This window comes from Typopeltis vanoorti, chromosome 13 (genome assembly GCF_054136105.1).
Source record: "Typopeltis vanoorti isolate ZY-2024b chromosome 13, IOZ_Tvanoo_1.0, whole genome shotgun sequence".
NCBI lineage: Eukaryota > Metazoa > Arthropoda > Arachnida > Uropygi > Thelyphonidae > Typopeltis > Typopeltis vanoorti.
Genome location: NC_143561.1, coordinates 106302067 through 106863972, shown reverse-complemented (window position 1 = coordinate 106863972; position 561906 = coordinate 106302067). Strand labels below are relative to the sequence as shown.

At 35.7% G+C, this 561906-nt stretch overlaps 2 protein-coding genes across 3 annotated transcripts; both read right to left on the bottom strand.

The window, feature by feature from the left end:
* Positions 1 to 5132: 5132 nt before the first annotated feature.
* LOC150100443 (insulin-induced gene 2 protein-like) lies at positions 5133 to 55917 on the bottom strand. Its single transcript, XM_090402582.1, has 6 exons — positions 55874 to 55917; positions 34486 to 34677; positions 28072 to 28196; positions 21019 to 21185; positions 9856 to 9955; positions 5133 to 6239 (listed from the first exon to the last, which is right to left on the bottom strand). Exons 2-6 carry the CDS (start codon positions 34667 to 34669, stop codon positions 6198 to 6200), a joined length of 618 nt encoding a protein of 205 aa, XP_090258708.1. The 5' UTR covers positions 34670 to 34677; positions 55874 to 55917; the 3' UTR covers positions 5133 to 6197.
* A 50828-nt stretch (positions 55918 to 106745) lies between these two features.
* Positions 106746 to 534107, bottom strand: Cul2 (cullin 2). 2 transcript variants are annotated; one of them, XM_090403159.1, is made up of 23 exons: positions 533957 to 534107; positions 494588 to 494684; positions 464965 to 465045; positions 453916 to 454043; positions 451125 to 451230; positions 408574 to 408668; positions 383598 to 383697; positions 358855 to 358937; positions 338532 to 338628; positions 320004 to 320114; positions 296010 to 296172; positions 273037 to 273161; positions 254709 to 254816; positions 237027 to 237089; positions 226030 to 226158; positions 218644 to 218730; positions 207362 to 207508; positions 194231 to 194308; positions 176408 to 176474; positions 161553 to 161749; positions 146222 to 146326; positions 117475 to 117594; positions 106746 to 107242 (listed from the first exon to the last, which is right to left on the bottom strand). In XM_090403159.1, exons 4-23 carry the CDS (start codon positions 454029 to 454031, stop codon positions 107111 to 107113), a joined length of 2229 nt encoding a protein of 742 aa, XP_090259285.1. In that variant the 5' UTR covers positions 454032 to 454043; positions 464965 to 465045; positions 494588 to 494684; positions 533957 to 534107; the 3' UTR covers positions 106746 to 107110. The 2 variants fall into 2 exon arrangements, with proteins under 2 accessions (XP_090259285.1, XP_090259286.1); XM_090403160.1 differs by lacking the exons at positions 408574 to 408668; positions 464965 to 465045; positions 494588 to 494684; positions 533957 to 534107.
* Positions 534108 to 561906: the final 27799 nt, after the last annotated feature.

Sequence of the window (561906 nt, the reverse complement as noted above, 5' to 3'; positions counted from 1 at the left end):
CAGAGGCATGTTGCTTTTGCAGGACAGTATGCAACGATATTTAGTTAAGTATTTCGTTGTGAGTCGACACGTTTCTCCATATTTATTGCAGCATCCAGGACTATTGTCCTCAGAAAGTTTAAAAGAAGAAGTTAATGCATTTAGTTTTATTTTCATGTGACAAACTTGATAATATTAAATTTAAATTTGCATGCTTCATAATTTGATTATTGTAGTTTTCCTATAAGGTTTCTCACAGTTAAGTTTGCTTATTTCCTGTATATCCTCAAGAAATATACATTACTCGTTGCATTGTTATTTTTTTTTGAAAATGTTTACCTAGCTAATTTTCTTCGGAAATATCTTTAATTGTCCCTACACAAGTTAAATTGTTAATGCTTGTTTAGAATCACACTGCCAAATTAAAGAATGCGTTTAAAATCAGTTATCAGTGACTGTCTAATACACAACACAGTTTTATTAAGAATTTCGAAATGTTTCCTACCTTGTAAAAACATTCAGCAATGGCTTATCTGCTCAGTATAAGAATAGGAACTTTGCCACAAAGATGATCCTCTTTCATTTGCAGAATGATGCTTTTCTGCCATCACATGGCAATAGTCAATGCAATTGGGGGGGAAACCATCCAAGATTAAGGAATTTAAAAATAAAAACATATGAAAGAGAAAAATGTTGACCACCATTCTGCTTCAGAGAGCTTCAGGTTGTAGTCACTTGAGCAAAGTGCTGACCTTTCAATTATCGATTACCTGGCTAAGTCAAATTAGTTAAAATGCAAGATGGTTGGATAAAATTCGTTAATCATTTTGTTTTGGAAATGAAATGATTTGAGGTCCCTACACATAAAACAGAAAATAAGACTTGAATTCAACCTGGGGAGGGGGGGGGGGGTATACAGCATAGAGTACAAATGCAGAAAGAGCATGTGAAGATGGCTGTCCTCTTGAAAAATTAGTCTGGAAATGCAAACAAGAAAGCAAGTAGACCCTGAGCATAGGGAGAGGGGTAATAAAATCAGAAATTGGATAATCTCAAAATAAGCTGTGACTGAATTCAAAACTGAAAATTCTATAGATCTGCCAAATAAAAATGACTACCATAATTAATAGAATGTCAAGAAAATCTTAATTTTCTTCCATCTAAAGGATAGGATGACAAAGTAGATCACATTCATTAGTATTTCTCTATTAGGAATAGATGGGCCTACTGAGGCTATGCAGAAATATGTCATTACTACTATTAAAATATATGAAGTAATACTTTAATACTGCTACAAGTCATTATTCGTTAAACTTCAAAGTACAATGAAATATATGCTAAAACACTAGAGATACAGGACAATTTTTTAAAACTAAATGACATCTTGAAAATAGGGAAATGAAAAAAAAAAATTGGAAAAGACCTGCATGCAGTAATAGAATGATCCAGGTTGAAACCAATAACGTTTTGCATCAAATTAAGTTTTCTAGCATATCGTGCATGAAAACATAACATTAAATGCCAACTAAAATGTTGTTTTAGTTGGCATTTTAACACCTTAATTTTTTCTTCTCATGGGACAAAGTTTTATTTTTTTTTTTGTCTATGGACATGACAAAATCCCAGCACAATCAGTTATGCATTGTTTTGAATGTTAATTCCCCCCCCCCCCCCCCCAATGTGCGTGTGTGTATAGACACACACAATGCTCTAAGTAGATGCATCTTTCCTTCGTAGCATTATTATAAAGATTTTTAAAGTACTTATTATAAAGATTTTTTTTTAAATTGGTTTTTCTCTGCATATGAAGTCAATTGAGCATGCATATGTGAGTTACACTACAGGTTTAAAAGCATGTACAAAATTCATTCAAACTGCCAGTAAAACTTGTGTACAGAAATTGTCAAAATTACTTGGTTTAAGCACATCTTAACTTCACCATATACCACCTAAACACAGAAATTCTCTTACTCACTGGTTACTTATAAATACAAGATGTTTTCACTAGGTGCTCATGTTAATAGAATGGCTATCAGTATATATTTTCAGTTCCCATCATGTATTATGAATACATACAAGATGTTTTCACTAGGTGCTCATGTTAATAGAATGGCTATCAGTATATATTTTCAGTTCCCATCATGTATTATGAATACAAGTACTACCTAATTCAATAATATGCATTATAATACTACAAACTACATATTCCTTTGGTCTTTTATTACTGAAGGAAGTCCAGATCACAAACATAAACGAACTACATAAGGATTCTGAAATAATCTTCCACTGCATCCCATATGGGATTAAAGGAAAACGAAACTGCAGATGAAGTAGCAAAAATGGCCACATCAAGTGATACCACAGATTTTGATCTTTTTTTAAACCCACCCACAAAGAAAACATAAAAAGAACAATTCCTCAAGACGACTCACCACTGGTACTCAGCAGAAAATCCAGGAGCTACCATCAACTCCAAGTTTAATCGCAGTGCCACTACCATGATCTCTCTCGCCTCAAGACCGGCCACACAAGACCAATCTAGTTTAGCAATGGCATAAAAGTCTTCCCCATCTGTAACATCACCAATGCATTTGCTAACTAAACTGTATGAATATTTCCAAATGTGAACTCTATAACAACCCAGAAAAGGTGCTGTATAAAATACATGTACTTGACCTCTATGATCTGGTGTAATAATACCATGGGATGGGATAATAAAAAAAATAATAAAAATTCAGTTCCAAAACTTACTAGAAGATACAAAAGAAGATGCAGTCAGGCTGAAATTTTTTTTTTTATTTATTTAAACAAAGGAGTTTCTGCATTCTTAGAACAAAGCTAAACTCTCTCCCAGTTTTATTTTTCATAAAAAATAAAAATACATCTCAGTAATAATCTGCATTAATTTCATATTTTGGTGACTGGTCTCAATTTTTGTATTATGCATGGAATCTTGTGAACTTCTGCAAGCTTACTTTTGTTCATGTCAATAGCTGTAAAGCAATTTTGAATGCTTTGATAGAGAAGTATGCTTATTATAAACCAATTAGTTCACTGACAAAATAATGCCATCTTTTATTACATGTATATTAGCAACCCTTCAACCTTCTGGTTCTGTCCACTGCTGGACGAAGTTCTCCCCCATGATTTTCCAGATCACTTGGTTTTCTGCTTCTCCCATCCATCTCACTCCTGCAATTTGTTCCAGTTCATTTCTCCACCTCCTTCTCGGTTTTTTCCTATGTCTTTCTCCATCCATTGGTCTCCACTCTGTTTTGTTTTTCTAGTCCATCTCCCATCTGGCAATATGGCCAGATGGGAGATTCAATATTCTGTTGAAGTCCATGTTTCTCCTCCATATGTCAAGACAGGAAGTATGCACTGGTCGAAAGCTTTCCATTTTAGACTCATAGGGAGTCTAAAATGGAACTAACATGTCACTTCTGAATATGTCTCTCATTTTCCCATAAGCCATCCATCCATCCAAGGTGAATTCTTTGTTCAATCTCTTTTATTTGGAACTCCTCAAAGGGTAACAATTGGCCCAAATATACATATGAAGTAACTTGTTCTATTTCATGGGTTTCAACTTTGATAGTTCTATGGTTTATGTATTTATTCTTCATTATTTTTGTTTTTTCTCTATTTATTTTTAATCCAATTTCTCTGGAGGCTTCGTTTAGCTGATTTAGCCTTTCTTCCAGATCATCTGCAAATTAATTTCAGATGATGCAGCCTTTCTCCATTTATGTTTCCCAATCAAGGCTTTTAAAGACTTCCTCTAGTGCAGCTGTAAATAATTTGGGAGATAAGCCTTGCCGGATGCTTTTTTTTTTTTGTATTGGGAACTTTTCACTGTTTTTATATTATTTAATTACAGAAGTTGCATTATTGTAAATATGTTTTATGGTTTCTCAGTTCCCTGGGTTTCAAGTGCTTTTAGTGTTGCAGATGTTTTAACTGAATCAAATGCTTTTTCATAGTCTAAATATATAGGCCAGACATAAGGGTTTATTATATTCAAATTGATTTTTTGATGAACTGTCTTAATGTGTGAATATGGTCCAAAGTATTGTAATTCTTCCTAAATCCAGCTTGTTCACAGGATTGCATTCCCTCTAGTTTAGATTTTATTCTATTATTTATAATTTTTGTGAAAACTTTATATATGGTGGGAGTAGGCTTATAGGTCTGTAGTTTTTAATTTCTTCCTTATTGCCCTTTTTAAAAATTAATATTAGAAGCGAATTGTTCCAATTTTTCTCTGTTTTTAGGCATTTATTGAAGAGTTTACTCAACTGTTTGATGACAGGGCTTCCTCACAGTTTTAAGAAGTCTACCATAATTCCATCTTCTCCTGGGCCCTTTCCATTCTTCATTATCCGCAGTGCCATTTCCACTTCACCTTGTAAAATCTCAGGGGGCATCATGTTCTTCCTCACTTGAGTAATCCATAGATGATTCTTGGATGTCCCAGTCTTTGTCTTCATAAAGTTCAGTATAAAATTCCTGAATTCTTTTGATTATTGCATCTCTATTTTTTATCAGTTCACTATTTTTTTCCTCTTACAGCAGCTATTTCCTTTGTTCCAACTGATACTTCATATTGTAATATGAAGGACCTTCATATTACTATTGTTCTTTAATTTTCCTAGTATACGATCTAAGTTCATGTTTCATCCTTTTAAGTATAGTTTTATAAATTTCCGTATATTCTATTTTATTGGTGTCATTCAAATCTCTTTTCATATCTCTTCTTTTCTTCATCAGATCTAAGGTTTCCTGATCAGATCTTAGTTTTTCCTCTCCTTGGTGCCTTTTTACACCTATTTCTAGTGCACAATTCAAGATAGATTTTGTTAATATTCACTGACAAAGCAATGCCATCTTTTATTACATGTATTACTAGCAACCCAGCTGCTGATTAATCATGTATTATGAATGCAAGTACTACCTAATTCAATAATATGGTAGCATTATAATAATACTACAAACTACATATTCCTTTGGTCTTTTATTACTGGGGTAAGGAAGTCCAGATCATAACAGTAACTTGAATGCATGACTACTTCTATGTACTGTTGACTAAAAATTAGTTACAAGTTGGAATTACTTTGTAGCGAGTCAGTTATTTGAGAAATAGCACTACTTAAACAAGTTACTTTATTTAATTTATATATATACAGATGATCCTTAGATTGATTTTGATGTTCAAATTTTAAAACTTAGGCAAAACCAGCATTAAATTTATTTTAAACATTCTGAATCAGCATTAACATATTGGTATTAGTAACAGTTGAAATCACTGCTGTTACATACTTCAGTATGGTGGCATGCACAGGAATTTTGTAAGGAGGAGTGACTTCTTTATTAACATGTCAATAACTAAATACAAAGAAATTCAACACCATGATGATACTCAACAAAAATCACATCTTTAGTAATGCAGTCATTCTCACTATAGTCAATTCCTTTACAATATTGCTGATGCTAGGGGACTTTGGTTGGGAGTTGACAATAGTTTGCTATATATATATATCAGATGACTATTTTTCAACAAGAAGGTTTGCACTTTGAATATGGGAGCCACACTCCCACCAAACCAAAAGAGAGCGGCATCAACATATATAATATTGATACAATATCTATATCCCAACCAATGTAAAATGCTAAGTATGAAATTAATACAGACTGGCAGTTTTCCCATAAGGTATTTAATAGCTGAAAGAATGTATCCAGCTAGCACCTGAGAAACATTTAGCATCTCATCAGAAGTTTATAATGAAATTCTCAAATTATATAAATTCACACCACTTGCAAAAATTCTTCACTCATATCAATAAATAAAACAAGTGTTACTCTACTTAGAAAACGAAATAAATTAAAACACACATAACACAACAGTCTATTTACAAAACAGATTTTCTGCAGTAGCCTAACAGCTTAACTTATAACGCACTCCTACACAGAATACCCTGTCTTTGCATTTAATACAATTTCAAATTTGATGGCAATATCTGAAGTACTTCATTTCTTAAGTGTTCATGAGGAGGTCATCTTAATCCTATTCCAAATCTTGCTTTCTGCTAGACTACCACATAAGGAAATGTAAATCCTTGTTTAGAAATCTTCAAAAACAATGTCAGATATCTTACACGAAGTGCCAATTCACTGATCTTATGTTGAAAAAACACCATTTCTTAGTCTTCATTGATAATTCACTCCTGGTGCCTCTTATTATCAAGATCCACATAATCATTCTGGGGAAGGAAAGAAAAAAATTAGAAACAGCCTCTGCAACAGATCATTAAATTATAGATCTGCAATATATTAGGCAGTAAACTGGAACAAGATAATTGCTTTAATCAAAACACATTTTATAATTTTTTATATGTAGCTCCTATCCCCAAAATGTAAACCATAGGTGAACTAAGAATTAATAATAAAATCCATGTTGGAGGTTTAATGGAATATTAACAGCACTGAGAAAGGATTAACTAATTTTAAAACTTCCAATATTTCGTCTCCGTCACAGAGACATCTTCGGGATTACAAAAACTTTTTGTAACAACACACACACACACACACACATACAATACAGAGTGAAACTAAAGTCCTATCTTGGTGGTGTACCCTCTATGGGCATTTGCAGGTGGCCTGGGATGTAAAGAGGGATCTCTGATAATTAAAGTTTCCCAAATTTTGGGAATTTTAATGCAACCGTATTTGTTTAAATTAGGTTGATTCCTGAGTGCAGATGCAAAGAATAGTCTTTCTTTTTTGAATTTACTATGGTGGAACATGTTTTTTTCCAGTAGATCCTGTGGGATGTATCCAAAACATCTGCAAGGCCAGATTGACCATAATTGTGTTTGCAGATGTAAGAACTGTGTTCTTCTAACTGGATGGATGCTGACCTGCCTGTTTGTCCAAAGTAGGCAAGTTTACAGGAACAAGGTACTCTATATACACCAGGCACTGAAAGAGGTGGGAGCTGGTCTTTAGTGGAGCGGATAAGGGTAGCAAGTTTACGGTGGGGCTTAAAAGCTGTATGGAGGTTGTACTTTCTTAATGATCTGGCTATTTTTTCTGAAGTACCATGAATGTAAGGAATAGTGATGGCATTTTTGAAGTCCTTCTGAAGAGATGGTCGGGGAATGGGGAAGGACTTGATTATTTTTTTAATTCTGTAGTCATTATAGCCATTGGAAAGGAAGGTGTTGTGTATGTGTTTGAGTTCGGTTGAAAGGGCAGTTTTACTGGAACAAAAATTGTGGGCCCTATTGGTCAGAGTTCTAATAATGCCATATTGCTGGGAGGGGTGGTGGTGGTCGGAGAGTTTGTGAATGTATCTGCCTGTATGAGTAGGTTTTCTATATACAGAGAAAGAAAGGTTACCATTAGGAAGGAGTGTTACTAAGGTGTCTAGGAAGGGTAAACTATTGTTATTTTCCTTTTCCATCGTAAACTGGATTCTTGAATGTAGACTATTGAAGTGACTGAGGAAGGAATCTAATGTGTCTGGGCCATGAGGCCAAATAGAGAACACATCTACATATCTTAGCCAGATAGGTTTTAGAGGGGAAGAGTCAATGGCTCGTTTTTCAAAATTTTCCATGTAATAATTGGCTCTGTTTATAGATTTTGTTCTTCCAAGAGAAATAACCAGAGTTGATGGCAAAGGAAAAGAGCTCTAAGATATCAGAAGGAAAAATGTTTTTTTAAGAGTGTTAAGGTGTCAATTAGGGGAACATCATCTATTTGTAAACAAAGAGATGACGTCAAAGCTGACCAATATATGTATTATTTAATGTAAGATATTCAATTAAGTTTTTAAAATGGGTGGAGTTTTTTTTTTTTTTTTTTTTTTTTACATAAGATGAGGTAAGACCAGTGAGGGGGATCAAAGAGTTAGCTAGCTGCTTTGATAATTTCTAGCAAGGTGCATGGTACTATAGGTCTTAGGGGAAAATTAGGTTTGTGGATTTTGGGTAAACCGTATATCCGGGGGGACGAGAACAGAATGGTTTGAGTTTTTTTTGTAAAACTTCTTACAAACCTACATACCACTGTGTTCCAGTGGTATGTACATAGCGCGATCACAGAGAATAATATCCATTTTCCGATTATATTCCGAGGCGTTGAGAACAACAGTGGGATTATCATTATCAGCTCTGGTGATGACAATACTTTTTTCTTTCCGTAATTTTTTAAGGGCAGAGAGTTGACTGGAAGATAAATTGACTTTAGGAGGTGAAGAATAGGAGAGAATGTTAGCTACATCAAGTCTGATGTTATTGGCTGTTTCTGGAGCAAAGTGACAGATTCTACGTTCGATGTTGTACATAATATCCAATACGGGAACTTCAATAGGTGTGACGGCAAAATTGATCCCTGGCTTAGGGCACTAACGGCATCTTCGCTAAGTCTTTTAGAAGATAGGTTGATTACTATATGGAGCGGTTGAACTTCAGTTAGCGATTTAGATTTGCAAAGATTATTGAACTTTTTGATGTGCTTATTTTTTATTTTCTGGAACTCTTTTTGAGAAGAAGCTTCTCAGATGCTAAGGAGAATAGACCAAAGTTCAGGACTGAGTACAGCAGAGAGCTCTGTCTGTAATGAGCCAATGGCAGCGTTTGTCGTAGCGAGGCTAGTGCAAGTTTCAGTAATCTGCTCTCGTAATAGTGCCAGACTAGCACGTTTATATATCCGGAGGGCTTTATTAGTCAATATAATCAAGTCCTTCCCCATTCCCCGACCATCTCTTCAGAAATTACATCACCATTGCTTACATCCATGGTACTTCAGAAAAAACAGCCAGATCATTAAAAAAGTACACCCTCCTTATACAGCTTTTAAGCCCCACTGTAAATTTGCTACCCTTATCTGCTCCACTCAAGACCAGCTCCCTCCTCTTTCAGTGCCTGGTGTATATATAGAGTACCTTGTTCCTGTAAACTTGCCTACTTCAGAGAAACAGGCAGGTCAGCATCCATCCGGTTAGAAGAACACAGTTCTTACATCTGCAAACACAATTATGGTCAATCTGGCCTTGCAGACCATGTTTTGGATACATCCCACAGGATTTCCTGAAAAAATCTAGTATGTTCCACCATAGTAAATTCAAAAAAGAAAGACTATTCTTTGAATCTGCATCTGCACTCAGGAATCAACCTAATTTAAACAAATATGGTTGCATTAAACTTCCCAAAATTTGGGAAACTTTAATTATCAGAGATCTCTCTTTACATCCCAGGCCACCTGCAAATGCCCATAGAGGGCGCACCACCTAGACAGGACTTTAGTTTCACTCTGTATTGTATTTGTGTGTGTGTTGTTACAAAAAGTTGTTGTAATCCCTGAAGATGTCTCTGTGAGAGAGACGAAATATTGGAAGTATTAAAATTAATTTTAATCCTTTCTCAGTGCTGTTAATATTCCATTACACCTCTAACATGAATTCTTCACAGCACTTAAGCCTCAAGACACATAATAATAAAATTAATAAAGAGCTTTAGGCTTTTAACATTCATCTTAAAATGTAAAAATATCGCCTGTGTCTGACACAAATAGTGGAACCTTGTTTAACTAAGAGGAATAGTCATTTGTATTGTCAATACAGAATAAAATTTGGTTGGCTAAATTGCAATTGCTGCTCATCCTCGTTTTTTCAGTATTCAGGCAGATACGTAATAACGAAACTGGTAATTGAATAATAATGAATTTCATAACTAGTAATAAAAAAAAATGAACATACAAGTAAAATGTTTTAAACAATTATAATCAAAGAATTTACTATTGGACTTGCACATAGCACATAAATCACACAAATATGCAAAATGAAAAAAAAAAAAAGTAGACAAACATTCTCACCACTGCTAATTGTCTTCCAATGTTGCCAATTGTAATACCGCCTGAAAAAACAACACAGGGAAGCCAGGATCTAACATAAAGAAACTCTCTTTCAGTATACCTAAAGAAAGGGAGAAAATTGCTGTTTACTATATGTTGTGAAAGAAAAAGTTTATTCCATTATTTCCACAAACCAATATTAAATATTCTTTTTAACTATAATATTGGAATATCAAAAAAAAAAATTCTCATTTTATTTTTTTTTATGTGAATAAGTTGAAATTAAGCTCCTTAAAACTTTCATAATTTACACTAACACATCATACATAAAAAATATATATTCAGATTTATTTTTGTTCCATGCAGTTTTCATTACTAATGAGTTCAGATAGACTTAGACCAGGGCCGGCTGGTGGCGTGTGTGAAGTGTGCAATAGACACAGGTGCCACAGAAGAAAAGGCGCCTAAAAGATGTCAAAAAATAAGAGATAAGAGTTTAAACGAACAACGAATGGTACATATAATTATGAATGTACGTTGTCTTCCGTTCAGGCCCCTTCACATCTTTCCGGAAACGAACAAATAAATTCTGAAATTGTATCCTGGACCTGATTATATCACTGTAATTTTTGATTAAAATTTACGAAAATATACCTAAAATAGTTCTTTATTTTTTGATGTATCATAAATTAACTTATGATTAATTGTTGAGTTCTGTGTAAAAAAAATTTCTATAAGCAGGACTAATCCGTAGGTAACATTATACTGTAAAGCGGTTTTCATTTCCTGTTAGTTTTATTCACATTTTATTCAAATAAAAAAAAAACTTTTTTGGAAAGGCACCAAATATTAATCGCACACACAAGAAAAAGACTAGGCGCCAGAGCTGTCATAATATATATACTTAAGACTATATATATATATATATATATATATATATATATATATATAACACTATACATATAAAAAAAAAAAAATGTTACTATAGAAAAAAAATAAGAATATCAAAGAACTATAGGCAAATTTTATTGAGTATATTTAAACTAAGAATTTTATTGCCAAACTCTTCTCCAATGGATCAGCATTTCTTAATGCTTCTTACCATGACAGAAATTGAGCAAGTATTATGATTACTTCTGCACTTTTTTCACCAATTCTATAATATCATTATAGAAGATTTCTAAATTGAGAATGTAGATACCTGAGGAAGACCTAATGTTCATCATCCTGACATCAGCTACTCTTGATGTCAGGATGAACTCAATGACTCACAAAATCTACTCTCCTTACCAATTTCTTTGTGTATTGTTACAGATACGATTACCATCTTTTCCCACACTTGAAACTGCCTGTATTCTGAAACTCGTGGGCAGAATGCTTTCTTTGACACATACAGGGTGTTCGGGATAAATTTGACATATTTATAATTAATTATATTTTTCCGTAAGTTACATGTATTAACACACACTTCTCTTCATTTAAAAGTTTGGACCCTTCTTCATTCATATACAAGATGTCAGAAAGGATGGATAGCTGGAATCCACCTGAATCATGGAAGAGAATAACTTGTATCATGATGATTCGTGCCCGCCATCAAAATAAGGATATTACGACTGCTGCCCAATGCTCCCTGAATACAGTAAAAACAATCAGGCATGAACTAGAGACTTGCAATGGTGACTACGAGGATGTAGCAAGAAGAAAGATCCCTAGCAGACGATCTGATTGCGTTCGTACAGCAGAATTCCTCGCAAATCTGCAGGAACAGGTGTTGAAGAACCCTGGCATTGGAATTCGGGCTTTGTTCGTGGAGTTGCTAACTGTAGTCAAGCCCTGGATAACAAGGGTAGCCAATGGTAGGCCGTATGTATGGCAGCAGGATTCGGCCCCTTGCCACACCTCTGGGAAAAGTCAAAAATGGTTGTCTGAAAATTTCTACGACTTCACCAGTCCAAATGTTTGGCCTCCAAACTCCCCAGACCTTAACCCCATGGATTATTTTGTATGGGGCGCAGTTGAAAAAGACACCAATCGCACTTCCAGTAATACAAAAGCCCAGTTAATGGATAAAATTAAAACAGTTTTTGCGGCCCTTCCCAGGGAGACTGTAGCATCAGCTTGTTCGAGGTTCCGAAGCAGAATTGAAGCTGTGATCGATGCTAATGGTGGTTATTTTGAGTAAATCTTGTTGATAGTATTGTAATTAACTCTGCCTGTAATGTTTTTTTGTCAATTCATTAAATTTAATAGATACAAAGAAGATTTTCTTTTTCCTTACGAAACTGTCAAATTTATCCCGAACACCCTGTATATAAATATGTAAGTACATAAAGTCTACTATGTGTAGACTTTATGTACGTCAGACCCACTAATAATTAGAATAAATATTCCAATATTTGCTCTAATCAGAGCAAAATTTAAGTTTCCAAAAATCTGCACAGGAATTAGAAAAATCAACAGAAATTAGAAAAAAATATTACAGATTGCAACTCCATTGGGAACAATTGAAAAAGAAAAGTTCGAAATATGATGTTACCATACAGCATCAAATCAATATACTTTAATTGCAGAGCACTATTGTGCCTCTATATTTGTTTACCCTGATGAATGCACCTTGAAGCATGCAAAAATTATAGGGCAGAAAGTCAGAAATGCTGTTTGTGTACATCAACGTAATGGCAGAAACAGTAGGGAACAAACTAAAGCAAACCTGAAAGTATTTTGTCTACACATGTGTACTCTATAGTCATGAAGATATTACACATACAAATTTTAGTTTACTTACACTCTGTCCGGAACTATTTGATGCATAAAATCTAATCATCATAATCAAATTCCTGCCATGTATCCTCAACAAGTGTACAGGATATGATAGTACTAGATGAAAAATTTAAATCATTACTAACTTCCTATCTACAATATTTCTCCAGATTAGTCTGTTACTTGTCAAGTAATTACTCCAACATTATCTGATCTTATATTTCTATCATCTAAGGAACTTTATACATTATCAATCCACCTATATCTTGGTCTTCCTCTGGGTCGTTTTCCTGCCAACCTGGCATATAGAACACTTGTTTTGCTAATCTTTCCTCACCCATTCTGTTTAAGTGACCATACCACTTGAGATTAGCTCTGCTAACGCATTCCTGCATGCTGACAATGTCAAGTTCTTTCCTATATCCTTGTTTTTAATATGATATTGCCATTGATGCCATCTGTTCACGCCTATAATCTTTCTCAGGACTCTCATATCTGCGGTCTCTAGTCTTTGGTCAAGTGTTTTACTTCTGACCCAGCTCTCAGATCCATAAGTTAAAACTGGTTTGAACACTGTCTTGTATACAGCTAATTTAGTGTTCTGACTAATTTCTCTCTTATTACATATGAATTTATTCAACTGACTTCCTAACATACCAGCTTTGTTGATTCTGTTGTCTATTTCCATATTTAATTTACCATCTTCACTAAAAATCATGCTTAAGTAGCTGAAATGTTTTACTTGTTCCACAGGTTCTCCGTTCACAATGCAGTTGACATTTTCAACGATTCTGCCTATGTTCATTGTCTTTGTCATGTTGACCTTCATACTACATCTATTACAATAGTTATTCATTTTAGTTAAGGAATCTTGCAGACTTGTAGCAGATTTATTTAGAAGTATAACATCGTCTGCATAAAGCAAACAGCTCTTTGCTTTATGCAGATTAACATTCTGATATCATGTTTAATACCACTTTCTTTCATAATGTGATCCATATAGATAATGAATAACAGAGGGGATAATGTACATCCTTGTCTGCCACCAGATTTAACATTAAACCATCTTCCTGTACTTCCTTCAATTCTAACTGCTGACTTACAACTGAAATAAAGACTAAGTATTGCTTGATATAATGTCAAATTGACACCATATAATTGTAGCATATTGAGTAGCATCTCTCTCTCTCTCTTGGCACCTTGTTATATGCCTCTTCCAGATCGACAAAACTTAAACATAGATCTTTGTTATATTCCCATGCTTTCTCAACTATTTGTCATAAAGTGAAGATCTGATCCTGACAGCCTCTATTTGGCCTGAATCCAGCTTGTTCTTCACCAAGCTTTTCTTCCACAATTCTTCTCAAGTATACTTGCATAAATCTTGCCAGGAACACTTAGTAGGGAAATACCTCTGTAATTCTCACATTCAGTTTTATTTCCCTTTTTATATATGGGTACTATGAAAGCCATACTCCAATCATTGGGAATTTGTCCTTCTGTCCAGGCTTTCTGAACTATGCAGTGCAGCCTCTGTAAGACTCTTATACCTCCATACTTCAGCATTTCTCGTCGAAAATCATCTACTCCTGCTGCCTTTCCACATTTCAAGCCTTTGATGGCTTTGTCTACTTCAAGTATGGATATGTATTCCTGACTGTATGCCTGTTGAGTGTTTTTTTACCACTGTGCTATCACTTTTTGTTTCATTTAGCAATTTTTCAAAGTAATTACTCCATACTTCAAGGATAACTTTTTCTCCTGTTTTCATGTCACCTTTATTATCTCTAACTCCTTTTACAGCACTCTATCCTCCATTTCTAAGCTTCTTCAACAACCTCCAGAATATCTTGCCACCTTCTTTATTATTACGGGCGACTCCAAGGAGGCCTTAGACTCATCGAGGGAGGCCCTAAACATCGTGTCCACACAACTATACGACATTCTCACAGTATCTATCATGCCTTGAATTGAACTCACTCACCATCATAGCACCCACAACAGACTCTAGCAGCTTATTCCACTCATTTACCACTCTAAAAGTAAAGAACCCAGCTCTAACATCTTTGCTAACCACACTCTTTCATAGCTTCCATAGGTGTCCCCTAGTTCTTCCACCACCAGTCCTGATCTCAAAAATATCCTCTGAATTAATCCTATACAAACCCTTTAGCAATTTGTATGTCTCAATCATATCTCCCCTTTTCCGCCTATGAACTAATTTCTGCAACCCACAAATCTTTAGCCTGTTCTCATAAGTTTCATTCCATAGACCTGCTATCATCTTGGTCACTCGCCTCTGGATCCTCTCCACCTCCTCCCCATCAAGAAGAAACCTAGGTGACCAAATCCAGGCACAGTAGTCGAGATGAGGTCTTATCAAGGCTCGGTACAGAAGTACAATAACTTGTTTGTCTCTGCTCGTCAAAGTTCTTAATATTTATTTTCTGTGTTCTTGCCAAAGTCCTCCCATGACTTTTGTTTAGCTAGTTTTACACACTGTTTAGCTTTCTTACATTTGTCTCTGTATTCTCTCAGAGAACAAGCGAACTTATTTGCCAGGAACTTCTGATATGCTTTCTTCTTTTCCTTCACTGACTCTTTAACTTCCTGTGTCTGCCATGGAGGTCTGATTTTTCTATCCTTGCAGACAAGCTCACCACATGCCTCTCTAGATGAATCAATCGGTGTTTTCTTCAGAGTTTGCCACTGAATCTCCAAGGTTTGATTCCTGTTCTCAAACTCTTTCATTTTTTCTTCAATAATCTATGTGTATTTTAGTGTACAGTTCACATCTGAGAGCTGCTCAACTTTTATTCCCTTTAAAACTTTCTTACATGTTATTCTTTTCAATATGAAATTCAATTTTATCCTGCTCAAGACTAAATAGTGATCACTTCCAATTTCAAATCCTCTGTACACTCTGATGTCCTGCACCACTGGGAAAACATCACTATCAACAATAACATAGTCAATGAGACTTTTCTTATTCCTTGCCTCTTCTCTCCATGTGAATTTGTGCACATTTTTATGTTGGAACATGGTGTTAGTAATAACCAGTCCATGCCCTGAGCAGAAATCCAACAGGTATTTGCTATTATTATTAGCTTTGCTCTTTTCTTCAAATTTTCCCAAAATATTTTTGTATGTCTGACAATCATTTCCTACTCTGCTATTTAGATCCCCAACAAGGACCAACTTTTCATTTTTCATTGTGTCAGTTGCTTTTTCTAAAGCATCAAAAAATTCCTCTACTTCTACCTTAGTAGAACCTTCTGTGGGACCATAGGCACAAATAAGTCTCATTGTCCAGTTCCCCATATTTGCCCACATCACTCTGCTTGAGACTGCCTGCCATTCAAGAATATTAGCCTTGTATTTAGTGTTGAATACTATAGCTACTCCTTTTCCTTGAATGTCATTGCCTGAATATAACATTTTGTATTTATTGCTCAAAAAGATCTCACCAGTTTTTGTCTTTTTTGTTTCAGTCACTCCTATTATGTCGATCTGGTACTTATCTAATTCCTCAGCTAGCTCCATTTCTTTGCCATTCCAGCTTCTTATGTTGATAGCACCAATCTTTAACTCTGGTGATGTTGAGTTGTGGTGTGTTTTCAGATTTTTTCCAGTAGCTGACTTTTCGCCCTGGTTCCCTGGCGAAAACAACGGAGGTCTTGTTTAACCGGGCGATGCCCCAGCCAGCATGAAATTTTGTCATGTTGTACCATCATTTTGTATTTTGGTTTAAGCCAATAAGAATACAATTTGGTCGGCTAAATCCTTCTGGTCCTTCACATAGGGAAAGTAATGAAGATGTGATTGTGGAGAAGATTTGGGTGATTATTCTCCTGTTTTATAGTGACAGTAAAGCAGTGTACAGTTTTATTATAAGGTTTAAAAATTAAAATGACAGTATGCTTTTTACTGTTAAGTCCCTAATTCCTACAACTCTGTTGATTTAATGTATCGACTTACATCCTGCCGGATGGAACGGAACCCTGGCATAAGTCGAGGGATGACTAATTCATTTTACTGCCTCTTGCACAAGTCCTGTCGACTTCGCACCATCGCTACATACATGGACACATTTCTCCAAACTTATTTCACGAGTCTTCATAAAATCGTCGATACATTTAGATATCATTTCTCCTGTTGTATTGGTTTATAAATTTTTACACAGAGTAACATGTCTTCTTCAATAGACCTATTGTATTAATAAAGAACGAAAACTAATAAAATTGATAGGCTTGCAACGTCCATTGTCTCATCTAATTGTAAAGTGTACGCATCACATTACTGAAGTTTTAAAATAAGTTCCTGCTCAATATCCTAAGCCATTTCATGAATTCTGTATGAAACTATTATTTGAGAAAGAAATTTTATCAATTTGTTGACAGGATTTCTCATCAAACATATACTGAACAATATCTTTGATGCATGGTTTTATGAGTTTTAGAAATTATGTGCTTCATGGTAGATTACTTTGTAGAAAGCCACTGTTGTCCTTTCATTATCTGACAACATTTTCAGATAAAATGTTTAGTTTTGTCAAGAAACTCATGTTTTCTTTCAAAAATTTTTTATCTTTATTCTTTATTTTTATATTCTGAGTGGTTCGTTTCAAAATATCTGTGCAATTCAGCTCATGTTAACAAATTATTTGATAAAATCTTATTGCGCAATATAAATAGCGCATCAGGGGCCTCAGGATTTCCTGTGGTCGTGAATCTGAGTAATAAATAACTAGACCTATTTAAGTTTGTTTTTATGACTTTACAATGTTTTAATATTGAGAAACAACACTTCCTTTCCTTCATGCTTACATGGTGATCAGAACACATCATGAAAACAACTACTGTGTTAGAGTAAAACTTTAATTTAATATAAACCAAAATAAACACTTGAAGTTTCAACAGAACTAGCAGCAATCAAGTCATTAAGAACTAATCAAGATATAATTATAACAAGATCAGAGAAAGGTAATGCAATAGTCATCCTTGACAGATCAACTTACATCCATCAGATGAATCAACTAGTCTCAGATCTATCAGCTTGTGAACTATATTCCGATGAACAGGATAAAGAAAACAAAAGTGAAATTACTTTAGTCTGTCACTTCTTGGTCGTCAGACACTGTTAAAAACTTATACCCTATTACGCCCATTCTCCCAGAATATATGGTATCCCAAAAGTACACAAACATAACATTCTGCTTCAGCCGATAGTTGAGGGAATAGACAGTCCTAATTATCACTTCTAAAAACTACAGTTTGGTTTAGATACGTTGACGATGTTTTCATTATCTGGCCACACAATCGCCAAACTTTAAACACATTCCTTAGCTACCTGAACAAGAAACATGAGTGCACACATTTACTATTGAAATTGAAAATCAGAACTCTCCCCCTTTCCTGAATACACTAGTCACATGTCTTCCCTTAGGCTGCATATCCTTCACATACCTGCCAATATATACATGCAAACCCATATCACCACCCTTCGCAAAAATCTGGGGTCATTAACACCCTCAAAAACAAGAATTAAAAATTATTAGCAATACATTTATAAATAATGGCAAAAATACTATTAATAAACTTCTTCATAAAACTTTAACGAAGTTTTTTAAAGGGTTATCAGAAAAAAATTAATAGAATCCTACACCATTATAATCTTAATGCCACTTTTTAAACCACCTTTAAAATTAAAAAACATATTCAACTCCTCTAAGGATCCTCTTACCCCAATGTCATATCCTGTGGAGTTTATTGCATCTATTGCACCTGTAACTTGGAGAAACTGGACGTACAATCCCTATCCGTAAAAAAGACACAAACGACACATTAAATTTAACAATTTTGGTGAAGCAGGCCTCTCAAGATCATGCTCTTAAAACCCTACATCAAATTGATTGGAAAAGTACTTACTCATTACATCATAGAAAAACCTGGTATGAACGGAAATTTAAAGAAGCCTGTGAAATTTTGATTAACCACCCTAATCTTAATAATAATGGTGGCATAAAAATCCTAAAAATTTGGATGGCACACATTCAGTCCACTTAGTTTCCAGCAAACCCTGATGTTAAGATGCAATTTTTCAGCTTTTACTGGCCACTATCCCTTCCACAGTTGGTTGTAATTTATATATATAAATATATCAGTAATCTTTTATTTTTATTTATTTTTTTTTTCCTTTTTGTAAAAATGTTGCTCTCCAGCTTAATTTAATTTTGTAACCTAATAGAAAACAATAATAATAGGACTCTAGCTTTGATGTAGTAAGGTTTTTTTTCCCACCAGAGGTCAAGCCAATAGCTGTAACTGTTGGTCAGTAACTTTAGCACGGCATGTAGATTGTAGTGCAGCTTGTTTCTATGCATATATCTGTGTGTGTATATACCCCAGATGATGACCTTAATGTGAGGGTCGAAATATCGAGTGTTTATTTTGGTTTGTATAAAACTAAAGTTTTACTCTAACACACGGTAGTTGTTTCCATAATTTTCATGATATAAACAACACTTCCCTTTACCTCGATTCATCTGCTATACAAGTAATGCTAGTGTCTTGATCTGTATTTTCATCAGTATCTGCTTTATCAGTCTCCTTAGTACTAGAAACACGTAATAACTGCTTGCTTATTTTTACAGTTTACGTGTTTCTAGTACCAAGAAACACGTAAACTTTTTTTTAAAAGCTCCTCTCAACCAACGATCCATGATATTTTAATTTTGGGTATACACAATTGTAATAATATGCCCACTTTATTTTAATATGAAAAGTATATAAGACATTACAAAATGATCGCAGTGCAAAACACCACTGATCTATGACTGAGATGCCTGCTCGTATGCTGCCCCACCTTACTACTGATTTCGTCAGGGGATATGACTCAACTAGAATCGAATGCAAGTATTTGATTCATTCATCCATCACTTGACTCAATGGATTTTATTGAAATAGAATCTTTATTTAAATAAAATTTTTCATACATATTTTAAACTATCAATCAGAACTCAAAAACTAATTATATTGCGGAACCCCAGGGTTCAGCAGAACAGAAGTTGGGAACCCCTGATGTAGAAGAATAAGATGAATGAGTAAGATGCTAGTTACAAGCTAAACAAGAGCATTTTAACCAAGTTTCAATGGATATAAAAATTCTGATGGTTAAAGTCAAGAAGGAAAAAGCATGCATATCCTGATGTGCATGCTTGTGTGCTTCAACTGTGTGTTTTGAAAGCATAATATCCATTAGAGAACATTTTATTCATTAGTTTAATCAAAAAATAACTAGTAACATTGGTGAGGAGGAGTATGTATCTAAGTTAATTTCTCAAAACTAGGAAAGTTTCATGCTGTCATTCTTATTTAGGTTATTCTGATGAATCAGAACTTCATATATCTTTTCTCATAACTAAAAAAAAAATTACATGGCTTTTAAATACAGGAGTATTTTTCCAATGCAACCTCCATGTGAAAAACAGCATTATACACAAAAACTTTACTCATCCAACATGTGGAATTTTATGTAATTCAGATGTTCTAAGAATACAATTACAAATCTTCCCTAGCGTGACATCCATTGCAGGAACAAGTATAGGACAAAAGGGAAAAAAATATCCTTTGAAGAGCACAGGAAAAAAAGTCAGTAACTTGTGAAAACCAGATGGAAGGAGACTTGTAAATTTACAGTATGTAGAAGACTGAATATTCCCATAAATCCAGAGATTTATTGGAAACTAGAATGGAAAGTAAAAATGCCCTCTTGCAAAAATGGTGAACTCAATAACTGATAAAACAATATCTAGTGGTAAAAAAATGTGGAATTCGTAATGTGCAGCTACTGTTATAAGAAAAATTCAGTGGATCACAAAATGTAAACAATTAATCAAAGATTTATGCTTCCCATTCATAAAATTTCAGTGGATACTTTACATGTAATTCAAAACATGGATGCAAACATATCGGTGCCAGTATGGTGATTAACAATGCCTGACAGAAAAGGATGATATTGAGATGGCTACCAAGGGTCATGACAGTCATCTTTCAATGCTAGATAACTGGAAAGAGACTTAGATATGGCCTGTAAGAAATTTACAAATATAACCTGCAAATACAAATAACATAGCAAATATCACCTGCTCAGCAATAAAGAATTTAAGTTTTTCTTTTGCTCAAGGCATGATTTTACTTCTGAACACAAATCATTCAATACTGCCCTCAGGATGGTGCTCCAAAATGCTTTATAAAAATACTTGACTAAATAAGCTCTAAACAGAATTCATTGTTCCATAATTACTGTTCATTAGAATTGGCAATGATTTATTTTTTTTAAAGGCTTTAGAATTGACAACGTATTCACTAGTCATACTTAATAGACAGTAAACTTTCATTAAGCAAAAATCAACAAGTAACTTACATGCAAACTCCATGGTAAACTAGCAACTGAGTAACAAATGTTGCTAATACAGCAATTATGACACTCATGCCAAGGCCACTGCGAGTGCGATCAAAATACCACCATAATGCAATAGACAGAATTGCAAGAGAGAATGAAAGTTGCAGATTACTAGTGAAGTCAATTTTCTAATATATTAATTAAGGAGATAATGCATAAGAGAATTACATGATTCAATTTACTTCTGGTATATATTATTATTTGCATAAACAAAAAGGCAAGTGCAAAAGCTAATGATAACAAAATATTTTTATACTTCCAGTTAATTACTTTATACTTTCATCCATGCAAACAATACAAGAACAAAATAAATAAATAAATGAAGTCAACACTGTTATCATGCATGAAACATAATTACAGACTTACTTCCATCAAATATGAAAAACTTTTCCATTTTCTAGATTTAGACTTCTCTTTATTCATATTTAAAACAATGTAGCAATATTATTCAAAATCTTTCTATTTGTATTGTTGCAAATGCATCATCATACTATCTGCCAGCCTAGCTAGCAGAATAAACAGTGCTTCTAGTCTGCAATAGACTATGGTAAAGTCCCATTGCAAATGTGGATGTTTGTGAATGTCCTCAGGTGGTAACAAATTTCAGTGTCAGGTGTGAGACCAACAGGAATGACTTGAAATTCCTAAAGTTCCATAATTCTTCTCTAAAGTGTTTTGGGATTACTTAACCCTTATCCTATCCACAGTTAATACAGTAAGGATAAATGTGCTAATATACTACGGCTTTACAGCATTTTTTTGAGGGTGGGATTCACACAAAATATACACTGACATATACCCACAGTTAACTATTTCTTTAAAATTGATATGGTGCAATAGTTATTTCTATTCTGCTCTATAGTAATATAATGCAGTCATTTTTATATGGGGGGGGGGGTGCTTAAGGGTCAAAGCTGTATAAATGAGAGGAGACCTCCATATAGTCTTTAAAAGGAATGCGGAGAACTGACCAGGTCTTCTGACCTAATATCCAATCCTCACCTTCTCGTGGTGGACCCTGTTAGGTATCCACCTGGATACTGAAGGAATGAGGACGGGGCTGACAATTTGGGATTTAGCCAACCAAATTGTATTCTTATTGGCTTAAACCATCATTTATTGATTGATATACAACATTACAGAATTTTATGCTGGTTGGGTCGTCGCCCAGTTTCACAAGGCCCCCCGTTATTTTTGCCAAGGAACTAGGGCGAACAGTGAAAAGTCAGCTACTGGATAAATCCTAAAACACACTCCAACTCAACATCACAAGAGTTAAAAATCGATACTATTGATATAAGAAGCCTGAATGGCAAAGAAATGGAGCGAGTTGAGGAATTGGATAAGTATACCAGATTGACATAATAGGGGTGACTGAAACAAAAAAGACAAACTGGTGAGATCTATCTGAGCAATAAATACAAAATGTTATATTCAGGCAATGACAATCAAGGAAAAGGAGTAGCCATAGTATTCAACACTAAATACAAGGCTAATCTTCTTGAATGGCAATCAATTTCAAGTAGAGTGATGCAAGCAATTATCAGAATGGGGAAATGGACAATGAGACTTATTTGTGCCTATATTCCCACAAAGGGTTCTACTAAAGTAGAAAGTGGAGGAATTTTTTGAAGCTTTAGAGAAAGCAAATGACACAATGAAAAATTTGTCCTTGTTGGAGATCTAAATAGCAGAGAAGGAAATGATTTTAGACATACAAAAATATTTTGGGAAAATTTGGAGAAAAGTGCAAAGCTAATAATAATGGCAAATACCTGTTGGATTTTTGCTTAGGACAATAGACTGGTTATTACTAACACAATGTTTCAACATAAAAATGTGCACAAATTCACATTGAGAGAAGAGGCAAAGAATAAGAAAAGTCTCACTGACCATGTTATTGTTGATAGTGATGTCTTCTCCCTGGTGCAGGACACTAGAGTGTACAGAGGATTTGAAATAGGAAGTGATCACCATTTAGTCTTGAGTAGGATAAAATTGAATTTCATAATGAAAAGAATAACATATAAAGTTTTAAAGTGAATAAAAGTTGAGCAGCTCTCAGATGTGAACTGTAGACTAAAATACACAAACATGACAGAAGAAAAAATGAAAGAGTTTGAGAACAGGAACCAAACCTTGGAGATTCAATGGCAAGCCCTGAAGAAAACATTGATTGATTCGGCCAGAGAGGCATGTAGTGAGGTTGTCTGCAAGGATAGAAAAATCAGAATTCCATGGTGGACACAGGAAGTTAATGAGGCAGTGAAATAAAAGGAGAAAACATATCAAAAGTTCCTGGCAAATAAGTCAGCTTGTGCTTTTAGACAATACAGAGACAAATGTAAGAAAGCTAAACACCAAGGAAAACTTGCTAAACAAAAGTCATGAGAAGACTTTGGTAAGAATATAGAAAATAAATATCAAGAAGGTGGCAAGATATTCTGGAGATTATTGAAGCTGCTCAGAAATGGAGGAAAGAGTGCTGTAAAAGGAATTAGAGATGATAAAGGTGACATTAAAACTGGAGAAAAAGATATATGGAGTAATTACTTCGACAAATTGCTAAATGAAACAATTAGTGACAGCACAGTATTCCTGACTGCATGCCTGGTCAGTGATAATAAACACTGACCAGGCATGCAGTCAGGAATACATATCCATACTTGAAGTAGAAAAAGCCATCAAAGGCCTGAAATGTGGAAAGGCAGCAGGAGTAGATGAATTCGACCAGAAATGCTCAAGTATGGAGGTATAAAAGTCTTACAGTGGCTGCACTGCGTAGTTCACAAGGCCTGGACAGAGGGACAAATTCCAAATGATTCGAGTAGAGAGCTCTCATAGTACCCATACATAAAAAGGGAAATAAAACTGAATGTGAGAATTACAGAGGTGCTTCTCTATTGAGTGTTCCTGGTAAGATTTATGCAAGTATACTTGAGAAGGATTGTGGAAGAGAAGCTTGGTGAAGAATAAGCTGGATTCAGGCCAAACAGAGGCTGTCAGGATCAGATTTTCACTTTACGACAAATTGTTGAGAAATCATGGGAATATAACAACGATCTGTATTTAAGTTTTGTCGATCTGGAAAAGGCATATGACAAGGTGCCAAGAGAGAAGCTATTCAAAACACTACAGTTGTATGGTGTCAGTGGGGCATTATATCAAGCAATACTTAGTCTTTATTTAAGTTAAAAGTCAGCAGTTAGAATTGAAGAAAGCACAGTATATGACTCAAAATGTTACTTGAAGAATGTTATGCACTTCTAAGTAAAGCTAATGAAAAGAACTATATGCAGCTATTAAACTTTCCAAGATCATCTTACCCAACATCCACAAAAATGGACGTTGGGTAAGATGGTCATGGAAATGGTTTGAATGTTGTATTTTGCATATCAGCTAAAAAAAAATCAGCTAACGCCTTTTTATTCCCGTTTACGGGAGTAGGCGAGGCCATTTAGCCCTATCTAACTTTTGGAGACTGAGTGGGCAGTTCAATCTCCACCGGTACCCAATCAGAGACAGATGGCCCAAGGCTATCACTAATTAAGCGGTACGCAGTGAAGAGAAACGGCTCAAATGTGCCGCCATCTCGTGGTCCCTAACACAATATATTTAATGTCTGAAATAATGTGGGTTCTACGGTCGATTTTCTTGAGTTTACAGGACGAAAAACCCGAGTTTCCGGGAGGAAAAACCTGCTTGCCCGTGCCAGAGATCAACTAACTCGGGAACCGGTCGAAAAAAGGCTTAGAAAAATTTCCTCTAGTCGCCGACTAGACTCGAAACCAAGTCTTCCTTCGTGCGGCCAAGCGCAGCGGTGTGCAAACGCCACATCCGCTGAGCTACACAGGTATTTTGCATATTTATATCATATTTACAATGGATAAAAGACCCTTGTAGTGGTCTTTCAGTTTAATGAGTAATTATTTTTATATCAGTATGATATTATGAGTAATTATCATTAATATCAGTCTTCACATCTAAATCAACCACTGCTTTTGGCTAATTATCCTACCTACTTATTAATTAGTTTTGTCTTCCTTAAACATGCTAGTGCTACCACATTAAAATAATAAAATGCCCATGACCTAGAGGCAGGAAGTCAACAACAATGAACTGGATATATGTGCCTTCATTAGTTTAAATTAAAATATTTTTTGTTTAATTGGATAAAAAAAGAGCCTGAAGAAATATTTTGTTTCTAGAGCAGGTCCACAGATCATCTAATGCTTTGCTTAAACCAAGTACTAATATACTAGACTCCTACCTTTCAGGGGGCAGATGCAAAATATAAACAACTTTTATTCAAAATGTGTTATGCCATAATATCTACATATGATAATTCTTATTCCCATAAGAAATACAGTATTAATTTAAATATGCGCATACACAGATAAAAACTTCATTTATTAAAATACATAAAAAATTGAATACTTAGTAAAACTATAAACCTTTGCTAATTAATAGTGTAATAATACTAATAAAATTTCTCTAATGTAACGTAATGTCTGTAAATACTAATGTAAGGTCTCCAAGTTACAGATTAGAGATCGCACCAGATATGGTGAGGTGGTCCAAATATAATGAATAAGGACCCATGGATCCCAACAGAGGACTATCAACTGGATAGCAAGAAAATTGACTTTCCATAGTCCTCTAGCTTGGTCTGCTCAGTTCTTTTGCTTTCTTTGAGTCAGACTTTCTTTTATCTATTTTATTTGGTCTCTCTCTCTCTCTCTCTAACTGGCTTGTTTTCTTCCAACTCTGATGCTATTAGAGTATTCGAGGGCTAGAGGTCTCTTTTTCGACTCAATTCCTGGATAGAGTAGGTATGACTCGCTACAGCCTTGGTCAGCAACATACCTAAAAGAAGGTAACTGAAATCAAACCCTGGTCTACCAGGTTGGGGGATTTGATAATAGGCCAGCTCCTTGTATGGATAAAAATAATATTACTCTGAATCTCAGAAAGGAAGGAAATATACCGGCAGATCTTTTCGGCAACTACTTTGCAAGAAATAGACAATGATTTTTGGGACATGGAATGTACAAAATTTAAATACTAAATATCATGAAATAATTCAGGAACTTGAAAAACAAAATGCAGATGCTATGGTCCTAACAGAAATAAGGAAAAAAAGTAAAGGTTTTGAAATAATGGGTAAATATCTACATATATGGAGTGAAGTGGATAAAAGCAGAAGGGATAAAGTGGGAATATCTATCCTCATAAAAAGCAAATGGAAGAACCAAGTAAAAAGTTGGGAAGCAGTAAATGAAAGGTTTATAAAAGTAAATCTTGAAGAACATGGACTGGAATTTTTCATTATTAGACATTGTGCTCCCATGTGATGATGTCTCACTTGATGAAAAGGAGGAATATTTTGAAGATCTCGGAGAAATGGTTGATGGTAGTATGGGGTAGTAGAGTATTACAGGACCTGACAATTGAACAAAGTGACTGCAGGTGAGGATATCTATTATGAATGGATCTTGTCATATTTATCATCCTTCCATAAGGGCAATAAGACCGACCCCAAAAATATAGACATGTCATGTGTTTGGTTAGCAGGATATTTATTTGAATCATGAGGGACAAATTAAATTTAAGACATCCCCAATAATATTAGAGGAACAATTTGGTTTCAAACTTGAACAGATGGCAACAATGTCAGGATCATGAAAATAAGGATATTAGGAATAAATTTGACATTGTTAACATTCAGAAATGTGTGAGCAGAACTAATTAATCTCAGGTGTTATGGTCATTAATGGGAGAGGAACAGTTAGCAAAACTTTTTTTTTTTGCAAGGATGACAGAAAACAGATCCATTAAAAGATGAATTCATCAGATTGAAATAAATTGATACCACAATACAAAGTGCCTTAAAAGACCAAAATATAAGCTCTGTATATAGGAGTACACAAAATATAGGAGTCCTGGCAGAGAACAGACTACCTTTTGTTATAGTACCATCCTAATATCCTGTATATCCCCCCCCCCAAGGGTACATATCAGGTATTTGATTATGACAATGCCTCTTGTGATTGTGCAAGGATTGCTCAGATACAGATTATAAATAGAGCTCTTAAAACAGTGGATCATCACCAAAATTGTATAAAAAAAAGTTGAGAATATGACATCTATGTTCCCAGAACCATTCAATGCTACCAAAGAAATCAGTACATTCAAATGGCTAATAGATATGTTGGAACCATGAAAGGAAACAGCTGGTCTATATAATTTTAAAATAAGAAACAAATGCCATTTATTTATGTGGTAATTGTATGAAATTAAATATTTTAAAATGAGCCTCTAGTATGTCAACAGTGCACTAAAATACTACCTCTTTCCTGCTTGCCCAATCAAAAAAAATATTTACAACATAAATTGGACTAAGGTGAAATGCCTGTTAGTAGCAGTGTGCATTTTACTATTAAACTACTTTTTTAAAAGAACTTACTGTCGTGGAAACGTTTATTTTCACAAATGTAAAAAATGTCAGAGAGATAGAAAAATGCAAATCAGCATATCTACACAAAAAAAATAATATATATATATAAACATTGAAAAAACATCTAGAAGTGCTCGAGTTAGATGGATTAAAAACTAGGCAGCTGCAAAAGGCGGCTTTGTTCGGCACAGCATTCATATTCAGAAGGTATTTCCACAACTCATAGGCCTTTGGGTAGGGCTCGAATTAGTGGAATAGGCTGAGGAAGCAAATCAAGCTTGGATGAATATTATGTATATAGTAATTTATATGTAGTAGGCAAACTTTCAGAACAGGAGTTACCTAAAACACTGAAAATTAAAATCCAAAGTAGATTGAAGACTTTTTCCTGATATTCTAGATCACTATATTTCATAACATTAAATTAGGGCCTGTTGTGAGAATATTATTTGATCACTAGAAAATCAAATTAATTCAATTCTGAAATGCATTCTGTTTTTATATATATATATATATATATATATATATATATATATAAATTGAGAAGGAAAGGATACAGTACTAGCTTGATTAATGCCTACAAATACTGCAACACATCTCATAACACTTGCCCATTCTTGGCTATAAGCTTGTTGTTCTCCTAGTTTATGATCCAAACATGGATATAACAATCCTATCACAGCTAAAAGAAAAACAAACTATTAGCATATATGTTTGAATTTTAAAAATATCAAAAGAGTATTCTATAGAACATTTTTATAAAAGTATTCACAAAAGCAATTTCACAGTCCTTTGCTTAGTGTATAAATACAACATACCTATAATTGCAAGGTATAGTAAAATTTGATATATAAAATTCAGATTGCTTTCAAGCCCACAAGAATAGTTTTAGTAAAAGTTTGCCATCTCATGATAGCACCATAAATGTGTGTACATAAGCAAGGATTTCTTGAATTGGAGATGAATGCTGTGTAAAGAAGGCTGTTCTAGAAAGTAGGAAAATATTATAATTATGAAAACAATGACAGATAATAAAAGAAGAGATATTATTAAAGACAAACAAGGAAATAAAATAATAAAAAGAAAACAGAAAGATGGATAGAATACTTCAAAGAAATAATGAACAGGGAAAAACATGAAAAAGAAATTCAAATACCAGGCAGAACAGAATATTATTAAAAATAGAAACAAAAAAAAAAGTGAAATACAAAAAACATTAACAGAAATAAAAATGAAAAAATAGCTAGTACAAATGATATACAAAATGAACTATTAAGAGCGTATATAGATTTAACGGTGAATATACTCTACACCTGGATGCAGGAAGAATGGCCAGACAAATGAAATATTGAATTATTGATTAAAAAAAATAATTAACTGATTGCAGTAATTAAAGGGAATATCATTATTAAACACAAATAATATACTATTAAGAATAATATTAGAAAGAATAAAAAAAGAAACAGACCAAAAGCTAAGAGAAACAAGCAGGATTTAGAGCCAACTATTTGATCGATATACAGGTTATGTTATGTATCGATCAAATAGCAACACTCAGAATAATAATAGAACAGTAATAGAGTGGCAGTCAAATCTTTATATTAGCTATGTTGATTTCGAAAAAGCTTTTGACAGAGAAGCAATATGAAAATTAAATGTCATATGTAAAATAATGAACACACAAAAAAAAAATTAAAAATATAAATCATAGAATCATACAAATGAGTTATGAGAAATGTTAAGAAAAATGCAAAAAGGAATACAATGGAACTTAATAGAAGTACATGATCTGGATTTTGCAGATATGTTTACTGGCACATACACAACATATGAAGAGGGGAAAAAAACTCAATGAAAACACCTTGATTGTTGGATTAAAAAAATTAAAACAAAAAGGAAAATAATGAAAGAAAGAAACAAAAAGAAGACAGTATTGGATAGTCAAATTCTAGAAGCATTGGAGAGCTTCAATTACCTGGTATCAATAATAAACAGAGGAGGAGAGAAGCCTACTACAGACAAACAGGAAGAACTGTGGACATCCGCCTCAGTGAACACAAAAAATATATCCGGCACTTTCGTTATGGCAAGTCGGGTCTGGCAGACCATGCTTTGGATACCCCAGCACACAGAATCAATTGGAAAAAAAACAAAAGTACTGCACGGAAGCTTCTACAAGTCAGAGAGGTTGTTCCTGGAATCAACAGAAGCCTTAACAAGTATGGCTGTATAAATCTACCAAAGATTTGGTAGACAGTCATCCTAAGACCAAATTAATATTTATTTATTTTAATTTTTTCAAACTTTGGACTACTATATTTTTTTCAAATCTTTGGACTACTGTTTTTTTTTTTTTTTTTTTTTTTTAATAACTTAGATGGTGCCGTATTAGGACTTGAGTCTTGTGTTGCACGCTGCAATTACTTATACTAGCCCCACTGTTACACCGAATTGTGGTTGTCTCGCATTTGTAACAAACTTTGTTTGTGTGCTCTGAAGATGCTGGATATAATACCAGCGAAATATTAGCTTTTAAGTTAATAAATAGTTATTTTCTTATCAGTCTGTGTTCACATCAAAGATGAAATACCGTTTAAATCCAATTCAAAATCTGATAGAGCAATTAACATGTTAGAGAAAACAGAAATCAAAGGAAATATTTAAAAAACAAAATGAGATTATTTAATACAAATATTAAATCAGTTCTACTCTATGCATCAGAAACATGGACAACAATAACAAAAGCAATTAGGAAAAAAAGACAGACTTTGTAAATAAATATTTAAGAATTTTACAATGGCCAGAAAAGATATCCAAAAAAGAATTATGGCAAAAAACCAAACAAATGGATAGGACATGTATTAAGAAAACCTGAAAAAGAAAGTCAAGCAAGCATTAGAGCAAAATCTACAAAGGAAGAAGGCAGGTAGACCAAACATGAACTGGTGGTGAAGTGTAAAAGAAGAGCTCTGAAAGAGTGAAAAGAACTGGACAAAGAGACAGGCACAAGATAGTCAGATGGAGATCCATCATCAAGGCCCTATGCCCCCAAGAAAGTGAAGAGGAATAAGAAACTGTGATGATCACTTACGTTCACTTTATTAAATGCTTTTGATTAAGTGAACTGCCATTAACTATAAAGCAATGTTTTAACACGTTCATTGCCAATCATGCGATATCGCGTGATGCGAGTTCTCGCCAAGCGGCCGATCATGTGTTATCGCGTGGACGTCGCTATCAAGTAAAAAAAATTTGGCCACCACACGAAATTCCAATTTTCAGCTTGGCAATGAACGTGTTAAACTTATGTCCTCATCAGAGACCATGTAGAAACCCAGAATACATCAGCAGCTCATTTCTGAATGCTATATTTACAGGAAGTGAACAGTTTGAAGCTCTGATGTATGGCAATGTTTCAAACTGCTGGAACTGTTTTAATAATAATCATGTGACACCTTCAAGGACTCACTGTCTCCTCTACTACTTAATTTTTCCAACTACACACAATGACACTACAAACACCATCTACTGCTCTCATAGTACTGGGTAATATGAGGGCTCTACTCATCTGAAATCTGACCTTCTGAATTATGCAATGCAGCTATTGTAAAACTTTTAGACCTCCATATTTGAGTATTTCCATTTCTGATCAAATTTCATATACTCCAGCTGCCTTTTTTCTACTTATGTATTCCTGACTGCATCCCTGTTTGGAGTTTTCTACCACCACCATGCTGACACTGCATGTTTCATTTAATCCAAACATCTAGAAAATAATCCAAACATCTAGTAATTAATCAATCCAAACCTCTTCAGTTTTCATGTCACTTTTATCATCTCTAATTCCTTTTACAAAACATTTTCCTCCATTTCTAAGCTTTTTTAATAGCCTCCAGAATAATTTACCACCTTCCTGATACTTATTTTATACATTCTTAAGTCTTCACATGACTTTTGTTTAGCAAATTTTATAGTGCTTCAACTTCCTTACATTTTTCTCTGTATTCTTTAAGAGCAAAAGGCCAACTTAGTTGCAGGAACTTTCAATATGCTTTCTTCCTTTCTTTTAACTGCCTCAACTTTCTGAGTCCACTATGGAGTTCTGATCTCTCTATCCTTACAGACAACCTCACCATGCCTCTCTGGCTGAATCAATTAATATTTTCTTTAGGGTTTGCCACTGGATCTCCAAAGTTTGGTTTTCTTGCTTTCAAACTCATTTTCTCTTCAATGATAAATATATATATATATATATATATATATATATATGAGTCTACAATTCACTTTTGAAAGCTGCTCAACAACTTTCTTACACACTCTTTTCAATATGAAATTCAAGCGTGTCTGCTCTCCAACCAATAGGCCGTGGGTTCGAATCCTGCCATGGGGATGGATGTTTGTGATTGTCCTACAAACTTTGTGTAGAAAGGGAATCTGCGACCCTACCACTTATTCTAGGAGAAGACATCATTGCCAAAATCATGTGATGTATGGCAGTGACCATACGGAGTCTACGGACGCCAAATGTGAAATTTTATCATTCAACACTAAATGGTGATCACTTCCAGTGGGAAAATATCAAAATCAACTATAACACAATCAATGAGACTTTTCTTATTTCTTGCATCTTGTCTCCATGTGAATTTGTGCACATTTTTATGTTGGAATATGGTGTTAGTAATAACTAATCCATGTCCTGAACAGAAATCCAGCAGCCAAATTGACCATTATTATTATTAGCTTTGCACTTTTCTTCAAATTTTCCCAAAACATTTCTATATGTCTGGTAATCATTTCCTTACCAATTTCTGCACTGAAATCTCCTATTACGATAATTATATCCTTTGTGGTATTTTTTCTAGGATTTATTAATCATTTTCTCTTCTGCACTTTCTATGGGCATATGTACATTAATAAGTAATTTCGAAATATTTTGCTTATATTCTCAACATACTTATTCTTTCTTCAATGCTTCAAATTGAAATCACAGATGATTATAACATGTTTCTGATCTGAAACCTGCCAAGTTCATGTTTATCTGAGTTGATTCTGCCACAATAACAAATTTATTGTATTTTCTTTAAATTACCTTCTCCTAGTCATCTCATCTCTTCTTCTGCTACTATATCCATTTCATACCTATTTAATTCATGACCGAGTACCTGAAATGTTCCAGCTCTATAAAAACTAAGTTTCATAATTTTATTTGAAATCTATTATTCCAAGGTGCAGATCAATATCCATTTAAGTCTGTCTGGTTCATAGTTTTGTGACTCATCATGCATGATGTGTCAGGAAGGCATCATACACAATGTAAATAAGAAAGACAATGTCTACAGTTGTAGAGAATGTCAGATGGGGTTCAGTGAGAAATAAAATAAAATTTAGACGCTGTAAGTGATGATGCACATCAATTGGCTTAGTATCCCATAACATAATGCACATATCCTTACAGACATGTATAATGCCATTATCGGAAAGGCCACTACCCAGACCGGTTTCAACCGTTATTGAGGTCTCATCAGCCAGACCCAGAAGTGATACCAAGGTTGAAGTAATATAGGTCATCTTCCTATATACAAGTAGCCAAAAGATGCCACACTTTATTACTAAAGATGATTTCTGCATTACTTCAATCTTGGGATCACTTCTGGGTCTGGCTCCCACTGACGAAACTTTTACCCACAAAACTTTGTTTGCTTTACACTTGGGATATAACTTCTTGGCATCTTTAATTTATAGTATAACCAAGTAAACTTTCAACAGCTATCTATAATTCATAGTATTTTAGTAATAAGCTGTGACACCTTTTGGCTACTTGTATATAGAAATATGACTTCTGCATTACTTCAACCTTGGTATCACTTCTGGGTCTGGCTCCCAACTAATGAGACTTCCATAAAGGTCAAAACCTGTCGGGTATTGGCCCTTCCCATAATGCATAGCATTATTATATGTGTCAGTAAGGATATGTGTTGCATTATGGGATACTAAGGCAACTGATGTGTAGTCAGCCTCTATATACAAGTCGCCCAGGCGTGAAGTGACATCATGTTCAAACTGTTTGCTGACAGTACTTGGATAAAGGGTGAAACCAAGAATATAATTTCTTGGCATCTTTAATTTATATCACTGATACTTTTACAGAGTACCCAGATGTTGGAAAAGTATGTCAAAGTTTTTTTGCAAAGAACTTTGTTTTACATAATTTTTTTTTTTTTGCAATTTTTATTACATTTCTGATTTGTGGAAATTTACAGAGCAGAGTCATGCAATAGGGGTGAAGGACCAGTGAATATGACTTGCACAAATGGAGTGCCCAAACTCCACTCCAGGCATGGAGGCAACATTACTTCCTGCAAGCTGTGATAAAATAACTTCCTCCAGGCACAATATAGAGAAGTAGTAGGGGGCAATAGGATTGTTTCCATGCTTGTCAGAATGACCCCTGAAGTATTACCAACAAGTTTGGTCCATGTAACATTTAGCAACCAACCTGGAGGAGATGCTGGCTCCCTAATTAATTATAGTGTGCTGAGCAAGCTATCACCCTTGCTAGACCTGCTCAGCACACTATTCTACTCCTGAGATGAAAAACATGATAACCATCTACAGGCAAGTGTAACAAGGCAGCAATGTTTTACCAAGTAATGAAAGTCATCTACCACTTAGGGGCCTAAATAATTCCCTCCACTTGCCTTTACAAAATCTAAATATGCATCTTCCTTGTCAAGTGCATTATCACCTTGTTGTAGTTTCCCCAAAGGGAATTGACAAGGCCATTTAAGCCCCAACTGGTTTTCTAAAGGCTGATGGGTAGTCAATTTCCACCCTTGGTAGTTAGAGATAGATGGATTAAAGCTGTCTATGGTTTTTATAGACATTCAGGGAGCAGGGAGTATGGCAGACTATTGTCCCCATCTTATGGTCCCTGAATACTATACAGAATGAAATATTAATGAAATACTTACCAGAGGCAGTTCCACAAATTGCAGGGACCCACCAAGGAGAATAAATCAGTCTTGATGCCAATTTGTTATGAAGTGATGGGAGGTGTCTTTCAATTTGCAACACATTTAACACCAATGCAAACATTACACCAACAGTGAACAGGAGAACTGCTCGGCATAAAAGTTGACAAGTTGTGGTCTTCATTTTCTTTTCTGGGAGAATGGGAAAGAAAAACGATAACAATATCTGAGAAATATTTAAGTAAATCTGATCTGTTAGCTAATATATATATATATATATATATATATATATATATATGTGTGTGTGTGTGTGTGTGTGTGATCATTAGTTACACTGACTCGGTGATTAGATATGTTCATCTTTTTTTTTGACTGACTGAAACCGAGAAAACAGATAACACTTAAAGAAAATTCAAAAAAAAACATAAAAACACTGTGTCATTATAATAACAGACTTGTAAACTGAAGTTAAGTTTGAATTGTCGTTATAGTCCATTCTGTAGTTCTGTTGTTGTGCAAATGCGAGCGTATGAGTTCACGCGTACACCAGTATCTAGTAGTCAGGTAGACTATAACTGAGGTTGCTGTTGATGTGAGAAGGGTCTATGACCGTTGCATTGCCCTTGTCTGCTTGGAGGATATTAATAGCTCTATTCCTTTTAAGTTTTACTCCAAGCAGACAAGGGCAATGCAACAGTCGTACTAAATAAAACAGTTTCTTGCGAAAAAATCCTGACGTTACTAGAATCAGATATCTATTCTGAACTAGACTGAGACCCAACGAGAGAGAGAAATACATAATCGAACAAACAAACAATCTCTTTAAGACGACAACAGAACTTCCAAGAAATGCACGTCTTTCTCTTCAGTCCTTATATCCACTTATTCCAAGATTATACGGCCTTCCAAAGGTGCATAAAGCAAATTGTCTGCTCAGGCAATAGTTGATAGTATTGATTCACCGACATATAAATTATAAAAATATGTAGCATCCTCCTTAAAAAGGTCTAGTAGGAAAATCTTCCTCTTACATTAAAAATTCAACGGACTTTGCTTCTAAAATCAAAGATATAAAGCTGAAGAATTCCGACATTATGGCGAACTTTGATGTTGTGGGACTTTATAAATGTTCCAATGCAAGATGTTCTCAGCATTTTAAAAAACAAGATCTCTAAAAAGATTTTTGCCCTCCTCTCACACTGTATTAGTTCAGGGTATTTTAAGTTTGAAAAGAAAATTTATAAACAGAACAAAGGACTAGCTATGGGTATTAATCAAAATGCTAAAAAGGAGCTGTATATGAGTGTTCAAACCAATTTTAATTTGTGGACCTGAGAGCTGCGCTAGAAATAAAAAAAGTTCAAAGACTGAAGAGAAGACATGAGAGTTCCAAAAAAAAGGGAAGTGAGCTGACAGCATCAATGGGCAGAATCATATTAAAAATGACAATATTAAGAAAGGAACTTGACATTATTAAATGCTGGGGAGATATGGAAAACAAACAGAATGGGAGAGGTTACAAAACTGGTGTCTGATGGCAGGGAAAGACCCAAAGGAAGATCAAGATCTTGGTTCATTGATGCAGTCAAAAGTATTTTAGAAGACCAATATATAAAATCGAACAATACTGGAGCCATGGCAGGTAAATTTTCTTCCAAGTCTGTCTGCTGTCAATAGGATGTAAACTTTTCATGTAGTATCTTCAGGATACTACAAGGGATACTATGATAGTATCCCTTGAGGATACATATCCAGAATTTCTGATAAAAAAGAAATAACAGAAAAATAAGAAAAACCCTTAAAAATCCCTAGATAAAGGGAGAGAAAGTGGACTGTATCTTTGAGATCATGAACAAGATCTCAAAGATTAAGATGGGTTAACAAGGTTTAGGTGGAACTTGCTATATAAGGCAAACAAACCAGAAGAGATATGCATATCAAAGCACATCAAGAACATGGTGAAAAAAAAAGAAAGAAAGCATAAGTGAGAAAAAGTTGCACAACATACAATAAGGAAAAATCATGAAGTTCTACAATGCATACTGAAATGACTACAGGTTGCTTTGTCAAAAAATCATTTAAAAACCCTTATGAACAAAAGGTTCTTTCCAATACATTAGGTTTGGTTGTCTTACATCAAAAACATAGTGCAAGATTTTTGACATTCTATATATCATGTCATTAGTCAACATAATATAACATGAGTTGTGTATACACAACATTGTTAGTCTATTTCAAACATTCAACATTACTGATACTGTTAGCATGCCTGTTGCAAAACCCAGTCAGTGTAATACTATTTTAATTTATTTTATTTCACTCTTCTGAAGATGGCATTATGTTACACATGAAACTAATAGATTAAAACATCCAGAATATCTTTATCTTCAGTTTTCACCCCTATTTTTTTTTCCTTCATTTCTTACACTTCAAGTCTTCAAAACATTTGCCACCTTTATGATATCTTCTCTATTCTTACCAATGTTCTTCCATGACTTATACTTCACTACTTTTTACACACACAGCTTAGATATCTAAGTTGTGTGTGTGTAAGAACTTCGACACAACTTCTTTTCCATTACCGCCCCTATCTTCAAGTCCACCAAGAAGTTTCAGGTTTTTCTTTATCCATCCTCCAAAATAGTTTCATCAAATCTTTCACAGTGAATAAAAGCACATTTCCTTCAGATTTCACCAAGTCTCCATGGATTGGTTCTTGTTTTGAGAAAGTTATATTGAGCAGTTTCACCTCCAAAGCTGCTCAAACTTTTTTTTTTTAATGTTCACATTTTCTTTTCAACATAACATTCATTTCTATCTTGCTTAAAACTAAATGTTAATCACTTCCTATTTCAAACTCCTGGTGTTTGCTTCAATCTTAACCATTGTGAAGATATGACATAGAACAGCAATACATAGACAACAAGAATTTTCTTATTTTTTGTGTGATCTCTCCACTTGATTTTATGCACATCTTTATATTGAAAGATGGTGTTAATAATGACTAACAGATGTCCCGAACAGAAATCCAGCAAATACTTATTTTAACTTTGCTATTTTCTCCAGTCCCAAAATATTTCTATGCCTAGAATTCATTTCCAACTCTTGTTTAGATTAAAAAATAAATAAAAAGCTTTTCCTTTGTCTTTTCTAATGAACTGAAAAATTCCTTTACTACTTCTTCATTAGAAGCATATGTACAAATAACTTGAATTGCTGAATTCCCCATTTCGAACTTGCCTGCCATTTGAGAATTTTATCTTCATGTTTAGTGTCACCATTTTAACTACTCTTTCCTTTCATCACTTCTGAATATAAATCTTATATTTTGCAGTATCAAACCTGTTTTAGTTTTCATTTTGGTAACATCAGTTATGTCAACATAGTACTTTTTTAATTCATCTGATAGGTATCATTAACATTGGCATCAACAGGAAGAAATGAAACTATCTTCAATTCTGCTGAAGTTCTGTTTGAGTTTGTTCCAATAGCTGGCTTTTCAATGTTTGCCCTGATTCCCAGAATCAAATAGTGAGGGACCTTTTATAACCAAGCAATGCCTCAGACAGCATGACATTACATCACATTGTACTTTTCCTGCATTTAAAATAATACAGAACACAATTTGTTCAACTAAATTTTAATTTAGTCATGTATGAGCATGTCAGCCCATGCTCATACATTCAGTATTCTTGAGGAAATAATGGGACAATATTATGAGAAAGTGAGGATTGGGCACTGGATCAGAAGCCCTGCTACGTTATACATAAACAGTAATTCTGTATACACACTGTAAGTAGCCTAAACTCTTATGTCTACACTACAGAATTAGGATTACTCTGTTAACAAGATGTAATATATATTCTGAATGTAGTATAATACCCTGACTTAACATTTAGTAGATGGCATTTTATAAATTCTCAAATTTCAGTGATAACCGGAATGCTTTAAGACTGTTTTTATACATCAATGATCTTGATTCCTTTCAAATGGTCTTTATTCCTTTCAGAAATCTGAAAGGAATAAAGATCATTGATGTACAAAAACTGAGTTCAAAAGGAAAAACTGCAAGAGCTGTGCAGACCATACAAAATATTGCTGTAATAAAGATAGAGAGATGCTTGTTGCAACATGACCAGGATTTGACCACACTTGAAATATGCACAAATTTAGTTTCCATCATTGAGAAAACTCTGAAAAGAATTAGAAATAACTAAGCAAATTCAGGACTCAGAAATGTTTGTTATGGGAAAAGATCATTGATGTACAAAAACTGAGTTCAAAATGAAAAACTGCAAGAGCTGTGCAGACCACACAAAATATTGCTGTAATAACGATAGAGATAGTCTGAGGGTCTCACTTTAGTGAGTACGGGCGTGGCAAACCCGAGGTACCTGATGCTGGACCATGTCCTACTTCATGTAATATACATCTGTTATATACATCTGTAGACTGGTCCCTCCTCTTCCTCCCTTGCTTCTTTCTTTCTTCTCGCTCCTTCCCCCGAATGCTATTAGAGTATTCGAGGGGAATCTTTCCTATTTTGCCGTGTCATTTCGTCTTGTGCTAACAGGACATTATCAAACACTGTAACATGATCAGGCCATCAAAAAATGTTCATACCACATCGTCCGTTGCGTGGGTTACCAAGGGACGCGTTCGGGCTTTAAGCAGAGGGACCCATTTGAAAAATGTGTTACAGTCTCCCTTAGACACCACTCCTCAGCACTCTGCTAGAGGAAACTCCATCAATGGGCCCGCTACCCATTTGGGGAGGTGTTTAGGAGCAGAGCAAAGAAATGGTTCTGCAAAAGAACGGAAATGGCAATGACAACGGCACCAGACTATGGCATTAGGCAACTGGAACATCTTCTCTCTGACAGGGAAGGAGTTGGAACTGGTCGAGGAAGCCAAGCACTACCGGCTAGACTTAGTCGGGCTTTCTTCGACCAAGAGGAGAGACTCTGGAACTGTCGACCTGGATAAGGGGTGGAAGCTCTACTACTCTGGTGTGAGCCCGACAATGTCTGCTCAGGTGGGTGTGGGGATACTCACAAACCCCCAGCTGTTGTCAGACTGTGTTGCTGAGTGGATCCCATTGGGGGGGGGGGGACGGATATGTGTGTTAAGGCTTCAGATGAAAAACCATGATTTGGCTGTGGTGCAAGCCTATGCACCTAATCTAGAGTCAGAATACTCTCCATTCCTAGAGGAAGTGGATGCTGCTTTTGACAGGGTGGCAGACATGGAATCAGTCCCGCTAATGGGTGACTTCAATGCACATGTTGGAACAGATGACCAGACATGGAGGGGGTGTGGTTGGGAGGAACGGCACCCCTGACCTTAATGCAAATGGGTTGAAATTATTGGACTTCTGCTGTACTAACAGCTTGTCCATAATGAATACCTTCTTCCAGCACTGAGAAGTTCATAAGTATACCTGGTACAGGGATACACTAGAACAAAGGTCTCTGACTGACTTCTTTATGGTCTCAGCAGACCTATTTTCCTCAGTGTTGGACGTTCGTGTGAGAAGAAGGGCAGAACTGTCAACTGACCACCTTGCTGTGTGCACTCTACGGATTCAGAAACCAGATGCTACCATCAATGCTGGTAGGCCTAAGCAGCTATACCACGTGAAATGGGAGGCATTGGAAAATGAGGCTGTGAGGAAGAATTTTGCAGATGACATTTCCTCCAGGTTCAAAGAGATTCCCAAGCATACTGCAGATGTTGAGGAGAAGTGGAAGCTGTTCAGAACAGCTGTCACTGTCTCTGCACTCTCATGCTGTGGCAGAAAGCAGCTCGGTGTGGCAACAGGCAGTGAGAAAAGGACACCCTGGTGGAACCAAGAAGTCCAAAAAAAACTGTCCGGGCAAAAAAGGAGTGCTACTTAACATGGCTTAGGGTTAGGTCACCTGAGATGCGTTTGCGGTATGCTGAGGCATGAAAAGTTGCTGCTGAGGCAGTAAAGACAGCAAAGCAGAAGGCTTGGGAATCCTGTGGAGAAAGATTAGACTCATCCTATGCAAATGCAAACAAAGTATTCTGGCAGACCATTTGCCGCCTTCGAGGGAGGAAATCGTGCACAGCAAGGGCAATTAAGGCCTCTGATGGTGCACTTTCAACAACCGAGAAGGATATCCTCCACAGATTGAGGGAATACTTTGAGAGCCTTCTTAACCCGGGTGGCCCAGCAGCTGTGGACATCCAAGAGGTGCAGATCGGGGCAATGACTAGTCTCACAGCAGAAGAGGTCCATTTAGCAATAAAATCGCTAAAATCGGGCAAGGCTGCTGGCGATGATGAAATTCGGCCCGAAATTCTAAAAGCCTTAAATCGAGACTGTGTTCTCTGGCTAACTCGAGTGCGTCAGGCTGCTTGGATATCTGGGCAAGCACCAAAGCAATGGCAGACAGGCATAATAATACTAGTCTTCAAGAAGGGAGACCAGAAGGATTGCAGTAACTATCGTGGCATCTCTCTGCTCAGCCTGCCTGGGAAAGTATATGCTAGGTGCTTGGAAAGACGGTGCAGGAACATAACTGAGTCAAAGTTCCAGGAAGAACAATGCAGCTTTCGTCCTGGTAGAAGCACAACTGACCAAATCTTCACTTTGTGGCAAGTCTTTGAGAAATCTTGGGAATATGCCAAGAATGTCTACACATGTTTTGTGGACTTGGAGAAGGCATATGACCGGGTTCCTTGGGATAAGCTTTGGTAAGTAGTACAGGAGTATGGAGTGGATGGCCAACTATTAGCTGCCATCAAATCCTTGTATGAATGCCCAGAGTTTTGTGTCAGGGTAAACAGCACAAAGTCTGAACCTTTCACAGTCTCCATTGGCCTCTGCCAAGGGTGTGTTCTGTCACTCCTCCTTTTCATAAGTGTGTCAGAATTGGAAGATGTAGCATTGGACGTCTGCTTTTTGCAGATGACCTAGTTCTGCTTAGCTCTTCCACAGATGACCTCCAACGGACCTTGAATAGGTTTGTATCTGTTTGTGCAGATGCTGGAATGAAGATCAGTGTGACCAAAACTGAAACATTTGTGGTCTCGAAACAACCATCCCAGTGCACTCTACATGTAAGTGGAGTCCCAATGAGGCAGGAGAAGTTTAAATACCTTGGGTCCATATTCACGAATGATGGAAAATGGGATGTAGAGCTAGATATTTGAATTGGCTTAGCAAGCTCAATATTGCGGGAGCTTAGCCGTTCGGTAGTAGTGAAGCGGGAGTTAGGCCAGAAGGCAAAGCTGGCTGTCTTCAATAAAGTCTATGTCCCCATCCTCACCTATGGTCATGAGAGTTGGGTAATGAACGAAAGAATGCAAACACTAATCCAAGCGGCTGAAATGAGGTTCCTTTGAGGGGTTGCAGGGCTGACAAGACTCGATAGTCAGAAGCTCTGCAATTCGGGAAACCCTCATTACTCAACCGCTGCTTCTCCGTGTTGAGAGATCACAGTTACGTTGGTACGGGCACCTGGTCAGAATGCCACAAGAGAGGCTCCCTCGGGCAGGCCCTCTTTGCCAAGCCAGAGGGTGGGAGGCCAAGGACTCACTGGATAGATTATATCCAAAACCTTGAGTGGACACATTTGGGAATCCCACCAAAGAACACCTGAACTTGGTGGCAGAGGATCGTGACCATTGGAAGTTCCTCTTGCAACTGTTCCCCCCCACACACACACAACCCAATTAGGAAAGGTGAGCCTTGAAGATGTATATATGTATGTAAAGATAGAGATGTGCTTGTTGCAACATGACCATGATTTGACCACACTTGAAATATGTACAAATTTAGTTTCCATCAATGAGAAAACCCTAAAAAGAATTAGAAATAACTGAGCAAAATCAGGACTTAGAAATATTTGTTATGGGAAAAGGAAATTTAAATTGCATAGCTCAGTAGACAGACAATGAATTGGTAATGAAGTTGTTGATGTTTACCAGAGTAATAAGAAGGAAATTATATATAACAGAGCAGAAGGAAAGAAAATGAACACACAACCATCCCTGGGAGTTGTATAACAGTATGTTATGAGTGGTGAAGAAAAAATAAACAGCAGAAGCTAATTCTGCCACTGCATGCTTTATGAACATTGTTTGCTTGCATGCACATAATTCAGCCACTTTTTTCACAACTTAAAATACAAGCAGCAACTTGTATTTTATTTATGATCATATTTCAAACTCCTCCAATCTTCCTCTTCATTCATCCTTCTTTACCTATGTTTTGAAACAACTTCCATTATTTTCAAAAAACTCAAACTCACAATTCTTATGACATAACAGTTCACATTATATAATGTAATTATACAGTAGTAAAATGGATTATACTACTAATGCAATATCACCTAAGATTGAAATATCACCTAAGTAAATAAACAAAGACTAACTGTGTAACATGGCATTTCTGCATGAGTAGAAATGAAGAAAAATCTTTTACAGGTCTTTAAGCCAGGCTAAGCTGCTTTAGTACAAGTACAGAGTCCTGTCTCCCATTAAGATATTTCCTTCCATAAAGCAGGTCCAAGAATGTTTGTATTTACAGATGGCATCAATGTCAACATGACCAAATGAATAATACTGCAAGATTGTCCACAAGCAAGTGTGGATATGATAAGTTAAATACTTAAAAGGAAAGCAGAATTAGGTGAATTATTACAAAACCAAAATTCCCATTTATATATGTATATAAAATAAATAACTAAAGGTTATATATATCACACATGAATGCACATATACAGTAAGGTATTTTTAAACTAACAGACAGTGTAATGTTATAGAAAATAGTTAGAAAGGAATCTATTAATGTGTTCCTTGAAGAGCTGGGGTTATTCACCATGAGAAAACATGGAGAAAGCAATTCTGAACTAAAGAGGTAGATTGAATGAAGAAACAGGATAAGATGTTTGTAATTAAACTGTATGGATGCTGACAAGTGGCTGTCTGCATTGGTACATGATCAGAGGGCAGAACAGTAATGATAGTCGTCAATTCAGCAGAGCAGCAGCTAAGGAAATACCTATAAAAAAAAAAAAGCAGAAACAGAGCCTTCATGATAAAGTGATTGAATAACGTTAGTGAGAGAATCATCTATTTAGCAAATAGCCCTCTTCTGGATGCAATCTAGCATTTTCTCATGGAAGATTTGGATGCACAAATTCCAAATGCGAGAACACTATTCTAAGAATGGACAGGTTTGGGATTTATAAAGTGTGTTTAAAGTTCAATATATAAAATAATACCAAGTTTTTTTGGAGGCTGAAGAGGCTACAGATATGTGGTTGTGCCATAAGCCAGATGTGAAAGTCAATACAACAAGAGATGCTAATCTTGATTGAAATATCACTGAACGTGAGGGATTGAATCAAGATCTTTATTCTGACAAATAAAACAGATTGTTACATAGGCAAAGTGGATACTAGATTCAACATTTTTTCAAAGCCTAACAATTAAAGTTTCGTAAGCTGACCTGAAACCTTATGAGAATACAATCCTCAGCATTCCAGAGTTGCCTTAGCTTGCACTACTTAAAAGATGTGTCCCTATATTCACCTTTTATTAGTGCATTTGATAAAGGTTTCACTGGCCTGACAGCCATTTTGAACTTGTTTTCTCGTAAGCTCTCAGGTCAACTTATGAAACTTTCATAGTTTCTACAAACATTCAGCATTAAAATAATGTTGAATCTAGTATTCACTTTGCCTATGTAATTTTACATCACCGAAATGAAGCCTTATGGTTCTTCCTTTAGTAAAAACAGATTGTTTTGGTAATGTTTAAGGCATTTAAGCTCTTCAAGTTTGAATCATTTAAGCACTACAAGGTTTTGTGAATGAAGAGGAGAGTACTGTGATCAGCAAAATTATGGAAAGGATGCAAGGTCAATGAGAGATCATTAACATACAAAATGATTGTGGCTAAAAGCACAGAGCCCTAGGGAGAGAGTACTCCTCTGACACTGAAACCAGAGAGAAAACTAGCAAATCCAATCATAAATATAGTGGAGGGAAGAGCCACAACATGATAGTTTGGTAAAGCCACAATGATGCTCACATGCCTTGAAAATATCAAGAGTGACCACATGAATTTCTCCAAACTTGTCCATGGCTTTGGGGGGGGTCGATAGGCAAGTAAAGCTTGTGAGGATATTTGCTACAAGAGTAACAGAATCCATACTGGTAACCACCAAATAATTGGTGGTTCCCCAAGTAGTAAAGAATTTGGCTATTAATAATCTTTTCCATTATTTTTGAGAAGATTGAGATGAAAGCAATGAGATGATAACTTGATGGCCAATTTATTTCCATTAGGGATGGGCTGGACAAAAACTTGCTTCCACGCTGATGGATAAATACAGGACAAGTATGACAGCTCATGATACAGCATGATTTTAATTCTGGAGTAAAAGTTTTATACAAGCACTCTGGTCCATTTGGACCAGAGTACTTGTTAATATCAAAACTATTGGGGGTATTTTTCTGATATATTTTTTGGCAAGAGATTTATACAGTGAGCAATTTGTCATAATAGATTTGCATTGGTAGTCTAAACAAGAATTGGATGAAAAGGCTGATAGCAAGAGGTCTGTCTTAGGTGTTATCACTGTACAATCAGGATGTGAGAGGTGGAAACATGTATAATGATAGAAGTTATACCCAACAGCTTTGGCAAGAGACCAGAAAGCTCCAATGCCATTTGAACAGGAAGCATTTGACCCTACAAAGCCTGCTTTGGAACATAGCTGAGATTCAGATAAAACTGCAAATTACAGATACTTAAACATTTGGCATCTTCAGGGTAACATAGGACTTGTTGCAGAAGTTGACTCCATTCAGTGTGTTATTTTTAAATATGTGCATTTGTCTACTTTGTGGGAGAAAGACAAGAACTTCCAAGAGGAAAACCTCTGCCCTCTCTGTATGAGACCAGATGACTTATCTTCAGCTGAAAACAATTATAAAAATATTTCCCACATCAGGATGAGACTCAAATACAAGTCATTTCCATCCAAGCAGTGCAATCTGCATTTCTGACTATACAACACATACATTATTATTAAGTTTACAACTTTTCTTCTGACTTTCAACTTATTCACAATACTAGTGCACTATCTACAACCTCTTATTATACTCTTAATAAGTAGGAGTCATATGTTATAATTTTGCTGCAGCACATGAGATATAAAATTGTTGATCCACAAATATGTACTCTAAACTGACCTCAGCATTAATAATGTCAAATACTGGATAGCAGCAAGCAAGTACATATATTTTTAGTAAACTGCTAACTCCAAATATCAGATTAGGTTTTAATATGAAAAGAGGGTTGCATCTTAATTCAAAAAACTCCTATACAACAGAAAATTACAAATTAATCCACTGTTGAACAATGCATACTTAAACTTGAAAAATTTTATTAAATATAGTTGGTTGGTGTGTAGTTTATACGGTGCAAGAACAGCAAAAGTCATAATACTGTACCACAGCAAAGGTTACAGCATACACAAGGTTATTTTAAATATAGTAATAGAATGTAACAAATAGGTAATTGCAATGTACCTTGAACAAACTATTACAAAAAACATTTCTTTCTGAAAAATAATAAAAATACCAAAACTAGTCATATTGCAAACTTGATAAGATTAATGCATTCCATGCCATCTTTTCTTTTTGGAATCCATATCGTGTTTTATGATCCATGCAGAACAATGTACTTTGAAATCATCATAATCATTAAATTCACTTAACTTTTCAGTTTCTTAAAGCCATGTGGTTACCATTTCCTTAAAATAATGAATGCCAAACTGCCATTTCTAAGAAATCTGTACACTAGTCATTTACTCTATACAGCTAACACAAATTAAAATCCACTATGACATAATACAGGCATTATGCAATATCTATCTAAATTAATAAACAGAATTGTAAGCAAAGTAAAAATAACTACAATTTATTTTTCTTGGATTATCAAGACCCTTGAAAAGCCTTTTATGATCAAACTCAATTAAGCTAAAGAGCCACACACAAGCAGCTTTACTTTGAATGAATACTAAAATATATAGCTGTTTGCAAATAAAAACTTACATATACTGTGCAATTAAACAGCATAGTATATATGAAATATAAAACAGTTACTTTAAGATGGAAAAAAACAGGACATCTGAATAAACAAAATTATGCCTTCTTTTCTTAAGTATCTTTCCTCCCTCATGGGAGGACAAGTGTCCTCAAACAGCTGACAAAAAATAAAATTGTTTAGTTAATTACAGTAAAAGAAATTCACAGCAAAATTAAATTCAAGTGCTGACCAGGCTGAATATTTTAAGTAATCAGCAGGAATCTAAGTTATTAATACAAAGTAGTCTGTATATCTAGAGTTGTGGGTAAACTGTTAGAGGTTGGCAAAAATCCAGCATTGAACTGATAATAAAATTTTCTATAAGGATCAGTAAGGGCTTGTTAAGGGAAGGTCATGTTTTAGCAATTTTGTAGATGTATTACAGCAAGGTAACAAAAGTATTTGATGCATGTCATGAGTGCTTTCTTTTTGGTAAAGAATTTGCTAGCAGGAATAAAACAATGCCACATCTGTATGTCACATATGCCGACCTTCCCCCCTTCCCAAAAAAAAGAACTGCATACCATGATATTTAGATGTTACTAAAACCACTGATAGATTGCCACATGGCAAATTGGTACTTAAACTGAAACAGAATTGGATGACAGATTAGCAAGTTAGTACATTGGCTTTTTGACAGCCTCTAAATAATATATGAATTAGAGTATCTCAGAATAAAGAAGTCATTAGCAGTGCCGCAGGAATCTGCTTATTACTTCAACTTATGTTAGAAGTTTAAATAGAGATATGCAGCTGGATGAACTATGAGGGGTGAAATGGACACCGCAGCTTTCAGGGAAGAGTTGAATTAGACTAGATGGATGGGCAATGTCTAGATGCAATACTGAATTGATTGTCAACTAGTGTGGAGTAGTCAGTTTTGAAATGTGGAAGGCAAGGACAGGATGTTGTGCATACAACTGATAGGAACATATCAAGGAAAGTACAGAAAATAAGGCAGTATTGGTGGACAAACATTACAAGAAGAACAGATTATAGCAATGATAATGAGAACACTGACTATAAAAGTAAAGAGGTTACAGTTCCTCTATACAAGACCTTGATCAGGTCTCGGGCATCTTTGATACATCCTCCAACCAATGGACATTAAAAACAAATCAGACTAGAGAAAACTATCTAGAAATTAACTGACAGTGAAGGGTCAATGTAGCATCAACATTCCTTGGGGCAGGCTACGTCTTTGTAGAACAAAGTACCACTAACTGCTGAGTTTCACTGCACCACATATGCTGAATGGATGTCTTACAAATTATATCACACATCATGGAGGCCCAACATTTTTTCAAGAGTACATCTTTAAAAACAGCAAATTCATAGACCAGTAATAGGAAAACGCATAATGGACTAGAACCTGATTGTAATGCTTTAGATTTCCAGGTCAGCTACAAAATAAACTTACTACTCCTGTTCTAGGTATGCCTGCAAAGAATATGGATAGTGGCATGTAGGAAGTACTGCTAAATGCATGATCTGAAAGGAGTTGGATGAAATCTTCAACATGCATGACTTAGTATTTTAAAAAAATTCATCTCTGTATATTCTATATCCTTCAAAATTTCAGCTCACCTTAAATAACAATTATAAGAAGTTTAATGAAAAAATAAAATAATAAATAACACACACACACACACACACACACACACACACAGTGGAGACATGACAAATTCACTTTACAAATAAGTAGGTTCCGACCTCAGTGTTCATTGCCATCTCAAATCTGCAAAACTGAACTTACTTTCCTATCAAACTCAAATTTCAGCTTCTTCAAATCACTGCTTTTCCAATTGCACACCCTATCCCATACTGTCTTCAAGAAGTATATACTGCATGTATATACTGTACCCTCCCTCAATGAGTCTTTAAACTCCCTGGAGGTGTCACATAATAATAATATGTTTGCATATCATATGTTACAGTTTCCAACTCAGAATCTTCACTTTTCATTGCTCATTCAACTTCACCATGTGGAGGCCAAGTGGATAACATATAATATAACAGGCTATGGGTTCAAATTTCACTGTAGGTACAGATGTTTGTAAATGTCTAGGTAATCAGTGCGGTAATTTCTGCATGCGGTGTGGAACTACCACCCTGCTAGCAGTACTGAAGGCCTGAAAGACTTCATGTTTGGTCCATGTTTACAGCAAAGCTTGCAGGTTATCTTATGCCTTTGACCCACAGTACTGATGTGCAATATAGCTCCTTGTGAATGGGAGTCATTAACCACACTACCGGCCAAGACGTCTATAGACGTCAAGTTTATCATGGATGCGAAGTGCTTATTAAAATTTTAATACCATTGATATTACATTGAAATATGTGATGGATACGAAGCGTATGCGTATACGTATTTGATCCATAATGGCTGGTGAGGTGGTTAAAAATCTCATGCATTCTGTAACTGTAATCATGGTATCTACCTATTCCTTCCACAACCTGTTTTTTAATGTTTATTTCTCACTGTTCATTCTTTCAAACAAGTCACTCCAAATGTCCACCACCCAACCAATTTAAATTCAGTCACTACTTTTAAAACCATTTCAACTTCCTTTGAAGTTTGCTTCATTAATTTACAAACTGCACACTTTTTGCTTCACGTACCAATTAATCTCACCAACTCTTACTTAAGTTCTGCTTACTTTCACTGTTATCACTTTCATCATCGTTATTTCTCTATACACTAACCATTTTCACAACTACACTATTATCTTTCACCACCCTTCTCATTTTCTTTCACATTTTTTCTCATTGCCAAGTCATTTGTGTCTAAAACCATTACTACCTCTAAATGTCCATTTATTTTTTCTTGAAAAGTTTCAGTTTTGCCTCACTGAGCAACCTGTAAAAACATTTATTCACCCTGTAATTTGCCACACTTAAATCTCCATACAATATCACACAATCCTCTGGCCCTTTATTACTAACTTCTTTCTTCTAATGTGTAGTCAGTCACTTCTTCAAACATTCAATTTCATTCTCTAACTGCTTCATTTCAATTTTTAATCTCACCAACTCTAACTTAAGTTCTGCTTACTTTCACTGTTATCACTTTCATCATCGTTATTTCTCTTTCTTCGCACTGTTCTTTCTTCAAACAAACCTGTCTATAAATGCACTTCTCACATACCCTAATATTCTCATCCTGAGTCCATAGTTCTTTCATTTATCAACACTGTTGAAGAATTTCCATGCCATATCCATTAAAAATAATGTAACACAAAACTCCATCTTTGAGATGACTTCATCATCAAATTCCTGATATAACAACACACACACACCCTCAGGTGTGATAGTACTACATGAAATGTTACATCATTACTAACTTCATATCAACAATTTTCCACATTATCCTGATATCGCCATTGCCTGTTATCTGTCAATATTATCAGATCTTATATTTCTGTCTTCTAAGGCACTTTTTTGCTATCAATTCACCTACAATTTGGTCTTCCTCTGAATCGTTTTTCCTGTCATCCTGGCAAAGAACACTTGTTTAGCATAAGACTTATTTTCAAGAACTCTCAATGCCAATAATCACATTTTATATAACTTTAAATTAACAATATCATAAAACAACTCAACTGATGTATTCCTACAACCAATTACAAACAACTGAAGAATGCAACAGTTACACAATATTCTCAAAACACAATCTGTAGAGCTTCACTATTTATGTCGTAAAGATATGACATATACATTATATATATATATATATATATATATATATATATATATATATATAAACACACACACACACACACACACACCATCATGCTCTCAAATTTGTATAAACAACACATAACCTACTCAGCATTCAACAGGCAAAAGTTTCAGTTCTTCTACATCTTTTGTTCAGTTCCTTAAAACTGTATTTCCTTGTTCAGCTGGAGTAAGCCCTTAAACCAAGTACTTATTACATACACTGTAAGTTTACATAAAAAAGGGCAAAAAAGGTCTTAAAGCAGCTACATATTCTTCAATTGTTGTATATATTGTGTATGTATTTGTAACTACATTATTCACCATCCTGTCATTTGTTATCAAGATGCATCATATTAGAAATATCCACACTGCCTTAAATAAAAACTGGATTTTTTTTTTAACTTCTAGAAAAATAAACTTATATGCTCCATAAAAAGACTCATTCAATCATTAACAATTTATATCAAGACCAGTCAAAAGTGTGATACCTATTTATAGAGTAATCATCTTTTATGTTCAAAGTTCTATTTAACTTGAACTTTGACGTATAATGAAACTAAGATTAAGAAGTGAAATATGAACAGACTGTTTACAAACATCAGTCAAATTTCTAAGCTTGTGTTATGAAAGAACAGCACAAACCAAATCACCTTACCCTATGTAAAGAGAGGGAAACAGTACAACTGCTACACTTTCCTATTACAGTAATCATTTAAAAAAAAAAAGTTAACATTGGTTCTGTGATTCCAGAAGTGTATAAAAAATATTGATCTACAGGTGTTCAAAAAATACACATCTTGGTCATTCTTTGGAACAGCATTAGTCTTCCTACAGTATTTAAGAGTTACAACCTGTTCAAGTCAGTATGTGTTTATATATATATATATATATATATATATATATATATATATATATCTTATTAGCTTCACAATTTCTTACCCTGCCATGGAACTATATTATTATTATTATTCAGGCCTCCAAGGAGTCAAAAGACTCATCGAGGGAGGTCCTTCCTAAGACATAAAGTCTGTCAAGACTCACTGAGGGGAGGTCCCCCCCCCCTGAGAAACACAAAGTCTATCATACCACTCTTTAAACTCACTGACCGTTCTCGCTCCCACCACTCCATCAGGCAATGCAACATACAACATACAATATACAACAAAATGCAATATACAACAGTTTTTGCAATGTTCTGTTTAAGAACAGCATGCTGAGAAACAGACAAGATACAGTTAACTGTAAATGCATGTTACAAGCAAATTTAATTTAATGAAAAAGCAAGATATTGAAGTTATTAAACCATATTATCAAAAAGATTCAAATGAAGATGTAGAAAAAAAATTCAAAAGTGACACTTCATGAGAATATATACCAGTTTTCCAGCTACACTTATCTTTTTCTCTTCTCAAGAAACTTTCTGATATCCATCTTCACATTTTCTTTTCTATTCGGATCTTATTACCACTTAACTTTTGCTTGTGTACTCCCAATCTATTAAGAATCTCATGGACTGCAAGAATGACCAATAAGAAGGTTTTAAAGAATATAAAGAAGTTTATGTACTTTGGTCATATTGTGCGAGCTGATGATCACTGAAAAAGGAAGTTATGTTGAGGAAGATTGAGGGAATGAGAAGAGGAAGACCACAAAATAGTTGGATGAGCAACATAAAAGAACTTGTCAACTTCAACTTACCATTACTGAAAGAAAGGAGACAAGAAGCCAGGTGGGATGGAGAGTCTTTGTTTACCGGATCATCAAGAGTCGAAAACAACTGGATGGCACACAACAATAAACTCCCAATCTAAGGCTCCAATCAGATGTGATGAATAAGAAAATGCACCAGAATTATGTTACAGGTAGGAAGATGAGCAGTATGATTGTGGCTGTAGACATGAGACGTACACAAGCAGCAGAGTTAATGGTTGGTAACAGGTACAAATAATTGGCATGTAGAGAAGAATATAATGGTTGTTGAGTAAAAGATAGTAGGGAACTGTGTGCTAACCAGATATGACAGTGAAGTTAAGAGTGAACAAAGACCATGAATGGTATACGTGAAAAAGAAAGTTAGGGAATGTGTGGAATGAATTTGAGGGGAGCAGATACTGCTCTGGGAATATTGTTAGGAAAGAGCATATGGGAGATTTAAAGTGAATTACGAGAGCGAGAGAGAAAAGTGAAAGACCTATGAGAGCAAGCAAAAAATAGCAAAGTGGACAAGGAAATGGAGAGAAGGAATTAGTGGGCAGGTACATGCAACACAAAGATCAGGAGACTGCAAACATTGAATAGGGTCAACAAAATGGTCAGGGATGCAAGGGGGTTTAAATCTCAGAAAAACAGAATAGGTCATAATAAGAGAGGTCAAAATCTGGCAAAGGGTCAACTGAGATGAAGCATAGGTTAGGTGGGTTAATAAACCTGAATTGAAACTGTTGATGAATTTAAGATATATCAGAAAAGGGAGAACAATTTGTAGCACTGATTGATTTAATTTTCCAGAAATTGTTGATATGAATGAAATAATTGGAAGAAATTTTTTATGGTATTTTCCATAAGAGGAGGAGAGACTGCCATTGACAACAGCAATGAACTATGCCTGCTCAACATGAAGAATCACTGATATTATTTGGAATTATAGCCTAAGCAACTGTTTTGTGGCATGAAATATCCAAGTTTTAGGTGGAAAAAGTAGAGTATGGAAAGGGGGGGGGTGCTAATAACAGCAATTTTAAGGCAATATGGTAAAAGGTGTATCATTACGGGCAGCTCCAAGGAGTCCTTAGACTCATCGAGGGAGGCCCAACATCATGTCAACAACTATTCAACAATCACACAGTATCTATCATACTTCACCTTGAACTCATTTACAGTCATGGCACCCACAACAGACTCTGGCAGCTTATTCCACTCATTTACCACTCTCCAAGTAAAAAACTTAGCTCTAACACCCTTGCTAACCACACTCTTACCAAGCTTCCATGGATGGAAGTATAAATGAGATATTCAGTGGAATAGTTATGAGTCTAGAAATTAGGAAGGCAATACAAAAAATCATTTAGGGAAATTTGTCAAGCAAAGAAGAAGAAGAGTGGATTTTAGTTATAGAAATATCTGGGAGTAAGGAAAGAAGTTTTCAGAGAGACTACTACTTTAAAAATTAAATAATAGAGGATATAAAAAGATCAAGGATTTGATTATACGTAGTGGCCCATAAGTAACAAAGAGGTTTAAACATTTAATAACTATATTTATTAATTTTTTTGTTATAATAAAATACAGAACCTGGAGATATTTTTTAATGAAAAACCACATAACGTAATTGCCTTCCATTCTTGGCTTCACAGAGACAGGACCTTTCCATGGCATGTTCCTTGGCAACTGTTAATGTTTCTGGCTACAGTGCCCTATTTTCTGCACGAATATATTCCTTCAACTGTTTAACTGTCTGGGGCTTGTATCACAAGATCAAGGATTTGATTATACGTAGTGGCCCATAAGTAACAAAGAGGTTTAAACATTTAATAACTATATTTATTAATTTTTTTGTTATAATAAAATACAGAACCTGGAGATATTTTTTAATGAAAAACCACATAACGTAATTGCCTTCCATTCTTGGCTTCACAGAGACAGGACCTTTCCATGGCATGTTCCTTGGCAACTGTTAATGTTTCTGGCTACAGTGCCCTATTTTCTGCACGAATATATTCCTTCAACTGTTTAACTGTCTGGGGCTTGTATCACAAGGTAATCCATAGGAGAACATTCGTGCAGAAATTAGGGCGCTACCAGAAACATAACATTAACAGCTGTCATAGAAATGGCCTGTTTGTGAAGCTGAAAATGGAAGGTATTTACATAGTTGTAGTTATGTGCTTTTTTCATAACTAATACATAAAAAAAAATCTCCAGGTTCAGTATTTCATTATAACAAGAAAGAATAAAAATAATTAATAAATAAAAAAGTTATTAAATGTTTAAAGACCTTCATAACTTATGGGCCACTCTATAGTACCGAAAGATGTTCTTGTGGGAAAAGTAGCAATCAAACCTATCTTCAATCAGTGAAATGGGTTCACAAGTTACACACCTGGGTGATGACTAGCTTGTGTGAGGAAAAAATACATTGAACAACAGGGCAGTTAATTATAAAAACAAGTGACATCATAAAACAAAATGGAATGAGAAATTGGTATTTCAGGGGGGAGGGGGGGAGAATAACATATTGTATATAAATCAGATAACTTGTAAGTTAAAGAAAGCACTGTAGAAGATTGCTTTCTTTATCTTACTTTACGGAATCTGGGATTTCGTGGGAAATCCTAAATTATGCAGTATTTGGCAAGCCACCTTCCCAATCTCCTACATATTTATTTTTCCAACAGTATGTGCAAATAAAAGTACAATAACAAAAATGAATATTTATGTTAGTCATTTCCTATGACTAATTTTTTTAATATTAGAAATATAAATTATAACTATCAAATATTGCTTCTAGAGCTTTGGGAGTGAGGACATTACACTGATGGATCAGCACTGCAAGAAACTGATAATGCTGGGGAGTGATAATGGATGAGACATTTGAAGTTCAGTAGACATTTTATGAAACTGAACAAAACAGCATAAAGGATCACTTCACTTTGGGATGTTAAAAATATACAATCAGGAATAAGAAGTAATTATCCCCCTCTATAAGTCATTGATGAATATACATACACAGACTGCTATGCTTGATTGGCTTGGTTTAGTGGAGATGACAAAATGGTGGGCAATCACAAGGTGGTTGTGGTGATGGAGTGCTTGTTATGGAGAATCATAAATTACTAAGGATATCTTAGAGGACAGGCATAGAAGATCAAGGATAGAAAGCTTGGAGAGTGATAAATTTAATGAGTGTCATATGTAAGTGTCAAAAAAGGAGTTTTGCGTGCATTCAGTTAATTAGTTAAATTAAAGATGCAATAGGTAATGTGTGAATGATTAATAATTCGATTGTCTTATGAGATTTGGGGCTCTACCGATATCTCCAAATAATAAATCTTTCACATTATTTCAATTGCAACTCTTCAAGAGTTGTACAAAGTCCTAGCGCTACTCTAACTACATGTACTTCAATTGTAAAATATGTAGGGGGGGGATGAATATCCACAGATGATTATTTTCCGTTCCATCGTCCTAGATGTGCTATCATGCACAAATCAGTTTGAGAAAAAATAAATAAAGAAAGTAGTATCATATAAGAATGAAAAGTCGTAAATACCAACTAATCCGGCGTCTGGAATTGATAATACACCTAATACTGATTATTACCAGCAAAACCTTCTCCGAATCGAGTCAAGCCAGTCATCCATATAAAATGAATGAAATATGGTTTAATTTCCAAACACTGAATGGAGCGTTTTTAAGAAAAATCACAAAACATCTCTCAAAGAGTTATAATGCATTAAATTTATTGTTAACCATTAGTTACACGTGCACCAAAAACCTAAATATTTAAACGGAAATCTTACTAATTTACGACTCATACCTCTAATGGAAACAACTTTCAGTTTATCAAATAAAATGCGCACAGATGCAAACAATCACCAAGCATTCCTTACAGTCTGATAAGTATCCTAAAATTGCAATATGTAATAACTTGAATGACATGCTCATTCATTCTACACCAGCTGGTGAAGTCAAAAATTTACAACCCGTTTGACATGACACTGCACCAAAAATGTAAGGTTATCTTCCATATTTACTCACCACTGCCCAAACTATATCTTGATTTTTCGATGGTCAGCTCAATAACATATGCACTGCTAAATTGTGTATAATATAATTCTTTTATGTGCACAACTTTTGTGCGAAAATGACTCCATGGGTCACACCACTAAACCACACGAATCTACCACGCTCTCAGAAACGTGAACTGGTGACTATAATCATCCAATAAAATGGTAATATAATTCAGTGACGAAACTTCAGCTCACAAATATTCGCCAATTGGACTAAGAGAATCTATGTGACGCAAACACACCAGCCAGAATCAGGACGCTGCAGACAAACCAATGAACTGTTATTTCCATTGCCCGACAGAGAAGAAAGGCTGCGCAGAGTAATAGTGCTTGTTCTAATTCTGGTATTTCTGGGTAACAAAATTGCTTCTTATATGTAGAAAAATGCAAATAAATGAAATGAAATGAAGGAACGTGTAATGAACAATTAAACATATTATACTATACATATGTTTTACATAACGAAATGATGGATTGTTCGGCTATGAGCAATTCAGCATGACATACCACTGTAAGTATGCATAGCTAATGTAAGCAACTGCCTACGACACCCAAGATGAATATCTGTTTTCTTTTAAACATTCTACATTTTGTATCACATTTAAATGTAATACAATTAAATATTAAAGACAGCAGACGCAAAGAAATAAGTGCAATTAAAAATATATTCTGCCATTTAAGTTGCATGTTTGATACAATTAAATATTATAAAAATTTTAAAAATACATAATAAATTTAAATAGTCACATGAAAAGATCATTGGAGAGAATAACACAGCGAAATATGAAAAGAGTTATGTGAATCACTCGGTTAGGTGAACACAACAAAAAGTGGAAGGATACAAACAAAAGATATTGCAAGAATAATAAAAGGCAGTAAATAGTGCCAAGACAGGCTCCAAGCACCAATCAAGAAACTGTCTGGTTGCAGCGGCAAATTTATAAGAACATGTCGTTAGTATACAAATTGCAATATTCTTTTTATTGTAAATTAAAAATAATTACTATTATTATATTATTATTATTATTATTCCTGATACCTCCAAGGAGTCCGAAGACTCATCGTGGGAGGACATCTACAACTGTCTCTGCACCTAACCTCTACTACGAATCATCTCTATCAACGCCATCTGCCGCCCACCTCCAACACCACCACAACTAGTAATTTTTGTCTGTAAATTGCGTGTGTTCTGAAGGGCCGATTTGTATGTATGCGGGATGAAAAACCCGAGTTTCCGGGAGAAAAAACCCTGCTACCTCCGTATGAGATCGGCTAACTCACCTTCGATTGAAATCGACCAGATAAAGATTCCTCCCGTCGCGACGAGAATCGAACTTAGGCCTATTCCAATCGAAGGGCGCAATGTATAGTAGGAAAAGTTTTAATTTCATGAAATATAAATTTTCTATTCATATATATATATATATATATATGGAAGTGTCACGTAATAATATTTTTTAATTTTGAAGTAAAAAAAAAATGCAAAAGTCAATGAAAAAGGATATAGCGGCTAATTTGAGAGGTGGAAGAGGTGAAAATCCTAGAGTGGTAAACAGGATATGTGATGAGAATGTCTGATAAAAGATACAAAGAGAACAGCGGAATAGGAACGGAACTAAATAACATTGGATGATCAGATTAAAAATATATCCATTTATGGCAGAGACATGATGATGCACTAACCCAGCAGTGAACCAAAGAAAGCTGTTGAAGACAATGTTTACTATTTTAAAGTTCAAATAATCTATAATAATGCAAAAATAATAAAATTTTGCAGAATATTATATCTGCAAACTATTATATCAAGATCAAGAAGCCGTCTGGTTATTAAATTTTTAAAAATTTACCAGCCTGGGTGGCAAAATGAATAGCGTACTCACTCTTAAACCAACAGACAGAAGATTCGAACCTACTGTAGGTGTGGATTTTTGTAACGGGGGGATGTTTTTCGGTACGAGGCCACATCTCCCGCTTAGTGGAGGTTAAAGTACTAAAAAAAGTTCCATGTTTGGTTTCTAGAACAGTTTTCTGTAAAAAATAAAAACTATATAAAGTTTTTTTTAGGAAAAACCTAAGACCACCTATGGTACTGATGTACTATAGGTTTGCAGCTACAAAAGAGTAGAAAATTTTATATAAAAATTGGGAGGGGGAGAGAAAAAAATTGTGATTATATTTAAATCTTCACTGAGTGGCTTGCATTTGGGAATAGGGGAATTTATTTACATCTGACCTCATTTGCGTGTCTCATAAAAAAGTGGAAAGAAAAAATACATGCAGGTTTCTCTTTTTCCTTGAAACTTGGAAAAAAGGGAAACGTGTATGTATTAAAAAAATTGTCCAACCCAAACTTACCTCTCATTTTCAAAACTGTAGTTTTGAAAGGGCATAGCAACAAAAAACGTTAGTATTGAATAACTGGTCTATACATTTATTCATGTCTGTGCAGTATTTGCTACCAGAGCGCTAGATCGTCGAAGAAGGTTCTTTATAGGCTTGTTTCTAGAGGAAATTTTTCCAGCCCTTTCTTTCTTTCCAAGTTAGTCGATCTTCGGGCGAGGCAATAGGGTTTTCTCGCAGCTTGTTTCAACCCCACAACACATTAAATGATATGTAGAATTCACAGTTTCAAACATGATATATAATTAGGATTTAGAACCACGAGAAAGTCTTGATTCATTGATAACATTGAATTCCATGGGCGAATTCTCCATTCTTGCTGCGCAAGTTCATTAATTGAGAAAGAAGTAATATTTATTTGTTAATAAATGCATGCATTTACAGTATAAGCATTCCATTTAGGCTTTTATTTTTGTAGACAGAAGACGTCTTAAGCTTGCGCGGCAATAATTGAGCTTTGCGTTGTGTATCGAAGGCCGAAGCTTGCTCGGTTGTAGGAGCTTCCAGGTCCTCGCTGCAGCACTGTTATTTCTTGCACGCCACGCGCATTAGCCATTTCCGCTCCCTTCACGTCGTCTTAAACACAGGGCCATACGCAGTCAAAGTAGCTCTAGCCAGTGAGCTTCAGCCAGTTTTTACAATTGTGCGTGTTGCTTGGGAAAATTAAGTTACAACCAACTTTTTATGACGATGTTATTGACCAGTTCATAAAGAAGAACCATAGGGTAGAATTTGTATTCAAGTAGCTAAATTGAAAAAGACAGAATATCATTTGTAAAATAAATGTTGTATTTGTGGGGTGGAAGGGGTGGTGAAGCGCAATACATAGCCTCTCCCACTCAAATGTCAACCTCACCTTCCCGTGGTCCATCCTGTTCTAAAAGTACAAACGAGGCACTGGCGACCGAGCATGGGCGGTATAACCTTAACACCCTAACAGAGTAAATGCTGTTAGATCTGCCTGTCCAGAGGCGTTAGGTAGCAGCCCTACCACTGGACTTACCCAGCGACAGGTTAGTAACCTGTCCTGGGGAAATCCAAAATACTTTCAAGTTTCATGCAAAGAAAAGCCGGACGGACTGTCAGGGAAAAGACCACAACTCAGGAAACGGTAAACGAAATTGGAAAAAGGAACACATAATGAAGATTGCAACATGGAATGTGAGAAGCATTGCACACAAAGAAGAAGAACTTGATAAACAACTAAACCAAGCTAACATAAAGATATGTATAGTAACAGAAACAAAGAAAAAACAAAAAGGTACAAAAGAAACAAACAACTATATACAAATCTACAGTGGGGTAAAAAAAGAAGAAAGAGCAAAAGCAGGTATAATGATTATGGTACATAAATCCCTAAAGAACAATATTTTATATTACAACTATTTGAATGAAAGACTAATAGAAATTAGATTCAAGACATTAAGAGGCCACATAACAATAATTGGTGCATATGCACCAGAAGAGGGAAAAGAAGACAGTAATATATTTTATAAAGAATTACAAAAAGCCATAGATAAAACAAACAAAACTGACTATTTACTGCTAGCAGGAGATTTAAATGCCAGAATAGGAAACAAAAAATACAAAACAAACATAGGTAAATTTGGCGAAGATACATGTAATCAAAATGGTCGCAGATTACGCGATTTTGTCATTTACAATAATATGAGAATAATGAATTCAATGTTTAAACACAAGGAAATACATAAATATACTTGGTCAGCCAGAGGATACAAATCAGTAATTGACTACATTATCACAAATTTTAAATTAGCGGAGTTAATTTTAGACGTAAGAGCATATCGAGGCTTTGAATTAAACTCTGATCATTATATGGTATCAGCAAAAATTCGTTTTAAACCAAAGTGGCTAAAAACACATAGAATTGAAAATTCTTACCAGCCGAGCTACAAAATTTCTTCATTACAGGATCCTCAAGTTAGACTACAATATCAAAAATGCACAAACTTAAAAACAGAAACCACACATGAATCAAGTGACATAGAAGATGAATGGGAAAATTTGAAACAAATTCTCACAAAAGCAGCAACAGAAACCTTAGGAATAAAGCACAAATGGATTAGAAAAAGAGGGCTACGAGACTGGAACAAAGAAATAGAAAATATAATAAAAACCAAGAAGGACAGTTACCAGAAATGGCTAAATTCCAAAACAATAGAAGCAGAAATAGAGTATAAAAGAAATAGTGCAATTGCAAAACGAGAAGTAAGGAAAAAACATAGAGAAAGATGGAACAATTTCGTAACAGAACTAGAAAAGGATTTATTTAAGCCACAACCCCAAACCTATAAAGTAATAAAATACATGAATAAAGAAATAAAAGAAAAGATAAAAATACAAACAATAGATTTAGAAACATGGGTGACCTATTTCCAAAATCTCTGGACAGATGAGAACAATGAATTAAAATTCTATAAGACAAAGAATGACCAAATAGAAAATATCACAATGTTAGAACTGAAAAATATAATAAAGAAGATGAAAAATAGGAAAACGCCAGGAGAAGACAATATAAATATAGAACTATACAAAAATGCAGGTGAAAAATTTAATGAAAGACTTTTGAAATTTTTTAATATGGTTTGGATGTCCGGAAAAACCCCTAACTCTTGGAAAAAAGCACTGGTCATCCCAATCTATAAAAAAGGAAATAAAGACAATTGCAATAATTATAGGGGAATTAGCCTGCTGAATACAGGATATAAAATATATGCAGGAATATTAAAAGAGAAACTAAGCAGCATTGTAGAAAACAAATTACTAGAAGAACAAAATGGCTTCCGAAAAGGCCGATCCTGCATAGATCCAATTTTTACTTTAAAATTATTAATAGAAAAGAGAAGAGAATTTCAAAAAGAAACACATGTGGCGTTTATTGATTATGAAAAAGCGTTTGACAAAATTAGTCGACAAAAATTGTTTAAAATATTAACCAATTTAAACATACCAAACCAACTTTTGCAATCTATTCAAGAAATATATACAGGAAATAAAATAGCAGTTAAATTAGAACACACCTCGGAATGGAAAGATATATCAAGAGGAGTACGACAAGGATGTACCCTCTCACCTCTGCTTTTCAATATATATACATATAAATGAAATATTAACAATCTGGAAACAGCATAACCCATTTGGTATACAATTGACCCCGCAAATGAAAATAGATACACTACTATTTGCAGATGATCAAATAGTATTAGCTACATCAGAAGATGACTTACAAAGATCATTAAAATCATTAAATGATATCTCAAAGCAATATAATATGACAATATCCAAAGAAAAAACAAAAATAATGGCATTCAAAGGAGAAAACCCAATAAGAAGTAAAATAGAAATAGATAATAAAATACTAGAACAAGTAAACACTTTCAGATACTTGGGATGTGATCTATCATACGAAGAAGAAAAAGACATAGACACTAAAATATCAAACTTTGTCAAAGTAAATGGCATAATAAATAGTGTATTTAAGCCATCCCTGGTACAAAAACACACTAGAATCAGACTATATAATGTCTTGTCAAAACCAACTCTGCTATACGGAAGCGAAACATGGACCATGAAAAGGAAAGATGAAAAACGAATTCAAACAGCAGAAATGAAGTTCCTCAGAAAAACAGCTGGATATACCAAGTGGGACCACAAAACAAATGAAGAAATCTTACAATCCCTAAAAATCAAACCAATTAATTACTACATAAGACAGTATAAACAAAACTGGCTAGAACATTTAAATCGAATGGACAACAGCAGAGACTACCAAAAATATTATACAATACCAAATAAATGGAAAAAGAAGAATCGGAAGACCAAGAAAGAGATGGCATGAGACCGGAACAGGCCACATGGCCTATATTCCATGATAGGCAGAAGAAGAAGAAGAAGATGTTGTATTTGTATGATTAATTGTACATAAATTTCTAAATATATAGTTTTAAATGGTCAGTAATTCATTATTCCGCTAATCAGATTTCAATCACACTTCTCAATCCCTAAATGATAACAAGAGCAAGAGTGAATTTCAAGACCAGCATTCGCCCCTGTTGAATTCAGTTATCAATTGTGGCTAAAAGGCGGAGAATTGCTGCTAACCCAACTTTAATAAGTTAGTTGGGGTTAATGGAGCTTCACCTGCTCTAATGCCTGTTTCCCTTAGGGATTAAAGGCGTTAGATAATTTTTTTTATATTTTTGCATCCATTTCTCAGTATTACTTAGGGCTCCTCACATGCCAACACTCCTGGGAATGTAAGGGATCTCTTCATTCTGCTTTTATTTTATTTCTTCCACCCTTTCATTTTCAACCTGTAAGCAATATTACTTTTTCATAGTATCGGATTTTTGGAACTATAAATACTAGATAGCAAGTCACATATTTACCACACATTCGGATATTATTGGCAATAAAAAGAAACAAAGGCCTGGTTAGGCCGTCTGCTCTCCAACCAACAGGTCGTGGATTCGACTCCAGCCATAGGCATTGATGTTTGTGGTTGTCTCTCAGTGGAAGACGAATTTCATCGCCCAGGTGAAATCGCCACCCTGATTTTTGTTTATCCAATTCCAAATGCGCTACGGAGCGGGAGTTACCATATTACAACTGAATTTCGATTTGTTTTGAGATTATGCTTGAAATTATTATTCCGAATTACAAGTTATACTGAAATACAGTCATACCGACTTACGCGGTTTCTTATATACGTATTCCCGTCCCGCTTCATGCCTCACTACTAGTCGTATCTTTCCGGCGCCGGCCGCATTCGCCAGTGTCGCACATGCTGTGAACAAGCACTGACGTGTTTCGCGTGATCTCCATTCATACACGATTTTTATAATCTACAACCTTGCGATTGTTTAATGTTATGTTCTTGATAAAAATTTTATCACATAAAAAATAATAATGTCGTCCAAAAGAAGCAAGTCCGATTCTTCTACAGATAGCAAGAAAAAAAAAAAAAAACATTGACTTTGGAAACAAAACTCAACATTATTAATGATTTTGAAGGCGGAATGAAAATTTGTGAGCTGGCAAAGCAGTTCGATCGACAGGAATCCACAGTAAGAACAATCATAAAAGAAAGGTTTACAGATTTTGGAGGATAGATTCTAACGAGGAACGAATTGTAGCCACAAGGCAAGGAATAAAAAAATCATTAGCTTGCTATGAAGAAATTTTGCGTGACAAGGCAAAGACATTATGCCGTCAGACGAATCTATTAGATTTTATGAAACCATCGACATCGAAATAACTTTCTCTTTTTTTTATGTACGAAAAACTACAATTATGATTATATTTCTTAAAAAATATAGGTGTCTTTGTAAACCTTTGGTCCCAATTAACTAATATTGTGAATGTTTGTATATATACGCTGAGTTACGCGAATTCGTCTTACGCGCTTTTTGTTGGTCCTGCCTACCGCGTAACTTCGGGATATGACTATATTTGTTTCCTAGATTATTTGATTTCCCTTAGATTAAAACATTACTTGTCGAGGTCAAATAGTAATATCACCTGGTGGATTAATCAGTACAAAAGTGAATCCTTTGATTAGCATGTCTTTTAAAGGATTTTTTTTTCTAACTCAGATCAAACTCTTATGCAGTACAGCGATATTTTCATTGTACACGGCTTAGATTATAATCGGCAAATATTTATGCACACTATGCTTGAAACTAAGCGAAAATAGTCGAGCAACTGTATAATTAGGGCTCCTCAGATATGTTTATATAATAATAATTCACTGTGAACAAGGCTTTGCTTTGCCTGGTTACTGCTAAGTTAACTGTGTATAATATAAATGAATGTAAATAAATAATAAAAGAAAAGTTCATAAATTATGTGACTTTAGGCTTGCTCCCATTTCGATATGTCCTGATGGTGTTACTTTTAAAATGACTCGCTCTTATTATTATTATTATTAAAAAAAAAAAAGAGGAGATCCTTTATATTTTATATACATTTTATACTTACATTATACATATTTGTTACCAGAAGAGTGATACTTGTTTCTTATATTAAAATATAAACCCTGGTCTGAAATTGTAAACTATTATAAATTGTAACTAGTAACTAGTAACATTTCTGGCTTAAAGGGTGAAGCAAAAGCTTTTCGTATTCCCGGCTATCTTAATAGAGACTGTGAGTAGAAAGAGTTTATGAGCTATATTGCTCTCCCTGTGTGGGCTAGGAGATTAATCCTCAGTGAGGGGGTTGAGGATGGCTTTAGGTCTTTTGTGCTTAGAATAGTCCATTGCATCATAGTCAGCGGCCAGTTGGATCAGTCTGTTAGGATGCACAGTTGCTTTTGAAAAGAATTTGGTTGCTATAGTTTGCATGAAGGTGTAGATATAGGGGACCTCCGTGTCGCGGTGCAGTTGGACAGTTCGGATGAACCATGGAGCTCCCAGGATCATTCTAAGACACTTGTTCTGAATGCGTTGTAATTTAATGATATTTGAGTTTGAAGTATGGCTCCAGGCCGGTGAGGCATAGGTGAGTATTGGACGAACCATCAGTTTGTATATGAGAAGTTTGATTCTGGTGCTCAGTTTACTGTTTCTGTTTATTAGCGGATAGAGCTGGGCTATGGTTTTTGATGTGCTTGCACAGAGAGTCTTGATATGGGAGTTGAAAGTCAGTTTACTGTCCATTACTACACCGAGATACTTGATCTCTGTTTTCCACTGAATTTTTGTGTTAAGGAGGAGAATATCTTCTTTGGGAAGCACTGATCTTCTAGAGAATAAGACGGCTACGCTCTTCTGAGGATTCACCTGGAGTCGCCATTTGGCAAAATATTGTTCTATTTGCAGTAGGTTTTCTTGCAGTTTCTTGATGGCTAAGTGAGGCTTTAATGATCTGGCCAATATCGCTGTGTCATCAGCGTAAAGAGCTTTAATTGAAGATAATGGGTTGTGTGGTATATCATGCAGGTATAAGGAGAATAGGATTGGTGCTAGTAAGGACCCTTGTGGAACTCCAGCCAAGATGTGTTTCTGTGAGGACACTACTCCACTTAATCTCACTTGCATGCGTCTATCGCAGAGGTACGTCTTGATGAGTTGAATGATTCCGATTGGAACACCGGATGATATAAGCTTGTATAGCAAGCCATAATGCCAAACCTTGTCAAATGCACTGGCTAAGTCTAGGAAAACAGCCCCAGTGCATTGACGCCAGTTAAAACCTGTAATGATATGTTCCACCAATCTGTGTATTTGTTGTGTGGTACTATGCAACTGTCTGAAGCCAAACTGCTCCTCAGGCAGGATGTTTAACCGGAGTACAGAATCTTGAAGCCTAGTAAGAATTACCTTCTCAGCAATTTTTCCGAGATTAGAGATGAGACTGATTGGTCTGTAATTCTGTGGCAAAGTGGGATCCTTTCCAGGTTTATGAATTGGAACAATGTACGCCAATTTCCAGTAGGAAGGGAAATACTTGTAGTGAAGTATGGAGTTCATTATGTTTGCCAAATGAACAATAGCTTTGCGAGGTAGAAGTTTTATAACTTTGTTGGAGATACCGTCGGGTCCAGGAGCCTTTTTATTTTTGAATTTCTGAATAAAGCATATATTTCAGCAGGTGAGGTGGGTGTAATTTGAGTAGAATATGTGGGAGCAGACTTGAGCGAATATCTGACATTACGGTGTATCTTGTAGATATGATTAATGTCAAGGTGATCGTATGCGGGTTTGCATTGATTTTCAAGGTGATTAGCTATTGCCTCAGCTTTATCAGCATCATTGTGGATGAGACCTGAATCTGTTTGCAAAGGGGGAAGAGGTTTATTTTTGTTCTTGATCTTTCGGATAAGATTCCATACAGAGTGGCTGTCAGTGGAGATGGAGGGCAGTTTTTCTTCCCAGAGTTGAGTTCTATGAGCTGCGAGTGCATCTCTCACTGCAGAGTTTAACCTATTTAAGATCCGTTTATCTTGTGGCGCCCTAGTGTTATGGTATCTTTTTCTAGCCCTATTTTTTTCCCTAATCAGATTCATAGTATCTTCAGGCAGGTGGTTGCAGGGGTAGTAACTGCTGCACAGGCTGCTGTAATCTGTTCTGTTAGATTTTTGACAGCTATATCAATTTCCTCTTTTGACTTAATGATGGGAACAGGACCAATATATTTTGGAAGCACCTTGGAGAGCCTTTCTCAAGGAATAAATGAGTGAGGGGGTGGGGATAATTTTTCAAGATTTCCTAATTTTAACCATATTGGATTATGATCTGATGATAAATCATTGATTGTCATTAAATTGTATTGGAGTCTGATGTGCTGCAGTATGGCTATGCCCAATACATCAGCCCTGCCATAGGTGTTGTGATGGATGGGATCAGCAGGGCCTATTATAAACTGGACAGAGTGGTACAGGTTATATAGTGTACAGTGCCCTCCAGCGATAAGCCCTTGGACTCCTTGGAGATATTAAATATTACAACTAATAATAATTTTATTATAATTTAAATTTTCCAGTGCCGAAGTCGATTTCTTATATGCTTTAAATCGAACTTATTTCCATACAAAAAAGAATAAACATAATCGATTTCGGTTTTGTAAAAAAAGTATTTGTGAGACAGTAGCGATTGCCAGGACGTTGCAATGCCTCCAGTATAGATATTGTTATTATTATGTGACACCCACAAGGTGTTAGGAATTCATTGACAGAAGGCAACTCCATACCACACAATTATTTCCACTGAAGCTTTTATTCTAGCTGCTCAAGAACAGGCGATACAAACTAATGCAATTGAAACAAAACAAAACAAAAAAAAATGAAAACATAAGTAATAACAGAAAATGAAGATTCTATGATCAGAAAGATGAAATTGTTGAACACACCTGGTTAGTACCTGTAGCAGTGGCGGCCCGTACATAAGCACTGCGACACTGCAGCACCCCAAGGAAAAAATGAAAAATTTAAATTTTGTTTGTGTTTATAAATAATAACAATGCTTACAACATTATATAAATGCAATACAACATGTTAAAGGTTACAGCGTATGTTTTGACATTGACTGAATAGTTAATAATTGGAATTGTTCGATTAACGCTTTAGATTACGAAACAAATGCACTGCGATCTAACGCCGATATTCGTTTGCGCTTGTCATTGCACGTTACGTCATTCCCAACTGTAACTACTCAAACGGCAGTGTATTTTTTAGTATGCTTACGTGCCTTATTTCTGTGAGATATGAAACGTTTATTATTTGTGCGTGTGCGTGGTGAACTATTATTTGTAAATCTTATTTTATTTTGTTAAAATATCATATAATTATTTATTTATTTATTATAGATACAAGCAGTAGGGCATTCAGGATTTAATCTTGGAGGGGGCCCGAGTTGAGTAGACGATTTGGGAATACACACTATGCACCGCATATGACCTATGACTGAACATCTGCAATGATCGCTAATTCATAAGTAGTATAGAAATAGAAGACATGACACAACATAAATTTAAAAAAAAAAAAAAAAATTTAATTAGGGAAGGATTTTTGGAAAATTTTCTAGTTTTTTTATTTTTTCTTTGGAGGGGCCAGGGACCTCCCTCTGGGTGCGCTACTGGATACAAGGCTGAATTATGACGAGTGTCACTGTTGAAAATATGAAAATAATTATATTTTTTCAATTATCGTTACACGAAACAAATGCACTGCAATCTAAGGACGATATTCGTTTGCACTTGTCATTGCTATTGATACGAAACTTTTATTATTGGTGTTTGTTCGTGGTGAGAATGAAATATTTTTAATAAAGCAATTTTTAATGTAAATTTATTTATTAATAAATTCGTTACTGATTAGGGGAGGAAAAAAGTTTTTTTTTTTTTTTTTTTTTTTTTTTTTTTTTTTTTTTTTTTGTATATGCAGCATCCCCACTCAAAATTTTCACCGGTTGCCACTGGCCTGTAGTAAAACTGTTCAAACAGATTAAATATCTGACACACAAACTTAAAATTAAACAAAATTAAAAATCTGACAGCAGCATAAAATAGAGAAAGTATTGAAAAACGAAACTGTAAAAAATTCTCTGGTGTTTCTCGCATCTGTCTATTCCTAATCCAACTTCTTCAAAACCTTAGGGGGGAAAATTACAGAGTGATCTACATTTCTGACTCCAGAAATGTAGACCACTCTGTAATTTGATGCCTGTTTTGCTTCCACCATTATGCATGAAGAATTCTACTTCTTTGGGATTATTCCAAACATAAAACTTTCGTTAATCAATAAAAAATAAAAAGTTCTTTATTCTTTACAAATTCTCACAATGCGTAACGAAATTCCATACAGTCAAACAGCCTAATAAGCATCTAGATTACTTACTGTTCTAAATATCATCAGTTTTGTCACTTCTGATCCCGAGAACTATTTGCTCTCGGGACAAAATCATATTCATCAGTATGAAATATATCATCAAAATAAACATTAAATAGTTCCTTTATTTTTCCTATCTGATAAAGGGGCACATTATCATTCTTTCCATCCAACTTTTGATTCTCGTAGGGTTGTTCTCTCACCTGCTCGCATATAGTGGAATAGATTTTCTGTAGTGTTTTCATACTATAACCCCTTCAATCTTATTCTGCTTATCACGCTTTTATGATTTTTTTAGTGCCACATGTATGTCTTCTTCACTCAACATTCCCTGAGCAACTTCAAGGTCAGCACCACATGATTTCCCTAACCCCTATCTAATTAATAATCAATATTAATAAATGTAGTAATTAGTATTAATTCGTAGAGTAATGGAACTGTATGACAGTAAGTATAGCTGAATTACGAGAGAGTACTATTATAATTATAAATAACAATAATAATAACTCTAATATCTAATGCCTTGAATATTGTGTTACCAGATGACATGAGCTGTATGAAGTGCAAATGAACATGCTGGAATTTTTTCGTCATTGACTATGGCATGTCAAAATTGGTCATCATATTGTAGCTGAAATTTGGTTTCAACAAGTATTATGTAAAATTTGGTTAGCATAACACATATTGTAATGAACATTGTTACTGAAGGAACTGTATATAAAAAGCAATTATAAATATAATTGCTTTTTACATATAAAAAAAGCAATTCTAAATATGAGTTGGAATGTTTTTCTTTATTTCAACTTCAGAAATTAAATAGATAAATCATCGTCTAGCAGTCCACTGTAGAATGAACTGCAATTTCATTAGATTGAGGCGCCACTCGATGAGATAGCAAAACAGAAACTTGCTTGAATGATCTTGCTTCAGTCGGTTCAAAAAAAGTGCAATTTTTATAACTAAATTTAAACCTGGGTTAGTATGCACTATAAACAAGTTCGAAAAATTCATTTTAGTTCATTTCTCTGAGTCGGAAGAATGAATCGGGTCCTTTCGTTGGAAGGACTTAGGTTCAATTTCAGTATAAGAGCTGAACATGTATAAGGACTTTTAATTTAAAGAAGTGGTTGCAAGCCCTGCATGAGACGATTGACTTCTGAGAATCTTACCGGTATTATGGAAAATTTAAATTTATGAATCATTTGTCTGTAATGAGCTAGTCCACATAATAAACGACGGAAGAATAAATGAGATAACGAGTAATACAAATGTGGAAAAAGAATTTCATCTTTCATCATTATTACTAGCGAATTTTTAAATTCACTTGTAATACTATAAATTTTATGTCAAACAGGGGTGGCTATGTGTATTATATAAAACACATGAATACAAAAATAAATATAAATAAATAAATAAATCATTTAACGCCATTTATTTCCCAAACGGAGTAGGCGGAGCTCCATTATCTATCCAATTTTATCCATCCAAGACGGGTTGAGTCTCCTGATTAAAAGTTTTTTGGAAATATAATGCAGCCGGAATGGAAGGCCAGGTCTTTCAAACCAAACGGCTACCTCTATACTGACTAAAGGAGCCATTATCAGAAAAATTTTTAAAAATAACGTAAAGTTATCATATATAAGTACACATATTTATTAAATTTAATTTAAGTTTCATCACCCTTATAATAGGAAATAATCATTATTCTCGAAGCGGTTGCAAGCCCTGCAAGATAACTGAAAAAAAAAAAAAAAGCCTGCAAAAAGTTGCTCTGGTGTACGACTAAAATCAAAACCTATAACTATCTTTCTTTCTCCGATCTTTCTAAGGAAGTCTCCATTAGACCCTACAGGCGAAAAAACAAAAACAAAATAAACTTACATTACATATATTAAAATCATTAAAAAAGCATTGCGTTAGTAGAATTTCTTAGGTTGAATGCCCAGAGATTGGAAATAGGAAATAATCACTATTCTCGAGTTTCATTTTTGCTTAAAGTTTGAAAATATAGAAAAACAAAATCTCTAACTCGTTTTCATCCCACAAAGGTAATAGTTGAAACTTTTTTTAGGCCTAACTTTTGAAAATTGATAGGTAATTTTCAATCTGCATCATTGCAGATAGGTCTCTAAGGACGACTTGTTGACCTGCAGTTGACGAGAGTATGGCAAACTGCAGTCATCTCCTGTTACTAGGCAGAACTATGGTTATTGTATGAAACAGTGTGAATTCAAAAGCTGATTTTCCTAAGTTGGTCAAAAACTCTAGTTTCCGTGGGAGGGAGGGAATGAAGAAGAAAGATAAAGAGAGAGATGCTACTTTCCAGTGCCAGAGATAACTGGAAAAAAAAAAGCCTACAAAAAGTTGCTCTGGTGTACGACTAAAATCAAAGCCTATAACTATCTTTCTTCCTCCGATCTTTCTAAGGAAGTCTCCATTAGACTCTACAGGCGAAAAAAAAAAACAAAATAAACTTACATTACATATATTAAAATCATTAAAAAAGCATTGCGTTAGTAGAATTTCTTAGGTTGAATGCCCAGAGTTGGTTGGTTGGCTGACTAATCTGTGAATATTAGAACCTCCAAATATCCAGCCAGGTACATCCAAATCGGAAGAAGAAATATATAACATTGAATTGTTTTCGAAAGGTCATTATTGAGAACGCTTTTCTATGGATAATCTCCTCAAAAATGCTGAGATCTTGTTTCTCTCTCTCTCTTATTATCCTCTTTCAAAGATTTTGTTAGCGGTCGTGATAAAGATTTCAGCAAATGCTTTCCTAGAGTGAAAACCCATCATTTTCATCCAGCAAACTGGTTTTTGAGGAAAATTCACTTTGGGGCTGTTGAACAGTTCCTAAGGATTTATCAGCAACACATCAAATATTCCTAAGTCATTTGGCAAAATGGAAATTGGTCCAGAGTTCTTTCGTCTATACGTTTATGTGGTAATTTTAATTTCACTTCTAACATCAGAATATTAAACAATGGATTTCTTTGAAGTTTTAAATTAATATTCCGTAGCATCTTAAGTTGATTATGGTACAATTTTATCCTTTTGTCCATTTCACAACGTAAATAAATAAATAAATAAATTATAATACTTCGCATCTCATCCACCATGCCACTGCAGAATAGCAGGGAGCATCACCATATCTTATTTATTTTTCAAAAACTTCTTAAATCGACGCCGAGCTTTAGCACAGTTCTTACTGATAACTGATTAAACGATGCATCTCTGGGGTTTCAAAGATAACTCGCAATAACACTCATGGATATTAGACCCATTCCATTGGTACTGGTTTTAGAACAATACATGTTTGTGCCTGTAATTACACTTTTTCTTTTTCCTGTACTTCCCAAGAGTTTATTATGCTGATTTTATGTTTCCCAAGTTCACTAGCCAAGAAATATTTATTTATTTTTCAGTTAGTTGATCTCATAGTCAATCACTGAAGCATTTAAGTGGCGGATTTTATTCGGTAAGAATTTTTTTTCACCAGCAGTTCAAAAAAAATCGACCATGACATACACCAATTCTATGAAAAGTGATCGAAAACAGTTAACTAAATGGTAATTAATTCGAAAGTAATTGATCGTGATGAATATAGCGATGGACAGACGGAAGACAAACCTTTGTTATTATAGTCAGCACAAGCGATGTGTGTGTGTGTGTTATGTTTGAAAGGATGGTTCGACAGATCGAGATTCCCGCAGATTATTTGGTTGAATATCGATTGGGTAAGTTTTCAGAAATGGATCCATTTGAATCATCAGAGCTACCGTTCTTTGTTGTATCACTTACCTTAGGAGTGAGCTGCTGCTTGCAGTACAACAACAATAACAATAAACACCGAGGTCTGCGTAATGTCATGGCAGCTTCCATGATGTTAAGTGTGCAGAAAAAAGACCATTATAAGTTCGATTCTAGTCACTAACTAGTGTAACTTTTCCTAGGCTTTTTTTTTTCCCTTCCTTCAAAGATCGACCAGAGCAGGTGGATCTTTGGCGCAGGCAAAAGGTTTTTTCTTATAGGAAGAATCTCACGTTTGTAATTCCGCTTGCTCAGCAAAATCCACAGGAGAACATACACGTGCGCAGCATACACATACACAAATAAATACTAAGGATTACGAAACATTACCTTTTACCTAGAGGGCAATGAAATGCAATTTTTACTAGGTGAGAAGATGAGGCCACGTACCTACAGATTTCCAAACGTTTAGAATTTATTTATAAAATACAGCTCTTCTTCCGTTAATGTTTGTACAGCTTGCCTACAAGGTGAACTCACGACATCCTTGACGAGTCTTAAACATTACTTTCTTGATTATTTCCTATTACTTTTATTATTTTGGTTTATGAAATACTATTGGAATATATATTTATTTTCACGCATCAGCGACATTCGAATTTTGCCAGTTTTGTTTCTTATGCCATTAAAATGAAACATCCAACAATTTACAAGTTCTTCCGGACCCGAGATTAATCCAGTCTAACTACATTTTGGATTTCATATCTTGCGTGAGTCAACATTAGAAGTGTACAGGTGCTGTATTATGTAACTTTTTTTTTTTTTGCGCTGGTCTTCCAACTATTAATTATATATATATATATATATATATATATATATATATATATATATATATATATTTATATATATTTATTATATATATTAAATTATATATATATTAAATATATTTATTTATATATATATTAATATATATATATATACGGTATATATAATTATATATATATATAATAAAGGTGTCTTTTTTTATTTGTATTTACTTATATATGTATTTTTTTAATATGGTTGCTCGGCTTTGAATCCCATTCCGAAGCATAATGATGTGGTTTTCTTCCCCCCCCCCATCCAGGAGTAAAACCCCTCCACCTCCGTATGAGAACTGTTAGCACACCTTCCGTTGAAAAAAATGTGGTTCTCGTTCTTTGGATTTTGCTATTATTGCAAGACCGGGGGCGCTTAAAAGTGTCTTTCTATGCCCCCCCCCCTCGCGTATTAGAGTAGGATAACGTTCTAGTGGGTGGTGAGGAAGGACTAAGGGAACCTTAAAATTTGAACAGCATGCGTATGACAAAAACATTACAAATTACTGAATATATGTGTTTTTAATGTAATTTTCTATGTTTAATTCATCGTTAGATTCTAACACGGAAATACATGTAGGTTACAAATGAAGGAATACCAGGAAGTGTAGTCTTCTTGGTATTAGACTTCCTAGTACTAAGTACATTAAAAAGTTATTTTGTTTCTTCAGTATTTTCTCATATTTGCAATTTTTCATACTAAGGAGTACGGCAGTGCCCTTCCTGAGCTCCAAATTAAAGATATTACTAAAGGAAGTCATTTTAGATAAGATTTTTGATTATTAATGTCTTCATAAATAAAATGCGTTCGTATTTTCTGTCTGTTGAATTATTTAATACCAAACTCTAAATACCAACACCTTCAACCATGTGTGTATCAGTATATAATGATTTGTCTATTATGCTATGGCTTTCTTCGATAGGGCGAAGTCAGCTTCTGCGATCATATAATTTCAAGTATATGACTACCAGGTTGCAATGTCAATATCATCATGACACAAATTTTCGCATCGGCTTGCAAGAACTTTCAGTGAGCTCCTCAAATACTTTAGACTTTATATTGGATTTATGGACTCAACTACCATTGAGAAATAGTTACAACAACCTTTACATCAAGGTCATCTTCAGGAATGTATATATATATATATATATATATATATATATATATATATATATATATATGTTATGTACTAAATGATTAGTACCCACATTATTTCAGACAATAACATATCCTGTTAGGGTTAGGCATCAAGAGATTGCAGCACTTGTTTGCTGGTCTCTTCATCAGCAGCCGCCTATAATTAGTAATAGACATAGGCCAGCTATCTCTGATTGGCTACTGGTGGAAATTGAACTGCCCACTCAGTCTCCAAAAGCTAGATAGGGTATAAAGGCCTCGCATACTCCTTATTAGGGAATACAAGGCGTTAGTTGATTTATTTTTTCATTTATTTATGATTAATACGGGCATTATTTATAATGCCCGGCCATTATGAATAATGACAAACAAAATCGGGCAGAGTAATAAATTTTACGTTTAATAATCGTTTATCATAATTTATCACACTGATGGGTCAGTATGAATACTGCTATCAACTGGTCGGGCAAAGTGATAATAATGATGCATTTTTTGGCAGTATTAGAAGCGGTAGGGACTGGGGGAGGAGAGATTATTCGGATTTCTTTTTGTCGGGAAACATGAAGGGACTTTACCCAGGTCCAGTGGCGGCTCATGGCTTGAAATCACGGGGGGTGCTGCAACTTACGAAATATAACATACACACATACACACTGTAAGTACAGTGTATACGTGTTTGGATAAAATATCAAACTTATGGTAAAAATTAAAAAAAAAATTAAACATGAAAAAATATTGTTTATTATCGATAAAATTATACAGTTTAGTATAATTCAAAATTACTTTAAAATAAAATATATTCTTCTTGAAAATATATTTGTTTCATGGAAAAATATTGTTTATTATCGATAAAATAATGCAGTTTAGTATAATACAAAATTACTTAAAAATAAAAGCCATTATCATAACCCTAATAATGTTCTAAAATAAAAACTATAACAAATGTTTTGTCTTTAATTGTAATGTCCAAATATTTAAAGAGACGGAGTAAACAAGATAAGCACTACGAACACTCCTACTGGCGCAAACTGCACATAAACAACAGTGGAACTCGGCGACGGACAGTGCCTCATTACGCTAATAGCTCGCATCTCACTATGACGTGCATATGCTTGCGCGCATAGCAAATACTAGCAATATGACACTGTGGTAAACACAGTCTGCTAGCGTCCTTCACCCTCCTAAGTGCTACAAGATGGATTATTATTATTTTTTATGCAAAATAAGAGAATTATATAGGATTGTTGATGATAAAATTAAATATTACAAGCAAATATAAATAAATTAATAAATATATTTATGCATCAAGAAAAATTGGGGGTGCTGCAGTTCCGTAGTGCATATGCACGAGTCGACCCTGCCAGGTCACTCAAATTTTTACAAAATCAGCGTATTTGACAATGATAGAAAAAGTGAAAGAGTCAAAAACCAAAGTGACTTGGTCCATAACATATAAACATATACGGGTATATGCATATGGCAATTTGATTATATATTACATTCACACCGAAGAAATATTTCAGATATTGCACGATGCCCATATCGCTATTGTCCATGGCGACAGAAACCGCATGGAAAAAGAATTAAATACGAAATATAAAAAATATTACAAGGGAGATGATCGTAATTTAGATTAGGAGTTTTTTTTTTTTTTTTTTAAATCAAATTGCCCAAAGGGAATGTAGCTTTATTTAATTAATATTTATCAGGCTACGCGGCCGTTTTAATCATTTATAATTGCCAGGCATTATGAATAATGACCTATTAATCACTTGATCCATAACTAGGGTTCGTATACGTCTCGTATTTTACGAGATTGTCCCTTATTACGAGTTTGTGTCCTGGCCTCCCAATAAAACTCTTCGGGACGCAGAATTGTCCCGTAATTTGTGGATTTGTGTTTTAATATTCCCATTCTTAAACATAAAACATGTAATTGTTTTATATTGGAGGTATCAGGAACATGTAATTGGAGGTATCAGGAATAATAATAATAATAATAATAATAATAATAGCCAAGAAATCGATATTAGTTATTGATCATAAAATTGTCTTATCAATTGACAATATTGACATGTTGCGAGAATAGTGCAACTAGCGGACGTTGTAATAACTAAGCACAGCTTATTTGGACACAGATCTGTTATGAAACGTAATTAGTTTTATTATTTTAAATGCCTTTAAAATGCCGAAGAGAAAATGTGTTCTCACAGAAAAGTTAAGGACTGAATACCCTTTTATTATACCATGTAATTGTGATGGCAAAGTCGACGAGAAAGTGAAATATACACAATATAATGTAATATTCAGCATACAACACGGCGGTCGGTCAGACATCACGCAGCACATCGCTACGAAGAGACACAAATTAGCAGAAAAAGCAAGTGTAAGTTGTAAAGTGTCAGATTATTTTTTAAAAAAAACAATGGGTGAAATGGAAAGAAATCTTGCAGCTGATGAAGCTATATTTGCATATCATGTATGCTTGCACAACCAGAGTTTCAGTTCGATGGACTGCATGTCGAAAATAATCCGGAAACTATATGACAAAAAGTTCACTTGCGGTCAAAAGAAGACTCAAGCCTATAATTGTGAGTGTATTAGCACCTTGTGCAATGGCTGTTTTTAGAAACGAACTTGAAAAAGCTAATTATGTGTCCATAATGATAAACAGTTCCAACCACGGTGCTTTGAAAATAGTTCCAGTTCTAGTTCGATACTTCATACCAGAAGAGGCCATCAAAACTATGGTTCCAGAGTTTTTAGATTTACCGCGTGAAACTGCAGAGTAACTTACAGAATATGTATGGCAACTAGTGACAAAGTGGAATATTGAAAAGAAAGTTGTTGCCTTGTCAGCAGATAATACTAATACAAATTTTGGTGGAAGTTCCAGAAGAGGAAAGAACAATATTTTTCATAAATTGAAATCAAAATTGAATCGTACATTGATAGGAGTTGGTTCTTCATCTTAGGGCAGGATTAAGACCCATAGAGGCCCTAAGCACTTAAAAGATTTTGGTGCCCCATATATATGTAATTCAAAATATAAACGATAATAAACCATAAAATAAATTTTTATTTTTCAAAATGAAACAAAACTTATAGTAAGATGGAAAATAATGTTTATTTTGTATACTACAACTTTATTTAGATTTGAAAAGTTTTCTCCTACTTTTTTTAATTGCAAAGTCTTTGATCAGATCCTCAAAATTAATCTTACGTAACACATCTACTTCTATACTTAGTAGAGATAAGGCATTCAACCTGCCTTGTTGCATAGTTGTTCTGATGGGATTTTTAATATACTTCAACTGAGAAAATGAACACTCAGCTGAGCAATTTGTGACCATTAATGTTAAAAATATACGAAAGGCAATGTCTATATTTGGAAAGGCACACTCAATATTGTCTTCTACAATTATTTTATAAAGTTCAGCATGACTGAATCTTGTTTTTACATTTTTTGTTGCACTGAACTTATGGCGCACATATGAGTCAAATTGCTGAAGCTCAGCTGAGAAATTAGTGTTCAAGTCCTCTGGGTAAGCATCAATCAGCAATTGACAACACTGAGAATACCTTTCAATTTCAGTAGATGATGAAGTCATTGAAGTAGCATTATGTGGCACATCAGTTATAAAAGAAAATCTCTCTGATATTTCTTTGTATATCTCTCCTCTTCTTCTCATCTCAGTTTGAAGTTTGTCAACAATTGTGTAAAAGGTGGTGATACGAAATTTATCTCTGGCATTCAGATATACTTCTGGAGCATCTCAGTCATTGGGTACGTTCTTTTTGATACGTTTGCGAGTTTGAGCTGCCTTGTAATCAACATCTGGAAGCACTTCCTTTGTAGTTGCTTCATATCTTTCAAATTCATTTCGTGAAGTGAATTGGTCAGCTAATGATACATACAGATCTACACATGTTTTTAAGTTGACATCTTCATTCTGTAGAACTTGGCTTACTCTATGAAAATTTTGCAAAATCTCATCCCAAAAATTCAACATAAAAACGAATTCTAGCTCTTGCATCTTGTTTGCAATATTATCTGCTTCTCTTCTAGTGTCTCCCTTTTGTGATAGTCTTCAGCTATACAGTCTAACGCTTCTAAAATTTGAAGGAAAGATTTCAAAATTGCTGTTATCGCTATAGCATGTGCCTCCCATCTGGTATCAAAGAGGGATTTTAAGACATTTTCATTTCCAATACAGCCTTTAAGTTTTGTCCACCGGCTGGTTGAGGCTGAAAAAAAAAGGTATAGAGCAACCGCACTGTAGAGAAGAAATGAACCGCCTCTTGACAGCAGTCAACAGCACTTCGGCCTGCCGAATTTAGTGAATGAGCTGCACAGGGCACATATATAGCAAACTTGTTTGTTTCTAAAATTTTTTGCTGCATTCCCTTATAACAGCAAGACATGTTAGCAGCGTTGTCATAAGACCAACTCCTACATTTTGAAAAGTTTAGCTGACAAACTTTACATAAGTACTGCAACACCTGATTTGCCATTTTCTCACCAGTATGGCTGTTCATTTCCAGAAAGGTTAAAAAGTGTTCAATAGGCTGTCCATCTTTTAAGTACCTAAGTACAACACTTAACTGGTCGATATGTGACAGATCTGATGTTGAGTCAACTGACAAACTAAAATAACCAAAAGATTTTACTTCATCAACAATAAACACGTGGACCTTTTGAGCCATCAGTTGAATGAGTTCCTCACAGGTGGCTTTGGACAGATAAGAAGGATTTCCTTTGCCACAATTTCCATATTTCGCAATGTGACCTGCTAAAACATGGATCAAACTGACTTATGAGCTCAAGCAGCGCTAAAATGTTCCCATTTTGCAATGATCCAAATCTTTCTTCTGTTCCTCGAAAAGCCAAGCCACGTTCAGCTAACGTAGAATTAACAGCTATGACACGCCTCAGAACATGTTCCTAGTAATCACACTCATCCTGAATTTGTTTTTCCAACTGTTGTTCCAACCCTGCACCTTGTCTGCGAGTTACGTATGTTAGCATAGAGTCTCGGTGAGTAGTGCTTTTTTCATGTTGATCAATTACAATAGTATTTTGCCAGTCACTTAACCCTTCTCTTGTAACAAAATGTGAGAAATATTTAGGAGCAAACAGTTTACAAACAAAACAATAAACTGATCCCGTTGATAGTGAATACAATAACCACTTTCTCTTGTATTCCTCACCATTGGCTTTTGTCCCAACAAAAAGTTTCTGCGAACAGTATCTTACTGGTTTGCCACTACTGAAATGTCCGTAAGACTTGTCAAATGGCCCATTGGTGTTAACAGTCACTGGGTCCACAAGCAGTCCAATAAGCCACGTCATCAGCAGAGAAATCAAGCCACAACCCTGGATCTTTTGCTATATTTACTTCATATTTTTCAGACTGAATCATTTCACCACCATCACCATGGCCAACTAAACTTTCATTTTCGGCAATTATTTCAACCTCAGAATGTTTTATAAAGCAACTTGCATCAACATTTGCAGTAGAGATATCAAGAGAATTTACAGACAAAGTGAGGTCAGTACTGAGACATGTGCTAGATGAACCTGCTTGTGACACCTTGATCATTCCAACACCATCATATTTTGATGTTGAAGTGATCAAAGTGGTATTTGTGTCCACTTCTGATGACGGAGATTGGCTCTGATCAGGAATTGATATATAATGTTGTGGAACTTGTGTGAAGAAATCAGTCAGTTTGCAGTCTTGGAATCTAATTCCAAAGTCTCCTCTTGTTTCTTTTTTGATAGTTTTCGCGTTTGTGCACTTAACTGAACACGCTTCATCTTGGTTCTTGGGATCTGTTAAATACAGAAATAAAAAGATTATTTTATTGAATATTAGGTAGCAATCAACACAGTTACACATATCACAGGAAAAATCATACGAACAATTTAATTTTCGGCTTACAGCTGAATCTTGTGCTTTCGTGCTTTAACTCACTCTTATTTTACCGGAGTCGCACTTCTGAGACAACCAAGTGATTTGTTTTATATTTGCTTCTGGAGCCTTTTATAAGACATAATTTATTAAAACAAAACCTAAAACAGACAGGAAAATAAAATGGTTACGTTAATTATAAACAATTACCTCATTTGACGCAATGGTAGTGCCAGAAAGCGTCGTGAGCGAATACGGTGTAAACGAACCGTCATGCACGTGGTTTTATTAGGCCTTCTACACGTCATTATTTATTGAAACAAAGTAGGTAACAGTAAGAAAAGATAAAAAACAATCAAAAACTAATTAAAAGTAAATTTAAATTAAATTCGTCATCTAACCAAAGCAGAAATTCTGTGGTGCTCCCCTTTCCATGATGCCCTAAGCACGTGCTTATTTTGCTTAATGGTTAATCCAGCCCTGGTTCATTCCATATCATAAATAATGTTATAAAATGTGCAGCTGATACATTGCCCATGGACGTTCAAGCTGTCATTGAAAAATTACATCAGCATTTTTATATCTATACTGTTAGAGTGTATACACTCAAAGGTTTTTGTGACTTTATAAATACTGAGAACAAGACAGTGTTAGGCCACTCAAAAACGCGATGGGTGTCTCTGTACCCTGCTCTCAAAAGGATGAATGAGATGTACGAAGTTCTCAAATCATATGTTCTTTCACTTGATAAACCACGATTGCTTCTAAAAAATTTCTTTAATGATCCAGTTTCAGAGCTAATAGCCACATTTCTAGAATGTCGATCTGAAATGTTTCATGCAACAATTTGTGCAATTCAAGGTGAGAAAGTCATCTTGCTGAAGCAAAATCCATTATTGAAAGCCTCTTAGAGAAACTTCAGCAGAGACGAGATAATGATTTTCCAACAAGGAAAGAATAGTCCTTACTAAAGGCATTAATTGAAGATGGACTCATCACTGAAAAGAATTATGATAATTATAAAAATTAATTTTATAACACCTGTATAGAATACATACAAGAATGGTTTTCTGACACTCTTACTTTTGAAAGTTTGTCTTGGATTTTATTGAAGAATCCAGAAGCCAGTCTCAGTTGGAAAAGTGTAACAACTATTGAAGAGGTCTCCCCAAACACAAAAATCAATGAAACTGAACTTTTTGATGAGGTGATGATCTTGAAAAAGGCAATTACAGAGAAGAAAGAAGAAATTAAAGCAAAATCTACAGGAGAAATTTGGTATGAAGAGTGTTGGAGTAAATGAATTAATAAATTTGAAGAAGATTGTTGAGTTCTTCTGCTGCATTCCTGGCACAAATGCTAGTATTGAAAGACTGTTTTCCCGGATGAACTCCTTATGGACAAACGAAAAGAATAGGTTATCTGTAGAAACTGTGAAAGTTATGCTCATTGTTAAAGTGTTTTTCAATAAGGACTGTGTGGAATTTCATAACTTGGTAAAACATAATCATTCTTTACTTGATAAAATACAGTCTTCTGAGAAGTATATCACAGGCAAAGATCAATGATTTAGTATTGTTTAAAGTTCAATTTTAAGATTGCTATATAATTAATTAAATTCTTTTCCCTTTGCTGATGTTCGTAAGTAAGAAAAGCAAAAAAATTTTGTTGGTTTATTCAAAAACCGAAAGTGTCCCGTATTTTTTTTCAAAAATATATGAACCGTACCCATAACATATATATATATGTAAAAAGCACATTAGCCACTAGCTAATATGATCTTTATTATTTTCGTTTGTAGAGAATAATATTACTGTATTTTGGTACTCTAGGCCATCTGAGGATAAGCATTGTGGGTCGTATCTCTGTTGATCAAAACTTAGAACTTTTGTGCCCACCATCATATTTAAAGATCTCACATGCCGCCTTAAATTTTCTTTAGTTACATGTTTATGTTTGAAAAAAGTGAGAGAGATGAAAGGCCCTCTCACTTTTTTCAAACATAAACAGGTTTTTGTTGGGACTTTCTTCCAAGCGCTTCAATTAATCTACCAAACTTTCCAGTTCTCACTAAAGGATTTCACAGCATGGCAGTTACACAAACGCGATGGGGAGGGGGAGAGAGCTTAGAGGACCGTATGCCTCTATGTCAGCCTGCTCTCCAACCAGCAGGCTGGTATATATAAACACCAAATGCAAAAAAAAAAAAAAAAAAAAAAAAAATTCTACGACTATCTCTGATCCAGAGTATTTTAAATATAAGATAATAGACCTTTTCGCTACTTGTATATGAGAAATATATGATTTCTGTATTAATGCAAACTTGCAATCCTCCTGGGGGGTCTACTCTCATTGTTGACATTTGATAATGTTCGTCTTTGGGTTTGCTTGCTTCCTGGGGAATAGAGAGGTTCTGCTCGGTGGTGGGCCTTTGTCTGGCATTCAGTGGAGCCACCGCTGAGTTTCCTGTCCTGAAGTATTTAGGTCAGGAGTGATGAGTTTATCAGTGATCCCATAAAGTCACTCAGTGAGATTTAGAGTGATCTTATAGATCACTCAGCTTTTGGAGAAGAATCCCCGCACTTTAACATATCTCAATAAAGGTCGTAGCCGGTTTGGGGTGGGGACCCTCCCTTAATATATAGTGTTATGCATTTCCGAAAGAAAGTGTGCTTTGCATTACGGAATACTAAGGCAATTGATGTGAAGTCAACAGCATCTATATACGAGTAGCCTAGTCATGAAATACTTCACACGCAAACTTTGTGCACATGATTGGATAAAGGATTAAACAATAATATACTTTCTTAGCAAGAGTAATTTATCTTTTAACCAAGTGTAAAAAACTTTCTACAACACACATAATTTGGAATATCTATAAAAATGAATTTTGTGCTAAAAATACTAACAACACTTTAGTGTTTTACAAGAAGTGTTTTTTAGTGTTTTAGTGTCACACAAGAAGGTTAAATTTCACAAAGAGAAATTTAATCTTTTTGTGAAAAATTAAATAATGATATAATTTGATTTTTATTGCGCCATTTACTACCTTTGATATTCATCCATGTTAAAACTACACCTCTTTTTTTTTTCAAAATAAATAAATAAATAATACTTTAATAGTTTAACACGTGGCGAATGTGTTACAAATGTTGAGCACTATTCTAGAACTAAGTTCATTCCTTCTCATTACGTCCCCCCCCCCAATCGTTGAGGTGAGTGACATGTTTACAGTGACACACCATTGATCATGTTTCCGTAAATCTTGTTCCTTAACACTCTTCTCTCCCTCTTCGATGCCCAATTTTGAGTTTTATTATTTAGTTCAATGTACGAAAACTAGATTTGCAAAAGTCGAGACCAGTGTTTATTGAAAAATATACAAATAAGAACAAGTGGCACACTCAGGATTTAATCTTGGGGAGGGGGGGGGGATAAAGTTGAGTAGACGATTTCAGAATACACACTACGCATCGCTTACGACCACTTTCGTTGTAATTTCATCAGGAATATTTTGAACATTTTTTTCCTTTGTTAATTTCAATGTATTCGATGACGTCATGAGTATGAAGGATGTTACTTCCTGTAACTCGTTGTTCAGTGTTTGCTCTCAAATCTCTCCATCAAGGGATGTGGGAAGGAATGAGAAAGAGGGGGTTTCCAGTTAATTTGAAAACCTAAACTTGTATTTCATACTTGATGGTTTCGTTTAGAACCTGTACAACTGATATTTTCTGCCTGCTTGTTTACAATGATTAAGGGTTCCGCTGACCTGAGATCACTGTTTTTAACTCAATGATTCTCTTTAAAGAAGAGCCGCCGTAGCTTAATCGGTATATATGACCCCTCTAGATAAAAAGGAAAATCTAGGTTTGACTTTCATCTAGAATACGAAGAACTTTTATAAAGGATTTGCTAGTGAATATGATTTAGGTAAGTGTTTCATAAACTGTGTTCTGCGGAATCCTAGGGTTCGATTTTTATAATTTAATAAAAAGTTCTATTTTTTTTTTTTTATTAAACTTACAGATTTCTAAAACAGTTACGTTACTTTTTGTAATATTCTTGATTAAAATTAAATAAGCCGGAAACTCAGCTTTTTCATCCCGTAAAAAAAAAAAAAAAAAAAAAAGGCAAACAAGCCAGATAACACATCCTTGTCCCTCCAAATACAATAAACAGACGCTATACGCTGGTCTTGTAGCCTTAGTTTTTGCTTTGGTCGTAATTCCAATCAAACCAAACGACACACTCTAGAGACTAGATACAAACCATGTCGCTGACAACACAACCCAGCCAACCTGCACTAGTTCAAGTCTAACAGTGCAGTGGCTGATAATATCGCTTATTTACAATTTATACTAATAAATAACATCGTTTATTTATAAATTGCGACTATTAATTTTTGTTTATTTTCATGATGTTCAATATAAGCTATACATCACTTAAACAATTTGAAAAATTAAACACGTTTTTTTTTTTAAATAACGATGCTTAAATTTAACAGTGATAATTAATTGTAACATGTTTATTTTCTTTTCAACTCTGATAATAAGTGAATACTAAATACTGAATCCAAAATTAATTTACAAATATTTGAAGTAAGCTTCCAAATAAAATGTGATATCATCACAATGATTCAAGTGGGATTGATGTATATATCCCATATTAGGTTTAGTGCAGTGTTGGTAGGAAACGTTTTTAATATTATTTTTTAACAGCCGTGGACCTGTGATTCTTGGGAAGTACTTCACGAGGACAATTGTTCCAGAGAATAAGAGGTAAATGGAATGAAAAAAGAGTAGAAGCGGTTTGGTGCGTTAGCAATTAAAACTGTAAACTGAATTCATGTTCATTGGAACAGTGCCCACTGAAATATTTGTAGAAAAGGATAAAGGAGAAACAGACCTTTATGAGATACTGGCTAATCACTGTATGCAATGCCGTAACGTGGGCGTGGAGAAAGAGGCGCAACTAGATTTGGGGAGCAAAACGTAAAAAATAAAAATAAATAAACAGATATAAAAGTCCGCTATTTTATATTGTATTTTTAAGGATGGGTCATGAATTGTGATGATTGTGTGGAGTGACTGGCAAGTGATATTTGTTGTAAATGTGTCCTGAACATCACGCCATTATATATCAGTGTTCCTACCCAAAAAATTCAGAGTCCTGCATAAGTGCCGGTAAGGCTTCAACTGCGCAGTAAGTTTTTTTTTTTTTTTTTTCTTTTCTCTCTCTCTCTCTCCCCCAACATTAGATAATACTTCACATTGATAGTCATGGAAAAACAGCTAAATGAGACAATATTCGAGGAGGTATATAAAGAATTTATAAGACTAGGTGAACAACTTAACATCAATTGGCCAGGAAAAATGAAACTTTACGACACGTTTCCCCCGGAAAGTGTCACAGACGTTGTCGTAGAAGATCAGTTAGAATCTGTGCCTTATACTCCTTTAAACTTTGTAGAAGTGCGCGCACGCAAAAAGCGAAGAACAACAGAAAAACCGCACAAAGACAACGAAATGGAACAGGATGCTCAGGGTTCGGACGCCGCTATTTCTCCAAAAGAAAAGGTACCTCTGATCATCCTTAGAGAAAAGCAGAAATGGGCAGCTTTAAGATCCACAATGTCCAATCTGCACATCGGCTTCATTAAGGCCAAAAACATGGATGAAGGTATAAAGATACAGCCAGCAACAGTGACAAACTATAGAAGGTTGACCAAAGAACTGGACGATAGATGCATCCAGTATCATACCTTTGCGCTCAGCTCGGAAAAAAAACTTAAAAGTGGTCCTTCGTGGTGTCTGTGAAGACACTGACACTGCAGAAATAGCTGCTGACCTTAATTTTCAGGATTGCCTGCAGTCAAGGTCAGCAGAATGTGCAAAGCAGACAAGACTCCCATGCCATTAGTCCTAGTAGAGATTAATAAAATTTACAAAAATATCTACAACTTAAAAACAGTCTGTGGTCTCATCGTCAGACCAGAACCACTCTGGAAAAGATCATCTTCTGGGCAGTGCCACAGGTGCTAGAAGTTTGGCCATGCCCAGAATCTATGTAGAGCGGAATATAGATGTTTGAAATGTGGGGACAGCCACCCAATCAATATCTGCACAAAACCGAGGACCACCTCGGCCAAATGTGCCAACTGTGTTGGCCCTCATCCTGCGAACTACAAAGGATGTACTCAGCATCCAAAGAACAGATGGATGGAGGCAGTCAATCAGCCTACGGTATAAGAACACCAGAGGCCCAGGCATCAAAACCGGAGACCTCGAATAATAGAGACACTCAAAAGAAAACAAGAAGTTATGCCGAGGTTACCCGTACAAATAGACCAATACCGGAACAAAATCAACCAACAGCATCTAAAAATCTAACAGCTGTTATTACGGCCTCACTAGCAAACATGCTACAAAATTTCAGCCTATCAAACCCTACTGCAACCTCCACTAAAAGATTTTTTCGTGAAACGCAGGGCATCCTCACAGCTCTCATAAATGAATAGTAACAAACTCATTCCAGCATCTCTTCAGATAGTTGCTTAGAACGCAAATGGCCTCAAAAACAAAATTCTGGAACGCCGAAATTTCACATATAGGTATCAACAAGATGTTATATTAATCAGTGAAACTCATTTAAGACCCTCAGACAATCCTAAAATAAGGGGTTAGCCTATATAGAAATGACAGATTACACTACAGAGGCGGCGGCACTGCCATCTTCATTAAAAATTACATTAAGCACCACTCTGTGAGCAACCCTTCAACCACTAACCTTGAGATCACAGGCGTGGAAGCAGTCACCAGCTCCGCTGGCAGATTGAAAATCTACTCAGCTTACAACCCTCCCCAAAAATCTCTAGTACACTCTGACCTAAATGCCATCTTATGCCTCAGAGAGCCCACCATTATAGCCAGGGATCTGAACTCCAAGCAATTCCCTGTGTGGAATTGCACAACCACCAACAAGAATGGTTGCATCCTTTCCAATTACTTAGGATCAAGCAATGCTGTTGTCGCAGGCCCCACCGAACCAACTCATCTCAGTACATCCTGGATATAGTTATCCTGCAGGACATTAAACTTCAATACAGCATTATATCTATGGATGAACTATCATCAGATCACAACAACAAGAATACCTATCTCCTCCTCCTCCTCCTCACTCCTACATAGCATGGGAAAGACTGTCAACGGCACTCAAAGATTATATTGGACCTGTTCCTCACATATGCACAAAAGAAGAAGGTAGAAAGTGCAGTTACAAATCTCACACAACAAATTAATTCTGCTATAACGGTAGCTACCGCCTACAAATCTGCAAGCAAGCCAGATCGTTTGTCTGAAGACATCATGAATTTGATCAGAGACAAAAACAGAGCTAAGAAAAGATTCCATAACACGTGTGCACTACAAGATAAAACAGCTCTAAACAGAATTAAATGGGGCAGTAAGAGATGCACTCAAAGCTCATAGAGACCAAGTATGGGAAGAAAAGTTAGCCTCCATTTCACCTACTGATCACTCCATCTGGGGACTACTGAAAAATATCAGAAACAAAGACAGATCCCTTCCCCCAATATTCCCTGACCAGGGCCTTGCTCACACAGATGTAGACAAAGTAGAAATTATAGCAAACAATTTGGAGGAGCAATGCAGGCCTTCGTATGAAAACCTTGACATTGACCACATATATAAAATTCACAGTAAGGTCAGACACTCACTCAAACTTCCTATCACCAGCACTGACCATACTGCACCAACATTACCTGCTGAGATATATGACAATATTATTAAAAAATTAAAGAACAAAAACGCTCCTGAGCCAGATGGCATTACTAATGGGGTGATCAAATTTCTGCTCCGAAAAGCAGTAGTGCACCCGACCATAATTATAAATGCAATCCTAAGTCTTCACTATTTTCCTTCCACCTAGAAACTGGCCAATGTAATTCCTATGCATAAGCCAGGCAAGGATCCTCACCTGCCTCAAAATTATCGTCCAATCAGTCTCATTTCCAACCTAGGCAAGATTGCGGAGAAGGTCATCCTCGCACGCCTTCAAGCCTCAATAAATGAACTAGACATCCTTCCTAAAGGGCAGTTCGGCTTTCGGCAATACCACAGTATTACTCACCAAATCCACAGAATTGTGGAATACATTACTACCAGCTAAACTGGCATCAATACATGGGAGCTGTTTTCCTTGACCTATCCAAAGCATTTGACAAAATATGGCACTCTGGATTGCTACATAAATTTATCTCAGCTGGTATCTCAATTTCATTGAGATACCAGCTGAGATAAGTTAGTTCATATCTGCAAAACTGGACCATGCAAGTCAAGATTAACGGCACTACCTCATCTCAGCGACCCATCTTGGCCGGAGTGCCACAGGGATCACTACTCGCTCCATTGCTGTTCTCTGTATACATGTCTGATATCTCGCACAGCTCAATGACATCCATCATGGCCCTGTATGCAGATGACACAGCATTATTAGTCAGATCTCTCCGACCACATTTCGTTACCAGAAAACTTCAAGAAAACCTTCTAAAATTAGAAAGATGGCTCTCCAAATGGAGACTGCAAGTAAATCCCCCTAAAAAAGTTCATCTATCCTCTTCACAAAAAGGTCGATATCTCCTGTAGGAGATATCTTATTATTGAACACCAAAATTCCCTGGCAGACGGAAACAAATTACTTAGGTGTCGTCCTCGACAAAAAATTAACTTTTAACCAACACATCAAGGCTACACGTACAAAGGCATCTAAAGCCATCGCTCAGATCTATCCTCTAATAAACAGAAGCAGCAAGCTAAACATCAGAATCAAACTGCTTTTATACCAGCTGACGATTCGTCCTATAGTTACTTATGCTTCTCCAGCCTGGAGCCACGCCTCCAGTACAAATATTATCAAATTGCAACGGGTTCAGAACAAATGCTTGAGAATGATCCTAAACGCTCCATGGTCGTCAGAAATCAACTTCACCGAGATACAAATATTCCTTATATCTTCTCCTTCCTACAAACTTTAGCTGCAAAGTTCTTCCTAAAGACGTCCACTCATCCCAATGATCTAGTTCAGCAAGCTGTAGCCTATGAGCCTACGGATACATTCAAACACAAAAGACCAAAAGCCATTTTAACTTCCTTCAGTGATGTATAAACTCCATGCCCATTCTGGGCGAGCAAACTGCTCATAATATTTTCCCTCACTGTGACCGTAATAGACAACGGGGAATATGAAAAGCTTTTCGCTTCGCCCCTTAAGTCATAAATGTCAATTGTATTTTTAAATTTCGGCAATACGCCGCTTTAGACACACAAATTCTGCAACACACTGCAACTCAGTTTGATGGGGTTAATAGTAAGTATTTAACATATTGCATTTAGTAAAATTTAACTTGTTATATTTAAATTTTTCAAAATTTTTGCCGTTTTTGGGTTGGGGGGGGCGCAAGTTAGACACTTGTCACAGGCGCTTCATACCCTCGTTACTGTACTGACTGTATGAGTGAAATGTCCTCTTTTTGAATCAATTAAAAGCTTTTAAGAATGCACTTTCAGAGACTTCAGATAAGTGATGGTATTTAAGTGTCATAAAAATATCTGAAAGAAATTTCAAGTCCTTGCAGTACTGTTCACATACATGATACTAGAACGGAGCCAATACTTTTTAGCACTTGGAAAGACGTAAAATGACATCCCTTGGATAACCACATTCACTCTGTCCCAAAACTGTTAATTGGAAATATAGAGAAGTAATATTATAAATATCAATTATTTATAATATTAATAAAGTTTGAAATTATTTGGTAAATAAAATCAAATCTAATTATTGTTTAAAAATAATAATACAGTGAAGACCCACAATGACTACTTTGTGTTTTTCTACATTATCTTTTTCATGTGCGCGATTGCATTTTAAGATGGCGGTTAGAACCGCCGTCAAAACCTCATCCCGCTCTAGGGGAACGATATAACGAAAATTGTAGCACATAGTTTAGATCGGAGCTTATAAAACCACTGAACATTGCTAAGGAATTGTTTGATAATCAGAAGAGGCACGCCAAGATGTTTAAGCATTACCTGAATTTATACATTCAAATAAATAAATAAATAAATAATAAACGATACTGATTTCAACAATAATTAATCAGAAATATCTATCTCTCATCCCTTTCTTGACTGCATTCATTCACAACTTTCATGAATGAGCTCTCATCCTCTCATCACCCTCCATAAAACAAAAAATTCGATCTACTAATATCCTGTATAATCCTTTCATAAGGTTATGTTTCAGTCATATCATTCTTGTTTGCTAGTGTCTACACTCCACAACGTCTCAATCTCTGTTCATAATTTAAATCCCACAATCGATATCCTTTTTAACAGTCTACTTTGCATTATCTCCACTATCTCTAACCCACCTCGGAAAGGGGAAGATTAGATTTGCGCACAATAGTCCAGGTAAGGTAGTATCAAGGCTTTGTAAATAGGCAAAATGACTTCCTTATCTTTTTATGTCAAGGTTCGTTTCAGCATTGAAATTATCCTTTGAGTTGTATTTGCAATCTTTGCTATATGGTTTCCTATCTACTAAAACTCCAAGATCCCTAAGTCTGATCCGTTTCTTCTAGCATAATCCCACCAACATAATACAACATTAGATATCTGATTACACCCATAACTTTCAATTTACTAATATTGAACTGACAACCATTTTCACATGCTTACAATTCCAGCCTGTTGAAATTATTCTGCAAGTACTACATGTTGGTCGCATTCCTGCTTACCCTACCTATCTTCTCCCCGTCAGCAAACGGTTGTATGTCTTCTGTCAAATGTTTCCAAATATCATTAGTGTAAAAATTGAATAACAATAGACTGGTCACACTAAATCTTGCAGACCCATATCCCAATCACTTTGATATCTGTCAGTTGGCCATCCTCTTATCCAAGCTAACAGTTTATAAATCATTTATAATCATGAATTATGTGAATTTGTTTTGCAATTATAAACTCAGTCTTGCTAATACACACAGACATCTTCACTAGGCGTTTAAAATATCACCAGTGATCCTGAATATACAATATTTGCAGAATGAAATTATTGGTTGAGATGGAATAAAGAAGTTTTGGTTTTTGTTGTTCAAATACATTCATTTTCTGCCAAAATTTTACAAAATTATTTAAACTAGCAAAAAATATTAGCGTTTGAAACTTGATCGGGAAGTTATAAAAATATAGCCCACCGGCATGGATTTTCTTGGTATCGCATTACTTTAAGAGACCTTAACTCTTCAGAAGCCGCTTTTCCTTTTTTTAAAAATCAGGGCGTTGAATAAGGGCTTTACAGGTCTGGCAGCCGCTTCGAACTGTTGGTTCTCATCACTGACCAGACAGAAACCCAAAGGCTTAACAGAACTAGTAAACTTTTTTTTTAGTTAATTAAATTCGACAAGTTAAAGAATGCCATGTAAGTCCCACATTGCAAATTATCGTACATTGTAATCGATACAATTATGTATGAGAATAATTTTCTCAAAGCTGTATTTTCAAATGAAGCAATATTCATCTCCTCTCATCTTCCTTTTTCCTCTTTTACCTTCCGGTGTCGAGGGTTTATTAATCATCGGACCTCAAACCGTTCGTAGGATAAGGTGGTCAGCCTTACACCCTGGTGTATCCTATGTCCGTAGTGTTGAGTTCTCAAGGCCGGTTTGTCTTCTTTGTGGGATGAAAAAGCCCAGAATAAACTGGGAAAAAAAACCCTACTATATACGCCCAAGACCAGCTATGGCTGAGGAAGATCCTTCAGCTTCTCATGTCACCGACGGGAATCGAACCTAGAACACTCCTTCCCCAGCTAGGCTAACCGCGCGGACGAAGCAATATTCCTATTTCAAAATATGAACAGATAGACAACTGTCGGCTTTTGAAATTTTGTTTACCAACTGCATATCTATCTAGATCCTGAAAGAAATTTCCTCCAAACTGGAGTGCGTACTTTTGCACTTACAAATAGGTGAGTCAGGGTCGTTTTAATTTTGCAGCGAAAACAGTACATGGCGATTAATTATTTTAGAATATACACTTCTACAACTGAATGAGAGAGGGTGAATTTTGGAAACTGTATAAAAATTTGAAAATTTAAAGTTTCAAATTTATGAATTTAACTCACCTTCATTGAAAAGCCCTGATAAAGGTTCTTCGCGTTCTAGACGGGATTTGAACCCATTTTTCCAATCAAAGAGTATCTCAATACTGACTGAGCTATGGATGTTCTAAATTATAACTTATTTTAATATAAACATTATAAATAATAACTAATTTATAAAGAGAAATATTATATTGTTGTATAATAAATATCAAATTTTGTTAAAGTAAATAGCATAATAAATAATAGATTTAAGCCATCCCTATTACAAAACGTACTAAAATCGGACTATACAATGCCGGCTTGGTTGGCCGAGTGATTAGCTTCTCCAGCCAAGAGGCGGGTTCGAATCCCGCCAGGAGCATGTATGTGATTCTCCTACTAATTCTTTGTGGAAAGGGCACCTGCAATCCTACCACTTCTTCCAGCAGAAGGCTTCATTTCCAAAACCCAAATGAGGTACGGGAGTGATCATACGGCGGAACACAGCGCCCTGACGCTGTGTTCCACCCCAGTTATTCATGTGACGCCAAAATGACGTCACATATGAATAACTAGCTAACTAAACCAACTTTATTACATGGAAGCGAAACATAGACCATAAAAAAGAAGAGAAAAAACGGATTCAAACAGCAGAAATGATATTTCCCCTAAAAACAGCTGGATGTATCAAGTGGGACCATAAAACAAATAAAGAAATTTCTGAAAATAAAACCAATGAATTGTTGCCCAATTAAATATGAACTAAAATGGATCCGAATAGAATGGACAATAGCAGACTACCCAAATTACTGTACATATATAAAATAAATGGACAAAGAAGCATTGGAAGATCAAGATCGGAGCAGATCTTTTGGCCTAATATCCAGGATAGGAAGAAAAGAATATCGTAAGAAGATGAGGGAACAAAAAAAAGTGAAACTCACTCAAATATCTGCAATTGTAACTACGTAGACGATAAATTCCAATTAACCATGTGAAATGTTGTTTAATAACTGAAGATTTTTTATCTGAGGTAAGAAATATATTTTTCTGAAAATTACATTTTTTAAAAAAATTTCTTGCTGCTTTTATATTTTCATTCACTTAAAGAGGTATTGTATATTTTTTTCTCGATATAATATCTTTCAAAGAAAAATAGAAATACAATTTTATTAATACAGACCAGTTTACAATAAAACATTTATTAAAACCTACCAGTTCCGCCAGCAAAGTGTCTGGCTTTTTCAAGGCGTTACGGAGATATGAAAGTTAGTAAATGCAAATTAAAAGGAACATAAAAAACGTTGTAAACCAAACTAGTAGCTATGGTTACACGATATATCTCCGTAACGCCTTGAAAAAGCCAGACAGTTTGCTGGCGAAACTGGTAGGTTTTAATAAATGTTTTATTGTAAACTGGTCTGTATTAATAAAATTGTATTTCTATTATAAAACGACCAAAAATGTATAATTTAAATAATATCTTTCACTAAATTCATTATTCCAAACGTACTTTAGAAACTTATTTAATTTGAAAACTAACAAGTTTCCTTAATAATATATATTTTATTCATGTATTTTCTTTAGGAATGAAGTTACACTCTTCTCTTTAACTCGGTAATTTGGGTTATCTATTTCAATAAAATTAGTAGGTCACATTTAAATATAAAGTCTGACTCGCCTTATACAACTAAAGGATTATCACTAACCTTGAGCATAAAGCATAGCAAATGACATTGTGTCGACATACAAATAAGTGGTTTGTTCGCGCAATCTTAAATACGACTATGAATTGTCATGTCCATGTACCCATGCATGCTTTTGATTCGAAAGTTGTTAAATATTTCTTAAACCCCTCCTCATTAGAAGGATTTGCGTTATGTAATCGAGTAGGCTGACATTGGGAGAAGGGGAAACATTGATAGGGGAGAGTAAGCCACGAATTGCAACACGATCACATCACATTATATCACGATGCATATGTTACAAAACATCCGTTCCGACTGATGACGTCCTAGCCGTCTGTTGTTTCTACCCCACTAATCGACCAATGAACGTCGATTTTACCGTCGCGTGACGGTTCACTCTATTATAGGAGACACTGTGGTATCATTGAGACTGTTGACATTACTCACACAAAGTGGTGTGAGATAATTGAAAGGATATCATGCGATGTCAAATCTTAACAGTTGAGTGGGCAGATTAATTTCCGAGACAAAGCCAGAGCTTTGTCTCCGAAACCAAAGCAGCCTATATCTGCAGAAAGCATAGTTTAAATATGAATTTATATAACGGTCTGCTATGGTCAACACTGCTTATAAATACTCGGCAGCATAAATGACATCTAGGACGCGAAGAACAGTTATATGGTTAAATAACTATTCGCAAAAAAAAAAAAAAAAAAAAGCTCTATATGTTATTTATTTACTTTTTTCATCTGAAAGTGAGTTAGCCTGTCTTACACTGGTGGCAAGATTTTTCTTTCTGGACACCTTTTTTTCGTCCATTTTATTTATTTTTTTAAACCACTACAGTGCTCCAATTAAATGAGATGTGGTATCACCCAGTGGCATACATAAGCACTGCGACACCCCCAAGGAAAAAATGAGAAAAAAAAAATTTGTGTTTATAAATAATAACAATACTTACAACATTATATAATTTAATACATGTTAAAGGTTGCAGCGTAAAGGTACAGGTTAAAGGTTTCGTTTCTGCCTCGCGCTGACATCAGGTCCAGCGCGAGGCAGTCCAAAGTGTTTATGTTACAATTATGCTGGAGGCGGAAAAAATTAAAAAAAAAAAATAATTAAATTGGATATATATTTTAAAAAAATTTAAATTTATATATAGATATTTATAAAGATATGAGCTCCAAATAATTATTTTTATTTTGATAATCCCTGGGACAGAAACATTTAGATCCAATTTCATTGAGAAAATTTGATTCTCTTATAAATACAATATTTTTATTTAAGAAACAAAATTAATCGGAAATTTTTATTTATTATTTAATATTTTAATATAAAATTGATATATTAATAAATAATATAAATATGAAACTTTTTGAAAAAATTAAAAGTATATATTTTTTAAAACTATATTATAGTCGTATAAGATGTTATTATCTATAATTATAAATCGTTCACATATCCGCAAAATTGTCTTACATGCAAGTTCGCTATCTCATTAGTGTGTATTATATTGTTAGCTTGCTGAATGAATTTTGTTACCTCGTATTTATGAAGGTAAGTTTGTACTTAAATATTTAATATTTTAATATAAAATTGATATATTAATAAATAATATAAATATGAAACTTTTTGAAAAAATTAAAAGTATATATTTTTTAAAACTATATTATAGTCGTATAAGATATTATCTATAATTATAAATCGTTCACATATCCGCAAAATTGTCTTACATGCAAGTTCGCTATCTCATTAGTGTGTATTATATTGTTAGCTTGCTGAATGAATTTTGTTACCTCGTATTTATGAAGGTAAGTTTGTACTTAAATATGTGATTTATCTTAGTAATGATTTTTTAAATAAATTATTAATTTCATTTTCTATGTAACTATAGTCGTTGTTGTTTTTAACTAGAAGTCAATGCATCCAGCAAACACTTACAAAATAGCCTTGAAATCATTAGATGTCACGAAAAAATTCTTGATGTCATACTGTAGTGAAAATAATTTTTTGAATGTTAAGCACCAAGCCCATACCTTTGCTCTAAATATTGGGTTAAATGCTGATTTACCAACTACCGACAGCACACGAACTCGACGTGTAAAAACTCAATTTGATTATGTTCGTCCTGACGAATCAATTACTAATTTTGAGCGACATTTTTAAATTAATTTTTTTAATGTAATTCTTGATTCAGCAATAACATCAATTACTGAGAGATTTGAACAGCTAAATAAATATGAATCAATTTTGGGATTTCTCTTTAACATTGGTAACTTAAAATTAGAACGTAAAAAATGCTTGTTTCAACTTAGAAATTGTTCCGTCTGATGGTGATTAAAAAGATATTTCAGCAATAGATTTATTAGATGAGTTAAAAATATTGTCTCGGAGGATATCAAATATCCTCCGAGACAATATATAAAAGTGTGCAAGATATAAAATCTTGCCCACACTCAAAAATTTGCTCGAGCCGGCGCTGATTGACATTGATTGAATAGTTAATAATTGGAATACGACACAAATGCATCATCACATTCGGTCAATTGCAGCTAGACTTGCCGATATTCGGCGAGTCTAGTTGCACGTTACAAGTGATTCCGACACTGCTCGTTTGGGCAGTGTATCGTATGCTTGCGCGCGTTATTTCTGTGAGATACGAAACTTTTATTATTGGTGCGTGTTCGTGGTGAGGGTGAACTATTTTTTGTAAATCTTATTTTATTTTGTTAAAATAACATAATTATTTATTATAGATACAAGGCTGAATTATGACGAGTGTCACTGTTGAAAATATGAAAAGAATTATATTTTTTCAATTATCGTTACACGAAACTGTAAATGTTTCATGTAACAAGTGTCAGAATCCTGGCACCCATATCTGAGCGCCAGGATTTCTTCTTGATGGGGAGGAGGTGGAGAGGATCCAGAGACGAGTGACCAAGATATAATAGCAGGACTATGGAATGAACCTTATAACAGGTTGAAGATTTGTGGACTGCAGAAATTGGTTGATAGGCAGAAAATGGGTGATATGATAGAGACATTCATATTACTGAAGGGTTTCTATAAGATTAATTCAGAAGATATTTTTGAGAATAGGACTGGTAGTGGGAGGACTAGCAGCCATCCATGGAAGCTTGGTAAGAGTGTGGTTAGCAAGGGTGTTAGAGCTAGGTTTTTTACTTGGAGAGTGGTAAATGAGTGGAATAAGCTGCCAGAGTCTGTTGTGGGTGCCATGAACTATAAATGAGTTTAAGGTGAAGTATGATAGATACTGTGTGAATGTTGAATAGTTGTTCTTGACATGACGTTGGGCCTCCCTCGATGAGCCTAAGGACGCCTTGGAGCTGCCCGTAATAATAATAATTATCGGGCCAATTGCAGCTAGACTTGCCGATATTCATTTACGCTTGTCATTGCACATTACAAATGATTCTGACACTGCTCATTTGGGCAGTGTCGCTTACAGATAAATTGTATGCATGCGTGCGTTATTTCTGAAACACGAAACTTTTATTATTGGTGTTTGTTTGTGGTGAGGGGGAAATATTTTTAATAAAGCAATTTTTTAATATGTAAATTTATTTATTAATAAATTGGTTACTGATTAGGAAAAAAATAATTTTTATTTTATTTTGTATATGCAGTACCCTCACTTAAAATTTTCGCCGGTCGCCACTGGTATCATCCGTAAATGATTTGCACACACCCCTTCAGTTATCTGCAAGTGGCATATGAAGCTAAAGAGTGGGGAAGTCCAATGGACTTCCCCACTCTTTTTTTTAAATAGTAAGTTTGTGATTTACGTATAAGTTTATATGTTCCATATAGAATATTAAAGAAGTTATACACCGAGCATTTGGCTACTATTCTCGCGAGATTGCAAAAGAGTAAAATAATATTTTATTCTTGCGTTTTACGGATTAACAGAATTATAAGTTATAAGTTTTAGAAATTAACCTGAGGGTAAACACATTCCCAAGATTTAGTGGGTATATCGCGCTTGTCAGGATAACTTTGGAATTATTCTTAACAGGGCCGCCCCTACACCCTAAAAATTTAGCCATGATGTTGAACTAGGCTTCATGTCTGATCATATATTCTAAATAGTAGCATTAGCTAATGAAAATTCATAAGTTAGTGAAAAATTATCATAAACTATATTTTGTTCTGAAGCTGCGTAATTAAAATCAAGCGAAGACGAGTGTACTCGTCAAATGCAGAGTAAATGCACCTGCTGTAAATTTTAATTAAATTACAATAACAACGTGTCAATTATTTTTATTTTTGCATTCTTTTAAGAAAGTGGACGAGTATTGACAGCCAGTTCAGTTCAGAAGGAACCGTGAAAAAAAAAAAAAAAATCAGCTAACGCCTATGTTGTTCCCGTATAGGGAGTAGGCGGGGCCGTTTACCCTATCTAACTTATGGAGACTGAGTGGGCAGTTCAATCTCCACTGGTAGCCAATCAGAGAGATAGCTGGCCCAAGGGTATCACTGATTCATCGGTACGCAGTGAAGGCAAGCTAGTGCCGCCATCTCGTGGTCCCTAACACTCGTATTTAATGTCTGAAAATAGTGTGGGTTCTACGGTCGATTTTCTTGAGTTTACAGGACGAAAAACCCGAGTTTCCGGAAGAAAAAACCCGCTAGCCCGTGCCAGAGATCGACTAACTCGGGAACCAGCCGAAAAAAGGCTTAGAAAAATTTCCTCTGGTCGGCGACTAGATTTGAACCACCAAATCCTTTCTTCATGCAGTCAAGTGCTGTAGAGTGCAAACGCCACTTCTACTGAGCTACACAGGCTCCGTGAAACTAATGAAAATACATTAAGATAGAACAACACAGGGTTGGTATGGTTGGAAAGACCAATGGTAGTGGCAGATGAGTATGAGGGCAAGGATGGTGAGTAACCAGCATTGTGTGAAGGAGAATGAGGGTTGATAGGTGGGAAACGCCTATTTCGCTGGTGGTGGTGGAGCAGTTCATTGGTAAGTTTGGTGTGAGCATCAATATATGAAGTATGAAGAAGTTGACAGGCACCAAACTATCAGTAATTTTGATGGCATTCACAGAAATAAGGATAGTAATAGAAGAAAATCTAAAACCCAAGAAAGGATTCAAGAGAAGCAGAGCGCGTCTAATATTAATGGATAGATGAATAGAAACCTGTCTGTAGAAATATGATTTTGCTGCTTGCTATGTTGACCTTCAGAAACCATTTGATATGAATGATGAAAGAGTGGCATGGAGTACATGCAAACCTTACAGCATGGTGAGGAACCTGATATATTATTTGAGGAACATGAATGATAATGCAAATATGGAAAAGAGGAAGATAGTTATGGGGAAGGTGATGAACATGTTTATCATACCTGATAGAATAGTGAAGGTTATGCACTAAATATAAAGGGAATTTTATTTTATTTAAAGGTAGGAGAATTGGTCATATGTGGTTTAAGGGAGGATTCAGTACACGAAGTCGCAGATGATAAAGGTATATTACCATAAAAAAAAAAAAAAAGGTGAGACAAAGATTAACTGGTGCAGGAATGCAAGGGTTTCAATGGTGGATAACACCATTACTGTTATCCACCATTGAATAACACCATTACTGTTATATTATACGGGGAACTCCATGGAGTCTGCAGAAGAAAGTACAGTGCTGAAGTTAAGTACATAATTTTCTCGATAATGAATACTGAAAAACATTAAACGATGATATTCGGATAAAAGAGAACGCAAAAGAAAATAAAAGGTAGTGGACTTAAATTGGAAAAATTCTCTAAGAAACATGATTCATGATTTACAGACTGCAGAAAGGGGATACGATCTCTGAGAACAAAAACGAAAGTAAGCTTACAGCCAATAGATAAGATGCTAAAGAGTAAAATAATGAGATTTCTTACACTGCTGATGATACTGAAACATACTCGCCAGCTCTCTTAGAATGCGAGCGAGACATGGTAGTGGTCACTGACCCTGTGAGAGGAATATTAGCATTCAGAACGAAGTGGTATGCAGTGCCGTCAACAGGGTGTAGCATAGAGGCAGCCTACCTCACGGTGCAGCTTAATAAGGGCAGTAGTTCAGCCATATTGCAGTAGGTACAGTCACTATGCTGACAATTCCCATTAGTGTTGCAAGTGCAAAAAAAAGTTTTTCCAAGCTTAAACTGATTAAAAATTATTTGCGAACAACAATGACCCAAGAAAGACTGGTTGGTTCAGCAACTATATCGATAGAGGCGGTCATAACTTATAATTTAAATTTAGAAGAGCTTATGAACAATTTTATTGTGCGATATCCCCGTACAGCAAACATTTATTTAATATTGTTATGTAATCGTTTTGCATTAATGTTTCTCTTGTAATAAAAACAAAATAGCAATTGGAGATTATCTTATATTTTTGTCTTATCTATCAGGAGCAATATTTAATTGCTTGCCTCAGGGTGCGATCTAATCTGTCGACGGCCCTGGTGGTACGGAAGGGTTCTACGAATGGAATGGATACAAAAGGTAATGAACGAATAAAAAAAATCCGTTGACGTCTTTTTTCCCCCACAAACGGCATAAGCAAGGTTACTTTGTGAAGACTACAGGGAAGCTAATTAAATTGGTAATACATTTAGTACAAAAATAATTAAGAAAGATCTCAACATTTTTGGACACAAATGCAGGATGGATAACAGCAGAGTGGTCAATATCCTGATGTTTAAAATGAACAACTGCAGAAGAGGATGGCACAGACAGACAAGTGAAAAAAAAAAGTTTTCAAGAGTTGAGGAATCTAGCCATTGAGAGGGATGGCAGAAAATTGCAAACATTCCTCCTCCTACTACTCCACCAGTTTGACATGGTGGAGGAACATAAGTTGGTAGGAGGGAAAGAGCACTCTTAGTGCGGAAAAGAGCATGCGAGTTGATAGGTGGGAAGACACCAGTTTGACTGGTGGAGAATAATGAGGGTTTGGAAGGTGGGTAAGGGCGCTTATTAAAGAAAGTGGCTATGGAGTAATGAAGATTTTGAGTAAAGTATGAAGACTATTCTAGTGCGATTTCCACACTAGAATATAAAAAATTAAGAATTAACACTGCAGATTTTACAGCAGATATTCCGTTCAGAGAAAAATGAGGAGGGAGGACGAATATGTGGGAAGAAGGGTCATACAGATGGATGTGCAAGGAAGGCGGAAGCGTGGGCGGCCAAAGAAGAGATGGAGGGAGCTGGTAGAAGAGGACTTGAAGATGAAGAACTTGGATGTGGTGACAGCCCAAGACAGGAAGGTGTGGAGGAGACTCATAACAAACAGTGACCCCACTTAAGTGGGAGAAGCTGCAGAAGAAGAAGATTCCGTTCAGAGAAAAATGCAAATTTACTTTGCAGTTATCTGCATAAAAAACAGTTTAAACAGGATTCTTTAACTAAATTGAATAACAATTGTAACAAATTTGTCATGAAAATCACTAGAATATAAAAAGACCAAAAACTATGAAAATAGGTAGAAACACAGAAAACTCCAGCCATTCTGAATGGAGAACATACAGAAGTAATAAAATATTTTAGCTGCTTAGGCAGTTTATAGTGATGGCAAATTAAATTTGGAAATAGACAATAGAATAAGCAAAGCTAGTATGTCTCTCCACCTAGAGATCACAGATCTGAGTTCTAAGAAAATTAGGGGAATGAACTGATGGCATCAATGGCAGAATTACATTAAAATGAAGACATTAGGAACTTGACATTGTTTGCATTTAAGAATGGATGGGCAGAGCTAATCTAAGGTGGTATGACCACTTAAACAGAATGGAAGAGAAAAGGTTAGGTTATCAAAACAGGCATTGGTAGGAAAAAGATAGAGGGAGACCAAAGTCTAGGTGGAGTGATTCAGTGTCAGAAGTGCTCTAGAACAAAATGTTAGATATGACAATATTGAAGTGCTGACAAATATAATAGACTAATTTGGAGGTAAATTGTTGAAAGGAGATTATTAACAATATAAACTTATCCATGTAGTACTGTCATAATAGCCTGAACATCCCTTGAGGAAAGTTGATGGAAATTGATGACAATAACAGCTTCCCTCTTGTTATTAAATGCTTTTTTCAGTTCTACTAAACCTAAATATACAGATCCTTTTTGTTTGCACTATGGCTATATCAAATAACCAAATCCTCGATTAAAATGATCCAATTATAATATGTTCAAGTACCAAATGATTTTTGGAACAGAACAAAGTAACTACACTTCAGTTAACTGATTTACCATGTAATTGGACAATTGGGATTACTTATCTTAAAAAATCTCATCATGACAACCCTTATTTCCTGAATTCAGCTTGTTTTTATCCAAGTAAATGTTACCATAATTTTTCTTCGCTTCTTTTCAAGTAACACTCGTATAAATCCTTCCCAAACCAAACATACACACACAGTAGGGAAATTCCACTGTTCTCAGAATGCTATATTTCCCTTCTTTTTATTGATATGAGAATACTACTCCAATAATCTGGAATTTCATCCCCCAATTACGCAGCATACCTACTGTAAGTTTTATACTTCATATTTCAGCATTTCTCACTATCATCTATTCTTGGTCTATGGAATGAACCTTATGAGGACAGGTTGAAGATTTATGGGTTACAGAAACTGGTTGATAGACAGAAAAGGGGTGATATGATTGAGATGTTCAAATTACTGAGGAGTTTTTACAAGATTAATTCAGAGGAAATTTTCCAGAAGAGGTGTGTGGTGGGAGAACTAATGTAAGTTTTATACTTCATATTTCAGCATTTCTCACTATCATCTATTCTTGGTCTATGGAATGAACCTTATGAGGACAGGTTGAAGATTTATGGGTTACAGAAACTGGTTGATAGACAGAAAAGGGGTGATATGATTGAGATGTTCAAATTACTGAGGAGTTTTTACAAGATTAATTCAGAGGAAATTTTCCAGAAGAGGTGTGTGGTGGGAGAACTAGGTGCCATCCATGGAAACTGAGAAAGAGTAGTTAGCAAGGGTGTTAAAACAAGGTTTTTTACTTGGTGAATGAGTGGAATAAGTTGCCCGAGTCTGTTGTGGGTGCCATGACTGTGAATAAGTTCAAAGCAAAGTATGATAGATACTGTGCGAATGCTGAATAGTTCTTGACATGATGTTTAGGGACTCCCTCGATGAGCCTAAGCACTCCTTGGAGCTGCCTGTAATTATAATAATAATAATTATATATATATATATATATATATATATATATATTCCAGCAACCTTTCCACATTTCATTTCAGATATAACACCTTTATACTTGCAAAACTGAAATGTATGTACAGGCCTTCCAAATGTTCCAAATGTTTTCAATAGTGAATGATATTCCATATTCATTCACTATTGAAAACTCCTATTAAGAGAACCATAAATTTATGCTATCCATGATGCTAAAGGCTATCCTGTATTGTTTAATTGTGATATTCCATTTGTCTGCTTTACTAAATAATTCAAAACAGACCAAAGACCCAGCATGGCTAGGGTCTGATGTCATGATCTGGTGTCTAGCGTTGAGATGTTGGTTACATTTAAAAAAAAAAAAAAGAAAAAAAGAAAAAAAAAACTCATGAGAAAATTGCAACCCTTTCGTGTGCTTGTCAGACAATTCGCCAAAAGCAATGCTCATGATTATGCCATTACTCATACAAAAAGCATTCGCGGGGTCTCCACGGAGTCAGAAGACATCGCAGGAGATTCCACAGTAACACACGAACCATAATTCACACAATACCTATCATAATTCTCTTTAAATTCATTTAGAGACGAAGCATTCACAACCACTCTGGCAACCACACATTCACCACCCTGCAAACAAAAAAAACTAGTCCTAACACACTTACAGGATAACCTCTTATTCTCTCCCTTCCAGCACTGTACTGTATAGTGTTATCGATAATGTTACTAAATGTTTTTCTTTCACGAAATGAATGTCAGCAGCACATGGAAGTGGTCAGCGAAAGTTTGAAAGGCACTATCAGACTGCAAAACAGGATAAACTTAGTAGGAATTAAGTGGATGAGTAGCAATATAAAGTAGGATCTGCAAATAAAATAAAAATTGTGGAAGGAATATACACAAAAAGGTGACGAGCATGCTCATGAGCAATAAAAAGTGCAGGTAAGAAAAGTAACTAGTATGATAAGGTAGTTAAATCAGATTATGAAAAAAAATTAGTTAAGCAGGCCAAAATAAATCCAACAGTATTTTTTTTTTTTTGATATGCAGAAAGTAAGAGAAGCAGAAGAAATAGTTGAGTTACTAAGTCATCACTTTGAAAGGGGATATTCAATTATTTGCTGATGATACAAAACTGAGGAGGGCAATAGTTGATAGAGATGATGTAGTTATCCTGCAGGATGATTTAAAAAAATAGGCAATTTGGCAAAGGATAATGGTTGTCAATTTAATGCTGAAAAATATAAGGTAATACACTTTGGGATGAAAAGATTACATACTTTGTTTCATACTGATGGTATTATATTACAGGAAATTGACAAGGAATCTGGATGTGACAGTGGATAGAGATTTTAAGTCCAGATTACATATTGCAAAAGTTGAAAAAATAACTCAAAGGATTACTTGGATGTTGAAGAATACACTGACAAGTAAATATAGGGAGGTTATTATTCTCTTTATAATGCTATAATTTGGTCGCATCAACTCCTGTGCACACAAATTTGGTCACCTGTGTTTCTTGGAGATCAAGCAAGGATTCAGAGACAAGTGACGAAGCTTGTGATAGATCTGTGGTATGCTCCCTAAGAGGACAGACTGAATGCATGTGGGTTGCAAAGTTTAGTTGACGAAGGGGAGGGATTCTATAAGATTGATAGAAAAGAAAATTTTCAATATATGAGGAGTAGGGGGAGAACAAGGGAATGTGCACTAGGTTCTTTGACTGAGAAGTGGTGAATGATAGGAATAGATTGTCAGATGTAGTTGCAAGTGCCTCAACAGTGAATAAGTTTAAGGAGAGGCATGATAGGTACTGTGTGAATAATAGTAAGTGTGGGTTTCCTGTAATGATTCTTGACTAAGATACCTGTATAATAATAAAAAATAAAGCATTCATACAACTTTTTACTCTAAATTTAACCACTCAGTTTTCAGTCTACTGAGAGAACTTTTATAGGTTGGGAATACCAGAATATACCCTTGCATCATCATCATCCACTACAGATACATACATTATCAAGATATTTGTTCATAATCTTCACCTTATCTGTTCTAAAGTCTTAGTCTTTAAGAAGAACAAAACTGGCATGATTGTGATGGAATACAACCAAGCTAACATTCAATGGATTTAATAAACACTGACCCTCAATCCGATGTTAAGAGTTTCCATACCCTGCCTTAAATGGACATTGAAAGGGATTGTACAGGTTCCTTGCAAATAGATCTTCAAAATCTGTTTGGAATACTGTCATTCTTTCTCCCTACTACCAAAGATAAAATTACTTCCCTTAATCTTACCAGTAGTTGCTTTGCTCCTGTTATCTGTTCTGCTTTGGGCAAATTAGCAGATGCTGAGGTTAAAATTAATGAAAATAAAGATTACACGAGATATTTAAAATGTGACAAATTCAACTTTCCCATTTACACTGATGGGAAAGATGAGATGATCTGATGAGAGACCTCACAAACTGATTCCCACTCCAATATAAGATTATCTCCCCCACTTCAAAAACCTAAATATGAACAGATCTGGATGTCAACTCACTATGCAAAGTTCTGAATATTTCAAACTAATTTCAGTTATTGATAACACATGAAGAAACACATTTAAGATATCTAACATCTTAAATATAATATAAAATATAAAGACGTGCATACAATAAAAATATTTGCAGAATATAATTGAAACAGATGAGTGCAAATATTTGCACCATTAAAAAAAATTATATAAAAAATTGGCTATTAAAATATTCTTGGTTGTATGGTGACATATAAAGTAATTCCATAAAAGATGTTCGATTTTTTTTTGGATTGGGGAGATGAAGGGAATGATGACTAACTTTTCTACTATTATTTATTGGTACACTACCAATCAGTAACGAAATGACTGATAAAAAAATTGCAATTCTGTGTGTTATTATGGAAGAGAGGTATACTCCCTCTTAAGAGAAAGAGGTTCAGGATCTGCCTGACTGGGTATACATCATGGTTTTATATATGAGTGGCTGTTCTTTAACAATAAAAATTCGCATAATTAGAAAAAATTAATTTATTTGAGAGAATATGAAACATATGAGAAAATGTTGGATTTTAATGCTATTTATGGTTATGTTGAAAAGAAAGACTGAGCACAAGATATCTTCAAATTTATTGACATATTTTTCCAAGCAATAAAGTTTTGCATACTTTACATTATTTTCTTACAGTTAAAAAACGTTTTCTTGTTTGTTTTTTTTTGTCTGAGCTGAGCATATACATAGGGTCCAGGGAGAAGACAAAACTAGTGAACTTCCAGCTTGTAAAGAAGCAATCAGAAGGACTGGGGTGAAAGGAGTAAAAGAGTGAGTGAGAAGAGCACCTTGAATTCTCCACTTTAATTAGTTTTTAGTCCGTTCTCAATCACTTCAAATGTTTCATTTATACAACGCATATATCGCCCAGAGCTTTTATGCTCAATAAAAAATTCAAACACTGATTAAAACTGAAGTCTCTTCCTTAAGCAACATAACTATATTCATCTGTAGAATTCGGTGTTCTTTCTATATATTGTTTATCTATCAGTGCTTCGATACACTTTTTTATCATCGCAATACTGGGAACAAAGCGGTTCTTCGCCTGATTGATTACCTAAAATAAAAGACAACACAATATGAAAATTAAGGTGAAATTTAAGTAAGTTTTAACACTTAATATAATTAAATTAATATTATTTAAATTATGATAGTACTTGGTACCTTTCCAATCAATTCTGTGGTATGTCTGGAGTGCGTGGTCTGAAAGGCCAGTTTTTCCAAAATGAAGGTATTTAATGTCGTTTGTGTTCGTTCTTCTGAATTGGGATGGTTCGCCCTGTTTCCCCTATGTATGGTAAGTTACATTGCATTGTATTTTGTAAACCCCTGGGTGGGCTAGGTGTGGAAGAGGATCTTTGGAAGAACTGAGTAGGTGTCTTAATTTTGTCGGGGGTTTAAAGGTGGTTTTGATGTATTTATGTAGTATTTACTTTGCCATAAGGAATGGCAAAGACATTCTTGAAATCTTTTTTGTTTTTAGTGGTGTCTCTGTAGAGGATCTTGTGAATGGTTTTTTTACTGTATCCATTTTTTACACATGTATGGTTGATATTTCTGGTTTAGAGCTTGCTCATTTGAACAAATACTTTTGGCTCTGTGTTTAAGGGTACTTATGACACCTAGTTTTTGTGTTGGTAAGAATTTTTGTTATGTACTGGCCTGTGTGTGTGTGTGTAGGTTTGCAGTAGACATAGAAACAGTCTCAGGGAAGATGTGTGATGAGTGTGTCTAGGAAAAGAAGAGTTGTTTTTTCTATTTCAATGGTGAATTAGATATGTTTGTGTTGTTTGTTCAGGTGGCTAAGAAATGTATTTAGTGCTTCACGGCCATAGGGCCAAATGACGAAAAACTTTAGGCATGGTGACTCTAGAGCTCATTGCTCAAAGTCTTCCATATAAAAGTCAGCTATTGGAAAGGAAAAGTGGTGAGCCCATGGCTGTACCTTCTTTTTGAAGGTAAAAATTGTTTTGCCACAAGAAATATCCCGAGCGAAGTACATGGGCAAAGACGGCTGTGATGTCCTGTGGAAATATATTCTGTAGGAGCATAATAGTATCAGTGATCGAGACATTTGTGAAAAGGGCAGTTATGTCAAAGCAGACTAATAAATCTTGGTCTTTAAGTAATGTTTTTAATTTTGCTTATGAAACGTATTTTGTATGTAGGAAGGGGAATGACCTACCAATTCCTTGAGTGTGGCCAGTAATTTTTTGGGTAAGTGGTAATTCGGGTTATTGATTCCTTCAACAATAGGACGTAGTGGTGTGTTTGGTTTGTGTATTTTTGGCAGACCGTAAATTCTTGGTGCTGGCATAATGAGGTATTAGTTTTTTGGTAGTTTCTTCAGGCCATGTGTTAAACGGATTTAATTCAGTTGTTTTCTTTTTGATGCGTTTTGTGGTGTTGTAGTTTACCCTTTGGTAGGTGTTGTGGTCCAATCTAAAACAACAGTAGCATTTATCTGCTTTTGTGATTATAATGTCCTTGTTTTTTTTATATTTTTTATTATTATTTTTTTTAAGGAATTTGACGGCCAGTTTTTCCATTTTGTTTAGGTTGCTGCTGCTCTTAGTTTTTTGTTTGACTTTATTATGCAAGATGTTTCCATAAGTATTTTGCCAGCTAGACTGGTGGGGAAGGATCTTAGACCTCTTTCGATATGATAAATGATATCCAGTTTGTTTACTGACCTCAGTGCAATGGCGTAGTTTAGGCCTTTTTCCAGCAGTGAGAGTTCACCTTAGGTGAGGTTGTAGTTTGATTTATTAATAACCAGGCCGTGATCTGATAGTGGTTGGTTGGTTGCTCCTAACTTAACTTCTTTTGTGGGCAATTGGCTGCTCCTTTGGTTATGGCATCTTGATTGTTTTGTGCTTTCTTGCTGTTTTAGTGCTTGGAACTTCTTTATTAATTTTTTCTTGTTTCTGACTAATAGGTGCTTGGCCGTGTTGTCTTGTCTAAGATCTGTGATCTTGTCTAAAATATCCCAAATTTCAGGATTAACGTAACTGGATAGCTCTAATTTTATTTGTAAAACTTTGGCTTGGGCAGATGCTAAGTTTTTTCGAACCTCATGGATTTGTTCCCTTAACACTTTTTCCAACCAGGCATAAATACAGAGCACTTTAGCTGATGTAAACTTTTTTTGTAGTTTAATGCATTGGGTATTAAGTTGCTGTCTCTACATTGTTTCAGAAAGGCTAGTTGATTAATTAACAAGGAAACATGCATCTTTAGCTTATCATAGAGGCTGCACTGCTTGTGGGTCAAGTCTCCATGGATTATGATAAACTTTTTCTTTTAAGGTTACACGGTGATCAGCATTCATATTCATGAATTTAGGGAGGACACAAAACACATGTATTGAAATGATTATTTTACTTATTAATAAAATAACAATTGACGTTTTGACCCTTAAAGTCATCATCAGAAAAATACATGTGTATATGAAAACAAGCTACGTGCTCTTGCACTGTACAAAGATAAATTGAATCTACACTGTTAATTGATCTTTTACTTACCCTGACATCTAGTGGTAAAAAAAAACAACTGCTAAAGTCCTCCCATACTAAGCTTTTCTTCGGGACTTGTACAGTTCAGGTTGCTATTGAATGTTAAAAAAAAAAAAAACTCCATCTTTTTGTATTGAGATTTTTCTTTGCTTGTTTGTTGCTATAATGGTTGCAAATGGATCCTCCACATTATTGGAATAGTTACTGTCATTTTTGTTCAGATTAGGATGTCTTCAGATCACACATCTCTCAGGTTGTCTCTCCTTCTCAGTCTACCACAAACTCTCTCTCATACACACACACAGGCCAGTACATACACAAAAATTCTTGCCACCACCCAACACAAAAACTAGGCATCATAAGCACCCTTAAGCACAGAAACCAAACTATTTGTTCAAATGAGCAAGCTCTAAAGCAGGAATATCATCAACCATACATTTGTAAAAAATGGATACAGTAAAAAAATTATTTACAAGATCCTCCACAGAGATACCACTAAAAACAAAAAAGATTTCAAGAATGTCATTGCCATTCCTTATGTTAGAGGCATTTTGTAAAAAACGGAACACTACACAAATACAACATCCAAACCATCTTTAAACCCCTGACAAAATTAAGACACCTACTCAGTTCTTCCAAAGATCCTCTTCCACACCTAGCCCACTCATGGGTTTGCAAAATGCACATGTAACTTACCATACATAGAGGAAACAGGGTGAACCATCCCAATTAGGAAGAATGAACACAAACGACACATTAAATACCTCCATTTTGGAAAAACCGGCCTTTCAGATAACACACTCCAGACATACCACAGAAGTGATTGGAAAGGTACCAAGTCCCTACACAGCACCAAAACCTGGTTCGAGAGGAAATTTAAAGAAGCATGTGAAATGCTCAAACACAATCCTAACCTGAACAAAAATGACAGTCTAACCATTCCAAGAATGTAGAGACCCATTTGCAACCAGAATAAGCCAAAGAAAAATCTCAATACTTTTTTTTTTTTTACCACTAGAGGTCAGGCTAAGTAAAAGATCAATTAACAGCGTAGATTCAATTTACCTTTGTAGAGTGCAAGAGCTGTAGCTAGTTTTCATATACACATGAATTTTTCTGTTGATGAACTCAATACAGGGGAAACGTCAATTGTTATTTTATTAATAATAAGTAAAATAATCATTTCAACATGTGTGTTTTGTCCCTAAATTTGTAAATATGAATGCTGATCATTGTGTAACCTTAAAAGAAAGAATTTACATTATTATTAATTTCTATAAACAATTTTCCCTCCAAATTAGTCTACTATTTGTCAGCACGCCAATATTGTTGCATCTAACATTTCGTTCTTCTAAGGCACCTCACCTAGACCTTGCTCTTCTTCTTCCTGGTCTTTTTATTGCCATCTTGGTATCAAATATCAAACACCTGTTTTTCTAACTTTTACCTCTCTCATTCTGTTTAAGTGATCATACAATAAGGAAAAAGATAAGAGAATATATGCAATTTCAATACAAAAATGATAAAAACAGCAACAGAAAATAACAGTATAACGAAAACTTCTTAATAATCCAAATAATCTTTATATGACAGGTGTAAAATATGAAAATGGAATACTGATTACAAACAGAACAAACATGTTGGAGAGTATAGCTAAATTTTCTTGAGAATTATATACAAATAAAGGGAGAGTAATAGAGAAAAGGATATTGAAAACTATATTGAATATACACAGTTAAAGTTCATGAAGTAAAGCATGCACTTAAAAAATGGAAAGGCACCTGGACTTGCATCTAACATTTTTGGAATTGACGGAATACTAATAGAAATTTAAAGAAATGGAGATCTCTTGTGCATAAAACTAGCTGAATTGTATACCGAATATTTAAGAACAGGAAGAACTCCTAAAAGTTGGAATACTGGAAAAATCATTCTTCTATATAAGAAAGGTGACAAAATTGACATAGGAAATCATAGACCTATAACTTTTTCTACTAGTTCTTCATAAGCTGTTTACAAAAATTATAGATGGCAGAATAAACAATACATTAAATTTTCATCAGCCAAAAGGGCCAGTTTCAGAACATTCTTCTCAACTTTAGCTCATTTATAAGTCTTAAATGAAGTAATTGAAAAAACAAAATTATTAATAACATCAATAATAATATATAATTAATAATAATATTAACTCGTGTGTATGTATGTGTATATAATATATATCATCATGCATGCGTCCACACACACACACACACACACACACACACACACACACACACACACACACACACACACACACACACACACACACACACACACACACACAAATATGAGGATGGCTCATCAATAATCAATTTAAATAGAAATGAAAAGAGGAATCAGACAAGGAGACTATCTGACCAAAATTATTTGCTACCATCCTTAAATATGCTATGAGAAAAATGACCTGGGAGAAAAAGGACTGAATATTGATGGAGAATACTTAAGCAATCTATGGTTTGCTGATGATATTGTAATAGCAACAAAGAACTAGAACATATTATTATTGAGTTAAATGAAGTCAGTCTGGATATAGGCCAATAAAGTCACATGGATAAATCAAAAATAATGTATAGTAGAAATACTTCAGATTGCAAACAAATTGAAATAAATCAATGACAGATTGAAATAGCAAATTCATACAAATATCTAGGACAAACCATTAGCAACAACTGTAAACAACCATTTCATGATAATGAATTTTCAGCCAGAATAACAGCAAGATGGATACACCATTATAGAGAGATATTTAAAAGCAATTTACCACACTTCATAAAAAGAAAAATCTACAACCAGCGTGTGCTCCCAACAATGACCTATGGTAGTGAAACCTGGAGTCTGACTAAAAAACACCTAGAGTAACTGAAAACAACATAAACATAAAAGAGCCATTTTGGGAATAACCCAGTTAGATAAAAAGAATACTACTTGGATAAGGATGCAAGCAAAAGGTAATGAACATTGCCTTAGTAATAAAAGGCAACAAATGGCACTAAGCAAGACATGTAATGAGAATGTCTGACACCAGATGAACAAAAAGGACAGAATGGACACCAAGAACTGGTTATTGAAAATCCAGGTTGACCAGTGGTAAGATGGGACGATGAGATAACTAAATGTTATGGAGAGGCAATGGACTAAAGAAAGCTGTTGATGATGATGACCACCACCTTAGATTAGTCCTGTTCACATGTTTTTGAATGCAGACAATGTCAAGTTGATTCCTAATGTTATCATTTTTAATACGATTCGGTCATTGATGCCACTGGTTCAAAGTGTTTTTCTCAGAACTCTCATATCTGTGGTCTCTAGTCTTTGATCAAGTGCTTTATTTCTAACACAACTCTCAGATCAAAAAGTTAAAACTGCTTTGAACATGATCATGTATACTGTTAGTTTGGTGTTTAAGCCAATTTTTCTTAGTTCATCTAAATTTATTCTCCACCATACAAGCTTTGCTTATTCTGTTGTTTATTTCCAAATTTAATTTGCCATCTTCACTAATAAATTGTACCTAAATAGCTTAAATTTTCTATGTTCCTGCCTATTTTCATAGTTTTGGTCTTTTTATTGCTGATTTGTTAAATTTGTTACAGTGTGTTATTCAATTTAGTTAGATAATCCTGAAGACTTGAATTAGATGTGTTTAGGAGTACATCATCTACATAAAACAAAGATTGACATCTCCAGTTCTAATATCAGGCCTAATCCCTTTTTTCATAATGTGATCCATATACACCCTCTGTCCAAAAAGAAACTGAACTTTCCAAAAACATAAGAAACTAGTGGCATCACCTGTTGTATCTTTTTTATTGTCGAAAGCAGCAACCTTCATTAGTGTTGTGTCAACTTTTCATTAGAAACCGAGTTATAATGCCAAGAGTGACTGTGTTTTGATGAATGGTCGGAAAATGAGTTTCAAACAGAGCTGCGATTGACTTTTGTGTTGAACTTGGTAAAAGTTTTACCAGAATGCATCAAATGCTTCAAAAAGCATATGGCAATGAATGCTTATCCTATACTTAAGTTTATGAGTGGTTTAAGCAATTTCAAAGTGGTCGTGAGATACTTGAGGATGACGAAAAGCCGGGCCATCCAAAAACTTGACTGACCAAAGTTAACATCCAAAAAGTGCATGATTTCATCAAAGAAAACCCGAAATCGTTCATCTCCAATCAATCGTGAGATTGATTGGAGATGAATTGGGGATTTCAAAATCAATTGTGCACAGCATTTTGACTGAGAGTTTGGGTCTTCATAAATTGAATTTGTTCTCCACAAGTTGACCGACGACCAAAAACTGTATCGAATTGAACACTGTAAGGAGCTCATTAAAACCACTCGTAAGGACTCAAACTTCCTTGAAACGATCGTTACTGGTGACGAAATGTGGTGTTTTGAGTATGAGCCCGAAACAAAGTGCCAGAGTGCTGAGTGGAGACCACCAGAAGAGGGGCATCCGAAAAAAAATCGCTTGGAGAAGTCAAAAGTAAAGACAATGCTTATTTGTTTCTACGATTCCAAGGGAATAAGCATTGTCTTTACTTTTGACAAATAAACAAACATCCAAAAGAATTCCTTTCGCCTGGCCAAATGGTCAATGGTGAGTTTTATCTCGAAGTTTTGAAGCGATTGATAGCGAGAATTCGTCACGTACGGCATGAATATCGTGACGACCGACTGTTTGTCAAAACACACTGTCACTCTTGGCACTATAACTCGGCTTCTAATGAAACAAAAGTCAAACAGTTGACACAACACTAATGAAGGCTGCTGCTTTCAACAACAAAAAGATACAACAGGTGGCGTCACTAGTTTCTTATATTTTCTAAAAGTTCAGTTTCTTTTTGGACAGAGGGTGTAGATGATAATAAGAGTGGAGACAATGTATATCCTTGTCTTACCCCTGATTTTACATCAAACCATCTTCCTGTATTTTCTTGAATTCTAACTGCTGACTGACAACTTAAATAGTAGATTAAAAGGCAATATGATTTGCCCACGATTTGTCGTAAAGTGAAAATCTGATCTTGACAACCTGTTCTTCTTCAAGATTCGTTTGCACAATCTTACCTGGAACACTTAGTAGAGAAATTAGTCTATACTTCTCACATTCAGCTTTATTTCTTTTTTTTTTTTTTTTTAATTAAATTTTTTAAAAAATATAAATTGGAACTGAGAGCTGTACTGTAATCATATGGAATTCAACCATCTAACTAGGACTTCTGAATTATTCAGTATACTTCCAAAGAAAAAGTTAAATATGGTGGTATAGAAAACTTTTATGCCTCCATATTTAAGCATTTCTGGTTGAATTCAGCTGCCTTTCCACATTTCATCCATAAAAGTTTTTTTGATTAATGATTTTTTTTTTTCATCTTTATTACAGCCATTATTCAATTTAGTTAAACAGTAATTAAGACTTGTAGTCAGTAAAGCAAACAGCTGAGCTGAATATCTCCATTTTGACATCAAGTTTAATGCCACTTTCCATCATCATTGTGATCTATATAGATGAAATAAAAGTGGAAACTAATATATGCTCTTATCTTAAATCTGTTTTAGATTAATCCATCTTATATCATATCTTTCAATTTTAACTGCTGGCTATAAAACTTAAATATAGGCTATCTATACAACTGTAGTGTCTTGAACAGCTTTAATTTTACTTTTTATTTTATTTTTATTAAATTTTCTGGTACAAACCCTATTTATATTTCCATGATTTATTGACTATTTGTCTAAGTAAAAATCTGTCCTAATTCCTATTTGTACTAGACTCAGCTCGTTTCTCATCCACAAGTTTTATTTTAGCTTCTTTTCAAGTATGTTTGCATAAATCTTAACCAAAACACTCAGCTGCTGTTCCACATTTCAAGTTTCTGATAATTTTTTCTATTATAAAGTAACGATATGTTACTCATGATCACATATTTGTTGAATATTTTTTTTTTTTTACCAATATTGTGTCACTGCTCATTTTGTTTAACAATCTTTCAAAGTAATTACTTCAGATATCCAGAATATCTTTATTTTCAGTTTTATGTTATTTTATTAACAAATGCTTTTATACAGTGTATGCTTTTCTCCATTTTTGTAAGCATAACATTTAGCCTCCAAAACATTTTTCTGGCTTCATGATGAAGTTTATCTACCACATTTTTCATTAATAAAAGTTAGTTAAACTCTTTACTTCTGTTTAACTATTAAAATTATTTAAAACACTAAATTAGCTGTATTCAAGACATTGTTCAAAACAATTTTAACTTACAGATCTAAGAGTGTAACTTTTTCATACAGTACTATCATCCCCTCTTCCGAGGGTACATATAAGGAATTTGATGATGAATTAACTAATTAGAAAACAGTAAGAACAGAGGAGATATCTTAATTTTGTAAAATAATTCAGATAATATCTGGACACTACCCAAGAATGGGAATACAACAGACTATAAAAATTACTGACACCAAGTTTAATCAATCATGCTTCAAAGATTACACTAAATATAGTGAACAGAGAATAAAATCAAAAACTGAATGTTATTTAGATAAAGATTAATTTGGATTCTAGAATGGAAAGAGAACTAGAAAAGGAATATTAACCTTAAGAACAATAACAGACCAAAGAACTGAAGTAAATAAATCTACATGTATATATAGATTTGGAAAAGACATTCGATAATGCACAATGGAGTAAGCTTCTTCAGATAATGAAAGCATTTATGTATGTTGCAAAAACTAAAATAATGATGGCAGGTTCAAAAGAACAAAATAAGATAAACAAAATAGTGATTGGAAGTAAGAACAGTGAACAAGAATAATGATGAATATCACCCATTCATATATCTTGGAGGAACTATTCAAGAAGATGTATGCTGGAAATATAAGGAATTGCATTGAAAAAACAGTTTATTACAAGTAAGATAAATAAACACACATGAAAAAAAAAACTTATACATTTGTTTGGTTTATATTTTTGTATGATTATGAGACTTGTAATTACATCTGAACCATCCCAGTGCTCTCCATGGGGATGATTCAAATAATGTAATCATAAAGGACCATGGTTTATAAGAAAGATGAGTAAAAATATCTAGTACATTTAAAAACAGACTAAGCTTGTAATATTAGTCCAGATATCAATGATACAGAACAGAGTATGTGAAGTTTACGTGAGCATCAATCCTCTTGTTCTATTAAACAAATCAGCTTTTAAGAGTGTCCTTTTAAATTGAAAGATCTGAACATGTACTGAAAAAATTCTATCAAGCTACTATAATGATGAAAGAAACTGTTGCTGTTTTACAAGAGCAACACTAAATTGTTCATAACGTATCTCTGTCATAATGGAGATAATAGGAAAGAAATCTACAACTGAATGAGGCAGTTAAGAAATGAGCAACACATGAAATGCCAAGTTTTTGTACTTATTAAATTTGAATAATTTAAAACTAATGTTCAGGTATCAAAGACAATGAAGCAAGCATACTGTCTCGACTGGCTGGTTTGTTCATTTCAGTGAAAGGAAAAAAAAGTTTGAGAAAAAATCATGCCACCAGTGTGAAAGTGCTCTTTGTGTTCTTGAGATTAAAACAATCTTTCTAACCAAATGAGATTATCAAATAAATTAGTGATATATTAATAAGTGCTAATTTTACTTAAATTCCCAAGCAGAACACCATTTTAAAATTGTACCACACAATTATTCTAAATAAAAAACGTCATAAAAAAAAACTACCTCTTGTATTAACGTGTTGTGCCGGAGAACCCTACGGGCTTTCATTATACGCACGATGGCAGCTTGTAAATACATTTTCCGATCCTCATCCACCGAACTATGTGTCTGTTCCATTTCTTGCTGATATGAGAAAATAAATGCAGTAATCAAATTAATATGGATTTACAAAATCATGACACAGTGAGTTATGTTTATATCAAATATAATTGATATTTATCAATTGATAAATATCAATTTAAATAAAACAAGTTGATAATAGATAACTTAATTACCATGCTGATATTTTGATATTAATTTTTACTAACACTGAAGAGCAAAACTTGACTTATAGAAACCATTAGAAAAATACAAAATTAATGAACAAATTAATGCAACATTATGATGACTACAGCTGGACGAAATTCTAAAAATGAGCTATCTCCATGAAAATACAGATTGCTGTTTTAATTATATGTTCCTACTGTAGATGACCACATTCTTGAGATGGGCATCGGTCACTCTCCTTTAGATTTGGTTGATAAAGGAAGGCTTCACAATATCCCTAAATCTCATACTTTTATGGTCAGCCATCAAGAATTTAGAGGCTACAAAACATAGAAAGAAGAAAGTCTGATCTCTGATAACTATCAGTGTCCTAATTTAACAGCTTGATATTTCTTTCTAAATTGTTGTTGTCAATTGCATCTGATTATTCATCTCACATAAAGAACACGGCAAACTTTATTTCTGAAGTATGAGCCAGCCTGGTAGGCTGAGGAGATAGCATCTCTGCTATCTCTAATCAGTAGGTCATGAGCAAATCCCACTATGGGCATAATGTTTGTGAATGTCTTTAAAGTGAGAGATGAATCTCATTGTCCAGTATAAGACCACCACCTTGTTTATTAGAGATTTAAAGTGGCTTGATAGAGTTCCATGTTTGGTCTCTAGTGCAGGGCTTCCATAATACTTACCCATGGAACTAAAGTTTACAGCCTTTCAAGGGTGAAAGTGACATTAAGAAAAAAAACTTCATTTAGCACATAAACAAACCACAGTAAGCTTTGCTGTTACCTAATTATTACTAATATTTCTTTACAAGATACGTTTAAAATTTAAAACGGCAACTTTTATCTAATATTATCCAGCTCTCTGATACCAATTCATACAGGATTTTATATATAAAGGGAAAATATACCAAAAAATAGAAAGGATGCAATGATATAATCACATTTCACTAAAATTAGTAAATTTCTACATACCATTTAAGAAGAAATCATTTTCCAGTATCTCCAGAAGAGGAAATGGTGAGTTGTTGTGGAATGCAGTAGTGTGCCCTCCCACGATGGGTCCTTCGACTCCTTGGAGGTGTCATGTAGTAATAGTAATAATAGTAACGAATGGAATTTCCGAGAAGCAGCCCATATTCAAAAAAGTTTATTTTAATTTTATTCATTGTTTCAACAGCTGGCTTCTTCCCTTTTCTGAGAAAAGATTCACCCATGGTTTCTTCTGCAGGAAGTGGAGGATTTATATTTGGTATTCATGTAATTTGAAGTATTACACACAGTTTTGCTATTTTGTGAAAATAAGAAGGGAAGAACACATGGAATATATACAATTTCATCAACATGGAAAACTGGGATTTGCAAACCATGTCTTAACTACAGATCACACAGATCACAAGTGGAAATATGACGAATTAGTTCACAGTTCCTTATAATCTAAAGCAATTTGTTGTGTCTACTTAAACCAAATCTAAACAAATGGTCTAATATCTATTTCAAGAATGTGAGAAATTATATGCGACAGTATATATATATATATATATATTTTTTTTTTTAAATAGCAACACTATATATCCTCATGTTTTTCAGCTGTTGCAATTACATTGTTGTACTTTATACCTTAATCATTTTTATATTGTTTTTACAATATTAAAAAAGTCTATCAGTCTTGCTCTGAAGTGCTGGTTTCTAGTGAAATATTAGCATAGTAATTTAAAGATACTAATGTCAAATGGTCTCAAAGTTGTCAAACAATAAATTTATCGTGTCTTGTAGATAAGTTAAATCATAAATACTTTTTTTTTTTTCACATGAATAAATTTAAACAGTTTTACAAGTTATATCAAGTGTGGTCTCATGTCAACCTGGTTTGCCATATCTGCTCTCCAACCAACAGGTTGAGAATGAGGGTTTAAATCTCACTGTGTGCATGGATGCATTTACATGTATTTTATCTCTTGGTGTAAGATCACCATCTAGCTCGATGAAGACTTGAAGCGAGCTAGATGTGAAGACTTGAAGTGGCTCAAAAAATTACCATGTTTGGTCTCTAGAGCAAGGTTTCCACCAGATTACATAAAAAATAACCAATTCCTTAGCCCACCCAGAGTACAGATATACTATATACGGTTGACCGTTGAACAACATGGTGGTGGTGGTGGTGGTGGGGGGGGGGTTAGGGGGAGCCAACCCTGCGTTGTTTGAAAATGTGTATAATTTTTGACTTCCCAAAAACCTAACTATTAATAACCTAATGTTGACCGGAAGCCTTACCGATAACATAAACAGTTGATTAACACATTTTATATGGTATGTATGTGATATATACTATATTCTTATCATAAAGTAAGTTAAAAAAAAAAAAAATTTTATTAAAGAAAATCAGAAAGAAGTAAAAATACATTTATGTACTGTATTTATCAATACCATAAATTTACATCATCTGTTTACAAGATGAATCTTATGTCTGTCAGTACCCACATCCATATATTGTCTTATGTGATATAAAACACTGTAGATGTTATACGTATTACTAATACTCATCATCATCAAATTCCTGCCATGTACCCTCAAGGGGTGTACAGGATATGATAGTACTACATGAAAAAAATTACATCATTACTAACTTCCTATCTACAATTTTCCTCCAAATCAGTCTGTTACTTGTCAAGACTCCAACATTATCAGATCTTATATTTCTATCGTCTAAGGCACTTTGTACCGTATCAATCCACCTATATTTTGGTCTTTCTCTGGGTCGTTTTGCTGCCAACCTGGCAGAGAACACTTGTTTTGCTAATCTTTCTTCGTCCATTCTGTTTAAGTGAACATACCACCTGAGCTTAGCTCTGTTAACGCATTCCTGGATGCTGACAATGTCAAGTTCTTTTCTATATCCTTGTTTTTAATATGATATTGCCATTGATGCCATCTGTTCATGCCTATAATCTTTCTCAGGACTCTCATATCTGTGGTCTCTAGTCTTTGGTCAAGTGTTTTACTTCTGACCCAGCTCTCAGATCCATAAGTTAAAACTGGTTTGAACACTGTTTTGTATACAGCTAATTTAGTGTTCCGACTAATTTCTCTCTTATTCCATATGAATTTATTCAATTGACTTCCTACCATACCAGCTTTGTTGATTCTGTTGTCTATTTCTATATTTAATTTACCATCTTCAGTAAAAATCGTGCCTAAGTAGCTGAAATGTTTTACATGTTCCACAGGTTCTCAATTCACAACACAGTTGACATTTTCAATGATTCTGCATATTTTCATTGTCTTTGTCTTTTTATTGCTGACCTTCATACCATATCTATTACAACAGTTATTCAATTTAGTCAGAGAATCTTGCAGACTTGTAGATTTATGTAGAAGTATAACATTATCCGCATAAAGCAAAGCGCTGACATTAACATCTCCAATTTTGATATCATGTTTAATACCACTTTTCTTCATAATGTGATCCATATAGATAATGAATAACAGAGGGGATAATGTACATCCTTGTCTCACACCAGATTGAACATTAAACCATCTTCCTGTACTTCCTTCAATTCTAACTGCTGACTTACAACTCAAATAAAGACTAAGTATTGCTTGATATAATGTCTCATTGACACCACATAACTGTAGCATATTGAATAGCTTCTCTCTTGGCAACTTGTCATATGCCTTTTCCAAATCGACAAAACTTAAATACAGATCTTTGTTATATTCCCATCTTTTTTTTACGACCATTTGTTGTAAAGTGAAGATCTGATCCTGACAGCCTCTATTTGGCCTGAATCCAGCTTGTTCTTCACCAAGCTTTTCTTCCACAATTCTTCTCAACCGTTTCTCAAGTATACTTGCATAGATCTTGCCAGGAACACTCAGGAGGGAAATACCTCTGTAATTCTCATATTCAGTTTTATTTCCATTTTTATATATGGGTACTATTGAGAGCTCTACTCCAATCATCAGGAATTCGTCCCTCTGTCCAGGCTTTCTGAACTATGCAGTGCAGCCACTGTAATGAAGTATGGTGATGTAAGACCTTTATACCACCATACTTCAGCATATCTGGTCGAATATCATCTACTCCTGCTGCCTTGCCATATTTCAAGCCTTTGATGGCTTTTTCTACTTCAAGTATGGATATGTATTCTTGACTGCATGCCTGGTCAGTGTTTTTTTACCACTGTGCTGTCATCACTGCTTGTTTCATTTAGCAGTTTTTCAAAGTAATTACTCCATGCTTCAAGGATATCTTTTTCTCCCGTTTTCATGTCACCTTTATCATTTCTAACTCCTTTTACAGCACTCTTTCCTCCATTCCTAAGCTTCAACAACCTCCAGAATATTTTGCCACCTTCTTGATATTTATTTTCTAGATTCTTGCCAAAGTCCTCCCATGAATTTTGTTTAGCTAGTTTTACACACTGTTTAGCATTCTTGCATTTGTCTCTGTATTCTCTAAGAGCACAAGCTGACTTATTTGCCAGGAACCTTTGATATGCTTTCTTCTTTTCCTTCACTGCCTCTTTAACTTCCTGTGTCCACCATGGAATTCTGATTTTTCTATCTTTGCAGACAACTTCACCACATGCCTCTCTAGCTGAATCAATCAGGGCTTTCTTCAAGGCTTGTCACTAAATCTCCAAGGTTTAATTCCTGTTCTCAAACTCTTACAATTTTTCTTCAATAATCTTTGTGTATTTTAGTCTATAGTTCACATCTATGAGTTGCTCAACTTTCATTCGCTTTAAAACTTTCTTACATGTTCTTCTTTTTAATATGAAATTCAATTTTATCCTGCTCAAGACTAAATAGTGATCACTTCCAATTTCAAATCCTCTGTACACTCCTGGTGTCCTGCACCAGGGAGAAAACATCAATATCAACAATAACATAGTCAATGAGTCTTTTCTTATTCCTAGCCTCTTCTCTCCATGTGAATTTGTGCACATTTTTATGTTGGAACATGGTGTTAGTAATAACCAGTCCACGTCCTGAGCAGAAATCCAACAGCTATTTACCATTATTATTAGTTTGCTCTTTTCTCCAAATTTTTCCAAAATATTTTTGTATGTCTCACAATCATTTCCTACTCTGCTATTTAGATCCCCAACAATGACCAACTTTTCATTTTTCATTGTGTCAGTTGCTTTTTCTAAAGCCTCAAAAAATTCCTCCACTTCTACCTTAGTAGAACATTCTGTGGGACCATAGGCATAAATAAGCATTGTCCAGTTCCCCATTCTCATATTTGCCCTCATTACTTTACTTGAGACTGACTGCCATTCAAGAAGATTAGCCTCATATTTTGTGTTGAATACTATGGCTACTCCTTCTTTTCCTTGATTGTCATTGCCTGAATATAACATTTTGTATTTATTGCTCAGAGAGATTTCACCAGTTTTTGTCTTTAAACATCAAAAATGAAAAGATAATGTGAAAAAGAAATTCATATTTATTTACAGGTGTAACAATTCATGCACTGATAACGAAGCAGCAGCAATATGATTGATTTACGGTAGCCTAGCCTATACACTAATGAATGAATTGTTATAAAATTTTTGTTCTGTAATAACTAATAAACTGTACAACTAATAAATTAATTGAACTAATTAATAAGCTAATTTTATGCAGTTATGATTTAGTACTGCATCTTTACATTTTTCTTGACTGCAAATGGCCACGCACGGTCCGTGAGTGTTTGTTTGCATAAGTTTTAATTTTAACTTTTTATTATAGAGCTGTGTAAATTCTATGGTAGTAAATGATAAAATAGTGTATTATCTATATATATTTTATGCATTCATGACATGTCTAAATTTTTTCAATATTTCTAGGTTACGTGCTTCATCTGTGAGTTTTTTAAATTTTCGGAAATCTCCAAAAAAATTTCCCATATATTTATTCAAAAAAACCACGTATAAGTGGACCTGCACAGTTCCACCCGCGTTCAAGGGTCAACTGTATATATAAATGATACTATATTTTGTTGAAGTACAAAAGAAAAAGATCCTTTATTTTGTAATATAATAAAGGCATAGATATATACATACATTGTTCAAATCAATTTTAACTTCACTATAAAGTTATTAACTTAAACTTGGAAGTTGAGATATGTAGTCGACATATTCTTATTTTTTTTTTTTACTCCTAAACATGAAAGGTCATTTGCAAATATATAGTACATTTTGTACAATGGGTAGGATAAGGATTTTTTTTCTTCTATTTTTATCAAATTTACACACACACACATGCACAGTCGGGTCTCTTTTTATGCGGTAGATATGTTCCACAGAAAATCGCATATAAAAAATTGCACAAAAAAGACCTAACTTAGGTAGAAAAATTAGGGATACATTCCATAATTTTCTAACAGCATAAAACCAAAGCAATGAATTAAAATAAACCTAAAATTGCATAAGAAAGTTTAGAAAAAATCCAGGAAAATAAGAATGCTCAAGTTTGTTTTAAACGTTTATTCATTTAATTTTATTGAAAAGTAACAATTTTTTTTTTTTACATTTTTTCATCAGAATTATTGTCGCTATTAAACAATATTCAACGTTTGCGAACTGGTGCGAAATCACTTTCATCACCAAAAGAGATAGCCAACACATCAGATCTATGGTAAAGGCAACGATTCTTTGCAAACAGAATTAGCTTCACTCTCGTTCTGTGCTGATTTTTTCCTTCTGACAATGTAATCAGTGTAAAAAAACAAATTTTTTATACAGCTTGCGATATCCAGACATATAGTTCTTCAGTTCATGTCAGAATTTAAAGGCACGTTCAGAATTTGTGTCATTAACGAGAAAATGAATTTCCAATTTATTGTATGGCTCAAGACCTTCTCAAATTATATTCGCAGTGAGGGGGACAGGTTCTTTATTTCGATTTTATGAACAGATGAAGCAACTGGAGCCATCTACTTCCGCTTCCCAGGTTGATAAAGAATCAGGTTTTTCTTCCGCTTCATTCAATCTCCTTTGAACATTCGATCCCCTGATGCATTGCTACAAATCAACAACTTTACTTGATCTTTGCTTGCTTTAAACCTACTTGCTTTTTTCTCAGACTTTGCAATGTAAGTTCGACTAGGAATTTTCTTCCAAAGCAATCCTGTTTTGTCAGCGTTAAACACTTGATTGGGACAATATCCAACATCTTCAAAAATTTCGGCTAACTTCTCTTGAAAATTTTTCACTGCTTCTTCATCTGCTGCTGCAACCTCGTCTGTAATCTTCACATTATGAAGTGCATTCCATTTTTAAAAACCCAGTTAGCCATCCTTCGCTAGCTGAAAATTCTTTATCGGCATGGGAAGTGGAAGTAGATGGCTCCAATTACTTCATCTGTTCATAAAACCAAAGAGCTTTTTGTTTAATTATATAACCACTTATAGGAATTCTTCTTTGAGTTAATTCTTCAATCCAAATTATGAGCACTCATTTCATTTTTTCTAAAAAAGCATCTCTTGAGTATGAATGATAATTTGGCACTTAGTTTGTGCCAGAAATGACAGATTTTCTTATTGCGACTTCATTCTTTTAAATTGCTTTTATAGTAGATTTGCCTAAGTTAAAATGTTTACCAATCACCGTAGATCCCTCTCCTTTGGCTAAGCAATCTAAAATTGTAATTTTCATTTCCAAGAAAGTGCTTTTCTTTGGTGCTTTTTTTTTTTTGTCCATTGGGCCAAATTAAATCTTTAAAATAAAAATTAGCAAAATTTAGACTTACAATAATGAAAGGGCAACACTTACTGACATGCAAAATTAACGTTCACGAATGCTCACTGCTTACACGTTATCACGTTACACCAGAATGTGCTGCAACACACTGTTCATTATGTACTATGTGGAAACCCTGAATTCACATGAAATATGCACAGCATAACTTCAAAACTGCACAAAAAGAGATCCGAGTGTGTGTGTGTATTGTATTTTCAATTTATTTCTTACATAGTCCAGAAACTCTACTCTAGAGACCAAACATGGAGCTTTTTCAAGCAACTTCAGGCCTCCAATAAGCAAGGTAGTGAGGACAGGTGATGAAATTCATTTCCCACCTAAAGACAATCGCAAACACCCATGGCGAAATTTTGAACCCACCGTCAGTTCGTTGGAAAGTGGATATAGTAACCGTTAAGGCTGGCTGGCATTACTGTTAGTGTAGTTTTGGAAAAAAAGGCTGTCTAAACATTAGAATTTTTTATAAAAATGATCACAACATCTATGAGATTTGTGGCAGGCTGTTCTCTGTTTACACAGAAAAGTCTGACACAAGAGAGAATGTGCATGTATTGCCTGTGTGTAGAAGCATCGATGTTCATAGAAACTTTCTCCGAGAATACCTAGAAATGGTAATTATCATCAGCAGAAAATTCTGAAGCATGCTGATTTAGAGAACCTGGATACTATTTCTTTATCCATCAAGAGCTGTGAATATGTACACCCTAAACATCACTTTCCATTGTTTGAGCAGCAGAACATTCATTTTCTAAGAATTTATCTGACCAATTCTTAGACAAGTGTTGAAGAGAACTAGTGCACATGGTTTCAGTTTAGCCTCAAATAAAGAATTGATCAAATCTGTACTCTTCTCAGACACAACATGACAAAATCTTCTGATATACTGTGATATATGAATAAGATCACACAAGGTATAAATTATGAGCAAACTAATAGTTTTTTGGGGTACTTAAGGGTCAAAGCTGTATAACTGAAAGGAGACCTCCACATAGCCTTTAAAGGAATGCGGAGAAATGACCAGGGCTTCTGACCTAATGTCCAATCCTCACCTTCTTGTGGTACACACTGTTGGGTATCTACCTGGATACTGAACGAACGAGGACAGGCTGGCAATTTGGCATTTAGCCGACCAAATTGTATTCTTATTGGTTAAACCAAAATAAAAAATGATGGTACAAGATGACAAAATTTCATGCTGGCTGGGGCGTCGCCAGTTAAACAAGGCCCCCGTTGTTTTCGAAAGAGAACCAGGGCAAACAGCGAAAAGTCAGCTACTGGAACAAATCTGAAAATACACTCCATCTCAACATCACCAGGGTTAAAGATCGGTACTATCAACATAAGAAGACTGAATGGCAAAAAAATGGAGCTAGCTGAGGAATTAGATATATGTACCAGATCGACATAATAGGGGTGACTGAAACAAAAAAGACAAAAACTGGTGAGATCTTTCTGAGCAATAAATACAAAATGTTATATTCAGGCAATAACAATCAAGGAAAAGAAGGAGTAGCCATAGTATTCAACACAAAATGTGAGACTAATCTTCTTGAATGGCAGACTGTCTCAAGTAGAGTGATGTGGAATTGGACAATGGGACTTATTTATGCCTATGGTGCCACAGAAGGTTCAACTAAGGTAGAAGTGGAGGAATTTTTTGATGCTTTAGAAAATGCAACTGACACAATGAAAAAGGAAAAGTTGGACCTTGTTGGGGGATCTGAATAGCACAGTAGGAAATGATTGTCAGACATACAAAAATATTTTGGAAAAATTTGGAGAAAAGTGCAAAACTAATAATAATGGCAAATACCTGTTGGATTTCTGCTCAGGATGTGGACCGGTTATTACTAACACCATGTTCCAACATAAAAATCTGCACAAATTCACATGGAGAGAAGAGGCAAGGAATAAGAAAAGTCTCATTGACTATGTTATTGTTGATAATGATGTTTTCTCCATGATGCAGAACACCAGAGTGTACAGAGGATTTGAAATTGGAAGTGATCACTATTTAGTCTTGAGCAGGATAAAATTGAATTTCATATTGAAAAGAAGAACATGTAAGAAAGTTTTAAAGGGAATAAAAGTTGAGCAGCTCTCAGATGTGAACTGTAGACTAAAATACACAAAGATTATTGAAGAAAAAATGAAAGAGTTTGAGAACAGGAACCAAACCTTGGAATTTCAGTGGCAAGCCTTGAACAAAATCCTGATTGATTCAGCCAGAGAGGCATGTGGCGAGGATGTCTGCAAGGATAGAAAAATCATGACTCCATGGTGGACACAGGAAGTTAAAGAGGCAGTGAAGGAAAAGAAATCATATCAAAAGTTCCTGGCAAATAAGTCAGCTTTTTATCTTAGAGAATACAGACACAAATGTAAAAAAGCAAAACACTGTGTAAAACTAGCTAAACAAAAGTCATGGGAGAACTTTGACAAGAACATAGAAAATAAATATCAAGAAGGTGGTAAGATATTCTGGAGGTTATTGAAGAAGCTTAGAAATGGAGGAAAGAGTGCTATAAAAGGAGTTAGAGATGATAAAGGCGAGATGAAAACAGGAGAAAAAGATATCCTTGAAGTATGGAGTAATTACTTCGAAAAATTGCTACATGAAACAAGCAGTGATAGCACAGTGGTAAAAAACACTCAACAGGCATACAGTTAGGAATACATATCCATACTTGAAGTAGAAAAAGCCATCAAAGGCTTGAAATGTGTAAAGGAAGCAGGAGTAGATGATATTCGACCAGATATGCTGAAGTATGGGGGTATAAAAGTCTTGCAGTGGTTGCACTGCATAGTTCAGAAAGCCTGGACAGAGGGATGAATTCCCGATGATTGGAGTAGAGCTCTAATAGTGCCCATATATAAAAAAGGGAAATAAAACTGAATGTGAGAATTACAGAGGTATTTCCCTACTGAGTGTTACTTGCAAGATCTATGCAAGTATACTTGAGAAACGGTTGAGAAGAATTGTGGAAGAAAAGCTTTGTGAAGAACAAGCTGGATTCAGGCCAAATAGAGGCTGTCAGGATCAGATCTTCACTTTACAACAAATGGTCGAAAAGCATGGGAATATAACAAAGATCTGCATTTAAGTTTTGTCGATCTGGAAAAAGGCATATGACAAGGTGCCAGGAGAGAAGCTATTCAATATGCTACAGTTATATGGTCAATGGGGCATTATATCAAGCAATACTTGGTATGTATTTGAGTTTTAAGTCAGCAGTAGTTAGAATTGAAGGAAGTATCAAATTTTAAAATGTTAAATCTCAAATGTCAAATCTCACACCAGATTTAACTTAATGTTAAATCTGGTGTGAGACAAGGATGTACATTATCCCCATCTATTATTCATTATCTATATGGATCACGTTATGAAAGAAAGTGGTATTAAATATGATATCAGAATTGGAGATGTTAATGTCACCTGTTTGCTTTATGCGGTCGATGTTATACTTCTAAATAAATCCACTACAAGTTTGCAAGATTCCCTGACTAAATTGAATAACTGTTGTAATAGATATGGTATGAAGGTCAGCATTACAAAGACAAAGATAATAGGTAGAGGTGTTGAAAATGTCAACTGTGTTGTGAAAGGGAAACCTGTGGAACAAGTAAAACATTTCAGCTACTTAGGCACGATTTTTACTTAAGATGGTAAATTAAATATGGAAATATACAATAGAATCAACAAAGCTGGTATAGTAGGAATTCAACTGAATAAATTCATATGGAATAAGAGAGAAATTAGTCAGAACACTAAATTAGCTGTATACAAGACAGTGTTCAAACCAGTTTTATCTTATGGATCTGAGAGCTGGGTCAGAAGTAAAACACTTGACCAAAGACCAGAGACTGCAGATATTAGAGTCCTGAGAAAGATTATAGGTGTGAACAGATGGCATCAATGGCAATATCATATTAAAAACGAGGATATTAGGAAAGAACTTTACATTGTCGGCATCCAGGAATGCGTTAGGAGAGCTAATCTCAGGTGGTATGGTCACTTAAACGGAATGGGCGAGGAAAGATTAGCAAAACAAGTGTTCTCTGCCAGGTTGGCAGCAAAACGACCCAGAGGAAGACCAAGAAATAGGTGGATTGATATGGTACAATGTGCCTTAAACGATAGAAATATAAGATCTCACAATGATAATATTGGAGTCTTGTCAAGTAATAGACTGATTTATAGGAAAATTGTAGATAGGAAGTTAGTAATGGTGTAAATTTTTCATGTAGTACTATCATATCCTGTACACCCCTTGAGGGTATACATCAGGAATTTGACGATGATGAATATGATGATAATAGTTTTTTTACTCTGTGTATTGACGAACACAGAACTAATGTCCAGGAGAACAACACGCTGATGATAGTTTTAAGAACATTTGATTGTCTACTGGTTTTACCATATGATTGGCTACAAAAAGGATGAAGGGTAAAGATAGAGCATGCTATCTTTATTTATTTTCAAACTTATGTTATAGAGGAGTTATAGAGGGGCGCAATTTGTTATTGAGGAGTTTAAACAATAATTCCAAATAATATATTTCAAAAAATTATTTTTCATCGTCATCAAATTCCTGCCATGTACCCTCAAGGGGTGTACAGGATATGATAGTACTACATGAAAAAAATTACATCATTACTAACTTCCTATCTACAATTTTCCTCCAAATCAGTCTGTTACTTGTCAAGACTCCAACATTATCAGATCTTATATTTCTATCGTCTAAGGCACTTTGTACCGTATCAATCCACCTATATTTTGGTCTTTCTCTGGGTCATTTTGCTGCCAACCTGGCAGAGAATACTTGTTTTGCTAATCTTTTTTTGCCCATTCTGTTCAAGTGACCATACCACCAGAAATTAGCTCTGCTAACGCATTCCTGGATGCTGACAATGTCAAGTTCTTTCCTAATATCCTCGTTTCTAATATGATATTGCCATTGATGCCATCTGTTCACACCTCTAATCTTTCTCAGGACTCTCATATCTGCGGTCTCTAGTCTTTGGTCAAGTGAACAGATGGCATCAATGGCAGCAAAACAACCCAGAGGAAGACCAAGATATAGGTGGATTGATACGGTACAAAGTGCCTTAGACGACAGCTCTCAGATCCATACGTTAAAACTGGTTTGAACACTGTCTTGTATACAGCTAATTTAGTGTTCTGACTAATTTCTCCCGTATTCCATATGAATTTATTCAATTGACTTCTCACCATACCAACTTTGCTGATTCTTTTGTCCATTTCTATATTTAATTTACCATCTTCACTAAAAATCGTGCCTAAGCAGCTGAAATGTTTCACTTGTTCCACAGGTTCTCCATTCACAAGACAGCTGACATTTTCAATGATTCTGGCTATTTTCATTGTCTTTGTCTTTTTATTGCTGACCTGCATACAATATCTATAACTACAGTTATTCAATTTAGTCAGAGAATCTTGCAGACTTGTAGCGGATTTATTTACAAGAATAACATCATTCGCATAAAGCAAAGAGCTGACATTAACATCTCCAATTTTGATATCATGTTTAATAACAGTTTCCTTCATAATGTGATCCATATAGATAATGAATAACATAGGGGATAATGTACATCCTTGTCTTACACCAGATTTAACATTAAACCATCTTTCTGTACTACCTTCAATTCTAACCGCTGACTTACAACTCAAATAAAGACTAAGTATTGCTTGATGGGTGTGCTTAAAGGTCAAAGCTGTATAACTGAGAGGAGACCTCCACATAGCCTTTAAAGGAATGCAGAGAACCGACCAGGGCTTCTGACTTTATGTCCAATCTGCACCTTCTCGTGGTGCACCCTGTTGGGTATCTACTTGGATACTGAACGAACGAGGATGGGCTGGCAATTTGGGATTTAGCCATACAAATTGTTCTTATTGGTTAAACCTTAATAAAAATAAAAAAAAATAAAATGTATTTTTTTAAAATAAAAAGTAAACCAGAAGAACAAGGGGCTCGCAAATTTGAGAAAAATTTAACAAAGGGTTCGCACGAGTCCCTTATAGCTCACCACTCTGTGTGTGTGTGTATACACATAAGGGAAATAAAACTGAATGTGAGAACTGCAGAGGAATTTCCCAACTGAACGTTCCAGGTAAGATTTATGCAAGAATGCACGAGAAGAGGTTGAAAAAAACTGGAAAAAAACGAGAAAAGAACAAGCTAGTTTCAGGTAAAATGGGTTTTCAGGATCAGATTTTTACTTTAAGACAAACAGTTGAGAATTATAACAAAGCAAAACATAGAATATTTTTGAGTTGGAAGTCAGCAGTTAGGATTGAAGGAGGTACAAGAATATCATCTAAAATCAAGTATGAAACTAAGATGCACTGTTTGTAGTGTTTTGACATTCCATTAGGACACAAATACTCTCTCTCGGATCTCCTCATGTCTAAAGACTCGTGACCCTCCTTATGATCGCCAAATCTTTCTCCCCTGTGCTTCTCTTATTGTTTGTTCTAGTTTAAGTCTGGTGATTCTTGATATTTGGTCAAACCATTTGTTGGGAAGGGGGGCATATATTTGTGCAATATGTCCCAAATATTGCACAATTCTCTTGTCAATTAGGTTTGTCAGTCTTGCATGGATATTCAGTTCTTCTTGGATACTTTTCTTTGTTTGTTTTTCTGTCCAAGACATTCTTAACATTCTTCTTCTCCAGTACCAAAGCTCAAACTCCTCAATTCTTCTATCATCTTTTGTCATTGTCCAAGACTCGGAAGCATAAAGAAAGACCGAAAAAACTAAGTTTTCTACAAGCTTTATTTTGGTCTCTTTGGAGATGCGTTGTCTTTCCTGATCTTAGTTAAATCAGTCATTGCTTTCTTAGCTAGTACTATTCTTATTATCTCTTTTTTCCTGTATGAGAGTGTTTTGACACTCTCATACAAGAAAACTAGTACAACTAAGAAAGGAGATGAAAATCTAATTGACTGAATTAGCAAAGTATTATTATTAGATCAGCAAAGTAAGATGGAACGTTACTGGTAGAATAAATTGTATCATGGGAATGTTTCTTTATTTAGCGACAAATATAACAGATACACATCAGTATGGAGTTGGAATCTCATGAGCAAAACATGTAGTTGAGTAATGATTAGATGTGAACCAAGTTCAGAATGAATAATAACAGTAAATCTTAAAACTAAATTTTTAATGCTAAGAGTTGTCCAGTTCTATGCTCCAACTAAGAATCCATCTTTAGAAGAAAAAGAGACATTTCATATTTTAATAAATAATTTAAAATATTTTATGAACTGAAATTATTTTACATAAAAAAAGTTAAAGGAAAATAGATAACACATCAAGGGCACAACAAACTGCAGACAAGTATAATAGTAGACAGTTATACAGTATTATAAGAAGATTGCAGCTAGAGAAGCTGTTCAAAAGAATGTCCCAGTGAGTGATCCAAATGGAAAGTTTAGCATCTTAAATAACAGCAGTGATAAAATACAAACAGAAATAAAAAAAGAAAAGAAAAAGAAATAATGAATTAGAAACTGATACTAGCCCACTGTCTAAACTGAAGATAATAATAATAAAAGTCTATTAAAGAAATGAAAAAATGGGACAGCTGTTCAGGACATGATGGCACCACTGCAAAAGTTTCAAAAACTGACATCAAAACTATTACAGATATGCCTATCACTATTCCAAGCAATACCTGGGAAAAAACATGCCCTAGTGACTGAAATACAGGGACAATAGTAAAAATGCAAAGAAATAAGATTTAGGAAATTATAGTAATCAGAAGTTCACAAACCTGCTATGCGTTATTAGCAAATTTTATTTTTTACAAGAGTATTCTTTCGAGAGTCTTTAATATTTTAGATCAACAGCAGTCTGGTGGATTTTTCTTTTACAGTTACTATTTACTACACACATTATTAAAATTTACTTCTTTAAAGGAGTTCCTGATGCAAGATATTTCATCTTGCATCAACACTGTTGCATTCAGGCATCCACTTAGTTGCAGTTGTGGTATGATGAAACGACCCAGCATGTCCCAATAACAGACAGCTGTGATCATGTAAGGTCACAGGTCTAGTTCAGTAGATTTTGTGAAAGAAAAATGCCTAATAACAAACTTGGAAATCCTATCTATACTGTGACTATTAGCAAATGCAAGGGAACTTGTTGAAATGCATGGGAATTCCCTAGCCCAGATGTGGCAGTGTTGAGCGTTTACTGTTTCACAGTTGGAAGTTATTTTGCACTTTGTTAGACTATAATAAATTTAGTTTAATCCTTTATCAAAGTGTAAGCAAACAAAGTTTGTGCCTGAAAATATCTTCAGAACTGAGGTAAGGTGGTGCAACACCAGGAAACTCCGAGCAAAGGTGGACCAAGCTCTCATCACTCCTTGTCTCAGTATCTCCCATAATGCAAAGCACACCTCCTTGCGGCCATGTATACTGCTATACATTAAGGGAAGGGCTACTACCCAGACCGGTTTCAACCTTTATTGAGGTCTCGTCAGTGGGAGGCAGACCCAAACGTGGAGGAACTAAGGCAAGAAGCAAGACGTTGCTGACTATAAGGGTGAAGCAAAATGCTTTTATAATCCCTGCTATCTGATAAGGATTGCTGTGTGAGGAAACATTTATGAGCTAAGTGCTCTGCCCGAGTGGGTGCGATTTAAAGATCTTCATTTGGAAGTAGGATGGCCTTGGGTCTCCTGTATTTTGAGAAGTCTGTTTCATCATAATTTGCTGCTTGTTGCACTAATTCATTTGGATGTGAAGAGGATGCTGAGAAGAACTTTACTGCTGAAGATTGCAGGAAAGAGTAGATGTAGGGGATATTTGTATCCCGGTGGAGTTGGACATTTCTGACATACCATGGTGCTATTAAGATCATGCAGAGACATTTGTTTTGCACTCTCTGTAGTTTGAGGATATTTGTACTTGAGGTGTGGCTCCAGGCTGGGGACACATAAGTGATAATGGGTCGAATCATCAACTGATAAAGGAGCAGTTTTATTTTGGTATTCCGCTTGCTATTCCTATTGATAAGAGGGTAAAGCTGTGCAATGACTCTTGATGCTTTTGTACATGAGGCTTTTATATGTGAACTGAAGGTTAGTTTTCTGTCCAAGTAGTACACCCAGATATTTGGCTTTTGCTTTCCAGGGAATCTTGGTATTAAATAGGAAGATGTCATCTTTGGGAGATATTGAGTTTTTAATGAAGAGCATGGCAATACTCTTCTGAGGGTTTACTTGCAATCTCCATTCCGAGAACCAGTGCTCTAATCTCTGCAGGTTTTCTTGCAGTTTCTTGACGACAAGGTGCGGTTTAATAGATTCTGGCTAGTATAGCTGTGTCGTCTGCGTATAGGGCAATGATAAAAGACACTGGATTGTGCAGAATGTCCGCCATGTAAATCGTGAAAGTATCTGTGCCAGTAGGGACCCTTGAGGAACTCCTGCCAAGATGCGGTGCTGGGTAGATAATATATCATTTAGTTTGACTTGCATTTCTGTCACTAAGAAATGACTTTATAATTTGGACTAGATCTAATGGAATGCCAGCTAAAATCAACTTGTATAGTAGTCCAAAGTGCCATAATTTGTTGAACGCCTTTTCTAAGTCAAGAAAAACTGCTCCGGTGTATTGGTGCCAATTGTAACTTGTGATAATGAATTCGATTAGTCTATGAATTTGTTGGGTGGTACTGTGAAATTGGCGAAAACCAAACTGTCCTGAAGGAAGGATGTTTAATTTTTTTACTGAAAGTTGAATTCTGGAAAGGACAGCTTTTTCTGCTATTTTGCCCAAATTAGAAATCAGACTTATGGGATGATAACTTTGAGGCTGCTGAGGATCCTTTCCAGGCTTGTATATAGGAACTACGTCTGCCAACTTCCATGCAGAGGGGAAGTACTTAAACCTGAACATAGCATTTATTATTGTTGTAAGATATAAGGCATACTGTAGGTTGACAATCTGAAGGACAGCTATATCCAAGACGTCAGATGAGCCAACAGGACTGTGGTGAGTTGGCACTGAGGGGCCAGCCACAGTTGCGCAATTTGAGCTTGTGTAGTTAGAGAGGATGCGGCCATTCCTATTTATAGACCTACTGCTCCAGGCATGATGTTTTGCGTTAAAATCTCCGGCAATAATAACTGGCAGTTTAATGCCAAGGATAGCATCCAGATCTGTGGTCAGCAATGTTTTAGATGGTGGGTTATAAGCAGCATAATTTTTATGTTTCCGACAGAATTTGTGATGACATTGATACCTGTGACCTCGAGATTAGTGGTTGTAGGAATGGCTATGTGATGGCTGATGTGATTTTTGATGAGGATGGCTGTGCCACCACCTCTGTAATCCAGCCTGTCATTCCTGTAGAGTTGATATCCTTTGAATTTAGGATTGTCAGCAGGTCTCAGGTGAGTCTCATTAATTAATAATATATCCAGATTATATCTGTCGTTGAATTCCTGCACTTCTAGTATTTTATTTTTAAGGCCGTTGGCATTCCATGCCATAATCATTAAAGAATCTGGGGTAAATTTTTTCCTATGCATTGGAGAGTGCAGATAAAATGGACTGTGTTTGCTGCAAGAAACTTTTTGTAGTGCTTAGTGATGGATTTGCATTACTGAAATCCTGTAACATATTTACAAGAGAAGAGGTGATGATGGCTGTTATATATGAATGTGGATTTGGCATATTCTGGTCATGGATTGCTTTTTTGGGGCGGGCCACATCAGCATATGTTCTTGTTTGGTGTTGAAGATTTATTTTCTTGGGGGGGGGGCTCAGTTGATGGTGGGTGAACACCTGTCATCTTGTTCAAACTAATAGGAGCCTGATGAACTTGAGCTTCTGGGACTCTCGTTTCTGATAGTGATGTAGATTGACTGATTAACTCGGTTTGCCTGTTTTTTGGGTGGCAAATGCACCCTCTGTAATTTGCAGGGTGGGAGCCACCACAATTAGCGCATTTAGCCGGGGTGGTTTTTGGCTTGGAGCAGGTATGTGTGGGGTGGGTGTCACCACATTTTAAATATCTGTATTGAGCTTTGTACAACTTCTGGGCATGACCAAATTTTTGGCATCTATGGCACTGCCCAGATGAGGCCCTCTTCCTAAGTGGCTCCAGTGTGACCTTAAGCCAACAGATTGTCTTCAAGTTATAAATATCTTTATAGATATTGTGCATTTCCACCAATACCAGAGGCATAGGGGTCGTGTTTGATCTGTACATTCTGCTGACCTTTATGGGAGACAGATCTTGCATGTTGAGGTCAGCAGTTATTTCAGCTGTTTCAATGTCTTCAGATACTCCTCGGAGTACCAATTTAAAATTTTTTTCCGATGTAAGTGTGAAGGTATGGTGTTGTATACCTCTTACATCCAACTCCTTGGTTAAATTTCTATAGTCAGTCACTGTAGTGGGCTGAATTTTGATGCCCTCCTCTGTGTTCTTGGCAGTGGAGTAATTTATCTGCAGGTTGGTCATGGTGGTTCTTAAGGCTGTCCATCTCTGCTTTTCCTTGAGAATGACTGTAGGCACAGGAATCTGTGTTGGGGGCATCTTCATCCATGCCATTTTCGTTTGCTGACTTCGAGGCGAGAGTTTTGTATTTTTTGCGCGCGTGCCTCTCTCCTTGATCTGAATGAGTAGAGTCAGATTACTAGATTTAATTTTTCCTCCATTTGAGGAGAGTCTTCATTTTGTCGAGTAAAGAGTAAAAATTTAGGAAGCCGGGCCATTCAAGCTCTAACTTCTTAAGGAGTTTCTTTATGAAGCTGAAAGCCAGTCCTTTATCTAGAGAGTCTATAATGATGTCAGGATCTATCATGTTTGATGGCCATTTGAGCTTAAACTTCCTTTGAAGTTTATTTACAAAAATAAGCGCTGGCTCTTCATCCAGAGAATCTGTGAGGGCATCCAAATCTAACACATTCATCATTAACGATTTGTGTATAAACGCAAGTAAATCCTGCAAGTATATGGATCTGAAATAGATATGCTAACAATGGTGATTCTAACGACTGTTAGGCCTAACGAATCGCCCTCATTGCAATTACAGTCCACTTACCTTTGCTGCTATTCTTAAATACAGTATGATCCGTAATTTAATAACTTTAATCACGTCTCTGCTAGTTAATCTAGCTGCTACACTACAAAACCAAAGTTTCTCATATCAGATTTACACTTTCTGCCGAGAAGAAAATCCACAACCGCATAAACATGAATTGTTATGCAATCGAGAAACTAAGGCAGAAGCAATAGGAGAGGTCATATTTACCTATACAAGTTGCCAACAGGTGTACCACCTTATTATTGAAATATTCTGGATTTAGAGAAAGATGTTGGAAGTTTATTTTGCACTTGGTTAGACTATAATAAATTTAGTTTAATCCTTTATTCAAGTGTAAGCAAACAAAGTTTGTGCCTGAAAATATCTTCAGGACTGAGGTAAGGTGGTGGTAAAACTTCCAACATCTTTCTCTAAATCCAGAGTATTTCAATAATAAGGTGGTACACCTGTTGGCAACTTGTATAGGGAAATATGACCTCTCCTATTGCTTCTGACTTAGTACCTCCACGTTTGGGTTTGCCTCCCATTGATGAGACCTCAATAAAGGTCGAAACCGGTCTGGGTAGTGGCTCTTCCCTTAATGCATAGCAGTATACATGTCCGCAAGGAGATGTGCTTTGCATTATGGGAGATACTGAGACAAGGAGTGATGAGAGCTTGGTCCACCTTCGCTCGGAGTTGCACCACCTTACTTCAGTCCTGAAGATATTTTCAGGCGCAAACTTTGTTTGCTTACACTTGGATAAAGGATTAAACTAAATTTATTATACTGTTTCATAAAATATTCCAAGCGTAATCCTTTTCCACCTCCATGCATGCCACAAATGTTTGGATGTTGGCATCTCCTGTTTACAACTGTGGTTGAGTTTATACTGGTAACGTTGCAATACTTTACGCAAAGTTCTTCATAGCATCGTGTATAGCAAATCTGTCTTGCTACAGCATGTGCACTGCATGAACCTACAGCATTCTCATTTGACTACTCAACAACTGCAATTGTTAAGCATCTTCAGTCATTTGCAGAAATTCAAATTTATGCCCCTCTTCTTGACTGGACTATCAAACTACCTGTCTCTTCAAATCGACAAACTAGGCATTGCACTGCATTTGGTGTCATTAGGCCTTTTTGTAGTCTTTATGAGCCTTCACTAGTGAAGTGCTGCACCCCCCCATTTCTATAGAAATGGGGGGGGGGGGCTGCAGCAAGGCACATTCAGGCAAAGTGAGATCCCTTGCACAAGTTAAAGGACTGTAGAGTCATTTTTGCTCCTTTGTTTATACTGCCTTACAGCTCATGTAATATGCAAAATTCACTATCTTTTCTCACACAGAGCACCATATTTCCCCCATCGATAATTTTTGAACTAATTTTTTTATTGTCAAAATCTCTTCCCCATAATTTGGTTAGGGTAACCACTAAGTTTGAGGGTATTTCATCTACTGGTTCTCTCTCTATAGATTGCTGTGAATATGGGCACTTTAATTTTAAACAATTAAAATTAAATTGCCCAAATATAATTACAAATTCAATGAAATGATTAGAAGTGTAGAAAAACATCTCAAAGCAACATTTCATTAAATTTCAAAAACCATCTTCAGTTGTAGAATATGTAAGTAGTCAGTGGTTCTTACAGTAGTATTATATAGACAACTTGGATATTCCTAGGGGGTGGGGAGAAACTACTGACTGTGATGATGATGATTGCCTTTGTTTTCTTTTGTTTTTGTGGATAATGCAAGATGATAACTAACTAAATGAAGGATATTATATATCTATCAATTATTTTTTTTTTAGCCAGATTAAATCTTCCTGAGGGCTTATGAGAATGTAATCTTTGGTATGGTATTGCCTATATTTGCACTACTTAAAAGACAGGAACTCAGCCCAGAAGCCCATAAAATCATATTGTATTATGCATTTAGATTTTCCTAACCTGCTGGCTGTTTGGCATGAAACAGTGTTGGGAAGACAAATGCCCTCTGTCTAAGCAGAAAAATCATCTCACGTCAGAAAGTTATATTTCTAACACGAGATGCATGTTATCATCTAGCCAAGAAACTAGCATCAGTAAGTGAATCCCGTTACTATATAAGAGTCACACAATGCTCTGTAAACAAAATTAAGGACATTATACTCGATAAAGGTAATTTATTAGTCAGTTTTGACATATGACCTTTTCACAAATATCCGAAATCAATGACAATTCTTTTACAGGGCAAATTTCTGTCCGATATCACAGTGCTTTATGTTCTGGTTATTTTGCATGTGGCAAAAAAAAAAAGGCAGCACAGTCATGAGCTTGCTATTATCCCTCTATTAAGTTTATTTGATATTTAATTATTTAATCAAGGATATATATTAATAGTGAAAAGACTCTGTATTAAAATATTATTAAGTTTCATTTTATTTATTGCTATGTTAATATTAAAAGAATTGGTATGCAACATGTCCATTGCCAACCACGCGATATCGCGTGATGCGAGTTCTCACCAGGTGGCCGATCACGCGTTATCGCGTGGGTGTTGCTAACTGAATAAAAAAATATAAAAATTTTGGCCACCACATGAAATTCCAATTTTCAGCTTGGCAATGAATGATATCACGCGATGCGAGTTCTCACCAAACGGCAGATCACGCGTTATCGCGTGGACGTCGCTAACTAAATAAAAAAATAAAAATTTGGCCTCCGCACAAAATTCCAATTTTCAGCTTGGCAATGAAAGTGTTAACTGCGTATTAATTGAAGTGTAAATATTCCTTATTTGTTCCTGTATGTAGAGGTATAACGTCGTGCAATACCTCAGTTTTATTATAGTTTGTTTTGGTTGTCATGGAGACGTATGTAAGATAGCTAGCACAAGTTTAGAACAGTGCGCGAGAAATTAGTATTGAAGGGCTGGAAAGGATTTTAGTTGAAGAGAGCACAAGAATAATTTCGGCAAGAAGAAGGGATATATAAGCGAAGAATGGAGAAAATGATTCATTCAGATGGAATCGGAGGAGATTGATTCGGGGAATCAGAGTGCGATAACAGCGAGTCACTCAAGTAGCTAATTAAAGTTTACTAGTTAGCTAGTAAGTTGTAGAACAACAAATAAAGCAATGGAAGGTAGCAAGGTGACAACTGGATGACTAGCTATACTTTAGTTGGCATTTAAATTCAGGACCGACTTTTCAGGGACACACAGAAACTTGAAACTTAGCATGGAGTAACTAAGAGAATAAGTAGAGGCAGCAAGGTTGAATTTAAACGATAGCCGTGTTAAGAGATATAGTGCCTAAAAGATTAATTAAATGCCGGAAGTATAGGCAATTGTGCGTAAAAACTTCAAGAGTTATTAGTAGAATACTAAATTGGTCAAGTGATGTCAAATATAGTACAAGCCTTTGATCTGAGCAAGAACGTTTAACTATGTGAATTGCATCCATTAATTTATTCAGTTATTACTAAGAAGATTTGTTTTAATGAGTGCTGTTAATTGCTTTAAGTGAATATAGTTATAAAAGGTGTCAGTATATAAGTAGATGAACAAGGAAAATTACCAGTAAGGATTAACCAACTGTTGTTACTCCTTGATAAAGAATAAATTGTACCACGTTTAAGAGTTCAATAAACTTTTGTTCATTGAAAATACAATTGTCTGAGATTGCCGCTCAATGAACCACTTGTAACAACGTACAAACCTAATCACGCGGAGGGGGGGGGGGGAATTTTGTTGAGATACGAGATAAAGGTCACCACTGCATATTAGTTTCACACACATATTTTGGTAATTGCTCCTTGTTTTTGAATTTTATATCTTAAACTAAATGTCCTGAAGGGCGCAGTATAAAATAAATATTTAGGGACATTAAGGGGAGAAGAAGCTTGAATATTTGTATTTGGGTGATATCTCGTATATAAATAGGATTTGGACAAAGACAAGTAGAGTTTCACATGTAAGGATAGTTAAAAGCCGAATATTCGTAAATTGGGACACAACAACAGGAAGTTAAAGAGAAAAGAAGAAAGCATATCAAAGGTTCCTGGCAAATATATCAGCTTGTGCTCTTAGAAAATACAGAGACAAAAGTAAGAAAGCTAAACACTTTGTAATTGCTAAATGAAACATGAGGTGATAGTACAGTGGTAAATAACACTCAACAGGCATACAATCAGGAATACATATCCATACTTGAAGTAGAAAAAGTCATCAAAGGCTTGAAATGTGGAAAGGCAGCAGGAGTAGATGATATTCGACCAGAAATGCTGAAGTATGGTGGTATAAAAGTCTTACAGTGGCTGCACTTCATAGTTCACAAGGCCGGGACGGAGGGATGAATTCCAGATGATTGGAGTGGAGCTCTCATAGTACCAATATATAAATAGGGAAATAAAACTGAATGTGAGAATTACAGAGGTATTTTGAGTGTTCCTGGTAAGATTTACGCAAGTATACTTGAGAAACGGTTGAGAAGAACTGTGGAAGAAAAGATTGGTGAAGAATAAGCTGGATTCAAGTTTTGTATTTATTCAAGATCTGTATTTAAGTTTTGTTGATCTGGAAAAGGCATATGACAAGGTGTCAAGAGAGAAGCTATTCAATACGCTACAGTTATATGGTGTCAATGGGGCATTATATGGAGCAATACTTAGTCTTTATTTGAGTCGTAAGTCAGCAGTTAGAATTGAAGTACAGGATGGTTTAATGTTAAATCTTGTGTGAGACAGGGATGTACATTATCCCCTCTGTTATTCATTATCTATATGGATCACATTATGAAGGAATGTGGTATTAAACCTGATATCAAAATTGGAGATGTTAATGTCAGCTCTTTGCTTTATGCAGATGATGTTATACTTCTGAATAAATCTGCTGCCAGTCTGCAAGATTCCCTGACTAAATTGAATAACTGTTGTAATAGATATGGTATGAAGGTCAGCAATAAAAAGACAAAGACAATGAAAATAGGTAGAATCGTTGAAATTGTCAACTGTGTTGTGAACGGAAAACCTGTGGAACAAGTAAAAAATTTCAGCTACTTAGGCACGATTTTTACTGAAGATGGTAAATTAAATATGGAAACAGACAACAGAATCAACAAAGCTGGTATGGTAGGAAGTCAACTGAATAAATTTATACGGAATAAGAGAGAAATTAATCAGAACACTAAATTAGCTGTATACAAGACAGTGTTCAAACCAATTTTAACTAATGGATCTGAGAGCTGGGTCAGAAGTAAAACACTGGATCAATAACTGGAGACCGCAGACATGAGAGTCCTGAGAAAGATTAGAGGCATGAACTGATGGCATCAATGGCAATATCATATTAAAAACAAGGATATTAGGAAAGACTTGACATTGTCAGCATCCAGGGATGCGTTAGCAGATAATCTCAGGTCACTTAAACAGAATGGGCGAGGAAAGATTAGCAAAACAAGTGTTCTCTGCCAGAGAACACTTGTTTTGCTATCGGTGTATTGATACGGTACAAGGTGCCTTAGACAATAGAAATATAAGATGTGATAATGTTGGAGTCTTGAGAAGTAACAGACTGATTTGGAGGAAAATTGTAGATAGGAAGTTAGTAATGATGTAAATTTTTCATGTAGTACTATTATATCCTGTACACCCCCCCCCCCCCTTGAGGGTACATGGCAGGAATTTGATGATGAATAACCAACATCGAGATTATCGATTAGTGATAGACTTAAAATAGATAATACACATTCGGTCCAAATTGTTATTTTATTTTTTTGCTTGTGAAAATCAAAATCCACCAGCAGGCAGCACAAAATTGCATGGGCCCGTGGTTTGGACAGCTCTACATAGAAATGACTGGAAATGCACCTGTTCATTATATCACAAAAAATTGTGGAATGAGAACCAATTTAAAGAGGCCCATGAAATTCTAATCAACAACCCTAATCTTGACAATAATGATGGTCGAAAAATCCCAACATGGATAGTACATATTCTAATCACAACCTTTTGCTTTAAAAATTCATTAAAAGTTATAAATTAGGACTGTAGTAATCCAAGATCTTAGTCTTAATATAACAAATATTTATGTTAAATTATTAATTGGACCACCACTACTGCTGTAATAAAAGTATGAGAGCGGTCTGAAAAGTTCTTGGCCTCGACCACAGATGGCAACACTATCAGCAAGATTTTTTTTAAATGGTACATCTGTCATAAGCATCCATGTGAAATTGCAAGTCAATCTATCAAGTAATTTGTTTTATACAGCTGTCTGAAGCAAAAGTTTTGTCAGTATTCCTTGAAATGGATAAAAGTGAATATCGTGCAGTTATAAAGTTCTTTATAAAAGAAGGTTTAACGCCAAAAGAAATTCATTCGGAGTTCATAAAAGTTTATGGGCACTCTTTTCCTTCATTTTCGACAATTAAGAAATGGACTGCCGAGTTTAAACGTGGCCATACCAGCCTTGAAGATGATCCACGTGAAGGACATCCAAAAAATGTAACACCTGAACTCATTGATCCAGTGCACGATATGGTATTGGACGATGTGGTATACTGGCGAGTCAAATTGCATGAAATTGCTGAGACTATAGGCATTTCAAAAGAACATGTATGATATATTTTGCATAAAGAATTGCAAATGAAAAAGCATTGTGCAAGATAGGTGCTGCGTTTTTTGAACTCTGAACAAATCTCTGAACAGTGCTTGGGGCATTTTAACAAGAATAAAACTGATTTTGTGCATCAATTTATTACTACGGATGAGACTTGTATTCACCATTACACAGCAAAATCCAAACAGCAGTCAAAAACAGTGGACAGAAGCCGGTTGCTCAGCGCCAAAGTCATGGCATTGGTGTTTTGGGATGCTAGATGCATTTTGTTTATTAATTATCTTGAAAAGGATAAAACAATAACCGGGGAATATTATTCTGATCTTTTAACAAGGCTAAACAAAAAATTTGTGAGAAAAGACCTGGTTTGCAGAAGGAAAAAATTATCTTTCATCAGGACAATGCACCTGCCCACAAAGGTGTTTTGGCAATGGGAAAATTAAGGGATCTGCACTGTGAATTGTTGGAACATCCACCCTATTCCCCCAGATTTGGCTTCCTCTGACTTCTATCTCTTCCCAAAACTAAAACTATTCCTTGCTGGTCAGTTTTTCTTCGAATCAAGAGGTGATTGCAGCTGTAGAAGGGTATTTTGCAGATCTTACTGAGAACAACTACAGGGAAGGGATAATGGTGCTGGAGCATCACTGGAATAAATGTATTAGTCTTAAGGGAGATTATGTTGAAAAATAAAAATAATTTTGAAATTATAAATTCGTTTTTTTCATTAATATGCATTTGTTCTCTGACCATGTTTAAATAAATGGGATATAGCTTTGGAGTAACATTTTGTAACAACCAAAAACATAATAATAGAAAACAATTTCTTGGAAAGAGTCTCTTCATATACATACTTAGGTAATCTCATTGATCTAAATTGTGGATTCCAAAAGGAAATAAATAGGAGAGTTAGACTTGCCTGGGGATGCATTCAGAAAATTGAAAAGCATTTTTCAAAACAATGATGTCCCACTCTGTTTAAAAAGGAAGACATTTTACCAGTGTATACTTCCAGTCATCACATATGGTTGTGAAACTTGGTCGCTAAGAAAAGCACTGGCAAATAAACTAACAACTCAAAGAAAAATGGAGAGGTTGATGGTAGGCATCACATTAAAAGATAATAAGCGAAACACCTGGATAAGAAGCCAAACTCACAATCCTGACATCATTCTTCACTATAAGCGACTAAAATGTAAATGGACCAGACATCTATCCAGGAGAGAAGATGAACAATGGACCGCTATACTAACAAACTGGATTCCAAAAGAACTGAAACGAGGCTGAGGACATCATAAAAGAAGGCGGAGTGATGAACTGTCAAAATTTGTTGGGAAAAAATTGGTCAACCACTGCAAAGAACAGAGAAAGGTGGAAAGAACTGGAGGAGGCCTTCGTCCAGCAGTGGACAGAAAATTGCTGAAAAGAAGCAGTAGCAGCAGCTTTGGAGTAGGTTTAAAAAAAAAAAAAAATTTCCACTAGAGGTCAGGCTAGTAGAAAAGTTGATCAAATCACTTTCACTTTGGCATACTGTTTGAAATGTAACGTGTGTGCATGCGTGCACTCCAGATGATAACCTTAATATGAAGGTAAAAACATTGAGAAACGAAAGTAATTATTCTTAACACGGCTGTAGTCTACATAATTTATCAAAATGAATACTGATTTAAGAGAAAAGACAGATGATTATTTGTTTCTCTCTTTTATTATTATCACTAATTTTTAGAAATCTCATTAAAAAAAGGAATATCGATTTCAGCCATTTTAAAAATGAGAAATCAACTATAAAAATCAATATATAGTAAAGACATAAGATATTTAAAAAATAAATAAATAAAGGACTGAACTACAGTATCAAAGCTGTTATACTGTCATCTGACAAAGATGACTACTTGGCTCCCAAAAAATAGTTGCTCCTCACATTCTTTTTCTGCCCCCTTATTTCCCCACTATGTTATTGAAGACAGTGTTAAGAACCATGTTCTGAACCATATTACATTCTTGTTATAAAATTGCATAATATTATATATAAAATAGTATTACCTGGGCAGTTTCCTTTTGAACAATGGTAGTAATTTTGAATTTTGTTCGCTTATTTGAATAATTCTTGTTTAACGTTAAAACACTGTTCAAACTTAGAGGACCATCCTGTAAGAAATCAATTTTTGTTAAAAAAAAACATTTTATGAGGTATTGAAGCATAACACACATGTTACATAAAAAAAGCAAAAATTAAAAAAAAAAGAGTATTTAAAACAAATAAGAAAACTGAGCAAACAGGATATAAAAGTTTAAATCTTCTTTCTTTTAAATCAGTTCAAGATCTCAACAAAGAAAGTTTTGTGTGTGACTAATGCTTTTTTTTGTTCAGCATTTCTAATTTTGGTCACGAGGTGATACTTTCTGATATTAGAATAAAAAAAAATCTTATTAAAATATAATTTTAACATTCTATAGAACAAATTTAAATAAATAAATAAAGTAGGTGATTATAAGCTTAGGAGGAAGCTTGAAGCTGTACCATGGTATACACACCAGCAAAGGAAGGATGTTAATAGTGCATAGGAGATGGTTAAGTGGCATCTGGAGGAAGCAATATCAGATTGTATATCTAAAGTCAGAAGGATTAATCAGGCAGGAGTTAAATGGATTAGTACCATTGCATGAGCTGGAAAAAAAAAAAAAAAATGTGGAGGGTATATAAGGAGAAAGGTGATCAGTATGGTAAGGAAGACAAATGAGCCAAGCAGGTCAAAGGTAATCCCAAACAGTTCTTTTGTTATGTGGCAAGTAAGAGGAAGAATGACTGAGTGACCACAACCACTTTGGAAGCATATATCATCCAAACGAAATAACTGCTATGACACACATGACAAGAGACTGATGTGGGAAGCGAGGTGAATGAATTGGAAGCTCTTAGGATATTGCGGAATCTCAATATAAATACAGCTGTGGTATTAGATAGCATATCACCTCGTGTTTTATGAGAATATGCAAGGGAACTGGCAATGCCTCTGACTAGACTCTTTAAATTAAGTCTGATCTCTGGCAGAGTTCCAAGGAAGTGGAAAAGGAGTTTTAGAACTATAGTAGAAAATTAGAGACCGAACAGTTCCCAGTATCTCAGGGAGTGGTGGTGGTGGTAAAAGTACTGGAAAAGTTAGTCGAAAAGAGAATTCAGGAATAAGTGGCACAAAGCTTTGTGAAGGGTTGGTCATGCTTTTTAGTAATTTACTATCTTTTTTTATAGAGTAACAGCTAATTTGGATAAAGGGAATGGCTACACAATGATTCTGCTAGATTTTGCAAAGGCATTTAACAGAATAACACATGGAATCCTATTATACAAATTAGAATAAATGGGGATGGATATGACACTGGTCGTGTGGATAAGAGTGGCTGCAGGAAAGATATCAAAAAGTTGTATATGGAGGAGCAGAGTCCAGGTGAAAGCAGGTAACTATTGGTGTGCTGCAAGTTTCAGTTCCAGGACCACTGTTGTTTAATTTGATAAATGATATAAGAAATAACCTGAATGGAAATATTTAGTTATTTGCTGGTGATGCAAAATAGCAGAGAGCTTGCTGGATATTTAAATAGACTGTCAATATGGGCAAAGGATTAATGGCTATCAGTTTAATGTGGAGAAATATCAAGTTACACATTTTGGGATAAACAGATTACAAGCTGTGTACCACATTGATGGAATTGTACTCCAGGAAATAGATGAAGCTAGAAATGGGGGGGGGGGAATGGTAGTAGACAGAGAGAAAGATGATGTTTAGAGGACATATTGCTAAGGTTGCCAAGGTAGCTCATAGGATTAGTTGGCTATTGAAGAACACACTAACATGTAGAGATAAGTTATTCCTCTTTATAAGGCCCTGATACATCCACATCTGAATTACTGTGCTCAGTTCTAGTCACCTGGGTTTCTCAGGGATAAAGTGGTAGAGAGGGTCCAGAGGTTAGCGACCAAGATGGTAAGTAGTATGAGGGTTTGTTGGCTAGTAGGGATGTGAGGACCAGATTTTTTGCTTGGAGAATGAATGAATGGAATGGGTTGCCATTCCATTCATTCATTCCACTTAAGTTTCCCACTATTATTATTGTACAGGAACCTCCATGGAGACTCATCATGGGAAACCCAAACTATCCATACAATATCTATTAATGGGTTGAAGGAATGGTATGATAGATATTGTATGGCTAGTTTGGGTCTCCCATGATGAGGTGCCTGTACAATAATAATAATGGAAAACTTAAGTGAAATTATTTATTTTACATCAAATAGTTGTCAAAGTATTGAGAGTATCTGGAGTAAAGGCAGAAATAAACAAAAATGAATGCAACCAAGGTAGTACAACAGCATATTCAGTCCTGAAGATATTTTCAGGCACAAACTTTGTTTGCTCACACTTGGATAAAGGATTAAACTAAATTTATTATAGTCTAACCAAGTGAAAAACAAACTTTCAACATCTTTCTCTGAATCCAGTTAATAAAAAAGGTGGCACACCTTTTGGCAACTCCTATAGGTAATGATGACCTTGCTATTACTTCTGCCTGGTATCTCCACCTCTGGGCCTGGCTCCCACTGAAGAGACCTCAATAAAGGTCGAAACTAGTCTGAGTAGTGGCCAATCCCTTAATGTATAACATTTTACATAACCGCAAGGAGATGTGTTTTGCATTATGGGAGATACTGGGATAGGAGTGTTGTTTAGCTTGGCTCACCTTTGCTACAAGTTGCCCGGTGTTGTACTACCTTACCCCAGTAAGGTAGTACAACGCCATACTCAGTCCTGAAGATATTTTCAGGTGCAAACTTTGTTTGCTCACACTTGGATAAAGGATTAAACTAAATTTATTATAAACAAAAATGAAGATTTGACAATGTGAAATGGTGCTAAGTGAATTTTATTGCCATTAATATTGTACAGCTGCACATTCCAATCTGTGCCAGTTTGTGTCGTTTAAAATAAAAAATAACTGGGTGAACCATGCTAAAGAAAACAATTTCTGATAAACAGGAATACAATCCCAACATATTTATTTAGACTGGGATAATGTCTCTCAGTTTTACAGCTCTCTTTGTATAAACATTCCACTTTTATGTAAAACTTCAATATTCTTCCTAAGAATACCATGTTTGGATGATGTCATGAAGGTGATGTGGACTAGTCCGCATTTGCAAAAACTAAGACTCTACTTTTACTCTATCTAATTTTGTGTCATTAGCAGACAAATGAATATTTCCCTTAAAATTATTTTCTATATCATTTAATCTACAAATTATACAGTAATGGTCTAAGCACAGTGCCTTGCAACACACCACTAGTCACCTGCTTTCTCCTGGATTCTTCTCTTCCATACGCTACTTTTTAGTGATATATAGTATCTGGAATTTAATATAGCCATAATGCATGCCTCTATAGCTCATTTAGTATAGACTGAATGAGCTATAGAAGTTGGAAAGACGTGGGTTCGATTCCTGTCTGTGACGTGAGGAACCTTTATCTGGTCTCTTTTGACGAAAGGTGAGTTAGTTGGTCTTCATACAGAGGTAGGGAGCTTTTTTTTCACCCGAAATTTGGATTTTTCGTCCCCAAGAACAGGCAAACCGTTCCCGCGAACTCATGCAACTACACTCCGGGAATAAGGATTGACCAACCTATTCCATGGGATTTCCGGTTTTGAATTGTAATAAGGATGTATTAGACCTAGTGGCCTAATATGTAAAGGAAGAAGAAAAAGATAATGCAAGCCATGATACAGAGCTGTAATTGGAAACTATTAGACAGGAAGATGGAATTGATATGACATGTGTTAACACTGTTTCAGTGGAACAAAGAGAGAGAGAGAGCTCAGCTTCAGTCATTCATCAACAAAGATATCAACAATTATTGAGTTCCTCCATCTTCAACATCTCAGTTCAGGGAGAATAACAACCATATTGTCATCTCATATGTCAAAGGTGTATCCAAATCAATCTCCAAAATAATTAGGTCCACTAGAATTCCATGGATAGGTCTTCCGAGGGCCAGGAGGATGGGGAGAGGGCTCCCCCATTCCCCTGAAGTCCTTTGGTTGGAAAGATATTGGTCCAAATCCAGTTCAGGATGCACAGAATCTTTATAAAGGCTTCTCAATTGAAGGTGGCATGGTTTTTTCCTCCAAGAAACTTTCGATTTCACTCTTGTTCAACAAACAGTATCCATGTGGTAAATAAACCAGACAAACTTTCAATATGTCCTCCATCCACAGTATTCTCCAAAGCAATACTACTGCTACATAATCATTCTTTTTTTTTTGCCCTGTAATATAACCAAATACTTTGGGATTTCGTTATGGCCTGCTCAGCCAATTTTCTCTAATATTCTGATTTTGCTTTTCTAACTATTAATCGTTTAAAATATTCTAGTACCTTTTATTATTAAAAGGAGTAGGTAAATGTTGGTAAAGGATAAACAGGGTTGAAGTTGTTTTGCAATTACAGCTGAGGTAACTGAGGCCATTAGGCCTGAGAATGTCTGTCAATTGTATGTTCTTGCTGAAAAAAAAAAAACATTTGAGAGGAAAAACCCTGCCACCTCCATATGAGACCAGCTAATTCACCTTCAAATGAAAAACCTTCAGAGGTTTTTGCATTCCAGAAAGTACATGTAGGTAAATATAAAATGTTTCCACTGGTGATTTGATTGTAACATGTTCTGTGACAAGTGCAAGTGTATTTGCACTTCGGGCATCTGTGCTATTCACACATGGCAATGTCATCACCTTGCAAACAGAAAGGCATGTGAGATAACTACAGCCTATGCAGAGTAAAGCAAGAAGAACCTCTCTATGGTTCCAGCATAGATTGGAGTGTCACAGTCTCCTTTCCATGATGTTCATCCTGTAATCAGTGTAGGAACAGGTAGATGATCTTGTAGGGGAGAAACTGACTTAGATACAGTATCTAATTTCATTTCCCTTGACATCAGTGTGACTTCAGATACAATATAGATGAACATCCAAGTGGAGCTTCCAGATCTGATTTAACAGATGATGGATTAAAGACACCCGTGAATGATGGTATACCAGACCATGTAGCAAGGTTAATAAACCTATGTAAATGATACATCTCTAGTAGCATTTGTCTTATGCAATTAATGCAAACTCTATTCATAGTTGCTGCATTTCAATGTGATTCATGTAGATATCATGCTGTCTGGGAAAGACAGCAGCAGCAACTCCACTAACACCTCTAATTTTGAACCATCTATGTATACAGATAGAAAATCAGAGTACTCCATGTGCATTTTAAAGAGGTGGAATGTAGGCAATACCAAGGTGGAAATTTGTTTTGTGATGTGTGTGTATATGGCTGCTATGATGTCTATAATTGTAATAATTATTGGATATGAAGAACAGAGGCTGTAGGACAGCAATGAGTGTTATGCCGGTTTCCCCCAACATGGATAAATAGTTGTCCATGTACTCGTAGAATGGAATAGCAGAGATTTTATTTTCAGTGTATATTGCAGACGGGTGCATCAGAACAGCAGTGATTGTGCATACACTTTGAAATAAAGACTAGGGATAGGTGATGTTCTAAATGTAGCTATTGCATTTCCAATTGTAAGATGATGGATAGAGTCCAACCAGTGGAGAGTACAGTATATTATCGCGTATAATGCGAAAAATTTATGGTAAAAAAATACTACTTAAAGTTAGGGGTTCGCATTATATGCAGATCCTAAAAAATATAACGTCTTATTAGACTTGCACACACAATATATACTACCTACTGCCTATGCAACCAAATCTACTCGACCCACTTGCATTTGGCAACCGAGCGCACATTGTATCTGCACATAAATGCGCTCGGTCGCCGAATGATAAGAGCACAGTGAGATAGATAGAGCACTGTTAGGTATATCGGTTTAACCAGAGTTCATTTTAAATATTATTCGTTAAACAAACCTAGCCTGAAAATGAGCCAACAGAAACATAAACATTCATCTTTTGAAGCAGGATTTAAATTGCATGTTGTGCAGTTTGCAGAAGAACATAATAACAGTGTTGCTATGAGAGAATTTGGTGTAATAGTAGAGAGTAATATTAGACTTTGGCGTAAGCAAAAAGACAGTCTTGAAAAAATTCCCAAAATGAAACGTGCCCGTCATGGAGATGTAGTATCCTTTCCAGAACTCAAAGAGCTAAATGAATGGATTTTGATGCAACGACAAGATGGCATTATAGTAACAAGAAATACGATTCATTTTCGAGCTCTACAACTCAAGAATGGTAAATTCAAGGACACACCAGGTATTTCATCTTTTCTTGCCTGGGTGGTGCAGATTTATGGAATGTAAACATTAACATTACGACACCGAACAAAAATTGTGCAGAAGTTACCAAAGCAGCTTGAAGAAAAAGTTCAGTCCTTCCTTAAATTTATCATAAAATTACGGAAGTGTCACGGATATAAACTTTCCCAAATTGGCAATATGGATGAAACGGCCATTGGGAAAGTGCTTTCCCAATATGTTCCGATGATGACCACGAATAGTCGAAACGGTCCACACCCCGTCAACCACCTTTCCCCTTCCCCCTCCTTATTTTAAAAAATTAACCCTTTCACTTTTTTCCCCACCCTATATAAAAGTATATGTTTCTATATATTACGAAAAAAACCCGGGTTTTTCTAACTTATTCTACCAAACTGCCTACCCCCCCCCCCCCACCACACACACACTCTGCAGTTCTCGACATCGCAGACAGAGGAAAAGCCACAACACCCAGAAAAAGGTATGTGCAATTTCTATTCCTTAAGCTACATATACTTTTTAGTACATCTACACTCATAATGCCCTAAGAACCCATGAGTAAATAGCCAATGACATTTAAACAGGGGCACTCCTAAACTGAAGCAGGCAATATAGCTGTATTATAATAGATCACATTATACGTGGACATGGCATTTTAGGGCAAGTTTTCAAACAAAATTTCTAGTTCGCATTATACGCGATAATATACGGTAGTTAGAACTGTTTCTGATAGTCTTAGACCTGTGATCTATAATCAGGTTTTGAACACAAGTGCTCAGAACAGATGGAATAAACAGTTGTTATCCCCAAAAGCAAGAAGATAGGGCATGAAGGATGTTCGATGCTCCCCAGCTCTTAACTCTTAGTTATCACATGTAAGGCAGAAATTTTTTTTTAATCAACTGAGTTCTAGAACTTTGTGCTTGGATTACACATGGAATTATAGCTTGCAGGAAAAATGTACACAAATGATTTCTGTTGTGAAAACCTAAACCCATTTGCAAACACCAAGGAAGAAAGATGGTCAATGGCTTGTTACAATTTCTATGACTATCATATTGCATGGATGACTAAAGATGGTAATAAAGTCATTAATTCAGATGGTTTGTTTATAGATAGAAAAAACTGTTCTGTACCGAGATGACTAATTGCAGAGTGTGACATTTGAAATAAATTAGCAGAATTTCCTCTTGGTAAAAAAGTTGGGAGAAGGTAGATCCCACTTCAAAGATTAAATTAAAAAAAAAAAAAAAAGACAATTCGCTCAGATCAAACTTGTATAAGTCTTTTAGTATAATAAATCTTCAAGTTGTATCATATTAATTTCCTTGTCCAATAAAACTGATACTAATGCTAATTTTTAAGGAAATGAATCTCTGATAGATGTTCCTCTGATTAAATGATCTAATCTGGACTGATTTTTATAAAAAGCAAATTGCATCTTGGGAGAAGAAAAAACTATTGCTCTCTAGAAATTGTACAATGAGAGGCAACTATTTTTAAAGCAGTTAGAGCTAACAAAGACAATTTGTTGGAATTTCTGGATCTTTATCTGTCTTTGGAAAGGCAACAATAATTGCCTTTTACAAATGAATCCAGAAATTCATCCTCACAGAAGATGTTGGGCAGAAGCAGAGCAGCTGATCCAAGGAATATAGTGACAGATGTTTAACCATTTCATAATAAATGTCACCAGATCCCACAGCATGTGCAGAGCTTGAAGAATAATTTTTAGTTTTCTTAAACAGTTTTTGTAGGGTTACAGATTCAAAGAAAACAGGATTTTATATTTTGATACTTTGCATTTTTAAAACTAAGAACTCAAGGGAGTATGATTTCGTCAATGTTTTGAGAAATCTGTCTCTTAGAGAGGAACACCTTTTCAATCAGGAACTACCTATCCATTGTGTTCCAGGATTGTAAGTGACTGACTTTGATTTACTGCATCTTGTCCCACTCTGCTTTGGTGTTGGTTGACATGGTTATAATAACAGGATCAAAGAGTTCTTTTTGGCGCTCTGATCTGTGATGACATATGTATCACATTTGACAGCAATTAAATTCATTGAGGGTATCTGCAAAAGTTGCCTCAAGATTTATTTTTAAGGCGACTTTTGTTTTTGCACAACCTGGTTGTTGTATAAAAACATCAAGCTGATTTTCACTCCCACTCCCCCTGCAAACTATAGGAAATTAAATTAATATTTTTGGTATTGTGGTCATAGTAGCCTATATTATATTCACTCTAAAGTGATTCATTGCTTCTATGAATAAAGCATAGCTGACTATTGTAGTCGGCATGATCGATTTTCCACCACGTCATAATGGAGTACATGGTGGTGTAAAACTGGATATTATAAGAAAACGAGCCTTCCTACAAATGTTTTCTATTTCCCATTTAAACAGCAGGAAGATGGTTGAAGAACATATTTAGATTGATTACATCCCTCTTTCCTAATATTACTGTTTGGCCTACCCACTGATGAAATTAAATCATCCATAATGAGAATGATAGGTGGCAAATGTACAATGAGATCATCAAAGTCAACCTGGGAATTATCTTCCATGGTAGATAAATGCAGACTATTGTAATACCGTCCTACTTAGGTGGATGGCAACTGCTGCTGTCTTGGTAAAGAGGACTTGTCAAAATGGGATCGGGTTGCTTACAAGGAGGGAAATGTTTTTGTGGATAGTCCAGTCCCATTCTCTCCTTAATGTTTCATGCAAAGAAGAAGTATATTTCTTAAAAGAAAATACATTGGGTTTATTTGGTCATAAACAATATAATGAAAGCCTACTAGGTGCCAGTAATACTTGTGGCTTCTTCTGGGTTAGAATGACATAAAATACAATAAAAGGCTAAGTAACATTTACTATTACATTACTAAAATGGTACTCTTTCTTTTTCACACCTCTAGAAAAATCACTTTTTTGCCTGATGGTCTTCACAAAAAAGTAACCACTAAAAGCATCACAAATAAAAAGATGTTATCATACAACAGATGGAGTGGTCAACATCAGACTTCATGACCATCATCATCAAATTCCTACCATGTACCATCAAGGGGTGTACAGGATATGACAGTACTACATGAAAAAATTACATCATTACTAACTTCCAATCTACAATTTTCCTCCAAATCAGTCTGTTACTTGTCAAGACTCCAACATTATCAGATCTTATATTTCTATCGTCTAAGGCACTTTGTACCGTATCAATCCACCTATATCTTGGTCTTCCTTTGGGTCGTTTTCCTGCCAACCTGGCAGAGAACACTTGTTTTGCTAATCTTTCCTCTCCCATTCTATTTAAGTGACCATACCACCTGAGATTAGCTCTGCTAACGCATTCCTGGATGCTAACAATGTCAAGTTCTTTCCTAATATCCTCATTTTTAATGATATTGCCATTGATGCCATCTGTTCACACCTCTAATCTTTCTCAGGACTCTCATATCTGCGGTCTCTAGTCTTTGGTCAAGTGTTTTACTTCTGATCCAGCTCTCAGATCCATAAGTTAAAACTGGTTTGAACACTGTCTTGTATACAGCTAATTTAGTGTTCCAACTAATTTCTTTCTTATTCCATATGAATTTATTCAACTGACTTCCAACCATACCAGCTTTGCTGATTCTGTTGTCTATTTCTATATTTAATTTACCATCTTCAGTAAAAATCGTGCCTAAGTAGCTGAAATGTTTTACTTGTTCCACAGGTTCTCCATTCACAACACAGTTGACAGTTCCAATGATTCTGCCTATTTTCATTGTCTTTGTCTTTTTATTGCTGACCTTCATACCATATCTATTACAACAGCTATTCAATTTAGTCAGAGAATCTTGCAGACTTGAAGCGGATTTATTTAGAAGTATAACATCATTGGCATAAAGCAAAGAGCTGACATTAACATCTCCAATTTTGATATCAGGTTTAACACCACATTCCTTTATAATGTGATCCATATAGATAATGAATAACAGAGGGGATAATGTACATCCTTGTCTCACACCAGATTTAACATTAAACCATCTTCCTGTACTTCCTTCAATTCTAACTGCTGACTTACAACTCAAATAAAGACAAAGTATTGCTCCATATAATGCCCAATCGACACCATATAACTGCAGCGTATTGAATAGCTTCTCTCTTGACAGCTTCTATTTGGCCTGAATCCAGCTTGTTCTTCACCAAGCTTTTATTCCACAATACTTCTCAACCGTTTCTCAAGTATAGTTGCATAGATCTTGCCAGGAACACTCAGTAGGGAAATACCTCTGTAATTCTCACATTCAATTTTATTTCCCTTTTTATATATGGGTACTATGAGAGCTCTACTCCAATCATCGGGAATTCGTCCCTCTGTCCAGGCTTTCTGAACTATGCAGTGCAGCCACTGTAAGACTCTTATACCACCATATTAAAGCATTTCTGGTCGAATATCATCTACTCCTGCTGCCTTTCCACATTTCAAGCCTTTGATGGCTTTTTCTACTTCAAGTATGGATATGGATTCCTGAGTGCATACCTGGTCAGTGTTTTTTATCACTGTGCTGTCATCACTGCTTGTTTCATTTAGCAGTTTTTCAAACTAATTACTCCATACTTCAAGGATATCTTTTTCTCCTGTTTTCATGTCACCTTTATCATCTCTAACTCCTTTTACACCACTCTTTCCTCCATTCCTAAGCTTCTTCAACAACCTCAGAATATTTTGCCACCTTCTTGATATTTATTTTCTAGATTCTTACCGAAGTCCTCCCATGACTTTTGTTTAGCTTTCTTACATTTGTTTCTGTATTCTGTAAGAGTAAAAGCTGACTTATTTGCCAGGAACTTTTGATATACTTTCTTCTTTTCCTTCACTGCCTCTTTAACTTCCTGTGTCCACCAGGGAGTTCTGATTTTTTTATCCTTGCACACAACCTCACCACATGCCTCTCTGGCAGAATCAATCAATGTTTTCTTCAGAGTTTGCCAATGAATCTCCAAGGTTTGATTCCTGTTTTCAAACTCTTTCAATTATTCTTCAATAATCTTTGTGTATTTTAGTCTACAGTTCACATCTGAGAGCTGCTCAACTTTTATTCGCTTTAAAACTTTCTTAAATGTTATTCTTTTCAATATAAAATTCAATTTTATCCTGCTCAAGACTAAATAGTGATCACTTCCAATTTCAAATCCTCTGTACACTCTGGTGTCCTGCACCAGGGAGAAAACATCACTATCAACAATAACATAGTCAATGAGACTTTTCTTATTCCTAGCTTCTTCTCTCCATGTGAATTTGTGCACATTTTTATGTTGGAACATGGTGTTAGTAATAACCAGTCCATGTCCTGAGCAGAAATCCAACAGATATTTGCCATTATTATTAGCTTTGCTCTTTTCTCCAAAGTTTCCCAAAATATTTTTGTATGTCTCACAATCATTTCCTACTCTGCTATTTAGATCCCCAACAAGGACCAACTTTTCCTTTTTCATTGTATCAGTTGCTTTTTCTAAAGCCTCAAAAAATTCCTCTACTTCTACCTTAGTAGAACCTTCTGTGGGACCATAGGCACAAATAAGTCTTATTGTCCAATTCCCCATTCTCATATTTGCCCACATTAGTCTACTTGAGACTGACTGCCATTCAAGAAGATTGGCAGTCAGTCTCAAGTAGACTAATGTGGGCAAATATGAGAATGGGGAACTGGACAATGGGGTTTAAGGGTCAAAGCTGTATAACTGAGAGGAGACCTCCACATAGCCTTTAAAGGAATGTGTGAGAACCGACCAGGGCTTCTGACCTAATGTCCAATCCTCACCTTCTCGTGGTGCACCCTGTTGGGTATCTACTTGGATACTGAACGAACGAGGATGGGCTGGCAATTTGGGATTTAGTATTATATATATATATATACAGGGTGTTCGGGATAAATTTGACATATTTATAATTAATTATATTTTTCCGTAAGTTACATGTATTAACACACACTTCTCTTCATTTAAAAGTTTGGACCCTTCTTCATTCATATACAAGATGTCAGAAAGGATGGATAGCTGGAACCCACCTGAATCATGGAAGAGAATAACTTGTATCATGATGATTCGTGCCCGCCATCAAAATAAGGATATTACGACTGCTGCCCAATGCTCCCTGAATACAGTAAAAACAATCAGGCATGAACTAGAGACTTGCAATGGTGACTACGAGGATGTAGCAAGAAGAAAGATCCCTAGCAGACGATCTGATTGCGTTCGTACAGCAGAATTCCTCGCAAATCTGCAGGAACAGGTGTTGAAGAACCCTGGCATTGGAATTCGGGCTTTGTTCGTGGAGTTGCTAACTGTAGTCAAGCCCTGGATAACAAGGGTAGCCAATGGTAGGCCGTATGTATGGCAGCAGGATTCGGCCCCTTGCCACACCTCTGGGAAAAGTCAAAAATGGTTGTCTGAAAATTTCTACGACTTCACCAGTCCAAATGTTTGGCCTCCAAACTCCCCAGACCTTAACCCCATGGATTATTTTGTATGGGGCGCAGTTGAAAAAGACACCAATCGCACTTCCAGTAATACAAAAGCCCAGTTAATGGATAAAATTAAAACAGTTTTTGCGGCCCTTCCCAGGGAGACTAGCATCAGCTTGTTCGAGGTTCCGAAGCAGAATTGAAGCTGTGATCGATGCTAATGGTGGTTATTTTGAGTAAATCTTGTTGATAGTATTGTAATTAACTCTGCCTGTAATGTTTTTTTGTCAATTCATTAAATTTAATAGATACAAAGAAGATTTTCTTTTTCCTTACGAAACTGTCAAATTTATCCCGAACACCCTGTATATATATATATATATATATATATATATATATATATATATATATATATATATATATATGTTATAAATATGATGTATTTTTCAACGTTTCAAAGGATAATTAAGCTAAATAGATTCTTCTTATGAAAAAGAAAATTATGAGAAAATGAAACTTGAGTACATATTCAATTATATGAATCACATGAATACATACATGCTAATCATTTAAATGTTGAACTGCATGCAGATGTTCATGACATCTTGAAGTACTCGTTCAGTAATTGTCTACATTACTGTAGCTCCCCCCCCCCACAACCCATAAATCAGCTTATAGCATGTAACTGCTCCAAACCCTTTCCATCAACTGTTTAGTGTCTGGATACTAGGCCTTTAATCTAATCTAATCAGTCCTTCACTGATTGGTCTGAAGTATTCTCTTATGGCATTTAGGTAGAACACCTTGGTCCAGGTTGAAGGAGAAGTTGTATTTTCAGGAATGAACATTACCTTTATGTTTTCATCACAGTGACATATAGCTGCCGGCAGGGCCGTTCCGTGGGTGCAAAATTTTTGTGCCCAAAAAGTCCAGTGTATTATTTATTCCCTATTTTTTATGAACGTGTTCAATTATACTGTCCCTAAATTGTGGCGGTATAATCGAACCCGGTGGTGTAATTAACCCGTTCCATACCAGGTTAATTGCACCCCGGTACGGAATGGGACTGGCTGTTGGGTGACCAGCTGCATTATTCTTTGGCAGGAATATTTTAAAGGATAGATTGTTTTTCCTTGTAATATTTTTCCATGAAACAGGTAACGACACCTAATATTTTTGAAGATCTTTGAGTTCTGCTATGACAAATTAATAATGGTTTTATTTTTCAGCCTTCAGTAGTATTTTTCATCAAAAAAGAAACATAAAACTGTCCTTTCATTACCTCAAATTCTGTTTTTTTTTTTTTTTTTTTTTTCCTTCCTATAATATCCAAGATCAATCTGGCATTTTCCCAAAAAAATAATTCAGTCTCATCCAGCTGTAAATGTAGTGTATGCACAATCATCCTCACCAGTCACTGATGTTATGTAGTTTAACACGCCCCTAAAATCTCTGAAAACATCCATGGGCTTGTAATAAATATATCACCAACAACATTCTCACTACATTTACACCTTAGTTCTTCAAAAAGATCCAAGGCTTTTTCTTGTATAAGCATAAGACTTAACAGCATTCATTGCTATAGCATGTCTTCAATCCAATCGCCAATATTTTTTCTCACTTCTCCTATTAATATGCCTTTTTTCTTGGAAACGATTGTGGATTGTATTGCCAGTGAACTTCTTATGTACTACATAATCCAAATTTTATCATTATGTTAACCAACAGTCGATAATAGTCAGATCATACAGGATTTCAGTAGGTGGAATTTTTCATGTTATGGTGAGTGAGGAAAGAATGCAAGGGCATTCTTGGAAGTTGAGAATGAGTGCTGTCAAGAAGAGGGTGAGGGCTAGACTTTTCTCTCATAGAGTGATGTATGATTGGAATGGATTGCCATTGGATGTTGTGTGCGTGCAAGTAGTATGAATGAATTCTAGAACAAGTATGATAGCCAATGCAAGTAGTATGTGGCCTCCCTGATAAGTCCCTCTTAATAATAATAATAACCTGTCTCTTCTTACCACTGTGAGCTCATATCGCTTTTACATTTCTCGACAACATATTTATGGTTTATATATTATTTCCAATATAAATACTAGGTAAGTTCGCTAACTTACACTCAAGGTAAAAAAAAAAAATCGCGAACACACTATTAGCTGTGCATCAGTTTACTAGGAAGCCACGCATTATTTTCACAGTGGCACATGATAGATGCTGCTGCTGCTGGTCATAAGTCCAAGTACTGCAAAAGTGGATCTATGAATCCACATAACTCAAATCTGTGCAAGTCGAGGACTTACTATAGTATTCAAAAATATGGTGTATTTATTTTTTACCACCTCATTTTCTGTTATAAATAGATATGAAACTAAGAAGACCTGAAACTTTGCAAGGTCTCCAAGTCCACATTAGGGAGCCAGCATAGAATGGAAGTGTATATTTTTATCTAGTCTTTTGTACTTGAGAGACAATCTTATACATTCTGTATTTAGATGAGCACACATAAAATGTTCAAGATCAAAACTACTTTTAAGATTATTTTCATTATTATATAATCAAATGACAATAGTAAAAGAAAATAAATTGCAATAATAATAATCTTGCCTCTTCTACTAAAAGCAGCTTAGCTTCTATAAGACTCTGCAACTGCTTACTCAGCTGATCTTCATTTAGCCTTGTATTTTCTTGTAGGTCATGATAACTTAGTTTATCTGTATTTTCATAGAGCAATAGTAAGGCCATCTGGTATGTCCCCATTGTTACTATATAAGGCTTTTTTAGATAGCATAATTTCAATTCAGCTAAAAAAAAAAAAAAAAGAAAAGCAAGAAGCAAAATAAGGGCGGTATATGATATTAACATTTTAAAGCAGTTTTGTTTTGCTTTTTTTTAGTCAAGAAAAACTTTCAATATTACAGTACATAAAATAAATCAGGTAAAGAAACTTTGGATTGGAGAGTGTATATACTAACCACTTGGCCACCCAGGCCAGCAGAAATGCTTGGCAAGTTTGTAAAGTCGGGCGGGACTGTTTATCAACTATTGGACATAAGTAATAAACTTGACAAGAAATTATATTACTGTTTTTATCCTCCAAGAATTGCTTGCACTTAGGGATAAAGAATAAAAACAAAGATATGTGACCAAGCAAGAAACTTGCTGTAACTGTCTTTCACCCAGAGTGTTTTAATAATATTGCGATACATTATTACTAAAGTATGGAGCCGAAAGGCTTTGATTCAGCATAAGAAAGATATTAAAAAAATGGAGGATATTATGGATTCATTCATATTTTATAGCCAAACACAGAAACTAAGAAATTTACCAGAGAGCTTATTAGCTGTGCTTTAAAGAATTTTAAAACTTTTTTTTTAAGTTTCCATATTTAGTTATAAAAGATGGATGGATCCATAACACCCTCCCCATTTTAATATATTACTTCTTTCTGCCACGGGACTGAAGACTTTTTTTTTTGCTCTCTTTAAGTTTCAGCCTAGTCTCAAATGAGAACCAACAGTTCAAAACAGCTGTTAGGCCTATGAAACCTAATTTAAGCCCTAATAAAAGGTGGGCATATGGGCTCCTGGGCAGAGTTCATGTCTTTTAAATTGTGCAAACCGATGCTGAAGGTTATATTCTCAAAAGCTTTGTGGTAAATTGCAAAACTTTTTTTTTTTTTTAGTTTCTATATTTAGCTATAAAATATGGATGGATCCATAATACCCTCTAGTTTAATATGTGATACACCATTTTGCAATTTCCTCCTCCTCATCAAATTCCCGATATGCACTACTCTTAAGAAGATACATATAGGGTACTATGATAGTGCCCCCATGAAAAGTTTATATCATTGCTAACTTCCTATTAGCAATTTTCTTCAAATTCGTCTTATTTTTTGGACTCCAATATTGTCAGACCTTATATTTCCATCTTCTAAGGCACCTCAAGCTGCATCGATCTACCTAGATCTTGATATTCTTCTGTATGTTTTTCCCCTAACACTGAACACCTATTTTCCTTACATTTCCTTTCCTGCTGCGTAAATTTAGATGACTATATCAGCTAAGAAACGGCTTTGCTCACACAGTGCTGAATGATAACAAAATAGGTTCCTTCCTAAAATAATCATTTTAAATATGATTCTGCCATTCATGCCATCTCTTGGCTCCTCTAATTTTCTCAAAACTCTCATTCCAGTAAGCTAAAACTTACTTTGATAGTATCTTGTATAAAGATAGTTTATAGCGTGACTAATTTCATATAAATTTAATTGACCCCTCCTCACCATCTTTTCTTATTCTATTGATCATATTTAATTTGCAATTTTCATTAAAATTTGTACCTAAATACCCGAAATGTTTTACTTGTTCTATAGGCCCATTCAGGATGAAGCTGATGTTTTCAACATTTTAGCCTATTTTCAGTCTGTCTTTTTATAATGCTGATTTTCTTACCAAACTTTTAACCAGTATTCAATTTAGCTAAGGAATATTGCAGAAATGTTCTGGATTTATTTAAGAGTACAATATCATTTGCATAAAGTAAAGATCTGTGATTTTGCACATTTTATTTGAAAACAGAATTCATTTTTATTTCCTATTTCAAATCTCCTCTGAACTAGCATGAAGAGAGAACTATTCAGAATAACATAGAGAATGAGACTTTGCTTATTTCATGTACCTTCTCTTCATGTGTACATCTTTAGGTTAGAACATGGTATCTGTAATAAACTAATCCACATCCTGAACAGAAATCCAGGAATTACTTACCATTATTATTATTAGCTTAGCTCTTTTCTCTGCATTTGCATTTTCCCAAAACATTTCTATATGTCTGGTATTTACTTTCTGCTCTGATCTCCAACAAGGACCAACTTTTTCTTCATTGCAGTTACATCCTCTCATGACTAAAAAAATTCTCCATTTCTTCCTTAGCAGAACCATAAGCACAAATAAGTTTCACTGTTAAGTCTCCATTTTGATGATCATCTGTATCACTCACTTGAAAGTGACTGCCAAAATGACCATCTTTGTGTTTAGTGTTGAATATTATTACCTAAATATAACATTTCGTAGTTTTCATTTAAAATAATCTTGCCTGTTTGTCTTAACTATTTCGTAACACCAATTATGCTGATATGGTACTTCTCTAATCTAATCCTGCCAGTTCCACCAATCTGTCATTGATAGCTCTTACAATGATGGTGCCTATCTTGAATTTTGCTCCTGCTGAGTTTCAGTCTGTTCCAGTAGCTGACTTTTCAATGTTCATCCTGGTCCCCTTACAAAAACAGCAGGGACCTTGTATAACCAGATGATTCTCAATCAGCATGGCAATTCATCTTGTTGTATCATTCTTTTGGTCAGCTAAATCAAAAATTTCCAGTCCATTTTTGTTTATTTAGTATCCAATTAGATATCTACTAACCTTATAACATGAAAAAATAAAAAAAAATAAATAATTCACTGCATACTCATGCTGGCCTGGTTGGTCAGGCAGTTAAAGTATCTGCTCTTCAACAAGAAGTTGTAAGTCTGACTCCTGCTGTGGGCATATGTAAGAATTTAAAGTTAGGGTCTTTGATTATCTATGCTTGAATTCTTACAAGAAGATTCCTATGTGGGCAAATACATTAAAAAAAGAAATGGAAATATTTAACTTTTAAATTCCCTTTAATCTCTCCCACAGTATGTAAATCAGCAGTAGTGACCTAATTATGATGCAGTCATGTCAAGACCAAATGGAACATGTAGGAAAGTCACAACCTATCTATTTTTCTCTCAGATTAAACTTCACACAGCCTCAAACTATATAGTCTAAAAGACTGAATTGTCTAAGTTGCTCTCATGCTATCAGATGAAAATCCTAGCAATTATGGTTTGGAGTGCTAATGCAGATACAACAAATTAGAAAAGATATTCTAAGAAGACTGTTCTGGCAGTATTGAAATCTCTTTCAGTTTAATTCTTGTAATAACTTCTAAGTGAGGTAACTATGGAGAAGATACTCAGAGAAAACAAACTCTCGTCAGTTATTAAGTGAACTCCATTTCATATTAAACAAGGTATGAAGCTAACAGTTATGTGATAGTACTTAGTTTTTTTTACAAGGAAAGAGATTCTTTCCTTGTAAAAAATTGTTGAAATATGGAAATTAATCTCTCATGACTGAAAATATCATATGAAAGATGATTACAGTTCTGTGGAGTAAAGAAAATTTTGTTCATAAAATTTGTTAGGTGTATGCATGAATATTAATTTCAGTATCATAAAAAATTAAACAAGCATTTAGTTAGCAGGAAGATATGCTGATTATAGTATTGATGAAAATGCACTGTCATTCAAGACTCAGATCATTAAGAATCTTAAGGGAATTGGCAGCAGCATTAGTATGCATTAGATTTTGCAAAAGCTTTTGACAGACTGCCACATGATAAGCTTTTAAATAAATTCAAATGGATGGGATTGGATAACTCACTTCTGAGTTGGATCAGTGACTTGCTGTCAGATAGGTATCAGAAAGTTGTATATGGGGTGCAGTATCCCAAAAGAGGAAGGTCACTTGTAGTGTACTGCAGGGGTTAATTCTGGGCCCATTGTTGTTCAGTTTGTATATTAATGATAATGGGATGGGTTAAACTGATATGCAGCTGTTTGCAGATAATGCAAAGTCAAGCAGATGTTATGGGCTTACACAAGGACTTGAATAGATTGCATGATGGGTAGGTAAGCGGAACTATCAGTTCAATGTTGCAAAGTGTAAGGTTTTGAAATTTGGTAAGCAATGATGGGATGCAAAGTATACACTTGGTGGGGAAACTTTAAAATGATAGAGGAGATGGGAGATCTGGTGGTCGACAAGGACCTGAAATTCAGGGGGACACATTGCACAAGTTGTAAAGACATCATATCAGATAATGGCAATGATGCAGAGGACTAAGAGATGCAGAAATAAAGAGGCTATGATGTCACTGTATAGTGCTTGATGAGGCCTGCCATGGATTATTTCGCAGATTTGATCATGGGGGTTTTCATCATGGTGACGAGGATATGTTAGAAAGAGTCCAGAGAAGATTCACAAAAGTGGTCAGTGGTCTTTGGAATGTGGAGTAAGAGGACAGATTGAGAGCATATAAATTGCAAAGTCTCGTGAATAGGAGGAGGAGGGAGGCGATGACTGAGACATATAAGCTAGTCAGGGGTTGTTATCAGGTTGACATGGAAGAGATTTTTCATAGAATGGGAGGGGAGTAGAACAAGAGGCCATTGCTGGAAATGGTATAAGGAGGGTGTGAGTGGAATGCATTGCCTGAGTATGTTGCAACACATTGAATCTGTTTAAGGCATGGTTGGATGAGCATTGTGTGTGATAGTGTGTACCTCCCACAATGAGTTTGACTCCATGGAGGTCAGATACTACTACTAATAATAATAACAATAATAATGGATAGTTGTAATGGTTAGACATAAGGAAATGACTAAAACAAGAAATAACAATAATAGACAAAATCCAAGAAAGAAGACTGCAATGGTTTGGCCATGGGAACAGAAAGACTACCATCTAATGCCCTGAATACAACGATGGAAGGCAAAAGATCCAAAGGACGGCCCAGAATTAGATGGATAGACAAAATAAAAGAGGACCTGAAAACCAAATCACAACAAGCAACACCAAACTAAAACAGAATTGTTCGGATTCTCCCGGGACAGACAGAAGTGGAAAGAGTTCATTCGGCATCATCATCATCCACATAGATGATGGAAGAGAGAAGGAGAATGGTTAGTTTAAAACTTCAAAGATTAATAGATAAATAATTCTCTGCCACCTCAAAACCATTCCACACACATCCAAAGCGCAATAGGAATCAAGTCCACTCACAACCTTTAGATTGGAGAAAAGAGGTGTCATTCATTTGGACATCTAGACAGGTAACAAGTATTAGTAATCACTTGAAATCAATTTTACTGAATGAAATTTATCATCAGTTTCCTGATATGTACCCCCAAAGGATATTCAGCCTACTATGAGCAATACATGATTAAGTTTACATTATTATTAATCTCCTATTCACAATTTTCCTCCAGATTAGTTTATTACTTGTCAGTGCTCCAATATTGTCATATCTAACATTTTGTACTTCTAAGGCACCTTGGCCTGAATCAACCTACCTAGATCTTAGTCTTTCCCTACCATCTTTCCATCAAGTACCTGTTTTGCTAACTTTTCTTCACCTCAGATTAGTTCTGCTCACTTCTTGAATGCTAACTATGAAAGTTCTTTTCTAAGATCTTCATTTTTAATATGATTCTGGCATTGATGCCATCTGTTCACTCCCCAATTTTTTTTTATTCAACCCATAAAACTGTAGTGTTTTGAAAAGCTTTTTTCTGGACACCTTGTCATATACCTTTTCAATATCTAAGTACATTATCCTTGTTATAATCCTATGATTTCTCAACTATCTGTCATAAAGTGACAATCTGATCCTGACAACCTCTATTTGACCTGAACAAAGCTTGTCCTTCTCTAAGTTTCTCTTCCACAGATTTTTTCAACCTCTTTTCAAGTACGCTTGCATAAATCCTACTTGGAACACGTAGTAGAGAAATTCCTCTGTAATTCTCATATTCAGCTTCATTCCCTTTTTTCTAGATGGGAATTATTAGAGATCTACTCCAATCATCTGGAATTTGGCCTTCTGACCAGGTCCTCTGAATTATGCAGTGTAGCCACTACAAAACTTTTATACCTCCACACTTAAGCATTTCTGGTAGAATATTATCTACTCCAGCTGCTTTTCCACATTTCAAGTTTTTGATGGTTTTTTTTTCTTCAGGTACTGATATGTACTCCTCTTTGCATTCCTCTTGGAAATTTTCTAGTATGGTTCTGTCACAATGTCTGCACGATTATCCTAGTGGCTATGCACTTTGCAACCATATGCCTGAGGAAGTAGTGTCCTAGGTTCGATTCCCGTCGACAACGTGAGGAGCTCAAGGATCTTCCTCAGCCATAGCCAAGTTAGCCGGTCTTGGGCATGAACAGCAGCAGGGTCCCCCCCCCCAGTTTATCTGGGATTTTTCATCCCCGCAAGCAGACAAACCGGCACGTGAACATGGATACAGTCAGGAATATCGCCCTTAGGGGATGCAGCAGAGGAGTGGTGAACTGGCTGCATTAATATGCCAGTAACCCCTCATTAGGAGGGCCGAGAAGGATGGGATAGATAGGTTCTGTCACTGCTTGTTTTGCTTAAGTCTTTCCAAGTAATTACTCCAGGCACCTAGGATATGCTTATCTTTAATTTTCATGTCACCTTTATCATCTTTGATAAAGTACTTTTGCAGTACTCTTTCCTCCATTTCTTAGCTTTTTTTCAATAGCATCCAGAACATTTTGCCACCTTCCTGATATTTATTTTCTATATTCTTACCAAAGTCTTCCCATGACTTTTGTTTAGCTATTTTTACACATAACTTAGTTCTCTTACATTTTTCTCTGTATTCTTTTAGCCATTTGCTGACTTATTTGCTAGGAACCTTTTGGTATGCTTTTTTCTTTTCCAGAACTGCTTGTTTAACTTCTTGTGTCCACCATTGGTTCTTATTTTTCTATCCTTACTGACAACTTCATCTCATACCTCCCTAAGTGAATCAATGTCTTCTTCAGAGTTTGCCACTGAGACTGCAAGGTTTGGTTCGTGTTTTGAAACTCTTTCAAATTTTCTTCAATAATGCTTATATAGTTGAGTTTACAGTTTGCCTGTAAAAGCTGCTCAACTTTAATTCTTTTTAAAATTTTCTTATATACTATTCTTTTCAATGTAATATCCATTTTTATCCTAAAGAGTACTAAGTAATGGTCACTTCCAATTCCAAATCATCTGTACACTCTTGTATCTTGAACTAGCATGAAGATACCACTATCAACAATGACGTATTCAATGAGGCTTTTCTTATTTCTTGTGTCTTCTCCCACGTGAAATTATGCACATTTTTATGTTGGTGATAGTAATGACTAGTCGTCCTGATCAGAAATCCAGTCAATACCATTATTATTAGCTTATCTCTTTTCTCCAAATTTTTCTCAAATATTCCTATATGCCTGGTGGGATTCATTAATTACTCTGCTGTTTAGATCTCCAAAAAGCACTTTTTCCATTTTTCTTCATGTCACCAGCCTGCTCTAATAGCTAGAAAATTTCTCTGACTTCTTCTTTAGAACATTCTGTGGTACCATAATCACAAATAAGTTTCATTGTCCATTTTCCCATTTTGAAGTGTGCCCACATCACTATTTGAAACTGCCTTCCAATCAAGATGTTTATCGTCGTGTTTGGTTGTATGCTATCGCTACTCCTTCCATTCCTCGATCATTATTGACTGAATATAACATTCTATACTTATTATTTAGTAAGATCTCATCTGTTTGCCTTCTTTGTCTCAGTAATGCCAATTATGTCCATGTGGTGCTTTTTCAATTCTTCTCCAAGTTTGATTTCCTTTCCATTAATACTCCTTGTATTGATGGTTCCTATCTTTAGTTCTTCCGACTTTCTTCTTCTTCGAGTTGTTGACTTGTTCCCCATTGATACTTTCTAAAAAAGAAATATATATTTGCAGTAAATGGAACATTCCCCTGTCAGTGTTAATAAAATTTATACCAGAAAATGAAGAACAAGAAAAGTAGGCTATGTTTTGCTTTACTGGTGTAATTACAAATAAAACTACATGTGTAATTTTTAACATTCACTAACTCAATGGCTTTTTTTTTTTTTTTTGACCATCAGTTAATTCTTACGTGTTCCCCTGCAGGCATCAAATTTTTTACACCTGATGAGGAGGACTGAGTGATAGTTTGTAGCTTAACATATGCAATTTCAATGTGTGTTATGAGACATACTTCATCTACAACTCCAAACATTAAGGTATGATACAGAAAGACTTCATAAGCATATGAAGGATTAATGTGGTTCAGTCTAAAATTTATTTATCATCTAATAAAGACACAAATGCACTCCAATCCTTTCACATGTAAAACTATTTATGTTAAAGTCCGATTTATTCCTGTTGAATAACTTCTATGTTGAAATGATCATTCTTTTTTATAAGAAGTTTTACTCTCAGAAGGTCAGTAACCTACTACATAGCACTATGGGTGAAGAAGACAAAAAATCATTCACATACTTTTCAAATTACCAGATAGAGTTATTGAGAAACAATGACATGGAAAATTCATTCTAAAAGAGAGAAGTAGCTATGAAAAATGAATTAAGATCAATGGTCACGCATCAAAAGGAGACCAGACAGAGTAGTCCCTGTGTTAAGATCATGTTCACGAGTGTTATCCCTCCTATATGTCCAAGGAGGGATAACACTCATGAACAGAATAGAAAGTCTCACAACAAATAAAAAAAGGTCATAAGATTAAAAATACATCCAAAAAATTTACTCAAAAAACATTTTCACATCAACTTCACCTCCTATATGTCCTTTCTCAGTAATCAATTTTCCTGATATCAAATTACACCATGAAAGTCATCATGTAAAGATATGGCAGGATTGTAGATCAAAATAGAAAGTCTCACAACAAATAAAAAAGGTCATTATATATTAAAAATACATCAAAAAAATTTATTCAAAAAACATTTTCACATTAACTTCACCAACAGTCATGGCCAAAATTCTAATGACATGCATCATCACTTAGTTATCATAATTTGACTTGTTATTCCTAACAGAATCTCACTGGCAACCATAACTACTAATCACCAAAACTGTCCAAACTGCACTTTAAATGATTGTTCTGACACAGGGACAGTACATGGGTTTGGTCAGATGAAATACCTGCACCAGAGAATGCTAATCCTTCACTTCCCTCTTTTTAATCCATTCTGATTCAAAATTTCCTTGCATTTTGTAGCATTCTTTTGACACATCTCTGTTTCACTCTCCAAATTAGACCACCCAGACTTCTTTATCTGTAATGCTTGATTTACTATAATCTGAACAATAAAGTCATCTTCCTTACATCACTGTTCACAATTCTAACTGGCTCCTATTCTCTGATGCTATTGAACAAGATGGAAGGTATGCTAAGATAACTACAGTTAGCAATGACCTATCAGAATACCAGCCAATAATTTGAACACTTCTTCTCAGAACAAACATATAATAGCTGTCATTTCTCCTATTAAGACCAGAACCTTCTAAAGGTTTCTGTGCTATTAAAGATTCCTAACCAAGCCAGCCTTTTAATTAAAGCATTATAAAAGTGCTAAATAAGATGGCTAAAGTAATTTCAACTGCTTTTCCACAAGTTAATTACTGTTTTCATTCTCATGATCCACACGCAAGATCTCCCTAGACTAAAGAAATAATATAATAGAAACCTAACTGGAATGGAGAATTTCATCTCTCATTCCACTCAAAATTCACAACTGCTTTCCAAACACTGGTTTTCCAACATATACCAGGGCAGTCTACAAAAACAATTTCAGTATATCACAAGTGGCTTGAAAATACACACAATCTCTGCCTAAAGAAATAATTCTAACTGGAATGGAGAATTTCATCTCTCATTCCAGCTCCATACTGAGCCTACACTGCAGCTTGTAACAGCTACAAAAAGGTCATGATCCTTTAAGAACAAAAAAAAAAAAAAAAAAAAAAAAAAAACTGACCCTTATTCAACCAGCATGCAACTTCTCTCCTATCATGTTCTCATATTTCACTCACTCTGATGGTAAAGCAAATATAAAGCACATCCACATAATTCTCCAACTCCTGCAGAGATGACCATAGCAAATTACTTCTCTCATTACTAAGAACAGCTCACTCCATGCCTCATCTAATCTTTCATCAGCAAGAAATCAGAATAGCATAGACACTACATCTTCTGATCCTGATGGTATTCTCTAACTCTGCTTCAGAAATAACACCATCCTACTGCATATCATCTTTTTAATCTTTTGACATCCATCCTACTACAAGTGAGGTAAGGAATGGGTATATTACCTTTTACAGGTTTTTTCACAGGCAATGTTTTACTTGAACAGGTCACCACAATTCCTCGACTTTCTTCTGCAGACTGTAAGAACATAAGTAGGTGCTATTCATCATCCACTGTCCAGTTTCAAACCCACTGAACTAACCCCCACATCTCTTTCATTCTGTCTACTACTGTTCTTTGAAACATTCTCTCTAACTTCATGCAGTTTATTAAACTGCATCTAGCAAAAGTGGCATTATTCCAATATATTAAGTTTTTTTTTTTCCTTGTAAGGATTTTAAATACCAATTTGGATGAAATCCAATTAACAATTGTCCTGTAATAATAAAATAAAATACAGACACACGAAGAATAAATCTTATAGGTGCTTATGCATTCGTGAAATGAACTAAGTGTTAAAGGAAATAAGTGTTAAAATTAGAAATCTCAACAAATTATTCTATAAAATACCTTGCATCTAGACTCCAGGAAAAGGTGAACAAAAGATTCTTTACTTCCTTTATATTACTCTTTAAAATTAAAATTAATTAAGTTATATAATAAAAAACAACTACTAAGCAAAAATCTTTATCACCTGTCTCTGTGAAGCAATATCCTGACACTTAATATTTTGAGCTTCAACATCACTGGTACAAAATCAAAGTACTTCTACATATATTTTCATTTTAGTAGACTTAAATGGTCTCTGACAATTGTCAGAAGGTGTAGTTTTCAACAGCATACTGGTTGTAATTATTACCAAAAGCAGCAAAGATATGTCCTAGTAAAGTATCTTCTCTAACTGGATGTTATCTAACTGCTTTACAGTAATGAAAAACTACTACAGTTACACCCCAAGTTATGTAACATGTGACTTGCGTAAATTTACAGTTATGTAATAAATCTACTAGTGTGTATGAACATGTTTGCGGCTTTGCACAGGTGTGTCTTTGACAGCCTTATTGCAGTACAGTAGTAGATACCTCAATCAGTTAGCTCAGTCACTTGTTATCACTGCTAGTTTCGTTGGGTTTTTTTTAACCTTAAAATGGAATGTATCTACTCTAGACATGTTTGTGAGATGCCGTTCACAACAAAGTCAAGATGACAACCCGGACTACCCTCAGCCTCAACATCGAAAGGGGTAAAACTTCCAGCAGAACAGTATTCCTTAGAACAGTCAAACTTAGCCATCACAAAACATTTTTTTTATTTGAAAAGTGAATATTTCAGTTTGTTTTTATATTCTTTTATATTATGTATTTTTCATACTTTCATTACAGTATGTATATTATTTAAATACAATTGATAAATTTTTTTTATAATTGCCCCAAAAATTAAAAATGGAAAATAACTGATTAATGGCAAAAAAATTAATGTAAGACAGTGGTATGAGTAGCCATTGAACATTTCATTGTATGTAATTTACAAATTCGACTTATGTAAAGGTTTACGGAATGCATTACTTACGTAACTCAGGGTGTAACTGTACTTCTTGTGAAACTAGTTCACTCATTAATGAAATTCATATGAAGGTTCCTTATGTCCTAGATGAGATTCAAATCTAGGCTTTCTAATCAAAGAGAATATGTCAAATAATCTTCAGGACTGCACTATGCAAGTGTACATTTTGTAATAGCATTCTACTAGTTCACTGCCTTTAATAAAAATTTCTTACAACCTAGATGGGATTAAAATCCAGGTCTTCTAACTGAAGAGCAAATGTGAATAATCTTCATGAATGCACCATAGAGATGCACATTTTGCAATAGCACATTTTACGGACACCATTCGTTATCACATAACTAAAACAAGTGCCATTTTGACTTATATTGTTGTATAGCTTTTTCCTTTTTCTTATCTTTATATTCTACCGGCTGCCTGCCATTTATGTTGTAACCTCTCTTCTCAATTACAACTACTTTAACCCTTTACTATATCTCCTTGATACACTCTATCAGGTAACACGTGGTACCTCTGAGGGACAATGGAATTTCCTCGAGATCGAGGCAGTACCAGAGTGTCTGAGATTTACCCCTCTTAAAACGCCAAGAAATTTGTTTCGCTGCGCCACTTAGCGCTATTAGATTATTTAATATTAAAAACCAAGAGGTAATCACTGGACAGTACTTAATGATACCAATTAACTCTACAGACGTGACCAAATTTTACTCTTTTCAAATATCCCGCATAGGTTCGTATTAATACTTTATAAGCGGTGCATCAGATTCCAGAAATCACAGAAAGTCTTTATTAGAATCAAAAGCAAGGTTTATCATACTCAAAGGTTGATACAAATATGAACACTAAAATAAATCCCATCTTAAGGGAATTTCAGACAAGGTATATAAAATTCAAACACTACTGTTACACATATAAATTAACATACAGTAGCTTCCTAAAGTACGAATTATATTAACCTTCGCTAATGCGTTATTCATGTACTACTTTCACAATCGATCTAAAACTCTGTAGCTCTGTCAGACTACACAAGATAACATTCATATCTTTCACAATCTCTTAATATTATGCCAATTCTTTACTCTAAACATATCCTTAATTTCACTCAATATAAAGGCAACTTAAACACGACAGATAATTAACATAAATTCAATATTCTTCTAAAGTCCTAGCAATATAATCCTATCCTAAATCACAAATGTCCCTTTTACAACATGTTAACATGACACAAATCTTTTATTCCTATTCAGCATAACACAAACAAAGTTTACTTATCTTCCCTTTTCGAATCTTTAGAGCTTCATAGGTTCACAGGAAACTTCTTTTCGCGATGAATACGGCCACCAAGACCGTAGCTGCCTATCGAGTCCCGTCCTCCGACATCTAGGCCACTTGCGACATCGAAGAGACTCGCGCCCCATGCCACCGCACAAGAACCAGACACTAGGAAATCCAGGGAAGAAAAAGCCTTGTCTCAGGGTCGCATGACCCTTATATTTCCCTCCTTTTTCTCGTCGCTTCTCGCCCCCTTCGATATTTTGCGAACTTTTACGTCATGGCATCCTTCGTCTGCCCTGCTTGTTGCACGTACTATGACATCATTGTTTACTTGGGGCGAACCCTCCGTTGCATTACGACTCCTTAACCTTTGGACTTGGCACCCCCCCAACTGTTGGATTTGTGCTCACATTTTATAATCCTTTTGCAGAGGTTAATTTCTAAAGCTCTGGTAATGCTTTACATTTTCAATACTAAATTAAATATGTTTACAAATGGCACAAAATACATACTTAATTAACCTTTTCATAACAGAACATACTTGATTTATATATACATAATACTTATTCTACACTTAGAGGCAATTTACTGTATTTATCTCATTCTTTTGTTTAAAAAAAGCATGTTAGACTGTGATCAGATAGGAATACATAAATTTCCACTCTATCACAATCTAACAATATGAACAGTTTATTACTATACACAACCTAACTTTTGAATCATTCTTTCACTAAAGTGAAAGAATGATTCAAAAAATGTCACTAAGTCAAAGTTTAAGTCCAAATTGGGGTATATAAAATTTAAGTCCAAATTGACAAATTTTAAACAGACTCTAAATGCTTAAATGCATTAAATTGTATTCAGCCAGAACAGAATTTTTTATCATTTTGAAAAGTTTGCCCTTTAACAACTCTAATTTAAACTAAATTTGAGATGACTTTTTAGTCAAGATCTGAAATACCAAATTTTATTAAAATTCATCAAGCCAGAGCAAAGATATATGGCTATAGAAAGATGAGCAAAATGAATTCAACAGGATACTTAAACCGTTTTGTACTGCAACTAAAAAGTGTGCATTTTTGACACACAAGATAAAAATTAACTTATTTATTTTATTTTAATTAAATTAATTAATTTTATTTAATTTTAATGTATTTTATTTTAATCTTCTGGTTCCCATCTGCCATACGGCCGCGGGAGGGTAGCTATATGCTACCATTCTAGGGAGAGATGATTATGAGCAAGGTGGTTTCCCGTTGCCTTCCTTGCCGTAAGTATTTATGACTGTAACCGGTGGGTTCACGTGAGGAGCTTAAGGATCTTCCTCAGCCATAGCCAAGTTAGCCGGTCTTGGGCGTGGGCAGCAGGGTTTTTTCAGCCAGTTTATCTGGGGTTTTTCATCCAGCAAGCAGGCAAACCGGCCCCGTGAACCCACAGGTTACAGTCATAAATACTTACGGCAAGGAAGGCAACGGGAAACCACCTTGCTCATAATCATCTCTCCCTAGAATGGTAGCATATAGCTACCCTCCCGCGGCCGTATGGCAGATGGGAACCAGAAGATTAAAATAAAATACATTAAAAGAAGATAAAAATTGAATTTTTTTCAACATATTCATCATAAAAATATTTATCATTACCATCAATGTAGAAAAAAAAAAAGACACATATGGAAATTACATTACATACTGATTACTGTTTACATCTAGGAAAGTTAAAATGAAACTTACCATTGCAAAGATGATGTAACCATGTCAATTTCCTTCCATTGAATTTACTATTATAGAAGTCTTCAAACTAAAAGGTAAAAATTCAAGTTCATTCAATTAAGTCTTCTGTGATGACCAAAATAAATTAAAATTGTATCAGAATACTAGATAACACTGGTAAAGGGTATAGATTAACTAACCATCAAAACTAGATATGTTTTGAGACCTGCCCAGAGCCTATAAGGAATGTGAAGAGCACTGACTTGTGAAACAAATCTCTACTAAGTCAGTCTATTAGTAAGAAAAGGATACTATATTCAAATAACTAGTATTACTAAGACACAATAGACCAGAGGTGTCCACTAATTTTTTACACAGTACTTCTCCAATAAATATCTACCCGTGATCGACTTTGATTATAAATTTAAATATATAAATAAATTTTGATTTATTTATTTACATTGAAATTTAAAACTGAAGTGAAAATATAAATTTATTCACATAACCAACACACACTGTGTTTTGCTAATAGACAAAAAGAAAACAAGTACTATGTGTTCACATTACCATTACGACTACTACTAACTAGTAACTGAATGTGCACCTTTGTCTTTTTCATGAATATTGAAGAGTGGAATAGGGTTCAATACAACATGCATTATGCTATATGAAAGTTGTGAATCCATCAAGTGGAGTCATACAAGCAAAATTATTTCTAAGAATGAATATCCTTTTGGTAATGTTGTTAAGAATGTGAGCAGCATTTTGCTTTGAATTTCACAACACAAATTTTTAACAAAGTGCATTCTTGATAACTGCTGTCTTAAGGTGGATATATATGAATACAATTTTAGCAATCAATGTTATGGACACCACTGCAATATACTAAAAAGGTAATATTCTTATAAATAGTACATTAATTTACTCAGGCAAGAAGGATAGGTGGCAAAACAACTATTGCATTTAACATGATTTATGAAAATAAACTTCTTGAAGAGGAAGTTTCAATGATATGATGAGATTTTGTGCCAGGCCCTAAAGCACATGCCAATAACAAAGAAGCAGACAGATTTTTTGATAATTAGAAAGTACAATTACATTGACATGAAAACTAGTTTTTGCTGGAGATCTGATAAACAGAATAGAGATTAAAACCTAGGAAAATGTATGGAAAAAACTGGAAAAAAATGGCAGGTAACAATAATATGAATGACAACCTAATAATAAAAGAGAATAAGAATAAGAAAATATGAATAAGAGAATAAAAGAATAAGAATAATAATAAGAAAACCAGGACATCCTCTTAAACAATGACGTCTAAGGCCAGAACAGGCCATGCTAGGCCTAAATCCTTGATATGCATGATGATGACAACAACCTAATAATGATGTAAATAGTAACATAAACACATGTATTTGCATGTGACAAAATTCATAGAGAACATACTATCATACAGCAATCTAACTAAACTATATTACTGCTCAGTGATATCATCAGATTGGTCCAGTATGAAATAATATAAAAACCAAATAGGGACTGTCAACATTTTCTGGTTTTTAAAGAAGGCTAAACAAGTATTACCAAAAAAAGAAAAATGTATCAAATGATCAAAGGTGGGTGAACACTTTGCAAATGGAAACCACTAACACACACACACACACAAAAAAAAAAAAAAAAAAAAAAAAACATTTGATTTTGTTTACAAAGAGTTTGTAAACCAAAGTTATTATATTGGCTTTTGGCAAGGTCTAAAGACCAAATACAGAGCGATAAATTGCGAGGTCAAAATGGTGAGCAACTACTTTGGTTTATATTAAATTGAAGTTATTACTCTAGCATGGTAGTTGTCTCCATAATTTTATTATAATGAATGCTGATCACTATGTAACTAGGAAAGTGAGGACTGAGACCAAACCACTAGACATCAAACATTGAAAAAGTTCCATATTTAGTCTCTAGAGCAGAGTTTTTGGGATATTTAAAATATAACTTAAAAAATACAAGAAATAAATAAAATAATAACAAAAAAATAATAAAAAATTCCTTAGTCCACTCAGAATACTATACTTAGTCCACTTACAATATAGATCATTCGTAGGTAGAAGATACAAAAAATACTAATCTCCTTGCTATATTTTGATAGGGTGATGACAACCTCGCCACCCTCAAAGCTTATCTTCCTGGTTGAAGGAAATGCCAACCAGACCCCATAGACAGCAGACGACTTTCTTCTCCTGGTGATGCACCACACCTTGTTTACTGAAGGCTATTGTTTTGCCACCTTTTTTTTGCAATAATATATGCAAAAAAAAAAAAGTCTACATCCTGTGGATACACTTCTATGGCCTAACACTAATATATATAATGTGCATCACCACTTATTCATCCAAAAACAAGATTTGCTATTCTTGACAAAACCTCAAATGTCTGAACTGTACATGATACAATTCCTTCTAACAAACACAGTACATGTGCATTTGTCAGATCTGACAACCCATATCAGTTAAATGCTAAAATTAGCATTTTCTCTGTTTGATCTGATATGGCTCAAAATTTCCTAGCTACACTTTGTTGCATTCATTTCTTGTCTCTATTACTCTCTAAAGTTCTTTTGCAGTCAAAATACCCAAACATCAAGTTCATATTCATTGGGCACATACATCATCATCCACCACTCAAACTGGTTTCCCCTTCTCTAATTATACTGATCAAGATGGGCACGATCTTAAGGCATTTGCATTCATTTCTTGTCTATCACTCTCTAAATCTTGATTTTCTGCAGTCAAGAAACCCAAACAACAAGTTCATCTTCGTTGGGAAAATCACTTTCCACAACGCAAACTGGTCATCCCTTCTTTCACTGATCAAAATGGAAGGGATGCTAAGGTATTTGCCATCAGCAATGACTTAACACAAATAGTCTATTTATCTACTAGGTAATCCTCACTATTCTGAAAATACCTTTGACCCTTTCTTAACCAACTTCCCTTCTAAATATTCTGTAGATGTCAATTCTTTTCTTGGTAACCCATAACAACAATGAAGTTTCCTTCACTGTCAAGCATTCTTCATCCAGCATTTAGTCTTGTGTTCTTAGGCATCACAGTGGTGTCAAATGGGATGGCCTGCAGGTCATATATTCCTACTGTTTTGAATATTATCTTTCTCCTCATTCAAATATCTCTTACAACTATAAAGAAAAACAAATCTAACTGGATTGGAGTCTTCTCCACTTTGCTCAAAATCTGTTTCCACTATCAAATTCTTGAGCCTATATTCAACTCACTGTAAAAAATGGCAATAAGAGTCATCCATGAAACTATCATTCAACTGCTCTCGCTTAAGTTGTTTCGAAAATCACAGAGGGCATACAGAGGCAACTTTTTCACTATCTGGAGGGTCCACCAGCTAATTGGTGACTAGCAATATAGATCAAGGAAAAGTCTGAATGTAAAAAAAAAAAAAAATTCATGTGCTTTGTAAGGTATCTGTATTAAAATTCAGATATCCCACAAGTTTAAAAACCTAAAAATGAATGAAAATTAAGAAATTAGTAATAAAGCATTTTATAAAAGCAGTTAGTTAAATTTGTTTTTAAATGTGTGGGATATCTGAATTTTAATACCAATACTCTACAATGGTGCACCCTAATAATAATAATAATAACCATCATAATTATTACTTAAGTGGATATTAGATCAAGCATTTTTAGATCAAACATTTTTGGCTCTTTATTTTAGTAATAATAATAATTTTTTTTCAAGTAACAAATTTTACAAGTTCCATTATGATTGTAAGACTCCTAGCCATATAATCACTAAATATATAGCTCTGTATTTCTAAGAATATCCATCAGTAATTCTATCATTCCAATTAGATGTAAGTGGATTGTAAGAAATTTTAGAATTTTTTTTCACTTGTTCATCCAAAAGGAACTTTCCTAAACTATTCCCTAATAATGCAGTGCTCTTATATTTTTTGAATGTCAAATTGTGCTATAATAAACCTTTTTGGATACTTAACATTCAGAATCTTATATATATCACAGGTGACATCTTTTTCAAAACTTTATATAATTCTGATGCTCCTAACCCTAGTTTACCTTTTCTTCTCTAATCATAACTGTTTTGAATTAAGACCAAGTCACAGACTTATAACACTTTCTTTTTTAAACTGATTCAATGCCAGTTTATACTTACATGTAGATTCACTATTCCACTTTTGAACATTTGCATTTCAAGGAAACAGAAAAGGAACTGATATTGCAGATAGGATATAAAAGAAGAAATACATTCTTTCATAAGAAAAACAGGTATGAGCTCATCAATCATCATATCTTGTGATCTTGAAGAGAAGACAGGAAATCTTGTGTGGTGTTTGTTTTAAAATCTGATATTAAGTTTGTAGAGTGTTTTCGTTTTAGGAGATAAATCTTTATTTATAATGCAAATTTGTATATAGCACTTGCAAAACAAACGTTTCACACCCACACAATATCAATGGTGCTGATGGCAGGATTTTTAGTAAGAGAATTTTAAGTATTTAAGAAACTGAGTCTTAAGAATAATTTTGAATATTATTAGTATATTTTAGTAACTGAGAAAATGAATAATTCATTCATCTTATAATATAAGATGAATGAATTATAATAGTTAGAAAATATAATAGTAGAATAGCTAAAAGTTCTGGATCTTTGTTATGTAAGAGAAATTCCTGCTATTAATTAATGCTGAAATGCCTGGCAAACTATCATAGGAGATTTATCCCAAATTGTTTGGCCTACCTCAGTCATCTTAATGAACTTAGGGAAAAAAAAAAAAAAAAAAACGAGTAAAGTTTCATGAGGAAAAGCAAAACAGAAAGCTTTAGATGATATTAAGTCCATTTTGACAAACCCACCTGCTTTGATTCACCTCAAGTTAGAATCTAAGATTTATATTTCAACTGATGCTTCCTTCAGAGAATTGCATAGCAGATATATTGGAACAATTTGGGAAGATAAGTTGAAGCCAGTAGTATTCCTAAGTAGGAAACTTAGCAGCTCAGAGAGGAAATATTCCATTATAGAGAAAGGAGTATTAGCCTTAATTTATCTCCTTAGGAAGCTAAAGTATTTGTTATATGGTCAGATAAACCACTGATATTTTTGAACAATATCAAGGAGAAAAACCAAAGAACCATCAATGGACTTTGGAAGTTGAAGAATATGACTTGAAAGTGCCCTATTCACCTGACACACAAAATATAGTTGTTGACTTTCTTTCTAGAGTTGATACAGATAATGTAATCAAGCATGATGATGTAAAAGATATAGATTCTATTCAGTTTAAAGTAAATACAGGGTGTCCCAAAATTCACGCAAGAAGTAATTTTGATAGAAAACACAGGTTTTTAATTAAAAATTGTAATTTCTTATTGATTCATAAAGTATACAGTATAGGGTTATGCATGGAATAGCATATCAGGTAAATGGCTTCCACGGCTTTGCTGGCACATATGCACTCTTTTGTCGAAAATTTCCATGACCGTTTTGCATAAATGTGGCTGAATTTCGTTGATACAGCGCTCAATTTCCTCCTTCAAGGCGTGGGTGGTCGTGGGCTAGTTGGCATAAACCTTAGACTTCAAAGAATCCCAAAGAAACAAGTCCAATGCCGTTAAGTCACATGATCTGAGCAGCCAATTCTGATCACCAAAATGGGAAGTTACACGACCAGGAAATGACTCGTGCAGTAATTGAATTGTTTCTCGGGCTGTATGGCATGTGGCACAGTCTTGTTGAAACCACACGTCGTCCACATCCATATCTTGCAATTTGGGCACAAAAAACTGGATTATCATGTCGCGATAGCGAGCACCATTAACTGTTATTGCCTTACCAGCCGCATTTTCGAAGAAGAATGGACCGATGATGCCTCCAGCCCAAAATCCGCACCAAACAGTGACACGTTGTGGATGCATTTGTTTCTCAACAATCACTCGTGGATTTTCTGAATGCGACAATTTTGTCGATTAACGAAGCCGTCAAGATGAAAATGAGCCTCATCGCTGAAGATGATTTTGTTCGAAAAATAAGCATCCACTTGTTGTTCCATAATCCATTCAACAAACTCTCTTCGCTGTGTGTGGTAAGTAGGCTTCAGTTCTTGAGTCAATTGAACTTTGTAAGCATAAATCTTTCATGAGAATACGCTGTAGAGAGCTTCTCGAAATGCCCAATTCAAGACCACGGTGCCGAATTGATGTTCCTGGGCTCTCAGCAACACTCTCAAGAACTGCTTCGATGTTTTCTGTTGAATGACTTGTTGAAGGACGGCCAGAGTGTATAAGATCACTAATTGATCCAGTTTCCTTGAATTTTTTTAATTAATCTTTTCACAGTTGAAGTTAAATTACTATTCCAACCATATTTTGTACAAAAATTGTGAACTGTAGCTGCAACCTTCATTATTTTTAAAATATTGCTCAACAATGAAAATGCGCTGTTCTTTCGTGTAGTGCTCCATTTTTAATAACCATGAACTGTCAGCTGTCACACTGTCTTTTTTTTCTCGTTGGCAACACTTTACCGCACAAATGGCACTAAATTTAAATTTTGCGTGAATTTTGGGACACCCTGTATAATGAAAACTGGAGACTTCCAAGAAATCTGTAAAAAGGAAGAAAATTCAAAAATGGAATAGTGAATCTACATGCGAGAAGCATGAATTGCATTGAATCAGTTTAAAAGAGAAAGTGTTAAAAGTAGGTGACTTTGTCTTACTTTTAAACAGATATAATCAGAGAAGAAAACTAGGATTAAAAGCATCAGGGCCATGTCAAGGCCTTTGCCTAAGACAGATCATAGAAAAATATAAAGAATTCAGACTCCCTCTGGAAATGTGTTTCTTAGACTACTCTAGAGCTTTTGACTGTGTTGAGCATGTGAAACTGTGGGAAGTAATGAAAAGAATGGGTTTTCCTCAACACCCTATAGGGTTAATAGCCAACTTGTATAAGGAGCAAGAAGCCATAGTAAGAACAGGTGTTGTATGGAAAAGGACTTAGGCAAGGATGTTTACTTTCTCCTCACATGTTTAGTATATATGCAGAGGACATCATGCGGGAAGCATTGGATGAGTTCAGGACAGGAATTAGGATGGGAGGTGGATTGATCAGTAATCTGAGGTATGCTGATGAGACAGTGCTCCTTTGTAATGATGGAAGAACTAGGATTAATTCTTGACAAAGTTAACAAGATCAGTAATAACTGAGGACTTCAACTCAATCCTAGCAAGACAAAGATTATGGTTCTCAAAGGAAATACAAACAGAGAGGCTCTTGAGAAACAAGTGTACCTTAATGGAGAAAGAATTGAGGAAGTCAGCGAGTTTGAGTACCTGAGATCCATAATGTGAAGAATTGCTGTTCAGAAGATGTCAGAAAAAGGTTAGGAATGGCTAAAACAATAGTTAGAGACCTGTCTAAAATCTGGAAGGATGGATCTATCTCCATGGGAAAAAAGTTGAGGATTTTGGATGCAGTTGTTTTTCCAACAGCGACTTATGGATTTGAGAGACTTGGAACCTAAAGAAGTCAGATAAGAAACGGATATCTGCTTTTGAGATGTGGTGTTACAGAAGGCTGTTGAGGATATCATATACTGAAAGGCATACAAATGAATGAGTGTTAGAAAAGATCAGTAGAACTTTAAGGCTCCTTAAGGATATTGAGAGAAGAAAGTTAAAATATTTTGGACACATAGAAAGGATGGAAGGGGGGACTTCTCTGAACGGTAATAGAAGGTAAAGTTCTTGGAAAAAGAGGCAGGGATAGACCATCAATGAGATGGATGGATGGAATGACTGATCTTCAAAGAGTTGAGGCCACCAAAAAAAGCAAACAACAGGACTACATGGCAAGGCCTGGTGTGGCACATCACCGAGCACTGGAGTGACCAGACGGCATCTGCAGATGCCCAGTGAACATAGTTGTAGGGCCATATGGAGTACTGAAAAAGGTGTCTCTTGTGATATATAAGATTGTGGATATCATCATCATCAAATTCCTGCCATGTACCCTCAAGTGGTGTACAGGATATGATAGTACTACATGAAAAAAATTACATCATTACTAACTTCCTATCTACAATTTTCCACCAAATCAGTCTATTACTTGTCAAGACTCCAACATTATCAGATCTTATATTTCTATCATCAAAGGCACTTTGTACCGTATCAATCCACCTATATCTTGGTCTTCTTCTGGGTCGTTTTCCTGCCAACCTGGCAGAGAACACTTGTTTTGCTAATCTTTCTTCGCCCATTCTGTTTAAGTGACCATACCACCTGAGATTAGCTCTGCTAACGCATTCCTGGATGTTGACAATGTCAAGTTCTTTCCTAATATCCTCATTTTTAATATGATACTGCCATTGATGCCATCTGTTCACGCCTCTAATCTTTCTCAGGACTCTCATATCTGCAGTCTCTAGTCTTTGGTCAAGTGTTTTACTTCTGACCCAGATCTCAGATCCATAAGTTAAAACTGGTTTGAACACTGTCTTGTATACAGCTAATTTAGTGTTCTGACTAATTTCTCTCTTATTCCATATGAATTTATTCAATTGACTTCCTACTGTACCAGCTTTGCTGATTCTGTTGTCTATTTCTATATTTAATTTACCATCTTCACTAAAAATCGTGCCTAAGTAGCTGAAATATTTCACTTGTTCCACAGGTTCTCCATTCACAATACAGTTGACATTTTCAATGATTCTGCCTATTTTCATTGTCTTTGTCTTTTTATTGCTGACTTTCATACCATATCTATTACATCTACTCAATTTAGTCAGTGAATCCTGCAGACTTGTAGCGGATTTATTTAGAAGTATAATATCATCCGCATAAAGCAAAGAGCTGATATTAACATCTCCGATTTTGATATCATGTTTAATACCACTTTCCTTCATAATGTGATTCATATAGATAATGAATAACAGAGGGGATAATGTACATCCTTGTCTCACACCAGATTTAACATTAAACCATCTTCCTGTACTTCCTTCAATTCTAACTGCTGACTTACAACTCAAATAAAGACTAAATATTGCTTGATATAATGCTCCATTGACACGATATAACTGTAGCGTATTGAATAGCTTCTCTCTTGGCACCTTTTCATATGCCTTTTCCAAATCGACAAAACTTAAATACAGATCTCTGTTATATTCCCATGCTTTCTCGACTACTTGTCGTAAAGTGAAGATCTGATTCTGACAGCCTCTATTTGGCCTGAATCCAGCTTGTTCTTCACCAAGCTTTTCTTCCACAATTCTTCTCAACCGTTTCTCAAGTATACTTGCATAGATCTTTCCAGAAACACTCAGTAGGGAAATACCTCTGTAATTCTCACATTCAATTTTATTTCCCTTTTTATATATGGGTACTATGAGAGCTCTACTCCAATCATCGGGAATTCGTCCCTCTGTCCAGGCTTTCTGAACTATGCAGTGCAGCCACTGTAAGACTCTTATACCACCATATTAAAGCATTTCTGGTCTAATATCATCTACTCCTGCTGCCTTTCCACATTTCAAGCCTTTGATGGCTTTTTCTACTTCAAGTATGGATATGGATTCCTGACTGCATGTCTGAGCAGTGTTTTTTACCACTGTGCTGTCATCACTGCTTGTTTCATTTAGCAGATTTTCAAAGTAATTACTCCATACTTCAAGGATATGTTTTTCTTCCGTTTTCATGTCACCTTTATCATTTCTAATTCCTTTTACAGCACTCTATCCTCCATTCCTAAGCTTCTTCAACAACCTCCAGAATATTTTGCCACCTTCTTGATATTTATTTTCTAGATTCTTGCCAAAGTCTTCCCATGACTTTTGTTTAGCTAGTTTTACAAACTGTTTAGCATTCTTGTATTTGTCTCTGTATTCTCTAAGAGCACAAGCTGACTTATTTGCCAGGAACTTTTGATATGCTTTCTTCTTTTCCTTCACTGCCTCTTTAACTTCCTGTGTCACCAGGGAGTTCTGATTTTTTTATCCTTGCTGACAACCTCGCTGCATGATTCTCTGGCAGAATCAATCAATGTTTTCTTCAGAGTTTGCCACTGAATCTCCAAGGTTTGATTACTGTTCTCAAACTCTTTCATTTTTTCTTCAATAATCTTTCTGTATTTTAGTCTACAGTTCACATCTGAGAGCTGTTCAACTTTTATTCGTTTTAAAACTTTCTTACATGTCATTCTTTTCAATATTAAATTCAATTTTAACCTGCTCAAGACTAAATAGCGATCGCTTCCAATTTCAAATCCTCTGTACACTCTGGTGTCCTGCACCAGGGAGAAAACATCACTATCAACAATAACATAGTCAATGAGACTTTTCTTATTCCTTGCCTCTTCTCTCCATGTGAATTTGTGCACATTTTAATGTTGGAACATGGTGTTAGTAATAACCAGTCCATGTCCTGAGCAGAAATCCAACAGATATTTGCCATTATTATTAGCTTTGCTCTTTTCTCCAAATTTTCCCAAAATATTTTTGTATGTCTCACAATCATTTCCTAATCTGCTGTTTAGATCCCCAACAAGGACCAACTTTTCCTTTTTCATTGTGTCAGTTGCTTTTTCTAAAGCCTCAAAAAATTCCTCAACTTCTACCTTAGTAGAACCTTCTGTGGGACCATAGGCACAAATAAGTCTCATTGTCCAGTTCCCCATTCTCATATTTGCCCACATTACTCTACTTGAGACTGACTGCCATTCAAGAAGATTAGACTCGTATTTTGTGTTGAATACTATGGCTACTCCTTTTCCTTGATTGTCATTGCCTGAATATAACATTTTGTATTCATTGCTCAGAAAGATCTCACCAGTTTTTGTCTTTTTTGTTTCAGTCACCCCTATTATGTCGATCTGGTACTTATCTAATTCCTCAGCTAGCTTCTTTTCTTTGCCATTCAGGCTTCTTACGTTGATAGTACCGATCTTTAACTCTGGTGATGTTGAGTTGGGGTTTGTTTTCAGATTTGTTCCAGTAGCTGACTTTTCGCTGTTTGCCCTGGTTCCCTTGGCGAAAACAACGGGGGCCTTGTTTAACCGGGCGACGCCCCAGCCGGCATGAAATTTTGTCATGTCGTACCATCATTTTTCATTTTGGTTTAACAAATAAGAATACAATTTGGTCGGCTAAATCCCAAATTGCCAACCCATCCTCGTTCGTTCAGTATCCAAGTAGATACCCAACAGGGTGCACCACGAGAAGGTGAGGATTGGACATTAGGTCAGAAGCTCTGGTTGGTTCTTCACATTCCTTTAAAGGCTATGTGGAGGTCTCCTCTCAGTTATACAGCTTTGACCCTTAAGCACTCCGATTGTGGATGTTAAGGATCCAAAAGGGTTTATTACAGCACACTTTGACATGCTCAAAAAGTATTATGATAAGAGAACTGCATTATTAAGGAATAGTTTAGGAAAGTTCCTTTTGGATGAACAGTTGAAAGAAAAATTGTAAAATTTCACTCAAGTTTAGTTAGAATGGTCATGAAGTAGATAGTGAAATTACTGATGGGTATTCTTATAAATATAGCGCTAGATTTAGTAATTATATGGTTAGGAGATAGCTTCTTCTAATCATAAAGGAACTTGTAAATTTTGTTAAAAAAATTTAAAAAAAATTTTTTTTTAATGCTTAGAGTGAGCCATTGTAGGATATCTGTATTAAAATTCAAATATCCCACAGTTTAAAATATAAAATCAAGAAGTTAGTAATAAGGCATTTTATATGAGCATATGCTGAAAAGTTTCATATCGTGTAAATTACATGGTTCCACCATGTAATTTACACATTACATATTCTCCAAGAAGTGTTTCACACTTGTTACAACTGCATCATCATTTGCAATGCACTGATAAAAAAAAGTCTTTCACTTGTTGTACTCATCAGCTGCAGATATGACCTCATCATCTGTGATAAATTTTGTTTCTTTCAAGTGTTTCTTTAAATTTGGGAACAGAAAATAGTCAGATGGGACTAGGTCTGACGAATAGGGTGGGCGAGGAAGACATGCCCATATGGAAAGCCCAAGTTGTGTATTGGATTTCAAAGCAGTGTGAGCAAGTTTGTTGTCCTGCAAAAGCAACATGCCTCTGGTCGGTTTCCTGTGGTGTTTTTCCTTCAGTACCTCCTTCAATTCCTTAAGAGCTGTTGAATAAACGGCAGGTGTAACAGTGTCACCTTAGGTACTTAGTAAGGAAGTAATAGAATTATATGGTTAGGAGATAGCTTCTGATATCTCCTAACCATAGGAGGTATGCTGCAGGTAGAATAAACCTGCAGTTTATTCAACCTGCTGTTGAATAAACTGCAGGTGTAACAGTGTCACCTTCTTAGGTACTTAGTAAGTACTTAGATTACACCATCCATATCCAAAAAGACAATGGCAAGAACCTTCCCTATTGACTATTGGGTTTGGAACTTCTTTGGCCATGGAGAACCTTTATGTCTACTCCATTGACTGTTGTTTGGTCTCTGGGTCATAGTGATGAAGCCATGTTTCATCAACAGTCGCAAAACCGAGCCAAAAACCTTTCACAGAGATCACACGTGAAGACATCGATGCAATGCATGACATGTTCCCTGGATATTTCCAGTCTTTGCAATGTTTCTGGCTGGTATTTGTCTATCATCAAGGATCATGGCATGCACTGCATCGATGTCTTCATGTGTGATCTCTGTGAAAGGTCTTCCTGACCTGTGGGCATCTGATGTCTGAGGATGTCCAGTTTTAAACTTGGCCATCCATCTGGCAACTGTTTGGCTGGGGCACAACCCCTTAAGTCTCACATAAAGTTTGGCGAATCTCAGTTGTGGCGTTTTCTTGAAGCATGAAAAGCTTGATGATGGCCCACACCTCTCTCTTAGAATTTCTTCAAAGCCTCTGACATGTCTTATGTCCTAAAAGAAAAAAACAAATGATTACAATTTAATGAAACATGGTTCTTTCTTGTGGTTATATCAGTTGCTTTAATATCATTTTTGTTCTAGATGTTAATACTGTGAGTTGGCATATTGAAAAGAATTATAAAACCGGAAGTAAACTCGTAAATAATTTATTAGCAAAGAATTTTTGCTTAAGTATCATAGGCATTGGTTAGTACAAGATCACAGAATAGCAATTAAACATTAACAGAGAATTTTAAATAGCACCACCTAAGTAGCTAATGTAAGATAACCCTAAGATATATAAGTCAATAATTTCATAACTTATTAAAAAAAATTATATATATTCAGACAAAATAAAGTTACAGAAGATTAACTGATTTAAAAAGTACTATCTCTCACAAAGAATGATAGAAGTGGACCCTTGGATCTGTAAGTTAGGACAGTGAAGTAAAGTTTCACACATTTATAAAGTCATTGTATGAGGAAACAACTTTTATGAAGAACTTTTGTCTTATTCCAATGAACTCTATGTTTAGCACCAATAGCACGCTCCACGAGTCCAGACTGCTCAGGCTCATGGTATTTAATATAAGACTTGTGTTCTTCTAGCTGAATAAAAACCTATCTCCCTGTTTGTCCAAGATAAGATAATCCACAAGAACAAGGAATCTAGTAGATCTTTCATCAACCAGATGGTAGCTTACATTTTTCAGTTTTTCAGAAGACTTATACAGGCCATTATATCCATGACGACTCATCACCATCCTAGTCAAAAGGCTGGAACTATTAAAACATTAGTACATCATGCCCATTCTTTATGTTCTTCAGATGAATTGTTACAGAAAGAATTACAACATATTAATTCCACCTTTTTTTATCTAATGGTTTTAAGGATTCTTTCATTAAAAGAGCTTTTAATGGTTATGGTATATCTACCTCTTAAAAAAAGTAACTTGCATTCCCATCCCTTATGTGCAATGCATAATGATTTTTATCTACTACTAAAACTACTGAATATTTTTGTTGCTTTTCAGCAGAATATTCACCTTTTTCACTTCTCCTAAGGAGAAGCTTGAACCATTCAATTATCTGGGAAACCAGCAGATTCCTTGCTCTTGTGGGTTATCTTATTTCACTGAACAAGAAGATCTGCTTTTATTCAATTGGAAGAACACAAGTGTTATTAAATACCATAAGCCTGAGCTGTCTAATACTTGCAGAGCATACTGTTGACATTAACATAGAGTTCACTAGCAAAAGACAAGAGTGCTTCATAAAAGTTGTTTAACCATAGAATGACTTTATCAAGAAACGTGAAACTTTACTGCATGTAAGTGAAAAGAAACATTACTGAACATTGCTAAGGTTTCAGCTGTCCATGTAGTAGAAAAGGAACACACCAGGAGGGAGCTGTAGAGTTTCTGTCTTCAATACATGAAGAAATTATGAAAAAAGTTAGAAAGGATACCCTTGTATGATGAGATAAGTGAAGCTTTTATAGTTATTAATCCACGTAGGATTTAATTCAATTGAGGCTGAAAAGTAACTTTATTGCTTGCCAGTTCATATAGAAATAGGCTCAGTCAAGTTTGTTTTGTTTAGGATTCTCAATCTGATAAGTGATTTTTAAGTGTGGATATGGGTTTAGTTATTTCTTCAGATATTTTCACAAAGAAGGCAAAGGTTGTTCTGAAGTGTCAAACTGTTGTTAATGGTTTAAGAGTAATGTCGAGACTTTCATATAGAAGGTTAATTCATTCTAAAATGATGCTATGTTTTAGTAGTTAAGTCAATGAGGTTTGCTACTACTTCCATATCGAAAGTGCAATTATAGAAGTGTCTTGGATGAAGAGAAGATGTTTTATTCAGCATTCTGTGATTTTATGATGCAGGAAGAATTTGACTGTTGTGTTGCTGTCATATAGAGAGCAGGATTTGAGTTGGTCTTTGTCCTGTATGAACTCAAGAAAGAATGTAATAGGAGGCAAGAGACTAATTTTTAGGAGTTTTCCACAAAGGACAATATCTGTTGGTTTATGTCAATATAAAGAAGTTGTGTTGTTAGTGTTTTTCTAGTTGTAATTTGAAGAATACACTGGTGCTTGCATAGTTAAGTAGGTGATTTGATGTTGTATATATTTTTGTTTTTTGTGAATTAAAGATTTTTATTTTGTTAAAATGTGTTTGAAGACAATCACTTAATAGGTTTAATGGGATTAATAGAGAGAGAGAGAGAGAGAGAGATGGGATGTTAAGATTAATAGAGTTTAGATTACATATGAGATATCCTGGAATATGAACTGGTGTGCAAGCAAGATTTAAGAGTTCAGTTTCAGTGTTTTCTTTTTATTTTGATTTCAGATTTGATTTCACCTACTCAGAGAGTGTGAGGGAGAAAGTAAAATAAAAGCACATGCACACAATATAAATAGGACATCTGTATTAAAATTCTGATATCCTAAAAGTGGTATGCTGACTAAACTCCAATCTTATGGATATTTTTCTACCCTTAGTAGTTGGGTTACCAGCTTGTCATATGCTTCAATACCCAATGCAAGGAACTCTGACCACATTGCTATTCTTCAGTGGGATAAGAATAATCTTGTGAAGTTCAATGCCACACACACATTTAGTTTTTATTTCCTGCAAGAAAGATTTCATTTCCTTTTATAATCGATAATAGCCAACAGCTAAACAAGACTGGATATTTTTCCTTGGCACTCCCTGGAACTAAGACATTTTAAGCACAGCCTCTAAAAAACTAGGTATCTTAGGTTCAAGACATTACTTCTCATCTATACAACTTCTTAGAGTGTATAAATTTCACTACTATTCAAACATGGAGAGATGAATCGAAGGTCTCACCAAAAATTCTTAAATGGTTTTCAGAAGAAGACAACCTAACCGATGCCTCCTCTTTGAGACTTTGTTGCTGCCTTATGTATAGGTATTTTCATGGTCAATGTTCTACTGAACTGACCATCATCATTCTTTCATTTTCTATAAGGACATGAGAAGTTGCTAGTCAACATTCATTTACTGTCTAGATTCACCAAACTTACCGAACGAACTTTTCTTCCTCTTTTCACCTATCTCTGTTCTTTGCAACAATTTTCCTAACCCTGCCTTTCCCAAAGACTATAATCCTTGTTTGTTCATGAAATACATCAGCAAATTGCTTCTTTCTACTTATCATTTTGTTCACATAATACTGCACTAATGTACTATACCAAGGTCAGCAAACTCAGGTGTGCAGGACAGATATTAAAAAAAGTTAATACTGTATAAAGGGTAGAATGGATTAATCAATAGGTAAGACTTACAACTTACCTATTTTTTTGGAATACCACCAAAATAGTAAACTTCTCTCCATAAACATAGTCATAGCACAGTATAACACAAAATTACTTGCCACAAACTTTGTAATGAATATGAAATATGGGAAAGATGAACAAATAACAAAAACCAATACAAATGCATAAAGATGTGAGCTAACGAAGTATTAAATGTACATTAAGTAGCATTTATGATTTAATATCTTTAGTCCAAAATACTGTAAAGAAGTTAAATTCTTTATAGTATACAACTTTAACTGGTAGACATCTTATTTTCACCTGAAAAAACTAGTTGAAAATTATTAAAAAATATTAATATTTCCAAGAATTTTTTTACCCAATTACAGTAATCGCTCAATTCTCAAACAACAGTGGCAGAGCAATTTGCCAGTTAACTGAAGGTTAGGATAACTTTGGGCCACTAATGGGCAGGGATGTGCAATACACAGCCTCTCCCTATCAAGTCAACCCCTGGTTGACACTAGGTGGTAGATGTTCTTCATCGCTCAGCAAAATACCATAGCTCAGCTTATTGAAGGTTTGAAGTAGTAAATGCTATGTTGGGTCTCCAAGAGTAGGGATTCCAATTTTGTACCCCCCCCCCTTCTCCATGCAGTGTGAGTGATACCCTTCAAGCCCAAGACCAACAAACTTAGAGACCCAAAACTTCCTGCATTTTGAGGGTGCATCAGTTAAAACAGTGTTGCCACAGGACAGTTGCCAGTTAGTGCACAGGCCTGAACCTGTCAGTAATGGAGAGAGAGACTTGAAATTCAGAGAACATATTGCAAGAGTTCGCAAAATAGCACACAGGATTACTTGGATGCTGAAGAACACATTGACAAGTAAAGATGTTCTTCATCGCTCAACGAAATACCATGGCTCAGCTTATTGGAGGTTTGAAGTGGTAAATGCCATGTTAGGTCTTCAAGAGCAGGGATTCCAATTTTTGGTGTTTCTTGGAGATTAGGAGGTGGTGGAGAGGATTCAGAGACGAGTGACCAAGCTGGTGACAGGTCTGTGGGATGTTTCCTATGAGGATAGAATGAAGGTGTAATGGGTTGATGAGCTCAGCTGACAGGCTGAGAAGAGGGAATATTATAGAAACTTATAAGTTACTAAAATGGTTCTATAAGATTGACACCAAAGAAATTTTCAATACATGGAGAGTATATTGTAAACAAGGGGTCACATTTGGAAGTTGTCTAAAAGTGTGGTTAGTAAGGGTGTGTGGACCAGTTTCTTTATTTGGAAAGTGGTGAATGTGTAGAACGGACTTCCAGCATGCATTTTTGCAGGTGTTGATGGGTGTGAGTGCCCCAACAGCGAATAGGTTTAAGGAGATATATGATAGGTATTGTGTTAAGGGATAGAATAGGTCTCCTATGTCTTTTGACTCCATGGAGTATGCATATAAATAATAATAATATTTAATGTAACAGAAAAGTTTAAAACAATTTTGGTACTAATTCTCATAGCATAGCACCAAAAATTGATTGCTTCAGATATGAAATAAATACGACAATACAAATTTTATGATCAACAAGAAAATAAGCAATCTGAAGTTACCTTCTGAACACTTCTTTCTAGTTCTTGGGGTATGGCAAATGGAGAAACAGTACTCTGTCCTAGTGGCCATGCACCGGCCTGAAATAAAAATGAATTATTATAGAACTTTTCTTTCCATTATCTCAAAAATTTAAATACATAAACATGCTGTTCTAATGATACATGAATGGCCATTCAGTATTTGAATACTTTGTATAAAGAATTATATCAAAAATAATTCCATAATAAATGTTGGGCATTAACATTAACTGAATGTTTTTATATATTATTATTATTGAGAATATCAATATTATTTTATGAATTATCTTCTGTGTGACTGCTTGAATTGAGAGGTCTGTTTACCAACCAGTGACATAAAAATAAATTCAGGAACTGGAAAAATCAGTTTACAAATCAGGCTGAGTGGTTAGGATACCTGCTCTCCAATCAACAGGTTGTGGGTTTGAATCCCACTGCAGGCGTGGGAGATGAATTTCAATGTCCTGTGTGAGACCACTACCACCACCACCACCACCTAGCTTATTAGAGGTCTGAAGTGGCTTGAAAAAGTTACATGTCTGGTCTCTAGAGCAGGGTTTTCAGACCATGTAAAAATATAAAAAACATATATATATATATATATATATATATATATATATATATATATATATATATATATATATATATATATATATATATATATATATATATAAATAGTGAAGATGGTAAATTAAATATGGAACTAGACAACAGAATTAGTAAATCAAGTATGGTAGCAAGTAAGCTGAATAAATTTATATAGAATAAGAAAGAAATCAGTCAAAACACTAAATTAGTTGTTCAAAATAGTGTTCAAAAAGTTTAACTTAGGGATCTGAGATTTGAGTTAGAAATAAAACACTTCATCAAAGACTGGAGAACTCTGATATGAGATTTCTGAGAAAGATTAGTGGAGTGAACAGATGGCATCAATGGCAGTATCACATTAAAAATTAGGAAACTGGGAAAGAACTTGCCATTGTTAGCATCCAGGAATGTGTTAGTAGAGCTAATCTCAGATGGTAATGTCACTTAAACAGAATGGGAAAGGAAAGATTTAGATAGATTGATACAGTAAAAAGTGCCTTAAAAGACAGAAATATAAGATCTGATAATACTGGAATCTTGACAGATTAATTTGGAGGAAAATTTCTTATTGCAAGTTAGTATTCATGTAATTTTTTCATGTAGCACCATCATAATTATCCTTTACACCCCCAAGAATACATATCAGGAATTTGATGACGAGGATGACAAATTTGATTAAAAAAAATCCTTAGACCACCCGTGGAGGCGTATGCACATTTAAGCTGGGTGTGCTATTGTGTGGCTTATGCAACCCATGATACAAAATTCATGTTAATTTGACTGGATGATTGTATTTTTAGTGATGTATGAATTAAGAGTGCATCTTAATTGGTCTAATACAATTAATTGCAGGATAACTTTGAATATTTTAATTTATCAATTAATCATCATCATCAAATTCCTGGCATGTACCCTCAAGGGGGTGTACAGGATATGATAGTACTACATGAAAAAAATTACATGATTACTAACTTCCTATCTACAATTTTCCTACAAATCAGTCTGTTACTTGTCAAGACTCCAACATTATCAGATCTTATATTTCTATTGTCTAAAGCACTTTGTACCGTATCAATCCACCTATATCTTGGTCTTCCTCTGGGTCGTTTTCCTGCCAACCTGGCAGAGAAAACTTGTTTTGCTAATCTTTCTTCGCCCATTCTGTTTAAGTGTCCATACCACCTGAGATTAGCTCTGCTAACGCATTCCTAGATGCTGACAATGTCAAGTTCTTTCCTAATATCCTTGTTTTTAATATGATATTGCCATTGATGCCATCTGTTCATGCCTATAATCTTTCTCAGGACTCTCATATCTGCGGTCTCTAGTCTTTGGTCAAGTGTTTTACTTCTGACCCAGCTCTCAGATCCATAAGTTAAAATTGCTTTGAACACTATCTTGTATACAGCTAATTTAGTGTTCCGACTAATTTCTCTCTTATTCCATATGAATTTATTCAGTTGACTTCCTACCGTACCAGCTTTGCTGATTCTGTTGTCTATTTCTATATTTATTTTACCATCTTCAGTAAAAATCATGCCTAAGTAGCTGAAATGTTTTACTTGTTCCACAGGTTCACCCATTCACAACACAGTTGACATTTTCAATGATTCTGCCTATTATCATTGTCTTTGTCTTTTTATTGCTCACCTTCATACCATATCTATTACAACAGTTATTCAATTTAGTCAGAGAATCTTGCAGACTTGTAGCAGATTTATTTAGAAGTATAACATCATCCGCATAAAGCAAAGAGCTGACATTAACATCTCCAATTTTGATATCAGGTTTAATACCACTTTTCTTCATAATGTGATCCATATAGATAATGAATAACAGAGGGGATAATGTACATCCTTGTCTCACACCAGATTTAACATTAAACCATCTTCCTGTACTTCCTTCAATTCTAACTGCTGACTTACAACTCAAATAACGACTAAGTATTGCTTGATATAATGGCCCATCGACACCATATAACTGCAGCGTATTGAATAGCTTCTCTCTTGGCACCTTGTCATATGCCTTTTCCAGATCGACAAAACTGAAATACAGATCTGTTATATTCCCATGCTTTCTCGACTATTTGTCATAAAGTGAAGATCTGATACTGACAGCTTCTATTTGACCTGAATCCAGCTTGTTCTTCACCAAGCTTTTCTTCCACAATTCTTCTCAACCGTTTCTCAAGTATACTTGCATAGATCTTGCCAGGAACACTCAGTAGGGAAATCATCATCATCGATGATGATGATAGATGATGATAGATGGTAGATGATGATGATGATAGATCTTGCCAGGAACACTCAGTAGGGAAATACCTCTGTAATTCTCACATTCAGTTTTATTTCCATTTTTATATATGGGTACTATAAGAGCTCTACTCCAATCATCGGGAATTCGTCCCTCTGTCCAGGCTTTCTGAACGATGCAGTGTAGCCACTGCAACACTTTTATACAACATTACTTCAGTATTTCTGGTCGAATATCATCTACTCCTGCTGCCTTTCCATGTTTCACACCTTTGATGGCTTTTTCAACTTGAAGAATGGATATGTATTCCTGACTGTATGCCTGCTGAGTGTTTTTTACCACTGTGCTATCATTGCTTGTTTCATTTAGCAATTATTCGAAGTAATTACTCCATACTTGAAGGATATCTTTTCCCCCCGTTTTCATGTCACCTTTATCATCTCTAACTCCTTTTACACCACTCTTTCCTCCATTTCTAAGCTTCTTCAACAACCTCCAGAATATCTTACCACCTTCTTGATATTTATTTTATATTTTCTTGCCAAAGTCTTCCTATGACTTTTGTTTAGCTAGTTTTACACAGTGTTTTGCTTTCTTACATTTGTCTCAGTATTCTCTAAGAGCAAAAGCTGACTTATTTGCCAGAAACTTTTGATATGCTTTCTTCTTTTCCTTCACTGCCTCTTTAACTTCCTATTAAAGCCAGAGAGGCATGTGGTGAGGTTGTCTGCAAGATTAGAAAAATCAAAACTCCAAGGTGGACACAGGAAGTTAAAGAGGCAGTGAAGGAAAAGAAGAAAGCATATCAAAAGTTCCTGGCAAATAAGTCAGCTTTTGCTCTTAGAGAATACAGAGACAAATGTAAGAAAGCAAAACACTGTGTAAAACCAGCTAAACAAAAGTCATAGGAGGATTTTGGCAAGAACATAAAAAATAAATATCAAGAAGGTGGTAAGATATTCTGGAGGTTGTTGAAGAAGCTTAGAAATGGAGGAAAGAGTGCTGTAAAAGGAGTTAGAGTTGATAAAACCACCTTGGAGTTCTGATTTTTCTACTCTTGCAGACAACCTCACCACATGCCTCTCCACATGCCTCTCTGGCTGAATCAATCAGGGTTTTCTTCAAGGCTTGGTTCCTGTTCTTTTTTCTTCAATAATCTTTGTGTATTTTAGTGTACAGTTCACATCTATGAGTTGCTCAACTTTCATTCGCTTTAAAACTTTCTTATATGTTATTCTTTTCAATATGAAATTCAATTTTATCCTGCTCAAGACTAGATAGTGATCGCTTCCAATTTCAAATCCTCTGTACACTCTGGTGTCCTCCACCAGGGAGAAAATATCATTATCAACAATAACATAGTCAATGAGAATTTTCTTATTCCTTGCCTCTTCTCTCCATGTGAATTTGTGCACATTTTTATGTTGGAACATGGTGTTAGTAATAACCAGTCCATGTCCTGAGCAGAAATCCAACAGGTATTTGCCATTATTATTAGCTTTGCTCTTTTCTCCAAATTTTCCCAAAATATTTTGTATGTCTGACAATCGTTTCCTACTCTGCTATTTAGATACTCAACAAGGACCAACTTTTCATTTTTCATTGTGTCAGTTGCTTTTTCTAAAGCATCAAAAAATTCCTCCACTTCTACCTTAGTAGAACCTTCTGTGGGACCATAGGCACAAGTAAGTCTCATTGTCCAGTTCCCGATTGTGATATTTGCCCACATCACTCTACTTGAGACTGCCTGCCATTCAAGAAGATCAGCCTTGTATTTAGTGTTGAATACTATGGCTACTTCTTCTTTTCCTTGATTGTCATTGCCTGAATATAACATTTTGTATTTATTGCTCAGAAAGATCTCAGAAGTTTTTGTCTTTTTTATTTCAGTCACCCCTATTATGTCGATCTGGTCCTTATCTAATTCTTCAGCTAGCTCCATTTCTTTGCCATTCAGGCTTCTTATGTTGACAGCACCAATCTTTAACTCTGGTGATGTTGAGTTGGGGTGTGTTTTCAGATTTGTTCCAGTAGCTGACTTTTCGTTGTTCGCCCTGGTTCTCTCGCGACCCCCAAGCCGGCATGAAATTTTGTCATGTTGTACTATCATTTTCTATACTGGTTTAAGCCAATAAGAATACAATTTGGTCGGCTAAATTCCAAATTGTCATCCCATCCTTGTTCTTTCAGTATCCAGGTAGATACCCAACAGGGTGCACCACGAGAAGGCGAGGATTGGATATTAGGTCAGAAGCTCTGGTCGGTTCTCCGCATTCCTTTGAAGGCTATGTGGAGGTCTCAGTTATACAGCTTTGACCCTTAAGCACCCCATGAATATAAAATTTTAGATCCCTAATTTCAAACTTCTTCCTTCTATTACAACCATCTCAGCTTCCACCTGTCAAGTTTCTTCTACATAAAGTGATGAAAGAGTTTTTAGATGCTAATTCAAGCATTCTGACAACAAGATCCTCAGTCAACACAGCATCAGAAGTACACACATTGATAGGCTGTGATGATTATTCATAGCAATGCTTCACGGCATAAATAAATTTCTAAACTTATATTTTTCTATAAAGAAATTTATTTTCTTCTCTTTGTTTATATAGTGAATCATTGTTATGTACAGCATCATAATGAGAAAAGAAAAAACAACCATTTGCACTGTTTTTTTAAAATAAATATTGGAGTGCTCTACAATCTTGTATTACTATTAGTGGACATTAGGTTGAGGCAATGAAGCTTCATAAAAATTTAGTCTTAACCACAGTTAACAGTGCTACAAACAAGAATGAAATCAATAATTAACTTTCCTCTTCATAACAAGTAAGTTATCAGCTTTGTAATATGGAGTAAAGGCTAAATTATGAATTACCATTGGATTTACAGGGAAAAAAAAAAGCCATTTCTCTTTTACCATACAGCTGGGAAAAGGTGGGCATGCATAATTTAGTGCATCTCTTTGAAGTTTATGACCACAGTCAAACATTACCTATGACTATACCCATAGTCATTATCTGAGACAGCATGTGATGATATATACTAGAACCTAGATGGCAAAACCTATGGCACAAGCGCAAGAAGTGACACATCTGAGGATTTTGCTGGCACATCATTGAGAGGAGACCTCCACATAGCCTTCAAAGGAATGTGGAGAACCGACCGACCAGGGCTTCTGACCTAATGTCCAATCCTCACCTTCTCGTGGTTCACTCTGTTAGGTATCTACCTGGATACTGAACGGACAAAGATAGGCTGGCAATTTGGGATTTGGCCGATCAAAATGTATTCTTATTGGCTTAAACCAAAATTTCAAATGACGGTACAATATGACAGAATTTCATGCAGGCTGGGACATCGCCAGGTTAAATAAGGACCCCGTTGTTTTCGCCAAGGAACCAGTGCAAACATACCCCAACTCAACATTACCAGAGTTCAAGATCGGTACTATCAACATAAGAAAACTGAATGGCAAAGAAATGGAGCCTGCTGAGGAATTGGATAAGTACCAGATCGACATAATAGGAGTGACTGAAACAAAATCTGGTGAGATCTTTCTGAGCAATAAATACAAAATGTTATATTCAGGAAATGACAATCAAGGAAAAGAAGGAGTAGCCATAGTATTCAACACTAAATACGAGGCTAATCTTCTTGAATGGCAGGCAGTCTCAAGTAGAGTAATGAGGGCAAATATGAGAATGGGGAACTGGACAATGCTTATTTGTGCCTATGGTCCCACAGAATGTTCTACTAAGGTAGAAGTGGAGGAATTTTTTGAGGCTTTAGAAAAAGCAACTGACACAATGAAAGGGGAAAAGTTGGTCCTTGTTGGGGATCTAAATAGCAGAGTAGGAAATGATTGTCAGACATACAAAAATATTTTGGGAAAATTTGGAGAAAAGAGCAAAGCTAATAATAATGGCAAATATCTGCTGGATTTCTGCTCAGGACATGGATTGATTATAACTAACACAATGTTCCAACATAAAAATGTGCACAAATTCGCATGGACAGAAGAGGCAAGGAATAAGAAAAGTCTCATTGACTATGTTATCGTTGATAGTGATGTTTTCTCCCTGGTGCAGGACATCAGAGTGTAATAGGATTTGAAATTGGAAGGGATCACTATTTAGTCTTGAGCAGAATAAAATTGAATTGATGTTGAAAAGAATAACATGTAAGAAAGTTTTAAAGAGAATAAAGGTTGAGCAGCTCTCAGATGTGAACTGTAGATTAAAATACACAAATATTATTCATGAAAAAATGAAAGAGTTTGAGAGCAGGAACCAAACCTTGGAGATTCAGTGGCAAGCCCTGAAGAAAACCCTGATTGATTCAGCCAGAGGCATGTCGTGAGGTTGTGTGCAAGGATAGAAAAATCAGAACTCCATGGTGCACACAGGAAGTTAAAGAGTCAGTAAAAAAAAAGAAAGCACAAAAGTTCCTGACAAGTCAGCTTGTGCTCTTAGAGAATACAGAGACAAATGAAAGAAAGCTAAACACTGTGTAAAACTAGCTAAACAAACGTCATGGGAGGTCTTTGGCAAGAACGTAGAAAATAAATATCAAGAAGGTGGCAAAATATTTTGGAGGTTGTTGAAGAAGCTCAGAAATGGAGGAAAAAGTGCTGTAAAAGGAATTAGAGATGATATGAAAACAAGAGAAAAAGATATCCTTGAAGTATGGAGTAATTACTTTGAAAAACTGCTAAATGAAACAAGCAGTGATGACAGCACAGTTGTAAAAAACACTGATCAGGCATGCAGTCAGGAATACATATCCATACTTGAAGTAGAAAAAGCCATCAAAAGCCTGAAATGTGGAAAGGGGAAAGGCTGTAAGAGTAGATGATATTCACCAGAAATGCTCAAGAATGCAGGTATAGAAGTCTTATAGTGGCTGCACTGCATAGTTCAGAAGGCCTGGGCAGAGGGACAAATTCCAGATGACCCATATATAAAAATGGAAAAAAACTGAATGTGAGAATTACAGAGGTATTTCCCTACTGAGTGTTCCTGGTAAGATATATGCAACTATACTTGAGAAACAGTTGAGAAGGATTATGGAAGAGAAACGTGGTGAAGAACAAGCTGGATTCAGGCCAAATAGAGGCTGTCAGGATCAGATCTTCACTTTACAACAAATAGTGGAGAAATCGTGGGAATATAACAAAGATCTGTATTTAAGTTCGGGAGATCTTTAAAAGGGATATGACAAGGTGCGAAAAGAGAAGCTATTCAAAATGCTACAGTTATATGGTGTCAATTTGACATTATATCAAGCAATACTTAGTCTTTATTTGAGTTATAAGTCAGCAGTTAGAATTGATGGAAGTACAGGAAGATGGTTTAATGTTAAATCTGGTGGTAGACAAGGATGTACATTATCCCCTCTGTTATTATCTATATTGATCACATTATGAATGAAAGTGGTATTGAACCTGATATCAAAATTGGAGGTGTTAATCTTAGCTCTTTGCTTTATGCAGATAAATGTTATACTTCTAAATAAATCTGCTACAAGTCTGCAAGATTGCCTGACTAAATTGAATTAGTTGTAATAGATATGGTATGAAGTTCAGCATGCCAAAGAGAATGAAAATAGGCAGAAACATTGAAAATATCAACTGCATTTTGAATAGAGAACTTATAAAACAAGTAAAACATTTCAGCTACTTAGGTAGGTTTAAGTTAAAAGCTGAAGATGGTGTAAGTTAAATATGGAACTGGACAACAGAATCAACAAAACTGGTATAGTAGGAAGTCAACTGAATAAATTTATATGGAATAAGAGAGAAATTAGCCAAAACACTAAATTAGCTGTATACAAGACAGTATTCAAGCCAATTTTAACTTATGGATCTGCGAGCTGGGTTAGAAGTAAAACACTTGACAAAGACTAATCATGACTGCAGATATGAGAGTCCTGAGAAAGATTAGAGGCATGAACAGATATCAATATCATATTAAAAACAAGGATATTTGTAAAGAACTTGACATTGTCAGCATCCAGAAATGTATTAGTAGAGCTTATCTTAAGTGGTATAGTCACTTAAGCAGAATGGGAGAGGAAAGATTAGCAAAACAAGTGTTCTCTGCCAGGTTGGAGAAAAAAGACCTGGAGGAAGACCAAGATACAGGTGGATTGATACAGTAAAAAGTGCCTTAGAAGACAGAAATATAAGACCTGATAATATTGGAATCTTGACATTTAACATACTGATTTGTAAGAAAATTATAGATAGGAAGTTAGTAATGATGTAAATTTTTCATGTAGTACTATCATATCCTTACACCCCTTGAGGGTATATATTAGGAATTTGATGATGTTCTTGTATACACTTATAAATTATTCAACCTTTTTTTTTAATTGTTACAATATGCACAGGTTAAATTTTGTTTTACACGAAAAAAACTAACCAACAAACACAAAGCTTACTGTAGGAACAAGGCCCACCAGCTGTAAACTACAGCTGATGTTAAGAACCTATAGCCAATGGCTATAGTCATGACTCAGCTGATAGAAAACAACTGTGTTTAGTCACCAAAACATTTCATTATTTAAAAGCTTATTAATTCAAGTTTATCTTTAATATTTTTAGCATATGAAAAGTCACCAGCTGAAACTTTGTCAAAAAACGTGGCTTCTAAACATATGATATTAAGAGTAACATGACGGTCGTATCTGTTATATCTCCTGGACCCTCTTCCTACAGTGGGTTGTGAATAAATACAATATTTCTTTGCTCTTCAGTTGACTCAATGTAGATCAGGCTTTCTCAAACATCCATTTTACTAGGCTGTGAGAGGTTCTCCTATAATTTGTCATTTCAATTTTCTAAGCATTTTTCATGAATAAATATTTTATAGTGGAAATATTCTGAGGAGAATAATATTCGTGAATCTATCAAAAAGCTCAGACCCAGAACGCCTAAATAACATCTATGTAGGAAATGTCAGTGACGAAGCCATGTATTTTTAAACATGGAAGTATTCATGAGGGATCGGGAATTTTCAGATATCGAAATCTTTCAACAATCAGAAGTTCGTTGGCTGCCCCGCGGTGAAGTTCTCGAGAGGTTATATGAACTCTGAAAGGAAGTTGAGCTGTTTCTAAATGATAAGAACAGTGACCTGTCCCATTGTTTCCAGGATAAGAAATGGGTAGCCAGGCTGGCATATCTCAGTGATATATTTTCTTACATAAAAGTCTTGAATTTAAAACTTCAAGGTCCAGATACAACAAAATTTAATGCTTGGAACAAGTTCGAATCATTCAAAAAGAAACTCAAACTCTGGTTTAGTATGATTGCAGAAAGAAATAATGATATGTTTCAGTAGTACTCAGATTATATTATGGAAGGAGGTGATTTCTATTACAAAATTCAGTTTCAGATATTACTGCGGCGAAGATGTTGTCACATAAAAAGTATTATCCTGAACATGAGGATCTCCAGAGGCAAAATATGGGCACCCCTTTGTTGAACACAAAGAGACATCCCTTTCCCACGAAGAAACCCTTCAACTTATTGAATTATCACCAGACAAAGGGCTGGAAGGTACTTTTAATTCTATGAGTAATTTGAAATTCTGGATAAGAATGAAAAATGAATATCCAAATTTACATGAAATATCAATGAGATTTCTTCTTCGTTTTTCCACCACATATCTTTGTGAAACTGCATTTTCTGTCATGACTGTGCTTCTAACAAAACAGAGGAATGGCCTGCAATTTTGACTCTTTCTCCGTTTGGCTATCACTTCAATTCATCCCAGAATTATTAAGCTAACGAACAGAAAACAGCAACAAAAGTCTCACTAGCCTAACTAAAACTTTCGAAAACTCAGTTGTAGTAAAAGAAACTAAGTTTAACTTTTTCAATAACTTTTAATTGATGTGTTTTTAAATTCAAAATATTAATTAGTGTTTAGAATTGAGAGATTCATAAATTTATATTTATTAAATTACATACTTTGCATAAATAAATATTTGGCGTGTGTATGCGATAATACCGTATTTATTCGAATATAATTCTCACTCCTCCCCCATAATTAAAGCTAAAAATCTGTGGTGCGAGATATATGCGGAGATTTTCGGAAACCCAAACAGCGTCATCTTCTTTCCCATTATTTCAAGCACAAATTATCAGTAATTTACAAGATTTGAGATACATAATGAACACGAATGACTAATGAGAAGTGAAAGTAGTAGCACGAAACAGACAGCAATAGGCCAGTAGAGATCGAGCAGCTACGAAGGTGTGCATATGATTGGTGCAGTATTAACAAAAGATCGCACAACCCAAAAACAACGGCAACAGACAATTGTTGAGTTGAAATGCTAATTCTCTTCAACCGAATTCCATAACATCTGAAACTGTCATCACAACATTCACTATATATTTCTTAGTTTTAACACATTCATGACGGGGTGTCATTTATTTCCAACGGAACTTCTCATTACTGGCGGACTCAACTCACAGAAAGTTTCAATCCTAGGTTGAATTTTATTTTTGCTTGTTTGCGTTTGAGCTGGCAAGCGAACTCACACGCTCATTATATGACGTGTTTCAATTTGTGGTAGAATTTTATTTGAAGTTAGTCTTTGTGATCTGTCATGATGACATCAAGAATTTCAAATATAATAAAACAAACATTTATTTCATGTAACTGAAAAATTGGACAATACTTTGTAGTTAGATACTTGTTTCCAGTGTAATGTACAGTTTTGCTTGAGTCAATACAGCATAGTTTCTGTGAGGGGGGGGGGCATGTGATTCATTGGTTAGTACTGTTTTTATTCTAGTTATCTCAAATTGCACTATTTGTTGAGAAATATATTACAGACTGCAAAAGCCTCTATACCTTATTCAGGGATACAATAGAACTACTTGTTTTTCTTGCATCTGCAGTATAATGGCTGTTGGGGAGGGCATGTTGTTAACTGAGAGGAGCGAGTTATTATCGCCTCGACATGAACATGTTTAAACATTTTTTGTGTGTGAGGTATATGCAAAATTTTTTAATGTCTTTTTTTTTGTAAAGTAAAATCAGGGGTGCGAGTTGTACATGAGGACAAGTTATATTTGAGTAAATACGGTAAGCGTTTCACCAACAAGTTGACATCCTTCTGCTGCTTCCCCCTGCTTAGCTGACTTCTATGGTGAGTTACAATGCATAAATGTTTTTCTTACTACAGCTTTTTTTAAAACCAACATCATTAAAATCAATTTAATAACACAATAATCAGTTTTACACTGAATAATATTATAAATTTTTGGTAATCAGAATGGGATATGTCAATGAAAATTAACACAAATTAATTTAATGATGTTGGCCTGAGGAAACTATAATATGCTACAATATTTCATTAGTCCAGTGATTGATAACCAATTTAAACGTACTTTTATATTTGTCAACAGCCACACCGTCTATATAAGTGTACTAATATTCTATAATTTATGCCATAATTAATTATTAGTACTTATGTCAATTTAATTTATGAACTTTAAAAAAATGGGAAAGTTATTTACGAGTAAGTCTGTTGGGACTGGGCCCTTGTCTTACAGAAAAAGAATTGAGAACCACTGATCCTTAGGATTCCCAGACTCTTCCCTTCTCTAATCGCAAGTGCATTCTTTAACAAATTTTTTTTGTTAATGAACGCACTTGCGATTTCACAAAATTTTGTTCATTAATGAAAATTAACAAAAGTTTCTGCAATCCACATCTGATTACATTTTAAATGAAATGGCCAACACTCATTATGTTGCTGGCTTGACATGCAAATAACATTTTTTTTTGTTCCTTTTATTCTCTATTTTTAGTTCTTTTAAATTCATACTCTGCATTATTTTTTCATTATTAGTTTCATTAATGTTTTTTGGATATCTAATATGTATTTCTATACTCAGTTATCAGTTCCTTATGTTCAGCACTTCTAATTATATATCATCTCAGCTTGGATCAACTTTTGTACCAAGGTATATCCTATAATTTGACATACTTATGTACCAAATGCACACAAGTATGTCAAAATAATAACTGTTCCTTAATTAAATACATCTCATTTAGCCTAACAAAACAGCTTTTCTTTTTAATTTAAAAGTAACTAACTAGGAGCATTACAAATCCAAATAACTTTCAATATTTTTTTTTTTTTGGGAGATGAGAAAAATGCTTTCTTGAACTCTTTCTCTATTCCTCAAAGGGCATTTATTTGTTTGCAAATTAAATAATCAGAACAAAATTCCATAAAGGATATACTCACCTGAAGAACATATATTGAAAAATTAATACCAAGATCTATATGATCATTTCTCAGATATCCATTGAATTTGTTATTTAAATCTGTGCTCACACTCATGTCTGTAAACATCCTATGGAGCTTGCTGGTGAATTCATATCCACAAGCTTGCTAAAATAAATAAATATGATTACTTTCTTTTATATATGCTACAATATATAAAAGAATATATTAAAGTTGATTCTCACTAGAGAGAATGTGTACCACATTAATAGTTACAGTGGACAGTCAATTATAGTGAATTTTTTTAAGAATAAAACTGAGACTATGGAACTTCAGTTTTTTGCAAGTTTCTTATAGTTGGTGAGTCTGTTATAAAAGAGATTTTCCATAGTGAGGTTCAATTATACCAACAAGTTACTATTGCATTTAATTATTATCTAAATTTAGGGAACATTAAGTAATTTATTACATTTTTCTTATGAACCAATTTTTCCTAAAGATTTGCAATAAAAGGTCATGAAACAGATAAATTTAATACACCTTGATATATTATTCATTTCATTATGGAATAACTGATGTGGAGATTTAAAGAAATTCCAAAGATAAAAGATAATTTGCACTTCTTATTTTTGATCACAGGTATTAAAATTATGGTCACATTAGAATTATGTAAGGATGAGTTGTCGCTCATAATAAAAATTATAACTGCTCTAATATTTTCTGAACCTTGGTGTGATAAATTCAGCTGCTGGAGAGCAATGTGTATGGTGAGTGATTAGAGTGGTGCAGAAAGATAAGCAATTTTTTTGAATTTAGTCAATATCAGGTTAATTTTTTATGAATGTAAAAGAAAGCAATTAGTTTAGTTTCTAAGAAAATGTATAGATTTTAATATACAATATTTCTGTTCAGTGCAGTGTGCAAAACATTTGGAAGAGTGAAAGATCTGATTAAAGAAAGTAACTCTGGTTATGAGAGTGAGTGCCAGTTGTGTAGCAAGAAAAAATGCATTATAGAGTGAAGAATATCGGCAAAAGTTGGGAAAATGTGTCAACAAGATTGCTGATGAAAGTGCAGTGGTGGAAGGTCAAAAAGATATGAAAGAGTTATTGAAAGGAAAAAAGCAGAGTGAGAGAATAAAGATTGTGAACCTGCTACCATGGTATGATAGAGGATGACAATTATTGAAAATGAATCAATGCATACACTGTGCACACAAACACACACAGTTTGCAGAACTATGGACTGCACTCAAATGGATCTGGAATTGTGTCTTAAGAAAGCAATGTTCACTGAGTAAAGTGAAGAAATTCAAAGTCAGGAAAACTAGGGCTCTGTGGTGGAGTGGGAATGCAGACGTATGTGTATGTGCAGGCACCCATGAAGTGAGTGAGCATGAAAATAACAACAACAACAACAAAAAAAAAAAAAGCAGAATCTAATCTCCCAAGTAACAAAACTGAACGTAGCAGTCAATATAAGGTCTAAAGACAGTTGTGAGCCTAAGGAGATACCATTTTATGTATACTAAAGCTGGAGGTATCAGGAATTAGAGGGCAATTGGTGTAACCTAACCAAAAGACAATCATTGGTGAGGGTTGGTCGAAAGCATATAATTTACAGGGAAAGAATGCGAGTGGTATAGTATTTTCAGAAAGGACAGAGAGAAAAGAATGGGGAGAGAAGTACTACAGAGAATAGCTGACGACTAGCAGCCAAAAAAGAGTAAGAGTTCATTGAAAGACAGTTCACATTTGAGCAATCTGATTTGAGAAAGAGAACAATAGGACACAACATACAGTTGGTTGCTGCAATAGGAAAGAGTGTGCGTTAGCATAATAATTATTTGACTTGCACTTATTATGAGGGATTTCAAATACATGGACATATATTGGAAGGAAGAAAAGATCATATGGCAGGAAGGAAATGGAATTTATTAACCTACTAAGTGATATTACTTGAAACAGCATGTAATAGTGCAGAACTTGAAGTTTGGAAGTGCTATTTCAGAAAACGTGCATAACCAAGGTAGCAACAATGCCTCCAACTGGGGAGAGTGACCATGCGGTTTTGTCGTGGAAGGGTATCAGACAGGGAATTTTCAGTTAAGAATAGATATGGAAGTGTAGGAGGTAGCCTGAATAATTGCCATGATTCAGGCTGCCTTCATGGTAAGAAACTCTGCAAGCAAAGGCTGTTAACAGTGTATGAGAGATGGTCAAAGGGTGTGTGAGAGAAGCAATATTATTATCATCATCATCATCATTTCCAAGGAGTCAAGAGACAGTGCTGTAAGAGATTAACAGGGAGTGGTGTGGGAAGAGTGAACTGGAGAATTTCAATGGAATTAGATGAGATATCAGTGTGTATTATTGTGAGAATGTGCAAAGGAATTGGCAGTTCCTTTGCATATTCTTTGCTAGAGGGAGAACTTCTGACTAGGCCATTTAATGTAAAGTCTCAGTCCCAGTAAAGTTCCAAGTGAGTAGGAGAAGGAGTAGGACAAAACCTGGCACAAAGGAAGTGATTCAGGAATAATGGAAAATGTACTGGAAAAGTTGGTCAAAGGCAGAATTCAAAACAGATTGATAAGGATATGATACTATATAGGGCAGCATGGCATCATAGTAATTATTCACTTTTTAATAACAAAGTGATAGATGATTTGATATAGGAAATGGCTACACAATGATGCAGCTAGATTTTGCAAAGACTGACAATGCATGAAACTATTATATACACAAACTGGAACAAGTTGGGATGGATATGAAGCTGGTAATATGGATACAAGATGACTGATGGATCAATAAAAAAAAGAACAGTATATGGAGAAGCTGAACCTAGGAGAGAGAAGGTAACTAGCAGTGTGCTGCAAGGATCCCACCATTGCTTAATGTGTGTGTAAACAATATAGGAAGATACAGGAATAACTGAAAGGAAATAGCCAGTTGTTCGCTGCTGATGACGATGCAAAATTGGATAGTATAATAGTTAATCAAAGCAGTGCAGAGTCAACAAGATGATTTAAATAGGTTAACAGTATGAGAAAAAGATAATGAATACCAGTTTAATTTGAAAATGTGTAGAGCTACACATTTTGAGATGAAAAGATTACAGAAAAGTGTTCTAACTGATGAAGCTGGAATTTGGAAGTAGTAGCAGAGGACATACTGCTATGGTTGTCAAAGTAACTGATAAGATTACTTGTCATTGAAGAACATAATAACAAGAGATAAGGGATAGATCCAAATCTTGATTATAGTGCTCAGGTCTGATCAAGTGGGTTTCTTGAAGATGAGGAAGTGGTGGAGAGAATCCAGAGGTTAGTAAACAAGATGGATGAGTAGTCCTTGGAATGCTCCCTATGAAAACAGATTGAGCATTTGTGCATTGCATTAACTAGTTGTTAGGCAGAAAAGTGTGGATATGACAGAAATGTTTAAGTTACAAAGAATTTTATATGACTGATGCAGCAGAAATATTTTAGCACTTGGATGCTAGGGGGGGGGGTCAGAACAAGGGATCTTCCCTAGAAATTGAATAAGAATGTGGATAGCAAGATTGTAAGGACTCAAATTTTCACTTGGAGTCATTATATTCAATTTATGAAGACAACTTCCGATTAAGGGTCAAAACTGTATAACTGAGAGGAGACCTCCACATAGGTCTTTGACCCTTTAAAGGAATGCGGAGAACCGACCAGGGCTTCTGACCTAATGTCCAATCCTCACATCCTCGTGGTGCACCTTGTTGGGTATCTACCTGGATGCTGAACAAACGAGGATGGGCTGGCAATTTGGGATTTAGCCGACCAAATTGTATTCTTATTCACTTAAACCAATATAGAAAATTATGGTACAACATGACAAAATTTCATGCCACCTGGGACGTTACCCAGTTAAACAAGGCTTCCCCGTTGTTTTAGCCAGGGAACCAGGGCGAACAGCGAAAAGTCAGCTACTGGAACAAATCTGAAAGCACACCCCAACTCAACATCACCAGAGTTAAAGAGCGGTACTATTGACATAAGAAGCTTGAATGGCAAAGAAATGGAGCTAGCTGAAGAATTAGATAAGTACCAGATCGACATAATAGGGGTGACTGAAACAAAAAAGACCAAAACTGGTGAGATCTTTCTGAGCAATAAATATAAAATGTTATATTCAGGAAATGACAATCAAGGAAAAGAAGGAGTAGCCATAGTATTCAACACAAAATACGAGGCTAATCTTCTTGAATGGCAGTCAGTCTCAAGTAAAGTAATGTGGGCAAATATAAGAATGGGGAACTGGACAATGAGACTTATTTGTGCCTATGGTCCCACAGAAGGTTCTACTAAGGTAGAAGTGGAGGAATTTTTTGAGGCTTTAGAAAAAGCAACTGACACAATGAAAAAGGAAAAGTTGGTCCTTGTTGGGGATCTAAATAGTAGAGTAGGAAATGACTGTGAGACATACAAAAATATTTTGGAAAAATTTGGAGAAAAGAGCAAAGCTAATAATAATGGCAAATATCTGTTGGATTTCTGCTCAGGACATGGACTGGTTATTACTAACACCATGTTCCAACATAAAAATGTGCACAAATTCACATGGAGAGAAGAGGCTAGGAATAAGAAAAGTCTCATTGACTATGTTATTGTTGATAGTGATGTTTTCTCCCTGGTGCAGGACACCAGAGTGTACAGAGGATTTGAAATGGGAAGTGATCACTATTTAGTCTTGAGCAGGATAAAATTGAATTTCATATTGAAAAGAATAACATGTAAGAAAGTTTTAAAGCGAATAAAAGTTGAGCAGCTCAGATGTGAACTGTAAACTAAAATACACAAAGATTATTGAAAAGAAAATGAAAGAGTTTGAGAACAGGAATCAATCCTTGGAGATTCAGTGGCAAACTCTGAAGGAAACATTGATTGATTCTGCCAGAGAGGCATGTGGTGAGGTTGTGTGCAAGGATAAAAAAATCAGAACTCCCTGGTGGACACAGGAAGTTAAAGAGGCAGTGAAGGAAAAGAAGAAAGCATATCAAAAGTTCCTGGCAAATAAGTCAGCTTTTACTCTTACTGAATACAGAGACAAATGCAAGAAAGCTAAACAGTGTGTAAAACTAGCTAAACAAAAGTCATGGGAGGACTTTGGCAAGATCATAGAAAATAAATATCAAGAAGGTGACAAAATATTCTGGAGGTTGTCGAAGAAGCTTAGAAATGGAGGAAAGATTGCTCTAAAAGGAGTTAGAGATGATAAAGGTGACATGAAAACGGGAGAAAAAGATATCCTTGAAGTATTGAGTAATTACTTTGAAAAATTGCTAAATGAAACAAGCAGTGATAGCACAGTGGTAAAAAACACTCAACAGACATACAGTCAGGAATACATATCCATACATGAAGTAGAAAAAGCCATCAAAGGTTTGAAATGTGGAAAGGCAGCAGGAGTAGATGATATTTGACAAGAAATGCTGAAGTATGGTGGTATAAAAGTCTTACAGTGGCTGCACTGTATAGTTCAGAACAGAGGGACGAATTCCCGATGATTGGAGTAGAGCTCTAATAGTATCCATATATAAAAAGGGAAATAAAACTGAATGTGAGAATTACAGAGGTATTTCCCTACTGACTGTTCCTGCCAAGATCTATGCAAGTATACGTGAGAAACGGTTGAGAAGAATTGTGGAAGACAAGCTTGGTGAAGAACAAGCTGGATTCAGGCCAAATACAGGTTGTCAGGATCAGATTTTCACTTTACGACAGATAGTTGAGAAATCATGGGAATATAACAAAGTTCTGTATTTAAGTTCTGGAGATCTGGAAAAGGGATATGACAAGGTGCCAAAAGAGAAGCTATTCAAAACGCTATAGTTATATGGTGTCAATATGACATTATATCAAGTAATACTTAATCTTTATTTGAGTTGTAAGTCAGCAGTTAGAATTGAAGGAAGTACAGGAAGATGGTTTAATGTTAAATCAGGTGTTAGACAAGGATGTACATTATCCCCTCTCTTATTCATTTTCTATATGGATCACATTATGAAGCAAAGTGGTATTAAACCTGATATCAAAATTGGAAATGTTAATCTCTGCTCTTTGCTTTATGCAGACGATGATATAGTTCTAAATAAATCTGCTACAAGTCTGCAAGATTCCCTGACTAAATTGAATAACTGTTGTCGTAGATATGGTATGAAGGTCAGCATTAAAAAGACAAAGACAATGAAAATAGGCAGAAACATTGAAAATATCAACTGCATTGTGAATGGAGAACCTATAAATCAAGTAAAACATTTGAGCTACTTAGGCACGATTTTTAGTGAAGACAGTAAATTAATATGGAGACAACAGAATCAACAAAGCTGATATGGTAGGAAGTGAACTAAATTAATTTATATGGAATAAGAGAAAAATTAGCCAAAACACTAAATTAACTGTATACAAGAGTATTCAAGCCAGGTTTAACTTATGGATCTGAGAGCTTGGGTCAGAATTAAAAAAACTTGACCAAAGACTAGAGTTCCTGCCAACCTGGCAGGAAAAAGATACAGAGACAAAGAAGAAGACCAAAATATAGGTGAATTGATACACTATAAGGTGCCTTAGATTAGTGCTTCCCAAACTTCTGGATATCAGGGCCCCCTGGAAAAATTAAAATATTTCACCCCCCCCTCGAAAAAAAATCTTAATAGAGAGATATATTATTATAATATTTATTGTATTTATATTCAATACAAAACATATACAGCGAATATTGCAAAAATCAATTGCATATATTACATTTTTTGCCTCTTACCGTTTGGTTCTGAAGACGATGCGGGCTGTTCTGGTAAAATATGATATCCTGTCTTTTTTCGGTCAGTTTCTGCTTCTTCTGATTGTTCGCGGGAATTTAATTATTTTTTATTTTTATTTTATTATTTTTTTTTTTAATCAGCTACTTGTCCATCTAAGGGTTAAATCTTTTTATGTAGAATAGATCAAATAATATCACCACTTACCGATACTGGCACACCACACACTGATAACATGAAATTAGTGAATATTACCTGAATAAGGGAATCCCCGGAACAGGAACGTTTTTCTCTTTTGTGACTTTTCTCTCTTTATGGTAATTAAGCTGAATGCGAAACAGACAGCAAAGGCAGGTTATTAAAACGTGCATATGATTGGTGCGGTATTAACAAAAGATCGTGCAACCAAACGATAAAAGCATAGCTGACAATTGAGTTGAAATGCTCTCTTCAACCGAATTCAATATGTGAAACTACCATAACATTCATTATATATATATATATATATATATATATATATATATATATATATATATTACTTAGTTTTAACACTTTTACGAATTTTAACACGTTCGGTTGAATTTTATTGCTGCCTTGGGAAATCAAACTCACACACATCTAATTAATAACAATAGTTTTTAGTTAGATACTGTGTTTGCCCATGCAACATATGGTTTTGTTTCAGTCTATACAGCATAGTTTCTGTATGAGGGGACATGTGATTCATTAATTTTTTTTTTTTATCCCAGTCGTCTCTAATTGCACTATTTGTTGAGAAATATATTACAGAGACTCCTCATACCTTATTCACTGGCATAATAAAAGTATTTGTTTTTATTGCCTCTGCAGTATAGTGGCTGTTAGGGAGGGCGTGTTGTTTACCACTGCAAGCGAGCTACTATCTCCCCACATGAACTTGTTAAAGCTTTTTTTCATGTGTGAAGTATATGCGAAACTTTTATTGGTAACAGAAAACTAGCTTGGATGACAGTGATAATATAAAACGAGTTTTGATATGTATATAAAGTCGATATCAACAGTCCCTGATTACGAATGCAAGATGAAAGGGACAGGAGGATTTGGAGCTTCCCTGGAGAACATTCTAAGTAAATACAATTAACCACTGCTTTGAAATGAAACATATGAATAAGCAATATTTACTAATATTCATTAAGCGCTGAAATATGCAGGAAGCAAAGTTTGTGAACCAACACCAATGTGTGAATTTTTTCCATTAAAATATAAAAAATAACAAAAAAGAAATAATAAAAGTTAAATACGTTTCTTTTAAAATAAAAAAAAATCTACTTAGTCTTAAAACATTTTAAATTTGTTTTCATTATTTCACCCCCCCCCCTTAACAAAACCTATGGCCCCCAAGCGGGGCCGTGGCCGACAGTTTGGGAAGCGCTGCGTTAGAAGATAGAAATATAAGATTTGATAATGTTTTAGTCTTGACAGGTAACAGAATAATTTGGAGGAAAATTGTAGATAGGAAGTTAGTAATCATGTAAATTTTTCATGTAGTACTATCATATCCTATCCTATACACCCCTTGAGGGTATATATCAAGAATTTGATGATGATCTATGCAGGCATTTGAGGAAAAGTATGCTATCAGGAGATTGGCTTTTTCTTTGGGTGATGATGCATTAGATCCATTTAGGTGCAGTAGTGGTGAGAGAAGTGATGGGCAAAAGTTGTGGCAAGAGACCAAAATGCATGGCTGCCATTTGGGCACGATGCAAGTTTTCATCTTTTGGCTCTGGAAATTAGTGTTTAATGCACTGATGATTTTCTTGTAGCTCTTCTGGTGTTTGGTGTAAGCAATAAAAGAATGCAGAGTAATTGATGATAGCCAGTTGCAGCATGCTTGGTTCTTCATTTGTATAGCCTTGGCACACCTTTAGGAGAACCAAGGCTTACTTAGGAGATGGAAATTTAATGTGGAATATATGCTTCCATTCTGGAGAGGATTACTTCAGTACATATGATTGGTTGGAAGGCAAAAAGCAATAATCGAACCAAGGGAATGAGGCAGAGAAATCTCAGAGGTCATCCCACCTTGCATTCTTATAATACCAGATGACTCTTAGTTGAGAATGGCTGTGTGGGTTGAGAATGGCTCAGTTGTGGAGAAAGATAAGCACAAGGTCTGGATTACCTAAGGGAGATTAGAACCTTAGTATATTTGGAGGGATCACTAGTGAAGAAGAGGTCCAGAGTGTTTGTGGTTATCTGGTACTCTGGTGGACATATGAACAATTTGAGTAATTTAATTTGAGATGGCAAATGACTCGGCATCTCTACCTGTTTGGTCTGTATAGTTGGAGAAGGAAAGTCAATTGTGTAAAATCACTTTACACAAGATAATCTCAGTGATTATTCAGAGTAGTTGGTGGCATTGGGAGAGTGATATAGACAGCATATGAATTTCACAGAATGAGTCTGCGAAATTTTTGCCCAAAGTAGATCATGATCGAGAAATTCTAAGTTAAATGCTCTCTGGCATGGTACATCAAAGCAAGTGTATGCACAAACACCACCTCAAGCTGAAAGGAGTCAAAGCGTGTGTATTTGAGGAAGATGAGATGAATAGTGCTTGGAGAAGCTGACATTTGGCTTTCTGTTAGAAAAACAGGTGGGGTTTTGTAAGCTGGAGGTAGAAGTGGAGCCTGCTGAGGTTGGAGCTGAGGCCATGTATATTTGAAAGGTGTATCTTGAAGTCTCTGTGGGATTTGTTGTTGACTGGTAGGTTATACACATTCCCTACTCAGTACTTGTACTGTGGTTTTCAAGTTGGCTATTAATAGTGCCTGATCTTCACTCTAGTATTCCTCTTTTACATGTTGTCGATGTGTCATAATAGTAGTGAATGTATTTCTTAAATGTTCTCAAAGGCCATAGATCTTTCCGTCTGTCTATAGTAGGTTAAATTACAGTAACAGGGAACCTCATACACTCCAGGATATGCTAGAGCAGGAGTCGCCAAACTTCTTTGACCGTCGACCCCTTCAAGAGTTTCTTGACTTTTTATCGACCCCCGCCTCTATTTTACTATTACATAAAATGTATGTTGATGAATTTTAGAACATTTGATTTTTGTGTATTGACATACGCTCACTTGTATGTCGATGCACAAAAATGAGACTGGAATCGAATACGTGTAAGTATAAGTAAATAAGCAACCGTGCAGTTGCTTATTTACTTATTACAATCTCGCTCCCGCCATGCCGGCTGGCCAGGAACCACCAACATCCGTTTATTGGTAAATACATAATTTTGGCCTACTTGATTGGCCTCCATAACTATTTTCATGACCTTACTCCCATGATTCACTCTTAATTGCATTGTCATTCAGGATGGAGGTAATCCAAGTCAACCAAATTAAATATTACCCGTACAATGATGTCTTATATTTTTCTATCGACCCCTAACAACGTTATATCGACCACTGTGCTAGAGGATGGAGTCTGTCCTTAGAAGAGCAGATCAAAGTTGCAAATTGAGGAAAAGTGCTATTTTTAGTACTTTGGCTATCTTTTTAAATGTACCTCAGATATATGGAATAGGAATAGTGGTGTTTTGTTCTTGCATGTTTGGAGAGAGAGAGAGGGAGAAAGCAGGAGAGCCATGTAGTATTTTATCTATTTTGTAGGAGTTGTAGACATTGTCCAAGAAAGTATGGCAAAGATAGTTGAGTTACATGTCTTATACCAAAAATGTAAATCTGTATTTTGATGTTCTGTCATCTATTATGATGGACTGTTGTTGATTTTGTAACTCTTCAAAAATTAAATATAAAGTATTTTACACATTAGTATGATGTATAAAACATCAGCTTGAGGATATATACCAGCAAATGATAATGCTGACTATATTTTTTATTATTTCTATTAATATGTGACACCTCCAGGGAGTCCAAGGACTCATCGAGGGAGAGCACTGCTCTACAACTCTCCCTCTCCACCACTCAATCTGCCATACAACGAACCATCATCATCTACACCACAACTAGTATTTTCACTGACAATCACAAACATCCATGCCCATATGGGATTCAAACCCACAACCTTTTGCGCTCGAGAGCAGATATGCTAACCATTCAGCGAACCAGGCCGGCAAAGATAGTTGAGTTACATGTCTTATACCAAAAATGTGAATCTGTATTTCTGTCATCAATTAACATCTGCAAAAGATGTTGCATCCATCCATCCTACCATACAGTTAGAAGAAATTTGTCATATGACACGGCTACTTTGTATGGATGAATTTGATATTTGGAATCTTTAGTTAAAAAGTCCTGATATATCAATAACCATTTAACATTTCAAATATCCTTAAATTCAAGGACATTCATTAACACTATCGTTTTTAACTATTTTTAATCTTTTATAAATCACTCAGCCAGAGCAAAGAATCAATAAAATGAAATGCAAGGTCAATTAAATGGCTTAAAATAATTAACAGAATAATGAATCATTCAGTCCATTACTTCAGAAGGAATGACTAACCTTCAATTTGTTTATCATTGCTTCCTCTGCATCCATTGATAATGACTGGCTATGAATGAGACGTTTTGCAAGCATTTTGGCAAAGAACTGTAAAAAATTTAAAAAAATTATGCTTTATAGGCATGTTAAACATTTTTGGCAGATTATTAATCAGAATTAACTGGATAACATAAATTAAAAATTAATTTATAGGTTATGGACTAGATAACATCTCTTATTTTGTTTTATTTTGGATAATACTAAAAATATAAAATTATTACTTATAATAAGTTATAAGGATTATTTCTTTAAACTGTATAAGCTGACTGTATAAATAATACTTGTAAAAATATGTTTTTTTTTATTGACAGTAATCAATAAAAACTTTTTTTTTTTGCTATTTGCAAATTTTTATTCACGATCATAACTTAAAAGTGATGTCAATTTTACTGCACCATGATCTATTCCTGCCACCAAAAGCAGAGGTATGGGATGAATCACACAAGAGACATCAGGAGTAACTCTCGCTCACTAAGTGTTGTATACTAATAACAGCATATGTTTACCATTTTCGTGTGTACTCTGTTAAGAAGTTGTTAATTGATCCTATAAAATTATGACTTATCTTAACAAGAGAACTGGTTTTGCATTGCCTGGAAACTATTACAAAAATGAATCAACTGTCCAATCCGATAAATAATTTGCAAAAAAGTTCAGGGTTCTGGGAAAACTTGTAGGGGAATTGCCTAGAGCATATATTGACATTTATATGCATGTATTAGATGAAGTTCTGAAAAAAAAGTTTCAACGAATAGGAAAAATACAAATTTTTATTAACTCAACTTATTTCTAAAACAGTTATTACGTTATTATTTATAATATTATCTATCATATGTTTTCTTCATTAAAATAATTTGCACTAACATTTCATTACCCATAATTCTGTTCTCATAATCTGCATGAAAATATCATAAGAGTTCTGCAAAAAAAAAAAAAAAAAAATACTATTTTTAGGTAGTCTCCAAAACAGTTTGATAAACAATGTTCTATAACATGTCGAAAAAACCTTAAAGGTGCTGAAAGTGCTGATCAAAGATTAGACAGAGAAAAAAATTCCACTGAGCTCACTTATCACAGGTGATATCACAAGTGTTTCAGCCAGCAAAGGCTAGTTCAAAAAGTTTTACTCCTCAATTGAAGCTTTTAGATGAATTGTGTTGGCTGATTTCATGGTTGAAGAAAGTTTTCCAGAGAATTAAATTAAACCTGAACCTAAACAAATTTAATGGGATGAAATTGGTAATGCTAGTGGATACATAATCAAATCAATGGTTATATACAAATCACTTAATCCATATGCATTAAAGGGAAAGAATAAAGGACACCTTCCAGTTGGATGAAAGCTTTGTAATAGCTTCATTTTAAAAATGGTTCAGTAACAACTGCTTTTGCATGAAATGGAACTTTACTTCCAAATCCTTGTCATTCAAATTTCCTCTTCAAATTGATAATGTCTCAAGTCAACATAATGTTTGATCATCCAAATATTCAAATTTTATTCTTGTAACCAAATACAACATTATTTTTACAACTACTAGACCAAGGTGTGATTGTTGCTTTTAAAAAACTATTGTATTAGAACTTTTATGCCCTACTAAATAAAATGGAAGTTTAATTGCCAGTGTTTCAAATTTTTTTAAAGAGACACTACTCCTTTTTCTTTTATAAAAGTTCTTGCACTCCCCCCCCCTCCCAATTTCCATAAAACAATATTAACCTATAGTTTTTCTCAGCATGTATTTTATTCTACTAAAGCTAAGATCATCTTGCTTTTTGATAGTTACACAATTATACTTCAAATTAAATTACAGGTGAAAATAGCACAGCAATATTTATTTTAAAAATTACAACTCTTTTAAATTTCTAACTTAGTACATTAATAACAAAAATATTTATTAAGTTGGATGGGCTCATTCTTTACATTTTTTGAAAACCTGGAGTTGACAACAATATTGCCGATCATAATTCCTTGAAATAAACTGTGATGGGAAGTTCTTGTCAAACATTTCTCAACAGTTTTGTTGCCACAAAAAAAAGAAAAAAAGTCCACAATATTTCAAATCTAATCAGATAAAGAGAATGTATCTACATAGCACTCGAGCAAAAAATAGGAGTACAATATATAACCCACCAGCATAGAATAATGATACAGAAATTAATAACAATCTTAGACGTTAGATGAAATCAAATTTTGATGATGTAGTGACTACACTATATTCAAAACCACAATGGTAACTTACAATGTAATAACAAACAGAGAAGTTGTGTTTTATGCCACATTGTACTGAAAAAAAGTAGTGCATGCAGGATGATTTGTAATAATAATAGACAATAACACTAAGCATTGCTTCATGTGGGGGTGGGGGGGTTCAACCTGTTAAACAAGCAAGCATTGCTATACATCAACCAAGGACTATGAAGAGCTTGAGGTTGTCAGTGGTGAGATGGCTCAATGTTTGCATAGCAGGCAATGAAAATCATTTTGAATACCTACTGTGAGGTACAGTACATTCATTCTACAATGTTTCTTTTTCCCTGTTGCAAAGGAATTTATGCTTATTATCTGACATTTTGCCTTCTCTCTGCATTGCAGGCTGTCGGCATTTATGCTGCAACTACACAAGGCAGTGTTATTAAAATGCAAGTATTCCAGACCCATGTTTATTTTGTTATTTGTGGGATGCAGAATATGCCTTTATGATGGATGTGGAATCACCTTAAAAAGACTAGAGATAATCATAAAAAGGTGCATTTCAAAATATGCATTCCTGTAATAATTTGTTACTATAACTAAATTTATATTCACTTGAGAAATGGGTATTAAAAAAAAGTAAGAGGATGTGAAGTGAGATCTTTATTTGCATGAAATAAGATAGAATTATGTCTTGATAACATTCAACTTTGCAAGGTTATTCCACTAACAAATAGCAAGATTAGAGTTTAAGGCATTGGTTTACTTGAAGCTTCAAATTGTGCACTACAAGGTTTGCAAATGAAGGAGGAAAGGTGCATAAAGTCATCATCAAAACTATGGATAGAATATGTAGTCAGTGAGAATTCACATGCACATAGGAGAAAGTGACTGAATGAAAGTACAGAGCCCTGAAATGCACTGGTAGAGAAACCTGAGGAAAAGAAGCCATCTACTGAAATGACATGGAGTGAACAACCACAAGAAATGGGTGACTCAACTGCATGGTAGAAAGAAGACCATAAAATGGTAGTTGGGTGAACAGGCTTCTGCCAGACTCCTATCAAATACTCTGGACCTATTAAGGATAATTATATGAGTTTTCTACAAGCTTTTCCACTTGCGTCTAGAAATGAATGATTGTAAGAAAATCTGTTGTGGATAGAGAATGGTAGAATCCATATTTCTGGTCATTAATTTAGGTAGTGGGGCTCTGGGTGGTAAAGAAGTTAGCTGTTCTCCATGATTTTTCATAGAACCGAAATAAGAGCTATGGGGTGATGATTTGACAGCAAACTTTTATTGCCTTTTTTTTTTTTTTTTTTTTTTTTTACAGGAATGGTCTGAATGTACATTTATTTCCCAATTGTAGTGCATATAGGAAGCAAGCAGTGGGGATTAATTCTGGAGGACAAGTTTTGAGCACAACTGATAGAATTCAATCAGCCAGATGACTTATTATCTAAGCTATTCTGTACTTTTCTGATTTCTTTGACAGGAAATCAGAGGTATTACATAGTGAGAGCTGTTATTAATACCATGAGTGATAATTTGCCATTCTCATCTATGCAGGAGCTATAAGAGAAAAATAATGCTAGGAGGTCATTGTTATCTTCAAGTAATGATATGAGTTAGAGATGGAAGCACAGAAGTAATTGGATAGAGGTATACTACCTCTGTCCCATTAAAGGGCAGGATGGAAGTTTTCTCCACTTAGTCTTTTCAAAATAAGTTTGGATCTGTTGGTGTTATTTTGTTTCAAATTGCAACACTAGCTGAGTGCAACTAGTTTTATTCTCAAGCCACATATGATATGCTGAATTTCTTTCTTGATACCTCAATCTTCATTGCATCTTATTCTTGAAAATGGGGAGTCGATTTGGAGTGGAAAGGGGGAAGGGAACAAAAGGCTTTATTTGTTAGAATTATTTCTATTAGCTGAATGGAGCATGTGTCTAGAATAAGAAGAATGGAAACAGTGCTCAGACCATGGAAGGGAGAGAAAAAACAGAGATAATCATATTTGAAGAGGAGAGCTGATATCTACAGTATATTTGGGAAGTGAACAGGTTAAAAAAAAGTCAAATGTTTAGCATTTTCATGGGGGTGCTTAAGGGTCAAAGCTGTATAACTGAGAGGAGACCTCCACATAGCCTTTAAAGGAATGTGGAGAACCGACCAGGGCTTCTGAACAAATGTCTAATTCTCACCTTCTTGTGGTGCACCCTGTTGTGTATCTACCTGGATACTGAATGAACAGGGGCCTTGTTTAACCGGGCGTCACCCGGTTAAACAAGGCACCCCGTTGTTTTCGCCAGGGAACCAGGCCGAACAGCAAAAAGTCAGCTACTGGAACAAATCTGAAAGCACACCCCAACTCAACATCACCAGAGTTAAAGATCGGTACTATCAACATAAGAAGCCTGAATGGCAAAGAAATGGAGAGCTAGGTGAAGAATTAGATAAGTACCAGATCGGCATAATAGAATTGACTGAAACAAAAAAGACAAAAACTGGTGAGATTTTTCTGAGCAATAAATACAAAATGTTATATTCAGAAAATGACAACCACAGAAAAGGACTAGCCATAATATTCAACACAAAATACAAGGCTAATCTTCTTGAATGGCAGGCAGTCTCAAGTAGAGTGATGTGGGCCAATATGAGAATGGGGAACTGGACAATGAGACTTATTTGTACCTATGGTCCCACAGAAGGTTCTACTAAGGTAGAAGGGGAGGAATTTTTTGATGCTTTAGAAAAAGCAACTGACACAATGAAAAAGAAAAGTTGGTCCTTGTTGGGGATCTAAATAGCAGAGTAGGAAACGATTGTCAGCCGAACAAAAATATGTTGGGCAAAATTTGGAGAAAAGAGCAAAGCTAATAATAACGGCAAATACCTGTTGGATTTCTGCTCAGGACATGGACTGGTTATTACTAACACCATGTTTCAACATAAAATGTGCACAAATTCACATGGAGAGAAGAGGTAAGGAATAAGAAAAGTCTCATTGACTATGTTATTGCTGATAGTGATGTTTTCTCCCTGGTGCAGAACATCAGAGTGTACAGAGGATTTGAAATTGGAAGCGATCAATATTTAGTCTTGAGCAGGATGAAATTGAATTTCATATTGAAAAGAATAACATGTAAGAAAGTTTTAAAGCGAATAAAAGTTGAGCAGCTCTCAGATGGGAACTGTAGACTAAAATACACAAAGATTATTGAAGAAAAAATGAAAGAGTTTGAGAACAGGAACCAAACATTGGACATTCAGTGGCAAGCCTTGAAGTAAACCCTGATTGATTCAGCCAGAAAGGCATGTGGTGAGGTTGTCTGCAAGGATAGAAAAATCATAACTCCATGGTGGACACAGGAAGTTAAAGATGCAGTGAAGGAAAAGAAGAAAGCATATCAAAAGTTCCTGGCAAATGTCAGCTTTTGCTCTTAGAGAATACAGACACAAATGTAAGAAAGCAAAACACTGTGTAAAACTAGCTAAACAAAAGTCATGGGAGCACTTTGGCAAGAACATAGCAAATAAATATAAAGAAGGTGGTAAGATATTCTGGAGGTTGTTGAAGAAGCTTAGAAATGGAGGAAAGAGTGCTGTAAAAGGAGTTAGAGATGATAAAGGTGACATGAAAACAGGAGAAAAAGATATCCTTGAAGTATGCAGTAATTACTTTGAAAAACTGCTAAAAGAAACAAGTGATGATAGCACAGTGGTAAAAATCACTGACCATGCATGCAGTCAGGAATACATATCCATACATGAAGTAGAAAAAGCCATCAAAGGTTTGAAATGTGGAAAGGCAGCAGAAGTAGATGATATTCGACCAGAAATGCCGAAGTATGATGGTATAAAAGTCTTACAGTGGCTGCACTGTAAGATGCACAGTTATATGGTGTCAATGGGGCATTATATCAAGCAATACTTAGTCTTTATTTGAGTTGTAAGTCAGCAGTTAGAATTGACGGAAGTACAGGAAGATGGTTTAATGTTAAATTTGGTGTGAGACAAGAATGTACATTATCCCCTCTGTTATTCATTATCTATATGGATCACATTATGAAGGAAAGTGGTATTAAAATGATATCAAAATTTGAGATGTTAATGTCAGCTCTTTGCTTTATGCGGACAATGTTATACTTCTACATAAATCCGCTACAAGTTTGCAAGATTCCCTGACTAAATTGAATAACTGTTGTAATAGATTTCGTATGAAGGTCTTGAAAAATATGTCAACTGTGTTGTGAATGGGGAGCCTGTGGAACAAGTAAAACATTTCAGCTACTTAGGCACGATTTTTACTGAAGATAGTAAATTAAATATGGAAATAGACAACAGAATCAACAAAGCTGGTATGGTAGGAAGTTAAATGAATAAATTCATACGGAGTAAGAGAGAAAATCAGTCAGAACACTAAATTAACTGTATACAAGACAGTGTTCAAACCAGTTTTAACTTATGGATCTGAGAGCTGGGTCAGAAGTAAAACACTTGACCAAAGACTAGAGACCGCATATATGAGAGTCCTGAGAAATATTAGAGGCATGAACAGATGGCATTAATGGCAATATCATATTAAAAACAAGGATATTAGGAAAGAACTTGACATTGTCAGCATCCAGGAATGCGTTAGCAGAGCTAATCTCAGGTAGTATGGTCACTTATACAGAATGGGTGAGGAAAGATTAGCAAAACGAGTGTTCTCTGCCAGGTTGCCAAGAAAACGACCCAGAGGAAGACCATAATATAGGTGGATTGATACGGTACAAAGTGCCTTAGACGATAGAAATATAAGATCCGATAATGTTGGAGTCTTGATAAGTAACAGACTGATTTGGAGGAAAATTGTAGATAGGAAGTTAGTAATGACGTAAATTTTTCATGTAGTACTACCATATCCTGTACATCCCTTGAGGGTACATGTCAGGAATTTGATGATGATGGTAGATAAACAATTTATTAAAATCACTGCTAACAGCAAATACCTTAGTAAACCATCAAGTTCAATCAATGCAATTGAAGAGAGACCAGTTCAAAAGGATAATGCAGTCCTCAAGAAAGATGACCAACACTGGGTGTTTGAACTGATTTAAGATGTTTAAGAAACAAATATTTAACTAAAAAATTGTGATAGAGTATACCTTTTGGAACACATCTTTATCATCGATATATTTAAACACTGTAATGGACTGTGACAGTTTATCTTCTACTTCTGATTCTGAGATACCTTTGGCACTCTTTTTCAGCAAAGAATCACAGTATTTTGCTAACTGTGAAAAACAAAAAAAAAAATTTTTTTTTATGATTGTAGAAATAACTGTAATCTCATTAAAGGTAAAAGTTATTTGGATGCAATGAAAGTAATGTTTTAAATACATATAAAAAATAAAATGTAATCAATATATTTGTATATTAGCAATTAAAAAAAAGACTATGTTACTAATGAGTATTTTTATGGGAAATAATCTCACTCCCCCTTTTGAGTTAGACTCAATGGCCTGTCACAGTCAAGTAACCTCGTTTCTTAAAAACCTGATATTGCTTATCATATGGATTAATCTCATCTCTTGTATGCACAGTGTGGCACAGCTTAAATTGCTGTGTATTCTTCTAGCTGATTTGCCCGTTTTGCAGGGTTCAGGAGAAAAACTGCCATACGAGACCAGCTAACTCATCTTCCATCGAAAAGTCCTACTCTATGCATACTAGACAAGATTCTAACCCGCGACTTTCCAACGAAAAGGTTATGCCTATAACAACAGAGCTATTGAAGCACTATGGGGAATAATTAGTGCTTCAAGTAAAATGGTCTAATCTAGGCAATGTCTGTCATCTCCAATTGCTGCAATTTATGTAACAAGGTTCCATGCAGTATCAAAATGCCTTTACAAAGTTTAGCAATATTAAAGCAAAACCACTTCCCTAATCCGTCTCAAATGTCACTTTAATGTAGAAAGAGAGCATATTATATCATAATACATGTACTTTCTCATAATACTGTGGCTATAATGGAGTAAAAAAAAAAAAATTCAAATAAGCCAAAACATAGATAAGGAACATTTGGTGCTTATCTCCCTCAAAATATAATTTTTACAGCATTTATAATAATAAGCTTTGGAAAGATTTGGAGAACTCATCTGCAGTGATGACATCTAATTTTGAGTTGTATTCTTCTGAATGTCAAACACTATCATATTGGCATCTTTCAATCTCAAATATGGAAACAGAACAAAGTCTGCTGCATCCAAGTCAGGATAGGAGAATGTTAAGCACTGTAACCTGCTTGTTAGTTAGAAATGTCTGCACATTGACTGCCACTGTGCAAGTAGATGCACTGTCACGGAACAGCTGCCAACCATACTCTTACAAATCTGAGTGCACAAACTTGATTTTTCACCATTTCACTACCTATAAATAGGAATCAGTGGTAATCATTGTTCTTCCTTTCTTCTGAAATTAATTCCTTATGGATTATCCCTATGTGATTGAAGAAATGTGATCAGAACAGTTTCACTGTGTGATCTGTGATAGTTAACTTTTTTTTTTTAGTCTGCTTGGTACCACTTGATGTTCATCATTCAGTAACAATGCCATTCAGGAAACAAGGTTTGCTATCTGCTGTCTTAAACAAAACTCTTTGCAAGCAGTCTAAAAAAAACAACAACTTTGGGCAATTTTTCTCTTCCTCCCAAGTCTGTGGTAATTATGGACCCCATTGATTTTCTTATTCACATTTTCTTCACCTGCCAGTAAACTGTGTACCATATACGGCAATTCAGGGCTGTAGGTTACTTTCAGTTGTCCACTTTAAGGATCATCTTCTACAATGTCTATCCTCATTAAAAAAAAACTTATCTTTAATTCCTCATGTTTCAATGGAACTTTTATCTAGCTTTACACAAAACTTGGTATTGATCTGTTGTTCCATTCTTTAGTTTCTGATAGTGACGTTACACACAATGTACAGAGAACACACACAAAAAAGAAGCTCAAAGACAAATTGTTCAGGTTCATGGGACTGCAAATGTCATATTTCTATGCTTCTCTAGCATTCACTCCCAAATTCATACTCACATTTTATATATACAGTCAAACTCTGTTGTAATGAGCAAAGAAATGAGATGACATTAATGAGCAAAATGCCATAATAGTTTTAATTTACACATATTCCCATACAACTATGCTCCCCCCCCCCTTCCTCATTGCCAGTCCCAAGCCTGGATAAGAAAGGAGGAAGGGGGGAGGAGCATACCTCACCAAAAACACTGGGCTCAGCTGAGCCTAGAGAAACAGGTGAAGATGGACTATGGCTGAACTAGCAGAAGAGGTGAATATGATGTTAAACCACAACAGTTGGAAGGGTGGAAGATCCATCCTCAGCAGTGTCTGATCCCCAGAGGAGTGGTTGCAAATAGTGTTGGTACTCCAGTGGAGCAGCAAAGAAAAAGAGTCCAAGAACCATCCCTCTGGGCACCAGAAAGACATCTGGCCACAAAAACCAGTCAAAATAAAACTGACTCTTGGACAAAGGAAAATAAGTGTAAGTGCTAGGGCTTTCCCTGCAGGCAATGCATAGCAAGATCCCCCTATTATTGTGAGAAATGGGAGAGGGTTATCCTAGAACAATCTATGATTGGGACTTTGACAGGAAAAAGTAAAGAATTAGTGGAGGCCCTAAAGAGGAAGAAGATACAAATAGCAAGCATCCAATAAACAAAATGGAAGGGAGAAAAAGAAAGTATTGGGGAAAGGATATAAACTACATTATTATGGAAAGGAGAGGAAAAAGAATGGAATTGGAATTATAGTGGAAGAAAGTCTGAAAGATAAGGTAATAGAGATCAAAAGAATAAGTGATTGTCTTATGACACTAAAAGTGGCACTAGGAAAAGAAAATATCCTAAATATTATTTCAGGATATACACCACAGACAGGGTGTGAGGAAATAGAAAAAGACTAATTTTGGCAACCACTAGAAGCTGCAGTGGATAACATCAGAAAGGAGGAAATGATAATAATAGGAGCAGACCTAAATGGACATGTTGGTAAGAGAGGGGGAAAGGATTCGAAGGTGTACATGGAGGACATGGTTTTGGAGAAAGGAATGGGGAAGGTCACAGAATATTGGAATTTGCAGAAAATTCAGGATCTGCTGTGACCAACACCCTATTTAAGGAGGAGGACCACCTGATAATGTATGAACATGGAAAAATTAAGATTCAGATAGACTATTCTCACAAAGGGAATAAAGAGAAAGATGTTAAAAAATGGCAAGACAATCCCATATGAAAATATAGCATCTCATAAAAAAGATCTCATACTACAAAGTTGTATTCTCGTAGACAGGCTTATACATCGGTTATGCATTATTAAATTACACTTTAATAAATATTTCCAATATTTCGGCAATGTCAAGTTGCCATTTTCAAAAGGAACTTACAAAAAAAGGCAGCACGTAGGCACTACAACACAGTAACTGAGAATGAAGAGATGAGACTATTGTTCTCCTAAAAATCCTGATGGTGCCCTCTAACAGGCTAAGTAGGTCCCTTGTAGTTGTAAACTGTCTTACTTTGGCCAAACAGGTAGGACAGCGAATATCAGAATTTCTGAACAAAAGGACTACATCCGTTTTCACAAATACAGCCATTCTGGTCTTGCAGACCATGCTCTGGATACACGCCACAGAATACGGTGGAAGAAAGCTACAGTAATACACCGTAGCAAATACAAATTCGAAAGACTATTTATGGAATCAGCCTCAGCCCTAAGAAACTCTCCAAACCTCAACAAATTTGGTTGTATGTGACTGCCCCAAATTTGGGAGGCGTACATCAGCACACCTTCAGCCCAATGGCCAAGAACACCTACTTAGCCCGCTAGAGGGCACCATCAGGACTTTTAGGAGAATAATAGCTTCATCTCTTCATTCTCAGTTACTGTGTTGTAGTGCCTATGTGCACATGCCTTTTTTTGTAAGTTCCTTTTGAAAATGGCAACGTGACGTTGACGAAATATCGGAAATATTTATTGAAGTGTAATTTAATTTATATTCGTATCTACGATGTTCAATTCCTTAAGTAATTTAATAATACAAAGTTGTAGTATGAGATCTAATAGTGCCATGGAAGAGAGGGTAGAATCTCAAGCAAATAATGTAGAAAACACTTGGAATCAAATGAAGACATCTTGGGTAAAGAGGTGGAAGAAAGAGAGGATTGAGACCTAGGAAGCAAACTTGGTGGTGGAATGAAGAAGTCCAAGAGCCATCAAAAAGAAAAAAGGAAGCATTTGGGACTTGGAGGCAAATAAGAAACAACGAAACCTGGGAGAAATATAAAGAGAGAGGGAAAACAAAAGAGAAAAAAACGGAAGAAACTATATGCAGAGATAGAAAAGGAAAATGGAGAGGAAATAATATATAGAATAGCAAAGCAGAAAAGCAATAGCACAAAGGATTTTAAAAAAAATCACCATAATAAAAGATGGAAATAGAGTCATTAATAGATGAAAAGAAGGTGAAGGGCAGATGGAAGAAATATTTTTCTTCAATCTGTTGTTAAATATAGAAAATGAGAGGAAGATGCTGGAAGAGCAGGAAAGCACATAAGGGCCAGAGATGGAAGTTATGAAGGAAGAGGCAATAGAAGCAATAAGAAAAATGAAAAACAACAAAACACCAGGACCATCAAAAGTGGTAGACTGGACCCGTGAACTATTTAATAAAGTGGGAAGAGAAGAAAAGATATTTTCTTCTCTCCCCATACTAGACTAGAAACTACAGAGGAATAAAACTTACAGAACATCTGCTAAAGACATTTGAAAGAATAGTGGATAAGAGATTGAGAGAAAGAGTGGATATTAACCAGATACAATTTGGTTTCATGAAAAGAAAAGGAACAACAGATGCAATCTATATGATGAGACAACTACAAGAAAAGTACCTTGAGAAAAATAAAAGGCTTATCCATGTATTTGTAGACTTGAAAAAGACATATGACAGAATACCAAGGACCTAATCTACTGGACCCTCAGAAGGAAGAGAGTAACAGAAAAATTAATAAGGGTTATAAAAGCAATGTATGAAAAAACTGAGACAGCAGTAAAAATGAGCATTGGAACAACCGAATTTTTCAACATCAAAGTGGGCTTGCATGAAGGGTAGCACAGCCCATTTCTATTTGTGATTATTTTAGATGCACTCAGTGAAGGAGTAGCCAAAAATACAGCATGGAATATATTATTTGCAGATGACCTGACTTTCACAAGTGAAAGCACAAAATACCTAAAGATAAATATTAAGAAAACTGAAGGACATAAAGAAAGGATAGAAAAGGTGATATCTCGAAAGAAGTTGACCATTTTAGGTATCAACCACAGAGAGAAAGAGAAGGCACATGTAACTTGGCAGTAAGAGAAAGAATTAGGGCAGGTTGGACTAAATAGAAGGAGATATCAGGAGTGATATGCGACAAAAATGCAATGAAAAAAAAAAGTAAAAATAAGCATATATAAATCAGCCATTAGATCAGCCTTGTTGTATGGAGCAGAAACATGGGCAACATAGAGAAATTATGAGGAACAATTGGAAAACAGATATGAGGATGCTAAGATGGATAAATGAAACATCAAGGAAAAAGCATTGGAGGAACAAAAGATATAAGGAAGGAGATGGTGGTTAGAAAAATTAGTGACCAAGTGAGATTTTTCACCATTTCAATGGTGAAAAGTAGACTGAGGTGTGCAGGCATTGTATGGAGAAGACCAGCAGACCAACCAATTCAGAAAGTCGCAACAATGGAAGTGAAGGGTAACAGAAGAAAAGGAAAAGATGGTGGGAAAACATCAAAAGGGATATGGAAGAAGTTGGAGTAGAAAGGAGGGATGCTCAAGATAGAAATAAGTGGAAAAAAATTGTCAGAGCAGCAGACCCTAGGTCTGTCTGGAACTAAAATGCTGAAAAGAAGAAGATAATCCCATAAAACTGTTCACTTTTATAACAAGCATACTTCATGGATATACAGGTATCCCTTGCTTAACGTGGCGAAATTAACTGTGAATTTTAATTTCTTGTGATTAGACTACTTTTGCCATGCATAAGTGTTTCTAGTACATATTTTGAATTGAAGATGGAACATGGCACTCACAACTAGTTTTAGCAATCCATTCCACTTATTCACCACTCTCGAAGCAAAAAAATCTATATTGCACATCATTACTAACTACATGATTACGCAACTTGTTCTTACATGCTTACACTTGTTCTCTCTCTACTTGTCACATATTGAAAATTTCCTTTTCTGTCAATCTCACAGAACCCCTTTAGTAAGTTTCTATCAGACCCCCCCCCCCCCTTTTCTGCTTAATAACTGAACTTGGCAACTCACACCTTTAAGCTATCTTGTAGGGAGCATTCCTCAGACCTATCACCAGTTTTTTTTTACTCAACTTTGATCTTCCTCACCAACTCCTGATCCTGAAAACCCAGTTAACGAAATCTCTACACAGTAGTTAATATGCAGCAGCATCATGCTCTTACAAAGAGGGAAAAATAACCTCTACATCTTTACTTGTTAGTGTGTTATTCACCATCCAATAATCCTTTGAGGTATTTTGTCAATTTTTGCAATATGCCATCTAAACTTCAACTCTGTTCACCATTATTCCCAAGTTTTAAATAAGAAACTTATACATTCTTCTTCTTCTTAAGATTCTGTAATTACATATACTGGAAACAAGAAGGAAGCAGTGTCTTGAGACAGAGAAAGAAAAACTTCAAGTGGAAGAATTGCTTAAAACAGACTGTCAAATCAGAATTCTATGCCAAAAGTTGTTTTCTTAGATCTTTTCTGAAGAAAGGTAAATCTATATAGTAAACCTTTCATACTGACCTGCTGAGGTATAGGATGTCAATTTTGAATCAGAGTGAAGAATTCTCACATTTGCCCCCCCATGGCCAAATAAACTTTATTTTTGTTCTGAAGAAAAAGTGGAACTATGCATGTGGCAGTGCAAAGTGTATAATTTTTAAAGCTAATTTTATGTAAATAAATGTACTTGTGCATTTCATTCTGAATGTCACAATGTGACACATTGCATTTCTTTGTTGCCACTATTTTATCAAAATTTGGTGTCATGTTTGAAGTAGCCGTTCTTAATATGGCCTCAAAATTGATATCACTTAAAGATGAATGCTGTTTGGTTTTGTTCAAGTTCATGACTGAAAATGTCTGTTCACAAGTATATGTGCTCCCAAACATACAAAATACCTGGTAGGCAGTATCCAACAAACGTTTAAATTTATCTGATCCAGAATAGAATAAAACTCTTGTAAAGTACTCTCCCTATGCTTGACCTGATAGTTTTCAGAACACTGGAGATCAATAACTTCCATCTGGAATTCGACAGGTAGATTTCCTGCTTCGACAGAAAATGGATCCTTAATCACTTTTATGCAGACTTTGTCTTCATTACTCAATGGCATTCTTTTCTGAAACTCCTCACTTAGAAGTGATATGTGCTTCTTATATTTTCCACCCACCATTGAATGATATTCTGATGGAATATTCTGTCGACAAGTTAAGAAATGTGACATATTCCCCTTAGCAAGTTGATTTTCAAGCGAACTTAATTTCATTTTGAATGCCTTTACAAGAGACATTAACTGAAAAACAAACTTATTTTTCCCTTGAAGCTGTAAGTTAAGGTCAGTTCAAGTGACTCAAAATTTCACACAAGAGAAATAAATCTCGATTCCATTCTTCATCCATTATTTCTGGGAATTTTTCCATATCTTCTTGCTATTCCAAAAATTCAACTAGTTCATTTTTTAGAGCGACAAAACTTTACCGCAGCTCAACCAGTGTACATCAGTGTGGTATGGTAGATCCCCGTATTCTGCATAATTTTCTAGAAACGCCTGAAACATTCCATGTTTCAAACCCCGAGCTCGAATATAGTTGACCAGAGCAAATACTACTTTAATCACATGATCAAACTGCAAAAACCTTTGAACATAACACCTACTGATGAATCAGGCAGTGAAATTTTGTCAATGGTTTACCTGCATACTGTTCAATAAATGTAACAGCACCAACATTTATTCTACACATACATGGGGCACCATCAGTGCAAGCTGCTACTAAATTCTTGAAATTTAAGGATAGTTTTTCGGTTACACACATCTTTACATTTTCTGCGATCTCCTTTCCTGTTGTTCTTCCTTTCATTGAACACAAACCAGCAAGCTTCTCTGCACCTCAAAATTCTTATTAATGCCTCTTACATATATTAAAAACTGTGCAGTATCTTTCACATCAGTACTTTCATAACAAGCGAATAACAGACAAATTCACTAGCTGATTTTTGCAGGTTATCTTTAAGATCCTTGACAATATCAGCCACCCTGCGCTGAACAGTCACACGGGATAAACTGATATTTTCAAAATTATTTTTCTTATCAGGACACAATTCAGAAACAGCAATCATCAGAAACTTTTTTTATCAACTCTCCCTCAGTAAATGATTTGCCAGCACAAACTATTTCTTTTGATATTTTTAAGCTTACCTTTGTGGCAACTTCATTTGCAGATGTCACTTTTTTAAAGGCTTGTTGCTCACTGCTAAGGACTTTCAATAGCATCCAACTTGCCAAGGTTAGGATGTTTCGATTCAAAATGACGTCTCAAATTGTACTCTTTCGGCACAGCGATAGATTCCCGGCAAACAATGCACACTATTTTGCCCTTAAATAACATAAAAAAATGTCTGTTTGTCCACTCAGGGTTAAAATGCTCCGAATCTATTTCATGCTTTTTACTTAAGCTCATTGTGTCAAGATTGACAATATAAACTAATGATGAAAAACTCACAATAATGCAGGTTATGATAACAGTTATGTAATGTATTGCTCCAGCTACAACCAACCACTACACTGCCAAAGCCAGTCAAGGCATGGTCAACTTTGTGTAATACGATTCATTCTCGTTCATAGACATCAAGTCGTTATCACGGAGATGTAACTTTGAATTTCCCTGCAGAGACATCAGCACTAACAAAACCTCGAAGCGACTATAATAATTTGTTATTCAATACGACAGTGGGAATAACTCCAAATGCAATTTATTGTCGAGTTGAAAGAAACATGATTGTGACATTAATTGCATGAACATAAACATGCTGAGTCTTAGTAAAAATTTAATTCAACGCTAGGAAAAAATAGTCTAATTCCCCCGTATGATTAAATAATTCAATCGGGCAGATGGGCCAAAATAAATAGCATTGCGGGCCGCATGTTGTGCAGGCCTGGTATAAATGATGCAGAACAGTGTTAGTTCAGGAGTATATCTTGAGCACAATGGGTAGGATTCCATCAGGACCAGCTGCCTTTGTGGTAACCAAGTTATTCATAAGCAGCGAGTTTTCTACATTTATCCTTGTTGAATTTAGACTTTGCCCTTTTAATGATAATTTTTACAAGTGTTGTGGGCAGCTGTGTAGACTGTGAAGAACTGTTTACTTTTCTCGAGGAGCCATGGCACACTTCTTGGAGACCCACTGTTTAGATATGGGATATGAAATTTGAAAAGAATGAGGAATGAAAGCTTCCATTTCAACATCGATTATTTCTGTAACGAGATCACAAATGTCTGAATCTTAAGAATGAAAATAGTAGTCTGAACATGGAAACGAGGAGTCATAAGTCCTCCTACTTGGCACTGTTGTAATACCAGAATACACAAGGTTGTGAATGGTTGAAGGAAGGACATTCCAGCAAAGATGAGATTGTAATCTGAATTATGAAAAAGAGCAGTCATCTGAACAAAATACCTGGAAAGAGAACTAATTAGGAAGAGAGATCCAGTGTAGGGTTAGTGAAGAGGATTGTTGAGAATTCTGGTAGGGAGATGAATAATCTGTTTTAAGTCACCACTTACAGCAAAATCTCAGCTTCTCTTCCAGCTTAGTCAGTGAAATCTGAAAAAAAGGAGCCAGTTGTTAGCACTGTGAACATTGAAATCACCAAGAAACATGACTACACTGTTTGGAAATTTGGACCGAATGAAACTGAGTTTCGAATAAAGGAAGTCAAAGAGGTTAGAATGATTTTCAGAATTGGGAGAATGGTAAAACAAATGTGACAGAAATCTTAAGCCACAGGAGATCACAAAAGGTTTTTTTTTTTTTTTTGTGTGGGGAGGGGAAGCAGGAATATTCACTATTGCCAGAGCCCATTGCTTTTTTTTCTGAGATGGAAAAGTGAATATAATGAATGATATTTGTTTAAGACTGGAAGAAACCAATATTTTTTATTATAAATAACTGTTAAATACTATTTAACATTTAATTGTTAAATAAGCCAATTGGAAAGAGAAGGCAGTAGACAAAAAGGATATCGGATGGATAATGAGACTGGAACAGACCAATATGGTCTATTAATTAGTGTTATGATGATGATTGTTAAATATTGGAAAGAAAACTGATATTTAATGGTTCAACCTTTAGTTGTGGTAAAGAATTAGGCATTATTCATTTATTATAAGTAATTTATATTTCTTATCACAACTTAATTTTGGAAAAATTCTAAAAAAAAACTCAACTTAAAGAGTTATAATAATGTAGAGCACTTTATTAATACCGCTGTAATGTTTAAATTCAGCAAAATGAATATGAAAAGAGTCATGTCAGACCACAGGTGATGAGATTCAAGGGCACCTGTCCAAAAAAGATCATGTCATTGCAGCTTCAAACTGCATTGCTCACAGACATTCTTACTTGAGAAAATTTTTCTTTTTTGGATACTAGTAATTAAATCCTCATAATCCATCCAAGTCTATTTGACATGCTTGAGCTCTGTAAAACTTTAGATAATGTTTTGATGAGGCAAAAATGACAAAAAAATCCAAAAAAGATCATGTCATTGCATTGCTCACAGACATTCTTACTTGAAAAAATTTTTCTTTTTTGGATGCTAGTGATTAAATCCTCATAATCCATCCAGGTATATTTGACATGCTTTAACTCTGTAAAACTTTAGATAATGTTTTGATAAGGCAAAAATGACTATTCCATTATAAGAACCAAGAACACAATTTGTGAAATTTAATTAAAAAAATTAAATGAGTTTCAAATCACTTACAAGTTCTGGTGACCTGCAGGACTGCTTAGGATTACTTTTGAAGTTAATAACTGTTGCACATGCCTGAAAACGAACAAATTATAGAATTGCAATTAATTTCAATTTTTAATTGTTATTCACAATAAAAATAAATGAAAATTATATATATATAACATCTCATTTATCTAACAGGTTTAGAAAAACTGCCTTTCTATAAATTATTTGAGATTATGAATACTAGTAAAACTTCTATGCTTCTGTAATGTAAAAGTAATGTGTGAGAATGTAATTTGAAGCTCCTGTAAAAACAGATAATTTTTTTTTATTTATTTAGTATGTGGAAAGGGCCTCTGCAATCCTACCACTTTTTTCTTGCAGTGACTTCACTCCAAAATGCTAATATGGTTGTGCCTTATAATACATCTCATGTTGCATCGGTTGTCACTCAGAATAATCAGAGTTGCGTTCAGGGCTTAGACAGAGGGTCCTATTTGAGAAATATATTAGTGTCCAACAAAAGTCAGTGATATTGTGAATGAGGAACACAGAAGGTAGAGGATTAATCTTAGAAGGGAATTTTAGGCACATGGCACACGGAATGTTTGGGATCTACAGATGGATAGGTATAAATTGACATCTTGGGAATTACAGAGACAAGATGGAATGGAGAAGGTCATTTCAAAAGACAGAATGGTAAGCTAGCTGCTGTTTACTCAGGAGGTGACTCAAAGCATCATGCGGTAGCTGTGATACTGAAGACAGCTCAGGCAAAACCTTCTTGGTTATAACTCTATTAATGATAGGATACTTTCTATTAGACTTAAGGCTCAGCCTACCAATGTATTAATTGTGGTAGTTTATGCACTTCACACGGATAGGCCTGGTAAAGAGAGTGAGGAATTCTATGAAAACTTAGACTGCCTACCAAGGTTTCTGCTTCCAGAAACATTCACTATGGACCTATACTTGGAGACTGATTACATCCTGATCCTCCAGTGGTGAAAGACAATCATCTCTGCTGTGCCTGCTTGTCTCAGAACGGATTGTAGTACAGACCATCTGCTAGTAAGACTAAGACTCCAAAAACTTTCAGGCACATTCCACTAGACTGGATGTTAGAGTAATCTGTAGTGGATTCACAGAAGAAACATCATATTTAACTAAATTTGAGGATTAAACTAAATTTATTATAGTCTAACCAAGTAGAAAATAAACTTCCAACATCTTTCTCTAAATCCAGAGTAAATTAATAACAATGTGGTACACCTTTTGGCAACTCGTATAAGTAAATATGATCTCTCTGTTGCTTCTGCCTTAGTATCATCACTTCTGGGTCTGCCTCCCACTGACGAGACCTCAATAAAGGTCGAAACCAGTCTGAGTGGTGGCCCTTTTCTTAATGCATAGCTTTGTACATGCCTGCAAGGAGATGTGCTTTGCATTATGGGAGATACTGAGACAAGGAGTGATGAGCACTTCCACCTTTACTACAAGTTGCCTCAGTCCTGAACTACTTCAGGTGCAAGCATTGTTTGCCTACACTTGGGTAAAGGATTAAACTAAATTTATTATATGCTGAGGACATTATGCATGAAGCACTGGATGAGCTCAAGACAGAAATTAGGGTGTATGTTAGACTGATCAGTAATCTGAGGTATGCTGATGATACAATACTCTTCTGTAATGACAAGGAAGAACTAGGACAAATTCTTGATAAAATTAAGATCAGTAATAACAGAGGACTTCAACTCAATCCTAGCAAGACAAAAATTATGGTTCTCAAAGGAAATACAAACAGGAAAGCTCAAAGCTCTTGAGAAACACGTGTACCTTAATGGAGAAAGAATTGAAGAAATCAACAAGTTTTGAATACCTGGGATCCATTAATTAATGTGAAGAATTGCTGTTCAGCAGATGTCATAAGAAAATTAGGAATGGCTAAAACAACAGTCAGAGACTTGTCTAAATTCTGGAAGCATGGATCTACCTTCATGAGGACAAAGTTGAGGATTTTGGATTCAGTTGTTTTTCCAACTGCAACTTTTGGATGTGAAACTTGGAACCTAAAGAAGTCAGATAAGAAAAGGATAGCTGCTTTTGAGATGTGTTATGGAAGGCTGTTGAGGATATCACATACTGAAAGGCATACAAATGAATGGGTGTTAGAAAGGATCATTAGAACTTTATGGCTCCTTAAAGATATTGACAGAAGAAAAATGAAATACTTTGGACACATTGAAAGGAAGACTTCTCCAAACAGTAATAAAGGTCAAGTTCCTGGAAAAAGAGAAGGGGGTAGACCATCAATGAGATGGATAGATTGTGTGTGGAGTGACTGATCTTCAGAAAGCTGAGGCTTCCAGAAAAGCATACAACAGGATTACATGGCGAGTCCTGGTGTGGCACATCACCGAGCATCAGAGTGACCATACGGCATCTGTGGATGACCAGTGAACAAATGAGTATTTTTTTTAGATTACTTAGTATATTTTTACTATAGCATTGTGTTTTTGCTGTTTTTATTGTATTCAGTAAACATTAATATCAAATTAAGATATGTTTTTAAAAACTGGCACCAAAAACACAGAAAAAAAAAAAAAAAAAGAGATGCATTGAAAGTTAAGGGTAAAAATAGCATGGAACCCAGTAAAGAGAAGCTTTATATTGATGACATAAATGAAGAAAAATTAACATACGAAATTTCAAGATTAAAAAGAATTATTTGAAAATTGACCAGAGAGTTGAAGAAATATAACTTCTGTTTTTTTTTTAGATTTAATTATAACAAAAGATGATTACAGGAACTAAGACAGGAAAAGAGAACTGAGGAGAACAATAACAGAAAGGACGGTGAGGTAAGTCAAATTATCAATGAATAATAATAATGATGATAATAACAATGTAAGTCAATTAAAATTTAAGAAAACAGAAGTCACATGGTATGGTGATTTGATCATTAAATTTGCTTGATGAAGGAGTCAGTGCATCAAGATTCCCAAAGAGCTAAAATAAAGGATATGATAAAAACAATAGTAAAACAGCAAAGAAAAGTAAAAGAGATGGTAGTACTAGTATTTGTAGCTCCTTGAACTAATTGCTTAAGAAGTGACAAATACAGTATGATGATATGAAAGACTTGATGGAATAAGCAGGAAAAAAAGGTGAGAAAGTAAAAAATGCCTAGTTTGTTACTGAGATATGAAAGTCATGAGTTAAGGAAGAGGCCAATGATAGCAAATGATTCAATGTGCTGGCTACATAGAAAAAGCGGGTGAGAATTTTTGAATGTGTGTGGAGTAAGTTTGATAGTAGAAAAGATCAGAATAAGAAGGATAGTCTGCACTTGAATGTGTTTAGGATCAGGTGCCTAGAGAAATTATTTACCAGAATGAGATCTAATACAGAGAGTCAAGGAAATGAGATAATCTTGAGAGGCATGCTGAAGAAGTGTGCGCATCTAAGCTCCGAGAGAATGTGCAGACGTAATAGTGATGTGAATGTCAGTGAAGGGATGGACTATGTTTTAGGTTAGGGCATTATGAGTGTGTCTGGGGTTGCCCAACAGGGCCAAGCAGATGGTAGATTTAAGTATAACAAAAAGCAGGGAAGAAACTTATATCTTACACAAATGTCAGGAGCATTAGAAACAAAGTGGTTGAGTTTGACCTTCGGCTGTTATAAAAAGAAGAGAAAACTCACATAAACTTGGGGAGGGGGCCACACTCCTACCAGGCGTGTCCCCCGGTGGCAGATGGGGGAAACCCAAATGGATTGCTCTGAATAAAGAATAAAGAGCCATGGACCAAAGAATGTAGCAGAGGCATGGCAAGCTGGCTACGTTATTATGCCAGTAACTTTCATGAGCAGGAGAAAGTCTACAAACCGAGATAGTGCTACTGCGTACGGGACAACCAACGCGCCTGCTCGAAGACCACATCGTGAGAAAGTAGATGAGAAATCAGCAATGTGGTCAGCCAAGGATGTGAAACATGTAGCCACCCTCAACATAAGATCACTATACTGACCTGGAAAATTGCAATTAGTCCAGGAAAATTTAAAGAGACTGAAATGGAGTATTTTAGGTTTATCAGAGACACACTGGTGCAGAGATGGATTCATGGATTTACCAGAAGGAAGACTGTACTTCTCAGGAAGAAAATATAACATACACAGAGAAGGAGTTGCATTATTAATTGAAAAGAAACTTACACACTCAGTAAATGAAATCTCCTAGAATAATCACAGCCAAACTTCAAGCAAAATAAAAAGGTCAAACAATTAAAATAATCCAAATATATGCACCAGACAGTAACCATTCAGAGGAAGAAATAGAAAATTTCTATGAAGAACTACAACAGGAAATAGTCCCCAAAATAGAGAACTCATTATAGTGATGGGAGATTTTAATGCTAAAATAGGACAGTTCACAGCAGACAAAAAAGATGTGATGGGAAATTTGGATACAGAGAGCTTAACAACAGAGGAGAACAATTACTCCACTTCTGTAAAGCAAACGATCTAATGATTACAAACACATTGTTCTATCAATGCCTTAATAATAAATATACATGGACATCCCCCAGATGGTAATATAAAGAACTGCATAGACTATATCATCACAAACAAACAATGGAAAAGATCAGTAAATAATGTACGAACATTAAGAAGTTTTAATTTTGACAGTGACCACAAAATATTAACTGCCGAAGTGAAGATAAAATTCAACAGGGAAAAGCAATATCAGAAAAGAGGAAAATATCAACTCAAAACTAAAAGATAGCTCAAGCAGAAGTTGATTTTTAGAACAGATGTGCTTAAAATTAAAACCCTCCATCATCCAGAAAAGCGGAAAATACTAGGAAGAAGGAAAAGAAACAGTGTTATCAACTGCAAAAGACACTCTAGGTTCCAAACCCAAAATCATAGCTACCATAGAAGAGAAAAGAGAGGCTAAGATACTTGTAAACCAACAAAACAATGAAGAGAATAGAGAAAAATACAGAGCACTAAAAAATAAAGTTGATAACCTATGCAAAAAAGCTAAAGAAAAATGGTTAGAAGAAAAATCTAAGAAATGCCAAGAAGCATACCAACAAAACAACCTAAAAGTCTTCCATGATACTGTAAGAGAAATTACAAAGGAATTCTCAGCAAAAGCAGTAACAATGATAAACAACAAGATGACTGAAACCAGGAATATTGAATATATAAGAAAAATCTGGTCAAACCATTTTAAGACTATCTTCCACCAAGGAAACTAAACTACAATGCCAACAATAGAAGAAAATAATGATCACCCAAAAATTTTACAAGTTAGATACGCAATAAAACAGATGAAAAACAATGAAGCACCAGGCATTGATGCTATCTGAACTATACTGAACTGTAGTCATATGGAGGCAGCATATCAATAGAATATTTAACAATCCTATTCAATAAAATACTAAAAACAGGAGAGATCCCAGATGACTGGAGAACTGGAAATATCATCCCAATATACAAGGAGACAAAAGAGACTGCAGAAATTACAAACCAATCAATTTACTCCCTCACGCCTATAAAATATTCATAAGAATTATACAAAATAGATTAAAAAACACCTACGAAGAAATGATAGGCATAGAACAAGCTGGTTTCCGAGGAAACTACTCAACAATAGACCAAATTTTCACATTGCACCAACTAGCAGAGCTCACCTGGGAAGACCATAAAGAACTATATTGTTGTTTTGTGGACTTTAAACAAGCTTTCGATAACATCAACAGAGAAATCCTTCTTAAAATTCTACTAGAAAAAGCAATAGGCAAATATATAATAGTTTATGATAAAATATTACTCTAAGACAAATGCAATAATTAAAAAGGACACACTCACAACAGAACCCATAGAGATCCAAAAAGGAGTAATGCAAGGATGCCCATTATCCCCATGCCTATCCAACATATATCTAGAAGAAGTTTTAAAGAAGGCAATAGACAATGAGCCTGGAATCAATGTCAATGGTTTAAACATAAATAATATCAAATATGCAGATGATCTCATCCTTCTTGCAAGAACCCCAAATGAACTACAAAAGTTGATCAACAAGCTAAATGAAACCTGTAAAACATGACAATAAATATACAAAAGTGATGAAAATAGGGAGGAACGGAACTACCATCTCAGCCGCCCTAAACGGAGAACAAATAGAACAAGTAGACAACTTCATATACCTTGGATCAAAACTAACAGAAACAATAGATGAACTCAAAACAATCAAACACAGAATAGCAATAGGATGGACCACCATGGGAATATTACAGAAAATCTGGAAAACAAACAAGATATCTAAGCAAGCCAAAATCAAATTATATGAAGCAATAATTATACCAATAGTCATCTATGGAGCAGAAGCATGGACAGTTAAAAGAGAGGAGAAAAAACTGCTGGCATTTGAAATGAAATGCTTAAGAAAAATAAATAGAACAAGTTGGATAGAAAAGAAAACAAACATCACAGTCATATAATAAATTTAGTTTAATCCTTTATCCAAGTGTGAGCAAACAAAGTTTGCGCCTGAAAGTATCTTCAGGACTGAGGTAAGGTGGTACACACCAGGGCAACTCGTTGCAAAGGTGGAGCAAGCTACCAATACTCCTGTCTCAGTATCTCCTATAATGCAAAACACATATCCTTGCGGATATGTCTAATGTTATGCATTAAGGGAAGGGCCACTACCCAGACTAGTTTCGACTTTTATTGAGGTCTCTTCAGTGGGAGCCAGGCCCAAGCTGAGGTACCAGGCAGAAGCATTCGCAGGTCATCTCTACCTATAGGAGTTGCCAAATGGTGTGCCACCCATTTTTAATAAATTACTCTGGATTTAGAGAAAGATGTTGAAAGTTTATTTTTCACTTGGTTAGAATATAATAAATTTAGTTTAATCCTTTATCCAAGTGTGAGCAAACAAAGTTTGCGCCTGAAAGTATCTTCAGGACTGAGGTAAGGTGGTACACACCAGGGCAACTCGTTGCAAAGGTGGGGCAAGCTACCAATACTCCTGTTTGCATTATAGGAGATACTGAGACAGGAGTATTGGTAGCTTGCTCCACCTTTGCAACGAGTTGCCCTGGTGTGTACCACCTTACCTCAGTCCTGAAGATACTTTCAGGCGCAAACTTTGTTTGCTCACACTTGGATAAAGGATTAAACTAAATTTATTATATTCTAACCAAGTGAAAAATAAACTTAAAACATCACAGTCAGACAAGAACTATTGTATAAAAAGACAATAATGGAAAAAATTAGAAAACAGCAACTGAGATGGTTTGGACACACTGTACACATGGACGCAGACAGACTTCCTAACGTTCTAATTAATACTTTTCCAACTGAAAAAAGAAGACCCGGAAAACCAAGAATTACCTGGCTGAAATTAATAAAGAACATCTCAGGATGCAGAACATATAAGGAATTTTTTCGAACAGCAAGGAATAGAGACTGGAAGATCCTGCTCAAGAGAAGACTCAACCCGTCTTAGACAGAAGACAAGAAGATTTTAAAAAAAAAATATATATATATATATGCATAGACAAAATAAAGTTAGGAAAGATCAGCAGATTTTGTGGGAGATAGTACTTTTTAAATCTGCTAATCTTTCATAACGTGGACAAATCTACGCGCACGTGTATTAAGTATCAGGAAATTATTGGCCATTTTTTAGTTCTTACATTAGCTACACAGGTGGCACTGAAGTTGTATGCATCTTCTACTCAAGATTTTATTATATTCCACCCAGCCAGAGTGGATTTATTGCAATATATTCTATCAATACTTTGAACACTTATGCTCCAGCAATTACTCCAATTTCAACAACAAAAAAGAATACCTTAAACTTTCTGAAGGATCAACAATAACAAAATTCAATAAAATCTATTATATACTCAGAGTCCTAAAATAACTTGTGCATGGGCCAGAAATAAGATTTAAATAAATATATAAAAGCATTTGTTTCTATGTTGTTACTTCTTGGTAAACTAAATAATAATATAACTAAGTTCTATAGCTGAATACACGGCATTCACTTTCCTTTTATATGCCTTCCATATGACATAACCTGTATACAAAATTCCCAGCTTCAAAGCTCCATGTAAGAAATTTGAAGGAAAGGAATATAAGTGGAGTCACAAGATATGATAAGATATGGTGGAATGACATAATAGGTGATCATGATAGAATGAGGAGGAGGAGGCAGATTGAAGCAGTGCCTCGTCAAAAAAATTGGTAATCAGCTCTGCATTTGACTGCATACTTATGGAGAATGTGCATGGGAATTAAATGGATGGATAATACTTTGAAGCAAGAGCAGCATAAAACAAAAATAATATGGATCCAATACCAGAAAAAATAAATAAAATAAGAATCAGGAACAGCATAAATAAAGGAGGCTAGAAAAGTGATAGCAATAGTGAGAAAGACAAAATTGGATTTTTTTCCCTTTGTGGCAAGTAAAAGGAAGAATGACCATGAAGGAATAACTAAGGGAATGCAGAAGACAGTAAAGTATTAGATGATTTAGAAACAGCAGAATTGTTAAGGGATCACTTTAGTGAGGTATACATTCCAAGCAGAACATTCCACTAATTGTCAGGATGTTGAGGTGCAACTAGATGATAAGATAGAAGGCAGTCAGTGCTGGAACCTGAGAGGGTATGATTAACAAGCATGGGATATTGCCAGGTTCTTCTCAAGGCATGTGGTGAATGTGTGGAATGGGCTACTAGTGAAAGTTGAGAGTGAATCTCACAGTGAATATTTTCAAAGAGAGATATGATAGACATTTAAGTTGTGTTATCTAGACATGGTGTCCGTGCAGTTAGCCTAGTGGTTTTGCGCTTCACAACCATATGCCTGGGGAAGGAGTGTCCTAAGTTCAATTCCCGTCGACGATGTGAGAAGCTTTAGGATCTTCCTCAGCCATCGCCAAGTTAACCAGTCTTGGGCATGGACAGCACGGTTTTTTCTACCAGTTTATCTGGGGTTTTTCATCCCGCAAGCAGGCAAACCGGCCCCGTGAACACACAGGGATACAGCCAGGAATACTTCGAGGCATAGGGGTGACCATTCTATTCTCGTATTTCGGTTACGAAATCCAAGCATGCTTGGAAGGTCATGGGTCTTAAAGGCCTGTTAAAGCCATTGGGATAGATAGATATCTGGAAATGGTCATCTCAACTTCCTGGAGGAACCTTTACAATAAAGCAAAATGCCAATTAAATTTTGCATATTTGGCATAAATATTCCATGTTGTCATATTGGTATTTCTAGTCCCCCCCCTCCCCCACCAGCAAACCTATATCAACTAAAACTCAACTGGTGATGATTTCATATTAAAATGAACTGTGTGTTGGTACACACATTTCCTACCTTCCATTTTCTATCACATTAACCTGTTATTTGTCAGGTTTCCAACACTTTTAAATCTTTAAATTAAAGATGTCAAGAAATTACATTCTTCGTTCCGTCTTTCTCCAAACATAAGCAAACAAAGTTTGTGCATGAAGTAACTTCACAATAGGGCAACTTGTATATAGAGGCTAATGACTTCACATCACTTGCCATAATGCAAAGCACACATCCTTAGGAACATGTATAATGCTATGCATTATGGAAAGGATCTGGCTCCCACTGATGAGACTTCAAAGGTGGAACCGGTCTGGGTAGTGACCCTTCCAAGAATGCATGCCACTATACATGTCCGTAAGGATATATGCTTTGCATTATGGGATATTAAGACAAGTGATGTGAAGTCATTAGCTTCTATATATGAGTTAACCTGTTGTGAAGTTACTTCATGTGCAAACTTTGCTTACACTCTTGGATAAAGGATGAAACCAAGAATATAACTTCTTGGCATCTTTAATTTATAGTATAACCAAGTGGAAAAACTTCAACAACTCTCTGTAATGTTTACACTTATTGGTTGCTGAAAACCATTAGCTCAAAACCCAGTTACTGGAAATAATGCTGTGGGAAGTACGCCATAATTTTTTTTTAGTGTCTTGCACTGAAAGAAACTAAATCATCACATTGTGAATCAACTGTAAAGATGTGGATTAAAATAACAAAAATTTGTGAGTTATAGCAAAACAAGAAAAGTAGGAAGGATAAATCAAGGTTTTGATCACCAAAATTTTATACTGCACACTACTTCATTGAAAAATGTCCATAAATATCCAATATTTTATAACCAGGACAAAATGGTTTTTTAAAAATTAATCCCACACACAAGAGAGGTCATAAAACCTATACGCAACAGTGCTATTTATGGGCAAGTGTTAAGGAGAACAAAGGAATCTATTAACATGTCATAAAAATAGGATTGTACTCATTGGGGGAAAACAGTATGAGAACGGTTGTCCCAAAGAACAGAGGTAGACAGAATGAAGGAAGCTGATGAGAAGTTAGTTTGATAAATTTGGAGTTGAATTGTATATAGATGTTGACAATGGCTGCTCATGTTCTTACATGAATAGAGGAAAGCAAATAATGATAGTGGGCAATTCAGTGCAGCAATGCTAATGAAAGCATCTATAAAAAAGGCATAATGCAGAAACAGTATCTATGGCACAGAATCTATTAGGCAGAATGTCCTCTTCATTGTATACAATGAAGAATTTTTATGAGGATTTTGGGTGCATCACTCCAAATGTGAAAACAATGTTCTAAGGTTGGTCAGATTAGGAATTTATAAAGTGTTAGGAGTTAAGTGGGAGAGTAGTAGTAGTAATGTTTTCAATAAAAAAAAGGAGGTTATGGATGTGACACATTTGTGCATGCCAGGATAAGTTACATGTGAAAGTCAGCATATGAAAAGAAAACTGTGTGTAAATCAGAACAGATTATCAAAAGAGGAAGAGAAGTGATAGCCTTCTTCTAAGTAATAAGACCAAAATGCATTTTGATGGCATTGAAATGCACTTAATTATCTTCACGCCTCTTGAGAATGGTGAGGAGATCAGATTTTAAGATGCTGGTTATGAAAGATTTTCAAGCTTGAATCACCTGAGTAGTAATCTTCTGAAAAATGTACATCTGAGTACATTTTTCAAATGAAGAAGAGGAATGGAATATAATTCTGTAATGCAAAATTACCTATGGGATTGAAGGTTTGTGAGAGAGGAGGTCACTGATGTACAGGAAGAATATGGGTGAGAACTCCGAGATAATCCACCTACACTGACATGCAATAAATGATCAGAGAGAAGGGGGAAAAAAAAGCACTCCACTCACAAAGTATAGGAAGGAGGATATTACATGATAGCTCAGTAAGAAGCTCTCAATACTAGGCATGAACGAATGTCTTGGAAATATTAAGAAACTACACGCGAGTGTCTCCAAATTTTTCTACAGCCTGTGTCCAAAGGCAGGTAAGGTTAGTGACTAGGTCTGTTGTAGAGCGAGAGTGGTGGAATCCATATTGCTGATCACTAATGAAATGATGGTCACTGGGTAGCGAAGCTGTTGTTGATAACCTTCATCACTTTTGAAATGATTAAGGTGAGGGTAATATTGGAAATATTAGATATATTTCTATATCTAATACTGAAATATTAGAATATTAATTACAAGTTGTTTTTTTCTGATCAGTATACACTGTTAATTTCCTTAAATAATGCCATTATGAAACTATTATAGGTTGATTCTCAAATACAGCAAACCTATAGGGACAACAGAAATAGTTTGTTATACTGCACAGTTGCTATAGTGAATTTCTTTTAGCATAGAACTGCACCTTTGAAGCTTTGATTGGTAGTTTGTTAGCAGTGCCTCCAATAGAAAGCATTGCATTAGGAAGTAGATTCTTACCGGAAGGAGAAGAAAAGCAAGAAAATTGTAAAAATAGTTCCTTGTACTATAGTAATAATTTCTGCATTTGGAACTTAAGCAAACGAACTGATCCATCCATGTCCTGACTTAATGCTAGTGAAAGATGGTGTATTGTATCACCACACATTAAGCAAACTAGAACTTTCAATGATTATAAAGACCTCTATTCAAATTTCATTTAGGATACAAATAGCATTTATGAATTTTCTTCAACTAAATGTGAGTTAGCTAGTCTCAGAGAGGTAGCAGGGTTCATCCTTCCAGAAAAACATAATTTACAGAAATAGCAGATTATGCAGTTATGATTAACTGTCTGATCATAGCATTAACTATACTTCCATGAAGCCAAGCTACTTGGCTGTGACCAGCTGATGAGCCTAACATATAAAAGGAGGTGAGATCTTAACAATCTGAAAAGAATTTTTTGTGACTTTTATTTATTCATTTTTTTAATATTTAACTTGTTCTTAACAAAGTCTGTGCGCTTTGCGACCATATGCCTGGAGAAAGAGTATCCTAGGTTCGATTCCCGTCGGTAACTTGAGGAGCTGAACGTGGACAGTAGGGTCCCCCCCTCCCGTTTATCCTGGGGTTTTTCATCCCACAAAGCAGGCAAACCGACCTCGAGAACTCAACATTACAGGACATAGGATACACCAGGGCATAGGGCTGACCACCTTATCCTCTGAACAGTTTGAGGTCCGATGATTAATAAACCCTTGACACTGCAAGGTAAAAGAGGGGAAAAGGAAGATGAGATCTTAACAAAGTTGTGCACATTTAAATTGGTCATAAATTATATACTGAATGATCTGTTAGAGATTAAATTTCTTCCAGGCTATATAAGAGATAAGCAGATATTGAGAGGTTGTGTGTCTGTATATGCACACATGCATTTAAGTAATTCTGTATGTGTGCACCAGTCCATACAATAACGAGCCAACAATATAAGTAACCTTGAGCGCAATATTTCAGTGTCAAACATGCTGGCAACTATCATGAATTCATTATAATTAACTTTAACTTAGCAATAAGTGATTAACATTAATTACTTTCATTAACATTAATGATTTATGGCTGAAGCAATTAACTGCATATGTTTTCCAGTTGGTTTACTTCTTTTACTACACGAAAACTCCAGGGATCCTTCCAACCAAAGGACAAGGCCATGTTGTTCTCACTCCCATTTTATGGAGTACTCCAGTATCCCAGAAACTGCTAAGTTAATGGAGTTTTCTAATAATGAATTATACACAGGTAGTTAACCTTCAAGCATGCTACAAACACAGCTCTAATTTTGTTGGTGGTTTAAAACAATAATAAGCTGCTCTCAAGCATCTTCAATATTAAGAACAATATAATATAATCAAAGCTGTGTTGTGTCACAGTAAAATCATAAAACAAAGAAAGTATACACTATGCAAAATGTTATGCAAAGGATGAATCTTGATATGCTCCATACAGTGCCAGTAAAAAACATGTTACAGATGAAACAGACCAACTGAACCTCTACATGAGCTACGAGATGGCCCACAATCTATTACATGGCAATGAAATATACTGATAACATGAAAAGAAGCATATCAAAATGAACAAAATATCAGATGTCATAAGCAGCACAGGAAAAGCAAACACTTGGTCTGATGAATCCCAATTTTAATATAAAGGAAAAGGTTATAAATACAGTACTGTAACAATTGCAAAGCTGAAAACACACGTTGGCTGCTGCTAGTGTGACTGGGAAAGAGGTTATAAATTCTAAATATAGCATGTTTTCTAACATGATATATTTAAAACTAATACTTTCTCTTATTTCTTCTTGTAACACACAAATTCTCTAATACTACTTTCTGAATGTGAATATCCTAAAAGATCAGATTCTGATCTTTTAGGATATTAATTGGATTGCACTGTTTACTAGATTCTGGACATAAGTTCAGCCATTTGGCTGTTATTGACAGATATAAATCAAGTTAATGAAAAGTCAATTTTAGTGTGTTTGTATATGTGCATTTTTCTCCTTGAGAAAAATGCACATATGCAAACACTATTATTATTATTTGGTTATCTCCATGGAGTTAGAAGACTCATTATGGGAAACCTAACTAACCTTTATATAAACAATACCTATCATACTTCTCCTTAAACTCATTCAATGTCAGGGCACTCACAACTAGTTCTAGCAATCCATTGCACACAACTTCCAAGGGTGGTTCCTAGTTCTCTCTATTTATCATAAACTGATTTTTTTTTTCTGTAAATCTCTTAGTAACTTATAAGTTTCTATCATGTCCCCTCCCTTTCACCTATAAACTAAACTTTGTAATCCATAGAGCCCCACACCTATGAATCCTCTCCACCACCTCTTGACTGTGAAGAAAATCCAGGCAACCAAATCTTTGCACAATAGTCAAGATGTAGTCAAATCATAGCTTATCAACAGAAATAATAACCAACCTCTGAACCTCAACTATGTTTACCATTATCCCCAAATCCCTAGCCTCAACAATCTAGTACCATCAATGTGATACACAGTATGTAATCTTTTCAACCCAAATCATATAACTTAACATTCTGCAACATCAAATTAAATTAAGTAACAGCCATTATCCTCAGCCCATAATGCTAATTTATTTAAATCATCCTGCAGGATATCTAAATCACCTTTATGAATTATCGCCCTTCCTGATTTTGCATTATCAGCAAACAACTGAATATTCAAACCTGAAATCATTCCGTATATTATTAATATATAAATCAAAGAGGTGTTTCCCTAGTACAGACACCTGCAGCACTCCATACCCCCTCAATCTCCTAGATTCTATTTTACCATATGCTACTTTCTGGTCTCTCAGCCACCTCCCCACATCTTCATATCTCTTCTGCTCCAACTTAAGTAACAGATCAGCAAACAACTGATATTCAAACTTTAAATCATTCCGTATATCATTAATATACAAATCAAAGAGGAGTTGCCCTAGTACAGAACCCCTGCAGCACTCCACAATGAGATACTCTCAATCTCCTAGATTCTATTTTACCATATGCTACTTTCTGGTCTGTCAGCCACCTCCCCACACCCACATCTTCATATCTCTTCTACTCCAACTTAAGTAACAGTTTTCCCTGAGGTATCATGTCAAAATGCCTCTGCAAAGTTCAGTAGTATCACGATGTAGCTAATTCCCTCATCTAGTTATGCTGTCATTATTATAAAATGAGTAAATTTACAAAATGAGCATGGTATTCCTATTCACTCATTCCTAGATTTCATCTTTAATCAACTTTTCCAATAATCTGACTACCACCACTCTTGAGATACTAATTGGTCTGTAATTTGTTGCTCATGTCTTTGAGCCACCTTTATGTCATGGAACTATCTTGCCCTCTTTCCATTCTCTTGGAAGGTTGCCAAATCTGAGGTTTGAATTAAACTTCGTTGGAGGCACTACCAATTCTCTTGCACATAAGCTGACATCATCTAGTCATAATGATGTATTCATGTTGATATTCAATATGCTTAGCATCTTCAGTTCATCTACATCAATTTTCACACCAGCCTTTGCCAAATCTCCACCTGGATGATACACCCTTACAAAGTGATCACTTAGCAACTCGTCTTTCTTCTGCTTCTGTCACCTTCTTAACATTGGGAATGGTTATAGTTATTATTCCATAATCATTCTTTCTCCTATTTGCTAAACAGCAAAAAAGCTTTTGTATTTACTTTGGCCTACTCACCTAATTTTCTCTCATAATCTGATTTGGCGTTTCTTACCGTACTAGTTATCCTATTTTACCTGTACTTTTTTTGCACTGCTTATGAGTATGCTGATCACCTTCTTCTTTATATATATATATATATATATATATATATATATTACAGCTCCTGCTTTATATCTCTATTCAACCACTTATCACACTCGTGTTTGATACTAATGTGAAGTAATTTGGCTCTATGTACAAGTAGTATAATCATGAATATACATCACACACAAACTTTGCTTAGGAAAAAGGATTAAACAAGAATATAATTTCATGGCATCTTTAATTTAGTGTCTACCTTGGTTACAGATACATCTTCCAATACTTTTAACAGATCAAGCATCCTCAAACCCCCTGGTCCCCAATGAAGTCCCCATAATACTTGCTTGGTCTACACCCATTGTGTGCTAATCTGCCAATGCAATGAATCAATGTCTTTCTGACCCCCCACCCTCCAAGGTCTATAGTATCATATATATCTATAGAGAAATGACTAGGCCATCTCTGTTGCCAATAATCTTTGGCCAAGTCAAGCTGAAAACCAAACGACAATATTTGTTCTATGGGGCTCTATTTCACCAGATAGCCTCAAATGAACCATCATCCTCAAGGTTGAACTCATATATCCTAACTATATCCCAGTTAGGATATAGTTAGGATATATGAGTTCATTCTATGTTCATCGATTCTATCCAGAATAGGACAATCTGGAAAATTAATGACCCCCCCCCCTCTCTCTCAGACATTCAGTTTCTGTTGAACTGGACACTATTATTCCTCCACTCCCCCCCACCCCCAAAATCATTAAAACAAGAATCACTGCTAACCAACATCCTTTTACAGTCCATCTTGAAACTCAATGAATCAACTTCACTGCCTCCTCTTTTATTCCATCTACTTCTGTCCTTTGGAATGGTCTCCCCCACTCTGCCTTTCCCAAAGATTGCTTCTTTCTTCTATTCCTCTTGCCCACATATGGCACTAATATGCTATAGGTCTTGTGGCCTTTCATATATGGATCAGATATATATTTAAAAAAAAATATATAAAATAAAATTCTGAACTTATATTTTTGTTGGTTGACATTCTTCAATTATCATTATCAATACCCCTCCTCCTTGAAAATACAATACCTCTCACATTCTATCCCTGTAACTATACCATTTTCTGATAACCAGGTCATCCCTCTGTTGCCAATAATTTTTGTTCACATCATGCTGACCATGTCAAAAAATTCCTCTCCTATATTTCTGATACTTCTGGCATTCATATACATATATTTCAACCTCACTCCGTTTACAGGATAAGGTGTTCAGCCTTATGCCCTGGTGTATCCTATGGCCTGTAGTGTTGGGTTCTCAAGGCCAGTTTGCCTGCTTTGTGGGATGAAAAACCCCAGAATAAACTGGAGAAAAAACCCTGCTGTCCAAGCCCAAGACTGGCTAACTTGGCTATGGCTGAGGAAGATCCTTCAGCTCCTCACGTCACCGACGGGAATCGAACCTAGGACACTCCTCCCACAGGCATATGGTTGCGAAGCGCATAGCCACTAGGCTAACCGCGCAGACTCTCAGATTTGATACCTGGGACAAACGCATTCCACACATTTGTCCAGGGATGGCTGAACCCAAACTTAACTGCATCCCCCACAACACTTCTAGTGTCACTTCCAACCTTTCACTGAATAGCACACTCTCTCTCTCCAAACTATTTAAATGCAGTTCATCAGGTATACAGAAATTTTTCATATACAGATCCACCTCACACATCTATTAACTGCATACCATTGCTCCTGCATGACCTTCTCATTTCAACTCATTAGCAATCACAAGTTGAGATTCATCTTGATTCAGTTCTAATTTGACAAAAATATGTTATACATATTAGAAAAGCATGAACATAAACATATATTCATACTTTTCAACTCCTTAAGATGAAAGCATGAATGTTTCATAAATTCTTTTACTTGTAAATTTTGCTCATCACAACAATATACAGTAAGAAAAAAAAATCCAATATATTTATATGTTTTTTTAATGTTAATTTATATGTGAAATGAGAGAAGAATACCTTATCTAAGGCACCAATGAATTGCTGATCACCATGAAAGACTTCTTTAATTAGATTCTGATACTTAATATGAACTTCTAGGACAGATTCTACAAACATCTGTGGTATCTATAAAAAAAAAAAAAGAAACAGAAAAATTAATTTCTTACTTTTTAAACTTAAATACTCTAGTTTATGATAGCTTATCTTTTCAAATACAAAATATCAAAAAGTAAGCCAGATATTAATTACATTCACAGAATGCAATTTATATCAAAATAATCAAGATAAAGACAAACTGTTTATTTGGGCAGCTTTTTGTGTTCCTGGGATCACTTAAGGATCAAAGACGCATAACTGGTAGGAGATCTATATATCACCTTTAAAGAATGCAGAGAAAGTTGGAGCTTCTGATGTAATGTCCGATCCTCACTTTCACGTGATGCACCTCATTAGTAGATATCTTCTGGGTATTGAACAAACGAGGATAGGCTGACAATTTAGGACTTAGCCAACCAAATTGCATTTTCTACTGACTTAAACCACAAATGGTGGTACACCATGAGATTTCATGACAGTCAGAGTGCTGTCTAGTTAAACAAGGACGCACTCCCTGCTGTTTTCATCAAGGAACCATGGTGAATAGTGAAACTACTACTCAAACTCCCACTCAATATCTAGAAGAAGGTGCCAGAGAAATGAAGATAGGAGCCATCAACACAAGAAGCATTAATGGAAAAGAAATTGAACTTGTAAAAGAACTGGAAGGAAAGTACCACATGAATATAACACACATTACCGCCACAAAGAAGACAAAAAGAGATGAGATCCCACTAAATAATCAGTATATTATATTTGGGCAATAACAATAGTAAAGGAAGGATTGGCGATAGCATTGAACAACAAACATGAAGATAAACTTTTTGAATGGAAGGTAGTTTCAAGAGTAATGTGGGCAAACTTAAAATGGGGAAATGGACAATGAAACTTATTTGTGCCTATGGTCCTTATAGAAGGTTCTTCCAAGAAAGAAGTGGAGGAATTTACTAAGTCAATAGAGCAGACAACAAAAATAAAGAAAATGGAAAAAAGTGGTCCTAGTTGAAGATCTAAATAGCAAAATAGGAAATAAATCCCATCATCCATATAGAAAAGTTTTGAAAATGGAGGAAAAGGGCAAGGCTAATAATAATGGTAAACATCTACTTGATTTCTGCTTATGAAATGTACTAGTAATTTACTAATGCAAAGTTCCAACATAAGGATGTGCACAAGTTCATGTGAAAAGATTATGCCATTGCTGATATTGATACTTCATGCTGGTTTAGGATACAAGAGTGTACAGAGAATTTGAAACTTAATTTATATAGTCAAAGAGAATTTGACTACATAAATTAAGTGATCACTTAATTTATGTAGGATAAAAATGAATATCATATTAAAAGATTATGCAAGAAAGTTAAAAATAATGAAATTTGAGGAGCATTTACAGGTAAACTGTAGACTTGACAATACAGGCATTATTGAAGAAAAATGAAATAGTTCGAAAACAAGAAATAAACATTATTTCAAAGTGACAAACTCTGAAGAAAACATTGATTCAGCTATGGAAGAATGTGGCAAAGTTTTTTTGCAAGAATAGATATAAAAAATGAAGATAAGGATACCAAAGATGTTTGTAGAACAACAGTAGAAAATTTTCAAGAGGTATGCAAACAGGAGTCATACTAATACTTGGATAGAAAAAACCATCAAACACTTGAGATACAGAAAAGCAGCTGGAGTAGATGACATTCAACGGGAAATGCTCAAATGAATGTATAAAAATTTTAGTGTGGCTACACTGCTTAATTCAGAGGGCCTAGTCAGAAAGTCAAATTTCAGATAATTGGAGTAGAGCTCTCATAGTTCCCATCTACACAAAAGGGAATAAAGCTGAAAGTGAGAATTATAGAGGAATTTCTCTGTGTTTCAGGTAAGAGTTCAAGCATTCTTGAAAAGGACTCACTTGAAGGAATCTCCACCTTGATGTGGTGAGGGAGCTTGTGCACTCTGACAACTGGCAGGGCCACCCGAGCTGGCCAAGATCTCATTTGGGTAGGAGCCAGACTAAGTGAGATACCCTGGAAGTGGGTAACAGCACATTCCAGTACTGTCATGAGGCTGAAATATGCAATATCACCAAAGGGCTCATGTCCAGGAAGCTATCTGGAATGAAAGCACCAATTAAGGAAAATTACACATATTGGTACTTGGAATTACTACATACATGCAAACTGGACATAGTGCAAAATGAATGAAAATTTCTATCGATATACTAGAAATTGCAGCACCACATTGGAAAACAAACGGACATTTTACATCAACAGCTAGGCAATACCATTTATTTTGCTGGACATCATTATTAGCAAAAAAGGTGCAGCTATAATCGTCAAAAAATGTATATGCAAATCAGTGTTGAGCTACAAACCTATCAACAATAGGATAATTGACTAAAATCCAATATCAATCACACTCTTACACACAAGTGATGCAGATGAAGAGACCTCTTCTACAGGGTTCTGAATTTAGCCATAGATGCAATAACGAAAAGACACATTTTGATCATTAAGGCTGATTTCAATGCAAAAGTTGGAAACAGGATGGAAGACCAGAACAAGACAGTCCTGGGATCTGTCTAAGTGAGATCCCAGGACTCACGGTCTGGACATGGAAAATGAAAGAGGTGAAAGACTCTGACTTTCGCATAGAAAGAGAACTAATGGACACTAAAACCTTCTTTAAGCAACATAAACAGAGACTATACATCTGGAGACAGAACAAGGAACCAAATTGATTATATCCTTATTAACAAAAGTTGGAGGTCTATGACGAAAAATGTTAAAGCATTTCCCAGAGCTAATTGTGGCTCTGATCACCAGCTCCTCATTGCTGATATGAAAATATGTCTGAAAACAAATAACACAACATATCCACCCAGATTAGATTTTAAAGGAATTACTGAGACATATAGCATTAAAGTGAAAAATAAATTTCTAGAACTAGGGAACTACACTGATGAAATGACCCAGAAGAACTTTGGGATAAAACAAAAATAATATTACTGGAAACTGCAAAGTCAACGTTGCCCAAAATTTTCAAAATTAACATGCCCTGAATCAAATGAAATGCTGAAGCAAGTCAAGAAATAAAAGGACTTTCAATGGAAGATGATAGGCAGAGCTACAGCAAGTTGTCCAAGATCATCAAAAAACTTTGCATAAAGATAAAAACTTTATAAACAACATATGCAAAGCAACTGAAGATCACTCAAATCAAAATCAAACCAAAGACCTATTTAGTAAAAGGCTGTTGAATAGAAACTTTAAAAACCAAAATATTCAAGTATAGCTGGAAAGACTATTGCTCAAATTGATATAAAGAGAATTCAGTGTCATTCAACAAAGAAAAAATGAACCTTAAAAGAAGAGGTTGAAGAAGTGCTAACAAAACTCAGAAAAGGGAAAACCCTGAGTCACGACCAAATACCAAGCAAACTTATCGCATATCTAGGACCCATAGGAATCAAAATCATAAGAAAAATTTGTAATAGAATCTGGGAGACAGAAGATTGGATAAAATCCATTTTTATACCAATACACAAAAAAGGAAATGTCAATGAATGCAATAATTATAGATCTGTAGAGCCTTGATCTCATAAGAAAGCAAAATTCTTTATATATTATTAAAGAAAAACTTAATATGTTGAGCAACAACTTCCTGCTGAACAGGGAGGTTTTAGAAAAGGATGTGGAACAAGAGATCAAATTTCTAATTATGACACTTGGTTGAAAAGGGCTCAGAATTTAATATTCCCTTACATATGTGCTTCATTGATTATGCTAAAGCATTTGACTGTCTCACAAGGGAGGACCTGTGGAAAATACTAAGTAAAATGAGCTACCCAGAACACGACACACCTTTTAAAACGACTCTACAAGAGGAATCAGGCTGCTGCTGTAAAGATGGATGGTAAAACATCTCAGTGGTTCAACATCAAGAAAGGTGTGAGACAAGAATGCATACTCTCCCTTGATATATAAATACAATCATTATGGAGGATACAATATCAGAAAGGCACTTAATGGACAGGATAGTGGTTTCTCAGTTGGTGGCAAAAAATAAACAATCTTAGGCATGCTGATGACACTGTTCTTATTGCTAGCAGCAAAGAAGAATTGGAATCCCCATTAAAAGAGTTGAATGGGAAATCCTGAAATATGGTTTAAGAATAATTAATTGCGATAAAACAAAATACATGGCCATAGATGAGAATGACATTTTGCCCACAACATTGACTTTGAGAAGGTGGATGAATTCATTTACCTTGGACCTCTAATAAGCACCAAGAGTAGATATCAACCAGAAATTAAAAGAAGAATTACCAGGGTGAGGTCAGCAATGGTACAATTGCAGAAAATATGGAAAGATAACATTTCTATCTCTACTAAATCAAGACTAGCTTGGTGTTTTTTGATTTTTTTATGGTGCTGAATCTTGGACATTCAGCAAAAAATATATGGTTAAGATAAATAGCTTTGAAATGTGGTCCTGGAGAAGGATGTTGAGTCTCCAGGATGGACAAAAGGTCTGATGAAAGCATAGCCACCTCTTGATTATTAGTAAGTCAACTAATAATCAAGAGGTGGCTATGCGACATTGTAAATGAAAGAATTCTCAAATACTTCGGTCACATTTCAAGACATGAAAATGGTAACCTGGAAAAACTTATCATCCAGGGCAGAGTGGAAGGACATAGAAAAAGAAGATGCCCAAGACCAAGGTGATTGGATGAGATTAAAAAGATCATCGGACTTACTTTAGAGTTGACCACTGTTGCAACAAAAGACAAAGAAATGGAGAGACATTGTGGCTAGGGTCACGAGTCATCAGAAAAGGAGACCAATTAAATAACTTGGAAATAGTTTGAGAAATTTTTATACATCTAATATAAATAAACAATTGCATACAAGTTAAAAACCTGTATGCAATTGTAATTATCAATTGAGGTTGAGAAAAATTGTGGAAAAGAAATCTGGAGAAGAACAAGCTACATTAAGGCAAAACAGAAGTTGTTAAGATTTGATTTTCACCATACAACAAATAGTTGGGCAATCACAGGAATACGACTAGGATCTGTACTTTAGTTTTGTTGATCTGTAAAACATATCCAGGTATCCAGAAAAAAAGCTTTTCAAAACATTACAATTATATGGGATAAATGGAACATTATGTAGAGCAATAAATAGTCTATATTTAAGCTGTAAGTCAGTACCAGTTAAAACTGAAGGAAATACAGGAAGGTGGTTTGATGTAAAATCAGGAGTAAGACAAGAATGCACATTATCTACAATCTTATTCATCATTTATATGGATCACATTATGAAAGTAAATGGCATTTAACCTGATATTAGAATCAGAGATATCGAACTTAGCACTTTGCTTTATACATATGATGTACTCCTAAATACATCCATTACAAGTCTCTATAGTTTCCTAACTAAATTGCATGACAGCTGTAACAAATTGTATGAAAATCAGCAATAAAAGATCAAAAACTATGAAAATAGGCAGAAAATTTCAGTCGCATTCTCAATTCTCATTCAGAATCTAACAGAACAATAAAATAAATAATTTCAACTATTTAGGCACAGTTTTTAGTGAAGAATGCAAATTAAATATGGAAACAGACAACAGAATAAGTAAAGGTGATATGGACAGTTAAATGAATTTATATGGAATAAGAGAGAAATTAACCAAAACACTAAGCTAGCAGTACACAAGAAAGTGCTCTAACCAGTTTTAAGTTATGGATATGAGAGTTGGGTTAGAAATAAAGCACATGATCAAAGACCAGACAGAGACCAGGACATGAGAATTCTGAGAAAAATTATGGGAATGAACAGATGGCATCAATGACAGAATCTTGTTAAAAATGAAGATATTAGGAAGGCACTTCTCATTGTTAGTATTAAGAATGTGTGAGCAGATAAAATCTAAGATGGTATATTCACTTAAACAGAATGCGAGAGGAAGGGTTAGCAAAACAGATGCTTTATGTCAAGATGGCAGGAAAAAGATCCAGAGCAAGACCAAAATTCAGATGGATTGATTCAGTCAAAAGTGCCCTAGAAGACCAATGTCAGTTATGACAATATTAAGGGGATGAGAAGTAATCAACTAATTTGGAGGAGCATGTTGATAGGAGATTAGTAATAACGTAAACTTAATCATGTAGACATAGTAGCTTGTAAATCCCTTGAGGACACACAGCAGGAAATTGATGATGTTGAAGAAATAGATAGTAATGCAATGGATTCTCCTATTTTGCTTCCCTTGGCCAAGATATATTAATGAAATGTTCTCAATTTGGTATCATGGCCCAGATACATTAGGTTTTCATCCTCCACCTTAACAGATATCCTACACTGTTTTACCATGGCAAATAGATTAACAATAGTGCAGCTTTTCTAAGCACTTTAACAGTGTGTTTTGAATAGAATCTCTCTCTCTCTTTTACAGTACAGAAAAAAAATCTATTCATACAGGTAGATATATTCACAAACTTTCCTATTATCATCCCTTCCTTTAAGCAATCTCTGTTTCAATGAGGCATCTCTCACAGCTAACTTAATGACACACACAACTTCTTGTATAATGGCTACAATAATGAGAGAATTAGCAAAATACTTCATCTCCTCCCAATATTCACATACAGATTATAGTAATGTGATTGCTATTCCTTATACCTGGGATACATAAGAAAAAATAGCTAGTAACTTAAAAAAATGCAATCTCTGCAGTGCCTTTAAATCCTACCTAAAACTGGCTGCTCTTATCCATTCCCCCAAGGATTAACTATTTCCTCCCTAACTTTTTGGTGTACTTAGAGTTTCTTGATCCTGCCAGTTAGGCATTATAATCATGTGTTTAGAATTAAGCGTTGCTGATTTGGTTGTTGAGTCTTTCCATATTTTTTTTTATCTCTCACAGAAACATCTTCATTGGATAATACAGCTTAAACTGCAACACAAAATAAAGTGGAGCCTAGTATATTACAGTTCTAGCTAGGAAGACCACCTTACTACTATATGTGCAGAAATGAAAATTCAGCCAACAATTGCTTAAAGAACCTTAAAAATACATCTGTAGTCACAACTATAAACAGATATGTCTGTCTAGCTAGCCATGATTAAACATCACTCATAAAATCAAATGGGGGAAAAAAACACTATACTTCATCATAGCAAGTTTAAATCTGAAAGTTTTTAAGAATATGCTGTTGTCCTTTTTTAAGGACAGCAAAAAATTTAGCAAAACTAAATAAATATGGGTATTAAACTTGGAATGCCTAAGAATTACTGTTTCCCAAAATATAAGAAACAGTAATTCTTAGCCATTCAAAGTTATAATCCAGACTTCCTATTAGTGCCCATAGAGGGTTGTAAAATCTCTCCTGATAGGTAATTATGTAACTTATCATTTTGTTTTCATATGTTTTTTTTTAGAGGAATGTAATTAGAGAAATGTTAATTTTGTCTGTAATAATCTTGTAATTTTAATCATTTAAATGAGTTTTTGTTAAAATAATGTGGCACATGCTATTGTCATGTAACGTTGTTAACTCATGTCAAATCAGTAGATCTAATTCTAAGAATTGCCATAGACGATTCCAAAGATGTATGAAGAAAGACATCAGCATGTCCAAAGGTCAATATGACCATATATGGAAAGTTCGAGAAACATGCGCATGCGTACAATGGCAGTCCGGATGTATATAAGGCAAGTTGTCGGGAAGGAATTGGTCTTAGGGTTTTTTTTTAATTTTCTCTTACCTGGGTCCACCGTCATGTTAGATCTGCCACTGGTAATCTAAAGAGAAGTTTCATAGGTTGGGAGTCTTCTACCAAGATCCGCCGTCACGTGAGGTCCGTTGTCAGGAATCGAAAGGAAAAAGCTGCACACTGCAGCCATGTTAAGGATCTTATAGGGCATGGAAAAATCAACTGGACAAGGAAGAAATTTAGCAGGAAACCAAGAATAAGTCAGCAGATGGAAAGAAAGACAAGGAGAATTATGTGAGAACAAAAGATTCATGTAAAAAAGCAGTGTGCTGAATGAGAATTGTAAGTAGTTATACATGTGAATTCTGAACAAGAATATATATTACATGTGTCTGTTTATGAGATAATGTATACTGATATTGAATTAGGCTTACACAAGGTATTCCTTATTGTCAGTTAATGTATACATGACTGTCAGGTTCTTCTGGACTGTGAATTAGCTTTAAAGGAAGAAAATTAGAGCTAAGTTTAGATTAGGAAGAACTGAGAATAAAAGAACTGTAATGAAGTTGTGTGTGTACACACATATATGAGGTGGTATCAAAAAGTTTCGAGACTAGGTTTGTAACACGTCAACAGATGGCAGCACAAGGCTGCATGCACAGTCACAGGGAGCACCTACCTTCATAAGTCAGTGTGCCAAAAGACATCGTCCTGTGTACATCGGGAGCTGTTGCTATTCTGACCACCTGCGTTACCACATCTGCGATTTCATCATGGACAGAGTTAGAACAAAGAGCAAACGTGAAATCGAGGATCATTACCGGTGATGAAACTTGGGTGTATGGGTACGACCCTGAGATGAAGCAACAGTCTTCACAGTGGAAAAGTCCATCATCTCCACGACCGAAAAGGCGAGGCAGGTCCGCAGCTTGACCAAGTGCATGCTCATCATCTTTTTCAACATTTGCGGCATTATGCATCGAAAATTCGTCCTCAGGGGTCAGACCGTCAATAGCAAGTTCTACTGCCAGGTTTTAAGGCATCTGAGGGAGGATATTCAGTGAAAGCGACCAGATCTGTGGCTCGCGAAAAACTGGATGCTCCACAACGACAATGCACCCTGTCAGCGAGCTCTCCTCACACGTGAGTTTCTCGCCAGAAACAACATGATCTCACTTCTGCACCCACCCTACTCGCCAGATTTGGCTCCTGCAGACTTTGCCCTCTTCCTGAAGATGAAGATCCAGCTCAAAGGTCACCGTTTTGTCACCATTGCAAGATCCAGCGCAAATCGCAGAAGATGCTTGACATGCTTTGAAAAGAAGACTTCCAGGACACATTCCAGAAGTGGCAAGAACGCTGGGAGCGCTGTATTGATATGCAAGGGAACTATTTTGAAGGTGATAGTATGTAAACGTAGATAAATAAAGTAATTTCTCGTAAACAGAGCTAGTCTTGAAACTTTTTGATACCACCTTGTATGTGTGTGTGTGTGTGTGTGTGTGTGTGTGTGTGTTAATGTGAATCATTCTGTAAATATTCCTTTTTGATTTAATTAAATGGTTTGTGAACCATTGGACTGATTCTGTCAATGCACTATCCTGAAAAATTTGAACTTGCATAAGACAGAAGTTTGTGATTTATAATTAAGCTAAGACTAATTTAAGGTAAGGATTAATATAAGCAGGAAATACAAACAATACTCGCTTTGTCTTTGGTTCAAAATATTATAATCTCGCTCCCAATATATAGTCTAACTGGTGCATCATAAAACAAATTTGTTAGACTATAGGGTGTGAGGATATGGGATCCAGTAAAAATAAATAAATGGCAGCAGTCAATAGTTAAAACAGTTGACCATTTACGACTTTCACTTAAGTAAAGAATAAAAGACAAAGCAGTAATAGAAAAACAGAACGTATTTATAACAGATGGTCTTCTACTAAGCTCCACTTGATTTTGTGCTTCTGTTTGTTGCAATTTCAGCTGTATTATTCCTTGAAGATGTCTCTGTGAGAGATACAAAATATGGAAAGAGTCAACAGCCAAATTAGCACTTAAGCCTGAATGCATGATTATAATGCCCCATTTATTCCATATAAACGTAATGTTTCAAATAACTTTTTTTTCTCTTGGCATTTCAACATATGGATTTTTCAGATCTGTAAAATTTAAATACAGATCTTTGAGAAAGCATGAGAGTATAACAATTTATTTTAAAGTAAAACATATGAATCTTTACAACTTCTATTTTACTACCTCGTTCTTCCCAAGTTTCTCTTCTACAATTTTCTTAGCCTCCTACTTAAGTATGCTATATAAATCTTATATGGAATACTCAACAGGAAGGTTCCTCTATAATTTTCACATTTAATTTTATTTTCTTTTTTTTGTGTACCATGCTTTTGAAATTATTCAACGTAGCCAACATAACACCTTTATACCTTCATATTTGAGCACTTCTTGTAACATATCACCTACTTCAACTACCTTTCCACATTTTAATCTCTGACAGCTTTTTCTACTTTGTTCATATGCAATTAGGTAACTGCATTTTCTTTTGAATATTTTCTAATACTGTTCTGTCACTCTTGTTGAATCAAATTAAGTATTCAGAACATTATCTCCAGTTTTTATATCACCTTTATCATCTCTGATTCCTTTTAGTGTATTCTTTCTTCTTCTCTTTCTTACAGAACATTCTACTACCTTTAATGATAGTTATCTTATATATTTTACAAAAGCTTTCCCAAGATTCCTTTTCACTATTTTTATACAGTTTTTTTTACATCACAGAGACAAAAAAATATTTTAATAGCATTAACATTATATTTCACATATATTAATAACATTATTTCACATACACCACCCATAAATTACTCTCGTATCTTCTTCTGACTAATTCACACCTCAAAAGTTTTAGATTTACAATAATATATTCATCACATCTACCAATAATGTTATACTTCTAACAAGCATTGGGCAAACAGGTGTTTATTATGAGTGTCAAATATGTTGCTCGTCTTTTCAATATGCAATAATCTCTATGAACTGAATGAAGTGCAAGCTTTACTGACCATTTTTGAGCTTTTTAATTAGTTAAAAATTAAATTAAAGATGCAAGAAATTATATTCTTGTTTAATCCATTATCCAAGTGTAAGGAAACAAAGTTTGCTTGAGAAGTATCCCACATGCATCGTTTCAGGTGTGTATAATGCTATGCATTATGGGTAGGGCCACTACCTACACTGGTTACCATTTCAAAAACTTGAGTGATCTACCAGATGAATCAGTTTGCCAGACCCAGAAGAGATAACAAGGTCAAAGTAATGCAGAAGCCATATAATTCCCATATTACAAGTAGAGAAAAGGTGTAACTCCTTATTAAAGTACTCTAGAGCATTTTGTTAAAAGTTTTTTTTCACTTGGTTATAAATTAAATTAAAGATGTCAAGAAATTATATTTTTTGTTTAATCCTTTATCCAAGTGTTAGTAAACAAAGTTTGAGTGTGAAGTATCTTCATGACTAAGCTATTTGTATATAGATGACTTCACATACGTATACACACAATATACTAAACTACTTGTATATAGAGGCCAATGACTTTACATACATATACATACAAGTATATACAAGCAGCATAGTCACGAAGATACTTCAAGCTCAAATTCTGTTTGCTTATGCTTGGATAAAGGATTAAGTAAGAATATAATTTCTTGGCATCTTTAATTTACTTTAACTGACCATTTTATTGATATCACTAGATACTTCAGTAAAACTTGCCATCTAAGTAAAGGAAAGAGAAAGAAAATAATATGGGTAATAATCAAATAACATTTGCTTAATCACTTCATATAGCATTGTTGCAATCGTCTGGCACATTAGCATGATCAAATGGTGTTTCCTCCAAATTATTCACTGATATCATAAATTTAATATATTTTGCTCAACCTAAGGCAGCATGTTCTTCAATTCCATCAGAAATGAACTGAATTTTTTGAGATGTCTTCAACTCCAGGTTTGTTTATTCACCATACTTAAACAGAAGATTTCTAGTAACAAATATGTTCTAACTGATCTATTATTCATTACATCTCTACTATAAATTAACAGAGCCTCTGTAGCTCAGTCGGTATAAACAAAGCCCTTTGGTTGGAAAGACCAGTTCGATTTCTGTCTATGATGTGAGCAACCTTTATCTGGTCGGTTTTGACTAAAGGTGAGTTGGCCAGTCTCATACGGTGGTAGAAGATTTTTTCCCCATCCAGAAATTTGGGTTTTAGTCCCTCAGAACAGGCAAACTGGCCCCATGATGAGTTTGTCTGTTCCGAGAGACTTGGATTTTTAACAGTTGTGAATACTGGCATATAGCTGGCCTGATTCACCAGCTATATGCCAGTCCCAAACTCAAATAAAATTGAGGGGGGGGGAAGGAGAAAGCAATGGTGAACTATCCTGTAAAAATCTCACCAGAAACTGGGATAGATACTGGAATTTTTAAGTTAGTTTCGTTGATTATTTAGGAAGTTTTGGCATTGTATTACTTGTATTACTATGGAGTTGGCTGATATTTCAAGATGCTGATACTGAACTGTTCTAGGACTTCATCATAGACTTCAGTTGATTTGATTTTTGGGGGAAAGTTTCATGGATAGCAACAATGTGTTGCTGCAGGATTTCGCTTTCCTAAGTTTTCTGTCAAGTTCACGCCAATTCAATTTTTATGCAGTGATCATGCAACTAAACTTACACAAAAAACCTTCTTTGGTGCCTGACATCTAGTTCTAGAGCTGCAACATTTGACAGCATCGCTGGATTTATCAGTGCTGGCTGAATGCACTGCATCAGCTATGACCACAACACTGTCCTTGTTAGGTTTTATTGCCATTTGCTTTTTGCGGCAGGCATTAGCAGGCACTTGCACATGGATGATAGCAAATTAATAAAAATATGTTATGGGATGCTTAAAGAGTACTTACATGTTTTGCAGTAATATTAAAGAACTGCTGCACTTTCATTTGGTGAGATTTATGTATGCCAATTTATTCCAAAGTGCCAACTACTTCATAATTTTAGACTTAGGTGCAGCACATGAAAGCTCACTTCTGGTGGTAAAGGGTGAGATAGGGGGACTAGCAAAGAACCTCCATAGCTCAGTTAGTATAGATGAAGCCCTTTTGTTGGAAAGATCTTGGTTCAAATCCAATCTAGGATGTGTGGAACCTTTATCAAGTTTTTTCAACTGGAGGTGAGTTAGAAAGTCTCGCACATGTGTTTTCCTTTTGCAACCAAGCAAACCAGCCAGTAGAACACACAATTTACAGACAAAATAACACTTCTAGGCAAAGGGCTAACAATCTTATCCTCTAATTACAGTTATAAAATCCAAGGATACTCAGAAGGTCATGGGTACTTAAGTGCCTGTTGGAACCACTTATGATTATAAATTAATGATGCCAAGAAATTATATTCTTGGTTTAATCCTTTATCCAAGTGTAAGCAAACAAAATTTGTGTGTGAAATAACTTTGCGATTGGGCAAAGAGTATATAGAGGCTAATGACTCCACATCACTTATCTTAGTATCCCATAATGCAAAGCACATATCCTTACAGACCTTAAGTTATTTCATGTGCAAAGTTTGTTTGCTTACACTTGGATAAAGGATTAAACCAAGAATAGAATTTCTTGGCATCTTTAACTTGTAGTATAACCAAGTGGGAAAACTTTCACTTTCAACACTTATGATTATGGGGCTAGTGAGCTGCTGAGTTATGTTTTGTTCAAGTGGGCTGCAGCTAGAAAAGTTTGACAAACACTGCTCAAGATCATGTTACTCCTATTCTTGAATAAAAAATGCATGTTCTGCAGCAGTGTTTGTCACTCTTTTCTGGCTGCAGCCCACTTGGACAAAGCAAATAACTCAGCAGTTTGCATAAATTCTATTTGTCTTTTTTCAATTTTTTTAAGTGACCATACATTTTACACTGTTCTCACATTCTGAATGCCAATAATGTCAAGTTCCTTTCCTATCCTCATTTTAATATGATTAAGCCAATGACACTGTCTGTACACTCCTTTCATTTTTCTCAGAACTCTTACATATCACTGATAGCCTCCGATTAACATTTAATTTCCAACACAATTTTCAGACTGGTGTTTCAACTGGCCCGAAAAAATGTACTGAAATTATTTTAATTTTTTAATTAAGAAATGCTGAATGGTTTGTAGACTACAATACAGCCAGTTCAATGTTTTGACTAATCCCTCTCTTATTTCATATATATTTATTCACCTGGCTTAACACCATACTAGGCTTGCTTATCCTAGTATCTATTATCATATTTATTTGATATCTTCATTAAAAATTGCACCTAAATAGCTGAAAAATTTCACTTGTTTTATTAGTTCTCCACTGTGAGTGCTATTGATGCTTCTTCCTGTTGTCAAAAAAATCAGGAAGAAGCATCAACATTTTTTATATTACTTTATATCATTCGATTTATATAAAATTATTACATTAGTTATTCAAATTAGTAAAGAGCTCTGAAAACAAGGAATTTCTACAGGAAAAGCAACAATTGTCTGCATAAAGAATGGAGATGAGCTGAATATATTCAATTCTGATATCAGATTAAATGCCAGGTTTCCTAACTATGTGATCTATATAGATTATTAATAATATGGGATCACATTATGAACAGCTGTGGGAATAGCATGTGCAAGATTGTTTTTTCTATGTGTCTTCCAGTCATAAAAGTTTGTATAGCCATTATAGATCAGTAGTAAGGATGGTTAGAAAGTTAAACATTTGTGTATTTTATTGTATTTATTTATTTTTTTTGTATTTCTTATTTTTACATAGTCCAGAAATTCTGCTCTAAAAACTACACATGATATATATTTTTCATGCCACGTCCAACCTCCAATAAGTGGGTTGGTGATCTAACACCAGGCAATGAAATTCATCTCCCACCTAAAGAAGATCACATAAATTCATGCCAGGATTTGAATCCAAAGCATGCTGTTTGGAGAGTGGGTACATTAACTGCTCAGCCAACGATACCTAATTTCATATTGACAATCTTTCTGTACATCCTTTAATTCTGCTTAAAACTTAAATATAAAAATATGCTATTGTTTCTGAAGGAGAATGTAATTGATTTTTTTTCCTCCATAGTTTTCAGCTTTTATTGGTATTTTTCATGCTAATTTACAATAGTTATTTATGTTAATGAATCTTGAAAAGTGAGAAACACTAGCTGAGAATCACAGAGAAATTTTCCTACTAAGTGTTCCAGGTAAGATTTATGCATACATATTTGAGAAGAGGATAAGAAAAATTGCCATAGAGAAATTTGTGAAGTTCAGGCCAAACACATGTTGTTAGGTTAAAATTTTCTTTAAGACAAAAATGAGAAATCATGGAAATATAACAAGGTTCATCTGTATTCTAGTTTTGTAGAGCTGAAAAAGGCATATGACAAGGTTTCCAAGAGAAAAGCTGTTCAAAACACTATCATCATCATCAAATTCCTGCCATGTACCCTCAAAGGGTGTACAGGATATGATAGTACTACATGAAAAAAATTACTTCATTACTAACTTCCTATCTACAATTTTTCTCCAAATCAGTCTGTTACTTGTCAAGAGTCCAACATTATCAGATCTTATATTTCTATCGTCTAAGGCACTTTGTACCGTATCAATCCACCTATATTGTCTTACTCTGGGTCGTTTTCCTGCCAACCTGGCAGAGAACACTTGTTTTGCTAATCTTTCTTTGCCCATTCTGTTTAAGTGACCATACCACCTGAGATTAGCTCTGCTAACGCATTCCTGGATGTTGACAATGTCAAGTTCTTTCCTAATATCCTTGTTTTAAATATGATATTGCCATCGATGCCATCTATTCATGCCTCTAATCTTTCTCAGGACTCTCATATCTGAGGTCTCTAGTCTTTGGTCAAGTGTTTTACTTCTGACCCAGCTCTCAGATCCACAAGTTAAAACTGGTTTGAGCACTGTCTTGTATACAGCTAATTTAGTGTTCCGACTAATTTCTCTCTTATTCCATATGAATTTATTCAATTGACTTCCTACCATACCAGCTTTGCTGATTCTACTGTCTATTTCTATATTTAATTTACCATCTTCAGTAAAAATCATGCCTAAGTAGAAATGTTTCGCTTGTTCCACAGGTTCTCCATTCACAACACAGTTGACATTTTCAATGATTCTGCCTATTTTCATTGTCTTTTTATTGCTGACCTTCATACCATCAATTAGAACAGCTATTCAATTTAGTCAGAGAATCTTGCAGACTTGAACCAGATTTATTTAGAAGTATAACATCATCCGCATAAAGCAAAGAGCTGACATTAACATCTCCAATTTTGATATCAGGTTTAATACCACATTCCTTCATAATGTGATCCATATAGATAATGAATAACAGAGGGGATAATGTACATCCTTGTCTCACACCAGATTTAACATCAAACCATCTTCCTGTACTTCCTTCAATTCTAACTGCTGACTTACAACTCAAATAAAGACTAAGTATTGCTTGATATAATGCCCCATTGACACCATATAACTGTAGCGTATTGAATAGCCTCTCTCTTGGCACCTTGTCATATGCCTTTTCCAAATTGACAAAACTTAAATACAAATCTCTGTTATATTCCCATGCTTTCTAGACTATTTGTCGTAAAGTGACGATCTAATCCTGACAGCCTCTACTTGGCCTGAATCCAGCTTGTTCTTCCACAATTCTTCTCAACCGTTTCTCATGTATACTCGCATAGATCTTGCCAGGAACACTCAGTAGGGAAATACCTATGTAATTCTCACATTCAGTTTTATTTCCCTTTTTTATATATGGGTACTATGAGAGCTCTACTCCAATCATCAGGAATTCGTCCCTCTGTCCAGGCTTTCTGAACTATGCAGCCACTGTAAGACTCTTATACCATCATACTTGAGCATTTCTGGTCAAATGTCATCTACTCCTGCTGCCTTTCCACATTTCAAGCCTTTGATGGCTTTTTCTACTTCAAGTATGGATATGGATTCCTGACTGCATGTCTGTCAGTGTGTTTTACCTCTATGGTGTCATCGCTGCTTGTTTCATTTAGCAGTTTTTCAAAATAATTACTCCATACTTCAAGGATATCTTTTTCTCCCATTTTCATGTCACCTTTATCATCTCTGACTTCTTTTACAGCACTCTTTCCTCCATGCCTAAGCTTCTTCTACAACCTCCAGAATATTTTGCCACCTTCTTGATATTTATTTTCTATATTCTTGGCAAAGTCCTCCTATGACTCTTGTTTAGCTAGTTTTACATGGTGTTTAGCATTCTTGCATTTGTCTCTGTATTTTCTAAGAGCACAAGCTCACTTATTTGCCAGGAACTTTTGATATGCTTTCTTCTTTTCCTTCACAGCTTCTTTAACTTCCTGTGTCCACCATGGAGTTCTAATTTTTCTATCCTTGCAGACAACTTCACCACATGCCTCTCTAGCTGAATCAATCAGGGCTTTCTTCAAGGCTTGCCACTGAATCTCCAAGGTTTGATTCCTGTTCTCAAACTCTTTCATTTTTTCTTCAATAATCTTTGTGTATTTTAGTCTACAGTTCACATCTGAGAGCTGCTCAACTTTTATTCACTTTAAAACTTTTAAAGATTAGATAGCATTACTAACCTTAATTGTTTATTATTCTCTTGTGGATAAGTGGTTATGATGCAGTCATCTTAAAAAAAAAAAAAAGAAAGAAAGCTGAGGTGGTGCATTTGCTACATAATATAAAACTATTTAATAACTGGATCTTCAAATATATTGGTAATCATAATCAGTATATATATCAGCCTAACAACAATGCTTAATAATTATGGCTTTTCTAATTAAAATTACAGCATGAAACTCACAGATAAAGTGTGGATCTATGAGATCTCAATAAAGTTCATTTTCAGTCCATATTTACCATCACTGTTTCCAGGAAAACATTAATGTAAATTTTCTGTAATAATCATTACACAAAATTTACTTAAATTCAAATAGTTGTTAATTAGATTAATATCACCTATAACCTCCTTCACACTGCATGGATCAAAACAAAGCTTCTGAGTCATGCAAAATGGTTGGATAATTTGTGGTGTTTGCCTAATCCAACATTTTTAATAATTCGTAGTCTGCAATATTTGTTCTTTCAAAAGAATGAACAACTTCCCTAAGTTCTACTCATGCACAAGTTTCCAAGTTAAGTTTTCCATTTTAGGAAACTGAACTGAGAAATCAAGTGTTGGATCTCTATGTCCTGAAATTCAGACCCCCCCCCCCCAAACAAAAGAGATTATAGGGCATGAATATGGTAAATGCATCTCTACTTCAAGTTTTATTAAAAATTAGATGCTCTGTTTAAATCTGAATTTTGATTTCAGTTATTTTTAATGTTACAAGTGTATCTTACATTTTAGCAGGTGCAGTAATTTATGAACCAAACAATCATACTTACATTATCACCACGTAAATTACTGACAGCTTCTAGACCTATTTTACTTATATGTTGTTGCACTTCCTGAATAAGAGCATCTAGTCCCCCTTGGATGGATTTGAGTAACATATACATATTACGAAGATCTAAAGAGGAAAAAAGGAATTTCCATTCAATATCATCAAGCATATTATTAATAAATAAATACATGTAAAAAATTTGCTCCTTGTGTCTTTAAATGTATCGAAAAACAAGCACTTTAATATATATTCTAAAATGCAGTCCCTCCATGTCCTTCATCACATACCTTGATGTCAGAATGAATATAATTTATACTACAATTGGTTGCATCGACTGATAATTTTGAACTGTGATGGGAACAGCAAGTGTTTTGATATGATCATTTAAATTATTTTTGTTAACTGGGCCGAAATATTTATTAATAGCGCTTTGAAGTTGACTTATAGCTGATAAGTTTATAAAGTTGCTAATAATCAGGTTATTTTTATCATTCGTTGCATTCAGTAATAGCTTATTAATCAATTTGATTAATTGATTTTGATTAATGAGATTTTTTTTTTTAAATATCAGCCTCACAAATGAGAGGTCCCCCAGACACAGTAGTGCTGCGCATGTAGGCAATAGAAAGAAAAAAGGAATTTGTTGATTATTTATTGAAGACTGAAGGGTTGTATTCATTGGTGGGAAAACAGCAAGAGGAAGACAGAGAGCAGAGATAGGGAATGAAGGTGGAGAATGAGAAATTAATTTGTTAACTTTGGAGATGAACTGTATATGAGTGTTGACCAGCAACTGCTTGAGTTGGTATGTGATTAGAAGAAAGCTGAGCGATGGCAGTGGCCAGTTCAGTGGAGTAGTGTCCATAGAAAAGATGAATGCAGCAATAGAGCACTATAGGTGTTGGAAGTTTATTTTGCACTTGGTTAGACTATAATAAATTTAGTTCAATCCTTTATCCAAGTATAAGCAAACAAAGTTTGCACCTGAAAATATCTTCAGGACTGAGGTAAGGTACCTTACCTCAGTCCTGAATTTATTATTAGAGCACTACAGGAAATTGACTGGAAGAAGCTATTGAGGGTAATCAATTAAACAAATTGCTCACTTCTGAATACAATCAACCATTCTGAGAAAGATCTTAGGAGAACCATCCCAAATTTGGGAACAGTATTCCAATGTCAAGCAAATTTGAGCTTCATAAAGTGTCAGGAGTTGAGCCAGAGAAAAAGTACTATCTGAAAAAAAAAAAAAAAAGAGAATACTAAGTTTTTAGAGAGTGCATAGGATATGGATCTGATGTGCTTAACCCAAGATAGGTTAGACGTGAGAGTTAACCCAAGAAGCAAAACTAATCCTCACAAGAAAGCAGAATATCACTGAAAGTGAGGGAGAGGATAGAGCCTTTGTTCCTGGAAATAAGACAGGACTATGTTTGCATAACAGTTTGTAAGATTATCCTCATCCCACTTGAATATATATATTTTTAATGATGAACCCACAAATGAAAGGTCACAAGACCTATAACACTACAGTGCCATGTGTCAGTAAGTGATTAAGGAGAAAAAGTAGTTTACTGATATGTTTCTTAAAGAGTTGGAGGTTATATTCGGTGGAAAAAATAGTATGGGGTAGATTGTTCAAAAGAATAATGGTGGATGGAATGAAGGGAACTTAAGAGTTTGTTCAGTATGTTTGGAGTTAGACAGTCTATGGGTATTGGCCAGTAGCTGTACTAGTTCTTACAAGAAAGTGGAGAAACAGTAATGGCCAATTCAGAGGAGCAATGGATGTGAATATACCTATAGGAAAAGCACAGTGCAGAAACAGAGGTCTATGGGAAAGTGACTGAAGAGACTCCATGAGGGACAAATCACCTATTGAGCAGATCGCCTTCTGTATATCAAGAATTCTTAAGGTGATTTTGGGTGCGCCACCCAAAATGCGGGAACAATATTAAAGGATTGGTCAGATTTAAGACTTATAAAGTGTTAGGAGTTGAGCAGAAGAGAAGTAAAGTTTTGAGCAGAAAAGAAAACCAAACTTTTCTAGAGGTTGAGGAGGCTGTGTATGTAATATGCTTGCACCTGGATAAACTGAATGTGACAGTCAGTCCAATAAGAGAAAGCTGATCTTGAAAGAAAATTGGAAAATTACCAAAAGTGGGAGTGAAGTAGGATCTTTCTTGCAGGTAACAAGGCAGGCCTGAGTTTTTATGGCAGTGAAATTTACTAAGTTGTCAACCAACCCATTTGAGGATATTGAGGAGATCGATATTTAAATCATTGGTTATGGAAGATTTTAAGGCTTCTATATCATTTGATTTAAAGTAAAGGAGGAAAAGCATGGGGTTGAGTACAAAACCCTGGCAGTGCTCCAGCACTGATGCAAAATCTGATGAGAGGAAGCTTTCCACCATAACACACAATGAATGAGCAGTGAAGTTAGCAATCCAATCACAAGAGTGCAAGAGGGAAGCCATACGATGATAGCTTGTTTAGGAGCCTTGATGACAGACATGATCAAATGCCTTTGAAATACTGAGAGAGACAAAATGGGTTTTTCCAAATCTTTCCATGCTGTGACCAAATGTGAGATTAGTGAAGATGTCAGTTGTAGAACAAGAAAGGTAAAATCCATACTGGTAATTGCTAATTAATTGATGAGTCTCCAGGTAGTGAAGAAGCTGGTAGCTCATAACCTTCTCCATCACTGAAGTGAGAGCAATCAGATGATAGTTAGATGGCTGACTTTGTCTCCCTTTTTAGGTACAGGCTGGATGAAGGCCTGCCTTCCACTTTGGGTAGATGCAGTACAATATGATAGCTTCTATAAGCAATACAGGATGAGCATTAATTTTATGAAAAAATACCATCTGCACGAGGAGCTGTATTAGTATCGAGATTAATCAGTTTTCCTGATGTCCTTCTGGCAAGAGTTCAGAGAAGGCATGCATTGAGCAGTTTGAGTGGGATGTGAATTGCCTTGGTCATCCAAGCAAGAGTTAGTAGCCAAGATGTCCACATTTTCCTTGGGTGAAGTTGCCATGATACCATTCGTATGCAAGAGAATTAGGAATAGGGAAGTGCAAAAATTATGCCCAAAAGCTTTACTTTTACACTTGTTACAGACTGTTGTAACAAGTAAGCTGTATGAGAAGCTAGTTTTTAATTTAAGACATCAAACATATGCTGTAGTTTTATCATGGACAGAAGAACACTTTTTTGAGAACCATGACTTGGATATGGGTCAGGGATTTGCAGTTGAGTTGGGAATGAATGCTTTCATTCCAGTGAGAATTATTTCAGTTATTAGTTCAGTGCAGATGTTTGGATTGGAAGAAACAGTAATCTGACCATGGAAAAGAGGCATAAAAATTCCAGACGTCAACCCAGTTGGCACAACTGTAGGGCCATAGGGTACAAGGCTGAGACTGGCTGGGGCAGACTGTAGAGAAGAAGACTTGAATAAGATTGTGGTTAGAGTTGTCAAGGGATAGAGCAGACATCCACCGTGTATTTGACAGGAGAGCTAGTTAAGAAAAATTCCAGAATGTTGGAAGAATGATGAGGAGTGTCTGGTATTCCGGTTGGTAGGAAGACAATCTCACAATTTGGATAATTAGTTTGTATGAAATCAATTTAGTGATAAGTAGTTAAAAAGGGCAGCATGGGTGTCAGAGTTAGAGGAGCAGTAAGGCAGCAAATTAAGTCTATAAAGTCAGGAAAGGAAATCTTGAGTCAGAGTAGATCCAAATGCTGGAATTCTTGGATATCCTTAGGCAAGGGATATCAGATTTTACAAAAGCATATGTTGCTCCTTTCTGTGGAATGCATCATGCAGGATGTAGTTGGGTCAATTGAAGTGGCCTGTGGTTGAGGAGGATGCTAATTAGTGTTCTGTTTGAAGATCAAGTTCTGATGTCTATAAGTGGGGTGTATATCACTGATGTCTGTACTGATGCCTTGAATGTTGGTGAAATGGATGTGGATGTTCTTAATTGGAAGAAATTTTGGTGTTATTTTGTAGGGGAAGGGAGTTAGCATATTTTTATTATTTTGTTCCAATTTTTTGTTGTATTTCTCATATTTTTGATGGCAAAGAGATCAGTGTTTATGGCATTGGTTAAAGAAGATCTTGAAGCACTAATTACCTGAGCAATACAAGGCTTATAAAAGAAGAAAATGGAAAAGAGTGGAGAGTGCTATCATTAGCAAAACCAAGAATAGGATTGCATGTCAGTGAGAGCTTTGCCATATATTAGCACTGACTGAAAAAATCTGTCTTTTACCATGACAATGAATGAATGATTGGAGAGGAAGCTGGCAAACCATTCACAGAGGGAGGAAGGAATACCCACAATGCCAGACTCAATCAAATGCCTTGGAAATATCAAGTGACAACTCGAGTTTCTCCAAAATATTCCATGGCCTACATCCAAAGGTGGATGAGGTTGGCTAGGCGATGTGCTGTGGAAGTGTAAATGGTGGAATTCACTGGTGAATCTAAAAATAGTAAAATAGTTGGCTGTTGACCTTTTCAATTATTTTTGAGAGTACTGAAGCCAGAGCAATTGGACAATAGTTTCCTGGATGGCTTTAATTTCTTTTTTTTTTTGTTTTTGTGGATAGGCCGGATAAAAGCTTGGTTCCAAGATGCTGGATAGATGCCAAACAAGTATAACAGCTTGAAGAAATGAAACAGGATAGGTACAAATTCTGGAATATAAATCTTCAATACAACTGGAGGAATATCATCATGGCCAAGAAACTTATAACTGTGCTTCCATGGAGTCAGAACGCCCATCGTGGGAGATCCTACACTGCCACACTAACTATTATTCACACAATACCTATCATATAAAAAAATAGTAAAACAGTTGGCCTTTTCAATTATTTTTGAGAGTACTGAATACTGAAGCCAGAGCAATTGGACAATAGTTTCCTGAATGGCTTTAATTTCAATTCACAGATAAAGCACTCACAACAACCTCTGGCAAAGCATTTCACGCATTCACCATCTTCCAAGCAAAAAAATCTAGTCCTAACACCCTTGTTCGCTGTACACTGTCCACTGTACAGGAAAAAAAAAGTCTTCGGTATTAATTGTATGCTTCTATTATATCTCCTCTCTTATGCCTATCAGCTAGTTTTTGGAGCCCAAAAGCCTCCAATCTTTCCTCAAAGGAAACATTCCACAGACCTGCAATAATCTTTGTCACTTTCTTCAGGATCCTCTTCACTGCTAAGGAATTCAGTTGACCAGATCTGTGCACAATAGTGCAGATATGGCCTTAATATCATGCAAAGTGGAACAATAACTTCCCTATCCCTGCTTGTCAGTGTGTTCTTCAACAACCATGCAATTTGGTGTACTGTTTTGGCCACTTATGCAATATGCCCACTAAACTTAAGTTCTCTGCTCACAATAACTCCCAAGTTCCTTTCCTCGTGAACTTCTTGCAGTTCAATTTCATTAATATGGTATACAGCATGTGATTTTCATCCTCTCTAAGTACATCATTACACTTAGCCACGTTAAACTGACAGCCATTTACCTTTGCCCATACCACCAGTCATCCTGCAAGATATCTATCAGCTACATTAACTATTGCTCTTTCCAATTTTGCATTATCAGCAAACTAGTGGATATTTCCTGTCAGATTATTTCCAATATCATTAATATACAAATTAAACAACAGAGGACCAAGTACTGAGCCCACCACTAGTCACCTGCCTTCTCCTGGACTCAACCCCTCCAAAAACCACTCTGATATTTGTCCATCACCACCATCTAATCCAAATCACCAGCTTCAGATCCATTCCCATTAGCTCCAATTTATGAAACAGAGTTCCATGTGAAATCCCTTTGTGAAGTTCAGCAGTATCACCAAGTAAAGATTTCCTTTATCTGAACTCCACTGTTACTTTATTATACTTTATTATAGAAGTAAGTTACTAAGGCAAGACCTACCCTTCATAAAATCATGTTGCCCCTTATAAAGTATATTTCTGTTCACCCAGTCCTGAATTCTAATTTTTATCAATTTCTACTTAACCACCACTCTTGATATACTTATTGGTCTATAATTTGCTACTCCTGTCTTAGAGCTTCCTGCAGTGGAATTATTTTCCCCTCTTTCCACTCTATTGAAACTTTACCAGAACGGAGGTTTAAATTAAATAGCTTGGTCAGAGGAATTGCAAATTCTCTTGTATATTCTCTTAACACATGTGCTGATATGCCATCTAACCCTATAGCAATGTTAGCATTAAGGTTTCTGGAATATACTGGTCACCTCTTTCTTTTATCTCCAGACTCTCATCAGTCAATGACACATTATGCATTGCAATATCACAACCAAGATGGATGCCTCCATGGAGTCAGAACACTTATCGTGGGAGATCCTCCACTGCCACACTAACTATTATTCACACAATACCTATTATACTAAAAAATAGCAAAACAGTTGGCTGTTGACCCTTTCAGTTATTTTTGAGGGTATTGAAACCAGAGCAATTAGACAATAGTTTCCTTGATGGCTTTAATTTCAGTTCACAGACAAAGCACAAGTAACTCAACTATTTAATTTGCTTCCATTACTTCCCTACCATTAAAAACTTTTTAAAGTCATCCTTGCATAGTTATACCTCCTTTTGCTTGCCACATAGCAAAAGAACTCCTCAGAATTTCTTTTGGACTCATCAGCTAGCATCCTCTCTATTTAGTTTTGGCCTTCCTTACCATACACGTCACCCTCCTTACCTGTACCGGATACTGCTGATGGGTAAGCTGATCGCCTTTTTCTTTATACTTCCTCCACCATCTTTTCTTTATCTGCAACTCCTGTTTAATAATACTATTCATCCATCTTACTCCTACTTGATTTCTCCTCCTGACTCTGGGTGTACAGTCTAATACTGCTTTCCTCAAACACCCTTTGACAATCTTCCACGCACCATCAACATCTCTCCCCCTTCATATTCTCTTGCCATAGCATTGCTGAAAGCTGATTTCTCAGCTTGTCATAATTACCAGCCTTGTAATTCCACATACCCCTTCTTAACAGAAAATTCAGCACTTTTTACAATCTCCCAGTGAAGACCATATGATAATTTTCCCAAAGTGAAGTCAGTGTGACTAAATTGGTTATTGATATGTTCTCCAATGCTATGACCAGATCCAACACTCTCGAAGCTCTTCTCCCTTCCATTGCATGCTATCTCAGGAAATTATTTCCTAACAACTTTATAATTCCACACAAACTTCCTTGTGACCATTCCTTCTCCTTAACTATAAGGACATAGAATAGGAGAAAATAATTACTCAACCTGCACTCATCATGCAAATTTGCCAATGCATACCATCTACATTCTCCCTTTTATCCCCTGGATTGTAGCAGAAACTAATTATACATATTTCATCCTGTTCATCTCTATCTCACATCAAGTATCCTCAAATGAACTGCTCTTTGCATACCTGTCATCTCGAGGCACTTCTACTCTTTTTGGCTTCAACTCTTTGTCTATCATTGGTAAAACCCCCTCCCTCATTCTGTCCCCCTCTGTGCTCCCTGAAAATACTATATCCCTTACATTCTATATCAACTAAGTCTCACTAATTCCTATAATTTTTGTCCAAGTTGTACTAACTAATGCCAAAAATCCCTCACATTTCTGCCATTAGTATACATAAACTGCAATATTCCCTTTGTCCCATAACCTTCCTGTGTGTGTGAATTAGCCCATTCTGTATACAATTTATTTTCTGAGAACATTTAATCTAACATTCACAGTGATTATTGACCTTAATACCATTAACAGCTGACTACCATCTGCCTCCTAGTAAATCCTTTTTTTTTTTTTTTTTTTGACCATATACTCTATCCTTTATCAATAAATGTTCTAAATGCCATGTGCCCAATCCACTTAAGTGCAAACCATCACTCTTAAAAATTCTGTCCTTTTATTAAGCTGATTCTAAAAATTCATCCATTGTAACTACAGAAGAAATAGTAGATTCTAATGACTTTTTGAAACTAGATAATAAAGGATTATTGTAATCAGGAGCCAAGGTTTGGATTGGCAGGTGAGTATGTATAGATTAATCTGACAGCTGGTCTTCAGCAACCAGGTCAAGATCACTTGAAAATTGATGCAATTGACCATACTCACTAGACAAATGTGACTCCTTATCCTTTAATGACACCAATACATCTATGACCACATCACTTGAGTTGTCAAATGATGTTTTCAGATGTTCACCTAGTTTAATTCTACTAAGTGTGGAAACCAGCATTTCAGGATGCTTAATCCAGGACAACTTTTGTCTAACATTACCTACATCAGACAATGAATTAGATTGTTCAATTCTTGATGGCATTTGGCTTTTTGTAATGTTGTGATCTACATCCATCATGTCTTTTTGAACAATTTCCCTTACTGATTCTTATGTGTCTCCACAGTTCACTGCAGAATGTTGAATGCTACACTCATAGGTGTATGCACCACTAAAGATTCAAGTGATGAGGGTAGAAGAATTTTACACCAGCTTGCAACAAGTAGTATACAGTATTGATAAAACAGATTTTCTCATGATATTAGATGATTGGAATGCAAAAGTGGGTGAAAAAGAGGAATGAGGTATCACTAGAAAATTTGGTTTAGGAATGAAGCAGAGGAGAAAGGTTGTTGGAGTTTTCTGTTGAGAACAGTTGATTTATTGCAAACACTTGTTTCCAACAAAATAAAAGAAGATTGTACACGTGGACTTCACCTAATGGAGAATACAGAAATCAGATAGATTATATTGTTGCCAGCAGAAGGTGGAGAAGTATTATCCAAGCAGCAAAAACACTACCTGGTGCAGACTGCGGGACAGATCATGAATTATTGATAGCTGAAGTTAAATTGATATTAAGAGCTAAGAAGAAACAAAAGGACATTATCAGATTTGATTTAAATCCTATATATGAAAGAATTTAAAGTAGAAATCAGAAAGAAATTAAAAAAGTTTGGAGAAGATAGGAAGAGAATTAGAAGAACTATGGGAAGAAACAACAAAATGCACAGTCATAGAAGCAGCAAACAAGACTAAATAAAGCCACAAGAAAGAAAGATTGTAAATGGTTATCAGAAGTAATTCAAATAGCAGAGGAAAGAAAAAAGATGAAACTTAAGAGAAACAAAGAAAGGGTTAGACAACTGAGTGCAGATTTCCAAAGACAGGTTAGGAAAGATAAGGAAAAACACCTAAACAAAAGGTAATTTGGGTAAATGTCTGATGAAAGAAGCAGCAGTAAAAAAAAAAAGATGGAAAGAGTATGTAGAGGATTTGTACAAGAAAGATAATAATATTGAAGGAGAATTTGAAAGGAGAGAATTTGTTAAGGAACCCATGATAATGAAAAGTGAAGTGATATCAGCAATGGAACAGCTGCCAAAAGGAAAAGCTCCTGGAGCTGATGGTGTGTCAGTGGAATAATTGAGAGCAACTGGGGATGAAGTAGTGAATATATTGACGGAAATTTGTCAACAGGTTTGGAAGAAAATATACTGGCCTAGAGATTGGAAAACATCAGTATTCATCCCAATTCCAAAAAACTCAAATTCCAGAGATTGTGAGAATTATAGAACCATTGCTTTAATTTCATATGCAAGTAAAGTTATGCTGAAAGTGATCCAACAAAAGTTGGAGCCATATGTGAATAGAGAAATGCCACAAAACACGCAGAATTTGAGAGGTAAAGGAACTAGAGACCAAATAGCAAACAATGAAACGCATTATGGAAAGAACAAATAAATTTCAGATAAAAAATTAAAAGATTTCTTATAATCAATAGAAATCTTTAATTGCATATATCACAACCGACTGTTAATTGTAATGAGATCAATGGGAATACCTAAACATCTAATTCTCTTGATAAGAGAGCTGTGTGACATCCAAGAAGCTTCAATAAATGAGAAACAGACAGCATTCAAGTAGAAAAAGGGGGTGCAGCAGAGTTGTATACTGTCTCCCTACCTTTTTAATATTTATAATGAATATATGAGAATGGCTGATTTAGACAAAGATCCAACTGAACTAAGATTGGTGGTAGAAAAATAAAAAATTTTAAATATGAAGATGACACAACCCTAATAGAAGAAACTAAGGAAGATCTAGAAAGATTGATTTTATTGATTAATATGGAAAGTAACAAAGCTGGACTTAATTTAAACATCAGCAAAACAAAGTGAATTTATAATAGAGGGAGATAAAATGGAAATCATTGAAAGTTATATGCTGGGTTCCAGAATCAGAAACGATGGTAAATATGAAGATAAAATTCAAAGAATGATAGATGGGGAAACAAGCGATGTTATAGCTGACAAAAATTATTAAAGATAGAGGTGTGAGTAAGGCCAAAAAGTCAGAAATGTCAAAGCAATGGTATATACAGTAGAGATGTGAAAACTAGATTATTAAGAAGAAAGACAGAAAACGAATGTGATTCATTTGAATTATGGGTGTGGACGAAACTATTAAGAATCCCATGGACTGCAAGAACGACCAATAAGGTTTCAGAGAATATAAAAACAGAATGCTCTTTGGAGACTATCGTTAAACAGAAGTTGATGTACTTTTGGACATATTATGCAAGCTGATAAATCATTGGAAAAGCAGTTATGTTGGGGAAGATTGGGAGAATGAGAAGAAGAGGAAGACCATAAAAGAGTTGGATGGACAACATAACAGAACTTACCAACTTGAAATTACAATCAACTGAAAGAAAGGACAAGAGGCCGAGCAGGATTATGAGCCTTTGTTCACAGGATCAAAAGAATCGAAAATGACTGAATGGCACATAACAATGTTGTGATCTAAGTCCATTGCAGGTCTTTTTGAACAATTTCCTTCATTGACTCTTATCTGTGTCTCCACAGTTGACTGCAGTTTTCTGTGGTCAGACACAATATAATTATTCATATTCAGTTTCCCTGCTTCCTGGTGATCATTACAAGAAGTTCCTGGTTGTGTGTCCACAGTATCACAGTACTTACTAGTGTAAAATCTTGTATAGAAGGAATTTTGTACAAAATCCTTATATACCGATTTTACTTGAGAAAGAAATTCAATATCAAATACTTGCAGTTTAATTAACAATTTTTCATCAGTATTTTATGTAATCTGTTAAAATATTAGAAACAATTGCCGAGTTATTTGACCACCAATATTGTACAAACAAAGAGATACCACAGACAGGATTAGAAGTGTGGACCTAAGGCGGCAGCAAGTTACGGGGTTTTCCTGCCACGACTCAGCAATTTCGTAGGGGGGAAGGAACCCCCTAGTAGAACATCCGAGGAACTCAATCTGAAGAAGTCCCAAGGTATTGAAGGTAGAATAAAAAGGAGACAGGTGCTCCTCTCCTGACTCTGGCTCGCGCTCTCTGTTCCTGACTTGTTCCAGTGTCGTGTGGAAGAGGTTCCTAGGTCCAGCAGTTTCAAGGATGGAGGAAGGATATCCTGCTAGCAGTATTTCGATGATGATAGGAAATTTTAAACAGCGGTGTCAGCCTATTCGAGAAGCCCAATCGCGAAGTTCCTTAAGCGATCTCTGAGAATGCTGTATCGTTGCTGCCGTGGAGTAGTGTCTGTTTGCGGTTCGAAAAGAAGATTATATTTGTGATCTCTAGGATCTTGAATGTTGAACTGGCTGAGACAGGTTTCAAGTAAGATTAATGTAGAACTGTTATGGATTGTGAACCTTAGAGCAGGAACTGTTGATTATATAGTTGCTAGTATAATGCAAAGTTATGTCAGAAAACCGAACTTCTAAATTATTGTGAAATAGTTATCTGCAGAGTGATGAGCATTTGTTAATGTTAAAAGGTTATTGTTAAGAGTTGGTTGGTTTATAGTTTATTTGGCACAAAAACTACAAGGTTATACTGTGCCATACTAAAGGTTACAACATTAGCATTTACAGAAAATTGTAAACAATATGTTTGTACAAGAATCTAGTTTCACAAAGCAGCATCTCTAGGTAAACAGAACTGCTGCAGAGGGCATAGCAACACACAAGGTCAGAGGTTATTACAGTAGTGCAAAAATAGTTAACTATATAAGTTAATACATAATATATGAAACACTAAGCCAAGGAATGCAGTATCTACATATATGTAAAATTATAACAGATGCCTTTGTAGCAGTACAAAAATACGCAAAAAGGGATTATTATACAATATGCATGGATGAAAATTAAATTTAGCAATGCAGTAGAAACAGAATTTAGAATACATATAAACAGAATTACTAGAAAGTAAACAGATAAGATGTCCTACAGCATCACATGATTATTCGAAAAATAAAGTAGTAAATAAGATGCATACACAAAATGTATGTTAAGTGATGCAGTATCTACATATAATCAAAATTACCGCAGAGGTTTCAACAGTACATAAATAGATAACTATAGGTTAACATATGTATATACAAAACAAGTCATGGAAAGCAGTGTCTACATCTAGTAAGATTACAACAAACATTATTATACTAATACTTAAAGAGTCAGAAAGGAATTATTATACAGCATTGATGCATAAAATTTAAGTTTAGCATTATGGTATTTACCTATTAACAAAATTACAGCAGGGTAATACAAATATACAAGATCAAGGCCCATGGTAATACATAATTGGTCAGATTTAACCTAATGAATAATATATATGTATTAAAGTAAATTTAAGCAAAAAAAAAAGGATTTACATATAAACAAATTTATGGTCAAATGTGTTTGTACAAATTAATTCTTTTTAAAAAATTAAAAACATCATGCAATTTGCCTGAGTCTGCTAGCATTTCCCCGAGTGTATATGGCTTGGTTAGATAGGTGAAAATTTCATTCCTCTCTCGTGTAAATTTTTGACAATCTACCAGAATATGATGAATTGTGAGATGTATGTTGCATTTTTCACATATGGAAGGGTCATCGGCTCTCAATAAATGAGAATGCATAAGGTGACTGTAACCTATGCGGAGCCTGACAAGGACAACCTCCTCCCTTCTCTTTGTACGTTGACTAGAATGCCAGTGTTTAATTTCAGGTTTAATGTTATATAATTTGTTTGTTGATGTTTCTTGCCATGTTAACTATCACTGAGCAATTAGCTTTGATCTTATAAGTTGTCTGTATGGAACTGTCAAATAGTATGTGGAGAAGGTATGGGCTGATTTAGCAGCTGCATCTGCAGCCTCATTTCCTTTGATTCCAATGTGGCTGAAAATCCAGCAGAACTGAACATTGAAATTAAGGATTTTCATTTTGTGAAGCAGATGTAGCACTTCATAAAGTACTGGATGAGGATTATACATAAGAGAGGAGATAGCCTGTAAAGAGCTCAACGAGTCTGTATAAATTATACACTTTTGGTAGCAGTTTTCTTATGCACAAGTGCAAGCTGAATGGCATGTAACTCTGCTGTATAATTACTGCAGTCTGGTGGGATCTGATTTGAGATAATGTCAGGAAACACAGCCAACAGAGGTGTTAGTTCTTGAACCACCAGTACAGATAGGTAAGAAATCAGTGTATGCTGCTCTGTGTGCATTAAACAATTGCAGGTAAATGGATGATGGGGGTATAAGATTTCTGTAGCTGATAAAGTGAGAGGTTGCAGGATTGGGTGCAAACCTGCCATGGAGGAATGCTGTTATGTTTAGTGTAGCTAATGTTGTCAACATTTATACTAACAGCTTGCACAGTTTCTTTAATACACATACCAAAAGGATGCATAGTAGTTTGATGTGTGTGATATTGAGCTTCCCAATGCAGAGAAAAGATACTATGCCATGTAAGGTGATCTGGGAGAGATTTTATTTTTAGGGCGTAATTAAGAGACAACTGTTTCCGTTAAAGTGATAGAGCCGGTTCATTTGCTTCTACATAGAGACTTGGAGTAGGTGATGTGCGAAAGGCACCAGTAGCTATCCATATACCCTGATGATGGATGAAATCCAACCATTGTAGGTTACTCATCGTAGAACCATAGACTTGGGACCCATAATCGAGCTTTGAACGTATAAGTGCAGATAAAGATGGAGCAATGAAGCTCAATCAGCACCCCACCCAGTAGAGGATAGAGTGTCAAGGAGGTTCAAAGTTCTTTTGCACTTTTCTCTTAATTGACAAATGTGTGCTAGAAATGTGAGTTTTCTGTCACAAATGAGTCCCAAGAATTTGGTTTCTGTAGTTACTGGAATAACAGTAGGTCCCATTCTTAGTTCAGGATCTGGGTGACGAGTGCGTTTTCGACAGAAGTGTACACGGACACTTTTTCTGTTGAAAACCTAAACCCATTATTAAGAGCACACAGAGAGACATGATCAATTGCTTGCTGAAGTTGTCTTTCAATTACCCTCATGTTATGTGAGTGAAAGTAAATTGTGAAGTCATCAACATATAGAGCATTGTCTACAGTGGGAGGAAGCTGTTCAATGATTGAGTTGATTTTAATAGCAAAAAGAGTTACACTTAAGACAGAGCCTTGGGGAACACCTTGTTCTTGAAGATATGGTCGAGATAGCATACTTCCCACTCTGACTTGGAAAGTTTGCCTGGACAGAAAGTTTTTAATAAATATAGGGAGGTGTCCTTTGAGACCAAGGTTATAGAGGTCTTTTAATATGCCATATCTCCAGGTTGTGTCATAAGCTTTTTCCATGTCAAAAAAAAAAAAAAAACAGAGACAAGATGTTCTCACTTCAGAAATGCATCTCTTATACAAGTTTCTAACCGAACTAAATAGTCTAAAGTTGATCGATGTCTACGGAAACCACATTGTGTATCGAAAAGAAGACTGTTGCTTTCTAAATATCAGAGAAGTCTGGCATTACCCATTTTCTCTAGTATCTTACAAAGACAGCTGGTCAGAGCAAAATGGATTGATAATTATTTGCTTGTGTTGGATCTTTTCCTGGTTCTGAGATAGCAATGACAATTCACTTGTACCAAGAATTTGGAAACTCTTCCTCTGCAAGGATGTTTTATCATTTCATAATGGATGTCATCAGGTCCTACTACACTAGGGTGAGATTGTAGGAGAGCTCTTTTTAGTTCCTCCTTGACAAATGGCTAATTATATGGCTGAAGAATGATGGTAGAAAAATTAAGCCTTTGTTTCTCTTGCTGCTCTTTCAGTATTAAAAATTCCAGAGAATATGAAGCTGTTGCTGAGATTTTAGCAGAAGTTTCTTCCAAAGTATCTGCAATAGCTCTGGGATCAGCAAGAACACTTCCATTATAGTCTAAGGTGGCCAAACAATGTGTACTATATCTGCCTTTCGTTTTCCGTATTTTATCCCATAAAATTTTTGGACTGGTCATTTGATTAATTGATGTAGTAAATTAGATCCACGATTGTTTTTGACTCTGACGTCTTATAAAACGTGCTTTGGCTCGAGCACGCTTGAAAGTTATTAAATTTGATGTGGTGGGGTATCTACGAAATATGCTCCATGCTCTGTGTTGATCTTTTTTGGCTGCCTGACATTCTAGGTTCCACCAAGGCTTTGGATAGACTGGAAATCGAGATGATGTTTTTCGGATGGAGTTTGTTGCTGCCTGGACAATACATTCTGTTATATATTTTACAGCTTCATTGATAGGTGTTTGACTGATGGCATCAGCATTAAATTTTGCAAGATGAGAGAAAGTGTTCTAGTCAGCCTGGTCCATTTTCAATATAGGTATCCGTGTGGGTGAACACGGCTCATGTGAAGACATTGTGAAGACAGAATATGAGCGGGTAGGCATATGGAAGAAAGTATTGAGTTTATTATTTAGAAGCGAAAGGTTATTATTAAAAAGAATTTTTTCAATGATTCGACCTCATCTATTAGTGTTTGCACTACCCCATAGAGTATTATGACCATTAAAGTCACCCATCAAAAGTATGGGTTCAGGCAGTTGCGAGATAAGGTTATCCAGATCAATTTCATTTAACGCATTTGATGGTAAATAAATTGAACATACTGTAATAAGGAATCCCACAGAGAAGCACATCGCTACCGCTTCCAGAGAAGTATTAAGTTGGACCTGATGGAAAGGAATATGACTGCCCACTAGGATACAGGACCATTTCCAGTTCTATCCTTATATACAACAGTGAAATTCCTAAAGGTATGGTCTTCATTGTGTCTTAAGTAAGTTTCCTGTAGACAGAAACAGAAAGGTTTGTATTTCTGCAACAACATCTTGATATCGTCAATATTCTGGCAGATCCCACAACAGTTCCATTGTAAAAATTTTCCTATTGTTTTGATTTTATTGACTTGGCTGGTTTTCGAGAGGTTGAGGGCTTACCTTTGTCAGATTTATATTTATCCACTGTTTTAGGGAAGTATGGACAGCCAGTGTCCATCTCTTCATCTGGTAGCGTGTTCAAAACATCAAATGTGTTAGGGTCAGTTGGTATGCTTAGTTTACTTTCAGTGGGTATCGAGGTATCCATTTTTTCTGTGTGAGTGTCTGGTAGTTTATCTTTGAGTGAAGTCTCCACCATAATTTTTTTGACAGATGAGTTGGATGGGACCATTTTTGAAGTTGTCTCTGGAGTAAGGCCATAGGTCTTGTGGTTAATGTGCACAACAGAGAAGCACTTGCGATCGTAAAGTTCAGATATAATGAAATTATCAAATGGTGGAATAGACATAGATGTTTGAGTTGCTGTTGGCACTATTTTAATTGTTACTTTTTCAGCATAAGAGGATCGTAGAACAGGTGTAATGGTGGCTAGCTTTCTTTTTGCATCCTGATATATTTTGTTCTGTTTTAATTTTTTGTATCTCTTTTTCATCTTTCCATTTTTGACATGCACGAGAGTATGCTGGATGATCTCCCTGACAGTTGACACATTTAGCTTTTTTTTCACAGCAAGATTTATTTTCATGTTCTTTACTACCACATTGGGCACAGGTAGTAGAACCACAACAGGCAGTTTGGGCATGTCCATATCTTTGACATTTAAAGCATCTCAGCAGGTTAGGGATGTACATTCTAACAGGACCCTGATTTTATGGATGTCGGAGGCCTAAGTGTACCAAAAGTAAGGATGATGTTCTTAGTTGAGACCAGGCGACCATCCCTGCGTATCAGGATGCACCTCACACCCGTCACTCCTTGATCTTTAAGCTCTGAACACATCTCCTCATCAGGAACCTCAAGGAGATCCCATTCTGATATCACTCCACTACTGGAATTGAGTGTTCTGTGAGGTGTTACTGCAATTTGTATTCCACCCATTGTCGTTGCTCTCAGTAGTTTCTCGGAATGTTGTTTGCACATTGTTTCCACGAGGATATCACCAGAATGCAATTTCTTCACAGTTTTGGGAGGTCCTGCCAGTCCTTTTAAACCTTTTTGGATAAAGAAGGGTGACATTTTCCCAATTGATTTTTCACCTGTTGCATGAATGATTAAAAAGATTGGTACATTTATGTTAGTATCCGATATCTTTTGTTTCTTACTTGTTTCCATATGTTGTGTCTATATTATCAGTACTTGGCTGGGACTTTGTTAGGGTCCCTGAAACATTTGAGGATGAAGAATTCATATTTAAGGAATTTTTAATTCGGCGCCAGAGCTCCCCACCTACCACAGAGCCATACATGGATGTCCACTACCCGGCAAGCAAAGACTGCGCTCAAGAGCGGAACGCCAGGGCTACCCAGGACGCTATACTAGCACTGCAGCAGGTCTAGGATCCTGACCCCGGATGAAAGACTTACTGCAACACCGTTGACCCTTGCAGGCAAGCCCACTAGCCAATTGATCTTGGCTGGGCCATCCAGGACAACCCGTCTTGCCGAAGCAGGGGCCAAAGTAGTGCCAGGAACCCCCTTTCCAGATGTCCACGGGTCACACCGCACAGCAAACATGGCGTTGGATCCCAGTGATGGTGGTCTGGAAAAAGGATAGTGAAAAAGACTCAGGAGAATTAGAGCAAAGAATACGAGAAGAAAAGCAAAGAAAAAGAGGAAGAATGAAAAGGGCCAGTACCATCACTGGGAGGTCCCCTCCACCACGAACAGGTGCCCCACATGGAGGGGAGTTAAGGTGTAAAAATTAGTGTTTGAAGGAGTGATTGAATGTGAAGCATAGTTAAGCATAATTCTGTTAATGGTCTAATTTAAATGGAGTTAAAACTAACCAAGTGTCTGATGTATATGTGATCGTATAAATTTGTCTTTTTCTTTAAGTTATAGGCTAGAAGTGCTGATTTAATTATTTGAGAACCAGACACGTGCGTTGCATTGTTAGCTTAGCAGAATTGATAACCAGATAAAAGTTAATATGTGTGAAATCTTTTTCTTTTATGTTGTAATTACCATGTCTTAGTATGAATAAATTGTTTTGTTTGTTAATCACTTGCATGATTGACTTACCAATGCACTTCTCATAAAAATATAGAACTTGTGTGTCCTTAAAGTTAACCACGACTGACTGATAGTAAGTTTCAAACATAGCTTGATTTAGAGCTGAATTTTAGAGATAATTCCGTATTCCGCTGAACATTTCTCTTACATGTATAGGAAATACAAAAAAAATTCCTATGTGCGATCTTTAATGGCACAGTCGTTATACAAATAAATTTTTAAAGATCAGTGTAAAAGAAAGTCAGCTAGTTAGACAAACGAATTGGTTCCAGCCAGAGGCAACTCCTGAAATCTATCTCCACACACGTGAAAGTAGCATAGTTATGACCTTGAGAGGGAGAATGAAATTGTAGACTTAAGAATTAAAAGTGATAAACTAGCTCAGGCAACGATTACAACTCAGAGTATGACTGATAATAAGAGAATCGAAAAAAAATTAAATTTGAGATAGAATAAAGGAAGTTCAAAAGATACAAACTTAAATAAGTATAAAAAATAATAATATCAATATATATTACACTAGCAACTTCCAAAAAATCTTTAATTTTTAACAACACTGAAGCCTTTAACAATGATGGAAGCATATTCCATGAAATATTAATTTCGCCATGGTACATATATTGAAATATCAAATTTAAAGTCATTAAACTTCACGTCACAACAGGGTGATTACTTGAGTTCTCGAAAAATAAGTTGTAGGACTGCTTGTGGATACAACTTGATGAGCCTTAATTTTCCCTTACATAATAGTGTTACATCAACTAGACTTTCACTAGCAAGAAAATTATCAAAAAGCATTAATAATAATAATATTATTATTATTAAGAGAGACCTCCAGGGAGTCAGGGAGGCCACATACTACACACACACACACACACCAGCTATCATACTTATTCTTGAATTCATTTACACTGATTGCCCCCACAAAATCCAATGGTAATAATTCATTCCAATCATGCACCATCCTGTGAGAGAAAAATTTAGCCTTCATCCCCCTTCTTAGCAGTATTCATTCTTAACTTCCAAGGATGCCTTCTTGTCATTTCCCCACCCTCCATAAATTGAAATCCTGTATGACCTTTTCAGAAGTTTGTAAGTATCAATCATATCATCTCTTTTTTTCCTGTTTGCTAGTGTCTGCAGTCTACAAATTCTCAATCTGTCTTCATAATCCTTTGCACTCTCTCCAATATATCAGAATTATAATGGAAACCAGGAGACCAGACCTGCGCACAATAGTCCAAGTGAGGTCTTATCAATGCTTTGTAAAGAGGCAAAATGACATCCTTATCTTTACATGTGAACATTCATTTCAGCATAGCAATTATTTTTTAAGTTGTATTCGCAATCTTTGCTACAAGGCCCCAGAACTTCAACTTCCTATCTATTAACACTCCAAGATCCCTAGCCTCATCAGTTTCTATATGCATAATCTCACCAATATAATACATTGAATATCTAATCACGTCAAAGTGAATGACTTTACGTTTACTGATATTGAACTGATATCCATTTTCCCATGACCACAATTCCAGCCTATTCAAATCATTCTGCAGTATACTGCATATAAGCAGGATTCCTGATTACCCTACCTATCTTCGCATCATCAGCAAATAGCTGTATGTTGCTTGTCAAATCCTTCCCAATATCATGAATGTATAGACTGAATAACAGTGGAACAAGCACTGATCCTTGTGGTACACCACTGGTTACCTTAAATCGTGCAGACTCACATGACCCATTTACCAATTTTTGACATCTGTCAGTCAGCTATCCTCTTATCCATGTTAATATTCTATAATCCGTTTGGATTATAGAATATTAACATGGATAACCCAGATTCGCCAATTTATACAACAGTCTACCATGCTATATTCAGTCAAAAGCCTTAGCAAAATCCAGAAGCATCATGGTGTATCCATTCCTCTTGTCTAGTTCAATTGTAACATTGTTATATAATGCGAGCAAGTTGCTAAAACATGACCTTCCCTTAGCAAGTCCATGTTGCTCATTGCAAAGTAGAGATTCACTGTCAACCCATTTCTGAATGCAAGCCCTAACCAATTTTTCCAAAATCTTCACCACCACCAACTCCTGAGATATTAATTGGCCAATAGTTGAATACATCGGTCTTTACACTACTCCTGTACAATGGAATTACCATACATTCTTTCCATTCCTGCAGAATCTTCCCTGTTCTGAAACTCATTAAATAGCCTGGTTAAAGGAATAGCCAGTTTAGCTGAACACTCTTTTAGCACACATGCTGATATCCCATCAGTCTCTATTGCTGCATTCTTATTCAGTTTGTGCAACAGCTGTAATACATAATCCTCGTACACCTGAGTTTCTTCATCCAATGAATAGGTAGCAGTGAGCTCAATGCCATATAAACCAGGTTGAAAGCTTTTAACAAAATGGGCACTCATTAGTTGAATATGCTCTTCTGCATCTGTGACCCTCAACACCATCTGCATTTAGAAGAGTTATCCTTTCATATTCATTCTTTCTTTTACTTGCAGCATATCGACAGAATTCTTGTGGGTTGTCTTTAGCATGTAGGGCCAGTTTCTTTCCATACTCAGACTTTGCTTTCCGTACAACAGTTGGGACTATTCTAGCCTGCTGCTTATCATTTTCATAATGCACATCATCCTTATGAACACAGTATTCCTTCCACATCATTCTTTTCTTATGAATCTCTTGTTTAATAAGATTACACATCCATTTTCCTCCTACCCTATTTATTCTTCGAACTCTTAGTACACACTCTGATATCGCATCATTTAAGTATTGTTTAAATGCTTCCCCTGCACTGTAGATATTCTTCTCATCCATCAACTGATCCCATCCCACTGGATAGTGAAATTTTTGAACTGATGAGTATACTGAACTCAGTATACTCATCAGTTGGTTATAATTTCCTGCTTTGTAGTTCAGCATGTAACATTCATAAACTTAGTCACTTCCCAAGTGAGTACCACATGATCACTGTCGCCAACTGGAGACAGAATAGTTATATCTTGTAACTGAAACACCTTCTGACACTATAATCAAATTATAATATATTAGATTTATGATTGCACCCTTTCAAGCACATTTTATGCAATCTTATCATATTTGGTACCGAACTAACATTAAAATAGCATTATTATTATAATTACGGCTATTATAGCTTGTTTTTGTTTAGGAGTGTCCCTTATTTTAAATACATTGGCTATTATTACTCAAAAATAAAGGGGGTGAACCCCAACCCTGCCCCAGTTTCCACATAAGTAAACCTGCCCCCTTCTCCCCCCCCACAAAATGCACCCCTAAACACAATAATATATATATATATATATATATATATATTTAGACCAATGTTTGGTCTAAAAATTTTAGAAAAAAGTATCATCTTATATACGGAAAAATATGGGAATTTTACCAAACTTCTCTACATCTTGTAGCCTTAGTTGTCCCCAATGTACCACTATATGTATTCTCTCTAGTCACCTCTGGCAAAATAATTAGAATAGAAGCAACATGATTTCTTAGTTAACCTTTGCAATAAATCTTGGAGACATCGCCTCAGTAATATCATGAAAAACCACTTGAGTTCTGTGGTTAACTTTCAATTGGTTAATAGAAAAGAGACCTAATGATAGATGCACAGCTATGCCAATCTCTACCCACTTTGGATAACTAATGCAGGATAGCTGTTCATCACCCCTGTGTCCCTTCCAGTTTTTTAATTGGAGGTCACCAATTAGAAAACTGACCATCTACTAATACTTTCAAGTCATTTTTCATTTTAAAGTACACATAATTTAATTCACTATGAAGCTTTTAGGTAAGTGACCTTAGCTTAATATTTTCAAATTTAGATTAATTCTAGATTTTAAATTTTTATAATTTCATACTTTTGATATGTCTCCAATATTGTTTACATTTATACTTTTTCATGTTATTTTGTGTGCTATATATGGTTCCTATCAAATTCTTTATGTTCTATCCTCAATGTATGATTTTCAGGCATATCTTTCTTCCTACTATCTATCATCAATGCATCATTTCCTTTGTTCAATCTCCTGCTATTTCTTTCATTCTATTTCTAGTTATTTTCTTTGTTTATTGATCTCTGCTTTTTCTTCTTCCTAATATTTTAAAAGCATAAAACCTTCACGATAGAGGTTTTGTGTTTTTAGTGTTGGCAATTGTGAGCTTAAAACAGCATCGTTTCTATGGGACGTAGGGCTTTGTCTTTCCACAGTTCATTATAGCACATTATTTAGTTATAGTGGTGTTTTGCTGTAGTGTATATTTAATGTAATATGGTCACTGCTGTGATGGATATGCTTCTCTTCTCTGAGATCAGCTAGGGGTCATAGCTATATCAGTTTTAATTTCAAGATATAATGAATTTCTCTGAAGATGACATGGTTTTTAAAAGCTTACACATGAATTCTCTAAGAAAACCATATGCCATGTAAAATAAAGAGAAAATATGATTTGGGTTATGGTTTCTACCTACTGTTATGAATTCACAATAAGTCAGTGTCTCCCCACTCCCCTTTTTACCTTTCCTGCATTCATGTTGTACCATTCTTTTACATTCCCCGTGCAAGAATTGTAAATGATCGGCAACCATCCTCTGTTCACATTCTTGGGTTACTCTTGGATAGGAACTTGGATGAAGATACTTCCTACTCCTCAAATTTTCAGCATCTAATCTTTGGAGTACCTGCAAAAGTAAATAAATTGCATTATCATATTTTTTACTGAATGCATTCACTTTTATTTTTATAATGCATTCAGAACTGGAAGTAAGATTACCAATTTATCTAAAATGTCACTTGATTGACTAACCTTGATTAACCTGAAATATCCAGTTGTTTGCTGCTGATACAAAATTCAGTAGAGTAATAGTTAATCAAGGTGATGTGGAGAGCTTGCAGGAAAATTTAAATAGGCTGTCAGTATGGGCAAAAGTTAATGGGTATCAGTTTAATGTTGAGAACTGTAAGGTTATGCATTTCAGGATAAATAGGTTATAAGTCGCGTACCACAATGATGGCACTGTATTCCAGAAAATAGATGACACTAGAGATGGGGGGGGGGGCAGTGTTAGACAGGTTAAAGTTTAGAGGACATATTGCTAAGGTAACTCATAAGATTACTTGGCTACTGAAGAACACATTAACAAGTAGAGGTAATGAAGTTATCATTCCTTTTTATAAGGCTTTGATATGTCCACATCTAGATCACTGTGCTCAAGTCTGGTCCCCTGGGTTTCTTGGGGATGAGGAAGAGATGAGGATTCAGAGGCAAGTGACCTGTGGAATGTTCCCAATGAGGATAGATTGAAGGTGTGTGAATTGCAGAAGTTGGAGATAGGAGAAAAAGAGGGGATATGATAGATACATTTAAGTTGCTTAAAGGGTTTTATAGGATAAATACATGGGAATTGTTTCAGAACGTGGCTAAAGGGACCAGAACAAGGGATCATCCTTGGAAGTTGAATAAAAGTGTGGTTAGTAGGGGTGTGAGGACTAAATTTTTTGTTTAGAGAGTGGTAAAAGAGGAATGGGTTGACAGTCAGTTGTGAATGCTTCATCTGTTGATGGGTTCAAGGAGAGGTATGATAGATTGTGTGAATAGAATGGGTCTCCTGCAATGAGTCGTCAGACTCCATGGAGGTGCCCATATAATAATAATTGATGTGTTATATATCAAATTAAGATATTAAGACACCAGATACTTTAGATGTACTCATTAAGTGAAAGCCACTTGATAATAGAGTCATTTTAAGCATAATCTACGGCCATTCTATACTCCACCTTCTCATCATATAACTAGTTTCCATAACAAGGGACTCTGGCAAATTTGACCATTCCTGCTGAAAAAAAATTCAGTGTATTGTAAGTGGGGGTACTGCCTATACAAAATAATTTTAAAAAATTCTTTTTCTTCCTAATTAGTAACCAATTTATTAATAAATAAATTTGTAGATTTATTTATTAATAAATTGGTTACTAATTAGGAAAAAAAGAATTTTTTAAAATTATTTTGTATAGGCAGTGTACAACCACTTAAAACTTCATAGGCCGCCACTGTTTGAGACAAAAACATCAGCCTCATTCTTGGTATATACTGCTGTATGCAAAAAATGCACAACAATAAAAAAATCCAAATACGACTAAATGGAAAATATGCAGAAAACTAGCTTCCTGTACAAAAGGGGCTTCTGGTTTATTGCCAAGGCCATCAGCCACAACTCTGCTTATGTATGCTTCTCTCTCACCCAGATGACACTTTTTAATAATTTATTAACCCAAAGCTTGTCATGAATGAAATTTAACTGAGTAGTATGGTACTGTTAGTTTTCTGTTGACACCTGGTTGGTACATATCAGGAAATGACGATGACAATAAACAGATCCCAAACTATGAAATGAAACTTACAAGGATGAGAGGAGCCGAAAAGTTCTGATAAACACCTAGAACAAAAACAATATTAAGGAAACTGATGTAACCACAAGAATGAACATATCTGAAAACCCTTTAACCATCACATTTCATCAAATTTTAATAATTTGTTCTTTTTCTTTTAGGATAAATAGGAAGACACGTCAGATGTTTTAAAGAAATTCAAAGACACTACAGAGGTGTGGTGTCTTTGATTCACCAAACTCTGTGCGAGACTTTTTTAGACTGTGCTTCAGCATATCCTACAGTTGCTAGATGGGTGGCCAAGTTTAAAATTGTGCATCCTGAGACAACAGATGCCCCCAGGTCAGGAAAAACTTCCACAGTGATCACACCTAAAAACATCAATGCATGCAATGATCCTTTATGATAGACGAATTTTCTTCTTCTCTTCCATCATCTATTTAGATGATGATGAAGTCGAATGAACTTTTTCCACTGCTGTCTGTCCCTGGAGAGTCCGAACAATTCTGTCCAGTTTGGCGTCTCTTGTTGTGATTTGGTTTTCAGGCCCTATTTTATTTTGTCTATCCATTTGATTCTGGGCTGTCCTTTGGATCTTTTACTTCCATAGTTGCATACAGGGCTTTAGTTGGTAAGCTTGACTAGCTACAAACATTGCAAAGACTATAGGGATATCCAGGGAGTGAGTTGGTGTCATTATCCACCAACATCTGGACATGCAAAAGTTCTCAGTGAAGTGGATCCCCAAATGTTTGAATGCCAACCAAAAGAGAATGTGTGCTGTTATCTCAAGGGATTTTGGGTCACTTTAAGAAATCAAGTGCAAATTTTTTGGCTTGTATTGTGACTTGATGAAACATGGCTTCTTCACAATGACCCAGAGACACAAAGGTTCTTCATGGCCAAAGACATTCCCAACCCAAAAGTCAGCAGGGAAGGTTCTTGCCTTTTGTAATCCTTACCAAGTATCTAAAAAGGTGACATTGTTACACCTGCAGTTTATTCAACAGCTCTGAAGGAATTGAAGGCGGTACTGAAGGAAAAACACCTCAGGAAACCGAGCAGAAGCGTGTTGCTTTTGGAGGACAACACACCTGCTTACACTGTTCATGAAACCCAACAAGCAATACACAACTTGGCCTTTCCATGTCTGCCTAACCCCATCTGACTATTTCCTATTCCCAAATTTAAAGAAACACTTGAAAAGAACAAAATTTACCACAGATGAAGTCATATCTGCAGCTGAGTTATGGTTTGTGCAACAAGGGAAAGAATTTTTTCTCAGAGGATTGCAAATGATGTAGCAGCAATATAACAAGTGTATAATACTTCATGGGGAATATGTAGAAGTAAGTTGATTTTATCTCATTTCCTTTATGGTGATTATCAACTTTTTCAGCACATCCTCATAAACAATCCATTTTAATCAGGAACTATCATCATGGTAACCTGAGGCTTAGTTTAATGAAAAAAACTAGAAACACCAACATATCAGAATAGAATGCTTGTCAAATGGAAATATTATCGGAAATTTTCTTCACATATAAAAAATAACAATATTCAAATTCAAAATTTTAGATGCTAACATCAAGTATGTATATCCAAAATAAAGGCACGTATATTGTGTATAACTTGTTCTTTATTTTTCATATTTGAATGACATATTTAAAGACACCTAATCCATGAAGACATTTTAAACAAGAGCATTTATTCAAAGAAAGCTCAAGAGCATTAAGCACATTAACCTAACTGCAAATGAAAGATTGTATATTCTTAACAAAATTTTGGGAGATATTTATTTACAGCAAATATAAATGTTTTTGTTTTTTTAAATAAAAAATTACATCAATTATTTCTTAAACATCTCAGATGCCATGTCTAACTTGTAATTGTGCCATGTAGATGAAATCCATTACTGCATGTTCTACCCCTTTTGAATCCGCTTCATTTCATTAATGATGGTTTCATTTTCATCATCATCAAATTTCTGCCATGTACCCTCAAGGGGTGTACAGGATATGATAGTATTACATGAAAAATTTACATCATTCCAAAGCAGTCTGTTACTTGTCAAGACTCCAACATCATCAGATATTTTTTCATAAGAACAAAATATGTTGTACTTTATAAGAGTTATCATTAAGAAAACATTCTTGTGCTAATGGGTATTGCATTATTGTACTATTTCTGCATGTTTCTTGCAGTGAGAGTCAACATTACCTCTAACTCTCTGGAATATTTTTTCAAGGTGTTTGGTTCTTCCTGTCAACACTGTAGAGATTACTCAAATTTTTAATAAATCTAGGATATTTCTTAATCAAATTCCTGATGTGTGTCCTGAAGGAGTGAATAAGATAACATGCTAGTACTACATGGAAAATGTACATTATTACTAATCCATTTGACAAATTTAATCCAAATTAGCCTGTTATCTGTCAACACTAATGCTGCCAGGTATTATATTTTGATCTTCTAAGGCATTTCTAACTGCAATCCATCTAGCTCTTGGTCTTTTCCTGGCATCAAACACCTATATTTTCTAACCATTCTGTGACTTGAGATAGATGTGCTCACACATTCCTGAATTCTAAAAATGTCAAGTTAACATTTAACAATGTGTGAGCAATAATATCTTTGTTTTTAATATGATTCTGCCATCAATGACAGAAACTGCAGTTTCTAGTCTTTGATCAACAGTTTTATTTCTAATTCAGCTTTTAGATCCACAAGTTAAAATTGGTCTGAACACGCTTGCATACAGCTACTTTAGAATTTTGACTAATCTCTTTTTATTTCCATATAATTAAATTAAGGAGATATTAGATCCCACATTGTTTTAAAACCGAATAAGAAACTCAAGGATTGGAATCAGAGAGTTTCATTCCGAATATAGTATAAAAAGCTATAAAAGTATCGGCAAATACTAGTTTGAGCTGAATGCAAGTAGTCCTAGAATGTAGTACAAACACGGGCAACTCGTTGCAAAGGTGGGGAAAGTTCTGATTGCTAATCTTGGTATTTTCCATAAGTAAAAACACATTTCCTAGGAAATTTATGCCATTATTGCATTATGGTAGGGAGGTCACTACTCAGACCGGTTTCAGCCTTTTTTGAGGCTTCATCAGTGAGTAGCTAGACCAAATTAATACCAAAGAGTATAGAGAAAAGAACTTATATACTCTGCTATACGAGTTGTCCAAAAAGGTGCACCCATTAAGTTACTTAAATATAAAGGGCTAACAGGCTTCATTTCGGCAATATAAACATTAATTAAATTAAGAGGATATTAGATCCCACATTGTTTTAAAACCGAATAAGAAACTCAAGGATTGGAATCAGAGAGTTTCATGCCGAATATAGTATAAAAAACTATGAAACTATATATTACATTATGGAAAATACCAAGATTAGAGATCAGAACTTTCCCCACCTTTGGAACGAGTTGCCCGTGTTTGTATTACATTCTAGGACTACTTGCATTCAGCTCACGCTAGTATTCGCCGACACTTTTAGAGTATCGGTGAATTCATAAATTCAAAAAAATTCATAAAATGTTTTATTCATTAAAATAAGAACCTTCACAATCTACAACCTTTTCCCAATGAGATACAAGTTTGTAAATTCTGCATTTATGAAATGTTTTGTCTTTAGAAATAATAAACCTAGCAATCTCCACTTCAATCTCTGTTTTATTGCAGAACTATTTCGGATGTGATTATCTATTTGTAAGAGAAAAGACAAGATTGCAGTTTGGTGGCTTTGAAGAAGATCAAATTATCTTTGTCCCCAACTGAAGGATTGTATGGAGATCAATGTTTAAGCCACTAGTTGATGATGATCTTGAGGCTGCAGATATATGAACACTGCACAGTTTGTCAAATGAGTAGGATGAATTGTGTGTGTGTGTGCGCGCGTGCAATCACCAGCAAAGCTGTAGACAGGATTAGTGGCAACTGAGGGCAAGTCATTTATGTATATGAGAAAGAGGGCAAATGATAGAACAGTCCTAAGGGACTCCTTTACTGGTGGTGAAGTTTGAAGGGAAGATGGCATCCACTATGATACACATTGAATGACCAGAAAGATTACTATCAAATTATAGAGGGTGGCAAGTAGGGTAAAGAAAGGCAATTTACTTAGTAGATGAAACCTTGATGCCAAACATGATCAGCAGTCATAGAAATGTCTATAGCAGAGCAACAGCACATTTCTCTGAAAGAGCAATAAAATAAGCATAGCTGGTGTTGTGGAGGGTCAAATTAATGAATAAATCTATATGGAATATAGGAGAAATTAGCCAATCAAAGCTGAGTATACACGACAGTATTCAAACTTTTTTTGTTTTTTTTTTAAATAAAGGATCTTAGATTTGCGAAAGCAGCTTATCAAGGACTGGAAACGACAGACATAAGAGTTCCAAGAAAAATTAGGGGAGTGAACAGATAGTATTAAAAATGAAGACATTCAGAAAAGCCTTAACATTGTTAGCATTAAGAAATTTGTGTGTGTGTGTGTGCGCGCGCACGCTGAGCTCATCTCAGGTGTCATGATCCCTTAAACAGAATGAAATAGGCTAGATAAACAGGTGTTTCATGCCAGGAAAAAAAATACCAAGACCATGAACTAACTGGAGCAATACAGTTATAAATTCTTAGAATACTGAAATATAAGATGTGACTATTGAACTCCTAACAGATAACAGACAAATTTAAATCAGTCTGTTAACTCTAAGGAACTGCCAGATAAGAAGTTAGTAATAATGTGAATTTAATCACATGGTAGTATTATATTATCATGCATACAAACTGAGTGTATATATCAGGAATTTGGGAAAGCAGATGACTCACTACCAGATTTGCTTATTCTTTTCTCTATTTAATTTGCTATCTTCACTAAAAAGTGTGCCTAAATAGCCGACATATTTTACTTGTTTTTATATACAGTAACAACAACATAAGGAGTATGAACAGAAAGAATGCAGGTGATGTTTTCACATTCCTCACTATTTCCACAGTTTCTCTCTTTTTATTGCCTATTTTTATACAAATTTGTTACAGCAGTATTCAATTAAAAGTATTCTGTAGACTCGTACCAGTTTATTTAAGAGTATAAAATCACATGCATAAAGTACACTTTCTTCCATAACATGGTCTATATATACGTGATGAACAAAACGTGGAGATAATCTGCCCCCTTGTCTCATGCCTTATTTTAAATTAAACTATCTTCTTGCAATTTAACTGCAGACTTAAAACTCGAAAGACTACACTGCTCCATAGTATGCTGTCTTCTAGAAGTTTGAACTCTCTTTCTCTTTGTCACTGTATCATGCCTTTTACAGATCAAAAAAACAGAGATACTTGCTATATTCCCATGATTTCTGAAATACTTATCTTAAAAAGAAATAATCTGATCCAATGTCTCTTTGACAATTTTTCTTAATTCTTGTCAAATATGCTTGTATAAACCTTACCTGGAAAACTCAGTAGTCAATTCCTCTGTAATTCTCACACCGTTTCATTTTGTTTTGACAGATGGGTCCTTGATGGCTCTGCTCTGATTATTGTAATATGACCAATCTTCTGACCAGTCCTTTTCAATTTTTTTTTTACTGCGATCAATACTGATATCATCATCATCATCATCAAATTCCTGCCATGTACCCTCAAGGGGTGTACAGGATATGACAGTACTACATGAAAAAATTACATCATTACTAATTTCCTATCTACAATTTTCCTCCAAATCAGTCTGTTACTTGTCAAGACTCCAACATTATCAGATCTTATATTTCTATCGTCTAAGGCACTTTGTACCATATCAATCCACCTATATCTTGGTCTTCCTCTGGGTCGTTTTCCTGCCAACCTGGCAGAGAACACTTGTTTTGCTAATCTTTCCTCTCCCATTCTATTTAAGTGACCATACCATCTGAGATTAGCTCTGCTAAAGCATTCCTGGATGCTGACAATGTCAAGTTCTCTCCTAATATCCTCATTTTTAATATGATATTGCCATTGATGCCATCTGTTCATGCCTCTAATCTTTCTCAGGACTCTCATATCTGCGGTCTCTAGTCTTTGGTCAAGTGTTTTACTTCTGACCCATCGCTCAGATCCATAAGTTAAAATTGGTTTGAACACAGTCTTGTATACAGCTAATTTAGAGTTCCGACTAATTTCTTTCTTATTCCATATGAATTTATTCAATTGACTTCCCACGATACCAGCTTTGCTGATTCTGTTGTCTATTTCTATATTTAGTTTACCATCTTCAGTAAAAATTGTGCCTAAGTAGCTGAAATGTTTTACTTATTCCACAGGTTCTCCATTCACAACGCAGTTGACATTTTCAATGATTCTGCCTATTTTCATTGTCTTTGTCTTTTTATTGCTGACCTTCATACCATATCTATTACAACAGCTATTCAATTTAGTCAGAGAATCTTGCAGACTTGTAGCGCATTTATTTAGAAGTATAACATCATCTGCATAAAGCAAAGAGCTGACATTAACATCTCCAATTTTGATATCAGGTTTAATACCACATTCCTTCATAATGTGATCCATATAGATAATGAATAGCAGAGGGGATAATGTACATCCTTGTCTCACACCAGATTTAACATTAAACCATCTTCCTGTACTTCAATTCTAACTGCTGACTCACAACTCAAATAAAGACTAAGTATTGCTTGATATAATGCCCCATTGATACCATATAACTGCAGCGTATTGAATAACTTCTCTCTTGGCACCTTGTCATATGCCTTTTCCAAATCGACAAAACTTAAATACAGATCTTTGTTATATTCCCATGCTTTCTCGATTATTTGTCGTAAAGTGAAGATCTGATCCTGACAGCCTCTATTTGGCCTGAATCCAGCTTGTTCTTCACCAAGCTTTTCTTCCACAATTCTTCTGAACCGTTTCTCAAGTATACTTGCATAGATCTTGCCAGGAACACTCAGTAGGGAAATACCTCTGTAATTCTCACATTCAGTTTTATTTCCCTTTTTATATATGGGTACTATGAGAGCTCTACTCCAATCATCGGGAATTCGTCCCTCTGTCCAGGCTTTCTGAACTATGCAGTGCAGCCACTGTAAGACTCTTATACCACCATACTTCAGCATTTCTGGTCAAATATCATCTACTCCTGCTGCCTTTCCACATTTCAAGCCTTTGATGGCTTTTTCTACTTCAAGTATGGATATGTATTCCTGACTGCATGCCTGGTCAGTGTTTTTTATCACTGTGCTGTCATCACTGCTTGTTTCATTTAGCAGTTTTTCAAAGTAATTACTCCATACTTCAAGGATATCTTTTTCTCCTGTTTTCATTTCACCTTTATCATCTCTAATTCCTTTTACAGCACTCTTTCCTCCATTCCTAAGCTTCTTCAACAACCTCCAGAATATTTTGCCACCTTCTTGATATTTATTTTCTATATTCTTGCCAAAGTTCTCCCATGACTTTTGTTTAGCTAGTTTTACACACTGTTTAGCTTTCTTGCATTTGTCTCTGTATTCTGTAAGAGTAAAAGCTGACTTATTTGCCAGGAACTTTTGATATGCTTTCTTCTTTTCCTTCACTGCCTCTTTAACTTCCTGTGTCCACCAGGGAGTTCTGATTTTTTTATCCTTGCACACAACCTCACCACATGCCTCTCTGGCAGAATCAATCAATGTTTCCTTCAGAGTTTGCCACTGAATCTCCAAGGATTGATTCCTGTTCTCAAACTCTTTCATTTTCTTTTCAATAATCTTTGTATATTTTAGTTTACAGTTCTCATCTGAGCTGCTCAACTTTTATTCGCTTTAAAACTTTCTTATATGTTATTCTTTTCAATATGAAATTCAATTTTATCCTGCTCAAGACTAAATAGTGATCACTTCCCATTTCAAATCCTCTGTACACTCTGGTGTCCTGCACCAGGGAGAAAACATCACTATCAACAATAACATAGTCAATGAGACTTTTCTTATTCCTAGCCTCTTCTCTCCATGTGAATTTGTGCACATTTTTATGTTGGAACATGGTGTTAGTAATAACCAGTCCATGTCCTGAGCAGAAATCCAACAGATATTTGCCATTATTATTAGCTTTGCTCTTTTCTCCAAATTTTCCCAAAATATTTTTGTATGTCTCACAATCATTTCCTACTCTACTATTTAGATCCCCAACAAGGACCAACTTTTCCTTTTTCATTGTGTCAGTTGCTTTTTCTAAAGCCTCAAAAAATTCCTCCACTTCTACCTTAGTAGAACCTTCTGTGGGACCATAGGCACAAATAAGTCTCATTGTCCAGTTCCCCATTCTTATATTTGCCCACATTACTTTACTTGAGACTGACTGCCATTCAAAAAGATTAGCCTCGTATTTTGTGTTGAATACTATGGCTACTCCTTCTTTTCCTTGATTGTCATTGCCTGAATATAACATTTTGTATTTATTGCTCAGAAAGATCTCACCAGTTTTGGTCTTTTTTTGTTTCAGTCACCCCTATTATGTCGATCTGGTACTTATCTAATTCCTCATCTAGCTCCATTTCTTTGCCATTCAGGCTTCTTACGTTGATAGTACCGATCTTTAACTCTGGTGATGTTGAGTTGGGGTTTGTTTTCAGATTTGTTCCAGTAGCTGACTTTTCGCTGTTCGCCCTGGTTCCCTGGCGAAAACAACGGGAGGGTCTTGTTTAAGCGGGCGACGCCCCAGCCGGCATGAAATTTTGTCATGTTGTACCATCATTTTTTATTTTGATTTAACCAATAAGAATACAATTTGGTCGGCTAAATCCCAAATTGCCAGCCCATCCTCGTTCGTTCAGTATCAAAGTAGATACCCAACAGGGTGCACCACGAGAAGGTGAGGATTGGACATTAGGTCAGAAGCCCTTGTCGGTTCTCTGCATTCCTTTAAAGGCTATGTGGAGGTCTCCTCTCAGTTATACAGCTTTGACCCTTAAGCACCCCCAATACTGATATGTACTCCTGATTGTATTCCTCTTGAATATTTTTTATCACTATTTTGCACTTCATGCTTCATTTAGCAATGTTCCAGAATAATTACTATGGACATCTAAAATATCTTTAGTTTTTATGTTATCTTTATCATCTACTCCTTTCATAGTGCTTTTTCCTACATTTCTAAGCTTTCTCAAGACTTTTGTTTTAGCTAATTATACATGTTTTCTTTCTTACATCTTTCTCTATATCCTCTCAGATAACATGGTGACTTACTTACTAGGGACTTTTGACATGTTTCTTCTTTTCCATGGTTGCCATCTAACTTACCGAGTGCACATAGAGTTCTAATTTTTCTATCACTGCAGACAGACAACTCCACTTCATGTCTCTCTCTGACTGAATCAATCAATGCTTGCTTCAGAGTCTGCTACCAAGTCTCAAAGGTTTGGTTGTTGTTTTCAGACTTTAATTTCTTTCATGAATAATATTTGTATATTTGAGTTTACAGGTGTCACTTAAGAGTCAAAGTCAAATAACTGGGAGGAATGTCCAAATCCTCACTTTCACGTTGTGTATCCCATTAGTAGCCCATCCTCTTTTGTTCCGTATCCACTGGATACGGAACAAAAGAGGATGGGCTTACAACATGGGAACTAAGCTGACCAACCTGTCCTCTCTATTGGCTTAAATTGGAAACAAACATGACATTACATGCCAACTAGGGAGTGACCTGTGTAAACAAGGCCGATGTCATTTTTATCAGGGAGAGAGAGAGAGTGAACAGCAAAAAGTTAGCTACTAGAACACACTCTAACTCAACATAAGAAGAACAAACCCAATGTCAGAGGAATCACAACATAAGTAGTATTAATTGAAAGGAAATCAAACTTGCAGAAGAACTGGATAATTACCATGTGGACATAATTCATGTTACTGAGACAAAGAAGACTAAAACAGGTGAGATCTCATTAATTAATAAATATAGAAAGTTATATTCAGGGCAGTTATATTAATGATCAAGGAAAGGAAGGAATAGTGATAGCATTCAACACTAAACAAAGATATATTTCGTCACTGTAAGGCAATTTCAAGTAGAGTTAAGTGGGCAAACTTCAAAATAGGGAAATGGACAATGAAACTTATTTGTGCTTATGGTACAACAGAAGGTTCTCCTAAGGAAATAGTGGAGGAATTTGAGTCATTAGAGAAGGCAGCTGACACTTACATAAACAAAATAGGAAAGGTGGTCCTTCTTGTAGAATGAAACAACAGAGTAGGAAATGAATCCTATTAGTCATACAGAAAAGTATGGAAAAATTTGGAAAAAAGGCAAGACTAATAATAATGATCAGTAATCCAAGTTTTTGGTTAGTTGTTCCAATGGGTGAGCCTAATTATTACTTTTTCCCTTTAATATTTCTTCTGTGGATTTCTGCTCAAAATATGGATTAGTCATTACCAACACCACATCCCAACATAAAGATGTGCACAAGTTCAGGTGAAAAGAAGACACAAGAAAAGCCTCACTAGACTATGTTATTGTTGAGAGTGATATCGTCACATGCTGGTTTGGGACACAAGAACATAATATACAGAGGTTATGAAATTGGAAGTAGTCATCACTTAGTTTTAAGTGGATAAAAACGAATCACATTGAAAAGAACATGTAAAGAAGTTTTAAAGAGAATTAAAGAGAACAGCTTTTACAGATAAACTGTAAACTCAACTATACAAACATTATTCAAGAAAAAAAAAATGAAACAGTTTGATAACAAGAACCAAACCTTTGAGGTCTCAGTGCCAAACTCTGAAGAAAACATTGATTCATCATCTAAGGAGGCATGTGGTGAAGCTGTCTACAAGAATCAAAAAATAAGAACACCATGGTAGACACAAGGAGTTCCTAGCAAATAAGATGGCAGATGTCCTAAAATAATATAGAGAAAAATGTAAGAGAGAGATACACTGTGTAAAAGTAGCTAAACAAAAGTCATAGGAAGATTTCAGTAAGAATATAGAAGGTAAATATCAGAAAGATGACAAAATGTTCTGGAAGTTATAGAAAAGTTTAAAAATAGAGGAAAGAGTATTTTAAAAGGAATCAAAGATGATAAAGGTGACATGAAAACTGAAGACGAAGACTTCAGTTCATTAGTTCATAATGATGTGGGATTAAGTAACTTAAACCAAAATATTTGTGTATATTTTTATCTTTAATTAAACTTCTTTACTGTGAATACATGTTCTTATTCTCAGGAAGTTTCTCTGAATATCATTGCCATATCCTGCTGATATTCCAGACTGCGAGGGCATGGAATATTTGGTTTTATATTGATATTCAGCTGACTCAGTATGTTTTTAAAATACTCGGCTTTGGCCAATTCAGTAGAAATAAAGTAGAAAAATTCATTACATGAATCATAACAAATACGCACCAAGGGTTGTCGCTTGTAATAGGTACTTTCTTTGGTGTTTTTACTTTCATCTAAATCATACAGTATTAAAATCTGTTTATATTATAAAGCATTATAATTTGCAAAATTATTGATAATAACTAGAGCAAATAAAAAAGCAATAATTGGAAGTTTTATGATTTGTAGGCAGATTCAAGATACAGACTAGTCATTACTAATACAGTGTTCCAACATAAAGAGGTGCACAGGTTCATGTGGAGAGAAAGGCAAGAAATAAAAAAGGCTCATTCACTATGTTAGAGTTGATAGTGATATCTTCTTGATAATCAGGATATTTCAGTGTACAGAGAATTTGAAATTGGAAGTGACCATCCATTTCAATTTTAAAACGAATAGCACATTCAAAAGAACAGGGTGTAAGAAAGTTTAAAAAAAAATTAAAGTTGAGCAGCTATTACAGGTAAACTGTACACTTGACTATACAAACATTACTAAAGAAAATTTGAAGCCTTTTGAAAACAAGAATTAAACCAGTGGCAAAAGCTGAAAAAAAGACATTGATTCAGTTAGGGAGTTATGTGGTGAAATTGTCTGTAAGGATAGAAAAATAAGATCCCAATGGTGAACACAAGAAGTTAAAGAAGCAGCTCTGGAAAAGAAGAAAGCATACCAAAAGTTCCTAGCAAATAAGTCGGCAGATATGCCCTAAAAGAATACAGAGAAAAATGTAAGAGAGCAAAGCTATCTGTAAAAGTACCTAAACAAAAGCATGGGAAGACTTTGGTAAAAAAATATAGAAAATAAATATCAAGAAGGTGGCAAAATGTTCTGGAGACTATTGAAGAAGCTTAGAAATGGAAGAAAGAGTACCGTAAAAGGAATCAGAAATGATCAAGATTATAAGAAAACTGAAGATAAGGGTATCTTAGATGTCTGGAGTAATTACTTTGAAAGACTGCTAAACAATATAAGCAACTATAACAATATAACTACCCACATACATACTAACATACTATAGGTTGATCAACCAACCTCTTGTGTATGGGCCCAACATAAAAGCAGTGACAGAATAGTAGTAGAAAATTTTCAAAATGAATGCAAACAGGAGTACATATCAATACTTAAAGTAGAAAAAGCCATCGAAAACTTGAAATGCGGAAAGGTAACTGGAGTAGATGATATTTAAATAAAAATGCTTAAATATGGAGGTATAAAAGTTTTCCAGTAGCTACATTGCATAATTCAGAGGGAGTGGTCAGAAGTTTGAATTGCAGATGATTGGAGTAGAGCTCTCATAGTTCCAATTCTATAAAAAAGGGGATGTGAAAATTATAGAGGAATTTCTCCACAAAATGTTCCCGTTATTTATGTAAGCATACCTGAAAAGAGGTTGAAAGAACTGTGGAAGAGAAACTAAGAGAAGAACAAGCTTGGTTCAAATCAAATAGAGGTTGTCAGGATCAGATTTTCACTTTACAACAAACAGTTGAGAAATCATGGGAATATGACAGGTGTCTGTACTTGAGTTTTGTAGATCTGGAATAGGCACAGAAAAACTTTTCGAAACACTACAATTATATGGGGTAAATGGAACGTTATACAGAGCAATATATAGTCTATATTTAAGTTGCAAGTCAGCAGTCAGAATTGAAGGAAATACAGGAAGATAGTTTGATGTAAAATCAGGGTTAAGACAAGGATGCATGTTATTCTAACTCTTATCCATCATCTGTATGGTTCACATTATGAAAGGAGGTGGCATTTAACCTGATATTAGAATGAGCGATATCAAACTTAGTGCTTTATGAATATGATGTACTCCTAAATACATCCAGAGCAAGCCTACAGGGTTCTTTCAAATGAATTGCATGACAGCTGTAATGTGTGTTGATAATATATGTGGGTTGATTCAGTCAGAAGTGTCTGAGAAGAACGAAATGCTAGATATGACAGTATTGAAGTGTTGACATATAAGACTAATTTGGAGGAAAGTTGTTGATAGATTTATAAAAATGTGAACTTAATAATGTAGTGCTATCATAGAAGCATGAACACTCTTTTTTAGATCATCATCATCATCAAATTCCTGCCATGTACCCTCAAGGGGTGTACAGGATATGACAGTACTACATGAAAAAATTACATCATTACTAACTTCCTATCTACAATTTTCCTCCAAATAAGTCTGTTACTTGTCAAGACTCCAACATTATCAGATCTTATATTTCTATCGTCTAAGGCACTTTGTACCGTATCAATCCACCTATATCTTGGTCTTCCTCTGGGTCGTTTTCCTGCCAACCTGGCAGAGAACACTTGTTTTGCTAATCTTTCCTCTCCCATTCTATTTAAGTGACCATACCATCTGAGATTAGCTCTGCTAACGCATTCCTGGATGCTGACAATGTCAAGTTCTTTCCTAATATCCTCATTTTTAATATGATATTGCCATTGATGCCATCTGTTCACGCCTCTAATCTTACTCAGGACTCTCATATCTGCGGTCTCTAGTCTTTGGTCAAGTGTTTTACTTCTGACCCAGCTCTCAGATCCATAAGTTAAAATTGGTTTGAACACAGTTTTGTATACAGCTAATTTAGTGTTCCGACTAATTTCTTTCTTATTCCATATGAATTTATTCAATTGACTTCCCACGATACCAGCTTTGCTGATTCTGTTGTCTATTTCTATATTAAGTTTACCATCTTCAGTAAAAATTGTGCCTAAGTAGCTAAAATGTTTTACTTGTTCCACAGGTTCTCCATTCACAACACAGTTGACATTTTCAATGATTCTGCCTATTTTCATTGTCTTTGTCTTTTTATTGCTGACCTTCATACCATATCTATTACAACAGCTATTCAATTTAGTCAGAGAATCTTGCAGACTTGTAGCGGATTTATTTAGAAGTATAACATCATCCGCATAAAGCAAAGAGCTGACATTAACATCTCCAATTTTGATATCAGGTTTAATACCACATTCCTTCATAATGTGATCCATATAGATAATGAATAACAGAGGGGATAATGTACATCCTTGTCTCACACCAGATTTAACATTAAACCATCTTCCTGTACTTCCTTCAATTCTAACTGCTGACTCACAACTCAAATAAAGACTAAGTATTGCTTGATATAATGCCCCATTGACACCATATAACTGCAGCGTATTGAATAGCTTCTCTCTTGGCACCTTGTCATATGCCTTTTCCAAATCGACAAAACTTAAATACAGATCTCTGTTATATTCCCATGCTTTCTCGACTATTTGTCGTAAAGTGAAGATCTGATCCTGACAGCCTCTATTTGGCCTGAATCCAGCTTGTTCTTCACCAAGCTTTTCTTCCACTATTCTTCTCAACCGTTTCTCAAGTATACTTGCATAGATCTTGCCAGGAACACTCAGTAGGGAAATACCTCTGTAATTCTCACATTCAGTTTTATTTCCCTTTTTATATATGGGTACTATGAGAGCTCTACTCCAATCATCGGGAATTCGTCCCTCTGTCCAGGCTTTCTGAACTATGCAGTGCAGCCACTGTAAGACTCTTATACCACCATACTTCAGCATTTCTGGTCGAATATCATCTACTCCTGCTGCCTTTCCACATTTCAAGCCTTTGATGGCTTTTTCTACTTCAAGTATGGATATGTATTCCTGACTGCATGCCTGGTCAGTGTTTTTTATCTCTGTGCTGTCATCACTGCTTGTTTCATTTAGCAGTTTTTCAAAGTAATTACTCCATACTTCAAGGATATCTCTTTCTCCTGTTTTCATTTCACCTTTATCATCTCTAATTCCTTTTACAGCACTCTTTCCTCCATTCCTAAGCTTCTTCAACAACCTCCAGAATATTTTGCCACCTTCTTGATATTTATTTTCTATATTCTTGCCAAAGTCCTCCCATGACTTTTGTTTAGCTAGTTTTACACACTGTTTAGCTTTCTTACATTTGTCTCTGTATTCTGTAAGAGTAAAAGCTGACTTATTTGCAAGGAACTTTTGATATGCTTTCTTCTTTTCCTTCACTGCCTCTTTAACTTCCTGTGTCCACCAGGGAGTTCTGATTTTTTTTATCTTTGCACACAACCTCACCACATGCCTCTCTGGCAGAATCAATGTTTCCTTCAGAGTTTGCCACTGAATCTCCAAGGTTTGATTCCTGTTCTCAAAATCTTTCATTTTCTTTTCAATAATATTTCTGTATTTTAGTCTACAGTTTACATCTGGGAGCTGCTCAACTTTTATTCGCTTTAAAACTTTTTTACATGTTATTCTTTTCAATATGAAATTCAATTTTATCCTGCTCAAGACTAAATAGTGATCACTTCCAATTTCAAATCCTCTGTACACTCTGGTGTCCTGCACCAGGGAGAAAACATCACTATCAACAATAACATAGTCAATGAGACTTTTCTTATTCCTAGCCTCTTCTCTCCATGTGAATTTGTGCACATTTTTATGTTGGAACATGGTGTTAGTAATAACCAGTCCATGTCCTGAGCAGAAATCCAACAGATATTTGCCATTATTATTAGCTTTGCTCTTTTCTCCAAATTTTCCCAAAATATTTTTGTATGTCTCACAATCATTTCCTACTCTACTATTTAGATCCCCAACAAGGACCAACTTTTCCTTTTTCATTGTGTCAGTTGCTTTTTCTAAAGCCTCAAAAAATTCCTCCACTTCTACCTTAGTAGAGCCTTCTGTGGGACCATAGGCACAAATAAGTCTCATTGTCCAGTTCCCCATTCTCATATTTGCCCACATTACTCTACTTGAGACTGACTGCCATTCAAGAAGATTAGCCTCGTCTTTTGTGTTGAATACTATGGCTACTCCTTCTTTTCCTTGATTGTTATTGCCTGAATATAACAATTTGTATTTATTGCTCAGAAAGATCTCACCAGTTTTGGTCTTTTTTGTTTCAGTCACCCCTATTATGTCGATCTGGTACTTATCTAATTCCTCAGCTAGCTCCATTTCTTTGCCATTCAGGCTTCTTACGTTGATAGTACCGATCTTTAACTCTGGTGATGTTGAGTTGGGGTTTGTTTTCAGATTTGTTCCAGTAGCTGACTTTTCGCTGTTCGCCCTGGTTCCCTGGCGAAAACAACGGGGGCCTTGTTTAACCGGGCGACGCCCCAGCCGGCATGAAATTTTGTCATGTTGTACCATCATTTTTTATTTTGGTTTAACCAATAAGAATACAATTTGGTCGGCTAAATCCCAAATTGCCAGCCCATCCTCGTTCGTTCAGTATCAAAGTAGATACCCAACAGGGTGCACCACGAGAAGGTGAGGATTGGACATTAGGTCAGAAGCCCTGGTCGGTTCTCCGCATTCCTTTAAAGGCTATGTGGAGGTCTCCTCTCAGTTATACAGCTTTGACCCTTAAGCACCCCTCTTTTTTAGATACATATAAATAAGGAAATTGATGATGCAGATTCAAAATATCCCAGTGGTATAGAAAAACTGAAGTAGACATCTCTGATTTATTATCTATCTAACAAAGCAAGCATAGCAATGAATTTGTAAAACAAAACAATGAGAAACTGAAATATCAAACCACAATTTAATATACAGTATATATATAAACAAATAATATAATAAAAAAGCATACAGCTTATGAATAAGCAAAATATTTGCATTATGGCTGAAATTACTGCACCAGATAACAGGCCATATTCAACTGTTTAGGAAAAGATTTCCAAAGCTAATGAATAAACATGTTCCACAGTACACCTCATGGAAAATTTCTTTTGGCACTAGCTACCACTGCAATAATTAAAGAAGTTTTTGTCAGAAGCCAGACACAGACTACTCCCAAATGTGCTGAAAAATTTCTTTTCCTAAATTATAATTTACTGCAAATTCATTTTTATTGTTAAATATAAAGAATAATGATGGATTTAAATCATTTACAATAAAAGTTTCACAAATATTTTTATTTTTCCTTTGAGGAAAAACGTACAATATAGACAGAAATAGGTAATATTAAACATCCATCCTTATTTGATAGACAAAGAAACATTTTGGTTTTGCTTGCCCGACAACTGTTGGTTCTCATCAGAGACCAGGCTGAAAACTTGTTGAAGCAACTACAAACAGAAATAAGACAAAAAACTGTCATGCAATATTATAATACACCAATGTCAAAGTTAAATTGATCACAAGTGAATTAATATCTGCCTATGCACCCAGATATTAAAATATAGAGCTGAAAGGCATATATCAAAAATAAAATAAAGATACAGAGGATATTATGAATCCATCCAATTTTTTATTGCTAAATCAAACTTAAGTTTCTTTCTACATTTCTAAGTTTTGAAACTTACTGGAGCTTATAAGATTATGTTCTCAAACACTCTGGTAAATTTTCAAAACTTAAGTTTATTTCTATATTTGGCTATAAAATATGGACAGATTCACAACATCCTCCCTTTCAGTATCTCACTTAATTGAACCCTCTCAGCTGAATACTGTAATATTTGACGGTTATTATATATAAGAAAGCCCAAATTTTATTTTCTCTTTTTATCAAAAGCGGCTAAAAGTCTTCATTCTGGCAATGTAAAATAAACAGAAATAGGAAACAGTAAAAATCCATGCTTATTTCATAGCCGAATATACAGCTCGGAAAGAAGGCAAGGGGCATCATGCCATGTAACGAGACTCGTGTTTGTAGCCGTATAAATTGGAGGAATATGATACTCCCAAGTCAGTACTACTGTGCCTGGATGAAATGGCTGCGAGAAGGGAACTGACAGAGCTTGAAAGAGGCATGACAGGATGCTATGTTGCAGGCCTATCTGTTCGGCAAATTGTTGACAATTTGGGACATCCCAATCAACAATCAGTGATACAATACTGAGATGAAAGTGTAGGGAGTCAACTGCAAGTGCTACCTGCAGAAGATGACCCATCACACTCACAAAACATGACCACAGCAAGCTACAAAGGATAATATGCAAAAACTGCCATTCATTGGCTGACATGTTGAATGCAGAGCTCCATGCATCAACTCGAACGTGAATCTGCACAAAAAACATCCAGAACGGAGGCTCATAACATGGGTTTCCATGATAGGACCACAATATGCAAGTCCCACATTACCCAAACCAACATGCAGCGTTGTCTTCAGTAGTGCAAAGAGCACGTACAGTGGGATGTGGAGGAATGGAAAGCTGTGTTATGGAGTGATAAATCATGCTACACCCTCCACCGAGCAGAGCAATAGGTGTGGGTGTGGCAGATACACAGTGAAATTCAGATGTGGCAGTGTGATGGTATGGTCCTGTTTTTTTTCTGGTTTGGCTTCAGACTTCTGTTTGTAGTGCAATGAACACTGAACTCTGAGCGGTATCTGAATATTCTGGACAATGCAATGACGATTGGTCTGATGACTGTCTCTTTCAGCAAAACAATGCATTTCATAAAGCTGTAACTGCATGGTTTGTGGACAAGAACACACTTGACTGGCCTCCATCTCAATGATACAGAACATCTGTGGGATGAACTGGAGCATTAGGTGAGGTCAAGTGATGTTCGCCCCACAACAGTCCAGGACTTCATCACATGTCTACAGGAAGAATGGTTCAAAATTCCCATTGATTGCTATCATATGCTTGTGGAAAGTATGCCTCATAAGATTGTCGCAGTTATTGCAGTGAAATATATATATATATATATATATATATATATATATATACACAGAAACTTTGCAAGTTTTGAATCAAGAACCAGAGAGCTTATGAGAATGCAATCCTCAGCATCAGTGTTGTCTTAGTCTGCACTACTTAAGAAATTTTCTCTGTCTCTTAAATAAACTTTTGAAATGAAAACTTTTAGGCTTTTCTTTGATAATTACCCTACCAATGTTCCCAATCCTAATCCTGTGGGATGGATCTTTGAGAGGGTTGAAGCTGATTATTAGGGAGGATAATGATGCAAGATGGTTTCCTGTTGCCTTCCTTGCTGTAAGTATTTATGACCGCAGCCATGTGTGTTCATAGAGCCAGTTTGTCTGTTATGGAGGACGGAAAACCTGAGTTTCCAGGGTGAAAAAACCCCTGCCTCCGTATGAGACTGGTTAACTCACCTTTCGTCGAAAGAGACCAGATAAAGGTTTCTCACGTCACTGATTGGAATCAAACCTAGGTCTTTCTGACCACAGGGCTTCATCTATACTGACTGAGATACAGAGGCTCCAACCAATGTTCACTTATGAAAAATATAAGTCTGAAACAAGATTAGTTTGATATTGAATGAGGGTTCTTGCCATCTGGGGTTTTGCCTGATCTCTGATAAGAACGATAAACTTTCATTTTCTCTCTCTATATATATACATGTGAGGGTGGTTTCATAAGTTTCCGGGCTGACTAACTTTTTAGAGGTGATAGAAAGAAAACAACCGTCACTTTTCAGCATGATCTCTCTTTACTTCAACACACTTTTAACATCTTTGAATTAACATTTCCATGCACTTTAAAAAATAGTCTATCCTTTTGTCTACAAAATGGCTTAAAACTGCATCTTTCACCTTACTGTCATCTGCAAATTTTCTTCCTCAAAGGTCTTTCTTCAGTTTTGAGAAAAGGTAATAGTCACTGGGTGCTAGATCTGGGCTGCAGGGTAGGGTGTGTGTTCAATCTTCTGGAAGCCACAGTCCTTCAATGCAGCCTTTTCAACAATAGCCATATGGACTGGAGCATTGTCGCGAAGCAGGCGAACACCATGACTCAGCATTCCTCGTCTCCTCTTTATGGCATCGTGCAATTTGTGCAGGAGTGAAGAATAATATTCTGCATTCGCCGTGGTATTCTTTTCCTTGAATTTAATCAAGAGAATTCCTCAGCAATCCCAAAAATTTGCCATGATCTTCTTGGTGGACTGAGTGAACTTGGCTTTTCTCAGCAGCACTTAGCCTGATTTGCACCACTCCATAGGTTCCCTTTTGGAAAGAGGATCATAATAAAGGAACATGGTTTCATCCCCAGTGACATTGGATTCCACCACTTCTCTCTGATTCCCTTGGCAAAGCTCTAAAAACTTGCAGGAACAGGTCACACGATGCTTCTTCTGAAGAGAGAGAGAAGTCAGGGCACTCGCCTTGCACTGACCTCCGTCATATGAATCTTCTCGTTAATGATGAGAAAGATGGTTGCTATAGAAAGCTCCCAACCTTGCTGAAAGTTCTTTGAGCTTCAGCTGCATGTCATTGAGCAGTTCCTCCTCAACAAGAGAGACATTTTCCTGTCATCACTTCCAAGGCGAAACTGTTTAGTCCATTCCTTCATGGTGGAATATGAAGGACAAGCTTCTGCATAAAGACCATCCAGTCACGGTTTGATAACACGTGGAGAAAACCATTGTATGGTGAAAAACTTTATCACAGGACAGTACTTAATTTTTAACATTACAGCCACTTAACGTGCCAAACGTTACTCTCTCAAACGGGTGCCTCCAACTGAATGACACAGGCAGAGAGTTGAAACTGGTACACTAAGCTCCCCCTGCCCCATAAATGGTGCTATTTGTCACGTACAGTGTTTTAAAATTGGTGCGAATTTTGTATGTCAGGCCAGAAACTTTTGGAACCTACCTCATATATAAATATATGTATGGCTAAGAAACAGGAACTGTCCTTTTTATTTTCACATGGCTCCATGGTCACATGAAGTATTATTACACATATATTCTTTCTTCATTCTGCAATTTGACTGCAGCATTGAATATTCAGTCAAAGAATACTAATTAAATTTTAAACATTCTGAAATAAATTTTATAAACAAATATTCTGAACAACAACAAAAAAACACTCATTAAATTTTTTTAATAAATTTTTAATGAATATCTTTTATACCCCCCCCCCCCCCAAAAAAAATTGTTTATAAAATTTAATTCAGTATGTTTGGGCTGAATATTTGGTGCTTCAGCCAAATTTTAAGCTGAATATTCAGTATTCGGTGCTCCAGCAAAATCCTGGTTTGGCACATCTCTACTCCAGACTGGCCATCATGGGACTGACATTAGGATTCACTGCTTTCATAAATTTTTGAGATGCAAAATTCATGAAAGCATTTTCAAATATGAATGTTTTGTTCAAAGAAAGCTGAAATCTTCATTATACAACTCAAATCTTAATCACTATAATAGACCTTCTATTCCCAAAATCTGAGAAACTGTAATTTTTAAATTAATAATATATATATATTTTTATATATATAAGTTCCTAACAGAATATAGTGTGAACTTAGTAAAAACATGATTACATTTAAAAATGATAAACATTACATGTTAACTAAAACTATTTAATTCGTCATTCTACCTGTTCAGCATACTTTATGTGCTCTTCCTTCAGGCAGAATCAATTGAGTGATTTTGAAATCACTTGATTAGGATATTGAAAGGCAAAGGCGGGAAAACCAAATAAATAACATCATGAGAATATTGCACAAGTTAGAGAACATAAGGATGAATACCAAATGGCTTTTTGGTAGATGCAAAGTAGGACTGCTTAATCCGATTCTTTGAAGAAAAAATCATCATGCTGCTTGCACTTTACATACTCAAACATGCATTGCATGTTATTTAGTTTTGCATGACACAGTGAATGTGTTTGGCAAACACATTTGCCGCTACATATACAACTGCTGATGTTTTTGCAAAGCTTATACAAATGAAAAATCACAGAACTTTGAGTTAATATTACATATCTGGATAGCTGAAAAGTTACCTTTTCCATATATTGTGAGCAATCAGATTCTTGTAGTAATCTACTTGCTTCAAGTTGATAATATTCTCCTGTAGCTGCCAGGAAAGGGATTTCAAACATTTCTTGATATAACTGGAAAAATAAGATAAAATCTTTACTTATAATCACATTGCCAATTTAAATCTTAGGTGTTTTTTTTTTTTTTTAACTTTCAAAAATAAATTATAGTAATAAAATTACTAATTAAAATAAAAATGGCAGGGATACATATTTAATTATGGAATGAGAGAAGACACGAAAGATGCCGAGGAAAACAAAAACAAGAGAGTGAGGTCAATAGTATGAACCTATTCTCAAAGCATGACATAAGTGAGCTGAGATGGACAGCAGTAATTGCAAATGATTTAATGCACAGACTATGCTAAGAAATTCTATGCAATATGCTGATTATGGAATGTTTCTGATGGTAGAAAGGATTTGTACTTGCAGTATGGATTACATTAGCACTTGGGGAAATTTTTGTTCAGTGAAGGAGCTAAATACAAGAAATAGAGGAAATACAGGAAACTAGGTCTGACAGCATAGCTGCATGATACTGTGGACAACTGCTCTAAAATGAGAGATTAAGACTGTTATGACAAACAGAAGAGAGAAAATGCTAGTATAGACAAATGACCCTGAGAATGGTGCAACTAGTTTTGTCAGAAATGTGATGACTGCAAAAGTCATTGTTTTTGACAAATCAACTTAGGTTGCTCACTTGAATCGGTCAGGTTTAAGAGTTACTTGAATATTAATCAGCCTGGTGCATCTTTGACAATGCCAAAAGGATCAAGAATAAAAGCAATGAATTTTATCAGGCTCATTTAAAGGTAAATGTCATGAGACCAAAAATTACTGCCATTACTGAGACCAAGCTAAAAGAAAATGAAATCTTTACAGGAACATTTGGGTACAGTGAATTCAGGAAGGTGAGAAAGGATGGGGGAGTGTATTGCTAAGGATTGCAGAGGAATTAAATCCAACTAAGCAGATATCCTGAATAGTGTTGTTGGTAATACAAGTGAAATAAGCAATGGGTTGAGACTTTCTAGTGCAGAGGCAAGTAAGACAAAATACACAGATTCACATTGAAATTTATACAACAAAAGCTGTATGAAACTGGAATGAAAAAAATTTACTGAGTATATTATGTACTACTTCTTTCAGTGTCATCTCCTATCGGAGGTTGGCAACCACCTTGGCAAATTCTGAGCGATCCTCAGCCACTCAGAGCTCATGCCAGTCCACTATCTGATGTCTGACAACCAAGATTTTCTTTGTTTTCCTTGTCTTCTTCCATTTATCTTCCCTTTTATAATCAATTGAAGTACCTTATATTTTTCATTATGAAGTAGGTGACCAAGATATAGATTTCCTTCTTTTTATGGTATCTAAAAGTTCATGTAATTTTCCCATTTGCCATTTTTTTTTTTAAAATCAATGTTGTCTTCAAGGTCGAAGTTTCTTCACCGTACATCAGTACAGGTGAAGAAACTAACCGAACAGACCATACTTAGCATTTAACCATGCATACTCTAAGCTCTAAATTTAAATTGTAGTTACAGTGTTGATTTCATCAGGAGAAAATATTTTCTTGCCATTTCAATTCTAACTTTTATTTCCATTTTTGGATTGCATTCTTCATTTAACCAGCATACGAATATTTAAATTTTGTCACTATTTGTTTCCCATTTAAAGAAAGTGCTGAATTAAGAATCGGTTTCTTCCTTATGACCATGAATTAAATTTTGGTGATATTTATTATTAATCTCATTTTTTCACTCTTTATTCACTAGTTCAAGAAGATTTTGAGGATCCTGAATATTGTCAGCCAGGAGAGCTGTGTTATCAGCATATCAAATATTATTGATGATTTCACCATTTAAATTAATCCCTTCATTTTAAGATTTTTTGAAATATGGCTTCTGAGTATATGTTAAAAAGGAGAGGTGACAGTTTGATGTTAATGGAATCAGTAATGTCATCAACTTGAACAGATACCTTTTGGTTCCAATACAAGTTTTCAATGATCCTGATATCTTTATCATCTAATCCAATTCTTTTTAATAATTCAATCAGTTTAGTATGTTGGACTTTGTCAAATGCTTTCTTGAAGTTGAAGCAAATGAATACTTCCTTATTTTGGTCACTACCTTTTTTGGAATAAGATTTGAGAAAAGAAAAGAGCCTCTCTTATTCCCAACCCACTTAATAAAGACAAATTACTGATGGTGTCTTCACATTTTTTGTATATTCTTTTTTGAATTATTTTCAGAAACATTTTGAGAACATACTCATTAGACTGATCATTCTATAGTCATTACAAGTTTTTGCATTAGTTTTTTTTTGGTAGAGTCATGAAGGTCAACTGTAACCCAGTCTTGAGGGATTATGCTGATCGTAGATCTTATTAAATAGCTTTACTAATACAGTTATGTTGTTGCATTCTAATAACTTTACTATTTCTGCTAGTATTCTATCATGGTCTAAGGCTTTACCACTTTTAGCTGAGTTCAACACATTCTACCTCTGATCTTGGAATGCATAGACCTTCCATCTGTTCATAAGTATTTTCTGGGTTTTGTCTGTTATCACTAAAGATTTCTTCTACGTTTCATCCATTCTTGTATTTTATCATCCTTTTCAGATATTATTTCCCCCTTTTTTGTTTCAAAGGATACAGTTGTTTTTTCTTAAATATACATGACGTTCTCTTTCAGCTTTTTGAGTAAATTAAAACTGTCATGCTTTTCCAATAGAAATTTTATTTCTTTACATTATTTCTTTAAATTACATACTAACAAGTCAAAATTTAGCAAGTTCAAACTAGATTTCAGAGATCAAAGGCACTTCAGAGATACACACGTAGCAAAGACTGGGAATGAAATGACAGCAAGAGAATGAGAACAAGGATGGTTATGTGCATGGAGGGTGACAGTGGTGCCCTGTGATTACACAGGCCTGCAAAATTCGAATAATGAAAAATGTCTGAAAACTTAACTGTTTCCAATTTATTTTTGACCACTGATTTCGAATATCTGTTCCAGTTTTCTCTCTCAGGTAAAGATGTTTCACAAAATGGATCTCAATATTACAGTAAAATAGCTTTAAAATGCATTAAGTAAAATAACGGTATTTAAAATTTTCCGTAAACATTTTTGGAATGAAAGTACTGGAAAATTTTTTTAAAAATCAAAGTAATTAAAGATTAATCTTTAGTACATACTTTATATTTCGTTGTGGTGTATTTTTCTTTTTCCTTCAAAGCTTCTTTTTTGAACTTTTTCTGTGAAATTCTTTCCCCCGCCATCACGTTGACATTCCACCTACCCTGATATCTTCTTTCCATCTCCTTGATGTCTTGGTGAATCGTTCTCCTTGCTCTTCGCTGACAGTTTCCAGATTCTCAGGAAAGGAAACTGCACTTTTAAGCTCATGGAGAACCCCAAGTCCTTGAATTTCTGTACCATGTCTTCCACAATCATTTTATAGTTGGGGTCCTTGTGATTTCCTTGTGATTGAAAATATGTATAGGTCACTACCTCTTTCAAAGTTTTCCATGCATCTTTTTTCAAAAGTTGTCAATTTTTCTTCAAACAGTTCATCCTTCATAAGTTTCCTGATGTCCGGACTGATAAAAATACCTTCTTTCAATTTTGCTGTAGATAATCCTGGAAATTTTGCACAGATGTATTTAAAACACTCTCCTTCTTTCGATATAGCCTTGACACATTGCTTCATCAATCCCAGCTTTATGTGAAGCAGGGTAAAAGGATTTTTTCCCAAGCAACCAAAGTTTCATATTTTACGTTGAATTTGCTTATCAGTCTGGGAATATTGCTAAAGTAAACTAAATCACCTTCCTCTGAAAAGGAAGGAAGAAAATCTCTTCCTCTATATCTAAACCATGAGAAAGAAGTGCCAGGAGCCAACAAATTCTTTTCATTTAGTCTTGGGCCCAGCAGTTCTGCAGATTCCTTAGGAAGACCCAAATCTCCTAAGTCGTTTAAATCGGTCTGTGAAAAAAGTTCAGGTGGGCCATTATCTTTGTATTCATCATCACTGAAATCTTCAACTTCTTCATTTGAATCGCCGCTGAGTGGTTCTAAAATTTGTGGAGGTGTTGGCAAGGGTATTTCAGGACCACGTTCCACTGGGCATATTGCAGATGGTAAATGTCTTTATTTTTCACATTAAAACCTCAGACATTCAAACAACAGAAGTAACAGTCATCGGTATGGTTGTGGGGTTCCCGCTATACATGAGAATTCCAAAATAGGAAGCTTTTGTTCTCCCTTTGACCATCTTCAAAGTTCTTCTACACAAATGGAACATACTATATGTGGCGCCCATGGCTTATCTAAGTCACCAAGTTTCATCTCAAAATATGTATAGTACACTTTTTTTTACGAAATCGGTAATGTTTCTTCGTTGTTTTTTTTACTAACTCGCTGCATATGTAGCAGATAATTTTAGGTGAAATTTTGAATTATAAACACCACTTAAAACACAGTTAAACGAATTTTAATGAATGATATAAACACTATTACATGACACTACGTAAAAACGTTAAAAAAAAACACAAACACATTAAATCTTCACAGTAACTTAGAAAATATGCCACCTTTCAGAAATATGATAACCTTAGTAGTCAACGAGTAAAGTTGAACTAAAAAATCACACAAGAAAATGTAAGTGTCTGTGACAACAGGAAAGCGAATCAGAATCAAAGTGGCAGTAAAATCTCGTATTAAAAAAAAAATAGAAATATTTTTTCTATTCATGTTAAAAATGACATGGGTGGATGGCGTGTGTGGAGTGACTGATCTTCAGAGAGTTGAGGCTGCCAGAAGGGCAAACAACAGGACTACATGGCGAGGCCTAGTGTGAAACAGTCCCCAATTTTTATTAAAAATTGGGGACCGTTTCCAATAGGATTGCTAGACTCCTTAGACCACATAAAATAAGAGTGGCCTTTAACCCCGCAGAAACGATTAGACAATTCTTAAGATCTCCAAAATATAGCCATCCTTTCTCCAAACATGCTGGAGTTTATAACATACCATGCTCGTGCGGCCTGAATTACATCAGCCAAACTTCAAGGGGCCTTGAAATTAGGCAAAAAGAACACATAGGTGACGTTAATAATAACAGAGAAGAAAAATTGGGGTTAGCTTTTCATTTCTCAAGAACGAATCATACCATAGAGTGGGATAGAAGCACAATTCCTTACACGGAGGAGGGCTTCCGCTCCCGAATTTTTAAGGAGGCCACAACAGTTACCCGCTGTATACAAAACCTTAACAGGAACCAAGGACTAATCTTGCCCGTGATCTGAAAGACCCTTATCAGATCCTTCAACTCGCCAGAACTGAATTATAGTGCCAACTATAGAACGTTCCTAAATAACAACAAGTGATATCATCCACGCTCTATGAATGTATTGTACGCGCTCTGTTCTTTGTTTAATATAATTGGAATCAGTTGATTATAGTTTGTAACAGTTTTTTACTTTTTAGTGCCGTACATCAGTTATGCACCCTGAAGATGCCAACAGACTTAGTTGGTATAACTTAGTAGTTACATGCACTTGATCAATATAATCCCAATAGAAGTATTTCCATATTTTTTCTATGTTGATTTTACATGGGCAATTAAATTACATAAAATACTTGTAAAGAAAAAAAAAATGTAAAACTCACTGTACTGTAATAAATCTGGTAACTAATTGTTAGAATATTTATGTAAGAGCCTTTAGAATTGACTGAGATAAATCTTGTAACAAAATGTTAAATTATTTGAATAAGATCATTAGAATGTAACTAAAATTAAGCCCAGACAGAATTAGGCTAGGAGACCTCAGGCTAGCAGCAGTCGCGAAGGTCAATGGATTATGAGCTTTCCCACCAAAACCCAATGATAGCGTGGGTGAAGGGAGAAAATCCTCCAGTAAATCCGGGAGACCTTTTGGAAGAAGGGCCAAGGTCAGAAGAATGATATAAAAGATAGAGATTGAGTGGCTAGGGGGCTCTCATTTTGTTACTGTGCCAAGCCTTTGAGGACGGGGGAGAGTCGTGCTCCTGTGAGCAGCAGTTCCAACAAAGATGGGAAGTTTGCTAGTAGCAGAGACGGCCTTTTCAAGATATCCAACCATGAGATTCTTTGATGATCTACATGTGTGCTGAATTATCGCAAACATATCCTAGTGTGCCTGATCGAAAGTTTAACAGGGAAGAAGCGGAACATGCCACTTCTTCCCTGTATTAGCACAGAAGGTATTAGAAAGAATCAGAAAGCTATAATTTAGTTTGAATGTGATTAGTAGAATACAGAGATCTAAAGATTTGCTTATTTTGTGTAATGGTAAGAATGAATGTGGTTTAAGTTTTGCCTTTTTTTTTTTTTTTTTTTTTTTTGTTTATAACATGAGTGAAGTTTAAGTGTATTAAGACCCAGCCAAGTGTCTGAAAAGTTATGTGTATTTATAATTTCTTTGTCTCAAAGCTTAAGCGAAACGCTTAAATGATTATGTGGAGAATCAAACACGTGACAAGTATTGTCTCCATTGTACCCTTGTCTTAGTTAGAACCAGACATGTGATATGTGCTGTTTGAATGCTGTATAGAATTTGTCTTAGTATGAATAAACATGTTTGTTTAGTTAATAGCTTGACTGATCTTGCTTAGCCAATGCACTGTCTCATAAAAATACCAAACCTGTGTGACCTAAGAATAGTAATAGCCACGACTGATTAATTTAATAGGAGTTGCTTGAGATAGAGTAAGATTAAGAGTTAATTTTGTGCTTAGATGAATATTTCTCTTGTATGTTAGGGAAGAAAAAAACAATTGTTTAAGCGATCCTTAATGGCGCAGTTGATAAAAAAATTAATTTTTAAGGATCAATTCAAGAGAAATACAGCAAAGTAGATTAAGGACTTGGCTCAAGCCAGATTCTTCTCCAAACATCAAGCACGTGTAAAAGCATACTTATGGCCTTGAGAGGGGGGGGGTGAAATAAAAACAAAGTTAAAGATTAAGATTAATAGTGAGAATTGTGAGTGAATTAGAAATTAAAATCTATCGTACAGTTTGAACTAGCTCAAGCAACTATGATATAAAATAAATAAGAAAACTATTACAATGGCGCAGTAGACATCCATTCGTTACATCGTTAAAACCTTAAAGAATTATAGTAGCAAGGCTTATACGTTGGTCATACATAACTGGTAATTAGTTTACGGAATTAACAACACATATAAAGTATATTAATTAAAGGTAACTTTAATAAATAACTTCTATATTTCGGCAACGTCACGTTGCCATCTTCAGGAACATAAAGATATGGTATGTGCACACAGGCACTAACAAAAGCAAATGAGGAAGAAAGCAAGAATTTCTTAAAGAATTAATAAAAAAAAAAGTAAATATAATAAAATTTTACAAGCCACCTGAACTTTTATCTGCATTTCTCCCTCCCTCTGCTATCTTAAGAATTAGAAGTTTCATGGAAATTTCTTTATTTACCATAAAAAGGCACTTCAAGAAAGCACTTATACAACTAATTAGTTGTAAATTAAGGAGAATGAAAATAAATACCATTGTGCTGAAATTTAAATCCAAATACTACTAATAAAAACGATAAAAGTAGAAACTGGATAAAATTGGTGGGTGATGGAATTTTTTTTATTTTTTTCTGAACTCAGTACCTAAAAATCTATAAGAATCAATTATTACTTCTCAGACAACTTTTCCATCGCAGGTCTGTGTTATTGCTGTTTTTCTAAATACTCAAATCACAAGTTTTCCCCATTGGCACTCTTCCTTTCTTTCTCAATTTACAACAAACCCACAGATACATACAAACATTCCCACCATTCCCCATCTCAACAAAATGGTATCATTAAAACTTGTTAAGGAGCCTCTAACCTTTGATTGCTTGCAGCTGAACTCTCATTTATTTGCAGTACCTTCCTATCCAATGGTATAATGCCAAAAAAGATTAACAAAGTAGTTGTTCCTCCCATCACCTTACATCCCTCTCAACATTCAGATTATATTAATGTGATTGATAACTCTGGGGAAAAAAAAAAAAAGCCTTTAAAGAAATACAATCTCTGCAACTTTCAAACCTAGTTTTAAGCTAGCTGTCTTTCTTCACTCTCCTGAGGATCAACTCCCTCTTTCTCTCCCAGATGTGTACAAGATTTCTCGTTCTTGCAACTTGTCATATGGACAAACTGGGAGATTTGTCAGCATCTGCCACCAGAACTATGGTCATTCAGGTCTATCTGACCATGTTTTAAATACATTGCACAGAACCAAATGTAAAAAAAAAAAAGTATTATGCTTCACTCCTGCAAATACAAAAGTGAAAGCTACTTTTTTTTTCTTTTTTTGTAATCAGCAACTGACTTAAAACACCATCTTAATCTAAATAAATATAGCTGGTGTTCAATTTCCCAATATTTGAGGAACATCAATTTTTAGACCTCCCACTCAACAGTCAAAACAAGCTACTAGTACCTCACAGGAACAGACTTCCAGTTTCGCTTTTTCAAATTATTGTTTTGTTTTTTGTATATGTTACTACATTTCTCATATGTATCCCAGAAGAAGTCTCTGTGACAGATGATCAGAACTATTAAACCCATAATTATTTCTTTGTGATATTCCTTACATTAAAAATAATTACGAGGGTGGTCTGAAAAGTTCTTGGCCTCGACAATAGATGGCAACACTATCAGCAAGATTTTTTTTTTCTAAGTTGGTACATCTGTCATAAGCACATGTGAAATTGCAAGTCATCTATCAAGTAGTTTGTTTTATACAGCTCTCTGAAACAAAGTGTTGTCTGTATCCCTCGAAATAGATAAAATTGAGTATTGTGCATTTATAAAATTCTTTGTAAAAGAAGGTTTAACGCCAAAAGAAATTCATTCGAAGATCATAAAAGTTTATGGGCACTCTTCTCCTTCGTTTTCGACAATTAAGAAATGGGCTGCCGAGTTTAAACATGGCCATACCAGCCTTGAAGATGATCCACGTGAAGGACGTCCAAAAAGTGTAACAGCACCAGAAATCATCGATCAAGTGCACGATATGGTATTGGATGACCATCAAGTCAAAGTGAGTGAAACTGCTAAGACTATAGACATTTCAAAAGAACGTGCAAGATATATTTTTCATGAAGAACTGCATATGAAAAAGCTTTGCACAAGATGGGTGCCGTGCTTGCTCACAGCAGATCAAAAATGCACTCGCATGACAATCTCTGAACAGTGCTTGGAGGGTTTTAACAAGAATAAAACTGATTTTCTGCATCGATTTATTACTATGGATGAGACTTGGATTCACCATTACACACCAAAATCCAAACAGCAGTCAAAACAGTGGACAGAAGATGGTTGTTCAGCACCAAAGAAGACAAAGTCGATTCCATCAACAGGAAAGGTCATGGCATTGGTGTTTTGGGATGCTAAAGGAATTTTGTTTATTAATTATCTTGAAAAGGGCAAAACAATAACCGGGGAATGTTATTCCGATCTTTTAACCAGACTAGATGAAAAAATTCTTGACAAAGACCTGGTTTGCAGAAGAAAAGAATCTTTCATCAGGACAATGCACCTGCCCACAAAGGTGTTTTGCAATGGGAAAGTTAAGGGATCTGCACTATGAATTGTTGGAACATCCACCCTATTCCCCAGATTTGGCTTCCTCTGACTTATCTCTTCCCAAAACTATAACTATTTCTTGGTGGTCAGTTTTTCTTCGAATCAAGAGGTGATTGCAGCTGTAGAGGGGTATTTTGCAGATCTTACTGAGAACAACTACAGGGACGGGATAATGGCACTGGAGCATCACTGGAATAAATGTATTAGTCTTAAGGGAGATTATGTTGAGAAATAAAAATCATTTCGAAATTATAAATTCGTTTTTTCATCGTTAGGCTGCGAATTTTTTTGACTACCCTTGTATTAGCTTAAACCAGCACCTAAGCCTTAACATATTTGGAACTATAAGGCAGGTGATTATTATATGTTGAGAAGGTACCTTCAAGCAGTATGTTGGCATAAAAAAACAGTCCGGTATGGTATGGTATAGGAATTAGCAATGCATGAGAGAGGGAGAAAGGATGACTAAAGGAAGCTATATCTCACTACAGTTCTGAGAGTTAGGATATAAATTGAATGGAAGTTAATCAAACTTCCATTTAATTGAAGAAAGCTGCTTAAAAAGCAATTCTGACAATCCAAAAAGGAGAAAATTGATGATCAAGCACAGTAGCAGTATTAGAAGTAGGCCAGAAAAATGACAGTCCTGATGAGGAAGGCAGAATTGAACTATGAAAAGCAATTAGCCCATGTAGAAGTGAAATCCAAGAGAATTTTTCCAGCATGTGGCAAGTAAAAGGAAAAATAACCTTGGTGAATGTGGATAGAAATAGCTAGTTATGTTCATGTTGCACTTTAACCACCTTACCGGCCATTATGGATCAAATATGCATCCTTATATGCTTCGTATCCATCATATATATTTCAATGTAATATCAATGGTATTACAATTTTAATATGCACTTTGCATCCATGATAACCTTGACGTCTATAGACATCTTGGCCGGTAGCGTGGTTAACGGAATAATTTACAGCACAAAGAGAAATAATTAAACAAGTTTAATCGAATTCAGTATTTCATCTCAATCAAAGAGACATTGTCAGGAATACAATGATAAAATTGTAATCGTCTGTCTGTGTTCACTGGGCATCTACAGATGATGTTCCACACTAGGCCTCGCCATGTAGTCCTGTTGTTTGCCCTTCTGGCAGCCTCAACTCTCTGAAGATCAGTCACTCCACACACGCCATCCATCCATCTCATTGATGGTCTACCCCTGCCTCTTTTTCCAGGAACTTTACCTTCTATTACTGTTCTGAGAAGTCCTCCTTCCATCCTTTCTATGTGTCCAAAATATTTTAACTTTCTTCTGTCAATATCCTTAAAAAGCCTTAAAGTTCTACTAATCTTTACTAACACCCATTCATTTATATACCTTTCAGTGTATGATATCCTCAACAGCCTTCTGTAACACCACATCTCAAAAGCAGATATCCATTTCATATCTGACTTCTTTAGGTTCCAAGTCTCGCATCCATAAGTCGCTGTTGGAAAAACAACTGCATCTAAAATCCTCAACTTTGTTCCCATGGAGATAGATCCATCCTTCTAGATTTTAGACAGGTCTGACTGTTGTTTTAGCCATTCCTAACCTTTTTCTGACATCTTCTGAACAACAATTCTTCACATTAATAATGGATCCCAGGTACTTAAACTTGCTGACTTGCTCAATTCTTTCTCCATTAAGATACATTTGTTTCTCAAGAGCTTCTCTGTTTGTTTTTCCTTTGAGAACCATGATCTTTGTCTTGCTAGAATTGAGTTGAAGTCCTCTGTTATTACTGATCCTGTTAACTTTGTCAAGAATTAGTCCTAGTTCTTCCATGTCATTACAAAGGAGTACTGTAACATCAGCGTACCTCAGATTACCGATCAATCTACCTCCTATCGTAATTCCTGTCCTGAGCTCATCCAATGCTTCATGCATGATGTCCTCTGCATATATACTAAACAAGTGAGGAGAAAGTAAACATCCTTGTCTAACTCCTTTTCCAACTTGAAGCCAGTCAGTCAATCCAACACCTATTCTTACTGTGGCTTCTTGCTCCTTATACAAGTTGGCTATCAACCTGATAGTGTGTTGAGGAAAACCCATTCTTTTCATTACTTCCCACAGTTTCACATGCTCAACACAGTCAAAAGCTTTAGAGTAGTCTAAGAAACACATTACCAGAGGGAGTCTGATTTCTTTATATTTTTCTATGATCTGTCTAAGGCAAAGGATCTGATCTCTGGTGCCTGTACCTTTCCTAAAACCTGCTTGTTCCTTGGGCATCTCTACTTCAACTTTGGCCTCAATCCTATTTAGCATGATCTTTAATAAAATTTTGCTTGCATGAGATATCAAACTAATAGTTCTATAATTCTTGCATGCCTTCATATCACCTTTCTTGTGTAGTGGTATGAAAACTGACTTCTTTCAGTCTCTAGGCCATGATCCTGTCTCCCTTATCCTTGTAATCAATCTATGAAACACTCTTATCCCTTCATCCTCTGTGGCCTTAATTAACTCTGCTGGGATTTCATTTGCACCTGGGGCCTTATTGCTGTTGAGCTGCTTAACTGCTCTAATTCTAAAATTGTAATAACACATACAAAAACACACAAGCAACAATAAGTGGAAGAAATGAGATAAAATAAATTAAGACTAACTCCTATGAGGGGATGCCCACTATGGGTGCTGTTGGCTAGCCTTAGATATTGGGTGTGAGGCCTAAGAAATAAAGTTTCCCAAATTTTGGTAAGTTTAATGCAACCATATTTATTAAGATGAGCTGGTTTTTTAACTGTGCTGTGGATTCTAAAAAGAGTCCTTCAAGTTAGTATTTGCTGCTATGGAGCATGGAATTTTTTTTTTCCTATCTGATTCTGTGTAAGGTATCCACGGTACAGTCTGCTAGACATGATTGACCATAGTTATGGCAGTGGATGTATTTTTAGTGTTCTTCTAGCCAAATGTTAGCATATCTCCTTGTCTGACCATAATATGATAATCTGCAAATCAAGAAACCTTGTCAACACCTAGAGGGGAGGTGGATCCGCTTCCTCTCCTCTCTAGGGGAGGAAGCGGATCCTTAGAAGATCCCAAAAGGGGAGTCAGCTTCAAATGAGGTTTGAAAGCAGTGCAGAGATTATATTTCTTCAAAGTTCTGGCTATTTTCTCATTATGATAGTAATTATATGAACTTTTTATGCAGTACTAACTTCCTATTGACAATTTTCTCCAAATCAGTCAGTTATCTCTAATTGTCAGAATTTATATTTCAGTCTTCTAAGGCATTTCTTACTGTATTAACTCATCTATATTGTTTTTCCATTGGTCTTTTTCCCTGCCATCCTGGCAACAAATATTTGTTTTGCTAGACTTCCTTCTGTTTAAGTAGCCATATTATATCAGGCTATTTCTGCTCATATATTCTTGAATACTAATAATGTCATGTTCCTTTCTAATATTCCCATTTTTAATATGATTCTATCAGTATCCACTCTCCCCATCTTTCTCAGAACTCTCATATCTCTAGTCTTCAGTCTTTGGTCAAATGATTTATTTCTTACCGATCCAAAAGTTAAAATGAGTTTGCATACTGTCTTGTATACAGCTAGTTTAGTGTTTTGACTAAATTATCTCTTACTCATAATAAATTTATTCAGCCGACTTCTTACCATATGGCTTTGTTAATTCTGTTGTCTATGTCCATATTTAGTGTCATCTTCATTAAGGAATCTAAATAATTTAAATGTTTTACCTGTTCAATTGGTTCTCCATTCAAGATGCAGTTGATGTTTTCAGTGTTTCTATTTTCATAGTTTGTCTTTTATTGCTGAGTTTCATATCAAATTTATTACAACTTTTATGGCTAACAGTTTATAACAGTTATAACAGGAGACAGAAGCTGATAAAATAGTTGAATTACTGAGTGACCACTTTGCAAGCATATATCTTCCTAGTGAGGTTACTGCTTTAACCTATGTGACAGATACTAATGTGGGAACAGAGGTGGATTGGAAGTTCTTAGGATATTGCAGAATGTCAACTGTACAGTACAGCTGTGGGATTAGATGGGATATCAAGCTAGGATTTTGCGAGAATGTGCAAGAGAACTGGCAATGCATTTGACTAAGCTGTTTAATTTAAGTCTCAGCTCTGGTAGAGTTCCAAGGGAGTGGAAAGAGGGTGAAATAATTCCTTGCATAAGGGAGGTTCTAAGACTACAGTAGCAAATTATAGATCAAGCAGTATCTCAAGCGTGGTGGTAAAAGTTCTGGAAAAATTGGTAAAAATAGAATTCAAGAATGGGTAGATAAAAATATGATACTGTATGAGAGTTAACATGGCTTTGTGAAGGGTCGTTCAGGCCTTAGTAATTTACTAACTTTTTATAATAGAGTAATAGCTGAGTTAGATAAAGGAAATGTCCACATGATGATTTTGTTGGATTTTGCAAAGGCATTTGACAGAACACCACATGGAACTGTGTTATGCAAATTAGAACAAATGTCGATGAATATGATACTGGTTAAATGGATAAGAGGGTGACTGCTGGACAGATATCAAAAAGTGGTATATGGAGGGGCAGAATCGAAGTGAAAACAGGTGACTAGTGGTGTGCTCCAAGGTTCGGTGCTAGGACCATTGTTTAAGCTGTACATAAATTATATAGGAAATAACCTGAAAGGAAATATTCTGTTGTTTTCTGATGATGCAAAATTAGGTACAGTAACAGTTAATCAAGGCGATGTGGAGAGCTTGCAGGCCAATTTAAATAAGCTGTCAGTACGGGAAAAAGTTAATGGTGTCAGTTTAATGTTGAGAAATGTAAAGTTATGCATTTTGGGATAAACAGATTACAAGCCATGTATCACACTGATGGCACTGTACTCCAGGAAATAAATGAAGCTAAAGGTTTGGGGGGGGTTTAGACTATGAGATTTGACAAGGGGTGCAGTCACTACAGTAAGCTGAAATTACATGTTTCTGTGTTAATTGCACTGAGAGCCTTTTTAAAATGATGTAGCAACACTAAACTGCATGAAGTTTAAAAGAAAGTTTCCTTCAGATAACATGCTCTTCATTTATGCCAGTATGGAAAAAGCCCTGCTGAGAGAACAAATCCAGGAGGCATGCAAAAATCTGGCAATTGTTCAAAACATTTTGCAACTATAATCAGAGGCCATCAAGCTAAATAAACCTCATACTTGGGATATTCTTGAAATAATCATGGATAACTCTGCAAAGCAGATTTTGTGTAAAAACAAAGAAAAACCTAATAGCCAAGTTTCAAAGATTGAAAGAGCAAAAAGAAACAACCCACACACAATAACCAGAGAAGCAGTCAATCACAAAAAAAAGCAAGTGAGAAGCAACCTACCACAAATGGACAAGTTATCAACCTAACCAGATAATCTTAACATAGGGAAACTCTCGCTTCTGCAAAAAGATCTGAACTATATACTATCACATCAAGGTCAGTCAACAAATTAGATTTCATCCACCACATTGAAAGAAGTCTAAAATTCCTCCCCACCAATACAGCCAATAAAATACACATGGAAACATCTAATTTACTAATTCACAATAAACCACTAAGTAGTAATCTAACTAAAGCTTAAATATTAGCCCTAAAATCTCTGAAATCCAACAAAGACAACCTTATTACCAAAGCTGACAAATGCAATGCTACCATCATTCGGAACATCTTACCTTGAAAAAAATGAACCTATTGGTATCTGACAATAACACGTACCAATTAGTTAACTAAAACCCAACAAACCACATCAAAAAGAAAACAAAAGAACTAAATCAGTCACAACATGGCTGGTGGAAACAGGTTAAAAAGCTGTTACTGCATTATGCCTATGACATCCTAGAATTTAAGGTCTGCCAAAAACATGCAAAACAAACACACTACTGTGACCGATATTTGAAGGAATCAACAGTCCTAATTATCACTCAGCCAAGAAACTAGCAGCAGCATTCAAGGAGCTGCTAGGTAATTTCTCCCTCCTACATAAAAAATACACACTTCATAAACAAAATTAAGCGCAACACACTTAATAAGGGTTCTTAGGCGCCTTTAATGTAAACCCTTTTCACAAATGTCCTGATCAATGACGCAATTCTTCTCCTACAGAAGAAATTTCTGCCCAATACCAGAGCCCTTGTTGCCCACATAATTTGCTCTGGTTATTCCACGTGCCAAAATAATTTCTACCTACAAAAAGAAGGTATAGACAAAGCCAAGGTCTGATGCATTGATGATATATTTGCCATTTCGTCCAATGGCTACCAAATGTTAAATACGTTCCTAAGTCACCTGAACAGACAACACAAATACATCCAATTTATCACTGAAAACTAGCTAGCCAAACTTGTCACGCCTTCCTTTCAGCAATCTCAAATATAGAGCCTAACAATTTGCTCTGATAAACAGGCACTGAAGAATGAATATGAAGTCATTCTTCATAAAGCCAAAGCTTTATAAAGAATGGCTACATAAAAAATTAACATCCTTTCCAATAATAATAATAATACTGAAGATCAAAAAATTACAAAGCTGTCATAGTCATATCATACATTAGGGGAATATCAGAAAAAACAGACGGAATATTGCATAAATACAATATTAAGGCAACATTCAAATTCAAACCTCCCACAAAATTAAAAAGCACATTTAGTTCATCCTTGGGGTGCTTAAGGATCAAAGTTTTAAAACTGAGCTGAGACTTCCATGTAGCCTTTTAAGGAATGCAGAGAACCAACTAGGGCTTCTAATCTAATGTACCAATTCTTACCTTGTGTGCACCCTGTTAGGTATTTACCTGGATAATGAATGAAAAAGGATGGGCTAGCAAGTTGTAATTTAGCCAACCAAACAACTGCATTCTTATTGGCTTAATATTATATTGTATTTTGAACCATAGTCCAAATTAATGGTACAACATAACAGAATTTTGTGACGGCTGAGGCACTACCTGGTCAAAATAGAAGAAATAATTTTTTTAGTATTTTTTTTTTTAAATTTTACTCTTCCTCAACAGAGGTCAAGCCAGTTAAACAGTTATACTATAGCTTATTTATGTGTATTGCAATGTAGCTTGTGTTTTAGTTCTCACACACACACTGTGTGTGTCTGATGATGACTGTGATATAGAGGTCGAAATGCTTAGGGTTATTCTTAGTTGTAAGTGAAGTGAACTGTAGTTATGTGTTTTTGTTTCCGTATTTTCTTCACAATGAATGCTTACCACTGTGTCACCTGAGAGAAAGAATTATAATCTGATATACTGTAGTCTGAAAAGGGAGTTAAATCCCATCCATATCCCTCAAAATTGTCCATGTAACAAAGCTACACTTTTTTTTTTTTTTTTTACAAATTTTTGTTTCATATAAAGATAATTGTACCTTTTATTACTGAAAAGTATAAATTAAGCTATTATAAATAGTATTACAAATTAAGAAATTGCAATCTTAGCAGTAATTAGACAATTAGTTTTGACAAAAATACTTTATCAGCAAACAAAAGAAATATCAGTATTTATGTTTGGGAAATGTTCTTTCTTTTCTTTTTCAATAGTAGTGAGTAACCTCAGCTTTCAGCTGACTGCTGAGGCAGAGCTACTATTTCTAAAATATTGCTTATTTCATAAAATACCAACCAGCAGCTGAAGTAGTAATATTCAGGATTTTTTATTTATTTTTTTTTTAAAGATGTAAATACAGTAATACTCAAAACTAAAATTTTCTTTTTTATGGCATAAATATTAACTATTCTTTTATAGAGAAAATAAAACATAGAACATAATTATAAAACTCATATATACTGTTTTTTTTTTTTCAAAAATGAAATCCTTAAAATGTTCGATTATGACTTCAAAACAAATGTTTATTAATTCACCAGGTTTGCATTCCTTGTGGGATTCCAACTTGACAAGTTAATTCACTCCTAGTGTTCACTAGTAAAGAGAGAACTCAAGAGTGGGAGTGTATTTCTCATATACATAATGTTAAACTATGGTTAGTAGTTTAAATAAGGTACAATTTAAGTATGTATGATAATACACACCACTGGAATGCTTCTCTAATATTTCATACAAAGATCTTTAACAGTCATTTCAGGCTGCATGCATGCCCATGATCTAATATTTTGCTTCTAGTATTAGTCTTCACTGTTTCTTTTTATTAAAATCACTCTTTATAATATCACTTCATTTTGGCATACTGTACACTTTTAATAAGGATAAATTTAAAATAAAATATTCCAGTATAAAATGAAAAACAACACAACAACTATATAGAACATCAGCATGGCAACTGTTTTAAGTGATGTTGAACAAGATGCTCTAGGTCTGCCTTTACAAACATGCAAAGTAAAAGTAGTACTGCATTGTATAGCTAAACATGTGATCTAAAATGTTGTGTTTATAAATGTTTAGTTTTTATTTACACCCCTTGAGGGTACATATCAGGAATTTGATGATGAGCTTTTATTTTTTTATTGCAATTAAATTACATATTTTCGATTTTGTTGATCCCTGATATTAGGGAAAAAGAAAACAACAGCCTCAAGGCAAGAATGGGGCTTTTACATAAATGAAGATGTTACAAGATTTAATTACAATATTTGCATATCAGTGATGAAAAACAATTTAATTAGTTAACGTTGCAGCTGGCTCTGTGCCCAAGAAGCATTCCACATAGGATGCAAACCTTGGTAAGTTCATCCCAGCACCCCCTTAATATGAATTCAAAACAAACTTAAGGGATAAACTATTCTCACTTAAAATGAAAAACATAAAAAGAAATATACCTGCTATATAAACTGTAACTTCTTACCTCTAAAGAACCTTTCTTTTTGTATTCTTCAACATGAACAAATGAATGAATAACACCATGAATAATGGGCTGGTTTGGACTGTCACCAAGTCGATCACTGAAAAAGTGGAACAGGTAATGAAATAAAGAATTATTTATTTCTCCAGCTATTTTTATCAAAATGCATATAAACTTATTAATGAGAAATTTAGTACTTTAAAGTAATGTGAAAAAAGCACTTTTTATCCACTAAACATTTTAAAGGTGGTCTTTTTTTTAATGTAAATGATTTTGAGTATTTTTAAAATTCTATGCCCAGCAGTCGTTAGCAACTGTGATTAGTTATTATGTGCAGTAATCCAATTGAACGTTGTCATTTATCATGAGTTGCTGTTTTGTGAGTTTCATTTTTATTAAATGAAATTTCTATTTTATAGAAAATTATATTTATAAATTTCTATAAATAACAGTGCCATCATGTGTCCATTTATCTCAGTGTGATGTCGTGTGGCTTATGCAACCTATACTGCAAAATTCACATCAATTTGACTGTATGATTGCATTTTTATAGATGTATGAAAGTTTTAAGGGTGCATAGCGCATCAGCACTATGCACCCTTAAAACTAAATCAACCTAAATCAGAATGCAATGTCACTGATAAATACCTACTGTAATTGATAAAATAACCTTTATGGCAACTAGTACAAGCATTAGGTTTTAATTGCTCCTTAACAACACAATAATATACAAGAAAGCATTAATTAGTTTCACCACCAAGGGATGGATGGCTTTTTCAGGATAAATAAACCTAAAGATGACAAACAAAAATATTGCCAAAATATTGTAAGCATTAACTAACTTTATTTTGGTTAATATATTAGTCTATGCTGTTAATTTCCTTAAAAATATAGTTATGAATAGCCAACATATAAGCCTTACCACCGGACTTATGTTCATTCATCTATTATTGAACATCACCAGGTGCCATATAATCACTATTGCCCAGTAATGTGACACGTTGTGTTACATTACTGAGCAATACCCTATTTATTCTTCTCTCGAGACACACTCTGATATAGCATCATTTAAGTATTGTTTAAATGCTTCCCATGCAATGTCGATATTCTTCCCATCCATCAACTGATCCCATTCCAATGAACTTAGTATACTTCTCAGTTGATCATAATTCCCTGCTTTGTAGTTCAGCATGTAACATTTTCTGAAGAATATTCGTAAACTTACTCACTTCCCAAGTGAGTACTGCATGATCACTGTCACGAACCACAAGCAGAATAGTTACATCTTTAACTGAAACGCCCTCTGACACTATAATCAAATCTAACACTCTTTGACCTCGAGCTCCTTCTGTCACATGCTGCTTGAGGAAGTTGTCCCACAACAGCTCAATAAATGCATTTCCATTCTTCTCATTAGATTCTACTGCTAAATATACTGCTATCTCCAAACAATGCTATAAATCAGATGATGTATGCCACACTTAACTGGTTCCTCACACTTTGGTTGTTAAAAATGTTTCTCTCGGTTTTTTACAATAATTTGTATTTCTCACTTGTCATCTTTTGTTTACTTACCCTGAAGAAGTCACTTATCTCTGGCTGAAACTATTGGTGTTTTCCTTGTATGTTTTAACATCTAATAACTAAAACCCAATTTCTTACAATAATAATACTTGCACTTAACCTACTCTAGTGTAACTGCAAAAAGTTACTGTTACAAATAATAAGACAACACAGTAACAGAGCAGAATAAGAATATCTATTAGATAAATTATATCATCTTCATAAGTTATTTGTTAATAACCTATATTAAGGGTTTATTCAGAATACAGAAAAAAAAAAAAAAATGTATTATCTAATATTTTGCCTAACAGGAATTGGAACATTTTCAAGGATGAGTATCAAAATGCTTGCTTGATATTCTATATTCTTACTCAAATTACTTTGTTTATCTTTATCCTTGAAAATACATCAAGTTACTGTTAGGTGAAAGACTGGATGAAAATATATATTTTTTTACTTTTGTGCTGAGAATAAATAATTAAAGTTCTTTATTAGCATGTACAAACCAATGCATGTCTAAATAAGTACTTCATTAATAAAATACCACAAAGAGTGTCATTATTTAAATAACTAAGTAAGGAAATTCCATCTTTTTCTGTGTTCAATCTGTACGCTTACAGCTGACTCGCACTATTAAAAATCATTTGTATTAAAAAGGGGTGCTTAAGGATCAAAGCTGTATAACTGAGAGGAGACCTCCACATAGCCTTTAAAGGAATACGGAGAACCGACCATGGCTTCTGACCTAATGTCCAATCCTCACCTTCTCGTGGTGCACCCTGTTGGGTATCTACTTTGATACTGAACGAATGAGGATGGGCTGGCAATTTGGGACTTAGCCGACCAAATTGTATTCTTATTGGTTAAACCAAAATAAAAAATGATGGTACAACATGACAAAATTTCATGCCGGCTGGGGTGTCGCCCGGTTAAACAAGGCCCCCGTTGTTTTCGCCAGGGAACCAGGGCGAACAGCGAAAAGTCAGCTACTGGAACAAATCTGAAAACAAACCCCAACTCAACATCACCAGAGTTAAAGATCGGTACTATCAACGTAAGAAGCCTGAATGGCAAAGAAATGGAGCTAGCTGAGGAATTAGATAAGTACCAGATCGACATAATAGGGATGACTGAAACAAAAAAGACCAAAACTGGTGAGATCTTTCTGAGCAATAAATACAAAATGTTATATTCAGGCAATAACAATCAAGGAAAAGAAGGAGTAGCCATAGTATTCAACACAAAATACGAGGCTAATCTTCTTGAATGGCAGTCAGTCTCAAGTAGACTAATGTGGGCAAATATGAGAATGGGGAACTGGACAATGAGACTTATTTGTGCCTATGGTCCCACAGAAGGTTCTACTAAGGTAGAAGTGGAGGAATTTTTTGAGGCTTTAGAAAAAGCAACTGACACAATGAAAAAGGAAAAGTTGGTCCTTGTTGGGGATCTAAATAGTAGAGTAGGAAATGATTGCGAGACATACAAAAATATTTTGGGAAAATTTGGAGAAAAGAGCAAAGCTAATAATAATGGCAAATATCTGTTGGATTTCTGCTCAGGACATGGACTGGTTATTACTAACACCATGTTCCAACATAAAAATGTGCACAAATTCACATGGAGAGAAGAGGCTAGGAATAAGAAAAGTCTCATTGACTATGTTATTGTTGATAGTGATGTTTTCTCCCTGGTGCAGGACACCAGAGTGTACAGAGGATTTGAAATTGGAAGTGATCACTATTTAGTCTTGAGCAGGATAAAATTGAATTTCATATTGAAAAGAATAACATGTAAGAAAGTTTTAAAGTGAATAAAAGTTGAGCAGCTCTCAGATGTAAACTGTAGACTAAAATACAGAAATATTATTGAAAAGAAAATGAAAGGGTTTGAGAACAGGAATCAAACCTTGGAGATTCAGTGGCAAACTCTGAAGGAAACATTGATTGATTCTGCCAGAGAGGCATGTGGTGAAGTTGTCTGCAATGATAGAAAAATTAGAACTCCATGGTGGACACAGGAAGTTAAAGAAGCTGTGAAGGAAAAGAAGAAAGCATATCAAAAGTTCCTGGCAAATAAGTGAGCTTGTGCTCTTAGAAAATACAGAGACAAATGCAAGAATGCTAAACACCATGTAAAACTAGCTAAACAAGAGTCATGGGAGGACTTTGGCAAGAATATAGAAAATAAATATCAAGAAGGTGGCAAAATATTCTGGAGGTTGTTGAAGAAGCTTAGGAATGGAGGAAAGAGTGCTGTAAAAGGAATTAGAGATGATAAAGGTGAAATGAAAACAGGAGAAAAAGATATCCTTGAAGTATGGAGTAATTACTTTGAAAAACTGCTAAATGAAACAAGCAGTGATGACAGCACAGTGATAAAAAACACTGACCAGGCATGCAGTCAGGAATACATATCCATACTTGAAGTAGAAAAAGCCATCAAAGGCTTGAAATGTGGAAAGGCAGCAGGAGTAGATGATATTCGACCAGAAATGCTGAAGTGTGGTGGTATAAGAGTCTTACAGTGGCTGCACTGCATAGTTCAGAAAGCCTGGACAGAGGGACGAATTCCTGATGATTGGAGTAGAGCTCTCATAGTACCCATATATAAAAAGGGAAATAAAACTGAATGTGAGAATTACAGAGGTATTTCCCTACTGAGTGTTCCTGGCAAGATCTATGCAAGTATACTTGAGAAACGGTTCAGAAGAATTGTGGAAGAAAAGCTTAGTGAAGAACAAGCTGGATTCAGGCGAAATAGAGGCTGTCAGGATCAGATCTTCACTTTACGACAAATAGTCGAGAAAGCATGGGAATATAACAAAGATCTGTATTTAAGTTTTGTCGATTTGGAAAAGGCATATGACAAGGTGCCAAGAGAGAAGCTATTCAATACGCTGCAGTTATATGGTGTCAATGGGGCATTATATCAAGCAATACTTAGTCTTTATTTGAGTTGTGAGTCAGCAGTTAGAATTGAAGGAAGTACAGGAAGATGGTTTAATGTTAAATCTGGTGTGAGACAAGGATGTACATTATCCCCTCTGTTATTCATTATCTATATGGATCACATTATGAAGGAATGTGGTATTAAACCTGATATCAAAATTGGAGATGTTAATGTCAGCTCTTTGCTTTATGCGGATGATGTTATACTTCTAAATAAATCCGCTACAAGTCTGCAAGATTCTCTGACTAAATTGAATAGCTGTTGTAATAGATATTGTATGAAGGTCAGCAATAAAAAGACAAAGACAATGAAAATAGGCAGAATCATTGAAAATGTCAACTGCGTTGTGAATGGAGACCCTGTGGAACAAGTAAAACATTTCAGCTACTTAGGCACAATTTTTACTGAAGATGGTAAACTAAATATAGAAATAGACAACAGAATCAGCAAAGCTGGTATCGTGGGAAGTCAATTGAATAAATTCATATGGAATAAGAAAGAAATTAGTCGGAACACTAAATTAGCTGTATCCAAGACTGTGTTCAAACCAATTTTAACTTATGGATCTGAGAGCTGGGTCAGAAGTAAAACACTTGACTAAAGACTAGAGACCGCAGATATGAGAGTCCTGAGAAAGATTAGAGGCGTGAACAGATGGCATCAATGGCAATATCATATTAAAAATGAGGATATTAGGAAAGAACTTGACATTGTCAGCATCCAGGAATGTGTTAGCAGAGCTAATCTCAGATGGTATGGTCACTTAAATAGAATGGGAGAGGAAAGATTAGCAAAACAAGTGTTCTCTGCCAGGTTGGCAGGAAAACGACCCAGAGGAAGACCAAGATATAGGTGGATTGATACGGTACAAAGTGCCTTAGACGATAGAAATATAAGATCTGATAATGTTGGAGTCTTGACAAGTAACAGACTGATTTGGAGGAAAATTGTAGATAGGAAGTTAGTAATGATGTAATTTTTTCATGTAGTACTGTCATATCCTGTACACCCCTTGAGGGTACATGGCAGGAATTTGATGATGATGATGACGATGATTGTATTAAAAATTCTCCGCCAAAATCTCTGACAATGACATGCTAAAAGAAATTCGGTGTAGCAAACTATCTGGTCTAAACTATTCTTGTAGACTCTGCAAGTTTGATGTAATCAGAGCTGACTGTATGCATAGTTATTTATGGGTACCTTATATAAAATAAACCTTCTAATTTTCTTGTTTTTTAAAGTATCTTGTCATGTAGTTATAAAATGAGGTTTTCCTATTTCTATTTAACCTTTTCAGTATTTCTTCATTCCAGTCACTGCAAGAGACCCACACTAACATTATCCATACAATACAAGGTGACAAATGCATTGGACAAGGGGACATGTATACACCATAATATATTTAGATTTTGCAAAAGGCTTTGATAGATTGCCGCATGACAAGTGGGCAATTAAAATGGGACAGGTAGGGTTGAATAGTAGATTAGTAAGTTGGATTACAGATTGGCTGTCTGATAGGTGTCACCAAGCTGTGCATGAGAAAGAGAGATATCCCTAAAGAGGAATGTCACCAGTGGTGTGCTGCACCACTAGCGATTGCTTAGAGCAGTGCCATGGCATTAGAAACTGCAAGGCCTGGATGTTGAAAGTGCATGGGAGGTGATAAAGGATGGCCACTAGTTCTCCCAACCACCAGATCTGTTTGGAAAAAATTTCCTCTGTATTAATCTTGTAAAAAACTCTTCAGCAATCTGTCTGTATGACTCATATCACCACTTTTTGCCTATCAACCAATTTCTGTAAGCCACCAATCTTCAATCTAAAGCGCACTCCATAGACCTGTGACCATCTGTCACTTCTCTCTGGACCCTCTTCACCTCCTCCTCCTCATTCCCAAGAAATCCAGGTGACCAGATATGTGTAGAGTAGTCAAGATGGGGATCTTATCAATGCCCTATAAAAAGATATAATAACCTGCTCATCTCTGCTCATAACCAAAGCAATCTCATGAGCTGTTGCAATATGCCCTCTAAACTTCAACTTCCTATCCAATAACATCCCAAATCCCTGGCTTCAGCAATTTTCTGGAGTACAATTCCATCAATACTTGGTAATCTTTTTGCCACAAACTGCATAACCTTACACTTGGCCACATTGCACTGACATCCATTCACTTTGTCCACACTGCCAGTCTATTTAAATACTCCTGCAGAATTTTAACATCTTTATTGACTATTGCTCTACCCAAGTTTACATCATTAGCAAACAACTGAATAGTTTCTCTCAATTCCTGTATCATTCATGTACAAATTAAATAGTAGTGACTCAAGAAAAGAGCCCTGTGGGATACCACTAGTCACAGGCCATCTACTGGACTCTGCTCCTGAATAAACTACTGCCTGGTATTTCTCCATCAACCATCCTCTTATCCACTTCAGCTTTATATCCATTCCCATGTGCTACAATTTATTGATTATAATTCCACATGGTATCCTGTAAAAAGCCTTTGCAGTCCAGCAGTATCACTATAAAACCCATTACTTTATCCACCTCAGTTGTAACTGTATTACAACCGGTGAGCAAGTTATTGAGGCATGACTTACTCTTTGCAAAACCATGTTGTTCCTCCATATAGTATTCCATCCTTGTCTACCCATTCCTGTATTTTGCTCTTAACCAATTTCTCCAATACCTTGATCATGACTCCTGAGATGATGATCAGTCAGTAATTTGCTACATCTGTCAAGGAGTATTCTATTTCCCCTCCCCTTTACTTTCCACACTCTTGGGACAAACCAAGAGCTGAGACTTAAATTAAACAATGTAGTCAAAGACACTGCTAATTCCCTAGCCTTCTCATAATCTTCTCCCATGCACTTTCAACATCCAGGCTTTGAGGTTTCTCGTGGCACTGCTCTAAGCAATCTCCTCTAAGTTTGTCATACTTACCAGCCCTGTAATTCCACAGCACTGGTAAATATGACAGGTATCCTGCAGAGTTTTAAATCTGATGAGCTGTTTAATTACAGCTCGTCAGATTTAAAATAGTAATTAAAATAAAGTTATCCTTATATGGTCTGTCTTGACTGAAGCTTCCAAACATTTAGCCACTTCCCAGTTCAAGACCATATGATCACTCATCAACTGGTGGCAACGTGGTCATCTTGGTTATAAACAAATTCTCTGAAACAATTACTAGATCTAGCACTCTGAAACCCCTAGTACATTCCATCACGTGCTGTCTGAAGTAATTATTCCCTACTAACAGTATAAACTCTATTTCCTTACTTCCATGTGTTCCTTTCAATCTACGTTCCCATAGTTAAGTCCTCATAAAAATTCCTTTTACTCACCACAGCAGAAAAATAAGTCTTTGAAATTTCCTTTGGCCTGCTTCGCTAATTTCTTATCATAAGAAGCTAGCCTGTTCCATCTGGATGGGATTAGATATATGCATCTAATCTCGTATTCGTAGTGATATTATGCAATATCCGAAGTACTTCCAATTCATTTATTACTCTTCCCACATCAATTTTTGCCAGTGCAAGATTTCCACGTGAATCCCTTGAAAAGTGATTACTATCGACTAGTGAATATATCAACTATTTCATTTGCTTCTTTCACTTCCTTACCAAGTATTCATTAAAGTTATCATTCGAGTGTCATTTTTCCTTTTACTCACCACATAGCAAAAGCATTCTTTGGAATTTTCTTTTGCAATTAGCCTGACTGGTTTATTTCTTCTCATAAGAAATTAGTCTGCTAATTTCTGAGAAGAAATTAGCATTTGTCACTTTCCTACCATCAACACTCATTAAAGCTATACTTCGGTCATTCTTCTTTTTACTCATCAACATGGCAAAAAGAAATCTGAAATTTCCTTTGGTCTTCTCAGCTGACCTCCTCTCACAAAGTGATTTTGCCTTCCATATCATTCTAGTCACCTCCTTATATACCCTCAATAACATTTTTTTTCAGCTCTTGCTTAAATGATGCTATGCATCCATCTAATCCTTACCTGATTTATCTGCCTGAGCTTGAGAATAGCCTGAAATTGCTTTCCTCTATGTAATGCTATGGCACTGCCTTCTAAGCTTGTCACAAGTCACAATCACCTATCCTGTAGTTCCACATATATCCTTCTTAAATGAAGATTTATTCTGCATGTTTGGCCAACTCAAAGTCAACATTGCATGATAAGTTTGTCAAGTCAGAGGCAGGGTTTATAAACAGATCCTCTGACACTATCACCAGATCCAGTACTTTGAAATCCAGAGTCCTCTCCATCATATTTCGAGTAATTATCTCTCAACTGTATAAATTCTTTCATACCATGTGATCTATTCTACTTCCAATTTATGTCTTTGCTCTTTTCCCCATAATAATTACTCTGCCTACATTCGTCATAGTAATTTGCTAATGTAAGTCATATCTACATCTTTCCTTGCACTGCTAGCATGAAGCACTAATTAACTAAAGTGCACTTTGTCCTGTTGTTCCCTACCTTATACCATATTGCATCAAATGCATTGCCTTCGTCTATCCTCATGCTGAGGATAGATGTGGAAGATAGATTTTGGCTGCAATTTATTTATTATCATCAGTAGCACCCTCATCCTATTCTATCTTTGCATTCTATACTTGTAATTACATCATCCTCCATCAACCGAGTCCCACTAATGCCTATAACTTTTTGGAGCGGTTGCACTAATCAACACCAAAAATCCTCTGTCTTATTCCTGATGATTCTGGCAGTTATATACATAAAGTACAGTAACCCCTTAGTCCCAAAACTACCCATTCAAACTGGTTACTACAATTGGCCTTTTAAGTCATTCTCACACTTACTCACCTGAAAAGTGCCTAAACACACACATCCCTATACAGCTCTACTTTCCCCAAGGATTTATATGATCCTCGAAAAAAACTCAACAATCCAATATTATTCAGAAGTCATTCTTTTCACTGTCATTTCAAAGCTAACTAGTGTTATTTTCTTTTATATATTTCATGAAGACTAATGAAGCCAACAATATAAATATGCAACTAAGAATAATTTCATACTACTATTTTAATAAACACATATATGCAATGATCTTCTAGGTCAGGAAACTATTACATTTGTCACCATGCATGATTTTCTAGATCATGCAAGACAAATGCCAAAATACCAATGAAGTTGCCATTGTGTATGTGTGGAAGAGGAAGATGATAAAGGAAACCTTCAGTGAATTATTAGGCACAATGTAACACTTCTTGCATAATTATGAGATTTAGCTTTTGACATTTGTGCTTAGTGTTTTTTAACCTTTTTTTAATTAAGGGAAAGGGGGAATATCCAGCAGATCTCTGACTAAAAAGCTTGTCAATTTGGCTTAGTGGACAATATCAGCATTCTTCAACTCAGTCGCTAATGGGCTAGCAGCATGGAACATTTTGTAATGAACAGTTGATCCAAAGGAACAGGTATTATATCTGATTGGTAGTTAAATTTTGGATTGACTATTTCTTTTTTAAAAGTCTTGTTTATTAGAACATTATCAACATCACAATATCCTCATACCAGAACAGTTATATTCCACCACTAAGATGAAATGCAAACAAAAACATGCCAATATCAACAAAAATCCCACTACTGGAATATCACTGCATGAAATGCAATCTAAACACACCCCTGAAATTGAAAAAGGTTGCCATCATTGGTTTCCAAGGAAACTAAACAAAATTACGGTGCTTGCTCCAAATCTCCTGCAATAAGAACCAATCAGGATGCCATAATCAAAAAGACGCTATTTAATCTCACCTTCAACTTAAACCAACCAAACTCCTCTTAATATATAACAAAACTATGCCGTCAGTTTTGCACCATTTATCATCTGATTATACTGGACAACGCCCAATTTGCCGTTGAAATGAAAATAGCAATTCTTTACTAATTTCAATGTGCTGAAGACGAAAATGACAAAATCTGTCGACTGGCTCTTGTTTAGGAAAGACTCAGTCTGCATTGCATACATTGGCAACGCTGTATTTCAATCTCCTAATTGCAACATATTGTGCAATATGCCTTTGCACTATGTGAAGAGAGACTGGTCTGCGAGGAAATCTCTGAAGGTCAGAGAGAAGAATGTGCAACACCCAGCACTGGCAGAAACACACAAAATTCTGCTACCACCTCTACAAATCAAATGTGATCTGGTAAAAAAAATTCATAAAAGCTATATATCAGACTGGATCAGCTTTTAAGTAATTGGCTGACAATTTCCCTCAACTCAGTGAAGTGAAAATTGAAATGGCAGTTTTTGTGGATCCTCAGATCTGAGAGCTCTTCATTGACGAGATGTTCGACAAGCTGAAAAAAAAAAGCTTGGGATGCATTTTGTCTGGTTTCAACTAACTTCCTCAGAAATGTCAGGGAAGAAAACTACAAAGAATTGGTTGAGGACTTGATTCTGCTTGACAAACTTGGCTGCAATATGTCCTTAAAAATACACTTTCTCCATTCCCAGTTGGAATTCTTTCCCAACAACTGTGACATGGTTAGTGATGAGCACGGTGAATGTTTCCAACAGGAAATTGCAACAATGGAGAAACAATATCAGGGAAGGTATTCCAATCCATGTTGGCTGATTACTGTTGGATGCTCGCTAGAGATGATCCTGAGCAGATCATCTGGCAAGCGACATTGGACGTAGAAGCAGACAGTTATTGGTATATGCGAGAAGTACATATTACTCTATTATATAAGTTACTATTGTGGTTCTCTCTCTCACAATGCATAGCCAATTTTGCATTTTCATTGTCATATTTGTGTTCAGAACCTCGAAATCTATAAGAAATGACTAAATTAATCTGGGGAGGGGGGGCATGACTTTTGGAAAATGTTGTTGTCCAGTGTTATTACTGAGTTATTTTGTTTTTCAGTGTTATTATTATTATGGAGATACCATATTATTATAGCGTATCTCCACTGGAGTCTGGAGATCATTCGCTGGGGACCCAAACTAAATATTTTACACACAATACATATCATAGCTCTCTTTAAACTCATTCTCCATCAGGAAACTTATAATTCTGACAATCAATTTCACTCATTCGCCACTCCACACAAAAAATCACATGCGCACACTTCTAACCACACTCTTACACAACTTCCACAGATAACTCCCAATTCTCTGACTATCATATACAGAAAATTTACTTTGCATCAATTTTATAAAATCCATTTAATATCTTATATATTTCTATCATGTCCCCCTATCAAAGAAAATTTATAACCCACAAGCATTCAGCCTATCTTCACAGGAAGCATTTCGGAGACGAGTCACCAGCTTTGTCGCTTGTCTGAATCCTCTCTACCACTTCCTGATTCCCAAGAAACCCAGGTGACCAAATTTGTGAACAATAGTGAAGATGCGGCCGAATCACAGTCTTATAAAGAAGGATAATAACTTCAGTATTTTTAAATAACATCATGTTCTAATATGGTGTGCACATGGGAGAAGATCCAAGAAATAAGAAAAACCTCATCGACTACATTCTTACCAACAGTGATATCTTCATGCAAGTTCAAGATACAAGTGTACAGAGAATTTAAAATTCAAAGTGAACATTCCTTAGTGTTAAGCAGGATAAAAATGGATATTGAAAACAAATTGAAAAGAAAGATTTAAACTCTGAAGAAAATGATTAATTTAGGTAGGAATGTAGTGAAGTTGACTGTAAGGATATAAAAATAAGAAACAATGGTGGACACAAGAAGTTAAAGAAGCAGTTCTGGAAAAAAAGAAATCATCATCAAATTTCTGCCATGTACCCTCAATGGGTGTACAGGATATGATAGTACTACATGAAAAATTTACATCATTACCAACTTCTTATCTACAATTTTCCTCCAGATAAGTCTGTAACTTGTCAAGACTCCAACATTATCAGATCTTACATTTCTATCGTCTAAGGTACTTTGTACGTATCAATCCACCTATATCTTGGTCTTCCTCTGGGTCGTTTTCCTGCCAACCTGGCAGAGAATACTTGTTTCGCTAATCTTTCTGTTTAAGTGACCATACCACCTGAGATTAGCTCTGCTAATGCATTCCTGGATGCAGACAACATCAAGTTCTTTCCTAATATCCTCATTTTTAATATGATATTGCCATTGATGCCATCTGTTTATGCCTCTAATCTTTCTCAGGACTCTAATATCTGCAGTCTCTAGTCCTTGGTCAAGTGTTTTACTTCTGACCCAGCTCTCAGATCCATAAGTTAAAACTGGTTTGAACACTGTCTTGTATACAGCTAATTTAGTATTCCGACTAATTTCTCTCTTATTCCATATGAATATATTCAGTTGACTTCCTACCATACCAGCTTTGTTGATTATGTTGTCTATTTCTATATTTAATTTACCATCTTCAGTAAAAATCGCACCAACATAGTTGACATTTTCAATGATGCTGCCTATTTTCATTGTCTTTGTCTTTTTATTGCTGACCATCATACCATATCAATTACAACAATTATTCAAATTTAGTAAGTGGATCTTGCAGACTTGTGGCAGATTTATTTAGAAGTATAACATTGTCCACATAAAGCAAAGAGCTGACATTAACATCTCCAATTATGATATCATGTTTAATACCACTTTCCTTCATAATGTGATCCATATAGATAATGAATAAAGAGATAATGTACATCCTTGTTTCACACCAGATTTAACATTAAACCATCTTCCTGTACTTCAATTCTAACTGCTGACTCACAACTCAAATAAAGACTAAGTATTGCTTGATATAATGCCCCACTGACACCATATAACTGTAGCATATTGAATAGCTTCTCTCTTGGCACCTTGTCATATGCCTTTTCCAAATCGACAAAACTGAAATACAGATCTTTGTTATATTCCAATGATTTCTTCACTATTTGTGAAGATCTGATCCTGACAGCCTCTATTTGACCTGAATCCAGCTTGTTCTTCACCAAGCTTTTCTTCAACACAATTCTTCTGAACCGTTTCTGACGTATACTTGCATATATCTTACCAGGAACACTCAGTAGTGAAATACCTCTGTAATTCTCACATTCAGTTTTATTTCCCTTTTTATATATGGGTACTATGAGAGCTCTACTCCAATCATCAGGAATTCGTCCCTCTGTCCAGGCATCCTATGCAAACTATGCAGTGCAGCCACTGTACGAATTTTATACCACCATACTTCAGCATTTCTGGTCGAATGTCATCTACTCCTGCTGCCATTCACCATTTCAAGCCTTTGATGGCTTTTTCTACTTCAAGTATGGATATGTGTTCCTGAATGCATGCCTGGTCAGTGTTTTTTTTACCACTGTGCTGTCATCACTGCTTGTTTCATTTAGCAGTTTTTCAAAGTAATTACTCCATACTTCAAGGAAACCTTTTTCTCCCATTTTCATGTCACTTTTATCATCTCTAACTCCTTTTACTGCACTCTTTCCTCCATTTCTAAGCTTCTCAACAACCTCCAGAATATTTTGCCAGCTACTTGATATTTAATTTCTATGTTCTTGGCAAAGTCCTCCCATGACTTGTTTAGCTAGTTTTACACAGTATTTAACTTTCTTACATTTGTCTCTGTATTCTCTAAGAGCACAAGCTGACTTATTTGCCAGGAACTTTTGATATGCTTTCTTCTTTTCCTTCACTGCCTCTTTAACTTCCTGTGTCCACCATGGAGATCTAATTTTTCTATCCTTGCAGACAACTTCACCATAGCTTAATCAATCAGGGTTTTCTTCAAAACTTGCCACTGAATCTCCAAGGTTTGGTTCCTGTTCTCAAAGTCTTTCATTTTTATTCTTCAATAATCTTTGTGTATTTTAGTGTACAGTTCACATCTATGAGTTGCTCAACTTTCATTCGCTTTAAAACTTTCTTACATGTTATTCTTTTCAATATGAAATTCAATTTTATCCTGCTCAAGACTAGATAGTGATCGCTTCCAATTTCAAATTCTCTGTACACTCTGGTGTCCTCCACCAGGGAGAAAATATCATTATCAACAATAACATAGTCAATGAGATTTTCTGATTCCTTGCCTCTTCTCTCCATGTGAATTTCTGTACATTTTTATGTTGGAACATGGTGTTTAGTAATAACCAGTCCATGTCCTCAGCAGAAATCTAAACAGATATTTGCCATTATTATTAGCTTTGCTCTTTTCTCCAAATTTTCCCAAAATATTTTTGTATGTCTTACAATCATTTCCTAATCTGCTATTTAGATCCCCAACAAGGACCAACTTTTCCTTTTCCATTGTGTCAGTTGCTTTTTCTAAAGCATCAAAAAATTCCTCCACTTCTACCTTACTAGAACCTTCTGTGGGACCATAGACACAAATAATTCTCCTTGTCCAGTTCCCCATTCTGATATTTGCCCACATTACTCTACTTGAGACTGCCAGCCATTCAAGAAGATTAGCCTTGTATTTTGTGTTGAATACTATGGCTACTCCTTCTTTTCCTTGATTGTCATTGCCTGAATATAACATTTTGTATTTTTTGCTCAGAAAAATTTCACCAGTTTTTTTAATTTTTGTTTAAATCACCCCTATTGTCGATCGGATACTCATCAAATTCTTCAGCTAGCTCCATTTCTTTGCCATTCAGGCTTCTTATGCTGATAGTACCGATCTTTAACTCTGGTGATGTTGAGCTGAGGTGTGTTTTCAGATTTATTCCAGTAGCTGACTTTTCACTGTTTGCCCTGGTTCCCTGGCGAAAACAACGCAGGCCTTGTTTAACCGGGAGACGCCCCAGCTGGCATGAAATTTTGCCATGTTGTATCATCATTTTGTATTTTGATTTAACCAATAAGAATACAATTTGGTCGGCTAAATCCCAAATTTCCAGCCCATCCTCTTTCGTTCAGTAATCAGGTAGATACCCAACAGGGTGCACCACGAGAATGTGAGGATTGGACATTAAGTCAGAAGCCCTGGTCGGTTTTCTGCATTCCTTTAAAGGCTATGTGGAGTTCTCCTCTCAGTTATACATATTTGACCCTCAAGCACTCCTGGAAAAAAAGAAAGCATACCAAAAACATAAGTCAGCAGATGGGCTAAAAGAATACACAGAAAAATTGTAAGAGAGCTATGTGTAAAAGTAGACAAACAAATGTCATGGGAAGAATATAGAAATAAATATCAGGAAGGTGGCAAAATATTCTGGAGGTTATTGAAAAAGCTTAGAAACAGAGGAAAGAGTAATGTAAAAGGAATCAAGGTTGATGACGGCAACATGAAAACTGTAGATAAGAATATCCTAGATGCCTGGAGTAATTACTTTGAAAGATGTAAGCTAAACAAGCAGTGACATTACATACTAGAAATCAATTTTATAAAAATCTATTTAATCCACTGTATAATATAAAATGATAAGGCTTTTTTTGTAATTTTTTTGTCAAGTTATTTGAAACTCGTGGCTACCCTGAGTGTCAAGTCTTCAAAATTTGAGTCATCAGAATTCAAGAAGAACAGGCCTACCAGTTACTGGAACTTAAGGGGTTGGGTGCCCTAGGCATGGGGGGGACCCCCTTTTGAGTCTTCAAAATTAGAGTCATCAGAATTCAAGGAGAACCGGCCTACCAGTCCGGAACTTGGCCGGGGGATGCCAAAACCTCGGAAAGGAGGCATACCCCCTTTAATAGTCTTAAAAATTCGAGTCATCAGAATTCGAGGAGAACCGGCCTACCACCCGGAACAGGAGGGGAGGGGAGGGGGGTAGCATCTCATACATTTCTATCATGTCCTCTCTTTTCTGCCTACCAAAGAAAATTTATAACCCAAAAGCATTCAGCCTATCCTCATAGGGAGCAATTTCACAGACCAGTCACCAGCTTTGTCGCTTGTCTGAATCCTCTCTACCACTTTCTGATTCCCAAGAAACCCAGGTGACCAAATCTGTGCACAACAGTCAAGATGAAACCGAATCATAGCCAAAGAGGAGTACATATCAGAACTTAAGGTAAAAAAAGCCATCCAAAACTTGAAATGTGGAAAGGTAGTTGAAATTGATATTTGTCCACAAATGCTAAAGTATGAAGGTATAAAAGTTTGCAGTGGCTACACTGCATAATTCTGAGGGACTGGTCAAAAGGTCGAATTCCAGATGACTGGAATAGAGTTCTAACAGTTCCCATCTATACAAAAGCGAAAAAAGCTGAATGTGAAAATTATAGTAGAGGAATTTCTCTATGGCCTGTGTAGCTCAATGGAAGTGGGGCTTGCATCCTCTGTGCTTGGTTGCTTGAAGTTAGACTTAAGTTCAACTCTAGTCACCGACTGGAGGACTTTTTCTAAGCCTTTCTTCAACCGATTCCTGAGATAGTCAATCTCGGGCACGAGCAAGCGGGTTTTTCCTCCCGGAAGCTCTGTTTTTTTATCCCATAAACTCAAGAAAATCGACCGTAGTACCCACATTATTACCGTAAATACGAAAGAGCTTCATATTTACAGTTAAGATGTTGACTTAGTTTATTATAAGCATGTTGAGTAGAACGTTTAGCCACATTTAAAACTATGCGAGAAAGATGTGGATCCAAATTTGTGGAAATATAGGTGCGCAGATCAGAAATGTTATGACTGTGAATAGCAAAGTCCCGTTTAGCAACTTTAAGTTGATTACGGATTAGAGATAAACTAGTGTTCCAGTAAATATTATGAGCTCCAGGAGATTTTACTGTTTCTTTAATCTTAGCGAAATTGGGAATAATCTTGTTGTCGCGGCACTTTTTTAAGAAATTGATCTTTGCTTGTAACCTACCTTGTAGCCAACTTTTATTTAGAACATTTAGAAAAAGTCCTCTTCTCATCTATTTTTCCTCAACCATCTTTTTGGGTAAGATATATAGATGACATCTTTACTATTTGGCCTCACAGCAAAAACTCTTTACCTTCTTTTTTAAACAGTATTAATTCCTTGCATCATCGTATAAAGTTTACTATGGAAATGGAAGAAAACAACCAGTTATCTTTTTTAGATGTTCTCATCATCCGGTCACCTTCAAATATTCTTACAACTACAGTATACAGGAAACCAACATTCACAGGTCGTTATATTCTTAAAGAATCAGCCCATCATCCATCTCAAAAAACAGGAATTATAAAATGCCTCATCAAAAGAGCCAAAACTAATTGTCCTACTTTTGATTATTTACAGAAAGAACTTTCTACTATCCAACAACACATGAAACTCAATGGTTTTTCTGAAAAAAGTACTCAACATCTTCTCAATTCTTATAATCCTCCACAAAACAACAAAGTTTCAATAAGTCAAGTGCCTATTCCTCATATCTCCGGTATTTCAGAACCTGTCACAAGAATTTTAAAGAAATATGATTTAAAAACTACGTATTCACCTATTAACAAATTGTCTTCTCGTTTTCTTTTTCCTAAAGACAAATGCTCAACTTTATCTCTTCCTGGAGTTTATCAAATTCCTTGCAACTGTGATCTCTCCTATTTTGGACAGACTGGACGTTCTCTTGAAAAAAGAATCCAAGAACATCAATCCTCCATTCTTCACAACAAACCAGAAAAGTCTGGATTGGCTCAACACGGGATTGAAACTGACCACAGCATCTCCTGGTCCAGGACTTGCCTCATACATAGATCCCGTTATAGGTTCGAACGTTTGTTCAAGGAAAGCGTGGAGGCTCCATCATCCCAACCTGAATCGTAATGACTGTATATCTATATCAAAAATCTGGGAAAGTCTAATCAAGATTACTCATTATTTTTTTATTTATTTTTTTTTCAATCATGTCTCTACTTCAAAATATTCCGTTTCATACTTAGTGGTATAACATCACGTGGTGTGTTCTATTTTTAATGATCTATTGTTAGTATGCTAGCTTGTATTTTTTTAAACTGTTCTTGTAATACCACTGAAGATGGTCTGTTATTTCCAGACCGAAATATTTGGTTAAATAAATATCTTTCTTATGGTTACGTGTATATATCATTCAGGATTGACAATGCTTCTGACTAGGCTGTTAGTCTTATTTCAGATCTGGCACAGTTCCAAGGGAGCAGGAAGAGGACAAAATTTCCTTTGCATAAGAGAAGTTCTAAGATTGTAGTGGCAAATTATAGACCAATCAGTATCTCAAGAGTGCAGGAAAAATTGGTAAAAAAGAGAATTTAAGAATGGGTGGATAAGAATATGATACTTTATGAGGGGCAACATGGCTTTGTAAAGGGTTGGTCATGTCTTAGTAATTTACTAACTTTTGATAATAGTGACAGCTGAGTCAGATAAAGGAAACGAGTGCACAGTGATTCTGCTGGATTTTACAAAGGCATTTGACAGAATAGCATATGGAACTCTTATGCAAATTACAACAAATGGAGATGGATATAACACTGTTTATGTGTATAAGAGGGTAGCTGCTGAACAGATATCAAAAAGTTGTATACAGAGAAGCACAGCCTAGGCAAAAGAAGGTAACTAGTAGTGTACCACAAGGTTCAGTGCTAGGACCACTACTGTTTAATTGGTACATAAATGATATAGAAAATAACCTCAAAGGGAAATATTCAGGTATTTGCTGATGATGCAGAATTAAGTAATAGTGAATCAAGTGATGTGGAGAGCTTGAAGGAGGATTTAAACAGGCTGTCAGTATGGGCAAAATATAATTGGTCCTAATTTAATGTAGAGAAATGTAAAATTATGCACTTTGGGATAAATAGATTACAAACTGTGTACCACATTGATGGATCTGTACTCCAGGAAATAGAAAATAGATAAAGGCAGGGATTTAGGGGTGGTACACAGAGTTGAAGTTTAGAGGACATATTGTTAAAGTTGCTCATAAGATTACTTGGCTATTGAAAAACACACTAACAAGTAAAGAAAATGAAGTTGTTATTCCTCTTTATAAGGCCTTGATACACCCACTTCTCGATTACTGCAGGTCTGGTCTCCTGAGTTGAGGAAGTGGTGATGAGGAAGTGGTGGAGAGTATTCAGAGGCAAGTGACCAATATGGTGAGTGGTTTGTGGAATGTTTCCTATGAAGATAGATTGAGGATGAGTGAACTGCAGAATTTGGTTGACAGGCAAAAAAAAAGATGGTATATGATAGAAACATATAAGTTACTTAAAGGGTTTTATAGGATTGATGGCGGGGAAATGTTTCAGTACTTGACTAGAGGGGGGCAGAGCAGAACAAGAGGTCATTCTTGGAAGTTGAGTTAAAGTGTGGTTAGTAGAGGCATGAGGACTAGATTTTTTGCTTGGAGATTTGTGAATAAATGGAATGGGTTAGCTGAGTCAGTTGTTAGCACTGTATGTCGATGGGTTTAAGGAGAGGTATGATAGATTGTGTGAATAGTTTGGATCTACCACGTTGTCTTCGGACCCCACGGTGCCAGTACAATAATCTATAGCAGCAATAGTCAACTTACATCTAGGGTGGATTATTTCATTGAAAACCAGGTGCACACAGGATTACAACATTTCAAAATATAAAAGTTTGACATTATGATTGGGGAGAAAAATTTTTTCTAAATATTAAAATGTTTTATGTTTTCTCTTCACATGGAAAATTGTTTATTTACTCCACATAAATTGTGATAGACAAGAAATTATAACACAAAGTAAATCAATCTTTCCTAACAATTTGCAGAGTAAAAATTACTGGACAGGCTCGAAATATAATTATACAATCTTCATTACCTTTCCATGGTGAGTTAACAATCCACTGGACTATCATTTCTCTAAACTATGAATATTTTATCATTTATCTTGAAAACTAATTAACTAACCTTTTGATTGCTTCCAGTAATAAGTGAACAAGGTTAATCCTAAGGGGTTCTATCATATTTCTTTTCCACAAGTCAAGACCTAACTACAAAAGAAACAAGGAAACTTGTACTCCATATATGGAATACACTTATAATTTGTATATTTTGATAATGTTAATAAATTTTTTTTTTTTATAAAGAAAAATGTTGAACTAAAAACTCAGTGATTTGTCATTGTTGGGTGGGGTTTAATGTCAAAAAAATAAAAACTTTTATGGGAGTTTTGCTGTCCGACCACACATGTGAGAATCCTGGCTGACACAGTGCTAAGAAGAGTCAATTCATGATGAAGGGGAGAAAGGAATAAGGTAATGTACGAATTTGTCACCAACACATGAAATCACATACTTTATACGTAAAATTTTCCAACTGTTGTACAAGGAAAATAGTTACCAGTTTAAAAACTAGAATTTTCATAAAAGTGAAGCTAATTTTCTGATGTGTAATAATGAACACTCATCATTGATTACACTATTACTGGAATGGATTCGTCTTCTTCTGCGATATGCAAGAAATGTCAAGGAGTACATCTGTGGTTGGCAGTACCTATAGAGGTTAAAAAACTACTGCATATTATTATGCTGAATGGACTAATTCTAGATGCAGAAATTCTGCTCTAGGGATCGAAAATGGTATTCTTTCAACCTCATGCCTCTAATAAGCAAGACATTAGTCAAACTAAAGTCAAAGAAAATCATATACAACTCAAGCATTCACAAATATGCCATAATAGGATTCACTGTACCACAGATCCGAACTGAAGCCTTCAAGGTTCTAAGATGCTACCCACTCAGCCAACCATGGAACAAGTTATTTAATAACTAATGATGCTTAAATATTATTAATTACACTAGATTAACATGTTAATGCTGGGCTGTGTCTTGCATATGTTGCGCTTCAGGTGGGAAGAATTCACTCGATTGGTTCGATATATCCAGAGTCTGACAAGCATATTTTCAATGTTTTTTTAATAGGTTTTAATAATATGACATGCTGTCGGTTTAAATTTTTTCAGTAGACTTTTATTTATAAAGTTAGCATTTGTGAACTGTATTAACCACGCTACCGGCCAAGACATATCATCATCATCAAATTCCTGCCATGTACCCTCAAGGGGTGTACAGGATATGACAGTACTACATGAAAAAATTACATCATTACTAACTTCTTATCTACAATTTTCCTCCAAATCAGTCTGTTACTTGTCAAGACTCCAACATTATCAGATCTTATATTTCTATCGTCTAAGGCACTTTGTACCGTATCAATCCACCTATATCTTGGTCTTCCTCTGGGTCGTTTTCCTGCCAACCTGGCAGAGAACACTTGTTTTGCTAATCTTTCCTCTCCCATTCTATTTAAGTAACCATACCATCTGAGATTAGCTCTGCTAATGCATTCCTGGATGCTGACAATGTCAAGTTCTTTCCTAATATCCTCATTTTTAATATGATATTGCCATTGATGCCATCTGTTCACACCTCTAATCTTTCTCAGGACTCTCATATCTGCGGTCTCTAGTCTTTGGTCAAGTGTTTTACTTCTGACCCAGCTCTCAGATCCATAAGTTAAAATTGGTTTGAACACAGTCTTGTATACAGCTAATTTAGTGTTCCGACTAATTTCTTTCTTATTCCATATGAATTTATTCAATTGACTTCCCACGATACCAGCTTTGCTGATTCTGTTGTCTATTTCTATATTTAGTTTACCATCTTCAGTAAAAATTGTGCCTAAGTAGCTGAAATGTTTTACTTGTTCCACAGGTTCTCCATTCACAACGCAGTTGACATTTTCAGTGATTCTGCCTATTTTCATTGTCTTTGTCTTTTTATTGCTGACCTTCATACCATATCTATTACAACAGCTATTCAATTTAGTCAGAGAATCTTGCAGACTTGTAGCGGATTTATTTAGAAGTATAACATCATCCGCATAAAGCAAAGAGCTGACATTAACATCTCCAATTTTGATATCAGGTTTAATACCACATTCCTTCATAATATGATCCATATAGATAATGAATAACAGAGGGGATAATGTACATCCTTGTCTCACACCAGATTTAACATTAAACCATCTTCCTGTACTTCCTTCAATTCTAACTGCTGACTCACAACTCAAATAAAGACTAAGTATTGCTTGATATAATGCCCCATTGACACCATATAACTGCAGCGTATTGAATAGCTTCTCTCTTGGCACCATGTCATATGCCTTTTACAAATCGACAAAACTTAAATACAGATCTTTGTTATATTCCCATGCTTTCTCGCCTATTTGTCGTAAAGTGAAGATCTGATCCTGACAGCTTCTATTTGGCCTGAATCCAGCTTGTTCTTCACCAAGCTTTTCTTCCACAATTCTTCTCAACCGTTTCTCAAGTATACTTGCATAGATCTTGCCAGGAACACTCAGTAGAGAAATACCTCTGTAATTCTCACATTCAGTTTCATTTCCCTTTTTATATATCGGTACTATGAGAGATCTACTCCAATCATCGGGAATTCGTCCCGCTGTCCAGGCTTTCTGAACTATGCAGTGCAGCCACTGTAAGACTCTTATACCACCATACTTCAGCATTTCTGGTCGAATATCATCTACTCCTGCTGCCTTTCCACATTTCAAGCCTTTGATGGCTTTTTCTACTTCAAGTATGGATATGTATTCCTGACTGCATGCCTGGTCAGTGTTTTTTTATCACTGTGCTGTCATCACTGCTTGTTTCATTTAGCAGTTTTTCAAAGTAATTACTCATTTTTCAAGGATATCTTTTTCTCCTGTTTTCATTTCACCTTTATCATCTCTAATTCCTTTTACAGCACTCTTTCCTCCATTCCTAAGCTTCTTCAACAACCTCAAAGAATATTTTGCCACCTTCTTGATATTTATTTATTTTCTATATTCTTGCCAAAGTCCTCCCATGACTTTTGTTTAGCTAGTTTTACACACTGTTTAGCTTTCTTACATTTGTCTCTGTATTCTGTAAGAGTAAAAGCTGACTTATTTGCCAGGAACTTTTGATATGCTTTCTTCTTTTCCTTCACTGCCTCTTTAACTTCCTGTGTCCACCAGGGAGTTCTGATTTTTTTATCCTTGCACACAACCTCACCACATGCCTCTCTGGCAGAATCAATCAATGTTTCCTTCAGAGTTTACAACTGAATCTCCAAGGTTTGATTCCTGTTCTCAAACTCTTTCATTTTCTTTTCAATAATATTTCTGTATTTTAGTCTACAGTTCACATCTGAGAGCTGCTCAACTTTTATTCGCTTTAAAACTTTCTTACATGTTATTCTTTTCAATATGAAATTCAATTTTATCCTGCTCAAGACTAAATAGTGATCACTTCCAATTTCAAATCCTCTGTACACTCTGGTGTCCTGCACCCGGGAGAAAACATCACTATCAACAATAACATAGTCAATGAAACTCTTCTTATTCCTAGTCTCTTCTCTCCATGTGAATTTGTGCACATTTTTATGCTGGAACATGGTGTTAGTAATAACCAGTCCATGTCCTGAGCAGAAATCCAACAGATATTTGCCATTATTATTAGCTTTGCTCTTTTCTCCAAATTTTCCCAAAATATTTTTGTATGTCTCACAATCATTTTCTACTCTACTATTTAGATCCCCAACAAGGACCAACTTTTCCTTTTTCATTGTGTCAGTTGCTTTTTCTAAAGCCTCAAAAAATTCCTCCACTTCTACCTTAGTAGAACCTTCTGTGGGACCATAGGCACAAATATGTCTCATTGTCCAGTTCCTCATTCTCATATTTGCCCACATTACGCAACTTGAGACTGACTGCCATTCAAGAAGATTAGCCTCGTATTTTGTGTTGAATACTATGGCTACTCCTTTTCCCTGATTGTCATTGCCTGAATATAACATTTTATATTTATTGCTCAGAAAGATCTCACCAGTTTTGGTCTTTTTTGTTTCAGTCACCCCTATTATGTCGATCTGGTACTTATCTAATTCCTCAGCTAGCTCCATTTCTTTGCCATTCAGGCTTCTTACGTTGATAGTACCGATCTTTAACTCTGGTGATGTTGAGTTGGGGTTTGTTTTCAGATTTGTTCCAGTAGCTGACTTTTCGCTGTTTGCCCTGGTTCCCTGGCGAAAACAACGGGGGCCTTGTTTAACCGGGCGGCGCCCCAGCCGGCATGAAATTTTGTCATGTTGTACCATCATTTTTTATTTTGGTTTAACCAATAAGAATACAATTTGGCCAGCTAAATTCCAAATTGCCAGCCCATCCTCATTCGTTCAGTATCAAAGTAGATACCCAACAGGGTGCACCACGAGAAGGTGAGGATTGGACATTAGGTCAGAAGCCCTAGTCAGTTCTCCGCATTCCTTTGAAGGCTATGTGGAGGTCTCCTCTCAGTTATACAGCTTTGACCCTTAAGCACCCCGCCAAGACATATATATATATACACACATCCAGTTTATCATGGATGCGAAGTGCATATTAAAATTGTAATACCATACATTGAAATATATGATGGATACGAAGCATATTAGGATGCGTATTTGATCCATAATGGCCAGTAAGGTGGTTAATGATAAAGAAAATCCAAAATGTAATTTAACTGATTTTGGGTTATATATACACTAGTGGCCAAAATTGTGGAAACCTTTTGGAAAAGGTGTATTTCTGAGGTTCGATGGCTCAAAACACCACTTTTTTTTTGAGTAATACCATAAAATTATATATATCAATGGAAAGATAATTTAATCAAGAATGTAATGCAATAACTTTTATGGAGGATTTTTTATTAGAACAGCACTAATAAAGAAGAAAAGTGAAACACATAGAAAAAATGAGATACAAAAATTCTCACAATGTCAGTATTTACTTCATTGGATAACCTTTAGCGTTAATTACGGCCTTACAACACCTTCCAATGGAGTGAACCAAGTATTTTAGTTCTGCAGCTGTTATAATGTGAAATCAAGATTGAATTATTGCTTCTATTAATTGGGTTTTATTGGTGGGTTGCTTCTGACTAACAAGTTTCTTTAGTCAGCTCCACAGATTTTTGATTGGGTTAACATTCCAGCAGTGGAATATGATTATCTTGAAACCACTTTTTTGCACACAGCAGCAACATGACATGGAGCTGAATCCTGTTGAAATATAAATGCTTCATTATCTCGGAAAAGATTACATGCAGAAGGCTTCAGTTTGGGCTCAAGTATTTCATTTATGTATTTTGGGGCATTTATATTCCCCTTAATCATGCAAATTCTGCCACACCTTTTGACATCATACAACCCTAAATGGATGTTTCATGGTAGGTGTAATGCAATCAGGATGCAAATCTTCTCCATACGTATTTTATGCCAACACTACCAAACAGGGAAATTTTAGTCTCATCACTCCAAATATCACTGTCCCATTGTTCCACTGTCCAGTTAACATGGGTTTTAGCCCAGTTTAATCTTTTCAACCTTTGTTTGAGAGATAAAAATGGCTTTTTTCGTGGAATTCTAGCATTTAGACCAAATTCCTGCAGTCTGCATTGAACAGTCCTTGCACTCAACTTTACATTGTATTGCACCATTTCATCTTGTATACACCCAGATGATTTTCTTCTGTCACGTAGGCACAGCAGTCTCTCAATTCTTCTATCATCGCTTGCTGTTGGGCACCTTTTCCTGCCTTTACTAGTCTGGTTTTGTAGTGACCGAGTCTCCTTATACCTCTTCAAAAATTTAGAAATGCCACCGTTGGTTAAGTTTCCACCCAATTTTTCTTCTAATTTCTTCACAACTATAGCCTTGTTCACTTCATAGTACTATTTTACATTGCTTTCTGGGTGACCAGTCAACTCTTTGCACCATTTCTTTAATTTTATTATGTTTTACAAGCTCACTAAATGAAAGAACATAAAAAAAACCCAACCAACTTGATAGCAATCACATTACACAAATGTGATTGCTATCAAGTTGGTTGGTAACCTTATTGGCTCATTGCCAAAACAAGATGACACCTGATTGGCTCTCTAAACACTAATGCTCACTGACTACATTCAAATGAAGGAAAGCTACTTCATATCAACCTAAGCAAGTTGTGCTTCTTTTTTTCTGGTTATTTGGCTATAACTTTTCATAGAATACAGATAATTGAACAAACTTTATTGCATTACATTCTTGATTAAATTCCATTGATATATAATTTAATGGTATTACACCAAAAAAAAGTGGTGTTATCAGTCATCAAACCTCAAAAATACACTTTTTCCAAAAAGTTTCCACAATTTTGGCCACTAATGTATAGAGGTAGTTCCCACCTTTACGAATTAATTGGTTCCTGGCAATCGTTCGTAAATCAGCTGTTTATTTGCCTTAGAAATAATGCTTTAAGTGAGAGTTCATTTGTAGGAAGGAATATATAAAATATAAAATGAATATTAAGTGATAAGAAAAGACTTTACTGCCCAAAGATATATTTAAAAAATAACATAAGAAAAATTTTTAATTAAAAAAGATTCTCTGAAAAAAAAAAAATTAGCTCATTTCTATATCACCTGGTGAATCAGCAGCTGTCGAGGTAGTAGAAGGTATGTTAGGGAGCTTCAGTGTATTTTTTTTTTTTTTTTTCAAAAAAGGACTCGAGTATCATCTGCTTCGTTGACTTTCACTTCTTTTCATTTCAAATAGTTCAATAGCAAGCAGAAGCATTATTCATTTCGCGGGAAAATTTATTAAATCGCTCAAAGTCTGAATCTTCTGATTCAAAGATTGCTTGAGCTTTTGTGAGAAGTTTAAATGCTTCTTCTAGGCCTTTTAAAGTGAAAAACCGAGTTGGAGCTTCATATTCGTTATCTTCTTTGTGTTTTTCGTTTCTTTCTTGTTCCTCTAATTCAAGGAGATCATTAGGTGAGAGTTCCATAGTGTGAGATTAAAGCAGCTCATTAACACATCACCTTCTGAAACTTCTATTTGCAACTGGTTAGCCATACCTAAGATCACTTGAGTTTCAGAATTCACAATCTTTGTTGGGTCTTCAAAGCCTTCAAAATTATCATTAAACTGGGAACAAATTTTATGCCATATGCGCTGTGTTACCCAAATTGCATCTAAAACGTGAAATCTCTTCCAAAACTTTGATAGAAAACTTTTCATCTTTATCAGTTGCTTCTATTAACATTTAAAAAGTCTCTTTGAGATAATGTGCTTTAAATGTTGCAATCACAGTGAAAGGGTTATAGTTAAAAAGAAAACAAAATAAAAAATCAGGTGTAATTGAAGAAAACTACGAATAACACTTGCGTCTTCAAGGCTCGTTCTAACTGATCATTACTTTCCTTTGCCAGGTACAATTTAAAATAAAAATTCCTATCCAAAAAATTAGTAAAGTGAGAACTACCTGTGTGTGTATATAACTTGAAATTTTTTTTTTTTTTGCTTTACGTAAATCACATGGTTTCAGCACCTAATGAGTGTATTATGTACAAGTGTGATCACATATTTCCTACAACTGAAAATTTGCAATGGATTGTCAGGACACTAAACTTCTTCATTTTGCATGTGTCTACACAGTATAGTACCTGTGGGCAGGGAGATGTCTTTCACAATACAAGGTCATTTTCATTTGTTATCTCTAGTCACCAAATACAGTATACAACCCTCTAATTGTCTATATTACTGTATTTAATGATACAAGAAAAACTTTGTTTTGCTTGCATCTCTGTAAGCATGGTGTCTGTGGAGAAGGAGATATTTTTTACTATACAGGAACATTTTCATTAGTCTTTGCAAAAGAACAGAATGTAGTGACTAAAAATTCAATGATATCTGTGAATAAAAATGAAGCTATGTTTTACAGGAAAACAAAATCATGTTTTACATGAAAAGGACTGCATCTGGTGATGTCCAACAAAATATAAGCATATCCAGGATTTACTGCCATGTAAAAAAAAAAGTGCACTGATCATAACAATTACTGAATTAAAGAAAATTCTTCTTAAAAAAGTGAAATATATATATTAAAATGGGCATGCTAAACACAGTTATTATTCACTTGGGAGCTAGTTTCTGCTCCATTTGTAGATACAGTAGTAAAACAATTTTCTGCAGGCTGGCTACCAGATAGTGCATGGGACTGAACCCAATGGTAATGCATTTGTTGGAGGCTTCTCAATCAGCTGGCAAATAGTCCTCATGCCACTTACTCTGCCAAGTCGTGCTTGAAGAGAGGCTGAGTGGGTAGCATGCGGGGGGGGGGGGGGGGGGGGGGCACTGACTGAGACCACACTTTGACTGGAGTCTGGCAACTCCTGTGTGCGAATTATGTACATAAGTCCCTCATCCTAGTTACATGCCCCTGCTCTTTATGTTTCCTGAATCAACAACTGTGCACAAGAAAGTCAAAAATACAAAAAAATAAATAATAAATAGTCTCCCCTCCCCCCTCTCTGACTTTGAATCATATTCACAGCTTTGCTGATGATAATGCTCTTCGTTCTTCTTCCTCCTTCAAGAAATCCTGTAATACTCAAATGAGCGATGCCTTAAGATTTTCTATAAGCAATGACAAACACTGATCTCCTCAACATCCTCAATACGTGGATAAAGATAACTTAATAAAGTTCAATGCCATCAAAACTCAGGCCTGCCTTATCCTCAAGGAAGTTCCTATTTCACCCCTCTTACTTTTGATAATGTTCCAATCTTCTTTCAAGATCAGCTTTCTCTTGTTGGGCTGATTGACACATCCATGCGATTTATTTTTACAGTATTGATGACAACAGAGAATGATAAGAAAATAATATTTATTAACTTATTTGCTGATATTTCACTGGTATTATATCAAGCATCTTCAGTGCACAAAAACAGTTTGTCACAGTGAAACAACACCAACTTGGTATAACAGTGGGACTAGTCTGAAGAAACTGTAACGGACAACACAAGGAACTAAAGTCCTAATTAGGCTCCAAACCTCAACAAGTATGGCTATATAAATTTACCAAAAATCCAGGAGACAGTCATTTTAAGATCTAATTAATATTTGTTTTCTCTATTTTTCCAACATAAATGAGGCCTAATTAGGACTTCAAAAAAATTGTAATGGCCAATAAGGAACTAAACTAGTCCCACTGTTATATCAACGCCCTTACACTGTCCAAGCCACTGGCTAACACCCATACACTGTCCAACTCTAAATATATTGAACAAACTTCTCATCATCGTCCTTCATTCCACCCACGTGTTCTTTGGAACAACCTCACTCATACTGTTTTTCCTACCAAATAGAACCTTCAAGTCTTTAAGAAACATATCCATAGGCTTTTTCTCCTTAATCACTACCACACATGGCACTGGTGTTATAGGTTCTATGTCTTTTCATATGTGGGGTAATCATAAAAAAATTACACATAACAAGCCTAACAAATTGTACAGGATAATATGCTCGCTTAGCACCATCACACACACAACTCGTGTCATGACAAGATGAATCATATAATCAGCATTATGAGTGCAATCCTTTCTTTCATAGTCACATAGAGATCAACATTCGTCATGAAAAAAATAATGCGGAGAGACAACTAACATGTTAGAGTTTCAACCTTCGAGTTAAGGTCTACTGAAGTACACATGTATAAGAGACAAGTTACGTAACAAGTGTATTATAACATAGCATGTCAGTGTTACACGGCCAGTGATGTTTAATGGTTGAATAAATCACCTTTAACCAATAAATCACGTTTTTTAAGATTGAATAATTCAACCTTAAAAAACCATTAGCAGCTTCTAATGAAAAAACTATACATGAAAGCTAAAGTCCTGTTATCTATATGGCTACAGATCACTAACAGTTAATTTAAACAAAAACAGCACTAGTGGTGGCCAAATCAGCATTTGAAATAAAATGCTAAAATTATTACCTAGAATTGTGAGGTATGGAACTGGTGGAGAACTTCCAAGAACTTGTGTACTCCATAATCTTAAAGATTTTAGGCAATCATCATTATTGAGATTACAGTAGATGATAGAACTTCACAAGTTTCTTTAAATATATGTTCATTCAAACCAAGTTTTTGGGCAATGTAAGGAACAGGAGCTTTTCCAATCAATTTGATATATATATATATATGGCAAATTACATGTGCACTGGATTTGGTTCACCCTAGAATGGGACCGGGGGTGTGGGAGTTCAATTTTGTAGGGGATTTAAAGATGGCATCATAGGCATATTTGTGTAGTATTCTGGTTTATTTTCTCTGATATCCCTTTCAAGTATGAAATTATAGTATTTTATAATCTACACTGTTTTTATATTTAGATGTACTTTTGTGAAGAATTTTATTGATGGTATTTTTGCTATAGCCATCACACTTATGCAAGAAGTTAATAATTTGCAATTCGTGCTTAACATCTCACTCATTAGACCTAATTATTATAGCTCTGTGCTGACTAAATTTTTGTGCTGAATGGTAAAAGTTTACATGTACTACTTGGTATGTATGAGCTTAGTCTATTCTTAGAGAAAATAGACTGTACAAGGAAAGATGCGACTAGTATATTCAAGCATACCGAATAGTAAATTGTATGCATGTTTGGTTGTTCAGGTGGCTGAACAAGCTGCTTAGAGATGTTAGTAGCCATAGGGATTTTCAAAATAATCTTCCAAATAACAATATTATTATCTGTGTATTTCAGTCAAACTGAATTTTATTATTATTGCAAGGGCATCTCCATGGAGTCCAAAGACTCAATGTGGAAGAACCATCCACACAATATATATTATATAATTAATGGATTCCTTGAATCCATTAATTAACAGACAAAGCACTCTCAACTGATTGACAACCCATTTTGTTCATTCACCACTCCCCAAATGAAAAATCTAGTCCTTGCTAATCACACTCTTACCCACTTTCGAGAGATGACCTCCTGTCCTACCTCCTCTAGCAAAGTGCTGAAATATTTCCGTGGTATTAATCCTATAAAATCTTCTAAGTAACTTAAATAATTCTATCATATCCTCTCTTTTTCATCTATCAACCAACTTTTGCAACAACCCACAAGTCCTCAATCTATCTTCATTGACCATCACAGACCACTCACCACCATGGTCAGTTGCCTTTCAATCCTCATCCCCAAGAACGTGATTAGACCTGAGTGAGTAATCCAGATGTGGTCATATAAAGGCTTTATAAAGAAGGATAACTCTCTTACCTCTGCTTTGGTGTGTTCTTTAATAATCAAGTAATCCTGTAAGCTACCATGGCTACCTTAGCAATATGCCCCCTAAACTTCAACTCTATCTACAACTATGCCCAATTCCTAGCTTCTTCATCAGTTTCCCAGGGTAAAGTTCTCTCAATGTGGTAACACATCTTGTAATCTTTTTATCCCAAAATGCATAACTTTACACTTTTCACATTAAATTGACATTCATTACATTTTGCCCATACTGCCATCATGTTTAAATCATCCTAAGAGCTCACTATGTCACTGTGATTAACTGTTACCTAATTTTGCATCATCTGCAAACAACTGAATGTCTCCTTTCAAATTGTTTCCTATATCATTTATGTACCTCAGCAGTGATCGAAGCACAGAACTTTGTGGCACACTACTAGTCAGTCATCTGCTTTGTTCTTGAATCTGTTAACTTATACTACTTTTTGGTATCTATCTATCCATCAGCAACACTTGTATTTAATATCAATCCTCATTTGTTTCAGTTTGCATAACAGAGTTTATGTAGTATTCTGTCAAACGCCTTCATAAAATCTAGTGTAGCCAATCCTGTCATCCAATTCAGCTATCACTATTGTAAAAAGTTAGTAAATTAATAAAGGCACGACCAATCCTTCATCAAGCCATGCTACCCTACATAGAGTATCATATTCTTATCCCCATTCCTGAATTCTCTTTTTTTTTTGACCAACTTTTCTGTGTACTTTTACCACCACTTCTGGGATACTGATTGATTCATAATGTGCTACCACAGACTTAGATCCTTTATGCTTAGAAATTATTTTGTTCACTTTCCACTTCCTTGGGACTTTTCCAGAGCAAAGATTTAAATTAAGCAGCCTGGTCAAAGCATCATCAGTTACCTTGAACCTTCTTGTACTCAGGGACTACCCTGAGTGTCAAGTCTTCAAAATCCAAGGAGAACTGGCCTACCAGTCCAGAACTCGGGGGTTGGACAGTGTAGGCACCAGGGGAGGGAAGAACCCCCTTTTGAGTCTTCAAAATTCCAGTCATCAGAATTCAAGGAACCGGCCTACCAGCCTGGAACACAGGGGTTGGGTGCCGTAGGCCCATGGGGGGGGGGGGTTTCCCCCTAGTATCCTAATAAAATGGTCATGCAGTAGGTAAATTATTTCAGCTTCCTTTGTCACCTCTCTACCTTCAGTACTCATTAAATTATCATTCTATGGTCATTCTTCCTCCTGCTTGTCACATAATGAAAGAACTCTGAGATTTTCTTTGGCCTTCCAGATAATTTCTTCACATAATCTGATTTTGCCTTCCTTGCCACTGGTCACCTTTCTTGTCTAATCGTTGAACTGTTCATGAGCTTTCTGGTCAACTTTCTCTTTATATATTTTCCTCCACAATATTTTCTTTTTTTGCAGCTCATACTTATTTCTATTGTATTTCCTTCCTGCCATATGATATGTCCTCCTCTTCCAAATCACTCCCTAATGCCCCTTGGCCTAAAGCAGCAACCAAGTCTATATGTTGTCCTATTGGCTTCAATATTACACCGGATGACCTCAAAAGAACTGTAACCTGTCCAACTGACTTCTACTCTTGTTGGCTACAATTCATCTGCAGTATCAGCAGTATCTCATTTCCCATCCTGTCTACTTCATCCTCCCTGAATATACGAGGTGTAGCTATTAAATAATGAGACTGGTTGCAAAAATGTGGTTTATTATTACAATTGTACAACTTAATTGTTATCCCCTTCAACATACTCCCCTCCTCTATCTATACGCTGTTGCATACGAATTTTCCATTGCTGGAAGCAGTGCTGCAAGTCATCAGGTGTTATTGTGTGAAGTCACTTTGCCAGAATAATGTCTAATGTTAAACTTGAGTAGTGCATTAATCTCAAATTCCTTGTGAAATTGCAGAAATTGCTGACAGAGTGTTTGAAACTGTTGTAGGAGGGGTATGGTGATAATGTAATGTCAAGTGCATGAATGTTTGAATGGCATAAGCGCTTTGCTGAAGGTCGAGAAAACACTGAAGATGACAAACGACCGGGTTGCCCTGTCAAGGCAGGAACCAAACAAAACGTTGCGAAAATTAATAAAGTTGTCTGCAACGAGAGGGTCAGACAGTTAACAAACATCATTACCTTGAGGTTCTGGCCAAGCTGAGAGTGAGGAAGAAGAAACCTGATCTGTGGAAGAACAATGCTTGGATTCTCCATCAGGACAACACTCCAGCCCACTATAAAGCAGTATTTGGCTGATAAGAAGATCCCAGTGTTGGACCATCTGCCTTACTCACCAGACTTGGCTCCATTCGACTTTTACATGTTTCCAAAGTTGAAAACTGAAGTGCACCCATTTTCAGTCAGCAGACGAGGTAAAGGAGAAAATGGCAGCACTACTGAAGCATATAACACCTGATGACTTGCAGCACTGCTTCCAATGGTGTATAGATAGAGGAGGGGAGTTTGTTGAAGGGGAATAACAAGTTGTACAATTATAATAATACACCACATTTTTGGAACCAGTCTCGTTATTTAATAGCCACACCTCGTATACCAAACCCAATCTCAATCATATCAACTATACCTTATGATGTGTGCAAAGTCTCACTAATTTTAAAGAGGAATCTACAGCACATTACTCAAAAACTTCCATATAAAGTTCAATAGGAGGGGAGAGCAGCAGGCCAATGGCCATATCTCCTTTTTGGAGGTAAAAATTATTTTGCCACATGGAGTAACCAAAATGTAGTACACAGACAGAGAACCATAATATCATGGAAATCTGTCCTTTAAAAGAAGAACTGGGACATTTATGAAAAGAGCTGAAATGTCAAAACCAACTAATAAATCATCTTTGCCAAATATGTTGTTCTTAATTTTGCTTCTGAAATGTTTTTTTTTATATATAAGAAGAGGAATGTCGACACTAGTTTCTTGGCTACGTAATAAATAGGACTGTTGATGCAGTGCAGTCAACTACTGGCTGAAGCAGTACATTTTGCATTTTAGGAACACCATTAATTCTTGGGAATGTGTGCATAGTGTGATAACAGCTTTTTAACAGTGTCTGACAGCTATTCAATAACAGACATGAGTAACTTTAGAGTTTTCTTTTCAATCCTGTTAGTTGGATTATATTTTACAAGTTGATGTGTCTTTGTCAGAGAATAATCGATCCATTTGATGAAGGTGAGTTGACTAATAAAAACAACAGTTGCAATACCTTTATCTTTGTTAGTAATAATAATTTGATTTGGTTTTAAAGATTTCATAGTTCTAGCTTGTTTTCGTGAAAATGTTTCACATATCACATGTACAGTAATTTAAGTAGCTTGTCTCTTTGTTTACATTTGTGTGTATTACAGATAATGACTTAATACAAAAGCTGAAACATCTCGTAATTATCTTGGTATATTAGTTATTATTCTAACATGGTAGTTGTCTCCATAATTAATTATTAATTTCATGGATATGCCCCTCCTATAATCACTTATCAAGTTAACAATGTATGCAGGCGCTGTTTCTTACCTGGTTATTTATATTCTGCAAATCAAATCTTTTTCCTTTTCCTCATATGCCTTTTTTGTTTATTAATTATTCCCATCATAACTACTAACATGCATGTCTAGAGATTATAGACAACATGTCAACCATTATCACACCTGAAAGCATCGATGCAGTGCATGCCATGATCCTTGATGATAAACAAATGCCAGTCAAAAACATTGCAAAGACTCTTGGATATCCAAGGAACAATTTGGGATCATTATCCATAAACATCTGGACATGCAGAAGGCTCTCAGCGAAGTGGTTCCCCAAATGTTTGAATGCTGACCTAAAGAGAGAAAGAATTTCACCACTCATCGAAAGAGCACTCCCAATTGAACAAGTTGGCTTCAGGTTGGGAAAAAGTTGCTGTGCCCAGGTCCTGGGCCCTGCCAACACAGATTAAAGCAGGCTTCCAGAAGAAACTTAAATCTGGCATCGCTTTTATTGACCTAACATCAGCTTATCACACAGTCTGGATCAGGGGCCTCCTAAAGCTAAGCAATATCATAAGGTGCAAAACAACTTTCTAGCTTTTTGAATCCATTTTCTCTAACAGAAAGATCCGGATCCATATTGGTGGAAAAAAGAGCAGGCCCAGATTCCTCCACAACGGTCTTCCACAGGGCTCTGTGTTATCCCCTTTACTATTTAACATCCACGTCTGACTTAAGACATACCAGCTCAAGCAAACATATATATATATATATATATATATATATATATATATATATACTGATGATCTCATGATCCACACCAGTCTACCTCCTTTGCCAACCTGGAAACAACCTTGAATACAGACCTGAACATCCTGGAGGTGTACTTCAAGCAGTAGTACCAAGCCAAATCCAACAAAAACTGTGTCCATAGCATTCCACCTAAACAATGCAGAAGTGAATCATCACCTCAACCTCTCTTTCTGTGGCAAAATAGTAGAACATGAACCTCACCTGAAATACCTTGGAGTGAGCCTGGACAGAAGCCTAACCTATAAAAGGCACATCACCAACCTGTCCAACAAAATTAAAATGAGAAATAATATCTCACAGCTTGCTAGAACAATCTGGGGTTGTGGTGCTGATGTCTTAAGGTCGTCTACACTACCCCCCTTGCATTCCATGCAGCAGAATACTGTGCCCTTATCTGGGAAAGAAGTGCACACACTTAACATTATAGACACCAAACTAAACTCTACCATGAGCACAATAAGTGGGACACTGAGAAACACCAGTGGTGAGCTATGGAAATTTTAACTAATGGCTCGCATCGTCGAACAAAAAAAGCCATATTTCACACAAAAACATTTATTAATACAGCTTGTGAACAAATGCCAATCAAAACAAAAAGTATCAGAGAACAATCAACCTATAAAGGCTATCATTTTTAAACAAATATTTCGATCTAAACATGAAATATTTGCACACAATCATTTGTGTTAATTTATCTAACACAAGTTAGATAAATTAACACAAATTAGATAAATTAACACAGATGATTTTGATAGTTAAAAAAAAAAACATTTTTTAACTATCAAAATATAATAAGAAAATCTTTTATAATCGCACATATGAAATAGTCTGCATTTTCTATAAACAAAATAAATTTCTTTTGTTTGCGATAGAAGTTTTTATGACAAACAATCTATAAATAAATAAATATTATCTAAACACAATATTGAAGTATGTTATATTTCTCTTTTGCTTTTATACTTCAAGTGATAATCAATGGTACCAATCAAGGGGTGTTATTTTATAGTCCTATTTCTTTATATTTTGAATTGTTATTTGTAAAATGGTAGTAACAGTAACTATAATATTTTAGTTAATAAAATCACTTTGTTAGGTTACCGTATGAGTTTTTCACTTAATATATTTAAAAAAAAATAATGGGTTTTTTCTTTTGAAAAAATAAAAAAGTAAACAAGAAGAACAATGGGCTCACAAAGTTAAGAAAAATTTAATAAAGGGCTCGAGCGAGCCCCTTATAGCTCACCAATGAGAAGCACTTCTCTCCCCTGGCTGCCTGTGCTATCAAACATTGCTCCACCAAATATATACGAAGAAGACAAGCCTCGATTGAAGTATTTAATAAAATGATGAGCAAACTGCTCCTGCCCCTGCACCAGACTCATAAATTCACCTGGTATTCATCTAAAATCAAGAAATCATTTCTGGTTCATACATGGACCAGATGTTGGTACCAACATTTTATCAACACCTGGTAAGGCATCAACACCTGACATGTGGAGAGAACACTGGTCCAACAAATGGTTTCCTGGTTGAAGATCCCCATACTCTGCAGCCTGGTTTTGCCCTTCCTAGAAAGAATTGGTCATCTATCAACAAGATCAGAACTAACCAGGGCAGATATGGCTACCTACTGTATAAATGGACTGTCAGACCACCCTTATTGTCACTGTCCCCCTGTGGCCCAGACGATCACTTATTGTGAATGACTGCCAAGGTGCCAATTTCATGGTGGTCTCCATGACATCCACGAGGTGACAGATGAGGCCCTGGATTGGCTTTCAGGTCTGGACATTAACCTGTAGCTGCTTTTGCCATAAGAATAAATAAAGGATTTGGGCCAAAAGTTCTGAACCTAAGAGTCAGCAGGAAAGTCATCCATATACCAAAAGACAATGGCAAGAACCCATTGTCTTTTGGTATATGGATGGTGTAATCCTTACCAAGTAGCTAAAAAATAAGTGACACTGTTACACCTGCAGTTTATTCAATAGCTCTGAAGGAATGGGGTACTGTAGGAAAAACGCCACAGGAAACTGAGCAGAAGAGTATTGCTTTTCAGGACAACACACTCACTCACACTGCTCATGAAACCCAACACACAATACACAACTTGGGCTTTCCATATCTGCCTCACCCACCCTATTAGCCAGACCTGGCACTATCTGACTATTTCCTAATTTAAAGAAACACTTGAAAGAAATAAAATTTATCACAGATGATGAGGTCACATCTGCAGATGATGACTGGTTTGAGCAACAAGTGAAAGACTTTTATTAGAGGACTGCAAATGACGATGCAGCATTGTAACAAGTGTATAACATTTCTTGGAGAATATGTAAAGTAATGTGTAAGTTACGTGGTTGCACCACAATTACTTCATGTGATTATCATAACTTTTCAGCATATGCTCATATAAAATGCCTTATTACTAACTTCTTGATTTTCATTCATTTTTAAACTGTGGGATATTTGAATTTTAACACAGATATCCTACAGTGGCCCACTAAGCATAAAAATAAATTATTATTTTTTTTTAAAACAAAATTTACAAGTTCTTTTATGACTGGAATAAGCTCTATCTCCTAACCATATAACAACTAAATCTAGCTCAGCATTTAAAAGCATACCCATCAGTAATTTCACTATCTACTTCATGACCATTCTAACTAGACTTAAGTGAAATTTTACAATTTTTCTTTCACCTGTTCATCCAAAAGTGCAGTGCTCTTATCGTATTACTTTTTGCATTTCATGGGGAATATGTAGAATAATGTGCAAGTCACATGGCTCCACTGCAATTAATTCATGGTGATTATCACAATCTTTCAGCACACCCTTATAAAAGTGTCAAAAGTGACCTGAGAGCACATCAAAAGAACCTTCCACAGTGGAATTGTTTTTTTTTTATCCATCTATATGTTCAGTAGGCATCCACAGATGCTATGTGGTCACTCAGATGCTCAGCGATGTATCACACTAAGTGATCTTATTGTATGCTTTTCTGGAGGCTTCAACTCTCTGAAGTTCAATCATTCCAGACACACCATTCATCCATCTCATTGATCGTCTACCCCTTCCTCTTTTTCCAGAAACTTGACCTTCATTACTGTTGTGAGAAGTCCTCCTTCCATCTTTTCAATGTGTCCAAAGTATTTCAACTTTCTTTTTTTCAATATCATTAAGGAGCCTTAAAGTTCTACTGATCCTTCCTAGCACCCATCCATTTATTTACCTTTCACAGTATACGAGGGTGGTCTGAAAAGTTCTCGGCCTCGACCATAGATGGCAAACACTATCGGCAAGATTTTTTTTTTCTAAGTTGGTACATCTGTCATAAGCATCCATGTGAAATTGCAAATCATTCTATCAAGTAGTTTGTTTTATACAGCTGTCTGAAGCAAAAGTGTTGTCTGTATCCTTTGAAATGGATAAAAGTGAGTATCATGTGGTTATAAAATTCTTTGTAAAAGAAGGTTTAACGCAAACAGAAATTCATTCGAAGTTCATAAAAGTTTATGGGCACTCTTCTCCTTCATTTTCGACAATTAAGAAATGGGCTTCCGAGTTTAAACGTAGCCGTACCAGCCTTGAAGATGATCCACGTGAAGGGCGTCCAAAAAGTGTAACAATACCAGAAATCATTGATCAAGTGCATGATGTGGTATTGGATGAATGGCGAGTCCAAGTGCATGAAATTGCTGAGACTATAGGCATTTCAAAAGAACATGTAGGATATATTTTTCATGAATAATTGCATATGAAAGAGCTCTGCGTAAGATGGGTGCTGCACTTACACTCACAGCATATGAAAAATGCACTCACATGAAAATCTCCGAACAATACTTGGAGCATTTTTACAAGAATAAAACTGATTTTGTGCATCGATTTATTACTGTGGATGAGACTTGAATTCACCATCACACACCAGAATCCAAACAGTGGACAGAAGTCAGTTGCTCAGTGCCAAAGTAGACAAAGTATGTTCCATCAGCAGGAAAGGTCACGGCATCAGTGTTTTGGGATGCTAAAGGCATTTTGTTTATTAATTATCTTGAAAAGGGTAAAACAATAACAGGGGAATATTATTCCGATTTTTTAACCAGACTAGACGAAAAAATTCGTGAGAAAATATCTGGTTTGCAGAAGAAAATAATCATCTTCCATCAGGACAATGCACCTGCCCACAAAGGACTTTTGGCAATGGGAAAATTAAAGGATCTGCACTATGAATTGTTGGAACATCCACCCTATTCCTCAGATTTGGTTCTCTTTGATTTCTATCTCTTCCCAAAACTAAAACTCTTCCTTACTAGTGCATTTTTCTTCGAATCAAGAGGTGATTGCAGCTGTAGATGGGTATTTTGCAGATCTTACTCAGAACCACTACAGGGATGGGATAATGGTGCTGAATCATCGCTGGAATAAATGTATTAGTCTTAACGGAGCTTATGTTGAAAAATAATAAATAATTTTGAAATTATAAATTTTTTAAATCATTGTTAGGCCGAGAACTTTTCAGACCACCCCCAAATGATATCTTCAACAGCCTTCTGTAACACCACATCTCATAAGCAGATATTTTTCTATAGGACTTCATTAGATCCCAAGTCTTACATCCATAAGTCGCTGTTGAAAAAACAGCTGCATCCAAAATGCAGAACTTTGTTCCTGTCGAGATAGCTTCATCCTTCCAGAATTTAGACAAGTCTCTGACTGTTTTAGCCCTTCCTAACCTTCTTATGTCTTTTGAACAGCAATTCTTCACATTAATAATGGATCCCAGGTACTTGCTGACTTCTTCAATTCTTTCTACATTAAGGTACACTGTTTTCCTCAAGAGCTTTTTCCCTGTCTGATCTCATCAACTTTGTCAAGAATTTGCTCTAGTTCTACCTTGTCATTACAGAGGAGTACTGTATCATCAGCATACCACAGATTACTCATCAATCTACCACCTTTCCTAATTCCTGTCTTGAGCTCATCCAATGCTACACACATGATGTCCTCAGCATAGATACTAAACAAGTGAGGAGAAAGTAGACATCCTTGCCTGACTCCTCTTCTAATCTGAAACCAATCATTTAACCAAAACACCTGTTCTTACTTGGCTTCTTGCTCCCTGTACAAGTTAGCTATCAGTCTGATCGTGTGTTGAGGAAAATCCATTATATTCATTACTTCTCAATTTCACATGCTGAACACAGTCAAAAGCTTCAGAGTAGTCTATGAAACACATTACCATAGGGAGTCTAAATTCGTTATACTTTTCTATGATCTGTCCAAGGCAAAGGATCTAATCTCTGGTACCTTTACCTTTTTAAAAAGTCTGTTTGTTCCTTGGGCATCTCTGCTTCAACTTTGGCCTCAATCCTATTTAGAATGATCTTGAAGAAAATCTTGTTTGCATGAGATATCAAACAGTTCTATAGTTCTTGCAATCCATACCTCCCTTCTTATGTAGTGGTAGGAAAACAAACTTCTTCCATTCTCTAGGTCATGATTCTGTCTCCCACATCCTTGTAATCAATTTATGAAATAATCTTATCCTTCCACCCCCTGCAGACTTAATTAAGTCTGCAGATATTCCATCTGCACCTAGGGCCTTATTGCTATTAAGCTGTTTACCTGCTCTTTCAACCTCATGCCTAAGTGGAGGAAGTTGCAAATCAAAATTTTCCTGGTGAGAGGGCTCTTCCAAGTTTCTCACAGTACTCTTTCCATCTGTTTTCGATTTCAGTTCTTCTGTTAGTAGTGCTCCATTCCTGTCTTTGATAGCAATCAATTTGGGGTTAAACTTGTGCTTTAGGACACGAACTAAATGAAACATCCTTTTATAATTGTGCCTCTTCATCTGGAACTATCTTTTCACATTTATTAGTATAAAACATTTCCTTATCCTGACTGATGGCTCTTCTGACTTCTCCATGTAATCTCTTAATTCTTCAGTCCCTTGTCTCTTTGTATTGGTATCGAGTACTTAAAAGACTCAAACTCTGCCTAGGAGCCTGAATGTTCATCTTTTATTAGTTTTTCATCAAGGTTTCACTAGCCTAACATCTATTTCCAACTGTTGGTTATCAATAGAGAACTGGAAGAAATATTAAGAGGGTAAGAATTCTCTTTTCGACACTGCAGCAATCCCAGGCTGAAATGGTGTATTTTACATAAGCAGACTCTTAGTTGGTACATGAATAATAATATTTGAAGAAAGAGCCTAGAAGGGTTTGAATGGCAATGTAAAGCTATTAAATGAATACAAATATCTGAAACTTGAAACTACTATAACACTGGAGTTGCACAGCACTACTTAAGAGATATGCTGCCCAAGAGCCTATACTTAATACCCTTTAATTCAATAGCTTTATGACACCAAATTAAAGCCTTCTAGGCTCTTTCTTCATACTCTAATTCAAAACTGACCAAGAGTCCATTTATGCAACCTAACTTTTCCACATAGGATTGCATGCTACTGAAAAGAGAGTTCGATCTGGTCTCTGATGAGAGCTGTCAATCCAGTGAAACCTCAATCAAAAGCACTAATAAAAAAGGCAAAATAAGGACTCGCTAAGCAGTCCCATACAAGGCAGTTCCAATGTAAAAAGCTGTATTTTCCTAAGCTCTCAGGACAAGTTTGATTATTTTTATCAAGATTCAAATATTTAGCTTTGAAATTATAAAATTTTAATATCTTTTCATTTATTAGTTTTTCAAACTAAAGCGTTTAGAAGGCTTTAGTTTGAAAAACTAAAGCCTTCTAAACTCCTCCTTCAAATATAATATTTAAATATCTAAAATAAAATATTTGAATGTAGCATTAAATTAACTGGGATAGTTGATAACTTGTTTCATTCAAATCCCTGCCTACTATCTATTCTTGCAAATGTACAAAAATATGTATTCAAACTTCAAGGCATGGATGTTTTTGAAAGCCTTTGTGGTAGATAAGTATCATGCGTGAAAAGAATCCAAGCAGTGGTATGTGTGGTGATGGGGAAAGAAACTATTGATATGTCATAACTAAAAGAGGAAATGTTAGCTATCAGCATCACTGCATCCCTCAACTCCTCTCAAACACACCAAGAAAAACAAACAGTTATAGCAATACTGTGACTATAAAAAAAAATCACACATACATTGTAAGTTTACAAACAAAAGCAGAAGAAATGAACTGGAAGAGAATTATTTTCAGTATGCATCAACATGCATACTGAAAACTGTGCATCTACTACATGTAGATGCACCTACGTGTGCATGTGCTGTAACCATGTTCGGGGGTCTAAAACAGCGACTGCAATTTAAGCAGAGCACAACTATCCAAAAGTGTGCTGTCATGAATTTCTTGCGAGCAAAACAGCTTCCTGCAAAAAACATTTGTAAACAGATTTATTCTGTTTATGGAAAAAAGTGAATGTCATATTGCAACAGTTCACAACTGAGTCCAGAAATTTTTGCAGAGCTGTTTGACACTATGATGAAAAGCTAAGTCGATATCTCCAATTTTAATAATAGGTTTAATGCTGCTTTCTTTCATAATATAAGCCATATAGATGATGAATAACAGTGAGGATGGTGTACACTAATGTCTCACATCTTACAGAAAATCTCCTTCTACCTCCAATTCGAATGCCGACTTACAACTCAAATAGAGACTATGTCATGCTGCTCAATATATTGTCCAGTTTATATCACATAATTGTAAATTTTCAAATTTTTTATTTTATTTTTTCTTGAAATCCTGTCATACACCTTTCTCAGATCTGCAAAACTTAAATACAGATTCCTGTTATGTTAGTATGGATTCTCAACTATTTGTCTTGAAGCAAAAATCTAATCCTAGCAACTGCTTTTGGCTTGAATCCAACTTGTTCCTTTTCCAAGTTTCTCTTTCACAATTTTTCTTAGCCTCTACTAAGGTATTCTTCTTCCATAAATTTTACCAGGAACAGTTAATAGAAAAATTCATCTGTAATTTTCTCACATTGTTTTTTTTTTCCACTTTTTTTTATACATAGCTATAAAAAAAAAAGTGCTTAATTGGAGTACACAGCTCTCATAGTTGAGAGCTCTACTCCAATCATTGAGAATTTGACCTTCTGATCATGTGTTCTGAATTATGCAGCACAGTCACTGTTAAAACACTTATACCTCCATATCTGAACATTTCTGGTCGAATATCAGACTCCAGCTACATTTCTACATTTCAGGTTTTTTAATATTTTCTGTCACAGTTCTGTGCTTATTTTACCGAAAAATCTTTCAAAGCACCTCTTCCAAGCATCTAAGATATTATTTTGATGCTCTTCCTCCCATTTCTAAGCTTTCTTCAATAGCCTCCAGAAACTTTCCTAATAATCTATACTCTTACCCAAGTGTTCTCATTACTTTTGTTTAGCTACTTTTACACAGCGCTTTGTTTTCTCGCATGTGTTCTGTATTTTTCAGAACACATGCTAACTTACTTGCTAGGATATAATAAATTTAGTTTAATCCTTTATCCAAGTGTGGGCAAACAAAGTTTGCACCTGAAAATATCTTCAGGACTGAGGTAAGGTAGTACAACACCAGGCAACTCACAGCAGAGGTGGAGCAATCTCTCAACTACTTGTCTCAGTATATCCCATAATGCACAGCACATCTCCTTGTAGACATGTATACTGCTATGCATTAAGGGGGGGGGGCACCACCCATACCAGTTTCGACCTTTATTGAGGTCTCATCAGTGGAAGCCAGGCCCTGAGTGGAGATACTAAGGCAGAAGCAATAGGAGAGGTCTTATTTGCTAGGAACTACCTCTAACTTTCTGAGTCCACCATGAAGTTCTAAGTTGCAGACAACTTGACCACATGCGTCTTGGGCTGAATCAATTCATATTAAATAGATTTCATTTGCAGGTGTGACCCTACATATGCTATAGTGTTTCAATTTTCTGTAAGATAATAATAATAAAAATTAAGTATACTACAAATGTCAGCTGTCCTCTTCAAAGCTCTATCATCAGAAACCGAATGTAACATAATTGCATGAATCCTGAAGTGTGTTTTCTGGGTTCTGTTGATACTAATACTAGCATAGCCATTTCAAATTTCTGAATTTTAAACCATGACAAGTTTCGATTATTAGTAATTACATCAAACTTATAAAGCAGATAACATTATATTATACATAGGAAACTACATGTATTATTGTTGTATAATAAAGTACTCCTACCTCTCCTATTTCCAACATTTGCTCACTTGCTTCTACTCTACCATACTGAAGATCAGCTTCTGTGAATTTCTGTTTTTTTATATGCTGGGTATTTAGGTACCTAAACAACAAAATTCTCATTTTATAAATAAATTTATAAACATACACACACACACACATTATCAAAAAACCCACCAGTTCGAAACAGCTGTCAGGACTTTTATCAGATGCACTAATAAAAAGCAAATATACGGATGCCTGAGTAGCTCTCATATCTTTTTAAGTAGTGCAAGCTAAGAACTCTGATCCCAAGGACTGTATTCTCATAAGCTCTCTGGTCAAAATTTCAAAACTTTCAGTTTCTACATACACTCAAGTTTTGAAATAATGTTGGATCTTTAATATCTGCTATTTCTACACACACACAAACACACATGTGGACATGTAAGAAACACGTGTAACTTAATGACAATAGACAGAAAATATCACAATGCAAAGAATGCTTTGTAGAAATAGTTATTGTAATAACTCTGACATCTAAGTTGGAAATTTAATAATGTAGAGATGGTGTTACAATTAGGATTGAACATATTTACATTATTAAGGAATGCATTAGTTAACCCCCATGATCGAAAATACAAGTTTAAATTTTTTGGCAGTTTCTTATAATAAAGTCTAAGCAGCAAGCCATTCTAAAGAAAATTCAGAATGGTAACCAATCCAGTGTCACAGCCCATGCTGTTAAGGAATTATGTTATTCTTGACAATGACATTTCCATGTTGGATATCTCTTGTATCTGAAGGATACAGGAGATGTGAAGTAGGAAGGGATCACTTTCTAATTTAATCTTAGTAAAATAAAATTCAAAATCATACTGAAAAAAAAAAGCACATGTAAGAAAGTTTTAAAAAAATCAAAATTTTTAAAGAAGCAAACTGTACAATATAAATACTGTTCAAGAAATATGAAAGTGAAAAGGACAAAACCTTAAAAACAGTGGCAGATGCTGGGAAAAAAAATGATTTCATGAGCAAGGCATGTGGTGAGAATAAAAGAATCAGAGATGGTAAATCTATCATGAAAACTGGAGATCAAGATCTCTTAGATGTCTGGAGCATGTACTTGGAATGATTTTTAAATGAAATAAGAACTGAAGAATATGATAGAAAATATTCAAAAGAATGCAACCATAAGTACATATCAGTACTCAAGGTAGAAAAAGTTATCAAAAGCCTGAAATGTGGAAAAGTAGCTGGAGTAGATGATATTTGATCAGAAATGCTCAGATATGGAAGTGTATGGGATCAATATATATATATATATATATATAGAAAGTATTTTACCTTGGGTCTAATAAATGTTAAGAATACCAGGCAATTTTTAAACCTGGTTTTACTCCATTTCCCAAGTAAGCAAACAGACAAATAAGTCAAGTTTGCGCCTGCAAGTGATGCAGGCGCAAACTTGCAGGCTTGCACTACCTGTAGGATCAGCTAGACTTGCATCACTTGCAGGCGCAAACTTGACTTATTTGTCTGTTTGCTTACTTGGGAAATGGAGTAAAACCAGGTTTAAAAATTGCTTGGTATTCTTAACATATATATATATATATATATATATATATATTGATCACATACACAAGAAGTCAAGAGACCTATAAACACATCAGTGATGTGCATTGGGTGCAGATGAAGACTGAGATAGAAGTTTCATGGTTTATTGAAGAGCTGCAAGTTGTAACTGTTTGGGAATACAGTACTTCATAAGAAAGGCTGAGGACAGAGGTGAATGAAAGAGGAAGAAGAGAAGTAAGTTCAGTGTGTTTGCAGTTGCACAGTAAAGGGATGCTGGGCAGCTGCTACTCTTGTATTAACAAGTGAAACTAAAAGTGAAGGAATGAGAGTTTTTAATTAAAGGTGAGTTAGCTAGTCTCATATGGAGGTAGAGGGTTTTTTCTATAGGACAGTGTTTCTCAACCACCGGGCCATGGCCCGGTAGCATATTGCCCAAGGCATCACTGATTCAGAGCAGTAAAGAAATCAGTTGCTCTGAGTAGCTCACGCTTTTGTATGTGCTATAGTTACGCATAACGTAACACCCGCAATAGATTTATTTTTGTTTCTTTTTAACACTACGATTCAAAGATAAAAAATTTATAAAAAATTATTTATTAAGGAATATTTTGTACATATAAATAATATAATAAACTACTGTATTTTCCGGTGTATAAGACGCTCCAATGTATAAGATGCACCCAAGAAATTTAATACAATTTTCTGGAAAAAAACTAAACTTTAAAGTATGATTTTTAAAAAAAATGGATAAAATAATAGGTAATTTTTAATAGTAAACTGACCTTTCAGAAACCTGCAAAACCCATGTCACTGTCATCTGACTCTTCTCTATCATCATTAATTTCTTCTCTTTCTTCTTCCTCTTGTTCTTCATCATCTTCATATAAGAAATGATCTTCACTTCCATCAAGGGCATTGCTAATTCCACATTTCAAGAAATTTAACAATAGTTTGTTCGTTCATTTTTGACCAAGATGTCTTAACCCACTCGCACGCTTGAGAGATTGATGGCCGTTTCAGGGCACCCTTTGGTGTTATGTACACCGGCATTCATCATCTTTTCATTTTTCTTCTAATCATTTCTAAGTTCTAATCATTTTTTCTGTAGGCGGAGGTCCAAAATGTCTTTCAGCTTCATTATTCTGGTGTTCTTCTGCATATTTTACAACCTGCAATTTGTAACTTTAAGTATATGAATGTCGCCCGTTTTTTTCCATCACTAAAATCTACGGGAAATATCAAACTGAACACAAAATATCTCAACACATCAACTCGATACTGATAAACATCGGTAACTGATTACTCAGATAAGATATTATGAAACTTGAATAGGGACTCCCGGTTCTTAGCCAATGACGTGCTAGAAGTCACGTGAAGGTCACGCATCAATTTGATTGCACCATTAACCGCCTACAAAGATCATGGAACATAAAAGGGAGTGCGTATGACTTTGAAAAGAGGAAACAATATTTACTTTCATTATATAAGACGCACCCAATTTTTAAGATAAAAAAGTGCGTCTTATACACCGGAAAATACGGTATTTAATGAATTTTGGTGTTATTTTCAATATTCTCGGCTAAACAATGTTTTCTTTTCCCTTTCTTCATTGGTCTACCAGACTGAATTCGTCATTGCGTTTTTGAAATTCCATGGATTTATTTTTGTTCTTTTAAACCAACCTAACAGGTTTGGTTAGGTTACGTTAAGCTAGGTTATTTTAGTTTCTTTTTAACCAACCTAACATGTTAGGTTGGGTTAGGTTGGTTAAAAAGAAACAAAAATAACCTAACCTATGGAATTTCAAAAACGAGACAAATTAAGTCTGGTAGACAAAGGAAGAAAGAGAAAAGAAAACATTGTTTAGCAGAGAATATTGAAAATAATAGACCTAATGCAAAAATTCATTAAATAGTTTATTATATTATTTATATGTACAAAATATTCATTAACTCCTTAACGTACGAATTAAAAATCAGAAAGCGGTCATTTTTCTGCCAATTTTCTGGGTGAGTTTTGGGCGAGGGTGATTTGCTGGATCAAATTCATCATTATTTTTCAAATAATGATGAATTGGTGCAAACGCAAACAAAATAGCCGATACACGCCATTGACAACTTTTCTCGGCTGAAAGGAAATAGGCACAAGATCGTCCAGCGTCTATATCCGGTTGTATTTATACGTGAAATCAAAATTCAAAATCAATTTTGGTGCAATAAACAAAAGACGTGTCACAGACGTCTTTGTATGTTAAAGGGTTAATAAATAATTTCTTATAAATTTTGTATCTTAGAATCGTAGTGTTAAAAAGAAACAAAAATAAATCTATTGTGTCTGAACTGATGACGGTTTGTTACGTTATGCATAACTATAGCACATACCAAAGCGCGAGCTACTCAGAGCAACTGATTTATTTACTGCTCTGAATCAGTGAGGCCTTTGGCAACACGCAGCCCGGTACCAGCCGCTGGCATCAATTATACTGGGCTGTGAGAGGATCTCCTGGAATTTGTCATTTTAGCTTTCTAAGCATTTTTCATGAGTAAATATTCTGAGAAGGATAATATTCATGAATGTGTCAAAACATCCAGACTCAGAATGCTAAATAACATCTGTGTAGCAAATGTCAGTGACCAAGCTGTATATTTTTAGACATGGATGAATGATCGGGAATTTTCAGACATTGAAATCTTTCAACATTCGGGAAAGGGAATACTGCTGTTTATGACTGGTAATAAAAATTGCCTGCAAGCCGATTACAACAATACGCAGCGTATCCTCTGTTCTCAAAACTGAATGAAATAACATCTGTGTTGCAAATGTCAGTGATCAATCAGCAAGTATAAAGAAATTTTTTCCACTAAAATTGAAGATCAAGGTAGTCTGTATCCAGTTATCAAATCTAGTAATATTGAATACTGTTTCTTCGCAGAGGTGCTTAAAGGTCAAAGCTGTATAACTGAGAGGAGACCTCCACATAGCCTTTAAAGGAATGCAGAGAACCGACAAGGGCTTCTGACCTAATGTCCAATACTCAGCTTCTCATGGTACACCCTGTTGGGGATCTACCTGGATACTGAACGAACAAGGACAAGGATGGGCTGGCAATTTGGGATTTAGCCAACCAAATTGTGTTCTTATTGGCTTAAACCAATATAGAAAATAATGGTACAACATGACAAAATTTCATGCTGGCTGGGGCTTCACCCGGTTAAACAAGGCCCCCATTGTTTTCTCCAGGGAACCAGGGCGAACAGCAAAAAGTCAGCTACTGCAACAAATCTGAGAGCACACCCCAACTCAACATCACCAGAGTTAAAGATCAATACTATCAATATAAGAAGCCTGAATGGCAAAGAAATGGAGCCAGCTGAAGAATTAGATAAGTACCAGATCGACATAATAGGGGTGACTGAAACAAAAGACAAAAACTGGTGAGATCTTTCTGAGCAAAATATACAAAATGTTATAATCAGGAAATGACAATCAAGGAAAAGAAGGAGTAGCCATAGTATTCAACACAAAATACAAGGCTAATCTTCTTGAAAGGCAGGCAGTCTCAAGTAGAGTGATGTGGGCAAATATCAGAATGGAGAATTGGACAATGACTATGGTCCCACAGAAGGTTCTACTAAGGTAGAAGTGGAGGAATTTTTTGCTGCTTTAGAAAAAACAAATGACATAATGAAAAAGGAAAAGTTGGTCCTTGTTGTGGATCTAAATAGCAGAGTAGGAATTGATTGTCAGACATACAAAAATATTTTGGGAAAATTTGGAGAAAAGAGCAAAGCTAATATTAATGGCAAATACCTGTTGGATTTCTGCTCAGGACATGAACTGGTTATTACTAACACCATGTTCCAACATAAAAATGTACAGAAATTCACATGGAGAGAAGAGGCAAAGAATAAGAAAAGTTTCATCGACTATGTTATTGTTGGTAGTCATGTTTTCTCCCTGCTACAGGACACCAGAGTGTACAGAGGATTTGAAATTAGAAGTGATCACTATTTAGTCTTGAGCAGGATAAAATTAAATTTCATATTGAAAAGAATAATATGTACGAAAGCTTTAAAGCGTATGAAAGTTGAGCAGCTCTCAGATGTGAACTGTAGACAAAAATAGACAAAGATTATTGAAAAAAAAAAAAAAAATGAAAGAGTTTGAGAACAGGAACCAAACCTTGGAGATTCAGTGGCAAGCCTTGAAGAAAACCCTGATTGATTCAGCTAGAGAGGAATGTGGTGAAGTTGTTTTCACCACATTCCTCTCTAGTCCCTCTCTTCACCAAAGTTCCTGGCAAATAAGTCAGCTTGTGCTCTTAGAGAATACAGAGACAAATGTAAGAAAGCTAAACAATGTGTAACACTAGCTAAACAAAAGTCATGGGAGGACTTTGGCAAGAACATAGAAAATAAATATCAAGAAGGTGGCAAAATATTCTGGAGGTGGTTGAAGAAGCTTAGAAATGGAGGAAAGAGTGCTGCAAAAGGAGTTCAGAGATGATAAAGGCGACACGAAAACGGGATAAAAAGATACCCTTGAAGTATGGAGTAATTACTTCGAAAAATTGCTAAATGAAACAAGCAGTGATAGCACAGTGGTAAAAAAACACTCAACAGGCATCCAGTCAAGAATACATATTTGAAGTAGAAAAAGCCATCAAAGGTTTGAAATGTGGAAAGGCAGCAGGAGTAGATGATATTCGACTAGAAATGCTGAAGTATGGTGTATAAAAGTCTTACAGTAGCTGTACTGCATAGTTTCCTGGACAGAGGGATGAATTCCCGATGATATGAAATAAAACTGAATGTGAGAATTACGGAGGTATATCCCTACTGAGTGTTCCTGGCAAGATTTATGCCAGTATACTTGAGAAGCAGTTGAAAAGAATTGTGGAAGAAAAGCTTGGTGAAGAACAAGCTGGATTCAGTCCAAATAGAGCCTGTCAGGATCAGATCTTCACTTTACGACAAAGTTGAGAAAGCATCGGAATATAACAAAGATCTATATTTAAGTTTGGCCGATCTGGAAAAGGCAAGGTGACAACAGAGAAGCTATTCAATACACTACAGTTATATGGTGTCAATGGGGCATTATATCAAGCAATACTTTGTCTTTGAGTTGCAAGTCAGCAGTTTGAACTGAAGTACAGGAAGATGGTTTAATGTTAAATCTGGTGTGAGACAAGGATTTATTATCCCCTCTGTTATTCATTTTCTATATGGATCACATTATGAAGGAAAGTGGTATTAAACATGATATCGGAATTGGAGATGTTGATGTCAGCTCTTTGCTTTATGCAGATGATGTTATACCTCTAAATAAATCCGCTACAAGTTTGCAAGATTCCCTGACTAAATTGAATAACTGTTGTAATAGATATGGTATGAAGGTCAGCAATAAAATGACAAAGACAATGAAAATAGGTAGAATCGTTGAAAATGTCAACTGTGTTGTGAATGGAGAACCTGTGGAACAAGTAAAACATTTCAGCTACTTAGGCACGATTTTTAGTGAAGATCGTAAATTAAATATGGAAATAGACAAAGAATCAACAAAGCTGGTATGGTAGGAAGTCAGTTGAATAAATGGAATAACAGAGAAATTATTCGGAACACTAAATTAGCTGTATACAAGTGTTCAAACCAGTTTCAACTTATGGATCCGAGAGCTGGGTCAGAAGTAAAACACTTGACCAAAGACCAGAGACTGCAGATATTAGAGTCCTGAGAAAGATTATAGTGTGTGAACAGATGGCATCAATAGCAATATCATATTAAAAACGAGGATATTAGGAAAGAACTTGACATTGTCAACATCCAGAAATGCGTTAGCAGAACTAATCTCAGGTGGTATGGTCACTTAAACAGAATGGGCGAGGAAAGATTAGCAAAACTAGTGTTCTCTGACAGGTTGGCAGGAAAATGACCCAGAGGAAGACCAAGATATAGGTGGATTGATACGGTACAATGTGCCTTAGACCATAGAAATATAAGATCTGATAATATCGGAGTCTTGCAATTTTCCTCCAAATCAGTCTTGAACAGACTGATTTGTAGGAAAATTGTAGATAGGAAGTTAGTAATGATGTAAATTTTTCATGTAGCATTATCATTTCCTGTACACCCCTTGAGGGTACATGTCAGGAATTTGATGATGACGACGTTTCTTTCCAAGTTCACATTGCAGTGTATGTGCTTGTTTCGAAACCTGAGTGCTGTGATTTTTTTTAAAAGTAATAGGCCTACAAATTTAAATTTTAATATGAATTAGAGACAAGGTAGAGACTCTGTAGGCTTCATCACCTGAAGCCTACAGAGTGATCTCCAGGATGTACAAAAGGAGGGAGAAACTACCAGCATACAAATGAAAAAGTCTGCATTCACTAGTAAGTACATGGACAGCTATTTAAAATTTGGTTTTATACAATACCCTCACACTAACCAATTGCCTAAACCTCAATTTGTAAGTTGTGCTACTGTTCTGGGAAATGAAGCTATGAAGTCATTGCAACTTAACCGACATCTCAACACAAAACATTCTGACCTAGTCAATAAACCCATTGAATTCTTTATGAGTAAAAGAGATGCATTTAAAATAGAAAAGAAAATTACTTCCCAAGCTTCAACCATGAAATCTTTTCAACATTTGTACTGATGCCGGTGCCTGTCAAAAGCATTGGTACATTCATACGTAAAACCTGGCCTCCATAAAAATGGCACCTGATCTTAATGAAGTCCTGTTTCAATCTGTTAAAATTATTAATTATATAAAAAACAGTGCTTTAAATACAAGACTGTTAAAAGCATTGTGCAATGCAATGGGCTCTGATCATCAAAATCTTTTCCATTTGGAAGTATGTTGGCTGTCCCGCAGTAAAGTTCTCAAGAGGTTATATGAACACCGAAAGGAAGTTGAGCTGTTTCTAACTGATAAGAAAAGTGACCTGTCTCATTATTTCTAGGATAAGAAATAGATAATCCTGCTGGCATATCTCAGCGACATATTTTCTTACATAAGTTGAATTTAAAACTTCAAGGTTGGTTCAGATATAACAATATTTAATGCTTGGAACAAGATCGAATCATTCAAAAATAAACTCACTCTGACTTAATATGAGTACAGAAAGAAAGATATGATGAAATGTTTGAGTTATACTTAGATTATATTAAGGCAGCAGATGATTTCTGTTCACAGAATTCAGTTTTAGATATTATGCAGCCCTTGAAGATGATGTCGTTTGAAAAGTATTATCCTGAAAATGAGGATTCCCGAGGCAAAATAGGAGGATTGTGAACCCCTTTGTTGAACACAAAAGACAGCCCTTTCCCATGAAGAAACCCTTCAACTTATTGAATTATCAGACAAAGGACTGGAAAGTACATTTAATTCTTAGAGTAATTTGAAATTCTGGATAAGAATGAAAAATGAATATCCAAATTTACATGAAATAGCAATGAGATTTTTTCACCACGTTTTTGAAACCACATTTTCTGCCATGACTGTGCTTTAAACGAAACAGAGGAATCCGTTTGCCTGCAGCTTTCTGTCTCCATTTGGCTATCCTTTCAATTGAGTTGTGTCAGTAGTTTGTGCAGTGGTACAGCACAGTTCGCAACGCAGCTAGGATTACAAATGTTCAATGTAACAGCCTCATTCATGAGAATGGACGTCAGACGTGGCACAACACCCTGCACAGCATCGAAGAGGGTTTCAACTGTAATTCCTGTCACATGATGGCGAATAGCTTCTTTCAACATGGCCAATGACGTCCATTGGCCATGTTGCCAACCTCTGTCCACCTGTGACTTCAAGTAGCCCCATAACCAAAAGTCACAAGGCATAAGGTCTGGAGATCTTGGTGGCCATTCGTGCGGGAAAGAGCGACTGAGGACATGGTCATTGCCAAATGTCGATTGCAGCAGATGCTGGACAGGACCTGTGATGTGCGGAGGTGCTCCATCCTGCATGAATGTTACACTATGGAGCGCTTGCCTCTCTTGCAAGGAGGGAATGATGCTGTCTCTTAAAAGCGCTGTATAATGCTCGCCTGTGACTTCCTCAAAGAAAAGTGGCCTATAATTAATGACGCAGTGAACCCACACCATGCTGTCACCTTTGGCTGATGCAAAGGGGTTTTCACAATCGCGTGTGGGTTCTCTCTCTCGCCCAGATGCGGCAGTTGTGCATTTACACTTCCATTAAGCGAAAAGTGCGCCTCGTCAGTCCACAGGACATTTGGCAGCCAGTCCGCATTGTTTTCCATCTGTTGAAAAGCCCAATTTGCAAATCATCACGTCTCTCGAAATCGGATGGTTCCTGTACGTGTTGGATTTTGTAAGGATACCGCTTGAGGATGATCCTGAGTGATCGCCACACAGTCCCATACGAAATGCCAGTTCGTCTTGAAATCTCAAGTGCACTGCATTCCCTATGTGTGGAAGCTGCCGATTGTGTGTCGGTCTCGTGTTCGACCTCATGCACAACTGCAATAGTTTTTTTGGGTCTCCTGCTTCTTGCACATGCTTCCAAACTCCAGTGTCCTCAAACCTTTTCATCATAGCTATCAGTGAGGAACAAGACATCGGTCCCTTTCCACTTCTAATACCTACCCCGTATCAAACAATTGGTGTACAAAGCCACACTTGCAGATTCGGAGTTCTGATAATACAGCTTAACTAAAAGTGCTTTTTCTCGTAACGGTAACATGCCTCACCTTGGCAGAACGTTTAACTTCAGTAATAAATGTTAAATGCTGAAAGTTTAACTTCAGTATCACTACATCTGAAATTTACGTACCTCGCGGTTTAAATAGTGACAGGTAGCAGCTCCAGGACTGCTAGAGCGCCACCTGTCAATGACAAATGTAACTATTCTGGCAATAAAATTTTTCGTTATTAAAAAAAATTCCATGTCTTTCTGTGAAAAACCACACCATGCTACTGTCTATACTTTTCGAATTATTGAATTTTTACTTTTTCTGTGACTTTTGGATCACCCGGTATATATATATATATATATATATATATATAATCTAATCTAGTGAAATATGCTTCAGACACCACCCACAAAATCAAATGGAAGACAATTTGCAGCAGGTTTACATGTTTTTTTTTTTAGTAATTTGCAGCTAGTCTTAAAAACCAACCTAAATTGTAATTCTTAGACATCTGTAATAAGCCGAGTGGTTAGTATACCTACTCTCCAACCAACAGACTGCAGGTTCAAATCCTGCTTTGGGGATGGGTGTTTGCAAGTGTATTTAGGTGGGACATGAAGTTCATCATTTAGTGTGACATTACACTTCTAATTAGAGGCCTGAAGTGGCTTGCAAAGTTCATTTTAGTCTCTACAGCAGGATTTCTGGATTTACATAAAATATAATAAAGGAAAAAAAAAAGTTAAAAACCTGTTAGTCCACTTACAATACTAATGTACTATATATTTACATTTTGTGGGTAGTAGTGAAAAAATAGCCAAGGCTTCCATCAACTGGTACCCACAAGGGATGCTCTTCCTATTAAGGGATCTATACTTATAAGTCTATTCACAGTTGAATAAGTCTATTCAACTGTGAATTCTGTTCTATTCTACTATTCAAATGAATAGACTTAAATATATAAATATACCATATCAAGATGTCTCTAGAATAGAAGAAATAACTAGAAGTATTAAATGTTATTTAATTCATTATTTGTGCTGTTTCATTCCATTAAATGTTTAACATGAGCAACTGTGCTTAAGAAGATACTGATAAGCACACACAATAAAGAATTAAGCTTAATATCTCTTATTTGAATTCTGAGTTTAATATTTTCCTTAATGTAGATAGATGAATCCATACAGATTATAAACAAGTTAGTGTGCATAATCCTGCCATACATCTGATTTAAAATCAACCATCTTACCATACATCCTTCAATTTAGTGTTGTAAATAAACAGATTTTCCCCTAGTATTTTTATCATACACTTTTTCAAGATAAAAAAGTTTAAATAGAGATCCTTATTATGTGCTAACTCATTATATGGTAACTGTGGACCCAAGGTGTGCTGAAATGCATGTACATGAATTGAGGTCAATAGCACAAAATACATTGTTGGTTGCTGCTATAGACTTGGGGGTTCAGAAGAAAATGTGAATGCCATGCATTGGCAGACCAGCACAATGAGGGCAGGTCAACATATTATTATAAGAAAATTCAACTATGGAAACAGATTGGAAGGAGCAAAGGGCATATGACAAGACAAAAATGGAATTTATACAGTTAATAAGGGATAATTACCTGAAACAGCATGTGATAGAGGAGACCAGAGGTTTATGAGGGTGTAGGATCTGGGAGGTTGCTCAACATGGAGTTCTCAGTCAAGAAAGGGTTTATGTGGGATTATAAAGCTAGTGATTATGATAAACTCTGGTGGCAGCACCATGGCATAAAGAAGATACAAAGGAGTGGTCAGGGATTGTTTCAAGAGGATAAGGATTAAACAATGGATGAGAAGCAATATAAAGCAGGAACACCAAAAAAGCAATGAGCAATATAAATAAAGCACAGGGAAGAAGGGTGACTAGTATGGTAAATAAGACTAAATCAGATCATTATTATCTTCCTGACATCCATGAAGTCGCAACACTCATCGTAGGAGTGTCAACATTAGGCAATAGAAAGTCTATTGTATCACTTCTTAAACTCATCCACCATTTGCACTTTCACCACCCTCTAAGGCAATACATTCCGCATAAAAAAACTTCTTACCATTTTAATCATTAATTCCTTTTGTAACTTCTACAGGTGACCCCTTGTCCTTGTTCCTTCCCTCTCTTATCTACTCATTGTTAATATTGATAACCCATCAATAGCTTAAGTGTCTCAATCATATCCCCCCTCCTTTGTCTTCTTCCACCAAACTCTGCAGTCAGCATGCCTTCAGTCTATCCTTATAATCAACATCATATTGTCCTGATATCATTTTTGTTATCTGTCTCTGCATCCTTTCAAGGTTACTTCATTCCTTCAATCAAAGTGACCAGAATGAGCACAAAAATCCAGATTTGGTCTGATCAAAGCTTTATACAATGGGACCACTACACTTTTATCTCTCATGGTTGATAACCTCCTTGATACTGCAGCAATTCTCCAAGATAACTTTGCAACCTACACAGTAGGTCCTCTGAACCAATTTTCTATCTAAAATCCCCCTATGATCCCTTGCTTCCACTATAACTCCACCAAATGAGCATGAAGCATCTCACCAGGGATCCCAAATTTTAAAACTTTACATTAGGTTGCAATACACTGACATCCTCTTTCAACTGTCTATGTTTCCAGCTTATTCAAATCCTCTTAAAAACCTAGAACCTCAGCACTATTACTAATAACCCTCCCAACTTTCGCATCATTTGCAAACAAGTGAACCTCTTCCTGTAGTCTGTTGACAATATCACTGACACAAAGATTAAAATAATAATGGTCCCAGTTCTGAACCCTGTTGAACTCTGCTTATAACCTTCCTACTCCCAGATACTACTCTCCAATATACAACTCTGATAATTGTCAGAAAGCCAGTTATGAATTCAATCCACTAACTAGATATCCAAACCCATATGTTGCGACTTATATCCCAACATGTCACGTGGCACTCTGTCAAATGTATACGAAAAAGTAAAAATAATAATAAAAAAAATTGACAGTGTATGACACCCTTATCTACTGCTCCTGTTTCATTATTGTAAAAGGTAGCCAGGAATAGTAAAACAAGAACAATCTTTAACAAATCTATGCTGGTCTGCATAAATAATATTACCCTCATCTGCCCAGTTCTATATATGCATTGTTACCAATTTCTCCAAAACCCTAACTACAGAAGAAATACAAACTGGCTGATAGTTTATCTCCATTCTATGACCATTCTATTGCATAAAGTGAATTGCATTCACTTTATGCAATAGAATGGTCCACACAGTACTTCTCTCCTGCTCAACTCAATACTTTATAAAGCTCAAATCCACATAACCTTAGAATAAGAATACTGTCCCCACATTTAGGGTGGTGTACCTAAAATTTTCCTCAGAATCTGATACTTAATTATATACAGAAGCAAGCAATTCACTTAACTGCTTGCTTCTGTATTACTGTCCCCCTCCAGTCACTCTTCCACAGACATTCTGTTCCTGCATTATGTGTTTCTTCTGCAGGTATTTTCATGGACACTACTTCCCTGACCGCTACAATCCCTCCATTTTCCTGTACTCATATGAACAAGAGCAACTGCAAGTCAACACCCATTTAGAGTTCAACTCCACTCATTGAATCAACTTCTCATCTTCTGCCTTCCTTTCCTATAGCTCTGCTTTTTGGAACAGTCTTTCCAAATAACTACAACCTTCAGATTTTCAAAAAAATAAAACATAAGTTCCTTTCTTTCATCTAACCACTTCTTATGGCAACATCATAAGTCTTTGGACCTCTATAGTATTGGGGAGGGGGGGGGGCACGAGATAAAAAAAAATTTCCATGTCAGAGAGAGAGAGAGCCCAGAATTCTTTACATTTCATTTCATTTGCTGCTCTTCTAATATAGAAATCCACTCCAACTTTGCTGGTTATTTATTTTTGGAGGTTAATTTACTAGTCCAGTTCTGAACAGTAAGTTGGAAACTAGGTCCTTAATTTAACTGAACTGATCACGATAGAAGAGATGCCAAAATAAAATAATATATGATGTTGACAATGTTCTAACACAAAGAATTTGTCAATCTATCAAACAGAATACCAGATAATAATCATCATTATCTAGTTCATTTGACATCATTAATATATACTATTGACCTTTCTTAACAATCCCTCCCTCCCTCCAAATATACTTCAGATGTCACATCTCCTCTTGGTAACTCTGACCATAACCTTATCCTTTTGTACAGCTCAACCTTCTAGCCAATCTCAGCCATATGTCCTTCGGTACTACAACATTGGCAACTGAAATTACCATAATTATTCTGGAATGAGGATCTTCACCCCCCCCCCCCCTCAAATCTAAAAAAAAAGTATCCTGACTCCAGTCCAAACAATGATTCTTCAACCAGTGTGCCAAAGCAATCAGCATATTTCAAATGAAATGGACTGAGTTAAGGTCAGTCAAAACCTTGAGAGCTTTGTATTCAGCCTATACAATTTGCAACCTCTGTTTTAAAAAAATAATAATATAATAAAAAAAAAAAAATGCAGAAATTTTGCCTCCTGTTCAAATGGCAACAGAGCCTTCTGATCCCCTCAGTAAGGCTACTGGAAACAACTTCTTCCCTTCCATCTCTCCCTCTCAACTGAATGGCACCATTGTAATATCCTTCAAGTGTAAGGATGACTGCCTTGGCATTAGTTTTCTCCTACAAATGTTGCATAGCCAATCAAGAAAAACCCTCATTAATCAACACCAATAAGTCTTTTCATTTTTTCAGATAGTATCCCTCAAATTATGCTTAAGACAGAAGCTCCAGGAGTAACATACATCATGCTTATCTACAGATATCCACCACACAGTAGCAGCATTATATCCTATCTAAAAATGTCATCAAATTATCATCCAACTGCTCTTACCTCAACCCTCTCAAAAAGGGAAAGAATCAACAATGGTTCTTCTTTGCTAGAACCTTTGCTACCTGTAAGATTACCAATATTAATTAGTGATGATTGATATAAATTCTTTAACTCTCATTTCATAGAAAATCTCCTAGACAATCTTATCTACCTTTAGCGAGCCAAGAAAGATCTGTGAGACTGCTATTGACCAAGATCAGGTGGATCTTGGTCAATAGCAGTCTCACAGCTATTGACCAAGACTACAACTCCTAACACTACATAAATCCCAAAAAAAGGAAACTATTCTCATGTTTGCGTGAGACACTAAACATCTTCCTTGGAATACTTGTTATCCAGGAGAAGGCAATCTACCTAACAGATGACCCCCCCCCCTACCTCTTTCTCTCAAACTCCTAATCACTTTCATAGATTCTTTTCTACATGTACCATTTTCTATTGGTATGGTATTTTTGTAGGCAAATTGATCACTACCATTCCTTCACCTTACTCTAAACATGTAAAAACACAAGCGGTTGCTGTCAACATCCATTTTATGATCACATTTGAACTTCAAAATTAATGAACTAACCTCTTATCCTCTTTCATTCCATCTTCTGTTCTTTGGAACAGCCTCCTCATACCATTCTGCCCACAGATTACTACCTTTATATACTCAAGAAAAGCATAAGCCAATTCCTTCTTTCTTCCTCACTAGTGTATACACAATATTGTTCTGTGACCTCTTTGGCTATAGCCAAATTCTGAACACAATTCAAGTGATTAAATATTTTTGCTATGACTTCTGCATGTGTTGGTAGGAAAAAGATAGACCATATTTTATCTATTTTATGGGTGTTGCAGTTATCAGCTAAAAAAAAAAAAAGTGTAGCTGGAGATTTGGGTTCAGTGAAATATGCTGTTTCACTGAAGCAAATAGCCCTGTTCTATTACTCTAAGGCAGTGGTCGGCAACCTTTTTAATATGAAGGGCGCAATACTGCAGGCGTCATGATGCTCGTAGGCGCTGCGTTGCCGACTCCTCCTGATTTAAATAATTAAACTTAAAATTACAATTGGCATGAATGATTTTGAAATGTCTTTCTACATTACTTTTTTTTTTAGAAATAGCCACACTATTATTGCATAATAAACAAATACAAATACAAAAAAAAATGCTGTAAAAGCGAGATAAATAAAATAATGTTAAAATTTGAAATCTCATTTTTCTTAAAAACAACTAATCATAGAATTTCTAGGCCTGAAATGAGAGAAAAAATGCCTCTGTCATGACCCCTCCTTAATTTTCAAATTTTATATTGCGCTCTTCATATTAAAAAAGGTTGCTGACCTCTGCAAGATGTACTTTACATTTATGGAAAATACTAAGGAAAGAGGTCTGGAGCTTGCTCTACCTTTACTACGAGTTGCCCATAAGGCACTACTTATGCTTGCATTCGCTGAAACTTTTAGTTTCTACATATTCGGCATGAAACTCTTGTAGTTTCTATTCAGCTATGAAATAATGTTGGATTCAATATTCACTTAAATTGTACCATCATGTATTATATTTGCAGTGTTTTTTCTTTGTTTTCTTGCATTTCAGCACATACTAGTAATGAATGCATCTCTCAGATATACTGCGATCTATGCTGCAAAATTACCGGTACGAGCTCCAAAGCAGTTTACAATAATTTCTTTGAGGGAGCACTAAAAATTCACTGCATTGCCGACCTCTGCTCTAAGGAATCTCATTAAGCCCAATAAGGTTGGTTGGGTAACAGTTGTGACTATTTATGTAAAAAAACTATCAGTATGTACATGTTTTTATGAATAGAAATCCTGAAATTCCTGAGATATTAATTTGTTATTTTTGAATTATAATATGGTGTACATCCCTATCTCCTAATCATTTGCTAGCTTGGTTAGCCAAGCAGTTAATATACCCACTTACCAACCAACAAATCATGGGGTTTGAATCCCACTGTGAGCATGGATGTTCATGATTGTCCTTAGGTAGGAGATGAATTTCGTTGGCTGGCGAGACCAATGTCATGCATATAATGGAGGCCTGAAGTGGCTTGAAAAAATTTCCATGTTTGGTCTCTTGAGTAGGGTTTCCCTTTCTTTAAGCAGTTCTGATGGGATATTGCCAATTCCTGCTGCTTTTCCTGTTTGGATCTTAAAATATCTCTTTCCATATCTGTTCAATATCTTTCATGATCAGTAATTTTATTTCCATCCTCATCCTCAGTTATCCAGCTTTTATGAGTTGTTAAATTTCCTAATTACTGAGTATGCTTTTGTATATATTTGATTCTTTTACAATCATCCTCAATTTCTTTGCATTCTCTGAATAACACTTTTGTGTGTGTGTGTGTGTGTGTGTGTGTGTGTGTGTGTGTGTGTGTGTGTTAGGTTTTGTCTCCCTTTCAATCTGTTGTTCTCAAGGTCCTGAACTGATCTTAATCTTCTACACTGATCACGGAGCTATACTTCTTGGGTAATGAAAGGTTTATTGATATAGCATTCTCTTCCTAGGATATTCCTCTTACTGTTGGTAAGAGGCATGAGGATCAAGGGAGTAAAAGCACAAGAAAAAGAAGAGAAGAAGCAATATTATTGAAGAGATGCTATTTTGGAAATGTAAAAAAAGTTAGAAAGAGCCTGTGGATCATGCAGCCAAATGACAAAGATGTCATCTATATACTTCAACTATACTTTGGTCTTGGGGGAAGTGAATTAAGTGCCAAAGATTCAAACAATTCCATGATTATGTTGGCAATGGGGATGAAAGATGCCACACTTTCAATTTGTTTCAAGAGCTGGCTGTTCCAGTTAAAATTGCAAATGTCAACAGGATAAACTTTGGAAAGAACTGGTGCATGTAACATTTTTCAAATCAAAGGTTCATATAGTGGTTTTAAATGTGTTGCACGTTTTTTTTTGTTGTTGTAAGACGATGCCTTGCTGACATGCTTATTGAGTTTGGATACAACTGCTTAGCCAGTTTACAGGTAAGACAATTTATGCATCCAATCAGGTGCAATGGATCTCCAGGTTTGTGGATAACCTATATAGTCTTCGCACATGCAGATTAAAAAAAAAATCAATTTGGAATTAGTTTGAGTTGGTCAATTTGTAATGTGATCTAACAGACTTAGAGTTTTATTCTTTATTGATACTGTAGGGTTCTTTACTATATGCATATAAGTTTATGTATCCAATAACAATTCTTTTAATTTATTATTATATCATCTGTGTTCAGGATAACTGTGGCACTGACCTTTTCTGCTGTCACTATTATTATGTTTTGGTTTAGTTTTAAATTTTTCAGCGTTTTTTCTTCTCCTTTACAGATATTGGTAATGAAGGCTTACATTTTTAACAAATGCAGTTTCTAACCTAATGATGTCTGCTTCAATTGATGGTAGGTTTTTGATGGTGAATTTGATGTTTGCTATTATCTGAGCACACGTGGAATTTTTTCTAGAGCAATTGCAAAATTAAACACTTTACTTAAAATTTTGGTTAGATGAATCTATCATATGTTCAGTCAACTCTAAGTGTGGTGTTTGTGCATGCGCACACGCACGCGCGCACTCTGCTTCCAGAGCAGAGTGCATTTTGGACTCATGACCACTAATGTACTGAAACAAACTTTGCATGCATCATTCCAACAAAATGGATACAACAGAAAAAACTCTCAACAATGAGGATTGTTGCTCCTTAAGAAAGGCAGCAATCCCCATTTCCCCCAACCAGACTATACATATTCCATATCTTTAAACTAAATCAATGATACAACAGATAAACTGGGCTGTCCTCCTACAATACAGAATCAGAACAGTATAAAACCATCTGACTAAAGTTTCCACCTTCCTAAAACAAACCAATGATTGCCAGGATCCTTCTCCTCTCCTTCCTGTCTACAGAATCCCCTTTCAGTGTGGAACTCAGTACGAAGACAATGGGCTACCTTGGTCAGAATAAACGAACATAAGACTTTCAGTATGGACAACCAAAAAGCAAACTAGCACAACATGCCTTGGAAGAAACCATTTCATCAGATGTAAAAAAGCCAGGCTACTTCACAAATCCCAGTTTAAAACAAAGACTGTCTCTGAATACAGTACAAGTTCTACTGAACCAGGTTAACTGCAACAAAACTAATGGTGTGATCTTGCATAGATTTTGATGCACTGCCATATTTTCCTGTCAGTATTAACAACAGGAATCAGTGCGAAGAGCACCAATATTGTTCTGCATGCATGTACCTGTACTGTTGAAGTGCCTCTGATAATGCTAGCTTGATCCGGCAAAATATCAGTTTGTAAATAATTAATTTTAATCAGTTTCCAGTTTCACATAGATTTTTATGTTCCAGAATTTTGACAAGAATCTTTTTTTTTGAGGAGAGGGGAGAATTAGGAAAACCCCCTCCTAAAACAATATCAGAATAACAAAATTTCCATTTTCCTGAGAAAAAGATAACTAGAATCCTGTCTTCCTTCAAGTGTCTCAGCATCCCCTGAAAATGTGAAACTAAGAACTCAGTATTATAAACAGACAGGAAGACTATGTTAGTCAGAAATGAACTTTGTCTTTATAAAACACCTGGTGATGACCCACATTTGGGAAGGGTGACAGTTCTATTTTTGCATGTTATCTTGGACTCAAGTGCTCAATTCAATATAAAGAAGCCTTATCTTAATTATTCTAGCTGAAGTCATATTCTTCCAAATATATCCAAATAAATAATTTAATCAAATATTTACAGTAATTATATTCAAACTCATTAGTAAACATACATACCCAAGTCATTAAATAATAAATTAATAATAACTCACTCTCATATACTTTTTTACAATTCAAACTTAATAAGTAAAGCTGTGTGTTGAGCTCAACTAGATTTAAAAAATTAGAACATATAATATGATAAACAGGTCAAAAATCACATACTGATAATTACAAAACTGTATTTCTAGAAAAAAAAATCTTTCCACAATCCTCACAACAGACTAAAGAGAGTAGGTGAAACTGTTATATTATTATTATTATGTATTATTATAATTATAGTATCATTAATGTATTATAATTAAAATATTATAGATTACTGTAGTATCATATTCTCTGTTCTGAAATCTCAGTTCAAAGTTTCTTAATCATCCTACCTTCTTTTCCAGAAGTAGAAAATATTCCTCAACAGAAACACTTACTACATCTATACAATATGAAGAATAAAAGATCTTATAAAACAAAATAGAAGCACATATGTTAAATTATTTTTTTTTCTATTTCAAATCACTAATGAATTAAAGGCAAGTATAGGTTGAAAAGATATGGGGCGAGTGAAGAACCATTACTACAAACTTTCCTTCTGTTCAAATATTTTTTTTTCAAAAAAAAAAGCAGCATTCACACAGTTTGTTATAGGGATGAGAGTAATCTAAGCTTCATCCTGCTGCTGGGCAGAGAGAATTATTTTCTAGTTTTGGTTGTATGGAGTAAGTTTCATGTTAGAGAACACTTGTATAAGAGCACATGAATGGATTTGGCATCAGAAGCATGGAGAAAATTAAAACTTTCAAAACAGGAGAAAATTAGACAAAGATTAAATATTTATAATTTAGTCCTTGGATCAGAGAAGGGAGGATGCAACTGGGAATTTTAAAAATGAAGCAAAATCAGTCTATATGAGAATCTTCAAAATTCTGAATCAGTCTGTGTTGTTGTTGTTATATGCCACACAGCCATTTTCGACTCTTAGTGATCCTGTGAACAAAGGCTCTCCATCCCACTCAGCCTCTTGTCCTTTCTTTCAGTAATTGTAAGTTCAAATTGATAAGTTCTTTTATGTTGTCCATCCAACTCTTTTGTGGTCTCATTCCTCGATCTTCCCCAACATAATTGCTTTTTCCAATGATTCATCAGCTCACATAACATGACCAAAGTACATCAACTTCCGTTTAGCAATTATTGCCTCCAAGAAGCAGTCTGTCTTTACATTCTCTAAAACCTTATTCATTCTTGTAGTCCATGGGATTTTTAATAGTCTCCTACACACCCATAATTCAAATGAATCAATTTGCTTTCTATCTTTCTTCTTAATAAAACCAGCTTTCACATTCATACATTACTACTGGAAATACCATTGCTTTGATGATTCTAACTTTCGTGGCCTTACTCACACTTCTATCTTTCATAATTTTTGTCAGGTATAACATCATTTCCCCCCCCTTGACTATCCTTTTAATTTCATTTCCCATCATTTCTGATTCTGGACCCTAAACCATAACTTTCAACAATTTCTATCTTATTTCTCTCTCTATTATAAATTCATTTAAATTAAGCCTGGCTTTGTTACTTTCAGATGATTTAGATGCTTTAGCTTTCTTCAACGCTAACAGTTTCACTTCTCTTCCATTGACATTTCTTATGAAGGTGAATATCTTGAGTTTCTGTTGATGTCGAGTTTATTCAATCAGCTGCCTTTTCACTGTTTGCCCTGGTTGTGTGGAGAAAACAGTAGGCAGTCTTCTTTAACTGGACAATGCCCCAAGATAGCATGAAATTTCATCATCATGTTACACTAATGTGTTTGTTTCTGGTTTAAACCAATACAGTTTGGTTGACTAAATCCCAAATTGCCAACCTGTCCTTGTTCTTATGGATTCCCATTAATGGGGGCATACTACAGGTAAGTGAAGGAGACACTATGTTAGAAGCCTGATTGGGTCTCCTGCCAGTTATCTTGCTTGACTTTAGGTGACCCATAACTGGATATTCCTTATCTAATAATTCTCTATACCAGGGCTGTCCAAAGCACTACTCGCAGGCCATGGTGCGATTTTATGGGCCCACCTGTGGGTTTTGATTTTCACAAGCGAAAAAAATAAAATAGCAATTTGAATCGAATGCATAGTAGATATTTTAATTCTATCGCTAATCGATAATCGTGATGTTAATTTTATATGGTGTGTTAACACACCACTATATACTCAAGTGTTTTTCAAATATTAGATGTGTCAAAGAAGCATTCTTATATTGTTTTGTTCCAACGCACATGCTCTGGCCACTCACAGGGAACATGAGTGCGCGATTAGCGTTGTTTGTTCAGCTATTGAGGTTGTGTGGCTGCTGCTCACAACCATATACGCATTATGATGAGGCCCTCGGATAAATCTTTTTTTTTTTTTTTTTTTTTTTTTTAAATGCAGCCCTCAGATTATCAAAGGTTGGACAGCCCTGCTTTATACCAATAATGAATAAATTAACAGCAGTGGTATCAGTACAGAATACTGAAGTGCACTACTTGTCCTGTACATTTTTTGTATTCTACTGTCATATACTCCTTTTTGATGCCTATCAGCCATTCTCTTATCCATATCACCAGCTCATCCTGTCAAATGCCTTTGCAAAGCCTAGTAGTATCACAGTGTGCAGTCATTTCCTTCACCCAATTCAACTATCACTTTATTATAGAGGATAAATTATTAAAGTGAGGCTTCCACTTCACCAAGCAGTAGTTGTCCCTCTCACAGAGTATCATATTTCTATCCACCCATTTTGAATTCTGCCTTTACAACTTTCCTAATACCTAGCGACCACTACTGAGATACTGATTAGTCTATAATTTGCTTCATAATTATTCTTTTACTCAAGCTACATCAAAAGAACTATTTGGAATTTCTTTTGAGAGGGTGTTCAACCAAAAATGTGGATGTACAGAAAGTGAGAGGAAGAAAGAAACTTATTAACTTCGTATATATAAAAAGCAGACAAGCTCTCATAAGTTGATTTTTCCTTCCTTATCATGCTGGTCACCCTTCTTGTCTGGGTATATACTGCTTACGTGCCTGCCAATCAACTTATTTCTCTTTATATTTTTTCAAAAAAAGCTTATGCTTTTTTTTTTTTTTATGTGAATTCCACCCATAAAACAATATAAACCTATCATGCATTTAGTTCCATGGGTATGGGGTAGATAATCCAGAATCCCTTTAGAGACCAAACATGGAATGTTTCAAGTCACTTTCATCTTCCAATAAATAGGATGGTAGTCTCTTATGATGATGAAAATTTCTACCACCCAAAGACTCACAAATATCTAAGGCACAGGCAGTTTTGGACTGCATTGATTAAATATCTGTGAAAGTATTTAGGCAGTAAAAATTTTTATGCAACTCCTACATGACTTACTGACCCTGGAAACTGCTGAGAGAAGTAGTCTAATACAGCTTCTCTCAAACATCCCGTAACCATTTTCCATGAGCAGTTCCAAGCCACCTCCTAAATATCATGATTTGAGTTCCACATATACCCCCTCCCCTTCATAACTGAAAATTCCACATGTTCAGCAACTTCCCATTTCCAAACTGCATGATCATTCTCCTCTAATCAGATGTAAAGTGGTTATCTTTTCTTATGGACACTTTCTGATGCTATCACTATATCCAACACACTCAAACCCTAGGTCCTCTCCTTCAGGTAATTATCTCTGAGTAGCTGTACCAATTCTATTTCCTTCTTTCTAATTTATGTCCTGATAGCTCAAGTTTCCCGTAATACATAATTCACAAACTAGCACTTATTGTGCTAATCCACCAATGCATAGCATTTACATTTCTTTCCAGCCTATAACAGTAAACAACATATTTTGTCCTGTTAGCCCTTTATCTTACCAAGAGACTTAAATGCATTTCCTCTCAACCAATCTTGCTGTGGAACTTATGCATTTTATGGTTACATTTCTCCTATTATCAGCAATACCACTTCAGTGCTCCTCATCATGTTCTATCCTCTCTGAAACCAAATGTTGTTGATAATTTCTATCAACAACAAAATTTACTGTTCAAGCATTGACAAAGTGTAACAAAATACAGAAATGTTAGCTTAATACAAGTTCGTATATAGTTAAATTTTCTTTATATCCATTAAATATTACAGTTGTCATGAACATGAGCCCTGTGGAAATGCCAATTGCATCCATAGTACTAAACCATGCAAAGGAAAAACCATTCTAGGTTTGATTCTAGCCACTAACTAGAGGAACTTTTTCTAAGCCATTCTTTGACCTCTTCTCTGGAATGGCCAAGCAGGTTTTTTCTCCTAGAAACTTAAGTTTTTCATCCCATTAACTCAACCATATAACCCAGTTTCAGACAATACTATATTGTGGCAACAAAATATAATGGAAGTAAATTTGAATTCAAATAAAAATGAAGGGGACACAAAACCATTTTCTCTTCCTGAAATTTAAAGAGGGGATTTTTCACAGCAAGGGCTGAGGAGAAAGCAGGGAGAAATGGAAGAAAATGTCTTCCCTTGATGCTGCACAAGCAAGAGAAAAAAAGGAATAAATAGAGTAATAAAAGTACAATACACTGGAAAAGAGGACAATGAGTGTGCCTGCACAGCAAATTCAGTGAGCAGTACTGGAAACAGTGAGATATGGTGGACCATCAAGAATGAGTTTCTGATATCAATTTTGATGGTGGTGAAAAGTAACTTGATATATTAATTAAATAACAAACCCATTAGTGCAATCAAATTACTGAAAGATGAAAGCCTAATACTAAGAAATTAGATGGTATATGCTCAAATGATTAAAATTATTAATATTCTATTTAAGTGCATTAATGTATATTAATACCTAAGTAAAAAACTGGAATGGATTACTACTAAGGATGTTCATAAAACATCCTTAGTAATTAACTGAGTAAGGAGTGAAAATTGTTTAATAAAATGATTTCTTTACACAAGTAATCCTTATAAATTTTATTTCACAGCATCTTTCACTAACATTACTATATAAAAACAGTTTCTAAAAATGAAACTTCAACTCACATATACAATTTATTCAGATAATCAATTCCTTTACTGTACTGAAGCCAATGTTTGTGATAGGCACTAAGAAGTCCTTCCTGTGAAGAAGTTACTAACTAAAATCAAAAATAAAGAATCCATTTTAACCAGTTATATTTTATAGAGATTACAAGACACACTAATGTAGTGCTTCTCAGCATATACCACTAAACACATGGGATTATATAGTAGCAGTATTACTATCATATTAATAGTACTACTAATACAGTAATGCTACAATTTGGAAGTATCTAACAGGAGATGTTCATGCTAAATGTTACTGATATCTAGCACTTACAGAATGATTTGAATAGGCTGGAAATTTAGGCAAATGAAAAGCTATCAGTTCAATGTTAGTAAGCATGAAGTTATGCACTTTGGTGTGATGAGATTTTGAATGGTGTATTAACAGGATTATGATAAACTAATGAGGCTAGGGATATTTGCATAATGGTGGATAGGAATTTGAAGTTCAAAAAGTCACATAGCAAAACTCAGAAAATAACTGATGCCAAGGCGAACCTTTGACATGTAAAGATAAGCCATTTTTGCATATTTACAAGGCCTTGATAACACTGCAACTAGACTACTGTGTGCAGATTTAGTCTCCTGAGTTCCAAGTGAATAAAAAAACTAGAAATGATGCAAAGAAGAGTTAAAAAAAGATTATATCAGGATTATGGAATTTAGATTATGAGGATAGATTGTATGTATGTGGACTACAGATGATTAACAGGAGAAAGAGGAGTGATATGATAGTTTTATAAACTTCTGAAAGGGTGTTGTATTGTCAGATGAAATTTTTTATTACATAGAAGGTGGGAAGAGAGAACAGGGACATTCATAGAAGATAAGTTTGTTTGCAGTTAAGAGCTAGATTTTTCTCTCACAGAGCAGTAAGTGAGTGCATCTGGTGTGAATGAGTATGAGGGAAGGCATGACAGCCGGTTTGGGCGATGTATAGCCTCCCCTCGATGAGTAACTCCATGAAGGTTTCAGGTAATAATGATAATATATTTTTTTCATTATGACCACATAGTATGTTGTTTAAAGCAGAATTTCTCCAAGTGTGGTCATGGCCTGTTTGTGAACTGCATGATTTTCCCAGGTCATGAGTAAATTTCATTAGTAAATAAATATTTTTTTTTAAAATCTCAGTTTGTAAGTTTGCAGCTACAGTTCAAAAGACTATATTAAAATCATATTAATTAAAGTGTTTAGATAATAAGTTTAATTTTAATACAATAATATGTATAATATTTTCTCACATAATTCCGTATGTTAACACTTGCTAGAGGTTAAATAAAGTATTGAAAACACTCGGAAAGGATTAAAAACTGATTTTAATACTACCAATATTTCATCTGTCACTAAGACATCTTCAGGGAGTAAAATAACACTTCAAATACACACCAAAGACAACACAATACTTAATGAAATACATGGGTGACTCTAAAGTCCTATCTAGGTGGTGCACCCTAAAGTATTTATAGGCAGCCTAGAATGTAAACTGGGATCCCTTACAATTATTGTTTCTCAAATTTTGGGAGGTTTTATGCATCCATATTTGTTTAGATTAGGTTGATTTGATTTCTGAGTGCTGCTGCAGATTCCAAAAAGAGTCTTTTCTTTTTAAATTTACTATGGTGGAGCATGGTTTTCTTCCAGAAGATCCCATGAGTTGTGTCTAATACATGGTCTGCAATGTCAGATTGACCATAATCGTCATTGCAGATGTAAGATTTGTGTTCATCTAAACAGATAGTGGCTGATCTACCTGTCTGCCCAAAGTAAGTGAGCTTGCAGGAACAGGGTACTTTATATGCTCCAGGCACTGAGAAAGGAGGGAGATGATCTTTAGTAGAACAGATAAGGGCAGTGGTGAGCTATAAAGGGGCTCGCACGAGCCCTCTGTTAAATTTTTCTCAAATTTGCAAGCCCCTTGTTTAATAATCTTGTAGAACTAGAAAATACCACCATGGAATGTATACATGCTACTACAATTGCTACTTTAAATTCATATGGATTTTCTGATAACTATATAAAAAATCATTTCATTCCATTTTGTTCTGATGGAGCTAGCGTAATGTTAGGAAATAAATCAGGTGTTGCAATCAAACTTCTACAAAAATTTCCCAACATTGTGATTTGGCATTGCGCTCATAGTTTACACTTAGAATTAGACGATTCAATAAAAAACATTAAAGAAATAAATCATTTTGAAATATTTATGGATAAATTATATGCTTTTTATCATCAATCACCAAAAAATCAACAAGAATTAAATACGATTGCAAAAGACCTTGGTATCGAAATTTTAAAGATCAGCTGTGTGTTTGGACCACGATGGGCAGCTTGCAGTTTACGAACGGCTCTTGCTTTGTGGAGAAATTACCCAGCTTTATGCAAGCATTTTGCATCGAACGATAAATCTAAGGGCTTTTTAAACCAACTTCTTAATTTAGAATTTTTAAAAGATCTAGCATTAATGATTGATATCCTACAGAAATTATCATATATCTGTCAGAAGCTCTACAAAGTTGCAATACAAGTATTATAAGGGCTAAGTTAGGCTTTTTTTTTTTTTTTTTTTTGCTCGACGATGTGAGCCCTTTGTTAAAATTTCCATAGCTCACCACTGGATAAGGATAGCAAGTTTCTGGTGGGGCTTAAAAGCTATGTAGAGGTTGTACTTTTGTAAAGATCTGGCTATTTTTTCCGATATGCCATGGACATAGGGGAATGATGATGGCATTTCAGAAAACCTTCTGAAGAGATGGTCGAGGAATAGGGGAAGAACTGATTATTTTTTTAATTCTGTAATCACTGTAGCCACTAAATAGGAAGGTATTGTGGTTGAGTTCCGGTGAAAGAGAGGTTCTACTGGAACAAAGATCATAGGATCTATTGGAAGGGTAAAATGATTCTTATTTTCCTTCATGGTAAACTGGATTCTTGGATGTAGACTATTAATGTGTTTGGATCATGAGGCCAAATCAAGAACACAATATATTTTAGCCAAATGGAAGGTTTGAGAGGGGGGCGAGTCTACAGCCTTTTTTTCTAAATTTTCCATGTAAAAATTGACAAGAGGTGGTGAGAGGGGAGGGAATCCATAGTAGTTCCCTCTGTAAATTTTGTTCTTCCAAGAAAAATAACCAGAATGGATGCCAAAAGAAAAATATATCTGAAGGAAAAACATACTTTAAGTGTGTTAAGGTGTCATTTAAGGGAATGGTAAATAGCGAGGTGATGTCAAAATTTACTAATATACATGTATTATTGAAAGTCAGATTTTCAATCAAGGTTTCGAAATGGTAGTTTTTTTTTTAATTTTTTTATGTAGGATGTGGTAAGTCCAGTATGTGTGTGTGTGTGGGGGGTCAGAGTTTGCCAGCAAGGAGCATCAGTGCCATCTACTATAGATCTAAGGGAGGGAATTGGGTTTGTGGATTTTTGGTAAACCCAATATGGGGGGGGGGGGGGATGAGAACTGAAAGGTTTGAGGTTTTATTGTAATATCCCGCAGCCAGAAAGATACTTTAAGTTTTTTAAATTTAACTTGCGTTTTTGTGGGATCGTGATCTAGTGGAATGTAGGTTGTGTGAACTCTGGGAATAATATCCATTTTGCGATGTTATTCCGTGACATTACCCTTATCCACTCTGGGATGACAATAATTTTATCTTTCCGTAACTTTCTGGGAGCAGCAAGTTGACCAGAAGATAGATTAATTTTTGGTGACGATGACTGGACGAGAATACGAAATACAGGACTGGGCAAGTATATGAAGTACTCTGTTCCTGCAATTTACTTTGGACAGACAGGTAGATCATCAACCATCCATCTAGAAGAACACAAATCATACATCTGCAGTCAAGGATATGGCCGATCTGGCTTTGCAGACCACAACTCACAGGATCTTCTGGAAGAAAACCATCATACTCTGCCATAGTAAATTTAGAAAGGAAAGACTATTTTTGGAATCTGCAGCAGCACTCAGAAATCAACCTAATCTAAACAAATATGGATGCATAAAACTTTCCAAAATTTGGGAAACAATCGTAAAAGGTCCCTGTTTACATCCTAGGCTACCTACAAATACCCATGGGGGCACACCATCTAGATAGGACCTCACAGTCACCTACGTGTTTCATTAAGTGTTGTGTGTGTTACGAGTGTTATTTGTACTCCCAGAAGATGTCTCAGTGACTGCGACGAAATATTGGAAGCATTACAATTTGTTTTCAATCCTTTTCTAGTGCTATCAATACTCCATTAAACCTCCAACATGATGATGTATATCTCAACACTCAAGTGTATAGTTGTACATAAAATCAGCTTCTGTGGGTCACCATAGTATGCTGTGGCGACCCACAGTGCAGAGAAATCTTATCCTAATTTTCCACTGAAATATATTAAGGTTGTGTATGTCATGACAGTCGTTTGACAATCTATTGAACACAATTATCTTTTAGGAGCAGCACATGAAAGCTCACCTATGATGGTAATATATGACTTATCAATAAAGGGTGGAGTATGGGGTTAGTGGACTGATGAGTTACATGCTTTGTTTGAATGGGCTGCAGCTAGAAAAGTTTGAGAAACATTGGCTTAAAGGAACTATCATCTGAATAAGGGCTTTAATTTTTGATATGTTAATAAATATATCAGACAGGATAATGAAAGGAGTAACAATGCAATTTATTAAACATCCCTCATTTTGCAAAAGGTCTCTATGCTAATATTTTTTTGTTGTTTTTGTTTTCCTTCTGAATATTACTGGTAACACTTTTGATTTCATTACATTAAATAGCTCTTATGAAAGGCCACAAGACCTTAAGCACATTAGTTCCATGTGTGGGCAAGAGAAAGAGAAGAAAGGAGGAGTCTGTTCAAATTTTGCTTGAACAGCTGAGGGGTTGTAATCTTTGAGAAAGGCAAAGTTGGAGAGATTGTTCCAAGGACAGAAGTAGAGGTAATAAAAGAGGAGGCAGTGAAGTTGGTTAACAGTGGCTCTTGTTTTAATGATTTTGGAGGAGAGAGGAGGAATAATAGTGGCCATTTAAGCAGAGTACTGTCCATGAAAGTATCTTTAGAAGAGGCACAAGGCAGAAACTAAACATCTATGAGAAAGAGGGATCATTAATTAGCCAGATGGCCCTCTTCTGGATAGAATAGAGCAATCTTAGATAGGATTTTGGTGCACCACAAAAAAAAATATGGAAGCAATATTACATGGCTGGGTAGATTTGGGCTTTGTATAGAGTTAGCAGCTGTGAAGGCATGAAGTGTCTTATATAAAAAAAGTATTCCAAGTAAGCTATAGTTGAAATATGGATGTGTTAGGAAAGATAGGAGATACAAGTCAGTCCAAGAAGAGAAATCTGATTGTGTTTGGATATCTTAGTATTCTTGAAGGTAAAGGGGGGGGGGGGGGATACGAGCTCTTTCTTGCAAAAGATCCAACAGAACTGAGTTTTGGTGGCACTGAAGTTTACAAAATTGTCCCTTTCCTTACTGGGACAGAGCTAGGAGATCTGACTTCAGGTCCCTGGTTGTGGTAAATCTTGAGTATTCTAATACTTGAGCATTAAGAGGTTTGTCGAATGAAAAGGAGGAATGGAGTGTACTGTTGTCAGCAAAGCTATGGATAGGATTGGAAGGCTGTGAGAGTAGGTCATTTATTTACAAGAGGAAGAGAGTGGATGAAAAACAGAACCCTGAGGTAATCCTGCATTGGTGGGAAATTTGAGGAGAGCAGCCATCCACCATGAGATGTGGTGAGAAAGTTGGTGATCCAGTTGCAGAGCGGGGAAGGCAGACCATAGATGGCAGTTTGGCGAATAGGCCCCTGTGCCAAACCTGCACAGGGACCTGCATATAGTCCTGTAATAACAATCTGCATTCACAGAGTTGAGCCACCCAAAAGACTGTTATAGGTTTAATTCTAATTCTGACTAGAGAAATTTTTATAAGCCTTTCTTCAGTCTTTTCCTAAGTTAGTACATCTTTTGCATGGACAAGTAGGTTTTTCTCTCCTGAAAACTCAGGAGACCATATGGCATTATATATCTCATTGCAGCTTCAGAGTTTCTTCACTAAGTAGATTTGTGATTGTACTGTTATTTATATTAGTCTCTGGAGATCTAACAATGATAGATTCCTCCATAGTTCTCATCACCACCACCATTCCATGCAGTAGGTACAAATAATCAAAATTGTAAGGGACAGACGATACATTCCCAACAACAGAGATAAGAGAAATAAAAGAACTTTGTTACCCCACCAATACTCTTTCTCTTAATGGATATGGGTGCAAAATGATCACCAGGATTGTGCAAATACCTGACAAAGGTGCAGTCACCCTTCCTTGCATCTACAAACATTATGGACAAAATTTCTTGGACCTGACAAAAGTTAAGCATAAAAGTGGTTTTTACTCCATTCACAAGATTTCCAGATTCTTAGAGTTCGTGAAATAGTGTTTCAAAGAAGTCTGAACATCAGAATATTTTAAAGATGTTGAAAAAAAAACACAGATGCAGTTTAGCACCACAAAGGCCATCTGGTACTTTGGCAGAAAACTGAAATGCCATATAAGCAATCCCTTGATTAGTGCGCCTAATGCGTTCCTTAAAACAGGCGCACTAATCGAAAACTCACTAATCGAATATAATAACTTATGGGAAAAGTATAATTCATTCCTCAAATTTCTTTTTTGAACCTTAATTTTTTTATAAAAGAATTAAAGTATGTCTCAGGGCCTAGTTAAAGGAAAACCATGAAGCTGAAAGACAATAAAACATATTCAGCATACAAATTTTATTATTCTACTTTTTAACAAAGAATTGAGCTAACGTAGTTTGGCGGACATTTTCTTTCTTTTTTTCATACAACCGACGGTATGGCCCTATTCCCTCTTCTACTGTTCTGTAAATTTTACTGCTTCTCTCTTCATCAGGGTCAGCCTCTAAGTATTGCTGCTTAAAAATTTCGATTGTGCAAAAAATATTTTCAAATTTTTCTGTGAAATCTCTTTGGGCTGACTATCAGTGGTTAAATTTTCTTTATATTCTTTAAGATCTTCCTGCTGTGCATCTAAATTTAGCAGGTAGGAATCACTCAATTCTTCAGAATGAGAAGCATTTAATTCAATTTACTCTTTATCGTTATCATTGTCAATCTCATCAAAACCCACTTTATGTCCAATGTTGGCAATTTCCTCAACAACACCATCATCCATTTCATTTGAAAAGCTTCCAAAATCTTTTCCGCAATGTGGAAGAATATGCTTCCAAACGGCACGTATATTGCTAGCAGTAATTTCATTCCAATATTGATGAATATTAGTTAAGGGGCTAAAAATCCCTTATCGTTTTTCAGCCAGTAAGCGAAACTAAGATCGAAAACTACGATCTGAACGTTTCATGCCGACGAACTGTCAGCGTATCCAAGCGTAAGAGACCACTTGGTAGTGCCACACCACGGCAACTCGTTGCAAAGGTGGAGCAAACTCCCTCACTGTTCTTGATATTTTCTCATAATGTAAAAACACACAGCTCTTAGGAGATGTAGTATTGTTTTACATTATGAGGAGAGGTCACTACCCAGACCGGTTTCAACCTTTTTTTGAGGTCTCATCAGTGAGTAGCTAGACCTAGAATATCAGAGTTTAAGTGAACAGAACTTACATACTTTTGCTATACGATTGCCAAAAAGGTGTGTCACTATATTATATTATATAACATAGTATAACTAAGATGAAAAGCCAAATGGCTATTTTTTTCTGGCGAGGTTGATCAGTTAAGGGGATAAAAATCCCTTATTGTTTTTCAGCCAGTAAGCGAAACTAAGATCGAAAACTACGATCTGAACGTTTCATGCCGACGAACTGTCAGCGTATCCAAGCATAAGTGACCACTTGGTAGTGCCACACCACGGCAACTCGTTGCAAAGGTGGAGCAAGCTCCCTCACTGTTCTTGATCTGAACATGAGGGAACTTGACGAAAACTATGATCTGAACGTTTCAACTATGTTCAGATCATAGTTTTCGATCTTAATTTCGCTTACTGGCTGAAAAACAAATAAGGGATTTTAATCCCCTTAACTGATCAACCTCGCCAGAAAAAAATAGCTGTTTGGCTTTTCATCTTAGTTATACTATGTTATATAATATAATATAGTGACACACCTTTCTGGCAATCGTATAGCAAAAGTATGTAAGTTCTGTTCACTTAAACTCTGATATTCTAGGTCTAGCTACTCACTGATGAGACCTCAAAAAAGGTTGAAACCAGTCTGGGTAGTGACCTCTCCTCAAAATGTAAAACAGTACTACATCTCCTAAGAGCTGTGTGTTTTTACATTATGAGAAAATATCAAGAACAGTGAGGGATCTTGCTCCACCTTTGCAACGAGTTGCCGTGGTGTGGCACTACCAAGTGGTCACTTACGCTTGGATACGCTGACAGTTCGTCGGCATGAAACGTTCAGATCGTAGTTTTCGATCTTAGTTTCGCTTACTGGCTGAAAAACAATAAGGGATTTTTATCCCCTTAACTGATCAACCTCGCCAGAAAAAATAGCCGTTTGGCTTTTCATCTTAGTTATTGATGAATATTTTCAATAACAGATTTAACATTATAATTCTTCCGGAATTCTATTAATGTCATAGAATTCTCACCAGATGTTGCTTCTATTGACTGTCTAAATGTTTTTCTCGGATAGTATGCCTTAAAGGGTGCAATAATCCCCTGGACCATAGGTTGTATGAGAGAAGTTGTATTTGGCGGTAAAAATTTGGAACATAGTATACATGGAAGTAGTGTAGTATGCCATTAAAAATAACTTTGTAAAATGTTTTAAATCAGTAACTAAATTATTACCAAAAAGTTCTTGGCAAATAAGTCAGCTTTTGCTCTTAGAGAATACTGAGACAAATGTACGAAAGCGAAACACTGTGTAAAACTACTAAACAAAAGTCATGGGAGGACTTTGGCAAGAACATAGAAAATAAATATCAAGAATGTGGTAAGATATTCTGGAGATTGTTGAAGAAGCTTAGAAATGGAGGAAAGATTCCTGTAAAAGGAGTTAGAGATGATAAAGGTGACATGAAAATGGGAAAAAGATATCCTTGAAGTATGGAGTAATTACTTTGAAAAATTGCTAAATGAAACAAGCAGTGATAGCACAGTGATAAAAAACACTCAACAGTCATACGGTCAGGAATACATATCCATACTTGAAGTAGAAAAAGCCATCAAAGGCTTGAAATGTGGAAAGGCAGCAGGAGTAGATGATTCGACCAGAAATGCTGAAGTATGGTGGTATAAAAGTCTTAGTGGCCGCACTGCATATTTCAGAAAGCCTGGACAGAGGAACGAATTCCTGATGATTCCAGTAGAGCTCTCATAGTACCCATATATAAAAAGGGAAATAAAACTGAATGTGAGAATTACAAAGGTATTTCCCTACTGAGTGTTTCTGGCAAGATCTATGCCAGTATACCTGAGAAACAGCTGAGAAGAATTGTGGAAGAAAAGCTTGGTGAAGAACAAGCTGGATTCAGGCCAAATAGAGGCTGTCAGAATCAGATCTTCACGTTACGACAAATAGTTGAGAAAGCATGTGGATATAACAAAGATCTGTATGTAAGTTTTGTTGATTTGGAAAAGGCATATGACAAGGTGCCAAGAGAGAAGCTATTCAATACGCTACAGTTGTATGGTGTCAATGGGGCATTATATGAAGCAATACTTAGTCTATATTTGAGTTGTAAGTCGGCAGTTAGAATTGAAGTACAGGAAGATGGTTTAATGTTAAATCTGGTGTGAGACAAGGATGTACATTAGCTCCTCTGTTATTCATTATCTATATGGATCACATTATGAAGGAAAGTGGTATTACACATGATATCAGAAATGGAGATGTTAATGTCAGCTCTTTGCTTTATGCAGACAATGTTATACTTCTAAATAAACTTGCTACAAGTTTGCAAGATTGACTAAATTGAATAACTGTTGTAATAGATATGGCATGAAGGTCAGCATTAAAAAGACAAAGACAATGAAAATAGGTAGAATTGTTGAAAATGTCAACTGTGTTGTAAACGGAGAACCTGTGGAACAAGTAAAACATTTCAGCTACTTAGGCATGATTTTTACTGAAGATGGTAAAATAAATATACAAATAGACAACAGAATCAACAAAGCTGGTATGGTAGGAAGTCAACTGAATAAATTCATATGGAATAAGGAAGAAATTAGTCAGAACACTAAATAAGCTGTATACATGACAGTATTCAAACCAGTTTTAACTTATGGATCTGAGAGCTGGGTCAGAAGTAAAACACTTGACCAAAGACTAGAGACCACAGATATGAGAGTCCTGAGAAAGATTAGAGGCATGAACAGATGGCATCAATAGCAATATCATATTAAAAACGAGGATATTAGGAAAGAACTTGACATTGTCAGCATCCAGGAATACATTAGAGAAGCTAATCTTAGGTGGTATGGTCACTTAAACACAATGGGCGAAGGAAAGATTAGCAAAACTAGTGTTCTCTGCCTGGTTGGCAGGAAAACGACCCACCAGAGGAAGACCAAGATATAGGTGGATTGATACAGTACAAAGTGCCTTAGATGATAGAAATATAAGATCTGATAATGATAATATTGGAGTCTTGACAAATAAATAACAGACTGATTTAGAGGAAAATTGCAGATAGGAAGTTAGTAATGATGTAAATTTTTCATGTAGTACTACCATATCCTGTACACTCCTTGAGGGTACATGTCAGGAATTTGATGATGATTATGATGAACTAAATTATTTCATTCTGATGAGTGATTTTTTAAAACAGTCATAAAAATGTAGAGATAGAAAATTTTTAAAATCTGTGACATTTATTTTTAAGATGTATATAGACGCACTAATTGAATTTGGGTATAGAAAAAAAATGACTCACTAATTGGGGTGCACTAATCGATTACTGTATTGAACACAACTGTTCGGTCAGAAAATTTAAAGAATTGCATAGCTTTCGGAATGCTATGCAATCCCACTCAGTGCAATAAGAACTAATGCATGATCGTGCAGCAATCTCACATTTACAGCTCTTGGATATGATATGCATCATGTTGTAATACATGACGACATCAGCTAGTAAACATACTTTCATGTGATCCCTGCTTAGTTTAAGTTGCATCCATTGTATTCTTCTTTTTATTGCTATTTACTCTTTTTTTTTTTTAAATGTAGATTTTTAATCATGTAGTCATTATACCAGAATTCTGAAGCCTATACAAGATTGTATAGGATAGGCTATTATAAACATCCATGTCTTAATTTCAATGCACAGAGCAGGTATGCTATCCACTCAGAAAACAAGGTCAGCTCCTATTTCTGTTCTGATTTTTGAGCCTTATTCTCAATCCATTTTAAATTCTTGCTATCCTTCAGCCTTTTAGAATGGCTTTCCTTGTTTCTTTCATTCATTTAATTTTATATTCTATATATTAGAGACTTCTTAAGGGTTCTAATGTTATTACTTACATTAATGGAAAAAACTTTACAGCACAGGAGATGTTTAATTTTAACAAGTTCCTTCTTATACTTTTCATTGTTATGTGTTCTTTTCAGTGATATAGTCTCAAAAGTAAATTTAAATATATCAAGTGCAATATAGTACAACATTGTTATTATTTCAAAACCAAGATGTCAAATGTTTCATTTTACAATTATTTTTTTAAATATTTGCAGAAATATTCCTATAAACAGAAGCAAATGAAAAAAAGATCATGGTAGCTTGAGATCAATTTCTTACTATTTTGATATGTTGTGACATTCCAGTAGAATGAGTGTGAATGAGCTGTTCAGCTAAAAGGCAGCCAACAGACCAAATAACAAATATGCAACACTGGGAGGGAGGCAGACCAATAACCTTCTTTATAGAAAGAAATATGGTCTACTATCTAATATCAGAATTTCATAAATCATTAAGTGTCAGACTACAACACCGATATTTAGGCCTATATTCCCTTGATAAAAAGTTTGTTTGGTCTCTAGAGCAGAGTTTCTGGATAATCTAACCCTTAGCCCATAGCATTAATGCATTATAGGTTTACACAACCTTTTAAAAGTAACTGATCTATAGAGAATTAAACCATAATTTCAAAATGAATTTTAGTAATTTCCTCAATATCATATTTCTTTAAAAATCCATGGAATAGACCATGGAATAGACATCATAGAGTTTGGATCTATAATGCTCAAAGAATTAAGTTCAATTCCAGTTGTTAATCAGAACTTTTTCAAAGCCTTTCTATAACCAGTTCCAGAGTCAGATGATTTCTGACTGGGTTTTTGCATCCTGTAAATTTTAAAAAATCAACCATAGAGCTCAGATTTTTTTTAGACAATAATATACAATGTTAAGGAGCAAGACATGGTACGGTTATCTGCTGCACTCTGCTCCCAGGATGCCAATTAAAATCACCAATCACTAGTCATGGGCAAGCTATTCTGTGGCTGGCTAAGGGTGAAGACTATCTGGCCACTAGTCTTCAAAAGTTAGTTATGGCTAAATGGCCTTGCCTACTCCCTTTGGGGAATAAAAAAGGCATTAGCAGATTTATTAGTGGAATAGTTGAGGCTATGGTTAGAAAATAATTGAAAATGTACACAACTATGACAATTTTTTTTTTTTTTAATTTCATGACATTTGTATGATATCATGAACAACATCAGATGTATGTCATAAAATCTGTCTGAAGAATGGAGGCAGGGAAGGAAGATATCTCCTCAAATAGTTTCATACATAAATTAAGCTGATGTTTATAAATGTACTTTTTCAGGCACATCAACTTCTTGCCTTCCCCACTTCCAATGGAATACTTGCCCAGAAATATACTACTATCTAACTTTACCTTGTTTACTTCAGTAGGATGTAGGGTAAAAAGTTGAGAAGCACTGCAATAATGTGTAACAGATAATATAAAAATTTGTTAAACTTACACACACACACAACATATATTAAACATTTTTGTAAACAAACATTTTACTTTGTTACACCAAGCCATAAGAAATTAAAAAAAAAAACTATCAATTTATATACAGTCAGTCCTTAACTTACAGTGTATGTAACTTATGACTGCTCATACTTATAATAACCATTCCATTAACACGTTTGCTGAACACCACCTCACTCCTGCAACCCATGCATTAAAATGGTGGTGCTGATTTTCAGGCATATTATTTAAGAAACAAACATGTTTGCCTAGGCCAATTGTTGCTACCATGTTCCTCATCCACTGTAGGAGGATGAGAAACTGCCGAGACTTTTGGAAGGCATCATAAGAATGTAGATGCAGCATGGAGTAACATAAAAGCAGAATGTAAAAACAGTGGTTGGAAGAAGAAGCTACTGAAAACATGTTCGTATATTATTCATAGGATGCAACAAAGCCTTGCTTGCTATAGAGATATTTATGAAGAACAGAAAAGGCAAACTGGGCAGACTTAGTTGGATGTAAGGTGTAAATTTTTAAAGAAGGCCACTCCTTCTGTCACTCCACTCCCTCAATATGAGCCTAGACCAGGGATTGGCAAACATTTTAGACCATTGACTCCTTGATCCCTCATTGACCCCCATCATGTTAAATAAATGAATATATGTTATCAATAATAAATTTCTCAATTTAAAAATAATTTCTTCACCTTTTTACTTTATTACTGCTTCCCAATAAGATATATTTAAAGAAATATATCTTATCGGGAAGATAAGATATATTTCTTAAAGAAAATACCCTTTCGAGATGGTCTTTCATCTTAGCAGGCTTCATGGCATTATTACTGAAAATCTTTTCACATAATAGGCACATAGGCATTGTTTTATTGGCATATGATGGTATAAATCCAAATATTAAATACTCTTGCGAATACCCCTGGCACTTCTTACTATCAGGGGCTGCCATTATGGGCACTATAACTTCAAAAAAAATAGACACAGTAAGTTCAAAGTTATCAGATCACTGACCACTACTCTGATAGCTATGGGTGATAATGTGCACTAGCCCTGATCGTCTCTGTTCTAGGTCTTCAATGGGTAGAGCATGCGCTTCTCCCTCGTTAGCTTAGCAGATCAGCCAGTTGGCATTACATGTTTACTAGGTGTTACTCAAAATCGTTTTAGATGTTTATTGACTACCTTTTGACCCTAGACATTTACTGATCCCTTGGATAGCTACATCGATCCCCAGGGGTCAATGTCGACCACTTGGCCGACCCCTGGCCTAGACCAAATTATGCATCACAAACCATCCTCATAATGCGTTGTTGTAATTTCTGAATCTGAAGAATTTGTTGCTGATGAGCAGGCCTCCCCTACTTCCTCCAATGAATTACCCAATTAATAAAGCAGCAAGCTTTGAAGAATTACTCTTATTCCATGTATTTTCAAACTATTATTTTACTGGTATGTGTACAAAAGCATTGACCATTAGTGTATAATGCTTCTTTTCTGCAATGTAAAAAATACTGAAACATTAGTGTACAATGCAATTTAATATCTACATTTAATACAAAATTTTATATAATAATTTGTACAGTATTATTTCTATACAAACAAGCTAATTTAGTTGAAATTTTAAGATTGTCATTAAATGTTAACATATTCTAATGGCTCGTACAGTGATTTCTAGCTTATGAGGGGATGACAGAATGGAACCCCATAGTAAATCAAGGACTGACTGTATAATATGAATAGCAAAAACAATGTTTGTAAAGTTATGGAAGACTATTCAATAATCTACAGCCTTCCTTAGTTATGAAATTATTCTAGAATGACTGAAAAAAAAAATTTTTTTACGTCTAAGTCTTCAGTTAGTTTACATTGAACATTTAAAAAGTTAGGGTTTTTTTGATAGCCTTGTGATTGCATATATACTCTTCAGTAATCAGGGCATTTAATATCTGATATCCATTTTTGTATAATTATAAACATTTCCTAACTACCTCAATACAGCAAGAATCATTATAACAAACTCGATCAGCCATCAGCAAACAACCAAAACAAAAAAGTCCTGGCCAAACCCCATAGTCACATTAATGTTCCAAGGGATATTATCCCTGAAGTTTTGTGCTGATGAATACACTTGACCTCTCACCATAGCAAAATCACAGTTTGTTACAGGGAACATTTTGGTGTGATGAATTTTCTTTAGAACAGCATTATGCCTATGAGGATTTAGCTGAGAATTGGTAAATTGTTATAGGGGATGAGTCTGTTATAGTGGTGTTTGATATAGTGAGAGTCGACTATATATTTCAGTAATAGAAACAACAAAGCTTATTGGGTGATGAAGCTCTCCTGCTTTCTAATCAAATGCAAAATTATATCTAATACAAAATTTTAATTATATACTATTATTATATGGGCACTTCCATAGAGTCCAAAGACTCATCATGGGGAAACTCAATCTATCCACACGATCTACCATACTCTCCTTGAACCCAATAACAGACAAAGTACAGGGACAGCAGAAGTTGGATCAACCAACTTCTGCAATCCATACACACACGAACATTCCACAGGCCATTCACCATCTTGGTCACTTGCCTCTGAATCCTATGCAATGCTTCTTCATCTCCAAGAAACCCAAGGGACCAGACTTGAACACAGTAATCCAGATGTGGATGTATCAAGGCCTTAATAAAGAGGGATGAATTAAATTAAGCAGCCTAGTCACAGGCATTGCCAGTTCCCCTGCACATTCTCGCAAAACCCTAGCTGATATCCTATCTAATCCCAAAGCTGTATCGTACACTAAAATTCGGCAATATCCTAAGAACCTCCAATTCATCAACTTCTGTTCTCAGATTAGTGTATCACATAGGTTAAAGTAGTAACCTCAATAGGAAGATATATGCTTGCAAAAGTAGTCACTCAGTAATTCAACTATTTTATCTGCTTCTGTCTCCTTGTGCCCATCATTATCATCACTCACTGAGGTTAATCTTCCACAGTAATTCTTCCTCTTACTTGCCACGTGAACTCTTTGGGATTTTCTTTGGCCTGCTTGGCTAGATTCTTCTCATAATCTGATTCTGCCTTCCTTGTGTGATCCCTGTACTGTTCATGAGTTTGCTGGTCACCTTTCTCTTTATATACCCTCCACAGCATTTTATTCTTCTGCAGCTTGTGCTTAATGATATTACTCATCCATCTAACTCCTACCCAATTAACTCTCCTTACCCTAGGTATACAATTTAATACTGCTTCATCCAGATGACCCTTAGCTATATCCCATGCACTACTAATATTCTTACCCTGCAGTGTTTTATGCCATGGTATAGATTTAAGCTCCTTCATAAGCATGTCATAATCACCTGCTTTGTTGTTCCACAAACACCCCTCTTGATAGAATATTCCTTCTGTTTCACAATCTCCCAAGTCAAAAATGCATGATCACTTTCACCAATTGGAGGCAATGTGGTCACCTTGATTATGGATAGATCTTCTGATCCTATGACTAGTTCGAATAATCTCCCATCCCTAGTTTCCCTCCATCACAAGCTGCCTTGAGTAATTATCTCTCAGCAGGTGTATAAATTCTATTTCCTTTCTGCCATGAGATCTGATCTTTCTTCCTTCAGTCTATATCTCCATAGTTGATCCCCATAATAATCACTCAACCTGTACTCATTTGGCAATGCATGTTTTCCAGATCACCTGTAGAACTCCATGGCCTATAGCAACAACCAACTGTATATGTTGTCTTACTGGCCTTAATTTCACACCAGGTTGCTTCAAATGAACAGCCAACCTCCCACCTCTCCTGTTCTGTTTGGTTGCAATTCATGTGCTATCATCAGCAATACTCCTCCCTATCTTCCCTGAAAATATTAAACCTTCACATTCAATCCCTGTAACTACATCATCTGCTGTTAGCAAAGTCTCACAAATACCTATAATGTTTGGTGAGGTTGTACTAACCAATGCCAAAAACTCCTCTCTCTATTCTAGATATTTCTGGCATTAGTATATAGAAACTGCATCACCCCTTTATTCCTCCACCCACCTTTACTTTCTGAACTGACTACCCTATTTAACATTTTTGCTTGAAAAACTAGATTCCTCATTTTGTCATTCTCACACTCACTCGCTTCATGGGTGCTTTCACACAAACTCGCTTGCTTCCACCCTAATTGCTTAAATTTCCCTGAATTTGCACTTCAGCATGCTCGGTGAACAAAGCTCTCTCCCGACACCTAACACCAAAACCATTTAGATGCAGTCATGATTTTTTGTCATACTTCCGCTAAGTACTCCTCTGATCATTGCACAAATCCTTCTTTCCATCAAACATAGACCACAGATACACAAATTCTACATCCTTACTTTTGCACAATCTATGTATAGGCTCACTGGCTATTAATGCCCTCCTGCTCAGTTTGCCTCTATCATAGTGTGGTAGGAGACTTACATTCTTCACCTTCTCGTTCTTCTCACCTTATATCCTCCCTCACAGAATGCTTCTTGCCTCTCAAATCATTTGTGCCAAGCAAGACATCATTTCCTTTGACTTACTTTTTTGCATCCGGATGGCATGGCTAATATCGTCAATTTTTGTGCCTGTGAAACATGATTTTGTCATACTTTTGTTAAGTACTCCTCTGATCATTGAGTCTCCATACATAAATTTTCTTCTCAAGTTGTTTTTCTTGTTTGTTTGGTCGGTCGGTCTTTATTATTCCTTCAGATCACCTGCTTCTTTCTTTTTTCAGCCCTACTTAGCTCTTGCCGCTTCTGCAATTTTTCAATTTTGCGCTTTGTCCTATGAAGGAAACATTTAAGCATGAAATTTCTTTATTGATATCCATTTCGTTCTCCTCTATTCCCACGGCCACACATTCGACATTAATAACATCGTTTTTCCATCTTACCATTACTATTGTGTTCTCATTACCTAACACACTTATTTCTAAAACACTTAATACATACTATTTCCAGTTTCCATTTCCTTCCACGTATTCTTTAATTTTCTCAATGAATACATTTCCCATACGCTGCACTGAAGAATATCCTGCAAATTCAAATCACCAGACAATGTGATCTTTGCTGCCATTGCTTGTAGTGTCGGTGCCATGCCAACAATCTCAATAAAAATGTTATAAAGACTAAATACTCAATAACACAATAATCTACACTAATACACTATAATACTCTAATTTTATAAGGAAAAAACACAATAAAACAGATAAAAATCACTAATTTTACATGAGTGTTAAATTAGATGACCACTCACAATATAACCTTGAACAAATCCCCCATCAACGCATTCAAAAATATATTATATATCCATATACAAACGGTATATAATATATTCCTGGATGTGTACATTGAGCTGAAATTGATACACTGAAACACATAAGCCGGCCTGGCTGACTCGGTGGTTAGCGTATCCGCTCTTCAGGAAAACTGCTGGCAAAAATCCATGGATTTTTGCAGTTGTCTGTGAAAATACTAGTGGTGGTGGGTGGCATTGGTGTAAGTGAAGCTTGTTGTAGTTGGTGGAGATGGAGTTGTAAAGTAGGTGCCCTCCCTCGAGGTGTCATGCTAATAATAATAATAATAATAATAATAATAATAAAAAGAAAGGTGTTAAGAATGAAGCTGAATTATGTAAACATACTGTACGTCCACAGATGTGAGATCATTCGACACTTCTGCACAGGTCAGAAGAAGGAGAATCCATTCTGATAACAGGGTAATCTACCAGTCTTGTGGGATGAGTTGTTTATTATTACGTCGCAAAATTAACTTTTCTTTTAGGAGCATTGTAGTTTTTTAAGTGGTAACTTTTTTTTGCTTGTATAACAGTTGGAAAATTTTGCATAAAAAGTACGTGATTCCTCGTGTTGGTGACCAATTCGTACATCCTTTATTTCTTTCTCCCTTTGAGCATGAATTTGCTGTTCTTGGCAATCTGTGAGACCCAGATGCATGAACTGTGGGCGTACAATACATGCATTCAATAGCCAAAAATGATGCATCAATATAATTGGTGTAAAGAAAAAACAAGATCAATGGAATGGACTAACAATGTTGAATTAAAATTATGTCAACTAAAAATTTGGAAAAGTAAATTAAAGAACAAGGTAAACAAAAAATAGTGAAGTATATACAAGATCTGCAGCATTGAGACGTGCTGGCTGTTTTGTGAGAAAACGTCAGATGGTGTAATGTATAAAACTGATTATGGACTTGCAGATTGGTTTAAGATGATGCATTAAAGGTTTCGCTAGTTCAAGAGTAAAGTGGGGTTTAAGTAGTTCGATATTAATTAATGGGGGGTAATCGTTTTCATTTTATTTAATTGCCAAGGGGGTGCTTAAGGGTCAAAGCTGCATAACTGAGAGGAGACCTCCACATAGCCTTTAAAGGAAAGCGGAGAACCGACAAGGGCTTCTGACCTAATATCCAATACTCAGCTTCTCATGGTGCACCCTTTTGGGGATCTACCTGGATACTGAACGAAAAAGGACAAGGATGGGCTGGCAATTTGGGATTTAGCCAACCAAATTGTGTTCTTATTGGATTAAACAAATATAGAAAATAATGGTACAACATGACAAAATTTCATGCTGGCTGGGGCATCACCCAGTTAAACAAGGTCCCCATTGTTATTGCAAGGAAACCAGGGCGAACAGCGAAAAGTCAGCTACTGGAACAAATCTGAAAGCATACCCCAACTCAACATCACCATAGGTTAAAGATCGATACTATCAACATAAGAAGCCTGAATGGCAAAGAAATGGAGCCAGCTGAGGAATTAGGTAAGTACCAGGTCGACATAAGGGGTGATTGAAACACAAAAAGATGAAAACTGGCGAGATCTTTCTGAGCAATAAATACAAAATGTTATATTCAGGCAATGACAATCAAGGAAAAGAAGGAGTAGCCATACTATTCAACACAAATTACGAGACTAGTCTTCTTGAATGGCAGGCGGTCTCAAGTAGAGTGATGTGGGCAAATATGAGAATTGGGAACTAGACAATGAGACTTATTTGTGCTTATGGTCCCACAGAAGGTTCTACTAAGGTAGAAGTGGAGGAATTTTTTGAGGCTTTAGAAAAAGCAACTGACAAAATGAAAAACTGGTCCTTGTTGGGGATCTAAATAGCAGAGAAGGAAATGATTGTTAGACATATAAAAATTTTTTCGGAAAATTGGAGAAAAGAGTAAAGCTAATAATAATGGCAAATACCTGTTGGATTTCTGCTCAGGACATGGACTGGTTATTACTAACACCATGTTCCAACATAAAAATGTACACAAATTCACATGGAGAGAAGAGGTAAGGAATAAAAAAAAGTCTCGTTGACTATGTTATTGTTGATAGTGATGTTTTCTCCCTGGTGCAGGACACCACAGTGTACAGAGGATTTGAAATTAGAAGTGATCACTATTTAGTCTTGAGCAGGATAAAATTGAATTTCATATTGAAAAGAATAACATGTAAGAAAGTTTTAAAGCGAATAAAAGTTAAGCAGCTCTCAGATGGGAACTGTAGACTAAAATACACAAAGATTATTGAAGAAAAAATGAAAGAGTTTGAGAACAGGAATCAAACATTGGAGATTCAGTGGTAAGCCTTGAAGAAAAGCCTGATTGATTCAGCCAGAGAGGCATGTGGTGAGCTGCAAGGATAGAAAAATCTGAACTCCATGGTGTACACAGGAAGTTAAAGAGGCAGTGAAGGAAAAGAAGAAAGCATATCAAAAGTTCCTGGCAAATAAGTCAGTTTTTGCTCTTAGAGAATACAGAGACAAATGTAAGAAAGCTAAACACTGTAAAACTAGCTAAACTAAAGTCAGGGGAAGACTTTGGCAAGCACATAGAAAATAAATATCAAGAAGATGGTAAGATATTCTGGAGGTTGTTGAAGAAGCTTAGAAATGGAGGAAAGATGATAAAGGTGACATGAAAACAGGAGAAAAAGATATGCTTGAAGTATGGAGTAATTACTTCGAAAAATTGCTAAATGAAACAAGCAGTGATAGCACCGTGGTAAAAAACACTCAACAGGCATACATATCCAGGAATATATATATCCATATTTGAAGCAGAAAAAGCCATCAAAGTTTTAAAATGTCGAAAGGCAGCAGGAGTAGATGATATTCAACCAGAAATGCTGAAGTATGGTGGTATAAAAGTCTTACAGTGGCTGCACTGCATAGTTCATAGTTCAGAAAGCTTGGAGAGAGAGATGAATTCCCGATGATTGGAGTAGAGCTCTAATAGTACCCATATATAAAAAGGGAAATAAAACTGAATGTGAGAATTACAGAGGTATTTACCTACTGAGTATTCCTGGCAAGATCTATGCAAGTATACTTGAGAAACAGTTGAGAAGAATTGTGGAAGAAAAGCTTGTGAAGAATAAGCTGGATTCAGGCCAAATAGAGGCTGTCAGAATCAGATCTTCACTTTACAACAAATAGTTGAGAAAGCATGTGAATATAACAAAGATATGTATTTAAGTTTTGTTGATTTGGAAAAGGCATATGACAAGGTGCCAAGAGAGAAGCTATTCAATACGCTACAGTTGTATGGTGTCAATGGGGCATTATATGAAGCAATACTTAGTCTATATTTGAGTTGTAAGTTGGCAGTTAGAATTGAAGTACAGGAAGATGGTTTAATGTTAAATCTGGTGTGAGACAAGGATGTACATTAGCTCCTCTGTTATTCATTATCTATATGGATCACATTATGAAGGAAAGTGGTATTACACATGATATCAGAAATGGAGATGTTAATGTCAGCTCTTTGCTTTATGCGGACAATGTTATACTTCTAAATAAACTTGCTACAAGTTTGCAAGATTGACTAAATTGAATAACTCTTGTAATAGATATGGTATGAAGGTCAACATTAAAAAGACAAAGACAATGAAAATAGGTAGAATTGTTGAAAATGTCAACTGTGTTGTAAACGGAGAACCTGTGGAACAAGTAAAACATTTCAGCTACTTAGGCATGATTTTCGCTGAAGATGGCAAATTAAATATGAAAATAGACAACAGAATCAACAAAGCTGGTATGGTAGGAAGTCAATTGAATAAATTCATATGAAATAGAGAAATTATCAGAACACTAAATTATCTGTATACAAGACAGTGTTCAAACCAGTTTTAACTTATGGATCTGAGAGCTAGGTCAGAAGTAAAACACTTGACCAAAGACTAGAGACCGCAGATATGAGAGTCCTGAGTAAGATTAGAGGTGTAAAGATGGCATCAATGGCAATATCATATTAAAAATGAGGATATTAGGAAAGAACTTGACATTGTCAGCATCCAGGAATGCATTAGCAGAGCTAATCTTAGGTGATATGGTCACTTAAACAGAATGGGCGAAGAAAGATTAGCAAAACAAGTTTTCTCTGCCAGGTTGGCAGGAAAACGACCCACAGGAAGACCAAGATATAGGTGGATTGATATGGCACAATGTGCCTTAGATGATAGAAATATAAGATCTGATAATGATAATATTGGAGTCTTGACAAATAACAGACTGATTTAGAGGAAAATTGTAGATAAGACATTAGTAATGATGTAAATTTTTCATGTAGTACTATCATATCCTGTACACACCTTGAGGGTACATATCAGGAATTTGATGATGATTAATTGCCAAGAGAGTGTGATGAGAAAATAATGTTATGGAGACAACTACTGTGTTTGAATAAAAACTTTTAGTTTAATATAACTAAAATCTACATTCGACGTTTCAACCTTTATGTCAAGGTCATCATCTGGAGCATGTAACTATACACAGAAAACAAGCTACACTACAATCAAACTGGTTTGTTAAAAATTACTGACCAACTGCTACAACAATTGTTGGCCTGACCTCTGGTGGGAAAAAAAAAATTATATATCAACGCTAGAGTCCTATTATTAGTGTTATCTGTTGGTTGTAGAAATACATTGGGCATAACAAAAAGTATTGTTGGATTCTGATTATGTAGAGATTAGAGTAATTATTATTTGCTTCAGAATCCAACATGATCTTCCATCACAGGCAAAACTTGTAAATATTATTTAATGTAAATCACTTATTTTACAATTAAATATTCATATAACTACCTTAATTTTGTCTAATATTAAATTGCTTAATCAAAGAAATGTTTTAATGGTAAATAATTCTGTATTAAATATTATTAAGCTGTTTTATTTATTATTTTGTCAATATTGTAAGAACTTATATTTGTAATTTAACTGCGTATTAATTGAAATGTAAATAGTCTCTATTTATTTCTGTTATAGAAGTTTGGAGTTATGCAATAGCTCAATTTTATTATATTTTATTTGTTGTCATGGAGACGCACGAAGAAGTGAGCGCGAGTGGAACAGAGCATGAGCTAGGAGAAGGATAATAAAAAAAATTATATAGAGCTAACAAAAAAGAGTTGGAACGGAAATTTTGAAGAGAAAGGAAGCAAGGGTATAAACTAGAGAGGTGGAAGTAAATAAAAAGTTCTCAAGGGCAGGATAATAATTATAAGCGAAAAAAAGACGAAGTGAATTTTATAGTTAGCTGAAGGTGAAATCAGCAGTGATAATTAAAGGAATTTAATGCCGCAATCAGATAATATGAAGAAACTGGACGTTCAGTGAAGAATTCTGATTAAACCCAGTTAATCTAGAATTGCGACTTAATTGTAAATCGCCCTAAGCAGAACTGCACAGTGTTTAATTATTATATGAGTGGTAACAAGGATAATCAAAGTACCTTACAGTTGATATCCATAGTCGTGAAGCGTGATTAATAGTGTTTTAGTTATAACTGCGGAGAAGTCTTATAAATGTGTTCTTAAGTGCAACAAATATATTTTGAAAGTTATTCGCAACGTAATTGATGTATTAGGAACTGTTTCTGGTAAGCACTGACATATTGATCATTTTCAATGTATGAAGAATTGAATGTTAGTTACGCTACATTTAACCTAACTTTAACTGTGGAAATTCTTTACGGATGAGAATTTGAAAATAAGAATTGTTGAGAGATATTTACAGCAATTAGTGCCTGCGGTGTTCTTTAAGTGTATAGCTTAGCTGAGAACTGTGTGGAAACCATTCAGATGGGAAGTTCTGTTGTGTTTAATTAAGTGTAGGAATTTTGTGACTCAGAAACTAAGAAAGTGTATGTAATGTTTGGAAGATCGAACTAATGTGATTGACTTGACCTAATATTTAACTTTATTGTATTGTTTAAAATTAGAGGTAGAATTTATGTATGTGTCATATAGCTTATATTAAATGTTTTATTTTGTTAATCTAATTATTGTGTTTGCCTGAATTCCTTTTTATTGCACCGTTCATAAAAATTCGAATCTTGCGGGTGCCCCAAGAAGAATAATAATAAATGATTCGGCCTAATGAGAAAACTGCTAACTTAATTAAGAATTGATCCTACTATTTTATATAGACTAATCTAAAATAGGGTGGCGCAGTATAATTATAAATTTCCCTACTTTTGGATCGGTGATCAATTCGCAATTATTTTATTTATAAGAGCGACTTGAACCAAGATGGCGGAATTAGAACACAACATGAAAATAGAACGTCACGACAGTATCTATCTATATACATAAATTAATATCATGATTATACTTGCACATTCCAGCCAGTTGGTATGGAATGGTTTCTAATACTAGTTGAAGATTGGTTACCTGACTTATGTATTAGGTAGGCTGAATGTGTGCCATTAAGAATTTTCATGCCATCTTTGTTGTTGATATTTGGGTGGTTTATCAGGATTTCACGGGCTTCCTTAAATTTCCTTTCATGCCAGGTTTTTGTGTGGTGGGGTGCTTTTCCAGTTGATTTGGTGTAAGGTGTCGAGCACGTGGTCTGAGAGGCCTGCTTCACCATAATGGTTATATTTTATGTGTCTAATGTGTTCTTTCTTGCATATAGGGATTGTCCTTCCTGTTTCACCAATGTACGGTAAGTTACAGGTGCAGCAGATGCAATAGACTCCAGGATGTGCTAATGGGAGGAGAGGATCCTTAGAGGAGTTGAATATGGTTTTAAGTTTAGTGGGTGTTTTAAAGGTGGCATTGAGGTTATGTTGTAGATTCTGTTGATTTTTTCTGATAACCCTTTAATGTATGGGATGTCTATAATTTACTGTAATCTACATTCGTTTTTGTTGTTTTATGGAGTATTTTATTAATAGTATTTTTGTTATATCCATTATTTATGAATGTGTCACTGATGATTTTTAGTTCTTGTTTCAGGGCTTGTTGATTAGAGCAGATTGTTGTAGCTCTGTTTTTAAGGGTGTTAATGACTCCATATTTTTGTGATGGGTGGTGGGATAAGTTAACATGTGTGTATTGGCCAGTGTGTGTCGGTTTTTGGTAGACCGTGAAGGATAGACTGCCTGAAGGAAGACATGTGACTAGTGTGTCTAGGAATGGGAACGAATATTGATTTTCGATTTCAATGATAAATTGTATGTGTTCGTGTTGTTTGTTCAGGTGGCTAAGGAATGTGTTTAGCGTTTTTCACCCGTGCGGCCAGATCGCGAACACGTCGTCAACGTATCTAAGCCAGACAGTCAGTCTTAGCGTGGCGGAATCAAGAGCCCTTTGCTCAAAGGTTTCCATGTAGAAGTTAGAGATTGGGGGGATAGTGGTGAGCTCATGGATGTACCATCTTTTTGTGAGTAAAATTTGTTTTGCCACACGAAGTAACCGGACTGTAGTACGTGGGCAAAGAGGGCCATAATGTCAGGCGGAAATTTGTTCTGTAGTAGGAGAATTGTGTCATTGATGGGGACATTAGTGAAAAGGGCAGAAACGTCGAAACTGACTAATAGTCGTCTTTGTTGAGTGTTACGTTTTTAATTTTGTTTATAAAGTGTTGTGTGTTTTTTATGTAGGAGGGAGAATGACCTACCAACTTCCTTGAGTGTTGCCGCTAATTTCTTGGCTAAGTGGTAATTGGGACTGTCTATTCCTTTCACAATTGGTAGAAGGGGCACATTTTGTTTGTGTATTTTCAGGACCCCATATATTCAGGGGGGGCAGGCGTAGTTGGGTTTGAGTTTTTTAACTGTGTCTGGTGGCCAAGACGTGACAGACTTGAGTAGTTTCTCTGTTTTATCCTTTATCCTTTTTGTTGGGTTATAATTTACTAGCTTATATGTGTTGTTATTGGCTACTAGTTGATTCATCTGTAGTACGTATGTTGACCTGTCAAGGACGACAGTGGCATTGCCTTTATCCGATTTTGTTATTATTATGTTTTGTTTGGCTTTTAATGACTTAATTGCTGCTAGTTCTGTTTTTGTGAGATTGTTCTGTATGGTTTTCTTAGTGTTCAGGACATTACTAGTTTCTAAACGTATTTTATCAGCTATATTATTAGGTAGGGACCTGATGCCTCTTTCTATGTGGTAGATAAAATCCAATTTGTTTACCTTTGCATTCGGATCACCGTGTAAGCTTAAAAGAATGCTCTTTTGTGTTTATAACATTATTAAGAACCAATCAGGATGCTGTAAATAAAAAAGAAACAAAGGGCCTATCTCATCTCATACTCTTGGCAATTACGAAAAATACTTAAAATTACTTCCCATTAATCTCAAGTCTCTGGAACCAGCCAAACTCCTTTCAATACACAATTTTTAACCATATGGCAAGCTCATAGTCAGCTTTGTGCTGTTTGCCACTGACATTTTCCCAGAAAACAGAGCACACAGTAATGTTCAGGCCTAGTATATACTTGACTATTAAATCACTTAAGGAATTGAAAAACGTAGATATGAATATAAATTAAATTACACTTTAATAAATATTTCCGATATTTCGGCAACATCACATTTCCATCTTCAAAAGGAACTTACAAAAAAAGGCACGTGCATGTAGGCACTACAACACAGTAACCGAGAATGAAGAGATGAAGCTATTGTTCTCCTAAAAGTCTTGATGGTGCCCTCTAGCGGACAAAGTAGGTGTTCTTAGCCATTGGGCTGAAGGTCTGCTGATGTAAGCTTCCGAAATTTGGGGCAGTCGCATACAACCAAATTTGTTGAGGTTTGGAGAGTTTCTTAGGGCTGAGACTGATTCCATAAATAGTCTTTCAAATTTGTATTTGCTAAGGTATATTATTGTAGCTTTCTTCCACCGTATTCTGTGGCATGTATCCAGAGCATGGTCTGGATACACGCCACAGAAATTCTGATATTCACTGTCCTGCCTGTTTGGCCAAAGTAAGACAGTTTACAGCTGCAAGGGACCTGGTATACACCAGGTAGGTCTAGGGGAAGTGGTTGGTCTTTCGTGGAGCGGATCCAAGCTAAATTTTCTCCCGATATCTCAGCCCTATTTCAGTTCACAATGAACTCGGGCTATTTCGTTTGGCAGGGAAAATTCTACAAACAAATAGAGGGGACAGCCATGGGTTCACCACTCTACCCACCCTTGGCCAATTTAGCCAAAAAAGCCTTAGCCTCTGCCCCACAAAAACCAACCATATGGCTTTGCTACGTTGATGATGTATTCGCTATTTGGCCACATGGCTCTGAAACATTCCTCTTCTTCTTAACACACTTAAACAACCAACACCCAAGAATCAAGTTCACCCTGGAAAAAGAGGAAATCAACAGCCTCCCTTTCCTAGACACACTAGTCACCTGGCAGCCTGATGGAACCTTAGTTTTCTCAGTTTATAGAAAACCCAACAACAACCCCCCCCCCCCCCCCCTCTCAACAATATGGAGTGGTGAAAACACTACACAACAGAACTAAACTAATCTGTTCAAACGACATGGCCTTAAACAATCACATCCTCAACAATTTCTCAGCCAATGGCTACCCCCCCCCCAAAAAAAAAAAAAATCCAAAAAATATTAAAGCTTACAAACCACAGCCCCCACCCCACCTCCACAATAAGGATTACTCTAAATCCATCACCATTCCCTACACCCGAGGCACCTCAGAAAAAATTACCAAAATCTTAAAAAAAAAAACATGACCTGTCCTCCTGTTACAAGCCATACAGAAAATTGGTCACCCTTATCCACTCCACAAAAGAACCAACCACTTCCCCTAGACCTAGCTGGTGTATACCAGGTCCCTTGCAGCTGTAAACTGTCTTACTTTGGCCAAACAGGCAAGACAGCGAATATCAGAATTTCTGAACACAAGGACTACATCTGTTTTCACAAGTACAGTCATTCTGGTCTTGCAGACCATGCTCTGGATACACGCCACAGAATATGGTGGAAGAAAGCTACAATAATACACCGTAGCAAATACAAATTCGAAAGACTATTTATGGAATCAGTCTCAGCCCTAAGAAACTCTCCAAGCCTCAACAAATTTGGTTGTATGCGACTGCCCCAAATTTTGGAGGCTTACATCAGCAGACCTTCAGCCCAATGGCCAAGAACACCTACTTAGCCTGCTAGAGGGCACCATAAGGATTTTTAGGAGAACAATAGCTTCATCTTTCATTTTCAGTTACTGTGTTGTAGTGCCTATGTGCACGTGCCTTTTTTTGTAAGTTCCTTTTGAAGATGGCAACATGATGTTGCCGAAATATCAGAAATATTTATTAAAGTATAATTAAATTTATATTCGTATCTACGTTGTTCAATTCCTTGAGTGATTTAATAATGCATAATCAACGTATCAGCCTGTCTACGAGAATATACTTGACTAGTTTTTTTTTTTTTAATCTAATTTTCCAAATTTTTAGTTTTCATGATTTTAATTCAAAATTTCAAGTCCTCTTTCATTCGTTATTTCTTTGTTCACCAATTATATTCATGCTTCCATTCTGGCCTACTGAATGTAAGCATTTAAATTCACATATGGAGTGAAATTAAGAGAATTCGAAATGGAGGAGTGAAAATGATGAAAACAAATGATATCAGTTTGAAAGAGGTAACAAAAGACCCACAAGTGTTGTATGGGGATTCAATTATAAGAGGTGTGGTGAATGAGAAGATGCACAAGGTTTGTTTTCCAGGAGCCAAAATGAATAGTGATTGAGGCATTGGATATGAGGAGTAAGTGAGCAAAAGAGTTTGTAGTTGTAATAGAGAAAAATGACAACTGGGAACAAGGAACATGTAAAACTGGATATCAGGAGGTAATTGAGAAGGATAAAAGATAACAGTGTGATGGGAAAGGTAGTTAGTGTGTTGTCCAGGAATGACAGTGATGAAGATCATGAATGATATGTTAGTTGAAGCATGCGAGGAGAAAGGAGTGCAGTTTGTTAATGTGTGGAATGAGTCTGAAGGATGAATTGAAGTGTATAAGAGAGATGGAATGCATTTGAATGGTTTGATGTGAGTCATCAGGAAAGACTGCTGCTGCTGGAAGGTAGAGAAATGAGTACAGAGAACAAATCTGATCAAGTAAGAAGCGATGTGAAAGAGCAAGAGAGTAAGAAAGGAATAACTGAAGTGGTGGAAGAAGAAGTGGGTAGCATGAGTATAGAGATTGAGGGAACAAGTATACAAGACAAACTGGGAAACGGAGAGGCTCAGGGTGGACAGGGGAACACAATGTGAGAAAGTTGATGCTCCAAGAGGAAGTGAATGCATGTAGACAAAAACCTTGGATAGAGGGAAAACAGTTGGATTTGAAAAAGGTTCTCAGATAAATAAAGAGAAAAAGAATTGGCTGAAGTTAAGTATGGAGAAGTCACATCTAATAACTGGTATCAGTGAAACTTGTTATAGATCCAGGAATGAGCTGTTATGTTTGTACACAAATACTAGAACTGTAAGAAACAAGGAAAATTAAATGGTTGCATTAATTAAGTCTGTTCAGCCAAGAAGGACATGCTTGATGCTCCAAGAGGATGTGAATGCATGTAGACAAAAACCTTGGATGGAGGGAAAACAGTTGGATTTGAAAAAGGTTCTCAGATAAATAAAGAGAAAAAGAATTGGCTCAAGTTAAGTATGGAGAAGTCACATCTAATAAGTGGTATCAGTGAAACTTGTTATAGATCCAGGAATGAGCTGTTATGTTTGTACACAAATGCTAGAAGTGTAAGAAACAAGGAAAGTGAAATGGTTGCATTAATTGAGTCTGTTCAGCCAAGAATTGTTTGAATAAGTGAGACACGGTTGGATGAGGATGACATCCTGACAGGAATAGAGATGGAAAGGTATGATATGTTTCGTGAAGATAGAAAGGGTAAAAAGGGAGTGGGAGTGCTATTGATGAGAGAAAGTGTTATCTCCATATAAGATAGATGCAAGAGGAAAATAGTGCCAGTGGTTTTGAGACAGTATGTTGTGAGATAGAGGTGAACAGAATGAAAACTTACTTGGATGTTATTACAGACCTGGTAATGTGGATGGCAGTGACCACAGAATGTATAATCAAATTAGCCAAGCAAATAAGAAATGGGTGATCATTATGGGAGATTTTAATTATGGCAATATAGACTAGGGAAATATCGACTGGGATGATGAGATAACTGAAAGTAGAGAAAAGGAAAGAGATTTTGAGGGACAACTACCTCAGGTAATATAACAGAGGTCACATGAGGATTGAGTGTCTTGGATTTGACCATCTCATCAGAGGATGTAAATATAAATGAGATGTCAAATCACCCTCCAGTTGCTGAGAGTGATCATAAAGCAATTACCTGGGTGGTTGGCAGCAGTGTGAGGACCTCAACGAGGAAAGGTTATATGTGAAACTACAAGGCCGGCGATTCTGAGAAGCTCAGGAGACAACCTGGGTGTAGCATGGAATGAGGAGTTGGCTGGAAAGGAATCAATATAGCTGGGGGGGGGGGTGATATTCGAAAACTATAAATCTAGTAGAAGCAATGTCTATATTCCAAGGGTAAGAAGGTTAAAACTAAGGTAGGTGTGAAATGGATGAATGAAGAGATTAAGCATGCAATACAGAGATAAAAAGGCATTGTTGGTGGACAGCACAAGGAGTGGTAATAATCAATTCCATGAGGATTACAAAGAACAGGCAAGGAGGGTGACTTTGTTGGCAAGGGTAGCAAAAGTGAAGTATGAGCAGGAGTTAATGTAGCCAAAAATAATCCTAGGGAGTTTTCGATATGTCGCCAGCAAAAAAAGATTATGGATGGATGGCATTGATTGGAGAAAATGGTGCTGTTTTATGAGCAGCTCATAAAGGTCTTTCATTCTTGTGAGTGTGGCATCGCAGAGAGTTTGAGAGCAGTTGATGAGGCGGAGAGACTGACTGCAAGTGAGCAAGAAGTATATGGAAAATTGAATAAGCATTTCCTTAATGATGTTAATAAGGCTGTGGGACTAGATAATACATCACCACATATTTTGAAGGAATGTGCCAGAGTTGGCATCTGCCTTGATATGTTTAATATGAGTCTTGCACTGCATCAAGTTCCAAAGGAGTGGAAGGAAGCAAGATTGTGCCACTTCATGAGGGAGGTAACAGAACTCAAGCATCAAATTATAGGCCTATCTGTGTGTCAGTTGTTGTGGTTTAAGTGTTGGAGAGGCTGGTGAGAATCAAGATGCAGAACTGGGATGACAACAATGGACAGCATGGATTTGTTAAAAGGAGGTGATGTTTTAGCCATCTACTTACTTATTACAATAAGGTGACAGCTTCATCAACAAGTTGCGTATGGGGGAGCAATATCCCAAAAAAGGAAAGTCACTAGCAATTTGCCTTAGGGGTCTGTTTTAGGGCCATTGCTGTTTAACCTGTATGTTAATGATAATGGGAAAAGATTTGGATGGGGATATTCAGTTGTTTGCAGATGATGCAAAGCTGGGATGAACTATGAGGAATATAGCAGATGTTATGGCCTTACAAGAAGACTTGAATAAATTAAGTGCATGGGAGTGGAAATGCCATTAAATTTGATGCAAAATGTAAGCTTTTAAAATTTGAGAAACAGAAACAAAGATGGGATGTAGAATTTATGCTTGGTGGGATATTGTTGGAGGTGGAGGAAATGAGAGATCTTGGGGTGGTGGTGGATAAGGATCTAAAATGTAGAGGACACATTGCCAAAATTTTGAGAACAACACAATGAATTCTGTGAATGATGTGGAGGACACTGACTTGTAGAAGTAAGGAGATTCTCGTTCCACTGTATAAGGCACTGATTAGGCCAATTAAACTACTGTGCACAGATTTGGTCACCTGGTTTTCAAAAGGATGAAGAGATATTGGAGAGGTCCAGATGTATGCGACTGACTAAGGCAGTTTCTGATCTCTGGAATGTTGAATATGAGGAAAGGTTGAGAAGATGCAATTTACAGAGTGCAATTTACTTCTGCTCTCTAATCTTTCCAGATGTGAGACATCTGGAAAGATTAGAGAGCAGAAGGAGGGTTGGTGGTGGAATAATGATGTACAAGTGGCAGTGACAGCTAAGAGGAAGGCAAAGCAGAAGTGGGATGAGTCAAGAGTGGAAGAGGACAGAGAGGTGTACAAAGAGAGAAAGCAAGAAGCCAAGAGAGTTGTGGCACAGGCGAAGGCCATGGCATATCAAGATCTGTATGATCAATTAGAAACAAAGGAAGGACAGAGAAAAATTTACCAACTAGCGAAATGTAGAAATAAAGCAGCTAAGGACATCTTACATGTGAGGCAGATCAAAGATGCTGAAGGAAGAGTATTATGGAGGGATGTGGACATAAGAAACAGATGGAAAATATACTTTGAGGGACTTCTGAATGAGGAAAATGCAAGGACTCACAGAGGAGATGGGCAGCCTTCTGAGGGGATGGTGCAGAACATCAGTAGAATGGAAGTGACGGAGGCCATGAAGAGGATGAGGAATGGAAAAGCGGTGGGCCCCCGACAGAATTCCAGTGGAGGCATGGAAGGCACTGGGAGAAGAGGGAATTGACCTGCTGTGGGACCTGTTCATGAAAGTTTGCCAACAGGAAAATATACCCGAGGAATGGAGGGAGAGTACTCTTGTTCCCATCTACAAGGGTAAAGGGGATGCACAAGACTGTAAAAATTACAGAGGAATAAAGTTGATGTCCCACACAATGAAGATCCTAGAAAGGGTTCTTGATGGTAGATTGAGGGAGGAGGTGGAGATTGCAAAGGAACAATTTGGCTTCATGCCTGGAAGATCAACAACAGATGCTATCTTTGGGTTACGACAGATGATGGAAAAATATCAGGAGAAACAAAGGGAGCTACATCTGGTATTTATTGATCTGGAGAAAGCATACGATATAGTGCCAAGGCAAGAAGTCTGGAGGTGTCTGAGGGAGAAGAAGGTGCCAGAGAAATATGTCAGGTTGGTGCAGGAAATGTACAGAAATGTGAAGACAAGTGTTCGGACCTGTTTGGGACAGACAGAAAGTTTTCAAGTAACAGTTGGCTTGCATCAAGGGTCAGCATTAAGTCCATTTCTGTTTAATATTGTGATGGAGGTGGTAACAGAGGAGGTGAGAGAAGATGCACCTTGGACAATGTTGTATGCAGATGACATCTTGCTGTGTGTAGATTCAAGAGAAGAAGCGGAAACTAAACTGGAAAGATGGAGAAAAGTACTGGAAGAGAGAGGTATGAGACTGAGCAGAAGTAAGACAGAGTATATGTGTTGCGCAGTGGGCGGTGGCCAGGAGACAGACCTGGAGCTGGAAGGAAATGTCATCAGGAAGGTGAGAGACTTTAGATACTTAGGTTCGACAGTGGAAGAAGATGGAGGAGGTGAGAAGGAAGTGGGATGCAGGATACAAGCAGGTTGGAGGAACTGGAGGGAGATGGCCGGAGTGTTATGTGATAAGAGGGTGCCGATCAATCTGAAAGGCAAAATTTATAGGACAGTAGTGAGGCCAGCTATGACATATGCTATAGAAACTGTGGCCCTGAGGAAAAATAACATTAGCAGGATGGAAGTAGCAGAGATGAGAATGCTTAGGTGGATGTGCGGTGTGACCAGAAAGGATCATCTGAGAAATGACTATGTCAGGGGAACAGTGAAAGTTACGAACTTAGGAGCGAAAATACAGGAGGCAAGGTTGAGATGGTTTGGTCATGTGATGAGGAGGGAGGACGAATATGTGGGAAGAAGGGTCATGCGGATGGATGTGCAAGGAAGGCGGAAGCGTGGGCGGCCAAAGAAGAGATGGAGGGAGCTGGTAGAAGAGGACTTGAAGATGAAGAACTTGGATGTGGTGACAGCCCAAGACAGGAAGGTGTGGAGGAGACTCATAATAAACAGTGACCCCACTTAAGTGGGAGAAGCTGCAGAAGAAAGTGGATAGGAGGAAGAGGGGTGATATGGTAGAGATGTATATGTTGGTAACGGGATGTTACAAGATCAATGTTGAAGAGGTTTTACATAGAATGGTGGGAGATCAAGGGTATAAGGATGGTGTGAAAAGGGAATGAGAAGCAGGTTTTTTGCATACAGAGTTGTGAATGCCTTGCTTGAGAGTGTGGTATCTGCAGAGAATTTTAATGCATTTAAGGCAGCTCATCATTAAATCATACACACAGTTCATCATTAAATTAATGATGAGCTGTGTGTATGACAAAGGGACCTCTGAGATGAATCTTTGAATCCATGGAGTCTTAGGGTAACTACAATAATTCAGCTTCATTCAACACCTTTCTCTTCTTGTAATGTTTTGGCTCCAAAATTACACAACCAGGTTTTTATATAATTAAATTTATTATATGAAAAGTAGGATAGCTCCATTACCCAATAAGCTTTGCTATTTTTATTACTGTTTTCTTTTTAATCTGGAGCAACATAAAACCAAATTTCAGAAAATTTCTGTATATATTTTATTTTCATAACTTAACACTTTTTCTGACATTATTTTTACATATTTATACTCTTATAAATTTAAAATAAGAGCTTTAGACAATAACTCTCAATCCATATATATAAATCATTTATTTTAACTTCATATCTTTATAACCAAATATAGCTGAATACATAAAGAAATCTATCTATCAATATATATATATGTGGGGGGGGGGGCAGGCAGCAATCAACAAATAATGCACAATCCTACTCACCATGAAAAAAATGTACTTGCCTAAGTTCCTCCAAGTTTTTCAATAATATGGCCCAATGGAAATCAATAGGAGTTGCAGCATGAGAGCCATTCCAGTATTTCCAAGTATTATAAATAATACAGAATAGGAAGAACAGTAAAAACAACATTGATTTTTTGGAAAGTATAATTTTTTTTGTTACTAGAATGTCCTTCATATTTGAGCATATTTTTCTGTTTTCTTAAAATAAAAAATAAATAATTTTTTTATTCAATTAAAAGTATTCTATATTGTTCAGTATACAGCTACTTGCCAGCTGGCAAATTCTACTCACCATGAGCAAGTATATTTGTTGAGTCTTGTATATGGGGATGGGCTGTATTCAGAAAATAATTCACAAGAAAAATGCTAGGAAAGTGTAAAAGCCACTTCAATATCAATAACTTAGAATCAAGGTAATGTAAAAAAATCTGACACTCATAATGTGTCTTTGCCGTGTAATATTTTTGGATAACAACTTTTGTAAAAGAAAACTCCAAAGTTCCTCAAACCTTAACAGCAATGACACACCATTTAAAGTCCAAAGTAACAAAAATTAGTCCAGTACTTGATTACAGTACAGAAAGATATCTAATTGCAACTGAAATCAGCCATCAATCAGCTATTTATCATTTCATAAGAAAATTTCCATATTACATTTTTTTTTTTTTTAAAATAAATATAACTAAATTACTACTATTATTACTAAATAAATACAGGATGTTATTTTCAGGTGATAGTGATAAGGAAAGGAAAGGAAGAAGAAACAATAGCATTCAACCACATATATGAAGATAAAACTACTTGATTAGAAAGCAAGTTTCAAGTAGGGGTTTGTGGGCAAACTTCAAAATGGGGAAATAGACAATGAAACTTATTTGTGCCTATAGTCCCACAAAAGGTTCTTCTAAGGAAGAAGTGGCAGAAATTTGTCATTAAAACAGGCAGCTGACATAAAGAAAATGGAAAAAGTAGTCCTCGATGGAGATCTCAAGAGCACAGTAGGAAATGAATCTCACCAGGCATATAACAACATTTTGATCAAATTTGGAGAAAAGGGCAAAGCCAATAATAACGGTATTTACTGGACTTGCTCAGTACACGGACTAGTCATTACTAACACTGTGTTTCACATAAAGATGTGCACACGTTCACATGGAGAGAAGACACAAGATATAAGAAAATCCTCATTGACTGTGATATCACAATGCTTGTTCAAGATACATGCATGTACAGGGAATTTGAAATTGGAATGACCATTACTTAGTACTAAGCAGGATAAAAATGGAATATCACGTTGAAAAGAACAATATATATATATATAAGAAAGTTTTAAAAAAAATTAAAGTTGAGCAGCTTTTACAGGTAAATTGTAGACTGACGAACGAGAAGGTGAAGATTGTAAGTTTCTTACTATGCTATGATAGAGGCGAACTGAGGAGGGTATTGATAGTCAATGAGTCTATATGTAGATTGTGCAAAATAAATGATGTAGAATTTGTGGATCTGCAGTCTCTGATGGAAAGAAGGATTTGTACAACGCAGATGGACTACATCTAATGGTTTTGGTATTAGATGTCTGGAAAGAGCTTTGTTTGCTGAGCATGATGACGTGTAAATTCCAGGAAATTTAAGCAATTAGGGTGGAAACAAATGAACTTGTGTGAAGGCAACCATGAAGCGATTGAGTGGGAGAATGATCAAGTGAGGAATCTGGTCTCTCAAGCAAAAATATTGAATATGTTGCTCAATTCAGAAAATAAAGGTGGGCAGGGGACTAAAGGGATGTTGCCATTTTTATATACTAATGCCAGAAGTATCAAGAACAAGAGGGAGGAGTTTTTCACACTGATTAGTGAACTTTGCCAAAAGTTATAAGCATTAGTGAGACTTGGTTAACAGCAGATGTAGTTACAGAGATTGAATGTGAATGGTTTAAAATTTTCAGAGAAGAGAGAGAGATGATAGGATGAGGGAGGAGTACTGTTGATGATAGCAGATGAATTGCAACCAAAAAGAACAGCAGACAGGTGGTAGGGTAGCTGTTAATTTGAAGCAATCTGGTATGAGATTAAGACCAGTTAGACAACATATACAGGGTCTTAATCAAATACCAGAGAGAGAGATTAAAACCAGTAAGACAACATATACAGCTGGTTGTTGCTATAGGCCAGGGAATTCCACAGATGATTTGGAAGACATGCAGCACCAAATTAGTACAATGAGTATAAGTTGAGTGATTATTATGGGGGACTTCAACTATGGAGATACAGACTAGAAGGAAGAAAGATCACATGACAGAAAGGAAATAGAATTTACACACCTGCTGAAAAGGCAGCATGTGATGGAGGGGACTAGGGGTGGGAAAGTATTGGACCTGGTCATAGGATGAGAGAAGCTATCCATAACCATGTTGACAACACTGCCTCCAATTGGTGAAAGTTGCTATGCGGTCTTGACTTGGGAAATTGTAAAATATAAGAGATATTCTATCAAGAAGGGGTATTTGTTGAACTACAAGGGGTGATTATGACATGCTTCTTCCTAAGCATGTCATAATCACCGCTTGTAGTTCCTACTTAAATCTGTATCATGGCATAAAACATTGCAAGGTATTAATGTTTACTATATTAATAACTATATCTCTAGATTAACTATATCTCATGTACTACTAACATCCAAGGTAAGGATGTTAGTAGTACATGAGATATAGTTAAGGGTCATCTGGAGGAAGCAGTATTAAATTGTTTACCTTGGGTAAGGAGGGTTAATCGGGTAGGAGTTAGATGGATGAGTAATGTCATTAAGCAAGGTTTGCAGAAGAAGAAAATGCTGTTGAAGGTATATAAAAAGAAAGGTGACCAGCAAACTCATGAACAATACAAGGCCTAGGCAAGAAAGGTAACCGACACGGCAAGGAAGGCAAAATCAGATTATGAGAAGAATTTAGCCGAGCACGGCAAAGGAAATCCCAAAGAATTCTTTCATTATGTGGCAAGTAAGAAGAAGAATGACTATGGAAGATTAACCTTAATGAGTGATGATGGTCACTTCTTATCTTGTGTGCTAAAGTAGTACTTAAGATTACTTGGCTGGTGAAGAACACATTAACAAGTAGAGATAAGGAAGTTGTAATTTCTCCTTATAAGGCCTTGATATGCCCACATTTGGATTACTGTTCTCAAGTCTGATCCCCTGGGTTTCTTGGGGATATGGAAGCAGTGGAGAGGATTCAGATACAAGTAATCAAGATGATGAGTGGCTTATGGAATGTGCCCTATGAGGATAGATTGAAGGTGTGGATTCCATAGTTGGTTGATAGGAGAAAAAGATGGGATATGATAGAAACATTTATGTTGCTTAAAGGATTTACAGGATAGATGCAGAGGAAATGTTTCAGCATTTGGCTAGAGGAACCAGAACAAGGGGTCATCCCTAGAAGTTGAATAAAGGTGTGGTTAGTAAGGGTGTGAGGACTAGATTTTTTTCTTGGAGAGTGGTGAATGAGTGGAATGGGTTGCCAGGGTCAGTTGTGAGTACTTTTTCTGTTAATGGATTCAAGGAGAGGTATGATGGATTGTGTGGATAGACTGGGTCTCCTGAGATGAGTCTCTTCAGACTCCATGGAGATGCCCGTATAATTATAATATTATGAAAGAAAGTAGCATCAGGCCTGATTAGAATTGGAGAAGTCCAACTTAGCTCTTTGCTTAATACAGATGTACTCCTAATTACATCTAGTGTAAGTCTTCAGGATTCTTTAAATTGAATAACAGCTGTAACAAATTTGGCATGAAAAATCAGCAATAAAAAGACCAAAACTATGAAAATAGGCAGGAACAGAAACTTCAGCTGCATTCTGAATTCAGATCCTACAGGAGTAAAATATTTCAGCTATTTAGGCACAGTTTTCAGCTGGCAGGTTAAATCTGGAAATAGACAAGAGAATAAGCAAAGCTGGTATGATGGATAGCCAGCTGAATAAATTTATATGGAATAAGAGAAATGTGCCAAAACATCAAACTAGCAGTATATAAAAAACAGTGTTTAAACCAATTTTAAGTTATGGATCTAAGAGCTCTTACAAAGAAAGCACTTGATATAAGACTAGAGACCACAGATATGAGGGTTCTGAGAAAAATTAGGGGAGTGAACCGATGGCGTCAATGGCAGAATCATATTAAAAATGAAGATATTAGAAAGGAACTTGACATTATTAGCATTCAACAATGCATCAGCAGAGCTAATCTAAGGTGGTATGGCCATTTAAATAGAATGGGTGAAGAAGGGTTAGCAAAATGGGTCTTTGATGGCAGGTAAGAGACCCAGAGGAAGACCAAGGTCTAGGAGAATTGATTCCGTCAGAAGTGCCTTAGAAGCACGAAATGTTAGATATGACAATACTGAAGTGCTTACAAGTAATAGACTACTTGTGTAGAGGCTTAAGTGCTGTGAGGACATTATGTTGGAGGTTTAATGGATTTTTTACAACACTCAAAAAGAATTAAAATAGAATTTAATACTTCCTATATTTCATCCTAGTCACTAGGACATCTACGGGGATTACAAAAACAATTAATGTAACATGCACACAAAAACTTACAATACTAAGCCCAACCACGTGGGTGACGTGGTTGGGCTTAGTATTGTAAGTCCTATCTAGGTGGAGCGCCCTCTAAGGGCGGTAGTAGGTGGCCTGGAATGTAAGGTGGGACCTCTGGTGATGAGTGTTTCCCAAATCTTCGGAAGCTTAATGCAACCATATTTGTTAAGATTTGGTTGGTTTCTGAGAGCTGTTGCTGCTTCTAAGAAAAGTCTCTTTCTTGAATTTGCTGTGGTGGAGCATGGTGGTTTTCTTCCATGATACTCTGTGGGTGGTGTCCAAAACATGGTCAGCCAAGCCTGAATGGCCATAGTTGTGTTTAACGATGTACGACTTGTGTTCCTCCAGGCGGATGGATGCTGATCTGCCTGTCTGTCCAAAGTACGCAAGCTTACAGGAACAGGGTACTTTGTAAACTCCAGGCAGAGAGAGAGAGAGCTGATCTTTCGTAGAACGGATAAGGGTAGCAAGTTTGCAGTAGGGCTTATATGCTGTGTGTAGGCTATACTTTTTTAATAGCCAAGATTTTTGAGTGTTGTAAAAAATCCATTAAACCTCCAACATAAAGTAATAGACTAATTTGGAGGGAAATTGCTGATAGAAGATTAAAAATAAAATAAACTTAATCATGTAGTGCTATAGTAATCTGAACACCACTTGGGAGTACATATCAGGAAATTGATGTTGAAATAAATATCAACTCAATGAAAGAACAAAGTTCTGTGGAGAGGTGCGTAGGAGAGAGAAAATGCTTTACAATACAGAAATTTAATGTAGATTAAATAACTTTTCATTCATAATGTTCACATAAATGGTGGATTTGGAATTCTCAATGAACTCTGTTTGAAAGCCTCCTTTCATGAAACATGGTCGTAACTAATAGCATACTGCTTTTAAATCTTTCTTTACTATTTTTTTTTTTTTACTAATTTTACTGTTAATAAGAGTTTTTTTTTTTTTAAATTAAATGTAATGTAATAATTAAAGTTTAATTAAATATAATTTAAATCCTTGGTTTACAATATGAATGCTATCCACAGAAAAATTAAAGGAATATGCTCTGTGTGATGATTAGAGACAGGATACCACCATTTGATGAGATTGAGAATAAGTATATAGAACGTTATCAAACACATCGTGCAATCAAAATGGAGATGGGCTGGACAGTACAAGACATAACACAAGATGGTCTAAATTATTAACAGAATGGAGACCTATAGATGGCAATACACAAGGTGGAAGACAAGAAATTGCAAGAAACTTATGATTGCTGGAATCTGGAATGCAAATGATGAGAAAATTTAAAAAAAGAATAGAATGGAGAAAATTGAAGGAAATTATGTACAGTAGTTGCCTAATCTAAGTCAAAAAACAAGAAAGAACCAAAAATCAACTGGATTGGAAGAACTAAAAGAAGCACTGAAGGTATCAAAAAACAGAAATGCAATTAGATTAGACGACAGAGCTTTGAAAATATGGAGAATATTTACATTAAAGATTTCAGTAGCTGTTGGAAGAAAAGTGAAGTTCAATCAGAATAGTTAGAAGCTAACATTATATCTATATTTCAAAAAGGATTTTCAGACAGTCATAACTCTGGAAATTAGAGAGAAATAAGCTTATTAAAATACAGGTTAAAAAATATATAGTAAAATTTTTCAATAAAGCATTTAGAAATATTGCAGTCAACCTCAGATGATCAAAGCTGTTTTAGACAAAGAAGATCATATATAGATAACATTCATGCCTTATAAAGTTACAATTAGTTAATAAGTTAAAAGGAAAGAGATTGGAATTAAGGTGGAAGATAAGAATGTTGCTCTACAGTTTTATTCAGAATATATTGATCAAATCATAAAAATAAGGAAAACAACAAAACAATGTATCCAAGTTAAGCAAGAACTATTGTTAATTTAATACTGTATGCAGATGATCAGATTATGAATTAAATAAAATGAGACAATGCAATCTAAGGATTTCACAGAAGACAAAAATCATGATATTCGAAGGCAAAGATGAAAAATAGAAGATAGAAGATAAAATAGAAGATATACAACAGCTAATGCAATTTAATTATTTAGTTGCATTTATACTAAAATAAATAAATTTCAGAAAAATCTATGCAACAATTAAAAGGACCCTGAATACAAAACAACATGGATTTATTTATTATTTTTGATGGATCTAACTTAAATATGGACTTAAAAAAAAAAGATCAAAATAAAATATAGGCAGCAGAAATAAAATTTTTTAAGAACAATTAAAGGGTGCAAAAATCAGAGGGTATAATAAATGAAATAGAATAAAGTTAAGTATTTACAGTTTAAATGAAAATATCAAGAGCTATAGAGGAAATGGAAACAGCACTTATATAGAATGGAAAGTTATATTGACTACCAAAAGAAGTGGATAAATGCAGGCAGAAAGAAAAAGAGAGGAAGACCAATTGCAAGATGGAGAGACCATTGAAGCCAGAACAAGCAAATGCCAAATCCTTGATGAGAAGAATTTTCCCTTACCCTAACTTCAACTCTAATAAGGTGGTTATTCTTAACTCCAATAATCTTCTATATATTGTCAGTGTTCTCTGGCCTCTTTGTTTCAGGAATTAAAATCCTTTCACTTTGACATGAGATTGATTAACTCATATCCAGTTAAAAAAACTTATTCCTCACATCTAATATAGGATTCCAACCACATCTTTTCAAATGAAAAAGCACAAATAATAGTATGACTACATTATATCATGATAAATGGCATATCATGACAGACATGCCATATTTTTTGATACTTGACCATAAAAATAAACTTCCTATAAATTTATAATGAAAATTAATACTTACAGCATATAAATCCTTAACATGCTGGTCTAAAAACTGCTTGGTTTCTTGATACAGTCTGTCACCAAGAGGCTCTGGAAAAGCTACACATAGGGCATACACATCAGTATATTTCTGTTAAGGATAAAAATTATGAATGGTAATGTGAAGGTGGCTTGATTTTTTTTTAAATTATATATAATTTTAAAATATAATGATTAATAACTTCAAAAGGAGATGTATTTTTTGACTCCACTAAATCTCTTTACTCCTCAATTTGTTCTCAACTTCCCTTAGATCAAACAAGGATTTGACCTGATACATCCTCACTTTAAATCACACAAAAAATTACAAAAATTGTCATTAATTATATGCATAGCTGTCCATTATTCTGAGATTTCAGTACTTAATTTCCATACTTCAAAAATTTCAAGGGTATAATATAAGGATTTTTGTGTGTGTGTCAATTAGCATAAATCACATACGACTATGCTAGGAAAGGGGTGGGAAGAATGTGTTACAAAAGGAAAATTAAATGCAAACTGAAGAAATAAAAACTATAACTATGGACTTTATAATTTATTGTACCCTCTGTTATTCATTATCTATATGGATCACATTATGAAGGAAAGTGGTATTAAACATGATATCAGAATTGGAGATGTTAATGTATGCTCTTTGCTTTATGCAGACGATGTTATACTTCTAAATAAATCTGCTACTATTCATTGTGTTGAATTTTTTCTTGACAATTATTCATAAGACTATTACACTTTTTTTATAATCTTTGTCAAGTAGCTTTATTTTATCCTCCTACATGTTTTGCCAATCTTTTTCTATTGGTATCCTCAGGGAATACAAACTAGTAAGCTAAAACGAAGGTTACAGACTAGGTTATACCTGATAATTCTAATTCATACAAAAAATTGGTATTGTGCATGACAATGTGCGTGTCTCGTTAACGTGATTTATTCATTATGGCTCATTACGTAATTGTTATGAAAGTTCATTTCTTTGATGGTTAATGATCTGATAAAAGTTTTCCAAATTTCTGGTAAAATTAGACCTTGATTCTTGTTTAGGTTTTCAGTTTTACGGGCGACTGTAGCTGCCTCTTTAAAGGTTCTTGAATGGTAGTTATCTTCTATGTATGGCATAAGGCTCTTATCCCACTCAATATGATGGTTAGTAGAGGCAAAGTGGCATGAAAGGCCTGAAATGTCTTATCTGTTATTTCTGACATATCCTATGTGTTCTTTCTTTCTCGTTTCAAAGCTTCTAGAGGTCTGACCTACGTAACTAATACCACATGAGCAAGGTATATTATATACTCCAGAGTACTTGTAGAATGGGTGAGGATCTTTCGGTGATCTTAAAAATTTCCGAATAGTGTTCATTGGTTTGAATGCCACTTTGATCTTATGTGGTTTTAAAAGGTTAGCTAATTTTTTTGGAAAGGTTGCTGACAAAAGGAATTGTACTGATGTATTGGACGTCATCACGTTGTTGATGTGGTATATCAGTAAAGAGAATCTTGTTATAGAGTCTTTTTGGGTAACCATTTAAAAAAAGGTTCTCTGGATATTGTGGTTAATTCCGTTAGTAGGTCATCCTTGTCTGTCGTATACTGTATAGCTCTTTTCTTGAGACTATGGATAATGCTATGTGATGAGCTGAGTTGAAATGGAGGTAACGTCCAGTATTTGTAGGTTTTCTGTATACAGATAGGTTGATACTATTATTGGATTATTTCTTTATTAAAATGTCAAGGAATGGCAGTTTTTTTATCTTTTTCCATTTCTAATGTGAATTTGATGGTATTGTGGAAACTATTGATTTGGTTGAGGTAATTCATTAGTTCTTCTTTCGTATGATCCCAAATGATAAAGATGTCATCTACATAACTGTACCAAATTTTCGGTTTTGGAATGATCTGGGTTAAGATTTTTTTCTCTAGATCTTCCATGAATAAGTCAACACAAGCAGGTGATAGGGGGCTGCCCATAGCTAATCCAGTGAGTTGTTTGTAGATCGTTTTTTGCCGAATAAAATAGTTAGAAGTTAAACAGTGATTGAAGTGATGTTTTTTGGGAACAAGTTGTCTAAGATGTTGATGACTTCAAACACTGGAATGTTAGTAAACAGAGATGTAATGTCCAGGCTTGCTAGCATATCCTCTTCAAAAATAGGGATGTTTTTTATTTTATCTATAAAATGTTTTGAGTCTTTAATATAAGTATCAGAGACGTGAATGTGTTGTTGTAAAATCTTCGCAAGATACTTTGACAGTTGGTAAGTGGGAGAATAGATTCCATCAACTATTGGACGTAATGGTATACCTTCTTTATGAATTTTTGGAAGGCCATACAATCTAGGAGTAAGTGGGTGCATAGATTTTAGTTTTTTTATATATTTTCTATAATAAATAAAAATTAAAAAATAAAAATAACCTATAATAAAGAAAAATTGTTAACATTAAAAACTTATATGAACACAGAACAAACTGGCATCACATGCAACTATACAAGCAGTAAAAATATATATAAATAAAAAATGCCAATGCCAATTGCATACACTAGTACTAAAAAAAAGAAAAAAAGAAAAAGCACTAATACAGCCAACTCTCAATATGGCAAACCTGTAGAGAATGCAGGAATAGTTTCTTACAGGGAATGGTTTGCTATAGTGAATTTCTTTCAGCATATAATAGTACTTATGAGACTTTGGTTGGAGGCTTTTCAGGATTCTGTGATAATGATATTTGCTATAATGAGAGTTGGCTATACATCATACTCTGGTGAAGTAAGGATATGTAAAACGATCATTCCAAACAGGTCGTGGTACATTGCCAAGAGTAATAACTCCTTCTACAGTCTCCTTTAATTGTGACCATATTTCATCAAAGTCAACTCTCTTTGGCTTCAGAGACATGACAGGTAAAATCTATTTAAAAAAAAAAAATACTAGTTGTAAATATATATATTAACAACAGTAGACAAATATTAAATAAAATCTGCTTGTTAACATTCCACAAAAATGCTGTGCTTCATAAATACTCAATATATTCCCATAAAATATTATGAATTTTATATAACTATTATAGTAGCTTTTTTTTAAAATAAATCTGTAAGATGGGCTACTTTTTCAAGAATAAAGTTTATATATATAACTAAAAAAAGATTTCCAGGATTTGATCTATCCTCATCAGACACTATTTTAATACTTAAATTTTCATATGTTTAAAACTGGATATCAACAGGCATAGCATGGTATAAAGTCTGAATCTCCATAGCAAACCCAGATCTACAGAAGAGACATATTACACGAGACCTGAGAATATACATTTCTAACTGTTCAGAAAGATAGCATGGTATAAAGCCTGAATCTCCATACCAAACCAGATCTGCCAGACTGTGAAGAGACATACTACACGAGACCTGGGAATATACATTTCTAACTGTTCAGAAAGATACAGAACTACTCAAAGCTTAAAAGAACTAATTTTCAACATGCTTACTCAAACATTTTAGGGTACTTTAAACAGCATATACAGTTCAGAACTATATATTAAATATTTACATTGCCGTATTAATATTTTTTTGTTGTTATAATTTAATGACATGTCAATATTTGGCGAGGTTTTTTTTTTATTGTGTGTTTATCCATAATGTGTGTATATTTTTGTAACATTTTTTTTTGTCTCCATCAGATTGGCTTCTGCCAGCTTACTATCATCTGGTGTATTGCTTGTTTAGGTCATATAAGAATTATATTTACTCCTGAAGGTGACCTTGATACAAGCATTGAGAAATTAATAAATTTTTTATTTTTCTAAAACAGTAATTTATACAGATTTACCAATTTGCTATTCTCTTACAGATAAGTATACGACTTGGTTGGATAAGTATACGACAATGATTAAAAATAGTTAATGTTCATAATTATCAATTGAACATTTTGATATTTTTCCTATTTATTATGAATTGCCAAACTTTTAATGATTAAAATATTACTGCTAAGTAAGATAAGAGAAATGGTGAAAATTCTGTGTTAAATAAAAATTTTACGTCATGTTTCATGACCATTTTTAATGTATATTTATGGTTAAAAGAGAACAGAACAATTAAAAATCAAAGAGTATGTGTTATAATTGCAAAATGTTACAAACATGAGGATAACTATCTATAATGCCAAATCCAAATAAGGAGTAATCAGTGTGGGGAGAGAGAGAGAGAGAATTAACTAAAATAGTGAGGTGTATTTGGTAAGAGATTACTTCCAAAAACAGCGAAAGTTTGAGGCATTCTTATTGAAACTATGATGGTGAAACTCACCACAAACTAAATTCAAATAAGAGCCTCAGTTTTTTATTTGATCTTTCTAATATAAAACTGCTTTTAGGCAAAAAGTCTTTTTCCAATGGACCTGGTACCTGAAAGATGTAACAAAATTCCCAAGATGTGATTTTTCAGGCTTGTAAAAAACAATCCTGGTGCTCTTCTAAGCATACCATATCCAATCTACCAGCCTGCCAATAGGAAACAACAAATGGGCATGGAACACAATGCATTCTTAGAACAGAGGAAAGAGTTGACCTTTCAAATAGTGCTAAGAGAAACCTAGAACTGTACAGAATAACCCTTGATGTAAGAACCATAGAAATGGCCTCTTGAGGAGAATGAGGAAGAAACCATGGTTGTTTATTATCACAGAAATGAAATCAAGATGTAGTGTCATTACAGGTAAATGCAGAAATTCAGCATATCATCAAGGTTTTTGACATTACTACACTTTTGGGAAGGATAATGATGGGAAGTAACATCAACATATCTCCCTGTGCTGGTTTTCTTTTTGCAGATATGCAGACCTCCATTAGGCTTTCATAGGATACTCTGCTTTAGGTGTTGTGATTTTGGGATCAGTTTTACTTCTGATGCTCTAGTTTTTCCCTCTAAAACATCGAGCCCTGCTCCAAAAAACAGGAAGACTTGATCTCACTTCTATTTTTTGATAATGGTGTTTGGTTCACTTATTACAGAGTAAGAAGTTGAGTTCATGCTTCTGATATCCTAGATGAACTTAATGTCTCCAGCAGAAGGCTGATGATAATACTAATAATAATATGCAATAGAAAGACAAACTTTGAAAATAGCTACCTGTTCCACTCACTCATCTCTTACAAGTAAAAATATCAACTGCATTCTGATTAAATGGAGAAGGCTGAATCCAAGTTTCATGTTTGGTCTGTAGAGCAGGGTTTCTGAATTATGTAAAAATAAATAAAAAATTGATATAAACAGAAACAAAAATGCTTAGCCCACTCATGGTACAAAATGTACTATAGGTTTGCAGATAATCTTTCATGGATGGGAGCAACGTAAAAATATAAAAAATAATGTGACATGGTGAGTTGTCATGTGCACAAAAAAGCTTGGTTAATTTATTGGTGCAAGAACAGCAAAGGTCATAATGTGCCATAGCAAAGGTTACAGCATTACATAAACAGTCAAAGAAAAACAACAACTTCCTCTCTTCTCTTTCTATGTCGACTAGAATGCCAATGCTTAATTTCAGGCTTAATATCATAATTTGTTTGTCAATGCTTCCTGTCATGATGACTGCCATTGAGCAATTAGCTTTGATCTTATAAACTGTCTGAAGTCTGTATATGGTAGGGTCAAGTATGTGGAGAAAGTATGGGCTGATCTCACAGCTACTTAATTCCAATGTGGCTGGAAATCCAGCACAACTGATGTAACACCTCATACAGCACTGGATGTAAATTATACATAGGAGAGAAGATAGCCTGTAAAGAGCTGAATGAATCTGTAAAAATTACACACTTTGGGTAGCAGTTTTCTTTTATTTCTTTATTTCGTTTATTTTATTTTGTTTTCTTCAACGAGTGCAAACTGAATGGCATGCAACTCTGCTACATAATTACTGCAATCAGATAGTAAAGTCAGGAAACAATAGCACAGGTATCAGTTCTTGAGCAATCAGTATAGATGGGCAAGAAATCTTCTGTCAAAGAAGAGTCCCAAGAACTTGGCTTCTCTAGCTACTGGAATAAACACTTTGTCTCCATAGTTCAGGATCTGAGTGAAGAGTACATTTCAACTGAAGTGTACACAGACACTTTTTTTCTGCTGAAAACCTAAACCCATTACAAAGAGCCCAAAAGAAATATGATCAACTGCTTGCTGAAGTTGTCTTTCAATTATCTTTGTGCTATGAGAATGACAGTAAATTGTGAAGTCATCAATATACAGAATATTGTCTATAGTGGGATAAGCTGTTCAATGATTGAGCTAACTTTGATAAAAAATTGTCACACTTAAGACAGAGACTTAGGGAGCACCCTGTTCTTGATGATATGGCTGAGAGAGAGAGTGTACTTCCAACTCTGACTGTAAAAGATTGCCTGGAGAGAAAGTTTTCAATAAATACAGGAAGATGTCCTCTGAGACCCAGGTTATAGAGGTCTTTTAATATGCTATATCTCCAAGCTGTGACAAGCTTTTTCCATGTCAAAGAAAACTGAAACCAAATGTTCTTGCTTCTCTTATACAAATTTCTAAACAAACCAAATGGTCTAAAGTTGAACGATGTCTACGGAAGCTATACTGTGTGTTGAGAGAAGATCGCTGCTTTCTAAATACCAGAAGTCTGGCATTAACCATTTTCTCTAACATCTTACCAAGATAACTGGTCATAGCAACAGATCAATAATTATTTGCTTGTGTTGGATCCTTTCCTGGTTTTGGGATAGCAATGACAACTGATTTATGCCAAGAATCTGGAAGCTCTTCCTCTGCAAGTATTCTAATGTATATTAAGAGAAGGAGATCCATAGAAGAATGATGGTAGACGTTTATCATTTCATAATGAATGTCATCAGACCCTACTGCACTATGGTGAGAAGTAAAACAGCTCTTTTTAGTTCCTCCTTAACAAATTGCTTATTGTATGGCACAAGTCCACTGGTAGAAATATTTAGCCTTTGTTTCTCTTGTTGCTCTTTCAGTATTCAAAATTCAGGAGGATATAAAGCTGTTGCTGGGATTCTGGAAAACTTTTCTCCCAAAGAATCTGCAATAATTTTGGGATCAGCAATAACACTTCCATTATGGTCTAAGGTAGAAAAATGGTGTGTTCTATATCTACCTTCCATTTTCCAGATTTTATCCCATATAATTTTTGCACTGGTCATTTTATTAATTGATGAGGTAAATTAGATCCATGATTGCTTTCGACTCTGATGTCTCACATAATGTGCTTTGGCCCGAGCACACTTAAAAGCTATTAAGTTTGATGTGGTGGGGTATCTATGAAATATACCCCATGCTCTGTGTTGAGTTTTTTTGGTTGTCTGGCATTCTGGGTTACACCAAGACTTTGGATAGAGTAGAAATTGAGATGATGATCTCAGGATGGAGGCCACTGCTGTCTGGAATGCACTCTGTTATATGCTTTACTGCTTCATTGACACGTGTTTGACTGATGGCATCAGCATTAAATTTTGCAAGATGAGAAAAAGTGTTCCAGTAAAGACATTGTGCAAAGAACAGAATGATCACTTCAATATATATTCACTTTGACATTCCACATGAGCTGTGGAAGGCAAGCAGATTGTAAGAGTGATTGCAGAATACGAATGGGGAGGCATATGGAGTTTATTATTCAAAAGGAAGAGGTCATTATTGTCAAGGATTCTTTCAATAATTCGACCTCATCTATTTGCGTTAGTGCTACTCCACAGTATTGTGACCATCAAGGTCACCATCAGAAGTATCAGTTGAGGTGTTGCAGGATAAAGTTATCAAGATAGATTTCATTTAACTCAGCACTTGGTGGTACATAAATTGGACCTACTGTAATAAGAAATCCCATGGATAGGCAAATTGCTACTGCTTCTAGAGCAGTATTAAGTTGGGCATGACAAAAAAGGAGTATGACTGTCCACTAGGATAGCTACTCTTCCATGAGCAGGACCACCTCCAGTTCTGTCCTTGCATACAACAGTGAAATTCCTTAAGGTAGGGTCCTCATCGGGTCTTAAGTATAGGACACATACTTAATACATACAGAAATAGAAAGGTTTGTGTTTCTGCAATCTTGATATCAATGACATTCTGGTGAAACCCACAACAGTTCCAGTGTAAAAGTTTTCCTGTCATTCTGGCTTTACATACTTCTCTGGTTTTCAGGAGTTACCTCTGTCACGTTTATATTTATCAATTGTTTTTGGGAAGTATGAACGGCCAGTATCCATCTCTTCTTCTTGTAAAATATTCAATATGTGGTAGACTCAGTTGGCAAGTTTAATTTACTTTCAGTGGATGCCAAAGTATCCATTTTTTTTCCTCCTTTTGGGGGATGTCTGGTGGTTTATCTTTAAGTGATATCTTTGCCATAATTTTTTTGACAAGTTTGTTCTCATCGAATGGAATGATTTTTGGAGTTGTCTCCAGAGTTAGACCACAGGTCATGCGACTGATGCACTCAACAGAGAAGCACTTGCAATCAGAAACTTCAGGTATGGTGAAATAGACATACGAGTGATTTGTTGTTGATATTTCCATAATCGTTACCTTCTCAGCATACAAGGATCTCAGAACAGGTGTGGTGGTGGTGGCTAGCTTTCTTTTTGCATCCTGAGAGATATGATATATTTTGTTCTGTTTTAATTTTGTGTATTTCTCTTTTTCATTTTTCCACTTCTGACATGTACAAGAGTATGTTACATGATCTCCCTGACAGTTGACACATTTTTTTTTTTTTTTTTTTTTTTTGCAGAGCAAGATATGTTATCATGCTCTTTACTATCTCAGGCACAGGTGGTAGAGCCACAACAGGTAGTTTGGGAATGCCAATATTTTTGACATTTAAATCATCTTAGAGGATTAAGGACGTACACTAACAGAACAGCTGAAATACCCTGCTGATGTCAGAGGCTTATACCTAAGCCTCCGACATCTGTAAAAATATATATGTAAACATCCCTCCTCATCAGAAACATCAAGGAGATCCCATTCTGATATCTTTACGAGATGTTACTGCAAGCGGTATTCCGCCCGCTGATGTTGCTCCCAGTAGTTTCAAGGAATGTTGCTGACGCAATGTTTCCATAAGGATATCACAATAACGTATTTTCTTAACAGTTTTGAGAAGTCCTGCCAGTCTTAAACTCTTTTGAATAAGGAAAGATGACATTTTTCCTATTCGGCTTTCACCTGTTGGATGGATGATCAAAAAAAAATACATTTATACAAGTATCATTATCTTTTGTTTCTTTCTTCTGTTACCAAATGCTGTATCTACAATATCAGTACTTGGTTGGGACTTTGTTACGTCTCAAATGTTATTCCCCAAAAAATATTTGAGAATGAATTCATGCTCAAGGAGTTTTTAGTTAGGTTACCCACCAAACAGCCACATATTAATGCTCACTGATTAGCAAGCAATGACTGCACCCAGGAGTAGACGGCATAGCTACTCCAGAGGCTATACCAGCACTACAGCAAGCCTCAGATCCCAACCCAAGACCATGGGATGAGAAACTTAGTGCAACACCACTGACCCTTGCAGGCTAGCCCACTAACCAAATGATCCTGGATGAGCCATCCAGGACCATCCATCTTGCTGAAGCAGAGATCAAAGTAGTGCAAGCCTAACAGGATCACCCCCCCCCTTTCCGGATGTTAATGGATCATACCGCACCCAGCAAACATGACAGCTGGTCATTGGTGCTCTGGAAGAAAGGATAGTAAAAAAAGACTCAGGAGAAATGGAGCAAAGAATATGGGAAGAAAAGTAAAGAAAAAGAGGAAGAATGAAAAGAGCCAATACCATTACTGGGATGTCCTCTCCACCATGAACAGATGCCCCAAATGGAGGGGGCACAAAAAAAAAGTGTCAGAGATGATAGTGACAGTAGTGTAAAAGAAGTAAAAGTGCGATTACAAAAGGTCATATAAAAGCAAGAAAACAAAAGAGATTAGAATGTCAGAAATTCAAGGCTTAATGAGTACTTTAAAACACCACAGAAGACAGACTAGTAAAGCACTTGGCAAATAGCAGGAAAAGTAAGTAAGGAAACAAATCACATGAGGGAATGGAAGGTACAGAAAGGCAAAAATGGATCAAAAAGGATGGAGTGACATACCATGATTCCATAATTAGGACATGCTGGACAAATAAGCAATGAAAGCATATTTCCTGGAAGTGATGTGACCAAGGCTACGTGTAAGCAAGCCAAATTAGGGAATGACACAAGAGATTAGTATTATACTCGAGAAGTATAAAAGAACTGGTGAATGAAGAGCAAAATAGATGAGACTATGAATGTTAGAATAATATAACAAATGTGGGCTGAGAGAGAGAGAGAGAGAGAGAGAGAGAGAGAGAAATGATCAGTAATAATTTGTTGAGTGTGATCAATTTTTGCCCTAGCTTTATTCCACCTGTTCACAAGTGATGTCCCTCTAGCAGCTAGTTGAAAGTTTATCTATCCTGATGACATTGCTAATGCCACCAAAGACAGCATCTTCCAAGGTCTTGAGGAAACAGTGAGCAAGATCTGAGCTCACTACAGAATTAATTTGAAAACTGGGGACCATCTCTTAATCCCAGAAAAATTGTTGTTTCTGCTTTCCACCTAAATAAACACAAGGCTCACAGAAAACTAAACTTCTGCAACATGTCTCTAAACCATGAAAGCAACCCTTGTTTACCTTGTCATCACACTCGACCATAGTCTAACGTACCAAAAACGTTTGGGAAAAAAACTAAGCTAAAGATATCTACCAGCAACATCATAAAAAAGCTGACAGGCACAACTTGAGGTTGTAATGCCTTGACTCTTAGAACAGCAGCCCTGAGTTTGGTCATACCTGTTGCAGAGTATTGTTCACCAGTTTTGAGCCAAAGTTACCACATAGCTCTCATGGACATACGGCTTAAGATAATGAGAATCATCTCTGGTACCTTACGATCTACTCCTCTCCAATGGTTACCCATTCTTTCCCACATCAAGGTCACCATCAGAAGTATTAGTTGAGGTGTTGCAGGATAAAGTTATCAAGATAGATTTCATTTAACTCAGCACTTGGTGGTACATAAATTGGACCTACTGTAATAAGAAATCCCATGGATAGGCAAATTGCTACTGCTTCTAGAGCAGTATTAAGTTGGGCATGACAAAAAAGGAGTATGACTGTCCACTAGGATAGCTATTCTTCCATGAGCAGGACCACCTCCAGTTCTGTCCTTGTGTACAACAGTGAAATTCCTTAAGGTAGGGTCCTCAATGGGTCTTAAGTATGTGTCCTCACTCCTCCATGCTTTGGAAGAGAAGAAGCTACCATCAAAGAAATAAAGAAAATCAGAAATAACATCTACTTTCTTATACATCAAGATCTCTCCACCTCCAGCTCGTCATCTTACTTCCAGATCTCCCATGCAGCTAGTGGAAGTACCAGATGATGGCCCCAGGACTGGTAAAGACACTGGAATAAACTTCAAACAAGTACCTAGATCTGTAATCAGGTACTAAGAACTCAGCTAAACAGATTTAGGCCAGACAAGGTTGATGTGCCACTTATTACATCTGTGGGGAATTTCACAGTTACCTTTTTTTGTGTGTGGTGCTGTGCAGACTATGCATCATATCACTGATGACTGCCCCACATTTTCCTTTCTAGAGACCTCAGGAACTTGCATTTACACCCAGATAGTGCCATCAAATAGTTAACTCAAATACTATAGTTTTGCTCATTAATTTCTTGTATTTTACCCATACGCTAAATATATTCATTGGGTATACTGTGTAGGAGAAACTGTACATTATTGATGTAATGGGGTAGTGATGATGGTTGAAAGGATTTGTACTTCCAACATGACACCAAACCCATGTGAATGAGTTTGATGTGCAAGCCGTCATGTTCAACTGACATCTATCTAACAGCATGGAAGCAAGCCTTTATCTATCCTGTTCCTAAAAAGGAAGATAAAACTTAGACATCAAAACTGGCTTTCCATTGTCCTCATCTCACTGCTCTCAAAAGTAATGAAGGTTATTAATGGCCAGCTTCTTCACTACTTAGAGACCCACTGGTTAATTAGTAATCACCAGTATGGATTCTGCCACTCTCATTCTATGGCTAACCTTTTGCTAATGTTACTCGCCTTAGGACACGGTACATGCAAAAGTTTGTAGAAACATTCCTGCTTTCTCCTAATATTTCTATGGATTTGATTGTGTATGGCAGAGAGGTCTTCTTACCAAGCTACCATCTTATGATCTCCCTCCTACCAAGTTGAAGACTCATCAGTCCAGTGAGTGTTCTTTATTCTTGATGAATCCAGTTCTTTATACTAGGAGCATGAAGAATAAAGGCAAGGAGTTCTTAGTGTTGGAAGTGTAGTGAAACCAAAAACTATAGGCATCTGAAAGACCTGGAAAATAGAACAGGAAGGAAGGAATACAGTGATGGGTTCACTGTATTCAGAGAAGACAGAAAGGATGGAGATACTTCAATGTTTGAAGAACAATTAAAATTAACCAGAGTAGAAATCACCAATGGTGATAATACATGGAAGAGTTTAACAGGACAAAATACACATTGCATGCTGCTATAGGCCAGGGTTCTGAACACAACTATGAAACTTATAAGAGTATTGTCATCAGCAATACCAAAGATATTTGAGGTTAGAGGTCATTGATATATATATATATAGAAATAAAAAAGAAAATGAGGACAGCACAGAGTCCTGGGAGTATACTCCAGCATTAATGGAAAAATCTAATGAGAGGAAACTATCCACCATAAGACACAATGAACGATAGAGAGGAAACTAGCAATCCAGTCACAACTGGTAGGAAGGAGATCATAAGATGGTAGCATTGTAAGAAGACCTCTCTGCCATACACAATCAAATCCATGGAAATATTAGGAGTAAGCAGGTATGTTTCTACAAACTGAACGATAGAGAGGAAACTAGCAATCCAGTCACAACTGGTAGGAGGGAAATCATAAGATGGTAGCTTGGTAAGAAGACCTCTGTGCCATACACAATCAAATCCATGGAAATATTAGGAGTAAGCAGGTATGTTTCTACAAACTTTCGCATGGCCTGTGTCCTAAGGCGAGTAACATTAGTAAAAGGTTAGCAGTAGAATGAGAGTGGGAGTCTCTAAGTAGTGAAGAAGATGGCCATTAATAACCTTCATTACTTTTGATAGCAGGGAGATGAGGACAATGGGAAGCCAGTTTGATATCTGAGTTTTATATTCCTTTTTAGGGACAGGATGGATAAAGGCTTGCTTCCATGCTGTTGGGTCTCCTGTGATGAGTGTTTGGACTCCATAGAGGTACCCATATAATAATAATTTGAGTAGAAATTTTCTGATCTTTTCACAGTGACCAAGCCTAATCACAAACAACCAATGTCAGTAGTTTAACACTTTAAAGTCTTTCTAATTAGGACTAGTATGGTAGAATTATTCTTAGGGCTTCCTTTGTGCACTCATTTTTAAAAATAAAGCACAGATATCAACTGGACAATAATGTGCCCAGTTGAAAGAATACTGAACTAGAACCACGATTTAATAATACAACCAGTTGCATTTCTCTTATGATGTAAGCTGCCACTGACTTGGGTGCATCAAGTTACTTTCAAATGCAATACCATGATACTAATTTAATTAATCTTCAAATTAAAAAAAAAAAAAAGTTTGACACTCACACAAATCAATTTCAAATTTTTCTTTGAAATTTCCCAATAAATTCAGTTAAGTCAGAGCCATTTAACAAAAAAGGTCACTTTATATATTTATTAAAAAATGCAATCAAAACATTACCTATCAGTAGTCAATGAAGTTTATAATAGCCTGTGTCATTCTATATCAAAAGCTAAGCAAATTCATGACCTCAAATTCAATCTGAAAAATAAAATATATTCATTTAGTATCTAAAATTAAGGTTTTGCTTTTAGAAGAGAAATCACACTTTAATTTTACCTGAAACATAACTAATATTAAAGTTCATAAACATTACTTGTTCAGGTTTATTTTAAGACACTTATCAAAATTTAGTTACCATCTAAGTTATTTCTGCCAATTTACAACTTCATAGACCTGGAATGTAAATATGAACTTTTATGTTTAATTCTGAAGAAATGCAAATTAGTTTTCAACCTAGATCAGTGGTTTGCAAGTAATTGGACACCTGCCAACAGTATCAAAATTTCATGAGGAAGGGGGGGGGGATCCTGATATCCAACAGCTCTCTTTTTAAAACATAGTGTTCTATCCTATACACTGACTAGAATCTAAAAGTTAATAAAATTAAAGTAAATATTTCTTCCTAAATTTACCAATGCTTTGTTTTTAGTCTTATTTCTATTTCATTTACAATATGCAAATAAAATTACTAGGTTTGTGGATGATAAAGCCTATGATGCTAGTCTGCAGAAGAAGCCTTTATATATTAAATTCTAGCCACCAACTGAAGGAGTATTTTCTAGAGGAGCCCCCCCCCCTGGAGAGAGTGCAAAGGAGAGTGTTAACAATGATATTAGGATTATGGAATACTGATTACGAAGGCAGACTGAGAATTTGTAGACTGTAAAAACTAGGAACCAGGAGAAAGAGGGGGTAATATGATTGAGACTTACAAACTTCGGAAAGGGTCATACAGGATTTCAATTAATCAAATTTTTCAATTTATGGAGAGTGGGGAAAGGACCAAAGGGCAACCTTGGAAGCTGAAAATGATTGCTGCTTAGAAGAGGGTGTGGGCTATATTTTTCTCTCAGAGTGGTGCGTGATTGGAATGGATTGCCAATGGATGTTGTGTGTGTGCAAGCAGTGTGAATGAATTCAAGAATAAGTATGATAGCTGGTGCGTGTAGTATGTGGCCTCCCCTCACGATTCCCTGACTCCCTTGAGGTCTCTCTTAAATGATAATACTAATAATAAATACTTAAAACTTTTTTCCAGCATGCCCCGAATACCTAGCACAGGATCCAGTGGGGGGAAAGTCACCTTACTCCACCAAAGCAAATTTAAGTTCGAGAGGATTTTCTTCGAATCTGCTACAGCTCTTACCAACTATCCCATCCTTAACAAACTGCCCCTCATATGGGGAACCCTCCTGCAGACAGTCAAATGGTGGCATAATTATAGGACTGTAGGTCTTCCTGTATCTCTTCAGTTTTCATCTTTGTTACTGCATGTGTTTAATACATGTGTATTAATCCCTGAAGATACTGATTTAACTTCATCAAAATATAGGAAGTAATTAAATAAATATTTTTAGTCATTCAATCCTATGTTGTTAATTTTCTTAAACAATATATGAAGTTTGGTAAAATGATAAATAATTGAAAGTGATGGAAGAAATTATAAGATGGTAAACTGGACAGATAACAGGGAGGTAGTTTTCAATATACAATAAGGAGGAAAGAGTGAGGTGTGTGGGGGGGGTCATCTCTGGAAGTTTAGTAATGGAGTATATTTTTCAGATGGTGAAAGAATGTGAAATATGTTGCCAAAATGAAATGTTCAGTTAATAAAAATAATTTAGAAGTCCAGATGATACTGAAAAGAAAGGAACTTCCTGCAATGAGTTCTGAAACTCAGTAACCAAGTAAGAATCACACGTTTACTGTTATTCATATATATTCATATATATATACAGGGTGTTCGGGATAAATTTGACAGTTTCGTAAGGAAAAAGAAAATCTTCTTTGTATCTATTAAATTTAATGAATTGACAAAAAACATTACAGGCAGAGTTAATTACAATACTATCAACAAGATTTACTCAAAATAACCACCATTAGCATCGATCACAGCTTCAATTCTGCTTCGGAACCTCGAACAAGCTGATGCTACAGTCTCCCTGGGAAGGGCCGCAAAAACTGTTTTAATTTTATCCATTAACTGGGCTTTTGTATTACTGGAAGTGCGATTGGTGTCTTTTTCAACTGCGCCCCATACAAAATAATCCATGGGGTTAAGGTCTGGGGAGTTTGGAGGCCAAACATTTGGACTGGTGAAGTCGTAGAAATTTTCAGACAACCATTTTTGACTTTTCCCAGAGGTGTGGCAAGGGGCCGAATCCTGCTGCCATACATACGGCCTACCATTGGCTACCCTTGTTATCCAGGGCTTGACTACAGTTAGCAACTCCACGAACAAAGCCCGAATTCCAATGCCAGGGTTCTTCAACACCTGTTCCTGCAGATTTGCGAGGAATTCTGCTGTACGAACGCAATCAGATCGTCTGCTAGGGATCTTTCTTCTTGCTACATCCTCGTAGTCACCATTGCAAGTCTCTAGTTCATGCCTGATTGTTTTTACTGTATTCAGGGAGCATTGGGCAGCAGTCGTAATATCCTTATTTTGATGGCGGGCACGAATCATCATGATACAAGTTATTCTCTTCCATGATTCAGGTGGGTTCCAGCTATCCATCCTTTCTGACATCTTGTATGTGAATGAAGAAGGGTCCAAACTTTTAAATGAAGAGAAGTGTGTGTTAATACATGTAACTTACGGAAAAATATAATTAATTATAAATATGTCAAATTTATCCCGAACACCCTGTATATATACAGGGTGTTCGGGATAAATTTGACAGTTTCGTAAGGAAAAAGAAAATCTTCTTTGTATCTATTAAATTTAATGAATTGACAAAAAAACATTACAGGCAGAGTTAATTACAATACTATCAACAAGATTTACTCAAAATAACCACCATTAGCATCGATCACAGCTTCAATTCTGCTTCGGAACCTCGAACAAGCTGATGCTACAGTCTCCCTGGGAAGGGCCGCAAAAACTGTTTTAATTTTATCCATTAACTGGGCTTTTGTATTACTGGAAGTGCGATTGGTGTCTTTTTCAACTGCGCCCCATACAAAATAATCCATGGGGTTAAGGTCTGGGGAGTTTGGAGGCCAAACATTTGGACTGGTGAAGTCGTAGAAATTTTCAGACAACCATTTTTGACTTTTCCCAGAGGTGTGGCAAGGGGCCGAATCCTGCTGCCATACATACGGCCTACCATTGGCTACCCTTGTTATCCAGGGCTTGACTACAGTTAGCAACTCCACGAACAAAGCCCGAATTCCAATGCCAGGGTTCTTCAACACCTGTTCCTGCAGATTTGCGAGGAATTCTGCTGTACGAACGCAATCATATCGTCTGCTAGGGATCTTTCTTCTTGCTACATCCTCGTAGTCACCATTGCAAGTCTCTAGTTCATGCCTGATTGTTTTTACTGTATTCAGGGAGCATTGGGCAGCAGTCGTAATATCCTTATTTTGATGGCGGGCACGAATCATCATGATACAAGTTATTCTCTTCCATGATTCAGGTGGGTTCCAGCTATCCATCCTTTCTGACATCTTGTATATGAATGAAGAAGGGTCCAAACTTTTAAATGAAGAGAAGTGTGTGTTAATACATGTAACTTACGGAAAAATATAATTAATTATAAATATGTCAAATTTATCCCGAACACCCTGTATATATATATATATATATATATATATATTCATATATATATATTCATCATCATCATCATCAAATTCCTGCCATGTACCCTCAAGGGGTGTACAGGATATGACAGTACTACATGAAAAAATTACACCATTACTAACTTCCTATCTACCATTTTCCTCCAAATCAGTCTGTTACTTGTCAAGACTCCAACATTATCAGATCTTATATTTCTATCGTCTAAGGCACTTTGTACCATATCAATCCACCTATATCTTGGTCTTCCTCTGGGTCGTTTTCCTGCCAACCTGGCAGAGAACACTTGTTTTGCTAATCTTTCCTCTCCCATTCTATTTAAGTGACCATACCATCTGAGATTAGCTCTGCTAACGCATTCCTGGATGCTGACAATGTCAAGTTCTTTCCTAATATCCTCATTTTTAATATGATATTGCCATTGATGCCATCTGTTCACGCCTCTAATCTTTCTCAGGACTCTCATATCTGCGGTCTCTAGTCTTTGGTCAAGTGTTTTACTTCTGACCCAGCTCTCAGATCCATAAGTTAAAATTGGTTTGAACACAGTCTTGTATACAGCTAATTTAGTATTCTGACTAATTTCTTTCTTATTCCATATGAATTTATTCAATTGACTTCCCACCATACCAGCTTTGCTGATTCTGTTGTCTATTTCTATATTTAGTTTACCATCTTCAGTAAAAATTGTGCCTAAGTAGCTGAAATGTTTTACTTGTTCCACAGGTTCTCCATTCACAACACAGTTGACATTTTCAATGATTCTGCCTATTTTCATTGTCTTTGTCTTTTTATTGCTGACCTTCATACCATATCTATTACAACAGCTATTCAATTTAGTCAGAGAATCTTGCAGAATTGTAGCGGATTTATTTAGAAGTATAACATCATCCGCATAAAGCAAAGAGCTGACATTAACATCTCCAATTTTGATATCAGGTTTAATACCACATTCCTTCATAATGTGATCCATATAGATAATGAATAACAGAGGGGATAATGTACATCCTTGTCTCACACCAGATTTAACATTAAACCATCTTCCTGTACTTCCTTCAATTCTAACTGCTGACTCACAACTCAAATAAAGACTAAGTATTGCTTGATATAATGCCCCATTGACACCATATAACTGCAGCGTATTGAATAGCTTCTCTCTTGGCACCTTGTCATATGCCTTTTCCAAATCGACAAAACTTAAATACAGATCTTTGTTATATTCCCATTCTTTCTCGACTATTTGTCGTAAAGTGAAGATCTGATCCTGACAGCCTCTATTTGGCCTGAATCCAGCTTGTTCTTCACCAAGCTTTTCTCCCACAATTCTTCTCAACCGTTTCTCAAGTATACTTGCATAGATCTTGCCAGGAACACTCAGTAGGGAAATACCTCTGTAATTCTCACATTCAGTTTTATTTCCCTTTTTATATATGGGTACTATGAGAGCTCTACTCCAATCATCGGGAATTCGTCCCTCTGTCCAGGCTTTCTGAACTATGCAGTGCAGCCACTGTAAGACTCTTATACCACCATACTTCAGCATTTCTGGTCGAATATCATCTACTCCTGCTGCCTTTCCACATTTCAAGCCTTTGATGGCTTTTTCTACTTCAAGTATGGATATGTATTCCTGACTGCATGCCTGGTCAGTGTTTTTTTATCACTGTGCTGTCATCACTGCTTGTTTCATTTAGCAGTTTTTCAAAGTAATTACTCCATACTTCAAGGATATCTTTTTCTCCTGTTTCCATTTCACCTTTATCATCTCTAATTCCTTTTACAGCACTCTTTCCTCCATTCCTAAGCTTCTTCAACAACCTCCAGAATATTTTGCCACCTTCTTGATATTTATTTTCTATATTCTTGCCAAAGTTCTCCCATGACTTTTGTTTAGCTAGTTTTACACACTGTTTAGCTTTCTTGCATTTGTCTCTGTATTCTGTAAGAGTAAAAGCTGACTTATTTGCCAGGAACTTTTGATATGCTTTCTTCTTTTCCTTCACTGCCTCTTTAACTTCCTGTGTCCACCAGGGAGTTCTGATTTTTTTTATCCTTACACACAACCTCACCACATGCCTCTCTGGTAGAATCAATCAATGTTTCCTTCAGAGTTTGCCACTGAATCTCCAAGGTTTGATTCCTGTTCTCAAACTCTTTCATTTTCTTTTCAATAATATTTCTGTATTTTAGTCTACAGTTCACATCTGAGAGCTGCTCAACTTTTATTCGCTTTAAAACTTTCTTACATGTTATTCTTTTCAATATGAAATTCAATTTTATCCTGCTCAAGACTAAATAGCGATCACTTCCAATTTCAAATCCTCTGTACACTCTGGTATCCTGCACCAGGGAGAAAACATCACTATCAACAATAACATAGTCAATGAGACTTTTCTTATTCCTAGCCTCTTCTCTCCATGTGAATTTGTGCACATTTTTATGTTGGAACATGGTGTTAGTAATAACCAGTCCATGTCCTGAGCAGAAATCCAACAGATATTTGCCATTATTATTAGCTTTGCTCTTTTCTCCAAATTTTCCCAAAATATTTTTGTATGTCTCACAATCATTTCCTACTCTACTATTTAGATTCCCAACAAGGACCAACTTTTCCTTTTTCATTGTGTCAGTTGCTTTTTCTAAAGCCTCAAAAAATTCCTCCACTTCTACCTTAGTAGAACCTTCTGTGGGACCATAGGCACAAACAAGTCTCATTGTCCAGTTCCCCATTCTCATATTTGCCCACATTACTCTACTTGAGACTGACTGCCATTCAAGAAGATTAGCCTCGTATTTTGTGTTGAATACTATGGCTACTCCTTCTTTTCCTTGATTGTCATTGCCTGAATATAACATTTTATATTTATTGCTCAGAAAGATCTCACCAGTTTTGGTCTTTTTTGTTTCAGTCACCCCTATTATGTCGATCTGGTACTTATCTAATTCCTCAGCTAGCTCCATTTCTTTGCCATTCAGGCTTCTTATGTTGATAGTACCAATCTTTAACTCTGGTGATGTTGAGTTTGTGTTTGTTTTCAGATTTGTTCCAGTAGCTGACTTTTCGCTGTTCGCCCTGGTTCCCTGGCGAAAACAACGGGGGGCCTTGTTTAACCGGGCGACGCCCCAGCCGGCATGAAATTTTGTCATGTTGTACCATCATTTTTTATTTTGGTTTAACCAATAAGAATACAATTTGGTCGGCTAAATCCCAAATTGCCAGCCCATCCTCGTTCGTTCAGTATCAAAGTAGATACCCAACAGGGTGCACCACGAGAAGGTGAGGATTGGACATTAGGTCAGAAGCCCTGGTCGGTTCTCCGCATTCCTTTAAAGACTATGTGGAGGTCTCCTCTCAGTTATACAGCTTTGACCCTTAAGCACCCCATATATATATATATATATATATATATATATATATATATATATATACGGTAAATGAGTGGAATAAGCTGCCAGAGTATGTTGTGGGTGCTATGACCGTGAATGAGTTTAAGGCGAGGTATGATATATATTCATATATTCATATATATATATATATATATATATATATATATGGTAAATGAGTGGAATAAGCTGCCAGAGTCTGTTGTGGGTGCTATGACCATGAATGAGTTTAAGGCGAGGTATGATAGATACTGTGTGGAAGACGAATAGTTGTTTCTGACATGATGTTAGGGCCTCCCTCGATGAGTCTGTCGACTCCTTGGAGTTGCCCGTAATAATAATAATTCATTAACCATTTTCAGATTTTTTTTCATTAGTTTTCTCTTTTACTACTTCAAGTAAGGAACTTGCATATTACCATAAAAATTGCATCGATGTATATGATGTTAATTCTCACTTCAACAGAAATTCAAATATATCAGAAATATTGCAAATACTGAATAAAAGGTGCACAAAAAGAGACAACTAGAAAAAGTACAAATAAATACAAACAGAAGTGGTGATAAAATGAGAATTCTTATAAAAAAAGGTCTAGTGCAAAATTAAAACAGTGCAATAATATATAACCCATTAATTATTAACGGTCTAATTCACTATTTTAAAAAATAAGTTGGATGAAAACATTTCATGCTTTTATAAACAAAAAACAGACTGTTCACCCATATGATTCCCCACGAGCCAGTGGTCAGAATTACATAACCAATTACAAGGTTAGAGATTGTTGTGTTATCAAATCCAATCTAACACTTCCTGATAATAAAGTAACATGACCAGGGATATATACTACATACACACAAAATAAGCTCTGATTTATTACAGTACAATGTTTATTCCCAAAGATAGCTGAGATTACAATTGTATATAAATTAATCATCCAAACTAGTTATTTACTTAATATTTACTTATGTTATCAAATACCATTCAGATTTTAAACATTAAATTGTTAAATTCATCAGAGGTAATGTTATTTAGATTACAAAATTAACCATAAACTGACAAGAAAAGTTTTTTTAAAAGAGAAATAGGATTTCATTGTAGAATATCAGAATTAACAAAACTATGGTTCTCTTTATTATATTTGTATACTCCAAAACAGAATCTGATAAAAAAAAAAATTGAAAGTAAAATCCTTCATATAGTGTAAAATATATAGCTCAAAAACATGGAAAAAGGAAAGGTCTTCAATGACTTCTTTAGTTTTAGGAAACATATAGTAAATTTTGAAATGCAGCTGTGAGAGGACCAGTGAGGAAAAAAAGAAAAAAGAAACCAAATATACAAATGTTCAATCAATGAACTCTTGTTGGTATTATCATCATCTGAATACTTTAGTTCTACACCAGAAAGATTCAAAGTCACAGAATTTTTATTATAACTGGAAGCAACCTGAAATGGAAATCGGATCAATTATTCAACTATCTCCCATCACTGTCTTCTTCTGCCCCAGTTAACTTCAACTAATTAGTGGAATGTTTCCAGTCAACTCACTCAGGAAGTGCTATATGTTTGAAAGATTATGACCATGCTATTAGCCCTAAAACAGTACCAATAATTATCGATTTTCTTCACCCCCATTAACAAAGGACAGCACAACATTCCTTAACAAAACTAAAAGAATTTGGTGTGAAGCAAATCTGATTTGCTATGGTTGCATCTCTGTCTCCTAATTTGACTTATTCTGGTCATAAAAACCTTATATTCTCTGAAAAAGAATATTTTATCAAAAAAACCAACAAGGGGAAAATAGTGGTGGTGGTCCAAGATTGAAAAGATGCCTACAGGAAGCTGACAATTCTGCTCCAAAATTACATACACTGTCCACTTTCCTAAAATCCCACTTAAGTGAGATCCACAGACTAAACAAACTTATACATTAAATTATTATTATTACACCCCCTAAGAGTCCAAAAGCTTATCGAGGGAGGGCACCTACTCTACAACTCTCCTTCTCCACCACTCAAATCCACCAACTACAATGAACCACAACTACCATAATCGTCTACATCAATGCCATCTACCACCCGCCACCACTGGTATTTTCACAGACAATCACAAACACCCATGTCCTGAGTGGAATTCAAACCCGCAGCCTTTGGATGGAGAACAAATATGCTAACCAGGCCATGCCATTATGGGATACTGATGGAATGCAGATTTTAAGAATTAAAGTGCTAACATGGACATTCTCTCACATTATTGTCTTCCCAAAAATTCATAAACGGGTGTTACTTAAGATCCCTAGAAGTCTACTGGTTGTTCTAGGTATACGCTTGCTAAACAATTTTCCATCTTATGTCTGCCTCCATCTGTGTATAACCTTCTTATATAAAGAAGGTTGCAGATTTTAAAATTCATCTGAACATCGTTTTCTTGTTTGTCAACATACATTTAAAAGCTACAAAATTACCATGGCAAGATTTCCCAAATAAGCAGTTTATATTCAAAATTAATTTCTGATTTTTTAATTCATACCAGCTATTTTACCTGAAAGAGAAAGAAAGGATGGAGATGGTAAGTCTTTTTCCCCCAATATCAACCATAATGAAATTATTTAAGGAAATAAACAACATATATTATATATTATTATTATTCAGACCTTCATGGAGTCAAGACTCATCGTGGGAGGTCCTTCCTAGGAAACACAAAGTATCATACCACTCCTTAAACTCATTGACCGTTCTCGCTCTCACTGCTCTATCAGGCAATGCATTCCAGTTCAACCACCCTCTATGCCAAGAAACTACTCCTCACTTTCTTGCTCACAGCTTCCTTTTGTAACTTCCAGAGATGGACCCTTGTCATCACTCCTTCCTGCTGTTCAACCAAGCAAAAGAACTTCCCAGTGTCAACCCTGTAACCACCTCTCAACAGTTTAAAAGAGAATCATATCACCTCTCTTTTTTTTTTCTACTAAACTCTTAGTCCACATTCTCTCAGCCGATCCTCATAACTAACATTGTACAGTTCTGAAAACATCTTTGTTATCTGCTTCTGTATCCTTTCCACAGTTAATTTAACCCCTTCAAATCCGGGACCAGTCTAAGTGTGGTCTGATCAGGGTATTACACAATGGAACGATAACTCTCAACTCTGCAGGTCAGCATCCTTCTCAGAATTGCAGTATTGCAATAGACTATTGAGTATTTTTCTGATGCTAATGAACAGCAAGAGGATAGAAGATCATGCAAGTGATGAATATCGGTGCCAAAGGATAAGTTCTTTTTGGAAGATTTTAGTGACAATTAAGTCATTCTTTTTGCATCATTATATTTATCAGTGTTTGTGTGGTTAACTATAAGAGTAGTTCTGCTTAATTTTCTGATTTTTAAAGATTTATTATTTGTTTTATTGTACTCTGTACTGTGCGTGTCATGGCACCGATAGGAAAAACAATGGCAGGCAATTTTCATATCTGATTGCACTTGCTGCAACATGTATGAAATGTATGGCCTTTGCAGGACAAGATATATTTGGAAAGAGAATAAAATTGGGAAATGTGTTTGTCAAAAGCGTTTCATGAGCAAATGTCATGTGTGAATATAGTAAGAAGCATGATAGCAGCGTTGTAAGATGAAATGTGTGATAATGCGATTGATGTAATTAGTGTTGCAAGTGGTATGAGTGACTGTATGAATGATGAGGTGGAAAATGAAGAGAATGACCAGATGGTAATTGAAAGGATAGCAAACTTATGTAGTTCTTCACAGAACAAAACATGAGATTGAGTGGTTGGAGAAACATCTGATCAGAGAATGAAAGAACGAATACATGAAAATAAAGATCAGATTTTGTATGGCGATTCATTGATACAAGGAGTCCTTGAAGAGAGCATGATGAAATCATGTTTGCGTGGAGCCTAAAGTGATGTTGTAAGGATGCAAACAGTTAAGGGTGAAAGAGTTGTTCATTTGGGCTGGTAACAAATGATTGTGGGGAGGTAACAGAACCAAACCAAATAGTTGATTTATTGAGTGAGCATTATGCAATGGTGTACCATCTAGGTGGTGACATTGCAGTCTGAGTTATGACATTGACTGATAGGAGAATAGAGGTAAAAGAAATGGAGGTGCTTAAAAAATTGCAGAACGTCATTACAAACCAAGGTATTAGAAGGCATATTAACTCATGTATTACAAGAATGTGCAAAGGAATTATCAGCTCCTCTGACCAACTGTTTAATTTAAGCCTCAATAGTGGAAAAATGCCAATGGAGTGAAAAGTGCAAAATAGTCCCATTAAGTAAAGGAGACTAAGACAGAAATAGCAAATTAGAGGTGAATCAAGTCTCAGAAGTGGTGGTTAAGGTACTGGAGAAATTGATGAAATGCAGAATTCAGGACTAGGTGTATAGGAATAGGATACTTTATAAGTGGCAACATGGTTTTCCAAAGAGTGGGTCTTGCTTAGTAATTTGCTTACTTTTTATAATCAAATGAAAATGGAGTTGGAGAATAGAAATGGTTATACTTTGTGATATTGCTAGCTTTCACAAAAGCATTTGACAAAATTCCATTGCATAAACTGGAGTAAATAGAGATGAATGTAGTAATTTGAATTGGAAATGTGGCTGACAGATAGATATGAATGAGTGGTTTATGGAGGAGTTGAGTCCAGAAGAAGGCAAGTGACTAGTGGTGTACCACAGGGCTCAGTACTTGGTCTGCTGTTGTTTAATTTGTAAATCAATGATAAAGGAAATGATTTGATGAAAATACTCAGTTGTTTGATGACAATGCTAAACTGGGAAGAGCAATTTTAAATGAATGTGATGCAGAGATCCTGCATTAAGACTTAAACAGATTAGCAGTATGTACAAAGGCTGCCAGTTTAATGTGGCCAGGTGTGAGGTTTGGGAAGAGATCAGAAGCTGTGTACTACACTGATGGAACAAAAATGCAAGAAACTGATGATGCCAGACACTTGGGTATGATTATGGACAGGGAGTTGAAGTTCAGAGGGTAAATTGTGAAGGTGACCAAAACGGTACATCATATGTGGTTGTTGGAAGACATTCTAACAAGCAAGGATAAGAGGTTATTATTCCCCTATATAACATCACATCTGGGCTACTGCACACGGATCTGGATTCTGTGGTGATGAAGTTGTGGAAAGGATCCAGAGGCAAGTCAAGTGTTGTGGCATGTTTGTGGAATGCTCCCTATTAGAAAAGATTGAAGATCAGTAGGCTTCAAAAATTAGCTGCAAAACTTATACAACTACCATGGGAAACCAGTGGTAGTTGTGTAAGTGTAAAAATATCGATGTAGCTTCAAAATGACAATGCATTTTCATCAATTTTTACAGAGGTCAAGCCCTGTAAGGATATTATAAAAATAACCTGTATATCTGTGTATAGTTAAAACAGTTTCTTGATGTAAATAATCCCTATGGGAATTGTCTACACTTACTGCCCTAAAAAGGAAAGTTCTAGAGCGTATTGAACAAAAGCAATACCTTGCCACCAGAAAACTTTGTATGTTAGCTCCTTATAAGGATATGTGAAAGTGTTTGTGAATTCCACCTGAAAACACTCAAGGTCAGTGTCAAACGGACCGACAAACTTCAGATGCACTTCTGCTGGCCAAAACAAATAGGATTAAAGGAGTGTAGAAGAAAATCAAAGAAAGGGTCAGTGTCAAGGAAAGAACAAGAGATCGCACCAAAATATTTGGTGTCCCATGTCTTCATGCAGGGATCCGAAAGAAGGTGAATAAAAGGCGTTGGCCGGAAGATTGAGTATCAGTTATCCATAGGTCGTCAGTCGGTTCCTCATCGGTCATCAGTCAGTTATCCGTCGGATGTAAGCCACCGAGGACACAACTTCAGGAGAAGTCATACCAGTGGCCTGAAAGAAAGATGACAGAGGCCGATCTGTCAGGCAAAGCATTGATCTGATGTCAAACCTTTGCCGGAAGCTTTGTCCAGAGAGAGGAAATTTTCAAGCGGGAAGGAATTGCTCCGTCAGTTCAACGTGCATGCAAGTACTCCTCAAGCCGATAATCTTCACCCGATGTGCCACGAGGACAGCGTCCCAGAAGCGTCAGTAAATCTATTGCCAGCGTAAGAAGAGAGAAAACCTGACACAGGAAGAAAAGGACAGGATTCCAGATTCGAAGCCAGGAAATACGTACAACTGCATGTAATTTGATTTTTTTCTTTCCAATTTTGTGAATTATAGGAGAACTCTAATAGTGGACTGTTAAGATTAGGGTGCTGAGTTTGAACAGAGTTAATAGTTGGATTCAAATGTTTAATAAGTAACAGGAGATTATGTGTGTAACAATCAGAGAGTAATAATTTGTTAATAGTGCATTTCGCCTATAGTATTATCTTAGTATCGGAAGGAACGAGCTTTTATGTGTAAATGATATTCTTATGTGTATAACAGTAAAGAAGTAACAGTCTGTTAATGGTGCTATTGCTTAGCATAGTAATTTGATATTGGAAGAGAGTGGTTATTTATGTGACATAATTTTTATGAATTGAAAGGGCATTTTAATATAATTGTTCTATGTAAAGTTAAACTAAGCAAATTTTTTTCTTTAATGGAATAATAGTGTAAATTGTTTTGTGTTAAAAAATGTGCTGTTTAAATGTTAACAGAGTGTTGCCTGATATTTAATTTTTTGATGCACTGTTCCGAAAAAATATTAGAGCCTATTAGCGGGAACCCAGGAGAAAGGATAGATAGTAGACCACAACTGCAGATACTAATTAATCAGGGATAATTTGAATGTAATAGGAAAACTACTGGACGCACTTGCCACTTCTTATTACTAGAAAATGGACATCAATGGCACAGCTTATCAAATAAATTTTTTGGTGTTCAAGGGATAAGAAGGAAAGTGCAGAAGCCAATATAGCTTAAAGAGATATTAAAGAGACAAATAGAGACATAAGGAAAATTATAAGGTATATAAAAGGAGATACCCCCCCCCACGTTTACATAAGATTGTGGTTAACAAAGATGTTAAGACTAAGTTTTTTGTTTGGAAGGTGGTGAATGGGCAGAATGGGTTGCCAGAGGTAGTTGTGGGTGCTTCATCAGTGAATGAGTTTAAGGAGCGGTATGATAGGTATTGTGTAAATGATGGCTAGTGTGTGAATAAATGGATCTCCCACAATGAGTCTAACTTCATGGAGATACCTGTATAATAATGGTGATTTGTGAAACTACAGAAGATTGGTCTTGGTCATCTAAACAAAATTCAGAGGAGATGACTGATGCCAAGAGGTATGCCTCATCTTTAGAAAATGTTATTATTCCATCAGGATGAGAGAGGTGGAAACATAGCACGGTGGAAGTTTTGCCTAACAGCCTTGATAACAGCTTAGAAGACCTGAATGTGATTTGAGCAGGAGATAAGCTTAGTGCATTTGGCTCTTACTAAATATGCTTAGATCGGTTGTTTTTTTTTTTGAAGTTGTCATAGGATGTAGCATAAGCTGAGTGAGAAGTAGTTTTCAACTCTAATCAATTAAATTAAATGATTTAAGATTAATGATATTCATTACTGAATGCAGTTTACTCAGAAATTGAAGATTGCAGCATTTCATGTTTTGAACCTCCTCATTCTTTATCAGCTTGACTGAGGACGTCAGTTCTCAATTTTTCAAAAGGAAACTCAAAACGATTTTTATATTTATATCCTTATCGCATCTATTAATACTTCAGGTAATTAGAAATGCATCATTAATCAATTATCACTGATTCTGTTATATAGAACATGACTAATGAAAGGATAAGATATGCATGCGTGCATCATTTTACCTTTATAGAGTGCTCATTCATGATGAAATGAGTTTATCAATGAATTGCAAAATTACAACAAAAATAGATATGCAGCAAACAGCAGCAGGGTTAATTTATTTCTTACCCAGCATGGAATATGCAGTATTTGACTGTTAACAGTGGATATTAAAACTCGAAAGGTTCAGAAAGAAGCATTTACTTTTCTAAAATATTTCTTTATATTGATTGTAACCTAATACATATATACATCTTCAAGGCCCACCTTTCCTAATTGGGTTGTGGGGGGGAACTTCCAATGGTCACGATCCTCTGCCACCAAGCTCAGGTGTTCTGGTGGGATTCCCAAACATGTCCACCCAAAGTTTTGGATATAATCTATCCAGCGAGTCCTTGGCCTTCCACGTGGCCTCCCACCCTCTGGCTTGGCAAAGAGGGCCTGTTGAGGGAGCCTCTCTTGTGGCATTTTGACCAGGTGCCCGTACCAACGTAACTGTGATCTCTCAGCATGGAGAAGCAGCGGTTGAGTATTGAGGGTTTCCCAAATTGCAGAGCTTCAGACTCTGTCGAGTCTCGTTAGCCCCGCAACCCCTCGAAGGAACCTCATTTCAGCTGCTTGGATTCGTGTCCGCATTCTTTCGGTCATTACCCAACTCTCATGACCATAGGTGAGGATGGGGACATAGACTGTATTGAAGAAAGCAGCTTTGCCTTCTGGTTTAACTCCCACTTCAATACTACCGAACGGCCAAGCTCCCGCAATATTGAGCTTGCTAAGCCAATTCAAGTATCTAGCTCTACGTCCCATTTTCCATGATTCGTGAATATGGACCCAAGGTATTTAAACTTCTCCACCTGCCTCATTGGAACTCCACTTACATGTAGAGTGTACTGGGATGTTGTCTAGACCATAAATGTTTCAGTTTTAGCCACACTGATCTTCATTCTAGCGTCTGCAAAAACAGCTACAAACCTATCCAGGGTCCGCTGGAGGTCATCTGCGGAAGTGCTAAACAGAACTAGGTCATCTGCAAAAAGCAGACGTCCAATGTTGCATCTTCCAATTCTGACACACTCACTGCCTCGGCTATGCCTATCAATCCAGTCCATAAATATTATGAAAAGGAGGGGTGACAGAACACACCCTTGGCAGAGGCCAACGGAGACTGGTAAAGGTTCAGACATTGTGCTGCTTAACCTGATACAAAACTCTGCCCATTCATACAGGGACTTGATGGCAGCTAATAGTTGGCCATCCACTCCATACTCCTGTACTACTTGCCAAAGCTTATCCCGAGGAAACCGGTCATATGCCTTCTCGAAGTCCACAAAACATATTCCCAAGATTTCTCAAAAACTTGCCTTAAAGTGAAGATTTGGTCAGTTGTACTTCTATCAGGATGAAAGCCATATTGTTCTTCCTGGAACTTTGACTCAACTATGCTCCTGCACCATCATTCCAAGCACTTAGCATACACTTTACCAGGCAGGCTGAGCAGAGAGAGAGATGCCACGATAGTTACTGCAATCCTTCTGGTATCCCTTCTTAAAGACTAGTATTATTATGCCTGTCTGCCATTGCTTTGGTGCTCGCCCAGATATCCAAGCAGCCTGACACACTCGAGTCAGCCAGAGAACACAGTCTTAATTTAAGGCTTTTAACATTTCGGGCCGAATTTCATCATCGCCAGCAGCCTTGCCCGGTTTTATTGCTAAATGGACCTCTTCTGCTGTGAGACTAGTCATTGCCCAAACTGCACCTCTTGGATGTCCACAACTGCTGGGCCATCTGGGTTCTCAAAGTATTCCCTCCATCTGTGGAGGATATCCTTCTCGGTTGTTATAAGTGCACCATCAGAGGCCTTAATTGCTCTTGCTGTGCACGATTTCCTCCCTCGAAGGCGGTGGATGGTCTGCCAGAATACTTTGTTTGCATTTGCATAGGATGAGTCTAATCTTTCTCCAAAGGATTCCCAAGCCTTCTGCTTTGCTGTCTTTACTGCCTCAGCATACCGCAAACGCATCTCAGGTGACCTGACCCTAAGCCTGGTTAGGTAGGACTCCTTTTTTCCCCGGACAGTTTTTTGGACTTCTTGGTTCCACCAAGGTGTCCTTTTCTCACTGCCCGTTGCCATGTCGAGCCGCTTTCTGCCACAGCATGAGAGTGCAGAGGCAGTGACAGCTGTTCTGAACAGCTTCCAATCCTCCTCAACATCTACAGTATGCTTGGGAATCTCTTTGAACCTGGAGGAAATGTCATCTGCAAAATTCTTCCTCACAGCCTCATTTTCCAATGTCTCCCATTTCACGCGGTATAGCTGCTTAGGCTTACCAGTGTTGATGGTAGCATCTGGTTTCTGAAGCCGTAGAGCGCACACAACAAGGTGGTGGTCAGTTAACAGTTCTGTCCCTCTTCTCACACAAACGTCCAACACTGAGGAAAATAGATCTGCTGAGACTATAATGAAGTCAATCAGAGACCTTATTGTTGTATCCCAATTTATGATTATTATTCCATCTAGAGAAATCCTGCTTATCTATGTTCAGCTATCATCTATGCACGAGATATCACCCCAAAATACAAATATTTAAGCTATTTCTCCCCTTAGTGTCCCTAATATTTATATTATACTGCACCTTTTGGGACATTTAGTTTGAGATATTAAATACAAAAACAAGGAGCAATTACTAAAATATGTCTGAATGTGAAACAATATTGCAGTCGTGACACCTTATCTCGTTACTCATTTAAATATTCTCCCCTCCCGTGCGATTAGGTTCATATGTTTTCAAGTGGTGCATTGGGCAGCATTTTCAGACAATGTATTATCAATGAACAAAGATTTATTAAACTCATTAGCATGGTACAATTCAATTAATATATATAACTCAATTCAATACTAAGAAAACATTTACAAAATAACATTAGCTTATCAAAAATAATTTGACTATGATCCTATATGGGTATTGCAATCATGCCGCCATGACAAATTCAAGACATCCAATCATATAATTCCAGATCTAATTAACACCTTAGTTAATCCTATATTAGTCGGAATATACGCTATATGCTGTAGCACATGGACATGTGTGATCAATTCACTCTATTTAACTATCCAAAACTATGTAGATTAAATTATCCTTTCACTGTACTAACACAACTTTGACATTTAAAACTTTCCTATACGTTACAATACACATGCATAATTCTCAGGACACATGAATTACTTATATAATATTAATAAGTATATTTTCATTATAATCAATCATGTACTAAAATCCTAGTATAATTTTCTTTAGTCTCTTCAACAGTTCAGTAATAGAATAATGATTACAATTACAGATGATTTTCAGTTAACACGAGATTTAACAATACTTTTTCTCGAGTTTTCTATATTGGCCTCTACCCTTTTCCGATTGTACTATCCTGGTATGATCTCTCTTATAATCTGTTACTCCTGTTCTTTTGGCATTAAACTGTGCTTATGCGATCTTTACTTTTCGTACTTGAATGAAGAACACACTTTAGAATCATCTATACAATGGCTGTGAAACTCATCACGTGGACACCAACTTCTTTACAGATTTCCTCTTCACTGGACGATGAAACACATGGATAATACATATTACCTTCTTTCCTTTGGCTAAATAGCATTCCTCGTTTCTTACCATAGGAAATACGGAATCGAAATCCCGCTCACTTTGTTTCCTTGTTGTGACGACGGAGATTAACTCCAATCCTGCCACTCAGGAAAACCACGTGAAACCTATACAAAGGAGCTCGTGAAGAAACTATCCAGGAAAAAGCCTTCTGTGGGGGGGGGGGGGGGGGGTTTAACCCTTTTATACCTTGACCCCTAACGGCACCCACTTTAATTTCTTTTCTCCACCCCTTACTTGATTCGACTTCATTAGGGCGGCTTTTTTTTTCTAAACATCCTTTGGTCGGCGAGCCCGTGACAATGTCTCAAATCCGGGAATTGACCCTGAGCGATAGTCTATTGTTTTTTTTTTTTGGTAGCCACTAAATTAACCCCCTTCCAAATTTTTAAGAATTTACTTAATATTTTAATCTCTAGCCTCTCACATACAATTTCTTATTACTAATCTTTTCTGTTTTACTTAGCTAATTGTTTTATATCACGACTGTAATATTTTCCTTCTTTTATTATTTAGTTCTTCAAACACTTTTTTGTTATATATTTTACTTGGATGCAAGAATATTTTTCTCTCTTTTAAATAATTCATCTATTAGCTTTTATACAGGGGTTTTATTTTATCTTCTCTTCATGGTACACCATGATAACTGGGAATTCTACATTCTTAAGGTATCAGGGTGTAACAGTATCCCTGTACCAGGTATACTTATGAACTTCTCGGTGCTGGAAGGTTTCATTATGGACAAGCTATTATTACAGCTGAAGTCTAATAATTTCAACCCATTCGCATTAAGGTCAGGGACGCTGTTCCTCCCAACCACACCCCTCCATGTCTGGTCATCTGTGCCAACATATGCATTGAAGTCACCCATTAGCAGGACTGATTCCATGTCTGCCACCTTGTCAAAAGCAGCATCCACTTCCTCTAGGAAGGCAGAGTATTCTGACTCCAGATTAGGTGCATAGGCTTGCACCACAGCCAAATCATGGTTTTTTTCATCTGAAGCCTTAACACACATACCCATCCCCCCCCCCCCCAATGAAATCCACTCAGCAACACAGTCTGACAGCTGGGGGCTTGTGAGTATCCCCACATCCACCTGAGCAGATATTGTCGGGCTCAAACCAGAGTAGTAGACAGGTCGACAGTTCCAGAGCCTCTCCTCTTGGTCGAAGAAAGCCCGACTAAGTCTAGCCAGCAGCGCTTGGCTTCCTCAACCAGTTCCAACTCCTTCCCTGTCAGAGAGAAGATGTTCCAGTTGCCTAAAGCCATAGTCTGGTGCCATTGTCGTTGCCATTTCTGTCCTTTTGCAGAACCATTTTTTTTGCGCTGCCACTAAACACCTCCCCAAACGGGCCCATTGATGGAGTTTCCTCTAGCAGAGTGCTGTCTAAGGGAGACTGTAACATATTTTTCAAACGGGTCCCTCTGCCTAAAACACAAACGCGTCCCTTGGTAACCCATGCGACAGACGATGCGGTATGAACATTTTTTTATGATAGCCTGATCATGTTACAGTGTTTGATAATGTCCTGTTAGCACAAGAAGAAATGACACAGCAAAATAGGAAAGATTCTCCTCGAATACTCTAATAGCATTCAGGGGAAGGAGCAAGAAGAGAAGAAAAAAAGAAACAAGGGAGGAAGAGGAGGGACCAGTCTACAGATAATATAACAGATGTATATTACATTAAGTAAGGCATGGTCCAACATCAGGTACCGCAGGTTTGCCACGCTTGTACTCAACTAAAGTGAGCCCCCTGAGGAATTGTAACTAACCTAAATGTTTATTAATTGTTTTCTGAGTTGCCATTGTGTCATATGAAATCTCCAGCTCTGTTCATCTGATGTTTTGGAGCCAATCAAATTCCAAAACATACTACTGTAGTTATATGTATAGACCTAAGCAGGGCCCAACACATACGCTTGTCTATTTGCCCGTAGTGAGTAGATTTTACCAGCTGGTGAGTAGCAGATAGACTGAACAAAATATATTTTTAAGAAAAAAAAAGAAAGATGTAGCATCACTAATCACTTTATAGAACTCCTATTAACTTTTGGAACATATTAAAAAATGAGAGGGGGGGGGGGGTACGATCTGGGTCAAGTACAATTTTTGTGTGTCAAGTAGGATTTTACCTAATTTGTCAAGTCCTAGACATAAGGCTTATATCTAGGACTTGACTTTTATTGAGAGTTTGTATGTTACCAAATGTTTCAATGTTTGCACAATGCTTCCAGTATTTTAGATAAATATTGAGTTGAATCAAATAAACAAATATAATCTTACAAGTATTGTAAGTCATCAGACTTATATCAACAGCAGTACCAGCAAAGTTACATGTGCGTACACACACGCAAGACTAGAAACAATTAATTACATTTATTAGATGTTATCAGGACTTCACAATCAGTACATACAAATAAGTAATCAGAATAAAAAACAATAAATTACTGTATACAAGTTGGAACAACCGACCAGGGCTTCTGACCTAATGTCCAATCCTCACCTTCTCATGGTGCACCCTGTTGGGTATCTACTTTGATACTGAACGAACGAGGATGGGCTGGCAATTTGGGATTTAGCCGACCAAATTGTATTCTTATTGGTTAAACCAAAATAAAAAATGATGGTACAACATGACAAAATTTCATGCCGGCTGGGGCGTCGCCCGGTTAAACAAGGCCCCCGTTGTTTTCGCCAGGGAACCAGGGCGAACAGCGAAAAGTCAGCTACTGGAACAAATCTGAAAACAAACCCCAACTCAACATCACCAGAGTTAAAGATCGGTACTATCAACGTAAGAAGCCTGAATGGCAAAGAAATGGAGCTAGCTGAGGAATAAGTACCAGATCGATATAATACGAGTGACTGAAACAAAAAAGACCAAAACTGGTGAGATCTTTCTGAGCAATAAATACAAAATGTTATATTCAGGCAATGACAATCAGGGAAAAGAAGGAGTAGCCATAGTATTCAACACAAAATACGAGGCTAATCTTCTTGAATGGCAGTCAGTCTCAAGTAGCGTAATGTGGGCAAATATGAGAATGAGGAACTGGACAATGAGACATATTTGTGCCTATGGTCCCACAGAAGGTTCTACTAAGGTAGAAGTGGAGGAATTTTTTGAGGCTTTAGAAAAAGCAACTGACACAATGATAAAGGAAAAGTTGGTCCTTGTTGGGGATCTAAATAGTAGAGTAGAAAATGATTGTGAGACATACAAAAATATTTTGGGAAAATTTGGAGAAAAGAGCAAAGCTAATAATAATGGCAAATATCTGTTGGATTTCTGCTCAGGACATGGACTGGTTATTACTAACACCATGTTCCAACATAAAAATGTGCACAAATTCACATGGAGAGAAGAGGCTAGGAATAAGAAAAGTCTCATTGACTATGTTATTGTTGATAGTGATGTTTTCTCCCTGGTGCAGGACACCAGAGTGTACAGAGGATTTGAAATTGGAAGTGATCACTATTTAGTCTTGAGCAGGATAAAATTGAATTTCATATTGAAAAGAATAACATGTAAGAAAGTTTTAAAGCGAATAAAAGTTGAGCAGCTCTCAGATGTGAACTGTAGACTAAAATACAGAAATATTATTGAAAAGAAAATGAAAGAGTTTGAGAACAGGAATCAAACCTTGGAGATTCAGTGGCAAACTCTGAAGGAAACATTGACTGATTCTGCCAGAGAGGCATGTGGTAAGGTTGTGTGCAAGGATAAAAAAATCAGAACTCCCTGGTGGACACAGGAAGTTAAAGAGGCAGTGAAGGAAAAGAAGAAAGCATATCAAAATTTCCTGGCAAATAAGTCAGCTTTTACTCTTACAGAATACAGAGACAAATGCAAGAAAGCTAAACAGTGTGTAAAACTAGCTAAACAAAAGTCATGGGAGGACTTTAGCAAGAATATAGAAAATAAATATCAAGAAGGTGGCAAAATATTCTGGATGTTGTTGAAGAAGCTTAGGAATGGAGGAAAGAGTGCTGTAAAAGGAATTAGAGATGATAAAGGTGAAATGAAAACAGGAGAAAAAGATATCCTTGAAGTATGGAGTAATTACTTTGAAAAACTGCTAAATGAAACAAGCAGTGATGACAGCACAGTGATAAAAAACACTGACCAGGCATGCAGTCAGGAATACATATCCATACTTGAAGTAGAAAAAGCCATCAAAGGCGCTTGAAATGTGGAAAGGCAGCAGGAGTAGATGATATTCGACCAGAAATGCTGAAGTATGGTGGTATAAGAGTCTTACAGTGGCTGCACTGCATAGTTCAGAAAGCCTGGACAGAGGGACGAATTCCCAATGATTGGAGTAGAGCTCTCATAGTACCCATATATAAAAAGGGAAATAAAACTGAATGTGAGAATTACAGAGGTATTTCCCTACTGAGTGTTCCTGGCAAGATCTATGCAAGTATACTTGAGAAACGGTTGACAAGAATTGTGGAAGAAAAGCTTGGTGAAGAACAAGCTGGATTCAGGCCAAATAGAGGCTGTCAGGATCAGATCTTCACTTTACGACAAATAGTCGAGAAAGCATGGGAATATAACAAAGATCTGTATTTAAGTTTTGTCAATTTGGAAAAGGCATATGACAAGGTGCCAAGAGAGAAGCTATTCAATACGCTGCAGTTATATCGTGTCAATGGGGCATTATATCAAGCAATAATTAGTCTTTATTTGAGTTGTGAGTCAGCAGTTAGAATTGAAGGAAGTACAGGAAGATGGTTTAATGTTAAATCTGGTGTGAGAAAAGGGAAGCACATTATCCCCTCTGTTATTCATTATCTATATGGATCACATTATGAAGGAATGTGGTATTAAACCTGATATCAAAATTGGAGATGTTAATGTCAGCTCTTTGCTTTATGCGCATGATGTTATACTTCTAAATAAATCCGCTACAAGTCTGCAAGATTCTCTGACTAAATTGAATAGCTGTTGTAATAGATATGGTATGAAGGTCAGCAATAAAAAGACAAAGACAATGAAAATAGGCAGAATCATTGAAAATGTCAACTGCGTTGTGAATGGAGAACCTGTGGAACAAGTAAAACATTTCAGCTACTTAGGCACAATTTTTACTGAAGATGGTCAACTAAATATAGAAATAGACAACAGAATCAGCAAAGGTGGCATCGTGGGAAGTCAATTGAATAAATTCATATGGAATAAGAAAGAAATTAGTCGGAACACTAAATTAGCTGTATACAAGACTGTGTTCAAACCAATTTTAACTTATGGATCTGAGAGCTGGGTCAGAAGTAAAACACTGACCAAAGACTAGAGACCGCAGATATGAGAGTCCTGAGAAAGATTAGAGGCGTGAACAGATGGCATCAATGGCAATATCATATTAAAAATGAGGATATTAGGAAAGAACTTGACATTGTCAGCATCCAGGAATGCGTTAGCAGAGCTAATCTCAGATGGTATGGTCACTTAAATAGAATGGGAGAGGAAAGATTAGCAAAACAAGTGTTCTCTGCCAGGTTGGCAGGAAAACGACCCAGAGGAAGACCAAGATATAGGTGGATTGATATGGTACAAAGTGCCTTAGACGATAGAAATATAAGATCTGATAATGTTGGAGTCTTGACAAGTAACAGACTGATTTGGAGGAAAATTGTAGATATGATGGTAATGATGTAATTTTTTCATCTAGTACTGTCATATCCTGTACACCCCTTGAGGGTACATGGCAGGAATTTGATGATGATGATGAAGCTGGAACAATGCTAGTTGTTGCTGTCACATTCTGTAGCATGGTACATGTCATAATCTAGGTCTGTGGTAATTAGATTTTTAATGAAAGCAGACCAAACTTATCGTAGAATTAAACTTTGATTTCTGTTACATTGTGTTGGAATCCTTAGCATTTCAGATGCTTCCTTGAACTTTCATGTAAAACAATCATGATCAATATAAGACATTTTTGTTTGTTGCCAAACTACTTTGTGGCCTGTGTTAGTCGTACGGGATGCCAAATTTATGCTGTCTTCTTTTTTCGATATCTTTTATGAGTTCAGAGATGCGAATTTCTTCCTGACCTTACATTATGGCCTACACAGTAAATGCCACAAGAGCAATGAATCTCAATAATTTTTTTTTTTTTTTTTTTTTTTTTTTTTCCCATGGGATGATGTGGAGGTTTTGGTGGATGTAAGAATCTTCAATACTGGAAGCTGTCTACAGAACTGCTGAACCACAAAAACTTAAATACTATTCATGGTTATAATGGCAAAGAAATTGTTTAATTTTTTTGCATAACAGTGAAGCAAGACATAGCAAAAACATAGGGAAAAATAGTACTATTAATTAAAAAAATAATAATAAATGGCCTTATATCACTTATAAAATGCATGACTATTTTTTTCACAGACTGATAAACACATTAATATATAACTAGTTAATGTTTGCTTCAACACTGGCAGTTACAGGGTAAAAATTAGCCAGACTAATTACATTAATGAGACCCTATGCTCCGAATGGAGCGAAGAGGAATAAGTATATTACATTAACAATAGCTTATAAGTTGATGAAACTCAGGATTAAACACATGACTATTAGCTGACTGTGTAAAATACACCCAAGCTAACATCTGATTAGTGATTAAAGTCTAGGTTCCTTTTAAATTATGAACTCTATGAAGCTAAAAAATCTAGCCCTCTGAAATAAAAAATCATTTATTTCAAGAACACTTTAGAATCTGTATTACTGGCTGAAATTTTTAACTTTTTTAAAGCATTTAATCAACTCCATACCTACATGTTTTTAATGCTTCACAAGAAATTTGAACCATATGTTTGATTCACTTGTAAGCCACTCTAGAACCAGTATTCACATGTGTGACATGGATAGACTAGTCAACGTCTCTGGTCATCCACTTACAGAGGATGAACTTTCTGTTTTATCAAAAGTACATGCATTAAAGATGTCAAGAAATTATATTTTTAGTTTCATCCTTTATCTGAGTGTATGCAAACAAAGTTTGTGCTTGAAGTCACTTGACGACTTCGTTTGCTTACACTCGGATAAAGGATGAAACCAAGAATATAATTTCCTGGCATCTTTAATTTATAGTATAATCAAGTGAAAAAACTTTCAACAAAATACATGATTTCACTATCTCTCCCAATAAGGTACCCCTTATGAACTTTGTTCATAGTATATATGGAAGTTTTCGATCCTTATCTCAACCAATTAACAGGAATCATTTCAGATGTGAAAAAATTTTTTGTAGTGTCAAGTCTCCACGTCCTAATCTCTCTCTCTTTCTGAATTTAAAGCACTGAAATAGAAAAATAACAAAGTAATTATTACTAAGGCTTACAAAAGAAAGACTGTTGCTGTTCAGGATAGAAAAGAATATGAGAGAAAAATGTCTATTACTATGAGACTATTCAACTTACAGGCCCCTCATATCTGATTCTACCTGTAGTCAGTAAAACAGACTTAACTATCTTATCGATAATGTTTCAATTTGGGATGAAGATCAAAAGAAAAAGCTTAAAACCTTCTTTGGTCCTCCACTACATTGTATGGTCTTCCCAAAGTTCATAAACCAGGTATTCCATTAAAACCAGTTATAGATTGTATAAGATGTCCCACTAATAAAATTTCTAAATTCTTATCTAATTTACTTCCTACTTCAACTAGAACAGCTACTAATATAAAAAATACTATGAATTTTAAAAATGAAATTTCTGATCTTCATTTGGACACTTGATATTAGTTTAGATGTTGTATCCTTGTTTATTAATGTTCCTTTATCTGTCACCATTGAATTACTTCAACAAGAATTTCTTTCAGATATTGTTAAACTATTTGATTTTGTAATACATTCTGGTTATTTCTCCTTTAAACACAAATTATATCAACAAATCAAAGGAACAGCCATGGGCAATCCTATTTCTCCTACTATTGCCAACTTCAAGGAACACTAACATATTTTTGACATTTTACCTATAGCTACTCAATGGTTCAGATATGTGGATAATATTTTTGCAATTTGGAATGGCTCTTCCTCTGAGTTAGAACAGTTTCTTTCTATATTAAACACTTCAATCCCAGGATCCAATTCTCCTTAGAAGAAGTAAATAATATTAGCCTTTTTAGATCTTTTAATTCTTTGTCAACTAGATAGTTACCTACAGTTTTCAGTTTTTTGTAAGAAGATTCATGCAGGCTGTTATATCCATGGTAAATTTCATCACCATCCTAGTCAAAAGGCTGGAACTATTAAAACATTAGCACATCGTGCCCATTTTTAATGTTCTTTGGACGAACTGTTACAGAAAGAATTGCAACATATTAATTCCATCTTTTTAACCTTTTCAAAAGAGCTTTTAATGTCAATCTCTTCCAATACAAAAGAAATAACTTGTTCGTATCCCTTATGTGCATGGAATTAGTGAATGCATCTTTTTAACCTTTTCAAAAGATGCTTTTAATGTCAATCTCTTCCAATACAAAAGAAATAACTTGTTCGTATCCCTTATGTGCATGGAATTAGTGAATGCATAACAAAAGTTTTAAAAGCACAGAATATTTTTGCTGCCTTTTGCTCCATCAGAAAAATTTCCACCTTTCTCACTTCTCCTAAGGACAAGCTTCCACCTCTCAATTATCCAAGCATCTACCAGATTCCTTGCACTTGAAGATCTGCTTTTATTCAGCTAATAGTCTGAACTTGCAGAGCATTCTATCGATGCTAAACAGAGTACACTGAAACAAGACCAGAGTTCATGAAAGTCATTTCCCCCATAGAATGGCTTTATAAAGAAACGTGTGAAACTTTACTTTGTAGACCTGATTTAAGCAGATCTGAATGTCTACGTTGATCCCCTTTGTAGTAGATAAGAAAGATAAGCTGATTTAAAAGCAATAACTTTATTTTGTCTAAATATATATATTTTTTTTTTGTTTAAATAAGTCGGGAAATTACTGACCTTTTATAGTTATCTTACATTAGCTACTTAGGTGACACATTTTAGAATTGTGTTAATGTTTAATTGTCATTGTGTGCCATATTGACAATGCCCATGATACTTTAAAAAAACTTTATTAGCATAGAATTTTTGATTATGCGAGTTTCCTCCAGCGTTATGATTATTTTCCGTTTGGCAGAATTGTTTCTTGTGATTTTCTTTAAATGTAAAGTAAATTACCATACTTAATATTCTCAATTCTGGGATAGGTCTTCTATTTGGAATAATCACATTTAGGATAGGGTTCTCTTTGGATCATTGCTAAGCTGCAAATAAATGGAATGCAAACGTTGGATTGACTAATTTTCATGCCACTGGTCCATAAAACATGGCTGACAAGTTTTTTTACGCAAGTTTTTCTCCAGTGTTATAATTGTTTTCAATATGCCAACTCGCAGCATTTCATTATTGAAACAATTCTCTCAAGAAACAACAGTAGCAAAACCTACAGAGGCTAAAGAGATCTCACACCTAAAAAACATCTGATATCACCAAGCCAGTTGGGACACAACTGGATGAGTCTTTCATACAAATCATTGAGCATTAATTAAAATAAGATGAACCAAACTAAAAACAGTCAAATTAAACCTAAGCTTTAATCAAAAATAAAATAAATCCTATAACACCTTTTATTCTTAAAGGAGGTAGGTAGAACTCCTTTGGCTCCAACTAGTTTTTGCGGGCTAGTAGGCAGTGCAGTCTCCATTCTTCAAGAATTTACTGATAATGAGACCAAACTATCAATAAATCAGTTTTTCAGGAGAGGGGGAGAGAAAGAGAGTATATGAAAGAAAACTGCCACCATTTTATGGCCCTTAATCCTAACACTTGTATTATTGTCTGTAATAGTACAACTTCTACAGTCAATTTTCTTGGCAGATGGGATTATAAACCAGAGTTTCTGAGAGGGAAAATCTTACTTGCCAGTGTTCAGAAATTGACCAACTTGGAAGTAATAAAGAAAAGCTTAGAAAAAATTTACTCATATTCGGAATGTTCATACTCAGCCTAGCACTACGGACAGAAATGCCATTTCTACAGGACAATACAGGCAACCAACTTTAATCTTTTTTTTTTACTTGGTTGCAAATTAAATTTGCCAATAAATTATATTTGTTTTATCCTTTGTCCAAGTGTAAGCAAACAAAGTTCATGCATGTGTGAAGTACTGTCAACTACAACTAGGCCACTTGAATACACAACGACTTCACTTATGGCTCCCACTGATGAAACCTCAATGGGAGTCAGGGACAGTCTGGGTGGTGTAATGTATAATGCATAGCATTAGACACCTGAAAGGATGTTGGCTTTGTTGGTTTACATGTGGACAAAGGATAAACAAGAATATAATTTCTTGGCAAGTTTAATTTAGCTTTAATCAAGTAAGTATTATTTCTAGTATGGGGATAAGGTTTTTTTCTTAGTGTTTATTAGCAGAACCAATACATTTTAATTTTGATGTACACTACACTGAAGAAGAGGGTCTCAACTACCGTGAACTATTCCTGCTGCTAGTGACTAAGTGAGAAATTTCTTATGACAAAATGTACCTTGAAACCAATACTGATTATGGAAACTAAATACAAACAGTTTAGGTAAATATCTTTTTTTTCTTCTTCTTGAAAGTAGAAAAAAAGTTTGGTCATTACACAAGAGAAATCGATTACTTAACAAAATGCATTTTTCAATGATCCATATGCTCTGATCAACTCAACCCAGTTTTACTTGATGAACTGAAAGAGGAGGTTTCATCAGTGGCCAGTTGTGACTGACTTGGCTATTCAATGTGAATAGCAACGGTAATGTAATGGCTGTTACTTGAGTAATTTTAAAACTTGTCAAACAAAAATCAGATTTGTAATTTTAGCAAAATTTTAAGGTTAGTACTATAATAAACCAAAATAATCAATACAATAAACAAGTTTTAGTTTCTGTTGTAAAGTTTCTCTGAACAACAGGAAGCCTGTAGCCTTAACATATAAAAATCAAAGCTCCATAATTTCTAAAGAAAAACTCAATAAATTTTGTATGGCATTTCAATAAACACATGGAGCAAAAGAGCATCTAAATTTCATTACCTGAATTATAAGCATTTAATAACCAAGAGCTTCTGATGACAGACTATACATTGAAATCCTTGCAACTTGCAAGCCAGACCACCTTTCTGTCTGAATGCTGCAAATAGATTTTATTATTTCGTTAAAAATTAAAATGGCAATACAGTAGTAATGGAACACTACAACACAAAAAAATTCTAGACAGGGATATGCAGTTCCCTGATTCAAGAGGTTGTTGGTATTTCATTTTTCTTTCTTTCTTTAATGAAGAGGCAACAACTAAAATCATAAGATGGCAGGTATATTGTGTCTACTCATTATCATGAATTAAATAATGGCTACAACATATAAAAAAAAAAATTATAGGACATCAGAGAGAGAAAAGAAATCAGTTGACAACTTTGCTGTCAATTGATGTTTTCATCTCACCATGATGACATCTTTGTAACATTGAAGAAATATATAAAGAGTTAATAAATTCTATAATGCTTGAAATCTGCTAATCGTTATTTAATTCACAATAATGTTTAAAATTGGAAAAATAAAATAAAATAAATGAGGCAAAGAAAATAATATATTTTGAATGTGTTTTCTTAAAAAATCTGTCTACTCACCATTGATAATCACTGCTTTACTTGTGTGGTCAAAACTGAAAAGGCATATTTATGAATTTTTGAGATAATGCTCAAAGAGCATAATATAATTATAATATACTCAGGCTCCAGAAATCCAGCCAACTACTTGTCACTGAAGAGTTATTAAAGGCAAGTGAATTTTCAGCCTTATTCTGAATGCATTCAAAATATATTGTTTTCTTTGTCTCATTTATTTATTATTTTTTCCCATTTTAAACATCATCTTATGGATTTATTAAAGAAGTTTTATTTTCAGCTCTCTACAAATATAAACTTCTGGATCTGAAATCCTTAATTCAAACACTACAGCAATCCCTTTTAAAGAATAAAAAAAACATGAAATTTTACCCAAAATGCTCTCTACCCAGTCCTAATAATATTATTATACATATATTAAAAACCTGGGTTTTTTCAAATAATCTCCCCACATAACTTTACCCCCCCCCCCAAAAAAAAAACCACTTCCTTTAACAGCTTATGAAGGCACATTGCTGGAATAAGAAGACAGAAACAACATCTAAAAAGGTATGCGCAAAATTTCTCCTATTTTTATTCTTCATATATTAGTTTTATAACACTTCAGTAATGCCCTCGAATTTTTGGTAAAGAGCCAATGACATTGTATAAAAAGGGGCACTCTAAATGAAAATAGGCTATATTAGCCATTAAAATAATAGTTTATTTTTAGAAGAGTAACATAGGAATTTTCCCAGAAATAATGTCTATGAAATTTTAGTTACCAGCTTCCTCTAAAATACAATGTAAACAAATGATCTTGGCTTTCTTCTATTCTTTTATGACCTTTTTTTATGATTCAGAACATTATGTTCTGACTTTTTTTTTTTTCTATATGAAAGATTACAAGAAAGTCAAAAACTCAACCTGCTGCATCTTCTCTGCCAGGAGCTGTCTTGTTGTCATTGCTGTAACATAACTGATAATTCTTTTCTTTCTATATGGAAGACTTTATAAATATCCACTATCAAGTTCATAATGACTGATAACTTAAATGGTTTATTTTATTTATTTTTTTATGAAAGACTATAAATATCCACTATCAAGTTCATAACTGATAACTTTTAAATGTTTTTTTTATATATTTTTTTTTTATGAAAGACTATAAATATCTATATCGAGTTCTGTCTCGGGGCTCACGTTGGTGAGTATGGGATGGCAAATCCAAAAATCCAAGATACTTGAGCTAGACTCGATCTTACTACCTACAATATACACTTGGTATATTATATCTGTAAAATGGTCTACTCTTCTTTCCTCTACTCTCTCCTACTTCTACCCCCCCCCCTCATCCAGTGCTATTAGAGCAATTTGAGAGCAACTGGGTGAGTCTAGTTGCACTAAGGTAGCAGCCCCACCACTAGAATACCTATAGTCATGCTAGCAATTTGACATAGTGAAATACATATTACTTTCAAGTCTCAAAGAAATCTAAACCAAATGGAAAACATGGGAAGAAAAGACAGCAAATTGAAAAAGGTTAACAAACTTTGATAAAAGAAAAAAAAAAAAACGTGGTGAAATATGCCACATGGACCATTAGAAGTATAGCTCATAAAGAAAAAGAATTAGATTAAATTTTAGATGAAAATATAGAAATTGCAGTTCTTACAGAAATAAAAAAGAAATTTAAAGGAACAAAAGAAACAACTAATTATCATATATATATATATATATATATATATTGGATGTACATATATATTGGAGTAGACAAACAAATACGTGCAAAAGCTGGTATAATGATTTGGATCCATAAATCAATTAAAGCAAAAATTACTCATTATACATACTGGTATGAAAGAATATTAGAAGTGTGATGAAAAATACAGCACATTGAACAGTTGTTGGATGTATGCCTCTGAAGAAGGAAATGATGACTTTTACAAATAGTTACAAGGAATATATGAAAAATTAAATATAACAGACAATATAGTTATAGCTGGAGATCTTAATGCCAGAATAAGAATGAAAAAAATTAACAGAAAAATTTGGAGAATCAACAGTAAACAAAAATGGATAATGGACCCATTGATTATATAACATATAATAATTTAAAAATAATGAATGCATTCTACAAACATAAAAACATACATAAAGAATACATGGTATGCAAGAGGACAAAAATCAATAATAGATTACTTTATAGCAAATAAAAAAGCAGCAAACCTCTAAGTCAGAAGAGGGCTAGAAATAGACACGGATCACTATTTAGTGCAGGCAAAATTAAGGTTTCCACCAAATCAGTAACAAAAAATGCAAAAATAAATAAATAAATGAACTAGAGAAACAAAATCTAATTACAAAGTAAGACTACTAAACAATTTAAGTATAAGAAATCTATACCAATAGAGGTTTAATAACTATTTAGAAAACTACAAGAAAATGAAGACATTGAGAAAGAATGGAATAATATAAAAGAAATTATTACATCAGCAGCATATTAAAGTCTAGAGACACAAAAAATACCATAAAAATAAAAAAATCACATATATGGGACAATGAAATACAAACAATAACTGAAAATAAAAACCTGGTATTTAAAAGATGGTTAAGTAGCAAAAAATACAAGGGATACCTGTATATATATATATATATATATATATATATATACACACACACACACACACACAGGTATCCCTTGCTTAATGCGGCGAAATTAATTGCAGCAATCCCTTGATATACACGCCTTTAACCCTAAAGAGCTCGCAGCTGATCTGACAAAATGTTTAATATAAATATTCTTACACAATTCAGTGTAATAGCTTGGAGGTCATAAGTAGCTGTGCATTCATATGCTATGAGTGATATTCCACACTGTTTTTTGCAGTTAAACCAAAAAAAAAAAAAAAAAAACCACTGTTTTTTGGTTTAACACGTTATGTAAAGGTTTGTGGTATTTGACAGTAAATTGTATCTGAGAGATACTGCGACCTCCGATGTCAGTATAGTATGGTTTAGTTTTTTTTATTCTTTGTTCAATAATTTCTAGATTGTAACTGCAAATAAACAAACCATCATGTATTATTACTGAAATAGAGAGCCAAAGGCTTATTTATCATACTTGTCCTCTAGGATATGCGCTTTACATTATGGAAAATACTAAGGAAAGTGATCTGAAGCTTACTCCACCTTTACTACAAGTTGCTCATAAGGTTGCTTATGCTTGCATCCACCTTTTAGTTCCTATATATTCGGCAAGTAACTCTTGTAGTTTCTAAATTCAGCTATGAAATAATGTTGGATTCAATATTTATCATACAAGTCCTCTAGGAGATGTGCTTTACATTATGAAAAATACTAAGGAAAGTGATCTGGAGGTTACTCCACCTTTACTACGAGTTGCCCATAAGGTTGCTTATGCTTGCATCTGCTGAAATGTTTGGTTTCTATACATTCGGCACTTAACTCTTGTAGTTTCTATATTCGGCTATAAATAATGTTGGATTCAATATCCACTTAATTTGAACCATCATGTATTATATTTGCAGTGTTTTTTCTTTATGTTTTATTGCTTGTTTCCAAGGTTTGGAGAGTCATTTTGCTTGTTATCATAGAATTTATGCCGATAAGAAAAAACTAACTGTTCAAACCACTCTTGATAACTTCTTTTGATACAAAAATTGCAGTAAATAATGTAGGTAAAAGTATTTATTAAACAATTACTTTGCATACATTTTTTATCTTTCCTAAAAGATTACATATAAAACGAATTGTTAATACAGTAATCGATCATGGATGTAATAAACAGATAATACTAACATCAAAAATAATTACCTACAAAATGCTTTAAATGACATAACAATGAAAGAATTAAAGGACAACTCAAGTAAAATTTTTTAAAAAATGGTAAATCATCAGGCGAAGATGGGATAAACTCCAAACTATATGTATAAAATTTGTTGTTGGAAAAAAATTCATCCGAGATTATTAAAATTTTTAAGTAAAATATATACCAATGGAAAATACCAATAGAATGGAATACAAGTATAGTAATATCTATATTTAAAAAAGAGAACAGAAGAAAACTTGCTAATTACAGAGGTATTAGTTTATTGAATACATGCTACAAAATACATAGCAGGATACTTAATGAAAAATTGAAAATATACACTGAAAAATTTTTTATTCATCATCATCACATTCCTGCCATGTACCCTAAAGGAGTGTACAGGATATGATAGTACTACATGAAAAAATTACATCATTACTAACTTCCTATCTACAATTTTCCTCCAAATCAGTCTGTTACTTGTCAAGACTCCAACATTATCAGATCTTATATTTCTATCGTCTAAGGCACTTTGTACCATATCAATCCACCTATATCTTGGTCTTCCTCTGGGTCGTTTTTCCTGCCAACCTGGCAGAGAACACTTGTTTTTCTAATCTTTCCTCTCCCATTCTATTTAAATGACCATACCACCTAAGATTAGCTCTGCTAACGCATTCCTGGATGCTGACAATGTCAAGTTCTTTCCTAATATCCTCATTTTTAATACGATATTGCGATTGATGCCATCTATTCACGCCTCAAATCTTTCTCAGGACTCTCATATCTGCGGTCTCTAGTCTTTGGTCAAGTGTTTTACTTCTGACCCAGCTCTCAGATCCATGAGTTAAAACTGGTTTGAACACTGTCTTGTATACAGCTAATTTAGTGTTCCGACTAATTTCTCTCTTACTCCATATGAATTTATTCAATTGACTTCCCACCATACCAGCTTTGCTGATTCTGTTGTCTATTTCTATATTTAATTTACCATCTTCAGTAAAAATCATGCCTAAGTAGCTGAAATGTTTTACTTGTTCCACAGGTTCTCCATTCACAACACAGTTGACATTTTCAATGATTCTGCCTATTTTCATTGTCTTTGTCTTTTTATTGCTGACCTTCATACCATATCTATTACAACAGCTATTCAATTTAGTCAGAGAATCTTGCAGACTTGTAGCGGATTTATTTAGAAGTATAACATCATCCGCATAAAGCAAAGAGCTGACATTAACATCTCCAATTTTGATATCAGGTTTAATACCACATTCCTTCATAATGTGATCCATATAGATAATGAATAACAGAGGGGATAATGTACATCCTTGTCTCACACCAGATTTAACATTAAACCATCTTCCTGTACTTCCTTCAATTCTAACTGCTGACTTACAACTCAAATAAAGACTAAGTATTGCTTGATATAATGCCCCATTGACACCATATAACTGCAGCGTATTGAATAGCTTCTCTCTTGGCACCTTGTCATATGCCTTTTCCAAATCGACAAAACTTAAATACAGATCTTTGTTATATTCCCAGGCTTTCTCGACTATTTGTCGTAAAGTGAATACACTGAAAAATTTTTTATTCGAATGTCAAAATGGATTTAGAAAAGGATGCTTTACAATGGATGCAGCTTTTTGTTTAAAACAACTTATAGAGAAAAAGAAAAGAATTTAATTTAGAAACTAGTCTTTTGTTTACAGATTACAAAATAGCAAGATATATACTGTTTGATATATTACAAAGAATACATATACCTAATATTTTACTACATGCAATACTGAACATATACAAAGATAAAATATGTCTGAAAAACAATCTACAAACCAAGGAGTAAGATAGGGATGCCCCCTGTCTTACTCCATTTATGGAGTTACAATTATGTTCAGTCCCATGTATATATTATCTAGTGGCTGGCCTGTGGAACAAATGGAATTGTTTTACTGTAGTACCTTTGAATAGGTAAAACAGGTAGCAGAAAAGACTATCATTTTCTGGAGACTAAACATGACAACCACTTCAGTTCTCCAATAAGCAATGTTGCGATGTTTCATTTTCAATGAAACATCACCACTTATCTGTCAGCTAGATGTCTAAGTGGCATTTCCTGCAACTAGGAGGGCATGAACTTGAAATGGCCACATTCACCCAATTTGCTATAGCTCTTGCAGAAACATGCACAACATGGTGGAGATGGCTTCTGAGGAATAAAACAATTCCATGGAAGAAGCTATATGTTGTACATCACTAACCAATTAATGGATTTAATAAACCAGATTTTTATACATGAAATTATTTCATGTTACTGCTCCTTTACTATGAATGATAACTTCCCTACAAGTCACTTTAAGTACTTACTGTGACTGAAATCATATTTTCCACTAAAAAATTAAATTTTTAACTATTGTGATTATCTCCACTATGATTTCATCAGACAGTTAATAGAATTGTCCAAAAATAAAGTAACTTAGAAATTACATACACACATGCACCAAGTGGCCATTTCATTAGAAAGATCATTTAATAATGAGTGAGACCCTCTTTTGCCTTAAGAACAGCCTGTATTCTCTGTGACATTGATTCAACTAAGCATCTAAAATGTTCCTCTGGGATGTTTGTCCATACTGTCACAATGGCATCGCCCAACTGCGGAGAATGGATAAATGCATATTGCTGCTACGAACTGCTTGATCCACCTAAACCCACAAATCGCTATTGAGTTGAGGTCTAGAGACTGAGCTGGCCAATGAAGTAAAGGAAACTCGCTGTTATGTTCCTAGAACATAACACTTCAATACGCTGTAAAACTCAATGTAGCTTGGAAGTACCAAAGCGCTTTACATTGATTTTTATAGAGGTCAAGTCTCATGAGATTGTTACAAAAATAACTTTGTGTGTCTATATATTTTATGCTAAATATTAATGTAAATAATCCTACGGGAACTGACTGTACTTACTGCTTTAACAAAAATTTCTAGAATGTAAAAAAACAAAGGCAATGCTTTGCCACTGGAACTTTGTATAATAGCTATGTATAAGGGCATAAGAAAGTTGTTTACGAGTTCTGCGTATAAACACCTTCTAGGTCAGTGTCAAAGAGATCGGCAAGGTTCAGACAAGTTTCCGCTGCCTGACAAGATAGGATTAAAGGAGTGCACGGAGGAGAAGAAAGAACGGGTCAGTCTTTTGACAGAAGATCAAGGAGTCACACCAAATTCTTCGGAGGTTACAACCCTTCATGCGAGGTCCTGGAGAACATGAAATAAAAAAAGGACTGAGCCGAACATCGTAGAAGGTAGTCAGAGTTATCAGAGTCAGCAGTTAAAGGCAGAAATATTGGCAGTAGGATTGAGAGGACCGGACATTACAGTGAACCCATGCCAGAGGAATAGAATAGGAATGACGAGAGAACAGCTGATGTAAATACCCGAGGCAGTGTCGGCCGGATGTCTTTTGCTGCAGGAGGTCAACCAAAGCCAAAAGCTGCATGCTGAAACCTCTTGCTTGAGCTTTTTGAGTATCGGAAAATTGCAGTGCAAAGCTTGCCAATATCCCGACAAAATGCCCCCATAAGCATGCCTCTCCAGACGGAAGCCTAAGGCTCGAGATGAAAGGAAAAGCATAGGGACTTTAGTGCAGGACCATTGGATGAGTGTGCGACATAGAGCCTCTGTAAGTTTGTTCCACCTTTTATTGTACATTCCTTTTGTAATCTAGGAGATATATTATAGATGGACTGATAAGAAATAGTAATAAGTATTTATAAGAGAGTTCTGATTTGTTATTAATTGGAATATAACTTGTGAGATAACTTGGCATAGCTAGTTAACATCTTTGTGAGTAAATTAGAGTTTCAATAATTTGATTTAATAAGCAGAGAAGTAATTGAGTAATTATATTGTATAGTTATTTAGTATTGAAAAGGGAAAGTTTGTTTCTTTAAGCTAATAGTTTAAAGGATAGGTAGAGAGAGTAACCTCCCTATCATTTAATTAATGTACTTTGTTATTAATGTAAATAAATGCGTTTTAATTATATGTCAATAGAGTGCCACCTGCTCTTTAATTTTACAATGCACTGTTCCTAAATAAACTCTGATCTGTGAGCGGAAAACAACTAAAGGCATTAATAGTGTAGTTTAAGTACTTAAGAACCACGACTATTTATGTAAACTTTATTGAAGGAATTTTTGCTAGTAATAGAGAGATCTACCGGACGTATTACTAAGTCTTATGCCGATATAGAAATACTGGTAGCGCAGTCTTAACAAATAAATTTTCTAGTGTTCATAGGCATACGACTAGTAAATACGAAAGGTGGATAAACATAGTACGCAATAGAATAAGAAAGGTTACGAAAGCAAAAGCGCACTGCTAATTAGTATAAAGAGTTAATACCCCATCTACAATAACGCATTAGACCTCATTCATTACAACGCTGCATGATTTGTAGCATTGCACATTGTGTTGCAGCCATGAACGGGTGAGAATGATCAGCGACAATGATGTTAAGATAGGCTGTGCATTCAGGGCAGTGCTAAACTAGTATCATGGAAACTAACGTGTGCCAAGAAAATATTCTCCACACCATTACACCCCTGCCACCAGGCTGAGTTGTTGTTACTTGGAAGGAAGGGTTCATGGCATCATAATGTTGTCACCACATTCTGGTTTTGTCATCAGTATAATACAGTACAAACTAGGACTTGTCAGACCATGTGACATTTTTCCAGTCATCAATTGCTTTCTAGTGTTGGTGGTCACGTGCCCAATGAAGCTGCATCATCTTCCTGTTCTTAGCTGAGAGCATTGGAACCAAGGATGGTTGTTTGCTCCTGTACCTTGTCTGTGACAACATGCAACAAACCATATGCTCCAAGATGAAGTATTGATCACTACTGTAATATTGAGACACGATTTGATTGATTGTGGCCATTCTGTCATGTTTTACTACCCTTCCCATTCTTCACTGACCTCATGCATCAATGAGCTGTTTCTGTCCATAGAACTGCTGTTGGCTTGAAGCCGTCTGGTTATTACATCACTCGTGATACACCCTAAAAACTGTTGTGCATGAAAAGCCCATACGAGTAGACATTTGTGAGATACTGATACCAATAATCATACCATACTTAAAGTCACGCCTTTTACCAATTCTGATGCATCACACGCAAATCAGATATCTAGAGTTCCAACAAGTAGTGATCTTACTGAGCAATGAAAATAATCTCCCAATTAAAAACAATCACACACATGTTCACAGAGGGATTTGAAACCTTCAAGCGAGTTAGTTGGAGAGCAAATACGCTAAGCACTCAACAAACCAAACCAGCAATCACAGAAATAATAATCAAAATATCTAATAGCTCCGACCATGGATAGTCAATAGCCAAATATGGTCAGTTGATTAGGAGTTCAATGACACAAGGACAGTAAAACTCATATTGCACTAAGCCAAAGGTTACATCAGTACTCAAGGTAATAGTAAGCAGTAATAACGAGAAATTATAAATATCACGTTATGTACAAAAAACAAATTATGAAAATTAAGTAAAATGCATCTACCTATAAATAGAATATATAATCTTTTGCCACAGAACAACCTTCATCCACCAGTTGTCTTGTGTCCTTGGGCACTACAAAGGTGACAACTGGATGGCTCTACATGACTTCTATTCCACCTTCCCATGGTCTGACTATCGGAAGAGCTGAAGAATGCTCAGCCACCATTCTTCAGTTCTTCTGATCAAAACCCCTGCTCAGACCAAATGACAGAAATCATCCTCACAGGAATGAAAGCTTTCATTCCTTATTCCACTCCAAATTTCATGTTGGAAGTTTAATGGAATATTTATAGCACTAAGAAAGGATTAAAAACTAATTTTAATGCTTTCAATATTTCGGTTCAGTCACTGAGACATTTTCAGGGATTACAAATAACTTTTGTAACACACACACACACACACACACACACACACACACACACACACACACACACAACATAATACTAAATGATCTCTTTGCTAGATTTTTGTAAGATCTATCTTCCCAGAGAAAAACAGCCTTAGCTTCACAATCACACTTTCATTCATGTCATCGCTTTTTGGTAGTACGTACATACATTCAACAACATTTGTGAATGTTGTAAACAAAAATCATTTGTGAACAACCATTTTCAAGAATGAAGCATACGAAGAGTAAAGTTAGATCAAAAATTTCTCACGAGAACGTTGAGAGCTCACTACAGATTGCAACCACTTCCATCGAACCAGACATAGATGCATTGGTTTAATATAAACAAGGCCAAATATCTCACTAGTTTTGTGTTTATGCTGCCCTCTTTTTTTAATGTTATCATAAAAAATTTATAAAAATAAAGGAAGTTTTGTTACTTATATACATTAATTATATTATACATTTCATATGCAGCTCAAGACAATTCCTTTTCACTCAATGTGGCCCACGCAACCCAAAGGTTGGGCACCCATGGTCTAGCCCTTTCATATGTTTATATAACTTGAGTCTCAGCTCAGGAATGATACCACAGGAATGAAAGGAATGTATGACAGTTCCATCATACAAGGGTGGTACAAAAACTGATGTGTCTAACCACCGACCTCTCAGTATCTCTGGTGTGGTAGTGAAGATTTTCGAGAAGTTGGCAAGAACTCGCATACAGAAATGGGTAGACAAATAAGCTATGCTCTGCAAGGAGCAGCATGAATTCACTAAAGGAAGGTCATGTTTTAGCAATTTGCTCATATTTAATAACAATGTTACAGCTGAGTTGGATAAAGGGAATGGATACACTATGATAATGTCAGAATTTTCTAAGGCATTTGATAGGATACCACATGAAAGGCAGTTGCATAAACTAGAGAATTTGGGATTGGAATATAAATTCTTGACTTGGATCAGAGGATAGTTGACAGACAGACATCAAAAAGTGGTATACGGTGGGTGTGAATCTGCCAGATTTAAGGTGACCAGTGGTGTACCTCAAGGTTCACTCCTTGAGGCATTATTCTTCAATCTATACATTAATGACAGGACAGGGTCTAAAATCAGATGTGCAATTGTTTGCCGATGATGCGAAGATATGCGGGGCAATCAAGGTTGCTAGTGATATTCAGCACTTACAAAATGATTTGAATAGGCTGGAAATTTGGGAAAACAAAAATGGCTGTCAATTTAATGTTAGTAAGTATAAAGTTATGCACTTTGGCATGATGAGATTTCCAGAGGCATATTATATTAGTGGGATTATGCTATAAGAAACTGAGGAGGCAAGGGATCTTGGCATAGTGGTGGATAGGAGTTTGAAGTTGAAAGGTCATATAGCAAAAGTTGCAAGTAAAACTCAGGAAAATTGCAATGTTGAAGCAAACCTTGATATCTAAGGATAAGGAAGTCATTTTTGCCTCTTCGTAAGGCTTTGATAAGATCACATCTAGATTATTGTGCACTGATATAGTCTCCTGGATTCCAAGGTAATAAAGAAGCTGTGGAAAGGGTACAAAGAAGAGTTACAAAGATTATATCTCGATTATGGGATTTAGATTACGAGGACAGATTGCAAGTATGTGAATTACAGCCTCTGATTAAGGAGAAAGAGAGATGATATGATAGGTCTATAAACTCTTGAAGGAGTGTTATAGGATATTGTTTGATGAAAATTTTCGTTATATGCAAGGTGGGAGAGAGAGAGAGAGAGAGAGAGAACACAGAGATATCCATGGAAGTTAAGTTTGTTCACAGTCAAGAAAGAGGTAAGAGCTAGGTTTTTCTCTCACAGAGCAGTGAGTAGGTGCAATAGTTTGCCTTTAGGGGTAGTGAGTGTATCTAGTGTGAATGAATTTAAGGGAAAGTATGACAGCTGGTTTGGGTGATTTATAGCTGCCCTCGATGAGTCCTCGACTCCCTGGAGGTCTCAGATAATGATAATAATTAAAAATAAATGCTAAAAACTTCACGCAGTTTATCTGAGTTGGATAAGTGCTACTGAATGTATATGGCTCAGCAAGTATAATAAAAAAAATTGATTTCTTTCTCAAGCGAAGTGTGGGCACTCCACAAGAACTTCTTTCGCTATGCCTTATCCTGTGTTAAAAGGAGTCGGCGTTCACATCTTTAATCTTGTTTCTCCGGTCCAGGGCATCTTCCCGACTCCATCCTTTCTCCCTAAGATCCTCTGCCACCTTATCCCTCCATCTGAGTTTGGGCCTGCCTCTTTTCCTCCTTCCCTCCATATGCTCCACTCATTTACCAACATACTCCTCGCTCCTCTCTACATGACCGAACCACCTCAATCTGCTTTCTTGTACCTTCTTACCGATCAGTCCTACCTTGATCATCCCTCCCTCTGATGTAGTCATTCCTTATCCTATCCTTCTTTGTCACACCACTCATCCATCTCAACATCTGCATCTCCGCCACCTCCATCTTCCTCTCCTGTGCCTTTGTTATAGGCCAGGTCTCCATGCCATGGAGCATCACCGGCCTCATCACCATCTTATACAGCTTTCCTTTTATTTTACAACTTACTCTCTTGTCACACAGGACTCCATTCATCTTCCTCCAGTTCATCCAGCCGCATTTTATTTGGTGCTGTATTTCCTCATCCAGGTCACCATTCCTCTCGACAGCCGATCCGAGGTACTTGAATTTCTTCCCTGAAGTTAACCTTTCACCCTGGAGTCATAAGGTCATATCCTCATCACTCCCTGTTCACATATATTCAGTCTTTACCCGGTTAATTTTCATGCCTCTCTCATCCAATACCTTTCTCCACTCTTCAGGGTCTTAGCAAGCTTCTCTCGGGATGATTCGCAGAGAACAATATCATCGGCAAACATCATGCTCCATGGCGTCTCCTCCTTCTTGACATCCTCCACTAGTACATCCATGACCAGATCAAAGAGGTAGGGGCTCAGAGTTGATCCCTGATGGAGCCCTACGACAATGGAGAATCCCTCTGTCATGCAGACACTAGACCTGACCTTTCGCTCCCTCATACATCTCCTTCACCAACCTCATGTACTTTTCCGACACCCCGTCTTACTCATACACCTCCATATCTCCTGTCTGGCCACTCTGTCGTACACCTTTTCCAGGATTATATAAACACCATATGTAGCTCCGCCTGCATCTCCCTATATTTCTCCATCAATCGCCTTAGAGGAAATATTGCATCCATTGTCCCTCTTCCTGGCATAAATCCAAACTGCTCCTCACCAATTTTTGTTTCCTGCTGTATCCTTCCTTCAATTACTCTTTCCCATATCTTCAACGGGTGCGACATCAGCTTGATCCCTCTATAGTTGCCACAATCTTGAACATCTCCTTTTCCCTTGTAGATTGGGATGAGAATGCTTTTCCTCCATTCCTCTGGTATCTTTTTCTGTTGGGCTATTTTCTTCATCAGATCCCATAACATGTCTATGCCCTTGCTGCCCAAGCTTCTCCACACTTTTCCAGATATCTGGTCCGCCCCCATAGCCTTTCCATTCTTCGTTTTTCTCGGTGCCCAATACACTTCCTCTCTGCTTATGTCCTGCACCGATCCTTCTTTTGCCTCTCCATCCTCACACCTCTCTCTCTCTCTTGAATTCTCCTCATTTAGTAGATTATTAGGCACTCCACAAGAACATGATGGTGAAATGCATGTTTCATTGTTAATAGGTAGTGGGTCATCAATCCTCAGTAATTATGAATTCCTAAGATGACTGACCTATGCAGAGCTGAGCAAGAACAACTTCCTTTCTTCTGTTGACTAATTTCAGGCTTAATCTTGTGCAATTTATTTGTAGCTATTTCTTGCCATGATGACTGCCATTGGATCATCATATTTGATCTTAAGAACTGTCTGTAGTCAGTACATGGAACTGACAAATAATATGTAGAAAAATTATCAGATGATGTAGCAGCAGCTGCAGTATCTTTTCCCCTCAATTCCCATTTGGCTGGGAATCCAACACAGATGAATATCAAAATTAAGAGCGTTCAATTTGTACAACAGTTGTAGAACCTTGCAAAGCACTGGATATAAATTAAACAAAGGAGAGGAGGTGACCTGTAAAGAATTCAATGAGTTTGCATAAATTACACACTTCGGTAATGGTTTCTTTTATATGAAAAATTTCAAGCTGAATGGCATGCAACTGTGCTGAATAATTACTGAAATCAAGAGATATCTGGTGTATAAATAATAATATCAGGAATCACAGTAGTAGAGTCAACTGAGATCTCAATTCTCAAAATATCAAAAAAAAAAATAATAATAATAATAATAATCAATCCCTCAACCCAATCTATAACCTCTTCAGAAAGGTTTTAGTAACGCTATTACCATTTCCTATGTCTGAGACACATCAGAAAAAAATCCCAAATCTTAAAAAAAATACAATCTTTGCACCACTTTCAAGTCCCACTTAAAATTAGCTACACTTATCTGCTCCACTAAAGACAAACTGCCTTTCCCTCTCAGTTCCAGGTATATATAGAGTTCCAAGTTGTCCTATGGACAGACAGGAAGATCAACAATCATCCAAATGGAAGAACATAAAAAAATACATCTACAGTCATGACTATGATCAATCTGACTTTGCAGACCATGCTTGGATACAGTTCACCAAATCAACTGGAAAAGACCATGCTCCATCACAGTAAATTTACAATTCAACCTAATTTAAATAAACATGGTTGCATAAAACTTCCCAAAATATGGGAAACACTAACAGTTTGAGATACCAGTTTACATTAGCCACAAACAGGTGTCATTAAAGGGCTCCCCAGTCTTTCATCCACTTTTCATTTAGTTTTGTGTTGCTTTTGTGTGTGTGTTACATCTCATTTTGTACTCCCTGACGATGTCTCTATAAATGAGATGAAATACTGGAAGCATTAAATACTATTTTAGTTCTGTTTCAATTCATTAAACTTTATCATGAGTTGACAAAGTGAAAGGCTGTAGAATTGAGTGCAAAACTTTCCAATGGAGGAACGTTATTAAGTTTGATGTGAGTAATGTTGTCAGCATTCATGCAAATAGCTTTCATAATCTCTTTATCAAAAGGATGTATGGCAGTCTTACGTGTGTGATATTCAGTGTCCCAATGTAAAGAAAATATGCTACTCCTGTAGGCTGCTCTGAAAGCGACTTTATTTTTAGGGTATAGTTAAGAGACAACTATTTCTGTCTAAGTGGCAGAGCCAGTTTATTTGCTTCAATATAAGGACTATGAGGGGGACGGTGTGAAAGGCACCAATAACTATCTGTATATACACATTGATGATGGATGTGATCCAACCATCACAGGCTACTCTGCCTTGCCGAACCATAGACTTGAGACCTAAAATCCAGCTTTGAATGTATAAGTGCACAATAAAGGCAAAGCAATGAAGATTGATTCGCATCCCATTCAGTTGAAGATAGAGTGCAAAGGAGATGCAATGCTCTTTGACTTTTATCTTAGTTGAAAAATATATGCAAGGAATGCAAGTATTCTATCAAAGATGAGTCCCAAAAACTGGCTTCTGCTGATACTGTATGTCCCATTCTTCACTCAGGATCTGGGTGAAGAGTGCATTTTTGACAGAAGTGTACCAACACTTTTTTTTTTCCTTTTTATGCTGAAAACCTGACCCCAACATTAAGAGCCCATGAAGAAACATGATCAATTGCTTGTTGGAGTTGTCTTTGAATTACCCTCAGGTTACAAGAGTGGCAATAAATTGTGAAATCATCAACATGTAGAGCATTCATTGCCTACAGTGGGAGGAAGCTATTCAGTGATTGGGTAAACTTGAACAAAAAAGATTGCCACACTTAGGAGAGAGAGCCTTGGAGAATGCAATCTTCTTGATGATATGGCTGAAAAAGTTACTTCCCACTCAGACTATGAAGACCCAGCTAGAAAGAAAGTTTTTAATAAATACAGGCAAGTACCCTCTGAGACCTAGATTATAAAGATCTTTTATTATGCCATATCTGCAGGCTGTGTCATAAGATTTTCCATATCAAAGAACACTGAAACCAGATATTCTCGTTTCAGGAATGTATATGTTATACATGTTTCTAAATGGACCAAATGGTCCAACAATTGAATGATGTATAAGAATGTAGGAATTGCTGATTTCTAAATACCAGTGAGGTCTAGCATGAATCATTTTCTCCAATATCTTACAAAAACAGTTGGTAAGAACGATTGGCTGATAATTATTTGCTTTCGTTTGATGCTTTCCTAGATATGGAATGGCAATGACAATTGACTTATGCCAAGAATCCGGAAACTCTGTTGTATAATAAGATGAGATCCATAGAAGATGTTTTATCATCTCATAATTGATGTCATCAGGACTTTGAATTAGGGTGAGACAGTAAAAAAGCTCTTTTTAGTTTCTCCTTAGTGAATAGCTGATTGTATGGCTCTAGCCCATTGGCAGAAAAGTTGACCCACTGTTTCACTTGTTGCTCTTTCAATGTTAAAAATTCAGAGTGATATGAAGCTGTTGCTGAGATTGAAGCAAATTTTCTCCTGAAATGTCTGAACAACACATCCGTTATGGTTCAAGATAGACAAATGGTATGTTTTCTATTACCTTTCATTTTCCTGATTTTTCACACACAATTTTTGCAATGGTCGTTTAATTAATCAGTGATATAAATTGGATCCAAGACTGCTTCTGACTCATGTCTCACATCATATAGCCACCGTAGCACAATTGGAAGAACAGTGTGCCCTTTGATTGGAAAAGACATGGGTTCGATTCTTATCGTCATGAGGGGAATCCTTATATGGGCTTTTTCAGTCGAAGTTGAGTTAGCCAATCTCATACAGTGGTAGCAGGGTTTTTTTTTATCCTGGAAACTCAGGTTTTTCATCCCATATACAGACAAATCGGCCTTCAGAACACATGCAATTTACAGACAAAAAAAAAACTGCTGTTGATGGGAGTAGTGTCATAATTGGAGAATTAAATAGTGGTGGAGAGGATGAGTGTATTTAGCGAAGTGGAGTAGTGTGCCCTCCCACGATGAGTCCTTGGACTACCTGGAGGTGTCACATAATAATAATAATATTTAGCGAAGTGGAGTAGTGTGCCCTCCCACAATGAGTCCTTGGACTACCTGGAAGTGTCACATAATTAGAATGTGCTCTGGCTCAAGCACGTTTAAAAAGCTATGAAATCTGATGTGGTAGAGTATCTACAAAGCATACCCCATGTTCTGTATTGACCTGTTTTGGCAACTGGACACTCAGGGGTCCACCGAAGCTTTGGATACAGTGGAAATCAAGATGAAGTTTTTGGAATTGTGGCTGTTGCTGCCTAGAAAATACAATGTAATACTTCACAGCTTCATTGACAGGTGTTTGACTGATTAAAAGGAAAACAATCACTTGTATAGATACTCTCTTCAGAACCCCACATGAGCAGCGGAAAAATGGCGGTAACAGACTGTCTATTGCAAATACGAACAGGTAGGCACATGGAAAAAGGTACCGACTCCAAGAAGAGAAAAGTCATGATTAGCAAGCATTTGCTCAATGATATAACTTCGTCTATTCCTGTTGGCACTACCCCACAGAGTATTGTGTCCATTAAAGTCACCCATGAGAAGAATGGACTGAGTCAGTTGCAGTATAAGATTCGTGTTCCATCTCATTTACCCAATGGCATAAATATATTGACCATACTGTAATAAGAAATCCCACAGATAGCTGAATTGTTACTGCATCCAGAGCAGAAGCTGATGCGCAACAGCAGTTGTGCCTTCACCCATTTGGCAGTACTGCAAACCTTGAAGCAAAAGGTAACCTTCTGGCATTATTCTTCTCATCCAACTTGTGCACAGATTATCAAGACAAATCTCCTTTTCTTGGAGCATTAAACTACATGTCCCCTGTACCCTACCAAAAAGACATAAGAATCTTGAACAAACTGGATAACAAAAGGCTTCTGGTCCTGATGGTATATATACCATCAAATGTGCTCAGGATATAATAAATTTAGTTTAATCCTTTATCCAAGTGTGAGCAAAAAAAGTTTGCACCTGAAAGTATCTTCAGGACTTGGGTAAGGTGATACAACACTGGGCAACTCGTTACAAAGGTGGAGCAAGCTCACAACACTCCTATCTCAGTATCTTCCATAATGCAAAACACATCTCCTTGTGGATATGTATAATGTTATGCATTAAGGGGAGGGGCCACTACCCAGACTAGTTTCGACCTTTATTGAAGTCTCTTCAGTGGGAGCCAGGCCCGAGTGGAGATACCAGGCAGAAGCATTAGCAAGGTCATCTCTACCTATAGGAGCTGCCAAACAGTGTGCCACCTTTTTATTAAATTACTCTGGATTTAGAGAAAGATGTTGAAAGTTTATTTTTCACTTGGTTAGACTGTAATAAATTTAGTTTAATCCTTTAACCAAGTGTGAGCAAACAAAGTTTGCGCCTGAAAGTATCTTCAGGACTGGGGTAAGGTGGTACAACACCGGGCAACTCGTTGCAAAAGTGGAGCAAGCTCACAACACTCCTATTTCAGTATCTCCCATAATGCAGAACATCTCCTTGTGGATATGTATAATGTTATGCATTAAGGGGAGGGCCACTACCCAGACTAGTTTCGACCTTTACTGAGGTCTCTTCAGTGGGAGCCAGGCCCGAGTGGAGATACCAGCAGAACGATACTGTTTTGATGGGTGAAGCAAAAATGCTTTTCATATTCCACTCCATCTGAAAAGGTAAGTTCTTTGGGTGGAGAATTATTGAGCTTTAAGCTTGCCCTGAAAGGGCAGCGAGATTAACTGTGTTCAGCTGAGCATAGAATTGATTTGGGTCTCTTGTATTTGCAGAAATCTGCTTCATTATAGTCCGAAGATTGCTTGATCAGTTGGTTCAGATGATTAATTGTCTTAATGAAGAACTTTTCAGCTAGGTTATGAAGGAGAGATGTGATGTAGGGGATGCTGATGACGTCTCTGTGAATTTGGGAGTTTCTGATAAACCACGGAGCATCCAAACTCATTCTCAGACATTTGTTTTGTATTCTCTGCAGCTTTTGAATATTTGTTTTCGAAGTATGATTCCACGCAGGAGATGTGTAAGTTATGACTGGGCATATTACCATCTTGTATATGAGCAGTTTGTTCTGAGTATCGAATTTACTTTTTCTGTTGATCATGGGGTAGAGCTGTGCTATTGCTTTGGATGTCTTTGAACTTATGTGTTCTATATGGTTAGGGAATTGTAGTTTTTTATCCAGAATTACTCCAAGATATTTGACTGTATTCTGCCATGGGATTTTAACACCTAGTAAATGTACATCTTCCTTGATTTGAGGCTTTTTTCTAGTGAACAGTATGGCTGAGCTCTTCTGTGGATTGGTTTGAATTCTCCAGTCCAAAAACCATCTTTCCAGCGTGTGAATGCTGCTTTGGAGTCTCTCAATAGCTAGTTTGGGGCTGAGAGAGCTTTCTAATAATGCAGTGATTGTTGAGCTTGGGTTTTGAGGGATATCAGCAATATAGATAGAAAACAGCAAGGGGGTCAAGAGTGAGCCCTGCGGCACTCCCACCAGAACCTTGTGTCTGGTTGATACAGTTTCATTTATTTTGACTTGCATGTATCTGTCTCTGAGGTAAGAGTGAATTATTTTAACTAGATTAGTAGGCATATTGAATGTGATGAGCTTGTAGAGAAGATCCTGATGCCACACCTTATCAAAAGGCTTTGCAGCATCTAAAAAGACTGCAGCTGTATGAAGGTTCTGGTTGAAGCCTTCGGAGATGTATTCGATAAGCCTGTGGATCTGCTGAACGGTGGAGTGGTTTTTTCTGAATTCAAATTGCTCATTTGGGATTATATGTAGTTGGTCTGTTTGTGATTGAAGCGTAGTAAGGACTACGTTTTCTGTGATCTTTCCGAGGTTAGAGAGAAGACTGATAGGTCTGTAGCTTTCAGGGAGTTGAGCGTTTTTCCCATCTTTTTTGATTGGTGTGACATCTGCTATTTTCCATGTTAAAGGGAAATACTGGAGTCTGAGGATGGCATTAATTATGTTGACTAGATATACAATGGCTTTTCTGGGGAGTAGTTTAATTATTTTGTTTGTAATTCCATCTGAGCCTGGAGCTTTATTGTTGTTCAGGTGGGTTATGTTTACAACTTCTTTTGGAGAAGTAGGTGTGAGAGGTTCTAGGTCATCTTTTTGTTGCGTTACAGCCTGCCTAACTCGGTGGTGAATCTTGTAGATGAGATTGATGTTCAAATTTTCATATGAGGGGTTGCATTGAGTTTCCAAGCTGTCGGCCAGAGCCTCTGCCTTTTCTTTATCAGTGCGAGATATTTCTTTCGAGGTTTGAATTGGGGATAAAAGTTGTATTTTGGTGCGGAAGGTTCTCAGAAACTTCCATATGGAGTTGTCTTCAGGGTTTAATTTCGTTAGCTTAGATTCCCATTCTTGGTTTCAATGTTTTTGGAGGGCTTCACGGACTTGTCTGTTTAATTTATTTCAGTTTGCTTTATCTTGAGGGGCTCTTGTGTTATGATACCTCTTTCTGGTTTTGTTTTTCAGTCTAATTAAATCCATAATTTCCTCGGGGATCCATCCACTAGGGTGAAAGACTGTAGTTTGGATAATAGACTTTACTGTATTTTTGATTTGACTGGTAAAGTTGTTTGCAGCCATTTCTATCTCCTCTTTAGTGTAAATAATAGGAACTGGGCCAATGTGATCAGGTAGGATCAATTCTCCCCTCCCCACACTTTGTAAGAGTGGGGAGGGGAGAATTGTTCTTGTGTACCAAGTTGAAGTAGAATTGGGTTGTGATCTGATGAAAGTTCATTTGTTTCCAGCTGATATTGGTATCTGATGTTTTTGAGGACGACTATGTCAAGTACATCTGAACTTCCAGTTGAGCTGTGATGGGTGGGCTCTGTGGGTCCAGTCACAACAATAGAATGTTGCGATGAGTAATGATTTAGAGTTCGACCTTTGTCGTTGATTGTGGAGCTATGCAAGATGTATGTTTGGCATTAAAGTCACCAGCCATGATGATGGAGTCTGTGAAGCCGAGAATGGAGCCCAAGTCAGATACCAGCAATGGAATGCTGGGTGGATTATATACAGCATAGATTTTGATATTGCCAGCATTGTTGGTATTAACTTCAATGCTGTTATCTCTAGGTTCTTGGTTTGGGGATTGGTCAGAACATTGAGGCTTAGGTAGTTTTTAATGTATATAGCTGTTCCTCCTCCACTGCTGGTGAGTATCTGTTTTGTACATAGTATAGTTCTGTAATTTGGGATTATTAGCTGGTCTGAGATGTGTTTCATTTACTAGAATTATATCAGGAGTGTAGTTCTAGAATTTGGAGGATGGTGAAGGATTTGTCATACTGAATTCTTGTAACATGGTAGTTAGTGAGGCAGTTAGTACTGATGTTAGATTTGAGCCGATGTTAGATTTGAGCCTATATGGTCATGAGATGGAGTAGCCTTTGTTCGTGCTGCCTCTGCATAAGTTTTAGGCATTTGTTTACTTTCTTGAGTTGTCGGGCTAGAGATAGTTTGGACTGGGGTGTGACTAGCACGGCTGTCTTGAGCATCACTGAATTGTGTTGGAAGGGTAGTTTTTCGTAACCCTCAGTTATTTGGGTGTGTAATGCAGCTCTTGTAGTTTGCAGTGTGAGGCCCTCCACAATCGGCGCATTTAGCTGGAGTGGATCTTGGTTTTGTACACATGACGGTCTGGTGGCCCTCGCCACATTTTAAACACCTGTAATTTGCCTTGCAAAGTTTTTGGGCATGGCCAAACCTTTGGCACCTATAGAACTGCTCAGCTGTCGACTTCTTCCTTAGTGGTTCAGTAGAAATTCTGAGTCCACATATCGTTGTTAGTTCATAAATCTCTTTCTGTGTCTTATCAATTTCTACGAGTATCAGTGGCATTGGCCGTTTATCTGCCCTGAGCATCCTGTTCACTTTCACTGGTGTTAGGTTCCGACTCATAAGATCAGTGGTGATTTCTTCACAGGTGACACCCTCGGTCACTCTGCGAAGCACAACCTTGAGATTTTTCTCACTGGGTAAAACAAAAGTATGATATGGAAGACTCTTGTTATCCATTAATCTTGTCAGCTGTCTGTAGTCAGTGACTGAGGCTGGTTGGATTTTGACTCCATCTTGATTTTTTGCCCAGGAATATTAAATTTTGTGTTCCCTAAGGGCTGTTGTGACAGTGGTCCATTTGTCCTTGTCCCTTAGTATTACTGGTGGAACCTTTTCGGTGTTCCTTGGGTCTTCTAATGTTGGTGTGTCTTCATCCATCTGGTCTTCTAGGGTTCTTCTTCTTTTGTTAGAGTACTCCCCTTGAGAGATGTTTGACAGGGGGATTTTGGTGACAGAGCAGCAATGAGATCCTCTTGTGAGATCTCATTCTCGTCCTCCTCTCCATCCTGATCATTAGAGTGAATATATTCTTTTATAAATCCTGGCCAGTCAGTTTCTAATTTGCTTATTATAAGTTTGAGTACCTCTAGAGACTGCTCCTTGTTAAGGATCTGGATGTGATCTTTGATGTTGTCCATCTCAAAATGGCGATTTCCTGCCAGCAGAAATGGATTAAAAGCAGTATAATAATCCCACAGGGCCGGGGGGCCTGCCAGCAAAGTATCCTGTAGACCTAGACGGACTACTAGCAATGTATAATCCCGCAGGGCTTGAAGCCTGCCAGCAAATGTCCTGTAGACTGAGTTGGTCTACAAGCAAAGTCTTCTTAGAACCTACTAATTTGGAAAAAGGAGTATCAATATCTCACTTGGCCACAATTAGAAAGCTACCCCTATAAAACCTTAATACCACCACTGGTCCTCACTGCAGGTGGGGCCTGCTGGCCATTTGATCTCTTGCACATTTCGTGCAGAGGGGGAGACAGTAGGAATCACACTGTGTTAGCACCAGTGCAATGTGAGATTACTGAGAAACCTTGTATGCAATGTAATCAAGCCTTAGTCTAAAGTAACACGTCCGTTCTCATCAAAATCACCACTCTCCTTTGTGATAAAACGCGAGACATTAGACAAGTCATTCGGAGATACCAGGCAGAAGCATTAGCAAGGTCATCTCTACCTATAGGAGTTGCCAAACGTGTGCCACCTTTTTATTACATTACTTTGGATTTAGAGAAAGATGTTGAAAGTTTATTTTTCACTTGGTTAGACTGTAATAAATTTAGTTTAATTCTTTATCCAAGTGTGAGCAAATACTGAGATAGGAATGTTGTGAGCTTGCTCCACCTTTGCAACAAGTTTCCCGGTGTTGTACCACCTTACCCCAGTCCTGAAGATACTTTCAGGTGCAAACTTTGTTTGCTCACACTTGGATAAAGAATTAAACTAAATTTATTACAGTCTAACCAAGTGAAAAATAAACTTTCAACATCTTTCTCTAAATCCAGAGTAATTTAATAAAAAGGTGGCACACCATTTGGCAACTCCTATAGGTAGAGATGACCTTGCTAATGCTTCTTCCTGGTATCTCCACTCGGGCCTGGTTCCCACTGAAGAGACCTCAATAAAGGTTGAAACTAGTCTGGGTAGTGGCCCTCCCCTTAATGCATAACATTATACATATTCACAAGGAGATGTGTTTTGCATTATGGGAGATACTGAGATAGGAGTGTTGTGAGCTTGCTCCACCTTTGCAATGAGTTGCCCGGTGTTGTACCACCTTACCCAAGTCCTGAAGATACTTTCAGGTGCAAACTTTGTTTGCTCAGGATATGTTCTCCTGAACTAACACCTGTTCTTTATTTTCTATACTATATTAGACTCAACTAGCTCCACTATACATCATGGAAGCAAGACCATATACAGCCAATTAAAAAGAAAAAAATTTCTAAGTATCTACCATCCAGCTATTGACCTGCTGCTCTCGCTTCAGTGCATAATGGAGGTCATCAACCATCAACTTTTTTAATACCTGGAGAACTTTTAACTAATCAGAAACAACCAACTTGGATTCCAACAATCAAGATCCACAGTAGATCTCCTCACCCTCATCACCCACTTCTAGATACGTACCATGGAATGGTTGGAAGAAACCTGTACTGTTGTACTCAGCATGTCCAAGGCACTAAGGACTTTCTAGAAAAAACTGTCACCTCATGGTCTGCATTTTTCCCTCTGTACTTGTAATATAATAAATTTAGTTTAATCCTTATCCAAGTGTAAGCAAACAAAGTTTGCACCTGAAAATATCTGCAGGACTGAGGTAAGGTGGTAGAACACCAGGAAACTCTGAGCAAAGGTGGACCAAGCTCTCATCACTCCTTGTCTCAGTATCTCCCATAATGCAAAGCGCATCTCCTTGCAGATATGTATACTGCTATGCATTAAGGGAAGAGCCACTACCCAGATTGGTTTGCATTATGGGAGATACTGAGACAAGGAGTGATGAGAGCTTGGTCCACCTTTGCTACGAATTGCCTGGTGTTGTACCACCTAACCTCAGTCCTGAAGATATTTTCAGGCACAAACTTTGTTTGCTTACACTTGAATAAAGGATTAAACTAAATTTATTATAGTCTAACCAAGTACAAAATAAACGTCCAACCTCTGTACTTGGATTGCCAGTTTTCTCTGTTCTTCAATGCTCTATTATTTCATCCACCCTCTTCAACTCATATATAAATAACCTTCTTTAAGAGATTTGAAGCGTTTTCCACAGTTCTGTTGATAACTGCAATCTCAGCTCATCCTAATCAAACAAAGTTTATAGTGCTCACACATCTTAAGCTGAAAGATCACTGCAGCAAGTGTCGTAAATAATTGACTCCACACTGTCCTCAATGGAGTGATAACAATCTAGTCACCTTTAATGCTCGCAAAACATAGTTTGTCTTTTCACTCACAAAAAACTTAATTATTCTCCCCTTATCACTGATAATGCTCAAGTGAACAGTCAAGAGTAGATCTCTCTTCTCAGACCAATACTTACCCCTGGCTTTTTTTTTGACATGAACCTATCACTTTTTTTTTTATCATTCTTGGCTTCCAAGAAACTTGGTATCCTTTTTTCATGTAAGATGTTGCTTTTCATCTGCCGAACTACTCTGTACAAATCCCATTATCTGCCTAACCTAGAAATACTGCTTTCACATTTGGTGCAGTGCACCTAAAATCTCTCTAAAAATTCTTGATGCTATTCAAAAAAGAGAAATTTGAATGACAGTCCCTTTCTCGCACTCTCTTACAGATGGTCAGTTTCCACATTGCCTCTCCTCTACAGATATTTCCATGGGTGCAGGTGCTATTGAGCAAAATTGGCATCCATCAAACTCTCCCATTTCTGCTATAACTACAATAACATAACAGCTACCCAATATCCTTTGACAGCTGGATTAGTGAATCTACTACTCTCATTTATATTTTGTTCCATTTGCCTTGGTTCTGTGGAACAGCCTTCCCCATGAAGTATCTTTATAAGTTTTTAATGGTTTATTCAATTCTGCAGAGCTATATTTGTTAGTACGAACTTCACAAACTGTTTCAGAAGGCTAGAGGACAGGAAAAACAAACACTGTCTGTCTGTCCATTTTTAGTGACCTAGTCGACAGGAAATTAATTACTGTATGCATTCTCTTACAATGACCTGCTTAGTCTGCAGAGGGAAGTGCTCACTCATTTTATTTTTTAAAATCAGTTTCTGAAATTCTAGCTAACCAGTTATGAGCAAAACGTTATTTGTATCCATAAACTCAAAATACCAATTTCTCAGTTTCTTTGGTATGTGAATCTGTATTTTATCCTCATCTAAATGGCCCTTGTATTCTAACAAGAGACAGAAATTCAGAAAGTTAAGAGTGTATATGCTTTTCACTGCAGAATGTGAATGGATTTTAATCTATGAAGTAGTTTTGATATGTAATCTGCTTATGTTTATTAAAGGAATGCATGATTCCTCACTATTAAAGAAAAATTAAAGATAAGATAACATAAAGCAAAAGAAAATTAAAGATAAAAATTAAACAAGCACAAGAGATATAAACAGATTATTTTACTCTTGATGCCTATTCACACACAGGATGTTTACCAACAGACCTTGCAGCCATGTGTGGGAGTAATATGAAATACAATAATAAATCTCTGTTCTGAGGCTTGAGAATTATCCCACATCTAGCCTATTCCTTAAAAATAAATAAATAAATGAAAAAAATAAAAATGGAGATGGAGTTTGATATTTAACTATCATCTCACTGCTCTCGGCTTCCCTCTTGCTTGGTCTCTTCATGTCTGAGGACTAGTGACCATAGCCACAACGTCTCCATTTCTTTGTCTTTTGTAGTGGTCAACTCCAAAGTCCAGTGATCTTTTTAATCTGGTTCAACCATCTTGAATCCTCTTTTTCTTTGTCATTTCACTTTCCCAGACCAGCTATTTATTTTGTCCATATCTTTCTTGCTGAGTGTCCAAGATTCAGCACCATAAATGAAAATCAAAAACACCAGGCTATTGACCAGTCTTGATTTAGTGGAGATAAAAATGTTTCTGTCTTTCGATATTTTCTGCAATTGCATCATTGCTGACCTAACCATGGTCAAAGAAGTAATTTGAAGATGCCTTCAAAGAGGTAATTCTTGTGGATAAGCTTATACGTTGGTTAGACATACCTCTAATTTTTTTTAGGAAATAACGTAAACTAATTTATTAATTATCTTTACAGCTATTTTTGCCTGTTTTCTTTTATTATTAATCAAATAATTAATAAAATAATTTATTATTTTATTAACAAATAACAAATAAAATAATTAAATTATCTTCATTATTTTAGAGAAGGATAAGCTAAGAGACTTTCAAATGTGCTTTCAGCTCACCCTTCTACAAAATAACGAATAAGGCTAACAATCTAACAGCATTATCTAAAATGCTCATCAGCTAATCAGTGAACACCAGTATAGATTATCTGCTACCCTTAATTCCCACCTTGACTTCCAAACACACACACACACACACACACACACCTGAAAACATTCAGAGAAATTTATCACACTGCCCTGTCACCAAATTATTATCATTATTTTCGTGATCTCAATGGAGTCACAAAGCTCATCATGGGAGGTCACATTAGTCAATACAAAGTCTATCATACCACTCAAACTCATTCAGTGACTATACTTTCACCATCCTCTCAGGCAATGTATTCCACATTTCTACCACTCTCCATATAATAAACTTACTTCTTATCCTTTTACTCACTACTTCCTTTCACGGATGGCTCCTTGTTCTATCCCTTCATTCTACCAATGAAAAATCTCCTCAGTGTTTGATATCTGTTCAATAGGTTAAATTGCCTCAATTACATCCCCCCCCACCCATCTTCAATCGGCTAATCTCAGCAGTCTGCATGCCCTCAGTCTATCCTCATAATTAGCATTGTAGTCATTTAATTTTTCTCATCTGTCTCTGCATCCTCTCACCAACCCCAAATTCCAATGATCGGATCTGAGCACAAAAATCCAGATGTGGTCTGGTCAGATGTGGTATGTGCTTTATATACAATGGAATCACAACTCTTTGATCTCTTATGGTCAGTGTCCTCCTCAATATTCAGCAATTCTCTGAGATGTCTTCATTACCTTTGTAAATGTCCTGTGAACTATAAATTTCTATATATACAATCATCACAAGATCCTTTGTGATGAGTGTATATATCAAGTGAATATGATTCGTCCCATCTGTGGATCCCAAATTTCAAAACCTTACATTAATTGCATTAAACTGACATCCCTATTCATCTGCCCACCTTTCCGCTTATCCATATCCTCTTGAAGAACCAAAACATCAGCACTATTACTAAAAACCCTCCCAAGCTTCACATGATCTGCAAACAACTGAATATCTTGCTGTAGTCCTGTGACAATATCACTGAATAGTGATGGTCCCAGTACTGAATTCAATGGAACTCCACTTGTAACCTTCCTACTTCCTGATACTGCTCCCCCATACACAACCTTTGATATCAGAAAACCAGTTACTAATCCAATCGACTAACCTGATATCTAAACTCATATTTTGCAACTTATAATCCAACATGTCAAATGCCTTAGCAAAGTCCAAAAAGAAATGATAGTGTGTGTGCTTTACCCCTCATCCAGTGCTCTTGCTACTCTGTTGTAAAAAGCAACTAGATGACTAAAATATGAGTGCCCTTTCACGAGTACAAATCCACACTTGCCTGCTTAAATATTGCCCTCACTGCCCAAATCTGTATACGAGTTCTATCTTATCTTACCCTCCTTCCACTCTCCAGAAACCTTTCCCCATTGTAAGACTTTCATTAAACACTTGAGTTAATGGAATGGTCAGTTCCACAGCATATTTTCTTAAAATGCATGGTGAAATTCCATCTACAAGGTTGATCAGAAAAGTTGTCAGCCTATCAATGAAAAAACGAATTTATAATTTTAAAATTATTTTTATTTTTCAACATAATCTCCCTCAAAACTAATACATTTATTCCAACGATGCACCAGTGCCATTATCCCGTCCCTGTAGTGGTTCTCAGTAAGATCTGCAAAATACCCCTCTACAGCTACAATCACCTCTTGATTCGAAGAAAAATGCTTACCAGCGAGGAAGTGTTTTAGTTTTGGGAAGAAATAGAAGTTAGAGGGAGCTAAATTTGGGGAATAGGGTGGATGTTCCAACAATTCATAGTGCAGATCCCTTAATTTTCCCCATTGCAAAACATCTTTGTGGGCAGGTGCATTGTTCTGATGAAACATGATTTTTTACTTCTGCAAACTGGGTCTTTTCTCACGAATTTTTTAGTCTAGTCTGGTTAAAAGATCGGAATAATATTCCCCGGTTACTGTTTTACCCTTTTCAAGATAATTCATAAACCAAATTAGCATCCCAAAACACTGATGCCATGACCTTATCCTTTTTGGCACTGAACAACTAGCTTCTGTCTACTGTTTTAACTGCTGTTTGGATTCTGGTGTGTAATGGTGAATCCAAATCTCATCTACAGTAATAATCGATTCACAAAATTGGTTTTATTCTTGTTAAAATACTCCAAGCATTGTTCAGAAATTTTCATGTGAGTGCGTTTTTGACCTGCCGTGAGCAAGCGAGGCACCCATCTCGCGCAAAGCTTTTTCATAAGCAATTCTTCATGCAAAATATATCCTACACGTTCTTTTGAAACGCCTATAATCTCAGCAATTTCATGTACTTTGACTCACCGGTCATCCAATACCATTCATTTATTTATTCGTATGGCATGAATATCAAAACATGCAGTACAATACGCTTTAATAACATAAAATTAAAAGTCAAAAGTCATTTTAAAAACCAATAAAATTAAAAGGTTACATCCATATTGGTCAGATAGTTCATGGCTTCGGGTGTAGCACTTAAAAAGTCCAATTTGTCTCCTGAATATGCTCTGGGATAATACTGAGTCACAATATGGTTCACAGTTTGTCTGAGCTCCACAATCATAATGTGGAGATGGTCGTTTACCCCATTTAAAAAGCATGTCCGCACATACACCATGACCAGTTCGTATTCTATTAAGCTGAGTCCAGGATTTTCGTGGGAGGTGTGAGCAAGCATCAAAACTTTCTTGTAATTCATTGAGAGAAAATTTTGTGATGTCATCTGCATGGCTCTCCCACTGTTCTTGCCACTTTTGCTTCAAGTCAAAGTTAGAATGTAGTAGTAGTTGGGCTAATTGTAGTGGTGGATATCTTGATCTCAATCGTCGTGCACTTAAGTCTGGGAGATCTAAATGTATTGGTAGGGCTGTGTTCTCCAAGATTTTCTTATACTCATGTAAGAGAGCCTTAGTCCTGCACAGATTCGGTGGAACAATGTTACTAAGAGCTGGAAGCCAGTATGTGGGCGTTGATTTAATTGTGCCAGAAATCAGTCTCATTGTATGATTTAGTTGGCTATCAACAAGTTTAACATGTGTGCTATTTAACCACACTGGTGAGCAATATTTGGCAACAGAGAAAACTAGACCAAGAGCAGTAATCCGCAGATTATCAGCTGTTGCTCCCCATGTCGTGCCTATTAGTTTTTGTATTATGTTGTTATGGGTTCTTAACTTAGCAGAAACGTTTGTTACGTGTTGCTTGTAAGAGAGCGTGCGGTCCAGGGTAACGCCCAAGTACTTTGGGAACTTATTGTGTCGTAGTAAACATCCTTCAAAGAAGATATGTAAAGTGACATCTGCCATGTGATTATTAAGGTGAAAGCTTGATACTTCTGTTTTGTCTGGATTAAGCTGGAGCCTCCATTTTTTATAATATTCACCTATAGTTTTCAGATCTTTTGTAAGTACGTCTTCAGCCTGACTCGTGTTTTTGTGTCGAATGGCAATTACAGTGTCATCAGCATAACAGAACTTGCATGAGATGGTGGCAAGCAAGTCATATGTGTATAGGTTATAAAGTAAGAGTGCCAATACTGACCCTTGTGGAAGACCATTATTAAGTTTTCGTTGTCGGGACATTTTATTTCCTAATATAACTTGAAAGAAACGTTCAGTGAGCATGGAGGGAAATTAAGTGTGCAGTCTGTTTACATGGGACAATGCTAAGAAATTTGTATGTAAGACCTTCACGCCATACTGTATCATAGGCTGCTGTTAGGTCCAAGAAGACAGCTGATGTTTTTTACAACAGCTGCCTTCTTGTGGACAACAGATTGTCCACACCAATTATTGGTGTGGACAATCTGTTGTACAGAAGGCACTCTAATATTTTATAGGTGCAACTCAATAAAGCAATAGGGCTGTAACTTTTAGCCCCCTGGGGTAGTTTTCCAGGTTTAAGAATAGCAACTATTTTTGACTTCTTAAACTGGTTAGGTAGTCGACCAGTCAATAATATATCAGAAAAGAATTCACAGAGCCATTTTATAGTATTTGGCCCACTATTAATCAAAAATTCAGGATGGACACCGTCGAAGCCTGGGGCCTTGCTTGCTTTGATATCTTTTATGACGGCTTTTACTTCATCTATAGTGAAGATTGAGGCATATTGTGAGAAAGCAGGGGCATTTATTTTTAAAGCTCTAAGTTCTTTCTTAACTTTCTTGGTATGTTCACGGTCCCTAGGTGCTCTTGACATATTAACGATTTGATTAGCTATTTTCTCAGGGGAGATGATTGTGCTTTTTCTTTTAGGTAGATTAGTTGTGGATAATTGTTGGAGAAGATTCCAAGCTTTTCTACTTGATTGTTTGAAGTCAAGGTTTTCAACCGTATCAATCCATTTTGTTTTTCGAGATGAGTTCAGGCTATGTAGTAATTCATCTGCTATTTCAGGATCTTCACTTTTCAGGAGCTCTCTGTAGAGATGTTCACTCTCTTCATTCCATCCAGGGACATAATCTTTTCTGTAACCTCTAGGGATATATTGATAGATTGTGATAGAGTGGAAATTTATGAATTCCTATCTTATCACAGTCTAACATGCTTTTCCAAACAAAAGAATGAGATAAATACAATAAATTGCCTCTAAGTGTAGAATAAGCATTATGTATATATAAATCAAGTGTGTTCTATTATGAAAAGGTTAAATAAGTATGTATTTTGTGCCATTCACGAATGTGGTTAATTTGATATTGAAGGTATAAAACAGTAACAGAGCAATGTGAAAGGTCATATATAAAAGAGTTATGGAATGTAAGCACATATTCAACAGTTGGGGGGGGGGGGAGTCAAGTCCAAAGGTTACGGAGTTGTAACGTGAGAGAGCGGCTCGCCCAAGTAAACAGGGTGACATCAGCGTACGTGCAATAAGCAGGGCAGAAAATGGACGCCGTGACGTAATAGCAAGTGTGAATCGGCCGGACATCGAAAGGGGTGAGAATCGCCGAGAAGAATAGGGGAAATATAAGGGTCATGCGATCCAGTAACAAGCCATTTTTTGTTCCTGGATTTTCCTGGTGTGTTCGCCTTCATGGCGGCGTGGGGTGCGAGTGCCTCGATGTCGGACGGATCCCGATAGGCAGCTACGGTCTTGGCAGCCGTATTCCCTGCGAAAAGAAGCTAGTCTGGCTGTCCACAGAAGGCCAGTTTCCTGTTAACTTATGATGCCTTAAAGAACCATAAAGGAAGATAAGTAGACTTTGCTTGTGTTTCACTGTATATGAATGAAAGATTTGTGCCACGTTAATAGGTTATAAAAGAGAACATTAATGATACAGGATAAGGTTGTATTGCTAGGACTTTAAAAGGATATTGAAGACAAATTTTATTATCTGTCGTTGTGTTAAAGTTCGCCTTTATATTGAATAAAATCAAGGATATGTTTAGAGTAAAGAATTGGCATAATATAAAGAGTTTGTGAAAGATATGAATGTTATCTTGTGTAGTCTGACAGAGCTACGGAGTTTTAGATTGATTGTGATAATAGTACATGATTAATGCATTAGCGAAAGTTAATATAATTCTTACTTTAGAAAGCTACCGTATAATATTTTATAAGTGTAATAGTAGTGTTTGAATTTTATATACCTTGTCTGAAACTCCCTTAAGATGGGATTTAATTTAGTGTTATTATGTGTATCAACTTTTGATTATAATAAGCCTTGCTTTTAATTCTAACAAAGACTTTCTGTGGTTTCTGGAATCCAATGCACCGCTTATAAAATATTAATGCGAACCTATGCGGGATATTTGAAAAGGGTATATTTTGGCCACGTTTGCAGAGTTGATAGGTATCATTAAGTACTGTCCAGAGATTACCTCTTGGTTGTTAATGTTTAATAATCTAATAGCGCTAAGTGGCGCAGCGAAACAAATAAATTTCTTGGCGTTTTACGAGAGGTAAATCTTAGACACTCTGATACTGCCTCGATCTCGAGGAAATTCCATTATCCCTCAGAGGTACCACGTGCTACCCGATAGTGTATTACGGAGATAAAGCAACAAAAGTTTAAAATAAGCGTGAATAAGAAGAAGTGATACAACATAAATGGCGCAGCAGTAGGATAGTTATAATAAGGAAGAAAAAGTTGCAACATAAATGGCAGTAGGGTACTGATAGAATAAGGTTAATATAGAAGAAGGCTTAGGTTAGAAAGGATTGAATAGAATACAAACATTGTATAAATAAAAAACAACAACAATTGGATGCAACAATATCCAATACTATATTCTTGATCAATGATTTCTGGTGCTGTTACCTCTGGTACTGCCTCGATCTCGAGGAAATTCCATTATCCCTCGGAGGTACCACATGCTACCCGATAGTGTATTACGGAGATAAAGCAACAAAGGTTTAAAATAAGTGTGAATAAGAAGAAGCGATACAACATAAATGGCGAAGCGGTAGGATAGTTACAATAAGGAAGAAAAAGTTGCAACATAAATGGCAGTAGGGTACTGATAGAATAAGGTTAATATAGAAGAAGGCTTAGGTTAGAAAGGATTGAATAGAATACAAACATTGTATAAATAAAAAACAACAACAATTGGATGCAACAATATCCAATACTATATTCTTGATCAATGATTTCTGGTGCTGTTACACTTTTTTGGACGTCCTTCATGTGGATCATCTTCAAGGCTGGTATGGCCACATTGAAACTCAGCAGCCCATTTCTTAATTATTGAAAACAAAGGAGAACATAAACTTTTATGAACTTCAAATGAATTTCTGTTGGCATTAAACCTTCTTTTACAAAGAATTTTATAACCGCATGATACCCACTTTTATCCATTTCAAGGGATACAGACAACACTTTTGCTTCAGACAGCTGTATAAAACAAACTACTTGATAGAATGACTTGCAATTTCACATGCTTATGACAGATGTACCAAGTTAGAAAAAGCAAAATCTTGCCAATAGTGTTACCATCTATGGTTGAGGCCAAGAACTTTTCAGACTACCTTCGTTTCCCACACGCACACACACCTCCCACTTTAGTGACACTCAGTGTACTCAGTATTCAGAATACATCCTCATCATTTACTTCTAACACTTCTTCACTCCTTATCCATCTAGGAATAAATCCTGCTGAACTAGGATGGAACACTAATAAAGATTACAACACCATTGTCATTCTTCTTTTCCCTTAATAACCGGTGTTTTTTTTCCCATTTGCTCACTGCGTACTACAGGAGATGGCTGCTCTCCTTTGTCCTCACAGAAAATACAAAGCTCTTCCTTTGTCTACCTTCTCATTCCTATATACAAGGTCAATCAGGAAGTGCATTAATTAAAAGCAATATATGAGAGGTCTTTTCTGTATAAGAATTCACATGAAAATAAGGCAAATCTGAATGACTGCATAATCGGGCTGTGTGATTTTCAGTTGAGTTTCAATGGCAAACAGTAATAATATATGGGCTTTTTCAATTGAAGGCGAGTTTGCCGATCTCATACAGAAGTAGCCGAGTTTTTTCTGCTGGAAAACTTGGGTTTTTCATCCTACATACAGATAAATCAGCCTTAGGAACACATGCAATTTACATACAAAAAATACTGTTGTTGGTTTGACAGGTGGTAAATGGAATTGATGGTAGTAGTGTAATAGTAGGAGAATTAAGTAGCAGTGAAGAGTGCAAGGGAGTGCCCTCCTGCAATAAGTCCTTGGACTCTCTGGAGGTGTCAAAATAATAATAATAATAAGCAGGCATATACTTCATAGACACTTCGTTCAAGAATATACGAGGTGTGACAATTCCCAGAATGAATCCATAAAAAACCTACGTTCAGAACTATATCCCCTTGAACATTTATATACTGGTTTAGACTGTGTTCCCATTTTAGGAAACAGGCCTGGAACTCTTTTTCCAGAATACTCAAATCCCTTTATCACATTATCCGTGATGTCAGAAAATCTTTGTCCTTTTAACAAAGTTTTTAATTTTGGATACAGCCAGAAATCACAGGGAGTTAAGTTGAGTGAATAAGCAGAATGACCTAATTCAGTAATCGATGTTTTGGCCAGAAACTCTCTCAGGTTGAGCGCACTATGGCTTGGCGCATTGTCATGATGGATGATCCACTTGTCAGACCACAATTCAGGTCTTTTTCTCCAAACAGAATCTCGTGATCTTTTCAGCACCTCAAAATAGCATTGTTGGTTGACCATTTGACCCTGTTCAATGAATTCATAGTGGAATATTCCCTTGTGATCCAAGAAACACATGAGCATGGTCATGAACTGAGAACGTGACATGTGCTTTTTTCGAACGTGGCGAACTCAGGATTTTCTACTGCATTTTCTCAAATGTTTTGTTTTGGGATCGTACTGGGAGCATTAGGTTTTGTCACCTGTAATTACTCTTAGAAACATGTGCTTATTTGCAGAAAGATAAGTCGCAACTTGAAGCCACCAGCTTCTGTTCGTCTGCTTCTGTTCGTTAAAATTCAAGGCACAAAATCTGCAGAAATCTTTATGTTTCGCATATCCAATTCTTCAGTTAAAATTACCCTATTTCTCGATTAATTTGCAATTCATCAGCCATTAATCACACACGTAATCATTTGTCAGACCGTACCAAATTTCACAATCTGTTCACATTTGCATCTGTCATTTTTGTTTTTGGCTGCCCACTTCTGGGGGTTGTCATTCACATCGTCACAGCCATTAATCACACACGTAATCATTTGTCAGACCGTACCAAATTTCACAATCTGTTCACATTTGCATCTGTCATTTTTGTTTTTGGCTGCCCACTTCTGGGGGTGGTTGTCATTCACATCGTCACGGCCACCTTTGAATCTCTTATGCCACTCAAAGACACTTGACTTTTTCAGAGAATACACCCCATATGTCACTTTCAACAGCGCCAACGTTTCAGTAGCAATTCTGGCGATTTTCATACAAAATTTGATGTTAACATGCTGTTCCAAATTTTGATACACATTTTTATGCCAAAGTTTACACACAGATCTCGCTATTGTTTTTGCAATAGCCAACTAGGAAAGGGCTCTATCAGCTTGAGTATGCACACATTAGTTAAAACATGTACAAAGACGATTACTCCCATACCAAATCACCACATGGACAATGGCCGTTCTGGGAATTAAATTGAAACACTTCATACAATTCATTGATGTAATAAGTTCTCAAGAATACCACAAGTCTTGATACACAATGAACTAAGGATCCTAATGAACTAAATCTCAAATCGGTTTATGTCTTAATGCATACACAAATACACATGTGAATTGTGTTTTATATACTTTCCAAGAAATTATATTCTTGTTTAATTCTTCATTCAAGTGCAAGCAAGCAAATCAATCAGAACAAAGTCAGCCATATAAAGTATCCACACAACTAAGCTACTTACATATAGAGGCTGACGACTTCCCAGCAATTGCCTCAATATCTCATAATGCAAAGTATACTTACTTCTTTCGGATTATGCATTCATTATGCTTCCATGAATGCATAATGCTATGCATTCATGGACGGTCACTTCCCAGACCGGTTTTGATCATTACTGAGCCCTCCATATAAAAAAGTAAAAGGTGTTCATCACAGACCAACAATAGTTAGTACAACGGTAAAAGAGAGCCTGATAGTATAAGAGATAGAAAAAAACAGGCTTCAACTCTTTTATATCACGTATCCAAAGGCTATTATTTTTTCTTTTTCACCAGTTTCATGCAGCTAAATAACCAAAAGATCAATTAAAACAAAAATATGGAGATGACTAGCACACATGTGGTAAACCTTAGCTAAGTTAACTGCCTTGAGTTGGCCTTCTCTATCTGTGATTGCTCTCTAGTCATCCCATCAATTGCTCATACTATCATATGACCATAAGACAACAGTGAACTAAGAGGATGGAACCATTTAAAAATAATCTCTCATAGTAAAAATTGACAGAAAATATCCCTTGCAAAGTACGTGTCTTGTCGACTTGCTGCAAGAAAGGTTCAAGAACAAATGCAAAGAGCAGTGGAGTAAGAGGACAATTATGCTTGACTGCTCTTTGAATTTTAAATGGATCTGATAGGAACCCATTAACTAAGGGATGGGTAGTTGAATTGCCATTGGCTCCTTTAATAACAGATAGCAGTCTTTTGCCCACAACAATTTACTGGACATAAGCCTTCTGGTGGAAAACCAATTATGATATTTATTAATTCTGTTAAATCTAGAAAATGTAGGCTTATGTGTCTCAGAGACATAAATATTAATTGAATGAATAGTTCACAAGATTATATATATAAAGTTTGGAAACCTATGGATAATAGCATTACGAATAAACTTATAGTTAGATAATCTAGAAACCATGATCCAGACACCAAATATTGTACTTTTTCAAGATCTCTAATAAGAAAAGTGGATGCAAACTAGGCAAGCATCCATGCTAGCAGTTGGATGCAACCCACAGCATATCAGTTGGAGAATAAAGTGCTATCCACTCAGCATATCAAGCAGGCTGGGCTACTGGGAATTACAATTAAAGCAACTAAGGCCGGCGGTGTATTGTCTGTAAATTGTGTGTTCTGACTAGTTGTCTGTTTTACAGAACAAAAAAAAAAAAAAAAAAAAAAAACTGCCACCATGCAAGAAACTAGTTAACTCCCTTACAACTGACATTACCTTTGTTCTTTAAACTAGGTTGGCAGAACTTAATTACTATGCTAATAATTCACTAGTAATATTGACTAGCTTAATCAAAGCAAGACCGACACACTTATAAAAATGACAATTATACCTTGCATATATTAAATCCTGTACTGCACTGTGTAATAGAAAAGGAAAGATCAATCACTATCCCATTACATATTAAATTATACCTTTTAGCAATGACTATACATTTTGGGACCTTAAAAATCATACTTTAGCCATGTAATGAATCAAAATATTATTTCTTGCAAGGCACCACTGCACTGCAAGAAATATAAACACAAGCCATCTCCCTAACATTTGTAGAACCCAGGGCAAGGACAAAAATGGAGGCCCACATTCCATAAATATTAAAAGTTATGAACAAACCAAAATTAAATAAAATAACTTCTTTCCTGCTACCTCGACAATTATACTGAAGCTTGATAATAACAGAAACTGAAAAACAGATGTAAAGTTTGGATTTTATATAACTGAAAGTCGGCAAAATATCAAAGACAACTGAAATTAATTATTATTGTGCATGTCTGGGCTTTCTGATGGTCCAATGATGTTTGAATGAGTAATAAAATAAAGACATACATAATTCATTAATTATTATATATATATTACATAAAACTTATTCTGAACATTTCATTTTACCTCATTTATTTGTGTGTGTGTGTGTGATATGCGGTGCCTTCTAAAGTGCAGGGCCTGGGGTAGTTTCCCTTCTAGAGATGTAAGGGTGACACTGAACAAACATGCCATGTGAATATGTTAAATTCTGTTATTTGCTCAAAAAGAGGAAGAGTATAACATTTTTTTTTTCACCCATCAAAAGAAGCCTCTGCAACTCAGTCATAAATGAGGTTTCCCTTTGGTTAGAAAGATCTGGATTCAAATCAACTTTAGGACATGAAGGATGTTTAAGGCTTTTCGACTAAAAGTGAGTTAGTTGGTCTCATAAGGATAAACTAACTCGCCTCCCTCAAGCAGACATTCCTCAAAAATACAGACAAATTGGCCAGAGACACACTGTTAATTGCATCAGAAAATTTGTTTTCCTGACAATTAAATATTACCCTGTTAAAAGTTAATCGTTATAAGTTCTTAAATATCAAGTGTAGCCTATTACCTTCAAATAGGCTCACCAGTATTCCAAACGTTTTAATACGAAAACTTTTAAGAAAAAATGAATAACGTACTACCTTCAAGAAGGATGTATATTTTTTAGCATTCGTTTTAAAAATTCACTAATGCGCGTTTTATTATTATTTTTTTATTACCCTTGCAACTCCTCTGAAACTACTAAAGTCAAGAGAATTTTAGATTATAAAATGTATATATTATAATACACTTGCCAAAATTATTCTTTCCACGGATCACATAGGATTAGCATGCACTTCTTGTTACCCAATTTTAAAAAAAAAAAATCAAAAAAATTAAAAAAACAAGGACTAAGCAATCTATATAAATTGCGCACTGTAACTAGCACCTAATATACATCACTACTGCCATGTTCAGAAGCTCATACAGTTCCTATGAAATTTAAACGCCACCTTTAAGCGACTACCATAAATAGCAAAAATCCGATACTTTTCTGAATGACGAATTAAACCGGTAATGAAGCAAATAATGTCAGCGAATGTCTGACAAAAGTGCATAGAAATTAAATATACGCAATGCAAATCACAGCTAAAGTCCATTCTATAAATAATAGAATTACACATCGCTATCTAACCCTCAACTAATTTTAATTCCTTCATTTCAAAAATTAATAAATAAAATTGTCCGTCATCATCATGAGTTGTGCCCATCTAAGGTGGAATTGCAAGGTGCAAATAGTGGTCACGGTTTAGAGGTGGTATGGAGTGAGGTAGAAGTAAACAGGATGAAATATGTAGTTGGGTGATGCTATAGACCTGGTAATATGGAGGGTAATGAGAAGGAAATGTATAGGCAAATTGACTAGCTAGCAGGAAACGAGTTATCATTATGGGCGACTTTAATTATGGTAATATAGACTGGAAGCAAGAGACTGCATCTGGAGGATAAAGAAAATGAATTTTTGGAGTTTTTGAAAGATAATTACCATAGGCAGCACGTAACGGAGCGTACACGAGGATCAAGAGTATTGGATTTGATCATCTCATCAGATGATGTTATTATTATTATTATTATTATTATTATTATTTTGACACCTCCCGGGAACCAAAGACTCATCAAGGGAGAGTGTGCCGACAGCATCGAACGATTGGACCCCTTCCAACTATTAACCGCGCTTAAACTTACTTAACTGAGCCATTAGTAGCAGAGGCTCTACCAAACGACCAACCTTTGCCGGCGGTGAGAGTGACCAAGAGGGTGACCAGTCATTCGAGGACGTCTGTTAGAAAGGGATATATGTGGAATTATAAGACTGATAACTACGAAAAGTTCCGGAAACAGCTTGCGATAATAAATTGGAAAGAGGAACTGGATGGAAAGGATATCAATGCTGCTTGGGCCATACTCAAGAACTATTTGTTGGCGGCAATATCAGAGTGTATTCCAAGGGTCAAAAGGGTAAATAGAGTGGGTGTAAAATAGATGAATCAAGAGATAAGGTATGCAATCTGGAAGAAGAGAGTATTATGGAAGAAACACAAAATGAGTATTTATAACAACCAGTTGCATAAGAAGTACAAAGAGCAGGCGAGGAAGGTGACTAGCTTGATAAGGGTAGTAAGAATGCAGTATGAGCAACAGTTAGCTAAAGAGGCCAAAAAAAATCCTAAGGAGTTTTTTCGATATGTCGCCAGTAGAAGAAAGAATGATTATGGTAGGATGGGATTGATTGGTGAAAACCGAGGAATGATAATCGCTGCGGAGGATATAGTTGAGATATTTAGTGAGCAATTTCTAAAGATATTTCATTCTTGTGAATGTGACATCATGCAGAACTTGAAAGCAATGGGAAAGGAGAAGGAGGAAGAGGAACTGTTAGTAAGTGAACAGGAGGTATATATATGAGGAATTGAATAGACTTGATGTAAATAAGTCTGGGGGACTTGATGCTATTTCACCACGTGACTTGAGGGATTGTGCCAGAGAGTAACAACAGCTTTTGTATATCTTTTCAACATGAGTCTCTCGCTGGGTTAAGTTCCAAAAGAGTGGAAAGAGGGTAAAATTGTTCCAGATCATAAGGGAGGTGATAAGTGTAAGGCTTTGAATTATAGACCAGTCTGTATGTCTGGAGTTGTGGTCAGAGAAGTTAGTTGGGAATAAGATTCAGAATTGGGTTGACAACAGAAAAATACTCTTTGGCGGCAAGAATGGATTTACTAAAGGAAGATCATGCTTTAGCAACCTGCTTACTTTTTATAATAAAGTGACAAATGCGTTGGATAAGGGTATTGCATAAACAGTGGTATATTTAGATTTTGCAAAGGTGTTTGATAAATTACCACATGAAAAGCTGGTAATTAAATTGGAACGGATGGGGCTGAACAGTAGATTATTTCGCTGGATTGGAGATTGGCTGTCTGATAGCTATCAGCGAGTTGTCTATGGAGGAGCGATATCCCAGAAGAGGAAAGTTACTGGTGGTGTACCTCAAAGGTCTGTTTTGGGTCCATTGCTGTTTAATTTGTATGTAAATGATATATGGAGAAGTCTGAATGGTGATGTGCAGTTGTTTGCAGATGATGCAAAGTTGAGGAGAGCTATCAGGAGTAGTGTGGATGCTGTAGCTTTGCAAGAGGACTTGAAAACGCTGGCTGAATGGGCAAATAAGTGGGGATGCCAATTCAATGTTTCAAAGCGTAAGGTTTTGAAATTTGGGAAGCAGAGATCGGATGTAAAGTACACAATCGGTGCAAATATCTTGGAAAAGGTAGAGGAAATAAAATATCTGGGAGTGATTGTAGACAAGGACCTAAAATTTCGGGAACATTTTACTAAAATAGTGAAGACAACACAGCGGATAATGGGAATGATGCGGAGGACATTGACTTGTAGAAGTAAGGATGTTATGGTTCCTTTGTATAAGGCTTTGATCAGGCCACATATGGATTACTGTGCACAGATCTGGCCACCTGGTATTCAAAAAGATGAAAATGCGTTGCAAAAGTTGAGAGGCGATTGACTGAGGTGGATTCTGGTTTCTGGAATGTAGAGTATGAAGACAGATTGACAAAATGCAATTTGCAGAAATTGGTGGATAAAAGGAAGTGAAGGGATATGATTGAGACATATAAGCTGTTAAGAGGTTATTACCAGATTAATGTCGAGGAGGTTTTGCACAGAATGGGTGAGGATAGCAGGAGAACAAGAGGTCATTCCTGGAAGCCGTATAAGGAGGGCGAGAGCAAGGGAGTGAAAAGCAGGTTTTTTGCACGGAGAGTGGTGAGTGATTGGAATGTTGCCCGAGAGTGTGGTGTGTGCAGAGACATTGAATATATTTAAGGCACAGTATGATAAACTGTGTGTATAACAGTGGACCTCCATCAATGAGTCTTTGACTCCATGGAGGTTTTTATAATAATAATAATAATAATAATAATATATTTTTTCATATTTTATTGATTGCTATATTTATACATACAATAAACATTTTGTGTCACATTGCATCTTAAAATTTTTCAGAGTTCAGCACAAAGTGCTGCAATTCCAACATTGGAATTCAATTAAAATTTTTAATAATACTTATTTGCCTTTATATTATGTATTTACAACACATGTTCTTCTAATATTAACAATGAAGATTACACAGAATTTTTTGTATAATTTTTTTTTTATTTTTATTTATTTTTTTTTTTCAAGTTTGAGAAAGAATGATTATACATACAAATTTCTGCATTTGCTTATAAGGATTACTTGTAGATGAGTGAGGCAAGTTAATCCCATCTACTTCGAAGCTTGGGTTAGCGTTTATGAAGAGGGTGGGATTTAGCCTTCACTATTTGTGTTGTTGCTACTGTTTATGTATGGGATGTAGGCATTGGATGCTAGTGATTTGTGATGTGTATATCAGTGTTAATGGTTTCTTAATTTTGTTGGTATATTCTCCAGAGATCTTTTTTTAATGTTCTGTAGTTATCTACGTGTTTTAACTTTCTTGGTAGGTTGTCGAGTTGCGTGAGTATCTGATGTGATCTCACAAAAGAACTGTATGAGTTGTTGAAGGGTGTGAGGATGGAGAGAGTTGTTGTTGTAGGTCGTGTTATACGATATGTGTCTCTGTTGTTTCGATAGATGATATTGAAGTAATTCTTTGTTAATGTCATGTAGTGTTTCAGGTTTTTAATGCTCAGAATTCTGTGTATCGCCATGTGCTTGTCGGATATTGATTGTGCGTGTAAGGTGTACAGATCACTGTTGACACGATTTTCCTGTGTAGTGTTTCTAATTTTGTTATGTGGCTGTTTGATGTATTTGTATAGACTGTTATTCCGTATCTGAGTAGGGATTCGCAGATATGATATAAGTGTTTTTATGTTGGGTGGAATAATGTCTTTAACTTGGAAGAGTTTTGCTGCGATGATCCGGAGTTTGCTGTGTTGGTATTCTATATGTTTTGTCCATTTTAGGTTGGAATCTATATACAGACCGAGGTATTTTGCGTGTGTTTGATTTCGGAACTTTGGCAGATATTTTTGTTGTTAATGCAGCGGTATGTGTGACAATGTATTGATAGTGATGCGGGGCGTATCATTCTTGGGTTGTGTATTATCAGCATGTGTGTTTTGGTGCCGTTGATTAGAATTGCGTTTTGGTGGAAGTATGTTGTGATTTCGTTCAGGTCTTGTTGTGCTTTGCAGAGAGCTGTGTTAATGTCTATGTGGATTGCTAGTAGTGCAGTATCAACTGCGTATTGAAATATTTGACTTCTTATGGATATGTTATGAACATCGTCAATGTATATGTTGAATAGAGTGGGTGATAATATGGCACCTTGAGGTACACCATGTTTTACTTGTATACTCCGACTGTGACATGTACCTATTTTTGTTACTTGTGTTCTGTTTGAGAAGTAGTTCTTGAACCATGTATGCAGTGTTCCTCTTATACCTATTGAGTATAGTTTGCAATAAAATCTTGAATAGTGGGTGATAATATTTTTTCTTTAATAATAATAATAAGTTTTCTTTTTTCGGGTTACTAACTCGTTGAGTGTATCCCATGTTTGCTTAATGTTGTCGTTATATTCCATGAATTTTTGGAAGTAGTAGTGTCTTTTTGCCCTACGAATTTTTGTTGTTAGTTTATTTCTTGTGTTTTTGTATAGGGTTTGTAAATGTGTGTTACTGTGTGACTTTTTAAGTTTTTTCCATAGATTTTCTTTTTCAGTAATAGTATTTAGTATGTCGTCATTTATTCATGGATTCAGGTCTGTTTGTCGCCTCGTTCGTGTAGGGTTTTGTATATTTCTGTGAACTTTAGTTGAAAATTCTCGTATAATGTTACAGGATCGTTTATTTTAAGTAGGGAATTCCAGTCTGTATATTTTTCTTGGTTATCGACAATGCTCTTTAGTATGATCGAGTGTTGTCGACTTTTGTGGTGGTGGAAAGGGGGATAGGAAACGTAATAAAACGAAGTTGAGACAAAGTAGTAATCGGCAATTTTTATGTTAATTCCTGATGATGTATATGTATGGACGGGAGCCCGTATGTTGATATGATCAATGCATCATTGTGTTAGGGAGTTATTGAGTATTTCTTCTATTGTTGGGGAGTTAATGGTAGGGTTTATGTTGTACTGACTTAGTATATCAAGATGTGTGTTAGTATTTGAAGAAACGTGGTCAAGAGTATTTATGTTAATGTCTCCTATTAGGATGAGCCTGTGTGTTGTACGCGGTTCGATGCCGCTTAGCCATGTTTCTAACTCATGAAGAAAACTGAGTGGATTATTATCTGGTGGTCTGTATATTGTATTTATTGTGTATTTGATACTATTGTGGCTATTTGTGAGTTCCAAAATTAGTGTTTCCGCATGTACGAAGTGAGTTTGTTTTTCTGTCACATGGGATTTGTCTTTGATAAATGCTACAATGCCACCTCTACTTTTGTTTGGTCTGCATGAGTTGAAGGTTTGATAATTATTTATGTTGTATGCGTAAATTTCTGTGTCGTTTATTGCAACTTCGGTCAGTATTAGCGCATCTATATTTATCATGGTATAATTGAGCTGTATTATCAATGTAAGCCAGTGTTCTTTTATACTTCTTATGTTTGTGTGTATGATTGTGAAGTTGGTGTTGGTGGAAATGTTGTCTGACCATTTCTTCAAAGAGTCAAAGACCTTGAAGTTTATGTTGTCTGACTGGATATGTTCGCCTATGTTTGAGATCTCCATTATATCGTCTTTAAATGAGTTCTAATCTTATTCTTAAGGATGTAAAGAGTTAATATTTTATATTGGTAGCCTGTGTAAGTCGGATTCACTTGTAATTATGTATACTCGAGTGTTTTCATTCTTTCTCAAAAATATCTGTGAATTCTTTGTCCACAGGTACTTGTAGTTTTTCTCTGTTTTTGTCTTCCTTGCTTGGTATATAAAATTTTTGAAGTATGGAGTCCAGTGTTCCGTTATATAGATTTGTGTTGGGAGTTTCTTATCAGTTAGGATCGTTGTTGTGTTCCTTGTTTTTTTGCTTGCAGTAAGAATGGAGTCTCTTAGATTTCTGTTGGTAAAACGAGAGATGATTGGTGGCGGTCTCTCTTTATTTTTTTGTGGGCCTCGGTTGATATAGGTGATATCTGTGGTTTCGATTCGAATTCCAATTCTGCTGCCGATCAGTTGCATTATGTTGCTTAAGTCTTCTGTATTTTCTTTCGTTATTCCCTCAATTTGAAGTCCTTTTTTTCTTTCTTTTTGTAGCATGTGTTCCATTTGACACTTGAGTGTGTTTACTTCTTTCTGCAATACTTGATTTTCGCGTTGGAGCGTTTCTATCACCGTTAATTTCGTCTTTATTTCTCGCACGGTTCCTAACATTTCTTCAGAGGGCTCGTTATTGAACTGAATGTAATGTTCATACTCCTCGAATTTTTTGTTAATTTGTTCCATGTGTGCATTTAATAAGTCTTTCACCATGAGTTTAAATTAATCAAAGTTATCTATAATTTTAGGATCCGGAAGTGGCTTACCTTGTGTACGTCGTTACTTTTCTTTGATGTCTGGTCTTTGTTCTTCGTTTTCTCACGGCACTGTTGACATCGCCATTCGGTCCATTTCACGGCTCCTTTTGCTTTCCACGTGCTTTCTGAGATCCCTGAATAGTGGAAGTGTTGTTTTTTGTTACATCCGGAACACTGCGGCACGTCCCCTTCATCGCTTAATGGCTTATTGCATTTGTTACAGCTCATTTTGCTTGAACTTTGCTGTCTCCGTGACCTTTAGCCTTTCTTCCCGTTAGCTCGTGACCACGCTTCTTCAACCACTAACACATATCTTGATATACTAAGTCAGTACAACATAAACTCACTAACACGATCATGAATTGATCATATCAATATACGGGCTCCCATCCATACATATACATCATCATCAGTATTTAACGTAACGATCATACTGAAGAGCATTGTCGATAACCAAGTAAAAAAATACAGACTGGAATTCCCTACTTAAAATAAACGAACCTGCAACATTATAAGAGAATTTTCAACTAACGTTCACAGAAATATACAAAAACCTACACATACTAGGCGACAAACAGACAACAAACCATGGATAAATGACGATATACTAAATACTATTACTGAAAAAGAAAATCTATGGAAAAAACTTAAAAAGTCACACAGTAACACACATTTACACACCTTATACAAAAACACAAGAAATAAACTAACAACAAAAATTCGTAGGGCAAAAAGACGCTACTACTTCCAAAAATTCATGTAATATAACGACAGCATTAAGCAAACGTGGGCTATACCCAACGAATTAGTAACCCGAAAAAAGAAAACTTATTATTATTATTAAAGAAAAAATATTATCACCCCTCTCTTCAAGATTTTATTGCAAAAAGCTTCGGTCAGGACTCAAACCAAAAGGAACTAGTAGACTTATTCAACCATGCTTTCACAAACAACATCACACAACTCAAAAATGAAAAACTACCAACGATCAACAAAAACCCATCGACACAAAGTCAACAACAAACGATGTGTTTTCCACCCATAACAAAACAGGAACTGAAACAAGCACTCCTAAAACTAAAACCAAAGACCACTCCAGGAATAGACAAAATAAGACTCATAGACCTTATAGCAGACTTTGAACAAATAAATCCAATACTTTTGAAACTCGTGAACATAATATTCGACACAACAAAAGAAATATGAACACGGCAAAAGAAACGATACTCAGAACTACAGACCAATAGCTACACTACCAGTCATCTCAAAAATTCTAGAAAAAATAACACACACCAGACTACAGAACTATTTACAGAAGTACAACATCATCTCACAAAACCGATACGTCTTTCAGAAAACAAAACGCACCATTACTTTTTTAGAAGACATCGCCGACACAATAAACAAAGCTCTCGACAAAAACAAGTACACTGTCCTTATACTGCTGTACCTAACCAAAGCACTTGACACACTTGAACATGACATACTACTCACCAAACTCTACTCAATAGGTCTAAGAGGAACGTTGCATACATGGTTCAAGAACTACTTCTCAAACAGAACACAAGTAACAAAAATAGGTACATGTCACGGTCGGAGTATACAAGTAAAACATGGTGTACCTCAAGGTGCCATATTATCACCCACTCTATTCAACATATACATTGACGATGTTCATAACATATCCATAAGAAGTCAAATATTTCAATACGCAGATGATACTTCACTACTAGCAATCCACACAGACATTAACACAGCTCTCTGCAAAGCACAAGACCTGAACGAAATCACAACATACTTCCACCAAAACGCAATTCTAATCAACGGCACCAAAACACAGATGCTGATAATACACAACCCAAGAATGATACGCCCCGCATCACTATCAATACATTGTCACACATACCGCTGCATTAACAACAAAAATACCTGCCAAAGTTCCGAAATCAAACACACGCAAAATACCTCGGTCTGTATATAGATTTCCACCTAAAATGGACAAAACATATAGAATACCTACACACCAAACTCCGGATCATCGCAGCGAAACTCTTCCAAGTTAAAGACATTATTCCACCCAACATAAAAACACTTATATCATATCTGCGAATCCCTACTCAGATACGGAATAACAGTCCATACAAATACATCAAACAGCCACCTAACAAAATTAGAAACACTACACAGGAAAATCGTGTCAACAGTGATCTGGACACCTTACACGCAACAACCAATATCCTACAAGCACATGGCGATACACAGAATTCTGAGAATTAAAAACCTGAAACACTACATGACATTAACAAGGAATTACTTCAACATCATCTATCGAAACAACAGAGACACATATCGTATAACACGACCTACAACAACAACTCTCTCCATCCTCACACCCTTCAACAACTCATACAGTTCTTTTGTGAGATCACATCAGATACTCACGCAACTCGACAACCTACCAAGAAAGTTAAAACACGTAGATAACTACAGAACATTAAAAAACGATCTCTGGAGAATATACCAACAAAGTTAAGTAACCATTAACACTAATATACACATCACAAATCACTAGCATCCAATGCCTACATCCCATACATAAACAGTAGCAACAACACAAATAGTGAAGGCTAAATCCCACCCTCTTCATAAACGCTAACCCAAGCTTCGAAGTAGATGGGATTAACTTGCCTCACTCATCTACAAGTAATCCTTATAAGCAAATGCAGAAATTTGTATGTATAATCATTCTTTCTCAAACTTAAAAAAATGAAATAAATAAATAAATAAAATAATAATAATTAATAAAGATCCACTGTTTGCTGCCGATTATTGTTACAAGTTCATTGTACATATGTGAGAAGGAGCAAACCTATATATAAGGTTAACAATCTACCTCCAAAATAAGCAGTGATGTATTTTTGAAATAAACAAAACATAAAAAATAATATATCTCAGAAAGTAAGTGACACTTTTTTAACAAACAGTAATTACAAAATGTAAAGTGCGAAGTACGCGTATGTTCGAAGTAAATTTTCTTATAGGAGACATAATTTATAAATGTATCCAAGTTATGATCATATGCATAAATTGTAATATGGAGTGCACTGCCAGAGAGTGTGGTGTAAGCAGAGAATTTGAATGTGTTTATGGAGCGCTTTGATGACTTGTATGTATAACAAAAGGGACCTCTTAGATGATTCTTTCACTCTATGGAGTCTTATGATAATGATAGTAATGCGTCATTATACATAACGGATTGCAATAGGCTAATGTTGAGAACAAGCTACCTCTTTTTTTTGTTTTATGATAACACCACACTTACAAGTTCACAAGACCTGTAACAATAAGTGACCTGTGTCAGCAAGTGATAGTAAGGAGAAAACATAGCCCTATTGATATGTTTTAATGAACTTTACAGATTGGGAGGTTGTAATCAATTGGAAAAACAGTAAGGAAGAGATTGTTCCAAAGAATAGCGGTGGATGGAATGAAGACAGCTTTTGATATGTTAGTTCGGTGTGTTAGGACCTGCACAGGGTATGGATGTTGCTGTTCTAGTTTTCTTACATTGTTAAAAGGAACTAAAGGAAGAATAGCTAATGCAGAAGATCAATGCCCATTAAAATACCTATAGAAAAGGCACAGCGCTGAAACAGAGGATCAATGATAAAGTGGATAAAGGCAGTCTATGAGGGAAGGGTCACCTATTAAACGGAATGCTCTCTTTTGAATATCATCCAGAATTCTTAGGAAGGTCTTGGTACTCCACTCCAAGCGTGAACAGTACTCCAAAGTTGTCCCGATCTAAGACATAAAAGATTCCGAGTTGACAGGAAAAGAAGTGAAACGGAATGTTTAGAACTGAAAAGAACACCAAGCTAGTGGCTAAGGAGGCTATGTAAGTAATATGTTTGTGTAAGGATAAACTAGATGTGACAGTCACCCATGAATAGAAAGTTGATCTTAAGGGTGAGTTGAGCATGACCAAAGGAAACTGAAACATTATCAACATTTTATTTTGAGGTAATAAGGCAATTTTGAGTTTTTTTGCACTGAAAGTTACCAGGTTGTCTTCACACCATTTGAAAATGTTGAAAATGTTAGTGAAGTCATTGGTTATAGATAGACGCGATGAAATGCCTTTAAAAGAAACGGGAACAATGACTTCAGTTACTGCAATTCTTTCCATGGTATCTGTCCAAAGGTGGATGTGATTAACTTTCAATTAAATTTGAAAAGTTTTCTATTGAAACGTTTTTAGAGATTTCATTATTAATAATCAACAAAGTTCGTAATGACCTTTATTTAATTTAGGAATAACATAACCAAAGTTACATTCTTTACATTGCCCACTTAATGACTTTTTTTCATAATGAATTAATATCACTCTGGTTATTCGGGAAAAAATATCAGTGGTTGGCAGGATCCAAATTTTATAAACATAAGAAACTTTTGTTTATTCGTTATTTCTGGAACAAGTTTCATGTTATTCCTCCATGTAAATATTATTTTTATGGCTCTTTAGCATATTTTTGTTTTGGAGTACCCCTTTTTTATAATGCCATTGGCTTTTTACTCAATTTTCAGGGCATTACTCAAACGGTCCGACTTTAAATGTTAAAGAAGTCTCACTTAAAGGAAAGGGGAATATGAAATGTTGGGATAGAGAGGAGTGAGAGAATTATCGGTGAGGCAAGAGGTATGAATTTTAAACCCGGGTTTTTTAAGGGTGGGCAGAGAATTCTTTGCGGAGGGGGTGAAAGATGGAAATTTTTGGGGAAGGAGAAGGAAATGATGAGATAAGAGCAGGGGTGGGGTAAAGGGGTTTGAGCAGTTTCGACAGTGCATTGTCTTCGGAGCTCGTGGGAGAAAAGTGGAGGTTATGTCATGCTGGCTTGGTGTTTTGGTCTTTGGTGTATCTTTGTGTTTTTTAGCATTTGAACTGAATGCAAAATTTGTTGTCTGTAGGGTATTCTTGATTTACAAATCAAATAGTGTTCTCTAGCTTTAAATTAGTAACTGACTGATTATTGATATTTAACCTTAGAGCGGTTTTTTTATTCCGTTTCTCTAATGGAAAAATATTAGTTTCTAATCTCGAAATTTCGATTGGAGGTTGAGAATTACAAACATCACTTATACTTGTAAAAAACAAAGTTATTATTGGAAGGTAGTCTACCTTTAACACTTTTCTGTGTTTTTTTTTTCACATTACCAAGTAGCTCTATTTTATCCATGATTATTTTTTAATTTATTATTATAGTTGAAACAACAAAAGTACACATACAGAATTAGAAATATTTATGCAGATGTACGTAAATGCAACGGAAGCAGTGTATATGTAAAATACTTTGTCATGTGCGTCACCACGTGTTCTAGGCAACTATTTAAGAATAGTGCTGGTCAGTAATCGTTCAATGGTATATATCACAATGAGAAAAACAAAAGGATCCTTCGCAGTTCGATACAGGGGTTATTATGTGTGCCCATCTGGCTGCATCCACGATCTCGAAAGAAAACACACGACCTGACTGATTTCTCAAAAGGTTTTCAAATAACTGGAAAAATGACCGACATTGCTTGTTAAAGAGGCGTACCTGTCGTCCTAAGATATTCTGTCAGGAAAGAGATCGCCATCGCCTAAGATAACTTGTATGGAAAATAGAACTTCCTGTATTCAGAAATTGACCAAAACATTTAGTGAAGAATGTACCCAACCCATATCTCACAGAACTATGCGCAGTGAATTCAAGATAAATGGTATTGGCTGTCGTACGCCTATATGGAAACCAATGATTTCTGTGAAGAACCGGAAAGTTCGACGGCAAAATGATGCAGGAACACCATGACGAGACACTGGAAGATTGGAAAAAAGTAATGTCGTCCGATGAAACACTATACACATTATTCTGCATGGACGGTAAGTAGAGAGTTTGGCAGGAAGTCAATGAAGCAACGAATCCACATTGCTTTGTAAACACAACTCAAGGGTTTGAAGGTGCTTTCATATGGGCATGCTCTGTTGGTACAGAACTGGTCCCTTGATATTGCTGGAAGGTCGGGTGCCCTTCAAGGAACATCTGAAATTGGTTGCCAATCAAGTCCATTCTACCATGTTGACATTTTATCTAGCAGGGAAAGGTTGTTTCGTGGACGAGAATGCTAATGTCTGTCGTGCAAGAATAGTTCAGTGAGCATGACGGCGACTTCCACCATATTCCCTAGCGAGCGCAATGAAAGGAACTGATCCCCCATAAAGAATGTATTCGACATGTTTGAAAAATTTTCTGTTTTTCCCCTCAGTATGGACTGAGACTCTTCTGGCTCAGTTCATACTGAACCCGTAAAGGAATGCCTGGTGAACGTTTGGTATGTTTATAGATGTAGATGTAATTCAGCACCTTATAAAATCTATACCAAATCACACATGTACTGCAATTCGAGCTAAAGGAGGTCCAACACGGTATTAAATAAAGTTTCTAATTCAGTGGCCGGTATGTGCATAAACTTTATTACATTATTATGAAACAGTTTGACAACGCACCTACATGGACTCTTTATACATAAGGTTATTTTATGGGTATTATTTCTGGGAAAATTCCCGTTGGGAGACTTCTCCCGACAGCTCTCGCCCAGATAACCACCTCCCCTGACACATTTTTCCATAAACCCTTCACCTTCCTAAAAAAAAAAAAAAAAAAAAAAATTCTGTTTTTCAGCCCCTTTTTCCATCTTTCTCCCTCCAAAAATGCGCTCTGCCCACCGTTAATAATAATAATATTATATATATATATATATATTATATAAAAAAATTCGTTTTTTTTTTCAAATTAATTCTCCTACATTGTCTCTACCCCCCCCCCGCCCCCCACCTTTCCCAAAAACTCCCTTCCTTTAACAGCCTAACAGCAGTAGTATGCACACGTGGGAAAGAAGCCGACAACATCCAATCAAGGTATGTCCGAAATTTCTTCCTCTATTATTCTGCTATATTTGTCTCTATAATACATCAGTAATGCCCAAAGAAGTTTTGAGTAGAAAGCCAATGACACAAAAAAGGGGCATTCCTAAACGAAAGCAGGCGAAATAGCCGAATAATGACATTTTTTTATATTGCCAATGGGTGACTTATCCTGTGCCGAATATATTTTACAGGCTGGTTGAATATCTGTTCATGAAAACTGTCCTGCTTTATAGATGGCTTTAATGTCTTTTAAACTGCGTTCAATCCTTTCGTCCGTTAAAAATTAATTAATAATGATATATAACCTCTACTTGCAATAATATATGTAAAGAAAAAATGCGTTTATAAAAGATTGGACTGTTGAGCAAAGATTTGGACTCTAGGTTAGCGTGCGATCAGGGCCGGCGCAACCATTTAGGCAAATTAGGCAACTGCCTAGAGCGAAAGCCATGAATTTCAAATACTAAAATATCAAAATTCAATAGTGATGATTTAGGTATCGATTCTTTTTACTTATCCCTCACACATCATACTATTTTACTATTTAACTCTTGGTTCATTTCTTGTTCCTTACCTAAATGATTTGAACTTAACGCTATTTAAAATACAGGTAAGATAAATATTTTAAATCGTTAACATTTTAAAATATTAAATTTCGGTATTTCATAACTTTTTTTGTAAATAAATTATAACAGAGAATTTTCAAATTAATTAAAAAATCAAATAAAAAAGCTCGATTAGAAACATTTTAGTTTATGAAAAAAGGGACGCACTTGCAAACTTTTCTTAGGGCGAAAAATAACCTGGCACCGACAATGGGTGTGATAAAGAATATGTGGAAAAGGCGAAAAGAACAGTGACAAAAATCACATCGGTAATGTAGATTAGGAGACCAGATTTAGAGTATGTAGACTGAAGACACTGATAAACAGGAGAAAGAGGGGGAGGGGTGATATGATAAATTTATAAAGGTCTGAAAGGGTGTTATAGATTATCAACTGATGAAATATATAGCAAGTGGGAAGAGGAGAAGGGAAGGACCTCGGGTAGATATTAACCCTCAAAGCAGTGAGTGAGAAGAAGTTCCCTGCTGATGTAGTCAGGCGAGTATATATTAAGTGAGATTTTGTTTAAAAGTAAGTATGACATCTGGAGTGAGTAATTTATGGTGTCCTTCATTGTGTACCTGATTCCCTGTAGATCCATAGTAATAGTAGTAGCATGGTCCACAAAGGTAGGGTTGACAGGGCTCTAGCCTCGGGGCCCATAATTAGGGGACCCGCTTGTTAGGTCGGTCAGTTAAGTGAGACTAACAAAAGACAAAAAAGAAACTATAAAATATGAATGAATATGTGCCGAGAGGGACTACTAGCTTTTGCAATAGTTTCCAATCCATTATCCATCTTTTCAAACTTATGGTTACTCTTCTGAACTTCCCATTAGAAAGAATTCACTTTTGTTTTCGGTTTTGGTTCGCCGGTCTCGCTTTCTCCTTCAACACTGAACATAATTAAAGGCTTGAAAAAATATTTCAGATCTTAATGCTAATGACAATGTGTTGGCACAAAATATTAGTAAATATTGACAATAAGAATATTATTATACAAAGTAAAGGAATGTCTCTTGAGGTCGAGTTCGCACTTATACGAGAATTAGTGCAACAGATACAACACTTATGTGACTCGTGGGAAAGTGTTGTCCAAGAAGCAAAAGTAGTTGCTGAAGCAATCGGTGTGTAACCTCAAATTTGCGAAAATCGAGAAACTACTGTACAACCTGAACAAGATTTCAAAATTTTCGTAATTTATCCAGTATGAATTTCATTAAGAATGATTTAAAAACAAGGTTCGAAGCAGCAGATAATATATGTGAATTATTCTCATCTATTTTAAATTTCCACAACTTGGATGATGGTCAATTTATCGCAAAATCAGCAAAACTTGTGAAAAAGATCTATCAGAAGTGTTATTGAATGAAATTCTTCACCTCCAAAGCATTCATAAGATAGTTTTTCGCACGGAAACAAGTCTGGTGAGAGTTCTGAACACAATTTATGACAAAAACCCGCAAGATATATTTGCCAATATCTGCCTCGCCATTAAACAATTTTGCAAAATACTGGTTACTGTTTCTTCAGCTGAGAGATCATTCAGCAGACTGGCCAATTCATTGAACACATGACAAAGAAGCACAAGTAGCCAAGAAAGACTTAATAACCAAGCAATTTTGTGTATCCAAAGTGATTTGGCTAAGCGAGATGATTTTACTGACATTATTGAAAAATTTATTAATTATCTTTAAAAAAGGTAATAGCGATGACCCTTAATAACTATAGAGGCATAAGTATACTAAATACCTGTTACAAAATACATAGCAAACGATTAAATAGCAAACTAATGAAATATTCCGAAAACTTCATTTTAGAAGTACAGAATGGACTTAGAGAAGGACAATTATGTACAGACCCAGCCTTTTCCCTAAAATTAATAATAGAGAAAAGAAGAGATTATAATTTAGAAACACATATTGCATTTATTGACTTTGAAAAAGCATTTGACAAAGTTAAAAGAAGCATTTTATTTAACACATTAAAAAAAAACAAATGCCAAATAATATCCTAAAAGCTATCATAAGTATATATGAAAATAATCAAATAGAAATAAAATTGAATCATGAGCTATCATATACGAGAGAGATAAACCAAGGGGGTCCGACAGGGAAGCCCCCTCTCAGCAACTCTCTTTAATATTTACCTAAATGAAATAATAATAAAATGGAATAAAAATTTCCATCAAGGTATTAAACTTTCTCCTACTGTGAACTTAAACACTCTCCTTTTTGCCGACGACCAAATAATAATTACAAATTCTGAAGATAACCTACAGAAAGCTATTTTAGATATAAATGAGATAGCCAAAGATTATATTATGATAATATCACCAAAAAATAAAAAAACTATGGCATTTAAAGGACAAGATCCAGTAAGAAATAAAATAGTAATAGATACCAAGATCTTAGAAGGGGTAAATTCATTTAACTACCTAGATGAATGATCACATATGAAAACGAAAAAGATATAAACCTAAAATATACATACATCTTCAAGGTCCACCTTTCTAATTGGGTTGTGGGGCAACAGCTGCAAGAGGAACGTCCAATGGTCACGATCCTCTGCCAACAAGCTCAGGTGTTCTGGTGGGATTCCCAAACGTGTCCACCCAAGGTTTTGGATATAATCTATCCAGCGAATCCTTGGCCTTCTACGTGGCCTCCCACCCTCTGGCTTGGCAAAGAGGGCTGTTGAGGGAGCCTCTCTTGTGGCATTCTGACCAGGTGGCCGCACCAGCGTAACTGTGATCTCTCAACACGGAGAAGCAGCGGTAGAGTATTGAAGGTTTCCCGAATTGCAGAGCTTCTGACTTTGTCAAGACTTGTGAGCCCCGCAATCCCTCGAAGGAACTTCATTTCAGCCTCTTGGATTCGTCTCCGCATTCTTTCGGTCGTTACCCAACTCTCATGACCATAGGCGAGGATGGGGACATAGACTGTATTAAAGACAGCCAACTTTACCTTCTGGCTTAACTCCCACTTCAATACTACCGAACAGCCAAGCTCCCGCAATATTGAGTTTGCAAAGCCAATTCGAGTATCTAGCTCTGTGTCCCATGTTCCATCATTCGTGAATATGGACCCAAGGTATTTAAACTTCTCCACCTGCCTCATTGGACTCCACTTGCATGTAGAGTGCACTGGGATGGTTGTCTTGAGACCATAAATGTTTCAGTTTTGACCACACTGATTTTCATTCCGGCGTCTGCACAAACAGCTATAAACCTATCCAGGGTGCGCTGGAGGTCATCTGTGGAAGAGTTAAGCAGAACTAGGTCATTTGCAAAAAGCAGACGTCCAATGCTACATCTTCCAATTCTGTCACGTGCACTGTTTCAGCTGTGCCTATCATTCCGGTCCATAAATATTATGAAAAGGAGGGGTGACAGAACACACCATTGATGGAGGCCAACGGAGACTGCGAAAGTTTCAGACATTGTGCTGTTTACCGTGACACAAAACTCAGGGCATTCAAACAGGGACTTGATGGCAGGCTAATAGTTGGCCATCCACTTCATACTCCTGTACTACTTGCCAAAGCTTATCCCGAGGAACCCCGTCATATGCCTTCTCCAAGTCCACAAAACATGTGTAGACATTCTTGGCATATTTCCAAGATTTCTCAAATACTTCCCTTAATAAAATCAGTCATGAATAAGAATAACAAATTGAAATGCCCAACGTAAATCTAGGTTATAAGAGTTCCTCTGAGATACAAATTCTGTGATGAAAAAATCGCAACTGATGCTTTAGATGAAACAAATTAACTAGTGTACAGAGAAAATTATTTAACCACAATGAGGTTAGGATGCGAACCTTAACAGCAAAAGTCGAATCTGAAAAATTTGCACTATAGAAAGTTAGTTGGAGAAAAAGCGGACAATGTTTGAACTGATCATAGCAACTTAAAGACATAAAAAAATCACTGAAAAATAATAGAATCAAAAACAAATTATAAGTACATATAAATTGAAAAGAAAACAATTGCTGGAATAACTGAAGAGATAATGGAAAGAATTATTACGACTGGCCAAAAATTAAAATATATATAGCAAAAATCAAAAAATATCAACAACACAACCTGGTAAACTATATTAAATAATCACATAACAGAAATGGCGAGTGTTGAAGCCAGTGGTGTAAAAACGCTAATGCTAGGTGAAATCATCGGATGGAACACATGCTGTTCGTTGCAAAATAGGGATTCACTCTCATTCATTTATCAACGCATGTCCAAATCAATTTTTCCAAAACCTTCACCACCGCTCTCGAGATCCTGCTTGGTCGACAGTTGGATACATCGTCTTTGCAACACCCTTTTGCAATGGATTACCATCAATTCTTTCCATTCCTGTGGAATCTTCCTGGTCATAAGAGTGGACTCAAATTACGTAGTCTAGTCAAATGAATAGCCAGTTCAGCTGAACAATCTTTTAGCACCATTCTGATATTCCATCAGTACCTATTGATGAAGTGTTATTCAATTTGTGCAACAGCTCTAATACCGCCTCTTCATACACCTGAATTTTTTCATTCTGTGAAGAGATAGCCGTGAACTCAATTTATGTATAACCAGGTTGAAGGCTTTTAGCGAAACGAGCACTCATTAGTTCAACAACTTCTACATTTGTCACCCTCACACCAATATCCTCAGTATGATACAGCTTGTAAGACACTGACAATGTATTACTGATTAATAATTGAATTTGTGGAATAGTTCGAAGTCCCATTGGGTCGCGATGCCATTATTTTAATTATGCTGTGCAAGGACCGATTACTGAAGGATACACCTTGATATGTTCTTGATATTGAGAAATACGTTTATCAAATGATCCTCCTGTTTGTTCATAATTTTAAACGTTGCACAGACATGGTACTTTGTGTACAACAGTTAGAATCGGGGGAAAGTTAGTCTTTTGTAGAAGGCGACAGATTGTAAACAACATTCATTTTTGCAAATTAATCAACAATTTCGTCCTAGAATTAAATTTGCATTGAAAAAAATGGTTTCAGGGTGCATACTATCTACCAATAGTTGTCCTGACACTTTAGCAATTTACCATTGATACCAACAAGCATACTCTATATCGGGTATGTCCACCTTTGGTTTGATCACCACCTGCGCCCTTTGAGAAAGTCTTTTCGATGTGCGCCGACATTGGGTGGAATTTGTCTCCATTCCTCCATAAAAGCAGCCTTGAGTTCATCGACAGATTGAGGACGTGCTACTCTGGATCTCGCTCGCAGCTCCAATTCGTTGCACAATTGGACAATTATTGTTTGCACAGGTGTTCATTGGGATTCAGGTCAGGTCTTTCGGCTGGCCATGGCAGTCGTTTAACACCCATCTCCTCATACCATTCCATAACAGCTGCAGTTCTGTGGCAAGGACATTATCGTCTTGATAGTAACAATGGTCCATTCCCTAAAAACTCTAACTTGTAGTCAGCACCTGATTAACCAGAATATATGAAGGTACTAGCCTGCCTCCACGAACCAAGGACAATGACCAGTGCTTCCACTGCAAACCATCTGAATGCCCCCCACACCATTACTCCTCCAACACCAACCTAACTATGGGTACGACACTTTGTGGTAGCACCAGGCTCTCTCCACACCCACATGAGGGCCGGATTTAGACTTGCTGAGGCCCTAAGCAATTTTTATTAAAAAAATAATAAAGTATGCGTTTACAAAATCACAGAAATAATTATATAATTAAAGGGTTTTAAAAACGACAAATATGGCTCATAGAACAGAAAGTTTTAAACTTAAATAGGAAAATAAAATAGTAAAAAGTAAATTAATATAACAATATAATCGGTGGTATATAAAAAATTAATATTTTATTCAGGTGAAAATTTGACAGCAGACAGCACATAAAATTGGGTACCGAAAATTCCAAATAATACAGATACATATATATATATAATAAATTAATATTGAAAATATGGAGTGGATAAATTGTTAAAATATAACAATATTTAATAGAAATAATTATATTATATAATCCTCTAAAAGGCTCTAAGATATAACTTAAAACATTTTCTTTCTTGATTTCCCAAAAGCAAAATCTTTGATTATGTTTTCAAAAGATATGCTACGTAACTTATCGCTTTCTATACACATGATGCTAAGTGCAGACAATATTTCTTGAGACATAGTTGCTCTCAGTTCATTTCTTATTCTCTTTAGCTGTGAAAATGATCTTTCTCCTGAACAATTTGTTACCATTAAACACAGGTCGTAATATTGCTTGTTAGGGAAAACTAGCTCAATCTTGTCTTGAAAGATGATTTGATGCAAATCTTTGTGTTGAAAACGTTCTTTTTTAGGATAATTCTGCTTGACATAATCATGGAAGTACCTCAGTTCACTCGTGAGATTAATATCAACATCGTGTGGATACTCGTTTATTAACGTATCTACTGCTTTTCATAGCTATACCTCTGAAACTTCTAAATCAAGTAGAAATGAAAATTTATTTGCAACATAATTGTAGACTGTTCATTTTCTCGTGAAAATTTGCCTCAAGGATGTCTATGATATGAATGAAGGATTTCACTCGAAATTTGTCTCTTGGAGAAAGCTGTTCATTAGCATCAGGTGCAGCTCCATCATTGACTTGTTTGTTTCGCATCCTTTTTCTTTTTACTATAGACTGATATTCTACACCAGCCAGTCTAGATTTAACTTTTTCAAAATCATCAAAATTGTCTCGAGTGTTTACATAGCGAGAAAGTGATTTGTACAGATTTGCACATGTGGTAAGCGCAATATTTGGATCTTGGAGAGCCATACTGGTTTTATGAAACTCTGGCAGCAAATTATTCCATAAATGTAGCATAAAAACAACCTCTAGTTCCTCCATTTTTTCCAGAAGAGTATTAGTTTCTAGTCTTGTAGCTCCCTTTTCATTCTTATCATCATAAATGTGACTTAGATTATCTATGATGGGCTTATAACTCACATTTATGGCATACACTGCTGTGACATTTGCTTCCCACCTAGTGTCAGACAGTCTTTTTCTATGGTATCTCAGTCTGTTTTCAAGAAAGATAACATCACAGACCACCTCTTTGTAGGAGATGAAAAGAAAGTGTATATTTCTTGAACAACAGCAAAAACGTTTACTGCATCTAAACAGCAATCTACAGCAGCACGGCCGACAAGATTTAGTGAATGACCGGCACACGGAATATATATAGCATGTTTGTTTAACTCAAGGATTTTTTGTTGCATTTCCTTGATTTGCCTTTTTAAATGCTTTTGGGAAAAAAAAGAAGACAAAATATATCTCAATCACTTTTACAATGCGCCAAAATTATTTTAATGTTAATTAAAAAAAAAAAAAAAAAAAATCAGCTAACGCCTTTTTATTCCCGTATATACGGGAGTAGGCGAGGCCATTTAGCCCTATCTAACTTTTTGGAGACTGAGTGGGCAATTCAATCTCCACTGGTACCCAATCAGAGACAGATGGCCCAAGGCTATCACTAATTAAGCGGTACGCAGTGAAGAGAGACGGCTTAAATGTGCCGCCATCTCGTGGTCTCTAACCCTAACACAATATATTTAATGTCTGAAATAATGTGGGTTCTACGTTCGATTTTCTTGAGTTTACAGGACGAAAAACCCGAGTTTCCGGGAGGAAAAACCTGCTTGCCCGTGCCAGTTAATTTTGTAATTTTTAATGTTAATTTTGTATATTTAAAATTTATTTAGAAATTATCATCGTGATATGTCTGACTTCATTTGAGTGATTTTTCTACGAATATTTTTTTATCAATTTTTATATATATATATTTTTTTATTTGAGGCCCAGCTAGATTGCGAGGCCCTAAGCTGTTTATTCGTAAATCCGGCACTGACCCACGCCCTGCCATCAGACTGGAACCTTGATACATCGCTCCAGAGTATCGTTTTCCACTGGTCAATTGTCCAGTTCACATGGTCTTTGCACTATACCAGATACGCTGCCTTGTTCGTTGTAGTGATGTTCGGTTTGTGTGCCACTCCTCTTCCGTGGAAAGCCAGTAAATGGAGTTCTTTTTGTATATATTAAAGGAACAAATTTGTTCCTCTTAAGGATCGGTCAAAAACGAAATGGAAAATATTTTTAATAAAATGCTTTTTAAATAACTACAACTCAATATTCACATAAAAAATGACCCACTCTTCTGTAGTAGTATCCAAGGAAATATAATGTTAGCGGCACTCCTGTTACTTATATTAAAGGCATCTCTGAACGTATGACAAAGATTACAAAAAACAGAGCTCTTCACAACCTGAAACTAAACTACTAGTTTCACAATTAGTTACTTTCTACAAATGTCATTCTTTCACCAGTGAGTCCACCTGTTGTTTATGAATTACCATGTTTTTGCAACTTGTCATACTATGGAAAAACGGGATGATGAACTAAAAGACGTATTTCTGGATATCGAGCCATATCCGACTTCTCACAGCAATAAATCTGGACTGGTACGACAAGCATCAGAAATGACTAGACACGGAGTCCAATAGGAAATTAAAACACTAGGCCTCGGGATCCATTTGCATCCATCTATTTAGATCTATGTATAAATATGACTGTTTATTTCAAAGAAAGTTCTGAGGCCCTACTTCATCGATTGATCTTTGATCGCAATAACCCTCTTAACATCCCTACAATTTTTGGGAAATATTATCATCAAAGATTTTACATAAGTTGCATATCATTTAATTTTAATATTTATTTTATTTTAAATTTTACTTTCAGCTTTTCAGTGTTATTTTATTATAACGAACACTCGACTGCATATATACAGGGTTGTAAATGTAACTCATACGTTCAAATGTTTCTATTGTTCATATTTCTCAATGCTATTCTTCACTTACATTTATTTATGCTTATGGCTACATGAAACTGGTAATTGAAAAGTACAATCACAATTTCCAGCAACAAATGATGAAAATCTTCATTACATAAAAGGCCTTTCTAAGTCTTTCCTTTTTTTTTTTTTTTTTTTTTAATAAAGCAAAAGTAACTTGTCATAATCAAGCCAGGGACAATTATCGTCCTACTGTAACCAATATGACAAGGTTCCATGTTCTCACAACACTTCACATCATAAATGTAGCTGTATCCTAAGTTTAATTAGAGAGCAGTTGTGTCTTGTGTGAGAAATCTTGATCCATTAGAAGGGGCCCATTTCACATTACATCATCATCTTCTAACATGAGGAGGAGTTCTGTTGATACCGTGACGAGGACTATGAGAGTGACTACGAGAATAACGTCTTCCTGGTGAGACGGGACGGTGATTTTCTGTTTCCTTCATAACCACTGCCACCACCATATCAACTAGGTCAAGGTCCAGGCTGGAAAGCCAATTCAAGGCTTCATCCGTCGCTTTGTGGATGTCCTGTAGGCCACCACCATGAAATTGGCTCCTTGGGTAGTCGTACGCAATATGAGTAATCGTCTGAGCCATGGGAGAACAATCACAATAAGGGTGATCTGACAGCCTCCATTTATGTACAAGGCAGCCACACCTGCCCTGACTAGTTCTAATCTTGTTTATTGATGACCAAATCTTCCTAGGAAGATCTAAACCAGGCTGAGGTGCACAGGGATCTTCTATTAGGAAGCCGTTTGTTGGGAGATTGTTGGACTAGTGTTCTCTCCATATGTCAGATACTGATGGCAGCGCACCTGAAGCGTTCGTCCATGGACCAGAAAGGGTTTCTAGATTTGAAGCGTAGACTAGGTGCATTTATGAGAGTCTGATGTAGGAATAGGAGTGGGTTGCTCACTGCTTTATTTAATACTTCAATCGAGGCTTGTCTTCTCCGTATGTGTGTCGTGGAGCAGTGTTAGATAGAACTGGCAGCCAGGAGAGAGGGTGCGTCTCACTATCCCACTAATTGTGCACATGGTAGATTTAGCTGGGTGTCTAGAATGTTAGTGTCTGTACTTCTTTCCCAGACAGGGGCACAATATTCTGCTGCACCACAACCCCAGGTTGTTCCAGCAAGCCTTGAAATGATATTATTTCTGGTTTTAATTTTATTGGAGAGGTTGACGATGTGCCTTTTATAGGTTAGGCTTCTGTCCAAGCTATTTTGGGTGAGGCTCGTGTTCTACCATTTTCCACAGAAAGAAAGGTTGAGTTGTCGATTCCCCTCTGCATTGTACAGGTGGAATACTGAGGACACTGATTTCGTGGATTTACCTTCAAGTATCACTGCTTAAAATACTCTTCCAGGGTGTTCAGATCTGTATTCAAGGTTGATTCTAGATTAGAAAAAGAGGTGGATTGATGCAAGATCGCTAGGTCTTCGGCATACATGTACTTGCTTGATCTGGTATGGGTTGATCATACACGTAGATGTTAAGAAGTATAGAGGATAACAGAGCCCTGAGGAAGACCGCTGTGAAGGAATCTGGGCCTGCTCTTTTTGTCTCCAATATGGACCCGGATCTTTCTGTTGGAGAGAATAGAATCAAAAAGTTGGAAAGGTTTTTACACTTTATAATATTTCCTAGTTTTAGGAGGAGGCCCCTGATCCAGACAGTGTCATAAGCAGATGTTATGTCAATGAAAGTGGCTCCAGATTTAAGTTTCTTCTGGAGGCCTGCTTCAATTTGAGTTGTCAGGGCCAGAAACTGGTCACAGCAAATTCTTCCTGGACAGGAAGAATTTGCTGTCAGCACTCCCGACTGAAAATTTCAGTCGTGAGTGCTCTTACGATGAGTGGTGAAATTCTTTTAAGGAGAATTCTTTCAAAGAGCTTAAAGGTGGTGCAAAGCAAGGAGATAGATCGCAGGTTTTTCACATCATTTGGACCATTCCCTGGTTTGGGCCCAGAAATTATATTGGCTTCCCGCCACAGCTTTGGTAGTTTATCAGTCATGATGATTTCTGAGAATAGGGCTGCCAGCCATGTTTGGCCATGTCGACCGAGATGTTTTAGGAACTCAGGGAGTATTCCATCCACTCCTGAAGCTTTGCCATTCTTGTTAAGTTTTAAGGCTATTTGTACCTCTTCCCGATATACTGGGTGTACAAATTCAGGAAGCTCGGGTTCCATCTTCATGATTTGTCTGCTGGAAGCTTGTATAGCAATTTTCTTGGTATAGCTGGGATGAATCTTGGAGTTTTTCAATAAATGGTTAGCCATTTGATCAGGAGTTATCTCTGTTGTTTTCTCTCCTCCACCTAATGTTCTCAGAAATGACCAGCTTCTCCGACCAGATGTGATGAAATCGAGGTCATTGATGGTTGATCTCCATCTTTCCTTTATGTTTTTATCCAGGTTGATATGAGCTCCTTAGAAATGATTGGATCTTCAGTTTCCTAATATTTGGCTAGGAGTTCCTCACTTTCTCTACTCCACCATGGGATATATTGTTTTCTGTAGCCTCCAGGGATAAAGGCTTTTGCTGCAGATTTGAGTAGTTTTACAAATCTAGGATAGCAATTCGGAGTGGGCGAAATTGCTCTAATGGTTTGCTCGGTTTGTTTCTGAAATGCAGTCCAGTTGCATTTGTGGAGATTCCATCTAACGATTGGTGTTCCGCTGATGACTGGGATAGATGTTCCTATCTCTATTAATGTAGGAAGATGTTAACTATTAGGTAATCTGTTCTGGATGGTTCTGGTTGATGGTAGAGGGTGGTCTTCAGTGTCTTTAGTGACTATTCACAGATCTTGGGTGTAGATTCTGTTCCATCTGGCAGAGTAAAGCATGCCGTCTTGCTTGACATCATAATTCAAATACAAGTTATATGTATTCTTACAGTGAGCTAGATTATTAGCATCCCAGTTGTTAGAGGAATTGCCCCACATGGTGTAATGGGAATTGAAGCCACCAAAATAGATAGCAGGGTGAGGAGGAGGTCGGTCAATCTGATCAGGCCAGGATTACGATGGAGGTTTGTAGACATTGTATATGGTGATATTTTGAACTTTAATACCTATGGAGTATTCTGTATCAGGAACACTTTGGGTTATATCCTTGAAACCAGGCCGGACATAGGTTGCTCGGCCATGCTTGAGGTGGTAGTTATAAGACAGAGAATGAGTCCTTGGATCTTTTGTCTATTGACGGCGGTGTCAGGCACATGGCTTTCCTAGAGAGCTAAGACATCAATCAATTGCTTTATCTTTGGCTATTTTGCCGATGACTTCGGCTTTGGATTTAGATAGCCCTTCTATATTTAGGGAACATACGTTGAGGTAGTGTTGATTAGGAGACTGTAACATATTTTTCGAAGCTTGCCCTCCACCTAAACAACGATCGTGCCGGTATGGAACTGTTTATGTTTTGTATTCATCATAATTGTGAGCAGTCCAGGAGTCTTGGAATCACAGAGGATGAATCACAGGCAACCTTAGCTTCGTGTTGCCTGTGATTCATCTCGGGGCCTCTTTTGTCTGAAGCACCAACAATGTACCACAAGGCAACACTATTGGCGCGGGGGGGGGCACGGGAAGGCTGTCTCAACCCCCCCCTTCACTAACACTAAGGCTCTATTAGTGCCTTAGCTTACACTTATGAGATCTTACGATGTTTAATGCGAAATATTTTTGTAATGAATAATTTTACCGTGCTATACGTGTGATTCTTTTTTAATTTTGGAATCTCGAGAGATCAGCTTATACAAGAAAAAAGTATCTTATAATTACATTTGAAACACTTTGATAGTGCTGATATGGATATTATGAGGAAATAATAAAATGAATGTTTTAAAATACTAAAACTGTGCAATTGCAGTGTAAACAATATCGGAATGCCTTGAAATAACTATTGTGTGTTGCTTAATGTCTGGACTAATACACAACGTAATCATTGATTGGACTATTGAAAAATGTAAAAGAGTAATAAAATGAAATTTTAGGCTACAGTTGGGAAAGCTGGACTATCGAACGACGTAATTTAATATAATCAAAATATTGTATATAAGAAAATCAGAAGAATTATGTAAGATAACTGAAATAGATGGACCTAAAAATAAGTATGAATGAAATAAATGTGCTTGATTTGAACAAGAGCTGTAAGAGATAAATTAAAATTCAATATATACTAGACAAATTTAGAAGTTTATATATATCTGTGTCTGTTCGGTTAGCCGAGTGGCTTTACGCTTCGCAACTATATGCCTGGAGAAGCAGTGTACTGGGAATCGACGATTCCCATCGAAGACATGAGGAACTTAAGGATCTTCCTCAGCCATAGCCAAGTTAGCCGGTCTTGGGCGTCGACAGCAGTTTTTTTCCGCCCGTTCAGCTGGGGTTTTTCATCCCGCAAGCAGGCAAACCGGACCCTTGAACACACAGGCTACATTCATAAAAATACGACAAGGAAGGCAACGGGAAACTACCTTTGGTCATTATCTCCCTAGTAAGCCACAGGATCAGATCAAATATATGTCTGTGAGCTAATTTTATTCTCAATGTGAAACTGAAAGTGACGTAATACAAAGACTGATGTAAGCAAATTTTGCTTTCAGAAGATTGAATTAAAAAAAGACAATAAACAAAATCCATTATTTTTTTCTCTTCCTGTAAGTAGGAGTAGGAAGGCTGTTTTATCTCTATCTATCTTTCAGAGACGGTGTAGGT

What these genes read in the sequence shown, in the direction of transcription:
- LOC150100443 (XM_090402582.1), bottom strand. Translation starts at nt 34,669, where the DNA reads ATGAAGACCACAACTTGTCAACTTTTATGCCGAGCAGTTCTCCTGTTC. An exon ending in GCATTAATCAAGCTAGTACT is followed by an intron (nt 21,186 to 28,071) that starts GTATCCTTTCCT and finishes TTAATATATTAG; the next exon opens with AAAATTGACTTCACTAGTAA. An exon ending in GTTTACCATGGAGTTTGCAT is followed by an intron (nt 9,956 to 21,018) that starts GTAAGTTACTTG and finishes CCCTTTCTTTAG; the next exon opens with GTATACTGAAAGAGAGTTTC.
- Cul2 (XM_090403159.1), bottom strand. Translation starts at nt 454,031, where the DNA reads ATGTCTCTGAAGCCAAAGAGAGTTGACTTTGATGAAATATGGTCACAA. An exon ending in CAATGATAAACAAATTGAAG is followed by an intron (nt 207,509 to 218,643) that starts GTTAGTCATTCC and finishes TATTTATTTTAG; the next exon opens with CAAGCTTGTGGATATGAATT. An exon ending in AGCTGCTTTTAGTAGAAGAG is followed by an intron (nt 146,327 to 161,552) that starts GCAAGATTATTA and finishes GATTTCTTACAG; the next exon opens with GATGGTCCTCTAAGTTTGAA.